The following is a 489,685-nucleotide window of genomic DNA, read 5'->3' on the forward strand; positions in this document are numbered from 1 at the left end:
ATTATGAATTAACATGAATAAAAGTCTTCCCTTTAGATCTGCAAAGCAAAGTTACTGTTAATAAATGGATAATAATAGAAATCAAAAGCTGAGTAAAGGTTTAACAATGACACTATAGGTTAAGCTGAACAAATATGGTACGATGTAATTGTAAAAAACTCATTACACTTTTATTAACATTCTTAAGCAGTCAATAAACTGTTAACATTTTACTAATAAATGCTTAGACATTTTTGATGCTATTACTGACACCTAGTAGTTATTAACATATATTTATGTTAACAAGCATCTTCTAAGGAAGACCCTTATAACAAAAACAAATGTCTTGTTTGTTTTTATTCTAACACTGACCATGCCTCCCACTTTGTAGGGCTCTGTTTGATCATCGCCAGCTTGGGTACGTTTATGACATGCATTCAGCATAATCAACAAATTTACCAGCAGATATATATTGTAGTGTTCCAAAGTCAGCAATGTGTTGCTTAAGAAATATAATTGATGTTTAATTACGTAATTTCCTTCCATGTCTCAGTCTCTTCCAACAGGCTGGTGTGTTACTATAACAGCTTGGCTGAAAATAGAGAAGAGGATGGGAAGTTCACGGTTTCAGATATTGATCCGGACCAGTGTACCCATTTGATCTACGCTTTTTCTGACATTAACAACCAAAGTGAGCTGGTCCCCAGCAATGCAGCGGATACTCAACGTTATCACTCCTTTAATGGACTCAAAACCAAGTCAGTGCTTAGTCAATTAACACTAATGAGATGATGCTGAAAGGTATTTTTGTTAAACAATCATTAGTAAACTTTTATTCTCCCACAGAAATCCACTGCTCAAAACCCTGTTGGCAGTTGGTGGAATCACCTTTGACATAAAAAAGTAAGTTACTTCCAAGAACATTCAACCCACATACACATTTACACAACGAGCGAACCAAGCAACAGGAACACTGAAACCTAATGCATGCATTTTTATTTCACTCCTTTTCACTTATACTTGTGCAATATCTGTTGTATGGAAATACAGAGGTCAGTAACTACACATTGTAGTTATGTGGAAAAAATAACCAGACCATCTCTGAGGCCATGTTTTTGTGCTAGTAAATTAGAGTGTTAAAATGCAGTATGTGCAACATTCTGTTCAAACGTTTACCAGATTCAGTGCAATGGTGTCAACATCTCAAGGCAGAGCAACGTTCATTCAGTCTGCAATCACACTACTGAGAGCACATGGGTTTGATGGGATAAACCTTGATTGGAGGTACCCTGGAGGAGCCGGCAGTGTACCACAAGACAAGCTGGGATTCACACAGCTGTGCAAGGTCAGATCCTGAATTTCTGTTCTGGGAAGGACACTGACAGAAATATGCCATACTGTATCAGCCATGTATTAAGAAATAAGATTTCATACCTAAGACTAAACCATGTTTCTTTGTTGTATAGGAGCTCAAAGATGCCTTTGAGACTGAGGGAACAGAAACTAACCGTGACAGATTATTTGTCGCTGCAAGTGTCTCTGCTGAGAGAGCAACCATTAATGCCAGTTATGAAGTCGAAAAGATTGCAATGTAAAATTAATTTAATGCAATTCTTGACATATATACCTATGATGAGATGTTACCATGTTTTGGTGAACATGTTATCCTCTGCGTCTTATAAGGCACCTGGATTTCATTAACGTGCTGACATTCGACTTTCGCGGGCCCTGGGAAAATGTCATAGGACATCACAGCCCTTTATTCCAGGGATCCAAAGACACTGGAGACAAAATCTTCTCTAACACTGCAAGTATAAGGGTTCGAATTTTAACTGCCTGAATGTCTTTGTTTTTAGAGATGCCCTTCCATTCTGATTGTTTTTTTCTTTTACATATTTTAGGACTCTGCCATGCAGTACTGGCATGACCAAGGAGCACCTACAGAAAAGCTAAACATAGGGTTAGCAGCATATGGGCGAGCATTTACCCTCTCCTCTAATTCCAGCGATGTTGGAGCACCAGCCAGTGGTCCTGGTGAGGACGGGTGCTACACCAGTGAAGACGGATTCTGGGCCTCTTATGAGGTAAAACTGAAAGCTAACACTTTTACTGCTTGTCCTCCTACACATTTCTGTTTCTGTTTCTACATTCGCTCTAACTGTGCCATTTAACCCTTCTTTTCAGACTTGCCTTTATCTTGAAGGAGTAACAGTCCAGGTGATTCCTGATCAGAAAGTTCCGTATGCAACCACAGAGAATCAGTGGGTTGGATTTGACAACAAAGACAGCATTGATACAAAGGCAATCAGATGCTTAATTTAAACTATTGCTGTGTAATTCCTTTGCAAATGACTGCTTGTACACGAATCTGGTTAAATAAATATTTTGTCAACATGAACCATGTTTTCTTCCTGATCCTCTCAGGTGAATTACCTAAAAACAAACAACTTTGGAGGAGCCTTTGTCTGGTCTCTGGACCTGGCTGACTTTACTGGACAGTTCTGTAAAGAGGGCAAAAGCCCCTTAATCAGCCACCTGCATACTCTTCTGGTTCCAGGTAACCAAGATATAAAATGGGTGTCTTATCCTTTTATTGTGTATCTGATCTAACAGTATTACCATTAATGTAATCACCTTTTAATGACGAAAATATATTTGACTCATTCTTTTAGGTTTTCCTGACCTCAATGGAACGACCACCACCCCTACTATAACCACGACAATAACTTCATTTACCACAACTACAACAACTCCCCCTAGCACAACCACAAGAACTCTGTCTACCACAACCACAACAACTCCACCTACTACAATCACAACAACTTCCCCTACTACAACAACGACTACTCCACCTACCACAACCACAACAGCTTTCCCTATCACAACCACAACAACTGCCCCCACCACAACCACAACACGTCCTACTACAACCACAACAACTCTGCCTACTACAACCACAACAACTCCCCCTACTACAACCACAACTACTCCCACTACTACAACTACAACTACTCCCCCTACTACAACCACAACAACTCCCCCTACTACAACCACAACAACTCCCCCTACTACAACCACAACTACTCCCCCACAACAACTCCCCCTACTACAACCACAACAACTCCCCCTACTACAACCACAACAACTCCCCCTACTACAACCACAACTACTCCCACTACTACAACTACAACTACTCCGCCTACCACAACCACAACAGGGGATAGTTGTGTTTGTGGTATGAGGGCGTGGGTAGTTGTGGGTGTGTGAGGTAGTAGGGAGGGGTTTCCCCGTGGTTGTTGGTAGGGGGGGGGGGTGTTTGAGGGTGATAAAATAGGGTTGTGGGAGTAGGGGGGGGAGTAGTTGTGGCTGTAGATAGGGGGAACTGTTGTGGTAATGTAGTGACATGGGGAGTATTTGTTGTTGTAGGGCTCGGAGGGAGTTGTCGTGATTGTGTTCAGGGGGGGTAATTGTGGGTGAGGCGGAGTGTTGTGGTTGTAGTAGGGAAAGGCTGTTGTGGCTGTATAGGGGAACTGTGTGTGTTGATGGTATGTGGAGTAGTGGTTGTTTGTTGTAAGGAAAAAAGGGGGTTGAATTGTGGTTGTCGAGGTATGGTGTTGTGGTATCAGGTGGCGAGGAGTCGTTGTAGGTTGTATAGGTAGGCGGAGTAGTTGTAGTAGGGGAAAGGGGGAGGGTAGTGTTTGTTAGTTGGATAGTGAGGGGGAGTAGTTGTATAGGAGGGCTAAGTTGTGGGGTTGTAGTAGTGTGTGTGTCTAGTGGTTAGGGGGATAGTGTGGTTGTGGCTAGGCGGGCGTAGTATGTAGTAGGGGGAGTTGTTGTTGTGGTTGTAGTACGGTGGTGTTGTGTTGTGGTTGAATGGCGGGAGAGCGATACTTGTGGTTGTGGTACGGCGGCGTAGGGCGTAGTTTGATTTGTAGTAGTAGGGCTAGACCGAATTGTTGTCTTTGCATTGGGACGGGTGATCGTCGATATGTGGTGGGGGATAACTGTTTGGTTGGGGTAGGTGGGTAAGGTGTTGTTTTTGTAGTAGGAGGGATGTTGTTGTGGTTGTACGGGTAGTGTGTTTGTGGTTGTGGTCGGGTGGGGTAGTTGTTGTTTGTAGGGGGCGTTGTGTGGTTGTCGTCGGGTGGTGTAGTGTGGTGGTAGGGGTGTTTGTGGTTGTGGAGGGCGGAGTGTTGTGTTTGTCGTCGGGGGAAGGTCGTTGTCGTTGGATGTAGTGGCCGGGGGAGTCCGTTGTCGTTTGTCGGGGGGCGTGTTGTGGGTTGTCTAGGTGGCGTTGTTGTGGTTGGTACGGTGGTGTTGTGGTTGTGGTACGGGGATAGTTGTGGTTGTGGCGGGGGAGTGTTGCGTCGGAGGATTTGTGTTGTCGTGGGGGCGTTGTTGTGGTTGTGTCGTCGGTGGGGGTTGTTGTTGTGGTCGGGGGCGTCTTGTGGTTGTGGTCGGACGGCGTCGTTGTCGTTGTCGTACGTGGGCGTGTTGTTTTTCCTGGGGGCGTTGTTATCGTGCTTGTGGTCGGGGCGTCGTTGTGGTGGTTGTGGTCGGAGAGCGCGTCGTTGTGGTGTAGTCCGGGGGGTCACTTGTGGCTGTCGCGGGGGCCTGTTGTGGTTGTCGGCGGGGCGTCGTTGTTGTTGTACTATCCGGGGGGTTTGTCGTATTGTGAGTGGGGATGACGTAGTTGGTAGGGCGGAGTAGGTGTGTTGTGATGTACAGGGAAGCGGTTGTGGCTGTAGTAGGGGGAACTGTTGTGGTTGTGGTAGGTGAGTAGTTGTGGTTGTAGTAGGGGAGTTGTTGTGGTTTGTGGTAGGTGGTGTTGTGGTCGGGGGAGTAGTTGTGTTTGTGTGGTGAGGCGTAGTTTGTAGTCAGGGGAGTGTTGTTGTGGTCGTCAGGAAGGGTTGTTGTGGGGGGAGTTGTTGTGGTAGGGGGCGTACGTTGTGCTGTTACGGGGGGAGTTGTCGTGGTTGTGGTAGGGGGACTTGTCTGGTTGTGGTAGGGGGTGTTGTGGTTGCGTAGAGGGGGTAGGTGTTGTGGTTGTAGTAGGGGGAGCTGTTGTGGTTGGGGTAGGTGGAGTAGTTGTTGTACTTGGGGGAGTTGTCGGATTGTGGTGGGGTGGAGTGGTTTGTGGTTGTGGTAGGGAGGCGAGTAGTTGTAGTTGTAGAGGGGGAGTAGTTGTGGTTGTAGTAGGGGGAGTTGTGGTAGGGGGAGTTGTTTGTGGGTGTAGTAGGTGGGTGTGTTGTGGTTGGTCGGTGGTGTTGTGAGTTGTAGTGGGGGTGTTGTGGTTGTAGTGGAGGGGCGTTGTTGTGGTGTGTGTGGGGGAGTTGTTGTGTGGTTGGGTGGGGGGGGCGTATGTGGTGGCGGGTGTTGATGTGTGGGGTGTTGTGGTGTGTGAGGGGTTTGATGTGGTTGTGTCGGGGGCGTTGTTGTGGGTGTGTGGAGTAGTGTTGTGGTTTGGTGGGTCAGGGGGGTAGGTTGTGGTTGTGTGGGGGGTTGTTGTGGTTGTGTGGGGGCGTAGTTTGGTTGTGGTCGGCGGATTTGTGTTGTGTGGGGGTCGATGTGGTTGTGTCGTAGAGAGTTGTGGTTGTGGTGGGGGTTGTTGGGGTTGTGATGGGGGGCGTGGTTGTGGTTGGTTAAGGGGGGTTGGTTTTGGTTGTGTCGGGAGGGCGTTGTGGTGTTGGTTGTGGTAGGGGGCGTGTGTGTGGTTGGTGTGTCAGGGGGGGCGGGGTAGTTGTTTTGTTGTGTAGGGCGACGTTGTGGGTTGTCGTCGGGGGGTTTAGTGTGTGGTTGTGTAGGGGGAGTTGTTGTGGTTGTGTGGAGGGGGTTGGTGTGTTGGGTCGTGGGGTCGTAGTGGTTTGTGTGGGGGAGTTGTTGTGGTTGTCGTGAGGTTGATTGTGGTTGTGTGGGGTTGTAGGTTTTGGTGGGGGGGGCGTTGTTGTGGTTGTGTGGGAAGCTGTTGTGGTTGTGGTAGGTGGGTAGTCGTTGTTGTAGTAGGGGGTTGTTGTGATGTAGTGGTGGCGTGTTTGTGGTTGTGGTGACAGGTTCTGTGGTTGTGCTAGGGGGAGTTGTTGAGTTGGGTGGAATGCCGTTTTGTTTGTGGTTCTCGTAGGGGGGGTGGGTCGTTCCATTGACGGTCACGCCTGATGAGTCAATTATTTTCGTCACTTAGGGTGATTACCTTAATGGATACTGTTAGATCAGATACACAATAAAAGGATAGAACCCCATTTTATATCTTGGTTCCTGGACCAGAAGAGTATGCAGGTGGCTGATTAAGGGGCTTTTGCCTCTTTACAGAACTGTCCAGTAAAGTCAGCCAGGTCCAGAGACCAGACAAAGGCTCCTCCAAATTGTTTGTTTTTAGGTAATTTCACCTGAGAGGATCAGGAAAAAACATGGTTCATGTTGACAAAATATTTATATAACCAGATTCGTGTTCGTGTACAAGCATATTTTGCAAGGAATTACACAGCATAGTTAAATTAAGCATCTGATTGCCTGTATCAATGCTGTCTTTGTTGTCAAATCCAACCCACTGACTCTGTGGTTCACGGAACTTTCTGATCAGAAATCACCTGGACTGTTACTCTCAAGATAAAGGCAAGTTGAAAAGAAGGGTTAAATGGCACAGTTAGAGCGAATGGTAGAAACGAAACAGAAATGTGTAGGAGGGACAAGCAGTAAAAGTGTTAGCTTTCAGTTTTACCTCATAAGAGGCCCAGAATCCGTCTTCACGGTGTAGCCCCGTCCTCACCAGGACCACTGGCTGGTGCTCCAACATCGCTGGAATTAGAGGAGAGGGTAAATGCGCCCATATGGGCTAACCCTATGTTTAGTCTTTCTGTAGGTGCTCCTTGGTCCATGCCAGTACTGCATGGCAGAGTCCTAAAATATGTAAAAGAAAAAAACAATCAGAATGGAAGGGCATCTCTAAAAACAAAGACATTCAGGCAGTTAAAATTCGAACCCTTATACTGCAGTGTTGAGGAAGATTTTGTCTCCAGTGTCTTTGGATCCCTGGAATAAAGGGCTGTGATGTCCTATGACATTTTCCCAGGGCCCGCGAAAGTCGAATGTCAGCACGTTAATGAAATCCAGGTGGCCTTAAAGACGCAGAGGATAAACATGTTCACCAAAAACATGGTAAATCTCATAATAGGTATATATGTCAAGATTGCATTAAATTAATTTACATTGCAATCTTTTCACTTCATAACTGGCATTAATGGTTGCTCTCTCAGCAGAGACACTTGCAGCGACAAATAATCTGTCACGGTTATTTCTGTTCCTCAGTCTCAAAGGCATCTTTGAGCTCCTATACAACAAAGAAACTGGTTTATCTTAGGTATGAAATCTTATTTCTAATACATGGCTGATACGTATGGCATATTTCTGTCAGTGTCCTTCCCAGAACAGAAATTCAGGACTGACCACAGCTGTGTGAATCCCAGCTTGTCTTGTGGTACACTGCCGGCTCCTCCAGGGTACCTTCCAATCAAGGTTTATCCCATCAAACCCATGTGCTCTCAGTAGTGTGATTGCAAAGACGTGGAAAGATAAACGGGTGGTGCTACGCCGGGTGAGGGAGGGGTGTTAAGCCACAAAAAGTGGGGCACTGGATCATGGTGTAAAAAGCGTAAATTGACAAACAGAATGTGAGCACATACAGCATTTTAACACAACTAAAATTACTACAGGTAGGGGGGACTGAGAGGGCGGACAGGCAGGGGGGGGAAGGGAGACAAAAAAAGGAGAGGCAGGAAGGAGCGAGGAGCGGGCGAGTGGCGGGGAGGAAAAAGCAGGAATGAATCCAAAAAAAGGGGGAAGAAAACAGGAAAAGAAGGAAGATAGAGAGAGGAGTTGGGGAAAGGACAAAATGGTCACAAACAATAGGAAGGGCCGGGGGGGGAAAGCGACGCGAAAAAGCGACGAAAAGGGGGGAGTGAAAGGGGAGAAAAATAGGATGACGGCGCGGAAGGGAAGGGAATGAAAAGGAACGGGAGGGAAAGTGGGGGGGGGGGAAGGGGGTAGGGGTAGACGCAACCGTAGTAAAGGCGTAAGTTACTTTTTTCTTTCCTCCCCTTTCTTGACTACCCTCTCCCGGTGGATTGTCATATGTGTATGCTATGCAAAGTACCGTGATGCAAATCCCAACAGAGCATCCGTGGGGTGGATTTTGACAACAGAAGCCAGCATTGATACAAATGCCATCAGATGCTTAATGTTCAACTATTGCTGTGTAATCCTTGCAAATGGCATGCTGTTACACTGAAAGCTGGTTAATTAATATATTTTGTCAACCATGAAACCAGTTTTCTCCATGATTCTCTCTGCAGGTGAACACCTTAAAAAAAAAAATTGGAGGAGCTTGTCTGGTCTCTGATCTGGCTGACTTTAATGGGACAGGCTGGTGAAAGAGGGCAAACAGCCCTTATAATTCAGGCCACCTTGAATACGCGTCGGTCCAGGGACCAAGATAGGAACCAGGGGGGTATATCCTTTTAGGGTTTCTGAGCTTAACAGGATACCATTAACTGTGCACTCTACCCTTTAATGAGAAAAGATAGTTGGGACTTCAGGCGGGTTAGGTTTGTCCGGAACCTCAATGGGAATCGACCAACCACCCCGATTCGAGACCACATCCAATAATTGGCCTTGACCACAACTACAAACAACTCCCCCGTCACAAAACCACCAGAACTCGGTCTACCACACCACAAAGTGGAACTGCCACCTACTAATATCACAACATCCCCTACTACAACAACGACTACTGCCACCTACCCCTACAACCACAACAGCTTTCCTATCACAACCACAACAATGCCCAACCACAAACCACAACACGGCTCTCCTACAACCACAACAACGGGTCCTAGACAACCCACCACAACTGCCCTCGCGTACGACAACCACTAACGACGCCCACGCCACAAAACAACGACGCCCCTCGACGACACCCAAACCACGTCCCTAGCACACACAACCAAACTCTCCCCTGAGACAACCACAACTACGCCACTACTACAACGACTCTAACTACTCTCGCTCGACCACAACCACAACGACTCCCCTCCCACAACCACACAAACACCTCCCCCCTTTACGATCTATCCACTAACAAGCTCCCCTACGGAAAACAAACAACACACGCCCCGACGAAAAACCACACAACTCCCCTACGACAAACCACAATACGCCCACCTACGACAACACAAAACTACTCTCGCCGGACCACAACCCACACTACGCCCCTCCCCCCACACCACAACAACGCCCCCTTCGACAACCAAACACCAAGCTCCCCTACGGTACCACCTACAACAACTGCCCTACATCAATCCACAAGACTCATCCGGACGCACAACCACACCACAACGCCCCCGAGACACCACCAAACTCCCCTACTACAACCACAAAGCTCCACGAGATCAACGACTCCGCCGACCACACCACACTACGCCCCCTCCAAAACACAAACCAACTCCCCCTACCCACCACAACCAACGCCCCTACTACAACCACCTCAACTATCCCCCGACACACCACAAACACCACCTTACTACACCCACAACAAACGTCCCTCCTACAACCACAACAATCCCCCTACTACAACCACAAATACTCCCCCTCTACAAAACGACAACTACTCCGCCTACACATACCACAAACCACTCACCGACCCACATCTGAAACTTCCCCACGTACAACAACTACTTCACCCTACACAACACAACAGCTCCCCCTTACTTACAACCACAGATCTACCCCTTACGGACAACCACAAACCACCCCTTACCACAACCCTACAACTCCCCTACCACAACCACACCACACCTACTACCCAACAACTACTATACAAACTACTCCCCCTAACCACCCAACAACTTCCCTCCCACACACACACTTACTCCCCCAGCACCTACTACAACACCCCTACGACAACAACACAATACCCTCCGACTAAACTACTCGCCACCACAAACCAACTACTCCTCTCACGTACCCCAACACCACCTACTACAACCACAACACAAACTCACCCTACTCTACAACCACACTACTCCCCTTACCACAACCACAACAGTTCCCCCTTACTACAGTCCACAAACTGCGTTCTCCTACTACAACACAACTACTCCGCCTACCACAATCTATCCCCTAACCACAATCACGAACAACTCCCCCGTACAACAACAAACTACGCCCCCTACTACAACCACAACAGTTCCCCCTACTACAGCCCACAAGACTCCCCCCACTACAACCACAACTATCAGCCGACCACAACCTCCAACTACTCCCTCGACCAATCACGACACCTCCCCCAAGTAAAACAACTTTCCGCCCACTACGACAAAACTACAACTACTCCGCCTACAAAACCACAAGACGCCCCCACCACAACCACAACACCACTCCGACAACCACATAATAACTCCATCCTACTACAACCACAAAGCAATCCCCCTACGACCACTGAGCCCCGCCCACAATCCACGAATTGACGCCTCCCGCCCACAACCACTAACACACCTACGAAACCACAACAACCTCCACCGACTACAACCACAACTACGCCCCCGGACGACAATCTGATCACCGACCCCCGATACAACTAAAACTACCCTCCCGCCGACAATACACTTACTCCGGGCCGACCCACAACACCAACGTATCCCTCTACCTAAAACCACAACCACCACACTTACAAACCACCAACACACGCCCCCGACTACAACAAACAACTACTCCACCTACCACAACCCACCACCACCTACTCAACCCCAACAATCCCCCTACTTCCAACATCAACACCTACGCCACCTGACCACTAACCACAAACAGTTCCCCCTACCCTATATCTACGACCACTCCTCCAAGTACAACAACAACGTTGTTTTGTTTTTTTTTTTTTTTTTGTTTTTTGTTTTGTTTTAGTGTTTTGTCTCCCACACTACAACTACAACTACGACGGCCGACCAACAACCACAAGACGCACTTCCCGCCTTCAACACCACAACACCACCGATACAACATAAGATCAACCGCCCCCGATCACTAAAGACCGCGCCACCACAAACCCACAACGGACGCCATCCCCTAAACCAAACGACCCCACGTTACGACAACCATACAACGCTGCCCTGACGACAACACCCCCCCGACAACTACAAACTGACCCCCCCTATACAACGACGCCGCCTACCACAACCACAACACGCCCGCTCCGTAACCCATCTAACCCACCGACACAACTAACCACAACCAACGCCCCCGATACAACAAAAGACTCCACTCTACCACAACCACATACAGTTCCCCGAATACAGCACAACTGCTTACCGACGACAACACAACTACGCCTGCAAGACACAATTCCGCCCCCTTACACAATCACGACAACTCCCCGAGACAACAACAAACGACTCCCCCTACGACAACCACAACAGTCCCCCTATACTAGCCACAACTACTCCCCCCTACCACAACCACACAACACTCCCTACCACTAACCACGATCAACCACTCCTACCACAACCACAAACTACTACCCTACCACAACCACAAACTATCCCCTACTACAACCACGACAACACCCCCTACCACAACCACAACAACACCCCCTACCACAACCACGACAACACCTCCTACCACAACCACAACTACTCCCCCTACCACGACTACAACCACTACTTTCCCTACAACAACCACTACTCCCCCTACAACAACCACAACTACTCCCCCTACCACAACCACGACAACACCTCCTACCACAACCACAACTACTCCCCCTACCACGACTACCCCGACTACAACCACTACTTTCCCTACAACAACCACTACTCCCCCTACAACAACCATAACTACTCCCCCTACCACAACCATGACAACACCTCCTACCACAACTACTCCCACTACCACAACGACAATAACTCTCCCGACTACAACCACGACTACTCCCCCTACTACAACTACAACTACTCCCCCTACCACAACCACTCACCCTACCACAATGGCTCCCCCTACTACAACTACAAGTACTCCCCCTACCACAACCACAACTACTCCCCCTACCACAACCACTCCCACTACTACAACTACTCCCCCTACTACAACCACAACAACTCTCGCTACCACAACAGATGTTTGTGAGGGGAAGAAGAATGGGCGTGTCCCTGACCCTAATAATAAAGGTGAATTTATAGAGTGTGGCACCCAAGATTCAAAAAATTCAAAGAATTCACCAGGGAAATCATGATGTCCTAATGCAACAACTACATGTCCTGCTACCACAACCACAAGTCCCACAACAACTCACCCTATTACAACCACAACTACTCCCCCTACTGCAACCACAACAACTTCTCCTGCCACATCCACAACAACTCCACCTACTACAACCACAACCCACCCCCACCCCCCCCCCCTCCTCCACCCACAACACCTCCCCCTGCCACATCCACAACAACCCCCCCTACCACAACCACAACTACCCCCCTACCACAACTACTCCCCCCACTACAACCACAACTACTCCCCATACTACAACCACAACTACTCCCCCTACTACAACCACAACTACTCCCCCTACTACAACCACAACAAATCCCCTTACCACAACCACAACAACTCCCCCTACTACAACCACAACCACTCCCCTACCACAACCACAACACCCCCTACCACAACAACTCTCACTACCACAAGTGTTGTGAAGAATAGGCGTTTCCCTGACCCTAATAATAAAGGTTAATTTATAGACTGTGGCACCCACAAAAAAAAGAACCACCAGGAAAATCATGATTTGCCCTACTGCAACCACAACTCTCCCTACTACAACCACAATTACTCCCCATACCTCAACAATTACAACTCCCCAATTACAACTTTAACCTCCTCTACCAAAGCCAAGACAGCTCCCATTACCATAGGACAGTGGAAATGGATTTTGTGACAGAAAGAAGGACAGGCGTTACCCCCATCACTCTGACCCAGATGTTTTTTTTAGCTGTGTCAATGGCAGATCCTAAAAACTTGCACATGAATCATTTCACTGTCCATAAGTGGTACCATTTGTTTTTCTCTATTTTTCTACAATAGGGGGCATTGTCATTGTCAAAGCTGTTATATGTACTATTTCTTGTTAGTCACAGTTTATTCACAGTTGAGTTATACGCAAAAAATAATGGCTATGCCTAGCTTTACTAATCTTAACTTAGGTAGATCATTTTGAAAACATAATTTAAACATCAAATATCAGCTCTAGCATTTTCAGATATAATTTCATGAGCTCCCTGTCCACGCTGAAATGTCCCGGTCATGGTAACATCTTACACCATTTAATTTTTATTATATTTTCGTCAATTGCAATGGTGTGAACATGTGATTATTCATCTATAATATATACTTATACAAACAACTTGTACGGTTACATTACAATTGTTGTCCTGTTAGTGTTAGTTGAGTTTGTTCTTGTTTTGTTTTTCTGCCATGCTTTAATCTGCCATGGTTTATTTTATGACATGGTTGTTGTACATGTATACTATTGCTATGCATTGTATCTAACTTCATAATATAGGTTTCTTCTTCTTTTTTTTTCCATTGTAGCGAGTGCACAGTTGTCTTACATAATGATGCAATGCATATTGCACTTATTTATATACTGTATGTGTAAATGTAAATACATACTAATAAATATTACACAATAAATTAATAAGTTAATAAAAAGAAACTAATAAAATACTGTAAGTTTCATGGTTCTTTGTCTATTACGTGTTTGTGAGATAAAAACACAGTACACGATGGAAACGAGGTGCCTCACTGGCACTGGCAAAAGCCATTCAAATGAAGGTATGAATTACAAGACACAGGAGCAAAACATGTTTGTCGGACATTTCTTGACATCAGAGCCACTCTATCAATTACATAGAATTCTTAACTACATTAAGATTCGGTGTGTAAAATCTAGGGGGATTTATTTACAGAATATGTCAGAAATTGATCATAAAATGCATATGATTTATGTTTTATGTTTAGTGTATGATTACATATACTGGTAGATGTCACTAAATCCTACACACTGGTCATCAAAATATACTCCAATTTAATAAGCCACAGATTAATAAAGACTACAGTGGTTATAGCTATTTCTGGCCATTGTCACTAGATGGCAATGTTGTTACAGGATGTGTGTGTGTGTGTGTGTGTGTGTGTGTGTGTAACATAAAACAGCTAAAATACATAATCTGTGGTAAACAGAAGGAAGGAATAAAACTCTTACCATTAAAAAAACTGCAGTGGGAAATCCGAATCACTTTTTTGGCCAGGTATGAGTGTACACGTACAAGGAATTTGACCCCAGTTTGACATTCCTCTGAATATACATACAAAGATATAGACATCAATACAGCTAAAAACAAATGTGCAAACATTAAAACATTAATATAAATCCTGTTGAGGCTAAGACAACAGACATTGTGTTGCGCCATGGACGATCTAATTGAGGCAGTGATTACCATGTTTGATGAATATAAGTCTGAGACAAACTCTTAAGTTGGACACTCATTAAAACAAAATTTGTATTTATAAAATAGTGCACTAATTAACCCAGTGAGATCTGATACACCATCCATATATATATATATATATATATAAATTTGTGGCTGCTATTTGTGGCTGCTATTTGTGTGTTTGTTTTTGTGCCGTGTGTTGTTGTCTTTCGTTTTATTTACATTTTTATCAACAATGACATGATAGAAATAGATAGACATTTGTAGATACAAAAAGCATAGGGTGTTAAGGTACTAAATCTTAGTTTAGTTAGTTCTTACTGTAGACTTCAAATCTGGGCGAGACAGAACTTTAGTTTGTTGTTTGTTTTGAAGCAAATTTTTATCGAAGCTGAGCTGTCTTTATGGAGTTCGTTTTTTCCGGCAGAAACACATGAACAGCCAATCAGCTAACAGATGGGCGGACCCAGCGTGTGGAAACAGCCTATTATATCCCCGGATGTCACCAGTAACAGGCAAACAGCCAATCATTCAGCAGCTGTGTAGTTCGGTTGCAGTAGTTGCCATGTTGGTTTGTTTACAAGGGAGTAGCATGAAGTGGGAAGCTGGGAGGAGAGTAGAGGCAGCCGCTATGTAGCGGAAACTGGCACTGGTAGTATAGTAATCCACGGTAGTACCGTCGTGTAGAATTTCTAGTATAGTAGGAACCGTTATGACGTGGCACCGCGGGGTATCGTGCAACTCTATTCATTTGTTTATGTATAAACAACATGTCTGTTTGCATTAAACTCAATGCAACTAAAAAATGCCTATTACAAAATGATTTCTAAATATATATTAATTTTACTCCTACTTTTTCATTATCATTTATAACTGCAGACCATTTGCCTGAGACTGTATATTAGCCTTTGCGCGCATGATCGTGTGCTTGGTGCTGCTCTGTGTTTATGCTGCTGAAACAGAGCCCTTAAATGCAGCATGTGGAGTGTCTTCTTAAGAGCACGGTTTGTTCAAATGTTTACCAGATTCAGTATAATAGTGTCAGCACAATGAAACAGAGCGAAATTTATCCAGTCTGCTATCACACTACTGAGAGCATATGGTTCTGATGGGATAAACCTTGACTGGAAGTACCCTGGAGGAGCAGGAAGCCAGTCACAAGAGATTCACACTGCTGTGCAAAGTCAGATACTGTATTTCTCTAATGGGACATACACTGTCAGAAATATGCCAGAGAGTATATGGCATGCACGATAAGATTTTCAACTTAACTAAGACTGAGCCATGTTTCTTTGTTGTATAGGAGCTCAAAGACACCTTTGAGGCTGCGGGAACAGAAACTAACCTTGACAGATAAATTGTCACTGCTAGTGTCTTTGCAACCATCGATACCAGTTATAATGTTGCAAAGATTGCAATGTAAAAGTAAGTTCATGTTATTCCTGTTATACCAATGATGAGCTGTCATCAGGTTTTGGTGAACATGTTGTCTTCTGCATTTTATCAGGCACTTTGATTTTATTACTGTGCTGACATTCGACTTTCGTGGCCCACTGGAAAATGTCAGAGGACATCACAGCCCCTTATTTCAAGGATCCGAGAAGACACTGGAGACAAAATCTGCTCTAACACTGCAAGTATAAAGGTTTATATTTTAACTGCCTGAATGTCTTTATATTTTATGCATCAAATGTCATGAAACATTGTGCATGAGAGCAAAACCAGCTGGGTGTGTTTCTTTTCGGGGGGTTTCCTGCTATCTTAGTTAATTATATGGGTGTTGTATATACATGCAGGATGGCTTTGGTGAATGCAGATTTATTACATGGGTGTGTTCTTATTTGTTATTTTAGCCACTGCATGTTTTTGGATTAGTCTTACATGACACAGCTGTTCCATCTAATTATATATGGTCTTTCTTAATCCACAACAATATTACTAGTTAATATAAAATCAATAAATGACAATAAAATATCTTTTCACATTTTGTCTGGGTAGTTTTTTCTATGTTGGTTCATCTTTGTCTGTTAGGTGTTAATACAATAGAGTGCAAGACACAAGAGAAAATCCTATTTGTCAAACATTTCGTGACATCAGAGCCACCTACTGATATATACAAATATATATAAAATTATTATAATTAATTTTATCTAGCTAAAGTGGCACATTTTAGAGAGGCATTAGATCAACAGACAAATATATATTTTTTTCTATTAGTTTCTTTGTTTTTGTTTTTTATGCCTTTACTTGAAAGTGACAGCTGAAGATAGACGGGACAAGGCCGAGGAGAAAGATGGGATCAAATGCAGCAAAGAAATAAGGAAGGAATAATAATTGCCTCACTTCTATTTTCACTTAGTAATCCAGCTCTCAAAATCCTTCTGGCAGTTGGTGGTTGGAACTTTGGTTCACTAAAGTGAGATACGTAATTATGTCAAAATGAGAAATAATGAATTTAATACTGTATGTGGCATGTCTTCTTCAGTGCACTTGTTTTTTTTTTTTGTTTTTTTTTATGTTCTTTATTCAATTTTTTTAATATCACAAATCAGCATTTACACAGTAAGAGGCATCATTTTAAAACATCTGTTATTAGCAGCCAAAAAATATTTTGCAGTCATTCTTTTAAAAGTTACACATATCATCATACTTTCACATTTTCCAGTACCACAGTATTATCAATAATTTAATCATACCATCATCACTTTAAATTCAAAAATCATCACAGCAGTATACCACAAAATCAGAAATGCAAAGGGTCTCCGCGTAGTTATTCAGTGCTCATTCTGTCACAATAAGATCAATACTGTATTAAACAGGATTTACTGTAAAGCTACAATTAACAATCCTCACTGCAAGAAGATGAGATGGCACTTCCTCAGTTTGTGTAGCGCTTTGTTTATAATGGGGTCGGGTGGAGGATTGGGGTTGGGGTTGGGGTGGAGGGTTGGAGGTGGGCAGTGGGTATTGGGGTTTAATTGCATGAAGCACTTTGTGTTACTGATTGATTGAATTGCAGTGCATTGGAAAATTGTACATTCTGGCGTTAAAATGCAGAATCACAACATTTGTTTGAAATTTACTTCACAATAAGTTGAAATTATTCTGACTAACAATAACCGTCTTTTGAATTGCAATTGTTATAATCCATATCGCCTATTCCTTAGAGTTCATGGACAGAGCTGTGAGGCTCAGGGAGCTTTTCAATGTCACAATTTTGAATCAGACTGAAGTAAAATACAATGAGCTCCTCGTAGTTCTTTTTGGAAATCCTTTCATTGATGCCATGGAATCTAAGAAAGAGAAAAAATACTATCTAAGAGTAAGAAAATATTTTTCCTTCATACAGTTAACCTTTAACTGTTTTTATATGATAAAGGCTTTTTACCAAAAGATTTGTTCTCTGGTTATAAACTGATAGTACAGTACAGTACAAGTAGGTCAACATGTGACCAACAGAAGAAAGCTCTCTTTTGTTCAAGACCTTACCTTCAGTTTGACATTACTCTGCACGAGCAGTTTAAAGACTATTTTTTTATTTAGTGTTTTTTTCTTACCTCTGAGCATCACCTGGTTTAAACCAGACAGGGGCGAAGCGATAAATATCGCTGGTCAGGTCTCTGAAGTGTCGACTGTCTGTGTTACCAATACAGATACCTGCGCATTCAAACATTATGTCAGCACACTTATGGGATACTTTGACATGATTAATCAACTTTTTACACAATTTAATATTAGGGGTGCAACGATACACAAAGTTCACGGTTCAGTTCGATACTTTAGTGTCAAGGTTATTTTTTTCAATACAAAAAAGAGAAATGTCCATGACGCGCTTGCCATCAGGGTCATACTTAATACAAAAACCAAAGTAGTTCCGAAGCCAGATCTGAAGGATGGTGGAGGATCTTCTATTTGATAAAAGTTGATAAAATAAATCTAAAATTGCGTATTGTTCGATTCATAGTGCGTACCGAACCGAGACCACTGTATCGAATGGTTCAGTACAGATACATGTATTGTTGCGCCCCTATTTAATATATCTTGATTCTACCTGGAGCAACTGTAACTTTTGGAAAATTGTCCAGCACTGTTTTCTTAATGATCTGGAAGCCAAAGGACTTTTCATCATTAGAGCTGATAGGCAGAGGGTCAAACCCAGAAACAAGTTCCATCTTCACTCGTTGGTCGCCGACTATAGACTGGACAAGGTCCAAGACCTCGAGGAAACAGCACACATGTTACTAAACTCAGGATGCTGATGGTGAGACATTCTCAAAAAAACGAAAAATTCAGATTCTACCTCTTGTAATGACTGTGATGAGTGGATTCGTAGATTAACGTAAGCTTCAGCAAGGGATGGGATTACATTCACCTACATAGTGGGAAAAAAATTTAGGAACTTTTTTAATGAGAGCTGAATTTCTGAAACTAATTTCCTGTGAATTACCTTCTTTTATATAGTAATAACTGTACCTTAACTCCTGCATTAAACATGGTGACTGCTGTGGTTGTCCTTACAAAAGCATTAGTGTCTGGTTTTCTTTCAAGTACCCTGTAAATATAAAAACATATAAAAACACACTAACTGATTAATTCCAGTGGACACAATCAAAGAAAACAAGCCGAATGGGATGTAATTACCTGCCAAGGAGTGAGGAGAACAGCCACAAATTCGACATTATGAACTTCATGGGGAGCTTGAACTGAAGTGAGAGAATTGGTTACTGAGAAGGAGACATCAAACATGCTACTAGTTGTGATGTCTAGTATAAAAAGTAAATTGGTTCCCCTTACCTTATGAGCCAGATGCTCAAAGGTTCCACGTTCAGGCCCATGACCAAATAATCTTGGCATGGGGTTATCCTCTAATCTGAGGAAATTGCATGACATGGTTAAAGTCGGATTTTGGCATGAGTGATAAATATGCAGAATGAGTGTCATTTCAGCGTTAACACAGAGAAATCTCAATTTGAAGAAAGTTTTCCTCTCACCTTTTGACTGCTGCAGCCAAGATCCCAATGCTGGACTCTCTGGGAGGCATTGAAGAGTGACCGGGGACCATAGACACACTAAGCTTTACAGTGGCCGAACCCTTTTCACTTATGCCAATTCTACAAAACGTGCACACACACACATAAAACACAGAATTAAAAAAAAAATCTTTCAAAACTTAATAAAGACAATGATATGCTTGTGAGTTCTGCTGTGATGTCAGGCTTATTATTTATTATTCCCTTTTTTTTGTAGGGATAAGCTACAAACTAAATATTATGTTTACATTCAAGCATGGCAGGTTCTCACAGAGCAGCGGGTCCTTCAAGACCACTGATGACTCCATCTAGTATAGCCAGGCCTTCGTCCAGGACAAACGACAACTGCACACCACGTTGCTTCAGGACACTCACTATGTTCATTGCTCCTTTGTAACCATTGACCTTTAAAAAGAAACATCAAAGGACTCAGACATTCAAATATAATGTTTTAAATCCTATTTGCATGTATAGTTTTCTGAAAAGTTGGAGTACTTCTTCGTCGTGACCAAGGCCGATGTAAAATCCTCTGCGTGGAGCATAGCCTTTTTTCAGCAAGTACTCCAGTGCCTGAAGTATTCCCTGAAAGAAAGAAATCATATCAGTAGCTAAATACATATCCAACTCAACTCTGTTTAATAGCAAGATAACACAAAACACCACTCACCATTACAGGGCTCTTGTCGTCTATGGTCCCTCTACCATAGATGAAGCCATCTAACTCTTCGGCAGAAAATGGTGGGGCCTCCCATCCGTCTGATTCTGAGGCGGGTACTACATCAATGTGGGCAAGCAGCATGTATGGCACCAGGTTAGGCTGTGATCCTTGCACCCAAAACAGGTGGCTGTAGTTGGCCACCAATTCATGACGAACCAAGACTGAAGAGAAAACTGTTGGGAAGGCTGACACGGGAAGAAGAATATGAGCTTAAAGGGAGGGACTCTTTAAGATAATATTTATAATAAGGTTACATAATACTCAGCCTGTAAAAACACTTGTATAATATCTTCTGTAGCTCTAGAGGGACTCTAGAAGAGCTCTACAGTGTGGTCTGAGTCTGAGGATAACATCAGGGTTATCTTTACCTCTGAAAAATGTGGCCATTTACCAGTCAGCTATCATCTGACGATGATTTAGCCTCTGGGGGTAACGGCCCAAGACTTCTTCTGCAGTCTAATTAGCAACTCAATACATAAAAAAGATGAAAATTGGATATCTGTATACACTTTTGCTGATGCATTTTTAAAAGCTAATAAAAAGCAAAATTACTTTCAGATGATAGCCATGGGTTCTGAGATGCCTTCCAGCAAATGTGTTCCAGCTCCTTTACTCTCTGCACGTACTGTGTGACTGCATGCTCAAAAATGTGATTAGAGAGTACTACTCTGACTACAAACAGAAACCAGAGTGCTTCAAAAGCTTGCTCCCTTGCCTACAGACTCTGCATTCATACAGATATCTGTTTATAGAGATTAAAGAGAAGAGAAAGATGGCTTTGATGAAACCCAGTGTCTTTGGAGCTTAACCCATACTAGGGAAGTCACGATATCTCTGCCTCACTTGCTTCAAAGTTGACCGTTCTTTTAAAAAAATCTGTCTCTTGTGAGTGCCAAAAAACATTTTACAAAAACAATATTGAATTGTTGAAATACCCCTGTCATTTTTCTTCAAAGCCAAATGTCATTTCTCTAAGTAAAGATTTCTCAAATGTGAGGATTAGCTGATTTTTTAAAATCTTATATTAGATTAGATTCAACAAGTACTAAGACAATGAAATGTTAGGAAACATAGGGATACACAAATAGCAGTGCAGATATACAGATATATATGAATATGTTAGCAAGTATTAACAGTGTGGACAAAGTGAAATAAAACACACTGAGATAAATACAGCTTGTGCAGCAGGAGCAGCAGTCACTACCGCAGGTAAGTGTAATTATAGGTGTAATTATACAGTGTGAGTTATCAAAGCTAGGATATGCACAGTATGAATAGTATTAACAGTAATTATATAGTCTGGTTGTCTAAAATAACCTTATTTAATGTTAAGTTATAACCCAGTTCACAATACTGACATTCATAATAATGGACTCAAACAAAAGAAATGGTTATATTGTCATTCTGTCTGTTATTGGTCCATTTTAGTGGTTAATTTAGCCACCGAACTGTCCCGCTTGATTCTACTTAACTGCATGTTTAAATCAAAAGCAGCTCAGGGTTCACAAACTCTTGTACCTCCATAGGTTAGATTGAAAAACTCTTTAATTTATTCTTAACCACACAATTGATATATTTTTTAAAGAGTATATTGAATTAATAAACCTGCACCTTTGTGACTTTGGGCTATACAAAGTTAGTTAGGGTCGGTGGAGCATTGTGGTGTGCGAATGTGTGTGAATGGGTGTCTGCGTCTTTACATTGTATCATGTTTTTGTGTTCATATTTATTCCTGTACTATTGATGACCTGTTTTCTATCTCTGTTGGCAATAAGAACCCCCTCGAAAATGAGATGGTACATCTCAAAGGGGTTATCCTTTGAAAATAAAGTACAAGTACAAATATATAGATGTGTGTGTGTGTGTGTGTGTATATATATATATATATATATACATACATACAAGGAAAGAAAAGGAAAACACATGATAAAAACAGTACAAATAAGTGCAGGTGTAAATGAAAGACATCAATAAAATCATAGGGTCATCATTAGGGTTTGTGGTGAGGTAAGTCTGCTGACACCTGTTCAGTTCAGGTTGTAAACTCCCTTACAGATATAAATATATATATAGATATATAAATAATAACATGAATGTGTCTCTGCTGTGTGTTTTAATGTGTTTTAATGTGTTTTTAATCAAATCTCAGCCATGGCGGTGTCGTAGTAACCGACAGTTGGGAGAAGTACGTCACTAACCGTCACCTCTAGCTACGCAGCAGCCGTTAGCGGCCGTTAGCAAATACAAATGACCGTTAAACGTCAGCGAACACTAACTGACGCCATTTAAAACAAAACACACACCAGTGAGACACGTCTTTATCATTTTTCAGCTTTTGACGCTTTGTTACCTTTCCGGAGGAGCTTGTCAAATTCAAGCAGCGCGGTGGTGTTGATATCCGTCTCTGTGAATGACACCGTGGGGATCCGGATAGCCTCTGGGACGAAAGGAGGGAGATGAATGAACACAGAGAGAGGTAACTGACAATGGTTTATTTTAGCTGCTTCTCACACAAACACATTATTTACCTTTAAAGTTTCTCAGGAGCTCCTCTCTCTGATGTTCGTCCACGACAAGCGAGATATTACTCGTCTTCTCCCACTGTGCGAGTTGAAGTCCGACATTTACGTCCAGTGAAAAAGTCCTTATAGATGCCACGGTGAATAACAGCAGCACTGTGATGAACAAGCTACTAATAATAATCTTTAAACACTTTAATATTTTCAACTTTGGCCCCGAGTTTGTCATTGTAAGGTTTTTGTTGTGACAGCGGAACTCGTTGTGTGTGTTTACAGACTGAATTAGTGCAGGCTTGTTGAATGAGAGCCACCTGCTGGTCTGAACACAATCATTCACCTCCTGCAAATAATATTAGCAACCTGCCAGAGAGAGGCAAGTTTCATTGATTCATGTTTAGAAAGCACCAATATAATCAAATCAAATCAATTTAGTTGTATAACTCCCAAATTCACAAAACACATTTTGCAATCTGTACATGGAGTGACACCCTCTGTCCTTAGACCAGTGGTTCTTAACCTTGTTGGAGGTACCGAACCCCACCAGTTTCATATGCTCATTCACCGAACCCTTCTTTAGTAAAAAATAAAATATGATTTTTTTTACTGGTGTACAAAATGAACCGTGCATTAACATCACCTTGTTCAAATAACAAAACCAACACAGTGCATGAACTCACAACAACTTACCTCAGTGTGACTTCTGCTGTTGCCTTTGAGAGACCAGTTCAGATATGCGTGGCTTCACCTTGGCAAGTGCCAGTCTCGTGTCATTTTCACAGCAAAGTCTGTTCCTTTTCTTAGTTTTTATGTCCAGCATCCTCAAAAAACGATTGCTCACAAAGATATGTTGTAACAAATGGTATAAAAAATTCCAGGGCGGAGGCTCCACCGAACCCCTGAGACCGACTGACCGAACCCCTAGGGTTCGATCGAACCAGGTTAAGAACCACTGCCTTAGACCCTCGGTTCGAGTGAGGAAAAACTTGCCCACAAAAAACCTTTAACTGGGAAAAAAGGTGGAAGAAACCTCAGGAAGAGCCACAGAGGAGGGATCCCTCTCCCAGGACGGACAAACAGATGTCATATGTACAAAACAAATCAACACAAACATACTGTACAATTACAATGAATGATAAAATTATTCCAGCAGCAGTGGAACCTGTGATAGAGATACACATGCACAGCAGCAGCAAGTCATAAACTAACTACAAACTGTAATGGAGATATGGTAACAGTAATGTAATAATATATGTAGTGGATGTCGTGCAGGACCACAGCAGCAGCCACGATCCATGAGAACCTGCTGGACGAGAGAGCACAGAAACTCCAGGAAAGAAGTTTAGTTAAGAAGATGCATTAACATGCATTAATGCCAAGTAGTAAAAGTGGATGTTACTATAGTCTCAAGTTTCAGGTTTATTTATGCAGGTTAACACAGGGTCAACAATATAATGAAATGTGTCGGACAAGAGGAACCGGTCAGCTCAGCATTAATGTGTGATACAGAACAGATAGAGATGAGGTAAAGAAGTAAAATACAAAAAAATATACTAACAAAGAATGAGTAATATACTAAAAGAATAGAATACAAAATATACTGAAATAGAGTACGAAATAAGCTGAAATAGAATATGAAAAGTATGTTTGACTCTTCTGTATACTGTTGACAACTATATCCAAGTATTTCCGTGTAAATTGATATGAACATACTATATAAATAGGATATATTACACTATTGGAATACTGATTGCAAGAGTAAAATGACAAGTGTTTTGCAAGTATTGCACAAAGAAATATCCGGGCCGGTACAGTGCAGGGCAGTCATGTAGCTGGATCGTATGTTTTGCACATAGTCCGGTTAAAAAGCCTGATGATAAAAACTGTTCTTCAGTCTATATAAAAAAGATACTGTTATACATCTGCATGTTCCACAAAGAAGTATGAAGCAGGACATCCTTTATTGAAATATGGTTCAAATATTTAAAAAAAGCAAACACCCATACAAGTACAATGACACAGATATTATATAAATTCGGTTAGGAAGTAGAAAAAAACGACAGCAACAGAATCAACTCCAATGTTTCAACTCCAACTCCAATGTTTCAACTCCAGCACTTTGGTAACACATTCATAAGCAAAACATATGCAAACATAAAACTATACTTTGCTCCCGTACACACAAACACAGACAGCAAAAAGTTAATGTTTAAATTAATTTGTGCTCCCTGAGGATATCCCAGGACAAGTTCATTATAGTTTGCATCATCAAAAAAATCAACCTTCGCATTTGTAAGTCGATGTAGAAGATTACAAAGTTACTCCTGTACGGAGAGCGCCGGTGTGTCCTGTGTCTCAGCCTGAAGCAGAAGTCCGTCCTCACCGTCTGAAATCGGGTTTAGACTGTCCAGTAAGGCCACAAATGGAGCGAATGAGCCGTCCTCAACACAAACATTAATAAGGTATAGGAGAACTACCACAATGAGGAAGACCAAAATCTGTATCTTGATAGGTACAATGCGGCGCTCCACCTCTTGTCTCTCCAGGGTTGCGGGACTGACAGGACTCTCTGGGTACCCATACAGGATAGGTCTCCCTGCTGCACCCTTGATGGGTTTTCGACATGTGGCACTGAAATACAAGAAAACACCTATCACGTGTCAGGTATGTGTCAGTTATTCCTGTGCATTCCTTGTCCTTCGGAAAATCTAATTATCACTCAACAACTTAGAAAGTTGTGAAGAGTCTCTAATTAGCGCACTGTAATAGTGTCGGTATGGTACTCACTGGATGCCTGTGGGCGTGGTGTGAGTGTCTGGAAAAATGTCCTTGAAAGTATCTTTCACAGGCTCCAGAGGAGGCTAGAAAATGAAGGAGAAATTAGTGGACCAGAGAAAAACAGAAATATGTCCCGGACAGAAGAGTCCCACAGAGACCCAGCAAGTCAGGTAGAAACGAAGGAAAAGGGTGATCATTAATGAAATGACCAGAGGCCTGACACACAAAATATGAAGATAAAACAACTGTTTCAAGGTTAGTGTGTCAGATTTTTACACATAGTAACCACTGACTTGAAAAAAAAAGTTCCACCAAACAAAGTGTATTCTGCAGCGTAGACAACACACACCCACACTCAAGTGACATCGAATAAACACAGAAAAATAAAAGCCATCTAGAAGATGCATGTGCCTTCATTCCCGTTTTATAAGGAGAGGCCTTGGGAGTGTAGTACAGGGACTGGTTCTTCGTTGTTAACGTGTCCAGCTGTGAAAAGGAAACAAAACATTATGACACACTGGATTTATGTAGCCTGAACTTCCTCCCACCTCAGGTGAACCTCGCCAACACTCCAATAACCACCAAAGTTTGAGCCTCAAGTGCGACAGAACAATGGGAGCACTACTGACCCCGTTGGCCTGCGACCAATGTTCCTGCACATTGCTCCTATTCAGCTCTTGTTCAGTGTCTGCGCTAGTGGAGTGTGACCTCCGCCTCTCCATCTGTTGTTTGGAGCGAGAGTGTACCGAGTGAGCATGTGATTACTCACAACAAAAAGGAAATAAAGATGTGGAATGTGGGTTTAGAAAAATGTGAAAATGACTTTCCTCTTCAACCATTTGAGTGATGCTGAAGGCCTGAGAGGAAAATGATGAGTGACCATTAGACACGACTGATGATCCAGGTGGAACCTGCAAGGAGGTTATGAGGTTAATGGCACAACAAACATGTTTTATCATTTCCTATACACCGGTGAAACAAAATATATCCCATTGTTTATTTGAGGTGGACGCAGAGGAAAGCAAGGAATGCAAAGAATTCAGAATCCACAAGAGACGTGAAATAAGACCAGCCTACCCCTGATCCTAATCCTGAGCGTTGATCTACAGTGGATGCTCTGCTAATTCCTGCTGGAATCTGCGAGCACTGAGTCTGAATCCGCTCTGATGATTTTAACGCATTCCCCGAATTCCACTTGAGACGAGGTTCCCCGTTTCTAGAAGCAGGAGCACGCTACAAAAAGACCCAACCCAATTAAACACAGAAAAATAAAGCACATCACGGTCCCATGAGAAGTCAGTTTGACGGTGAAATATCGTGAAAACAGAACGACTCTGTGGTATTTACCAGCCTTGATGAGAGTAAAAAGCACTGTGGGTAAACAAAACCGCCAGTCTGAAAAGAAAAACACACTAACAATCAAAATACTTAAAAAAGCGAACACTTTCACTCAGAGCTCATTGTTGCAGTTGCAATCTGTAACCACTAAGTGACGCTGTAGGGAAACTTAATTTCAATACAGCTAATGATTGCAAAAATACAACTACAAGTTTCTCACCTGGCTGCTCTCTTGTGTGGCCTGCTCTGACTGTTCAACGGTTTCTTCTTCTGCTCCTTCAGAACCTGCACACAGAAAATAATACAAAGCATGTCGTTATCTGATATCAATCATATAAACACATCTAGACAAATAAATCAACATTTAAAGTCGTACCTTCCTCCTCTTCTTCGCTGTCAGAGTACAATAGATCTTTCTCTGCTCCGTTCACAAGGCCAACATCTCCATCAGGCTGAAGCAGTTTCCTGAGCTTCTTCTCATACAAGGCCCTGGTGGTGGCTAGCAAAGACAAACATTACTTTAGCAAAGAGACCTTAAAAAAATGTCCTAAGACATTCATGAAAACACAAAAATTCACTCATTCGAAAACCAATTTCAACCTCACCGACTATGGGCCCAGCTTTAACTCCGTGTTTGAGGAGTGCAGCCTTGAGGTCATCATCAGTCAAACAACTCGGGTCAGGAATCTCTGCATTGCCGCGATCCTCCTCCTTGTCCTAAAAAAAAATAATAAAAATTTTGCTGAATTTAGACAAAGACTGCAGGTTTGAATGCCAGCAGTTTCCAGGTGTGGGATATAGAGCATAAAAAACAGCTGGAGGCTGCACTTCACAAATCTGTTCAATATTCATCTAGTTTGGGTACTGCATGAATCTTCTGCTTTTTACATTTAGCTATTTGGAACAAACACCAAAGAACATGTTAAGGCAGTGAAAGACAAGTAACAGAAACAGTAAATCAGAGCATCAGTGATGGCTTATCAGATAGCAACAGGCAAACACATACGAGAGGTTTAATGTTCGACTGTAAAGTATGCTACTTACGCTTTTACCCATAATAAATCAAATTAATTATCAATTAATCTCCCAATTATTTTCTGATTTAATCCAATAAAAATGGTTTGGTTTATGAAATGGAAGAAAACAAAATTAAAAGGGGTTTCCCAGGGCTTGTTTTGTCCAAAACCCCCAAAATATTCAATTTATTTGAATTATATTAAACAGAAAGAAAGTGCACATTGTTATACAGAAGAGGCTGGAGACAGCATGTGTTTTGCATGAAAATGAACTGACAATAAACTGAACATCAAATCAGTTGGCAATTTATTTTCTTGACCAATTCATTTCATAGTTTCAGCGCACTCAGTTTTGGGTCGAGCCCTCGTGTCCTCATCACAATGGACATTTTTGTCCATTTTCCCTCTTTATCATTCATCATTTTGGATATGGCAAAAGTCTCTCTCTCACAAAATTTCGAATTCATATTTAAATTTTTCTAAAAGATCAGTAGAACACTGTGAAAAATTACTACCCTCTTAAGTCATTAAGAACAAAAATTCCCCCCCAAAAAAATCTGCTTTTTTTTTTTTTTTACTAATTTTTTCTGCATAAATCTATTTTAAAAACTCCAGCCCTGCTCAACACTACCAAACATTCAATCAATCAAGGATTTTAACCCTTTAAATGTCAGTTTGATTACTTTTTCTTTTTTTTAAGGGAAAATAACTAATTGTTTGTGTTTTTCAAGTAATCAAACTGACATTTAAAGGGTTAAAATCCTTAAAATGATTGTGAAGTTTTGAGCAGGGCTGATGTTGTTTAAGAGATTCATGCAGAAATAATAGTTAATAATAAAGGTTTTTATTAAAGTGGACATTTTTGTCCTAGATGAGGGTAGTAAATTAAGGGTGCAATTTTTTTTTTAAGTTTCTAACTGACTTTTAAAGTACAAACTAAACACAGTCTGCCAAAACAGTCTATCTCCCCCATGACACAGCACAGAAACAAACATCCTCCAAGAACTCAAGTCCCACTGCTCTTCCTGGGGCTGATAAATGAGTGTGACAGGTGCTGCACGCACATAGACACCAAAAGGAAACCTCTCATGTAAATCTATACCAACTATACAGCTGGTGGCTCAGTGGTCAAGGACCTCAAATGCTACTGCAAGCTGAGAGGACTGTTTGGTAGGCAGTGACCCAAATCCCGTCCTCCCCCCTCCTCCCCCTCCACAGCTGCTGAACTTGCGCAGCATCGGTTTAATTCAGTCCATGCCAATTACTGTTGTGCACAACGACCTCTCATATTAAAACATTAAAATGTCGTTGAAGCCTGCATTGTTTGTTTTCTTATTTCACCATGCAGGCAACATATTTCATAAGACATTAAGTGACGCAAATGAAAAAAAAAAAAAAAAACACCAAATGGTTGATCAACTCACTGCCACATCTTGCGCCTGATCCTCCTCATCGCTTGAGAAATCCGCTTCGTTTTTCTGCTCGATGTGTTTTAAGTGCAACCCCACATACACCTCCTTTCTGCTCTGAGCAGGTGGCAGCGCGACATTGTGGGCGACTAAGTCTGACCTGAGTCTGGATTTGGACAGGTGAGCGGGGTCCTCCTCAAACAGCGGCATGTCCACAAGGACGACGCAGAAAATAAAAAAAATATTTAGTGTTTTAGCTTGCTCTCTGTGTTTCGATTAAAAAAAGGCGTCCTTGGAGTCAGATGAGCTGCCCGGAGTGACTCTCTGCCTGTGGTCTGAATCACAGTGACTGATCTGGGAACAGCTGCAGCTGACTACTTGATTGACAGCAAGCCAGCCTTGGCTTGTTAGCTTTACAAACTGTTACAAGCACCAAGTTTGTTTATCTACCTAAGGGTTTTTTATTAAAGGTCCAGTGTGTCCTTTGCAGGAATTGAATATTGAGTATATTTTCATTAGTGTACAATAACAACAATGTGTTTTTGTTGACTTAAAATGAGTCCTTTATATCTACAAGTGAGAGTGGGGTCCCCTTACATGGAGTCCACCATTTTAAACCAGTATTTTTCTACAGTAGCCTAGAACAGACAAACCAAACGCTGATCCCGATATGGCCTTTTGCTTTTCTATGTGAGTTTTGAAGCCAGAGTTTATCTCACATGCTTGGAAGGCGAGGGTGAGGCGTAGGAGGAGAGTATTAATTTAGTTACAATGTGCCACTTCACCACTAGGTGCCACTAAATACTACACACTGGACCTTTAAGTAATGACAAACTTTAGGATAAAAAAACTAAAAAAGCATGTGTGGCTCCAATTAACAATTTTAATTAACTTTTTTGTTTTGTTTTGTTTTGTTTTTTTGAGGATATAACTAATAAGCTGAATGTGTTTATTGTAATGTTACTGCTTTTAGCCACAGTGAGCAACTCTGTGAATATGGAAGTTAGGAGGTGACCATATTAAAGGTGCAGTGTGTAAGATTTGGGGCCTTTATATTCAGAATAAGGAAAACATGGTATACAATATTCATAACTATGTTTTCATGCATGTGTAATCTCCCTTTCTCCCCTAAATACTGACTGTAGACATGGTCCTTAAAGTGTTGTTTCTCCTTTACACTAGGAACGTGAGGGTGGCATGAGGAGACTGCAATGCAGCAATTACACCACTAGATGCAACTAAATTCTACACACTGTGCCTTTTAAAAATAAGTAATTTAATCAAATTCATGAGATCATTTTAAAACAGGTATTTTTCAAAGTGAACATTTTGACTTGTCAGTAGTTAAACACAGGCGTAATTACAGTAACAATTCACCAGTATGCGATGCTCAGGGTGGGAAGCGCTAATGTTTTAGTGCTCTGTTCCTCGTTGCAAGTCATTTTAAATTTAAGAAATCTGACAAATCATTATCATTTCACTATTTCTCAGTTAATCAGCGAAAAATCCGGAGTATTTCATGGTAAAACAATATATTTGATAACACATTAACAGCTAACGTTGGCATTCAGCCACCTCTTAGCTAGCGTTATTGTTTGATAGTGTTCCACGATACAATAGGAAAGGCATAAATCACTGCTGAAGTGCTTGGTGCGCACTATTCCAGTGAGAATAATGTCACATAATGGTGCTGACTTCACCACATTTTATAGGTTGGGGCGAGGAGACAGCTATCAAATGGAAAGGAAGTTAAATGCTAACGTTAGCTGTTGTATAAGTGTGGCTAATGGGTTATCAAGTACGTCATTCTACTTTTGACTACTCTCTCCAGATTTTTCAACATATCAGATGAAAAGGCCACCGCGCAAATATGGTGAATACGTTCTATTCAAACGCCCCATTGACGCTGAAGCAGCTAAATGGAATTCAGCCATCATTATTGTTATTTATATCAGTGTTTTTCCTATTGAGGTGTGTCGTCTATGCAAACGGCCAACTGGGAACCCCAAAAAAAGAAAGATAGTTCACACAGTTGAGTTAATAAGTGCATATTCCTCCGGTATTATCGGCGTATACCTTTGGCCTCCAGGTTTGACCCAAGCTTTGGTTGACGTTGGTGTCGTGCAGTCTTTGTTGAGTGCTGCTGCTGCTGCTGCATTTTTACCGGAGTGATGCATCCACCTAGTGCATGTAGTGGTGAGTAGTTTCTTTTCTAAACCTGTTAACAGATAAAAACACTTGTTCAGGTGCCACCCAAACAGCAACAATAGGCATCTGTTCCAACAAACATGTCGATCATCTGAAAAACACAGAAAATCAGCAATCAGTGGTGAAGACACAGCTTTATAAACCTGCTCCTTGGAACAGGCTTCCGCTTTCAGAGATCTTAAGAATATGAGATGACTGAAATCACCTGGCTTTGGTTAGAATGAAAACCTGGGTCATGGTTACAGGGCTCTTTCTAAAAATGAAAAGAAATCCCATAAGATATTACTTGAATGCCTTTTCGCACGGGTGAAAGCATCAACAGATGAAGTTAAATGGATTCCTGTAATGAATAGACGGCTTGTTTTGTTCGTCCTGTCTGTTCCAAATCGTACAAAGCAGCTAAAACGTATTTAATTTGATGACAACTTCACCACCGTGCTGCTCTGTGCATGCAAATGCGAAATGTCAAGACAGCAGGTGTTTACACCCCGTTGCGGTCATATTTGAGTCTGAATTGAACAGACCCGATCACCTGGTGTGCTGTTTAATGCTGTGAACTCGAACAAGAGAAACACAATGTCATGTGAGGAAAAACGGCATTTGTTTCCAGAGGGATTGAAATTACCCGATTGGGATCCATCAGTTTACAACACAAGTATGAGTTTGTTTGTTTTTTCACTTAATTCTGAAGGTCCACCTTTGTTATATTGATCTACAGTGTTTTTGCTTGTTGGCCAGGAGCTTGTGCCAACAATTTGGAGCAGGTAGACTGCTCGGTATGTTAAAGCCTCCCTGTGGAGTTTTTGACCTAGAGTAGCACTATTGAGCTGTCTTTCTGCAAGTATAGGTCATAAATGGTGGTCATGAACACAATTGACAGTTTCCCGCTATTGCACTTGTCAACAGGTAGTGGTATGTGTCATAATATGCTGCCAACGATGGTAAGAAAAAGAGGAAGGTTGCAAGCTATAATAAATAAGAGCAAGCATATGTCATTCTGCTGTCTTCAGAACAACTGTGCCCCCTTTTGGGTGAAACAAATGCTGTAAAAGTGCCTCGTGGCACTGTGCCTAAAAGCTTCTCTGCGTTGTATTTTGCACATCAAACAATAAAATAAAAAAAACAGAGTTTACGAGTTTCTTTGCTTCACCAAAGAGTGAAGGACAGTGAAAGAGGAGGTCTGTGGCTTCAGGCCATCCTGAGAGAGGATGAAAATGATAAATCAATGTGTACAGCTGTGGCAAACACTTCATCAAAGGTTAGTTAATTATGGGTTCGTTAATTACGTGACTGGGTAGACTGCCTGTAGAGTGAATCAGCAATGAGTCTGTGGAAAAATATGGCCCTACCATGAAACAAATGCTTTTGGATGGAGTTCATATGACATGTCTGTCTACTTGAAAGGCAACTAGGAGCAGAGGGTATTTTAACCTTAATAATTCACATAAATTGAGCTGACCTGCCTTCTAATAATGAACCTTGTAAACAGCACAAAGTAACGTAGGTACTGTGGCTGAACTATATGTCCCTCAGCTCGATAGCAAAAGGTCGCCTGATAAGCACAAAGAGCTATCAAAATAAAGACAGCGGCACCGCTTCGCCACAGCGATGTAATTAGTTTACGCTAATGTCACATTGGACAAACTGCCAAAACAGCAAAATAAAGTGTCTCAACGACAGAAAAAGTGACAGACATCACATCAGAAATACATTACGTGGAGATCTAATAAGGCACGTTTGTCCACTTTGATTGAGGCAGACTGAAAGGGTACTTATCAACCCCTATTTCTATAAATGTATACATTTATCCAATACAATGGCACTGATGGTTGTTTGTCAGCAAGCCTGACTGGTTATGAGATTTGTCCTCCTGATAGGTAAAAAGAAACACAACACTCTTAGTTTTTGCTATTAAATTGGCAAAGAGCACACAATTTGCATTTGTCAGGCACATTTGGGGGACTGCTTTCCCTAAATAGGGGCATGAACATGAGAAAGTCACCTGGGTGGGTTGTTCCCATTTATACAAAATGGATTCAACACATCTGTTAGAGCTCAAGGATGTGCATAATCAGCGAGTAACACTAGACGCAAACATAACCTTTGTTTATTGACAAGATTAGACCCTTTAAAACTAACCAAGCTCGAACATTACTGTTAAAATAAGTGAAATATTGTGATCCCCTTCATTGGTCTTCAGGAAGATGGTTTTTAACATATCAAAGCAAAAAAAAAAGCAAAGACATACAGAAGACCTAAAAGATGTCTGGCATTAAACAATAAGACAATGTCACTTGAAAGGCATACAAGAAGTTTTACGGATAATGTCTGTCTCTTAATCTCCAATCAGAATCCTTAAAGGTCTGAGACTTGACTCAGAGACTTGGCTCATATTTGCTTTGCACAGAGAATTAGTCTGATATGGATACTTCAGAGTTCAAAGTCTGGAGATATTCAACAGATAGCACTGCAGATTAGTACACGATCAGTAGTTGACTCAATGAGAATCATGACGATTACGGAACGACCAATATTTCTTTGTCGCTGGTCACTGGAAATCAGACGAATGAACAAACTAAACCAGATGAATGAAAAGATTACTTCTTTAAATAATAATAATAATTGGAATCCACAAACCAGGCCAGTAAATATGAACATATATGTTATTTTCTATCCATATCACAGCTGTAGCATAATATGCTCTTTGTGTTCCTCGCTTCCCTCGCCTCCATGCGTTGACATCAAGTCCTCACTGCAAAATAATAATTTTCTCTAATTGCTCTTTTTTGGAACTATAATTTAGTTAATTAAGTCTCAGGCCTGCAGAAATTAACTGGAGTGAATAATATTACCCAATTATTTTATTAATAGGAACACATAAAAGCATTGTGTTGTATAAAAATGCAAGCAGCAGGGATGTAGGTCTAATTCTTTGCTAATCTTATTCGGCATATGAATAAACGTCATTAATTATAGGTTTAGAATTTCCACAGATTTATCTATCTACAGCCAGTTATGATGTCAGACAACGTAAACTTTAACAAACACTTTTTGAGAACATCGAGTGATGAGTGGGATAAGCTTTAAAAATAAAAAAAATCCTGAACTGTCACTTTAGGAAGCACAAGTTGGCGTAGAATATCCTGCAGTCTTTAAATGAAACACAGGTCTGAATTCAGGCAGTTGAGACTTCCGCAGTGAGCTTCCCAGTAGTAAGTAATGAGAGCTGTAAGCTGTTCGTGGAAGTTGTGGAACGGCTGACAGCAGCAAGAAAAGAAATGTTTCATTTCTTTGACCATCTGCTAACTCACAACTTTTATGAAAACCGGGCAGTCGTTTCCTGAAACATCTGCAGGAAGATCCAGAAGTTTAATGCGACGAAAGACCCACGTTATCGACGCTGTGCGTTGCATTGATGTTGCATAAGATTCCGGATGCTATAAAAAGCTGAACGAAATACAAGACAAGCTAAACTTAGATTAAAAATGCCAAATGATGAGTATACTTCATGTTTGGAATCTTTGTTTCTCGTCTTAAAAATAAAATGTTCCAAAGGTGACTGTCCACTGTGTATCCAATGGCTTTAAACCCTACATGACATGTTAGAAAGAACTCACATAGGAATAGAAAGCCATAAGACACAGTTGTGGTTTGATTTGGAAGATAATGATACAAAATCTGTCTCGAAAGCAGCTTGAGAAATCATGCAGTTCGACTTGAAAAGCTTGACAACAAAGAGGAGAAAACAGGGACAGGTTTCAGACAGCATTCAGGATTTAAAACTCACATCCACATGAATAATTAACCAGAGAAACTGAAAGCATCCCTCTGAGGCCCGAGGGAGTGAAATAAAACTGTCTTGTGAGTCTTTAGACAAAAGGAATTATATTTTTTTCCCACAAACTCAAATAAATTGACCCACTACCCGATGCTTGACTCGTACAGCATTATCCTGCAAGCCACTCGATTCCTCGGGGGAGTTTAGGGGGGAAAAATCTTTGATTAAAAAGGCAGTTTTAAATCAAAGTCTAAGGGGGAAATGGTGCGGTGTTAATCAAAAGGATTTTGTTTCTGAATTCAAAACAGATTACGTAAAGTCTTTCTATATTCTGTAGCAACCCCCTGCTTGACTTCCTCATGCACAAAGGAGATCATTACCTCAGCATTTTAATTCTAGGAACAGACGGCTTAGTATTTATTTTTTTATTATTACTGACTAAAATACTTCTGCAGATATGAAATTAACATTTCCATGCAGTGGGCCTCATGCCTTTTTAATCAAAGCCATCATGCTGATGAGTCAAGCATCATTAATGCATAGAAATACTACTGGTGTGCTTGACTGATCTCAAGTTCATTCATATCTCTTTGACACAAAATGAAGAATTGTAACTTCATTTTTTTTCCGATTCTTTTCTATGCATTGAACTGAAACACAAGACGACCACAATTTTAAGCCAGCGGACTGTTAGAGGTGCTCTGGAACATTTCCAACCCCTCAGTGAGTTCAGCACTCCAGCTATGCAGGCCAAATCTGCTCACCCAGATGTCTGCTCAGAAAACAGTAGCCTTTATAAAAACATGAAAAAATCTTGTGGACAGAGAGGAAACCAGCTACTATAGAAGACAGAGGAGGCATTTGTTGACATTGTATCAAGTGCAACGCTGAGGTATTTGAGGCACAGAGGGGCCAGGTATTTGTCAGTCAGTGTTTCTTGTGCTTTTGCTGTCTCCAACTCAAACAACAAAAGCCCCATTGAGACAGCCTTCTTTCTTTTTTTTTCTCTCTCTCTCTCTCTCTGAACAAGCACACAAAGCTTCCTGTACTGGGCTGCGACTGTCCAGTACTGAGAGAACCACATCTAGTCGTCTTTTTATGCACCTGTTTCAAGTTGTTCTGGCATTGCAAAGGAGTAAAAGCACTAATCATACCTAATCATACAAAATACACTTATCATACCTGTGGTGCACATAACTTTTTTTTTTTTAACTTCCATCATAAGACATCCTAACCTTATTCCAAAGAGACACAGTGAAGCCCAGTGTTCCCAAACACCAAACTGTTCACACACTGAGATTAATCTCTCATTGGCCTCACATATGCTGGATATTCACATGACCTCTGACAGACATAATTACCTACTGATTGAGGGGAAAGTGTTTACTCAATCAGCCTTTTCCAGGTTTAAAAAAAAAACAAAACCCACTGCCACTGAGCTCCAGGGAGCCTGTTCTCATGCATGTCTCAGCATAAATTAGTAAAGCCCCTGTGTCAGACTATGTCCAGACAAGAAGGTGAATCTCAGCCACAGGGAGGATTAGCTTTAATCCCTAAACAACGTACATGGTCGCTCTCTGCTGGGAGCCAATTCAGGGAATCCTCAGTATAGCCAGATGTTTTTAAATGGTTTTAGATGATGGCCATGTTTTAATATTTGAATACATCCCTCTGTTGACAGATAAGCTTTTTTCTGAGAAAAGAAAACTGTGGACACAAAGCTACAACAATACAGCAAACCACTAAACATCCCACAGTTTGACATTTACACACTGCTTTTGAATATAAAGATGAAGATGAAGGGGGTGGCGTCTGATTTCTCATCCCATGCCACGCTCCCTTTATATTTAGTGTAAATCACACCTTCCACTGGCAGACAAGACAATCAAAACATATTGAAACACTGCATACAGCACATGAAAGCATCAGTGAAGCGGCTTCTCATCCCCGACTGAAACACACAAACAGCTATTTTGACCATCACACTTTACACTTCTGAGAGTAACAGCGACGTGCATTCGGTGCCGGATGCATTCTCATGCCATAAATCTGACTCTTACCTCCTTCTCCCTCTCCCTGCGTCCCTCGCTGGAACGAGTATGGCACCCCCTCAGCCTAATACTGTATGGAGAGACAATGGGTAGTGGGGGGGAGGAGTTACTATGTGAGCAGGAGCGAGAGTGGGGAGACAGGGAGTAAAAGCAGAATGAAAACTGGGAAGAGGGAGAGGGAGCGTGAGAGGGAGAAAGAGGGCTCAGACGGGAGATCACTCGCTCACAATACTCTCAAACCAAGAATCTGACGGAACGTTACATGAATGACAATTCTTGAACTCCCCGCCACCAACCACCGACCACCCTCATCCCCCCCCCACTCCTCAGTTGCCGATGTCAGAGAAAACAGCAACCAGAAATCCCTCTTCACGTGGGAAATGTAAGGAAAAACAAGAGACTGTGAGAGAATGGGGTCCTGGTTTTAAACAAGTCCCTTTCTTTTTGGCTTTCTTTGAATGAGTTCTTAAGATTCCAAGTTGGCAGAGTGCCCATGGGTCCTGGATGGAAAAGGATAAAAGAGGGGGCTGAGGTAGGGGGGCTGTCTATTGTGTTTGTTCCCTTCCTTTCAGTCCTGGCACTCCAGTTGATCTTTGCAGCCAGTTGCTGAATATTCCAGTCACTTATACCTTGGTTGTAAATAGAAACCCCCCCCCACCCTTTTTTTTTATGAATTTCCATCAGGATTGACGCTCATGTTCTCACCCTGGGGATGACTCAAACTTTGTTTTTGCACATACTTCATTTTCCAAGTTGGTGGTTTAAGGTTTTAACGTAGAAACCCAGGACTAGAATACTGACCAAAATGAGCAATGACTCTGATCTGAAGATCCCGATGTCTTTAGAGTGTCTTAGTCTTTGTTCGGGCCTCTTTTCACCCATCATTGTCCCACCCCCCCTCCCCTCCTAACAGTCCATCACTAGTAGAGGGAGAATGCTGTTTTGCCTGGTGAATCTGGGATGAAGACAGCAGGTGCTGTTGCCCCTCTCTGAGCCACATTCACTCACAGCTTTCGCCTCCTCCATCCGTTTCCTCTACAAATACAGCCTCCTCCCCCTGTCTATGTGAGGAGAGAGGAGTAAGGCGGCGGGGAGGGGGGGGGTGGTTAGATAAGGAGAATGAGCTACTGTATAATGAAGCACATAGAGAAAATATACAGTTTGTTGAACGCTTTAATGAGTCGTCGTCCTGATCAGAATGGCTGATGAGCAGAGGCGACCATGTGAAGACTGTGAAACAGCTGCATGTCTTGTCAGTCACCACTGTCCTTCTCACTGCTGCATCAGTGCCGCAAGAGAAGCCCTGTTTTCACTCACAATCTAACCCCCCCTACATCCACCTCCTTCCCCACAAACGCTTCCCTACCCTCTCTCTCTCTCTCTCTTCCTCTTGCTCTCTCTCAAATAAACACAGGCTCGGTTCATTACTATTCACCAGGTTTCACTAAGACACGCATCATTGCTCCCTACAACTGTGTCGGGCAAAGGCGGAGGAGAGAGGAGGAGAGGGGGGAAGGATAGAGAGAGAGGGGGAAAGCAAAAGCAAGAGACATCTTATGATAGAAAAGAATAAATCACCATTGTGTTTTCCGTGTCCAGATGTATGTACAAACATATATTACCAGACAGCTGCATGCATGCATGAGTTGTTCTCTCTTCTCGCTCCTGACAGAAAAAAAGAAATCTTCAGGGGGAACAAAGCTGGTTCAGTCCCTCAATACAGAAATCTGTTTCCCTTTGTGAGGTTTTCAATTCATCACTTGCCTTTCATTAAATCCACTGAGGTCGTGCACTCAAATTATTATCTGTGCTGATATACTGACAAAGCAGATCATCCATGAAAATGGGCACAATGCTTGATTTTTTTTGTTGTTGTTGCTTTTTCTATTCCTGTGTTGCTCAGTCTAAGCCTTCTACAGTCACATCCATTTCAGGAAAACCGTCCTTCACTGAAACTAATCCTTTGTTGTGCTACTTTTAATTTTACTCTTAAGTCAGCTGTTCACGAGAGATTACAATGATTACAAATCACAACGCAGGGGAAACTTTTCTGCAGGGGTAACCTCTAAAAAAAAAAAATCTGAAAAATGTGATTGTTTGGATAAGACTGCTCTGACAGCAGATCATATCCATCGCAAAAGCTTATTCAGCTTGAGAGTTGTGAAAATGAGCCAGAACATTACAAGATCTTCAAAAAATATTACATCTAACGTCAAGAAAGGGTTTTCAGACTTTCAATAATCTTGCAGTCTTTCTTAGTTCGTATTGTTTAGTGTCCATTCTGCGGTGGAGCTTAATGTACTTTTCAACAGCTTTCTCTTTTTCAAGGTTTCAAGCAACAGATGAATCATCTCTGTGAGGATCTGTGGATACAAAGGACTCATATCCCTTTTCTTACCTGCGTAAACATCAATGGGGAAAGTAAATTGGAAAGCGAACAGGCTGTACAAGATGTGATTTCACAAAAGGCAATGGAAGGACGTGATATCTACTATAAACTAGAACTGCAACGATTAGTTGATCTGCAACTTTTGAAGGTGAAATTACAAAAATGCAATCGGCATTGTGTGAAATGTTTTCTATGATAAACTATGTAGTTTTTAGTCATTTAGCTGATGTTTTTATCCAAAGTGACTTATACTGAGCAACTTGGGGTTCAGTATCTTGCCCGAGGACGCTTTGACATGCAGACTGGAGGCGTCTGAGATCGAACCACCGATCATCTGATTAGTGGACGACCCGCTTTACCTCCTGAGCCACAGCTGCCCACTATCTCTAGTTCACTTGAACAAAACTGGCTTTGAGATTTATTTATTTTTTATCTCTTGCATCTGCTCTTGCATCCCCTCTGTAAATCTTGTAGACTTGGACCTGGGTGGTACCTGATGAGTCATTTATTCCAGGAATTGCTGTAACGCTTCCCGTAGAGCTAACCCTACACCTCAAAATCCCACTGAGAGGATTTTATGTCGGCTCGAAAAACAAGTTAGAAACCAAAATCTAAAGATGAGTTCAGTTTGGTTTGAAATGCTGAGCCTTTATGAAATTTAAGATGACGTCAGATGGTCAGACAAGTGTAGATCAACTGATACCAACAGAATATCAACTGGCCACTGATAAACAATTTATGATAGGACCAATAATAAGCTCTAAAGGCTTTAAGCATTGGATTATAATTAGAAAGTATAACAAGGATCAACACATAAAGCACTGCTCTGGTTGACAGAAACCATTATTTACAATATGCTCCAGATGTAATCGGCAGCTGCGATTTTAGGAATCCTGGGTTGAAATTCCTGATTGGGATAGTCTTGGGATAAGTATTCACTTACTTGAACTTTTATTCCCATGATATTAAAGCCTGAACTGTTGGTTGAATAACACACTTAGTCTTATACATTTAGTCCTAATGTTCACAAATCACAATAAGATTCATGAAAACATCTCTCCTGCTAGGTCAGGCCTTTTCCTCCACCCGTCCATGACATTACATTTATTTATAACGTGCAACAGTGAATACGTTTTGTTAGAGAACATAATGCCCTTTTTTCCCCCACTATTGCTATATTCGCTCTCGAAAGACAATACCCACTTGTAGCCACTAAAATGGTCTGTCTTAGAACAATAAACATGTGCCGTTTGAATATTGCCTGCTGTAATCATTCCTCCTGTTCATACCAACAAGTGCAAGAGCAGTCCCCTTTATAATGCGCTTTCAGGGCGATAAAATCCACAGTGCACGTTGCACTTTCTGTGCAAAAAAAACAAAGTTTATCTGAAGTTTATGAGGCCTAGTCAGACAGATGATTATCTTTTACAATATTCGTAGTACAAAGTGCCATCTGTTCAGGGAAACCCAACGAGCAGATTTTGTGCTAAAAAAGGTCATAACTTTACCCACTTCATTTTAGGAAAAGTAAAAAAGTATTGGACAGTGATGTAGTCAGACTGCTGAGGCCTCATATTCACGTCAGCTAAATTTGCACAGAGTAAGGAGAGTGGATTTTTGTCATTCCTGCAGCAGGTGAAGGGGTCTCTTAAGTTGTCAGTATGAACAAGATGAATGATGCACCAAGAAAAAAATTGCTTAAGTGGATATATGGACACCTGACGGTTGTTTTTAGACTAACTTGAATTAGTTAGTTACAGGAAGATTTTCTAGGAAAAATATTAAAAAGTCATTACTGACTTGCACACATTATTTTTTTTGACATAACCACTGTTTATTTCCCTAAATTGAATCAAAACAGAGTCTGTGTACAACACCACAAGTGACGTTCCATAAATGTAGCAATCCTGCATTTTTTTTTTTTTGTGCAAATTTTGCTTGTGAAGATAACCCACGCTGTAATTATGTTTCCAATCAAAAAATAATTGGCAAAACAAATTAGTTGTAGCCTATATAAAAAGAACTATTTGCACACGGGGTGGTGTTGTCCTATACAGCAATTTAGTTTGAGCATTTACATAAAAATGAAATCCCTTTTGATCCCTGTTCTTTCCATCTTTAGATTGGTTTCTTCTTACTTTTAATGGAAAGAGTTTGCCTCAAGAATTCTCTGTGTTTTGTAGAAATGACTTCACATGAAAAGTGACACTTCATTTTCTCAAACTTCTCTTTATAATTACGCCCAGATAACTTTTTGATCTACTCATGTACTTTATGCCAAACGCTTCATGTCTTCTACGAGCGGCTTCTTGAAAGCACACAGCACCGTTTTGCCCTGCAGACATGTCTGTTTGCATACCACATATCCTTGGCTCTATTTTGGGCCTGAGGAGATGTGTAAGGGGGCGCGCTGCAGGGCATTTCCATCCAGGGCTACGAGGGGGAGTGACTGGAGAAATGCAGAGAGGTGACACATAAATTTCTTATTGCTCCGAGAGGAGCCCCTGTCATGTGTACTTCAGCTAATCCCCTCACTTGTGTTAATGCATAACTGAATCATGCATGCTTGTCTGACCTGACAGGTAGCAGTACACCAACATATTGTGACTTCCTCTTTCTCTTAGGCATTGAAATGTTTATTTTGCTCACTCATGTATGATTGAATATACACATACACGGACGTATTAAGGAATACATTGGGCTTAAGAGGCGCTGGCATGTAATCCAAGTCATTTACTCATTCTTTTATCACGTATGGCAGCATGTGGCAGCTTTTCTCTGCAGGTGCTCTGGACCTTTAAGAAACACAGTGTATAGATAAAGCAAATAGCAGAGGTGGGAGAAGAGCAGAGAAAAAAAATAGAGGAACCAGATTATGATTCATGTCACATTGTCCTGGCACCGTCTTGGGCCTCTGATTGAGAGTTGGCTAAATGTCAGCCTATGGAGATGAGACAGAGAGGAGAGCGAGTCAGTGCTGTTTTTGTCCACTTTAAACCCTGTTTAAACCCTCTTACTGATGTCCCGTCTCTTTGTGTGGCTGCCATCGGTAAACCGTGTGTCAGGCTGATAAAGAAATGCTGTGTTCTGAGTGTGTGTTAGAGAAAAAGAGAGAGAGAAGAGAGGGACAATAAATGTGTTTGTTACATGTTTAACAGGAGTGATCATTTTGCCTTCAAATTAATAATTATGAGTTCCCACAATCATTATATTTTAGTTATTCCCTGTGAAGTGGTGATCAAGTATTATATTTGCACAGAGGCAAACCGGATTAATTTTTGCTGTGAGCTGTGGATGAAAGCAACACTTGTACACCATCTAGTGTTGAAACTGTGTAGAAACTACACATGACATAAAGTGTTCCTCTTCCTCAGAATCACCAGTTGTATTAATGTTCTTCTTTTTTGAATAATGTGTATTTTGTACAGTATAATTCAAACCAAATGTATTATCCATCCATCCATTATCTGTAACCGTATAGACTTTAGGCGAGAGACCAGATGTATTATTTACATTTAAAATAGTTTTTGTCTCTAAAAGAAGGATGATTAAAACTGTAAAAAAAAAACCTCCCCACAGTTTGTTTGCTTGAGAGAGAAGAATGCTGTTGTAACATTTTACAACTAACAAATACCACTTCATTGTGAATTTCCAGTGCGGAAAAGCAACCCAAGATTATTATTGAACACAATAGTTCTTTCGACTGGGCTCTTTTTTTTTGGGTCCTCTGCAGCCTGCTCATGGTTAGACTGAACTAGTTTAAACTGTGACTTGTCAGTCCTTAGTATGTTCAGGTGATATTTCATGATCCTGTGCAGTGGTTAGCACTGTCGCCTCACAGCAAGAAGGTTCCTGGTTCAAACCCTGAACTCTTTCTCTGCATGGGTTCTCTTTGGGTTCCTCCCAAAGACGTGCAGTTTGTAGGTTAATTGGTGACTCTAAAGAGTCCCTGTCTCTGTTCTGTGATCTGTGCTTTTGACACTGAAATAGGAACAGTTTCTTATTTATTTACTCATTTTGATGCTCAGCTTCTGATTTCTTTTACTACTGCCTGCTGATTCTTTATATTCTCACTGAATTCTTGCCCAGAGGTATCTCTGTCTCTTTCTGTCCTTCTGGTTGAACCATTGTTCAAAGATTTTTTTTTTTTTGCAAACTCCTTCTTCAAAATAGCATCTATTTGTAATGTGGACTCTCCACAATCTAAAAGCATAAAAGATCATTCAACCATCTGACTGTAGCAGATGAAGCTTTTGTAGTAGGCAATTACAAACTTTTGTTCACGCACTAGACAGCTGTTTTTACCACTAAAAAGTTTCTATGTGCTCATCTTAAATCTGGGCAACTAAAAGCTTTTCAGCAGAAATAGGAGAATTAAACTTTTGAAACTGATAGTATTCGTAGTTGTTCATTTTTCAGTGAGAGATCTTTAATCGTAGTTCATTCAAAAACTTGTGTCTTACTTCAGTAACAAGAAGTTGCTGTTGATTTTTAACACTCTCTCACACACCTCTAAGATTACGTTAGTTGACAATTACCCGGTGAAGCCACCTTGTGTTGCTATATCTCCAGAAGAGGAACTAGTGGTGTTAATGAGTGACGTTTGTATAAACACATATATTTCTCAGGGTTTAGTTTCTGACCAACATCTCCACCTTAAAGGGCAAATGTTGGCAAATCAGTTACACATCTTAGCCTTGTAGGCTGCGTGATTCTGGCATATAACACAGTGTAACCTATTTTTTTTTAATCACAGTTAACATAGATATGCATCATACTTCCAAACCTACAAATGAACTTTAGAAGTAGCTAATTGGGTCACTGCAGCAGCAGCAGCAGCAGAACAACCAAGAAAATAACTCTGAGATTACTGAGAGCATTAAATTACACATTAAAAATACAAGTACAATAAACCAAACACATAAAGATTTGTAATACATAAAACTCGCACTGCCTATTATGGTGCCAGGGTCATAAACTGTGAGTTTAAAGTCGACTAAATTTACGGTTTTAATAATAAGCCTGTTTCCTGACCTTGCCGGAAGCCCATATTTGGCCACAACCAGCAGAACTTAGCTTCCCCCATGTAATCATTGAAGGGTTTAGTTAAGTCCTTTCTTTTATTCATACCACTGATGGTCAAGTAATACAACACATTATTCACCCTTATCCATTATAGAGGACACATTTTCTAAACCCAAACAATTGTACAAGTGCAAGAAACCCAAATATCTAAATTATGCAGTACCCTTGACATTCACATCATCTGCCGGTTTCTTGACCGTGTGACATCCATTCCCAAACGGGGTCAAGCTAAACATTGTAGTGTCATAGTGCACATTGTCTTATCCTCAGTAGCCTTCCTGAACTTTAAGGATGACCCACAAACACGCAAAGGCTAAGAAAGAAAGTCAAGAAATTTCAGAGAAATTCTAGAAAAACAAGATACAAATCAGCAACAACTATTATTAAAAAATGTCAGCTTGATTGATCGCAGAGAGAAGTTGTGCTGTTAGATCAGTCTACCAAACATAATCAAGGATAGTGGCTCTGTGAGGCTGTGCTTAGGCACAGTAGTGCTAAGAAAGTCAGCGTGATACATCATCTGGGAACCATGCATGTACAAATCAAACTATATAGATGCTGAAACGTTTCAAAGTTTTGACCTGCCATGGGCACTGACTAAAGTATTGAAGAGTGATGTGAATTTTGATGTGATGTGAGCGGAACATGAAAGATCACTAAAGCCAGTAGGGTTCATCATCTGGGGACCACGACTGTCTCACAACATGGCCATCCATAGAGCCACGTTGTAGTTAAAAAGAAACAAAACTGGATATAGTCAAAATTCAATGCTATACAAAGTTCTATCAATGAAGAAGACGGAAGAAGGAGTAGTTTTATCTCTTATAAACTGGAGATATTTCATAAAAGATGATTAAATGATGTCGATACCAGAGCTGGACAACACTTTTTTGATGTAATAGAATTCTAAATTAAAGCAAAATTAACTTTTGTATGTATAGTTTTGCAGAACATTATGTAATCTGTGGCACGGCTTCTTTCGTAACAATTGCTGCAGGATTATCCACGTATGAAAGAAAAGACAACCTGTCCATGAGAAGCCTGTGTGTCATTGCTTCCTGAATGATCCATTTTCCATTGATAAGGTTGGAAGTGCCATGACACATACATGCACTCTGTCTGGTAGCATTTCAACACACACTCTTTCTTTTTTTTTTTCATTGCTAATCATTGACACAATTCAAATGGTTATTATTGTTGGAAGAATCTCCACTTCACACATTAACTCAAGAGGACATCCTTTTTCTGTTAAGAAATCCAAAGAGGTGGCGAGTGAAAGCTTTAAAAGAGATCAAGAAGGTCATTATACTACAACAAGCACCTGAAAAACTCCACAGAGCTTGGCAGTAAACTGAGGTACATCTATCTTTATTCTGGTCAAGATGTTTGTGGATGAGCGGATCCTAACTCTGTTCAAAAGGAATGCCCATCATACGCTGACCTACTGGAGTGTTTTCTTTAGCTTTGGACTCTGCATTGCTTTCCTTGGACCTACAATTTTGGACTTGCAATGTCAAACAAACTCAACGCTTAGTCAGATTACCTGGGTATTTTTCTCCCAGCAGTTCTGCTTGTTGATTGGCAGCTCCATTGGTGGTGTTTTCAAGAGGACGTAAGTATTATGCACTCAGAACTGGAGTGTTACCGCCCAGGCTCTGCTGTGTTTGGTTGCATAAATAATCCGAGAGCGTCATTATAACTGCATCTGTCTCTTTTTCTTTTCTTAAAGGTTGTTCAGTGCTCTCGCTGCTTTATTTGTCTCTGCTCTCATCATCTCTGTAATATTTGCCATCATCCCTCTGTGCAATAATGTTCTCGTGCTTGCCATCGCAATGGCTGTATCTGGATTGGCGATGGGCGTTATCGACACCATTGCTAACATCCAACTGGTGACCATCTATCAGAGGGACTCTGCTGTTTTCTTACAGGTAAGACATTATATAAAGTATATTTTAGACAGCATCAGTCTTTCTCTGCAAATATAGCAAGTTTACAAGATTTTTATACAAAGCAGCATGTTGAGTAGTCAAGTTCTGATGGATTATATAAGAAAAAACACAATAAGTCATGTCTCTGGCCCTTTTGCAGGCTCTTCATTTCTTCATTGGATTTGGAGCCCTGGTGAGCCCACTGATTGCGGATCCTTTCCTCTCAGAGACGGGCTGTGGGAATCACACAGGGAATGGCACTGAGATCATGCATCATTTCAGGAACATGCTGAGAAACAGTCCGATTGTAGAGCACAACATAACTCAGAGCAACCTGCCCCATGAGGGAGAGGAAGAGGAGTCCAATGTGCACTACGCCTTCTGGATCATGGCGCTCATCAATGTAAGACACCGAACAGATGTACAGGAGAGGAGTCACTTTTTCATAGATTCCTTAATCTGATGTTTCACATTGTGCACCCTCAGCTGCCCGTTCCTATTGCTGTCCTGTTCCTGATGTATAAAGAGCAGCTGATCCCATGTTGCCCCAGCAGCACTCCTCCTCTTTTGGACAAAGATGAACTAGCAATGGAGAGCCAGCAGGGGGCTGAGGGCGCTGATGTGGAGCAGAAGGAACATGAGGCCGGAGGTAAAGACGTGAAAGAAGTGATTTTACATACAGAAACTCTATTTTAGGATGAATAATGTATACTTTCCTCTGTTTTCCGTCAGTATAGATAAAAAGAAGAATCACAATAAATGCCATTTTGTGTGCTGCTATCTGTCATTTGTGACTTTTCGCTCTTTTACAGGTCATGGGGATATCTTTAGCTGCTGTCAGAATGATAACCTGCGCGGTCTGCCAGTATCCTTCTTTATGATTCATATCCTTGGCGGGATGGTGCTCTTCATGACCGATGGTATTGTGGTGAGTGAGGGGTGCAGATAAATAATATGATGTACATCTCAGGGACTCTGTCCCACATAACATTTTATGAATGCATACAAAAGCTGCTTCTCATAAAACACAGAAAGTAGAGCATATGAAGGAATATGCTTTGTCCTTACAGGGTGCTTATGCCGGCTTTGTGTACACCTACGGCACGTCACCACCGATCTCACTGCCTCATAAGACAGCAGGTTACCTGGCCAGTATCTTTTGGGCAGCAATCACTGCTGGACGTCTGTTATCCATTCCTCTCTCGTACCGTTTCCAGCCTGTGAGACTGCTCATGTTCAACATAGTAAGGCCCTCACATTATAGCAGAGACATATACAATGAAATCTAAAGGTCAAACACTCCACACCACTACAATAATAACACTCTCTCTTCTTTGTTTTTTACAGGCCGGTGCTATTGTTACTGTGCTGATGCTGCTTATTTTCTACACCAGCAGCATCTTTCTGTTTGTCGGGACTTGTTTGTGTGGGCTTTTCCTCAGCAGCATATTCCCCAATATGCTTGCCTACACTGAAGACATCCTGGATTATCAGGGTATGATGAAGTGTTTATAGTACAATAGTAATCACCATAATAATAACACAGCAATGGAGTCAAAAGCAAGCAAAAGAAATAAACCGTGTATTTTTTTTTTGTGCAGGATGTGCAACATCAGTCCTCGTGACAAGTGCAGGGATGGGAGAGATGGTAATGCAGGTTGTGGTTGGCTCAGTAAGTCCGATGAGGATCTTCATTATTATAGAAAACGAGTGTGCAGAAGTATAGAAAAAAGCTTATGATTGCTAAAGGGAGCCCAGTGGAGATTTAGATTCATGTACAGCATTTTAATGTTGCTATCTCATCCCCCAGATTATCCAGACTGAAGGCAGCTACAGCTTCCTGCTGTGCGGAATGATAATCGCCTGCATCGGTTTTATCCTCTTTATTGGTCTCCTGCTGTTCCATCGAATGCACAGAAATTACCTCACAGGTAGTGCATCAACCAGCACCCTTATACACTGCTGCTGATGGTGGTTTGTTTTCAGACATGTCACACTAATCATACCCTCCCACTCCAACTCCTTCTGCATTCCCAACAGGAACGACGAAAAAGTCAGCCATGGTGGAAGAACCGGCTACAGAGCAGAATGGATCCGCCAAAACAGAACCGAAAGAGGGGACCGCGTGCAGCTGAAAGGGGGCAGCGGCTGTGTTTTGTCCTTCACTGACTACTGTAGGATGATAGATTACAACAATCTATCATCACAGACTGCAAATGTTTTACCAAAGCCTAACAACAAAACATTGTGCAGATTTTATTGTGTCGGAAATTGCATTGTACACAAGTAAATAGTGTGCTACTGTTAGAGGTTATAGTTTAAACTCCTAGATTGTTTTTCTGTTTTATAAATCATAGGCAGTGTTCATCAAATTGTAGATTGGTGCCTGTTTTATATTGTATCAGGGTTTGACAATTACAATACAAGGAATATGATTATGAATACATGTGTGAATTGTAATCTTTTGTTTTGATAATGTTTCATGTGTTTTTGCATATCTTGTAAGCATGTGTACATGGAAATATACATACTGTATAATATGTGTATTAAAGCAATTGTACTTTATGTGAACATAATGTAGTTTTGATTGATACAAAGACAATTCTTACCCCGCATTTTAGAATCAGCAGCAAGCAAAAGAATGTATACATTCAACAACACACCTGCAGTAACTAAGATGTTTATTTTCTTTGCTTTCAAATGAACTACTCAAGGCGTGACCCTCAGGTTTTACATGGTTAGTTAACCAGTGAATCTATAACTTGAGCTTTAAGACCAGTTGCAACAGGAACAGGAGCTGTCAAAGACCAGACCACTGGCACAGTGCTCAAAGTAGGTCTTGCCACTGGCACAGTTGTAGAACTGGTTCTTGTCTTTCGGGTTGGGGTACATGCCGTTGGCCTTTCCCGCGCAGAATCCGCTGTCCATGCCACTGGTGCCAGAGTCCCCACCAGAGGAGCTGCCACCAGAGGAGCTGCCACCACCGGAGCTTCCACCACCGGAGCTTCCTCCAGAGCTGCTTCCAGTAGTTGTGCTCATTCCAACGATTGGGGGAAGAGGAGTGGCGGGTGGTGCACATGCTAGAAAAACACCACAAATTGATATCATTGTTATTTTTCTGATGACTCTAGATTTCATATTGTTCATCACTGATATTAAAAGTCTTACATGCTTGCTCCAGATTAAGGCCCTTTTTGAGAACATTAATCAGTGGGTATTTTCCCTGGTTACAGAAAGTGCCCATGTAGTCATCCATGTCAAGGGTCCACACCATGGCGCCTCCAAAGTTACTCTTAGTCAGCCACTCAACCTAAAGACAGCCGGACGGGGAGTAGCACAAAGCATTTTGAGGTCAGAAAAAACATATGTAGCAAATTCATAAAAGGACTTTGGCACATTGTTTTCTGATCACCGCAGCAGGAACCCACATACACAAAAACAGGGATCAAACACAAAAAAATCTATTACAGTTGCTCCTGTCGTATTCTGTTGTAGCACAAAGGGAGAGCTTTCACATTTTATAATACATAATACACAGGACGTCTTGACAGGTTATAGAGATTGGGAAATATTTTTAGCTCAGAGGTAGTTCTGCCCATCAAATGGTAAAACAAGTATTCTGTGCAGTTCTGTTACCTTGAGCTGGAAGCTCTTGACGTTGTCATAGCCCACCCACTGGTTTCCCTTGTAGGCGTATGGCACATCCTGGGCCTGGTTCCAAACCTCAGTTGCTCCATCTTTCAAAAAGCCGCAGATCTGTAATTTTACAAAGCTATGCATTAATGACAGCCTAGGAACTTGTGCACTTCTTCATCTGGAGTCTGCAAGACTATGATAAACCAACCTGCATACAGAATATTAACTAACTCTGAACCACCATCAACATTCAAGCTTATTATTTATTACTTTGCAATAATAAAAGTGTACCTCAAAGTAAGCAAGTTCTCCAGCCTCTTGTGTGTATTTTCCTGGAGTTCCAGCACCAGCAATAGGCGCTCCAACACCATGATCAGCAGGGTTCCTAAGAGTGAATGTGTTGCCATATGTAGGGAAACCAACAATCAGCTTCTCAGCTGGGGCTCCCTGGCTCTTCCAGTAGTTCATGGCATAGTCCTGGATCAAAGACGTTGGAAATATACATGGAACTGGAAAGATATGGCTTTTGTGGATGCTTTAATACAGTTGAAGATAAAGTATGTAATGCAATCTTACAGAGAAACTTAAATTAGAACTTTTCTTGAGGATGTTCAAATACCCACCACATTGAAATAGATGAAGCCACCGTGGTCCTCTGGGCCTTTGAACAGGGGACTGCACTCACCAGTCATGGGGTCCCAAGAGCCATGGAAGTCATATGTCATGACATTGATCATATCCAGGGACCTGGGTGTGAAAAACAAGAAGTAAATAAGTTAAAGGAGTGAGATTCAGAATTGTTCTGTTCAACTGTGACCCATTATGTCACTGTGGATAAGACTTGACACAAGATACACAACAGATATTGCTTCAAATGCTTACTGGCCAAGTTTGGGAATCTGATAAGCAGAATCAATGGTGTCCTTTCCAGCAGACACAGCAGCAGACATCAGAAGACGAGCCTTGTTGCTCTGCTTGGCCTCATTCTCAAAAGCAGCTCTCATCTCCTGTTGAATGTCAACAGATATCAAATATTTAGTATCAAACTGAATTCCTGGATTCATAAACTATGATTTGTAACATGGTCAGATTGTGAGTTGTTTTGATTTTTATGTATCTTTTATTCCACAAAGCACAGTGGAAACCCCAACCCCACAGGGATTTACTGTGGCCCCAGACGTTTGAGGCAAGCCTGGACGGTTATATCTGCTCATCAGGCTAAGAAATGATTTAAACTGTAAAAACTGAGCAACAGCTAGGACAGACAAACCTCCAGGAAAACAGAGTAGTACTGCTTGTCCTGGTAAGAGCCTCCTCTGTTGGCTGGATACTCCCAGTCAATGTCAAGCCCATCAAATTCATACTTCCTCAAGAATGAAATGACTGAATTGATGAAGGTCTGGCGGTTGGCAGAGCTCAACACCATCTGTGAAAACCTAATGTGGGGAAAAGAAATAAATACAATAATAATGTAAAACAGAACATTTCAATTGTTAAGAGTGCCTAGTTTGCAGGTATCTGTAGATTATCTCACCCTGTCGAGCCAAAGTTCCATCCTCCAACAGACAGAAGAGTCTTCAGGTTGCCATTCCTGCCAAGGAATCCAACAAATAACAAATGAAAACACTCCTGCTTCTCCAATTGTGCTTTATTAGTGACATTTAATTGTTCTTTAATGGGGTTATTAGCTTCTGAAACATCTTTCAGTGACTCACTTGTTCTTCAGGGCGTTGAACTGACCGTAAAGCTCCACATCATTCCACTCATAGGTGGCCAGTTGGTTGTTCTTTATGGTGGCGAAGGCGTACAGAAGATGGGTACACAGACATGGGTCAATGTCATTGGGCATATAAATGGTTGGAGGTGGTCTGTACTGTGCCCAGTTTGTGAAGTAGCATGACAGTATGAAGGACGAGCCTTTGATTTAAAAAGAAATCTATTATTTACAGACCAAACACATGATGCAACGCAAAGAAAAGAGGAAAGACATGCACACAATCTTCTATATTCAGTTTTTCTTACCAAGCTGTGCATGCAGCAGCAGGGCCAGAGCTGTACAAATTAAAAGTCACACAGTTATTTTTGAGCAAGAAGTAATGTACAGGGAAAAAGTTCTCAAAACTGCCCCCTGGAAATGAATGAAATATACTATACATTCAAATCCTGGAAATAGCAATTACCAGGAGACCATCTGCTGCACATAGCAGAGCAAATTTTTTTCAAAATACAGCAGCGTGAACTTACCCGTCACAAACAGTACTTTCCCCATGGCTACCGTGTACAAGGAAGGTCATCTGGCAGGTACACTCACTTTTATACGCACCGTGTTTGCTCAGACTTAATAAAAACAAGACATCAGCCAAAAAAAAGGTGTTTATTTGCAAAAGATTGTTTCATAGGAGATTATCAAATGTCACTTAAGGAGTAATATTTGATTGCTTATCATAGTGCTCCACAGGCGCGCTTTCTCCTTGTGTGAAGGTCTCATTTATCCAAACTAAGCATAATCCAAAGCAAATACAATGCAGAAAAAATATGCATGAGGCCAAAGGCACTTTCAAGAGTTTGTCACAAATGTTTATATTTTATTAATGATGCCTGACCAACCAGAATTATAATTTGTGAGCTTATATGAAAAGAACAAAATGTGCATGTTTAAATCCACATAGCAAAACAAGAGGATTGAATTAACTGCATGAACCTATGATATCTTTATTAAATATGCCTTTCATGTCATGCAGTAAATTTACTGTCTCTGTTCAGTATTGACATAAGACATTAGAAGTCAGCACACATAAACAATGGGCCAAATTGCCTTTGATAAACCGTCTAGACTTCAGATATGTGATGTGATAAACATGTTTGACAACTCTAATCATGCAGAAAAGAGGATCGTGATATGTCATGAGGGGGGCATTTGCATTCAAATTAAAAGCATTCGCACAGTAAATGGAAAACTTATCTAATCACATAGCTTCCATTACAATGTTGCCTTCTTTATCTTTAACAGTTCATGTAATATTTAAAGAAAGATTATGCTGGTGTCAGCAGAGAACGGCTTGGCTGAGCCAAAGCCTAGAAGCAGAAGTAAATCCACTGCTTTTGCAAAAACAAACTTTTCATGGCGTTGAAATTAGAATAGATGTATAACAAATGTCAAGGGAATTGAAAGTGGGATGTTAAAGTTAAAAGTGAAAACAATGTCCTTTTTTATCATGTCAGAAAAGTTAATTTAAGAGACAAATCAATGACTAATCATGTCATATATGAATTTATATTATACATCTGTTAAAAACAAAAGCTGTGACCTCATCTAATAGTAGCCTGAATATTCACAAACATAAAATAAGCTTCATAATAAAAAGTACAAGCTGTTCTGTCGTGTTTTTATGCCTCAGTTATATAGATAAAACTTTATTAGGTTAAACAGTAGTTAGTTATAAAGGTATTAGATAGTTAATGAAATAGTCATAAAGGAAGTTTTTAAACACAAATTTGTGTCTCCATGTGTTGTAACCTTTGTCCTGCGTAATTCCTCACCACCAGTGTTTGTCACCAGCCTGGTTCTGTTTCTTCCTCTGTAGCTTGACCTTAAAGGAGACATAACATCATTCCAGAATATGCTGTTAGTGTAAACGATTACAAATCAAGAAATATACTGTAAAGTTCAGGCTAATAATAATAGTATTAAAAATAATAATAATAGTAATAAAAAATGACACTTTAAGATGCGGAACAGAAAGTGTTCATGAACTATGTTATGATCTCTTTGACACAATAAACTCTTGCACAACCAATTCATTGTTAAAATGACTTACCTTGTTAAAATTGCTATATTTACATGATTATGTAACTGTAAGCATTTACAGTCTTTATTGGATGTTCTTATAGATAATATAAAAGCTGGTTCTGAAAAAGTAAACAATAAAGCTCAAGATGACATAAAATAAACAACATGAATTGTAACATGATCAAAAATACTGCCTGAACTACACCTCAGAAAACAACAAACTGTGAATATGATATGCACATGAAGCTCATGGAAAGAAATCTGAACGCATAATCTTTTATGATAATACACGGCATCGGTTACATCATTATCAAGCCATTAAAAATGTACAGTAGCGCAAAATGGCAAAGAATCAAATTAGATGAACGAAGAAAGCCCGAGGAGACACTCAGACAAATGCAATGGACGTGAGGCAATGGGGCAAAAGATAATATTGTTTGTCCCTCAGCAAATAGTATCTCCAAACAAGATTTTTAGAAAGTGTGATTAGGCCGTGCTACATACTGCATAAAAAGGAGAAAATGATCGATTTCAGGAGGCTGCTGTTGTATTAAACATGTTATGTCCTTCTGACAGTCTGATCTTTACTGCCACCTACTGTTAAATTAAATAAACTGGCCTTAGATGAGTTCTCATGGTACAGAAACCTCAGCAGAGGAACTACGTGCATGTGAAATATAAATTGCGAAACCTGATTGACCTAATCTGTTTACACAATCTTAAAACGTCTGACAAATAAGAGGAACCTCTAGTTCCTTCAAGTTGTTCTTCCCAGTCCGACCATGAGGGTATCGCTTGGATTCCTTTATGGTAAAAGCAGCTTTTTAAATATACTTTAACTGTGTATTGGCAGAGTAACTTGGAAAGAATTATTAACTTTTTTTTGTATTTTGCAGCTCCAGTCTTCTGCCTCCTCTGGATTACAAAGCATGCAGTGGACTCAGTTCAGCTCTCGGCTCCAGAGAGGGTAACAGGAGCATATGGAGGATCTGTGACAGTCTCTTGTCAGTACGACCTTCAGTTCAGAGAACACACAAAGTACTGGTGCAAAGGAAAGACATATGAGTTGTGTAATATAGTGGTAAAAACACCCAAGAACCGAGGCAGTAAAAGAAGCTTCATCGCAGACGATAAGGAGACAGGAGTCTTCACTGTAAATATGACTGATCTCAGGAAAGAAGATGATGGTATGTACTGGTGTGTCATCGCCAGAAAAGGAAGGAACATCTACACTGGTGTCAGGCTCCACGTCTCCGACACAGGTACACTTCAGATAGGTTACCACTTCATCATATGTAATACAATGCTACTGCAGCTGCAGATTTATTAATGACCCAGATATATAAAAGCACTTATAACAACTAATTGTCCTTGTATGGCGAGAAATATTAGTCATATCATTTCTAGGTGACAGGGATTGATCAGTCAGTGTGCCATTTGTTGATTCTTAATGCAGAAATGTTCATGTTCACAGTGATAACAACCACCACACCCACACCAACCACTTCACCACCAGTGACACGGCATGAAATATGGTGAGGGTATACTGTAATTTCCGTTTTATTGTTAACGACATATGATCAATTACAGTCAAAGTAAGTCATTCTAATGTCTGTTTTTTGTCTGTTTAACTAGTTGGTGGGTGGCTCTACGTTGGATCCTCTTTATTTTAATGTTGTCTTGTTTGGTAGCAACACACATCGTTGTGTGGAGAATAGACTGTAAGGAAACAAAACAGACAGATGCTAGTGTCAACTTAAACATTTATAACTGAGTTTGGCGAAAGTTTAATTTATAAATAAGGTCATACCGGGGATGCAAAATCAATCTTCCACTGGACTCTAGCAGTGTGTGAATTAAACTGAAAAATAAACCGAGTGAAAAAAAGTGGCTTTCAGACTCTTTTTTTCTCCATATTTAAATGATTAAAACCTCATTAATTTCAGTGCCAAGGCCTAAGATAACTTAAGGTCCAACTTTTGAATATCAAATCAGCTTAAAATTAGCACCTCTGGGGAATGGAGGCTCTTGCCTTTCATTTGATTTATTTGCAGATCTTACATGGACGGTCACAGACGACGTATTGGTTTTGCATTTAACCACTGGTTTCTAGGGAGGTTTATGAGAGCGGTCAGTGTTGTACTCCAAGGATCTACGCAGAATACAAATCCCTTTATGGATAAATAAAGGCAAAAGAATAAAACGTGGATTAAAGAATGAACGATGGTGATATGCTGCATGTTAGGAGGCTTTACAGAGATATATTGATGTACAAGTGCTGACTCGCTTCCATATAAAGTCATATGGGACACCTACAGTTGAATTTGTGCAAACCGGTGACTTCCATTTACAATCGAATTATATTTATATAAATTATATACTAAATTATATTCATATTCCCCAGAAAATGTTTTATATTATATTCTCCAAAAGACGCTGTGGTGATTTGTGATCCTTGTCAAGCAGATTTCATTACCCTGCCGATTGTAGCTGCAAGAAGTTGGACAATTGTGTCTGCCGGTCTTTCCTTGGAGAGAACAGCACATTTTAACAGTTTATTAGCCAAATCTTTACAGTCTAATGCAATAACCCTGTATTAAATCTTATGAAGCATGTGATGTTCAGTTTATGTGTGTCAGAGAGATAGAGGTACTAAAGTATTTAATGTTGTATTGGATTGAATTATAGGTTGTTTTTGATATTCTCCCACCCTCTTGTATTTACATGCAGTTGGACAAAACCCTCAAGGTGTTTTTCACAGCAGAAATGTTGACTTGTCAGAGGAGGAAAAGCTCCACAAACACAGACGATGGTTCTGATTCTTTCAGTAAGTCCCTGTAAGCCATGGCTGCATGACAATGAGTCAGCATGCACAATCTGAGGTTCCTAAAAAAGCAACTAAATGTTACCTAACAGCAAGAAGGTTCCTAGTTTGCTACTCCAGCTTCCTCCCACAGTCCAAAGACATGCACTTAATAGTTGCTGACTCTAAATTTCCCTGCAGGGGTGAATGTGAGCGTGAATGTTTGTTTGTCTCTATGTGCTCTGTGATGAGCTGGCGACTTGTCCAGGGTGTGCCCCGCCTCTCGTCCAAAGTCAGCTGGGATAGGCTCCAGCGTCCACCGTGACCCTGATGAGGATAAGTGGCTGTGCTGTGCATTTCCCTACTGTTACATGCAAAAATATCCTCCATGAAAAGGCAGATAGCAGAGCATCAGTGTCAAAACATACCATAGGATTGACTGTCAGCAGCAAACAACAGAAAAAACAGCTTTATAAAGGGATGTTGCATTGTATTCTACATGTTTTCATATTTTTCTGCAAGCCTCCTAAAACCAGCCCAGCTAAATAAAGGCCTCATTTAACACAAGAATCACTCAATCATTGAATTGCTCTCATCTATTTCTATCTAGGTCTAAATCTATCAGTATTTATATTATGACACTGAATGGCCTTCTGTCTGTGAACGCACTGCAGAAGAGGCAGAGCTCAGATTCAGGTGAGGATGCAAGGTGTGTATGTGTGTATGTGTGTGTGTGTGTGTGTGTGTGTGAGGGATTTAAGGAGGTGATGTCACCACTTCTGCTGCAGGAACCTCTCGGATGAATACACGTCAAGGTAGCCAGCATTACCAGAGAGAAGTCATCCTTCAAAGTAAAAGCACAAATGTTCAACGCATGAAAAAAAATCATGCTAAAATACAAATACAATAAAGCACTTACAAATTTACAACTATAGAGTCAATCCTGACATCTTTATGTATTATTTGGTGACAAATAATTTTGAAAATAAAATTTGAAAATAAAATTTGGTAACAACACAGAACAGGCACACACTATATACAGGTATAAGGTAAAAATAGGTGACAACAATATTAACATACATTAAAAAATATATAATATATAATGCTGTTGTTATCACGTAATACTGTATATGTACTTAATATATCTGTTATTACCATCAGTGCTATTACCATCATCTTGTCACTGCACCTTATCTATGTTATATCCGTGGTTTTTTAAGTGTTCTTGTCCCATTCTGTTGTTTCATTAGTATTAGTAGTATTTATTCTATTGTATTTTTATTGTATCTAGCTATCTAATCTAGAACTATCTATCTATCTATCTATCTATCTATCTATCTTCTAGCTATCTATCTATCTATCTATCTATCTATCTATCTATCTATCTATCTATCTATCTATCTTCTACACGTTTTATTTTGAAGGGCAATACAATAAAAATACAATAAAAATACATAAATGAGGTATAAAAAAAATAAAACACACAATGGGACAAAAAACACAGGATAAATACATAGATAGGTGCAGTGACAAGATGATGGTAATAGCACTGATGGTAATAACAATATATAGTAATAATTACAGTATATATAGTATATATAATAACAACAGCATATATATATATTTTTTTCTTTCTTTTATTTTTATATTGTTGTCACCGATTTTTACCTTATACCTATATATAGTGTGCTTGTTGTCACCGATTTTTACCTTATACCTATATATAGTGTGCCTGATCTATCTATCTATCTATCTATCTATCTATCTATCTATCTATCTATCTATCTATCTATCTATCTATCATACACATTTTATTTTGAAGGGCACAGCCTGTGTCGTCGTGTCTAGCTTCACAGCTGCTGCTGGTTGTTGTAGTCTCTCTCTCTCTCTCTCTCTGGTTGTTGTAGTCTCTCTCTCTCTCTCTGGTTGTTGTAGTCTCTCTCTCTCTCTCTGGTTGTTGTAGTCTCTCTCTCTCTCTCTCTGACTGTAGCAATAGTTGCTGCTCGCTGGTGCCAACGCCCGGCGAAACAGATAGCAAGCGGAGACACGGTACGTAACTCAGACACTTTCCCTGACATGTACGTGTGAGGTTTTAGTTTTAATGTTTCTTATGTTTTCATGTTTTCATTCAAGGCGTTAATAGTTCACAGGCTAGCCGGCCGGCTGCTAAGCTAAGCTAGCATTGTTTAACAGCGTATTTTGGCTGTGACCGACACATTCACTTCACATCACCGCTCGGTTAAGCAGAAAGTGTCTACATGATGTGATTGGCCCCGTTATCCTGTTTACAGACACTGTAGGTGAGCGAGGTGATGAGATGAATGAACCAGGTTAGCTCACAGTCAGACAGGAGGAGTAGTAGTGATGATGGGGTGTGACACTCTTCCTCTCCAACACTCCTTCAATCAACTCTTATCAGGGGATGGAAACTTATGCATAACATGTTAAGCGTGCTAATGAGTTATCACCTCTCTCCAGACAGCAGAAAGAAGCACAAACCATGCAGACCATCAAATGTGTGGTGGTGGGTGATGGAGCAGTGGGTAAAACCTGCCTACTGATTTCATACACCACCAACAAATTCCCCTCTGAATATGTACCAACAGTGAGTATGTTTTGGTTTTGTTTCAGAGTTTTTTTTCGAGATGCATGCATTGTCACTGTTTGAACCCGTAACATCACCATTCATTCATTCTTCTGTCACAGGTTTTCGACAACTATGCAGTCACTGTAATGATTGGCGGTGAGCCGTACACCCTCGGCTTATTTGATACAGCAGGTACGATGTGTTTGACTCTTTTTAAATTAATAAATATTTTTTATTAAAGTTTCAAGTAGGGCTGCCACAAACGATTATTTTGATAGTCGACTAATCACCGATTATTTTTTCCATTAGTCAACTAATCGGATCATATGTAAATTGACTGTCCCGGACTCGGGTGGGTGGGCGCTGTAAAACTCACGGACGGAGCCGTGAGCCACCTTCGCCCCCCGAGTCTTTCCATGCCGACCCATAGAGGTGCCGCCGTGGAGGAAATGTGGGGAGAGGTCCCACGAGGGGATCCTCCCGCACCGCGTGGCCGTCCCTGACCCGCCGAGTTGAATCCCTTCCGCGGAAGTTGCGGAAAAATCGCGGTGATTGGTTAAAATTGCAACACCGCCCTGAATTCACAGGGATTCACTGAAGTTGCGTTGAAGTTGCAAATCGCAACATCGTGAATTCCTGGAGGGTCTGTGTTGTGGTATCATTTACGGTACAGTCAGGCCTGACGCCAATTACCACTACTAAAAGTAAAAAGTAAAAAAACAAAACAAAAAAAAACGATGTGTCGACTACTAAATTAGTTGTCGACGAACAAAATCATCGACATAATCATGACTAATCGACTAATCGCGGCAGCCCTAGTTTCAAGTGCATATCAAACTTTATGACAAATTTACAAACATTTTCATTTATATCCCGTCGAACAGCCACTCATTCACACAGACAAAGAAAAATAAATAAATAAAATGGACAGTGACAAAAGACATCAAACTAATGGAGTAAAATATAATTAAAAAAAGGGCAGGATCATTTCATAACCTGTTATTCAGTCAGTGTTATCCGTTTCATTGGTCAGAAATGACATAAATGATTCCCAAATACAAACTGTTTACCTTTAACACTGTATGTCAATCTCTCCAGTCCAAGACAAGTCATCAACTCCTTCTTCCATATTGCCAGTGATGGTGGTTCTACATTTAGTGCAATATAGTGCAATCACTCTCTTTGCATGGAGAAGTCCAAAGTCAACCATCTTCGATTGCCTCGTTGTTCTGATGGGGTCTTTGGGGTATATTCCAAGTATACAGATTGTTGACGTCAAAGGAATGTTACACTTAACCATCCGTGATAAACATTTAACTACATTTTCCCAAAATACCAAAATCTTAGAGCATTCCCATAGCCAGTGAATCAAAGTTCCCTTTTCAGTCAGACATTTAACACAAACTGGTCCCAATTCCTTTCTCTGCCCATAATTTGAATCCCCCATCCAATCTACCAGGTTGTCTGAGATCTACGGACTCAGGTCAGATAGTGGAGCACAGAGTTCAAACCAGACACGGTGAAGCAGCATTTAGCAGTTATGCTGCTCACAACTGGAACAAACTACCAGCAGGACTGAAATCAGCCCCAACTCTTAGCACTTTTAAATCCAGGTTAAAAACTTTTCTATTTTCACGTGCTTATGGCTGAGCTCTTTTAAAGAACTTTTAAAGAATTTTTAATCATAATCCAGTGATTCGTTTATTGTTTTAAATTGTTTTCAAATTTGCTATTTTAATGATTTTAAATGACATTCTGATGTTTTTAATTAAATTTTCTTCTCTTTTTATTTTTTTATTTCTATTGCTATTGCTTGTCTTAATGTCAAATGTTTTTCCTTGCCTCTGTAAAGCACTATGAATTGCCTTGTGTACGAATTGTGCTATACAAATAAACTTGCCTTGCCTTGCCTTGCCTTGCCCCAGATAGGAGTAAATTGTGACAAAGTTAATGTTTCATCAACAAAGTTATGTGTTGCATACCACACTGATATTGTATTTTTAACAAAAGGGTTTCTTGTCTGTTTTTCTTGTCTTGATATCTGAGGAATATACGTAAATACTGCTTTATGGGCAGATCTGACACTGATTTTTGTTCAATATTTACCCAAGCAGGTGGTGTGGATGAAAAAAAAATAGTACATTGCAGAACTTAATTGAGTAGCCCAATAATACCATTTCAGGTTTGGGACCCGAAGTCCTCCCCTTTCATAGGGTAAATACATTTAAATGCATTCTTAATAAAGTCTGTTATGTGTTAAATAAATTTTTTTTTTGTATCTCTTTTACAGGTCAGGAGGATTACGACCGGTTACGACCACTAAGCTACCCGCAGACAGATGTCTTCTTAGTCTGTTTCTCAGTCGTTTCACCTTCCTCGTTTGAGAACGTTAAAGAAAAGGTGAGTACTAAGCGTTAGCCCACACCCTCCGTATAACACCCCTCACAAAGTGTGCAAGCAGTGTGTCGAGAGTTTACGGATGTGGACCAAAGGAACACGTGAAAAGTTGGCATTTGGTATCCCCCATGGTTTGGCGAGAGCAAAAAGACCATTGTACAGACTGTTACTTTTGTTTAGTGAAAACAAGCGGGATCCTATATTTCAAAAACTTGACGTGATAGAGAAAAACTGAGATCAGTTTTGGATTCCGCACCCAAAAATGAGTTAAAAACAGCTGTCAGACCTAACTCAACAGAAACCGTGTTCCCCAGGGTAATAGAATAGCATAGAAAAGATACTTTATTGATCACTCAAGGTTTGCAATACAACCACACACTCACGCTAAAAGGGCTCTTAGACATGCAGATGTTAAGAGATGGTGGAGTGCTGGGAGTAGGGGGTTCGGTACCTTGCTCAAGAACATCTCGGCAGTGCCCAGGTAGGTGAACTGGCGCCTCTCCAGCTACTAGTCCACCTACAATACTTTGGTCTTTACTGGGCCACCCTCCGGTTCCCAAGCCAAGTCTCCTTCAGGCTGAGCTACAGCCGCCCCCACTCTGCTCTTACTGTCCTTGCTCTTGTTAAGTTATTGGTGGTTTGTAAAATAGTATAATTGTAAACATGGAGTTATAGGGTATATAGGTGCACAGCTACTAAGGGGGAATAGGAGATTTACAATTTACGGTTTAAAAAGACGTTAAAATTTTTTAAAAATGTATTTATGGTGGAACAGATCATGAAAAGTTGTCTAAATAAAAGTCTAAAAATCAGGTGATCTTCAAAAAGCCTCATAAATATACGAGTATTAGATGGTGGCCTTGTGAAAACAAAACATCAATGTTAGATTTATGAATATGATTCAGTTGCGCACACTAATATGCAATTTGACTGCGGATCTCTTATAATAATGAATTCTGCTCATGGTGGTTCACCTGCTCAAACACACAAAGACAAGATGTGTAAAAATACAGCGATGTCCAGAAGTGAAAGTGTTCGTGAGTCAAATTGTTATTCCAAGCAGAGAGGTGCTTTCTCAGTGACAAATCGTGGCTACACTAAAGGTTTCGAAGGGGGCAGTGCATGAAACTTTAAAATTCTTTGCAGAAACTGAATCGGTTGTATCCAAAGGGCAGACCAAAAGTGGTGACCAGACCATCAGAGGATCAATACATCAAGCTTAGTTCCCTGACAGATAGAAAAGCAACTTCAACACAGATACAGCGTTTGATAAATAATCACAAGACTCCAATCAGCAGAAGTGCTGTCAGAAAAAGGGCTGTCTTGTTGTGATCTCGGAGAAGTTTCTAAACCACTTCACCTCAGAAGGGGAAACGAGGACAGACACTTTGAGTGGAACACGAAATACCAGCATTGGAGATTTATGGTAGTAATAGAAAGGTGTTTGTAAGGAGACCGAATCATACCGCACGGTTGGTGGAAATGTTCAAGCCTGGGAGTGTTTGACTTTCTCTGGAGTTGGACACCTGCACTAAAATTACAACACCCTAACCATGGAGACATAACACTCTTGACTTGCTACACCCTTCCGGTTTGCATCTTTGTGGAGAAGGATTCATATTGCCGCAGGACACACACCTCAAAGCTTTGGAAGAACTATTGGAGGACCAAAGAAAAATAAGACTGTCATGGACTTTCCTCCAGTTATCTGACCTCAACCCTGGTGGCATTTGAAGACTGAGAAAGCCAACACAAGAAGATCTTTGGATCGTTGTCGTTTCGTGCTAGGATAACACACTTGGGAAGTCCATGCCAGCTCAAGCGTCAACTCAAACTGTTAAGCTGATATTATCGTACTAAAGTAATGCAGAATAGGGGTATCTTGACTGGTGGTCTCCGATCTTTGGACCTCACTGTATATATACATATATATATCTAAAGGGTTCTTCCTTTCCTGATCGAGTTTAGCACCATGACAACAAAGTTCATACTGAAGTAAAACGTCCTCCTTCCTTGTTGTTCTTCTTCAGAATTATATTCCATCATGTAGCTTAAAAAATCAATCTTTTTAAGTGTTTTGACCTTTTGGTGCTTTTGTATTTGTGTTTTTTTTTTCTGCAGTGGGTTCCTGAAATAACTCACCACTGTCCCAAGACCCCGTTCCTGTTGGTAGGCACTCAGATCGATCTGCGCGACGACCCCTCCACAGTGGAGAAGCTAGCCAAGAACAAACAGAAGCCGATCACCCCCGAGACGGCAGAAAAGCTCGCCCGCGACCTCAAGGCGGTCAAATACGTCGAGTGCTCAGCCCTAACGCAGGTAAGAGCTCCCCATTTAAGCAACACTTGCCAGCTGTTGTGGGTGGAAGTACCTTTGCCTCTTTTGCTAACAGCATTTCGCTTAAAACAACCTCCATCTAACTCTGTGTTGTGTGCCTGTCTTTCTCCCTTCTTTTCCTCTTTCTGTAGCGGGGACTGAAGAACGTATTTGATGAGGCTATCTTAGCCGCTTTAGAGCCCCCCGAAACTCAAAGAAAGAGAAAATGCTGTTTGTTCTGATGTCGTCTTGCATCTTGCTTTGCCTCCCTGCTGCTTACTCATTGTAAAGAGATGTCCGTCACTAAAATAACCACAACGCTCTTTTAAAACTTCGTGCCCATTAACTTTATTCCTTCTGTTTGTGTGTGTGCTTTCTTTTCAACTTGGCCTAATCACAATTGTCCATGCTGCCTGATGATGATAAGAGTGCCAATCTTTAATTCTGTTTTCTGTTGTCAGCAACTCGTGTGCCAGTCTGTGTAACTGTACATGACTGAGTCTGTTTTTGTTTTTTAAATTCTGTTATTATCTCAATGTTGAGCTCTTCAGCGTCCACAAAGCAAAATATGCTACATTCTGTCTTAGACAGTAACACCATTTTTCTACTGCAGAATCAAAAATTTTCCCCCCAGGCTTTTGTCTTTACTCAGACAACTTGATCATGAGAGGAGAGTCTTGTAAAATGTTATTTGAATAAAGGAAAATTTTGATCGCCCTGCTCCATTTCTACTCAGCCTTCTTTTGCACGTAGTTCCCCAGAAGATGTTAATTTGTATTTGGAACACAGCCCTGTTTTGAATATTGATGTTTTATTTCCACAGAAAGGATTAAAGAATGTGTTTGATGAGGCAATACTGGCTGCCCTGGAGCCTCCCGAACCTAAGAAAAGACGTAAATGTGTTCTGCTCTAAGTTTCGTCGCAGCCGTCTTCACACCACGTTTCCAAATCTAGGTTAACAGTACTGAAGCGGCTCGGCTGCACAAAGCACATTCCAGCACGAGTTGAGGTATCTTGAAATGTTTGCCTTCTTGACTGACTTAACCTGAATACATATTCAATGTGTCGAACGTGATTTTTAAAAAAAGATTGAGTAACATATGATGCTCTTCGTGATGATTTGACGCCATTGAGATGGTCTTACGTGATACGACCATTTCGACTACGTAAAAACCTGTAGGTGACGTTTTGAAATAACACATGTTAAAGAGTTTGCAGAAGTTTTTACTTCCAAAAGAATGAACTATGAAGTGGTACTTTTACCAAGACAACTGTTTTATTGACTGTAAGACACAAACAAGCTGATAATGATGGGTTAGAGAGATGCTCAAACTATGTTATATCCTTAAAACATTTTTTTTGTTACTTTTCAAGTAATTCCCTCCAGTTTATCATTTATACAATATGTTCGACTCTGGCGCACAAGACTACAAACATTCTTCCATCACCGGTGGAGTATCTAGCAATATGAATCCTGCTCCTGAGTTATTTTTCGAAAGTTTTTTTTGTTTTCAAGACTCAAAGTATTAATTTAAATCGTTGTATTCTTCCCATCGTTTCATGTTCAATGTCAACACAAATATTCGATGTAATCTGACGATGCTCCACCGTAGTTCTCGTTTGCCAAAAACAAAAACACCTGTTAGAAGCTGACAAAGAAGTGGGAACTGTTCAGTTTCATATTCTTTGTTAACACTTCATTGGAAGTACAACAACCACTGTCAGTTTACGTCATCACACGCAGGGGAGTTAGAGCACAACCGTTTGCCGGTCGTTTTCTTTTTGTGACAGAAGTTGGTGTGTGTCCTGAAAGCTTATGAAAACTTTGAAGCAGGATTTCGGCACTGTAACCCAGGCTAATGAGCCTGAGAGTTTTGTAAACTGAACGTACTCGCCGCTCTAACCGCAGCGTCTTTAAGTGTGACGGTTCTTACGAAATGCTATACGTTGTTTGACCCTGTGAATATTTTTGAGTGACTGAACTAGCTCTATTTGTCTTTTACTATTTCATGCCTCCTGAATGGGCGGGCTTGAATTTGTAAATATAGTGAGAATAACTCATAACTTATTGACTGAATACAATGTGTGCATTACCGATAACGAGATTTAAAGAAGCCGAGATGACAGTGAAATCAGATTAACCAGGAAAATGTTAAGATAGCGAGTTTCTTGGACTCTCTTGATTTTTATTCAAATTGACATCACATTGTACTGTATCTTTCTTGCATCACAATAAACCAGTATTATGAATAAACCTAACTTCAAATCCTACTTGTTGTCTTGACTTGATGGTTATGAATAAATAAAGTTTATTTACTTGTATGAATTTTCCACAGATGACAGGTAGAAAACACAAACACAACAACACTGCAACAAATAACAGTTTATTACAATTCTCCATCGTCACAACTTACATATTACAGAGCAGTGCAAATAATATTACAGGCTGATTAGTGCAACTGTAGTCTTATAATAGAAAGATCAACCTGTTAGCCTTTATCATTGACGTCAGAAATAATATTACAATATGAACTGATGACTTCACATAACGTCACGTGTTATCACCCTACCTTTCAATGAATACCACAGTAAAGCAAACATAAATGGCACTTTGTCCTAACCATTTCCATGACCAGTTGGTGGTCTTGACAAATAATGATTAAATTTACTGTGAGCCTAAGAACTGATTGTGATATGGCTGTTGAGTGTGAATCCCTTTGGTGCTAAAACAAATTACTGAAAAGGTATTTGTGTGTGAGGCTCTTCAGGAAAAGTGGGTACCTACCTGTGAACTGTACTTTCATCTAGCTGCAGTAAGAGGTAATATTAAAATTGAAGCGGGGAAAGATTTGAAATGCTCTCTGTAAGAGCAGCAACAGCATTTTTAACATTTAACTCCACCTGTGTTAGGCCAAATACAACCTTTTAGTTCTGCTCTACCGTACGACTTTAATCTTCTCAAGGTGCGGCATAAAAGCTACGGTTAATAAATAAAACTGTTGACAACCAATACTCAGTTTTATTCCCGAATAAATGTTCCTTTACTGTTTAACATAACTACAGATTATATAAGGCAAATAAGTTTTGGTGCAAGTGTATTATTTCAGGCAGAAGGCACGAAGCAGGCATTAGATGAATCTTAAAGAGTTATGTGTCCGTTGCTGGACAAATCTCAACGCTGCTGTCGGTAACACGAATACCATACCATCCTGCCCAGAACTGTGTGTCTTTTCCTCCGTGGGTAAACCGGATGTACCTCACTCCTGGTCCGTAGTTTCGAAATACATGGGTCACCTGAAAAATACATATAGTAAAGTCTAGAGTTGCCCTTGTAGAGCCCAACCAAAGCTGGATTTAGATATTCAAGGGTTAAAAGGGTCTAGTTTTTAGGTTTTTCTACCTGCTCTGAACTTCATAGTATAAATGAATGTCTGACACATACCTGTTTCCATTTCCGATCGCTCCACTGTTCGAAGTAAACGGTTTCGGGAGCAAATTTTACAATTGTTTTCTTTTTTTGATTCAGCAACTCCACCTCGATCTCATATTCACACCCGCAATCGTGTCGCGGTGCATACCTAAGATAACAGAAGCGCAAAGCATTAGCACGTTGATCAGGTGTCAGCACTTGGGTTGAACTACAGGGCCGAGTTTTTCTCAGCATTGTTCATCGGAGAGGCCAAATTACAGCAGCAGTAAAAACACATTTCCTTATTTCAATATGTATATATTTTTTATCCGCTTATGTTAATCCCTGTTTGGCAAGAAATTAGTCAAATGCGTGTGTTCAGCGCTGCACCAAGAGAATAGTAAGTATGTTTGTTTTCAGTGTCTCAGTGCCAAAAACAAAGACTAGAATTGTAACTGACAGTTTTCTCGTCACCTCCTTCATCTACTGTCGTTGACAAAATATTATCATGGCCAAACAGTCTATGCAATATTATTGCAGTGTTATTTCGCTTAATACGTTCATTAGGATTCATTTTAGCACAGTGTGTTGTTCAAATAACGAGCTTCTGTTCATGTCGAGGCGGTATTAGATGTTACAAAGTCGTATTTATTGAGTCTTCTTACATCGTTCTCTATAGTAGATGTATGAAAGTGATGTAAAAGTTTTAATATAACCTCAGGAGGCCAAATATTTTCTTATGCTGGAGGCTGCACAACATGCTCATTTTAGTTTGAGTGATTTTATTTATGCATACACTGTGTTAACACACAGTGAAATGTTTTAGATGTTATTTTGATCAATACTGACTGTGTGTACAGAGCACACTGATATATGTTGGTAAGCTCTGTATCAATTTAGGATTTACTACTGTGAGAGTATTTCATGTGTGTTCTTCTCACCAATCGGTTATTTTGATGTCCGGCTGGTAGTCGTCCATGAACATGCGGTTGTAACCTTCCATTTCTAAATCAATCAGCTGCGACTTAGTGCACATCCTGCGAAAAGCACAACAGGTTTTAGCTACGGCATCTTAGAAATGTAGCAGATCATATAACAGCTCAATGTTATATCACTGGTGAAATGCTCACATGTAAGAAGTCACAAAGTTCTTCCGGACGGTCTGGTTTGGATGTGGCGCCATCACTTCCTCTACTTTCCACTTATCACCACCATTTTGCAATAGTTGCCAATTCTTCATGTTTTCTATAAACACACACACAAAAAAAAAAAGATGATTTGTTGTTCAGCAGGAAAATGATGACCTTGTGTGGAATCAGTTTGATGGGTCCTTACGTTCTGCTCTCGGATTCTTGAGAAGATTTCTCCTCTTATTGCACAAGAAGTAAAACAACCTCCAGTCTTTGGGTGTTTTGGAAGCGTCACGGAGGCGGTACCCTTCTCTTCTGCACCTTTCTCTCCAGAGAGACTCGCTGTCGGCTTCTTCTTTCCATTGATGGCACACCAACCGACAAATATGAACCACGTCATCAGGAGGAAGATTCAGGAAGATCTCCTCCAGGATGTCCAGAGGAACTGAGAAAGACTGGACAGAGAACAGGCAAGACAGAGATAAGCTGAAAATCAGTAATCAGTTTAGTTTTGAAGCGCTGACTTTGGACCAACGCCCCTGACTGTTTACACAAACACAACCGCTTAACTAACCTGACCTCAGTATTGTAAACAATTTAAAGTCTGTGTAGGCAATTGTGAGCTTTCTTTCAAAACACATTGGAAAATAGACGCTGAAAACATGTGAAAAGACGTTGAACAATATAGTATTTAAATGTTTTCCACCAAATTTTCAGCCCAGGATTTTGTGGGCGGTCCTTAAAGGGTGGCTCGATGACACACTGAGGCCACCCTGAGCATACCCCTGCACCTCTAGCAGAGAGTTAGAGATAAATTCATCCCACTTTCAAAGTCATTTTTCTGAACTCATCTGACATGTTTCAGTCGCTTCAAAATTCCTGCGGCTGAGAATACTGCTCATTTTTACCCGATTTTGACGCCTAATTTCATAAACTTGTCGATATTTTTAATCATTCGACGCCTAATTTCATAAACTTGTCGATATTTTTAATCATTCATATTTGGCTGGGATGTTAATAACACTTTATTCTTTGGTCTGACAAACTTTACTTTACACTAGGGTAGGAAATATTCCAAATCGGAAACTGGAAACTGGGAATTATGGAAATTTATGGGAATTAACTGGAAATTGGGGGTAATTTAAACAAATGGTATCATATCCAAAAATAAATATAAACATTTTGTTTTGTTATAAGACAGATCAACAGATTTATTTGGAAGTAGAACCTTATCAAGTTTTAATTATTTTATTGAACAATATTATGTAGTCCACGTTCTCTAATGTGGGGCTCAGAAGAATAGCAGGTATTCAAGTGTACTTGCATGAAATTATTGGTTGTTTTAGTCAAGATTATGCTAAAAATATATTCTCCCCAAAATATATTTAAGTTCTCTTTTAAGGGCCAATCTTAAAATTAGTAAAATTCTGGTTTAAAGTCCATTAAATCCCATAAATTCCTGTTAATCTTCATGAAAGTTTCCAACTTCTGCAACTTTACTTTACAAAAACAGGTTCAGGTTCAGGTTTACTCAAATGAAAGTGGTGGTCCCCTCAGGAACTGAAAACATGTGCTCATGTGGCTGCATGGTGGTGGGCTTCAATTTGTTTTATTCATCAAGTCAATTAAAGTTTACAAATCAAATAATAAGACTATGATTTTACAGATTTGATAGACTTTGACACAAAAATAGTCTTTTAATTTATAAGTGTCCATATGTTTGACACGTTCAGAGTGCGTGTGCCGTGGCCTCGGTGTCAAAGTGTTCATATAAATCTCATCACGAGTAATCTAATCCAGTCACTTTATCATTTGTACTGGCTGCAGACGCGCTGGTACCGGACGAGATGGGTGTAATGTTACTTAAAGCACTTACGTCTTCATCTGAAGCCGAGAATGAAGTCCGCTTTGAGGCTGATTGAGAGCTCGGAGATGCACCCATGACCACGGCTTTCCTCTTCATGCCGGGGGGGAAAAACCCAGGCCCGGTGACGATACGACTGAAGCACTTACTGCTTAAACAGACTCAACCTGTTTTATCCCTCACAAGAGAAGACGCATATGTGAGAAATGACGCGTATGATGTCGCTGCAACAGCCGCCCAGAGCTAGCAGCTGATCTTTACGCACCGAAAATACGCACACGGCCGCCCTCGGTCGCCATAACCGAAACGCGAAAACAGCGAAAGTGAAGCTGGAGAAAGTCTTTTTTTCTCTGCGTGACTCACTGCAAAGCTCGGACAGTGTCAGTGTTTCCCGAGTATTATCAGCAAGCTGTCAGGAATGAAAAAAACTTCCGGTATACTGAACTCGATATTGCGCATGTGCAAGTCCTGTGACCAGAGCTGAGAAGGAAGACGGATGAGTCAAACTAAAAAAAAAAAAAATAATAATAATTTATGTGGCATCTTTCATGCAAACATGCTCCACGGAGCAAATAAAAACAGAAATAGAAACATATTTCAATTATAAAATGTTACATTTGTTATAAAGATTAGGATTATACTGGGGTTCAGGTGTTTTAATTCATATAGATAGTGTGTGTATCCTGTCTTTTGCATGTTTCCTTATTTGGCATGTAATTTACTGAGGCTGGCAGGTAGGGATCATTATAAATCAGTAGTACAAGGACCGGAGAGACAGGCTCGGGGAGTACCATTTGGATATAAAACATAATGTTCATTACTGAGCAGAAAACTAAAAAAGAATGTTGTGATGTTAGTCAGTGGTGTCCGAGGCAGCCCATTTAAAAAAAATAAATGTTAGAGCTCCTCAAGGAGCCTTTTCTCTGTCACCCCTATTGTGTTAAACACTCCTTGTACAAGAATAATAAATTCAACTTAAACTTTGATACTTTGAATACAGTCTTCCTTATTCAAGGGTTTTTCTTTAAAAAAATCCCATAACAACATTAACATTTAGTAGCATAGGGACTTGGCTTGGGAACCGGTGGGTGGCTGATTCAAGTTTGGCATGGAACAAAGTATGGGAGGTGGACTGGTAGCTGGAGAGGTGCTTTAATTAGGAATGCATTTAAATTTAAAAGAGTCAAACACATCGTACCTGCTGTATCAAATAAGCCAAGGGTGTACGGCTCACTGCCAATCATTACAGTGACTGCATAGTTGTCGAAAACCTGTGACAGAAGAATGAATGGTGATGTTATGGTACGTTCAACAGCACCTTTCCAGGTACCAGCCCACCCATCATAATTTGGTCCACTTAAACTTGCCACCCCCTTGTTCCCAAGCCAAACTACAGTACATATGACGCACATATGACTCATCAGACCATATATATAAGGCACAATGCCTCCAGAAGACGTGAAAAATTGGAACAATCTGGATGAATCATTTTTTTCCGGGGCTGCTGTGAGTAATCCTGCTCCCTTCTTAACTCTGTTAAGAGTTGTGCATGCACAGTTATCTGGAATAACTTTGTTCATCAAGCAAAGACAAAAAAAAGTGGAATTTATGTTGAGATTTAACTAAATAAACACGAAAACACAATATTTATACTGTTTTGTGTGGATGGTTTTCATCTAAAAAAAGTTTGATTGAACCTTTTTAACCATATTATCCATGTTTAGAGGCAAATCGCAAAGACTGTGTCAATCAACTGGAAATTGAGTATCACAAGAAATGACTGAAACTTGACTTTAATATATTTAAACGCCATTGAAAACAGCGTATCACAAATGTAGTTACTGTGTATCCAAGAAGGCTAACTACAAGTAAGGAGTGTGAGTAAATATATCATTTTAAAAGTTCAAATGAATCGTAATAAAGACTCACAGAAGACAGAAGAATGCCTTTCCAACCCAGGATTTATTCTTTAGACTTGCAAGCGTGCAATCACAGCCTTCAACAAAGTGTCTGAGGCTGAGAACGGACTTCTCATCTTCTCGGGCAGTTACTTATACGAGCATGTGGTGGGCCGCTGTGATGTGAGCGACTGTAACCCATCATGTCTTATCAGACAGTCTGCAGCTACATCCGTTAATAGAACGGACAGTTAGGCTTTCAATCAGTCGTTTCCACTGGAGAGTAGGAATTCTTTTTTTTTCTCCGCCACCACCACAGTGTGAAGACTTTTGAGAACAAGTACTATTTTTTTATTCTGCTGTTATTTCTTTGTCATGCACTGTCCACTCCTAGTTCAGCTGGTTTGAATGTGATTTGTAAATATATATTTTAAAAAAAGAATAAGATACCGAGCTCTGGAAAAGCCGAGGCGAGGCTGAACTCAAACAAGGAAGTCGTATTATAGCCGAGTTTTATTCAGTTTGACATCAGAGTGTCAAACTAACAGCATGTTAGTGAATGATTTAGTTCGATAAATAAAAGTTTATAAAGTGCAGAGACGGGGACTGATCGATACAAAAGAGAAAGACAGTACACACAGTGCACTTTGGTCGACATGTCAGTAATACTCAGGAGACGGGTATCATGAGGTTTACAGTAAGTTTAGTGTTGTCACTGGGTTTTCCACTTTCTCTAAACATCATCATGACAATAGATCACTCGTGCTGTGATCGTACCTCATGCCAGGTTTCTTTCAAAGGATGCATGAAAATGAAAGCAAAAGCATGGACGGGCTCCGGTCTTTCATTCAGCAACTCTACACGGATCTCATATCGACTGCCACAGTCGTTTCCTGGTGCATACCTACAACCATTAGCACATTGATAAGTTACCTACAACATACTGTACCTACAGCACACAACACACTGACGCTTAGCATGTAATCTAATTTAGTCATACAGAGAGGTGAACATGGATTTGGTATAATGTTTACCAAGTGCCACTCAAAAATCAGAAGTTATTCTTGTGTTGTTCAACTGCATGTAAGTAAATATATTAAACGTTACTATGCACAGTGCACTAACAAATACAAGCAATGTTTGTATCGTTAAAGGTTTTTCTGGTTACAATTTAAGTTAAACCATCACTAAGACTGACAACAGCTGATTCCCTTCAATCTACAACATAATATTGACTGGCCTGGTTCCACACTTTACCATTTTTATCCTCTCTGAAGATGGCCTGAAGCCACAGATCTCTCTCTTTTTTACTATCTTTCACTCTTTGGGGAATTAAATAAAACCGTAGACTGTTTTTTTTCCTTCTTTTTTTATGTTTGATGTGCAAAATGCAACGCAGCAGCTTTTAGGCACGGTGCCACGAGTCACTAACTCTTGTTTCACCCGAAGGGGGGCGTGGAGAGGAGAGTGACGTATGCCCGCTCTCAAGTATTAACACTATCCCTTTGAAATAAGTTTGGCTGGATTGTTTAATTATGATGCTACAATCCCATATCTCAGCAATTCATTTGGCAGGTTCACTGTGTACTGTAAACTTGAAATGGAGACCATGTCTTCGCCTTCATGTGTATTATTCTTACCAATTCTGATGTCTGGCTGGAAGCGATCCATAAAAATTGGGTTCCTTCTCCAAATAAATCAGCTGTGACGTCATGCACATTCTGCAAAGCGGAAAATGTTTTAGTTGAATGAATTAATGAATGAAATGAACGCCATGTTTTCTGCCATCTCTGCCAGTTAAAACTCACCTATAAAAGGTCACAAAGTTTTTCTGGACGGTATCATCTTGATGTGGCTTTCTCACATTATCTACAATCCATCCATCACATCATCCAGTGTCGCAGCTGGTAATGCAAGGCTTATTCTAACGACTTTATATACTGTTGGGTTTCTTAGCCTATAATTATAATAATCATCGTAATGTATTTGATTTGTATTTTGTATTACTAATCAAAGTAACAAGTAATTAATTAAGAAAGTAAATAGTGCAGTAAAAAAAACTACAGTAACGTAATGTAGTGGAGTAGAAGTATAAAGTGGCAATTAAATGGAAATATTAAAGTACCTCAAACTGTACCTAAGTACAGTGCTTAAATGTACTTTGTACTGTATCGTTATCTCCAGGCTTCAATATAGTATAGTCAATATAGTCTTCAAACAGGACTGTTTTATTTTCCTCATTATCTCATAATTGATTCCTGGAAAACTTTAAAGTGTGAATACAAACAAAATGTCTGATAAAGGTTACGATTGATTAACTTGTAAATAATGTGACTCTAACCAATCGCCTGACTCAATCATCAGAATAGGAAATAGATTAAAAAAATAGATTATTAGATAAAGAAATACAATGTGAACACACAGTTTGATGTCATCACACACATCACACATAGTTACAGTAACCTCAGTAAGTAGTTTAACCGAGTTTATCACAAACTGTTTGTAATGTCTGATGATGTGTGTCTTTAAACAGCATCAGTCGTCCGTAGAGACAGTTTAAGGTTAACGTACAGTTTATAAACCGAACATATTTGCTGCTCCCCTGCAGTATCATTACGTCAGACAGCAACACTGACAGCTCGCTTTTCAAAATGCTTCCCTGCAAAATCCCTTTCTTTGTATTTTCTTCTTGCTGAGTTAGAATCTGTATATAAACAGTAAGAATTAAGTTGAATTAGTTGACTGATACAATGTGTGCATTAATGAAACTGAGACTTTTGAGAGGTCGGTGTGAAGCTGGAATTAATTTGTGATAGAGAATAAGTATTTTATTTGAACTCAAACTTTCAAGTGCAGTATGTTGTTGACTACACAAGCAAAGTTTCTTGTTACCTCTTTAGTATTCCACATTTGAATTGATTTTGGTTACAACACTGTGTTGTTCCCTCAGTTGACCACCCACTGATGCTCTCCTGACTTCACCCCCATCTTCAGTTAATGTGACTGAGTAATTACTTTTCTGTGAAGCGTGCTGCTATGGATAGAACAACAACATGAAGTGTTTTGAGATTTAACCACTTACATGAAGCTGAACGGATGAAAAATAGGCTACAGTATTTCACGTGTATGGATTCAGCCCTGCGTGATTTATAGTCCATAAAACATACTCACACAGCTGAGGTTTAAATTAAATTTCCTTGCTGAGTAATTATAATGTAAATGGACAAAGGAGGGCAGCTACTGCTTGTCAAAATCTTTTGATCTACTGTTACAATACGATCATGTAGACTCATCATTACTGTATCACACACCCTCATTTGATGCAAATGTATGTTTTTATTTCTGTTAATCATCTGCTTTAACCTTATTTTTGAGTTATCCTGGAAACAAATCTTTTTTTGCTTGATGAACAAACTGTCAAACTTAATCTGAAGAATCATTTATTGCGTGGATGTTGTTTTTGGGGAGTTTCAGGAAACATTAAGTCTGCCCTCTTTGCATGATTCACTCATTATAATTCTTGTAACGGCAGGACTGCATTTTTCACAGGGAGTAAAACAATCTTTGGTCTTGTGGTGCTTTCAGTTTAATCCACTCCTTTCTATTTATAGCACACTAACTGGCAAACAAGTGAAGGGAGGGGAAGCATTCGTGAACATCTCACCCTCTAGATTTAGAAAAAGGATGTTCGGGAGAAGACCTGCAGTATGACGGACTGAACGCGGTCTGTCTTGACAGGCAGCTCGCAGTCGTCGACTGAAGATGATTTAAAACGACAGTGATGAACTCCTCTTTCTGATAAACACTTCTCATGTGCACTTTTCCCTTAACGAACTCAATTTGAAGCTGCGCCGTTTCACCTTTGTCACCGATGTTCCTTCTCTTGCTTTGTATTACCTCCACTTCCGTGTAGCTGTGGCATCATATTATCTTTTTTAAGTTCACATATTCCGGTAGTTCTGAGGAGAATCAGCAGCGCCTCGATGACACAAACAGCAAAGCATGTTCAAAATTAATTGCTTGGGTTGAAACCGAAAACATTCACATTTCATCTTACAAGCAATAGAAAAAAAAAAACAGACAATTTTTCCTGTTTATAAAAAAAAATGGTTAAGCGTCATGAGAGAGACCGATTTTTAATTATATGGCAAAAAACACAGAGGTGCATTCATGTCTTCAATCATAGGCACTGCAGTTTGTGTACAATACAGTACATAGGACTCGATCATAAATTACAAGCCATACCAAAAATGGATACCAAGAAGGCTAGAAGACCTGGGAAGTAAAGATGGTAGCCATTGATTTCTGTGTCACATTTGAATTTCAAGCAGGCCACAACCCCCCCCCCCCCCCCCCCCCCCCCCCCCCCGTCCGTGGATACTGAATTCTCATCAATCCAGTCTGTGATGCCTTTACTCCGCTCTGCATATTTAAATGAATATAAAGACAAAAAAAGTTAAATGCACAATTTCTGAGTAACAAGGACTTCAAATCCATGTCGCATCTAAAACGGGATTTATCCATCTTCTGTCAAACGGCTGAGAGATGAGTCTTTTTTTGGTCAGCGGAGGAGCTCCTATGTGTCTGCATCAATCCTGTGAGCTGCGCGGTGGAGAGAGAACAAAAGAAGTCAGAAATAACACTGCTGGCAGGTAATACAAGCGCGGTGGATTTTTTAGGAGACGTTCTCCGCGCCGAGATAAAATATTCTAAGATATGTTGCATCAAACGCATCTACAAAGGCTTAGGGTTCAAGTAAATTCCCCCTGCTGTCGGTAACATCTGAAAAAGGAGCAGGTAAGACAGTTCAAGGGAGCGTATGATCTATCGAATCATTGAACCTGCACTGAAGCAGCTAAATGCTGCGGCAATGGGGGCAAAACGGTGACAAAAACCCTCCATAGACTCATACTGCACGGGACTCACATTGCTTTGGTATCCTGAGTGGTTCTGTGTCCCCTGACAGGACTTGATGCATGACTCCGCGGAACTGATACAGCACCTTCAGGCTCTTCTCCTCCCCCACACAGGGGTCGTAGAAGCCAGGGAGTCCTGACTGGGAAAGAAAACATAAGGTCACGCACCGGCAGCGAGGCTGAATAATCATGCAGCAAGTTGAGGACAAAAGTTTGCAGCACTGATTGATTTTTAACCACTATGTGTGTGTGTGTTACATACTAGGAGAAACACTTGTATAATGTAGGTTATGGTATATGTTCTCGATAACGTCTGTCAGCTTTAGGATTAATGTTCTCACCTTTATGGCCTCAGTGAGGATGAGCTTAGAGTCTTTCACCAGACACTGCAGTGGCACGGTCACGTCGATGACCTTCGCCCTCTCGTGTTTTCTACTGTTGTCGGTCACAAACTTTCCGTACCAGGCGTTGAGGATGATGAGACCTGGTTTGACGGAAACAGCGTCAAGGATTAAAAGGCAAACTAAGAGTCAACAAACATGATCAAGAGGTCCAGCTCTGTCCTGGACTGCCCCCCCTAGACTCCAGAGAAGGATGTTAGCAAAGCTGGCATCCTCTCACCTCCCTGCATGAGTGTGGAGGCCTTAAACAGCTCCGTCAGCTACAGACTGCTGCTCCCACCATGTAAGAAGGAGCTCTACCACAGCTCCTTCATTCCAACAGCTGCCAGACTCTTTAACAGCAGCATGACTCATGACTTTCTTCTATATATTTCTTATTTATGAGTAATTTCTGATCCACCTTGTGTACGCAAGCTCCTGTGACAGACTTAGACTTTATTGTCATCCAACTGCACATTTCCAACGTACATCTGAGCGAAATTTCGTTGCGGATGAGAGAGTAGATGTCAGAGAACCAAACATCATGGACAAAACAGACACGTATATTTGGATGGATTGATTGATTAAAAGTCCAACACAAAGTCCCCGCTTTCACTAAAAAAAAAAACAATTTGAATATTGCATCCCGGCAATTTTAGCTTACATATTTCAGAACAGAAAGAAGCGGCGTCGTTTTTTTGAGACTTGTTTGTTAAAATCATTCCGCGAGCGTAAAAACAAAAAAAAGACACAAGCGCAATTAATTTTAATTGCAAGCTGCATCGACAATACCCGAAACCATTTCGTAGAGCGTGGTGTGTTGAATAGAGAAGAGCAGCTGTGTTTTTGTCATCACACACACACATATACACACACACATATACACACACACACACACACACACACACACACACACACACATATACACACACATACATACACACAGCTACTTTACAAGTGCAAAGTCTAGGGGACCTCTGATGATACTAAAAATCAAAGCAACCTCTACAGTGACAGATGTCATAAGCCAATTATCACTTGACAAACTCCCCCCGGTGAAAATTATACTGTCTGCAGAGAGCTTTTTTGTTAGTGTACTTATCAAAAGCAAACTAAAAAGTGACAATTATCTCTGAAACAGAAGCTGGAGGGTCATTAAAAAGTCTACTGAACTCTATTTCCCCTTTATAAATTGAACCCTGCTTTAAAATCTACCCATATCTCCACGAAAATCACACCAGAACCAGAAAGGCTCAAACTAAAAACTGGTCTTGCCTTTGTCAGGTGCAGATTTATTTGAACCGCTCGAGAGAATCACTAAAATCACGACGACGGCGGGTGAGATGTGCGCTAAAAGTGCGATAATCGTGTTTCATGTGGTGAAAGCAGCCTGCTGGATCTCTTCGACATTCAACCGGGCTTCGACGTATTTCACCTTAAAAAAAAAATGTGTGAAAACCCCCGTTCAGAGTGCAAGAGAATGAAATAGTTTCACGGCCTGCTTAAAAAACATTACTCCCAAGATAAGCTCATCCACTAAAATATTACTGATCTTACCCATTCTAGACTCCTCGGCTTCAATAATCCTGCGCACAGACTCCTGCATGAGCAAGACCTGTGGAGATGGAAAAAAATAAATAAAAAAGGCACACAAACAATGAGTTTTCACATCACATGGATTATACTAATGAGTTTCATTAAGACTTTGCATCTTATCTAATCCCATCTCAGCCTCCCCCTTTTGTCTTGACTGGTGTAATATTTTGATACATGCATCTCTTATCTCAAACAGAGCCAAATGTAAGCTTGTAAAATACTCACAGCGGCCTCCGCCTCCTGTTTCTTCTTGGCTATATTAGAGGCCGAACTCTCCCGCTGCTTCTCCAAGTCTCTGAAGTAGAGTTCAGAGATAAATTGAGAAATAAAATGAGCTCATAAACTCTGGATAATAATAATACTACATGCGGTGCTTCTTCCAATAACGTTTCGTTGCCGTGAAACGGCCCCGGCTTTAAGTGAAAGTTTCTTACTCTTCCTTCTGAGCCCGCACGTAGGGCCGAATAACAAGCTGCTGGATGGCGAGGTAGAAAACCAGTGGTCCAACTGTGGCGTAAAATACAGCGCTGGGCAGGAGTTGGTCGGTCAGGTGAATAGGGAAGAAATACGTCTGGCTCGCTCTGTTTAGTCTGTGGATAGAAGGGTTTGGGTTCGTTACTGATATTTGAATTGTCGCTGCTAAATTGGATGCTCTGTGGGTGAAAATAGAGAATTTGTGTGTGTCCAAAAAAGGGAGAAATATACTGAAAATCCTCAAGTTTCTCATCTTATTGGGTCCAATCATGTGTCTGTCTACATCCTCAAAGATGCAGCCCCCCCCTGCACAGACGCAACTTACAGAAAATTCATCTGACTGGCTGTTTTCATAGAGCCTGTGTGTGTGTGACGAAACCAGACAGCAAAATGTGAGCAAAGAGCTGCACTTACTTGATCTTGAGGGAGACACCTTGGGGAACTCCAACGCTGACGGTGGCCCCCAGCACGCTGTGTCGACTGATCTTCCTCTCAGCGCCGTACTCCACCACAGTCCCAAAGAAACCTGATCTGTATCAAAAAAGATTCGAAAGTCAAGACCTCTCCACATGAAGTCAAAGTTTTCTTCAAGCAGTTCGAGCAAGTCGGCTCTTGCACAAAAACTGTTGACGTACGATGAGTTAGTGTACAAACACATATTGCACTTTGACAACATACTTTACTGAACCCTTTATCTTTGTCTGGTCGTCGTCTTGGAACTTGTACTGGTAGCTCATCATCACAAAAGTGTGAGGAATGCCAAGCTGCAGACACGCAAAAAAAAAAAAAAAAAAAAAGAGGAAATGATCATTTTGGCACAACCCTGACAAGCGACTATTAATTTAATGGTGTCTTGGCTAACGTTAAAAGTTAAATATAACTGCTGGCTGCCTAACCTGCATTGCGAAGGTGAAGTGGCTGCTCTTGGTGTCCCTGACTATGCTGGTGTTCATAGAGGACTGGATCCCCCAGCGCCACTGCAGATAGCCCATAGTGTTCTTGTCTAGGTGACGTGCCAGCACTGTGGTAACCCCAGGACGTACGCCTCTGGATGAAAACTGGAGCCCACACTGAGCAGTTATGAAACTAAAAAAAAAAAAAAGAGCCAAAAATAAATCACTGACTTTCTTCACGTTGGAGTGAAAAAAAATAAATAAATACTGATGTCTTGTGTTATGCATTTCGACGCATACCATCGAGGTGTCAGGTTTCGGAATATTTTCATTCCAAAGAGAGGTCCATGGGTGTCTCCGGCACCGAGCTCTACCTGCGTACACACAGACAACATGTCACACATCTGAAAATGTCAGCGCATGTGCTGCCACACAGGCAGACAGGCGTTTTGTGACAAACAAAAGCCAGAGACAGAAAAGTGTTCCATTTATAGTCTACGTTACAGAATGAGTGTGTGTGTGTGTGGTGCCCAGTGAGAGTGCAGCATACCTCTCCCCACCCCTTAGCCGAGGTGACTCTTCTCAAGGCCAAGTTAATGGTGCCACCTCCGTTTCCATTGTGGGTCGACAAGGAGCCGGATAGAACGGCTGTGTCTTTCGTGGTCAGAGGAGCCTGAAGCAGAAAACGATAAGAATCAGCTCCCAAATCTTTTATTATAATCCTTAAATCCAAAACATATTGTAATAAACTCACTTCTATGGATTGTGATATGTGCATCTTGTTGATTTCCACATGTGGGACTCCGCCTCCGACCACGTCCTCGTAGTCCTCTTCATACCGGTCAAAGAGGTCTGTGGCATCAATTCCCACGCTAATCGTCCCCTGCAAAAAAACAGATTCAGGAATTAATACAGTGTTAATTAATGATCATAAACAAATGCCTAATTATTCTTCACGTTACAGACAGTTCACTGTGAGGTTTGTTATCTTCCCCCGAACATACTTTTGGGTTGGTCCTTTGCTGAAGTCTTCTCTCCTCTCGCTCTTTCTGGAGACGCTCATACTCTTCCCGGATCTCCGCGGGGGTTCTTTTTCTTTCCACCACCTGGAGTTAAGAAGATACGATTTCAGTTTTCACAGCCAACGTTGAATTGGCTTGCCTCACAGGCTGCAGATAAAGAAGAAATTTCGCCAGAATTTCACACTTCCAAAATGTTCGTCCTGCAAAAAGTGTACTGTTGAACTATTTCACGCAGGTTAAAAAAAGGGGAGGACATATAGGACGGGGACAGTCTTGAATGCAGGGCTTCATGTCATGTGACTGCCTAAAGGTTATGTTTATGTACGGTATGGTGGAAGATCAACTGTGTATTCTTCTACAAGTAAAGTCAAAACCATAAACCTGGTGAAGGACAGTTTGCTGTGGTTTAATTTGATGGACTCACGCTCGTCTGCACCTCGCCCAAACAGATTTGTTTTTGACATTTGGCTGTTTGTCTCTTGACTATTTCTACAAATGTATAAAGTAAGTCTGACAATCTCCCACCTGTATTGTACGCCAGAAGGGCTTCATTGTATGTTTAGAGACTGACCGGCAGCGGTCAGTGGTCGACACAATAGCCATTGATTTGAACTGCATGTGGCGGCTTTTTTAGAAAGTCAATAACGGACTTACCTCCCATCCTTCAACGTCAAGTCCTCGCTTGCCATAGATATCATAGATAGCTCGTGCCTGGGGGTCACTAAGTACTAGAAAAAGACAACGTGGACAACCAGCGATAGTATTAACCACCAGAATAGTTTGTTTCTGAATGCTGTAGAGAGATCAAAGCTATTCTTACCTTCATAAGCTTCGTGTACGAAATTAAAAAGCTGTTCTGCTTGGCGCTTTAGTTCAGGGTCCCGATGTTTGTCTGGATGATACAGCATGCATAATCGCCTGTACGCCGCCTTCAGCTCATCTTGCGTTGCCTGAAGCGCAACGTTGAAATGAAGAAAAGAAAAACTGTTTAACGACGTGGCGTTCACATGGGTGAACTCACCTTTTAGCGACTTCATTTACTGACCATCAAAACACTCCCAACCCTGTTAAAATACCTTTCAGAGCTGGTTCTAAAAGTGTGGTACGAGCACCGCTGGTGGTACTCGACTTTCCTGTAGTGCTACTTAGAGGGAATGCATATCAAACCATCAACAACACTTTGAATTAAATCAAACTCGGAGATCCCTAGAATGTTATCTTAAATAACTTTTGCATTTCAGTATCAGCCTCTAACGTAGACACGTTTATTCACACAGTATCCATGCTTAGTTAAAATATGACGTGAGACAGTAAGTGGAGGTGAAATTAATCATTCAAACAGGAAATATCATGAAGAGAGGGTGTTAAGATCATCACAAGAAACCCTTTAATACGAAATGAGCTCTGGTTCATGACTCAAGACTCAACTACAGTCCGGAGTAAACAATCTTCTCGTTAGGAAAAAACCTCCTGTGTGAACTGTCTGTAGGTAAATGAAGTCGGCGTACGCTGAAGAATTTGAATGTCTGTCGAGATAGTAGTAGGAACATTTTCCGAGCTGGTACGTGGCATAAAAAGTTTGAGAAACCCTCCGGTTGACTCCGGTTCGCTTTGCTCTCGATTGTACATACATACTCATAGACATGAGTACAGTTCAAAAGACAAAGGACGTGACAGGTAGACGCAAAAACATAATATAAAAACATGAAACATAAACACAGACATAAAGAATAACTATATTCACATTTAAAAGGTATATATGTTTGAAAAAATATAGATATATATGTATCTATCTATAGACATATGTAAACTGGGTAAAGGACTGATGATAAGTTTGGATCTGAACAGAAACTAGTTGCTGTTGCTTCAATCCAGATTATAATTAGGCAAAAAGGTATCATCATAGTTTAAAAATAGTCTGTTGTTATCCCAAATAGTTTCACTTTAAGAGACAATGACTCATTTTGTGATTCAGTGCAATGAGACAGGTTGAATATTTATTTTCTAATTTAAAAGTTTGTCATGTATTTCTCTATATTTTCTCTGCCCGTGCTCACCAACTTCTAAATATGCATTATTTATGCATTATTATACAGATATTATAGATGTTGGTGCATCATTTGCTGCTGGAGAACAGAATGTCCTTCTGCACACGGGTTCACATTGTTGTTGTGTTGAAATGTCAGCTGTCAACGTGAAGTTTTTCTGCTTTACAGGTCAAACTCTGCAGACAGAAGTGCAATCCGATCAAGTTGACAGGCAGACGCATAAACATGAAACATAAACACAGACATAAAGAATAACTATATTCACATTTAAAAGATATATATGTTTGCATAAATATAGATATGTGTATCTGTCTATAGACATATGTAAACTGGGTAAAGGACTGATGATAAGTTTGGATCTGAACAGAAACTAGTTGCAGTTTCTTCAATCCAGATTATAATTAGACAAAAAGGTATCATCATAGTTTAAAAATATAAGCATGTAATCTAGTCTATTGTTATCCCAAATAGTTTCACTTTAAGAGACAATGACTCATTTTGTGTTTCAGTGCAATGAGACAGGTTAAATATTTATTTTCTGATTTAAAGTTTCTCATGTATTTCTCTATATTTTATCTCCAACTTGTAAATAAGCATTATTTATGCATTATTATACAGATATTGGCGCATTATTTGCTGCTGTAGAGCGGACGGTTTCATATTGTTGTTGTGTGTTAGGCTAAAATGTCAGCTGTCAAAGTTTTCTGCTTTACGAGTCAAACTATGAAGACAGAAGTCGTAGTTGTAGCATTTAGCTGGTTAGTTAGTGCAGTCTAAGTCATAAGATAAAAGATAAAAACATGAAACATAAACATAGATATAAAGAACAACTATATACACATTTGCATAAATACAGATATATATGGACATGTGTAAACTGGGTAAAGGACTGATGATAAGTTTGGATCTGAACAGAAACTAGTTGCTGTTAAATCAGATTATTGTGAGACAAAAAAGTATCATCATAGTTTAAAAATAAGCATTCAGACTCATGTAATCTAGTCTGTTGTTATCCCGAATAGCTCATTTTGTGTTTCAGTGCAATGAGACAGGTTGAATATTTATTTTCTGATTTAAAAGTTTGTCATGTATTTCTCTATATTTTCTCTGCCCGTTCTGCTCACATTCAAAGCCATTTGATTGCTTTAATTGCATTGTCCTATTTTAACCTGTTTTTAATGTTGTATTCTTTGTAACTTGATTTACTTTTATGGTTCTTTTTGTTTGTTTCTGTTATTTGCTGTGTACTCTCATTTATTGTGAGGTGTCCCTGGGTGACAGAAAGGTGCCTATGAAGTAAAATGTATTATTATTACACATTAGATATTATTATTATTATTATTATTATTATTATTATTATTATTATGTATGCATTATCACACAGACTGATGATAAGTTTGGATGACAAGTGACAGTTGCTACAATCCAGATTATAATCATAGTTTAAAAATAGTCATCCCAAATAGTTTCACTTTAAGAGACAAGGACTCGTTTTGTGTTTCAGTGCAATGAGACAGGTTAAATATTTATTTTCTCATTTAAAGTTTATCATGTATTTCTCTATATTTTATCTCTAACTCGTAAATAAGCGTTATTTATGCATTATTATACAGATGTTACAGATGTTGCTGCTGGAGAACAGACGGGTTCATGTTGTTGTTGTGTGTTAGGCTAAAATAGTCGCTGTCAACGTGAAGTTTTCTGCTTTACAAGTCAAACTATGAAGACAGAAGTCGTAGTTGTAGCATAACATAAACATAGATATAAAGAACAACTATAAACATATTTAAAAAGGTATATATATATTTGCATAAATACAGATATGGACATGTGTATCTGTCTATAGACATATGTAAACTGGGTAAAGGACTGATGATAAGTTTGGATCTGAACAGAAACTAGTTGCTGTTAAATCATTATAGTTAAAAAAACATTCAGATTCATGTAATCTAGTCTGTTGTCATCCCAAATAGCTCATTTTGTGATTCAGTGCAATGAGACAGGTTGAATATTTATTTTCTCATTTAAAGTTTCTCTTCTATATTCTATCTCCAACTTGTAAATACGCATTATTTATGCATTATTATACAGATGTTACAGATGTTGGCGCATTATTTGCTGCTCATGTTGTTGTTGTTGTTGTTGTGTAACATGTCAACATGAGGTTTACAGGTCAAACTCTGCAAACCTGAGCTGCAGCTGGTTAGTCAGCTCAGTCTAAGTCATGAAACTGAAAACAAAACTCGGGTTTCTGTCACGTTATCTTTCTCCAGCCTCCTCACGGTGACACAGACTTTCTGTCTCACTCCAGCTCGTGTCGTTAAAGTCGTTTTTAACCTCAACAACCTGTTGCAGAGTCTCACATTCACACACACACCAATGTCGAGGGTCACACAGGCTAGCCGCTTTAGCTCACGTTGCGCGTGATTATCCGGGTGACGTTCGAACACGACGCGGGGAAACTTGGCGGGAAAAGCCGCCACGTGAACCCGCACACACACGCACTCTGCCCGCGGCTGCGTTCATACCTCTCTCCTGACGTTCAGCAGGGAATAATAATCATCATTGTGGATCTCATCATCGTCCAAGGCAGACGCCATGTTTACACCCGGTCATCTTCTTCTTCTTCTTCATCTTCTTCCTCCCTTTCGCGTCATTTGACGTCGCTCGCAGACGTCACGGCGCTCCGTCGCCCCCTCGTGCTCAGGAGGAAGGACAACAACAAAGGTGGGTGACTGCGTTCATACTTTATATTTATATTAGTGTTAATTAACTCATTATTGGAGATGTTGTTATGAATGGTGCAGATTACAGATTTTAAAAAGTTAAGTGCCACTTTTATAATTATTTATCTAAAATTAAAAATGTTTAATGTGATATTATGTTATTATTATTTTTGCAAGTAGTATGTATCGTTTTTTATGTCTCCTTTTTATTAAATTTTCAAGGAATAAGACATAACAAAAACAAATATAACATAACATAACATACATTTGGCTCACATACCAACTCAGGTTCACATTTGCACAGGCAAAACATTCTGTAGTCATCCTATAAGAATAAGATAAGGACGAAAGGTAGAGAGTGCACTGCCGTGCGTGCATAATACGATCACATGTTCATGTTCAGAGAGAGCGTGCGTGGAAACAAGCAAACAACAACAAACAAAAAATAATAATGAATGGTATGTCATTTGCCACGCAGAGCAAGTATCATGCTTTTCTATTAACTAAAAACACTAATTAGTGTTAATTTCTCAGTATAGATGCATCAATGTATGTGCCTAATTCTAAAAGGGGGGATGTTGTCTTGCATCCTTATCCACCTAGGGACAATTAAGACTTCACTAACATTAGGTCTTTCATTAGTTCATTATTACTTTCTTTGCAATAACAACGAGCAAGTTGACTGTATGGGGCGGCGCGAGCAGCAGGGCTGCAGAGGAGCTGTCCTTTCAGCACCACCAACACCATCACAACCAGCACCAGCATCACCTCAATGCATTTCAGCACTGACGGCCACCAAACACTGTTAATATAAGATGAAGGCTGTCCTTAAGTGCTATAGTTGACGTCCAGTGCCAAAAGCAAAGTCTATTAAACACAACGGTGTGTAATTAGATTGCCTGTGGTGTTTTAAGCCTGGCTATAGGGCTGCTATTGTCAAACCTGATGTATGTAACTGCAGCTGTAATGATACAAGTTGAAAAGCTTTGACAGCATTGTGGACAGAATTTGAAGTAACCATGTTGGCAGTGGTCTTCAAAAAAAATCTAACCACCACCACCCCCTCCCCAAGTGCCTGACAGAACTGTTTAGATGTACTCCTCCACCAGCAGCTCCTTAATGGGCACATAAGAGGTTAGGATCCGCATCTTCTACGAAAAAAATCCCCGCAGCCTTCTGTATCATGGTGCAACTATTTGAAATCAGTTAGACGTGTCTACAAGGGATCAAACCAGTCCAGAGGATTTCAAATGTAAACTGACATGTGGACAGCTGATTGATGGACTGTGCAGACTGTTACTGCTGTTTGATGTGTGTGTGTCAATTGTTTGTTTATAATAAGTGTGTGTGTGTGTGTGTGTGTGTGTGCAGGAACTTAAAATTGATGCTAAGTAGATGAATATGAATGAATATGAGTTTATTCGGTGTTAAGCAACTTTAACTTCTCAACAAAAAAAAACATCACATTTAATATTCACAATAAAAGATAAACCATCTAACCTCGCATCCTGTGTGTTAACTTTTTTTTAAATATTTTTTAACACGTAACAAAAAGCGTCATAGCGCCTCTGTGCTGCTTTAAATTCACTGTAACAAAAAAATAATAAAACATAAAAAATAAAAAAAATAAAAACACGGCTGCCGGTGTCAAGGTGAGGAGGAGGAGGGGGGGGGGAGATGTGTTTTTCATCCCGGAGCCTTCTCTTGTCAGTCACCGCCTCGCAGCCAATGGTAAGTTCTCCTCGGCTCGGACCGACTCGCTCCCTTTCAGTCCCTCCTCGTGCTGTCCTCACCGTGCACGCGCGTGGTACCCACGGTCGTGAGGAGGAGGAGGATGTTGCGCGTGAAGGGGAAATGGCTGCCGAAAACAAGCCGGAAGGTAAGATAGAAAATATAATGGGATTAATTTTTACTAGTATGACCGCTGCTTGTGTGTGTGTGTGTGTTTGGTGTGTTTGGTGTGTGTGTGTGTGTTTTTTTTTTTTTTTTTAAATACACAAAATAAAAAAAAAAACAGTTGTTTTAACTACTCCGCGCGGGGGGATGACACGCGAGCTGAGGGACGAGCGGTGGGAGATTTTTTCGGTAGAAAAAGAAAAAACGGCTCCGGTTGTTTTTTTTTTTTTTTCTTTCCACCGAATAAACCTCTCGATAAAACGTGGAGACATCACCTAGCCAGCTAATATTAGCCTGCTTTCATAGCCGAGCTGCTCACTATATCTCTCCCCCCCCCCCCCCCTCCACAGTCGTAGCCCCACATTTTAAAAGCACGCCACGGAGGACAAATAGTGCAGGCGTGCAGTTAAAGTAACGCCGCTTTATTTTCAGCTTCAGCAGACGACGAGAAATTCAAGTTGTTTCAACAACAAGGCTAAGTTAATGACAACATGTCATTGGCATCGACTAACTTCTTCCCTTATTGCCCAGCTTTATAAAGCGGCGTGCATGGTGTGTTAGTTTATATCAGTATTTATTTATTTATTTATTTATTTGCAGCCGCTTCCTTTTTAAAAAAGGCATTGCGATAATAATGTGTTTTTAAAAATGTATTCGTCTATTTATATTTTCTAACCCTCCTCCTCCCCTCGTCTTGGAAAGCGTTCAGTTTTTTGGAAGCGCGTATATTTTCTTCGGCGAGACAGAAGTGATGCATCTGCTTTTTAATACTACTACTACTAATAATAATATGTTTTTTTTTGTTTTTTTTAAAAAAGGGCTGGTATTTGGCGTCTAAACGTTGCTCGACTTGCAATGCCCTATCGCACTTGAAAATGAAATGCCATCACACCAGAGGAAACAGGGAGGATGGAGAGAGAGAGAGAGAGAGAGAGAGAGAGAGTGTGTGTAGCATCTCTCCAGCAGCCTTGCCCATTAAAACTACTTTCACACACAGGGACAAAAAAAAAAAAAAAAAAAAAAAAAAAAAAAAAAATGAAATGATGACTTTTTTCCACCCCTCTCAGCTTATTTCATACGGCTCACTAACTTAAAATGAAACGCGTCAGACTTACTTATTCCCTGTTTAGTGGGATATTTTACTGCTAAACATAACCATAAGAGATCTGTTCTCATTCAAAGAGGCCCATTGATTTTTTTTTTTTTGGTGTGGATTTTTTTGGCTGACTAATTAAACATGAAAATAAGCCTAATGGGACTAGTTTTTCTACCCTTATAGCAGCTTTTTAATGACCCAGACTGGAGGTTGAGTCACGCATTTACATCTCACTGTGTCACATTTTGACCAAGGGTGATGACATAAAGCAACTTATTAACAATATCTGAGCATGTTAATCACATGTGCATGTTTAATTGAAGGGTGCTGCTTATGTTTATGTGCATTTGTGTTGTGGTGGTGTGAGTTATGTCACACTTTTGAGTGTTAAAGTTTAGTTTTTCTTGATGATAGATCATTGATACAGCATGTTCTTGCTCTCTAACCCCTTAGACTTGGTGGTGTTTATTGATTCATATTGACCATTAGGTTGGCGCAAGAGTGAGAGTAGACTTTAAAATTGGCTGCATAATTCGAGAGAGAGAGGGGAGGGAGAAAAAAGAAGATTTCTACATAAATTGTCCAGCTGTTTTTGAGCTGTGTTGTTGCAAGGCTTCGAAACTGAACAGACCTCGGTCAGAGTTTGGTGTCAGTAACCTCAAACACGAATCCCTTTTTTTCTTTTTTTTTGATGTAGAAGGACTTTAATGTTTCAAACGAGTGTAAACAAATTGCCTCTGTCCATGTGAGGGGAAACGATAAAAAAGAATTCAGTTGTTTGGATGTCAGTGTGCCAACCACCAAGCAGAGTCCCACCAGGGGGTGCTATTGAGCTACAGAAACACACTTTACTATATGAGGGATCTGTCTGTGGCTATGACAAAAAAAAAAAAAAATGAAGACATCTGGTTTTATGATAGTAATGACTTCACTGTGGCGTATAGTCCTAATGTATTCATCTACATAGCCCAACTTGACAATTAAAGGCTCCGGTTGTTAGTCGGTTGCCTCTCTCCGACCGACACAGGGAGCTCTCGTCGAAAACCCTGACTTGAAAGTCCCATTGCTGAGCAGGTTAAGTTATTTTCAGTGTTCCTGTGAGGCCGGTCAGTGGAAAAAAAAGAGGAGGAGGAGCAAGGGGAGCAGAGAGAGAGAGAGAGAGAGAGAGAGAGAGTGCTTCATACCTTTGTAAAAATGTGATGTCGTCTCACGCAAGCCTGGCTCTTAAAGCTTTGACGTAGAGCTGTCAGCGTGACTCCACTCCTGCATCCAGTTTTTCTTAGTTAACGTACACCGCTATTACTGTCTTTACACGACATGTAGCCACCGAAAGAGCCAAACAGCGTTTCCTTAACCTTTTGTCCTTGTGGTATGTGGCCAGTGCTGATCTCTCTTAGTTGTTTGGCAGGCCTTATGATGGCCCCCGGTAACAACTGAGGGTTACTTCTTGTGTTAAACCCAGGGGCCATGACCCAGTCTCACTCAGTGGTGTAATGTTTACATCCTGGGGTATTTCTCTCCAGTCTAACTGATTGTCAGAGCCCTCAGGGGGGGTATTTTTTTTTTCTTCTTTTCTTCACACTCATAAAAAAGCACCGTGGGTCTGTTACTTTCAGTACAAGGCCTGGAGGGCACTGCAAAGACAGGCTTGATATGTCTTACACTGAGACTGCTCTGGATTAAATCTATAGCCGATGACGTTATGAATCTACCGGAGCAGATAGTGATACAAAATATTTCTGCACGAGAGCCAAATTTGAGGAGTGAAACAAGCATTTTTTTTGTAAACACAAGCTGCCACAGAAAAAGAAACACTGTGTTAAAGTTCAATTTTGATGCTTTTCAACCTCTAAAGTTGAATCTTGAGTCTTTTTTTTTGCAGACGTAGCACAACAGTGTAGCATATTCACATTAATTTATAATTACCCGAAGGCAAAGGGCTAGTTTACCGACGTAAAACTCACACAGGTGTGTTCAATAAACTACGAATGCGGTCTGGAACATTAGCGACAACAAAGTGCAGTGAATTAGGCCTGTAGCCTCAGCTGTGCAGGAAGTAATATTTCTCTTTTATTTTCAAGCGGGGTGCAGTTTAAAAAAGTTTCATGATGTTATCATTTCACTCAAAGTTCAGGTTGAAGCGGCAGCAAAACATCAAGTAAGCACGCAGTCAGCCATTAACTTACAAAAGTGCTTGTGCAGCATTGGTATAAATATTTCTCCGCTGTTTTGTAAAGAAGGATGAATTTAACCTCCTCGCGATGTCGGACGACTTGCTCTCCCAGTTTTGTGTTGAATCAGGCACTACGTTTTTTTTTTTTCTTCTTGTTCTTCTTCTTCTTGTTCTTCTCTTCAGCCTTTTAATTGAATCAGTGAGGTGTGGATGGATGGGACCCAGGTCCGGTCTGTGGTTGCTGAGACGTATCATTCCTAATGCCTTGCCTGTAATAGACCTTTACTGACTGCTTTGCACGGCCTCCACTGATTGATTGTATTGATTCATCCAGTTTACCACTGATACAATAGGGAGTGTTACTGACCCATATCAAACCAGACCAGAGCCACAGTCACCTGTGTTACTGTCAGTTTCTTGCACGAATATTCATTCGATCGAGAGCTTCGCTGTTTCAAATGACAATGAAAATGTGATTTACTGCCTTTGTTATTTGTTACTATTAACATTATTAGCCTCATATAGCTCTTGTGTGTTTTTAAATGTATTTCAATATACTGTCTAGCTTCTGTTGATATTGCTTGCATGGGGGACTTTTGCTTAGTTATCACAGGCTGCTTCTTTTCCTCGATTTTCTCTACTTTTCTCTTTGCCTCCTGAAGGACTGAAGAAAGTTCGTAATCCGGATCGAATGTACAGATCAGCAGTGTGTTATGCTGGCCATGGTCCACCTAAGAGTATCAGTGATGACACAGAGACGAACAGTAAGAGTCAGTTATTAATACTGCATTGCTGCTCCAAGAGGCCACTAGCTGGCCAATCTATTATTCATTCATTGATTCATTTATTTACTTCTTGATTTCATCCGTCCCCATGACCCCCCCCCCCTCTCTCCCCTCCTCCTCTCTCTCTCTCCTTTCTTTTTTATTCTCCTCCCCAACACAACACCTCCTCCGGCTGCTCTGTTGATTGAAGTGTCTGCTTTACGGGATCACGCTGTCAATAGCTGAAGTGTTGTCGTTAACTAAGAGTGATTGTTTCAGGTTGAGGCCAGGGGATCAGGACCTGAGCAGACCCTCAGAGAGAAAGCTTACATTTTGAGCCATCAATTATGGCCCTGTACTTGTCTTTTCTCTGCTTTCCTTAAACCAGCATTTGATGAGGGGGTGCAAAAGAAAATCAACCCAAGTTAATGATAGGGCTTTAAAATCTTACAAAATTAAACTGTGTATGACAAAAATATGTATGCATTTGCTGGATAGTTTTTCCCTTCAAACGGATTAATCTTTGCTTTTGCCTCTTTCTCTCATTACGTTTGTGCTCTGTGAGAACTGTAGACTGGGGGCAAAGAACAAAGACAGCACAACATCATAGCTGAGGTTTTTATGACTTGTAAAAACCAGCTTCTGTGGGAATTGCTTCAGTGCACTTACAAGTCTGCGTACAAGTGCTATTTTCTGTCACAACCAAAAAAAAAAAAATCAGTCAGAAATATAGGCCAGAGTCTTGATTTTATTTATGGGTGATTTTTCCCTCCATTCCTCTTTTGAAAATGTGTCTGATTTTTAGCCTCTGTCTTTACCCATTGAAAAAAAAAAAAGTCCTCTGTTAAAGCAGATTGTTTCTCAGCAGAAAAGAAGCCCCTTCATTGTTAATAAATACACCAGTCTCTTCACTGCTGGAAGACTCTGTTGATCTAGACTAGAGTCTGGGTAATTAAGTGTGCTCATGTATTGTCATTTCTAAATAGAGAGTCTGAAATCACCCCCCAACACCTTGTTAGACTCACTCGATTTCTGTCACCGTGAGAGCTCTGCTGCACCGACTCTTTTTGGGTTTTTTTTTTTAAAAAGGGAATGTTTTGAGAGATTTAATAACACGGGGACTGCTTGTGCAGATCTATGAAACAGGCATGCAGACTGTAACAGGGAACATTGTTGATAGACTTTTGCGTTACCCCCCCTCATGTGTGACAGCTGTGACTGTCAACACGTTTTGCCAGTCTTGCTATTTCCCCTCATGTTATTGCGTGGTATTACAGTATCCTGTACCCATGTCAGACACCCTGTTTAATGCGTTCAGCCCGGAGGTTTTTTTTTTTTTTTTTTTTTTTCTGCCTCGCCAGGACACTCTGTAGCAAGAATACAGCAGCCTCAAAGAGGCAGGTAAACCATTGATCTGAGTAATCGTCTGAGTAATTGTAGGAGTAGTTATGACACACACACACACACACAGGGGAAAGGAGGTGCTTTGTTTGTGTGCATGTGTAAGCAAAAGGGAGAAAGTGAAAGAGAACAAGAGCAAGAGAGAGGTAGTGAGAGAGAGAGAGGGAGAGAGAGAGAGAGAGAGACCTCACCTCTGCTCTCCTTGAGATGGGATTTTTATGGATGGATGAGCTTGGTGAGGGCTGAGAACACATAAAGAGTCATTTTCAGTTTGTTGCAGGCAGTTAACCGTGTGTGCATGTTTGTTGAACTTCCAGTAATAGGCCTAGGCTTTTTTTTTTTCTCAGCTGTTTGACTTTTTGACAGTCTTTTCCTTATTATGCTATATTACACCATATTATTATAACAACATGGAGCTGTAGTGCGTCCAGGGTATAGCCATTAAGGGAATGTAAACAATGAATTTTCCCACCCGGCGTGTTGCATATTGCGCAGCCGTATCGCACATGCATAAGGAAATTATGTCCAGTTAGATTTAGTGTAATTCAAATCTTTTGCTGACATTCTTAATCTTTTCCACCGGGAGGAGAAAAAACAACAACAACAACACCTCTTGCATCTCAACAGCTGTTGGCAGGTCAAACATTCATCCTAGACGCTAACTCCAGAAGCAAGTCAGTGTTCTCTTTGTTGTACTTTTTATGGTAACATAGCAACACCATAGCGAAGTTCAGTAAGACTCGCTTGTGGGCGGTTAGTAATTTCACTGTATGTAAGAGTGTTATCGAACAGGCTATAGGCCAAATGATAAAGATAATTGGTTTCCCAGTCCCTTACACTAACACATGGCTATTTAAAGTCGACATACTCCTCTCCATGTCCCCGTCAGGAGGCATCCGGCTGTGGGGAGACCAGCCCCTGGACTACGGGCCAATCATTGTTATTACTGCCAGGGAAATTTGACACTGCTTATATTGCCCTGCGTTGTAGTAAAGCTCAGCTCAGGATCTCCCACGAGCTGCACGCTCTAGACTTTGGTCTAATCAAGTGTTCTTGTTCACTAGTGTCCAAGCACCACCACCAGTCTTTCCTCGTAGATACAATGTAAAACCAATGACAAAGATATTAAAGGCCTAAATTAAATTGTATTTTCGAAGCTAATCTGGAAATTAGTGATGAAAAGAGAGACAAAATGTAACACATAAAGAGAAACAGATGTTTTGTTTTATTTATGGTTAGACACATTTATTTGCTTTGAAAGTGTTGAATGAGTCATGACATTTGGCCGCGAAGGATTAGTGACGTTAACAGGAATATAGGGGATTAGATGAATCACAGGAAAGTGTCCTAATCTGAAGGCTACAGAGGCAATATCCCATTACTGTAAATACCATCGCAATACTCTCCTGCTGGTTAAACTCCCTCTTCACCTTTACTCCTCCTTCTTTCACGCCCTCACGACGAGATTGATCGCTTTTAATTGACAGCATGTTATCAGCTGACCGCTGCACCTTGGCTGGGTTTATCTCTGCTTCACGTTTTTTTCTTTTGTCTGGATTTTTTTTTCTTCCCCTCCCAACATCTTGTAATTGTTTCCATCATGTTAACCTGCCACTACACCTATGCCTGCGGTCTGAACTCTGTCACAGGACTGGTTTGACATCTTTCCTCCTATAGAGCTGGTCATTATACTTACTGCATGTCACATCCCACACACTACCAGTTATGGATTGTTTAAATTTAGATGCTTGTTATATTTCTCATGTCATGTTCATGCATCTCACTGACCATATTCTCCCACATCCCTTTTAAAAAGAAAAATGCATGCGGTAGAAACTGTTTTCCTTCAAATCCCCCTTGCTGGTGATGCAAGCGCAATGATTTCAATAATAAGTGATGTTATACTGTTTCTGTTCCTCTCACTGTGACTGCATAAGTGTATGAGTGTTATTTTGTTCAGATAATGCAGGGATTAAGTGATCAAAATGCCTTTTGCTTCTTCCAAAGTAAGCTTTTGGAACAAACACCATTGTTAGTTGCAGGGGATGTAACAAATGAGGGTGCATCACCAGGTGAAACAATACGGCTTATTTTATCTTTAAAAAGGGACTCGTGTTGGCAAATAAACTTAAAATACAGTTGGGAAATATGCAAAACAAGGCAATTATTTCGTGATGTTAAAGTGATGGACTTGTGATGAGCATTAGGGTGGAATTTTGAAGGGTTTGCTATTTAATCTTTACGCCGCTTTCACCGACAAGTATGATTCTAGGGCTGCATTTAATGATTATTTTCATTGTTGATTAATCCGTCAATCATTGTCTCGATCAACGGTTAAGTTGTTTGGTCCATAAAATGTCAGAAATGTTGATCACTGATTACAGTTTAGGCTCCTAGAGAACAAAAGAAACCAGCCAGTGTTCACATTTGAGAAAATCAGAGACTCGAAGCTCTCGATCGTTCACCACCGCCGATGACTTGTTGCTTGGCTTCAGTTCTCGTGCAGCAGATTGAGGGAGTATGTTTTGGTTTCCGTTCGCTCGAAATTTCTCACCCCTGTTGATGAAATATGTCTGAGATAAGCTCATTTGGCTAACCAGGCTAATTCTGGAGTTAAACTCTTAGGGGCATTTTTTTGGTCCAGCCCAGTTGTTGGCTGTGATCCAACCTAATGATAACAGACATTGCCATAGGCCTAATTCAGTTTCACAGCACTTCTTCTTACTGGACAGAGATGAAAGCCAAATGTTTTATCCACAGGATTGTTTGCTCTTCTATGATTCATGTCCCTCATGTGTCAGGTATCTGTACAACAGAACAGATCATGTTCAACCGCTCTTCGCATCCTCGAGCCATATTAGCCACTGAACTGTTGTGGAGAAACGCTCGCATTCAAACTGTTACTTTGGATATGCACCGCCAGCAGCGATTTGTTGAATGATCTATAGCCAAAACATTAGCTTGCAATTTCTCCACAATGTGGGCACAGATTAAAAAGAAAAACTGTCACTCCCAGAGCGCTCCGAGACAGAGACGGAAGAGAGAGGGTTTTGCGTTCAGGGCTCGGATATTGATTAAAGATTTGTTTTTGTCAGCCTTTCCAGTCTCATGACCCTCGCTCTCGTCTCTAGGGTGGGGCTGGAGCAAGCTTGCATGACAGATACCCTTAAATTCGGCCCAAGTGTTTGCTTAGAAGCCAGGATCAGTGATAATCCAAACATCAGCACGCAGAAATATATATATCTCTATACTCATTCGACTAGAGGATGATGTGAATTATGTAGGACCATGCACGGGGCTTGCCTCTCCTCGGCACACAAATGGCCACTCATGACAACATGAAAGCTCCAGACCTGTAGCCTTCTGTGCTGAACAGAGCCCCTCTCCCTGTTTAGCCTTTTGTATGTGAGCTCGCTCATCAAGACCTAGAATGTAATTGGCTCCAGCGTGCCAGCTCAGCTCAGCACATCCTCTCATGTAACAAGCTCTGGTATCAGCCTGTCTTGCACTTTAGTGTTTTACAACCAAATAGTAGTTTTCTCTGTATCCTTTTCTTGGCTAATGCACAAGCAGCCATTAGGCCCGCTGTTTAGTCTCCAAAATAAATATTAAACCTTACAAGGGAGAGCACAGGAAACGCAAGAGAAGTGCAGTTCCTTTCAGGATTTGATGAGCTTCTGGTTAAGAAAAGAAAAAAGCTACATTTACATTTTCAAAGCCAAGTTTTTTGGGGGGGGTAATTTGTTGTTTATGCACTGATCAAACCAGACAATTTGATTATGAAGAGCTTGTCTATATTCCGTAAACCTATTCCAAGTCTGGCATCCGAGCTACTCACCTGTCGGTTGTTTTCAGCCTAAAAGTACAGTACGTGTGGATTTCCGTGCCACAGCGGACAGATTTTTAATTAGTTAGAGCGCTCACAGTTCCTCCTTCACATCTGTGGAAATACCCGGTGGAAGCAACAGTAGACGTAGAGCAGATGAAATATTATTAGCGTAGATAAATAGCAGCTGAAAGAAAGAAAGAAACCGCTTATGAGAGTGTAATGCTTGTAGAAAAGAAACCTCAGCACTCGACAACAGAAATGTTCGGTTCACCTTTGTGTGCTTTGAGATCCTCAGAAGAAACATTCTCGTACAAAAAAAAAACAAAACAAGGCCCTTCTCAAGTTAGACAATGACTCCCAGATTAGTGAAGGCCGACACTGAACATCTAAAAAACATGGTTTATTTAGCAGCACAAAGTACAAACGTGTTAGTCTGTTCTTCAAAGAAATACAGTCATCCATATCTGAGATACATACAACCTTGAACACGCTGGCACACTGTATAATCTGACGTTAATGTGCTGAAGCCCTCTATTGTGCATACACGTCAACAGGCTGGACTACTTACCGCTTCGCCACATTTTGAACTTTTCTCTACATAGTTAAGTGTTGATTTAGCAGTGGAAATTAATATCCACACCAGCCTGTCTTGAATAAATAATGAATATGTCAAAGCAGGAAATACGTCAACTAAATGCCACACTAAGTGCTTTATCCATTTCACGGGTGATGCCACAAACACCGGGACAGGATTTCAGAGCGGCTGGCTTAATTCGGAATGTTGTAAAATAACATAGCACAGGTATATATCGCTAAAAATTCAGATATCTTAATAAATATTTTATGGCTTAGATCAGTAGATATATTAAATATTTGGTTCCAAATCCCTCTCGCTCAGGGACTGTCTGATATGCATAGACATCAACAAACACTTGGCGTGTTCCCTGGTGATGCTCTGCCAGGCCTGTACTGCAGCCATATTCATTTCTTGCTTGTTTTGGGGGCCTTCTTGCCATCAGTCTGGTAGACAGCAAGTGAAACACATGCTCAGTCAGATTGAGGTCAGGTGACTTGACTTGGCTAGTTTCACATTTCACAGTTTTTTGGCCATAAAGAAAATAACTTACTTGCCTTGTCGGTGTATGTTTATAGCATCATTGTCTTGTAAATGAAAGACAAAAGGCTATTCTGCACCGTTCACCCCAAAATGTGACATTTTGAAAGTGTGGCACTTGAAGGGAATAGTTGTTGTTTCATCTGTATTCTGGCTACACTGTGTGTCTATAATATATTCTGTAAATGAGTTTTTAACTACAGGTGTTAGAGAAGGGGGTTTAAACCCTGCGAGGGAAGTTGCAGGGGGTGGAGACAGAGATGTGAGGCAAAGAGACAGGTCAACTTTGCTGTTCTGGGCACGTTAATTTGGGCTACTTATCAACATACTAAGCAGTTGGAGCTGCAGCAGTAGACCTTGCGCACACAGCACAAGGACTCTATTAAGGTGACGCTATTTTAGAACCACGCGTCACTCCTTCTCTGAGTCATAACTCAGTCAAATGTGAACACACAGACATGACACACGCATGTTTCGACTCGAGGAGGATGTTATATTACATGGAATAAACGTTCATGAAGTCGCTTAAAACATGAGACAAATCACGCCCCCAGAACTCGCCGTTTTCTTCGGCGTCGAAGTGATCCAGAGACAGCGGCGTGGACATCCATGGCCACATTGCAAACAGGAACTTCTAATGGCCAATTCGGCGTACTTTCTAATGGTGCTCATTCACTAAAACGTAAACAAATACGGACTAAAAGAGCCCACAGCTAATTAATTGACTTCATGGCAATATTACACTTCCTGTTTGCGTCTCCAAAAAAAGCATTATTGTAACTGTTAATTCCAAAACTGAAGGCTCATGCCTTTAATTGACTCGCTAACATTATTGACTTGCCAACATTACCTGATGTTAGCAAGTCAATTAAAGACATGAGCCTTTGGAATGAACTGTTCTCATGGCTTTAATGGACTTGCTATTAAAACAGGTGAAAAGCTGTCATTCGAACAAATAAGTACAATTATATATATATAAATATATACTGTAGAAAATAAAAGTTCATATGTGTATATCTAAAGAATATTACAGAACACCATCCAGAATGTGACAGATGGAAATTAGTCTCCTGTGTCACATCTGTTTGTCTAAAAATAAGAGCTGAACATACACCAGGCTCTCGCGAGGATGTCTCCATAACATAGTTGTGTCTTCTCACATTCACTATGTTCATTAGCAATCTGATCAATCCCCAATTTCAGGCAGCAGCCCGAGTTCAGCAGCATCCATGTAAGGTTAAGAGATTAAGAGAAACCCAGTTAACATCTTGTTAGTCCTGCAGCGTTTACACAGGTTGCTCTGTTTCTTGGGGGGTTGTTAGCTGACAAATACAAGACTGGCATTTCAAAGTAAAATGCGCGTTGCAGTCGTGTCGCCTTTTTCATGCGCACAGCATACTGAACCCTGTGTGTGTTTTGCATTTAGTTCGGGGATCCGTGGCAGAGAAATGTTGTGGAGCCAACAATGTTTTGCACACAAAAACATGTTGTGCAATGACCGGTGTGATTACAGGGTCGTGAAATTATTAAAAACCAAGTGAGAGATTTTATTGCATCTGTCAATATCGTCCATGCTGCATATTTCCATCTCAAGTATTTCAGACTGAGCGGACACATCGCCCTACGGTAGATTTATATCTCCGACTCTTCTCTGAGAGAAAATCCTCAACATACTTGAGACATATTCCAATTCAGCTCTGTCTCAATGGTGTCATAGGAGGGTGTGCCAGGGGGAAGCATTGAATCCTGAATAATCTGTGCAGTGACAGACTTGCCATATGTATCAGCCGCTATTGCTGTCTGTCGATTGCAAAGAGGAAAATCTTCAGAGCACATTTTGTAGGATGGGAGATAGCCAAGACTTTGTACTGACCCATGCTGTGTCTGAGTGTGATTTCCTATTTGTGAGTGGGCTTCAGCATCGAAGGCCTTCGGCTTTTCTCAGGCCCCTTTTTTTTTTAGTGAAACATAACAAATTTGTGGCACCGTATTAAAGCTAGGCTACAGATTCTCGTTCGTTCTAAGTCCACGCTGTATAATAACACGTCTGCACATAAAAACAGCTTCCTTTGTTCTTCGGGAACGTCTCTGATCGTTCAGTTGCAGCGTGTTTTCCAGTTCTGACAGTGAAACCGCTCTGGTGGTACCTCGGAGCAGATGCTGTATGTGATTCTTAATTGGGCGAAGCGAATGATTACAGATACCTGCGCAGCTCATATAAAACCAGAGTGTACATGCAGAATTATAGGTACAGATGGAAATGGCAAATACTACAGATCTACTCTACTGCGTTCCTTTGGGAGTGATGATGTTCCACCTTACACATTACACTCAAATGCTCCTAGCCAGCTCCATCTCTGTGGACTTACTGTGTTCATTCCCATTGAATTCTCCATATGGAGGTTACCGAGCAGTAGCACTGTTCTTTCTGTGATGTACAGCCAGCTACATACACTCTTGTTATATCCCCGTAATCAAGTGCACTTCTGGCTTATTTGTATTGGCTTTAAAGTGCTATTTTGCTTTGGTTGAACTTTTTCTCCTGTTTTTCCCAGTCATCCACTGATATCAGCTACCCCAGGGATCCATAGTCAGCACTCATATTCAGGCTTTTCTCTGTCTCTCTCCCTCGCACTCGCACTAGTATCTTAACCTACAGTTATATAAATGTGAAACAATGTTGCTTTCTAGGTGTAATATGTTTTTTTCAAGCTAAATTGCATTGCAGATAAATGCAGCATTTTGCATTACCTATAGTGAATTTATTTACGCTCAATCCACAGACATTAAAACTGAATAATAGATTCATGTGCACACGCTGGAACATTACCTGGATTAACGAACTCTATATCCAATATTTGCGGTGTTACAGTTTCTAAATGCATTAGAAGTGCGGCATATACAAAAGATTAGATTCTCACAGTTTGTGTGAATGGGTAAGGGGGGTGGGAGGGGCAGGAATAACCTAACCTTCAGTAGAAAGAAAAGCTCTTATTGTTTGCTTGCTGTGTTTCAGATGATGGTGAAATATTTCCTCAAGGACACAGTCTTACATAAGTCTCTATTCACCCATTGTAATGAGCTGTAAACCCTTTTCCACACAGACTTTTCAGACGCTGATGCACCTGCTTTCACTTTAGTTCTGACTAGTTGCAATGTCTCCAACTTTTAAGAGGGTTCATCTGTCATTCCACCATGATTGACAATCACTGTTTTTTTTGCATTTAAACTCATTAACGATAAGATCCTTGTTCAGAATATCCCCATTTTGTCCGTAAATTACTCAAATTTATTGCCACATAAGCCGAGTCTTATGTTCTGATAAAAAAGACTATAATAGGATTTTTCATGATATTATAAATTCAACATGTTTTTGTCTCCCTAAACAAATATAATTTGTTCACACTTAAGCCATCTGCATATTTGAGCAGAAATAAAGCACGAGACGAACATTTGAATGCATTCATGCATGAGGGCGCCTTTAAATGCTGCTGTTTTATAATGCTTGTGAACCGGTTGTGAAATGTAAATTCTAGATTGAACGACATACATTATGATGTAAGCATTGGGCCCGGTAATTGTAATTATTTCCCTGAATAATATGCCCCATTCTGGCGTGCAGCACACAGATTCCCATACTAAATCCCCATACACTATAAAATCACTCAAGGGTGTTTATTGTGTCTAAATAATGAATAGACACAGCCTGTACAAGTTGACAGTGAAAAATCTCCGGTGAACTCCCCTGATAGAATACATTTCACAGTAAAATAATTTAGCTGAGCACAAAATAAAATGTATGCAATACTGTATTCTTAAATTAATTTCCTAATTCGGTTGGGGATAGTTATTTTACAGTCAGCGTTTTGCTGCAGAGAGACAGATAGACTGATAAAGAGGGAGAGAAGCTTCGGAGGTATGAAAGCCTGTGCTAAATATTGTGTTTTGTCTTTCCTCTTGTTGCAGATGAACATGGACATTTGAAAATATACCTGCCCAAGAAGCTGCTTGAATGTCTACCAAAATGCACCTCGCTGCCAAAGGAGAGACACCGGTGGAACACTAATGAGGTAAGGCCACCGCTGCTTATCACACCGCTTCCCACTCAAGTCCATCTCTTTACAAAGACACCCGTCCAGGAGATATACGTTTTTCTTTAAGGCCTCAGTTTGCTAAGCGACGTGAACTCTCTTCACTCTTTCTCTCAACTGCTCGCACAGTTTACATGTTTAAATATGTCATGTGACATTATTAATGGATTTAGTTTCATATGAGTTCATTCTCTGGTGTTTTTCCCCCTTCAGACTATAAGAATTGGACAATTAAACATGATTGTTTTAACTGTGCAACTTCAGAAACATTTCTGAGCACTAAAGCCCTAAGCATAAAATTGACTGTCTTAATATCGACCCAAAGCTTCCTCTGATACTTTTGAATATTTTTCCCAAACAGAATTCATTCCCACTGCACTTTGCATAGATAGCCTGACCTTTAATCATGATACAGTAGGTTTTTTTTTGTCTCATACAAGAAAAACAATTAAAATATTCCCTTATTCTATCTCCACGTTGAACTGAGACAACTGTAAAATCTCTCCTGGTAGTTTATGTTTACTATGGATTTGTCAATGCTCATTCTGCAAGGAAACTCTGTTTGGCATAAATCGAAGGTTAATGTCAATCGTATGTTACGTCTTCTTCTTCCAAAAAAAAAACCCCCTCACTGCTGCTGTGCATCAAGCTTTGTGAAGCATCTATGTGCACGTAAACAGTGTTTAACATCGGCGCCGTGAAATCTCAAGATGTCTCACATGTCGTATTTGCATCACATTAGAGAAAGATAATGCACCGCTTTACATTTTCTCTCTTAAAAATCAAATTCAGAAAACGCTTTGCTTTTGTAAGAAGACATCCCAGATGTCCTGTGTTATGCTTTTTTCACACCCCTTTCTTCCCCTAAAGGACGGACAATTTCAATTATTTTTCAGCAAATCTTATTGTTGCTGCTTATTGTAATCTTTTTAAGACATTCTGTCCTGTTTGATGTTTGTGGAATTAGAAACAAAGTCAGTAAAATGTAGCTTTATGTAAGAATGCGGAGTCCCCTAGAAAAGTGAACACACACACAGACACAAGCAAGACTCATTTCATCTGGCATTTTGTGTAGTCGTTTTCTAAATGCGAAGAAAACATTTCAATGTGTCTCAAAACAAAAAAACAGTTTTTTGGAAAGAATTTGCTTTACAACTGTCATTTTCAATCCTCTTCATAATCTGTGTATACACATAGATGATTCGCTCTCTTATTTTGAGTGGACGCAAACGCACACACAACAAGTTTATTATGTTCTACTGTATTTCCCTAACAGGGACTTGGTGTGTATGTTGCTCCATTTGCTCCAGAACTCATTTGCCAACCTGCTCTTTTTTTCTCAGGGGACAGGTTGATGAATTTATCACGTTCATTTTCCACTATTGATAGATGGAGAAACAGTTTTGTTTCTTTTCTGGGGGAAAAACTGGTAGTAATTAGGCCTAAACACACACCATGACAAATCTTAAAACTAATATGCGAAAATCAACCATCCATGCTTTTGATTAACACATTGTGACCATATAAATATAGTCATCTGCAGTGATGAAAGTTAATTGACTGAAAAACAACCAGATGATAAGGCACCAGACAGGCTTGTTTCTAAGGAACAGGATATTCAAAAAGCCAATCTGTCATTGACATACAGTTTTTTACCGTTTCATATTATTTTGCACTGACTTTGTGCTGTGAGAATATTTCAGAACGTAGATGAAGGGTTTTATTCATCTTTGGTACAGACGTGGATCTGTACAGTGGTGATTAGTACAGCAAGAAATACAGATAGTTTCTCATATTGTACATCATTTGCAGTCACCATCTGTCATATTTTTTGCTCCCTAGCCCTGCCCCAGTTATGAAAAAAATGTATAACGCTCGTGTGTTTCTAATTGGCTGATGTTGTAACTTGTTTGCCCTGTCTGACCTGCATTGTGCTGCTAGCAGTCTAAATTAATTAACACGGCTTTGAAATTGATCTCAAAATGTAAGTCTAAGCATTTGGTGGGGATAAATGCTGTCGGCTACAGTTGTTAGCATGTCTTGTCATTTATTACCAAATTTAATCACGAGAGACATATTTCAGGAAAAAAAAAAAAGCACCGTGTTGTGTTAGTGGGCTGCAGATTCGTGGATGTTTGGCAGGCTGATGGGATACTGGAAATAATTAGCAGAAAGGGCCATTCCAGCGGTGTTGTGGTGTCCATGCCAATAGTGTTTTCCAGGGTTGAAGAGAGCACGGCGACCTTTTCCTAAAAAAACCAAGGGCGTTTCTATTTTGTGCAGACCATGCAAATCGGAGCGTGTTTGTGCCTCATTGGTGGCAGACAGTCAGGAAGGGAGGGATCAGAGGGGCTCTTGTCGCTGCAATTGTGTGACTCTTAGTGAAAGTGACACCTCATCAATTCTGTGCATATTTCTGGCACTGGCTCGGCGTGCTTAATGCGTGCTAATTTCCCCACTTTTTTTTAAGTTTAAGGACTCTCGGTAGTCTGGTAGCTCTTTTTCATTTCATATTCCATATTTTGCCCCGTACAGTTCTCCGTCTTCATGTTTAAAACATAACGCTGGACGCAGACTCTCCAGCAGGCACGTAGCAGGTCCACAGGTCATGATAACAGAGGTTCGGTTGGTTCATTTTAACTGCAATGATTTGTTGACTTATCTATAATTAATTGACTTGAATTAATCTGTAACTATTATTATAAAAAAAAAAAAATCAATTCATCCCTTGAGTCATTTTTAAAGCAATAGTCTCTCCAATGTGAGAATTGGCTGCTTTTCCTTTCATTACATTATAGTGAACTGGATATCTCTGAGTTCCCGACTGTTGCTCTGACAAAACAAGATATCTGATGATGTCAGCTCGGGCTCTCTGAAATTGTGTTTGGTTTTTCTAACGATTCATGGACCAAACGATTAATCACTGAGTTACTGGCAGAATAATTAATACTAGTTGCTGCCCAAGAAATTATCTCCTATTATTTAATGTAATATATGGAATATATATATAATTTGTTTTAGTTACATTTTAGTAGTAAGAACTGTCCTGTTGTAACCTCAACATTAGGACAGGGACTGTAGCTTTCTTGGAGGGGACACTACATTCGGAAATGATCTTTATTTGGCTTTATTATAAATCACACAACACAGTCAGAGAGTAAACACATTCATCTCTTTTCATTGTAGCCAGGTTATCATGTATCTGTCCTTTTTTTTGTGTGTACATTCACATATCCACAGACCTCCGAGAAGACATTCTTTGCATTCCTGACGTGACTACAAAACTACTAGAAAGTCGCACGTTCTGTATGAAGGAATATTCATAAAGCGTCTATTGTTCCTTTCCCCCGCCGCCCGCTTTTCTTGTGCGGCTGTACATTATTTGCACCTTGTTCAAATGTGGGATGATTGTGTTTCAGTTTCATTCATGAAGAGCTACACACTTCATTTTACTTTTGGTTGGAAATGATTGAGGATACAAGTTGCCGCTTGGAAACTTTAATCTGGAAGGAGAAAAGGCGGGGAGGGGGAGGCGGTGTTGCTGTGCGAGGTGAAGCTAATGCAGAACTATTCATTTTGATCTCATTCTCGTGATTCCCCCGTGTAGTTTCATAAGAAGAAGGTGTGCAAGAATACATTTCAGGCATTTACTGGAAAATTAGATAAACCAATCGAATCAAAATTCAAGGGAGGGGAATGGGAGTTTAGAAGGTTGAATAGTACTCATGTCATTGAATCATGAGCGGCATGCAAGGTATGGATATGCTATCAGCCTTCCAATTATCAATGGGAGAGAAGTACCTGGCAGTGCTTGAGAATTTACAGAGAAAAAAAAAGCAAAAGTATTATTGAGAGAAACACTAAAGGAGGTCAGGATCGTGTGGAAATAATCAGTGACGTTTCTGTGATTTCACATCATCATCCCATTTTACAGTGGGGTGAAGTATGTACAGCAAAGAGAAAAACAAAATACTTCCAAGTCCATACGTAACAGCCATTGATGTCCACATCTCTCTCCAGGTGAGACACACGGGAACAAATCCTCACAGAACTCCTCTCAAGTCCGCAAGCCAAGCGCTATTGTCTGCTGGGCGCTCTGGCACCATGACCTCTATTTTGCTAGACATTTCGGTTGAGATTAGAATCTTTTTTTAAAGGAGGACATCTCACGCAGGAACGGCTTTAGGCTTATATCCCTTTCAAGATCAAACAGAGTCAGCCTGATGTTTGGTTACACTGGCATGAAGGTTGCAGGACTCGAGATGTGCTGGAGAAATGCAATTTTACCAGAGCTGTTTTCAAGTTGGACTTCTTGCACTTTGGTTCACTTTACATTATTATAGGATTCAAAGCAAGTGCAGGTATCATCCGTTAGGATACCACCAGTCAAAGAAAGGAGCTGATTTTTATTTAGGTTAGGCTTTTCTGCTCTTCGGTTTGAGTTTTCCCCCTTAAATATGTACTTCTGTAGTAGCTCTTACAGACACAGCGTTTGAATGACAGCATTTATGACTCGCTACTGGAGTCCTGAGGACAAGAGCGGGTAATATTTTCTCTGCTGCAACATGTTGGATTAGACGCCTCAGTGTTAGCCTCCTTGTAGACATAAACCTTTCTGACTTTTAACAAGTGGCTCAAATATGTGACATTATAAAGCACTGGCAAATAGAGAAAATTTGCCAATTCTTGAGAAGTGAGTATATTCCAAGTGACTCTGTCTTAAAAGCAGGGGCAAAGCAGTACAGCATAAAGCTTTGGTTGAGGGAGGACACAGGGCCTAAGCTGGTGTGACACCCTCAGCCTTTAATGAACGGCACAACGCTCTGAGTACTGCGAGCTTCCACTCAGCTTAGAAGCGACTGCTTCTGAACTGGTGCTGAACCAAAACAGACAAGCTCAGGCCTCCACCGGCCTGCTACACATTTAATGCCCCTGTCGTCAGGAATAATCCTCTCTGCCTCACGCCACCGCCAGCAGCAGCACAGCATGGCGCCTACATGCAATATGCCGCCGCTCAGGACAGAGCAGGGGCACCAGTAGAAACACTTAGTGGACTCACCGGGCAGCGGGCGTAATAGGCAGGGAAGCAGCGATCCAAAAACCACCAACAAATGAAATTAAAGGGGAGATCGGATAAACCTGAGAGACTGTCAGTAACACTAAAAGATAGGTGTTATAATGACAAGCACAATTGGATGCAGTGCGGTGTAATCACTCACTCCTTATCTCTGACTAAAACATCATTTGTGTTAACCCGCTCCATGCCGCTGTGTTATGATTTTACACAACAATACACTCCCTTGAATACAATTATGGGGGAAATTAATATCATTTCATTATTTATTTGTTCTTTGAAAACAGTACTGACTCTCTTTCTTTATATTAATTTAAAATATGAGATAACACAACAATGGCTCTGCAGCTCACATGTGTATCATGAAGATCTCTCCCAATGAAAAGGTAATTTTTGACTATTAATAATATAATAATATATTCATACAACGCCACAACCGTCCAGGTTTATGCTTTTTTCACTCCATCAGCAGGAACTGAATTAAATTTACTGTGTTTTGTGTGTCTACAAGAATTGTGACAGGTTTGTTGCTGCGTTTTTTTTGCATGATCACATTATGCTGTCACCTGCAAATGATTCCAAAACATTGTGTGACATCACGTTTTTCCCCTTTGGTGACATGCTTCCAGTTATTTCTTGTCCTCCTCTCAGCATATTCTCTCCAACCGTGACCTATAACATAATGTTTTGCCCGGGATATTGGTGAGCAGAGGTGATGAGCGCTTCCCTCCGCATCCCATCACAGCCATTGATGATGAAAGTGCAGCTTGTCAATAAGAACTTTAAGCTAAACAGCGAACGCCGCTCTGATTAATCACTGCAAATCGAATGTACGGTGCTGAGATGAATTAGACAGATTGTGATGCATCATGTTATTAATGCAATGACAGTTTAAACAATGGGCCCTGCTCATCGCTGCTCCGTTTCCCTTAGCTTAGCCTAATTTTATATTTCACAAAAATACAATAATCCCTTCTGACATTAGCTGAGGCACTCTTTATTTCAGCCGAGGCGGGGCACCTCCACTACAAAACACTGCGGGAAATCCTGTGCAACCTCCTCCATTTGGTATGTGTGTTATTAAATAGACAGACCTCAAGTTATAGCGAGTGTGCCCGCATTAATTCACAGCTCTGTACTCAATGCCAGCTCAGCCTTTACAAACAAAACAAATTAGAGTTTGTGTGGAGTGTACTGCAGGCCTAAGACGGTGGATTGAAACTCCTGGAGTAAAAAGCTGGAGCATCTGTTTTGGAAAATCCTGACCTCATTAAAAGACTGGCTGGATAAAAGTTTTCTCCTATGGATTAGAATGAGTCGTATTAGAGATATCTGGCCACCCTGGTCAAATTAGTAGTAGTGTCTCCTTTGCCAGCTCCGTTACATTTCTGTCATTATGCCTCCAAACCTGAACTGTCAGCGTTGTTTTTGTGGATGCCAGTGCTCGGAGAATTCACCTAATCGAACACAAGGTTATGCTTGATTAAATGTTTATCTTCATTTGAGCTCCTTGCCATGCGTGGCTTTCTCTGTGGAGAGTAATTAAAATGACTTCCACCAATTGCACATGTTTACAGAAATGTTCATTAGCTTCTCAGGGGCAATCAGTGGAAATTAAAAGGTCGTGTTTGTCCATCTATCTGTGTGTTTGTTTGTTTATCTGTTTTGTTTTTGTCTTTTTAATATTCTGGGTTTAGATGGACGCAATGTTTTTCGGGTTCAGGTCCTGAGAATATGTCAATGAATAGAGCAGGTACAGGGCATCCTGTGGGGATCTTTTTTAACCAAGGTTCAGATTTTATTTATATCAGCTCTTCATTGAACTACTCAGTTGAGGCTTAGATGGCAAAATGCCTGCACAATTTATTCTGGCTGCTCAGCGAGCACAGTTATTCAGCCACAGTGTTGCGGTGACAACTTTTCACTATTTCCTTTCAAAGTGTTTTTAATAGGAACACCCAGGCTAATTTATGTCTATGTGTTGAGATACTTTCATCTTACTGTAGTTTCCACTCAATTACAGTTTACTAAATATATTTCATGGTGCTGTTTTCATCATTTGGCTGCCCGAAAGTAGGAGACAGGAAGATAAGGAATTGGTAGAGTTTCTTCGGATGGCTGACTTCATAGTAACTTCCTGTGAGCTTGATAGCTTTGCTGATTGCTAGTGTTGTAGCGTACTGTGAAGTGTCAATTGCGAGGCTACGGTGTAGTGAGGCAGCTGTAATAGGAACCCACCAGTCAGGTCATTCAGGGGGTCCTGCATGCGATGGGTACCCTTTGCTTTTTTCCTTTGGATGCGCACATCAAGGTAGGGGTCCTCAGTATCCCCTGAAGACGGGGGTATCCACTAAAAATTGCATGACCTCTATTGTCGCAGATACAGGTCACTCCACCTCCTGTGGGAAGCCTCTAAATTGAACCCAGCTTGTGTCTTCGATTTCTTTCTAGCTCTCTCTCTTCCTCTGGTTTCCTTCCTTTACTCTTATCTTCTGTCTCTTCCCCCTTCTCCCTCATGTGTTCAGTGAGCTGCAAAGCTATTCAGGTATAGACGGAAAGATTTCTACCTTTCCTCCGAATTGCTGGGTCAGGATTTTTCTGTGCGGAACCATTCTGTAATGGAGTTTAACTTTATTTACTAGATAAAGGAAAATGAGATCTGCATTTGATGTGTGCGTCTATGCTTCAATAAACTGTTATATTGTTCCATATACAGTAGATGATCATATGAGTGAATACCTCTGTTCTGCCAGCCATGAGTGGAATTGAATGGCAGTCCACATTATCATATTCACTTCTATGATCCACTCTGTAATCTAAGGAGCTTCCTGGAACTTTTAAATGCATTTTGCAAAATATGTTTTCTTTTAACTGAATCTCTGTATACAGGATATAATTTAGTATGTTTTTCCACTGGTGGTGCTGGAGCTACTGAGCACGTTGAACTCTTCACAAGGTGGACAGCTTGTCCAGAATGTTATTAATCTAGGAAAATGTTCTGCCTTCTCTCGAGGATTTACAACAGGAGAGCTGTCTAGACTACGTCTGACGCACTTTGTTCATTCTCGAAATAAGTTCCTTAAATTTCTCAGATAACATGATATTCAGAAAAGGCCTGTGTTTCATAAAACTATATATTTTTTTAAATCTCCAGCAGCAATTAACAGATATGAAATTAACAACAAGCGGCTTCTAACCGTTTAAATAGAGAAGAAATTATAGGAAATTGGCCAAAATGGAAACAAAAAGAAAAACCAAATTGGAGCTCGGAGGAAAATCTGCAGCAGCTCACAGAGGAGGTACATCAGACAAAACGTATAATAACAAGACAAGAGTAGACACACAGAAAAGATGCATAGAAAGAGATTGCAAACAAAATTAATGCCAGCTTCACTCTTGTCGGTTGTACCCCGTGGAATACAAAAAATGTGGTTTAACATTCTGTCAGAAGGGTGTCAGGAGATTGCAGCTTACAAGAAGGCCGCTGCTGCAACTGGTAAGCTATAAAATTACTCTATTCTGAATTATGCATATTAGTTTAGATAATGTATTGTTCATGACCAGTGCTATATTGCTCAGCGACTGTGCTTAATGCTTTGGGACCGCCGCCTGTACAATCAAGTCAGGTTGACGTATTAAAAAAGAAAAAACACAACACTTTGATGATCTGCAGTGTATCTCAGGTAAAGTAGCCTTCGTAGGGAATAAAGTTTTATATCCTACACCAGAAGGCAACAGCATAAATAATGTTAAGTGACACGGACACAATATAGTGTGGATGGATGTGTGTTTGCAATAAAAATATACAGGCGAGTGACTGTTCTTACAGTAAATCCCCTGACTAATCTACTAATCACTTCGCATCTAAATTTCCAAACCTTTCCCTTCTAGAGGTAATCTGCTAATTGTTTAGGCTCCTATATCCACCTCCTATATTCACCCCTTCATGAAACCTAATGAGTGAAATAATAGATGACATTGACTCATCTTCTTTATAGCTTTTGTACTTCTTTATCAGTTAGACATCTCTTCACACTTTGTGCTGCCAGTGCAGCAAAAAAAAAAGAAGCAGCGTTTCTCAAAAAAAGAGCCTCTTACTAAGAATAAGGTAGCGCCTATAATTACAGCGTGTTTGTAAAGGTGGCTGTAAGCATTGATGTTACATTTAGCTGTGCAGAGAAGTCTAAAACTACCCCACATAACACAAACACACACATAGACTCTGATTGTTAATATTATAACGACAAGTAGTGATGGTAATCCAATCAATTCATCAGCTGTATTAGAATAAAATTGCACTTATGATGTGTTGTCTACAGCACAACTGTATTCTAGTTAGTTATTCTGTATTTACTACCTCAGTTCTCGGGGTCCCATAGACCCCAGTGTAAGTAGTAAGTATGATAATAATGATAATATAATTTAAAAATAATTTGTTTTTCCTTTTTGTCTGACCCAATATGTAGAAAAGTATTGACGTGGTGACCCTTTCCTTTGTCACACGCTGACACTAACTATCCTGTTTTAATCTACAAGAAAGAAAACTTGACTTGCGTCTTAAACAAAACTGAAATCGAATGCTCTGCCTTAAAATTGAATATATATTATAGTATATTGATCTTAACTATAGACTTTCCAAGTCAGAATTTTCTATTTTGATCCAAACCTGTCCCAAAAATAAGTTTTGAAGGAAATGCCAACCACATGGCATTTTTGACATAATGAGGGAATACTAATAGAGATTTTTTTTCCACATCAGACATTTTGACATGAACTAGTAGGGTAAACACAGGTGTTACCAATAATACTAATGAAGGTTCAGCTCCATTTATCGCAGCAGAGCCTTTCCAATGAGCCGACATGCACCACAAGCAGCACCCCGACTCTGTTTGACCTGAATGGAACTGAACCTTAATTAGTGTCATTGGAAACACCTGTGCTTACCCTGCTATCTCATGTCAAAATGTCTGATGTCAAAAGGGTCTATTGACATCTGGTCGTATAATGCAGTACAATATCGGCTTCTAGTGACTTCAGCATTATTTAAGCTTTTTCGTGGTTGTGTTTTGCCACCCGCAGCACTTGTTTAAGTTTAGGAAAAGATTGTGGTCTTGGTTTAATACGGAAAAGGTCCACAGTGATTTGAGACGCAACATTTAATTTATTATTTAATCGAAACCACAATCTTTCCTCACCATAACCAAAGCGCCACCTCCCTTAGACTCTCTTTTTTTTAACATTACTCTCTCTCCGCATAACCTCTTACTGATTTCGAAAGTATTTCAAAGCTATGTGTTATCAGGCACAAATAGGTAATTATTAACCTTATATAGATCTTAGGAGAAGGAATGCTTTGGATCATGTAGGCTAATGCATTAATTAAAGATTGATTATTCAAATTCCAGTCAGCAAATTCTAGCCTGAGTGCTCGATGTGGCTGAATTTTAAGGATCAGAGGGTTTCAAATGTCTTGATTAGATTAGAGAGAGACCATTATGCAGAGCAGTGACAGCTTTTTTTTTTTTTGAAGAAAATAAAAGTTTAATTGTTAAAGAATTAGTTCAAATTAAATTAGTTTAATTGTCATCCTTATTTGTAGTAAAGTCATAACAATTTTTGTGTGTTGTAAGATTTGAAGCAGCACCTCTGACAGTCTTTCTTTGTATTGTGCTGTCACGTCCGTTCTCCTCGGTATTTTGTCCATCCCCAGAAGTTCCTGACCAGATTGGATATACATTTTAGGCCCACAACATCCAATCTTCTGATGGAGTACATCCATCTGAGCAAACACCATCTCGGGTTGAACTCTTTTTTCTCTCCAATAAAATTGTGCCTTTGCTGGGCAGAGCTCGGGTTGAGTTCATATTTGGGAGACCTGCCCTTTCGCTTACATTTATGTTGTCCATTTTTAGATGTTCTAAGTTGTTTCGTAACGCTTCATGTAGCGCAGTATTTGTTCGGCTCTACTGCTTGTCCCATTTTGTATTTCACCAAGGTTAAACAACAGCGCTGGCCGGCAGAAGAACACCATGTATCTTTTTATTTTTGTTAAGAGAGTGAAAGCAGGGAGAGAGGCTACTTCGGTTATTCCTCAGAGGAAAGCAGATCTTTTTTTAGAGTATCAAAGAAGCACATCATTTCTACACTACAAAATATAACATGTTCGGATGGAGTTGAGGTCGGAAGATACTTTCTTCTGGCACCGGATGGAGGAGGCTGCACTGACTCAGAGTGGATGTTTCACAGACGTTCACCAGGAAATCCCTTTGACTGTTCTTTGGACTCAGTAGGAGGCCTGGCGTTTGGGTAATCACTGGAAGGCCACATGGGTTCTTCTGATTCATGGCATCCTTCCTGCTTACCCTACTCCCTTTCTTTGGTCCATCTCTCTCTATCTCCGCCTCTCCCTCTTGCTGTCTCTCTTGTTGTGTGTTGGTCTTTGATCTCTAAAGGTCCTTGAGAATGAGGAGCCAGCAACAACAGCAGGCTGGGATTCTCTGTGGGCCTGTTTGGATCCCAGCCCATCATGCCCTTTTCTATCTGATGGACAGCTCCAGGCATGGCAGTGCCTCTATAGCCCTGCTGCATTAGGCCTTCATCTGATTAAACCCTCTCTCATTGTCAAAGGTGGGGAACTAGAACTAGGGCTATCATTGACCTTGTTTGTAAGCAGCAGGGACGGCCTTCAAATCCAGGTATTTTCTTGGATGTATCTTCCCTTTAATGTCCTTAATAAGCATTTTCTTGCTAGCTGTTAAGCTGCAGTTCTTCCCAGTTTGGGGGAAACTTGTGTTTAATGGAGGCACACACACCTTATATTTTTTCTCCTATATTTGTTATTTATAGCTCTAAATTTGCAGACAAGGAACTTGAGCATTTGGCAGGTTGACACGACTGTGGATGCACAGCTGACTGGGCTGTCATTTCCTCTTGTATAAAACCTGGCTTTTCCATCTAGAAGCAAGGGTGACTAACTAACAAGGTGTTCTTATCAAATCAGAAATGCTTATGAGTCCAGGCTTGTAAGTAAGAATATAGAACACACTGCAGGACCCAAAAGTCTGACTATTTTTACAATTCTTACATGATACAGTGAAATACAAGATCAGTAATCGTACCATCCTCACATCCTTGAACCTATTTCTTTCTTTGAAATATTACTCTGGCATAAGTCGCCTTGACCTTTAAGGTGATATATGTTTGTATTTAAGTGAATCACAGTGTCAAAGGTTATTCCCCATTAATTCATTGTTTTGTTTTTTTTCTTATCAAAGCTGCCCATTCAGGCAGCCTGTAGTACCCTGGTCCAGCAGGATTTAGATGTCCTTTTGGTTGGATGTCCTTGAGCCCTTTGTTCGTCTGGGCAGTGTGTGAAGTCCCTTTTCTCCTCAAGATGTTTACACATCAATAAAATGGGCTGAATTTGAAAAATAAAGCTGACAAGGACATAATGATCCATCCCACAGGTCCCAGTTCCAGGACTGAACAAGTTCTTAAAAAACCTTTCTAGCTCGGATAAAGTTGCAGAATAAGGAAGCTCTCAGTAGGCTTGTCTTCTAACGACTTTTTAAAGTGATAGGTCATTTATTCTGTTATTTTTTTAACCATCCTTTCTTCTTTTGAAGCCATCCGTGGAACCGAAGAGACAGAATCCACATTGTGCTCCTCTCCTGTTTTGCTCTAGTCGCCTTAATGTCTAAAAGTTAGCTTCGCTTGCAGCAGTCCCTCAAATCTTTATTTCCAGAATAAGCGTCTATCTAATAAAAGTTGAGGGCAAAACAGTTTTGCCGGATGAATTATACTAAACTTTGAAGAAAGTGGACACCGAAATGATGAGTGACAGCAGATTGAGGTGTTTATTGTATTGCCCAGCTCGCGCCTTTGATTAGATTCTTTACTAGTGCATTTTTCTATCTTCGGTGAGTGATCTGTGTAGCTTATTTGAAAGATACGTCTGGCAGGGGACGTTTATGGAGTTGCTGCAGCGGAATTGATTGTGATGAGGTAGTACAACGTGAAGGAATAGTATAAATTGTAGTGTATGGTTTCTGCTGCTACGTCTGCTACACAGAGAGCAAGCGGAGAAACAGAATTAAAAAGATGACACAAACCTTCCATTAATATAAAAGAGTTTTTAATAAAAAATATTATCTCTGACATGATTTTTACATTAAACATTTCCAGTGCACTACTCCGAGATATGCAGCTTGTTTAATCCCCTATATTTCAGAGCTTGTAAAGCACTGAACCTGAAACTTATTTGAATGAATGTACATTACAGAGAGCCAATGTGTCTGACACAGCACTCTGCTTCGCCCGTACTTAGCTGAAGCTTTTAGTACCTCCTCTGACCAGTGAGTTTGAGCTGTCTTCTTCAACCTTTTTATCTTTACTTTTTGTACTTTAGGATTTACTTTAGCTGTAATTGAATGTTCTGCCTCTATTTTTGGAGACGGGCGTGCAAATCATTTGTAGCTTTATACAGATGATGTATGGGAGATTGTTGTTTGACCCCCCCCCACTCTCCTACCCTCCTCCTTCATGCTGGTTCAGTGTTGATGTTTGGTGAAAGACAGCAGCATTTACTCTCCAGCTTGAGCCTAAAAGGTTGAGGTGTCAACACAGTGTCTTTCGAGAGTCCATAAATACCTGTCCTCCTCCCCTCCCTTTTCTTTCACTCCCCTAGCCTGTCCTTTAGCAGAACCTTGAAGCACCATTGAAATTCTGCACTGCCTTTTGAAATCTCTGTTGATGAGGCAACATGGACCCACAGTGGCTCTGCTGTTCTCCCACTGCAGGATATATTTCAAAGTCATGTTTATATACTATAAGTAGAAAGGAGTGAAAATGCTTTGATGGTATCTAACAATAAAAATGCTTAGAAATCTCCTCTGGACTGCAAGAATGAATGCTTCAGCTGGGCTTTGTTTCTCCCATGACATGGTGCATTTCACATCTTGACTCTTGGGTTATATTCTATGTAACTGGCAAAGCGTGGCACATCATTTACATTTATGTTACCACATTTAGAGTTGCAACATAGTCTATGTCTAGTCATATATTTGACCACTTGCCTGCTGTGCTATACTGTATATTTTAGATAGAAACACATTTTCATCATTTCAATACACATTTTTATTTTATCGCAAAACTGGCTCTATTCAAATTGGAAAAGATCTCTGCTGGTTGACTGAGGAGTTATTGATGTTTATGTTTGTTTTTCTGATGCTTTATACATATCTCCAGACTGGATGAAAAAAAAAAAAAAACCTTCAAATGCAAATCTGATCTTGTTTCATGTCTGTGCTTTGCAGCTCTTGCTGCTATCTTTGAGAGATGGTCGTGCTTTACAATGTAGTCAGCCACACACACATCTTCATTAAACGCGGGCTGATAAACCATTAATCCATTCAAGAACTGTTTTATTTCCATCTATTCTTGTCCGCCCACACTGTACAGCAAATAAGGAGAGAAAACTCCCTCCTGAGTATTTCGGAGTATTTCTGACTGAAAACAATCTCATCATGCGGCTCTGATGTCTGATGATAAAGGGTTTTTTTTTTTTTTTTTTTTGTAGACACGACTCTGTTTTCCTCTATGTCCAGTCACTCCTGTGACCTTTAAGGAGACCATCGATATTGAGTTTCCTAGTATCGCGTATAGTATGTGAATTGATCATAAGAGGAAGAGATATGTTCCAGTAAGACTTTCCACAATGTGTGTGTGTGTGTGTGTGCGTGTGTGTGTGTGTGTTAAGCTGTGCCTCTATTTCCATCCGTGTAGTGTTGGGGTTAGGTCAATATTATATTAGCACTGCCATCGCATTTTCCACAGCCCCATGAATAATGTAAGAGTTAGATATCCCTTCATATAAATACAGCCCATTATGGCTCTGTATCCTTGGTAGACGTAAGACAGTTCATAGTTTCTTCCAACAGATTTGATTAACCTTATTGCTTGATATCGCCAAACGGTGGCCTAAAGTTGTTGCCACAAGAGATAGACCCCTCTCAGTGGAGAAAGGGACCTTATTGTGACCTTGTTGGAGACAATCAATGGTCTTTATCTCCCCCAATGCATAATAAATCCTACCAAAGAGTTGGTCCACACACATCCCTGTAATGTATTGACCTGCACCGCCAACATTTATCAACTGGACTCGGTAGCTAAATAATTTAGGTTTTGAGCTTAGACCGTACTTAGTCAGTGGCGCCCAGACCAAGTTTGGCCTGCCACGTTAGATTGATGTGCTCCACAGAAAGTTAAGAATAGCGTAGAATAGAACTTTATTAACCCCATCACGAAGAGAAACTGGAGTTCGTGCCTTCGCTTCTAAACATAAAAACACACAAACAAGCAGCGTGCACACACAGGTCCCATTTTATCGGAGAGGTCAAACTGCAAGGTCAGTCGCTGTGAATGTGAGTGGATCAACTCTGCTGTACAGACGTTACAACTAATTTAACACCTGTGCAGTTTCTGGCTGGAAAACTTGAACCTGTACCCAGAATCAAACCTTTCATCTTCTGGCCTCTGATTGGCCTTTCTTATCTCAGAAGCTAACTTCCTCCACTTCGACAGACACAATATATCCCATTCTGCTTGAAGATAAGAAAACCCTCTCAGACAGCAGTTTGTCCTATATTAGACTGATTTTCTAAACTGTACATTTATGTTTGTCCTGCTCAGTTCTTTACTGTCATATTGCCAGGGGGCCTGCAGTCGTAGCCTTTTGAATCAACACAAGAGCTTAAACTACTGTTGTCGGCAGTGGAAAATTGCTTTCATTTACAAGAGCAAACTATAGATTTTTGCCAAGACTGTTAGTGGCAGGTATAACAGCCAAAAGCTCGCTTTAGATCTCAAATCAGAGTAAGTGAATAATAAATAAAAAATAATAGAATAAAAAACATTATATTCTCTTTTAGTTCCTGACAGTTTTTAGAAATGCCGGATTTTCTTTAGACGGTATGAGTAATACTTAAATTTAGCCCTGTAGTCGTTCATTTGTCAGACCTCTCAAAGATAAATTTGTGAAATATCATTAGGCGTGCATTCAGGAAGGAAAAAAAAAAAACACATTCCTAAATTATAATAAATCCAAACTTTGAATTCCGAGTCGTAAATTAGAGGACAACGGCAAGTTTAAATACATATTTTCCATTTCTTCCCCCAGACTACACACTTCTGTTTTGCTCAGACTCAACTCCTCTTGGATATTTGCACTCTATATTAATAAGAAATTGATGTTGCCGATGACTTTTAGTAAAGCAACACCAGATTACCATACTCAGCATGAATACTAAACGAGAGGAAGGGACGTGCTCAGGCTCCGGCTGAACCTTGATCCAAAATCTCCCTTTAACCAAATCATATTCCCCAGGATGAAAGAGGGAATTGTTCTGATAGGCTGATCAAAGCGGTGTATCGCTGTACTATAAAGGAACACCTGGAAACCTCATGGAGAATTCTGTTGTAGCAGTGAGGGCAGTGGGCAATACATAATGCATTTGTACATAATGTTTATGTAAACATCTGCTCGGGGGTGTTCTAACTTATTTATTTCACTCTTCCTGCTGATGATTTGCAGATCTTAATGACTAAATCCAGTGTCCTTGGATTTCTCAACCAGTGCTTGTTACAATAAACATGCTGCATTAGGATGGGTGTGGCTGTATAAGCTGCATTACTCATGGTCAAGGTTGCTCAAATGGCTCTATGACAAAAAAAAATAATTCTCCTTTTGAATTGTTTACTGGAGTATTGAAGACAATTTGCATTTATTTATTTAGCACTTACTTACCTCATCTGCTTTTTTCTTCTCTTTTTTTCCCCTCCTTCAGGCTTTCTCAATAAATTTTAAAAAGTAATATAATAAATGACCCTGCCGACATCACCTTTTTTATTTATTTATTTGAAGAGCCACAGTACTACATGTTTATTGTTGCTGTGTGATAATACCAAGGCTCTAACCATTTACTCATTCCGACTAAGTTAGAGGACATAAAATCCTTATTTCCTTGAAAACAGCTTTGTTTTGACATTCAGTACAGCTTTTTTTTTTTTTAGATTTAGATTTTTAATATTCATTGTATTTTCACCCAACATTTAAAGATCACGGATATATCTAAACTGATCTAAATGTCTGAAGATTGTAATGCATTCCGATAATGTTTTGCACGCGGTAATTAATATAAAAACAGAGCGGCCATCCAAGTCCAACACCATAATAAATCTTGAGACAGTTCGTACCATAACGCCTTCACAGAGATGTCTGAAATTACGTGATTTAAATCGAAAGGGTGGGCCAAACAACATCTGCATAAACATAATACTTTCTAAATTACTTCTTCAATGTTTTTCCAAGATTGCATCATCGTGTATAAGCCAACATTCACAAGTGTGCTGATGGAAGCTTAAGATATCAGACTGTGGCAAAAGCTAATGTCTGTATTACATCAAAAAGAAGAAAATAAAACACTGACATTTTAATACAGATTGTCTTGGCGCCGTGCAATAAGGCATCAAAGAAGGGATGTATATTGTCACTGCATAATGAACTACATCGAGCTTGTGGACCCACAAACCTGTTAGCACAACATGCTATCTGCTGCCAGTGTGCTGACATGATGGCTTTTCCAGTGAGTGAGCAAGGCTGCCAATAGTGTCTGGGCTGGAATGGGCTCATGGTGTAGAAAGAAGGGGAGAGTGAGGCTCTATAAATACCCCTGTCACGCTTATATCAAATCAGCCCAGAACACTAAAGGGCTGGCGTGAGTGTTCGGGGTGTTTTTCACACACGTCTTCAGAGGTCCAGGGGGTCTGGAAAGGTCAGTGTTACGCTCAATAGCACATTCATATGAGTGGGTTTGTGCATTGATGTTTATCGTGATGGGTGTCGCAGATAAAAAGTATCATTAGAATTAATTATCCAGGGGGTTATGGGATAAGGCTGTGAAATTGCTGCATCCAAACGCTGTTCCATTTATCATACTCCACATGGCTGTGTGGATGCTAGATGAATGACTGATTTAGACATTAACCAAACAACCATTATTAGCATATATTGCATTCAAAACACCGCCAATGAAATCCTCTCAGTCTGTTCCTCTCTCCTGGAGATAAATGGCATGATGCCGTTTGACGTCTCAGACATCCACAAATTAGAGCTGAATTTAGAGCCTACGCAACATGATTCATTTGTTCTTATTGTCCTTTAATGATAGTTTTTTTTAAGTCACGCTCCTTCCTATCTGCGAGTCTTCCACATTTAAATGACAGCATTTACTTTTTTAGTCCGTGCACCTCGAGAAAGACACGTACAAGCGTTTCCTGGACTGGTGCCATATTAACAAAACATTGTTAATCACTGTTAGAAAAATGCAAGCGTGGTTAAGGCAACACTGTGGTTAAGGTTTGGACAGGCATAAGGAAATCATAGTTTTGGATTAAAATTGATGTGTTGAGGAACCAAAAGAAAAGAAACCAACACTGACTGGTGGTAGGAAAAAGGAAAATGGAAAATGAACAGCGTTCTCCCAAGTTACACTCCGACCTTTTGTTTTCCCATTCATCCACCCTGACCTCATTCCTCCGCAGACTTTGTGGATTTATAATAATGTCACGCTTCTTCCTCCTTGCCCCAGATGGACAAGGATCATAATGTCTGTGGTCACTAAAGGTCTTTGTTACTTATTTTGGAGGATTTGCTGGAATGAGTTTTTTCTGGGAGGACAGTCTCCCTCCTATTGGTAACTACCCTCAAGACTGACCTTAATGAGCGCTGTTAGTTTTAGCATTGTTACATTTGGTTCCCTCAAGGCTCCGGTCTTGGGGAACCCTTGATTTAAAAGGCAAACACGCTGGCATGATGACACTGCCACAGCTGCTTGTGCCGACGATGATGAAGTTTCCAGGGAACGAATGATAATCCTGACACTGCATCCTCCTAAGTCAGTGAGCCATGCAGTATAGATATGGATGTGTCGCTGGCAGATTGGGTGGTAGATTTCCCATCTACACTTCCCGTGGTGGCTGGTGCCTCGGGGGAGCAGCTATGTAAATAATGAATGCCTCTGGGTGTGAAACATGCACAGATAACCTTCAAGACAGGTGCGGATCAGTGCCTTCACATTAGCTGATAGGATTAAGGTTAAAATCTACAGAAGCCTCTCCATAAGAAAACACAAATCGAGCCACAGCGAATAGCAGGCTACATGGGTACATAGTGTTCAGCTGATAAGGACAGGTAGAGGTAATCATGGGGGACTGGTAATAGTTCTGCAATCTGATGATGGGAATGACAGAGCTACATATCCAGCTAAAAACCAAAATAAGGAGCCTGGCCTGATACTTTCAGAAACGTTTCACCGAGCTCCACTTACTTACTTGACTAAATGTAAACATCACGAGTTGCCTTTGATGGTGCTCGATAAATCACAGAACATCTATAAAAAGAGCAAACTGTATATTCAGATGACTTTTTCACGAAACAGTCTTGTCTTGCTGCCAGTTACCTCAGACTCAGTATTCAAATATGGCAAACAAAATCTCTGTGAGATCCTCCTGTTTCCAGGCACTGCGGAGAGGAAAACTCATTGAGCATATGTTGGCATCCATAAGAGAGGAAAATACGTAGGGAACAAAAGTAGTTCTCTCTGTTGTCCCATCTGTCTGCAGAGGACTTTGTGCACCCAACAGGGGCCCGCTAGTTTCTCTTTCACAAGTCGGCTCTTGCTGTGCAACAAAAGACGTCCCACAATTCTCTCATCTCTGTCACAATTTCCTGCTCGCAATCTCTTCAGGTAAAGTGACATCACAGAGTTGGAAGCTTTGGGGAAAAGTGCTAATTGTAGACTGGATGAACACATCTGAGAAAATGAAATCCACCATGAATGACCCTCCAATTACAATAAGGCAGTGTTGTTTGGCTCTGATGAACACTTGGAAGTTGTTAGATAGAAATGATGAATCTGGAAATTAGTGCCCTTGCTTCTTATTATTTGGCTGTGTGAGGGAATTACACCTGGAGTAATAACTCATTAAACTGGAGTAATTAGCATAAACAGCTGAAACACAATGACCCCTATTCATCAAAGATATTGGGACACGCATGTTTTATAATGTGTATCTATCTCTGTCTGTCTCTCTAAACTGTGTGTCTGTCCGTTTATTTCAGCACCGGCAGTCCTATACTTTTAACAACACATTGCATTGCATTGTTGAGTTGGCATTGCCTGAAGGTCAGGGGCTGATGATGTCCATCTGTCTTTGATTCTTATCCCCCCAGCGAAATGTTTACGGTCTGTGTTGGAATGAGGGAATAGAGGGTGAGCGAAAGAGTGACTGCGAGGGAGATGAGGGGTTTGGGCGTCATTGTTAAGCTGAGCTCCAGGCTGGTCCTGAAGGACAGTTAAACCTAAAGTCCAAGCCAAGCTTAGAGAGAAGGGTGGAAGTTAATCCCTCATCCTCAGGCAGGTGTATCACAAAGGCTAAACATATACATAGGAAGACCGACCAAGGGAGAAAGTTAGGATAATTGAAGTCTGCTAAGAAATGAGCATGTGCACCCTTAGGGTGAGTGAGCTTTGCTTTGTGGTATTACTTCTTAATGTTATCAAGGTAAAAGAGATGGGGGTTTCATTGCCCAACCTTTTTAGCATTGTTTATTTCTACCCAGCTTGGGAATTTAAGAGAGTATTGAGGTGGGAGGCTACACAGCACTAGTGGGTGAACTAGTTTACCACCGTGTTTACATTGTTGTAAAGCTGCTTCAGTCAGGTATGAGGAATAGCGGTGCCTCATGCCTCTGGCACTGCGTGTTAGCCTCGTCTGTCGCAGCAAACCTTTCGGTTTAATATTTGTCGATTGAGAAGTTTATCGCCCAGCGTTTATCGGCTTGCATGTCTATTGACAAAAAAAAAAAAAAAAAAAAAAAAAGGCACGGCAACGACGCGAGCCTTCGCTTGACCCAGTCAGAGGGAGGATGGGTGATCATTTTCTGTGCCACTAATCATTCATGACACCGCCCGTTGTCTCTACAAGGTGTCTCTGTCTTTGACTGTCCTGATTCCCCTCAGCAGCAAAACAACCAAAGTCAAATTGAATCCAGAAAGGAGGATTTTAAACGGAAAGATAAGGGGGCAGATATGCCTTAATCATCATTTGCTCTTGATTAGAAAATCAATGGCCTTTGATGCCAGAGTGCATGTCTGCCTTTGGAGTTAAGAGTGTGACAATGACAATGTGGACTGGAAAATTGGCCTTTAAACAGCTACCTTCTCTTTGTTGTTTGGAGCCCCATTCTTTAATGCACTGAAAAGTCTCCTCTATCACATAATGTCTGCCTGTCAAAGAAATTACTTTCTCTCTCGCTCCTGTGTGAAACTTTGTTAAAGAAATCCTTCGAAGCTTAGAAAGCACAGGGAATTTCTTAGTTTGTAGAGCTGACTTTCACAGTATTTCCTTGATTTATATAACAGATGAGAAATAAAGTTGTCACTCAATTCTCTGTGGCAGTTTTGAGATATGCCAAAGAGAGAAAATCTTTGATGCCTTCCCAGGTTTACCTGTCAAAGAGGTTTAAAGGCAGTGTGCCCCAAGTTATAGTACGGCTAGACTGTTGCAGTCAAAAAATCGTTGCACCTATGAACTGTATAACAATTTTTGCTGTGTGTTGATATAAAGAAGAAATATACAGTACCCCAACTTACTATTGCAGTATTTTTCCGAAATGCCTTATGGCATATAGTAGTGAGCTTGCTTACCTATTATAGCTTCCCTGAAAATGAATATTTGTACCTCCAAAACAGCCGGTAAAGAAGTTGAGCAAGCATGCTACAGTATGTATAGAAGAGTGTCTATCTATACCTTCCCCGAGCCTACAGAGAATCATACAGTATGTACATTTCATTTTAGATGATGGAGCTTCATTCTCTCTCCTCTTATTAACGTGCTGCGATGATGATTTTGAAACTCGCCTTGCCCAGGCACCTTTCCCTCACTCTCCGGTCCTCTGTAGTCATCGCCTTTGTGCCATGCTGTTGTACTCGCTGTGTTTTTTACCAGCTCTGCATATCGATCCTGCTTTATCACCACCGGCTCCCTTTGCAATAAGCTTGCAAGAATATGGATGAGGTTCGGTTGGCAAGGGATGCACTGCTGATTAATATGCGCTGCGTGAGGATATGATGAAAATTCACATTTATATGTCTTATACGAACACTGATCTCTGTGTGCAGAACATCCGTAATGGTAAATGAGAGATGGTTCTTTGAAATGATGATAAAGTGTGTGTGTGTATGTGGGGAGGGGGGGCGTTCATGTAAATCCTGAAATACTAGTTGCATTTACTAGCGGCTTGTTCTTGCCCATCACGTACCCTGTGCACTAGTGTACATAATATATTGATTGCAATTCAAATAGAGGACTGACAGCTTCCAATCAGTGTGGAGGTATTAGCTGTTGCTATCTATAAATGGAAATGTCAGAATTTATCCATTGATCTGTTTCCTCCAGAACATGTGCACACATCCTTTTCAGATCACCCGATTGACTCTTTCATGGAATAACAGTCTGGTAAAGAGGAGAAATGAACCGCATGTTCTGGTTTCATGTGTAATGCCAATGCATTTTGTACAGAGCTGTGTCGTATCATAGACTTTAGACTTGAAAGACTTCAGGAAATAGTTATTATAATGCAAAAATAATGAAAATAAAATCAAATTAAATCAGAGCGGTTATTTGCATCGTATTACTCAGTTTTTGAACTTGAGCTCAAAACATAATTGTACAGGATTTTAAGTATATTAGTAAAATTAGTAAAAGCCAAAGCTGATCTTCTCATTTTTCATTTAAGCTGCATTTTTCTCACCCATACACCCATTCGTTTTTTTTTCTTTTTTCTTGCATGCCCCTATTTGACATCAAAGCAACAGCTTACATTTATTGTAATGAATCCTGATATATTTGAGCTCTGTGAACCTGTGTGTGCAACGTGGGCAGAGAGGTGTAGTAAAGAGGTTGTAGTGCTGTTCTATGGCTACCTTGATGTCAAAAATTAAAGTTATTCAGGGGCACAGGGATAAAAGCACTCGCTTACCACCGCGGAGCCCTGGATTAGAGCGCCAGATGCGAACACAATTAGCAGCGTTTGCAGGTGCGACCGTGTCTTTGTTGCTACATTAGTTGCTCCTACTGGTTGCGCTGTGTGAAGTGGGTTGGGATCTTGGAGTGATAGACGGAGTGAACCTCCAAACGTGTAATTCATTGTTGGGGGGGGGGGTGAGTGACTGGCGTGACTCCATGGTTATTGGCAGATACCTGTTTTTGTCCTCCCCAGGCCAACAGTGGCACCACAGTGTAGGGGGAAGTGTCCATTCAATAAATGTTTATCAAAACAAGAGGACCTGCCAGGTTTTGTCCTTGTGCCCACTATTAAATCCTTTGGATCGCTTTCAACTGGGATAAGGGAAGTGCTGAAATGATTATTCGATTCATCAATTAGTCAATTAACTGAAGATTAATCAGCAGTTATTTAATTAATTGATAGTTTTAAGCCTCTATTCGGGCAAAAAAAAAAAAAGTCAAACATCCATCCTGGGTCTTGTTTCTCGAAGGTGAATATTTGCAGCTTTTCTTTCTTTCTCTGATGTGTTAATACATTTCATGTCTTTGAGTTTGGACTGTTGGTTGAATAAGAAAAGGCAATTTGACCTCGACTTTCACTTTTTTTCTTTTTTTTTTAACTAAAATTGTCAGATCAATTGATGATGAAATGAAATGATTAGTTACAGCTCTGGATAAAATGGACAAATCACACAACCTCCTCTAACTGAGATAAATGCATTCACGCTAAATAATAAATCTCCAAACCAAACACTAATTCACCCTCGTCACGACTGCTTTTTTAAAAACGAGAAGCCAGAGAACACGTTCAAAAGCTGATATTTGTGCGAGCTGCATGTGCAGGAAAACGCTTTAGCGGTTTTGCCCTTGACTCGCCTCAGTTTGTTTTGCACTGAATAAAAGCATCATTTTAAGAGAATTACGTAGCCATAACAACCATCTCAGGTACATCATATTGTGTCAGCTGCAGTTGTTGAAAGTGAAGTAGTGGCTTATTCTCCCTGGGGAATAGCCACATCAGTCAAACGGCAGTGATATGTCTTTCATTTCTACCTATAATGGCCCTGTTTCCTGTTGTGCCAGTCCAGATCAGATTAGTGATTGAACACTAAAGAACAGTGGACCACCTTCGTGTAAGCCACTCGAGTACCCACGCTGATATAAAGCCACCTCAACACCTGCTCTCACTCTCAGTGTACCGTGAGCTGTAAAAAAAACATGCTTGTACAGTATATTAAAATGCAGATACACCAGACATGCAATGTATATTATGGAAGACCTGTTCTGAATGTAAATAGTATCCTATATGCAGTCATATGCTGTACCTATATCATGAAAAAACTGGTTTTGCTGAAGCACATACCTGCAGTTTTTTCAGCTCGGTTGCTATTTTACGATTGCTTTTGAATGTTTTTAGTCTTTCTGCGCAATGTGCTGTTAACATTCAAAGACTGTATGGCGTTGCGACAGAAGAAGCATATGTTTTGTGGTTAGTAGAAGTCTAGACTCCTTCCTATTTAGGTTTTTGTTTTTCCTAGATATACCTTGTGGCTCTCTCTTCTAATCCATGCAACACACCATGCTCACAGCGTGGTAGTGTGTTCCACTGTGGCAACCCCGCTGTGTGGAGGTAATGATTGCAGGTGTGTATGGAAACCACTTGTTGGCATGACAAGATGCAAAAAAAAACCAAAACAAACATTTTTTTTTTTATTCTGAATGATGAGTCTGTCACACCCCCCGGAGTTTTATTCATCATTTTCTTTTTTTCGCCTCGCCTGCACGCTCTCATTCCTGTTATTATATTCAGACGTTACTTGTTAACCATATGTAAATATCATACACATCCTTTGAATTATTCAATTATTTGAATAGACGACAGAAACAAACAACTCCAAATACCATTACACACAGTATACATACAAGATGTGACATTGCCCCTACTCCACTGTTAAGACAAGAGTTCCTGCATTAAAGTAATGAAAGCCACCAAATAGGATTCCACAGCTGAAATTAAACAGCAGTTGCATTGTGCACCCTGTGTGTTTCTGAGCCCTCTTTGGCTCTAGTGTTTAATATGAGTACTTCTGTGACCAGAGATAAGGCCGTTATGGCCATGACAAGGCCTTGTCTTGCTCTGCCATGATGCTTCTATTGCTCCTAGTGCCTGTTTGCTCCCAGGGCCAAAAACAATATGCTGTAAATTGCGCTACGGCCTCTTCAGGTTGATATGCTGCCTGCAAACGTGATGTGATTGGGTATCGATTCACACCACCAGCGCTAAAATTGCCTGCCTCATGGCCCCAGACACCAATTGTGACAGCTTCAGTACAGGACAGGAGGAGTGCCATGGCATGGGGTCTCGTGTCTTGGAGAGGATACCTTCTCTCTGCTTTCTGATCTTCACCGTCTCCTCCTCTTTAAAGATTGAAGCCACAGAGCCACCCCCCCCCTACTGTGCTGATGAACAGATCATAGCCACATTTATAGCAGTCCAACGTGCCTCAGAAGCCTATTTTTGCAACAAAATAGAAAAAGAAAATGTGTGGACACCTAATTTTCATTAAACACCAGTGATATTTTGAAAAAAAGGACAGGTTTTTAATCTGTTCCAATTATAATATCTGTGACACCGAACAAAAATTGGTTGGCTCTTCTGCTATTTCAGTAAAAAAGTAGTGGTGACACAGCACCGTCAATCTGCATTCAGTATGATTAAAACATACCCCTGGATCCTGTCGGAAGATGAATAATGCAGGAGAAATTGCTTGTGTGATGAATAAATGGCAAATAATCCCACCACAATTAACTCTCCTACATACAGTATGCAAACCAGTCATGCTCCATCTACTAAGACAAGCTGTCCAGCTGAGGTAAATCCAAAGTAGCCTCGTGTTGATGCACAAGTATCTTTGCAGTCTCAGTTGAATTTAACATGTCCTTGTGCTATGCTATGCCGTTTTAATAGGAGGTATTATATTTGTATAAACAAACCAACCTTGGAGGTATTATATGAGTAAAAAAAAAAAATATGTTGATTTTGTAATACGGAAGATGTTAATGCTAAACAGGCAGTAAACATCCTGTTACTATTTCTCCCTGTGAATGTTGGTTTTGGTAGATATAATCACTCAGCGCACGAGTAATCCAACAATTTTTTCCCTAAAGTTACTCACAGGGGTGATATGAGAAGCTGGCAGTGCACTTGTCATTAGCATTTCTCTGCTACACGCTGCCTATCTTACCATCCTGCTGGATTGGTAACAAACTTGGCACATTATTAACATTCCTGGCATGCATACCCACTCTCCGTAGTTGGCAACTACCAATAGGAGAACATTTTAAGAAAAGTATTTGTGTGGCACACCGCTCAGAGGACGGTGATACATATTCTTCCTCTCTGTTTCCAGACGTTACGCATAGAGTACGTGGCCCTATGATTTCCGCCGTAATAGCCTGCATTTATTATAATGAATCATGATATCACCTACGAACTGTCAAAGCGCGAGCACACTTAAGGCTAAAACCCTGTGAAAAGCTGTAGAGGACACAACAGAGCTTTAACCAGCTGCAAGCTGTTTGGATAGGCTCGCTTATGATAATATCTACATCGAACACAATCATTAACCACCTGGATTGAGGGAATTGCTTCCCTTTCCTAATGAGACTTTTTAGAGCGGCAGAGAGCGTGGAGGGAAAAAAAAACAACAACCAACAACCCATTTTTTAAACACAAATACTCCAGATCACAAAAAAATAGTAGAACCCCAAATTCATAAACAAGAAAGACATCATTTGTTCAAGATATTTACATTTTTGATAACATCCCTTTTATTTTCTCCTATTTTTCAAATTCAAATTGTGCAGTGCAACCACTGGAACTCTCCCATCCTCCCTGCATCCCTCTCTTTTGGCTCAGTGGGTGTTGATGTCCAAAGCTGAGGCAGGTTTCTTTACACGCAGCAGAACAAAGCATGATTTAGGGAAGAGGGAGGGCGGCTGTAGTTGATATATGTGTGTTTTGCTTCATAGGTGAGAAGAATGATGAATGGATGAAATCCACAGCCACCATAATGGTACCCTTGTGTACCATGGCAGAGGGAGAAAGAGGAAGGGTGTACTTGAGAGAATAAAAGTCAGCCTCTTCAATCAGGACTACCTAAAAGAGTTCTTGACAATATATCCTTGTTGTGCTTTCATGATAAGCCTCATGCTCGAGGATTGGGGGGGAGAACTGAGAGGTGGTGGGGGGGGCGTCATCAAATGAGGCATCATGAAGGGATTTTTCTATTGAAGAACTGAAGAAATAAAAATCTGTTTACCTGACCACAAACCCCTTAAATAAAGTAGACCGCCACGGGTGAAAGTCACAGAGGAACGTGGTTTCTATTCCACAACAAGACGATGTTAATAGAGAAGTCTTTGCATCCTCTGTATTATAATATTGGTTGGTGTGTGTGTGTGTGTGTGTGTGTGTGTGTGTGTGTGTGTGGATGTGTACCAGCACATTTCTGTGTATATGTTTTCAATCTGCTTTGTCTGTCCGTGTGTTTGCAGTTGTCCTGTCAGGTCATTTGTTGCTGGAGCTATTAATTCCCTCCAGTCCTCTGCTCCTGTTGTGCACTCATTTGCTGATATACTTGGTCTGTCATTAGTCCATGTGCCTACTCTGCATGTTGTAGAGAAATATTGACATTGTCAAAGCGCCGCTCATCGCTTCTCAACATAAGCTGTGCTTTTACATATCAAGTGTCAAACGTAAAGGGTAAATTCATCAGTGTATTCACACCTCAGTGATGTGGCAATCGTACTCCCCTTGGACACAGATTGGGAGAAGAGGCACTTAGAAAAGGAAAGAACGGAGCGAGCAGCAAGATGCTGGAGCTGACCCAGCCATTTTGATGCATATGTTGCACAGAAATATTGACCAGCTCTTTAGTCTGACTCCCTCAAGACCGGGTAATTGTCTGTCTGTGTTTCTATTGTTTAAACTAACTGCATTTTGGCAGTCTTCCTCCTCAAATCAACGATGGAAACCTCGGCAGAACAATGATGGGAGACAGTGGTATCCATACTGATCAGAGGAGGTAGCTTCACAGAATCGATATCTTTTCATTTAACGTTGTACATTCTGTGGATCTGCATTACACTGCTCTAGAAAGACATTTAGATTTGATCCTTTTGTCAGACGACGAAGAAGCCTTTTTTTTCTACTCTCGTATTGTCTTTAATTTTCAGCTTCTCTTTTGGGATATACGCTTATTATCTCTCGAAAGTTAGATGAGGAAAATGCACACCACTGTCACTTCTATAAGCTTAATATAAAGCTACAGCCCGGAGACAAGTTAGCTTAGCTTAGTATAAACACTGGAAAGTGGGAAACTGCTTGCCTTGCTTTGGCTGCAGGTAACAACATCTGCCTACCAACGCCCATAAAGCTCACTAATTAACATGTTATATATTGTTTGTTTTAATCCGTAGAAAAAAATAAGGAGTGTAAAAATAAAAAAAAAGAGAGTTTGTGGGGTGTAGTGCGGGGTTATGTGCGGGGCACTGACTGAGAATGCCGAGCCGAGGACATTGTGTGAGAACACTGTGCAGAGCAGCCTACAGCTTTAGGTTGCAGTCTGCCTCAAAACAGCTTGCTGTCTGTGTGGAGAGGGAACTCTTATCTGTATATGTTTATTTTTATTGCGCTGTTGATGATGCAATGAGGTGCTAAGGATGCAATTAACATCTCCTATTGACAGCACTATTCCACAAATCAAGAGCACATTGATAATGTCCGGGGCTGTACCCAATAAAGATTACCAAGCAAGCATATACTTATAACAAAACACAAAATGAGTCATCGACGTGTTTATGATCTCAACGGAAATTACATTATAAATATGCAGTATCATATCTGCTGATAGATGCTTTGCAAAACAGTTTGTTGATGTGTAATCAACATTTTGCAGAACAAAAGGAACCGGGAGACGCTGCTTTACAGAGAGACTAAATTTAGATGTCGAGATAATTTCTTTATTCTCAAGCAGGCAAGCGGAGTGTGGAGTAAACAAAAATAGTCCTCACAAAATACTGTTTATATGACAAACTAATAGAAAAAGTGCGACGGCGTTCCGAACAAAGTTAATGTCCCGCGTTAACAGTGGTCCAGGTTATATTAATCAATAGATATTTCTAAGCACAATGGTTACAGCAATGCTTTTTTGCACAACAATCAGTCCCACCACAACAATCTAATTATATCTGAGTGTAACTGGAACATTGTTGGGGACCTAGTAAGTCAGACACAAGAGACCTCGGTGCAAAGTCACAGTTTTATTTACCCAAACTTAAATATCCATGGGAGACAAACCACTTTAACTTGTGTATATAAGAAAAAGGATACACTAATGCAACTCTTTTTAGCCTCGTATAAAAACCGAGGGGAAAATATTTGTGCTCCTTCTGGCTTGACAAACAACACGAAAAGAAAGGGAACATACATTTTTACCTAAGTGAAGGGATGACATTAAAATGTGTTTTAGGTTGTGTACTTTCTGTGTTTTCGTTCTCTTTTGCCGGAGGAATGCCGTGTTATGACAAAAACTGAAAAGAAAAGAAAAAAAGAATGATCACAACTAATGAGAAATAAATGTGTCACAGTTTGACTTGCACATGACTGTGGATTTTGACATCACGTAATCACAAAACCGAGTAAAATAAGATGTTTTAGAAAGCTCAATCGAACATATCCACTTCAGTTACACATGCTGGTATTTTATTTATTTATTTTCATAGAGGATGATCGACTGCTGTTCTTTAAAAAAAAAAAACACCACTACCTCTATTTTCATCACATTTCATTCAAAGCGCCACATAAAATTAGCTGTATTGAAATTAATGTGCACGCATGCTGTTGGCCTGGATGAGATTCATGTTTTCTTTTTTTTTTTTCTTCCCTTTATCCTATATAGGTATTAAAACCTGCTCTGAAAGCAGACATTTTCAATTTGTAGATGCAAAATATTGCAATGCTGATCTTTTGATGACTTGCATCTAATTTGGAATTAGCATATCCCAGTGAAGTGTACTGTAATTTGTCTTTGATGATTGGTTCGCCTGTAATAGATGGGGGGATTGCCTGAGCCTCCCCACTGCCCTGTCTCTCTCTCTCTCTCTCTCTCTCTCTCTCTCTTCTTCCCTCTGCTGGAGAGGCACGCAGAATCTTTGAAATGTGCTTTGACCATCAGAGCAGTGAGAAAGCACTAATATTTTACTGACCTGAAATGAAAGGGATTAGGTCTAAAAAAAAACCTTCTGCAAAAGGGCTATCTCGATTTACAGGTGATGTTTTTGTTTGGTTCTTTTTTTTCCCCACCTTTTTTTTTAAAAAAAAAAAGACTTGGATATAATCAAAAGACGTATTCCAAAGCGTAAAAGGGCTTTGGGCTTTTTGAAGTTTTTCAAATGTTTTGTTGGGAAAGGCAAGACGGTGGAACAGCATGTTTGCATTCAGAGCATCCATGAATCCCTGTCATCGGCCTCCTCTTTTCCATCTCCCCTCCCCTCGCTTTTGCAAAAAAAAAAAAAAAATCTGGCTTTTACCACAGAGCAGATACAAATGGCAGATAATGGATGAGTAGAAGACAGAGTCTAGAGAAATAGGACTGTTTCAATTTCACAGCCAAGAGCTGCATAGATTGCTTTTGTTTTTTTTTTGTTTTTTTTATTGTGGGTATAGGTGGCACAAGAACTTTGCAATTATTTGCACAATTAGTTGTAATTATGGTGTAAGCATTTATCTTGCGCGCCCAAGAAGTTCCAGTGTGCTTTCTGCAGGGGAGAATAGGAATAGGAAGAATTAATATAGATTGTTTTCTCCAGAAAGTGCTGCTTGTTTGGTTGACGGCAATTAGCAGCTAATACCTGTGAGATCTCCCGTCTGCTCAAACCCGTGCTGTTTTCTGTTCCACAATGATCAGACAATTAATGACGGGTGGAGAACACTGGCAGGACTATGGTGTACACTAGGCACTGTCACAGTGGTAGGCTATACCGTACAGCAGTTGTTGTTGTTTTCTGGTTGAGTGTTTCCATGCCTTCGTGACACATAGATTATGATGAGGTTACATTTGCTCTGCATGCTTTATCTTAGGTAGTGGAACTAATCACACACAGATGCAGAAGCTTTTCCGAAGTGTCTCCCCAACCCTTGGGCTTTTTTTTTTTTCTCCATATATTTCATAGCACTACAGAAGAATCTCAAAAAGCATTTATTTGAGAGTTTGTGCATGATCTTCTTGAAGTGCTAGACACTAATAAAACCCAGGATTGTTTTGAAAGGTGCTTCCCTTCTTGTTTCAGTGCTGATATGTTGCCTTGGGGCCTAGTGTGTACCGAGTGTTGTCTTACATCTAATGTTGTTTGGATTTCTTGCTCAGGCTGGATCGCGGGCTTAGCAACATGTTTCTTCTCTGTAAAAACATTTAGATTGGGTCTTCTTGTTTTGTTTTTTTTTGCTGATAAAGGTAACATCTGGTCCTGAGCGTGCTCCTTAGTGGATCCTTTAGATTTAGATTTTAATAGTTGAGAAGCACAGTTTCTTGGACTTCAATTAAAAGTGAGTCATCAGCCTATTATACTGAAGATGAGATGGTGTTTTAGTGGGTCTTTTATTGGGCTCCACTGTAAAATTTGCAGTTCTATGTTATTACATCGTTTGCATGCTGGCATTTAACCGAGAATGGACGATATCTTTCTTTTAAAAAGTCAGGATCTTGATTGTCTTTGTATCCTCTGGTGACCGCATGCCACGCCGCACGTTGAGATGCACTGCCGCTGGTCACTGATCGAAGCACACGAACATCGCTGCGAGAGGAAAACTTGAAGAAATACTTTTAGAGACTAAAGCAACAACATGTTGAAAAATCCCAGAGCGGCACATTTGAATAATATCTGAAAGAATATTTTTATTTGGTGTATTTCTTATCCACTTCACACAAACAATATAAAATAAATAAATAAAAGCGAAGCATTTATGTGAGGCTTAAATAGATGAATACTTTCTGCTTCGACTGCTCAGCCATTTGTGTAGTTTTTCTTTATTTGGCAAAGAGTAATGCCTTTGTTGTCTTCGGTGTGCTGGAGCCTCACAGCCTGTTTTCTAGGCTACTATAGGATTCTTTTTTTTTTTTGAACAAAAAAATCAAAGACACTGTTTGTATTGCTAGTGTGTAAGCTTAGATTTGGCTTTGTGTGTGAGCGCAGGAGTAGGGGCGGTGCGTAAAAGCACGAAACATAAAGCGTGAGTGATGCGTTAGCTTTGCATCGGTGTCTTGCTTCGTCTACCTAATTTTGCTGAGAGGTTTTGAAATGAGCAAACGTTTAATTTATGGTCCGGACGCCGTAATAGGATGATAAAAAAAGATGCCTTCTATTGTTTTAAAGGGGGCTGGAATAAGTGTGTCTGTGATTCACTAAACCCTGAAATAGCCCACCACCACTTAAGGAAACTGAGCTTCTCTGGTTTGTGCACTGCTGTGAATCAGCGCTTACTACAGCATTGTGTCACATTAATGTTTGAGTGCTACATATTGTCAAGTAGATGTAGGACTTAAACAGCACTTACAGTGAAGTGTACTTACATCAACTCCTTGTTTATTTCTTCCAGAGACATCCGCGCAGACGCCATAATGGTTTCCGTGTTTATATTGAACTTGACCTCTGATCCCTGACCTCCTGCATAAGCTTGGTAATCATTTCATTTTTTATTTGGTGCATTATGATTGATTTGACCCTTTTGCCATTATCTATCATAACTGTCAACTGTCCCTCCGCCTCTTTTTTTCCCCCTTCCTTTCTGTTACCTGTTATAATTGTAACATTATAACTGTTGCACTCTCTTATTTATGTGTCCTGTTTTATTTCACACTTGTCTCTTTTCTTTGCTCTGTTAACTTCCACTCTCCTTGAGTCATTAGCATCACAAATAAATTGTCAATTGTGTTTGCTAACATCTTTAATTCTGTTTTATATTCTTCCATTTTTTCTTCATCATCTTTATATGATAAACCATTCAACCGTGTTTTTTCCCCCCTATCTATTACCAAGGATTACAACTCCCTTTCATACATTGTGTACTGCAGTAAGTCTCCCTCCATCTCCTTTTCTTGTGTGTGTGTGTGTGTGTGTGGGTGGTGGTAATGTTTGAAAGTGACAACACAAGGAAACTTAAGACAGAGGGAGGAAATATGGCAAAGCAATGTATTGCAGTATTACATCCCTTGTGCCTATTATGCTATTATTTCCTGAAATATCAACCGTAACACCCACCAGGCAGACAGTACGCACAGAAATGCATCATCCACTTTTTTGGGCCAGATTTACTCCAAAAACCCGGTCCTGGTAGACAGTAGGCATTTAGCAACAGCAATAGGCCAGTGAGCCCATGGAGTGGCAGGGCCAGGGCTAGACGTTAGGAGAGCTGGCAGCAGGAGGGAGAAGGAAGTCACAAGGTTGCAACCCAGAGCAGTAGACTTGCTTGTCTCAGCAGAGTAAACATCACCCCTCGTCTGCACACAGTAATGACTAACAGAGGAGGACGTGCACAGAAACACTATCAGGTCTACTGCCTTGTCCTGCCAGACCCCACGCATGCCATTCCTATCATCTCCCAGCCTTTGCATTCTTAAGAAACAAGCAGAGAGATACCACCCTGTGCAGTGTTGTGGGTACAGGTATTAGTAAAGGCCCCTTGTTTGTTTAAGGTAACATGGTCAAGGTTTAAGGGACAAAAATAAAAAAAATAAAATGAATAAGTAGAGTGTTTTGTTGTTTTGCATTTTGACTTAATTGGGATTAGTTTTCAACGAGACACGGTTCCATATACAGATGTACTGACCATTTGTGCAACGCCGACTTATCAGACTCCAATCAGAAGCAGTGGAAATGCAGCATAACAACAGGAAATTATGAGTGATTGGGAGCATCTTGAGATCTGACCCCCAGTTGTTTGACTGATTTTTTTTTAATTGGTTGTCGTCTCCCACTTGACACCATCAAAGCTTCACGCTGGAGGTGAGGCAGATGAAATGGTTCTATAATACCATGAATACGATAAGACACGCCGCCTTAGAAGCGTTTTGAAAATGTGATTGCAATCTCAAACCCGTCACCAGATTATTGTCCTAATGTTAATGAAGAAATATGAAGATACAGTAGAAAATGCATACTAGATTTGTATTTATTTATTTTTTACTACAGATGTTTCAACCAGAACAGGTCTTGTTGTTGTTGTCTTTTGTTCAAAGTTTACGCCTAAATGTAATAAATGTCTGGCACACAATTACAAAGAGCAGTTAAAACATCAGTAATTAATTTATGGACCTGAGCGTATGGTTTATATATCTTTATTTGTCTTCTCTGGTACACATTCAGCACATCTTTTAGTGGTGCAGCTCAAATATCAGAACCATCTGTTGTCTTTGTATTAACTTCAGCTCCGACTTTTAACTTTATTGTGCCCAAAGGGAAAGTAGAATGCACACAGTCTCAAACACGAGATACATAAAACATAATAAAAATGCATAAAACATATGACATCAATATGTAACATATGCGATCCCCTAACAAAGTTGTTCCTATTTCATTATTAAAACGATAGATGAGCTGGCCAGTCAATGGAACAAACCACCAGCAGCAATAACAAGAAGTCAACCCTTCTTGAAATATAAGTTCACAGCTGTGATCAGATCAAATTCGTACAACCGCAGTTCAGTCGCCGGTAAAGCATGAACCTAAGGCTGAAGCTCCCGCCCTTAGTAGCATCCATCTAAGGTGCTTCCAATTAAGAGCTCACTTTGCAATTCTGCACATAGTGGAATATACAAACACAGACAAATTTCACTTGGGTTGCATTTTATTTATCCAGCAGATTTTACTGCAGAAACATTTGTTATGCCCTGCTTAACAAAAGCATCTTGTACTTTTTTTTCTCGTAGTGAGGGCAGAGTTGCTCGTGGTACGGGGCGTTTGTTTAGTAGAGACATTTAGAGAGCCTCAGAATGTGTCTTGAGGTATTATTGTAATCTGTAGCAAGGGGGCAAAAGTACGTTTTCCAGTTGTTTGCAGCTCAAGGTTGTATCAAAGTAAAATCCTCCATAAGAATGAAGGTATGTGTCAAGCATGCCACTTGTGAGCGCTGGATTCATTAGCCAGCTGTATGAAAGGTAGTGACTGGAAAAGGTTGAGGACATAGTTGTAATACAAAGAGCGACACAGGGCCTGAAATTTGCATGGTGAGTAGAAGCCGATGCTTCCCGAGACTCGGTGAAGACAAGTGTTTGCTATGCCTGGTGATGTGCGAGACAGAGGGAGCAGAAGATTATTGTTAGCATACTGAGAAAAGATCATGAATTGCAATGATTCCCTAAAGCGCAGGGAGAAGATTTACTGAGACTATGCCTTTACCCCCTCTATCTATGTGTGTCACTACAGAGTGCTGTCAGCGCAGATGATTTTAGGTAGAGGGGAATTGATGGTTGTACCCCTGTGCACTGATTCAACATCTGATAATGAGGAAGAAATGCTATTTCAGTTAAAACCACAAGCCATGTTTGAGCAAGAAAAAAGCAGACAGCCAAGCCTGGCGTACCATGCAACAAGCTACAGAGAGAGAGAGAGAAAAAAAAAACAGATGATGGTGAAACATTTCCTTTCGAGCCTGTTTAATATGTGTTAAGGCATAGCTTGTGAGACCTCTCAGCTCCAGTAATTTCGGCACATCAAAGACATGCCTCCTCCCCAAGCTGGTGTAGTCTTAAGAAGGACTCATCATATCCAATCACAAATTCACCCAAGGATCTTGTAGGAATACCTCCAACACTGTAATTTTGTTCATTAAAACCAGACTAATATGGGCTGGTCAACACCACAGCTAAAGCGCTGTACTGTGACGGCGAATTGCAGCTGGTAGTCCTTGTCCCTCGTTGACCTGTTTTGTTAACTCTACTGCAGTATTTCACTGCCTGATTAGATGTCACTCAATTAAAAGCACATTTCTGCAGAGAGAGAGAGAGAGAGAGCGGCCTCCCTAGTTGCCATGGATGCCGTGAGAAAGGTAGCAGAGCTGCGTAATGTGTGTCCCAGAGCACCATAATGAAATATCCACACTGTTATAGCAGAAACACACAGACAACCCAAACTTTCACACCCAATCAATGAGAGCTGTATGGCTGACTTTTTTCCTTTTTTCTTTTTTTTTTTTTTTACATTGAAAAATTAAAAAGGATGTGCCTAGCAAGTCACAGAGGACTCATGCATTTTATAGTCAGCTATGAGAAGCACTAGGATTAATAGACCTCTCCTAATATGCCTCGCATTGGTGGTCCCTGAACACCCTGATCAGGTAAGGCCCAGCGAAGCAAAGATCATTTATAAGTGGTTCATTATTTTACCTTCAGATTCCTCTGTCTGGCATTGATTTAATAAACACTGATGTATCTCCTTGTAGAAGAGAAGTGCCATTTTTCATTTCCCAGATTTGCTATCTTTGTTATCGCAGTTATCTGTCGAGCTCTGGCATTTCAGCGGTAATACGCTCCCAATCTCGGGCTGTATATGGGAAGCGGCGCGGGGGAAAGTAGTGCAATTCTTCTATGGCAGATATTCCTTTTAATGTTTACTGAGAGATTCTTTAAAAGGAAAATATTGTCTTTTATCTGTCTGACTCGGCGCCTGTGCGTCCAGACATGGCTTTGTAAATGAACAGCTTGTTTAATAAAGTTCCACCAAAGTGTTCTGATTATCCATGAAAGGATTCAACAACGTGTGACATCAACAGTGAAGTATAATAATTAATGATCTATCAGTGTGTTCTGATGATTAATGTATTTGTTTTTGCAGTTTGATGGACCCGTAAACTGTGTGAAATAGACAATGAGCTTTGCCATCGCGTATTCCCCGCGGTGAATAGAAGCAACAGCACCGAGGCACACTATAAAAAGCTCCGAGAAGTGATGAAAAGAAAAAGGGGGGGAAAAACAAGCTCTTTATTATTAAGGTTAACTGTCAGTAAAGGCTCCTGCCCTATCATTTTTTTGTAACCGAGAAGAAGCTTGTTGTATTTTTCTGCTTCAAAAGGATTCTCCTGTGAAGTGTTAAAAGCAGTTTGTGGTCAGATTAGGTGTGTATGGCTGGCACATCAAATCAAGATGAAAATGAAATGGAATGATCAATTTGCCCTGCATTAATCCCTCCTCTCCGGCGGTATTCTATCGATTTTCTTGTTCAAGCTTCCTTGATAACAAGAATCATTTAAAGGTCACATTTTGATGTCTGTCAAAAAGAAAACATTCTTAATGCACTATGAGTGGCCTTTGAGGCTTCCAGACGTCAGAAAGCACAGACTGAATCTTGGCACCTCAGACAGATTATACAGAAAACATGGCTAAATGGCCAAAGATGCGGCGGTTAGATGTTTGCAAGGCAAAGATCCGACTCTTATTAAAATCCCTTAGATAGATAATTCTTAGAAGTAACACTCCTCTCTTCAGATTTCCCTTTAAGGTAATAATTATGATGTATACCAAAATGATTTCCACCCAAGCATACATTTTTAATTTATCAGTGGACTGCAGACTTTGCAAAAAACTCACTGGTGATGCATTCGCTTAAAATAGCTTGATGCGTGCTATCCTGATGGACATACAAAAATATTGCTAATGAGAGTGCCAAGGCTGCGTTGAGCTATGCCTTTGCTTCCAAGACACCAATATTCAGCCTCGCTTTTCATCTCACACACCACAGATACACAGATGTTGTTTTTAGTCTTTCACTTCCGAATGTCAGTGTCAGTGCCACAGTGGTAGACGGTGCACATATATGCTACTGTATGAATACAATAACTGTTCAGAGATCAGCAGCCCCCGCTGGTTTTCACAAACATCCAGCGCTGACCTTTACTTGCTCCAGCTCCAGGATATAGAGCCGTGCATCATGGGCCACTGCCTCGGGCGCTTAGGATTCTGGGAGGGAGATGTCTTCAGGGGGAATCTGATCAAACAGAAAGCATGCACAGTTATCAAAGCATCTGCACTTCTGTTTCTACACTTTTGTACTGTATAAAAGCCAATAAACTTAGTCAATTTATCCACACAGTCTTTTATTTATTTTAAAAATGAAAAGAAATACTTCTGCCAGAGACCAAAGGTTACAAAATATTAGATCAGAGAACAAAATATTTGGAAAATATGCTCAGAGTTGATTTCTCTTTAAACCACTGGAAGTTAAAATGCTACTTTATGTCTACTCACAAAAACATATGCTTGGGCGTCAACAAATGTTTGCAATTTTGATCAGGCAATACTGTAAAAGAGCATTAGCCAGAATGAGAACATTAATACAATACATATCAGCAGGTTGTAGAGGATACATTTTCAGCAGGTGGACTTGGTGCTGACTATAGTAATGGCCAATCACATCAGCTTCTCTCATCTCCATTAAAATCAGCAGACAGTTTAATGGGCGAGGAGGAGCGTCCAGGCTCCTGTGAGGAGAAATAGTCCTCCTCTAGAGGTGCAGATTTTCTGTAGCGAAACACAAAATATGAAGACATAACAGAAGTCCAAACACGCTTTCTCGAAGCAGGCAAAGTCGTTTTTCATGTCAATTTATGTGGAAAAACCCTGCTGTGGCAAGCAAGTTGTTATTTTATAGGATAATCATGTGTACAAATGGTTTAATAAAATACTGCTTTTATTGAACTTAGGGATGTCAGCGGTTCGCTGTTAATGGTTAACAACTGACAATATTTTTGACTGGTTACATGTGTCGGCCTATAGGTTAATTTTAATGTGCATTTGGAGGTTAAAAATAAAAAAATGAAGAGCATTAAATAAACCTTGGTGTGGGACTATTTCCTCCAGGAAGGCAACAAAATATGTAAATTGTGTGATGCTACTCGTCCGTTTAGTAGCCGCACTTGTACTGTTCTGTACCACATTAGGAACAAAAACATCCCTAACTGAAAAAAAATCCAAATACACTTCTACTGTTTGAAAATAAAAAACTGGAAGAAAACAAAGGTTATGCAGATACAACAGAATAAGTTGTGTATCTATTTTTTATTTTTTAGATTGTGGTGTTTTGAAAATAATTAAAGCACCAGTGTGTAGGATTTAGTAGCATCTGGTGTAGCTGCTGATTCCAACCTCCTTGCCTCATCCTCCCCCTCCTAGCACGGAAAAGAAACCGTGGTGGCTGCTAAACACAGCCCACTTAACATATTACACATCAACATAATGGTATTTTCTGGTCATTATACACTAATGAAAACATAGTTCTGCGTGCTATGTTCCATTTCTGCTATATTATGTAAATAGGGCCCCCTAAATGTGACACACTGGACTTTATTAGATCAATTTGAGGTTATTTTTTTATTTTAGATTAATCTGCCAGTTATTGTCTTGGTTGATGGATCGGCCCAAGGTAACAGCTTCAAATATCGTCTTAGATATTCAGTTTACAATAACACAACCCTAATCATAACCATACAAAATATAGAAAAGCAGCAACAGAGAACGTTTGACAAACTGTTTAGTTTCATTCAGCTAATCAATTGATCGACTAATTGGACCAGCTCTAAATGAATTGAGTGATACCCTTTAGTTTGACCCGTGTACTGACCTTGCCTTTATCTCATTAAGACTCGTATGTTGATTAGCGTTTAAATCTACCCTAAATAAAAAAAATAATACGTCAAAGAAAAAGAGGCAAAGCACAACACACTTGAAAGGGTTTATATATTTGGAGAGGTTTGTATGTGCATCCCTGCCAAACAAAGCCACAAAAAACTGCTGTCTGCGCTCAAAAACAACAAAAAAAAAAACAGTTTCATGCCAAAACAGCCCTGATGTTATGAGGAAGAAAATATGTCCCTTCTGTGCAAGAAAAAAAAAATTACCTTCACACAGTTTAAGGAAAAAGCAGCAGTATAATGGAGATTTATGAATACTTGATGAGTGCCCCTCGTTTAGCAGTGTGTGTGTGTTTGCTCTGCTACCTGTCTGAACCCATACTGGTTGCTGTAGTGGGGCCCCCAGATAGAGAGGGTGAGGAGAACTGACTGAGTTCAGGAGAAGAGGAGCAGCGAGCCCTTCCACTCACTGTGCCTGGGTCAATATAAAACCTCATTACTGGGGTGTCATAGAAAATTTGTGCACTTTCTGCTCCATCTAGCAGCAATTTTGCTGGATAAGCACTGCTCTCGTTTGGCCCATTTTAAGCATTTTCACTAAAGAAAGGCTTGCAAACAGGAAGCCATCGCTTCGCCACGGGGGCCCTGGCAGCCCAAATCCCCCCAGCGCTGCCTCTGCTCTTATATGTGTTGTGTTTATGTGTATGGATGTGTGCCTGTGTGCATGCAGAGACACTCATGACTCTTTATCCTGCCTATAGTTTGCGCAGGCTACATCTGTGAAGGCTTATAGTCTGTGACAGGCTTGTGCACCACATTTCCATCTTGAGTTTCTTTTTTTTTTTTTTTTCGTGGCTGTGCATAACTGAGGAATGAAGACATGCAACTTATATGTGGAGAGGTTTCCAACATATAGATCCCAGTTTGACATAATTAATCTCCTAGTAAGCTATTATGCTTGTTATTGAGATAAGTGATGTGCAAGCTCGGTTGAACAGCATTATTTCCCACACATTTTCCCACTCCTTTTCCTGCTGAAATATACATTTTACTCACAATGCCTCTCACCTCCTCCTTGATGTAAAAAAAAACACCTCAGAGGAAAAATACAATTTCTTTTTTATCCATCGGGAGGTTGTTGGGGACATCGGCAACCTATTCACATGTTGTTCAAATGTGTTTTTTTTTTTTGCTCCCCCCACCCGCATCATCTGTGCAAAATAGAATTTTATGAAAGCAAACAGAATGACATGTTTATGGATGTCTGCCCTCTGGACAAGCTTCTCAGCCAGTGCCACATTAGCCCCATCACTTCATGGTGGGAACCTTGTAATTTCAGAGAGTGAGGAGAGAGAAAGAATCAAAGGGAAATCATAAAGGATAGCACTGCCGTTTGGCCTACCTGTAAAGTGTTTTTGTTGTTACGTGTGTGTGCAGTAGTAGAGACAGGCTGAACAGAATGTACACAACAAAGATCCTGAATAAAACATGATCAGATAAAAGCCAAACATGCAGAAAATACCGGAAAGGTCAGAAAGAACCCTGGCCATAATTATGGATGGGGAATTTGCCAGGAATGCACTAATTAAACCACAGAAAAATCTCCAGTCTCGACCTCCTCCTTGTCCCTGCAGCTTCACCATAAGCCTGCATATTAATCATTGGGGAGGGGAGCAAAGACTTTGCTGGAAAGTGCTGCTGTGCTAACAGAGTGCACTTTAAAACACACACAAACGCACACCTATATTAGACACATAATCACTGAGAACAAACAAAAAAAAGGAGGGCAGGACGTAGATCCACAGTGGATCAAGGAGTGAAATGTTGGACTTAGCTGAAGGTTGAGCAGTCTCCTGCCTGGAATAAGGACTGGTACCAATCAGCGTCTCTAATTGAAGTGGAGTGGGAGGCCCCTTTTTCTTTTTTTGGGTTTTCTTTTTAACCACCAGTCTCAGAATAAAGGAAAGAAAGGCATCGGAGGTGGGCTGTGTCATTGTGAGTATCTCAGGCAGCACCACACAGGTTAAAGTCAAGGCCGGAACACGCTGCTTCCCACCTGCAGTGTGTGTGTGTGTGTGTATGTGTGTGTGCAGGACTGACTATACAATATATCATGCTGTTCACCTCCAGTGGTGTGTCTGTAGGTGTCTTTCTTGTTAGCGCCGGATGGCTGGTGATGATCTGAGCGATCCTCTCTCCACTTTGAGTTTACATAAGTGTACCACATCCTGCCTGTGGGGAGCGAAAAAGAAAAACAGCAACATTTAAATATCTCAAAATTGCGATGTCTCTCTCGCTATGATCAACACATTATATAAGCTGCATTTAGAACTGTTACCTGTTGTATATAATCAATGGAAAAACAATTGATTCTCTTTGTTTTACTCATTAACTCTTTGGCCGAAGCTGTACGTGCACAGGAACACAGCATGTTTGCTCCTGTCTCTAGCGAATTGCTCCTTACGGTCTGGTATCAGGTCGAATGTTTTACAGTTCCCCAGGATCCAGATGGCTAACTGTACACGACCTCCAGCACTGAATGATAAATGGCAAAAAAAAAAGCACATTTCATCCATCGCCCAGCTTACCTTCCGGCTGCACACTGATATTCCTACTGAAAGCGTGGCGGAAAGCACAGTTGGATGTATGGATGTGGGTTGCACTAGAGAGGATTTGATATAGAATTTTCTGCTTAACAGCTTAGAAGCTACCTGTGCGATTGGCGCTCACGGGTTGGACGTTGCATTCTGATTGCGAGCCGGTGGGAGGCTCCGGCTGCATTTTTTGTCTTTCTGTTTTAAAAGAAATGTCAAAAGCAATGGCCTCCATTCTGGGTTTAAGTCACAAAGCTCCGAGAGAGGAACAGGTGTATTCCCCCAACACATCGGTGGCATAAGCATTGTTCAAGGAACTTACAGTGTTAATTGTGTGTTATACCACACCCTGTGGGGCGCCCTATAAAAGCAAGCCATCCAGTGAATTAGCTTGTACATATTACAACACAGCCTGAATGCAGTGTCTGGGGTTTGGGCTGTGTTTTGTTGTTGTTTTCTGTTGTCTTGGGCTCTCCATTGGCCTGTACTGGGAGTGGAGCCCTGGGGCTCACTGAGCCACATAACCGCCCCTGTCAAAGGAGGCCTGCTGGCTGGCTGGAGCAGCCATAGAGAGTATGTGGCCTTCTCAGTTAATCATAACGCCGACTCACTCTTGCCTGATTGTATTGGCGGCTCCAGGGATCTGCCATAATTGGATCCTTGTAAGTGGGATGGAGGAGCTAAACAACCAGATTGCTGTTTGTTTATACCTTTTCATATATTAGTAACGTGCCGAGACTTCTCAAGCAGTCTGGGACTTGTCTCACTGCTTGCCGCTCTAATTAGTAATTCATTCTTAACATATGCCTCAATTGTGGCCCTATCCAGCTATTTGTGATTAACTCCACTTTAATTAGAGTTGCTCATGCAGACTTTGGCTCTGCATGGACGTGTAGTGGGCACTTGAAAACCACCGTTACCCTGCGTGGGTTCATGTGACAAAGAGGTGCCCTTGATGGATAGGCAACTTCCTGTGCTTATCCTGGAAAATTCAAATGTTTTAGAGATCCCCGGGAAAATAGGCAGAGAAGACAATACTGATATGTATTTCAAAGAAAACAAACAAAGCAACTAATAAATAAGATGAATGGATTAAAGGTGAAATATGTAAATTTCCTCACATTGTTGGCAATGGCAAGCTGTCTAAAGCAATGCGGTGCAGCTGTTACGGAAGGCTGTGGACGCCTGCTGTTTGTGTGAATCAACCAATGCAAAGCATGGCAAATGTGGCAGCTAGCGAAGTGTGATACTACTGAGCTTATGCTTGATTTCAATGCATGAAAATACAAACATGGTGTGAAATCGACGCTTCCAGTCCACTGGCTCTCTCTTGAAAGGAATGATTTATTAACTAAAACATTACAGATACCAGTTTTAACTGGTCTCAGATATCAAAGCACTTAATATGAATCCGTGATACGTTGTATTATTCATTGTGAGTCCTTGACAGACACAGAAAGACACACCGAGCTTCATCTAACAATTTCTCACCTCTCTAATGCTTGTCACCACCCAGTGCTTTGACAACCTAACTTAATCAACAAGCATTATACATTTCCTTTATCGGTTCCTGTGCGGTAATTAACTAACATACTTGTCATACAGCTCACCCACCTTGGGGGAGCATGTGGGTGAAGAGTGTATGTGTACATTTTCATGATAAGGAATTTTCATATGCCTTAAAACAGGAAACCGTCCAGCTGCCATAGTGATATATAAGCCGAAACTTTGCAAAATAAATCAAAAGGTTTCCACATTGGAGCACTCCAGTACCAAAAGCCAGTAATTAAAAGGTGACAGCTTTGCAGATTAACTGCAGAATGGAGTTTGTAGGGAAACTCATGCAGGGAAGGGGGCATTTAGTCACATGGCCCCGAGTTCCCCCACAGATAAAGCTCATTTTCTCTAGCAGTGGGGTAGAAAGAGTGGAGAACACAGCCCATTTGGTTTTGGCCTCACATGGGGCCCACAGGGGTAGCCAGCATTTTATTTAAGGTCACCAGGAATAAATGGGATTCAGGCTGTGTCTGGCAGGTTGCAGTGGACAGGGCCCAGGCTGGGGCCTTCCACCCCTGCTGCCCCCAGGCGCCCTCTCCATCTCTTCTCACAGGAGAGTGCAGGTCTTTTCCTGCCTTCTATTTCACTGTCTGGAGCCCTGGCTAAATACCTCACAACTCTCCTACTTCCAATACCGGCACCGTGTCAAAGGGTAATAGCATGTTAAAATCCCCCTCAGGTTGTTCAAAAGGGCGAGTGCAGAAAAAAACGGATCCCAATAGAAAAGCTCTTAATTCCATTTAGCTCAATAATGAGAAACAAAGGGAGGGAGAGACACGGGAGGCCCTGCATTGTTGGGTCTGCAATGTGAAACGCAGGCACCCCACGGTAGACCACATCAGATGATTCTCTGTGGGGCGACACATCGCTTGAGCCACTCTCTCATAAAGCCCACAATACGCTTTCAGGGGAATGAGTGGCCATCACAGTTTAAGAGCTTTTCTCTCAGGTGGAGGCAACAAAAAGCTACAGAGATGGATCTGGCTGCCAGTCAAGCTTTGTGTCAGTGACTGTCCTTTTGAGGAAATATGAGAGGCTGGACCGCTGTCCCATCACAGCATGATTCGGAATGAGAGGGATTGGAGCTCATGCTGAAGCCAAGCTGCTCTGCAGAGCTGTGAATATGAATATGTGAGTGGGCCATGTGTGGATAGTGGAGAAAGGGGGAGGCAGAGGAAGCCCCTGCTTGCTTTACCTTCAGACTGAGACGTACTGTACAAGTGCTAAACAGGGACTAACTACATCTCTCATATCTGTCAAGTGCTCTGCCTAATCACTTCTCACCATTTCCAACTTGTTATCTCCTAATGTCTTATAAATGTCTTAAACGTGTGAAAAAAAAAAAAAAAAAAGCTTACTGTGCACTGCAGCAGCATACGCACTACTGAGGTAATTGATATACTGTGCTGTCTCTGTGTAGCAGATCCCATGCAAGCTGTTTCAGGATAGCAAAGATGTTCAAACTATGAAACCAAGAGATAAACATTGTTATAAAATCCTCTTATAAATAGGGGTTTTATGTGTTTTTATTACATATTATATTTCAGTGCCTACTTGAACATTGAATACAAACTGCCCTTGATGCAGAGACACAATACCCAAGACACAGAGTGTTGCTACTGACATGGCCTTATTCCTTTCATTGTGCTGTTGATAAAAAAAAAGAAAGAAACCTCTGCACTGAATTCTTCTTCTTCTTCTTTAAAATGGAGCTTTTTGCCTTCATTTAAAAGAAGCACGTAGTTATTAGTGTGGTGCATAGTAAATGATGTAACTGAAATATCACAATGTGTTTTATTTAATGAACATGCAACATTATAACCAAACTCTGAATGTCAGAGCAGAGCATTTGCTGCAGCAGTTAATGTTTTAATGTGTTTGTATACGACCTACGTTTTTTCAGAAACAATATCAAGTTAATTTCTTGCTTCTTTCAGTCGTTCTTTTGGTCTCTCTTAGTGTTATTAAAAATAATGTACCGTCATTTTCGGGCTATTGAGCGCACCTGAATATAAGCCGCACCAGCTTAATTTTAAAAGAAAATGCATTTTGTACATATATAGGCCGCACTTGAATATAAGCCCTGCTGTAACATGAGGTATTTACACAGAAAGACGGTACACAAAGATTTTTTTTGTTTTAATTTAAGACACGCTTTTTTTTTCAAACTGTGCCTGAAGCAGTACGGCACCAACACGCCATCAACACGGGATGCCAAGATTACAGTAGCTCTAGTTCCTTCTTTGACGGACAGATCGATTGGCTTTACCTTAAAACCTGCATCATATGCATTTCACCGTTGTATAGGCCGCAGGGTTCAAAGCGTGTGAAAAAAAGTAGCGGCTTATAGTCCGAAAATTACGGTAATAACAACGAATTTAAAGGACCAGTGTTTAGAATTTAGCGGCAGCGGTAGTTGTTAATCCTCCTTCCTAGAGAGAAGGAGAAACTATGTTAACTGTGAAATGGGTGAAAATGTATAATATATAATAATATAATACACAAATCCAGTGAGTGGCAGTTAAACATGGTCTGTAGATATAAAAAAGACTCATAAGATAACTAACTTAATTTAAATGAATGAAAACATTATTATGGAGATCAATATGGCACATAACAATTTCTGTGAAAATCTTACACACTGGACCTTTAAAAAAATGTTCAGTGCAGTCGATAAGTCGTGTTGTAAGAACTTGCCTATTCGGATTATTGTCCTGTCTAACATTGTTAAGCCTAAACGCTTGTGAATACCCTGGAAAAGAGACTTAAAAATCATTGTCATTGCTTCCGCACCAAGACAATGAAAAGCCTACATGTCCTAATGCTTGAGGACTGCACTGAACTGTAAATGCATTTGTACAGCTTACAGTAATAACGACCTGAAAATGATCCATAGTATTGAAAATGTTTGTCCTTTCTGAAACTCTCCTGTAAAAGGAGCTGCTATATTGTTGCCCATTACTGTACCTGATCTTAGTACGGGAACGTCTTTTGAAATTAGAATAATTGTTTTCTTGTACCATCCCAGACGAGTCTGTGAAAAGCCACTGTGGGAAAGCAGTTACTGACAGTCTAAATGCCCCTTCATGAGTAACACTTAGAGGCTTTGTACATCAAAGGTGACAAGTGAAGTATTGCACAATGCCTTGAAGGTCTCAACACAATCTTTGATACCTTTGATGTACACAACAGTATGAAGGAAGTTTCCCCAACTGTAGGTTGTTGGAAATTGCACTATGGCTGCAACTAATGATTTATTTTTTTGGTTTTCTGTCAATCTGCTGATTATTTCATTCATTATTTAGTCTACACAATGTCAAAAATGTCAATATTCAGTTTACAGTGACAGAAAACAAAGTAAAGGAGCAAAGTTTCTCATCTGAGAAGCTCAAACCGGAGAATGTTTGAACTTTTTTTTTGGACTAATTATGCTTGAAAAACGACTGAAATCATAATGCCGATAATCTACTAAACGTCTCGCCTCTGATGTGCGCACACTGTATTGCGGTATCTCATTCCTTCCATGCCCACACCACAATACATTGTTCCCCCCCCAACATATGCATGGAAATTAGGTAGGAATGTGATTATGCAGATTGAGAGAGGAGCCATGGGTACCAAATGTCAGATGTCAGGTATGCATTTTCAGACCCTTGTGGGATGCAGATGATTATCATGGTAATTATTCAGCATTTGAACAATCCGTTTTCTGTGCGGAACACTGGGAAGCACATCTGCCCAGGGACCTGATGTTGGTGTTTGTCTGCCACCACAAACATGAGTGTGTTAGTCAGGGCTATAGGAGGAGAAACGGGAGGCGAGGTGGGGTAAAAGCGATGAAGATAGTGCAATGTCTGCAATTCAGCTGTGATAAACTTGCTCTACCTTGTGCCCAATTCCCCTCTTCTTTCTCTCAGCTTTCTCCTATCCTTGGTTCCTCTTAGCATTAAAGAGATTGGGCTGAAAGTGGAGCAGATATCAGTCATCTTTATCTCCCAGCTGGGGGAGGGCTGGCTCATGCCCGGGCTTTCCTCTCTTTATGGTTTCCTCCCCTCTTTTTTGTTTTCCCACCACGTTCTGTGCATCTTTTTATGCACTCTGTATATTCTGAGGCCAGCTTTTGTGGTTTAATATGCATGATAAATTTTATTCCTATGTTCATACCCATTATCCATTGGACTGAACACCCCCTTCCCAGACTCTGCTCTGCTGACAGGGAAATGCCACGCTATGGATGGCCAGCAGGAGAGTGGGAAGGCCTCCCCCATCCTTCAAGTCATTAACCCTGTGACTGGAGAGTGACCCCAACACCTACACACACACACACACACACATACACACACACACCCCATGCTCATCATAATCCTTTGTCGTCACTCTTTGATGTTCCTTTCAGTCCTGATGTACTCTGCTCAGCACACAGACATGGCTCACTTCCCTTATGGCTGCCTACTCGCACAACACACTGCACACAACACACTTGTACTCCACACGGACACCCATTAACTGCCAAGGACTTTGGTTATCTCTGTTCATACAGTAATAGATTTTTTTTACTCTTTTTGTAAAATGATTTATCATGCGACACTTGAGCCCATGAAGTTTTGTGCTCAGGAAGCTCATAAAGAACTGTACTTAACAAACATCTGTTTAATTCCTCATCCTGATACTTTTAGCAGGATTCAGACTGCACGCGCGTTCCTCTTCGTATAAACGCCAGTTGTTCTTCCTTGTTCGGCCACTTGACTTGTTCTGATGCTTACGGCGGGAGCTTTGGCCTAAAAACTCAGTGTTCCACATTTGTGGCACAGGGACCTTGACCTACAGGTCTCCAACAGAAGGCAGAGTCAGAACGAGAAGGAGATGAAGAGGACAACAGGAACCGACAGCATAAAAGGGGGCTGAGTGAGTGCACTGAGACAGGCTGAGCACCTATTGGCTCTAGATGCATTTTCTGCCGAGCGCTGGCTGAAAGACAGAGAAACTTAGGCCATGAATTGTTAACTGGGGTTGATCTGGGACAAGTCGAGCATGTAAACAGTCAAACTGGCCTTCTAACAAGCTTGACTCTTAATTTACATTCTTCCTCATTCCCTCTGGCTTCCATTATACATGAAACCCCTTATGAAAAAGTCATAAATGCAAGAAATTATCCAGGGAAAAGGCCCACAGATTACAATAATTACAATCTAGAATCTGCTGTTTTTAGGAATGCTACTGTACCACCAGGGACTCTGAGTTTACCCTGCAGTCACTATTGTAGACTACAGTATAGGCCTATAGCATTATACCATATTGTGCTATCCTATAGTTGCTCACAATAAATTGCTGCACGGCAACACCAATAAGTGGAGAGATAATGTAACTTTAATAGAAACATCTCTGGCCTGTTTTCAGAATATTACTTTATGTATTTTACTTAAAGGGATAGCTCCCTGGATTTTTACACATCAAAGTGTGTTTACAGGTCTTCGGGTGAGCAGCTGCATACGTTAAAATAAAGAAAAAAGAAGAAGAAGAAGAAGAAAGTAACGTTATATAAAGGCTTTTGTGGCTCAAGAAGGAAGCTGCGTCAAATCTGATAAACTCTGATAGAATTTTAGTCAAGGCTGACGACTACAAGTTTGAAAATGAAAGACTTGGGTGGCTGAAGTTAGAAAGAAGTGTAGCCAACTCCTCATCTCTGCTTGAGGCCAGTGGCTCAAGGTTACATTAGCTGCTAATAGCATAACACCCCCGAATCGCCGATCGAACTGTCAGCAGCTTTGACAAGGAAGAATGTGTGGAGGAAAAAAAAAAAATACGACGTCTCTGGTTCTGCTGCATCAATTTTTAAACTTTAAAAAAAACTAAAAACTCGTCCATCACGGGTCTGGTAGTGTTATAGAACTGCTAAATCGTTCGGAGTACTGTTTTAACTCAATATTTAATCTTTTCACCCATTCAGACTAACCCTGATAGCACAAGCATCTGAAAAACACACAAGCACACATTTCATTTACAACACCTCGTGGCCTCTACGGTGTAAGCAGTGTGCTAATTATACGCTGAAGTGCAGAAACATCGAGACAGGGGGAGAAAATAGTTGCTGCCGTGATAACTTTTTCAGAGTTGTAAATTCCTGTCTCGAACCAGCATAAACCAATGTGTAATGTTTTGGCATTTAATAAAGCTTCATATTGGACCAGTTGGTTTTTCGATTTCTCTACATTACTGCACGCCCACGCTGATGCATTTTTAATTTTATTTTCGGTCTGAACATGATGTTAGTACGGGAGACCAGTTAAGTCTTCAGCTGCGTTTGAAACTCCCTGTCCTGGTTAGTGAATAATGCTAATGGTAACACTGATAGTAATAACAATAAAATGAGATTTCAGCAGAGTAAGAGCTTTTCGACATGATTAAGTGTGCAGTCTGTCCTGCCCAGTACTGAATATTTTGTCAGGACCTGGGTGTGGTTATTGATTTTCCACCTCATAATGAACTGGTAGAGACAGACACAATATTTGTTTTGAATATTGGGGACATTTTCCCATCAGAGTTAAGAGTAAGAGACAGCGTGCCTTATGGCGCCTCAACTTTTTGTTTTGGGGTGATTTCTGTGTTGCTGACTGTGCATCGGGAGAGTGAAAGACAGTTTCCAATATATTAACTTTGAAGGGCTTTGCATTGAGTTATTTTTGTGACAGCCACGTTTTATTTCTGCTGCTTCCCCGTGCTTTATCTAATTTCTTTTGTTGTGGCATAAACATGGAATTCTTGTGAAAATTCAATTACTGGGGCCTTTGGAGATTCTGCAAACAAAGACGTATCGGTTGTGTATCTCCCTCTCCCTCACCCTTAAAAAGTGTATAGCCAGTGGAGTTTCTAATTTATTCAAGCAAAACGTCGCTACCTCTGTTAATCATGCAGAGTGGGCTGAAAGGCCCAGATCAGCGCAGACTGGCACAGCCTGAAACACACACAGGCCTTATTTATTGAGGTTTGTGTTTTTGTATTCTGAGGGTTGTGTAATGCATTCAAATGAGGGTGCAACAAGCCAAAGTCATAGCAAGTTGCTGAGGGAGTACGTCAAGCATTGTGGCGATGTTTTTATTCCTGTCTCCTTGCCTCTTCACTGCTCACCCTGCCATCAATAGATCTCATTCAGCCGAGGCTTTTCTTTCAGCCCGCGTTGCGTTGCATTGTGGCAACAACTGTCGGAGGAGAAAGGATGACTTGTCAAGGTCAGAGATGTGCACTAATTAGCGCTGACCAGTGAACTGCTGGGTTGACTCTTGTGCCCTTCACCCCTGAGGCCTTGTAGCGTTATATGTGTGTGTGTGTGTGGGTTGCTTTTTCTCTTCCACTGCAGAGGCCAGCCATCTGAGACTGCTTGTACAACGCATACCACCTCTATCACGCCCCAGACTTGACTCAGATGGGGCAGTCATATGTGACAACCAGACAGGGGGGGAAAAAAGAGATGGAGATGGAGAAGAGGGCGGGTGGAGGTGGCAGTGAGCATTAGCATCCCACTGGGCGTTGTGTGCTTGTTATAGCATGAGATCACGTAGACAGGAGAGGGCAAAAGAGAGAAAAGGTGAAAGAGGGAATGAGAGGACGTTGCCATGATGGTCCTAGGAGGTAGCGAGAATCCAATTGATAGCAACACAAACAAGAGGGTTCACTGAATAATGATGAGTGCAATGGCAAAAGTTCAGCCGTATCTTAAGGGGTAATTTTAGGCCTTTCGCTTGGGAACAGCAATTTCCTCCAGCTCTGTCTCTGAGCGATATTACTGTGGAATCATTACACTAATTCATCATCCTTGACTTCTTCGTGTTTTCTGCTGCACTAGTGGGAAAAAATGGTTGTTCTAATTGCGAGCCATAGAATTCAGATGTAAGCTCTGAGTCCTGTTCATTGCTTCTCCACAAACTCTCCGCTCAGAACATTTGCAGAATTAGTCGCGATCAGTTGTTACCGGATAATATGAGGCCTTTGACATCTGCTAGATTGTCAAATTATCCGAGTGTTGTGTTATACGGTATGTTGAAGAATTCCCCTCTATATCACTGTTTCATTACAGGGTATTGAGTACTTACTGTATATAGCCTGTACAGCGCATTACAATAAGTGCTTTGCACTACATAGTAACAGTTGCCCAGAGATATTGATCCAATTTGGCATGAACATCATGCTTGGCAGGATTTTTTTTTTTTTTTTTGCTGTATCATATTTTGTTTTTGTTTTTTCTTAAATCCCTCCCACATACTGTTGTTATTAAATGTGGCTGATATGTATTCCATCTCTGTAACGCTTTGCTAGAAGCAGTGAAGGAGATATGTTAACAAGTCTGTTCTCTAAGCAGCATCCATATGGATGCCTCTGCCCTGCTTCAGTCACTGTAGTGGTAACTCACAGACCGATGAAACACATGCATGCCGCTTGCCTCCATTAATTTTTGTTTATTATGTATTTATGCTCTAAGCCCGAGATTTGCTGTGATCAAATGCATCTGTTTCGGCATGGATCAGTGGATAACTTTGGCACGCCACCACCTCCATCACATCCTGCTTTCCATCTATACCTCTCCTCTGTTTCTACTTTGCTAACTCTTCCTTTTTTTTTTCCCCCTGCCCTCTCTTTCGTCTCTCTCATCTTTTTCCCTGCTCTATTTCTACGTTTCTTTTTTTTCTTTTTTCTAGCCTCTAGTGCATTTGAGCATACTATATGAATCACCAGTCTCTCTCTGAAAATAAGATCAGTTCACTTAATGGTCAAAGGGCATTTTCAGCTTTATTAGCCAAATCCCGGGACTTAAATAAGCAGGTCTTATAAGGGACACAGTGTCTTCTCTCAAACTGCTTTAAATTACTTATTAAACTCGTGTGAAGAGCTTTTGTTTAGATCCAGAAAAGCCTCTTCTCCCTTGGATCTCAAATTAACTCAATGAGTGTAGTGTGTGTGTGTGTGTGTGTGTGTGTTATACAAACATAATTAAAATGTCCATTATAATTATTAGAATCTCAATTTGTTGCAGTGAAATTTTAACACATCAACCAAAAAAAAAAAAACATTTAACATGTTTGACTTTGAAACAGATTAGATTCAGATGACAAATTGTTTCCTTAAATGGACCGTCATGCGCCGTGCTTTCTGTAATTTGTTTCTAATTTTCGAGCAAATATTAGAACGTTTCCTTGTCTCGAGACAGAATTTCACATTTGTGTCTTTCTAATGTCTCATCTGGCACGGTGGGGGGAAAAAAAGAAGAAAAATTACAAACACTGTCCGGATTCATGGCATTTACTGTATTTCAAAATACAGCAACAGCTGTTAACTACTACATCAGTAGCAAACAAATATGTCCTGTGCGGTTTCTGTCTGCCGACTGCATCTGAGATTCAGTCTAGCATGAAAATCCCATCAGCTTCTTGGCCCTGTGTAAGAGAGACATTTTTTACTCATTATGTCTTAATGCCATCTCTTCAATACTCTCAGTGCATTCTGGTAAAAGGAAGTTATGCCCTCTCAGCACTTCCTCCGTGACATGCTAGCCCACAGTGGACAATCGCAGGTGCTTTTAGTGAGACTCAGTAATGAGTAGACATGAAATCCAGGCTGAATAACCAATGAGTGCTCAAATGACAAGCAGTGCCACAGTGATGGAAACATGTAGCCTCACCATTTTAAACACATCATTATTACGTGGAGCTAGTCACAAGTGCAGAACAGAGGCCTGCTGTATTGGGTACAGTAGGTGTGGTATATGATGGTGCATGAAAGCAGGTTATGCAGAACATAAACAATAATGTATGTATCTCAGATTTACAATGGTACAAAGCCTTTTTTTTTCATTTACTTGCTGGTATTTATCAGCAGCCTTCATTTTATTTCTCATTAAGAACAAGTCGTCCGGGGTGGTTGGTAGCGTAGTGGCTTAAGCGGCCGCCCCGGGTGTGGAGGCTGTAGTCCTCGCTGCAGCTGGCCCTGGTTCGAATCCCGCATCGGACGGCCATTTACTGCCTGTCACTCCCCCTCTCTCTGCTTCCTGTCTATCTTCAGCTGTCCTATGATTAAAGGCCAAAAAAATAATCTTTAAAAAAAAGAACAAATCGTCCAATTTCAGAATATTGTGTATTCTTAACTGTAATTTGCAACGAATCCCACAAACACACCACAAAGATGCATCACCGTAGTTCGGTGGGAGAAAAGATAAAGTTTGCACGTCAACTTAAACCGCCGTCTTTTTAGCCTCAGTCAGCGATTGCTGGATGCTCTGAGCTTCCACATTGCATTTTTAATCTCTTTGTTAGATGAGGATGAAGTGGGGATCACTTCTGCCCTGCTCATTATTTCAAACAGTTGCTTTCAGGGTCTGTTTCTGGGTTCAGATAATACGCTTTCTGTACTCTAATAATCTCATGACATTGTTAGTACGGCATTAACAATTTGTTAAGACACAGAGAAGGTGAATGGTGAAATCTTTTAGCGAAACATTTTTAGCAGACGCCGTGTGAAAAGACAATTCAGATCAGAAATACATGTAAGGCGCATCGTCGTACATCCACTATCCTAAACTCAGCTCTGCATAATAGGCTTCAGAGCCGGCATTTGTTTTATTCTGCCAGCGTATGACAGCATTAATTGACTTAGGATACTGAATGGAATGGCTGAAAAATTGAACCCTGGTACAACACATTTGTTTTGAATAGATGATGACTGCCGGGCCTGCTGTTTAAACAGCATCGCAGGCTTTGGACAGGTGGAGAGAGAAGGCTCTTATCCGTCTTCATCGTAATATCAAGGTCATGGATGAGTAGCTGAGCTAATCTCCTTCTTCTCATATCTCTTACGGAGCGAAAGAGCTGGCAGGCCTGCCGTGTATTAAGCCCTCTCCAGCCAAAGACAGAATACGATGTCTGTTCCACACAGGGAAATATGATAAACTACACTGAAAACGAAATTCAAGAATGCGGAGGTCCCGGTATTCGTAAGTGATGTACTGTACACATCCGCACCCAGACACCAGCTGCTAAATCAAATTGGAGATAATCTATGCATATTCAAATTCTGTGCCAAACTATATAATCTTCGGCATCTGCTTCATTATGCATGGAAGGCACCATTTTGAGCCCGTATTTCCATCCAAACACCATATCCCCTGCAAGTTCACATGACTATTAAATATTGTACCAGCTTTATTCGGGGGGGCATGATCAAAGCACAAAGCTCGTGAGCTTAATAATGACAGACTCATGTTGACAGATGAGATGGGGTAAAGGCTCTGAAGTACTGTATCAGAAAGAGAGTTGGCTCCTCCTCTCCCACAAATAGATTTGCCCCGCACAAGGTTTTATCCCCATTGTTCATTAGACTTCTGAAGGAATAATTAACAAGGCTTTAAAACACAGCTTTTATGGATCACCTGCTGTCCCCCCCTCCCAATATCATTTTTGTGATTGCGCAGCAGAATACAGCGAGAAGCATCGATGCTAACGTCTGGCACCCAAATGCCTTGCAGGATCAGTAAGTCTCCAATTAAAGCAATATCTCTCAGTCTTGTGCCTGGCACCGGAGCACTGAGCTCACCACAGGATTCATCTGTATACAAATACCAAACTTCTTTGTAATAAGAGCGCGGCCCCAAGATAAGAATAAACTGCCTAAATGCACTAATGCAGCGTGCAGATACATTGCGTTTTATGAAGCCGAACTGTATTGTATAATGGTAAGCCAAGACCATGGTAGAATAATGGGAGGCAAGGACATTGTTCATTTAAAAGTACGAAAAAGGGAAACAAGAATATTCCTTCATTTTAGAGTTACAGATTAGGCTAAGAACATTACCTCTTATCACAGACTGTAGCTGCAGAGAGCACTGTCTCCCTTCAGCAGCTCTCTTTACCTGAATCACCGTGCCTTCTCAAAATGCACAAATATATTTGTCATGTCTGGGGCCCGCCAAATCACGAGGTAAATATTATCATCCAACAAGCAAACAAACAGTCTTTCGTGTGGTAGATAAAGGTGAAGCGTGTGGTGAGGTTAATGGGACCTGGCTATTAGCATTGTCACTCAGTCTGCCAGGTCTGACAGTGCAGCTCAGTCTGAGGGCCTCTCCTCCCCTCGTCCACCTGCTTATCACCCAGATAAATTAACTCCGGCAGACAGGAGAGGCAGGTGGAGCGGAGGGGGTGGGGGGGCGCAGATCCTCACCTATCACAAGACAGGAACACCAGGCACAGATCATTGCTCTGTTGACTCTAGTTAATAGCGTGGGGCCACAGTGTGTGTCAGATTTTTGGGGGTCCATGAGATTGACGTGCGGGGCAGGAGAGTAAACACTTGATAATTAAACACAACCGCATGTTTGTCAGAGGTGATGACAGTGCCCACAGACCCTCCCTCTTCTCATTCTCACTCGCTTCTTCCAACTTTTGCATGAGGCAACGATCCAGTTCCTCCAACTCAACAACAAAATACGTCATTCGTCATTCCCTTCCAAAGGACCCGAAAGTGTTTTAGGATTCGATGGCAACTTCGTTGTTAGAAATATGTTTTTTTTAGGTTTTAGCTATTTAAAATACATAGTTGAGTTTGCAGAAAGATGATGGAAAACACAAAATTGACAGCTGATAGGAGACAGGATATAAAAAACAGCGTATAATGCCAAAGTTTGGCGCTTTACTCATCTAACTGCCTGCAGCCTTGACCGTCTTCTTCTGGGTTTTTCTGGCAGTGTATCATTATATTTACATATCTATATAATACCTCATCAGTACTGTGGACTATTTCTGCTAGCACCTGGCCCAGGAAATAATCAGACACATAATCTGCCTTTAATATTGTTTTTACACTTCGTTTTTTTTGTTGAAACAAACCTAGGTAAAATGTGATAATTAATAACTTTAGGTGGATTTTTTTGAACCTTTTGATGGAGCCACGCTGTTTCCAGTCTCTGTGCTGACGTATGCTAACTGTCAGTTGTTCGCCGTACAGACATAAAAGTGGTATCAGTCTTCTCGTCCAACTAGGAAAGCGAATAAGCGGATTTCCCCGAAATTCTGAAGGTTTCTTTCATGTGTTTCAAGAAATGAACAAAGCTTCTGTTTTCTGTCTAAAGAGTTCTCACAGGCAACAGGGCAGGATGAAGATTTCCTTTTTAAAAAACAACCAAGGACTGTTGATTCAAGACTTCAGTGAGATTCAAAAAAGAGACTGTCAATTGAAAAGCATTCAGTTGGCTTTATTGGGCCCGGTTTGCCTTGTGGGTGCTCTCTGTTTAATTGAACACTCATTAGAGACTACACTGTTATACCCCCACAGTTTATAGTGACATTCCCCCAAATGTAACGTAATTACGTTTAGGCAAAATGGCGGGCTGAATGGATCCAGATCAGTTCTATAACTGCATACAGTTTGTGCTCTCACTGGCTGGTCATAAAAGAAATCATTTTGGGAAAAAAAAGTGTGTGACACTGGCTGGCACCCAGAGCATATGACTGGAACAGGAAGATTACAGGCGCGGCTAAAAGGGAACGGTAATTGAATTCCAGAGATCCTGACGCACATTACACCAGACAGAGACAAGAGAAAGCTTTTTTGCTCGATGAGGGAAACTGGAGGGTAGAGAGAGGTGAGTCCTCTCACTACACAACCCCTCCCCCTGTTAGTGCCACTCAGCAAAGCTGGAGCCATTGCTGTGTTAACAGTTTCTGTTCTCACGGGACGGGAGAACCCTAACTGTCGCCCACCTCCAGTTGGCTGTGACCGGTGAAACCACTCCACTGTGTCTACTTTATATTGGTGGTTAGACGACACAGCACTGCCAAGAATTGTCTTTTCTGCTGCTGAACATTTAATAGAACCAAACTATCCATGAAAGACAAGCCAAAAGCCTTTATCAAACTACTTGCAAATCTGAGAGAAGGAAAATCCATCGCAATGTTTTTCGAGGGTAGCAATTTGTCTTGCACAAATACCAGCTGGAAAGACTAGAATGATCAACATATAGAGGCAACATAACAAAGTCTTCTGCCGTGAAGCAAATCATGCAAACATGCCATCGCCGTTCGAGTGATCCTATAAAATGGTGACGGAGGAGACGGTGAAATTGACCGTTTTAAAACAAATGTAAAAATGTGAGTCGCGCTGCCGTATAGAAAATAGACATCTCTATTCAGCCTCTAAAAAACAAAACAATGCCATTGCATCTCAGTCTAAAAAAAAATAACCACTTTTTTGTTTGTTCTTATTGTTTTTCTCCTTTTTTATTGAAATGACTCCCGAAATGTGAGTAAACAGAGGACTTGAATATATATCACATACGGATCTCTTATATTCTCGCCGTTCCAAGAATGTTTGACAGTTGTGAAAGTGGAACATCATCCACTTTGCTGCGAGTGATCCCAAAGACTTTTATTGTCCTAATGATTCAAGTCATACCACAAAACAACCAGTGAGCTCTAATGTTGAAGCAGCAAGAAACAAATTTCAGAGCAGATATACATTAGCCAGCTTATCAGATAGTTATGCATCACATCAGCATTTGTGCTTCTGTTTTGTTTACAGCAACAAACACCATCGAGATTTAGTCAAAATAGAATATCAGTATGCATAAAAAAAAAAGTCCAGTTCCAATATCAAACATACAAGTCGCAGCAATTGTGACAAACTCTCTAAATGTAGTTACAAAAAAACATTTTTTCCATGCACCAAACTTCAGCTAAATCTGAACGGTAAAGGAACAAACCATCCTCCGATTCCGACTTCCTGTATAATAAGCACAGCAAAATGAAAGAAAAGTACGGAGGAGAGATTTACAATAGATATAACAACAATGGTGAGGAGGGGAGATTGAATCTGTCAGCGAAAGCTTTCGCTGGATCCCACTGGTACCCAGGGTCTCATTTTAGCCCTCGACTGATGCTGCTGCAGTCCACTTAATTGGCCGAGGCCAAAGAAATTACGTTCTGGGCATGTCCACAGCTTAACAGGGTGACATATATGTAATGCTCAGGGATGTTTCCAACATCGATTTGCCAAGGGACCCCATGGTAGCACTACTGAAGGACAGGCACATACTTACTTTCTTCAGATTCTATTTGCTGCACTTATCAAATGTATTCCCGTTTGCTGATACACGCAGCCTGTTAAGATCCTGAACCTACATAAGTTTTTGAACTCTTCTCTCTTTATATACTACTATTTGTCTATTCCTAGTGTGTACTGCTCTTCTCTGTACCCTGCTGTTATTATCTCCTATATTAATTATTTTATTGCCACGAGTATTAATCATACTTTTACTTTCTGCCACTATGAAGTGCAAGTAGGTTATGTGAGCTGTATGTGGTGCTGGATAGAGGGAAGATGTGGGAGGGTGCGAGAGGGAGGTGGGGCGGTGGAGGGTGTTGAAGGGGGACAGTGTAAGTTTTAACGTGTGATCCTGAATTTAAAAATAAAAAAAATGAGTAAGAAAACAAACTGCGTCGCCTCCGCCTTTGATAGACAAAAAAAAAAAGTTATCGTTCAGCCGGTAAACGGTGCTATCAAACCGCTGACCTACTAATTTACCAGCTCACGACGGCGCAGCCACCTTCCATCTCGCAGTATAAGTAAAGATGACTATCAGCTTCAGAGGAAAGAGAAAAGTTCCTCTGCCCTCTTTCTAAAGTTTCCCAACAAGTGTGGATATTGAGGTGGGTGAGTGCGGCGGAGGTTGTGGGGTGCTTGAACTCTCTGCGGTGCAGGCAGTAACCGTCTTTACATTCAAGAGAGAAAAGATCAAAGAGCATAAGTTTAAAAGGGAGGAGGGGCGGTCTCAGAGTCTCTCCTCTGTTTGGGAGGCATCCAGGTATCTGCGGTGTGTATTGATGTGGAGCACCGTCGCGAGACACACTTTCCCATCCTTATTTCCTCTTGTCCTGTTGGAGCTAAACGGGCTGCGCTTCAAAAACACTGCTTTATCAAAGACACCACTTAAATTGTCTCCCCCTTTTTTTTTTTTCTGTGCTGCTCCTCTGTTCTTCTGATAAATATTATGTGTCTTTCTGGCTGAAGCGCTGTAGAGGAGGCTTCAGAGAGTCGACTGGTTAGAAGTAATCCCAGAGAGAGGTCGAAAAAGGAAAGATGCTGGTTAGCGTTACTTCAGACATGCGGCGCAGAATCGTGAACCGAAGTCAGATGTTATTTCAGCACGCACTCTGTGCTTTTTCCACAGTGTTTCTTCGCCTGACCCACGGGGTCTAATAAGACACTAGAGGAGGTTCAGTCAAGCTGCTCTACGAATGACTTTGCTCTGCAGTTCCACCTGTGTCCTCCTCTGGCCCGCGAAATAACCATATCAGAAAGCGTTGTCATTCAAACCGGCAAAATGTATGACCTCCAGAGGGGTCTCTTTTTGGAAAAAGGTAACAGCTCCCTCCAGAAAATATTGTAAAAAATCACTAGGCCTATATGACAATTTGCAAATATGGTGTATTTCAATAAACTTGGACACTGTTTATTAGTCCAATTAAACTGCTGCTACACGCTGCCTGCAATATGATGCTTGACATTGATGTTTAACCGCAAATCTTCTTTTACTAGATATCCTCTCTCCATATTTATTGTCTTGTCACTGTAATTATTGCACCTGTCCTGCAGGAAAAATCCAGACTGTATGCCAATGCATGGCCCTGCATGAGCCCCTATTAAAAACCTGCAGTCACAGGGATTAGTGTCTGTATTCTATACAGATTGGAACAGTGTCAAAAGAAAAGAAACCAAACTAGAGCAGGGGTAAATAGGGTCTGGCAGAGATTATAACAGTGGATATAATAAGGCTGGTTTCCACTCTAATTGTGACACCAAGCCAAAGCTTTGCAATTACGGTGCAACGAGCAGCACTCTAAGTCCACACACCAGTGGGGGGATCAGAAATCCTCAACAACTTTAAGCTATAGTATCAGATTATGTCATTATTAATTAGGCACTGTATGAGAACAACCCTGTACTGTGTCCTCTCCTTCCCACATGTAGCCAAGCAGGCAAGTAAACTTAGATCAATAATTACACAAGGACTATCCTAACTCCTCCACAGCTCTGTCACCAAATTTCACACTAATTGGCCACACCAGCTGAGAAACCCAGAAACAGACCTTTATTGAGTTAACGTATGACTGTGCATAGTCTGGAGGGACACCTACATTACCTAGAGTGGCTACCTTTTGAAACCCGAAGGCACCCATGCATCGATGCAGACGCAAGGTTGAGTGCAAACTGTTGCATCCATTTTAAATAAAGGCCTGGCTGTTGTATTCGGCATGCAAGCATAGTAAGCATTGATCTGTTCATGCATACATGCAGCACACAGCTTAGCATAATTACGTGGCATACTCCCAGCTAACCAACCATATAGTTTCTCAGTCAGCCTTGGCTGTTTAGCAGTGGATGTGTAGCGCGCGAAAGTTCTGTCACAGTTGTAATGTCTGTGTTTATTTGTATGTTCTCATTTGCTTCCCTGATGCCGGCTGGTGTTATCCTACCTATTGATTGAAGAGAGTAAGAGGCCCAGGAGTCCTCTGGTTTGATCTGTGTAACATCCTTTTCCTTAATTCTCCTCTGTGAGTTTAATACCGAACACACAGGTCCCTCTTGACAAAAGACTGATCGAGTGAAATGTGGAGCTATCGAAAAACAAAAGAGGTGAGAAACAACAACACCTAGAAACAAAGGACCGGCGAGACGTTAGATGGAAAGGCTTGTGTCTCTCAGCTGATGTTGAGATCCCAGCTCGGTCTGACCCTTGCGTCAAATGACACGATACAGAAGAGTAACAAGGGGCGGCGTTTATAATTGCTGAACGTTGGGGGACGTGTATTCTCTACGCCGCCGTGCTGCGTACATGTTTTACTGGTGCATCACTGTCTAAGCAACTGCTGGATTCTTATCCTAACAGCCTTTCTTTGATTCACTGAGTGGCATAGAGTAGCCTGTTTAGAGATGGTTGGCGGATACCAAGGCCTGGGGTAGACACAGACAGTAAGACAGCCAGCCGTCACATGAAAGTTTGCTTTGTGTTGGTTGACAGGTCAGTTTTTTTGGTGTGTTTTTCAAGCAGGTCTCATCCAGGTAAACGAAGAGATCAAAAGTACTGGGCTTGAGCTAGCATCACTCCGTCTGTGATGTAAGGCCTCCTGTCCTTAGATCTTGGGCATTTTCTTCTGCCTCCTTCCCTGAGCCGTATCTCTGATGGAATTTTAATGATAAGCTCACTAAGACTGAATTGTTATCTTTACTGCACTTCCACTGCACCACAAACATCCTTATACCCATATCACACACACACACACACACACCTCACCATAAATCCATGAGAGCAGAATGACTGTGTGTCCCTGCTGAAAACTTTCCATTTGGACAGCTATCTTTTTTGACAGTTGCATACTCCGAGAACATTGTATTTCTGTTTGCAGGCCGGTTTTTGATTAGTGCCAGCACTGACACCTTTAATAGTTTAGGGGGAGGGAGAGAAAAAAAAATCAGCTCTGGATCTGTTGCTAAGTGTTTTCTGTTTTTTTTTAAAGGTTGGGAGAAGTGCTGTAAAAAGCACCATCTTCTCCCTGAGGGGACACACCCACTCAACAAGGGTGAGAGAGAAAGAGAGAGCGAGAGAGAGAGAGCGAGTGCTTGTGTGATGGTCAGAGAAGCAGACATCTCTGGTGCTGAAATTGAATCTGGTCCCAAGTTTGTAGTGGAAAAGCCAAAGTGACAGAATAGTAGATAATAGGTTTGCTGTAACGTCACGCCTGAGTGTATGTCCACACTTGGGCATTTCTGGAACAGTCCAGCTTCTGACGTCCTTATGACAGGCCTCTTCCCATTTCTTTTTCCTGTTACACGGCTGTGCAGCCACAGCCCATTTTACTTCAACACTTTTAGCATGCTCCATGGATTGCTCTGTTGCCTATTACTTTGAGTGCTGAGCTATCAAAAATGTCTGATTTGTTATTGATAAAGTAATGTTAAAATGGTCATAAAAATGAAACAAAGCCCATTTGTGTGTTTGCCCAGTAGGATACAGTGCCTGCCTCTCTTTTTTTTTTTTTTTTACCTCCCTTGCTGCATTGTTTTATTGTTGTAAAGCCCATGTAATCCTCCGCACTTAAAAAGATAAGTGAACTGTGAAAATAAAGAATTATTTAGGAACTGTATTGTAATTCCATGTTGTTGGCCACAGCGGTTTTTTTTTTAGTTTGCAGCACTGGCCCAGAACAAAGAGAGTAGAGAAGAAAACTTTTTTATGTTTTTATTTTCTCTTTGGTCTCATCAGCACTTCATCCATCACTTCATGGTCTCTGTCTCTCAATCACCGTCTTCACTTCGCTTTCATTTTCGATGACCTTGAAGGTATTCCTCGTGTGTTTGTCCAGACACACACAGAAAGTCGTCTGTTTCTTTTTTTTTCCTCCTCCCTTCCCTTCCTCTGTTTTCATTAGCGGGCTCAGTCAGCCTGCCTAGGGACAGCCCGGTGCTGTGCTCACGTTACAGGCCTATTGACTTCGGAAGAGAGAGAAAATACTGTGGACATGATTCACCATGCATGAACCTCATGATACCGGTTTTATCTGTACTTCCTTTTCAATGGAGGAGGGAGAAGATAAACCGCACAGCATTTTTATCATCCTCACTTCAGGCATGTCAGTAATCAGATACACAGACAAGGCTAATTAATATTTGGAGATACTGCCACGCAGTCACACTCTGGCACTGTTAAAAAATGACACGGAGCTGACACTAAGTGAACATCTTTCAGACCTTACTGAGGATGTCTGGCTATTTAGTGCTGTTATTTTTTTTTTCTTACGTTTACTTACTTTTGTTCTATATACTCTTTTTTTTTGCAATTACCTACGACCTGAAATTTTGATGGAGTCATTATTTCTGAGGGCGATAATCAATACGGCTTTTCAATGTTGAAAGATTTTCCGCAATTCACACGAAAGGTGATAAAATAACGGGAAATATTTTCCGTGTGAATTAATTTCGCGTCATTCATTATGCATGCTATGAGTTCTCATGCTGATGACAAAGTTTGCGAACGGAAACAGAGGTGGGTGCTCAACCTTCGCAACTTTTATGGACTAATCTGGCACCATATTGGGCTTTAACCTTCAGTAACCTTTGTGTATGAATTGTAAGCACTTTCAAATGGGGTTGTCGCATCCAGGAGTTGTGCGTCTGCATATTCTTATAAGCTCTGAAAACAATGATGAAAGTATTGGCAGGAAGTAATAGCCCTCAGAGGTGGATGGATGTTTTATCACACCAGTACCCCAGTAATTAACTAGGACTGCCCTGGAATTCACTGTCTGTTCTTCTGTCTCCCTCCCTCTTCCTTTTATTCCTCTCTTCTAATGTGGAAGGGTGGGGTGGGGGTTGTCTCTGTTCATATCTGCAGCTGTACAATCCAAGCTTTGAACTATGCCACTGTGGCGTTATGGTAATCAAAAATGGAATACATTTTGAAGAACTGTTTAATGCAGCAGCACACTGTGCTCTCTATATATACACACACCGTTTTGACCCTATGTTACTGGAAGGAGTTGGGGAGGGGGATACTTTTTCTTTTTTTTTTTCGGGTCCCGCTTTCGTGGTCCACATTCCAGCGATGATGCACCTGATAGGTTGGCAGCCGTGCAGCAATCAGTTAAATGACGGACAGACAGGCTCAGAGCACAGCTGCACAGTGCAAGTCTAAGCCAATTGTGTGACAATCAGAGGCTGCTATTTTAGGTTTCCCTCCCTCTACAGAGAACAGATTTCAGTGAATCAGTTGGCCCTCAGGCGTCATAATTATGCAAAAGGCTCAGCGGAGAAAAGTTGTTTGTTCCACTATTGTTTTGACTTTCTTTCGTATCGCTTAATCATCTGAGGAAAGTGGTTGTGGTAATATATAGAGAGGTGCAAGCTTGCGTTGACTATAAACATTAGTGCTTGAAAGCAATCTGAAAGTTAGATTAGAAAAACATCTATATGTACTGAATTTGGAGGCATGCAAATGAGTCAGATTTTGCAATTCATATCATTTTTTTTTACTGAACAAAACCTCAATTTTGAAATGCGTGAGTTTTTGAAGCACTCCAAAACTTATGATGTAGAACTTACTGCACTTGTGCGCTGCATGTTTAAACCTACAGTAATATGTCCAATATGCTTCAAGAGCATATTGGATTTTAAAAATGTTTTATGAGGCATAACGTACAGTCGGAGCAATGTCACTCACCTGTAGCTCAAACTCAGGCGTCAGTTTGAAGGGCAGCTTGGTTTTAAGGTTTGCCCACATGAAAGGGACCCATGAGGAGGAAAGGGCACAGGCTGCCACTCTTTTGACCGGCTCTCCCCTGTGGTGAAAAACAGGAGCTGAAACAATTACAGGCCACTGTGAGGTCTTTCAACATAGTGATGTTTGAAAAATGTTACACGCGCATAAACACACAGGCTCACACGAGTGAAGCCAAAGTTATTAAAACTAATTAACTTGAATTAACATTTAAAAAACTTCTCCGCGCCCTTTAGAGATTTAGGTTGACTGCTTTAAGTAACACAAATCCGTCCAGACCTCCAGGACGTGTGTGTTAAGCCTCTGGTCAGTCTATCAATGCAAAGTGAGAAAAGCTGTTTCCCCCCCTGGGCTGCACTCCTGCACATAGCGCTACAAGTCCTCTTTGCACCCATGAAGGTGGAAGACTTATGTGTTAATCCTGAAGCCCCCACGTAAGCCCCTGTAATAAAGCACGCTCTCAATGAGGACCTGTCCCCTCCCTCCAGGCAAGGCAGCTTAGGCCTCTGCAATCACTAGCTGGTGAGCCGCAGGAAAGCTAATGAGCCTCTCGTCTAGACGTCCAGCACCTGCATTCATAGCCATTCTAGTGGGAGCTCTCTGGGGTGTAGCCAGACTGCAGGTGGAGATGATGGAGGTCTGCAAAAGGCCAACAGTGAGCCTCACCTGGGGGATCATCTGGTGACCAGCAGTTTGCCGGTCTGAATACATAGTAGTCAAACACACTGTCGCCACAGCCCCCGGTGGACAGCTTGAACCCACGGCTAACCTGAAGCCGAGCATTCATTCAAAGGAGTGGCTCGTGGACTTCAGTGTAAATTAATTAATGATGTCTAATTCAATGCAAAGGTCCGGTTGTTCAGCTTACACTCTCTTTACAAAGCATGTGTGGACAGTTTCCAGCTCCCTGTGGACTAGTGTTGTGCAAAATGCAGATAGGCTTTTTGTTAATGTTAAAGAGCACAATGCAGATGTTCTATTTAGAGTTTGTACATCTGTTGTGCCTGCGGAGAATTGGGGATGTGCCTACACCTAGAGTGGGTTCATGTCGTACCTTGACTTTTTGTTCTGTTCCATCTGGGTGAGGGAATATTTAGAAGGAGATTCGGTCTTTTGTGCATCTAGTGTATTTATGATACCTGTTAATATTACTAACACAAAGACACTGAGCAAAATAAGGACGATTTATTACCTCCTATGTGAAAATATATTATCTTTTGCTTTTCAGACTTGTTCACGGGCGTTATGGGAGTGGTTTAGAAAATGAGTAAACCACTCTAAATAGTTCAGATGAAGTCTAGATGCAGAGCTTAGTTACATCTAACCAAATTTGACCATAACAGGACCTCATTTATGTTGCCCATAATTGTCAATTGTCCAGGCTCCAATTATATTCTCAATCCAAGAACAAATCCACTCTGATTGAGGGACCAACTAAAAGAGCAGCGAGCTGGTGTCCTAGATGTTTTCAGAATCCTGTTCAGGAGAGTGGAGCACTTGTGTAAGTGTTTGTTATTCAGGTTTAATTATGTCCACGGGGCCTGGGAGTGTAGGCCAATCTACACAGCGCCTCTTTAGCCCGAGCCACAGCGGACTGGCTTGATGTCTTCCTCTTCTTTCCTCTGCACTGAATGAGCAATTAAAGGTCATATCAATTAGAGCATGTTGTGGTCTCCAGACTCATTTTGAAACAGCTTGCTCCTGTAGCGCTGTCAAGAAGGAATAAGTATACAAATGTAAAGCTTGGCCTTCCACATTTAAATGTTATTTTTATGAATATATGTTGAATACATCTGCTTCAGCATTTAGAGTCATCGTGGTAATGAGTTATTTGGCTATATATATATATATATATCAATGAATCCAACAAAAAGAAAAACAGTATTTGCTAGATAATTATCAAAATAAATAAAAGAGTGATCTTCTTTCTAGCAAGCCAATTTGTTGTATGTTTTGTGGATGTGTTGTTGCTCAAACTTACAGTTAGGACTTATATTTTTAGTGCCGGTGAGTACATGTTTAATTCAGGACTCGGTACAGTGAACAGGAAACTGTACGTTGCAGTCTTCCAGTGGTCAGATATATCACAGCCTTGGTACAAGAAACACAAAACAAAAATCTATTTGGTCTAAATATGGAGGTATTATCATCTCTCTCGTATTGGTGTGCAAACAATCATTCACACGCTGCCAAATGAGAGACAAAGAATTGTTTTCATTGATGATCCATGAATCCTAATGAAGAATCATGCACAAAGAGACATATTGCAAAAGGTGATACGTGCCGTTGCCATAGTGACCCCCCTCTCTCTTTGTATACTCTGAGATTATGTGTTTGTTTGCAAGTGGAACTTCTGACGGAGGTTCCTTGGCAGTCTTGCAGCGATGGTGCGTGCGGTGGTGGATGTTATGAGGGTAAGGGGAGGGGGGGGGATTCCTGAAGTATGATTAGATGAATTTTAATTCATTCATTTATTCATGAAATTCAATGGGTCTCCTGTCTTCTAAGAGACAGCACACCAAATGCCCTTGCTAGTTTCATCATCACTCTTTGTATTATTTGTAAAGAAGAAATAAATTGTTTCCATCTCATACAAATAAGAAAAGGAGGAACCAAAGAAAGCAATATTACAGCGGAGCGCAAACACGATCACGGTGAGACAAGTGGTTTTGCATCAGTAGCCTACATTAATGGTGTGACACAGTTTTTAGTTTGTTTTTGTTGATAGCAGGCCGTTTGTGTTGATGACAGGTGGTGTAACCGTCTGCGGGTCCATTTCACACAGAATGTAAAACTTTTTTTTTTTTTTTTTTTTTAAAAACTTTTTTTTTTTTTTTTTTTTTAAATAACGTCGCTTCTGTAATGTCAATGTAGCGGTAGATTGCATGCACCCATAGAGTGTCTCATGTAGGGATAAGCAGTGGTGTACTCGTGAGGCCGTGGTATGAAATCAGAAGGTGCCATAAAATAGAATTTTTCCCCGACATCCACAAGAAAAGTCATTTGGGACAGAAGGCTCATCAGTGGCTTCCCTCGTGATTATTATAATCAGACTAGACCTGAATGAGTGGTATTAGCCGGAGACCACAACCTTCCAGCAGCCATCACCCACAGACCATTGGAAACAGGTTTTCCTGTCTCTATGAGGACACTTAGTGATTCTATCATAGCTGCACATTAAGATCCATAAATTATAGTAAATTAAAGTTTTGGGGAATGTGGGCAAATTAATTTTTATTTCATTATTTTTATTTTGCAGTCATTTTTTTATTTATTTTTTACTCCCTTGCCTGACACAAGTGCTGTAATACCCACCTGATTTATACTCTGTATATGACTAAGAGTGCGGTTGTGGGAAGTGCATGTATATATCAATATGTGTCAGCAGTCTCATACAGTAAATTGCGTGGCTTGATCCGGGCCTGCCTCGCCGTGGTCTTGATGATGTCCTTGGGCAGATAAAAAAAAAACAAGGTCAACGCTGAAGTTACTTTATTATGGCATATTTTACATAAACTGTATGAAGGCGTCTAATTAGTGAACACGGACTAACACCCTCAGAGGAAACCTAGAAACCCATGACCTGTAGTTCTTCTCCAGATCCAATTTTGCCAAAAGTGACATGTTTGCAACAGTCCCTTTTGCAAAGGGAACAGTCACTCCCTCATCTCATCATGCGGCGGCTAAAAAAGACAACAAAAACTAATAGACGTGCTTCAAAGAACAAAGCTTTCCTGCTTAAGTCGAAGTCTTTCCCGCAAAATGTTAATCCCTTCGTAAATATTCAATTTAAGTTAAATCTTCCTTGTATATAATTATACGCATTTTGCCTTATCAAATATATACAGTACATAACTAACTAATGCTCTCCCTCCTTCTTTTTTTTCATGTTAATGGATCCTCCCGGGCGTTCACTGTCGTCAACAGGTAAACATCTTTTTTCTACTCTGATATATCTAGTGTTACGGACAGATGATAAAATACTCCGGCCACCTGGAATGGTCAGATTATTTTCCTGTCAAGCTCCCCTTTGCCTCCCTTGACCAATCATATTTGATGTTTGGCACTGACTGCCTGAGTGCGGGTGGGGGTCCCCTGCTGTCTAAACAAGCCCCCACCCTCCGACTGTGTAGCCCTTTTTCCTGAGCGCTGTAGTGGAGAGAAAAGGGCAAGAGAGCAGCGCTCAGGCGAAACAATAGCACCGTGAGGAGATGTCAAGCCCCGGGAGCTGTGAGGTGGATGATGATATGAGCCCACTGGTGTTGTTGTTTTTCACTCTGCTGAATGCTAACACATGGCCCCCCGTGGCTGGGCGTCGACCCACTGTGTGGTCAGGACCCTGGTGGGGCGGGTGGGATGTAATGAGCCCGGTCTGTACTGCTGGGCTGTTGTCTGTCGGAGCAGGTTTTGTGTGTGTGTGTGTGTGTTTATGCATGCTTGCCTGTATGTTTTAGTATGCCACCATGGATGCTGTGCGCTCCTTCTGTGTTCCCTGTTGGTGGATATCAAAGGCCTGTTGTAGTGTGACTCCACCTGTCTGCAGCTGCCTGCTGCTCGTCTCTGACACTGTCCATTAAATTTAAGGCTTGATTTCACTGCCACAATCTCACTCAAAATTATTCAGACTTGACACGTTGGCAGTAGCCCAACATCTGAACGTTAAAATTTTTAAATAATATCATAATCAATTAAAGTTTCTAACAGAGGAATCCATAAAAAAGCGGTGCAAAAAGTGCAAAAATATCATTTTTTTTTATCACCATCGCTTGCAGCTGTTTTCTTCCAGTTTGCTTTTGTTTCACGTGAACGTCGAAGCAGGACACATTTTGAGAAAAATCTGGGCGCAAAGGCAAAGTGATCGGAAATAAATGACCCATAAGTTTATTTGAGCTATAAAATCATTCAGTCTGAATGTCTTACCCATCTCTATTACATTGCATCCTGGGTGAGTAAATATAAATTAGGGTTTTCATAATCCTATTTGAAAGTTTATTTTTCCACGCTGAGGAGTGATATAATGTCGAGGTGGGTCGTCATCCTGTCCTGTCAGGCTACTTTTTTTTTTTTTTTTTTTTTTTCTCCCCCCCTGTTTCATTCTTTTTTAAGTGAGCCTGGAGGACAGCCTGCTGGCAGGCAGGGATGCAGAGAGGTTTTCTCGAGCAGTACATGAGTGAGGGAGACAGATGGAGCATGCCAGACAGTGGTTTGTGGATTTATCCAGATTTATGATGGGAGGAAGTGAGGCTGTATGTGAACGGGGGGAAGAGAGTTGGGGGGAGGCGATGGGAGGCACGAGGGCCAGCTTCTTTTTCAGTGCAGGATTCTGAAAGGCTGGAAATCTCTGGGCGGTGGTGAGTTGGGAGGGTGGGGGGGTCCCAGCACAGTGGAGTCGTTGTTTGACTTGATTGTGTTTTTATTTTAGCACACTGCTCTGTGTATTCCTGTTTTGTCGTCTGCTGAGGAGAGCGTCCTTGCCTTCACTTTGAACTCCATTACATCCCTCCCAGGACTCGGAGCTGTCTTTCAAGGATTGCTTGATTGGCATCTGCTTAGGCTCCTCCGCCACAAAGGCAACTTGTTTTATATCCCACTAATTTGGCTTCCCTGGTCTCTCCCCGCTAATATTAACAATACAAGATTGTTAACGCTTCCTCCCTTTGTCATGTCATTTAAAGAGCCGAAAATCATGAATAACATCAAAACAATTGCCCGGATGTGATAAACATCACTGTTTATCAAGATAACAGTGCAATAAAAAAGGGAAATGGGCTTAGTCACAAAGAAGAAAACTGCTGTATGAATTGATCAAGAGATAAAAGATGACGATAACTTATCATAGCAGATGTTTGCTTTCATAGAAATATCCCTTTGATAATCTACTTTTTATTCCACGTACCGTTGATGTTTACAAAGCTTCAAGGTTGTTAACTCCTCCTCGGGGGAAAGAGGGAAAACATAACAGCCATTCCAGGATACAGGATGAAAGAAAATAGAGATGTTCCTCCTTTTTCACAACATTGAAAAGGTTGAACACATTCTTTGTAAAGGCACTCTATTATGCTATGTTGTCACGGCATTCACAGGTTAATATAGTACTCTATTTGGAGGAAAGACTGAAATCCAATTTAAAGAATATCAAGGGGGAGAGAAAAAAAAAAGAAAGGAAAAAAACATGTTTCTTGCCCCTAAAAGTTTACCCCATTTCTCAGTGTAGTGGCTGCGGTTTTGAAGCGAAAAAGGCAACTTGGATGACACATAACTGTGGCGTGTAGATACGGGATTTTTATCCATGTTCACAAACAATTTCTGCTCTCATGAGTGGACCAGTGGGTTTCTGACAAATGATACCTTTCATCCTTCATCCATTGGTTGAGAATACATGGGGTTTGTTGGATCGGTAAGAATAAATCAATTTTCAAACAGCTAAAAAACATTGGGCAAGGCTCTCTCTCTCTAAGCCTGCCATTATTCCACTTGCTTGCATTCCCCGTTATCTAGGGTAACCCTTCTCAGTCTGGTATCCCTGCTCATAGCCAATCACAGGGAGGCTTCTGTTTGAGTAAACCAAGGTATAATGGAGCGTCTCCCTGTAGAGGAGTCACGTACCAGTGGTTTTCATTCATTTCATCTGTAAACGTCGGGGGGAGGTTGGGGCGGGGTGGCCGTCTCGGAAAGGCCTTGAACGGAAAAAAAAAGAGGTTGAGAGACGAAGTGAGGAGAAGAAAAACGCCGTGCAGCAAATGGTGAGAAGGGTCACGAAAAAGACATAGGGAGGAAGGTGTAATAAAGGAGCAGATGGAGCCGGTGAACTACAGAGAACAGTGGAAAGAGGAGAGCAAACATTTTAGAAAATAGCTAAGTAAGTAGTAGTTGGGTTCACTTTTTGTTATCTTCAGAAACCTTTTACTACGCAGCGGAGATCTGAGGGTTTGTCGGATTTCTCCTGAGACTCTTCTCCAGAGTAGCCGTTCAGGGAGCTGATCTCAGAACAGTTTCTTGAAGGAACCTTTTTACCTACTCATTTTGTAGGCCAGGACTTGCCAAGTAAAGCCCACGGCAACCGCGCTAAAGTGTACAGTAGCTGGGTGAAGGTCGAAGGCAAGGACATGTTCAAGGAAGTTCATGTGCATGTGACAGCCACTGGAGCTGTCGTGGATCGTATAGAAAAAGAAAAAAGAAAAGAAACGAAGCCTGCGCTCTGCGCTTTCTTAGGACGGAATGACCTCGTGACAGAGTGGATTTTGGGATAGGTTGTGATGCAGACCAGTGGGACCTGGCAGTATGTAGGATGCTTTACTTTGTCAACATCTTGATTAATATACTGACTCCCATTCTACAGTCGCTGTATGGACCAAACCATCAGGGACAGAGTATGCGGCACACCGATGAAAGAGAGAGAGAAAACAAATCACCTCGGTCTTTATTATAACATGAGGTGCCCCAGAGTATAGCGGCTAAATAAATTAACCAGCAGATAAATAAATGACACTCATCAGTGCCTGAGAAGGAGGGGGGGGGGGAAAAAAGAAAAGATGAAGGTGCAAAGTGAAGTTTAGATAGTTCCTCATTTAGTTTGCATCAAAAGATTTGTGCAGCTCTTTATTTTCCCTCACTCCTTTTGATTCTGCTCGTGCAGTGCAATTATGACAATCGCAGTCTGGAGGATTTGCAAACAAGGGACCATCGAGGAACCGTGAATGGATAAAAACAAAGAAGCTTGATGAGAGAAAGGGAATCTTAATTACAAATCTGCACGAGGATAGTTAGATCCTAACAGCCTTAGGTAGGAATATCAAAAAAGGTGATAAAACAAGGCCCGTTTGAAACTTCCACCCCGCCATCCATTCTTGTAACGTGAGCAAAAAGTTTTTATAGGACCTACTTGTATCGTTAGAGTTCTATCTCTGAGAAAACAGCTGGAGCGGCACACCGCTTGATGAGCAGTGCTGCTGGTGAGAGGAGCTTTATTGTCAAAGCCCCCTCTGTCACAGCACCTCCCTGTGGCCTCTGCCTTCACCAGCAGCCTGGCAGTGTGAGCATGGTGGAGACGGTTCCCTGGGTAAGGATTATTCTATCAAAGTCATACTTCAGACAGTACTTTACGCCGTTACTCTTAATTTCCCTTCCTCATATGCGAAGAGGCTCCAACAGAATTTCCCCTTCTTTCTTCCTCTCTCTCTCTCTATTCCACTTCCTTCTCCTTCGTTCTCCCACTCCTCTGCCCTCACAGGCAGATTGGCTTTCTTCATCTTGCCTCCTTTTCCCCCCCCCCAACACCGGCCATTTTCAATTCTCCTCGTTCTCCTTCAAAAGAGGCCCCCCTCTCGTCTTTTTTTTTTCCTACATCCCCTCCTCCCTGTACTACCCCATGCCTGTCTCTCTCTGGGGAGTTTGGAAGGGAGAAGGGGGCAGTCATAAAAGATAAAGATGAAAGCGAAACAGAGAGAAACAAACATGCAAACAAATAAAACCCTTAAGTAAAGTAGCTTTTTCCATCACAGTCGCGGCAGGGGAAGACGCTAACAGGGAAACTTTGCTGACATGGGTGGGAATCAAAGCTAGTTATGGGAGGGGGCATAGTGGTGGTGTGTATTTGAGCGTGTGTGTATGCTTAGTGGACCCATTAGTGGACTAACCACCTAGATGCAGCATGGATGAATCACTACCATGACACCAAAATTTCCATATTGTGCACCAACCATAAGTACAGTTTCAAAAGACTAATATGTGTTGGGTGAACTCTTAGATGAGTGCTTGGATGATGTATTTCCTTACATGTTTTATTGTCTGTCTCTGCCTTCTTCCTAGCCCATTAGTGTATGATGGTGTCTGGTAGTATGTGCATGTTGCTTCAGTCAGAGGGACTCTGTAGGATCTAATGAGGCTAGGCTCCCAGCCATCTCAGCAGCCCAGCCTTACTTACCGGAGAGGGCTGGATGAACACAGGGCCAGGGCAGGGAGGTAATTAGGCAGGGAGTGGTGGTCAATGACGGGCCGCCCCACACCCCAGGCCTCCAGCCTCCAGCTGCTTTGTGCGCTGTGTGGCCCCACACAAAAAGGCTGATGAGGAGGCAGGCTGACCTTCAGGCCTGGCACACGCTTCCAAGGGTGTCCACAAAAAAAAAAAAACCTGCTGAGCCATTGGAGGTTCAGCTTCCCCTCGTACACATCCCGTATACACGCCTTCTGCAGCACTAATGCGCATGCTTCTCCTAAACTTTCAAAATCTCCCAACCTCAAAGCTGTTTGGGGAGAATTTGTGGACTGAGGAGTGAATATAAATCAGGCATCACCATTTGGCCTCAGCCGCTGGTAAAGTTTTCCCAAGCTCGTTCTTTTTCTGTTTTTTTTTTTCCTGCTTGTTTTACACTTTCATCTTTCCAATCTATCCCCTGCTTTCCTCCCCACAGCACGCCACGTTAGCAAATGGCTATGTCAACTTTCCCCGTCCCTAACTGTGTGTAAAGTCCGATACTATGTAGACAAAGAGTAATCACTGCATGGAGAGGCAAAAAGATTTATTGCGCTGCTGTTTGTATTGTTGCTTAAAAGTAAATTCTCATGCACAATCGCAGAATGAATCATTTGATCTTTAGCATCAAATAAGCCGTTGTTGGCTGTGGATGTGACATTGGACAATTTATTCCCTCTTAGGCCATAAAGCTGGCCATGGGCGGACAAGCGTCTCTCTTAGATGGGCCGCATAAAGGCACAAGACCCAATAAAAGGAATGTCACAGGAAGTGCACTGAATGTCATTAATAATAAATCACAATTGTCTGAAACTGACCTGGCAGCAAGGATGGACGTAGTGGAAACCTCGGCGTGGAGGGAGAGCACCTCTATTTATGTCACTCACAGCCTCGGATCTGGCCTTTTATTACTACGAGAAGCAATTAACCTTTCAGAAAACAGTGTCACTCAAGCACAGACAAAAGAGCATTTTGGAGATGTTCAACAAGTCCTGAGACAAATGACTTTGATAAGGTTGGTGTTAATGGGCAACCTGCGAAAATGAGAGTAAAGTTCACTTCCCTTTTACAGTTCTGCAAATAACCTTCCTCCACGATCGACGGCGCTCACGGCGGCGCCTCCCTTCTCCGTTTTTCTTGTAAATTTTGTCGTACAGTTACAACAGTTTGTTTGGAGTGGCAAATATCAGAATGATGTAGATGATAGCTGATCATTTTGCTTTCATGGGATGTGTTCGGTGAAGCGTGAACTTGGCTCGGCACCAACGGTATCTTACCTCAGCAGGTACTCAACTTTCACCTCCGTGCGCGATCCTGGCTGCATGGAACTGAAACAGTAAACACACACACACTTTGAGGGCGGAGAACAACATTTGAAGTACATGTGCACGCGTACAGCTACAAACCAGGACACATAGGGACATACAAATCATACACACACACTTCCTAACAAAACTGTACATCTCTGTCACTAAACAGCTGGGCCCAGATGAAGTTGGGCTATTACACGGCTCATAAATAGATTTTAAAACTAGGCTGGGTGGAGCAGCAGGAGGGACGGCTCAGAGAAACAGTCGGTGTGTTTCCATCCAAGTGAATGTAATTCATGTTCGCCGGCGAGGTCAGTGTGGAGGAATGTTTTTGGTTCTATGTGTCTTAATTGGAAGGCTTCCGGAGCCCGGGGTTAGCACACCTGCTCCTCTATCTGTGGCTGCAGTGGGAGTCTCCATTCCAAAAAATCCAAAATGAGCCTAGAGGGTATGAAAGTGTGTGTATGTGTCAGAGAGAGAGAGGGGGAGAGAAGTGGAGAAATTGAGTAACTAAGCCGAGTGTATTCTAAACATCGAACACAGTACGAGCAATCTGAGTGAGATTGTTTAGACTGAGGATCAAAAGATGAGGGAGAAGTCCCTCAAGCTGTCCGAAGCCCACAGCCAGAACATCTTAGACAACATTTTGATCCCACAAGTGTTCTACTCAGATCAACAAACCGAATGATTAGCTTTTCTGTACATGCCAGAGTTCACTTGATTACAAAGCAGCAACAGATCAATCTAATTCAATTTTCTGAAAATGACATTGTAACGTTTTCCAAAATAAAAGATAAATGTATAATGAGAACCACTTCAGTAATTGGAAAGTAGATCAATCTTTAAAAAAAAAAAAAAAAAAAGCAGGACAAGCAAGTGGCCATTTAAATAGAAGGAAAAACAAGAAATATACATAAAGACTCATCTGCCTGGTTAACTTGTTTAAAACAAATCTACAGTGCACTTTATCTGGATTTGTGGGTTGACATAAAACCTTTTGTCCAAACTGTTTCGAACATTTTAATTGAATAAATGAGTTGAATAAATGAATAATAACCCTTGGTAGTAATTATCCATAATGACGGTGGTTTAGTCGTAATATTACTCGGAAACCTGGGATTAGCTTTTCATGAATTTTATCAGAAACATAGCCTTGTTTATGCTAATATATGTATATATGAACAATTACTTTAAGTTTGACAACCTCCCTTTTTAGTCCACACAAAGTGCACTCATTTATATGTCATCTTTGAAAAACTATTTATATTTAATCCTGTATAGTGTTATAGTAAGTATATACTGAAATAGTTTCATTACACTAATGAACTCTTTTGTTTTTAAAGATTATTTTTTTGGCCTTTTATGATAGTACAGCTGAAGATAGACAGGAAGCAGAGAGAGGGGGAGTGACACACAGTAAATTAGCCGTCCGATGCGGGATTCGAACCGGGGCCAGCTGCAGCGAGGACTATAGCCTCCACACATGGGGCGGCCGCTTAACCCACTATGCTACCAACCGCCCCAGAACTCGAAGTTGATGAGCTTCATGTGTGCGTTCCCCTTTTAAATAGTTTTGACGGCACCTTGAAGTTCAGAAGAACTAAAAAGAGAAGGTTCAGTTCCTGTATGTGTGGGTGATTCTCAGTATGACAGTATGACAGCCACTCTTTTCTGTGAATGTAAAATTGTTTTTTTTTTTGTGACAGCTACGAACCTTTAGCTCTTAAAAAAGGTTTACCTGAGTGCCAATTGTAAAGATTGAAATGAAGTTGCCACTGTACAAAGAAATCTAAAGAAAAAAGCAGATGGTATAAAAGGGTTATAAAAAGCAAGGTTACCCTAACCAATGGATAGAGGAGTGTTTTGAGAAAGCCCTGAATAAAAGATCTTCTAATGAAAAATAAAAAAAAAAGATAAGAAATGTTCTGTGACTTTTTTCTTCCTTTTCACAGAACCCTAAAATGATTGAATCCATTTTTAATAAACAGGGGGCATATTTTATCATCTGATCCTTAACATTTTTACTCAGAGATTCTCCTCTCATAGTACGGGATGAAAACAAAAACCTCTGAGAATACTTAATGCAGAACACATTTATCTCTCATTATGCTACGGTGGGTATCTGTTTTTGAATATCTTGATTGCTGCTCATTTATTGCTGCTGAGTAATTAAGTCTTAATATATAAGCAGATTTGTGCTTTTCAAAGCCACCTGTTCAGCAAGACTTTTAGGAGGACATGACAAACCTCTGCAAATAGGTACAAACATATTTATCAAGTCTTTCTTTACTCCTCTGACCCAAACACATTGAATGCATTTTTTTTTTCCTATGTTGGCTGGCGTTGCTGTAGTGCAGGACCAACATGCTCTGATGCGTTAGCTGTTCCCTGCAGGTTTATGGATGTTTTTGGCCCCCGCAGTCACCACTCCCTTAAAGAGGCTCTACTCTGAGAGATTAAGACTGCCAAACCTTCACCTCTCCCTCTCCTTTTAGAGTAATTACGCAATTCTGCCTCCCTGAGCGAAGAGGGGAAAAAGGCACTCAGATTCATTGAATGCTAATTCAAGCAGGAAATTCAAAAGGGATCTACATATTTTCACATTATGTGTACAAGGACGAGGTGAGGTAAAATAATAGCCAAATATTGTTAAGCAAGGTACTGTTTAGCTCTCACAAAGGCTTCTCCCTCCAAAAAAAACTACTGCAAATAGGGTAGGTCTTTGAGGTCAGGGGGAGACATCATGTCACGAGGTCTGGTTTTATTCCACTCTATTTATAATGGATGAGATAGAGGCAAAAAGTGTTGCACAGCCAGGCTGAGCCACGGCAAATATTTTGGCGTCAGTATGCTTAATATTTCATGAGATAAGATGATGGAGGCTAGGTAGGTGATGGACACCTTGCAGAGTGCCACTGGTATTTGTGTCTGCTTGTTATATATAGCCTGATTTACTCCTTCTTCTATGCCATGGGCTTGTCATAAGACAGTCCTCTATTCCGTTTTTGAGATGCATAGAGGGGCAGAGAAAGCTAGTGGGCTGACTGAGGCAATTAGGTCTATTATTAGTACGACAGTGGAAGGATTGATGCGCACAATAGTCAGTGTGTAAGCAGAAAGCCCGGCTACGTGAAGGAAATTCTAATGGTGAGAATTTCCTAGATTATATGGGCCTTCATTAACATTTTCACACATGGCTGCTTAACAAATGAGAAAAGAGCCCTGGCATACCAGCAGATTTATCACATGCACACAACAGACCAGCTAGCTCCTTCTTCCCCTCTACGGTGCAGAACACACTCTGTACCGCTCTCGCAGCAGCATTTGCCATGGGCACTTTGGGTGTCTTTGGCTTTTAAATAATGGGGCAGCAGGACCCCGATACTGCTCCATGCTACATAATATATAAAGGTACACATTGTATACCTGGCCATCACTTCTGTGGTATGTTCCCTAGATAAAATAAGACCGGTTAATGATGGGGGCCTGTGCTGTCAACGCTGTCTGTCACATTTTCCCAAATGAAGAGAACATGCTCTCCACAACACAGCATTCTGGACTTGTTCCTAAATTCTCTATTCCCTGCTTTAATTTGGCATGAATTGTCCCTGTTAAGAACTGATACACAGGCAGGCCTCATGCCTGCAGGGCAGGCCCACTTGAATTAACTGTGTTGCACACTTTACATTCTCTGCTCCCTGACATCTTGAGAAATGTTCCCAGGGATCTTTTTTTCCCACAGAGAAGTTCATTAGAATGACAAATAGCATCCTGCCATAAAGTGGAAAACATCAACACGGTATAACAGAAACTGCGATCTGAGGGAAGTGACATGCAGGGAGGGAAATGAATTAGACTCCATTTGATTCTATGTGATATCAGTAGCCACGGCTTTACCATCCTGTCGGTTTGAAGATTCTGCTGACTCACTCCTGTTTCTTCGTAGTCGTCTGCTCTCTCCATAGGGTTGCAGTTGGGTAGCTTTTTGTTCCTTCTAGTTGGCAACCCCGCGGGGGGTGTTTCCTTTAGCTTAAAAACATATTTGGTTTAAGTGATCGGCCAGATGACACGGAGAGGTTCTGTTTGAAGAGTTGAGCCCAGCTCTCTCAGTCGTCTAATCTCCCCAATCTTGCACTAGGTGCCATGTCAGCAGCAGCTCAAGTTGGAGGTAGAGGAGAGAGGTCAAAGTCGTTCCCTTTCACTCAGCTTGTTTTGAGGATCGTTGCACCAACGACCTGTTGCCACGAAGAAGCCAGCAGCTCAGAGAGCTCTTCTCCTCTTCATCCTCTTCATGGTTGCCCGGGCTGTCTGCCAGCCCGGCCTTCCGTATCAATAATGAACGTTTTAAAGAACAGCTTAGGCAAGTGCAAGCCTACCTAATGTCCTTAAGACAAAAGGAGATATTGCCATGGACAGGGGGGCTAGAAATCAATTTCCCATTTGCCGCTTTAATTTCAGTGAGATGGGCGGAGAGATTACGGCCGAAGGCACCTGTAAGCCCCCTCGTTGATGAGCTTTACCTGGGCCTGCTGCACTGGCTGGCCTGACCCCCTGGCTAATTAAAGTTCTCAAATTGATCCACAAACAACATGATACAGATCTGTCCTTTACCACCCTCAGCAACACGTATCATTGTGGAAACTGGCCCATAATGGCCTCATAAAACAACAGTTGTGGTTGTTTCCTCACATCTATGCTGCCATCGATAAGATTGCCTTATTTTTGATTATGGTGATGGGCACTTTAGAGGTTAATCGGCTAATACAGCCAATTGTGGTGTCTGCGTCTTATAGTGTTTATCTGTGTTTGGGTCCACAGTAGAATTTTTTTAAAGATTATTTTTTTGGCCCAGAGAGAGGTGGAGTAACACGCAGCAAATGGCCGTCCGATGCTGGATTCGAACCGGGGCCAGCTGCAGCGAGGACTGTAGCCTCCACACACGGGGCGGCCGCTTAATCCACTATGCTACCGACCGCCCCCAGTAGAAATTTTTTTGGACTGACTTAAAACCAGGTGTGACTCAAGGTGAAAGCTCAAGTACTACACGTTATAATACTACTAAATTCCGATTGGTGCAAGGAGATGAGTGACATCTCCGCAACCAGTCCAGACTCCTCAGCCGCGTGCTTTATGTAAGTGCACGGCACTTTACCTATGTCACAGCCATTGAATACATGGTCGCACTCCTAGGTGCTTTTCATGTCACACAGTACTCGCCTGTGTTCGGCCAGACAGCCACGCTCTACCCCGTCTCTCTCTCTCCACAGTGTAAGGCCTCTTTTTTGGCAGCTGTGCTGAGGTGGCAGTACGCTTCATGTCACACTACTAGAGTCTGAAAGTCCTCCACATATCGGTGGGCTTACAATCGTGTAGCCCGTGTCTTCTCCTACATCGTGAATGTAGCACAACGCTGTCCTTATCCCTTATGTTTGTTGTTTTTTTCTTTTGCATGTAGATGTGGGCAAAAGTTAACATGAACTGAACTTGGTCTAGTTTCCTATCCAATGAAATTACATAATAGCCCATCTTAGTAGTCATGTGCTTTGCTTAGAAGAGTTATTTTTAGCAACCTGCATGTTGCCCTTCCCTCACGTACAATGGTTGTCGGCTCCATTGTGGTGAATTTTTAACAAGGGCCTTTTCCTAAGCCCCTCGGAGGAGTTAATTAAAGTGATAGAGGCTAGAGCTGATGAGCCACACCACCCTGACCTTGAGGCTCTGCTTTCCCCACCTCCCCACAATTATACCTGCATAATCAGGACACGCATACGCACGCACACACTCATACACATCATCGAGACAGCCCACAGGACCCCCAACCAGAGTCCCAGCCACATTCCCACTAGTCCCAGGGCCAGTGAATCACCGTGGAGCAGAAGCAGTCTCAACATGCACAGAGACATTCTCGCAAGAGGTGGCTACATTGTTTTTGTAGAGATGATTTTTATTTTCCAGCCTGATAATCACAGCAGTGTTCTGTGTTTCTGTGTAGGATTTTTCTCTGTTGTGTTTGTGTGTGTGTGTCTATACGTCTTGCTTTTCTTTCCTCGCTCTCACCTCCCCCCCTCCTCCCCCCTTTTCTCTGCCTCCCTCTGTGTCTCAGTGTCTCTCTGTCTCGAGTGTGACGGTATGGCCTCTGTGCAAAACAGGAGACGACTTGGTATTTGGTGATGTGGTGCATGCAAATGATCTCTCTGTCAAGGCTGCTTATTCTAATATGACAGCGTAGTGAGTTATCTGGTCCGCTCTATATTGGCAACCAGATCTGCAGCTGCCAGCTAGAGGGTAGGAGAGCTCAAATGTGTGTGTGTGTGTGTGTGTGTGTGTGTGTCATCAAGCTAGACAGTCCGAGACAGAGGATAGATGAAGACATGCAAAGAGAGAGAGAAGCCAGCCAAGACAGGCATCATATAAGCAAGAGACGGGAAGATGGCTATGAACGAGAGAGAGAGAGAGAGAGAGAGAGAGAGAGCTTCCCAGCCCTGTCCCCTCCTCTTCTACAAGCGTCACCCCCCCCCACCCGTCCTACTCCTCCAGTGTTAGTGCTGTTTAGTAGAGCTGTCTCTTTCAAGAACGCCATCGAGACATGAATAAAGAGAAAATGAGGAAAAAAATGTTTTGGCGAGAATGGGATGTCACAGCAGATAAGCATCACGAGCTGCTCCATATTTATTATGTGCAACAATTTGACTAACCAGAGAATTTAGATTAATAACATTGGGCCCCGGGAAGTAATTTCCTTTTTGCGAAAGTGATTTACATGGCGCATCGCTAAGAGAACAGCTCTCGCAGGCCTTTTTGTTGTGTCAGCTAAAAATAATGACATTTAAAGTACCAACCAAGGTTAATAGGCTTCCTCTATGGTTATGAACTTTTTGTGCCTGCCCCTCCCTTTTTTTTTCCCTTCCTACGAATCGACCCACTGCTTTTATAGTTTCAACATCCACGCTCACAGTAAACCACCCACCTCCTCATTTCCATCTCCCTCCCTCGCACACCTTTTTTTTTTTTTTACCCAAACCTTACCCTTTATGCAGCGACGTTCCTGTGAGGGAGTTACTATTACCATACAGTTGCAGCTTTAGCTATGCGATGGAAATTGGGAAAGATTTTTGGACCATTACCTGAGATATTGGTGTAATCACTGTGCCATGGTCCAGTTGAGCAAGTAATTACACATTCTCTGGGAATGAAACCTCCAAAGTAAATGTTTCTATAGGCAGCTGCCAACACAGCTTATCCAAACAACACCTTTTCATGGTAAAACACAACTTTGCCAGAGGAGCGGTGGAGTTATCGGACACAGGAATGTGAGCGCTTTACTGTACCTCAGCATCTTCCTGGCCTTTTCTGTCAGCATACTTCTTTGAGCAGCCTCAAAGAACAGTATGGAGCGTACTGCACAGGTGGAAGTACTGACATTATACTGTGTACTGTAGCTGCAACTCCTACATCACTTTAGGCTGTGTTTGTGGTTGGGATGGGGGTAGTGGGCGGTTAGGTGCTTGGGGGCTGCTAAACCTCTCTATCTACAGCGGTAAAGCTGCTGCCTGGGCTAGACCGGGCCCACCCCCGCCCACTCCCATATTTTGGATAGATCTATTTTTGATGTCGTGTTCCTCCCCATGTCGGGCAGGTGTTTTTAATGAGGTGCGCCCAACATCCCAGGCAGTCTGCGGGAGGGTAGAGTTATTGATAAATCATTAACGTCGGTGGAGAAGGTGTGGAGGAGTTGTAGCTCGCTCTCCTCCGGAGAGCTGTCTTACTGCTGAATATTTCATCGGCGCACAGATGTGCTGCTGTCTGTGTAACCGCTCATGGCTCCTCAGCTCTCTGCCATTACGTAGCAGCGGATAGTATCCCCACACTACATCCACCAGACAAATCAAAAACAGGTCCCGATAAAAAAGAATTCCTGCACCCACCCAGAAGCTATCTCTGCTGCGCTCAGAAGAACCCCTCCCACACTTTGCTAAAGTGTATGTAAAGAAGGGCAGCTGCCTACAACATATGCCCCTCGGTAGGCAGAAACAGCAAACAAATCTGTGTCATAACAGAAAGAGGCGTATTGTAAGTTTTACCCAACCGTGGCGATGCGGCACTTCTAATGCTGCAATTCCATTAGACTTATCTCCAGTGGGGGAGACAGAGAAACGACTGCTGAGTCAGACCAGAAGGGGCCAGGGATTACTTATTCCCCATGTCATCTGTACAGAAGCGTGTAGTTCATGTGCTGTCCTTATTCCCACCCCCCTGCTTCCCTCTCACCAGTGCTTACCCTCCTGTGATGCCATCCTCAGTGCACCCATTTGTCTTGACTGTGTAACACTGCCACCTCCTGTTTGGGAGCCCAGGGGGTGCCAGCAAAGCACGGCCAAAGTGCGGGCAGCCTACAAGAAACGTGGGAGGAAGGATACTAAAAGAGGGAGGAGTAGGATTGATAGAAAAAAAAAGAGAGCGAGAGAGGTAAAGAGGGGAAGAGAGAGTAGGACAGGGGAAATAGGGTGGAATATGGGGGAAAGAGAGAGAGAGAGAGAGAGAGAGAGAGTGAAAGAGATCTCAGAGCTCACCCAGCCCTGATCAAAGAGCCGTCTCCCTAATCCTCCAGCTCCAGCAGTCAGCCTGTCTCTGAGCATTTCCAGTTGCCGACAAAAAGCAAAAGGAAAAACACTCGCAGCTAAACTGCCCTGAAGTGGTGCTATTTTTACTTTTCCAGAAAGGCAAAAAAAGTGGGACCCCATGCTGGGGATATGCACAAGGACTGGGCAAAACTAGAAGAACAAAGTACAGGAGAGCAGGAAGAGAGATGTATTCTTATATCCTGACAGAAGAAACAAAACTGAGTCTATGTACAGCCATATGCTGTGTAAACAGCAGCCTGTGAGACTATGTGTGCAAACAGCATGTGATGCTTTTTCAGTGTAGCCAAAATTTATTCTGTAGCTTCACTGTAATAGACCATATCTGTGAAACTCTGAAAAGTTTCCACTGTAACAAAATCACATGCCACTTTTTTTGCAATCGATAAGTATAACCACACTGCTAACTCTGTTTAAATAGATTTGTGATTTTGCTTCAGGGATCCGCTGGAGAGAACAGTTTACTTATGCCTCAAGGTTCAACATAAGGTCCAGTATTTTTCTCCATGTTCGTGCTTCTACTTGGTAATACCTTCCATGAAGATGGTGTTTAGTTTCATCGCACTGCCAACAATACTCAGTTATATGTACTGATAAAAACATTTTACTATAATAACAATTTCATCTAATTAAGTCTTCGGCTAGCTAGGGGCTTTGCATTTTTACATAGCTGTTAATTGTGACACAGAATTAAATAACCTGACACTAATATAGAATAAAAATTAAACTACCTAACTAAGTAGTGAGGCAAATAAGTTCTTTGTTTGTAATTTAAGTTATTACAAATATTTCACCATGCTACAGCATTTTTTGTCCATGTGTGTGCAATTACTAAAACAAAATGTTGCGTTAAAGTTTCCGTTGAATAATTCTTTTAATATTGCATCATACATATTAGATAATTACTTTAATATTTATATAGTATACAGTTCTTATATTGCACTGGTAGACGTGGTAGACTCACTGACCTGTTTTGAACACGCTGAAATATACTTTGCTGCAGTTATATTAATTCTGTGTGAATCATAAATCCGATGGGAGTCAATTTTATATGACCCCTTTAACCCCAGACATGCTGCTCCACCAGGTATCATGTCTGCCTCTCAAAGACTGTGAATGAGAAGCCTCATGGCTGCTGTAACAACACAGAATACAATTGTTAGGCCCATATGCACGAAGCAGAATTATAATGGCAACGAGTTAATGGAAAAGAGACGAGAGCAGGATGAATGCATTCACAAATGGAGACGGGAAAAAAATAGGGACTGGGTAGGAAGGAAATAATGAATGAATTGAGGAAAGGTGCGAGGAAAAGAGCGAGGAATGGGCTGAACGGGAGGCTGTAAATCAAAAGAGGGAGTCAGGATGGAGGGAGAGAGGTGAGGTCAGTCAGATGGAGAAAGAGAGGGAGGAGAGCTGGCCAGCAGCGGTGGAGGAGGAGGAGGAGGAGGATAAAAATGTGTGGTGAGGTAATGGCAGTGATGAATAGCCCGTGGCTGATCAGTAGAAGCCAGGTTGGTGTTTGAAGATTAGATTTTAATACAGCGCTTTGACTTCACTCTGCTTACAAAATAATCACTGGGGGAAAAAAAAAGCAAATTAGGAATTATTTCATACAACATAAACTGATTATGTCAGTTTGTCCTTGATGAGGAGAGCTTGCACAACATGCCATGTTTACATTGCTCAGGCCTTTATTATAGTGGAAGGTGAGTTGATAATTCACAATAATTTCAAAACAACTCAGACAGTATTTGTGAATATTCCACATAGCAAACGTGGCCCTAAGCTGCCAAATTGCTGGCATGTATGACATCAAAGGCTCGTCTGTCCCAGCATGTTGTCCTGATTTATTGAGTACTGTCTCTTGCAAATAAACAGAGTGCATTCCATGTTCAAAGTGATGGAAACATTTTAATAATTTGCCAGTCATTGCCTGAGATGTACTTTTGATTTTTTGTGTTTCGGGGGGCTTTGTGCGGTTTGTTGTTACTAGTTTTGGTTTCTGTCTAGTGGCCTGGTTGAATGAAAATTATTAAACAACTTGTCAGCATGGCTTAAAGCAGCCAACACAAAGGCTGTTTCATGTGTAGACATGACGCCGGGCTGCAATTATATGAGATATTCATAAATGAATTCCACTTTGTGTCGACTTCAGAACTGTATGGCCATTGCTTGTCATTTTACTCCAGTCGGGCTATATCTGCTGACATACTTGAGATGTAAATGCACTGAAGTATTGATTGAGAGGCTTGATAATTGAATACAGAGTATGTGACAAGGCTCTTAGATACAGTATGTACACCTTTATATATATGTGTGTGTGTGTGTGTGTGTGTGTGTGTGTGTGTGTGTGTGTGTGTGTGTGTGTACAATACTGGCCATAAGCAGAGAAGATTCAGTTTGTCTCGCCAACCATTCTGGTGGCCAGTGGGGGGACTAAAATAGTACTCTGTCTGTTGCCAAGGTTACAACATTGACAACATGACGTGGCCATTCATTCTCAATACTGTATCTCCCTGGCCTTCTGTGAGAAAGTGGCTGCTAATCTTAGCCCTCAATCTACCCGCCTGTCAATGTGAAGAGGGAAGCAGCCGAGGTATGGGATGAAGGGAGTCGGGTCAGCTCCGTCCCCTCGCATTGCGCCCCGTTCCACTCAAACGACCCCCCCCTCCCCATCCCCCTCCATCCGTCGCCACCCCACAGCTTCTCTCCGGGCGGTGCGTGTTCCCTTCGGTTTTTTGCAGATAAAAGCCATTGGTCCCCTAGCTCCTGCCAGTGTGTGATGGGTGAAAATCAGAGCTGTTTCTATGCAGACCCATGTGTCACTTTTTTTCCTCTTTGCAGGTACGTGTTGGCTTGAGGAGGAGAGAAGGGTTGAATGGCAACCCGGATGGTAGTCACAATAAAACTGTAATTGAAAGATATGTTATCGTGACTATTTCGAGCTGAGGAAAGTGGTATCAAAGAGACATTGCTGCTAAAAAAAAAAAAAAAAGAGAAGAAAGGGAACCTCTTTTAATTAAAAAACAGTGCTCAAAGGGGCGACCAAAAGTTGAAACTGGAGGCATGTTTGGCATGAATAAGTTGCCCCTCTCCTTTGTGTGGTGACACTGACAAATAGAGCTCCCCGTGTGAAAAGGAGACTTATCTTTGATGGGTAATGAATTCAAAGTCATGGAGATGAACGTGCTCTTTGAGGTTCAGAGGGCTTTAGCTGAAGTCATATTATCTCACTCCAACAAATGGAAGCGGCGCGGTCACATGGTGCCATCCCCGCGACTTTGATTTGTCAAAAAGAGAGAGAGCGTGATGTCTCTCTAGGCACAGATGTACTGCTGTTGGTTCTGAGTTATTGTTATTGCATTAGCAGTACATTCGTACACGCCGGTCATCCTCGCTCACTTTCACTATGGTCAAGTTGTGTAATAGCCTGTGTGCACCACACATAGCAGTCCCGGATAGACAGAGAATTGATTTTTGCGGTACAAACATTGCTAAAGCAAAGCTACAGTGGGTGTGCTGCTCTGATGCTGTTCCAAGTCAACAGTTGCCCTAGCCGAGGACACCTGCAGGCTACCAGTGGCCAGACACATGGATATTTAACCAGTTCTTTGTGCTGAACCTTTGTGTTTTTATGACAGACACAGTTTTCAAGATGTGCACAAACCCATTTCTGCTCAATTGCTCCCAGCGGCGGCTCCAAATAGATTTAGCAATGATACTGTGAGAGGGGAGATAGGGAGCAGGAGTGAGAGAGGAGAGAGAGAGAGACCTCGAGAACAATGAAAAGGCAGGAAGGGAGAGTGAAAAAGAAGAGGGAAAAAAAATGGTCTGAAAATGAGCCAGAATGGGATTTTTGCAGTTCAGTTAAGAAAGGCTTTGAATGTATTTGAATCACAGACTTGATCTGCCACCAGCCTATTTTTATTAGCTGCTTGACAGTGCAGCATAGTGTTGGGATTACAACCAGCGCCTGTGTTATTCAGGGTTCCTCACAGCTAAATTTGTATTTGAGCATTCCTTGCACGCCTCTGCCTCCTCCTAGCACACACTCTAATGCCATTCCAGTTTCCTTTTTTGTTTTCAAACTACATAATTTCAGTGTCGCGGGTCACATATTAGGAAACAAACACGGTAGCAATTAGAAATGCTTATCTTGTTTCCTCTCTTCGTCTCGTTTTTTTTTTTTTTTAACGAGTGATTCCTCATCCGAATATCTTGAGAGAATGGAGCCGATATTCAAATGAGTTCTTTTATTATGGCCAATATTGAAGCTGGGGCTTTGACGTTGTTCAAATTCTTAATTGAAAAGAAATGTATCGTATCCTCTTGAGTGGTGTAAATCATATCCCTCCTCCGTCCCCCATGTGCTAGTTTATGTTATCTGTGGCTAATTCATGCCACACTTAATTTGGCCTTGATTGTAAATGTCCAGGGTGAGATGAGAGCCGTGTCGCTATTGTGCCTGCTGCCTGACTCGTACATGGTCTCGCAGGAGTAAACGATTTTAAATTTCAAACCGCGGCTCTCAAATGAGCATCTCTCTCATCAGATGAAAACCTCTTTATCATTGTGACAGTTGTACCCATCTGCCTATTTTCTCTCTCAGCAGAATCAGTGTTTACACCCAGAGTAAAACTTAAATATTTTACAGCAAGGCAGAGATGTCTCCCCTCTGCCATTGTTATTGACAGAAGTTGCTTAGAGCTATTTTCTTTTAAGCATCCTTCATTACTGGCAAACATGGTGAACACATGCGCTGGATTTGTCATAATTAAACCAGGGCTTGGCTTGGACTTGGAAAGATGCAATAAAGACAACAGTTTATTTAGGATAAACTCCGCAGCTCCTAGGAGCTTCACACGGGGAACCTCCACACTCTAAATCTAGTTGCACGAACATATGAGGGGATAAAGTGGCTCTATTAAATTTGTTGACTCCAAAGATCCTCTCTGAAGCTGCAGCGTATTGCATTTGTTGGCTCTTCCATCCCTGCTAGCCTTCTCCACGGCTTCTAGGATTGAATCAGACAGTGCCCAGATCCTCACCATTGCATGGGATGAACACTATTGAATTGCTTGGCTTGTAGATCCACAATTCTAACTTCTTTAGACTATATTGAATTTACCATCCTGGGCAATCAATAATACTAAGTTTTGCAGGCAGTATTGAACTCTATCCTCACACATCTACTCTGTGGTTGGTTTCTCTCCAATTGCTTTGGAATCTGCAGGCTGTCACGCACAAAAGAACTGATTCTGAGTTGGCTTTTTTAAAACAAGGTTCATAAACTCATGGGAATTGTGCAGACTGGGCCACATAGTAAAACAAAAGTGCGGGAGTGTACATGTAGTCAGATAAAATGTGAGTAGACTCGTTTTCATGCTGACGCAAGACATATAGGTAGTATCACATTCTTTAAGGTCCGTTGCATTGCGGATATAGATAAACATGAGCAAACGATCTTCTGTGTCTAAGTATGGTAAATTACTAATTTAATTTGGCGATTCACATGGTTTCCAGTGTCTAATGAGACGCTGTCCGGTAGATTATTCTGTCCTCTGAAAGCCTGTCCGTGATAGCAGTAGGGCAACAGGGCAACAGCATAGCATTGGCTGTGGCATTCAGTGCATTGCGATTCACCATTGGCCCCCTGGGTAATGAAAGGCCTAATAAATGAATCCATCAGAGTGTCTGTGTGTTGCTCTCTGTGTGTATCTGGGATGTAGTCAGGCCCAGACGTGCCCAGTCTCCGGGCACACAGAGGAAAGGGATGCCATCGCTGGCAGGCCTGATGAATGGGTGGCACGCCGCACCATGACAAAGACGAATGTGACAGCCCCCGTCCTGCAAAAGGGGGGCGGTGCTCAACTACCGAGGGGAGATCATGTGATGCTGACCACCTCCCCTTCCTAGTTACATCCCCTCCTGGCTGAGCCCAAGGTGGTGGAAGAACCAAAGGGGAAAAGGAGGAGAAAAAGAATATTATATCATCCTATTGACTGACTGCCTCTGTGCTTCTCCCCATCAAACAGTGTATGTGCTGTTTGAGGGGACAAGGCTATACCACGGGCATGAAATCAGAGGCCTGCGGGCAAACTATACAGTATATTTGTCTGATATAAGTAAATGACGGGAAATAACAAACACTTCTTTAAACCGAGCGCAGTATTTAATAAAGGCACTCGACAAAATAACAGGCTTAAACAAACGCAAAGGAATTCATCAATAGATCTTCTTCGACCAGAATTGATGTGGTAATCTGTGCAAGATGGTAAATAGTGGAAGGCCTGAAGCTCTATTTGGTTTTCAACATTATTAGAGGGGTGGGGGGTGGGGGAATTAAAGGCTGCAGATCGATAGCAATATTTGTTTTATATTACTCAGGTGTCCTTTGATTGTCTGCATGAGTAAGCGACTGGAGTCTGATTTTGGTGACTGTCTCTATCAGATAACTACATACTATGGTCTATTAGGCAGATCACTTACACTTAAGATGAAGATACTCTTGTACTTGTCCAAGTGCCTGTCAGTAATCACTGCTTTTACAGGGCAGCTTATTATTATGAGAAGTGAATGTGGAGAGGGGTCTTTATTATGTAAAAAAAAAAAAAAATTGCTCACTTTTCATTTTAATGATTACGCAGTGACACAGGTACAACTGTACATGCGATATTTTGAGATATCATCCGAAACGCGTCAGTGCTAACTGGAATTATGTTGCAGTGCGACTGAAGAAAACCTCCTTGACCTCACATCCAAACTCCTCAGTAGACAGAGTCGTCTTCTCTGTGGCAAGGAGGGGAGGTGGGGGGTCGGTTAACTATCCCCTCTAAGATAGGTCTTCGGTGAGAGGGAGAGAAGCACGGAGGGGTAAGTCAATGGGAAACTGAGATGATTAAGAGGCTTTCACTGCTAACAGAAAAGCGAGGATTGGTTTCTATTGCACCCTCTTCTTTTCATGGCCTGGTCTAGTGGACAGGCTGGTGCTGTAGTCTGAACAGAGCCAAGACTTGCCTATTAATAGACTATTGAGAGCTATTGATCCTTGGCTCGTGTGACACATAAGATACAATGAGCCATAGATCCCAGTAAAGAGCCATGTCTTTCTTTTCACTTTACCACAATTGCATATGATTATAGGAGTCCGAAGATCAGTCAGAGAGGCCTATCTTTGTGTAACGATGACCAAAAGTGCGATGGTACCCTGAGTAAAAAGCCGACTGCAATTTGGAAACTTTTGTCATAAACACAAAGGCTCTCGAACAAAATGGCCACAATGGAGACTTGGCTTTGCCTGGACTGAATACTGCCCCTCCATAATTTGATGGATAGGTTTTGTGTAAACTACCCAAACATGGATATGTTTCAAAAAGTGAAGATGCTTTCTCTCTTTGGATCCAAGGTGAGAATAACTCCAAAAAGCTGCTATACAATTACGGATGAATTAGAGGGATAATGACGAGAGGGAATGGTGGTTATATCAATAACCCCACTAATGGTCAATTCCAGAATGCTGTCTGCTGTGTGCTGGATTTAGTGTAATGGATAAGGTGCCTGTTTAGCAGAGGCTTACTTGTCGCCAAACGAGGGAACAAACCTCAAATAGCCAAATTAAAAACTGAATAATAGATGAGTGATGCCAGGATGAGAGAGGGGAGAGGAGACAGCTGTAATTTCTACTCTTGGAAAAAAAAAAAGAAAAGAAACCTTGGCATGTAATTGTCGAGAATTTATAAGGGCACAGCAGATGAGTGGAGACAAGAGGAGATACACATCCCACTGTGAGAATCACCTTTACCGAAAGACACTTAATACTGATTGTTATTACAGGTGAAAGTCTACAAAACCTTCAAACCATTGTAAATGCTGCTGTTATTAAGGTTGACTTGCCAGTCAGTGTGAAAGAGTGCCTCTCTTCCCAATGCCTTTTATCCTCTTTGCAGAAAAACAGCAGCAGCAGTCTTGAAATGATAAGAAGTTTTAAATTATGTTGGAATGACAGAGGGGGAAGTTTGTTTTGGCAGCGAATTGCGTCAGAATGTTGCTGAATGCTTAACAAGAGCAGCACATCCGTGCGCAGTCAGTCCACGGGGCATTGTTTTCAATCTGCATATGAGAGGGATGTCTGAGGAGTATCTGTCTGCAAGACATATTCAGTACCACCACCATCCACCTCCCAGAAGAAGGACACGTCGGAGTGAATTTTTGACCTCTGTCATGCGTTCAAAGAGACTCCCATAACCTGTGTATTTGAAATATATGAGAGGTACGCAAGAGAGCTCGATCCCTAACAAAACGTACCGGACATTTTTCCTCATGAATATAATAACACACGCATCCGGAACAACTATTTTACTAACAAAAGCGTTATGGGTAATTCACAGGGCAGAACATTTTAAACCCCGGTTATTGTCATCTGGAGGAGTCAGCTTCTGCTGCTAATAACGGGAGTCTGACTCATTCTGTGTTTTTAGCTTGCTGGGTTTCCACTGGGCTTGTTTTTTTTTTTTTTTTTTTTTTTTTTCTGTGCACCTGTGAGGAAAAAAAAAAAAAAGGACTTCCCTGCTTGGCGGCTAGTGATGCAATCTGATATGAGTAGGGGCTATGTGATCACAGAATAGCCTCTCTGGCGAAGAGGTGAAGCTATTACTGCACCACTGAGTGCAGGTCATTTGCCACAGCCACCTGGCCCTCTGACCGCTGCTTAGAAAAGGGCTGTAGTAGCTGGACTGGTCTAACCCCCCCCCCTCTGTTGTCCTGTGTAAGTCCAGCTTAACAAGCGACCTGGTCTCATAGATTTTCACATTAAAATGTTTTTTTTTTTTTTTTAAAGCAAGGTTAGGCGAGTTAGCCAGGTGCCTAATTGTTTTTCAGGCTTTTCAGGCATGGTGACATTGCGCTCATGATTTTTTTTCCTTCAGGGACGTTCTACATGGTGTTTTTGTTTCGAGCGTATACGCCTGCCTGTACAGATCACAGCATTGCATTTCACAGGCCGTACTTTCTAGACCTCACAGAGGGAAAAGAGGTAGTGTGTATGATATGATTCAGAGATGGCAAGATTGCCTTCACTCCCATGTAAAATTTATATCATTGCATTTATACAGCACATAGATCCAAGTTGTTTTTTCTTACACATATCTTACATAGCATGTTCACGTCATGTTAGGCCAAATGCAGCACTATCTCATCAAAGATTCAGCACTGTTTAGAGAGCCTGCGAGGGAAAGGTTTGGTAATGGAGAGACATTGAGGTGGGATCCTGACAGCATGTTGGTGAAGAAGGCCTGCTGGCTTACCAGCTCACACACACAGATGGACGATGTGTCAAGGGAATCTCACACACACTGATCAGAGGCTCCCTTCCCGGGCCAGCAGTGGGAGGAAATGGGACTGAACGAGAGGAGGAAGAGCGAGAGAAGGAGTTAATCACCGCACTAATGCTGCACTTCATCATCGTTTCCTGAGCTCGCCTGCTCACCCTCTCTGCCAGTACTTGACTGTCTACACAGCGCCCCCCTTCTCCTAGTTCGAGCTACAGCACTGTTAACTAGCCCACAATGAGCTTATCAGCCAGTTAGACTAACTGGAACTCAAGTAGCATAACATGTTTATGGAAGAGACTCGCAAGGCACCATATGAAAGTTGCTGATCCTTGAAGGTGATTCAAGTGGCCGCGCCGATAGGGAAAGGATTTGGGCTGACCTTGGCTGTCGTGCATCAGATATGTATGCGGGGCAAAGTGCTTTTTGTGCTTTTTCATGCATGCCTATTTGACACTGGTCCTTTGAGGAGGACTATTTATTTTTTGCAAAGGCCCACATGTGGTGTGCTGACCCTGTGCTATGTTTGCACACAGCTTGCGTGACGTTTCTGTGTGTGTTTTTAGTCTATATTTTTTTTTCATGTACTTGATTCTTAGCGTGCATGCGCATAAGTGCAATGCAGGATGCGTGCCGTGCACAAAGATGGATCCGAGGCCGGTGGTGAAGGTGAGTGGGTTTAGGCACGCTCCTCCCTCGGGCTCTTGTTCCATAGACAGTTACAAACAGGATCTTAGGAAGCACTGTGCTGTGCTGCCGTGCATGGCCGACCGTCAGCCTGGCCTCAAAAATATGAGCCCATGTGCGACGCACATAACTCACAGCCTCGCTGCCACACCCGCCCCACTGCCCTGGCAGTCACTCCCTCAGAACCATAACAGCTACCACAGCCTCTTAAATGCATTTTAGCTTCCTAGATTAAATACTGTAAGGTGCCATTCATGCCCAGGCTAGTCTACAAACCTTGTCTCAGTCTGTGACAAATGCACCTGCTCACACATAGTACACCCTCGTTGACATCTCTGTACAATGCATGCAAAGCTAATGCCAGCTTTATGGCTTTTATGTTGCATTTGAATAGCTGAAATGTTGCCGGTTACCCTCACAATTTGTGAAAAATAGCTATCGGAGAAAATGAACCGACATAGGGTCTTTATGCCAGATTGCTGACACGCTCATAACCTCTATTGCTTCGAGGTATTCTGATGATGTCTCGCACAGACTCCGTTAAAAACGGTTTCCCTCTTGTTTTCCATGCACATCATTTTAGCTCACTGATATTGTTCCCGTTGATAAGTCGGGGCATTGGATATGCGCACAAAAAAAGAGTGACAGTCTGCTTTTCAAATTACACCTCAAGCTACAAAGGAACAGAGCGTCTCTTAAGATGGTACCGCGCAGTCTCAGGTGCGGCGTGGTATGGTGTCATGGTGTGGTGTGTGTTTGTGTTGCGACTGTGAGTGATAGAGTGACAGCCACATGACAGGGCCGCGCTGTGATCACAGCTCTGTTGAGGAGACACCGATGGCAGTGCTTGGCTAGATGCCCATCAGTTTGTCTATCTGTCTGCCTTTCCTGGTCATACCGTGGTAACACATACACACAGACACACTTAAACATACCTGGCTCGCTGCTTAATGGGTGCCTGTCTGTCATACACATATGCCTGCATGCACACAGTCAACAAACTGGCGGAGACGGCACGGTGCAGTGATTTCAGCTGTGGTTCCACATCACCTCCTACTAATGGTGGTAATTAATTGATGAATGAGGTCAAATCGGAGATATCCATGCACGTCTCAATTCGGATACAACCTCGTCTCATCCCCGCGTTCACCTCTCTGCCACCCCCCCAAGTTGTTTTCTTATTGCGCAGTGCACCACATTCCCTCTGTGCTCATCTGCATAAGACCTTGGGATGAATGTTAACGATGTTTAATTAGACAAGACGTGGGATGGATGAGTGGGTGGAGGCAGTGAGGCCAGGGTGGTGCTGCCCCCCGCTGGGGGGAGACAACACATAAAACACACATAGACTCCTGTAAGCATTCACACACACACTCTCTCTCTCTCTCATACACACACACGCACACTTGATGAACAATAAATGACCATTAAAAGGCCAAAAGCTACAGCTGAACATGACCTTACATGCGATTGGTACATTCTGACTTAGTGCTATGCCCCCCCAGCCCATATTTTACCAACACCAAGGGCATAAACCCCTCATTGTTAATGCAATATAAATTAAACATTTATAAATGTGATATATTTGTAGGATATTATGTAGTGATAACTAACTGCCCTTGATAGTAAATCTAATTAACCAAACTTTTATTTCTCACAAGCTTCCTGCCGGGAATCAACAATTTTCTTCGTGGAATTAATTGGCCCAAAATGAGAGTATTCAACATTTCACAAAATTAAATTCATCCTCCTGGCTCAAGCCTTTGACTGTATTCAAAGAGTTTGTAGAGTGCCGTGCTGCTACTTGAATACTGGTTGAACGGCTGGAGAACAAAACTTCTCATCATTAGTTTCTAGGCTGATTAAATTCCAGCTTATTAAAATTTTCTTGTCCACAATTGGTAGACTGAACATCGTGACTGGGATCAATGCTAGGTGATCCATGCCTGAGGCCGACATGCTGCCTTTTCATGCTTATCTAAGACACTGAGACAACTTTCTTGTCCCAGCTTGCTCTGTATAAACATTTCCACTACACTGATCTGTGAAAGAACATCAGGCAGCAGCTTACTGTAGGGTAATCCAGTAAATGATCGGCGTGTCGTTTTCGACAGTGCAGCCATTGCAGAGATAAGGGGATGCAGATGTTTCTCTCTAGCTGTTCCCAGATGAGGTGTCATTATCCAGGCTTGGTCTCAGACCTGCTGTTTACAGCCCATCTCCTCAACTGGGTGACTGACTGTGGGTCCTGGATGCAAAGACACACTTGAATGTGCACCGTGTGTCTATTGCTCGCTGCTCTCTCCTCCAGGCATGGGCTTATCTCGTGGTCACGGACAGACAGAGACACCTGCGAATGCTGTGGATTAGCAGGCTGCCTGGAGTAAGGCATTTAATGCACTGCCCCAAGGATCCTTGGGCTGAAGGCTGGGCTGGAGTTGTGTGAGGCTGACGCAAGCTCAACGGAGGCATCGCAGGGGGCCTAGATTGAGATCAATGTACATCTCAAAGCTGCCATATAAAACATTCAATGAAAGAGTCATTTGAGAGACGCAGGTTAACACGCTTTGATTACAATAGAGGAAGGGGGGGAAGCGTGTTTGTTCACTTGAAAGTCTTGCTGAAACAACAACAAGGCTGCTTGTTCTCCTTTGTGTTGGAGATGCCATGTTGAATCTCCGCTCTTAATTAATTTGGTGAGCGCGAGAGAGAGAGAGAGAGAGAGGGAGAGAGGGAGCGTTTGTCACCCCTGCTCTCGCCTGTTAGTGCTATTTGTCTCTGGGTGACCTTTGATTTCACACTGCATTGGTTTTCTCCCGTTATGGACAAGAGGCGGTTTTTGCTGACAACAGAGGAAACCTTATCTTTTAAATAAGTAATTCCTCAACTGCTCAGTGAGTTCACCAGCAGCAAAATATTGGGATTGCTGAAAAGGCAGGCACAGAAGTACACTGGGGAAAAGATCTCCTCTCTCTCTCTCTCTCTCTCTCTCTCTCTATGCTACAGCACCTTCGCCTGACTCTCATTAAAAATTCCACAACGCTTGTGTTTGAACAAGCCTTTCTACACAACAGTATACTCTATACTACAATACTGCTTTTGTTTATCTACATGATAAACTTGTAAATGTTTGTTCTACCCTGGTATGTAGGTGGATAAGGTCCAGGCTTTTTATATAAAACATTATATGCAGGACTGTTTGACTGTGTCAGTTCTTTTGGGGGTCCTGCGGTTAAGAGGTCTCTATGTGAGTGTATATGGACAGCTCTTGGTTTGGCATCTGTCCTGTGTGTGACTTAGGAGGCACGAGGGGGGGGGGCAGGTTTATTGTTGTATTGTAGAGGGGTTTAGGCAGTGACACAATAGCACCAGCCAGGCCCTGCTTGGCACCAGATGGGGCCCGGCGCTTTAGGTTTTTGGGAAGGAAGCATTGATTGGGGTGATGGCTGGAGTGACTGAGAGGTGGGACGGATGAGGGAATTGCAAGGGGATGGATGTGTTGGCACCTGGCTCTGTGGGTTCTGGCTGGGTGCTGGAGCAGTCTCCAGTAACATTGATGCATGGCCATGAATTATATTATGCCTTGGCAGCTGCTTACTCCCAGATTCATCTTAGCAGTCATTGGGGTTATTTATTTATTTGTTTCCACAATTTGTCAAAAGAGTTCCCATGTAAAATAAAAAAAAAAAAGCAACCTAACAAGATTAAAAAATGAGGCAGATTTAGAGTATTTTACCGAATGGGTATTTGTGCGGGTAAAAGCATTATGACAGCTTGCAAAGGTGTAGCAGCTGAGTTCTGATGGAGTGCTTTGTTTCTTCCCAAACGTCACCGGGTGAAAAAAAGGGTGGCGTGGCAAACTACAAGACGGTTTACTCTGAACATCTCTTGAACGCCTGCCTGGTAAACCTGCCGGGATAACACCTCATTCAATGGCTGCCTGCGAGCTGTTGCAGCTCAGGCTGTGGGAGATAGAAGTGATGCCTTGGGCCTTTTGTTCAACTCTGACATGGCTGTTCGGACACCTTTGTTCTGAGAGGAGAGGCCCATTCACAGCGTGCCCGGGGAACAAATTGAATCTGGTTGACAATTAATAGCCGTGCGGCATGTTTAATTAAGAGCATGTAGCCAGCGAGCGACGTGAGGGAGATAAACAGAGGAGAGCTGCACAGAGCCAGACTGGGCTCACAAAGGAGCAGGCCATTGGAGCGTCTGGCTGATCGATTCCCTACCGTCTGCAGAGAGCAGCCTTCACAAAGAGCAGCCTGCGCCTCCCCTCTCAACGGGCCAAACTTTTAGAGGGGAGAGATGTTAGACTGATAATGCACACAAGGCAGATGGGAGTATGCAGATAGAGGCAGAAAAGTTGTGCAAAAAGTTAGCTCAGTGGAAAAAAAAAAAAAAGAAAAAAAAAAGTACAAGTGAAACCTATACAGCTGCACAGTTGCACTTCAGTGTTTGGTAGCTTCAGTTTGGTGAAAACGCCCTTGAACATGATGATTGCTGATGTTGAGCGGTCATTGACTGTAGCTCATGTGGATGGTTAGTGTTACATAGATGTCTGGTGTTGGGGTCTGCTGTTGGGAGACAAAACATGCATGCCGGCAAAGCTGGTTTGACTTCAGGCGTCTGTGACCTTCACAATCCCACATTCCCGTTATTGTAACATGAACACAAAGCGGCGGAGAGCCAAGAGAGAGAGAGGGAGAGAGAGAGAGCTCTTGACAGCCTGTCTGATAGGCCAAACAATACCGGCCATGGCCAGCCGTTGCTCTGGACAGATAGTTATACACGCACATGCACTCACACCCACTTCAATTATAGAGAACCCTCCTCCAGAACTAACAATCACATCAGTCAGCGAGATGGCATGAGCTGAGAGGAGATAAAATGAGAGCAGTTCATGCGAGGATTTGAGTGATACTGTTTGTGCGCCTGCATGTACAGTCAGTGTTCATATATATGTGTGTGTGTGTGTTCTGCCTGGACATATGTGTGCTGACAGGCGTACAGAGGAATGACAGGAACAGAAAAGGGAGTTGCAGGAATGTAACTTGTTCATGTAAGAATTAAAAGGATGTGTGTGTGTGTGTGTGTCGTACAGACTGTACAGGAAGTAGAAATAGAGGATAAAGGCATGAGTCTGACAGACAAAGGGTGATCCTTTCATGCTGACGAGTAGTTGGGGTAAAAAAAAAAAAAGAGTTTCTGCCGGCTAATTGGCCTGAGCTGCGGATCTGACCATCCCTTTGGTGAATTTCCAGTCTTGTCTTGTCTTCATGTCTTTTCTCTCTCCGTCTCCAGAGCAGAGTGTGACGCTCTCTGCGGATGGACGGACAGTGTGGGCTCAATATTTCATCCTGTTTCTTTTCATGACATATACTGAAAGTCGATTAAAGACATAACATTTTGCACTTTGACACATAATCTGCCTCTTCTTCAATCTATTTCTTTGGCTCTTTTCACTCCTCCTCCTCCACCGCCGCCTCCTCCCCCCTTTCCTCTCCTTCACCTCTTCTCTCGCTGCCTTTAACACGGCGAGCAGGCTTTTTAGTTTGTGTCACAATTTGTTCTCCTGTCAGAACACTCTGCATTTTTTTTTTTTTGTATAACAGCTCTTTCACTATATAGCTGCATATTGAGAACAGGTTGAACCGAGCACTATAAGCGTACCTACATAACCTACATAACTGCATATATATTCTCATCACAGCAAGGTACCTATGCAAATGCACAGGCACGCGCGCACACACACACACATTTGCACCGCATACTCATAGGCGCGCATGCAGTTTTAAAGGAAGGCCTGTAGGTGGTTCTGGGGTGTGTCTCGGATTGAAAGTTAGAAATTGGTTTCATGCAAGGGTGCCCCAGTCATTTGGCCACTCTGAATAGTGGAATTCAGAGGATAATGCGGGCATTAATTGATTCTAGGAGCCTGAAATAAATAGGCTTTCAGGCTCACACGAGACAGACCTCTGCTCATTTGTGCCTTTTCGAGAGAATACAGGGGAGTCTCTCCCCCCGCCGTCTCCCCTCCCCTCTTTGGATAGGTCCTCCAGGAGCCTTAAAATGAAAGCTGACATCAGTTGATTGATGTGAAGTGAATGGTGACCTTCTAGATTCCACTGTCACTTCATTTATGCATGATACCATCGCTCCTTGACTTTTGGGGAAATTTGGGTGATATTTGAGGATATAGTGCTTAGATTCTTACAATGTCTCCACAGAGAGAAATCACACCTCAATTATATTTAGATGACATTTAATGCCCTCTCTGTGGATTTTCCCCGCAATATCTTTCTAACACAAAGCATAAGAAGGCAACAAATGTAGCAGTTATGTCTGCACTCTATATCAAATAGCGGAATTACATTAGGCGTCAAACAGACCTGGCGGCTGTTGGCGCTACAATCTGACACGGCACTTTCAATATCTGCTGTCTTCCAAAACAAGAGCATCTGTCAAACAGAAGACATACAGTAAAGAATTAGAGACAGGAGACGCAGAGAGAACCACCTCCTTCTAGTATGTTTGACTGCTCCTGCAGGTTTTTTCCCCTCTTTTGGTGGACAGAAGTTGGGTTTGAGGGGGGAAAAAAAGTTCAGCAGCAGAGTGGGGTAACAGCCTGGAGTCTCGGCAGTGGGGCTCGGGTAAGGTCAGCATCATGGAGGCTCTGCCACTCTCCGTTCTCCTTGGTTGGGCTGTCAGCAGGGGGGAACAGACATCCTGCTGCATAGATGATGAAGAGGACGTGCAGCGTGGACGCCAGAGGTCAGACAGCCACGGGGTGCCAGGAAGTGAACTTGGCTGCTTCCCCGCCGAGCCCTGCAGCGCACCACGACGTGTCCATGTGCACGTTTTTTTTTTTTTTTTTTTTTTGCCCTGTTTACTAATGTAGTGCTCCATATTTCCACCGAGCCTCCAACACGTCTTAAAGTCTTGCCAGAAGTTAGAGCCCGAGGGAAAGCGAGGGAGGGAGAAATAGAAGACGAGAGAGGTGTAATAGAATCATTACACAAGACACATCCCTCAAGGGTACAGCAGTAGGAGGTCCCATATGGGCTTTACATCAGCAGGCACACACACATCCATAGTAACAACCACAGGGTCACAATGCTGCCTAATTATGGCTGACAAAGATGGATGTATTTCATCTCAGTCAACTTTATGTCCAATTCTCATTCAGTGTGTCCCTAACACACCACATGCCGTAGATCCGTTCCCACATAAACGCTTCTCCAGCGAGTACTCCAGGTTTTTTGCCGCAAATATCTCCGCTTTCCTCCGACTTCACTGCTGTCCCTCCCCGTCCTGTTCTGTTTTGACCCAACTATGCTACTATACAAATGCACAGAAATACAGTGCGTGCACGTATGCCGGGTGGAAGTCGGTCGCTGACCATCGCAGTCCTTCAAGGCCAAATAATCACATCCTCTCAACGAACATATGAGACAGAAACCATGGCACCAAAGCCAAAACAGCCCTTTCTCATGCCAGCTCTCTCTTCCTGGACTCTCTGTCTTTCTGTCTGTCCTGTTTTTTTTCCCTTCAGCATATGGCTGCAGCTCCTCATTGCGAGGCAGAGGAGGTAGGAAGGGAGTGTTCAATCCCCGTGCACACTGAAAAAAACAAAAACAATAATAATGTCAACTTTTATAAGATTTCTGTACATATTTGGTGTAAGATAACAAAATCGTATGAATACTTTTTTTCCCTCACAAACATAATTTACATCACAAATAATGTACAGTTTATTACCAGAATTAATTTCTCACTTCAGTCTGTCACTGTGAAGTCTTTATTAGACCCATCAGTGGGACCCGAGCTGGCTGAGCGGAACAGTAGGAATCTCAGTATTGGTTACATTTTAATTATGTTCCTCTAGTAAATAATGTTTGTTTGTTTTTTGTGCAATTTAGGAATATTAATTAAAACATATTTCTTCTGTCATCCACGGTCCCTCAAAAGACATGACTTCCCTTTTAGCTAGTGGTTTTAGCGCAGTTAATTGATAAGGCCACTGTAGCTAATCCTAATTAAGTAACTTTTCTTCTGCTGCAGTGCTGATGTTTTTGGTATTCAGTTGTTTTTGCAATTATTTCCTAAAAATGACAAACTTTAAGAATCATAGCACAGTCCTACTCGACAAGCCGGGTGTTTGTTTGTTTGTTTGTTTGCTGGATATTAATTATGTCTTTGCAGTACACAGGTAGGTGAGGAACGAAACAAAAAGCCAACATGAGGTGTCTTAGTAAAAATGTTGAGCCACACAAAGCCACTGGAATAACTTTGCTACACCTCAGCATCGATATATAACTATTGAAGCGAATAAACACCATTCTTCCCTAAAATATATTTGTTTTTGCAGTGATTCTGGTGGAGAGTACTATCTAAAATTAGTTCAGCTGAGTTGAGATCTGGTAACTATGAAGGCTGCAACATACGGTTAAAATAGTTTTTCAAACCATGCAGTGATCACTTGTACTTTTGCAGAAACATCTGCATTTCTTATTTATCAGCTCTTTTTTTTTTTATATGTTACCCCTCTGTAGAAACTCAGGTGTTTTGTGTGTGTGTACAAGCTCTGTTGTATGCACACCAATCATTTTTCATTTTGTTGCATTAATAAATTAAAGTCTACGGCCCATTGTAAAAAAAAGACCCCTCCTCCTCCGCCACTGTTCTCTCTTATTGCCAAGTCCCCTGTTTTGTATGAAAGTATATAGTGTAAAGAAGTGATATTGTAAACAAAAAAGGAGAGTGCTGGCGGAGCAGCTGCTGTGGATAACATTGATTGTGGGAGCAGGGAGGCGTGCAGCATCGAGGCGTGAGAGGAGGCTCCCCAAGAGAATGCCTCCTTTTTTCAGAACAGTCTTATGGACCAGCATTCCAAGCAGAAATGTGAAGACAGGCATTGACCAACTACTGGAAAACATCTAAGCTATCCAGGATCAATGCCAAATTGATCCCAGAACTATGTATAATGTAGGGCAGTGGATGGCTTGTCTTGCTCTTCCCACCTCTTGTCTAGCAGGAGAGAAGCCGAACCACAGGAGCTGAGGAGATACAAACTAGACGGAGAAACAGAACAAAATTGCCCGAGGTTGTGTTTTAAACATATGGGAAGACCTTTTTGTGTTGAAGGCGTGTGCTGAGCAAACATGCCGTGTAAAACTATGCATTTACGTGAGCTCACAGAATTTTGTTCAGCCGTGATAATGCACTGTGTTTTTTTGGGGTTTTTTTTTTTTAAATCGATCCGGATCACCTGCCAAAACACAGGATGGTTTGTGGTTGAGGCAGAGACGAACAACTCTGTTGCTCCTGAAGCAACAGAGTGAACACAGTGTGACTTCCACCCCTCCCTTTTTAGCACGAGGATCCCTGGGAAGCCCCATGCAGGTCCTAATGAGCAGTATGCTGGAGAGGGCATCTTTTTAACCCAGCACAGGGAGTCATAGAGCAGCCTCACTCCTCTTCAACAGATGCCAAGTGCAGCTGTCAACAGCTCCATACTCTATTGTTGCTTACTTTCACTTTCTGGGCTCTCTCACTCTCCTATGTCTCTGTTTCTGTCTCAGCCGACGCGCTTTCTCTCTCTTTTCCTCTGTCCTGACCATTCGTCTTGATAGCAGTTCCACCGCATCCTATTATGAGCCGTGCTCAAACAATCTTAAAGGCTAGCTGGAGGTTACAGCTTGCTAAAATAGATTCACTCTACCTCACTACTTTCCTCAGCTTAAAAGAGTAATATGGCCATATGAGATTACATAGATACAGTGTGTGATACATTATTGCTAGTGCATTAAGAATTCATGAAGTATAAACAAAAAAAAAAAAAAAACCCAAAATGATTCAGCAAAGGCGCTTTTGCTTGCAGAATCGAACCGGAGCGCTCTTTTTTAATCACCATACCTTCACGCTTCTCCTGTTTTAAATGCATTTATCATTGTCATGGGAAAAAAAAACTTTCAACTTTGTTCCTCCTCTCTCCTTTTTGATTATCTTTTCCATTTTCAGTAACTCCCACACCCTCCTTCTCCATCCCTTTCTTTAGTGCCAGTCTCTATCTCTTCTGTGTCTAATTACATTTGAATTTTTTCTGGTGTAATCTCGTGATAGCCTGAAGCTTCAGCAAACCTCCCCTCCACAACCCCCACACACCCCCCACTCTCACAAATCCCCGCCAGTCCATTTGTGCCCAGCCCTGGGCAGGTTGGTTTCCTGGGCTGCCCTGGAGGAAATATCAGATGACCTGGCTCCCCACAGCAAAACCCAGGTCATCAGGGAGGGCTCCTCTCACCGTATCCTTTCCTTGGCCCCCCTCTCATCCACTTCCTGCTTTCAAGTGCAGGGCAAGGTCAAAGCTTTGAAGATGCATTCCCCAGACTTGACCACGAGGCAGGCTGGAGGCGCTGTACTCTTCTCTCTCTCTAACCAGACTTTGCTCCATCTATTCTTTCGCATCTTCCTGCTCTCTCATATTCATTTCATTAGCTCGAGCTTTTACTGCAATCAATACTGTTGCTAAAGTTAGTTTTTCTAATACAGCTATTCATTAAGTGCCTTTTCATTAGTGTCACTAGAGCACCAGTATAACTGGAATAATACTGTAATGGACAAACATATGCTGTAATTGTTGAATCCTTTTTTTTTTTTTTTTTTTTTTTTTTTTTGGGTGATGAAGACCGGTTTTAAATGGCTGAGCTCACAAAGAATGACTCATTACTCCATGTTTTTACATAATGTGTTCAGTAAATCGTGGGTTTTAAAAAACCAAGATTAAATCCTCAGACAATGATCTCTAAGTGTTGGTATTTTAATGTAGGGTGGGGGGGGTGTAGCACAGAAGGGAATGTGCTTCAGAGTTTTCCTGTTCTCTCAGCTCTGTATTGTTCCCACTTCTCATTTTCTGTCTGCTCAAATGCACGGTGGACGCAGAAGGGAGAGGAGAGGCATTATGGATGGTGTTTAGAGACAGGTGTCTGATGCGTCCTGAGATAATGCCAAAAGACTCCTATCTCTCCTTCTAATGGAATAGCGACAGTTGTTTCAAGTGATCAGGTCTGTCATCCAAATCCTCATGCGTTGGTCCTCTCAGCGCCTCTCTTTTCTCCCATAAATCAATGTTGCTAGTGAGAGACAGAGAGAGAGAGAGAGAGAAACAGAGGGAACACCAAAACAGTATTGCCTCAGGTCATCCCTGGAATATCCTCCATCAAATACTTGGCATTTTGTGCAGATAATAAGTCTAATGAAATCCTTTTGACCAATCCTAAAATCGTCATTACAGTTGATATGGGACAAATAGTGTTTATTTTTATTTATTTTTTTTGAGAGTTGACTGCTCCCGCGTCCCTCTTCCTTGGTGCAAAGAAGTGAAATGGGATGAATATGTTAGTGTCATCTCCAATTTCAAATAGGTAGACATTTCAAAAGCTGATTCTCTCTGGAGAAAATGTTGTACCTCTAGAGTGAAAATATCATTTGAAAGGCGAGACAGTAAAAGCCAGTCATCTCAAAATGAAAATTTTCTTACGGTGGCTTTCCTTTTCACCTCAGCAGTCATGGGAAAGGAGAGAGAGAGAGAGAGAGTAAAAAAAAGTGAGTGAGAGGCAGATTGGAGATGGTATATGGAGGCTATGAGAAAAACTAGAAGGGGGAGACATACTGATGAGTAAAGGAGTGACACCTCCTGAAGAGCATGTTAATAACGTGCCAGGCCCAGACAGGTAACCGGTAATCAGACTCTCTGATTGTAACGAGGCAGACAGGAACACACACACACACACACACACAAACACTCTCGGCTCTCCATCTCCATCAGCCCTGAAACCGCCAGACTTCTCCGTCATGTTCTGGGGCGGCCCCCTTTGCTAACAGTGTGTCGCAGCTTTTACGGAGACAAAAGAAACAAATGAGATGGCTGGGTTACAACAAACAGCTCCGGGTTGTTCTTTCCTCTGTAAAATGAAAGGCCCCCCCTCGACCCCATTTTTTTTTTTTTTTTTTTCTGCAACTACCGTGTCAATTAGAGGAGGTATTGCTCATACTCACTCTCTGGTTCACTGCCAGCTTGCACTGATTGTTATTTATTTAGATCAGGCTTGGAAGGGAGTTTGCCTCAGTTTTAAGCTGAGACAAAAGACAGCCCTTTGCCTGTACAGTGTACTTCAACAACACCTGGTGATAAAACCCCAGCAAGGTTCGTGTCAGTGGGGAGGCTTAGGCATAAAGGATAGAAGTACAAACAGCCGTGCATGAGCAGGATTCTGACCTAAGAGGTAAAGTGAGGTAGGAGCTATGTGTACAGAGAGCCTCCTCTGAATATTTCCCCAGCGACGGAGAGCAGGCCAGAGGCACTGAGGTCAGCAGATAGAGTCCAGAGCCCATTGGCAGCTGCTGGTTTGACTTTGATGCACCATCAGTGTTCAGCACACCGCCGCTCACCCGCCTACCCCCCACCCTCTCTCTCGCACTAACCCCCGCAAGCGTGTTTGCTCAACCTGAACGCACGCTAGCCTCTCATTATGCCGCCCATGCAAACTTTGTCTCTTTGCAGCTGTTTAATGGCCGCACGTCTGTTTTTGTTTGTTTCCTCACCATAAGATTATTGCACCTTTATGGTTGGTCGGGGGGTTGGAATAATCCCTGGCATCTGTTCAGATAGGGGAGGGGTGCGCAGAGAGCTAGAGGTAGAGGCTGACTTCTGTTTTTTTTATTTTTTTTATTTTTTTTATTTTGTTAAGTACAAGACCATGCGGCCCCCTATTTCATCCTCTGCCACCGAGGCTGGGGCTGGAGCTGTGTTTTAAAGACAAGAGTGATGGAAGGGCCTATGTGCTAACAGGCACAGAGGTCACCGAAGGAGCTTCACACCGTCGGATATCCCTCCCTAAAATGAACACAGTATAGCAGGGATTAATCTAATCACCGCCATGTTGGTCTAATTTACTTACAAATGTATGCAGAAAAGTAACTTTACTGTGACCCTAATAGTGAAGTACTTATTTTTCTCTTTCCCCCGTGAACATTGCACTTGCTTTATTGTTGTTTTTCTAACTTCTGCCTTATAGCCCAAGTTATAAAGAAGAAGGAGTCGCCCTGAGCTCCTCTTGACAGCCTCATCCTCCTATCTTTTTCTTAATTCAAGACTTCATCTTGTCACGACTTCACCGCCTCCGGTCATTATGGCAGGAGAACAGGAAGTTAATCAACGCAGCATTATCTCCCAGCCTGCACCTGGAGGCAAGGGTGCCAGTCATGCTACCCCCCCCCTCTCTCTCTCTGTTGGGACCCCTGCCAGCCTGGGAACCCCTCGCACCGCTGTGCCCTGCAGCGTCCCTATGGGCTTTTGCCAGTGTCTCTGTGCCAGGTCACACTTGAGACCCAGCCTTGATGAGCCAGTGACAGCCTTCTTGTAGCGGGCGCACGTTTTATAGCAGCAGTGTTTGCATGCGAAAGGAAAGAAGAAAAAAACAAACAAACATCTGTCTCGATTTTTGTGATCGCTTTGTGCTGGCACATAAGTCCCATATTTTTCCAATTTCTGTTGTAGAGAAAGCTGGTGTTTTTGGATACGTTATTGCCCCATGTGGACAGGCAAAGCAACAACATAAAGCCCCCGGAGGAGGATTTTTTTCAAGTCTCACAGACCAAACGAGACAATATTTGAACAACATATTCACACTTAAAGGTTTGTTGACACTCCAACATGAGCAGAGATGCACATCCTTAGAAAAGATATTTTTGTGGCAGCAGGTCTGTCCTTATGTCTAGCTCTCTCTAACAGTCTGAGAAGCTGACAAATGTTCTTGCTGAAGAGTGAATTGCTGGCTGTCGCTGGTAATCATTAGGTTGTCTACCAGCATCCAAAGTGCTTTTATTTCTGCCCATTAGTTTGGTGAGAAAATGGCCGGGTATGGTCTAGCGTGTTCCCCCCTTACACTCTGATGCAGTATGCAGGGTGAGCATGGGAAACATGAAAGTGTTTGAAGCATCTCTATTCATAGCAGTGTCAGTTTTTGGCTTCTCTCTCTTTTTTTTTTTTATGTCAGTGTCTATAGCATCTCTTTGTACACAACTAACTAACTAAGGATCTACAGCCTTTTCTGGAGTAGCAGTAACACACGCATGTCAATATTGTAAGACTGGTGTGTAATTATTATTCAAAGGTTAAAGAGTGGATTGATCCATAGAGGAGTGTCAAGGGCAGATCAAAAGGATTTGGGGGAGGATCGGACCAAAAAAAAAAAAAAAATGTTAAAAGCTGCTCGCTCTCAAACACAGAGACGTCAATCTTTCTGAGAGCACCTTGATGTCCTCAGAGGAGAACTCGATCAAAGCCTCCGTAACAAAGATGGTCTCAGAAGATGATCTGACCTCGGTTGCATTCCACTTTCTGTCTTTCACTTTACTTTCACCGGTCTCCATTTACCTGCCCGAGCTCCCCGGCACTGCCCCTGTTTCCGCCTTTCCTGTGTTTGTGCTGCTGGTTAGCCTGTCTGAATATCAATGAAGTAGTCTCACTCGATGTATTACAAACACAAGAGAACAGTGATTAAAGATGACATATCTAAGCCTCACTCCCTTCCTCTCTCCTCTCTCCTTCTTCTCCCTTCACAGGAGATCGCAGCTTACTTGATAACATTTGAAAAGCATGAAGAATGGCTAACGACATCCCCTAAAACAAGGTAAGAAACTCACACTCCTGCCCTCTTTTAACATATAAGTTAAGATTCATAGCCCTAAAAGTATTACATTCAGGGATTTCCAAAAATTTCCATTTTTTTTTTCCTTTTACGCACAGCTCGCAGCCTCCTTCAAGTTCAGTTTTCGGATGTTTTAATATTACAGGCTGCTTATGGCTGTTCGGAAAAGTTTACAGTTTGCAGATGAATGATAGAATATTAATACTGACTAATAATTGCCTTTTAGCCAGCCAATTAACATAACATGCACTGGTGCAGCACTGCTTTGAATGGTATGTTAATGTGCTCCTATCTGTCTGCACATTCAACACTTAAATAATAACACTGCTGAAGCCGGGGGTGTTCGTCTGGGTCAGAGGCTGCACCCACATGTGGAACAAAAAGCCAAGAGCTACTGTAACTGTTTGAAATAGAATAAGGGGTGCCGTCATTACGGTTAATTTATTTAGTTACCGTATGCAGATAGGGACTTATTTGCAAGTAAAGAACCATGCTCTCCTGAAACACCTGAGATTTAATGTCAGTGAACAAATGTTTTGTGGCAGCGTTGACTGTGATGTAATTGTATATTATACCTATGTAGTATTATAATTAATAATGCATGTGGCTTTGTAATAGCATTCCTCTATATTTGACAGTAGCGGACAGCTCTTTGTTTGAGTAGCTCTGGCTAATCTCTTCATGTTGGACAGCTGTGGCATTGACACCCTCTGTCTCTTTTGGACTGTCTCTGATTGGTCGGACTACACTATCATTTCCCCCGCTACAGCGCATACAGTCTGTTAACACAATGCCCCCCTTTTACTAAACTTTACATTTTCATGCATTTGGAATCAGCAAAAATATGTTAAACCTCGCTTTCTCTCTTTTTTTCCGAGCGAGCCGGACTGGCTATGCTGGCATTATTAGCAGTCCTCATCCATGTGTAAATGGACTCTGGGCTCATTGACATAGAACCCATTCCTCACATCCCTCTCTCCCCCACCCCTCCTCTCTTCCAGTGCCTCGGAGGGACATTGATAATAGTTCTGCATAAAGACACTGCCAATTAGAATACGTTCTCTGGTGTAATTATAGAGCATGGGCCAAAAGAGCACTGAGCTCACCTGTTTTTTATCAAGAATGCCCCCTTCCCTCCTCCCCGAGCCTCTACTCTCCGACTCACTAAAAATAAAACTAATGTCAGTCCTATTTCAATCATGAGATGCAGCCTGCATACTTGATATTAGACTAGCTTTTTTTTTTTTAAATATATATATATATCCAGAACGCACAGGTGCTGCTATCTTGCTGTAGTATTGTAAATGACATTAAGGAACAAATATAAAAAAAGGGTTAGGATTAAAAAAAAGAGACCGTGAAGGCTGCCAGAGCGTTACAAATGTCAGAGCGATGGCATCCTCCAGCACAAGACAGCCTAAAAATGACACTTGTGTGCGACGTGAGAGACTTTCTGATCCAGTGGCTTCCTAAGCCAAATGGTCCTCAGGATGCTCATGGCCACAGTCTGTCACCGCTGGCTGTCTGTTACGCAGCGGTCTCAGCTTGCTCAGTGTGCTTCGGGATTTCAACCTCCATGTCATGTCTCAGGCGCAGGTGCTGATATCTCAGCAGACGTGTCACCGGGGGGGAGCATCCCCTAGCGTACACCTGCAGATCACCTGACAACACGAGAACACCTTCTGTGTTTTTGTAGAGGAGCCATCCTTGCAGCACTAGATGTGTGTTCTGTACCTGTGTGTTTCTGGACAAGAGAGGCGGCGGGGGGAAAAGGTTGTGAAGTGTTGGTGTTTTCCCAGATGTCAGTGAAAGGGTAGAGCGTGGTGATGGATGTCGGGGCCCTGGAAAGGGTGGGGGGGGGGGGAGTGAAAGGGTGTGGGATACATGTGTGTGATTGATGGGAGCTGATTGATGGCTGGCCTCTGTATGAAAAGCTTTCTTGCTCAAGGTCACGGGTGACGGGTCAAATTTGAGACACCTGTGGTTAAGTGCTGCCTTATCATTTGTCATCGGCCCATCTTCGGATGCCTGTGGGCGTGCGTGCATCTGATTGTGGGTGGGCTGTCTAGCATGTCTGTGTGTGGGTTGACCCCTGCGGGGAATAGGCTAAGTAGGCTAATTCTCCCTCTGCCAGCATCTGTAGACAGGGTCAGCGGGGCATGATGGGAGGCAGAGATAAGCAGCGGGGTCATACGCGGAGAGGCGCCGCTGCTGCATGGCTGTGCACCACACGCACGTAACAACTCTGACACATGCGGGTCGTAAAACATGGGAGTGGGCCACGGCTAGAGCTCAAGGAGCTGACGCTAGCTGTTTGACCAAGGTGACACGCGATGCAGGACATGCCCTGAATAGAGATGGCATCCTGTCAACATAAAGGAAGATGAGATAAAGCGGAGCGTTTTACATGCATGCACAGATTTATTTCACTAGGCTCATGCACACATCAGCCAGACCCGTATAGTAAGCGTGCAGCCGGTGATCTCTTTTGTTTGGGTCTGTTTCTGTTTGTTTATCATTTCAAAATCTGAGTCGTGCCAGGGGAGAGCGGTGGAATGCTGAGTGATTGATGTGCCTAGCTCTAGTAATACACATTCCCTTTCAGATAGGAAGTGCAACAGTGCTTAAAATCAATACCAGTGTTCTCCCACTGACTGCTTGAACAGCACTACAGCTAATTCAGGCCGCACCTGTCAGAGCTGGGGAAATCTTTCCCTACTCGGGCCTTACACTTTAATTTACACCCACAGCCTCGCTGGCTTCCATTTCCATTAAAGGGAGAGCCTGGCATTATGGCTTTAATGAAGGCCACGGCCGGGCTGTGATTTAAGATGGCCGTTACCCCCGCACCTTCACTCCACAGGAGGGAACACACTTAAAGGGGACAATTAGGATTTTCCCCTCTCCTACACCCTCCCAGATACTCATCCTTTCCTTTAAAGATGTGTCCGCGTTGCTTCAGCTGATTGGTTCTGAAGGCGCCCTGCGGGAGAAGTGTGAAAACAGAGGGGGGAAGGCGCTTCCGAATCTTTGACGATAACATTTGATTTGACCCCATCATGGGCATTACTTTGTGCTCCTGTTGAGAGCAGGCGTTTGTTGTCCGTCATAAATGACACAAATGTCTCCTTGAGGGGCTTTTTCAGAGGTGTTTGTATGCTGACAGATGGAGAAACTATTGACTAGAGGGTGTCACAGATTGGTCAGCCCAAAGAGCTAATGGACACCTGTGTGTCGTATACAGAGATAGCTCGTTATCTTGAGCATCCTCTAAATGGCGCAGGGTTTTCACGAGTCGAGCGGCCGCGTATAGCGTTTTCTTTCTTCACTTGTTTGTTTTATAAGACTGGTTAACAGCAAAACACGAACAGAGAGAGAGCGCTCCTACGCCAGTCATCCTGATCGCTGTGTGATTAGTCGTATAATCTCCCGTCTTGCATAAAATACAAACATACAGTAGGCTTGTTACAGCTGTTGGGAAACTTGAAGTGGTAGACTGCCATTTGTTTCAAAATTTACACATGTGCTTACATGACCACAGAACACACACACACACACACACACATTGTATATTGAAACTATCAAACAATAAGCACCAGTCCTCGGAGGGGCCCCACGATGACACTGAACCTAGCCGCCCCCACGTCCCAGCGCAATAGCCCTTTCTCCTCCCACAGCCACAGCCACAGCAGAAGCACTCCAAAATGAAACCAAGTCCCTTTAGACAGCTTCCAAAGACAATGCTTTTATTAAAACCTACAGCAGCGGCGCCACCCCAGAGGCGCGGGCACACCAACAACAGAGCAGAGCAGAACTGAGAGGCAGCCTGAAATCTACTAATGACTGTTTGTTTGCTATTGTGTATGGTGTTTGCTATTGTGTATGGTGCCTGTGAATTTGTGCAGATCTGTGTGTGTGTGTGTGTGTGTGTGAGAGTGAAATAGATAGAGGGGGATTGTGTTTAGGCATGTGTATAGGCCTACATACGTAAATGTCCTCTTGCGTATGCGCACAGTATGTCTGCAAAACCCGAGAGAGCGTGACTGTGCATTTGAAAAATGCATTGTGGTTGAACATATGCGGGCATTTATGAATGTATTGAGGTGGCATTTGTGTGTGTAATTACCAGTGAAACTGTGTGGATGTGTTTTGAATTAAAAATAGAGTGCTGTGTGTGTTTTTTTTTTTTTATTATCTGGGTGAGTCTGCCACTGTGAATAAGACCTCCCTAGGCCTATGTGTAAACTCTGTTTCTGTCACCTAGTCTGGCACATGGTGTGAGAAAGTGCTGGGGTTTCTATGCTTGTGTACGTGGTATGGGTCGGCGTTGGGGGGCTGATGTGTAGGATGTGCCTGAGAAGGGCGTCTGATAGTGTTTGGTCCTAATGCTTTGTGGCACTCGTTGGCTGGCAGAGTTTCAGAGGAGAGTGGAAAAGGACAGGAACAGCAGGAGTGAGAGAGAGAGAGAGAGACACACACAGGGAGAGTTGGAGAGAGGGAAGGGAAAGCACAAAGAAAGAGGGACACATGCAGAAACAAAGGCATAAAAGATAAAGAGGTATTAGATAAGATCATATTGAAACGAAGACGACACGTGGCTCCTCGTGAAAAAAAGCCAACATGTCAAGTAAATGTGCAGAGACTTCGGTGAGGTGAATCAGTGTGATCGCCTTCATCTTTTCCCTCTACTTGTCCTTCTTCCCTGTTGTTTCATCCCAACTTATCATGAGCAAAAAAGTTTACTTTGCTGCATCGTGACACTTCTCCCCTGGCTGCCCCGTTCTGTCGGGTCCTGGAGGACACTGTTCCACGCTGCTTCCACCCAGTCAACAGCCCTGACAAGGACAGCTATGCTCACCTAGGGCCCTGTGGGCTGGGTGAAATAAAGCCCACCAGGGGAAAGCAGAGAGGACGTGAGTGAGGTGAACCCAGAGAGCATGAGGAAAGAGTGAATGAAAGAGAGAGAAATGAAAAATGGCCATCGAAGAAAGAGCGAATATGATGGAGCGAGAGCAGTTTAGAAAATGGAAACATGTCGATAAGAGAAGGGGAACGGACGAGATGGAGATGCGAGGAATCGTGATGGATAGGGTGAGGAGGAGTGAGGAGTGAGGCGGGGGGGATTTACGCAAACAGACGAAAGAGCAGGAGAAAGATGGAATAGAGGGGGATTGAGCTGACATAGGGCAATGGAGAGAAAAAAGAGAAAAATAGAGTGGGTAAACAGCAGATAGAGATGGAGGGAGGTGAGCAATGGATTCAACTGACATATAGAGAAAAGTCCTGTGGTTTTGGGGCATGGGAGGGAGAATGCAAACGGTCAATAGATTACAGCTAGTGCTGGGCCGAGTGCCTGGGCCTCAGACTCCAAGCCAACTTAATAGTGCCTCTTGTTTGTCTGTCCTCTAAAGTAATGCCCAAGCCGAGCCCAGGGAAGCAGCCTGAGCCGGAGGCTAGTGGAAATGGACAGGGGACTAGATATATGTTAGTTCTCATCCCAGCTTCTGTATATTACCCTGGCCAGCTTGCCCACCGGAGACTATTCAATAGAACATAGAACATCATCTAGCTTTATCGCCTTTATTCCCCCGACACTCACCAGGACTGCTGCTGAAGGCCAGGAAGGGCAGGATCAGTTCTAGGAATTAATCCTTTTTATTATGTGTCCCTTTTTTGTATGGTAATAGACATTGAAGCGCAGGGCATGTTTTTACCTGTGCGGCTGTATAGCTTTTTTAAAGGTAGCACAGAAGCAAGAGATACTTTACACTGTGATGCTAAGGTTATCCCATCTAAGGAGTACTGTGCAGCACAGATAGACGAAGCAGCATGAAAAAAAAAACAAGCAGGCCTAGCCTCGCTCGGTATGCCAATATGGAGGAGGAGGAGGAGGAGGAGGAGGAAGGAGTGCAGCCAGTGGCTGGCCACAGGAGAGAGGGGATAAATAAATAGAGGAGGAAGTTGATGTCAAGCAGGTGTTCAAGGAGAAAGTGTCAGCCAAGCGGGCCGAGATGGGGAGAAGTGCTGCCTCTGCAGCCTGATAATAAAGACTTAATTCAATTAGCGCTTCTGCACCGGTGAGCAGCGTGCAGGCTGGCTGTCATGGAGCGGGCCATAGACACAGCAGAGCACACCCTCAGCCACCTAGACGACCAAGCCATACACCAACCCGGCACTTTGCTATGCTCCCCGTCTCCCCGTCTCTCTCTCTCTCTCTTACACACACACACACAAAGTAGACTTAACGTATTATTCACACCTGAGTCACTGAGCAGGCCAGACACTAAACCCTGCCTACACATCTCTCCTACACACACAATGACACTCAACGCACAGACCCGCTGCCTCATTCCTCACCCTCGTCCCTCCCTAACAAACTAAACTCTCTTCAGCGCCTCTCCCTTCACCTCCTTGATTTTCTATTTTCAACCCCCCTCTGCTCTCCACCCCCTCTTGTACCGTCCTTTTCCACCTCATCACTCTCCTCTGTTGGTGCTGAGTGGCCGTATGTTGGCCAGAACAGTGAGGATTGTGACTGCGAGTCCCTATTTTCAGCCCGTCACGCCCCGGTGCCCAGTTGGGTGCTGTCCTGTAGGCATATGGTGTAGCGGATCCCGGATCCCGGGCCTTTTGAAAGCACTAGGGGGCATTTCGGTCAAAAACAGCCTCTCGTCCCACGCATCTCCCCATGCCGTACCCTGGAATCTGGTCTACCACTTGGTGCTTTTGGGTGTGGTCCGAGAACGTCTGTTCCGGACTGGTCACTTCACGGTCCCATGGGTGATACAGTCGCACTAGGGAGTGGCACGCAGTTAGGCCTCCTACACATAGAGCAAGGTGGAGTATGGGGGACGGAAGAACAGGAAATGGCAGTGGAACAGGAGGAGGAGGAGGAGGAGGAGGAGGAAGAGAAAGGACAGGACACAAGGCTTCAGTGATACCGTTTGCTGTTATGTAAAGAGAAGGAGAAAATAGGTCCTGGATGGCTGCCAGAGAGCTGGGTGAATCACCAGCAAAGAACAGGCACGACATGGGTGCACACAAACATACACACACACACACTGGCACACATTCTGTCCCATTTCTTCGCCCCAGCTGAGCTTCACAGTACAGGAAGTACAGCAGATGATGAGTTGCCACGTGGCACTATTCAATGTGTAAAAACGGCAAATGGCAGGAATGACCTCCCGCACCTCTTCATCATTTAGCGACCGAGGGAGAATAGCAGCGTGACTTGCTATGCGCCTTGTACACCAAGGCCCTGCTCTGAGGATCACACACTAATATATAGTGCGCTCAGGTTTGCAGCCCCCTTATTTATCTGACCCCTGGCCTTTATCCACCTGGTTGACCTGCACAGTTTGTTTCCACCCTTCCCTTCACGTCTTTCCTGCCTATTAGATTTTTTATGTTACCTATCCACTTAGAAAGCTGCTCCCTAAAGAGCACTGGCTCATTGCGCTCGAAACACTCTGGGTATTTCTTACCTGTCTTAGTCCCGGAAGATTGGTAGGCTGTTGATTCTGATGAGACATCTTCATTACTGTAGATTTGTATTAGAGACCCCCGCTCACTTCTTCAGTCTGTACTTTACCCCAGGCAAGACCCTTACTACTTTAACTGCTTCATTAAAGATGGGAGAGGATGGAGTGGTTCGGAATGTAGAGGATAGCCACGTATTAATTTTGCATCAGTGAATTAATCAATTCAAATATAAGTCAATTGATAAATTATTCAAATCTTCTTTTTCTTTTTTTTTTGTCGCATTTGAGAGGAGTGTGCAGAAGGAAAGGTGAGAACCATTTCAGATTGGATAATTAATATTAATGACTTTTTTTTTTGTTTTAAATGAAGTAAGAAAAATAGCTATCAATTCAATATCAAATTATTTAAGTATAATTAAGTGGGTTTGAGAGAGACAATTCCCATGACGGTACAATTCCCTACAATTAAAAGCAAAGGGTTTGATTGTCCTCCTCGTCTCCCTCAACTCATTGTAATATCTACTGCCATTCGAATCCCACCCGGTCTTTATATATCACCGTATGACTGATAGAGCTCTGAGAGAGATAAATAAATAAGCAGATGATGAATCTCCCTGCTCCACATCATAAGCAAAGATAATTAACAAGTAAGTGCAAAACGCGTGCCCTCCACCTGCAATCCAGTTTTTTTTTTTTATTTGTTTATTGTATTTTCAATTTTTCATAATTCCTCAGTGCAATCCTTCATTATATATATATATCCTTGCTAGAGGGTGGCACTCTCTAGCAAGAAGAGTTATGAAGACAGGTCAACTAAGATTTAAAGTAGTCCTGCACCTGACCCAAAGGAAAGCACTGCTGGATATACATTAACATGATAGCGATATGATTATGTCGGAATGGACATGAAGGGTTTCAATTATTTACAGGTGATGTGCCTTCTGAATTGGCAATGAAGTGGCTCGTAAATTACCCCCTCTGTCTAATCAAGCCTCCGGTGGAATAATGGAGCAAGTACTGCCAAGGGGGAGCGCTCTCTCTCTCTCTCTCTCTCCCTCTTTTTCTCTCTTCAGTGTTTTGGGTGGGGAGTGGGGGGTTGGCTACTTTCACAGTGGGATGATGACACTCTCCAAATGACATTGGTTGAAAGGCAAGAAATGTGCCAGTGAGCGCAGGTTTAAAACCTCTCCACTTCATCACTGCTCAGTGCTTTACTGCGCTTTATGTCACCAGACAATGATACAGTGACAGCCAAGCATCAAAATGTGCAGCACCAGCACCTAATGTGCGCCTTGGTTTTGTGCCTGAAAGAGAGAGAGAGTATGAGACAGACATATAGACACATTCAGAGAGAGAGGGAGTGAGCGAGAGAGAGAGAGCCAGACAGGAAAATAGAGGGCTGCTGTAAAGGTTGGCATGGCACGGCTCCAATGCAGCCTTCTCAACAGTAGCAACACTGTTCAGACAAAACACAGCCAGCCACCAGTCGCTGGCTCCTTTCTAGCATCTTCTTCTAAAGGCCTGTGGTGAGAGATTGTGCTTAGTTGACTGATGGCCTCTTTGATTAAAAGAAATCAAATGCCAAAAATATAGCCTGTTTTTAATGCGTCTCCAGTGAGCGTTTGATTTCTTGCATATCCTGCTGACATGCAGACCTGACACGATTGATGCAACCTACCAGCTCTAATCACCAAGCAAGAGTAGCCCACCAGTGGGCACCAGGCCACCTGCCTGCTTCTTCTGTCTTAAATGGAGACCACCGTATTTAGTTTTTTTTTGGTACCGCAACCCCATTGTAGCAGCTACACAGAGGTTCTCAACTGTGTTGGGTAATAGTGTATTAAACCTATTTTAAGGAAACAAAGACAGGGATTCGCCTTCCCCTCCCCACCCACCACCATCACAATCCATAATCACCTTAGGCGGTTTACAGTAGAAAGAGGAGAGGGAGGGAAAGGAGAGGTAGAAATGACAGGAAGATGGAGAGGCAAAGGGAAAGTGAGATAAAAGTGAAATGTAATGGAGAGAGAGTACCACCTACCGTTGTGTGTCTTCTGGCAGGGAGAATCGTTTTTAAGGGGAAAGACAGGGTGGTCTGTTCTCAGCTGGAGCCTTAGCTCTCCTTTTCTCTCTCTCTCTCTCTCTCTCTCTCTCTCTCTGTCTACCCCCCCGAAGAAGTGAATCTGGGGTGACTGCACCCACAATTAGGGCATGAGCGGATTAGTGGCGAGTGGGAAGGTGGTTGGGGGCTGTTTTTTGTTTGTGTGCTTACTATTCCCTGCAATGCATTGTGGCAGTGGATCTGTGATTTTTTTTTTTTTTTTTTTTTTTTTTTTTTTTTTTTTTTTTTTTGAATCCCCATGTTTTCAAAAATAGAAACATCACAAACAACATAACAGGCTAACGTGCAAGAGGAGAAGAGGGCAAAATAAGGAGTCCAGTGTATTCTGTGTTCCTCTCTGTGTGTTTGCAGTTTTGTGCATTGCTACTCTCTAACTTTTCCTGTCACTGCATAACATGTCCTGGGAGGGTGTTTATTCCCTGGTTCCTTCTTAATGCCTTTACAGATCCCCAGCAACCCTTCTAAAAACGTCAGAACATCCCCAGAGTTTGCATCTATTTCACTAGCATTTCATTTTCTTACAGACAAACACTGATACCACAGGGGGGAGACTAAGTATTCGGGTTATTATGAGTTTAAAGCACTTAAAAGCTTTTGGCCATCATGACACCACAAGAAGCAAGGGTCCAGAGGAGCAGGGAGGCATCACGCTCCAATTTTTTAGAGGGAGGCAAGTCCCAGAAGTGTGTGCTGGAGTGGTTATAAGTGTGTTTGTGTAGTAGTCCTGTGTTCTGTATGCACATATATAAACTTGCAAGGATCGCCTCGTCTCCGGGAGCCCTGTGTCATGCCTGTAGCACTTTCTCAGCGTGGCTTTTGGCAGACTGTATTAGCTCACTGCTTCGCAACAGTCAAATTCTGTATCATGGCATCTTAGGCTGACTCTTTAGAGCTCTCTCCCTCAGGTCACACATGGAATTTAAGAGCTTTTCTGAGGCAAAGAGGTGTGACTCGCCCTGAGACTCCCCTCTTGCTCTTTCACTGCATCCGTGTCTCTCTTCTCTCTCTCTCTCTCTCTTACTTATTCCTCCTCACTTTATTTCCCCCTGCTTTGCCGCTCCACTCAAGAGTCATGGGGTGCACACTCAGCGGTAAACCAATTTCATTTAGTATGTTTTCATATTTTTATCCAATCATGGCATGCTCGGAGGTTTCAAAAGCCACACGACGCTTTTATTGGGGGCCTAATTAAGGATCTCTGATTGAATCCGTGTAATTTAATAGAGATCAGTCATGGATGTGAGGCTCTTGCTTTGTGCATAGGGAAGTGACGTTGACGCATCGCGAGCCTTGCTTTCTTCTGCGGCAGGTCAGGGTTAAAGGGATTCGCATTAGGCCTAGTGTGAATGCACGGTGTCCACACTCCGCCTGTTGGGCAAAGAGGGTACGGAAGGTTGAACAAAGGTTTTCGTGCAAATTTAGACTTACATCCTTTGGCTTTTCTCACATGCACAAGTGTTTTTAACTGACAGCCTGAGCTTCACAACACAGGCACTCAGGTGGTTTTACTGCCACCAGCAGATCAGTCTGTACCCAATGCCACCCGCTCTGTAATTGCCTCTTGGCTAGCTCATTGTTCTCATTCATTTGCCTCTCCGCATACAAAAAAAGTGGCTGAAGTGGTTGAATTATTATTTTTGTTTTTCAGAGGTATGTCTACATCATTGAATGATTGGTTCAGGCTGCCTCATTACAATTGTTCACACTTACAGTCAGCCCTCGAGACTGTCTGATAAGTTTTTGCTAAGTCTTATATTGTGATAATTTCAGCTGCTCCGGCTGGAGGATTGAAATGCAATGCTGAGCAGCATTTTTCTAAACCTCCCAATGAATAACTTGAATGAATGCGAGCGAGAGAGAGAGAGAGCACTGCTTGGCATTGTTCTGTCCTTTTCACCAGCCCTCCGGAGCCCTCTAGCCAGCCAGTGTTGTGACGCAGTGTTGAGCAGAGAGAAAGCAGAAACGCTAAGAACAGTCCGGGTTGGCTAGGGTGAAGGATCGCGTGCTGGGAGGTGTCTAGACGGTCAGGGATAACAGGCCAGACAGAGAGAGCGGGAAGGAGACTGGCAGAGAAGTCTGGGCCAGAGGGAGGCCTTGTCGAGAGCATGGCTGGATGGGCACCTTATCTAAAATCTCGTCTAGTCGCTGTAGACTTCAGCTTCTGGACACTAAAGGCATTGACAGTTGACAGGGAGAGCGGCCACTTCCTAGCCCAACGCACCATCACTCACTCCTGTCTCAGTCAGTGACATCCCTCTCTGTTTCTACCCTGACTGTCTGCCACTTGACTCCGTGTTGTGACGCATGTATAATGTAGCCAAACCACTAAACGAGTCAACCATCAAATTTTAATTGTTCTGTGTATCTGCAAGAACCCACATTGTTTCATAAAACCAATGTCTGGCAGTCATCCTAGATATGCGCTCTTTCAGAGAGTTCCTGTCTAGCTCTGCCATGCTAAACTACATGGCTTTCTTCTGTAAAGTCACAAATTCATGGGATCTCTTGACTCTTATGCGAGTTTTTTTTTTTTTCTTCTTTTTCTAGCTGATCTGTGGCAGATGAGGAAAAATGTGATGACTAATGTCTCCTATGTGTAGGACTTTGGCTCATCTCTCTACTGCTCATTATGCCTGAGCCCTACGACAGTTTGGAGGGCGTCTGAGGCATTGCCACGTTGGCCATATGCTTTCCGCGGCTCCTATCTGTCAGAATGTCAGGACGTGGCGGGGGTGCGCTTTTCTGCACCAACAGAGGAGTGGAGCACAGCACTACAGGAGGGCCTCATTACCTACACACCCTGCAAGAGAGACTCAGGGACGGGCAAGCAGGCATACTGAGCGTTGTGTTTAGAACCAGAGGGTGAGCCATTTAAAAGGCACTCAACCCATCCAACCGCCCCTCCCTCCCCATAGCTCCATTATCACAGCAGAAAATGTGACACAGGATTTTTCCAAGTAAATGCTTTAACAAATTAACAAAGTAATTAAGGCAAACAAATTGATTCCTTTAACATTTTAATTGAACTTTTGCCTTTGTGTCTCCATCTGGCCAATCCGCTCTCAACCAACAACCCCACACGTCACCTCTTTATATGGATTGCCATTAGAGAATTTATGTTGTGGCCCCACACCCTCCTACGGAGCATCAAAACAAATCCAGGATTGACATTTAGTCTTCTTTTAGTATTTCAAGACTTGACACAGTGCTTCCTTTTTAGGTAACAAGTCACTGCGCATCTGCGGTGCATCTGTTCAAATGTGTTCATGGCAGAGCGTTACAAAGTCAGTGTTTGCACTTGTCTAAACAGCTGACATGTTTTCCTTTTAGGCTGTGCATAGATCATTTGTTTCTTAGTAAGTATCCACAGAGCACACAGATCCCAGTTGTACATGGTAATTCACAACACAGTGTGGTACGGTTCCTCGCAAATTCTTGGCCCTCCATCACCATCGATCCATTCGATTTAAATTGGGAGCCTGCTTTTAGATGGTCAAGGCAAAAATCTAACTTTTGCCCTTGACAATCTGTAATCTATACTGTCTGAATTAGGGTGCATTAGTGATCTGGTGGCTTCTCGCTCAGGTGGTTGAAATGCTCAGTGGAGGGAGGTCCCATTAGAAAATCAGGGCGGGGGGGGGGGGACCTTAAAAGATTTCCTTGGTGACTTTTCAAGAGAGACTTCATTGTTCAAAAAGTTGCCTCAGCTGAGGGAAAGTCACTTCTAGGTCGACTAATGACTATTAAGGCAACTTTATTTTCAAGCGATTCGCCTACGCTTTTCTGTGAAACTGCTCTAGCCTTTGAATGGGTTTATTTTCAATATGTATTCATGTAGTAAAAAGCTATTTAAGATGAATGAAATGCTTTATCCCACATAGACAAGATAGCTAGATGGTCACAAATACTTCAATGTTAATATATTTTGCATCCAGCAGCAATATTCTGTTATAATAACAACATTATGGGCCGTGAGTATATCGATATATCTAAAATATTCATGATGTTTAACATTTTCATGGTCATAAAGGGTAAAATGGTGTAACTATTAATGTTTTGGACAGTATAGAAATCGGAAGGTTGACAAAATCGAGCTGTTCATCTGTATAATCTCATCCATGCCAGGACTTTGTGCCACAGAGGTGTGATTTATGAGCGTTTCATGATACAGTTGCTACAAACTTTTGTCCGAATGCATATTGGATGCTATAGTTCAGTGTGCACTCCGCTCCTCCAGAGATCAGGAGGGTTCAGGAGGTCCACAGGTTCAGGAGGGGATCAGTCCGGGGATGGAGAGGGTGGGGCTCACTGCAGTGGCACACAATGCAAATCCCATGTCCCCTAATTAAATCGCCCAGTCCCATGTAGCGTGGAAGCTAGCGGCTCGGCAGATGTAGCGCCATGTTAAACTTTATGTTGCTTGAAAATGGCTTCCGCTCCAAGTGCGTTTGAGACAGAGATGGTTTGACTGTAAAATGATGTGTTTTATGACACCGTTATCGGGGCGATATTCCTTAAAGATGCAGCGCTGCACACTGTGGCATTCTCCGTCTGCAAGAGGGAGCAAATTGATATGAACAGATCAACAGAGCTATGCCCTTCTGGACGTCCTTGGCACCATACTTGGCCCTGAAATTGATTTCTCTCCATATCTCCTATGCCAAAAAACTCTCATTCAGAGATTTTATACTCCCACTGCTGACACATTTTGTTCAGGTTTGGAGAGGATGTACTGTTGGAATGTCATTCATTTCCTCCCACCTTTCTTTCCACACTTTTAAAGTAACTTAATAGTAATGCAGCGTATTCGGATCGTGGGATTCGTCAGCGTTGTGTATGTGTATGTACAGATGCATGCATGTGTGAGAGCACTCGGAGTATGAATTGCCACGAGCAGAGAGATTGCTTTTGATTTAATGGCTATTGTGCTTGACTTTGTGTGTGTTGCACTGTAGTGGTGTGTCCTTCCCTCGCCTCTGCTGTAGCGGGTAAACTCTCTCAGCCCAACATTATTTCACACATACACGTACTTACACACACAAGCACACATATCGTGCCTTGGCTATGCTCCATTAGGTGGGCTGTGTCTTAAACAGGAGGCTGACGTCACCGCTTGGCTAGGGAATATAGGACGGGTTGTGTATGTGTGTGTCTCTCTCTGTTTGTGTGTCTCTGTTTTATTCTCAATGTCCTTATTGTCTCTCCCATGGGACCCCCCCCTCACATCCTCACACACCCTCTTCACTGTATTTGTGGCCTGCTGGATTATATTGATCAGCCTGTGAAAGCTTGAATGTCTGAGAGGAGGACACAGAGAGAGAGTGTGTGTGAGAAAGGGAGGGTGGAGAGTGGCATTTGTGTGCCAATATGTGCTTTTCAATTTACGAGTGTGTGTTTTGTTTGTGAGTGTGATTGCTGATCAAATAAAAATAGAACTTATCTGGCTCCGCGATCCTTTGAGGTACGAACTTTGGAGCTTGCATTTATTAGACTTATTGGTGATTCACTGATATTGTTGCTATGGGTACTTAAGATTGTGTTAGCTGTCGCTGTGTGTTGCTCTTTTTTTTTTTTTACAGAAGCCATGAACAAAGACTTACAGCCAGGCTGTATCATGTTCATAACTATCCGGTTGTAAAAAAAGACAGTGCATGTGCAGAATTGAAGAAACTGCAGGCAAAAAGGTCACCTGCATTGTTGTTGTTACAGATGGCAAACTACAGTCGAATTTCTTAATTTACACAATTTTTGCGGCATGTGGCTTTTAAAGATTGAAAAACTGGTAGAAGTGTAAATGTGTGCTGTTGGCATGTCCGTGCACAGGGAGGTGTGAATAGGAGGTTGCCTCCCACAGAGACAGACTGCTACTGTTCAGACCCTCCCTCAGGGCCGCGCCACCGTCAACTAAGCTTCTAGTAACACAACACAACACAATGTTGGTACTATCAACATGGTTGGATCGGTTGTTGTTGCCGTGGGAGGTTGGAATTTCTCCCATAGAGCCTATGGTCTTTCTGCTGAAATCTGGCTAAACTCCTAAACCTTGAGGATATTTTCTTCTTTTCCTGAAAAAAAAAAGGTAGAAAACAAATACAGGAACACCAACATGAAGAGGCTGGAAATTGTGTTGCCCGGGTGTGTTGTGATGACTCGCTGAGATTTCATTTATTTCCACCACAGTGACTTCAAAAGGAAAGGAGAGTGCAAGATTCAAGATTCGGTACACTGGCCACATTCTGCCTCTGTACACATACTGTAGCTTTTTTTTTTTTTCTGGCATTGTTTCAGACCACTCACCTCGTAGAGGGCAAGGTCAACGCTAATCACTGCTTACATAATGAATTTGCATGATCATATGGGCCTTCCATCTTAATGACGGCAGTGGAAAATGCCATCTCATACTCCGCTTCAGAATATGCCATCAATGCACAAATGGCATCATCGGTAGTGATTAAGAAAGCCTTGACACATGGCTAATGTTTTTATCACGCTGTTCAAACCACTGGGTGACCATTTGTGCCTTGTTGATAGGGACGTTGACATCCTGGAAGGCATTGTTCCCATCAAGAAAGCAATGCATTATGAGATACAGGCAATTACTGAAAATTAATATATTATCAGCCTAGAGTTCGCCTGGTCGATGAAGGGATGCTGGAGCCTAAATCATGATGGAAAGTTTATTCACGTCATTATGGACCCAGCTAATCTGCTTTTCATGACAGTGTTTTGATCGTGCCCTGTGTATGACATACAGATAATGACAGTAGTCTTCTGACTTCTGCCGTCATGTTTGTTCTGAGTAACACAAAAACTTTTTCTCAGGCCTTTTCAAAAAAGGAAACGGTCGATTTTCAACCAGCTTTGAATCCTTACAATGTGGGTAGTATATGCAAATGAACAAGTACATGCAAATGAGCGTTCTTCCTGCACGAACAGCTCCCTGCTCATTCGCGTCATCCGGCTGACTTTTGTTGGCTCTAGGGTTGTTGTTCAAACTACAAATTGTACCTACGCATTTTTTACATGCCCGCCTCCACGGACAGTCGGTTGAGAGAAGGACTGTGCTACACTGTGTAAGGTTTAGGATAAGAATACCAGAGCAGGTCACAGCTTCTGATCCGATCTTCCTGCATTGCCTATTTCTCTTATCAAATGTGTTGCGGAGAAATTGCTGAAGTCAAAGGTCAATGGTGAGGTCAGGAAGGAAGAAGGTGTTCAGGAGTGAATGTTTATTGACGCTTGGCCAAGGAGGATTAGAGACACTCTCAAAGTTCATCAGAAGTGCCTGAGTCAGTCTCACATTCTGCCCAACTCCTGCTGGTGGATAGACTTTAAACCCAAAGATAACACCACAAATGCTTAATGCCCAGAATTAGTCAAAGAGAATGTTTTTATTCATGCAGGTGTTATTGTCAGCATATTCTAGTCTGGAGACACAGATGTCTGTTTACGCAGATTGGAGCGTCAGCAGCAAGCTATCTGTTATATCTATGAAGGCAGCAATAGGTCTCTTCGACCCTGGCCACCACAGTGTTGAGATAGACTGGCACCTACTGTTCTCAACCAAAGTCAAACAACTAATACTGCTGAGGACCTCAAGGCCCACACCACGTGACCTCGTGTAACCTAAGGATAGAAAATTCCATAACAAAATGTTATCATAAAACATATTCAATGTACTTTAGGTGTAACACGAGAAAGATTGTGACCAGGTTGCCATTTGTTGCCAACAAACCAAATGCAAGCACCGCTCAAATATCAGTATGTCACCCACCAGCTGGAGAGTTCAGTCGCCCGTTATGGCACAGCCCCCTTTTCTCAGTTTTCTCTGGTCACGTTGCACCAAATTTAAAATAATATGCATCTTTCTCCTGCATAGACAGACCAGTTTTTATAAAATAAGACGTTCTTTCCAGCTGTGGAATATCCCTTTAAAGGTGCACATTATTTTCTGTCTCCTTTCTACTTTAAGCTCCAACAAATGGTGAATGAGGCACAAAACAAAGAGTTCTTTGAAGAACAAAGTGATCCTGCCACATACAACAACTGGCTGGAGACGAATCCCATCGCAAAGATTGCATGCTTTCAAGACAGGGGAGGGAAAAGCATCCCTAACAACAAAATGATATAAATTACCACTGTTATGGTCTATACGGTTCAATTTAATGTGCTTGTAATGATAAATTATTTTGGTTATGAATCTAAAGTGGACCTGAGTGCAGTCGGAGCAGCAGGACTGTTAGAACAATTGCAGCTGTCTCCCAGGGCTGTGGCCATTAGTCAATAAATTAGAAAGTAATTAGTTTCTGCTTCTGTGGCTCTATTTGAAGCGCTTCACACAGGTGTAATGAAAATTTATTGGAGCTGTTGATCCGGAGGAGAAAAGAAAAGTAGAGGATTTGTAGCGTGTGATTGTAATGCAGGATTTCCATCTTCCTCTCCCCTTTTTTGCTTGCAGCGACAGGTAAAGGTACCCATGATGACCGGCATTGTGAGATTTGGCTTTGAGATTTGTCAGCATACCAATTAGCTAGCAGCCATAAATATTTCATGTGCGGATGCTTAGTACGAAGACTTCCTTCTTTTGGAATATTTTGAATTCATGAGTTCAAATGATTTAGCTTCTAACACAAATGACAAGACGGGTTGGCGAGGAGAGCTAAATGAATATGACCAAAATCAAAACCCTAGACGCTCATGCGCCGACATCTGTGCACTCTCTGTTGTCTCATTTACAGTCAGAGATCCCGTGGTTTTAATGACGAGCAAACCTGCGGGTGGAATATTCACATACAGCATCACATAAAGTAAAATAGCATGCATAAAATTTCAGAGAGGTCATGTTTTCTTTGCTGTAATTTATTAGTGTCTGCTGTGCTCGCGCAAGCCCATAAGGATGACCGCCAGTTCCCTGAGCTGTCTGTTTCATTCTGATTCTGTGTGTTTTTTTGGCCACTGGGCATCTTATCACCTTTTGTTCTTCATACAGCACACTCATTTTTTTTATTTTTTTTCAATGTTGACGCACAGTCTGTGTCTTCTCACTCCTACATAAAAAAAAAGAGGGAGAACAGCAGACTTCAGCCATCAGGTTTACCTAATTGAACAGCTTCACATTTCTCTTTCATTCCATTGTGTGCGGATCAAGGCAGTCACACAAAGCTTTTTGTTGCCAGACAACATCAAGGCTATTTGTTTTGTCTGCTGGAATGTAAGGTCAACGGAGAGGAAGAACAGAAATTGGAAAAAGCGCTCGCACAACTGTGATGTCAGCGAACGACATGAACGACAGACAGAGGAAGAGAGAGAGAGAGAGAGAGAGAGAGAGAGAGAGATAGAGAGAGAGAGGGAGGGGAGCACTGCAATGGCACCATATGGGTAAAAAAAAAAGAAAGAAAAATTAGAGGTGAAAGAGAGATGAGGCAGAGAGAGGAGGCAGTCGGGAGATGAAGAAACAAGCACAGGCGTGAAGTTGTGAAGGCAGCAAGAGAAGAGAGAGAGAGACAGAGGAGGAACAGAGAGGACGAAGGGTGGAGCACAGACAGGATGGACGGATGGATGGAGGACAATGAGGCAGATCGGTCCCAGACCAGGCTATGGCCAATTAGAATAAAATTAGCTGGACCTTGGCAAAGGCTAGGGCGCACAGTAGGGCATGAGGAGAAGGGGGGGGAGGAGAGGTGGTGGGGGGGAGGAGCAAAGGGGGGAGAATATCCCGGTGATTAAAACCAAATGATTAGTGGTGTGCGAGGCGGAGGGCTAGAGAGCTGGGGTCACCTGAGCCTGCAGGGAGAGAGAAGGTCTAATAGTAATGAGACCAACCTTCCCACTCTTCGTCGTAACCCTCCTCCTTTCACCCTCCCAGCACCCCTTACTTTCCTATCCTCTTGTTCAGACTCCATTTTTCTTCCCCTAACCATTTTTTTTCTCTCCATCTCCCACTGCTCTTTATTTACACATTCTCCCCTTTTCTGTCTATCACTGTGCTTTTCCCCCGGCCTGCGCCTCCTGCCTTCCTGTAGTAAACCCCATTACTATCTATTACTGTCTCTTGCCTTTGGCCAAAGCATGCACTAATGCTATTGTTGTGGAAGACAGTTTAGCTTTTCCGTGATAAGCAAAGATTTATGAGCAGTTTGTTTATCTTTTTTAATCACGGGTGTGTAGATCTGCAGATGTATGGTAATAGATGGATTTAGCTGCAACAAAACTCAACACAATACTGGCATCTGTTGCAGATTTCCCAATGTGCTGCTGCCTCAGTTTTCCTAATAAAGCCAGTTCTGGTCTTCATTCTTGTCGAAAGCAATAATCTGCTGTGATATCTGACTTGTGACACATGTTATAAAAGAGTATTTTGGCTATATAATAACAGCTATGATGGAAAATACTATCATCATTTTCCACACTGGTGTCTCACAAATTAGAGGGGTGCAGATATGAATGGCAGTCGTAGGAATTCCCAGAAATGTGTCTCGGCTCTGGTGGGTTTTGAGTCGGTCCTTACATGAGTTATGTTGCTGTGACACACAGATTTAGTCTTGTAGGCATCCTCGCTACTGTGTGCATATGTAATCTTTTTGGCGAATGCGGATACATGCTTGTGCATGTGCGGGAATATAAGCATGTGTATCTATCAGGAATGAGGTCTGCTCCTCGGCATGTTTAATGCTGATGACGAGGAGCTGCCCCGCTGATGCATTTACTCTTAAGGCATCAAAACACAGCCGAGGAGTGTGGTTGGCTGTCTGCACTTGTTTATTTTTCTTGCTCTCTGCTACTTCCTACACCCTCTCAAGTACCTAATTCCCTACTACCCTCCTCCACCTTCACCTTATTGCCAGCTCGCCATGATGATGATGGGCCACCTGTTGGAAACCAAACAATATTTTAAAACCCCAACTTAATTTATTCTGCCAGTTCTTTAATAAATCAAAGTACAAGATGTCATCCTTTTACTTATGTTGCATCTTTCTTCACCCTGCCCCGTTATGTAAAATCATTAATTTATTCTTGTTGTCCAATTATTTGATGCAACCTTACCATTCTGCCATCCGGCTTCCTCTGGCTTATTCCAGCATCTTGGCTACATCTTGGGGGACCCTCTTATGTCTTTCTCAGTTTCTTACAGTTGAGAAAAGCTTTGCAAGAAAGGACCCCCACCCACATAGAGGAGCAGCAGAGCAGTTATCCATGTTCTGCTTGTGAGCGTATGGTGAATAGGTGAAGATATCACAGTGTCTTTTTTCCTGGGAGGAAGCCAGGGTAACACCAATACGCTGTGAATCAACAGGCAATCATGCGGAACATGCACAAGGCTCCGATAGCCTGAGAGGAGAGAAATCAAGCTCTGAGATGCTACTCCAAGCCCCAACTTACATTAATTAAAAAACATTTGCGATCTTCTCTAAATTAGATTTGCCTCACTGTGGGCATACTTTTTTTCTGGCAAGTCAGTATTTTTCTTCCAAGACACTTTCTGCAAGAGCAAATACTTGATGTTTCTCTTTATCTTAAGTGTCCTCTGTCCCCCCCCCCCACCCCACCTCTCGAATTCCCTTATTTTTTTTTTGCTCTTTCCCTTCCTCTCCATCGTACTTTCTGCCTCAGACTCAGTTTATTTTGCCACTCTTCTGTAGCAGAGCAAAATTTCCTCTGCAGAGAGGTAGAGTACAGCAGGCCTGTCAGCCCTGGAGGACTGTTGGAGATGAGAAGACATGTCAGAAGTCTGGTGGGTCTTTTCCACACACACACACACACACACACACACCCCACTCGGTTATGTGGTTGATGCCTATAGAGAAAGTGCAAACACAGCCCTAGGTCTAGGCCACAGGTCTGCAGCCAATGGAGACAGGGATGGGCTTGACTGCAGTCAGACAGACAGCCCTGAATAAAGAGATCCATCCACAGGGCGGATTGGTTGGTAAGAGAATGTAATTCTGTGTGTGTTCCATTCTACAATGACAGGAAACACGGGCAGCTGCATGCACAGAGGGAGAGAGAGAGAGAGAAGTGACAAATAGACAGTGCACTATATGTGACCATTGTTTGAGTTGCCAAATTGCTCTGTTGTTGGCCAGCGATTATCTGTGCTACAGAACACCATGATGAGTTTTCAGTTTGGAGAACATCGAAGAGGAGGAAAAAGGGAGCAAATAAAGGCCTTCCCTGTTGGCTCCCTGTGATGACTTAGCCAAGCCAGGAGACTTATAGCACAGTCTGACACATACGGCTTGGGGCCCTGTATCACTTTAAAACAAGAAAAAGGAGAAAGCGAGTAAAACTACAATCGTCTGCTGCAGAGGCCCCAATGTATTGTAGTGTATTACAGTGCCCCAGAATGGCCTCTGGTCGGAGGTGAGCGGTGGCAGTTTTAGTTGGCCGTAGGGACAGTGGACAGGAGGCCTGGTCAACTGGACGACAGCGAGGGTCGCAGGGTCCCCCGGGGAGGAGATATCCCAAAGGGGGTGGGCAGATGGGGTCTGGAATGAGAGTGTTCTCAGACAGGTGGATGGCTGTCACCCTCATTTCGCCACCGCCAGCAAGCAGGTGGCCTCTCCCTCCTCCTCTTCCCCTCAAGGGTCACCTTCACATGGCACTGCTTCCCCCTGGGTCCCATCCCATCATATATACACTGTATGCACACGCCGGCGCTCACACACAGGCACACGCACCAATGGTTCTCATACAGCGCGACTCTCAGTCAACCCCGGCACCTGGGGACTGGGCGCGTAAACAGTCGCTCTCAAGGTTGAACCCAGGTGTTTCATTTCCATTAAGGCCCTCATCACATTCACAGCCTCCTCCCTCTGACTTTGGTCATAACACAGACGGAATAGTCATTAAATTTCAGATTACCTTCTCTTTGCCTTTGTAGATGTTGAAATGCATAGGGTCTATTTTAGATGTCTGTCTATGAAATAATTATCTCCCAGCTCTCTGCCCCCGACATCTTCAAAAGAGGATGTTCCATTGATGATTTTTGCCCTACATCATAGCTTTGCTCTTGCCGCGACTCTAAAACCCAATATAGCGTAATTAAACTAACAAAGTGACATCAATAAAGACAGAAGTGCTCTGTAATTACAGTCTGTGCTAGGACATCATAAGCAGGCAGTGTCATCACCCTAACGAAGGAAATAAATCGATGGCAGACAGACAAAGCCCCGCTTTACGATCCCCTTCTCCTCTGACACACAAAGCCAACCATAAACACGAGTAAGGCGAGAGTTTAATGGCAATCTTAAAGTTGCAGAGGCCACTAGCTTGTCTTTACTGCTCCTGCCCAGCAATACAATGGGTGCCTTGACACTTTCACCACTCCCTTCCTCTCCTTCATTAGTTGTGTTTCTCTCTGTTTCTCCTCTCAGTCTGCCTTTTCCCTGCTCCTTCCCTCCTATATGGTGTCTGGTCTCCTCACCCTCTGGAGACACATGAGTGGCAGGCCTCCCCCCTTAATAACTGTGTATTCCAATTCTGATACGGTTGCACAAAAACAGACACACACACATAAGCGCGCAAAAAAATATATATATATAAATAACGTTGCAGGATTCAAGATTGGCATTCCCACGTTGCCTCTTCCTGCAGCGCGCCATGTGGACAGCGAGGCTAAATGTCAGGGAAAGATATTTAATTCCACGTGTGCGCACACACACATGCATACGGGCGCACTCGAAAACCCAACACAGACAAGACACCCCACACTGATAGTGTGTGGAGTGTGAGGCTAAATGTCAAGGGATGATGTAAATTCGCATGATTGCTTCCAGAAGTAGTTCATCACAATGCCAACACTGGCCAGAGCCGGCGTCTCGTTGTCCTCCAAGAATTTTGCCAAGCAGGACAGTAGGGCTCCGGCCGGAGCAGCAGGCCATAGTTGTGTGTATGTGTGTGGGCGCGGAGGGGTAAGGGAGGGGGCACGGTCCTCTAAATATATAAAATCTAACCGTCTCTCTGAACCCTGTGTTTCATCAGGCCTGACCCAGTTTCCTGAGAAATACATAGTCTAAAATTCGCAGAGGAAAAACATTCAATAATGTACGTAGATATTTCCCTACACTGTCTGTTCTGCGCTGTACATCACGGGTTCCAGCGGAAATGAGTCTGTCACATGAAGACACGAAGGACTGCGGAGACCAGACTCCTAGACTTAGATCAGCAATAGAGATGTGTGCCACATTTTAGATGTGTATAACACATTCAACATGGTTTCAGGGTGACAACGTAGATCTCCCCCCAGGCCTCTTTTCCCCCTACACATCATTTAAACCAGGATAACCCCTGCGGAACAAACAAATGAACAATAGACGAGTTGAAAAGTTTACCACAGTGATGAATGAAACATTTCGTCTGCCTTTGCCAGGCCCTATGTAAGGCACAGAGCCAGACGCAAACTGTTTGCATGCTGTGGCTGTTGCTTTGACCATCCCCCTCCCCTATTCTCACAGGCTACTTGCTGAGGTGACTGATGAGCAGACTCACTGGTGTGTCAAATATGAGGGAAATAGTCAATCAGCTAGGCCGGTGTGGCAGGGGCCTGCGTGCTGCTGCTGCTGCTGCTGCTGCAGGAAGTGTGTAAAAGTCATGCTCTGTGCCAGACTGAGGATAAACATTTTATGGTTTCGGAATAGGAGGGTTACACCTCTTTCGTCTTGCGAAGGCGAGGCTAGATGCTCATTGCGTCTGTGTTTAGTCCATCTCAAGCTGTGTGGGCTTTATTATGTTATACCTACTATCATGCCAGCCAAGCTTGAGTATGTCTCTGTCTGTGTATTTATGTGTGTGTGTGTGTGTGTGTGTGTGTTTTTAAGAAACAAAAGGAGGAAGGGAAGAAAGGAAAGCGAGAATGTTTGTGTGCGGATCATTTATGGAGGAGAGTGTGTTGATGTGATTTACTGTGTGGGAGCTCAATGGGCCACTGAACTTGGAAAATGAAAAGGCAGAGGTGGCCATGATTAGAGGTGTGCCTTGCTGACTACTTTATGAGTGTATTCAAATGTGTGTGTGTGTGTGTACATGCGCATGTAGATGACTGTGGGAGTCTGTAGCTGGACGGAGGTAGATAAACATAGTGGGGCACACACAGTCTATCATCTTCATTGTCAGTGTAAAGCCTATCAGTGTTGTTGTGTATAACCAGGAGAAGGCAGCGTTCACTTATCCTCAGCCACACTGAGTGTGTCTTGCATGTATGTGGGGTCCTGGCCCCTGGCTGATGCATCAGAGATGGAGCGCAGTGATCTCAGACATGTGCCAGGGGCCAAGGTCAAAGGTCATCATATACAAACATACACAGAGAAATTGAGTGCGAGAGCACGTCCAGGGCCTATGGGACCATTTGACTAACACTCTCACCCATAACATCATATATACTACCCACATCCTCTCAGTCTCATCTCTCCTTTGAGTCGATCTCCTCGTACATTTCTTTTTTGTTTGTCTCCATTCTGCTATCGGAAACACATTATTCACACTGAGAATAACCTCAACAACAAAAAATGTCAGAAATAATAAGATTTTCGAATGTAGCTGGTGTCATAGCATGCACGATGAGCCCCCCCAAACAAAACTTTGTCTTTTGTAAAAAAAAATATATATATAACAACAGCAAGACAATAACAGAAAACAAAATGCCAGGGTTCATAAAGGAAAGAAGAACAGCTCAGACTGATATATTTGAAATCTCACGGTGTCTCCAAGTGATTTAAGTTTTTTTTATTTATGTTGTCTTTGCTTTGACTTAGAGACATGAGAGAACTATTTAAGCCAGTCTCTCAGCTTGCATCGCTCAAACAGTTCAAGTTCAAAAACCCAGCCGCTGTGCCTCATGTTAAGCAGCGTTCAGTAGCCTCATCATAATCATGTAGTTCCATGAGGACTGTCTATGTATGCATGGATGGGCATCCCTCCATCCATCACCAAAGTATCTGTAACAGATCTGTTTATAGTAATGTTTTGGGGTCAGTGCACAGCATATTAACTGTCTCCACAGTGTCTACAGAAACAGCATGGTATCCTATTAATTGTCAACAAGTAAACCAGGCTAGCCATCATGTTTTTTCCTTTGTCTATTCTTCTCTTTGCTTTGTTTAACCGGGGTACAGTAGATTCACCAAACCTAAATACTCTTTTTTTATATATTTATGCCGTGCTCCACACACTGACACAGTTGCACACATTCACAGCTTTCAAAGCTTCCCAACACAACCACAGTCTGATCTTTTGGCCAGCTGAGCGGCTTTTAATCTGTTTTTGTCGAAAGCTGGATCACGCTGATTGTCCCACACACTGCTCTGTTGTGGCAGTGCAAAGGGCTCGGTCAGAGCTCAGTTTGATGCTCAATAAATTAACTGATTGCAGAGCGAGCGTCCGCTGCATTTATGAAAATATTTTCAGCGAACATTACTTTTAATTGCCAATAACTAAACAGAAGTATTATCATTTGATTTAGCTGCTGTGGAAAAGAAAATGTCACACAGTACACCGATGCCCAGCCTTTTGTGCTGACACTTTTTTTTATCTTTATCTTGTTTGATAAAGAACTTTGTTTATTTCTTGGCGGCAATGCTCAATATCCGACATCAGCGTATGAATTTGATGGGAAACATGACTTTGTATTTACTCATCTACACTTGTCACTTTGCCTTTTATCTCATATCGAGACCATACACGACGCAGCGGGCTCCCCTCTGTTGACGCTCTGCGCAGTCAACATTCTGGCTCAGGGTTGTGTTTATGGAGGCGAATCACAGTGTGACAGTGTTTGTGTGAAATCCCCACACCACACGCAGGGATCAGAGGAGAAAAAACGAACGCTAGACTGTGAACTTCATCCTGGAATCCAATCCAAGAATTACCGCAGAGATGGCTCGGGCTCCAATATGTTTAGCGCTACCTTAAGACCCTATCAGCTCTGCAGTGCCCGAAATTCGATTTGATCTGCATGGCCACCATCACTTGACCATGGCTGATGTCCGTCCTTCTCCCCCCCCCTCACTCTCTATCTGTGTCTGAGCTGCCGCTGAGCCCTGGGCTCCAATTAATCCCATGATGCCTGGCTGTGGTTGGTATGGTGACCAGACAGGGCACAGAGAGAGCTGTGATTCCCAGGTGAAAGGTGGGATAGACTTTCTGATTCGCTCCAGCACACAGATAGAGTTACAGCTCAATTTCAAACTCTTGCCCTCACTGGTCTATCCTCATGACTAAAATAGGACCAAGGAATAGGAGAAGGGAGAGAAAGAATAGATTCTTCTTTTTCCATCTATCTGTTTCCCTGTCTGTCTCTCTTCCTTTTCCCACTCCTCTTTTTCTCTCTCCCTCTTTCCAACCTGACCCCAGTCCTCTCCATCACTGTGCTGATGTTTTTTTTTGTGACAGAAGGGACTCTGAGATGTGCTTTATAGCTTGGTCAGCTTGTAAAGCAGCACTTCTAACTCTGTAGTTCTGTCTCACTTTAAAAAGTGGAGGTTTTTTTGACCTCATTGGCTCTTTATCCGTCTCTTTTTTCACTTGTTCCTACTGCTTGTGCTTTGTTCTTTTACCTTTTTTGTGGACAAGGCAGGATTTGTGAATTAATCATAAGTGGTTCAATAGCTGGCCTTAGCACTCAGTCACTGGGGGATCAATAGGGGAAGGTCAGTGGCACTGTGGTTGCTCTGAAGGAGAGACAAGGAGGGCCATGTCCAGGTGATCCATAAGCTCGGTCTGGCATGAGGTATGATGGGGAGGGGAGTCTGTCCTTGCCCCATCCTGTCTCTGTCCTGGTCTCTGGAGATACAGACAAGTGCCCTCACCTCAGGTGGACTTCAAGGTTCTCTTGTTATCCCCACATTATCAAGGATGGTGCCCCCTTTTTAAACAATTTGAGTGTAATATCTTTGCAAAACATGTAGTGGGTGTTTTGTACAGTACTGATAAAGAAGAGTACTCGTTTTCACATTCATAAAAGCCTTTGTCAGTAGAGACAAACTCAAGGTTTTACAGTTTTTAGTCCAGCTTCATAATCCAGATTTGAAACTTCCATCCATCTTTTTACTTCTCTTCTCCTGACACATCCTTGCTTCTTAGTCTCACACTTGCTTTTACACTTTTATCTTCAATACTGTCACTTGTAGTTGACATTAATAGTAAATCAGTAAGGAGAAATAAAGATCTGAAATGGGCTCTTCAAAGTACATGACCACATCATTAACTTAGTGGCTGAATTCTCCTGCTTCTTCTCTTTTAAATAGAAAGCAAGCTTGTTGTTACTAATAACGAAAACCTGACCTTTTCTTGCTGCAGTGTCGTTTCGACTTAGATTTAATTGCATTAGTATTTCCTTACTATGGGAGAACGTAAGCTGCTAAAACAGCAACTCTACCCCATGACATAAAATAGGGCGGTATGCAATTCCCTGCTGCCCATGCATTATTGAAAGTACAAAAGCATCCTCTTTACAAATTGTCATAATAAGGCAGTGCTAGAGGACTTTAAGTCTACACATGCACAACGCGCACAGCATGTAGTTGTCAGCAGGAGCCGCTGGGCTATAGAGAGGCTTCTTTTTCTGATGGCACCCTTTATTTACAACGTACTGAGACACACCGCGGATGATTTGTGAAGATTAGCGCAAGAGGATGTGAGGTATGAATCATCGTCTCTGTAGTCGCTATTTCCAAGTGAGCATATGCACACTGACTAAAGGCTGGAAATAGCGTTCAACACAAATATGATGTGGATGCCTTTTGAGCAGGCAGTTGAAAGTCATCAACATTTCAACCCAGTTAAACATATTATATGCTGTCTCTCACACACGCACACACACACACACACACACACAGTGACAGTGTGCATTTCAAGTGAAAAGGAAATGTCTTCACAGCCGAAACCTTACAAGCACTGAAATTCAAATTCTGTGTCACCTAAGCTGTACATCAAAGCTGCACATTAGCCCTTAGTGCTACGTGTGTGTGTGTGTGTGTTGACACAGAGAATGGAGCGGTGTAACCAGTGTACGACATGGCTATTTATAAATAACGTCCCAACCTCATCCACTGGCAGGAGCTGAGAGCTTTAAGTCTGAGCAGTGATGGCAGCCTCCCTGAAATGTGCATGAAACCGGCTTAGCGCTATCAGCGCAGCATCACCGCCAGTCACCATCCTCTCTCTCATTCTGCCGGGCTGCTATGGACCAGATAAGAGCAAACACCACCCTCCTCCCCTACTGCTTCCATCCGCCTTATGTTGTCTCCCAACAATCCACCCACCCTCCCACACCAATTCACCCTTATCCTCTTTACAAGGTCTTATAGGGACAGAGACATTGATGTGTAGCCACAACCGTAATTTATATTCTTTGTAAATTGTCTGTGATTTTTTCATTGAGATAAGTGCAGGGGGAACATCTGTTTTGTGCTGGAGGGCAGTGGGCCGGGGCCTGAGCTCTGTGGCAGTCACCGGCAGTATAGATAGAGAGAAAGAAGGGAGGCACACGATCTGTCTCCCTATTCTGAATTACAACTCCAGGGGCCCAGCCACCCTCACATCATTACTGTTGTGTTTAGTTGAACACATTGGGTAAACAAACATCGTGCTCCATCTGTACAGCCTTGGAGATATGTGATATCATATTTGAAAAACTTTATGATTCAGTCGCCTTGACTGTTTTCTTTCCTTCGTCATCTGCAATACTTAATTAAAAGATGGCTGTGACCATTAACCAGACTAGAACATTAACATGTTACGCAGAGGATGGGACGACGCGATATGATTTAAAAGATGTCGCGTAACTTGTTCCAGCCGACTGACCCACCACAATGCCCCCTTACTCCCTTGATTACCATATATAATTAAGCATTCATGGTTGAGGGCTGAGGCCACTCAGGACTTGAGTAGTAAGAACTGTGGGCATGACAGTGACCAGGCGCTGAGGCCTCATTGGCAGTCAAAGAGGTACGCGACCTGCGGCGTCTCGACATACGAACACTAGCGGGAGAGTTGGAAGGGTTCAGAGCAGCAGCAGACAATGAATCTCAATCCTGAGGCCGTGGCAGATTTACATTTAAAGTAGTTTTAGCGAACGCCCCACTTCCTGATGCATTCTTTGGCAGGGCTGAAGGGAGCAGCTTATCTACGAGTCATCAATCGCACGTGATGCGTCCAGATAGGAGCTCCCAACGCGGCGCGCCAGCACCTTTCTGCTCACACCAGCTCAAAGATGATGTGCCGTCTAACAGAGCGCTGTTGCTTGATGTATAATTACATTTCACGTGGAAACACCTCCGCTCAGTGTCGACAGCTCCAGATGTGTGTGTTTGTGTGTGTGTATGCACTCATGTGTGCTTTAACATGTGACCTATGTTTTACCTGTGATTGACAGAAGCAGTAATGACCAGCATCAGTGTGTTATTGATGTTCTGTCACTCTTCTTGCTATTAATGTTATCCCTAGATGGAGCAACAGGGTTACCAGAAACTTGGTGTGTGCACGTGTGAGTGCTCAGGGGCATATTTGTGCCTCATATTTTTATTTAATAGGGTTGGTGTGTGTGTGTGTGTGTGTGTGTAGATGTGTTTGGATGAGTAGTAGGTGTGAGTGTGGTTGTTGACACAGTAGGGTAAAGGCTGTGATGGCTGAAGGCTCTGATGGGTAATTGAGAACAGCAGGTGTCGCCTCCCTCCTGAGCCACTTCAGGCCCAAACCAGCTCACCCTGCGATCTTCAAAGCCTCTCCAGCCTAGCTCCTCTCTTCTCCTCTCTCCTCTCCTCTCCTCTCCTCTCCTCTCCTCTCCTCTCCTCTCTCCTCTCTCGTCTCCTCTCCTCTCCTCCTCTCTCCTCTACTTTACTCTACTCTACTCTCCTCCTGGCTGTACTGCCAGTTGAGCTTGCTGGGGAGAAAAAACAGCATGTATGGTATTAATCAAACCCAGGGCATCATGGGGAATAGAGTAGAGTGAGGAGGGGGAAGGGAGGCTAGAGCACAGCTATTACTGCTACACCGGTTCACCAGGACCGAAATATTTCATTCTCTGTAACCCTTTTGACAAGAATACATCCAGCCAGCAGCACAAAATTCGTACTATTATAAGCTGGAATACCAATAATTAAATTGCCGTATGCTTGTCTTACACTTGAGCACACTTGATATGGTTGAGTAGTTTTGCGTCTGGTAATAAGGTAATGGCTTATTCCGTGTATTGTAAGTAATATGTTGAGGAGACATACTGTAATTTTTTTTTAATGTGTTTTTCTATGAATAGCTTATAGTTGCCAGAAACGTGCTTGCGCTTACACAATAAGCCTGTTTGTGTTCTGCATGAATACATTTATTCGAGCGAGAAGATTTCCAGAAGTTCCATCACTATGACGTTTTTACATTTTTAGGATTTCAGGATGATTCACCCAGAGCTGTGGATTCTCCTCACTGATCCCTGTTGAAACAGGAGAATCTCTCACACTCACGCAGATTTGTCTCTTTCCGTCTGTCTGTTTTAGCTTATTCCTCCTTTCTCTGCAAGCGCCTATAGGCCCTTTAGAGCTGAGCCTGTGAGGGTGTTTTTGGCTGTCTACGGGCCAGGGCTCCCCCTGCTTTGCCTTTGTTACCCATGCTGAACACGTCACCAACCTCATAAACTCAGCCCCCCTCCTCCTCCCTTCCCTTCCCCTCCCCTGACTTTTTCAAATGAACAAATCTGATTGAGTGAATGCCATTACCTGGGTAAATGAATGATTCCTAAAGGACTGGACAAGGCCTAACACCACCCTGAGGGTAAAGCTTATTATCGCTGCAAACTCCAAGGAAGAGAGAGGCGGCTGTGGAGCTTGTGTGCACTTTGTCAGAGGCCCGTATTTCCATATTAATCTGCCACATTTAGGCATCTGAGACAGAGGGCCTCCTGTCACGCTTCTTTGATAACAGAGCAGTTAGTTTTTTCCCCTCATGTATAAATATGTATAATTCTGATAAGATTAATTGAAGCGCCTAAGTATACAGTGTTAGCATACGAGTGGGAGGGAGAGAGAGACCGAGAAAGAGACAGTGAGAGAAAGAGGAGACACATTATGTTGCCAAAGCATGCATTTTCAGACTGGCCTCTGCCTCAGACCTACTCCAGAGTGGGTGCCGAGGCTCTCTCCTCTGGGTCCAAAGTGCCTTGAATTGAAAATAGCATCTACCTAACAGTCCCTCAAAAATAGCTGAGCGAATAAGTTTTTGCGCAGAGCCGATAAATACGGCGCGGAGCCTCTGACACCGAAGCCTCACCCCAATTTCCAGTGCTCTGGAGGAGATCAGATAGCCCTGTGTCATTTGATTTTCTGCCTTATCTCATCCGCGCCCATCTTTTTGTCTCAAGCAGAGCTACATTTTAAGAAGCACACACACTCCTTGTATCTTTTGAAGGACAAAACCCAGAATGATATTGAAACAAATAATAGGATCACAACATTAGAGAGGGCCATTCCAACGTTTGATTGATACCAAGTGCTGATGTAAGCATGTCCAGTGAGTGTCCTTCAAGTGACATCTGGGATGCAAATCTGTAGACGTATATGTTGAGATTGCAGCAATCTGCAAGATCTTAGTTCATGAGTGCCATTTATGATCACGCCTCAACGATGGCAGACATTACAGATGCCGTAAACCAGAGCACAATTTATACTTCTTGTATATCCCATACAGCTATTGAGCAGTTCCACTTTTCAAACTGACCAATAAAAATGTCTGTTTAATAGTTGTTTTCTTGCAAAGTGTGCTGAGTATTAAACAAGAGAGGGCAGTGAGTGAGGAGAAGACAGCAGGAGAGAGGGAGGTGTGGGAGAGTTGAGGTGAGGGATCCTGAGACAGATGAAACAAGAGGGAGAGAGAAAAAGCAGAAGAGGAGTTGGAGCGAGGGTGGAGACAAAGACGTTCCCCGGTGCACAGCTTGAGTTGACTGACGGCAAGAATAGAGGGCTGTGGTGAGAGGAAGGGAGGAGGAAAGGGAAGAAGGGAGATCAGCAAGGAGTGTGCACGTCAGTGTGTGAGTGGCGTCTCTCATTAGAAGGTGCTGTCAGGGGCCACAGAGGGGGGACTGCAGGGACCCCCACCTCCCCCTTCTCCACCCTCACCACTGGCCCCTGAGATCCGGCCGGGAAAATGATTGATGAGTGATACCAAGATAAACACGCTCCCTGGCCCCCAAAGGCAGCCCTGCAAAATGATGCATGCAGTGTTATAAATAAACCTTGTAAAAAAAAAAAAAAAAAATTACAATAAGCAACAAAACAATGCAAAAAAACAACTATTGGGTTCTTAATTTTTGGATATTGTTGCAGAAGACACAAATCAACCCAGCTTTTCTTCTCTGCTTTGATGCTGGTTTTTCTCGTTATTTTTCTTTTCTAGTTTTATATGTTTATGTGTGTGTGTGTGTGTGTGTTGTGTGTGTGTGCGTGTCTATGGATGTGAGCGGTGAGCACGAGGCTAACAAGGCTCACCAGCTGACTGGATGGTTAAGCCCCCCTCAACAGTTACACTGCCTCCTCAGCAGGTTGGGCAGGCGGCTTTCCCACTCATTCACCGTGAGGCACCAAACACTCAGGCAAACCTGTTCTCATTTGGGAGAGCTCCAAATCATAGCAGCTGTGTGTATGCGTGTGTTGGAGGAGTGCAAAAGTGTGTGGGAAACCGATGCGCCGTGTGACATGTATATGGATTTATACAGATGACACAACGCCACCATAATATGCAGAAACAGACACACAAGACCATGTTCAACCGGCTCACTAATTGTTGAGCAAGTCATAAATGTTTTATGCTACACTTTCTGTTAATGTTTAACACTGAGCGCCAAATGCCTCTATTACAAATCGAAGTGGAGAGGCAGATTATCATCAAATAGTTACATTATATCATTATGAGCCTACAGGCTGTGGTCTGGTGGAGGGAGAATGAATTATGAATGGAGTGTAAGGGAGGATCTTCTCTTGCCCCTCGGGACTTCCAACACCACAACTCATTTAAGTTGGATGAATGAGAGATAAGGAAGGAACCCACCCCCCACCACCATGCTGATTCCCTCACACACACTGGCCTTCGTGTAATTTACTCCGTGCAGAGTGTCACTTCAGCTGCTCACTGCACACACACTTCTCATTGGGAGAAATGTATGCTGAAGGGTGCTTTGTTCATTGTCAAACTATGCATACCAATGCTGAAAAACACCATAAAGAAGTCTTGTCATCTAAGTCACTGGTGCATTTTTTTTTTTTTGCCTGGCGCGGACTCGTGTCGGGCCTCTTTGTACATCTCTTAAAATGAGTCCCCGAGCTGTGCTGTAGCTTTGCCTAAAAATTCTTCTCATCTCATTTCATCTGTCTCTCTTTTGCTCTCCCTCCCTCTCTCTCTCTCTCTCTCTCTCTCTGTCCCGTCTCCATGGATCCAGGCCGCAGAATGGGTCGATGATATTGTACAATAGGAAGAAGGTGAAGTACAGAAAGGATGGCTACTGTTGGAAGAAGAGGAAAGACGGGAAGACCACACGGGAGGATCACATGAAGTTGAAAGTACAGGGAGTTGAGGTGAGTGCGCTTACAAGAGTATGGATTTAAAGGGAGTGAATGAGGGGGGAAAGGTGGGGTGGGGGTGGGTGTGGAGCGATCCGAGAGCCAACCTTCACCCTGACACAGACAAACACAGGTCTACAGTGAGCTCTCCCTTGGCTGTAATGGAGACAGTCACATGCTGCAGTCGGCCTGTGTCTCCAAGGAGCCTTACCAAGAAACAATGTGGCACAACAATAGTTTTCCCTGGGAAGCCAGTGGAGTGGAACCGATTGTTTGTACCTTATTAAGGCTCTGGATGTTGCCTTTGCTCCAGAGAGCCTACATTAATCTTGCTGGCTCAAAGCAGTACTGTGGAGCTAGCGTTCCCTCACCTCACTCCAAGTCACTCCCCATACCAGCCGCCGCCATAAAAGGCCCAGTTCTATCTGTCCTTGGCTCACCCAGGCTCAATCTTGCTCAGGTGGTAGCAATGCAGTGTTGGGGCTTTTGGTTGATTAATATGAGACTCAGACCCATACTACTCCTTCACTTCCTTTGCTTTCAATAGTGCTGAAGTTTGGATTCAGCACTATTGTTTAGCCACAAACACAGGTGCCACAACCACGGGAGTTAGAGAGATGTGAGGGTGGAAAGATTTTTGGTCTCCAATTAATGCGTACGCACATATACACACACTAGTGTTGTCAACAGGGAGAAAGAGGCTGGGTGGGACGAGCTGATGTGTGTGCAGTAAAAGACAGAGATGTAGGTGTGTCCGTGTGTGTGGGAGGTAAAGTGAAGAAAAAGCAAGGTGGGCAGATTAAAGTAGTTTATGAGTAAACACTAAATAAGGTGGAGAATTAAGCAGAATTAAAACAGCGGCATGAGAAGTAACCTACTGGGAAACACTGCAGCCAGTCCTCAATATATCAATACAATCTTTGCAGTGGTATCAAAAGATGAATATCACACTAGTATCGCATTGAAATTTAAAACTATGGTATTGTGACACCCTTAGCGCACGTGCAAATACATGCACACATAACCACACACCTCAGGGAGTGGTGCTGTGAGTCTGTGTCACACAAGGTGACAAAGACAAAGCTCAGGCTTTCTCCCAACAGGGGCTCCGCTCTCTGTTTGTACTCCTCCAGATATTTGTCACTCTAAGAAAATGGCCCTCTTCCTTCGCCTATAGCCAGCTCAGTGTCATCTCTGGTCCTGCAGTGGTCTGATAACCTGTTGGGACTACGCACATCCATCCTTTTGGACTGTTACATATTTTTTTTTCCAGTTTCTGACAGTCCTTGGCTTTAAAGAAGGTTTAGTCAGTCAGCTTGCATTGATACAGTTATATTAACATGAATAGAGATTATGTGTAGTAGTGTGTTTAGTGTGTAGGCCTGATCTTTGCCAATCCCGCCAATCCCCACAGAATACATATACATCTGTACAGGACAGGGATTGAGAACTGAGTCTGCCCTTTGTGGTCTGTATTTTTATTTTTTGTTTGTTTGTTTTTGGGGGGTTATTTGCAAAAAGAGCCAGACTAGCATTTCTTACTCAAATCCTTTTTTCACCGGCAAACACATTGAGTCCATTCGATCCAAGTTGTTGTTGTTACCAGCAGTACAAAAGCACACTAAGTTGCAGGTCCAGCCTTAGTTAACAGGAAAACCCCAAACTGATATAACAGGTAGGGTCATAGCTACTAATTATACCTTGTTTTGGGGTCACTTTGCTATTAATGACAATTAAGCTTTACCATTAATGACTGTCTGAGCTTTGTTGGCCAGCTTTAGCTCTACCCAGGTTCCACCCCCATTGCCCATTTGTGGAATTTTTTATTTATTTTTTTTGCCTCCAGTTATAAAGAAAAATGGCATCACAACTGACCTTCTAGCTCCGTCCTCAAAGTGTCCCTCCAAGAAGAAGGCAGGGACATCGGGGTATGATATAGTAGGAGTATTAGCTGGATCTTCTCATAAACACGGCTTGTACAGTAATTATGAGAGCCAGCTGTTCCCTTAAACCAGTCCTAAAGCATGCATAAACAATATAAATAAACATATGTACAAAGCAGAACGTTTACTAGAAAGCGGCGACAGATGTCAGTTGAAAAATGTCCGCACATCTACCTTCCTTCTCCTGTCTGCTATATCCCACTTCAGGCCACACTTCAACACACACACACACACACTGAAGCACGGCCCCCCCAACAGCATACTGTACTTTATGCCACTGTCCTATTTTCCAGCATCAATGCTGGTCAATGCTCCAGAAAAGAAGGCGCTTTTCTTTCGAGCCACTCTCTCAACTGGCACATCACAGCTACTGTATGTTTGCTACTCGTGTCCGGGCGATAGAGAGCGTTGTTCTGTGGTCTTGTAGCTGTCACATACTGTTATGGTCTAAAAATACCCAGACCTCTGTGACCAACAGTCCCAGCTTTATAAAAATAATATTAAAAAAAAAAGGCATTTCCTGGCAAGCCATAACTGAAAAGATTGGCTCTTGAGGTGAGGAATCGCATCGAATCCGGGCCAGCACTCCGGATTCACTTTATATGCTACGTATTGTGCTGTATATGCTTGTGTGGTCCTGCTGACTTACCACAGCGTATCCAATGTGTGCTAGGGGCATCAAAAGACGTGCATGTCAGAAACAGAAGCAACACATGCTGGGAATAGAAATGTGGCTGCTTTCTTTATTATCTAACCCTTGGGTGTTTGAAGAAGGAGCTTTTCTTTACACCCAGTCGACTCTTGACATGAACATTGACTAAGCACTGGTGACTATTACAGTGTTTTATGTCCATCAGTGGCAATAAGCAGTCAGGGGCTGAGATGCAGTCATCGACATAAACATATAGTGTTCAGTGTACATTTTGCAACAACACTAGACTAAAGTGAGCTCATCATGAGTCACACACACACACATAAAGACTGATGACTGTTCGCTGAGCTGTCTGCATTAACTTGGAACAAAGTGTAACCCTCCATCCTTGTGATTTTACTCTGTGAGCTCCTGTATGTTGTAACTAGTCTAATTTACCAGAGCTAATTGCTGTGTGAGCAGCGGGGCCATTTGAAGGTGTAAAGCTGAGCTTAGGAAAGAGAGAATACAGAGAGAAACTGACTCAGGCCCAGAAAGCCACATGGGACCTTATAGAAATTGGACTATAACTGCTATTTCACATACCGTATATATATAAAAATACAGCGCATGCATTGTCTGTGCTGTGAGTTACACCGCAGAACCTATGTGGTGTGTTTGAGCCTTGAAGTCGTGTCCTTTAAACACCTCACCTCTCAAGATTGACAGAAAGAGGTGATCCATCACTGCTGTAACCAGCCTATCATGGGGATCCATCATGTTTACTGTAAGCACATACAAATGACTTGACCTCTGCCTTGTGTACAGTGAAAAGTATGACAGCGATCTGTTTCTGTTTACTACTCCATTTAGAAGAAGAAAGGAATCTGTTTTAAATCCATAATTTATATCATCGTACCTCCACGAGGCAGAACACAGGGTTGACATAACTTAGAGCATAACCTCTGCTTGTTTTACAGCTGATACTTCACTCATGCTGTGCTGTAGCTGCTCTGATTCCCCAGCCATCCACTGCTTAATAGAGGCTCTGTGGTTATTACATGGGCCAGGTTTAGTGCACAGAGAGGACAAGTGTTGTGGGTGGTTCAGGCTAGTGATGTTCAGTGGCTCCGGCGAGGGAGAGGCTTTGAGTCCGGGAGCGAGGGGCCTTCTGGGGCCTGCGAGAGGCAGCCTAGCGTGGCAGGAGTAGATGTCAGCGTGTGCTGCTGCTGTCCTGTCTGCTCCGCAGTGCTGGCTCAGCAGCCCGTGTAAACCAAGGCTATACTCTCTTTCTCCCTCCCCTCTCTCTCTCTGTGTCTACCTTTTACTCTCTTTATGTGTCTTTCTCGCTTCCACCCTCTTTCCCCGTGTCTTTCATTTCCCAGTCTTTTAATTCTTTCTCTAGATTTTCCATTGCCCTGCTTTTACACCCACCTTTCTCACTCTTTACTGCCCTTTCTCTCCTCCTTCCACTACCCTCCAAGTCCACAGTCCAGACGGACAGAACCTTGAGTTGGGCGGTAATGCTCCCTGTTCCCTAAAATTGGAGCGCGGGGCATGTTGCGGCATTAGCGCTTAACAGGCCGTGAAATAGCAGCCTGCCTTCCTGACGTCTCCCCCATCACTCCAGGTGAGCTGGCCAGACGGCTGGATAAATGAGCAAGCAGCACCCCCAGCAACCAGCATGCATTTGGGGCACCTGAGGAGAGATGTCCATCAGTGATTATCTCACCACACCCTGCTCTTACAATGCTCCAAGTTCCTCGCCAGCTCCTTGCCATGGCAAAAAAATTCCATGGGGATCCTTAAAAACACAGTCCGAGGATGTCCAGTGGCTGTCTATCAGACAGGATCCTCGGTTACATCAGGTTTTGATTGGCTTTATTCTCCCACACAGTGATGTCATCTTAATTCAGGCTGTAGGTCTCATAGTGTGCATAACTCTAGCATCCCCTGGCTTCTCGCTGTGAAATAGCAGATACCTCAAACACATCTGCTTTGACAAACTCCAACTGATTCCATTCTGCTTCTTGTCAAGCTTCTACCCCAATGTTACCCCTACCTGCTTATCTGATTAGCTGTTAATGTCGGCTCAACCCCCCCACCCCAACCCCATATCCCCCCACTCCTCCTCTCCCTCTATCTTTTCTCCCCATTATTCCTAAGCTTTAATAAACTCCCTCAAACACAGATCGATTTTGTCTTAAGTGAAGGTGGCAGTGCCTCTGACTTATTTCATTACCACAGGCTAATTATACCGATTGAAATGAGCTTCTCTTCTTAAGGTGTGCTGCGCTGCTCTGCAGCCCCACGCTCCCCAGACTTTAATGCCAATACAGTTCTCAACCAATTCCCTAACTCCCATTCCCTTCCTCGGTTCCACCCCACCATCCCTTCAACCCGACCCCTCTCACCCTCCGCTACCTAAATAATCAGCTGGTGCATCCTTAGCTCCCGTAACTTGTCATTTCATGTTGGATCCGCCCTAATGTGTGATTTCAACTGTGCAACTGTGCAATGAAGGAAGGTAATGGAGCATGCTGGTGGCTCAATCGCCTCTGTTCATTGATAATAATGAAGACAAATGTCAAAACATTAGTTGCTAATGTTGTAATGGAGTGGATGCTAGTAGATGCGCACTGGATGCTACACTGCATTGGCTTTCAATATCACATGACCTTCAACATTAAACTCATCTTGTTACTGGTAGTCTAGCCCTTCCTTTTGCAGCAAATCAAACATTTTTTGTCCATCCAAGCGAGCAATTTACGCTTAAATTCAAATGACTCTCTCGGGGCCCCGGCTTTATACTTGTAATTGTGTCTAGTAGTTAGAAAGATTGTGGTAGAAAACAACATTTCACAATTTCCCTGCCATCTCGGTGGGTCGCGTTGGTAAGTTACAATCAAACTAGCAGCATATCTGTGAAATAGAGTTGCCTTGGGTGGCTGTATGTCTTTTCGGTAGCAGTGGTAGCACTGATTTACAGATGCAGTGGCTGATATCACCAGATTGTGAGGCCAGATGTGAGAGGGCACTAAACAAACCCCTGTCTCTGAGAGGAGGTGACACTGTGTATGCTTTCCCTCCTGCCCCGGCTACAAGTCAACTGTGAAATTAAGATCAGATTACTGATACAGGCAATGCCCAAAGCAACAAAAAAAAAAAAAAAGTTTGTATTTTCCATTTTTATTCAAACTTATAGGCTGTCTTTTAAACAACAGTCAGCTGCCTGCTCTGTAAAGACAGTAAATCGATTTCTGTTTCCATTGTCTTCTCTCTTCTCTTTGAGCCTGCTTTGTTATTCTCTATTTTTCACCTTGCCTTGGAGCTCACACAGCTAGCTCTTCCTTTTTGAATTACCTGATTGTGGAGGAGTTAAGACCAATCTGTGTGTGATATTTTATAGAGCGGTTACCATGGTTATAACTCCCAACCTTCTGCTCTCACATACAGTAAAGTAATAGTCAATGAGTTTTTGCATAGGCACAGGAAGCGTATGCTTTCGTTACTATGGATAGTGCAAGTTTAAATAACCTTGGGAAGAGAAAATAGATTATAATAATGAGCCATTTATTAGAAAATTCAGCTGTTGCCATGCACTGTAGGAAGGTTATGGAGCCACATATCCATTTTAGTTATTGTGTGATTTTTTTTTCTTTTCTTTATCCATCACAGTAGATTAAAGCAGTGATCCTCACCCCAGCATAATGGCTTAATGGGGGTTGTTATGTTGTTATTAGTGACTGAACCAAAGCCTTTCCCACATGAACGCCTTACCCCCAGCACTGGGAGGGTCCACTTTACCCGTGGTTTTCTTTTAAGACCGCAATAATTAGTTTTCCTCTCTTACTTCTAACAATTGCTGAATCACTCAGCAGCAGTTAAGCCCTCAATCTGCCTTTCACGCTGACCCCGCTATCACAATTTCAATCCAGCAGCTGGATTTGAGGGGGCTAATTTTAGAAAGGTTGCTTTGGGGAGCAAATGTATAAGGGGCCTGTCAAAAAAGCTGTACATTATCGACAGCTTCCATAATTTAATTTACCACATGTTGCCACATGTTGAAGTGTTGTCATGCTGAGGCACCGCCACAGGAGTCCCCCTTCTTTATTGTTACGTCCTATTAGGTATGGAAGAAATGTCCTCAAGAAACTGGCCTGAGAATATTTTAATTTGTTGCGAAAAACTTGAGGACTTCAACTTCCATTTTTAAAGACTGACTTTTTGGAGGCTCCCCACTGTAGCGCCCCACCATCCTCCTGGGTTCTACTGAAAAAGGGACAACTTTCCAGCAGCTATACACACCTTCTTCATTGCTCCTCTGGTAAAAACAATCCAGAAGACTAATGGAGCACAGTAAAATGAGGGAGTGAAGATGACTTGAAGCCATATGACTGTTTTCATTCTTTGGGGACACTTGGCAAAAACATCTTTTGGGACAAAAACAGGGATCCTTCGCATGTCACTCATTATCCTTATTAATACTGTTGGTGCACAAAATCAAGTGGGGTTGCCGGCGTTTGATACATGTAACCCCCGCATGGGAGTAATAGAGCAGAACCAAAACCAGATATGGAAAGCAGGGGCACGAGGTTTGTAGAAAGGATGAAGAAAACAGAGTGCTGCAGGCAGTAAGCAGGCTTCGCATGACTCTGTGGTTTGTTCTTCGTGTGAGAATTCTCCTTTTGTTTTGTCTCGTGAGCGAAACAGATCTCTGGGCAACACAGGGCCTGGGTTTTATGTTAATGAGCAACTTTCACCAAGGCTTCTGCCTTCTACCGTTTCTCAGATCCAGGCCAAAATACTCTTTAGAGAGTCATACTGCTCGGAAAACAGAGCCAAGCGATACAACACGCAGTGTTATGTATTGAAAGGCCCACTCTGGTCTAGACCTCAAACCATTGCTGGATTGAGTTTGATTCACTTGAATTTAAAGGTAGGAGTTCAAAGGAAAGCAAGTAGTTTCAGCATCAGTCTTACTCTCACCTCCCTTATGTCAGGGTGCAAGCTCTTTGCAAAATCTCTGTTTAATGATCTACAAGCAGCTTTTGGCTGCTTCACACATTTCTGCGGCATTTCTGTCTGCAGGCCCAGACCAAAAGGGTCAGCTGAGGCCTGAGTATTGAACAGAATCAAAGAGTGGTTTTCTATTCCCAAAAACCTGTAAAATGCATTATATAGATTGCTTGAAATGCCTTGGATATCTCTTCAGGATATGCCTTTTACTGAATCTGCGAGTTTCCCCTTCTCCCCATCTGTCTTTATCTTGTTCCCTTTCCTCTCTCTCCTCTCCGTTTCTTTCTCTCATTCTTACCTCCATCTGCTTCTTCCCTTTGAAAAAGCTGCTTACTCCAATGGTCTCCCTTAATATGAGGCCATTCCTGTAGTGAAGGCAGACCCCTATGTCAAGAGCAGCAGTTTTCTTTGGATGCTGTAAGGCCTTGGCAGAACCAAGAATATATTTTCCCCTGCTGGCTCTGGAACACTTGGTTCTTTTAATATCCTTCAGATAGGGAGCGCAGCACCGATGTTTAGGATACTACTATACACAGAGGGGCAAGGGCTTTGAGAAGAATCATCCGGTGACATTATCTCCTCTTTACTCAAAAAGGCAGTACAGCTGGCACCACAATTCCACCCGAGCTTTTCTGCCTCATCTGCAAAAATATTTGTCTATTGACGTTTGCAGCGAGATGAATTTGTTATACTCAAGCGTCTCGCTCATCGGCTATCTTTATCTTTTTTTTCTTTTCGCTTGGCTATTTATTCTGCTGGCTACTGCACACGGCCCTATGTATTATTAACCAGCAACACAGAGGTTTAGATGTAATTTGCTGCTGTGTTGCATTCAATAACTGCAAAATCAAAATGTAGCATTACTCCGACGTTCACTCTTCAAAGGAGGTATAATGAGTGGAGCTGCAAAGTTCAAAGAGAATGGTTAAGTGTTTGTATAGAATTATACAGGGTGTGCAACTGTGCTCTCCTCAGAGTGATATTGAAAGGTTGGATATTTTACATGAAAGGGTGCTAAAGAGGAGTTTAACACAGGAAACAGGTTTTAACCCTTCCGCTTTGGGCAACAGAAGAAATACTAATGTAGATAAAAGTCTCCTCGTTAATGGTCTCGTCTTGTAAGTTTTGTTCGTCATAACTTTGTGTCTTCTTGCCCTCTGCTTCTTTTTCTCTCGTATCATCTTGTATTTTCCTGCATTTCACATCACTCTTATTCCATTCTTGGCTGATACATCAGTGTTAACCTCGTTCTTTTCACTGTATTAATCTGAATTGATGTCCTTCTGTATCTTTGTTCCTCTTTTTTCCCCCCTTCAACTTCTGTTGGTTTTCAACACTGCTTCTGTTTGAGTTTTGTTGTTTTGTTTTTTTGTAGCGCCTTGACGTTTTTTTTTTATGTATTTTTCTTTTTTTGTTGATAGTGCTGAAAATGAAAGGCAGCAGCAGACTTTTGTGGATTCACATTTAAAAGTAGAGAGAGAATGAGTCATTTGTTTAAGCCCAAGGGGGTGCTAAGCTTGTTCTGCATTGTGTGTCGACACTAGTCCCCTGTTAATGTCACTGTCACTAAATAATGATGCATGCGTATGTAGACAGATGCACTGACACGCATGCATACCCACACGCAAATTATTGCATCTATGTACGTTTGTGTAGTTTCACTGACTGAATCTCACGGGGAAGAAATCTTGTTATTGTATCCATGTGTGGCACATACACATGTGAGTGAATTTCCACACTGAACATACACATAAGCAGATATAGTAAAACCTCATTTCATAAATGGAGCCTGTTATTGCTAGAAAATTACGTTTAAAGATACAAAAAAAAAAAAATCTCCTGTGTAATAGATGAAAATGGGAGAGATAAAAATGAATCAAAAAGACTGTAGACTGTGGAAAATAAAAGACTGATGAAAAGGAGAGGAGGGAGCAAGAGAGGCTTAGAAGGTGGATGGATGGTGAGGGGAGAAGGGAAGGTGGGGAGAGGAGGGAGAGGCGAGCGTTGAGCGGAGAGGAGAGAGAAAGCCGGAATGAACGATATATAGCCTCTGGCAAACAGAAAACAATTGTTACACTGCCTCCCATAACCCACTTCAACCTTAAACAGCAGATTTTTTTCACTCAATTAATTTCTACACATTGGAGCAGGGGCCTTGGCTGAAGCTGGGCTTTTATGTGCTCCTGCTGCTGCAAGGCCTATACACATCTCTGTCTCTCTCTCCCTCTCCCTCTCTCTCTCTCTGTGTCTCTAGCTTTCCCTTTTTCTTTTTTCTTCAGAAAATGAACATTGTGCATCAGAATGGACTGAAACACTTTGAGAGATGAAGCCTGAATAAACAGGGAAATATTCTGTATTGTAAAAAAAAAAAAATACCACACAAACAATTGTCCTTTGCTTCTGTAGTCAGACAACAAATGCCTTTTAACCAAATCAGTACTTTAGAGCTTCATGCAAATTTATGAAATATGATTCAAAACCGCAATTATGCATTCGGCCGAATGTTTTTCCCGTATACGGCGCATCACTGGTTTTCGTCACGCATTATATGTAAAGCGAGAACATCAAGAAAGTCAGCTTTCAATGTTGATTATGGTAAGTAACAATAATGATAATCACACACAGGAGCAATCCAGGCCATGGTGGCCCTATATGGACAGCAGGTTGACTTGCCCGAGGGCAGAGAGCGAGAGAGGGAGAGCAGGCAGAGACAGATGGACAGATAGATAGGGGAGGGCATGACTGAGCTGTGTCTGTGTGTGGTGAGTGAGGGCCAGTCGGAACAACATGAATCATGGCTCCAGTTGAGAGAGGAGGAGATCAGATCAATAACAGCCCAGAGGAGGGAGAAGAGTGAGAGAGAGAACGAGGATGAAGGGAGGACACAGGAGGTGTTCATCACTGGACCACCCTGACTCCCAGCATGCTCACTTTTCTTTTTTTTTTCTTCTTCATCTTCTCCTTCTCTCACAGGCTGTACAGTTAATGCGTTGAGCGTGAGCTCAGGTTAATGTTCTTGGCGAAAACAGAAACATAGGTAGATGCAGGCAATGTGCTAATGTGTGAGTATGACTTATTGATTATTCAAATGAAGTCATGTTCATGGTCATCTTTTGCACAGATATTTCACTCCAGCAAACACCTTGACCTGCACTTAATCTAATGAAACACTCTTAAAGTGCGTTTGAAAATATTAAAGTCAAATTTCGCAGCGCGCGGTTTCATCAGTTGAAAGGAAAAGCACCAAACGATTCATTTTTTTTACTCTCAAAGCCAACGAAGCTTGTTCAATTGCGCTTGTGCAAATTTAGTTGCTTGTGTGTAAGTGTTAAAAAAGTGTGTGTGTTTTTGTCCAGCGCACAGGGAGTGCGAAGGCTCAGCAGTGGTCATTTCTCATTAAGTGACCAGTGTGCCTAGGGGAAAGGCCTGTTTTTACCGAATATGTGGGTGTGTGTGTGTGTGTGTGTGTGTGTGTGTGTGCCAGGAGCAGCTACGGAGTTAGTGGCCAGTGTTGGAGAAGCTGTCTGGATGTTTAAGCATGCTACACACAGCGGTCTCCACCATTGTACTGTGGAACAGGCAAGCAATTTTTCTCATCCCTCCTTTTTTTTTTATATAATTTGGTCGATAAAGGTGAAGGACGTTTCATCGCTATTTCTCCCTCCCGACTCCCTCCTCCTCCTCCTCCTCGTGCGCTCCGCTCTGTCTCAGAGTGAAATCCCGAGATAAAGCTCAGCGGCGCTCCATGTTTAATGGAGCTTAATCCCACAGATTTGAGATACGGAGCTGTGAGGTAATTCCCTCATGCCCATCTTCACTAACACAGAATGGTCACGTGACCAACTAATTCTACCCTTTTTGCTAGACACAGACAGACAGGTGGACACGCAGACAAAAACAAAAAGAACAGAACTCTGCCAAGGACAAGTGTGTTTGTGTTTTGTTTTTTTAACAATTCATCAGGTGGTTGTTTTTTCTCAGGATCACAGGACGCTCACCATCTCATCTGCTGTAAAAACCAGTTATTTCCTGCCATGCTCTCCCTTCAACTGAGCCTCAGTTAAATGTGGTCATGTTTGCTCTGGCTGGTCAGCCAACCTCTCTCTTGATAGGGGATTTATAAATTAATCTCGCAACTCAGAGGCAAATGTGAGCCAAAGTGACGAGTTTGGGGAGTCATAACCGAAAGCTTAGTGTCCACAGACGGGACTCCAGCCACGGCATCACGTCAGGACGCTTGGAGAGAGTTAAGAGGGGTTGGCTGGCTTGAGACTATTTGGAGAAGCCATGTGCTGGGAAGTATTATACCCACCAACAATCCTCCTTAAGTGATGAGCTGACACTAAGCAATTTACTATTCACCCTGCCAGGGAAAATATTTTCAATCCGAGCGCATAAAGCTCCCATGGCAGGCAATACGCCAAGCCCTCTTCTTCCATCTGACACTTTTTTGTTTCAGAATAGCCACTGTGTGGTTCAATTTACCCCAAGACATGCTTGTCAGGCTCGCCTGACGTGAGTTTCGTTGTCAATGTGTAAAACAGTCCACATGGACGGTTGCGGAACAGCGCTGGTTGTTAGTGGTAGTGAGTGGGGATCGAGAGAAGGGGAATGTGAGTGTTACCATATATATCTGTTTTTTAATATACGCTAAAAAGGATGCGGGAGGCACAGCCAAGGAAACAAGCAGCTCGACTTATTTAATCAGCATTATATATACTCTTCTGTATATACTATTACATACTGTGGACTGGCTGCAACTCCCCACAGAGTTTCTTGTCTGCTCCTATTCCACCTTTTCTCCCTTTTCCTATTGTTTTCTTCCTTCTGTCCTTACTACCCTCTACAATGTTCTCCTATCTTCTCCTGTCTCTTCCCCTCTCTGCTTTGTTGCCTCTCAGGTATAAGACACCTAATTGTCACGGGAGTAGAGGCAAAGCACGGAGTGAAAAACACAGAAACACTGTATAGTTATTGTCCAAAAACAAAAACAGCAGGCTTGAGCACTCTGAAAAAGCCACATACACATAAGCATCAGGATGTCGGTGCAGTGGGGCAGAAGCTGAGCGTTTCGAAGCTGTGTTTGTTTATGTGTGTGTGTGTGTGAGTGTATGTTTCTGGCAGGTGAGGGGGCACATCGTCCTTTATAGCCGCACTCTCTCTGGCACTGTCACTTCAAAGTCTCAATCGCTTGCCATTCTGGGCCCCCAACCAATGCCAACGCAGCCAATCCACCTCTGCCAAGGTCCTCTTCATCCCTCCGCTACTGCTCTTCTCTCGCCTCCTTTGCATAATTACCCAGGTAATTGTGGAGTAATTGACTGCATCACCTGCTCCCAGGAAGCTCTGGCATTGTTTAATAAACAGCTGGAATATGCGCCACATGTTGTTGGAGAGCAAAAAGGAAGAACATATTGGGGCAGAAGGGGGAGCGCTGGAAAAGAGTCGGGTGGCGTAGTCTGAAAAAGGAGGCGGTGAGAGTGTTCACTTGCTAATTTCCCAAACACAGGCACACAGATATAACATTCTCCAGGCAAGTCCTGAACTTGTTATGCAAGGTGAACATATTATTGCCTGTGGAAAGATTAGTGAGGGAGAGGGTAATGAGAGCGGGAGATGGATAGATTTAGAGACACAGGGAAGAGAAGAGGCAACAGAAAGTGAGCGAGAGAAAGTTTGAGGCATGAGAGAATAGATGGATAGATGGAAGGGGGAACGAGAAAGGAGAGAGAGGTGAAGCGAGCCTCTCAGGGCTAATGACATTAAGGAGGTCTGATGAATCGACACCCGCTGAGTGTTATTGACGTCCCCTGAGCCTGCCCAGGCAGAGCCAGCCTCCCAGCCCCGGTATTGGCTAGCCCTGCTCCTCAATTAGACTGCCTGATTAGATTCCCTCGGTTGTGCCCTCTCATGGGGTGAGCTGGGTGGCATGATGGATGTGATGGGCAGGATTATCAGAGGGGGGTGTCACCCATGCCCCGCCTGGGGGGCACCAGACGATGGGTTTGACCAGTCGTCGCAGGGGCGTGTAGGCGGAGGGCAGGGGGCGCGGCGCTAGTCTCTTATTGAGGCTGTCAATCATTGCCGCTTACAAGATAGAGGCTGTGTCTCCGCGCAGAGATGCACAGGAGTAATTACTATTCCATCTCACTTGGCATCTAGATATATGAGGCTGTTCACAACCACTGACCTCACGTGGCAACCCTTCACCATCTTTGAAACTGTTCTGAAAATGCTCGATTTACATATCCTGTCCTTCATTCGCTAATCCTTCGGAGGGGAGTACTCAAAATGTGACCGTGCTCATGTACTGCAGATTCTGTGGTTTTAATTTAGTTCATTTACCAAAGTAAATATGAAAAATGCTCTGAAAAAAAGTCCTCCGAGTTAAGTTTTGCTATCATCTGTGTTCCTACATTAGTCCCTAATGTTGAAGACTTTGGACAGGATATGTCCTTAACCCTATTCTCTCCATTTTCTGGTAGTGACAGTTTCTTACGACCATTCATCAACATCTTGGCTCTTGTGGTGCAAAAAATGGGGCAAGTCAGGTAAGTGTCCCAATTCAGCAGTTTTGAAAGGCAGTAACTAATGATATCTCAGGAACGGGGGCTGCTGCTGTTTCCCTGAGAACTTTCCTTCCTGTTCCATTGTGTGTTTGTGTGGCTGGATAGCTAGCTAATGGCCTGTCTCTGATGAATTAGGGGGTCTGACACCCTGCAAACACACTCTCCCAAGGTCAGAGCTGCCCACAGATTACCATATCCGGGGGCTTTAACAATCTAACACAGCCTCAAGTCAGTCGGATGACAATTGAGTCGAGCACACAAGAAGATAAGGGAGTTGGAGAATTGGGGGGGGGTGGTGGGGGCTCCAAAAGGAAGAAATTGCTTTTAAAGTGGAGAAAACCTGCAGTGATCTCCGCTGCTGATGTCCCCAACAGTGGCTGCGATGCCAAATGTCCATTTGAGCATCCCTCTCAGTTAGGGTGCACTTGCAGTTGTTCACTCGACAATGTTATCCCTTTTCTTTATTGAAAGCTGGTATTCAACCCTCCAGTCTGTGTTAAAGAGTCCTCTTACACCCGGCAAAGTGCTCAGTGAATGTGCTGCGCCGAAGCACTTCCATATTTCTTCACAATAGCGAGTTGTTTTCAAATACAGCGTAGTTAAATGTTCCATTAAGCAGTGTAACATACTGTATAATGCACCTCATTGATTCATAACCGAATATGTGGCGAATGTGTCAGCCTTGCTGTCAGGTAGACAGTGTCACAGAGAAGAAGATATAACATTCAGAGAGAGGAGAAGTCGCAGGCATCAGGAACATTTAGAGTAACAACCATATGTGTGCACAAACATGGGCTCGTATATATATCTAGACCAAAATACAGTCGTGAAAACACTCAAATGCACATGCATGCATGCTCACGGCAGCAAATTGTAACACATAAGGGCATACGCACATCCACCCACACACTTGCCAAATGTGTCTGCAGGGAGCTGGCTAAAATGTCAAGCTATGTGCATGGCTGCCTCCTGTCGACACCTCTCTCCTTATTTCACAGCAGCACCTGGTGGTGACAAAGAGCACAGAGGAGAGAGAGACTCCCCTGGAGAGGAGAGGAGAGGAGAGGAGAGGAGAGGAGAGGAGGAGAAGAAGAAGAGTCCGCCCATTCCCTAGACAACAGACCCTCCCTTTGCCATCATGTTGTATTTGCCTGTCAATCCAACTCAGGGCTGCTTAATTTCACTTTGAATTGACGATGTTCGAGCCCCTGCCAAAGTTTGAGGGATTTCAGACGTAGTACCAAAGCCAAGGAGTATAATGAATGAAAAGCCCCTTCCCAAATTGATTTCAAACTAAATCAAACCCCGGTATTCAATTATCTGCCAGAGCTGCCACTGAGGAACTTTAAAGTTGTATGGGCAGAGAAAGAGAGAAAGAGAACAAGGGGAGAAAGTGAGGAGAGAGGGAAAGAGGACGGTCGGAGCAGAATGCAAATGACTCCATCCCTGCGTGGTGTCAGAACAGGTGGCCCAGTGGTAGCGCTGGGGCTGATGAATGAGCTGTTGAAGTGGAGCCCATTGCTACCTCTAGCTAGTGGCAGCTCCAATTCTGCCTAGTTAAGCATTTGGCCTCCTCTGCCAGGAAGGCTTAATTGAAGAAATCATCACAGGGACCAGGACAGATCTGGTGTTACTAGGACTCGAAATTGTCTGTCTGCCCAACCAGACTGTAACATCATGATGGTGTGATAATATCTATCCACTAATCACAAGAAAAAGTGTTTCATTACGTGATACCAGGCCAGGACCAGAATCCTTTTTTGTTATGCACCCGGTGTGAATTGCTCGAGTGTGTTTGCTATAGTCTGACGCTACTACTTTATGATCTGTGTATGTAGATTACCGGGCTCCCACTGTTGTTTAAAGAATCCATTAAAAACAGCTCACAAAGACATACTGCCGCTTTGACTAATGCAATGCATCATGTTGAAACAGCACGCGTATTGCTGGTTTTCCTAACATGCCTTTATCACTCAGGTAATTACTGCTTTAGTATTATTTAATACAGTATTACACCTGCATGAGGAAGACAAAATGTCCTGTTCTTTTGTGACATTTGTTTTTTTGTTTTTTTTTCCTCCTTTGTAATATTTAATTCAGCCCGTTGGACATTATTCACAGCAGACAAGCAGACCATGAGGCAGGGAACAGAGGGAGCGCACCCTGATTGGTTTATCTTAGCAGAGACCAGTGACTTTCTTATTGTATCAGAGAGTGAGGGTAATTATTGGTAAATTACAAAAACCTGTCCTGTCAGCGATATCAAGCAGAAACCCAATCAAGTCATTGACACCGCAATTGCGTTCCAAAAAAACAAGTAGCCTTTGGCCCCCTGCCGCACCTGTGCACAGTGCATCAAATGTTTGGCCTAACTAATGAACGACTGAATGCAATTATAATGTACTATCTCTGAAATTAGGCCTGCCATGGTGTTAATTACATAATTACTGAAGATGTCAGCTCTATGCGGGAGGGTGGAGTGTCAGCGTAGAGAGAGTGGAGCACGCAGGGAGGGAAGTTGCTTTGCTTTCAGGGATGAACTATAGACGCTTCTTTGATTCATGATGCCGGGCTTTGTGGAAAATATCGCCTTTGCCAAGTTAATTTTGAAAAGGCCAGCATATTTGGGCAGAGACAATCAGCCTGACCTTTCTGAGAACAACCCCCAGTTTTCACTCTTTCACCTCTTTTTATTTTTGTTCTTTCTCTTTCCTTTCCTTTCTTTTTTTTCTCCCCCTTCTCTTTCCCATCTCTCTCCGCTTTCTCTCCTCTCTGTGTTCGCGCACGTCCTTGACAGCAGCGTCTGCTAATAGAGACCGCCATTGTTTATCAACACATCCCACTGATGAGGCGGCCTTCCCGTTTTCTGTTGGAATATTTGTACAAATTTATTGGAGGCTGCCTCTATTAGACGCGGGGCCTTTGCTAGAAAACAAGTATGCTTCTAGTGTAGACAGACAATTGTATTCTCCTGCTTGTGTACTTCACTAATCAAGGCGACGCAGATGACTTTGCCGTTGTTCTGTGCGCAGTTATATCATGCAGATGATTGGAATATCAATTCATTCCACACTTGCAGCCTCATGGCTAATTTGCAATGGCTGTATATCAAATGTGTCATGAGAATGGGGAGCCATATTTCCCTTGCAGAGAATATGGAACAGAATTTGTCATTTGCCTTTCAATGTGTACCTCTCCCTGGTGCCATTTGGTATGGAAACCGAGGCTGTGTGTGTGTATGTGTGTGTGTGTAAAAGAATGAGTGAGGGAGAAACAGTGGAAGTAAGTGTTAATGTATTTATGTTGAGTATGTTTGAGAGTGTTTGTCGCCAGGATCTGGGGCTGCAGACAGACAGGGGTATGATGGGGCCAAGGCGTCCCAAACGAGATGCAGATGAGGAGCCATGCTGAATAATCATGCACCATCGCTGCACTTCCACAGACAGGGAGGGGTCTCCATCACAGCTGTTTGAGCCCAGACGCAACCCGACCGCCACCGCCACCCTACCCATCCCTCCACCCCCCACCTCTCTCTCCCCATCCACCTGTCCCACGTCACTTCTACCGGCAGAACAAACTCTGACGAGACTTTTTTTAGGAACTGAAAATAGTTTACCTCCTCCCTGTTCGCTGTTGTACCTCCACCCTCTGCCTCCTGCCTGGGTAGTCTGCTGTTTTCACAGGAAATTAGCCAGACGTCCCCCGAGGTGGATCTCGTGCATAGCAAGATATCTGCCTGTCAAGGTGTTCTACGGCTCCTGCATTCATTTGCTCAGTGTCTCTCTCACTCTCTTTCGCTCTTCTGCCTCTCTGTCTGACCCCTGCAACTGCTCAAAACTCAAGTGAGCTCAGAGCACTTTGTATTTGTTTTTACACCATGCATGTCTTGGAGTTTATTTGTTCATTAACTCAGTTAGTTGATTGTCTCTCCTAAACTGCTTCTTGGTGTTGTCCTCTGACTGTGCGGAAGATTACAATATTAGGGCGCTGCCTTTAATCGCCGCCTGTATCTTGAGTGTTATGCACTAACCCTTGCCATACAGGGCCTGACATCACTCTCGAGAGGAAGAATTGCTCAGCTTTAAGCTGGTCTAGCCCAATCCCTGTCCGCACCATGGGTATCAGAACTTAACAACTCTTTGACCTGAGGCGCTGTATTTATCACCCCCTTGTTTTATGACCCCGTAAAACAGTCCCTTGATGAATTTGATAGGCTTATGAAAACATTTCTATCCAGACGGGCTGTAACTGTTTCAGAGGGACAGACCTGTACAGTAACTTTCTCCATCACCACTTTCTGCCCACGGGCCAGCCAGTAAACTACTCATAGCACTTCATGCCATTCTTGTTCTGCAAATTTGTGTGCACTCCCAGTTGAAGAACGGCATGATGAACGACTGTGAAGCCGAGTAGTGACTGGGTGACTGATTAGGAGACTGGTCGTTTTGCACAACGGATGTTGAAAAAAATAAAACAGCGCCATTAGAAGTTGATGGTAATGATGCATTTGTGCTGCTTCCACAAAACCACTTCTTTTCTAACTTTCTTGGGCCATCTTGTGTTTATACTGGTGTGCCCATTTTTTTTACGTAAGTGGTTATAGGTGACCTCTCTCTATCGTCACGACATGCTTTTAAGGACAGTTGCGTTCAAGTAGTAGAATGAGTCATTGAAATGGGTCACAGATAGTGGCCCATATTTGCCCCTCTACATGAGAACAGAAGGTGGATGTCAGTCACAGTGGGGGAGCCCAGGGAGGAGCAGCACCTCTCGGGATCTGTCCCCAGTAAAGAATCGCTGAAACAGGGAATTCAGTGGCCCAAGACTTCTGCAACACAAAGGACTGTCCTCCTGCTCTGGCACTCAGGGGACGCAGTCAGCAAAGTGCCTCTCTACAGCCAAGACCAGAGCAGTGGATTCATTGTGTGTCTTTTGTGCTCTTAGAGGCTCTGCCCCGCTTTTGCTTTTTTTTTTATTTTGTTCAACTCATGCAGACGCTTGAGAGGTGCCACTGAAGGATGGCACCCATTTGTGGATGTCTGACACAGCATCTTAGAATTGCCCATTAAAGGCGCATGATTGGCTTTAAATAAAACAAGTCTGTTGTCTAGTTTTGGTGCAGTGGACAAAGACCTCTTAGGTAAAAGACCGTATCAGGCCTGTGACATTCAAGGCGATCTAAAATATAATGATCTGCGGTTAATAGTCTGCCTATTTGCCGTCTTGTAACTTCTCTATGGAAAATACCCTTACAGCACGTATTTTAAGGCATCTGTATTGTGCTGTCTGGTTTAGTGGTGGACAGGTAGATCACACTGCTTCGACAAATAAACCCTCTCTGCAGCACTACACCTCCTCAGTTCAAGGATACAGACTACCGTCACTAATCCACTGAATGAGTGCGTTGACCACTCAGCCTTGCTCTTCAGTGCATTTACTCTGCATTGTCAGGCAATGGATGAAAGAGGAAAGAGACAGCCGTAGAAGAGTAGAGTCGACACCGCCGATACGTATACGGCACATGATCCTATGACAAACACACAGTACTTATGCGACAGGACACATTTGAAGCTCTGGAGCAAGGAGGGGGGAAAGCGAGGGCGGCATTGGAGTCTCCCGTGAGCTTACACCTCCTTATACTGTTGGTTGGCCCATGAAATATTAACCATAGCTGCCTCCCCTCTGAATAAGCCAATAGAGTAGTAAAGGGTGAGGTCTGCCTCACACAGTGTTTAATGCATGCCCCTTAGGGCCTCAGCTTGGTCTGAAAAATAGGGCCCTTTTTCTCTCACTCTTAGCCTTCACTCTTGTCTTCCTTCTTTTTTTTTGTTCTGTCTTTTCTGACTGGCTTTTTATTATTCATTTTTTTCCTCAAACTCTTACTTGTTGTTTTTTTTTTCTTTTCTTTCTTCCCTCATCTGTTAGAAGGAAAGAGAAAAGACGAGAAAGCGAGAGAGTGTGGGAGACAGCGAAAAAAAAGAAGTGAGGGAGAGAGAGAGAATGATGGTGAGTGGTGGGATTCAGTGGGCTTAATGTTATCAGATGGCCGGTGCGTTGGCTCCTCCGCCTCAGCCTGTTGTCTGTCCTCTAGCTGTGTTTTTCAACCATGTGCTGCTGCGGAGGAAATGGTTGTTCTATGGCGATCTCTGTTTTATGAGGCATGCAGGCGCTTTCTCATCTGTTCGTTGTTTTTCGCCCAACACCATCACTATCTTTCCCTCCCACGGCAGAGCAGCAGACCACCCTTTTACAAGGTGACTATAACAAAAAACAGCAGAAAGCATGAATAAATTAAACAGATGCTTATCTCCTTTTTTTTTATATATATAAACGGAGGATTGTGGACAGTTGTTCAGTTGTTGGTCAAAAGGACACAAAAGTGTTGGTGGTGGTGTTTCAATCTTTTTTCCACGGCGTGTTACACCACGTTTGGGAAGTGTGACAGTGACAATATCGTAGCTTAGGTGCTTCCCTGTTTCCATGCAGCCTACGTGAAATTGCATGCCAGTTATTTCTTAATCCACAGCCATCTGGCTGTAGATGATTGAGCGCCTTTCCAGAGTGTCTTGCAGTACGTTCACTTGGCACCACAGAGTACAAAAAAAAAAAAACCCCATTCCAATTTAATTAAACTGAAAGAATATCATTAGGGTTCTTAATGGTGATTAATGTCTAAATAATAATAACATTTATGAAGTATTAGAGTATTAGAGTTCGGGTTGGATGTGAAATTATTCTTTCTGTTCAGGTACGGAACATTGTTATAACAAATAGCAACCCTCATTACTCAAATCATTGGCTTCTGGGTTAGACATTAAGACAGATCGGGAATCCATTTTATCTCCAAGTTTACCCTCCACTGGATTCTTTCTTCTTCGTAAACTATGGAACATTCGGCGATCCGCTCAGCCCTGAAAGCCGCTGACAACAAACTCTTTGTAGTTTTCTTCCTGTTGACTTATTTTCGTACTTTCCCCGCCTGTTTTAAAACAAATGGCAACTGCAGGAAGCAAAAAGAGAGAGAGAGAGAGAGAGAGAGAGAGAGAGGCGAAAAAAAAGAGCTGAAAAGTTGACATTTAGCTTAAATGGAGGTGGAATGGGCCGCAGGGATGCTGCTGTAACGATGCAGGGGAGACTAGGGCTTCTTCTTCTCTCTCTCTCTCACTCCCCGTCCCGCTAAAACAAGATTTATGACCTCACGAATACCATCATATTTTAGCAGCTGATGTACACTGTGGGTGGTTTATCTGGGATTGAGGGCTTTGAGCCCATCACTGTGGGGCTTCTATGACTTACAGTGGCAACATATGCAACAAGAGGTAACAAAAAGGACAACGTTGTTGTCGGTTTGTAGTGCCTCTTTCGAGTTGGCCTCGTGACACGTTTCTCCCACAAATATTAAAATTCGTATGCAGATTTTCCCTCTTTAAAAAGTATAATTTTTTTGCAAACAAAATAACAATCTAAAAAGTCAACTTCTCTGTTAAATTGCTCCTCACACTTCATCCATTATCTTTCTGGGAAGAGCACTGGAGAGCCGTGGAGCATTGAATGAGAGATCATATAGTCATCTACGCCCCCTGCTTTGCATGTCATTGCTATACCCTCTTGCTCTTCCCTCACCGCTTTCCTCTGGCGGTGTAATTGACAGGCCTCAGCAGTTAAGACCTCCAACAGCTCTTTCTTCATTTGGAGACACTTTGTCGGTTTTAATCAGGGCTTTAATTGGCAGGCTGGCAGTGGGTGAATGGCACCAGGGGCTGGGACACAGAGGCGACACTGACTTTGTCGAGATAGCAGTCGCGCTTTTCTCTTTCTGCCTACAGTATTTGTTTTTTTCTTTTCTGTTCTTTTCTTTCTTGTCTTCTTTGTTGTTTTCTTCCCGCCACTCTCTGATTCTTTCTTTTCTGGCACGAGTCCACACATATTAACTCATAAATCAACATGTTTATCCTCATACTCCTTTTTTAGTGCTTATCTTATATCTGTTAACGTGTTACACATAGATTAAAAGAGTGTGCTGATGACATTACTGTTACAACAAACTTAACCACAGGGAATACCATAGGGATAATCCTAACCATTACACATTGCAGCTGTAAGTGTGTGTCTGTGTGTGTGTGTGTGTGTGTGTGTGTGTGTGTGTGTGTGACTGGGGGTCCTGTGGGGCTTCTCTGTATTGTGTTTGAACTGGGCTTGCTTTGTGTGGCTGATTTTTTTTTTTTTTTTTTTTCTCAGTCCTATATGGCAGCTAGTAAGACAGGCCAGTATGTGCCGTGCTCCTGCCAGTGTTGCTGAATCTAGGACACCGGGACTCTTGTCTGTGATTCTCCCTCCTGCTGAGGTGTTACTAATGCCAGGGGACAAGCTAGAGCGGATTGAAAAAGAGTGAAAAATAGGTGGTGGGAGGTAGAAGGAGATAGTGAGAAGTATAGATAGAAGAGAGAGAATATGTCCCAGAATTCTTTGTCAGAATCCTTTGTTGACAGCTGAAGCCCTGCTTTTGAACCTGGCAAAGCAAAGCCTTGAATTGTCTGTCATTTTGATGACATGACAGTTATTGTCAGTACTGCCTTGCGCTAAAGCATGCCTCTCTGCTAGTTTAGCTGTATCTCGCTGTGTATAGACTTTGTGTATTTGTGTTGAAGTACTACACGCACTGACTGGAAAGAAAAAGAAAAAAAAAAAAAAAAGCCTCCCTATAATCAACAAGCATCCTGTGTATTTGCCAGGCCAATTAAGAGTCATTCATTTGCTAATGAAGGCCCTGTCGAGGTCTAAACTGCTCCTAGGGGCATGCAGACATGCAGTCAGCACACACGCAGCCCTCAGCAAAGCTCAGCAACCACCATCATAGTCATCAGTCTGTGCCCGCTGCTGTGCACGCGTCTCGCGTTGCCCACTCAGCACATCTCACCAGCAGCCCCCTAAACACTAAAAAGTATAATTGAATTCATTATTTCCTGTTTTATGACTTGTTCCGCTGTGGTTTTAATTTGTCCTGTAAAAGATGAGGCAGGCAAGGCGGTTCTTCTGCCTTGAATTCCCTCCAGTTCCCCTCTCCCAGGCTCCCCTGTTCTGCTGCCGAGCTCTGGATTTTATGAGGCGGGGGTCTCCTGTGTCGTGGGAGCCGTCTCTACCGCTAATCAACTCCTCAAGGTTGCTACCTCTGTGCCCATGCAGGGGGGGGAGGTAGAGATGTGCTGCCAAATCGCGTGCCTAGCTACCTCTTTAATGGGCTAACTGCTTGACCTTCAGGATGACTCCATCCTAACTCCACTCTGAAGAGAAGGCCCATCGGTGTATTGATTTAGTCATGAGAAAATAATCTGAAAACATTTCTGTCAATATTTTCACCCCGCCTTCAGCTTCCTGGGGAGAGATGATGTTCAGCACAAGTGCAAGGTTATCAACAGCATCTTTGTGTTCATTGGAGACATGCTATATTTTTTTTTGTGTGATAAGAAGCCTTTATTTTAGACTTTCTTAGACACAGACTTGGCAGACTAGTTCTGCAGTCAGTGCCTCAAGGCTCTTCACTTTGGCCCCAAAGACTGAAGATGACTGCTCTGCTGCCAACACCGGCTGCCTTACCTGTTCCCATGACTCCAGAGACTTACTCCATTTTTCCCCCCTCCTCTTTTCTACCTCCCACAACTTATTTTCATACGTCCATACATCAATCCCTTTTCATCATTTGTTACTTTGCAGTATGCTCAAGGTCTCTGCGGAGGGGGTAGGTAGGCGATGGCCCCCGTGGGAAGTCTGACCTCTCTAATTCTGATCACAGCAGATTCAAAGAAACGCTCGCCGGATCGAGCACCCCACGCTACGCTATTATCAAAGAACATAAAAGATCTTTGTGCTGACATTTTCTGCAACCTTGACGATTCAATAACTGTCAGCGAATATGACTTTGGATGACCTTGGGTATCTTATTCACCTTGGGTGAATAGGATCTTACCTCATCTGTCATGAGCGTGGATGTGTATTCCAGCTTTAGTCGGTGTGACTTCTTTGCTTTTAAATCATCATTAACACTTCTTTAGAGCTTTGTTTCTGTCGGCGCAGCTTGCTTCTATCATGGGAGTGGACGGGCGGTGACACCTGCGCTTTGACTACCACGGAGCGAATGCGGTTTGTATTTTACCTTTGGTGAGATATAACAGTTTAATTTCATGGTGTCAACATAGAATGTGAATCAGATCATAAAGCATTATGGCACTTTTACAGAGAGGAACAGTGCTGTAAATCGGCAGAGTGCACTTGTGACTCAGATGGAGTCAAATCTATTGTGCATTTTTAGTACATATGTGTTTAGTGGTTGGGTCGAGCGTCAGTGATGACGATAATGATAATAACAGGCAATGTACCATGTATTCATCTGTTTGTTTTAAGGACTCAATTTAGCAGGAGCGCCCGGTGAGACATTTTGAAATGCATGAGAAACACTGTATGTGCGAAGAACAAGAAAAGATCCTGTATCTTATGCAATTTGGGAATGTAGGACACCTGGTTGGTATAGGGGTAAATGTAGGTCTCTTCTTTGTTCCTGCTGTGTGTGGGTCGATCTCTGATGATGGCATGTGCAGTTGTTTCTATAGCAGGATCCATCGTGGGCGGCTGGGCCTGGCACGGAGGTACAGGGGGGATTTGGCAAGTGCCACGATTCCAATGAGATCCAGAAAAGCCCTTAAATACAGACGGAGATAAGCGATGTGTCAGAATGCAAAGCGACAAATCTCCATAAATAGAAAGACATTTAGGGAAGAAAAGTAAGAAATAAGTAGCCTGTCGCTATACCAACCGCACCGCATTGCTGAGTAAAATACCACAGAGGTGTTTTTAAATCAGAGCTGCACTTGTTGGTGACACTGCTATTATACTTTTTAGTCTGGGGTTAATCCATTGTGTGACGTGTAAGCAATGTCAGCACCCAGCCCTTCGGTCTTTAGTACCTTCGGACAGAGTGTATTAAGAGACAGTAAAATAAAAATAAAAAAATAAGACAAGCTGTATGCAATGTGCATTTGAGTAGCTTGGGGAGGAGGGATGTGTTTTGAACACATGCCTGGCACGTACGACTCAGCCGAGCAAAAGAGCTTTGTATCCTCCTCACCAGGGGAAATAAAGAGAAGGTGAGACAAAAAAACTTTTCCATCGCTCCAGGCTACTGTTACCTGGCAGCCGCCAAGGAATTTAAAATATCATTCTGCAGCTGCATATATTCTAGATCTCTGTGAGAGACACACGCCACATACACACACACACACACACACACACACAGGCCACATACACACAGCATGTCAAACCTTCAGGAATACACTACAGAAGGGGTGGGGTGGGGGGGAATGAGGCTCCTGCCAGGCCTCAGGCAGCGAGAGGTGGTGGCTTTTGTTTTGGCCGTTGTTTCTGTCTATGTCTAAAAAATGATGATGTTAGTTTCTCACTGTCACCGAGTGCTGCTCCTTTGACTCCCAGCCATTTGCATAGGCAGCGCTATTCCACCAGGAAATATGGGGCAGCTTTAAGAAAACTCCACTTTGGAGAGGCAGGCGGAGGAAAGGCGGGTGGAGGAGAGTAAGTGATAGTGATAGACGGTGTGATATAAATAGAAGTGGTGATGGCAGGATAATGCATGGCTCTTTCTGCCGGGCCGAGGTTCAGGCCTGTCAGTGAGACGAGGAAGAAGGGAGGAGGAGAGGGAGAAAGAGCGAGAGAGGAAGGGGGAGAACGGGGGAAAAGAGGTCCGGGTGTCTTTTCCAGGTCACTCTGGGCTCCTAGAGGTGCAGGAAGAACCCTTGATTAATTATGATCATTATTATCATCATCTTGGCCAGGGGCATTAATCACAGCCATGTCAGAGCGAGGACCGGACAGGGGGCAGGTGGAGAGTGGGAGGGGGAGCCAGGTCTCATAGTGGACATGAGATTGTTGGCATGTTAGACACACCTCTATCCCAGAGCCCCTCGCATGTGTCTGCGCTCAACATCCATATGTACGCTGTCAGGGCAGCATCTATCAAGGGTAGGTCTGTTGTCAATCCGGCCAGCTCCCACTGCTCGGAAACAAACGGACTAAACGCACGGTGATCAATGATGGCTCTTTACTTGAACTACATGCCAATAAAGCCAGCCAAGTATGAATTGACTGCAGCTAACTTGACAGCCAGTCGGCTATCCGGCAGAAAAACATTGTTTGTCAGGACATCCGTCGTTAAACGGTAATGAGTGGTTATGACAAGTTGTGTTAGTGTCAGCACGCTGGGATTTGCAATAAAGCAGTTTGTCTCAAGGTTCAAGTACCGTCCTTACAAATCATTTTCAAATACTCACACAAGATTAGATACTTCTCTAAATATACTTACCTCCTTATTGATCCATTTTAAGTAACGGCTAGAAACAGATTTATCCATTGTGGGAATCCTAGAGGCCTAAATTGTGTAGAAACTTTGACTCGGCCTGTGGCAATCTCCTGTTTCAGGTTTCACTTAGATAAGAACTTGGTTGCTTTTTAAATTTGCACTTGCGAGAGTTGAGGGTTTAAAGAAAGATTTTATCTATCTATTTATCTCTAACAGTCTTTGAAAACAGTCTTATGTCAAAATCCACCTTCCATGGTGGTTCTAATGTGTTTTCTGTGTCACTTTGTATGAACGTTTTGAAAGGTAGAGTGAAAAATATTGTATCAAACATGATGTAAAAACCACAATTTACTTACGTGTTTCCTTTTCATCGTCTGTTGCTTTGTACTCTCTACCTCAATTTTCTTCATCCGTCTTTTTCTCGCCTGCTATTTTTCTCCTTCACATCCCATACCCTCTCTGTGTGTTACACCTAATGATGGACAGCTCAACGCAGCCATGACAACCATGAGCTGGGATGTGTTTGTCGCCGGCAAGCCGGCAATGCCGGGCACTCCACTCTGTTGAGACGTCTCTCTGACTTTTATGAATACATGTACACAGCTCAGAGCGGCGGTGGATTTGTCTTTATAAGTCTGGGTTGACACGTCCGCAGCGGCCCCACTTCATTTATTCCACTTGCGTAGATTAAGGCTGGCATTACAAGTAAGGTCACACCATGCATCAATGTTACCTCGACACCACAGCGCTGCTGAGCGTGCTCAGGCGTTGCCATTACTCCACCCCAGCTTCTCCACAGGAAATTTCCATCAACTTCTTGTTTTTGCATCTCTTTCCTCTTTGCCGGATATTCCTGATCCTAAGCCTCTCTCATTCTTCCCTGTTGTGGTGTGTTGCTGTGAGGCTAGGACAGGTGTAAACACTGCTCCAGGAAACGGCTTTGAGCCTCACACTGTGTCAGAACAGGTGCGCTTCTGGACAGGAGGTGTGAGGCAGGTGTTAGATGAAGCCTCGGCTCACGAGTGTAACTGTCAAAATGTCTGTGTTCCCCCTTCTGTGATGACATGTTAATCCCTAACACTTGGTCTCCACTGGGAGCTTCTACACTTGTCAGTCTGATAATAAACAGGAAGTCAAGGAACATCCTTTACTGACACCTGAAAACTAATTAGATTTTTAGCTATACTGCCCTAACGTGCACCCAAACCCTTTCTTTCCGAACCATTTAATTTCTTGTCATATATTATCTCAGTCAAAACCTACGCTCGCATAATGATACGGTGTGTAAAGTAGGTTATCTCAAGCTAAAAACGCATCCATGCTTAGGCTCCTCATGAGAGGAGAGGTTTGACTTTGTAAATGCAGCCTGGTGGTGGTTGGTGGGCTGAGGTCCTCTTAACCTTAAACCGGCCTCTTTTAGCACAGGGACTCGGGGACAGCATCGGGGACGGTCATTTGTCCTTGCAGGTCTGGGTCCTTGTGAGGCAGAGAAGAGCTCTTAGCTGTGTTGGTATTTATATCAACGTGCTCCTTGTCTGTCCAGGACTTTACACGGGCTCCCTCAGCCTCTTAAGTAGGGAATATCTCCTTGAAAAATAAACTTGACGAAGGAGAGTATGACAGTCCTCAGGGCTACTCTTTGCCTGTTTTCACCGCTGTCTTGACTGTGGGTAAAATGTAAAAGTCTGTGGGAAAAAGAAAAAAAAAAGTTGTTTGAAGTGGGATGGCAGTTTGATGTGTATTTTTCTGCTGTTTACTATATCTGGTGCTGATTTGTGGTTAGATTTTCTGGCATACTGTGTGTGTGTCAGCCGCCAGTGTCTCAGTCTTCCGCCTGTTGTCTTGTATGAGTCTCCATCACAAGCCCGAGGTTGTATTTTTTTTTTCGCAGGCTGTTGGGGAGGATTTATTCGTCTTTTACTACATCACTGAAACAGACTCGTAACTCATGAATGAACTCCATTCCACTCCAACACCCTGGCTTGCTGCGCTCCAAGCTCCATCCTTAGCATCTTATAGCCGTCAATCAGGCTAATCTGCTCCCTCTCACGTAGCCCGCAAAAAAAAAGGCTTTGGCTTTTCTCGTTGACATCAAAGAACGGCTAACCGGCCCTTTAACCGTACGCCACGGCACCGGTTTGTCCGAACGACACATGCTCAATCTAACACCGGACCCAGAATTAGGGTCAGAAACAATCTTGCTGTTGTTTCAAGAGCAGGGATTCACAAGCCGGCACAGCAGTGCTGGTACAGAAAAAGGGAAAATATGATTTTCCGCAATTTTTTTGTCTTTTTTTTGTCGGCTGTGTTTTATACACAGTAACTGATATGTTGTTGTCACCGTTCGATAAAATAGATCTTATACACAGCACTTCCATTTTACTGTAGTTTAAAATATTTTTTCATTAATATGGTTGACTTGGTTTTGAATGTTCACGAAGAATGATTGCTTCATATTTTACAGGCTCTATTGATTATGTTGTCACCGAGCATTTTCTTTCGGTAGTCACTCAGGTGATAACATTTCTCTGTCGCCCAGCCTTTTGTGTTGTGATGGCGGGAGTCTATAGGAAGTAAGGGCCATCACTGTCACCGCGGCGTATCTAAAAATGACACATGGATGACTGCATCATGTAAAGGTGACACTTGAAGCGACACAGACATGTTGCATTACCAGTGCAATGTTTGCAGCCGCCGAGGTGACCTCCTCTGCTCTCATCCCAGCTTTTATCCCTGCCTGCCTCACCTTTGCCAAACGCCAGAGCTGTTTGTCATGGATGATTTGGTAATAAAATGAGAAAGGTGTTGAGTCAGCGACAGAAGTCTCCGTTCCACCTGGCCCTCTGTCATCCCTTTCCCCTTTCACACACTCGCACGCGCAAACACACACACACACACTCTCTCATAATCTTATGCACGCATGCACAAGCCTACAGCCTGTGCGTGTTTCTTTATATCTCTCACGCACACACACATGCAAGATTGCATACAAGTAATACACACAGTGTAACACGCTCACAGGCTGTATGCTTTCTTACCCTCTCCTTCTCTCTCCCTTGTTCTTTTTCCAAACCTACCCGATACCAGATGTTTCATCTTCCCTCACGTAAAGTTGGCCCCAAAGACATTTTGCGGTGCTGATTACAGCATACATAAATTTGCTGTTAAACACTTTTTATACACCCAAGTTATGGTGCGTTACATGCTTTTCTATTGCACCGGTATCTCTTGCCAAAATGCAGAAATAGAACATATTGATATCAAAAGTCAGTATAACGCTCTCTGCGTTTATCATGACTCACTTGATTTGGCTGGGTCAAATGACTCAGCAAGCCAAATAATTGGTCTAATGAAGTGCAAAAAGGAGTCTGTCAGAGTCCCTTTTCTATACCAGATACACATTAGATCACCCTGCTATATCTACCATTACTGACTTACCGAGAGGAGAGTATATGGTAATGGAGAACACGGAGCTTGATGGTCTCTCGGGAGCTTCAGCTGACACGAAAAGGTTGCTCAGCTGTGTTCTGCCAACTTGAATACGTATAAGAATGAAGTTTCTTTGCGCATGAATGGATTGAGTGATACAGTTACTATGCATGAACTTTTTATGGAGCACAGACATCATATTCCACATCCTACATGACATGCTTTTGTAGATCTAAATCCATATGTGTGTTGTTTTAGTATGTTTTATTAAAGAAGGGTATCGAGATGTAGGACATGGATGTGGAACGCGGTCTATATTCTCAGACGTGATATTAACGTTAATCTGTCAAAAACCGCTTCTTCTTTTTTTTTTTCGTTTCATAGGGTGGGTTTATGCAAAGTGGTGACCTAACAATGTTTTGGCTTCGGTTGTGCAGCAGAATATTGAGTGCCTTATGATAATACGTGGCACCAATGTAGTGGTTGAGAATCATACATTATGCAAACTTTATGATATAAAGGACTGTAGTAGGACACTCTGCGGACCTAACAACCCTCTGTTCTTCACACATCCCTCACGGACACACACACACACATGCACACATTGGAGTAGTCACACGTGCATTCAAAATCACACTTATTCACATAACTCTTATCACACTTACTCTACCATGCAGCTGTCTCACCTAAGCAGTGCTGATTTTTATCCAAGCGCACAGAGCAAGTAAACAAGAGCTACCAAGCAGCAGCTCCTCAGATGAATATTGTATACACCTAGTCTGGCTAAGTGTTGTTGTTTATGTCAGGGACAGTGTTTATGGTGCTTGGTGGGCCTCTTAGTGCAGTTAAGTTTCTACAGCATCCCACTATGGCCATCAATTTCAGTACAAGATCGTCTAGGTTTGTGTTTTTTCTTCCCCCTCCCTCCCTCCCCCCTTCCTCCTCCCACACTCTTCTTCTCCTCCCTTCTTCCGTGCTCGGCTGGTGTTGCCTGCCTTGTCCCTCGTCTCCGCTTGCCCATCTCACCTTCCTTCCTTCCAGATGGCGCATTTCACAACCTGCTAGGCACGATCAATCAAGCCCAGATGCAGACTGGGCTATTAAGGTCAGTAATGATCGGCCTTTGAGCGTTATGGGCCCGGCTCCTGTTGTAAAGCCATGCATCAAACTCTGTTCCAGCACTCAGCTCGCCTGCCCTTAACAAGCCAGCTTAAAATATCGGCCGGAGGATACAAAATGAAAAGGGTACAACCTTATCTCTCCAAAGACAGGCCGCTGTAGCCCCAAGGTGTAATAAAACTACAGAACTTGGCCGTCGCCTGGAGTCATCTCTTTTATAAGCAATATCTTTCAAAGATCAGCTAAGCGGTGGGCTATGGGTGCTGTGTTGAGAGATGTAATGCATCACACCATATTCCCCCGCACAGGAAAAAACTCAGCTCACTCTTCAGGTCTTTTCATGGGAGCTACGTTCGTCCATCCTTGCCTTATACCCCACATGGGATTTAGATTTAATTGTGCGAGAAACCCAGGGTTTGAGGTGGGATTTGACAGGGTCCTGAACCCCGACCCCTTAGCCTGACCATGTACAAATGCATGTTGAACCAAATCACACACTTAAGAATGGAGACACCTAGAGGTCCTGGAGGACAGCTGCTCCTTCGGTATTGGCTTGGGTCATCGGGCCATCATCTAACGGTTGCTTTAAATCCTCCTTATTGAGTTACCTTCCCATCAACCTTGTATTTACACCTGAAAAAAGCCAAGTTAGGAGAGTTTGAATCCAAGTAATGATTCGATTTGGATCCATTGAGTGCCAAGAGGCAGCAAAAGCAACTGAGACTGCAGCCAGGGGAGATGGAGGGGTCGTGGGAAATGTGTGCTCATACTGTAGGATGATGGATGCTCACACCAGGGTAACACCTGTTATTTATTCGGTCGTCCCCATCTCTGTTCCATATCTTCAATCCAATCCAACAACATTTACTAATATGATTTCTTTGCAAAGAGACTTCATGTACACAGAGGAGATCATAAATCTTATCTGTGTTACGGTATACAGGCTCCAGCTGCTGTCCATAATTTTACTATGACATACATTGTATATTTAGATGTCAGACAGGGTTGTTATTGAATGAGGTCTCTTCAGTGGCCACACATTAGGCACCGACCACTATCGTGTATACCAGTAATGCAATAAATAGCCATTTAGAGCTAATGCTGAGATGGAGCTTAATTAATGCATGAATAGAAGCAGACAGGACATTCAGAAAGAAAGATGTGGCTTTTACCCAGGGGTTCGTCATTAACTGTTTAACATAAAAGCAGACTCAGGCTCCTCCCTGTGCCTAGATGCTGTGACTGTACAGTAGCTGTGGTTTACTTCTTCCATCCATCTGTCTGTACAGGTAATTACAGATTTTGAGTCTGGTTTTAGAAAGGAATTTCATTTCCCTTTCAGCTTTGCATAACCCATTTTCATAGGAACTGGAACAAAAACAAAGACTGGCTCAGACTCTTTGACTGTGCCAATGGAAATCTGCTTTTTGTTCAGAGCAAAGGATGGGCCTTATAAAGAGCCATAATATTCTGGACTAAAGCAGCTGTCACCCCTGTCTGGCACTGTGTGTTATGATTACTCTTTGTATGTGAGAGCACTGCATGTTGTGGAACATGATGTCTTCCTGTGTATCAGTGGATAGAGAGGGGGGGGGGTGTCTATGTGGTCTGTGGTTGGCTGATGATGCCACGCAGTCCCGTCCCTGGTTGGCCAGTGGCCTTGATGTCACCCCAACCACAGCACACGCACCAACAGGCTGGGAGTCCAGGTCAGCCCAGCCAGTCAGTCTGGAACCTTTGCACAGGCCCATAAAACACAGAAGCACAGAGCAGAAAATTGAAAGCATCACGGAGGTGCCATGCCTGTGCTGGGGAGGAAGATAAAAGTCTTTGGCCAGGGTTGGAAGCGTCTTAGTTGGAGATGCATGCTGGGGGCTGTAGGATTTAATAACCTAAGACCAGGGGTTGTGAGGCTGCAAGCACGAAGTGACAGTGCACCATAATAGTTTACAGTTGTATGACAGTAAACTGCAAACCCCTATGATTAATAATATAGCTGTAAGGCATGACATGAAAGCGGTGTCCTCTGTATCTGTTTTACTATTCTATGTATTATAGATAGACTTGGCCAAGTGTGTCTTGTCATTCACTGTCTATGTGACTAGTTGTCATGTTATAGTCTGTCATGAGTCTGTCTCCCAGGATCAAATAATTCTTGCCCAGAGAGACACGGGGTGTTTGTAGCACTGTGTGTGTGTGTGTGTGACATTTGGATGAAGTCATCACAGCTCCTGTTTGATCACCACAGCCCCCTTTTGTGGACGTCACTGTGACTAAAGCTGTCACGGAGGCAGAGGCAACATGATTTATCCTCAGAGCCACTCCTTCCTGCCACCTTTGGCATTCTGTTATAACATCACGAGGCAATAAGCTGATAGATTTTCTCCAATTTGGTCCAAGCCCTGTTCCTCTTCCTTCCTGTCCTCACTGCAAATTATTTTCTCCCTTTTTTTTTTTTTTGCTTTCCACCACTCTCTGCCACATACCTCTGTCTTACCAATGCCTGTTATTCTTCCATTTTTTAACTGCTTGTACTCGTAAAGCCGCTGTGGGTTTTATCATCGGAATAAAAGCTGAATGTTAGCCTTAGTGCACTGGGCCATTCCTTCAACTCACAGCCTGACAAATGAGTTGTGACCTTGAGTAATATTTGCCCATTATTCAGAAGGCACCCGAGCAGATATTAAAAATAGCCCTCATTTCGCAAGTCACGGTGGAAGAGGTGTTGGCGTTTGGCCGTTAGGGAGGTGTGTGTAGATGCATACAGTATGCGTATAACATACATTTTGTTCAGAAATGTTCTGTGTTTTGTCAGTTTCAGAGGAGTCAGTATAGAAGATAAAAAGGAATTAAATTGTATTCTGGCTCAATAAATCTGTTGAATATTAATAATAGCATCATAAAATACTCGATTCAGCTGAAGTCTTTATACAAGGATATATTAGTTTCAGTGACATTTTATTCCGCAAGTTTTAGTCTAGTTTTACTTGATGAAAAACTGCCTAGTTTTAGTAAGAGAATATTTTCTAACATTCAGACAAGACTGAAATAATTAAAGAGATATTTTACTGGTTTACTATTGAACTTCCATAAAGATGGACTAAAGTTTTTCAAGTCTTAAACCCGGGCTGACATCATCAGGGTCCAGACCTACAAAGGACATATACAGTACACATGATCACAGGAGCTGAGTACACCTTATGATGAGTAAACCAATCTTCATGTTTGAAAATCAGTGCGATGCAACTTAAAGTCACGTCTTCATGTCAGTCTAAAGCCTTTAAAGTCACATAACGTGTAAAAGAAACACCAGGCTGTGCCTCATAGACTTTCTATGATGACAGTGCATTTAATAACAGTGACATGCCGAAAGGTTGAATCATTCATTATGTTTATCTAAAGGATCCCTTTCAGCTGACGCCATGACAATCAGCCAATCTTCCTGGGATTCACACCAAACAATCATTATATGATACATTATATAATAAACACTGCAAAGTAGTTATGATCATTATTTTTATAATAATTATGAATCAAATGACTCCAGCACCACTCAGCTTTTTTAGAGTTTTATAGTGTCCAGCCACAACTTTACTGTTGGTGCTCTCATAGCTTTATTTTCAGCCCTCACAGTGCAGAGTCAGCTGTTGGAAGAAGCACTACCCTAAATGAGTGATGCTGCTCTGTAATTGCCGGATGTGTAAATAGGCAACTGTTTGCTAACAAGTTTGTTATATCAACTTCCAAGGTGATAATATGACAATGTCGTGCTCGCAACTTGTTTCGGCTGCCCCCGAGGGGCAATTTGAAAAAAAAAAAAAAAAAGGTTTAAGCAAAGTGATGTCACCTGAGTGTGTGTTTTATCAAAGTGTGGTGGACACATTCAGGTCTTTTATTTAAAAGCTGGTGGTAAATCACTTTCTAAGGTGACTGCAGTTATTATATTTGCTGTGTACTGTCACTATGGGGCCCTGTTATCTGTTCATACAGCTGACGTTCATCTTTCATTTATTATTTTTCATTGAATGAAACATTGTACTGCAATTAGATATAGTTGTTGTTGTTGTTGTTGGTCCATATTTCCATTATGGAGCCACTGTTAACTTTAAATTCAAAACGGCAGAAACGTCTGGCAGTCGGTTTGAACCCGCTTGGACGTACCAACAGTAAGTCTAGATCCAGCCCTGGGGTTTAGTCTTAGAGCCTTCTCACAGTATTACGGGGTCCAGAAGCCCTATCCTTTCCTCCCATCCTCCCACTCTATCCCCTTTTCCTCTCAGCCCACAGAGGGCCGTTTAGCTTCCCAGGGGCCAGAGCATGACCGCATGGCCGCTCTGCTGAAAGGCATGATGGGTAATAAGTGGAAATGGCAGTGATCCGGCTCACAGCTCTCACCGCTCCTGCTCCCCCAACTCACAAATGCCAGTGGATGAAGATAGATCCACCCCTGGTTTGACCCCAGCGAGGGCTCTTGTTGTCACACCCTGTCTGTCCCTCTCTTTATCTCTCACTCCCGCTCTCTCGTTCTGACCCCAAAACACCACACTGCTCCCTCTCTCTCTGACTTTAGCCCCGTGACCTTACTTATCTCCTTCTTATCGCATATCCTCTTTTGTCCCCTTACAGTTCCACACAACGCTGTCAGTCCTCTCAGTCAGTCTCCTCCCTCTCGTTTTCATCCCCATTATATTATTTGGTCACCCTTTCCCTCATTTCCCCGTGGCTTATTACCTCCTATACCTTCCCTGTCCTCTTTGTGCTTTCACTCCCTCCATCTCCTGTTTTCTTTTACTAATGCAAGGCTGCACAGTTTCTTCTCACGCTCCCTTTCCCTCACCCGTGCTTTTTCTTTTTCTCTTTCTGTTACTCGTCTGCTACTTTTATTCTATAACCCTTCTCACCCTTCCCGCTCCCTGACCCTCTCCCCCCTTCCCATCCTCCCCCCCTCTCTCCCTCTCTGAGCTGGGTGTGCAGGCAGCTCCTGAGTGGCAAGGTGACATTGTGTGTCATATCAGCATTCCACGGCAGTCCCCTTTCTCTCCAGAGAGTAATTATTTCTTTCAGAGTGAAAGGTTCAATTTGCTATAAAAGAACAAGAGCCTCAGGTATAGAGGGAGTGAGGGTGGGAGCGTGAGGAGGGGGGGAGGAAGGAAGGAGAATGGAAGTGATAGGGTGGCAAAGAGAGAGAGAGAGAGGGAGAAAAAGTGGGGGAGAAAGGGGACGAAGGGCTGGGAGTGGAAAAGAATGAGAGGGTGGGGCAGCGAGGCAATGAGGGAGGGAAAGAGGGAAAAAAAAGTTGTAAGTGAGGGAGGACAAGCCAAAACGTTCCCTCTGTGTACTGGACACACTGTTCTCAGATGAGAGCTTTCTGTGTGTGTGTGGTGGAGGGAGGTTAGTGAGGTGCCAGAGGTGCCGGGTGACGTCACAGCCCCCCTTGTGTCCTCTCTTTAGTCCAAGATTACGTCACCTGGCTTGGAACTGGCTCACACCACAGCTTGGCAGAGATAGAGAGGCCAGAGAGCACAAGTAGTGTCCAGAAAATGGAAAGTCAGCAGCAGAAAGCACTGACTGTAGATAGTCGGGCCTTGTCGCTGCCCCCTGGACTTGTATATTTTTATTTCTATGTGCTGGTATTTTTTTTTTTTTTTTAGGCTTTTTCTGTTTTTTGAGCGGCACCATTTTTAAAATGTAAATTTGTGCTGAAGTGCCCCTAAAGGATGTATTTTAGGGGGAGGGGGTGTGCGGGTGCGGGCACTGAGGTATTTGTAGGTAAGCTGTCTCATTTCCATTCCATGTATATTCCCTTTCCACTTCTCCACACCCCCCACGCGCTCTCTCTGCCGCTCCCTCTATCTCGCCCTGCCGGTGAATCCTGCTTCCCACAGTCACCTGCTGTAAATTGTTCCAGTCTCTCTGGTGCAGGAGTGTTTTTTCACCCCAGTGTCTTCCTGTTGGAGTGTCTCTCACCACTGGGATTAAGGAGCCTCTCCAGACAGGCTGAGGCGCTTATTTAAAGCAGCAGGCTTGTCACCAGGACTATTTTAAGTGGGAGCTTGAAAGCAATTGCTGCCGCGTTCCAGCACGATGTTGGCTATGAGTTATTATGCACTGCTTCAGTGGCGAGGAGCAGGGGAACCGGAAAAGGCTTACCCTGTTGCTTTCTGACTGGAGCCCATAGATGAATAGAAGAATGAGGGAGTGAAGTATGTGGAAGAAGACTTCAGCACAAATGTTGCCATTTGTTAGTCTTTGTAATGTCGCAGATTTCTGTTATAATTTAATGACTAATCCTTGCAGCGAGTATCTGTCAACCACTTGCCTTGGGGACAATAAGAGGCATTCAAAATTGGCTCACTGATGATGTTATTTAATGAATCCTTTAAAAGAATTGCACTGATTGGTCATAAGTACCATGCCTCCGGCCAGTAACATCTATATCATATCCAAAAAAAAAAATGTCTGTAATATGTTTCATTCTGTTCATGTTGAATATTGTCTCTCCTCTAGCATACACAGGCTTTCCTCTGAGGTGTGTACCCAGCTTTGCTTGCTGAATATTTGGAGTCAGTCCCATCAGCAGAAGCAGCAGAGAATCTTTCTGGGCGAAGGAGCTGCTGGATGCAGCTGGGTCTTGCTCTGTTGACTGAAGCGATTTTAATGTTTTATTGATTTTTTGATTTATTTTTTTCTGCTCCAGCCTCCATATACACACTCTCACTCTATCTTCGTCATGAGGAACAGGCAAATCCCTCCCCCCGTAGGCTTTGGTCCCGGTCCTTGTGTGTTCCCATCCGGCCTTGCCAAAAACAAGGGTGCAGAAAAAAAGTGCTAATGATGATAGTTGGAGGTGTTTGATTTTGACTCACCTCCAGTTTTTCCCTGAATAATGAAAGGTCGTCTCCTTTATTACAACAGGTTTCTAAAAAAGACTTACCCTGAACACTTTTATCCAATTTTGCATGAAATCGAAAAAAACTCGAATTAGCATTAAGGACAAAACAAAAAAAAGAAGAAATGACAGAAAGTGGAGATAAAAGAAATGTTCATACCCTCTCCCAGGGGTGTCTGCTAAAGTGGGAAGGAAGAGGGGAGAGAAGAGGGCAAGGAATGGAGGGCAAGAAGAGGAAAAAGTGTTTACGAGGGAGTTAAAGCAGCATCTGACGCCACTGGATGCAGACTGTTGTTCTCCTCTCGCAGGCATTAGAGCAAACCACACCACTCCATCTATCTCGTACATGCATGCATCAACATCTCCAAGGTTGTATAAATCAAACCACTCATGCTACTGAACCAGCATATCCTGCCCACTACGAACAATTACCACCCCACCCCTTGCTCAGATAACAAAGCATCCTATCTTAATAAGTATCCACCATGGGGAGCTAATGGTCTCGCTGCTCCTTTTAATTTTATTCATACCTAACTATGAGATATTAATAATGAATGCAGAGTAAACAACAGTTTAAGATGCCATCCACGCCATTGTGGACTAATTGGCTCATTAAATGTAACATTAGGTGGGAGAGGGGCCCTTGATTGGGAGCTGTAGGCCCCAGTCAATGTAACACTCAGAGATCATTGATCTTTACCCAGCCTGCACTGCTCTGATTAAAGAGCAATAAAGATGGGGCTGGTTCCCCTCGGCTCCATAACATTGCCCCGATTCCTTTAAAGTGCATCAGACGCTGGCCAAACAACAGATTGATATTTTGTCTGTCCCGATCCTGCTGCCATGCGTGCCTCTGCGAAGCTATAGGACCACACAGACAGCTGTGGCCACGGCCTCTAGGGTAGCAGGGGGTGCTAAATGGTCTGAGGAAGAGATCGATGAGAATGGGACTGGCTGCGTCCATCAGTTCCTAAGCACCCAGCATTTCACCTCACTGCCCAGGTCTTGATGTGACGTATGTGTACAATTGTTTTGTGTGTGTGTGTGTGTGTGTGTTTCAGCCAGGTTCATCCCTCATGTTGCTGCAGGACTCTCTAAAGTGCCTCTGGCCGGTGCTTTGGTTCCCAAAATAAAAGAAGAAACCCAAAATAAATAGGGGAGAGATCCCAGAATTCAGCCGTACACTCGCTCTGCCAGGCATTTGGTTCTGTTGTAGTAGAGTACTGCTGAACTTGGATCTGGCAAATGGCCATTATTCTTCTGTGTGCTAGCTAATGCATTACACACATGCACAGATGTTTCTAAAGCGGGTGCTATAACCACTCCATTGAGCTACCAGTATGTACCGGACAAGGTCACGTATTACAGTAAACAAAGCAGACATCCACTCTCTGTACATGACTCTTAGACCTTTCCAGGGTGACCTGGTGGTAATGGGGATTAAGGGACAGGAGTGCTCCTAGACGCCCAGTGGCATCTGGCCTGAGCAGGCTAGCAGCCCAGTTGACTGCCTCTACTGACCAGCCATAGAGGGCAGTTTTATAGCAGCGCTCTGGCCTGGGCATTGACTCCGGGTCTAATAAACATCCAATATGTTATCCCACCCTCACACAACAAGCAGAGATGATACTCTGTAAAAACACAACAAGCCCTCAGATTGGCCTGCAATAAAAACCTTTTTACACACTATGTGAACCTGTAAAGGCCTCGCATGGCACGAGTAAACACACCCTGGCCAGTTGTTTAGGGACTTCAGGTGCTGCTGGTGCAAAGATTGCTGCGAGAAAAAATAACCTCCCTGAAATGTTAGCGGCAGCGTTCAAAACATATTTAAGTAAGCATTACTGCTGAATGATGTTATTGTCCGGCGTATAATATAGGTCACGTTAAGGGTAGTACATTCTTGTGTGCAGGTTAAAATAAAGAAGACTGCAGTGAAAAGACCACTCTCATGTATGCCCGCTACATAAAGTGTGTTTTTTTTTGCCTACAAGGTCATTGTGCTATTATGTTAAACATAATGATTCATATAGGACTTTCATCTCGCTGGTGGTGGTGAAAAATGAGTTCTGTGAATGCTGAAAAGCAACCATATTTGAATAAGGTAAAGGCCTCGTTGTATGTTTTCTATTATTATCAGGGCTGCTTAAAATGTTGTGATTTACCGATCGTGGCATTTCACATTGGGGAAGGCCGTGACTTTACATGCATCATATTGATGTTTCTTTCAACTTGGCTGCACTGTAGGTATCTTTTTTTTAAAGTGGATTTTCCCTCAGGGATTAAATTGATATTATTTCCATGTTGCCTTGGATGTCATTTTGATAAATATGCTAAAAGCCAAGCACTTGAAAAATAAACATCTTCCCTTCTTTAAATGGCTAATCCCTTTGACTTGCCACTGCCACGTCCATGTTCACACCCAACAGCCATTACAATGAGTTGAGTATGTGGAGCGGCGTAGCAAGAAATCAAACCATGATAACGAGTGCCTTGAGTCTGGTTTAAGGCATGGGCTGATATCTTCCGTGCACAGCCCTCCTCTTTCCCATCTCTCTCCAACGCCCTCATCTGCCTCTCTTCCCCGCTTGGAGCATGCCTGTGCTGCACCCATTCTTTGCCCTCCACTGCCCCACCTTCCTGATCTCATCTGGAGACGGAGCAGGTGCTATGGAGAGATAGAGGGTGGCTGAGAAAAGGCATCTCCACCCAGGCTAATGACGCCTGCTCCTTTTCTCAGCTCGCTATGCTGAAACAGTTTCTCTGCAGCAGCCAGGCTGAAGCCAGATGAGAGCAGGAAACATCACAGAAGTCAGAGGCAGACTGGAGATGGTCTCCTGTAGATGAGGGAGAGATTGTATCGAGTATCTGCACTCACATAGTATGTGTGTATGTATCCGGATGTGGAGGCAATCATCTTGCTGAATACTGGATGTGCACATGTGTATGCGCTCTCTCATATGACACTCATATCTGCCAAGTCATCAACTCTCAGAGATGCAAACGCAGGTTCGAACACGCCTTACCTGCAGGGGTGCTTTTTACAGCATATATATTACAGCACAATTATATCACACTACATACTACACTGTAGTATCACTCACACTGCACTGAGGGTTTTTTTTTTCTTTCTGTTTTTATCTCATCTACCTCATTTTCTCCCCCCACTGTAATGGAAACACAACATACACACATGACCACACCGCACCGCGGAAAGGCGGCATTTTCCATTGACCTCTGTCTCGCCAGAATGTGATATTCAGCCAAGGTCAGCAGTCATCAGCAGGCTGCCTGGGGAGGGAGAGCCAGTTGAAAAGTTCAAACAGCACGCACGTAAACACACACAGATGTACATGCACTTACATACACAAACCACAGCGGAGAGGATAATGTGCCGGGCTCTGAACCAGGGATACTACAGGTCACAGCATGTGACTGTCAAAGAACACATCCTGTGCAGCACACACACACACACACACACACACTAAATAAAAAGACAAAATCTAATATGATTCACAGTTTCGCTGTAGAATTCTGCAGTCCTGTCTTGAGATATAGACACCCGAAACTATGAATTTGAAATATTTAAATTACTGTGCAAGCTGTGTGCATCAGTTTTACACAACTGAATTAAACTTAAACTTTGCATACTTCTCCAATATTGTGAGATGCACACATTCTCACACCGAATGAGAGACAAAAGGGGGATGGCGGGATTAACGGATCAGTTCCCAATTTCCCCCAGCCGCCCAGCAGTAATCAGATCATCTTGCACCTGACGTGAGGCCTGAATTCCATTAGGCTTTATTAACAGTAATTATCCCATGCTGTTCTCTCACTCCCCTATCTTCTATTTTTCCTCCGGATCCTGACATTGCCCTCTCCTTCCTCCATCCGCTTCCCCCCCCCAATTTTTGCCTGTTGTTCTCCACTCGGTCACTCCGAGTTTCATCCCACCGCCTAAATCACCTGGATTGCTCATTCATGACTTGCAGTCTTTCTGTCTCTATCTGTCTCTTTTTGGACATTTCCCACATGTAAACCCAAGTATTCCTGCTGAAGGTCTCATTCACTCCTTCACACACACACACATATATTTATCTTCTACTTTTCGTGAACCTGTGGATGAAAAGGCCATTGCAGTCACTCTTGAATAGCACTGAAGAAATGCATCAAACAATCACCTCCCCCTTTTTTTTTTTTTTAAACTTAAACACTTGTTTCTTTTTTTTTGCAACGGGGCCCAGAGATGAGACAGACAATTGTGTGCTCTTTCAGATAGTGTTTCTCACTCAAGCAGGAAGGAGCATGAGGACTACAGAAAAGGCAAAATCCTCCTGGGAGCAGCTTTTTACTCCCAGTTTGTGTTCATTTGTCCCCCCGCTCCCCTCGGCTGCCTTTGGGAGCGAGTCAGCACTTGTTTTATTGGCCGTTACTGTGTGTCAGGGAGCAAATCGGTTTTTACTCACAGGTGCGAGTGGAGGACAAGTGTGAGTGTTCCATTACTTTTTGTATCAGGTTGGAATTATCTGGATGCGAACGGGTTTGTCCGCTCCCCTCTGTGTCGGTGCAGGGCTGTGTGCGTGAATAGAGTGTGTGTCTATGTTTGTTAAAAATGCGAGAACTGTAGTTTTATATTTACTTGTTTGTGCACGGGAAAATGAGTATGTGTGCATATATGAGGTGTAGCAAAGTAGATGATGGAGCTGATTCCCTCTGTGCTGTTTATTATCACATTTTGTGTAATTATATAATTACTGCTAATCACCCACCTGAGGTGGCATAGCTCTGCGGCAACACACTATTACAGAACAAACACAGCGACCTCAGCACATCTCACACTCATTAACACACTCCTCCCTCCCTCATTCTCTCCGCCGCTCTCTCTCCCCCATATCGCTCTCTCTTTTTTCTACGCTCATTATCTCTTGTCTTTATTTACATGCATGAAAACACACATGCACGCACATGCTTGTGCGCACTCTAATGTAATGAGGATCCCAATCAACCGTAATGAGATGAATAGCGTTTTCGCGCGGCAGATAGGGGGAAATTTATAGAGAGAAAATCTTCCCAGCAGGTACGTTTCTGATGTGAAACGGAAACAAGAAGAAAGCATCTCCAAATCACATCTGATGTTCCATCCCTTTCGAACAGGCAGTTGAGAGAATGGGGTAATAGTGTAGCATTGCCATATACTGCACATTAGTTAACTGAATGTGCCAGTCTCCAAATGAGACAGAATGAGGTGGGGGTGGGGGGAGCTATTCAGAGGCAAAAGACAAATCTCACGTTTCAGACTCCATTTCAAAGAACATGAAATTCAATATACCATACCAATCTAGTGCACACTGTCATTGCTTATGCCAGTAATAGCAATCAGAGATATTGTATTCACTCCCCTCAGCCTCCCGGTGTCAATTTATGTTTATGTTTGCCAGTAAATATATTAAATGTCATTTAAGCCTTTTCAAGAAGTTGATTGTTTTGCTTTAGTTTTGTGCCGTCTGGTTCTCGCTGTTTGTCATCCCGCGGATCTTGACACAGGCTTTTATTAATCTGCAGGCTGTATGGCAACTCTCACTAGCGCTCCCCAACGCTCCACTGTCATCTGGTTGTGTAAATATCCTCACTAAATTAAATTTGTACCCACAGCTATGGGTGCAAATTGAAAAGACACATCTAGACAAATCTAGGTATTGTATTTACACCAGTCAGTTGGAAATTGAGTGACATTTGAGACGTGCATTAGTGTGGACACCCTCTGGACTGTAATAGCCACCTCCTTCCCTCGCCTTGTGTGTTTTTTTTTTTAAGCTGCTGTGAAAAGAATCCAGCAGGAGAGGAATTCTGTGGAAGAAAAGATCATCCTCACACTGACAGACACGCACGCAGAAACAAACCGTGTGCCTCAGTAGCTATGGCGCCCACAGAGAGGCATTATGCTTTCTGACAGTACGACAGGATGGCACAGAGAGACCCCCAAACATCTCGCCCACATAATGAGACAGGGCAGGAGCACTGGGGCCTCTTGAAGGAAGGAGGGTGGCGGTGGTGGGGGTTGGCGGTGGGAGGAGCCATTGGAACATGTCAGTCCTCATGTAGCCCACAGAGGATGTGCTGGACCTCTCTGTCACCGAGTGTATCTGAAGGATGGCAGCTGCAGACAGAGACGTGCACAGCTCAACTGGCTCATATCTCGCAGGCAGAATGAATTTATCACAAGACAGAGACAGACAACACAGCCCAACCATGTTCATCAGATGGAGAAGGAACTTTAATTAAGTCTGTGTGTGCCCATAGTGTGTGTGTGTGTGTGTGTGTTGATAAGAGAGCATCTCTCAGCTCTCCCTGACAGATAACAACCTGCATTAGACTTAAAGAAGACTTGAGACAGAGACTCTGGTTTGCACAGATTTTACTCCCCCCCTCCACCACCACCATCTCCTCACAGATTCCCCTTTACGAACTCTGTAGCACTGCAATTCTACCCGGTCTAAAAATGCAGCCGCAGCACTTTACAGGCCTCACCGAAGCCTATTACTGTATAGCACAACGAGTGCTGGAGGCCTGTTTGTAGGTGCTGTATACACAGATGTATGGCCATCTTCATTCTCATCAAGTATCACTTAGGAATACACCTTGTTTTAGGCTAATGGGTTGTAGCAATTGCTCTCAAACTGTGGCAGCTTTAAAGTAACTTCTTGCTCTAAGGAGGAGACCGACTCCATTACTGTCATCATCAGCCAGAGGAGGAATCATCTAGGATTCTGGCTGCAGTATTCATCGTGAGTCATGAAATCAGCTGGGTAAATGTTAGTCCAAGTCTCTTGACTAAAGACCAGACACTGTTCTCCTCCCCCCCCCCCTTTTTCTATGCCTATCTTTCTCAGCCTGTCTCTGCTGACCTCTGTATCTCACTCCAGTGTCTGTGTGTGCACACAGAGATGAGGAGGGGGGACTACAGCCCAATCTCATTTAGGCAGGGAGAGGGCAGAGTGCCACCAGGAACCTCCACTCAGTTACACCTGAGGGGCCCCTGCTATGGAAGGAGGATATGCAGCTTTGCATGCAAATTGCAGCCCGGGAGCCATCCGCCTGCCACCTTACACAGGGGCACAGAAACACTGGCGCCTGATTAACATGAAGGGTGTTTGAACTCTGCTCTGCAAACATGTGTTAAAGACCGTGATTTTCTTTCGGAGCATTGTATCCATCACATGTGCTCTGGCGCTCTGGGAACATGGAGATGACATTCCCTGACATTTCATGCGATCCATGTGTCATAAAGCTGACATAAAGGTTGACATACAGCTTACTTGACGATGGATTGGCTGTCATAAACATTGATGGCACTACATAACAAATGATGCTAAATTTTCATGGCACTGTCGTGACATTGAACAATGTCGTCTCTGCAATCGAATCCGGAGCTCATTTTCCAAGCGCTGACCTAAATCTTAGTAATGTCGCTTCGACCAACATGTTTTGATTGAGTGACTCCGTGATCGTACGCTATTTGTCATAAGAAGTCATTATACAGCGTAAATATCATAATCAAACTGTTATTTGTGAAGCCGTTATCCGTGCATTGAGGTCTGAAGGAATCAACATCTTTCAGGGTCTTCAGGATCCAATTCCCTTGCACAACTACACACTGTATTTTATTCGGAAAAGTCAAAGACACAGCATTATTTTTGCCCTTCAGTTGCCTTCGAGTAAATGTATTCTGTGGTATGGATTACATGGTACAGCTTCCTTGTCATTTCTTTTAACACGACAAAGGATTTTAGTAAACATCTCTATGTTCGGTTTTGTTCAAAAGCTTCACCTAAAATAGCCTCTAATGGCTGCATGTGAGTGACAAAGATATTATAAGACATCTTAAAATTAGAAACTGAAGTAGTTTTTCTGCCTCCAGTGTAGACCAGAAGCTTAGGGCAAGCCAAGGAGATTGGTAGATTGCTCCCGTCCTCATCCGTATGCATGGCTAGGCCTCCTTCAGAGCTCTTTTGTTTTTAATGATAACTGGTCCCATGCATTGTTTACTAAGATGACAGGTCTATTTTCCTCTGATTTATAGCTCTGTGGCATTCAAGGAGATACTGTACTTATTACTTTAAATGCAGTATGCAAAAACAAGTCAAAGAGACAGGCAGAAGGTGGGAGGAAGGAGGGGTGTGGACATAAATTAAGGGTCATTGTTCCCCTTCTGCTCCAGTCCGAGCAGCTGTTCGTTGAGGTCTAGACAGAGAGCTGAGAGCTGATCACCTTAGGAGGTCACTGCTTCTCTCAGCCCCCTCTCACTTGGCTGCCAGGACTCTAGAGTGGAGGTGTTGGCATTGTCAGATTACCCTGTCAACCATATCTTTATGTTTTTGTTTCGTGGATTTGAGAAAGTGGCCGGGCTTCCTCTTTTTAGGATCTTCATAAACACAGTCAGGGGGGAAACTCCCTCTGGTGGTTGAACACCAGTGTCGCACACTCTCCACAACTGTGGTGATAAAACACCACTCCAACTAACCCTAACCATTCCCTTCCCCAATTGGACTGTGCAGAAAACTGTGAAAACATTGTACGAGATTTATTTTGTTTAGAACAACTCGAGTGCTGCGAAGTTATGGGAAGGTGGCGGCGAGGAGAGAGGTAAAGAGGAAGTAAAGGGATAGAGAAGGAGGTGGGGTGTCATTGTTTTGACGGATTTAGTTACAGTAGCACAGAGATCAATTATTCAGCAGAGGCATGCATGGTCCTAAGATTAATGGTGCATGCAGCAGATAAATCAACCATTGGTCTCGAACCTCTCTGGGAGAGGAGAAACAGTACAAGACAAACATAGAAACGCGTTTGACGTTAGCATTTTATATCCATCCTTTACCATTAGTAACCTTGAGATTTCCAGAGAGAATGGGGACGGAGAGCACATCCAGCCACAAATAACCATCCAGATTTGGGGATATAATGTCAAAAAATGAGCACATTATATCATCTTGAATGCCGATTTGGCTCTGAAGGACAGAAGTATCTCTCTGTCCTCAGACTGTGGAAGGATATGAAAAAGGAGGGCTGTAGTTGCTGTTGAGAGATTGAAACGATGCTATATATTACAACCTCTGGAGACCTGTCGGCACTCCAACTTACAACCCCCCCCACCCATCTTTGTATCTGTCCCTGTCTCTCTCTCTCTCTCTCTCTCCCCCTCTCATTCTCACTTTGACTTTGCTCTGGGTCTTTTTTTTCCCTTTTCTGCTTTACTGTTACATTTCTCATCACACCCCTTTGTGTATTCATACAGTGCATCTATCCATGTTCTTGTCTGTCTGGTTGTACTTGTATTTGTATGTGCGTGTGTGTGTGTGCATCTCTCTGCCTGATTGAATTTGCTACACTCAGGCACCCCCCCTCCTTATTCTTGTCTGTTTTGGCTGCCAGATTGTACCTGTCTGGTACTTCAGGTGCGTTTTAGCCCATGTATCTGTGTGCTCCTATAATTCTCTTCCTCTATTTGTCTGCCTCGTTTATCTGTCTGTCTGCTTTATCTGCCTGTTCCCTAGCTGCTTCCCCAAAACAGCCCTCATGGTCTTCCTTCTTCTGGAAATCACATACCCTGGTCAGGTTCCCATCTTCAAACACCGAGCTTTGCCCAGCCAGAATGTCAAATCATTTCAGTCTCAGTCACATTTTCCTTTCTCCTTGTGTTTGTTTCTATAGGCCTTTCATTCCTACACTGTCTTTCTCTTGCTATGTCTCTATTTTCGACTCCATATGTACACTCTACTCCGTTTAATATATTTTCTCTGTTGGCTCAGTGGTTATCTCTGCAAGTAGCGTTAGTGCATCCGCTGTGTCCAGAAGTGTTTCTGTGAAGCTAACCTTCGCCTTCCCAGATTAGAGCAATCGCAATTAATTAAGGACTTTGGTCATATCAAAGCAGTAACAGGACACAGTGCATGTGTGCGATGGTGGAGGAGGAGGGGATGAGGGAGGGGGAGGATCAGGGGTGAGGTGGGGGGGGGCCAGCGAGACAGCCATGGTGGAAGTGGGAGGATCAAAGCAGAGGACGGTGGCAGAGTGCTGTCCCCTGCTGTGCGGCTCAGATAAAGACAGGTTAGCGCCACAGGTCTCCTCAGTGAGAGGGAGCCAGGCACGAGGCCAGGGGAGATGCATGAACAAGCCAGCTTACAAACATCTCATAATAACTCAGGCAGAAGAAGCCCTCTGAATTAAAGTGTCACTTTTCATTTGTTTTCCTTTCCCTCTTTTTGGCTCACCGGCTGATTTTCTTTTTTTTTTACCCTCTCTCTCTCTCTCTCTTTCCTTCCCTCTGTCTCTCTTACTCCCTCTCTCTCGTCCGCCTACCCCACCCTCATAAGCAGCCACCCCTTCCCTCGCCTCATCACAATCCGAACATAACATGGACTCCTTCAGTTATGTTCCCCACTGTCTTCATCACAGGGCTGCCCGGGGGCTCTCAGGCTCCTCCATCTGCCTGCTGTGTGTCTGCGGCTCTCCCTGTCTTTCTCCGCTTGTATCTCCAAATCTGTCTTTTGTGTTTGGTTTTGTGTCTGTCTGCAGGGCTCTCTGTTCCCCCTCTCACATGTACAGTCAGAAGTATGAACATTAGCAAAGTTTTCTGGCTATATACTCATCTACAAAAAAAAAATAATAAAATACATACATTAATATTCTGCAAAGGACATGTTATCTTGGGTCAACACTTGTTGAAACCATCGCAGCAGCAAATAAAAAATAAATACAGTTAACTCGGCACTCCAGCAACATTTTGTCAATACTGTATGTGCCTCACCGAGTCAGTCTGGTTATCTGCTGTATGTTGCTGACAGCTCCAGGAGACGCTTTTGTTTTCAGTGTGATGCTGTTGACCTTTTATAAGCCCTGATAGGCTCAAACTCAAGAGTATGAGTGTGTGTTAACAGAGAAAACAGCTCCATATCCAGGCTTATTATGATTTTTTTTTGTGGTTTTCTTAATTCAGCTAGTTGATAGGTTGTTAAAGTCGCCGGCTGTCGCACACAGGCTGAATATGCGGTCTTGATGAGCATGCTTTTGTTTCCATCTTTTTCTGATCGATGTCACTGCCGTCATTGTTCTCAATCCTACTAATCCCGCCGCCGAGTCTGGCTGTCCAAATTGGGTGTGCTGAGGAAGGGGGTGAGGAGGGTTGGGGAGCGCGAGTGCACAGAGGCTGATGAAGGTGGTTGCCACGCTCTGAAGTGAAGGCACAATCTTCCCCACAGTGTCGGATGGGGTGGAGGGGACAGCTATCAGTCTTTAATTGGGCACTGTGGGCCATAATAAAGAGATCTCGGAGTATGGAGGAATAGAATGAAGGCGAATGAGGGAGAAGATACAGAGCGATACGGAAGGCCAGAGAGCGAGGTGAACCCAGTGCGCTTTTAATGCATTGCGTATTGGCAGGTGTCGCTCTGCCTAATTTCACGCCTCCGTGAGCGAATGTGCACCCAGACGATAGCCACTTCCAAGTCCCCCTCTCTTACTCCCTCTCTCTATTTCAGTTCTCTCTGCCTTAATGTATTGTCGGTTGCGGTAATGTGTTTGTCCTTCCACATGAGTGTGTGATTTGGCCTGTACAGAACGTGGACTTTGGTTTCCCCTGGAACCTGGAAGTGCATACCTGCGAGCTCCATGACAGGCTAAATGTGCTGCACGGGCACTAAATCGAGGCACGGTGACAGTTAAAGGAAGCACAAGGGTCCCGCCTCTTCCATCTGTCACATTCAGGCCTCATGATGAGGAATGCTTGTTCTTTTTCGCTTCTGTCAGTAATCCCCGCCTTTTGGACTTTAGGCCAGTGGCTAGAGACGACAACAAAAGGGGAGTGGGTCACCGATGGTGTGTGTGTGTGTGTGTGTGTGTTTGTACATCACGCACAGTGGGACTCTCAGAGTTTGACACAGGGGGGCATCCCGTCGGGCATCAGAGACGTAAACCAGCTCTGATTCTTGATGCCCTGCCCTCGGCTTCTTGTTTGACCCGCCGTTGCTCCACAGACCTCCTCCTCACCCCCCCTCCTCCTCCTCCTTCCTTGCTCATCCTTTACCCTCCTCTCCCCCTCATCCCTGTTATTCCCTCCTCACCCCTTCCTCACCCCTTTTTTTTCTCGCCCCTCCTTCCTGTAGTCTGTGTTTGTGTTGGGAAGATTAAGCTGCTCTGACAAAGCTGTGTTTACAAATATGCAGGCAGAGAAACAGGCCAAGCGACGCTGAATAGGAATAGAATACAAATTGCTTTTTTATCTCTCTTAGGGCCAGGGCGAGAGAAAATGTGTTTGCGATTGTTGCTCCTCCGCCTGTGAAGGATAAAGCCTCAGTACTGGGTTTGGGCTCCCTGTTAGCATTCATTCTATCCTCTCCTCTCTCTGTCTCTCTCTCTGTGTCTCTCTGTCCTCCCACTCCCTTTCTTCCCCCCATGCTCTTTCTCCTCTTTGTCTGCTCCACACTCTCTGTCTCTTTCTCCCCGGCGGGAATTTTTTATTTTTTTCTTGCTGTTTCCTTGGTAATCATATCTCCTTTCCTCTCCTCTCTTCTTTCCTCCCCAACTCTCTCATGTCTCCCTGATGTGTGCTCCTCTCTCCTCTATATGTGCACTACACCCTCTCCCCATCACCTTGTTCCCTCAATAATTTTCTCCATTCCTCTCTCCCCCCCCTTCATGTTTCCACACGAGCCGAATGTCTCTCCGTGTTGCACAGTCTTCCTCTCTCTCAGATTCCATCCATCCATCCTTTTTTTCCCCTCTCTCTCTCTCTCTTTCGCTCAGTAGGACTTGTCATGATTTACAGTCTCTCTCAGCTCTTCCTTGCTCACACCGGAGATATTGGAAATTTGGAGTGCCTATAGATCACGGCAGGGGGAGAAGCCGTGAGCCTCCGCTAATCAGCCCTAACAGAACTGTGGAGCATTACAAATCTGGGCTCTCTCTTACAATTAGGCAGCATGTCTGCCTGGCATAACCTATGGCAGGGAGGCTGAGCCTGTGATGTCATCTTCAGCAGGTCTCCATATATATATATATATATATATATATATATCTATATATATATATATATATATATATGTGTGTGTGTGTGTGTGTGTGTGTGTGTGTGTATTTTGGGGGAAACGGTGGGTTGGGTGGTTTGCTCTCATTAATGCAGAGGACGTGCTCCCCTTTTCCCACACAGTGGCACTTTTATCCTTACCTCAGCTAACACAAGGGAAGGTTAATGGGCGGTCATACACAGACTCAGACAATGCCACCTATGTTTATTAAGCTGCAGCCGGCTCACTATGTGATGCTTTTATTCATTATTGTTTTAATTTTAACATGCCTGGAGGAGCTCAGCTTTTGAGGACAATGCCAGGAAAGAATAAAAACTCAAACTCAGATCAATTTTTCTTTTCTTGGGGGGATTTTCTTTCAGTACACACACCCCTCCGTCCTTGTCTCCATCTCGCTGAATTCATGTCCATGTTCCGTGTTGGCCATTCTCCAGCACATGCATTTGAGTCTGACTTAGCGCGATGGAGATGCCTAGTACGGGAAAGTCTTCTCAGACTCAGCTATTTCCCATCCACCAAAAATGACAGCTAAAACCTGACCCCTGACCTCCGGTCTTTAAACTGTGGCACGATAAGCTGATTGCCGTATCCATTACTCCATCTTTTAATGGAATGAAGTGCCTGTCGTGGTTGATGGCCTCGGGCTCGTAATGCAAACAGATGGCCATTACTCTTTTGCAGCAAGACATTTTTTTACATGTCTATTCTATACAGGAAATCTAGAGGTCAGCTCAAAGGTTAGGTGATAAGGAAGTGGTGTCTTAAGATAATGACTGGTTTCCATTTGCCATTTCGCCTTTTACAGATTTTAACATCCATTTGTAACCTGTTATCCCTCACATTAGTATAATTTGCTGATTGCATCATATAGGCTTTTAAATAGAACAATTTTTTTCTTTATCAAGTTGTAGTATATTTCAAAAATAGAGACTTCACTCGAGCTAATTTAATCTGCGGCACATTTCCAAAGCAGAGACACTTTCGTATGTGTCGAGCGAAGCCGGCTGTGGAGAGGAGAAAGATCATAAAAATGAAAGCCTGAGCAAGAGAAAGTCAAAAAAAAAAAGAGAGAGTGTTTGCTACCACTGCTGCTTACCCCTCTGCTCATAGTGTGGGTACTATAGAAAACAGTTTGACTTTTGAGAAGCTGTCAGAAGCGCTGCAAGGTTTACTGAGCTTTCCTTTGTTGACAGGCATCAATGTGTTGACTGCTGTTGTAGGCTGAGGTCAAGGCAAGGCCTCCGCTGGCTCTTTGTGAAGTATAAAAAAAAACAGCCTGATATATTCACCCATTCAACTGTATCACCTCATTTTTTGTGTTAAGCTTTACAACATTCTTCTTAGGAAGAATAGACCTATATGTGGCTCTACGTTCAGAGTGGATGTAGCTATAGTAACTGAAAAGAGGTCAAGGTTTGTTTATTCTATGTGTTTATGTGTAGGTATACTCAATATCCATCTGTCACCGGATCCTGAAATATTATAGGACGCAGGAATATCCGATAAAGTCCGATTTGTTTATGTAGACACAGTTATAAAGCCAATGCATTGACATTTATGGCCTGCATCCAATCCTGCACTTTTCACCAGGGTTGGCTATTTATAGCTCGTGATGTCAAGGAATCGATTAACTAAAGGTAGAGCTATACATGTGACATGTGTGACGCATGAGTCTTTTACTCTGAAATCTTTTATTTATAATCGTAATTATGTTGCTCCGATGGTGACGATGATGAATTTTACATGCAGGTCTGCTTGTGACCTGATCCCGCCGAGAACTTTTTCATGCCGCGTGTCACCGTGTGTCAGTTCACTCACGGTCATGTGCATTCGGCGTATTTGTGTGCATGTCTTGCACACATAGACACACACGGGTGAAACTATTTTTCTATTTCTGTGTGTGTGTGTGCATTATTGTTATTTGCAGGTGTGACTTGGCATACGTGTGTCAGTGTGTGTGTGTTGGTGTACGGTGGCATGCCGTAGGCCCCATGCCACCCTTCCATCCCATTAGCTGAGCCCAGCCCCTGCCTGTGTCTGCTTTAACCTTGGCCAGCGGGCTGGAGGAGAGGGAGAGTAATTCTAACCTTAAAAACCTGCTGATTAAAGCTAGTTTGGTGGAATTCGATTCCACTTAATGCCTTTGGCCGTGAGCCCAGCTGGCTAGCATTAGCATCAACAGACACCGTGTCTTCAGTCAGGGAGACAGACGTGCATGGGCATGTGCATGAGCTTCCTCTGGCACGTGCAAAAGCGTGGCTGTAAACCCCACACATCTTCTCGTCTATCATACCGCCTCTGCGCTCCTGTGTCCTCTGTCTCTCATTTCCTCCTCTGCTCAGTATATAACTCATATACCCAACTTCACCGCCGTAGTTCAGCACCCCCCCTAAAATACCCTTCTTCTCTTTTGTCTTGAATTTGTTCTTGTCTTTTCCTTACCTTCAGGAATGAGGCCACAAAGAATCGGGGCTTTCTGTATGGCAGGCGGTCAGGGGTTTCTCTTTGACTGCCTCAGCCCTGTTATTGTTTTCCTCTTGAACTTGATGTATAGCTGTGTTTACGCGTCCAGCGTGGCTAATTAATTCTCCTCTTCGGGGCCTGTTTATCAACTGTTTGTGTTTATTTTACAATGAGCATGCTATTTTTAGGGCCGGTCATTTCCATAACACATTGCATTTTTTCCAGAGCATCATTTGTTTTGCTTTGTTGAGGAATTTTGTTTTGTTACTCATTTTCTCCTTCAGCTCGGGTGCAAGCCTGCCAATTCATTTTGTAGCCCGCTCAGTTTTGACTGATTTAGAGGCTGCAGCCGGTCCAACGGAGAGGACCGGGGAGATAAATCTAAGCCTCTTTTGATTTATTATGTATAATGTCTCATCAACCGTTGCTTAAGTCTTCAGATGCACTGAAGAATGATACTGTTAAAACTTTACAAGTAGTGGCTTATTTAAAGGGGTGCAGAGGAGGAGCAGAATCTTAATAGAGAAAGCAGTAGTTGGGATAAAAGACACAGTCATTGTGCCTGTAACATACAGGAACTGTGCATTTCTCTCCCAATCCCAAACGCAAGTGAGATACTGTATATTATATGGGCATTCTGGGCATGGTGCCACCCTACCAGACACTACAGATAATTTGATTCCCGCTGAACGATTTGGAGATAGCAGAGCAGAGAGGCTGACTGTAAAGACAGCTAGGTGAAATGCAGAGCATTACGGTATCAGTCGAAAATGAGCTCATCCTCCAAACTGGAAGTGGCACTTTTCAGCCATAAGTCATCTAATCATGTCCGTATAGAGCCAGAAATCGGTGGTTGATCAATAGTCATCATGGATGCTGTCAATGGCGGAGGGTAGCTTGAATCTTGCATGGTCCATGAATCTCTATTGAGTATGGATTTTGCGTTCCCTCCACGGATGGGGCTTGATAGTACCGCCTGATTGGCTGCTGTGCGAGCTCTATTTATGCTGCTGTGCCCCAGGCTGAATCACCTGCCCCAGGCATCCATGTGAACAGACATATGCAAACATACACACACACGGAAGTACACACACACACAAAATGATACAATCCCTCTAATGAAGCAGTGAGCCAGAAGTGACTTTACCAGGTGGATGTCCATGTCAACAACTGTATAATAGTGTGAAGCACCTACTCGATACAGCCGGAGCTAAAAAATGTTTCTATGAGATCCGACTGTAGATTATTCGTATCCAGGGTCCATGATATGTGTGAACAAATGCTGCTGAAGGAAACATTGGAGGGCATATGAGTCATATGTGAGTCAATTGTTAAACTATCCTTGAAGAGTTGGCTGAATAGATGATAGATGGATAGAAAGTGGGAGCTGGACATGAGGTATAAAAATCCACAAGAACCGTGTGTGTGTGTGTGTGTATGTGTGTTCTTCCCAGTTGGACTGACAATCCAACAGACAGATAAATGTGTGGCAGCCTCTGACAGTAAGACGTTTGCATCACTGCAGGAAAACAGCAAATTGCCAACATAAATAAGGTGCCACGCTCTGATTAGGACTGTCTTCACACATCATTATGGTCTAATGAGAGAGTTTCCCCTCTCTCTCTCTCCGTCTCACTATAACCCGGTGCCAGTTTTGCTTCCACAGACTTTGCATTTTTACGAACCCATCTTCGAGCTGTGCCTGACACCTGTCAGACATGATGGATGAATGTAAGGGAGGTGTCGCCAGGGTAACAGGCAGGCCAGGGTCAGCGGCGGCCTCCAGAGGCAGGACAGGTAACCCGGTGGTGGCCCTGCCTTTATATCTGAAGGCTTTATTTAGGCTGAACTGTTTATCACTGGCCTGTCTGGCCTGCTTGCCCCATGCGAACCGTGATCCTGCTCCACTCAGGACTGCTTTAACACCCCAGGGGAGGAGGAAGGGGGGGGGGGTGTATTCAGACCAGGCAATAATACCCTCTCATTGGGCCAAGGCAGATTTTCATCGCCTTGGCCGCTTGCTTGACTGACAACACCAAATGAATTTGCTGCATCAGTGTCTGACTTTGGAGGACACACGCGGCTGTAACTCTTTTTTTTTTTTTTTTTCCCCGGCTGTCTGCAGTGACAGCGCATGAATACATTATGGACACGCTGCTTGTGAATACTTCTATAAACTGCGTATCATTGCTCTATTGTGTCTAATTTGCACCCCCAAACACAACAGTAAACCAATAACGCGTTCACACGCGTGTGTGTTTGAATGTGCGTACGCACACCTACGTACGTATTCGTTTCACTCTTTTTTTTTGTGACAGCGAGCTCTTCAAAATTACCCACCGGGAAACTGCAACGTTTTATGAGAGGATGTGTGTGTGGATATGTGTGTATAATTATGGTTTAATTGCTTGCCCTGTGATGTGCTGTCATCTGTCACAGCCCAAAGACAGCAAATAATGGTTCTGCTGCTGTCACTTTGTCACCCAGACGCTCAGCATGCAGAGAGCAGCAGAAACACCAGTAACTGATATGCGTCTTGAATTACTGATAAGCGCTTGAGTATGATGAGCTTTGTGTATGTGGGCGTGCTTCTGCTCTCAAAAGTATCTTGGCTGGCCTTTTCTATCTTGGTCTATTGTGATTGTCTGTGTGCAAAATAGTGTGTGTGTGTGTGTGTGTGTGAGAGAGAGTGTAGTGTGCCTTTGCTTCTGTGAATATCTCTGTGTTTATGAGTGGGTGTAGTTTGTGCTTAAGAACTCATTGTCTAATTCTGCGTCTGTTTATGTGCGTGTGGTTGAGTGGGAGTTTCGGTGGGAGGGTGAGGGTGAGCGCGAGCTTTTTTTTTTTCTTCGCGTGTGCAAATGTGTTTGATGCCTACTGTATATCGGCACTGACAGGTGCAACAGTTGTGTTGTGCTTTAAGCTGCTTGTTTGTCTGGCACGCCTGCTTTGTGTGGTTGAGAAATGGAGTAAACAGAGGGAGAGGAAAGCAGCCTGGGGGCTAATTTATTCACTCCCCAGTCGCCCTAGTCACAGAGGCCTGTTGCACTGGCCCACCTGTCAATCCCGAGGAGCATGCCACAGCCTCATCCAAACTACGGCCCGTTCTCAGCGGGCCAAGCGCTTTAGGCTACGGCAGTATTAACCATGATATATCAATAAACTCTCTGTATTTAGAATTAACAAGACGGCAAGTTTATTTAGCACACGTGCAGCATTAAAAGGAAACCTGAATGCGGTGAAAACGATATGCAGGGCTGCGCGTGTTGAAATTTAAAGTCAAACATTGAATAGACAGAATGGTAGCACCTCGGTTTGCAAGCACCTTTCTCGCAAAAAAGTATTGCAACACATGACTGTGGTGAAATGCATAAACAGTTTAATGCCTTATTGCATCACAACCGCCTAATCCCTGAGAAAAAAAAAAAACACAAAGTACAGTTTATGACATAAATACTTACAAAACTGCACGGCAGATATGTGTGAGCTGCTATAGCAGTTGTGGCTGACTGTAGTAATGTGATGTTCAATGCACTGTGGGAGTGGGAGGAAGTGTCTGTCTGTTGCCAGCGTGGAGTAATGGATGGCAGAGCTATGGGAGTGGGAGGAGGCATACATCCTATTTCAGACAGCTGTAATGGATGAGAGTACAGCACAAAAATAAGAACAGGAGGAAGTCTGCATGCCTTCACTATCTTAAACTCTCACACGCAGAGTTCAGTAGTATTGAAATCAGCTCACAATAGATGCGATTGGAACAATGGAACACCTTGAGGAACGGTCCAGTCCCATGTGACTTTTGTTGTTTGTGAACTGGTCACAGGACGTGTAAATGTGTTGGACACACACACGCGTGTTTTTTTCGGGCATCCGTGTGATGTGTTTTTCTTTTCTCTCTCTTCGCCGAGCGCCGGGTCTGTGTAGCTGTGCAGCGGTATAATTAATCAGGCGGTTTGATGTTGGCAAATGAGTGTTTATATAGACTGACTTCCTCTGCAGGCCCTGCTCTTTTAAACTAGGTTTTAGTTAATCAAGACGAGCACATAACACACTTAAAGGCATCTATTTATCACATGGGCCTCGAAGCTGTGTAGCCCAACGTCCCTGTGCCCCTTTCACATACTCCGAATCCTGCCCCCTTTCCTTACCGTCTAACCATTCACATCTACAACGCCTGAGGAAACTCGCCTTAACTTATTGAACACACAACTGTTGAATAATTAAGCTGTGTCAGTGCATGTGTGTGTATGTCTGTATGTGCACACACTCTGACTAACAGTATGTATCATTCCAGCTGTGATTTATCCCGATTTCTAAACAACCAGTTATACCAAAGTGGATTGGAGTGAAGCTCAAACCCTCCAGACCTGCTTGTTTTGATTTATTCCTGTAAGCGTCCTGTCTTGAGAGCAATCCACCTCAGCCTCACCTTTCAGAAATACTGTATCGCACAAAAATCATAGTCTATTTTCTAGCTGGCAAGGTTTTGCGAGGGGGGGGAGAAAGTGCTGTAGATTCTTGTTGTTGCTGTAAACAAGCAAAAGCAACCTAGCCATCCCTCTGGGTCACCTGGGAGCCTGGGCCGTGGGTCTCCCGGAGAAGGATTGAGGAGGATAGAGGACGGGAGGAGGATAAGTGCTTCCTGTTCCCGTTCCTCGCTGCACGCCACTTCTCTGCGTTTGCCTCTGCTGCCAGCTGTTGAAAAATGTCTCCTGGCCCCCTCTGCCCGATACCGGGAGGCTTTATCAGCCCTGCCTAGCTCTCTCCACGGTAACGAGCCCCCAGGCACGGTATTATCTGTTTACGATAAGGATATTAATAACACTGTGCTTTAGTTGTGTGTGCCGGGGTGCCTAGTGAGGTGATGGGGGGGGTGGGAGTAAGGAGCACCTGAATCATTCTGTCAAGGGCTCTTTCCAAGCAGGACAGGATAAGAGTGGAAAAGAAGGAAGGAAGGAGTCATATGGTGATGCTGGGACAGTGCCGAGGTTAACCCCCCGTCCAATTTCTCCTTCAACCTTTGTTTCTAAGAACAATAGCTTGACCATCTGCCAGCAGGTCCACGTGGGAGTTACCTTAGAAGGGACGAGGTCAGGGGTTCAAAGGTCACAGCTGCCATGGTCAGCAGAGAGGTCATGCTGTTGTCTGTAATTTACTGTAGTGTAATGTCCTTTTTTTTCCCCTGTCCCTCTTTTCTCTCTTCCTCCACTGTCTCACTTCCTTCCAGTGTTTGTATGGCTGCTACGTACACTCCTCCATCATCCCCACCTTCCACCGTAGGTGCTACTGGCTGCTCCAGGTAAGAACTCCTCTTCTCCTCCTCCACAGTTCACCACACTTTAGTTTGTGAGCTCTCCAGCTCTCAGAGCCAATCCACAAGGACTAGAACGAGTTGCGTGATATCAGTTTCCATTTAACCGAAGCATTTTCCTTTGACAGTCGGCAGGCAGACATCAACCCCCCCCTCGCCACCTCCCTCTCTCTCTCTTCTCCTTTCTCTCCCCAGCCTCCATTTCCCTTATCTTTCCCCAGTCATTCTCTTTTCTGATGGCATTGCCCATACACGCCGGTCCAGCACGAGGACGGTATCTCAGTCTGCTAAAAGCTTTGCCATCTCCCCTGTCTAACGGCTGCGGTGATGGGCAGTAAAAGCATGATGGAAGACGTTCCCTGTACAGTATAGTGTGCTTACAGTGGGTCGTCAAGTCCGCAGGCTGAGAGTGGTTGTAAATAGTAGTCCTTTGATCACCTCCCCAATACATCTCATCATTCTCGTTTAGCATGGCAGGCATTATTGTTGGAAGGTGCCTGATACGTACAACCATTCACACAAACAATTTTAAGGGAACATAAAACACACACATGGAAGAGGGGGGTGTGGAGCTGCTGCTATTTCTGTCTGTCTGTCTGTCTGTCTGTCTGTCTGTCTGTCTGTCTGTCTGTCTATCTATCTATCTATCTATCTATCTATCTCTTTAGGGATTAATACACCGTGGTGACAATGTTGCTACTTCAATTTCCCCAAGTTTTATTTAACCATTTCTGAAGAAAAGAATTATCACAGAACACAAATTAATTTGTAGTCCAACCAAACCCCCTCTGACAATGTCTGATAGCAAAGGAGGAGAGCAGACCGGCTGGGAAAAGACAAAAGGGAAAAAACATGGCCTCAACAATACTTAAATACTAATCAAAATAATTAGAGTCTTCCCACAGCAAACAAAAGCTTTAAAAAAAAAACAAGTGCGTGTCACAGGCAGTAATAACAGCACAAGCAGACAAAAAGCATGTATCTTCCTGTTTCTTCTGTGTTCGGTCGGCAAAGTTGTTTTCACTTAAATATACGTATTTTGCAAATAATTAGAGGTACGGCGTATTATGAGAACCATTGAAAATATAGTATATGGAATATATATTCAGGTTATAGAAAGACACAGTGGTATATGTTCAAACTGCGGAAATTATTAAGCTCTTTGGCGTTTGGCGAGGCTGCACATTATCTTTAATCTGCTTCCATTTGCAAACTGTCAAGGATATCTCGCCTGATTTTCTGGAGTCTTTTTGTATTTTTGTATGGTGGTATTAGGAGCTCCTTTAAAGGAACGGTTCATATTTATTTCAAATCTATCCTAATGCAATCCTGACATTTCCATATGTACCGTATGTACACACTGAGATAGTTACTAGCTGCTGTAATCATTCCTCTTGTGAATAAGAAAATATCCCCTCCTAACACCGTTTTAATAGAAAAATCCACAGTCTGTATATGCAAAAATCCATCCCAACACTTATTCTTCCAAAGTTTTAGTCTTCCATGTATGAAATTACCACTTTGTTTTTTTTCCAGCGTTTCCTTGCTGAGCTACCGTGAAAGGATAGTAACACAAAGAGGGAATTTCATACTGAAGACTGTAAATTTGGAAGATACCCGCTTGATTTGACTAATTCAGACTGCTAAAAATCCTCATACTGGCTTCAAAATGTGTTTTAGCACAGAAGGACTTTGGATTTTGTATAATTTTGTATAACTTATTTTGGTAATGTGCTCATAACTTCTCTTTATACAGCCAGTATGGAGAGTAAGAGCATTTGCAGCAGTGGCCTCCATGTGGGTATTTTTTTTCGGGTCATTCTAAGGTCAGGCCAAAGCTTGAAACATACACAACAACACACGAGGACAAGCTACACACAGTGTGAGTAGCACAGAGAGCTGAGGCCGCACCAGGTCACTCACTTTTTTAAAAAACTCCAGCCTTCATTTCCAGCCTCTCTTTCTGCCAGTTTCAGGATACGAGCGCATAAACACTCATCAAACTTTGAGGAGTTCACTGACTCAACTTTTCTTTCCTGTTACTGCAGAGCAACAGCTAAGAACAACTGGTTAGTGAATCCTTGGCCCTCACGTCTCCTCCTCTCACTCTGCTTAGCAGATCTGCTTACATGACTCACAAGGCTCTGGTGTGCAGCGAACACATCCACTCATTCAAAAAAAAAAAAAGTACCTTCTGCCGCCCAACGAAAAACATTTATTTACAAGTCTTTTCGTTGGCACTGAGCATTGCCGGAGCCCTAGATTTACATCTCTTTTCAGGCAGTTTATTGCAGACCATCTGTGCTGACAGGAAACCACAATCAAGATGACACCAGAGGTAAAAGATTACACCACTCCAGTCCATATCTCTGCAGATGTAGATAGACCTTCAGCACCCCTGTCTCTCCAAGCCATTTTCAGTCAGACAGCTGACAGTCAGCCCTAGTTCCAATAGTCTCTCTCTCAATCTTTCCCTCTCTCTTTCTCGTCCCACCTTTCTCCAGTCTCTGAATCCTCTGTCCCCGACTCCCTGTGTACCATTTGCTGTGTCCATATGAGATTTGCAGGCAGTAGTCTGTCAACAGCAAGAGCAGCAAGGAGACTGGAGCTCCCAGAGCGGCAACAGGGAAAGGTCACCAGTGAGTGAAAAATGTAAATATTCAGCCGTCAAGCGGCCACAGTCACGGAGGAGACAGGGATGAAAATAACTCCTATTACAGAGAACCGACAGGGAGGGAACACAGAGGACAGAGAGGGGAGAGGCGGACTGTGAATGAGAGAGTGAGGCGAGATGGACACAACTTTTAAAAAGTTAGGCTAAAAGAAAAAAGAAAAAAAAAAACATTGAAAGAAGAGCTGCAAAGAAAGATAGATTTAAAGATTTTAAAAAAAAAAAAAAAAAAAAAAAACAGAGCAGAAAAAGGGAGAAAGGGGACAGTGTGTATATGTGTGTATTTTTGGATATGTGTGTGGTGACAGTGCAAGAAAGCCAGACAGCGAGAAAAGACAGACAGTGCGAGGTTGGCGAAAGGTGTTTTAGGGAGGGGTGGTTAGCCCGTGGGTGTGTGCCTCTTTATCCACTCTTTATCCACTCTTTATTGAGTCAAAGCCTGGGTAATGAGACAAGGGACAGGAATGAAGACCTACGAGGGGGGTCCTCTCTCTCGCTCCGTTCATTTTCTTTTGTTCTTTTCACCTCTCACTCTCAATCTGCTCATCCCCCGCCAACGCTACCTCCACCTCTCTATGGCATTAGACCACTTTAAAAAATGTCTGGCCCATCCCCGCAAATGGCTGAGACTGAAGAAAAGTACCTCCGCAGTTATCTGGGGTTGCAAACAATGAATCCAAATTGCTGCTGAGACAGAGAGCTGCCCAGAGCGGACTGTGTGGTTTGTCACTCAAAAAAAAAAAAAGTTTGGATGTGGTTTTAAAAAAACACAGAATAATGGGCCTTTCTGTTATACCATATATATTTTCAGTGCTGCCAAGAAATACCACACCAAACGTCAAAACAATATGTACGCTGTCAGTGACAGCTGGAGTGTGCATAAACAGATGCTTAAAAGCATACATCTACGAGTTCAGCACTGTGCAGTCTAGCCACAAACTGTCACGCACACGCGGACGATCTCGCCCGTCCTGGTGGCACTGATTGATTCCATTGCTCCGTGTCCCCTTCTCTTGTTTAGTGCTAATCGAATGTAATTCCCTGCTTGCACCTCTCCATCAAATCAGACAGTGGAGTTTGCGCTGGCCGGCGGGGGCACAGAGGTGGGGATAATTATGATATTAATACGGAGGGGGGTCTGAGGAGAAACTTCATTTGTCCTGCTGCCTGCCACGAACACAGAGAGGGGTCAATAGCCTCTCTCCCGCTTTTGCTACTTTAAAGAGGAGGAGAGAGGGATGAGATAATGAAATGACTAGTAAGGCAGGAGGGAATGCTGACGACCTTGTTTCTTCACAGCTATCACTTTCTCCCTCTTACCTTCCTCAGCTTAGGCCAGCGTGCTCTAGTCTCTGTCTCACATGAATACATTATTAATATCGCCATTCGCCGCAGTTACATTTTTCTTATTACATTAGTCCTTCAGAGTATAATGACTTTGGAACCACTTGAATTAGTGTTATGTAGGAAAATGAGTTGTCACTGTTGTCCCTGTGATCATTCCGGCACCATTCGACAGTATTTCAGCAATATTAATTTTATAAAAATAATTCAAAGGTTACTTAATTGGACAGGCACAGTGATAACTCTGCCCGTTATCACAGTTATCACAGTGATAGCTCTGCGATTAAAGAGAACCTTGAGCAGTGTAGGCCCCGCGGTGCTGTCCACGCTTCTGAAGCCTACTCTGTTTTAACCTTTTCTAACTGTTCACCACATCAGAGCCTCTTTTTTTTTTGCCTGTTTTGATTCATCAAAAATCACCTAGCGCCTTTGAACTCCCACACTATTCACCTCTCGTAACAAGCACACCAGTCTCCAGAGATCAGTACACTTGGCCATTGCTGTCAGCAGATCCTGTACGGGGCCCAACACATGCTCGACACACCGCCACATCACCAGTCATGGCAGAGGCCCCCCTCTCTCTCTCTCTCTCTCTCTCCGGCTAATTGAATGGGAAAAGTTGAGTACCTCCTTTGCTGCCGTGATCCGTCATAGGTTGGTGTGTAAGCAGGATCCAGAAGCTACAGACCCAGAGCGGACATGCCTGCAGGCTAAAGGCAGACAGATGGATTCTTTATATCTGCCGGAGTCCTCTATTCATTCGGATCAGTTTAGTTGCCTCTGTGTTGAGCACCGGGAGACAGGTGCCGGATTCAGAGTGGCTCAGGTGATGTGTGATGACGGAGCAGAGCTGTCAGGTCCAGATTCACATCAGATACGTCCAGACTATGCAAGGCTACATAATGAATATTTCACTGAGATAAATCATGGATGAGCCTAGGCACCGTTCTGTTGATTTCACTGAGAGGGTAGAGAGGCAGGAAAACCTGGGGAGGTTTTGACTGGCTGTCTACAACCTCAGGGCAAATGGAGGCAGTAGAAATATAATTGCCTTTAGCTATGCAGGCTGTTGTTTGTATCAAATGGAAATGCACCTCTACAGAGTATGAGATCAGATTTATAGCATATGAATTTGACTCCACAACCTGACTGTTCGACTCAAGTCCTCAACACTGGACTGGCAGGAGAGTGTGGCAGTATATGCAATGTGACTGTGTGTGTGTGTATATTGCGGAGTGTACTTTGTGTGTGTGTTGGTGTGTGTGTGTGTGCGTCTCACATGTGTATCAAGCTTTTTCTGTTCCGTTTCTGCGCTGTGGTGAGAGACCATGGTGTTCTCGGCAGCATGCTGCTGCTGGCAGGGCCCCACTCTCTCTGCCATGAGGAGAACAGCTGCTTCACAAGCATGTCGGGGTGTGAGCCATGTCCCCGTGGCTCCCCTCATCTCCTTCACATCTCCTCCTCCTCCTCCTCCTCCTCCTCCTCCTCCTTGTGCGCAGTCACACAGATACAGCGCGTCTCACATTAACCCACTCCATCCTCCTTTACTTATCAACATTCAAATATGCCCCCTCTGCCTGATATTACTTTTATGAGCTCTTCTACTGCGCTCGGTTTCCACTCTGAGAGCAAATACAGAGTTAGTATTAAGTTAGTTTCTGCCCAAAAACAGTGACGATGGGGCGTCTGACCTCTAAACAAATTGAAGGTTGCTCTAGTGCTTAATTAATGGCCCCTGCTGGAACACTCCTTCCCCATATGAAGAAACAGAGAGAAGTTGAGCTAAACCCCAGAGGCGCACAGAGCCTCCTCTCCTCCTGGCAGACTGATCTGTTCCTCAGTGCCTGCGACCTTTTCTCTAGGCCCGTCGCCTAGCCCACCAGCACGGCCAATTATCACAAATCCCCCGCCGCATTTGTCTTGCCATTTTCACTCTGCGGCCAAAGAGGCATGCGTGGCCATAGACTCATACAGCCTCCTAACCAGCCAGAACCCAGACGGAGAAACAGAGGCCCACAACAGGTATGTGGTGCTTAAATAATTCAGTTATCCCGAAAGGTTAAAGCTCTGCCAGTAAGGCGAATTGACATTCATCTTGCTCCGGAGTCGTGCACCCCCACTTTCAGAAGGAGCAGCCATCGACATGTTTATATTTTGTGACTTCCAAGATTGTTATTGACACCAATAGTTTACATGTTATTCTTCTATTCCTTCTGTCTTCTCCACTGGCAAGAAAACAGAGCTGGATGACTAACCAGAGCAGGAAACAAATGCATTATTCCCTCGGTGATGATGTGAGCGCTGAGATTAAAATAGCTCTAACAGTGTAAGCTTGTTGAAGAGTATTGCAACAAACCATGATCCTGATTTGATATTACCCTCTGTGTTGTACTTTGCGAGCTTTCTCCTCAGCAGCCTTTTCGCTGCCTCTCCCACATTAGGCAATAAGAGAATCCCTGTGCATAGTGTCACCAGCGAGGCTTATTTGTGTTTACTAGAAAGCGAAAGGAGATAAATGGCTCCACACAAAGTCTGTTCTGTGCCAATCTCTGTGTCCCCACTCATGTCAGGCCACAGATCTAGCCGTGTCACTATGCAGGCTCAGGCATGATGGCAGAAGTGTGCACGCATCTCCCAGCTTCCCAGAGAACACTGGTCACAGCTAATGACCAGAACTGTCCGATTTGTCCTGCCCTGATTACTCCTCTGAGCCCCAATTAGCCGTGGATGAGGGTTGACATCCCGACACGATCGCTTGGACGTGTCATAGAGGGAAAGATGAGACAGGGAAGGGAAAGGATGGAGGTAAAGGGAGAGGACGGGGAGGAGGAGTGTGCATTAAAGACAGAGGAGAGCAAAGGGGAGTCTGTATGAAAGCCGTAGTAGTACAGGGCCTGAGTCATTTACTCCACATTCAGTCAGATATCGATCTCAATTCCCCTTTAACGAGCTACCACTCATCAACATACAAACCAACAGCTCTGATTGCAATTTCTATAATTGGCAATTTTCATTGTGAAAATCTGTCTATCTGAGGGTGTTTGCTGCATCTGGTTCGAGACGAGCTGATTTCTCTGTGGGTTAGGGATGAAGAGATGAAGGTCTGTTTTTTGGAAAATATATAAGATAAAAAATAAAGTACTGGGCCAATGTGGTAGAATCAATTTACTAGTTGAAGCAAATAGTGTAGTTCTCCAAGCCCCAGAGGTATTTTATTATGGATAAAAACAATACCATTTGTTTCCCTAATTGTCAATAACAATCTCTGTTATAAACATTGTTTTCATCTGTCTTCTCCTATATCCACTTTTTCTTTTCTGTCCTGCCTTTTGTTCTGACCCACAACAACCCCCATCCCTGTCTTTATTTCTCTCTGCCACTGTGTCTCCCCAGGATTGCTGAGCTTTCTCCCCTCTGCAAGTTTTGAGAGAAAATCTCTTTTTTTTTTAAGGCTTGCTCTCATTCTCTCTCAGTAGGGGGCAGTGGAAAAGTAACTACAAGGGCACGTAAAGCCTTCAGAGTCAAACCAGACTTCTTTTAGTCTTTTTTTTTTTTTTTTTTTAAATCTGGATAGATGTCATATTGAACACACATGCGCGCACACACCCTTCAGTAGGGATGGCTCCACTCCGATCTCTGTCTGCCTCCACCCCCCCATCTCAAAACTCGCCCACGCAAACCTGAGAAGACTGAGATTGAGAGGAGGAGGGATGATGGAGGAGGAGGAGGAGGAGGCGAGAGAAAGCAAAATGTGGAAGGTTAGGAGAGAAGGGATGGCGGGAGGGAAGGAAACAAGGCAGGGGTGGAGTCGCTTTGAGAAGAGGTAGAAGATTAGAGGTAGAAGATGATATCATTTGGTAGAGATGAGCGGGTGCAAACGAGCAGCGCAAATCACCTGACGTTAACGAGCTGCCTCGTAAATTACCCGGCAGCCCAATGTATGCGTGAACTGGATCTGGATATGGCTGCATAGTGCAAGGGAGGCATAACGCTCGCCTTAATATTATTTACTTCCCCCTCCCAATTTATATAGGTTGTCTCCTATATTGCCCAATATTGGCCTCATGTGGCAGTATCAGGGGATGTTTCCTTATTAATAGTGGGCGGTTTTAGTCAGCCTGAGCACCCCCCACGTGGCCCATCCAAACCCCGCATACAGTCTGCAACGTTAGACTCCCCTCCTCTCGAAAGCCAACAGGGGAGAGCTCGACTACAAAACAAACAACAACACAACAAAACAAAACAAAAAAGAAAGCTGACTTCCTCAGTGACCCCCTCGGATAACTCAGATTTGACAGGCTGTTCCTCATCTCCCTGTAGTGTTTACAATGTTTACCTCCTAATGTAGAAACTGCAGCAAAGCAGAAATATTTAATTATATTAGAATGTTGATTTTCAATTAAATGTGATTTTTCTTTTTTTTCTCTGAGCTAAAGTTCTTTAAACCATTTAGACAAATCCAGCAGGGATTGCAGCAATTCAGTTGATATGAGTGTGTGGACAAACTTGTATGTTTCAGACTGTTCTCAGAGAGAGGCGGGAGGCAGACAGACAGAGAGAGAGAGTCAGGAGTTGAAGTCTCTCTCTTCTCGTGCTCTTAGGGGGTGAGGGAGTCTGGGGTAGAGGGGGGAAATATACATTTCTATTTTAGCCAGGAGCTCAGCAGAAGGAGAATGACTTTCATTGGCTGGATTCTAAATATTACATGACTTCCTGATGGCAGTTCGCTGTCTGAGGCGCTGTCTGGCCTGGTATTAACCTGTCCGGATAAATCAGCCGCTTACCCAACTCTGTTCCTCTATCCAAAGTACAGTTTCCTCCTTTTTCTTACCTCATTTTCCCTCTGCCTCTCTCTTTTTCCCTGTCACCCTCCAGCTTCACCTGTTTCTCATGCACCATTTCTGCCTCTGGATCTCTATGCTATGATGCAACCCACTTTTGTGTGTGTACAGTGTGTATATGTGGAGTTACTCTGTGGTCCTCTGCCAAGGCCCCTAACGTCATATGCAGCCTGGCAGGTGACAAATAGTTTTTTAATTGCTTGCACCAGGAAAATCATTAGTCTCTTCCCTTTCCTTGGTGGGACCAGGCAGGACGTGTGCGCAATAATAATAGCCTCAGTCCTGTTTCCCGCTTCCCGCCTGCTATTTTTAGAACAGGTATTTTAAGAGCCCCTTTTCTGAGTATGGCTTTCCGTGTGTGTAAATGTACAGTGTATATAAATGTGTGTGTGTGTGCGTGTGGGTGCCAGTGTGTGGGAGTTCACTGTAAGAGTGGGCTAAATGGTCCAGAGGTGCTTTTCCTTGCTTGTGATGGAGGAGAGAGCGTGTTTGTCAACCCTGTTCCTGCCTCGTGAGAGTTTTTCTCATTGCTGTTGCTATTCCCCAGCCCCTGGGAGCATGCTGTTTGTCTGTGTGTGTGTGTGTGTGTGTTTTGTGTGTTAGTGTATGTGTGTGTACCTCTGTGTCTGGCAGGCTCTGGGCCTAGGCCATTGTGCTGTAGTGCATTACTGTAGCAATCCACCGACACAGCGGCCAGCCAGATGAAGCCGTCCAGTTTATGGAGCAACCTGCAAACTCCAGCTGCTTTTGGTTGGGATGTGCTTAGTGGTGAGATATAGTATTGATTTTCTCTCCTCGGTGCCCTTGCCATCCCTGCGTAGATATGCACCAGTGCTCAGCATCCATTCACTGAGAAAGGGGAGTAGAGGGGAAGAGAGCGGAGGATGATGTTTATGTGACGATACTGACCCCATTCGTTCACATGGAAAAGGCGTGGAGCACGAGGCGGCTAGACGTCGGAGGGGAATTGAGTTTGTGAGGCTCAGATTGCAAGATGAACCCTGAATTTGATTTTTGTGTTATACAAGGCATTTGTTATTATATATCTGGGCGTCTGAAAGTGTTTGTGTGTCTCCGTTCTTGTATGGGTCTATTACATGTGTGAGTCTGTGTGGATATATGAGTGTACAAGGGTGTTTGTGCAGCAAGCAATTTGGATCTGTGCTGCTGATGTTTGCCTGCATTTTCTTTTCCTTTTCTTTGTGTTTTTTTTTTTCTCTGCCCTTGGTTTGAATCCCAGCGGGGAGCCATGTTCAGTACTGTTCCAAAGCTGTTCAGATCCCACTCTCCCCCCCAACTCCCTGCTCTCCCTCCCACTATGATTTTCCCTCTAACAACATGGTCAAATCAAATGAATGGTCAGTCATTATTTGAAACATTTTCGTTGAAACCCCCCCTTAGCCGCACCGGCCTGCATCAGTTAATCTAAGTACCTCATTACACGAAATCTTTCATACATAAATGATATAACTTAAAACTCTTAAGTATTGTATAAAAAAATTAGTGTGTGACCTTTCTCTGAATTATAAGAGCGGTGCTTATAAAATGTTGAATTGAACTGAACCTTTTTAGACTGTGTTAGTAATACCTTTAGGTGTGCACTACATCAAACATCACAGTACCAGTAACCACAGTTCTCTTCTCTACACACACACACACACACACACTTTCTCACACTCACACACACACATGCATGCTTTAGGAGTCCAACAGAAGAATATAATCCAATTATATCAACAACATACGTCTCATTCAGACTCTTCAGTCCTCTTTTGTCCCAATGTTTCCTCAACTAAGACTTTTTTTCTCTTGTCCGACTGAATGTATGATTGATGATGATGATGACTGACTGATGTGTAATGACCTGTAGGTGAGTTGATATCAATTCTAGACATCCTAATGTATAGTGTAAGGGTGCCAACTTCGAAAAATGTTTGCATTATCTGGTTTTGTCACCAACTGATTGATCGCCCTTGGAAAGATTGAGAAATAATTTCAGTGGGGTGTCGAGTTTATCGACAAAAAAAATGTCTTTTCTCTTGTTTTTATATCCCGCTATATAGCCTGGCATGGGGCGAATTTATAGTTTGCAGCTTCTATCAATAATGAATCAAAGTGAATCAAAGTGAAAGTGACTAGCACATAAAGAGATTATAAAAATCTCTCTCTCTCGTGTGGCGGGCCCACATCAGAAGTGTCACAAATTTTGGGGGGTGGCTGGCCAAACAGCTGAAAGGCACTATATGTATGTGTGCGTGTATAATCAGGCTGTGTTATCCAAGCTAAGCAGCCCTACGCTGGCAGTGCTGAGACTGGGGAGACCCAGTCTCTTTCCAGATTCATCTCTCCAGCTTTGTTTGACTAAGTAGTGCCATGGTGTTGGTGTTGGAGAGGGCTGGAGTGGCAACAGCAGCGGCAGTGCAGCGTATGCGTGGGTTGCCTGAGCCAGTGGGGCTTGGCACAGAAAGGCAGCATATGTTCATGGCCAGCTTCCTTCCTCCTCTCCCATCTCTCTCTCTCTCTCTCTCTCTCTCATTCACTTTCAATAACCCTCATCTTTTCCTCCCCCACGTTTTCTTTGCACTTCTTTGGGCTTTGCATGTCCATGTAGCACCTGTGGGAGACAGCACAGTGCAGAGATCAAAGGGCATTGAGAATCCAAGCGTCCCCCAAGGACAGCCCACCGTGTCCAACTAATGCCACATCCACGTCTTCTAACAAAGACATGCACACACACACTCCTCTTTGTCATTTTGTCACCTGGCATACGATCAGAGAATATTCGGTGCAGCAGGTAATAAGTTGAGGCTGTGCGGGGGCTTCATTTTTGATGCCTTTCCAAGGGTTGGTCACCAGCACCTTGGCCTGTCTCTGCCCTACATAAACACTGGCCCTGATCCAAGCATGTCAGAATCAACCATTTGTGAATACTACTGACTTACTGGTAGATATGGACAACCATTCTGCTGCCTAGCAAAGGGTTAACTGTGTCCCAGATAGCCCCAACCAGCTGTTTCAGCCTTTCACACCTTCTCTCCTGCTGCCTGCTCTCCTCCCTGCCTCTTGGACCAGTAAATGAACACTCATTTGCAAGTTAGATAAATCCTTTGAATGTATTATTGATGCAAACAAATTAGCCTGTGGGCCCCAGACAATACCTAATGGAGCCTTGGCTTATGGGTGAGGTGGTTTCCAAGCGAGGGCACTGTCGGTGTTCCAGGATTGATGCCTGCTCTTCTGCCCCGTAATTATTTCTCCTACAAATTATTCAGCTGTTCTGATGCAGTTTGGGGTTTAAAGCAGTGCTACTTATTGCTGCCTATGTGATTTCAGGCCTCAATCCAGCCACATTCATTAGTTTATTAAAGGGAAAAAAAAGACATGGGCAATTAGATAACTGGGATAAAGCCACCGAAAATGAGGGGAGGCGTTATTATTCAAGTTTATGCATGCTGCTCATAATTCACTGGGGTTTATGTTGGTGTTGCTTTTTCAAGGATATTGTCTTATCTTGTTGTACACAGACACATGCACACATTTTAACAGCCTTGTATAAGCCTGCTCACGTATTTACGGAGACTCAAACTGACTCCCTTTCACAAATACGCAGAGAAACACTGGCAGAGTGTGTGTGACTAACACATACGACGGTGCGGACACATGTGGACACACACATACACACACACACACGCAGAGAAGAGGTGGTGAAAGCACCAGAAGAAAAAGTGAGAGAGGAGATGAGAGAAAAAGAGGACCAGCGTTACTGTCCTCAATGATTAGGACCCAGTATTGATCAGAGGAGGGAGGGGAAGGCAGGCTGAGAGGGGGAGGGAAAGAACAGGCCCCAGGGCTCGGGCCCCTAATTCTCCTGTGGCCTCTGCTCTGTTCATCTCCTACAAGCTGGCCAGGGCCGTTGGGGGATACATCAAAGAGTCTCATCCCTCTATAACCGTCCCATATGCACACACACAAATGCACATATTAATACATGCGCGCACATTCCTCTGGCCTTTTATTTGATGACACCATTTCCCCTTTTGTTCCACTGTTAGACATCATCAATCAGAGCTGATATATTAACGCCGGGGTGTTAAAGAGAGCCAGGTTCTCCTATTCTCCTGTGCGCAGTCCTATTGGCTGGTAGTTACATCGGTCCGTGTGTTACTTTTCTTCACTTGAAAAACTTCATGTAGAGTGCCTTCCCTTCCCTTCTCCCCTCTGCTGACACACACACACACCTATGCAGCTTATAGTCAATTTTTAAATCCCGGCCAGCAAAAAAGCCTCAATGTACCTGCTGCATTTTTTATAGCATCATTAGGTGTGCCTAGCCTTTCAAACATGTCACACAACCCAAGTGTCAGTAGTCAAGAGCTGCAATTCTCAAGCACGGCAGCAATCGGGAAAAGCGGATCAAACACAGGCGTATACACACTTAAACACACACACACGCACGTGGCATCAATCAGCTGGTCGTGACGGTGTGTCCATGTCCATGGTGTGTGTGTGTGTGTGTGTGTGTGTGTGGAGGAAGTACTCATTACTCTGTGCTCTCTCAGGGCCAGACCTGTGTTAATGCATTTTCTCCTCTTAGTCCCCCCCCACCACCACCACCACCACCCTCTGCTCCCTCCGCCTGCCTTTTCAGCTGACTCTGGGCTTTGGCAATCTTATTTGCCTTTCAATCCAGATCAATCTCCATCTTATCTACAGCCCCTGAATCACAAACATTTCATAGGCTCAACCTTGACACTGACAGACATGGGGTGGTGAGGGTTTGGTGTAAAGTGTCTGTGGTGGCTCGTTGACGCTGGACTTCATTCAGACCAAAGAAAACGTTTGGAACATCACCCTGTCAACCCCCACACACACCCTTCCCTGCACAGCTGTCGCACTGTCTCAGCGAGAGAGGCACACACAGCATTAGTGTGTGTGTGTGTGTGTGTCTGCATGTGCACACACACATATATATAAAGTATGTGTCTGTGTGTATGTGTGTGATGTATTATTCATAAGAAGAAGCATTCATCTCAGTGAGACACCTTCAACAATTTGGAGACGTGGTGTGCTTAACGGCTTAATGTAGTTGCTGCAATTTGGCTCTCCTCTGGCTGATTAACACCGGCACTCCAGTCCTCACTGTGCTTTGCCTCACGAAGGATTAGGTGTTATAAGAAACATGGCTTCCAAGGGAGTTGATGAATATTTCCTCAAGTTTACCTGACATTTTCTAATTTGAACATCTTTCAGAATACCCACTCCTATTCAATTTCCGTCTCGCTATTTAGTCGTTATCTGAAGTCGCTCGGAGGAGATGAAAACACACCATTTTCCGAGGCAAAGCAGGAATGACCTTGGATTGCTGTGGATAAAAAAAAATGCCCCGCTGTGTTTTAAACGCAGGATACAGACTTTTCCCTTTTTCACATTTCCCTTTGTCTCTACTTCTCTGTTGTCCCCACCTACATTTTTTGCAAAACAGCAGGTCAAACTTTTACTGCGTGTGTATATGTGAGTGCTGCCAACAGTCGAGCAGTCAGCAAAGTGCCACCTCAGCACCTGTGCTTTAATGATTAATACCATATTGATGGTCTCAATTAATTTCCTATTACACCACCAGAAGGCTGCGGTCGCTCTGTCTCTGTCATGGCCCTGCGCTTGTTTTGGGAAACCTCTTTGTGGCAGCTGCTGGATAGAGATAGTATGCTTCTCACTACCCCACACACACACACACACACACACAATTTTACAGACAGATGTACCAAACATGCACACACACTAGTATCTTATGGAAATGCACACACACACACCCACACTATTACACGCTGCTTTGCTCCTTGCATTTCACACACTTGCACGCAGATAAACAAATAAAATGCAAAAAATCTTTAAAGGGGACTTGCTCTATTTTAAGTTACAATGTTCAGCAATGATCAAAAAAACTCTTTAGAGCCCCAGAGATTCCGCTACGCCTGTTTGTACGATGCTCTGCAGCAATTTTACAAACCACTACTCTCACCTGATTCTGTGCCTTTGGTATAGAACAGTCCCCTGTGTTTTGCATTTGAACCCGTTGTGATATACAGCACTGCGTTTTAGGACATTTAAAAAAAAAAAAAAAAAAAACATTCTCTGCTTCTTGCATAATCCTGCTCCCCCTGCAGTGCTGCTACATATTTGTAACAGTGTGTAAGATACTGATTTATTCCCATGATGATCTCTCTCTCTCTCTCTCTCTCTGTCTCTGAGCTGTGATTTGATAACACATTCCCATGACCTCAACTGTCTGTGGACCTGCTCCACGGACCAACTCGCAGTCAACACTGCCCCTGTAGAGAGGCTGGGGAAATGCTCGTGTTTGTCGATCAGATTGGCAGACTTCTGATGGCGCCTATTCTCTTTCTCTCTTCATTACCTTTTCATATCCTATTCACGACTTCTTATCTCTGACCACTCTGTACTTCACCCCATAAACCCCCCACTATCTCTCCTTAATATGCACTGTTAATCTCAACCTCATTCTTTCATTCTGTCACACACACACACACACACACACACACTCTTTATTTTTCATTTTTCATGTGGACCCAATACACACCATTGGTTGCTAGGAAACCATTTGAGCATTTTTTTTCCCAGGGGCAGACGTTTGATTACCCATTTGTATGGTGTGTATGTGTGTGACCGTGTGTGTGTGTGTAGAGGCCAGTGTGTGTGCGTCTCCAGAGAGAGGTCTTGCCAAGCTGAGCTCTGGGGCTGCTCCAGTATCCAGCCCAGTAATAATAATGAGCCCCTCACCATGCTTGACAGAGCACACAGGCTCAGCAGTCCTGTGGCCATTGCTGTTGTCATTGTGTGTAAGTCTCTTGATGTGTGTGTGTGTGTAGTGTTAGTACATACAGTATCTATATATGTGCATATATGCGCATTTATGCTCTACTAGTTTGTGCTTGAGTGGGGCTGTTTTCTGCTAAATCCTCAACAGTTGTTGTTGTTGTTGATGCTGACAACCTTTGTTATCTATTGTTGTTCAGCGGGCCATTGCAGAAGCAGATAGAAGCCAGGTTGGACTGTCTTGCTGCTGGACACACATCAGTCCTCCTTGTGACTCCCTGTTTAGAAATGCACCAGCACATCTTTCTCCCCTGGCTGCTCCTGTGAAGTCCTGATTCGCACACAGACAGGGGCAGAGGCACATAAATAGCACGCCTTGTCGACTGGCACGGGGAGAAAGACGACGCGCACAAACAAATCAGACTCAGCACTGATATGAAAGAGAGAGCGGGAGCAGAAGAGAGGGAGTAGAGAGAGAGAGAGAGAGAGAGAGATGGCATTAGCTGTGTTTTCCTCCTCCAAATGAATTGCACTATGCCCTAGGAGGAAGAGATGAAAATGAGAGAGCAAGCGAGTGGAAAAGACTCAGAGAAAGCCAGAGGTTGAGAGGTTATTTTGAGGCGGAAACAAAAGAAAAGAACCATGAAGAAGAGAGTACACGGTTAAATCCTCCCTGTGTCTGGGAGTAACTTCCTTTCCCTCCTTTTATTCCAGTGTGACTCGGTGTCACCTGGATGGCCACTGAATATTAGGATCAGTGCCATGGGCTCAGCCAAGGCCATTATGGCAGTCGGATGGGCTCCTGATGGCCCTTTCTCAGCTTGCCCCTGGGCAGCGTGGCCTCTCACTTGGGACCACCACAACTAATGGAGAGGGCAGTGTGCTCTGTAAGGGCCTTAGGAAGAATAAGTAGGCTGTAAACTGTGAGTTGAGTTGTGGCAGCTAAAGGGGCTTCAATGCCTCACTGCCCGGCTTACCGCCTGACTTACTGCCTGCCTGTTTGGCATCCAGAATGCTCCTCCATATTCAGGCTCTGAATACTGGCCTTTTGCACTTTTTATTGTAATGCATGCAGATGCTTGGCACAGCAACAAACACACTCGCACCTTTTACTGTGGTGCACTGCACAAATAAAATATTTCAAAGCAGGGAGGAGCCACACACAAAAAAAAATAGGGGGAGCACTCTCTTGCATACTCACTCGCAGACATGTAGAGGATGCGAAATGCACTCACACATGCACAATTACACACGCAAAGTGCACAATCGCGTGCGCATATGCACGCACATACGCGCACACACAGTCTTGCATTTCCCCACCCAGAGTGAAGTAGTTCTGCCCCTCTAAGCTGAGTTATTTAAAGCCCCGCTCTCAACTCCATCGGAGTGATTATGTGCTACTGAATTAAACATCACAGGCCTCAGCCCCTGGCTTCCTCTGAAACACGCTCAAACATGCTGGCCTCTTCCTGTTCCTCAAAAGTTCCAAGTTCTGCCTTTCATATCTCCCAGCCAGTACACTAGGTAGTGGAGGTGTGGAGCATGAATCTTCCCCTAAATCAAGACCTCCTGCCGTGCCTACCCCTGTGCCGTTTCTCTCACAGACCTTGGACAGAGGCAATTGAGGCTCATTCACATTAAGAAACCCTCTGTAAACTGGCTCTTACCCCTGGATTGGTACCCACCCCAGGCATCATTTTAGCCTGGCACTCAGGCAATGTTGTAGCTGGTGGAGAGCCGGGTGCAGTAGAGGGTGAACTGTAGCAGTTAAGTTGAGCGTTGACTCCAGACACCCCAATTAGGGTGTCTGTATTCTAAACTGGGAACATTTAAACAAAGAGTTTGTCATCGAGGACCCAGAGAGAGAGAGAGGGTAGGAAAGCAGGTTCAGATGGGGGATTGCTCTGCTACCTAGACAGGAGCTTCAGGCTGTTTGCTGCCTTTTTGGGAGGGCTTGACGTAAGGGTTTTGTTTACCTCTGTGTGTGTGTGTGTGTGCGTGTTCGTATGCGTGTTCGTGCACTGCATGTGTGCGCCTGTGCTTTTGTGTGTCTGCACGAGGCAAGGCACAAGCCAGCCACCCCCACATTCCAAAACACACCCGTTGGCACTGAGCGATAAAGGTTCCAAACAAAAGGAAGAAGTCTTGTGCCTTGTGGAGTTGAACTTACAGCACCACAGAGGCAGTTGACCTTGAAATGAGCAGTGGTGTTTGGGGACAGGCGGGGGAGGTCGGTGTTTAAGAGTGCAACCTCGGTGCCAGAGGCCAGGAGGCTGCCTAATGACTGGCACCCCACGCCATCCATCACTATATGCCACTGCCAGGGCAACTGCCCCCGCACGGCCGATAGAGCAGGGCCTTAGTAACCCCTCGTACCCAATCGGTGGGCCACAACACACGACATGAAACACATGCATATATAATATAAGGGTGTTTCTTATGCGTATGAAAATGCACCAACATATGCAAAAGATGCACACCACAAATTCTAATATTCATTGCAGGCACAGACAGCATGAATATGCAGTCAAAATAGCAGATGCACTCAGACTCACACACACACACACACACGCACAGCCCATTGCGCTCGTTCTGCATGCATACTGATGTGCGAGCGCCAACCAACATACAGAAATCTGCCTCTAGACACTCATTCACACGCTATTTATGATTTAATGTAGGCAGACGCGAAAACATAAAGGCACAGATATATCCACAAAGACAAATACGAGAACACATGCGCCTCCCCTCTATTTATACCTTGTTGCTGAATGTTTGTGACAAAACAATTGACTGCTCCTCCTGCTTTCATGCTATTTCGTATTGAAATGTATATCCCTGTTGCCTGCTAGTTCAACTCTCCCGTGAAGATCTGTCTCATTCCTTTTCCTCCTTTGCTTATTTTCCCCCGTTCCTTCCTCAGAGTAAAAGTGGAAAAGGGTGGGGTGCTTTTTCCATACCTGAGCCCCTGTCCTCCTTTCAGTATGACAAGCTTTGAAGCCCCCATTCTTCAGTGTGGGTTATTTTATCAGAGATGAACAAGGTTTCCTGATGCACTCCCAGGCTCATCCACGTTGCATGGAGCATCCCCTCTCAATTAAGATCCTTTCATGTTAATGGTGTTCTTATCGCTCCTGTGCACGGGTTGTGAAAGCGAGGCCTACTATGGTGGAGTACAACCATGGAGCAGAGCTGCCCGGCTGGCTGACAATATAAGGAGCAGTTTCTCTCATTCCTCTTTCTGTCTCCATCTCTCTGTCTCTCCATGTATCTCTATCTGGAGCTCTGTCTCTTTCCCCCTTGCTCTCTGTCTCTTAATGAGGTATAGTGGGCTGTTGGAGTAGCGGCTACATGGAGGTGTTCCGAGAGAGTGGCACGGTCACAGAGACTTAGCAAGACAGCAGACACATTACTTGACCGCCCATACCAGATTCCGCCAGTGGATGTGCTTTGTACTCACTTATAGTTATATCTCAGCCGCAGCTCAACATGCACTACCTCACATTCAGCACAAAGTGGAAGGTCACTGTATCTGTCTCCGCCGACATCTAACTCACGTCTGTGTCTTCAGCTCCATTAGTGAATCTTTCTCTCCCTCCTTGTCTTTTGGAGTAGAACAGGGTGTATGACTTCAGGATGAGGTAGGCAGTCACTGAAAGATCGTAGGAGCATTGGCTGCCTCTAAGTGCGTGGGTGCCAGAGAAACCTGTTGCCTGGCTACAACAGCACCTTTATCCTCCGGTTGCGATGGCGATGTCCTGCATATCACGTTATGCATGTGTGCGCAAAGTGTTTGGCACACCAACTTTTTTCACGTGTGTCTCGTGCGCTGCGTTTCACACTGAATGTGCGCGCGTCTGTGGCTTTTTTCTTTTCTTTTCTTTTTTGCACGCATGTCTTTGTATGCTGATGGATTTACGTGTTTGTGAAAGAGAGAGTGGTGGAAGGAGGGGCAGGAAGGCGCTCCACCACCCACTCAGCAGGCCTTCCGCCCCCATGGCTGACTCCCCAAGACTCTGCTAGTAATTATCTCAACATCTATCCATCTGTTCTAGGGAGGCGCAGTAAACATTAACACAACACGGCAACATCAAAATGCTGGCTGGAGACACGCTTCATTTTACACATACACGATATGTTCATGCTTTGTGTCTCAACATGTGAATGGTTGGCCCACGTGCGTACATATATATATATATGTTATATTTACAGGGTCAGGCTCACAAACACATAGTATCACACAAACCCAAACACATAAAGATGCAAAACACCCTCCCATACTTCCCCACAGGCGCACAACAGGCTCCTGCAACTGTATCCCAGTCTTCCCTTCCACTGCGGAAGTGAGTCTGGAAAGCTGCCCTGAGACCCGCATGGGGAAACGCGAGAAAAAACAACCAAAAGACTACATTACACAATTAATCAATAAGTTAATGAGATCTCATTTTCTCCGGAAAATAGTATCCAGGCAAAAAGTTCCCCCTCAGCCTTTTTTTCTCCCACTCCTGGAGAACCAACTCCTGATATTACACTGTGGAAAAAGAATGCAGCCAGCAGGAAATTAAATTAAATTACCATCCTGATAGATTTATGTGATGCTTTACATTTTCATTGTGTTGTTTTCCTCTCAGAGTGGAGGTGGGCCTCGAGTTCGGGAGGGAACTGTTAAATACGTTGTAAAGTAAGAAGAGGCGAAACAAGACTGAGGGAAAGTTCCAGGCGTACAGATAGCGGATTCCTAATAGTAAAACACACAGACACAGATTACTTGCGTTTGGATGAGCTGTAAGGCTGCCACATGATCTCTTGCTTAGTGTGTATGCGTGCATGCGTGCACGTTTGTGTGGCTATGCGTGAAAAGGTAGGAAACAGCTGGGAGTGTGAGTGTCGGAAGGAGGAGATTGTGCGTATCCATGTGGATGATTGTGTACAGCTATCCCTTGTGTGTCTCGCGAGTATATATGTGTCTGTTACAGTATTCTAATGAGTTTGTCCTTGCTCGGTCTGTTGTGTGTGTGTGTGTGTATGTGTATGTGCACACTAATGCATGAGCTGTGTGACTATGCATATTCACCGCCGCCTGCACCCATACATCCCCGTACGTTTACGGGACGCGCATAATTGAATGAAGCTGTCTACATTTGATGCTCTCATTCCGAGTAAAGATTGAGGGCGATCTCTTCACTGTTGAAACAGCTGGTGATGCCATCTGGGGGCATCACACACCGGCCTGTGCCATCTCCATCCAAACAGGGCAGCAGTAGTCGCCTTGTGTCCATACCAATGACAGGGGACAAGGAAAGCAGTGAGATAACATACTCCAGCTCCTGGTGGATGTGGTGGAGGGAGGTCCATCCGTCCTCCTGAAACCGCTTTACATACAGACTTGTTGCTATTTCACTACTGGAGCTGTTGCTGCCCAGACATGTTAAAATTGGAGTAGTTGTTGATACGTTTGAGAAGAAATAATTATTTCTTCAGATCTGTTTGCCCCCAACCACACCCCTGTCTGATGAAAGGGGAGAAGGAGAGAGGGAGAGGGGGGGGATAGGTAGTCGTAGATTAATGGTACACACTGAGAGGGAGCACAGACCTAACAGTAGCAGTGCCTTGATTTATTTGCCACTTAGTACTGATGAAGCTTCAAACCGCAGTCACACACACATGTTGTCACAGCATTTTTCTCCATCAAGGTCTTTGTTGCTTTGTCGATTCTCTGCGTCTTGTTTAGCCCGCGAGTGCATGCGCACATGTAAGCGTGTCTTTTTTTTTTTTTTACATGTCTTTATTCACATGACATGCGATGACAGCTTTTCTTTCATATACCGTATACCTGCTTATGTTTAGCCGTCCGGCACGTCGGCTATAATCAGTGCATCTTTCCTTTGTATCCCGTGTCTGTGTTCATACCTTTTCTTGTATCCGTGAGCTACGTTTTGTGTCGTTAGTGGCGGTCGGATGTGTATAATAAATTGGAAGCGCTAAGGACTGAAATGGGAACATTCCTTGTGTGAGTCTTTGCCATGCTCGGTAATCAAAGCTTTTCATGATTACAGAAGCGAATTGATGTTACTCACACTAGCACAACATTCCTTTAAACGCTACCTATTATTCATAAGCTGTCAATTTAGAGAATTTGCAGAGGTAACCCAGTAACAATTTGCAGGCGGCAAATTGTTGAGTTTTGACTTGGTAAATACAGGCAGAGTTAATTGAGGGCATCAACTCACCATGTGGGAGGACTTGACAAAATGCCATAAGTGTGTTACATGAGCACACATTATAATTAGCTCACATATGCACATACAAACACACACATAAATGAGCAAACGCCCGCCAGTACACGCGTCCATGCACACACATTTGGAGATACAGAGATACAGATAGCCACATAATGAGTGAGATTATTTCAGATTTCTGATCCCAGATTTGTTCTGCTCCCTGGCTCTGTTTCTGGATTGTTCTTGGGCTCTGTTTTGTGTGTGTGTACCATGCAGTGTTTCTAGTTCAGCAACATTTTACTTCTCACCAACCAGCTGGCACGTTCCACATAAAAGCCCTCACAGCTGAGCCACAGTAGCTATGTGTCACTACCACTCCTCGCTGTCGTATCCTCAAGAAACCCACGCTACTCTCCTCGTGTCATCCCGTCTTAACCTCTCCCCCCCCTTCTCTCTCTTTCTCTCCGCGTTTCCCGACAGAACCCTGATATTGTGCTCGTCCACTATTTGAATGTTCCAGCCATTGAGGATTGTGGGAAACCATGCGGTCCGATCCTGTGCTCCATCAACACGGACAAGAAGGAGTGGGCCAAATGGACCAAGGAGGAGCTGATCGGCCAGCTCAAGCCCATGTGTGAGTATCTGAATGATCCCATTCGGGACTGTGCATTCGACACTTTCTTATCACCCTTGTAAGTCTGAACTTTTATTCATAGCCTTTAATATAAACAGCTGCTGGCTCCTCTAAAAAGGCCCTAATAGTCTTTACATGCCTACTTGCATGGAAAGACTAAACATAGTGGCTGTTGTTTTTGTCTGAGGGGTTTAATGTCTCGTCCTATTAGCTCATAGCTGGTACACTAAGTGCCCTCAGCACCTCAGCCAGAGAGCATCTTCGGCCAGTATTCAACACTGTTATACGAGTGCGCGATCTTCCTGGAGCCGTCTGCAAGTAATGTGTCAAAGTTCAGCTCTTCCCCTAGACCTCTGGCACCACTCTGGCCAGGCTGAGAGTGCACCTCCTCTCTGGCCCTAAGAAGGAAGTCAAGGCACGGGAGGGCAGCAAGCTGGTTATTGATTCATGTTAGTGCGTGGGAGCAAGAATGTCTGACTCACCAGAAATCCCCCCCTCCACCCCTTCTCTGACTCTCTCCGTCTATCTTCCCCCCCCCCTCCTCCCTCAATGGATTGATCCTTGTTGTTATCAGCTTTACTAATGCTCCGTGAGATGCACTATGTGTTTTTATGAGTCTCCAGGCCTGCTCAAAGATTGAGGCAATGTTTTGGAAAAAGTCAGGGTTTGTCTGATGATGATAATAGCCAGATGGGGACCTTGTGGGGCATTGAAAAATCTTTCAGAAAGCTGTTAAGATACCTTTAACAACCAGACTGTGATCCGGGCGTGTCTGGCAGGGGCCGGCAGGGCTGTGACTGATATTCCGATGGCCAATTATTGGTGATGCGGCCAGGTAAAGAGGAACGTGTCAGCAGCTTTACAAGCACACACACACACACACATGCCGGCTGCATACTGACAAGACCATCATCACAGCCGAGTCTTGGCTATATTATTATCCTCCTCACTGCTCTGCTTGCTATCAGTTTTAGGACATATTTTAACATAAAGCCTTACCTCAGGACAGCCACTGAACAACAGCGGCCTACTGTATTCATTACGTCTGTGGCTTAATGTAAAAACCAAGCACCATTTGCAGTAATGCGTAAAGTCATTAACTTTGGGAGTTGTTGGGACAAAGAGGGTGAGTGTGAGATGCCTTCTAGCTGCCAGGCTACATGAGGGGGCTACATAAAGAGCAAAAAAAAAAAAAATCCCTCTCCTGCTTTCTGTCTTTGCTTTCTGTCTTTCTTCTCCTCTCTATCCTTCCCCTCTTTTCTCCTGGACCAGCCAGCATGTCAACACAGCCTCAGTGATGGAACAACATTGCCATCTAGTGGTCCTGTTAGATAGCAACCCCCCCCCCCATCTCAATGTAGGGAGAAAAGACCTGCGATGAAGTCACGCTGTATTATCCATGCATTATTTAATCTTAAATTATACATTAGCTCTTTTTGCTAATGTATAATGCTCTTTTGCATTTTCCCCAGACTGACCTATATCTTAGAAAACTTGCATCTCTTAGTAGAAATGTTTTTTTTTTTTTATTATTGCACAGGAATGTTATGAAATACAGGCATCATTTTTTGTACAAAGCGGACGTTCCTTGATTCCCCAGAGGTTGTGTAGATAAACTAATTCGACAGATTTCCCTTTTTCTTTTATCGGGGATGTGCAAAACCGTCAAACTTTGCAGTTTGAGAGTTGAGTGGAAAATGCAGTATTGCAGGAGTGCATAGTACAGTATCTTTGACACCGGGTCATATGCAGTATGTGTGGGTGTAAGTTAGGAAATTGTTCTTATACAACGATGATGGTTCCTATTTCATGTGCTGATTTTTGTCAGCGCACAAACCCTTAGTTTAATGTCATATAGTTATTTTTCCAAAACGTTGTCAACTTGCTATATAATTGCCCTTTTCCGTCTTTGCTCTTTCCCTTTTTGTTATTCTCTTCACGATATTTTCAGTGCACAAACCATTTGACACCTCTAATGATACAAAAAAACAACAAAGGGAAAAGCGTGGATTTCATGGATCAGTTGAGCTTATTCTGTCTCCCCACGACACAAAACACACACACCCATCGACGCTCTCAGTCTCAATAACTTTCACATGCACGGATGCTCACACACACACACACACGAGTTCAAATATAAGCCCTGTGAAACATGGCCTTGTCTGACCTCTTCCTCCTTAACGCCCTGCAGTGTTTGATGGGAAAAGAGAAGAAGCAAGGGGGTGAATGGTGAGGGTAAGAGAGTGGCATCACTACTCAGTCACGCTACAGTTCCATAGACAAGCCAGCCAGCTTGATTCACTCTTTTGGTCTAATACTATAAACACGCAAGCACACTTTCCAGCTATGCCCCAAGCCTGCTGACAGATAGCGCATGAGTGGCTTTAAAAAATACTCAAACAGACACAAGGCCTGTCTTCAGGCTAAGACAGACAGGGGCAGAGAAGAACAGACCAAGGCAAGACAGACAGCACTGGCCATCATGTAAACTATTGTACTCCACTGTCCCATATAGTGCCCAATGGTGCAGAGGCAACCAGATGGGGATATGCGTGTGTCCTAGAGATCGACCGCGTTTGTCATTAGGGCTGCGTGATGCTGCTCATGACAGGATGCAGTCATCAGAATGATGATGTGACTGGGTTGCTGTTTGGTGCCTGCGCTGTTGCTGCCACTAGGATTAAACCTAGTGGCACTGCTCCTGTCATGTCTGCTTTGGAACATAACCCTCAGTGAGAGGAGCAGACAGGCAGACACGGCGGTAACTGTACGTCAACAACCCAGAGCCTCCGGGGGTGACGCCCGTCTAGATGAGGAGGGCTGTGGCAACTCTGGCATGAGGGATCAGGGCGGAGGGGAGACAAGATTGTTTGGACAAATAGGGATGGCACTACATGGTGAATGTAAGCTGTTGTTTTTAGGCGCTCACTCTTGCTCTGTCACCCCACTCTGAATCAGATCAGTAAAACGGATGCACTTCTGTCCTGTAGCCTTCCTTCTGGCTTTGTCACAGAAAGGGGATTCATGACAGCACTTTTAGTATGCCTGTGGCCCTATCATCTTTGTGTCAGTAATACTAGCATCATCTAATTTGTACTGTTGCACACATTGTCAGGAGGTGAATGGTGACTCAAGCCACACTTGTCTAATGGGATCTCCAGACAGACACAATTATATTTGTTCAGTAATTATAATGACGTTAGATGAAACTTTTCCTGACACGTTCGGTGTCCAATCCTTTTTTCAGCTCAGTCACTCTGGATTAATGGCGGAATAACTCTGACTTTATAATAGATCAAAATGAATCCTGTTTATGGTTCTATAACCTGCCACGGCGAGTTGTCTGCCGAGCGTGTGATCTCAGCTTGATCACAGCGGCTCTACTGACATCTGCTGGTGACCAGGCTGTAATCTGCCAAAGGATCTTAAAGCTTTCAAGTTAAATCCTTATCACAGCCATCCGATCATGTATCCTAGCTTTTTTTTAGTATTATTTCACTTCACTTTAACCAGCTCTGTCTTTAATCTGCGTTACCCTCATCCTCATTCCAGTTTCCGTTTCCTTTTTATCTCATATGCAAACGGATATGCACTAAGCAAATTCACTCACTGTTTTTTCATACATGCTCTTACTCTCTTTATATATCTCTCCCTTGCACGTTTAACCACGGGAGGTACTGAAGTGTAGGGAACTTGAATTAAAGAAGGCTTGATTTTGTTTGATAGTCTAAATATGCTTCACTTCTGAAATATTACTTTTTTTTTTTCCCCCGGTTGAGAGCCCGAGCTCTGCAGCATTGAGTGGTGTCTCCTACCACCTTACAGCCACTAAAACCACTATCTGTCTCATCAAAAGTGGTGGCTGGATGGCAAGTGGAGCGATGAAAAGTATTAGGAGTTGCTAGTGAGGTGTGACTGAGGCAAGGAGTGGAGCTTTACAGAGAAAGCCTCTTTTTTTTTTTTTCCTTGGTGCAGTGGCAGACCCAGCAGCAGCAGCTAGGTGATGTTCCTCCCTAGGGGCTTTCCTTGTCAGAACAGAGTCATAGGTCGGGGTAAGGGTGGAGGGTGAAAGGACTGGGGTTTGCTGTCACCTTCATCAGCACTCATAGATAGGAGGCCACAAAGTAGCAACAGACACTGACTCTTGGGAGGGAAAGAGGCACAACAGGGAATGAGCAGCTTTACATTACAGCGAAAGGGAGGCTAGAGAAGATCAAAACGTTCAGGAGAAAAGAGTGACTGGAGTGTTATTAGACAGGATAGAGAGCATGGCTCTTCAGCATAATGAGAGCTAAAGGTATTGCCACTCAGATTCTACTAATGAAACTACTATACCATTTTACCTGAGGCCAGTCACTGGGTTGTTTGTTTTGCCTCCGGAAAAAACAGAAATATTCATTTGTCTATTGCACCTTGGTAATGTTGACATTCATAGAGGCGTCCGGTGCAGCAGCATGAGGTATACTGGCTGTCAGACAGACAGGGAGAGCAGAGGGTGGGGCGGGGGGTTGGCGTGGCTGGTGGTCTGTTGGGCTGGCTGACATCTCTGTCTCCTCCTCTCTCCCGGCAGTTCATGGCATCAAGTGGACTTGCAGCAATGGGAACAGCAGCTCTGGCTTCTCAGTGGAGCAGCTAGTGCAACAGATTCTGGACAGCCACCAAACTAAGCCACCTCCCCGGACTCACAACTGCCTCTGCACGGGCACCCTGGGTAAGGGATAGTGGGTGGGATGTGAGTTTGTTCTCAAAAGGAGAGAACTGGAAAATTCAGCAAGAGAAACAACATGGCCATAAAGATGCTGTTTTTCATATGGTAGTACCGAGAAGGTGTTTGAGGTCTATTGTTATTGATTTATAGCGAAATTGAGTTTCGGGGGTTATTGGCTTATTTATTTTTGTTTACTGAGAACTGTGTCAGAGTCATATCTGAAATAGCCCAGCTGTTCTCAAATGTTATGCAAATCAGTCACATATTTTCAGCTGTGTAATTTCTCTATAGGCTGTCACTCAGGAAAATAATGTTGGGCAGTGGTTTATTAATTTCTAAAACAAATTACTGTGAATAACCCATAATTTTTTATTTCTGATGACTTAAGGTAACAAGCCATGCAAAACTTCCCATACACTTCACTCACTGTATACTAAAATGAAAGGCTAGTTTTATCATCCCCAAGAGAAAACCGTCTTTCACAAACTGATGAAAACAAAAACAAATCATCCATCTTTGTCCCCCCTCCTTGAACAGTACTATTGCCCAATTCTTATTACTCTTAATATGGAAAAACATATAGTATGTACCTTTTTTTGTCACCCATCCAAATCCCAAACCTCTTTTTCTCTGTTTGTCCTCTTATAGGTGCAGGGAGCAGTGTGCACCACAAATGCAACAGCGCCAAACACCGCATCATCTCCCCGAAGGTGGATCCCCGCTCAGGGGGCTACAGCAGCGCTCACTCTGAGGTACAAAACAACGATGTGTCAGAGGGGAAGACAGAGCACAGTGCCCATGGTGGAGGCAAGAGCTCTGGTGGAGGAGGCGGAGGGGGCAGCGCCAGGGAGAAACGCAATGGCAAAGTCCACAAGCCTGTCCTGCTGCACCAGAACAGCACAGAGGTGTCATCCACCAACCAGGTTGAGGTCCCTGACACCACGCAGAACTCCCCTGTTTCCATCAGTAGCGGCCTCAACAGCGATCCAGACATGGCTGACAGCCCTGTGGTGACAGGGATGAGCCATGTGGCCTCTGTCATGTCTGGCCTATCCCAGAGTGTCTTTATGTCTGAAGTCACTGGAGACCCTGTCTACAGCATGTCTCCTACCGGGGGTCCCAACAGTCACCTGATGGGTGCAGATGCCACCTCACAGGGCCTGGTGCTGTCTGTGACCTCTGATCGTCACAAATTTGCCTTCCCCAGTGGAGGAGTAGGGGAACCTGGGACTACCGCAGCAGGAGACAGTCTGTCCATGCTGTCTTCAGCTGGGGTATCTGAGGAACTGGTGCTCTCCAGCAGTCTTGATTCTGGATCCATCAAGATCCCAGAGACTAATATGAACTTTGACCCCGACTGCTTCCTGAACAACCCCAAACAAGGCCAGACCTATGGAGGCAGTGCAATGAAGACAGAGGGCAACTCTTCCTCAGCCTCATCTTCCTCTGGTGGCAACGGTAGCACCAACGGCAATCTGCAACGCTCCCCACCCATGTCAGACAATGGCTACACCTTCAGCTCAGCTTTGGTAAAGAATATCAAGACGGAAGACACATCCTTTGAGCAGCAGCTGGCCAAGGAGAGTGGCTACCAGGTGGGGGCAGTAGTAAACTGTGGCAATGCAGTGTCTGTGTCATCTGGTGCTGGTTCAGGCCAGGGTAGCCTTACCCTGACCGCAGCAGGCTCCCTGCTTCCTTCCGGTGGGGGTCTAAGTCCCAGCACCACCCTGGAGCAGATGGATTTCAGTGCCATTGATGCCAAGCAGGACTATACTTCCAACGCTGCCACAGTGAGCTATGGTCAGGCTATGTCCAGTCCTCACATGCAACATCAGAATCGTTCACCCAACTTCTTCCTCCAGGATGCCTCTCAGACAGGCCAGGCTCAGCAGGGGAGGCCCACCATGGGCCAGAAAACACATTTGATGGAGCACAACTCCCATGATTCTGGAGCTTATATGGGGATGCAGGTGGTGAAGACAGACTCCCCTGGCAGTAACGGCCACCTACACCACCACCACCAGGCCCACCAGACCCAGCACAGGGCCAACTGTAATGGAGGCTCACCTACAGAGGGGCCTGGCCAGGCTGGCTCCCTCCAGCTGCTACAGTACCAGGGGACCTTTCCTGGGCTTGGCACTGAGCACGAGGAGGTGGTGGGTCTGGAACAACCAGGCAGTGTGAGTTCAGTTCAGGCTGGAGCCACTGAAAATGGAGCTGAGAATCTACTCAAGCCAGGAGACCACATTCAGGCCTGTGGGGCAGGAAACGGAGAGGGAGGAGGCGCAGAGCACTATCTGCAACAGGCCTCGGATGGTGGCGGAGGAGGGACCGGAGGTGCAGGAGAAGGAGTAGCAATTCATAATGGAAACAACAACAATGATGGCGGCAACCGTTCCCAGCAGCAACAGCAGCTGCAGCCTCTCCTTCAGGGCACAAGCATGGTCCAGGGACTCTACAACGCTGTCGGAACCCACCAAGGCCTAGGTGGAGCGACCAGTAACGGAGGAGCAGGAGCGACAGGCATGGAGATCAGCTTGGATCACTTTGACATCTCTTTTGGTAACCAGTTCTCTGACCTCATTAACGACTTCATCTCAGTGGATGGCAGTGGAACCACCATGTCAGCTGGAGGGGCCCTGTATGCTCACCAGCTAGTCACATCCCACAGCTCTGATAGTCAAAACACAACTGGTGGGGCCCCCCAGCAAGGCCAGGAAGACGGAGGGGCCCGGGGCTCTGGCTACAACCCCTCAGAGCTCTGCCTTCAGCCATGCTGTAGCCCCCAGTCTCTGAGTGGAGGCGCTGGAGCAGGGGGAAACACAGGGGAGGCAGGCTCATTGTCCTACATGAATGTAGCAGAGGTGGTTTCTGCAGCTGTAGCCCAAGGGATGGGGATGCTTCAGGCCACAGGACGGCTCTTCATGGTTACTGACTACTCCCCTGAATGGTCCTACCCTGAGGTGAGTGACACAACCAGTACTTAATTTTTGGGCCATCATTATTTAAAATACTGATGAAAATCATTTTGAACTAAATTTTGGAACCCACCGTGGCCTAGGTTGATCTCTTCTTCCAGCAAAAAAATGTTAATTGCATATTGATTTATAGACACAGAGAAAACTGACCAGGCAGATGGCAAGCTAAAGGTTTCCCTGAAATATATACACACAAGTCTAAAAAGTATTTCTATGCTTCACTGATGCAGAGGCATAATCAATATCAAGATCAATAGACCTGAGAAAAACCTGCTGCATACAGAGATTAATCAATCCTTTGAGCATATTATCAGGTACTTGTAAACAGAACAACTGCAGCTATGGTCAGCATGAATTCATGTAATTTATATTCACACAAAACTAACCTTCAGTCAGTACGAAACAGTTTCAGTTTGATTCATTCACTGGAGTCATCTTCCTGTCCAGCTGTCATAATCCAGAAGAGAGAAATGTGTTGATAAACTCATCTCAGTCGCCTTCAATTATTACTGTGTGGTCACAGCTATAAGCTTTACAAGTCGCCGCTTTGCAGACCTCAGAGTTTTCGCTTCTGACCCTACCCTCTGAGTTGCTTAGAAATGTTAAGGGTAGGTTTATGTTCACTAAGAAAAACTTTGTAAAATGTGTTGTCCGACAGTCGACCACAGAGTGAAAAGCCAGCTTTCACAGAGACAGGGGACAGGGGTGGACATGATGACGGTGAAAATATGGAGATAACAGTGCATATTTTCAGTCTCTCTCGGAAGACACTCATAGTGAAACAAATGAAAAAAGTTATTCAAGCATCTGAAAAGAACTTCTGATGTAGTATGCAGGCCCCTTAAAGGTCCACTGTGTACGATTTAGGCACCTCTATTTACAGAATATGGCTGAAATTGGATATAATATGCATAACTATGTATAATCACCATGTTGAACAAAGTAAACACGGCTATAAATAGGTCCTTTTGCATTTTTTGTGCGTTCCCTTACATTAGGAGGGGGAAATAAGAGACTCACTGCAATCTGAAACTAGACCACTAGATGTCATTAAATCCTACATATCTGTACAGAATTAACTTATAGTTAGATTTACAGTATATATTCTCCTAAAAAGAATTAAATATGAAACAGATATGGCATTAAATAACAATGTGCTTTTTAGTATAGATGTAAATATGACCTTATCTATAATAAAAATGATTCCAGCAATAAAATTAACCATCCTTGAGGGTTAGTGCATTAATAAGTCAGCAATTACTTAAATCTTTTTGTTAGATCATAATTATAGAAAGCAAAGTGAATTGCACCATTATATTATCATATATTTAATTACATAACACATTACATAAAATAGGCTACGTAAATTTATATTCGAATATACATTTTTTGTCATAAGAACTGACGTAATTTTGGAATCTAGGAGTGATTGAGGACATATAAAAGAATAATGATCCAATTTAAAGTGGCAGTTCATAATTATATTCAAAGTAAGGAAAACTGAATGGATATATGAAACCTTTTCTGAAAGAGATTAATATTCAGGTGAAGATAGTGAAAGCATTTGCAGTCATGACTGTGGTGAGAGGCTTTTTCTACTGTTGGGGTGGTGTGATTATGTTTTGGTTTATAATGTATCTATGTACTTTGTGTATTTATATATTTTATTTATTTAAGGCTATGTACTAAGTACATCTACCACCAGCCGAGTTAGTAGAGGAAGTGTATAAGCATATTTGCATTATGGCTGCTTTATTTTAAAACTATTTTACTGAAGAAAGAAGGAGATATACTTTATTAATCCCTCGATGGGGAAATTCTTTTTTCACTCTGTTTTATTTTTTACATGCATTTTAACCCGGACACACAAAGATACGCAGACCTTGTGAACAAAACTTCCCCTTTTCCACCTCTCTCTGATGCACAGACTTGTTAGTATTACAGTTATGTTGTCAGCAGCAATACCCTCCTTCAACCTCTGGAGGGTAGCACAATATTTGAACGTCTGTGCTGGTTTATCTCTTTAGGAAGTGTGTGCAGTGAAATGATGTAGGTTATCCACATGATGGCAGCAGAGGTCAGTGTAAGGGAGTTGTTTTCTTCTCCTTGCTGTCATTCTTATCTTTGCACTCTAGATGGCGGGGTACCATAAATTATACAATCGAGGGTACTTAAACCTGATTTGGCAGGCATGTTATGAGTTTGTTTTATCCATTTCTCAGGGTGGAGTCAAGGTGCTGATCACTGGGCCCTGGCAAGAGGCCAGCTCAAACTACAGCTGCTTGTTTGACCAGATCTCAGTCCCAGCCTCTCTTATCCAACCAGGGGTGCTGCGCTGCTACTGCCCAGGTAATACAAGAGGCTGCTCTCACACACACACACACACACATATCAAAGAAGAGAAGGGATGTTTACAGGAAGGATCCAAAACATTATTCATGAGCCATTCAGAGGAGTCGAAGCATTGGGTTTATTCTATATAACATAATCTCATAATTTCATAAAAATCAAAAGCTGTATCTATCTATCAAACCGCCCCAAATGTATTTACTCAAATAGTATAAATATGTAACAGGTTGTTGTGAACAGGTGTGGCATCATATGAGTCGCTGTAATATTATATAATATTTGACACTGAGAGTAGTTGTGCATGGAAAATCGAGACACCCAGTGCCAAGAAACAAATCTCAACAGGTCATAGTGACTTTGTGTGTACTGAATTCTCTTCATCCTCTCCCTCTCCAGCTCATGACACAGGTCTGGTGACGCTACAGGTGGCTGTCAGTAACCAGATCCTCTCCAACTCGGTGGTGTTTGAGTACAAGGCCCGCGCTCTTCCTTCACTGCCATCATCTCAGCACGACTGGCTCTCGCTGGATGGTAGGTCTCTTTTCAGTTTTTTTTACGTTCGCTTTGGTCCCTTCATCCTGGCTCCCTCTCTCTCTCTCCGTTTTTCATGTCTGTTTCCTTCACTCATTACTTTGTTACGTAACTCTCTAATTCTTCTATCTGGCTCTCCAAAATCTCCTGTGGCCTTATTAATTTTTTGTTAATTTTGATTCATGATCTGCTGGACACATCACGCACGACAAATCCTCTCTCTGGCTTTTGCTTTAAACTAATTTGTCACAACTTACGCATGCATTAGCTTTCCCTGGAGCCTGGAATCTGCAGGGTATTGTTAAATACTTAGAAACCTGCCAAAAGACTGTGACCTTACATTTTTTACATCCACACATAGTTAAAACATGTTATCTATAATCTGTGCAATTAAAACGGCATTTTATGTCAGATGTTTTATGCTGCTGTTAAATGTCTCTGCTGCACTAATATTCATCTTGAATTTTGATTGGAGTTGTTGCATCTCACACATCAGACGGGACTACAGGAGTTAGAATGATAACAAGTGGAATATAAAATCTTAAGTTTCTCGCTGTAAAAACATGCTGATCCTTTGATCCTAAAAGAAAATCCTTGATTTGGCTGCACCTACACAGTATGTGGAGAGATTGTGTAAGTGAGCCTTCAGAACTTATTCTCTTATACTCTGTTGTTGTGTTTTTCTGTGGGCTGGACAGTAATTCAATATTTTCATTTATCACTTTTATTGGAATCGTATAGTTATGATATGATCAATTTGGATCTTGCTGGATTTTCTTGCTGTGAAACGACAATGCAAACCGCTGCACGCCACCGTGCCCCCCCCCGTCACATACGTATTCTTATCGATTTCAGTCGTAACCTGCAGCCCCACTATGAGGAGAAACTGATTTGAGAGTTCACTTTGTTGTGTTAAGATGTGTTGAGGGGCTTTTACTTTGCAGTCTGTTGTTCTAAAAACGTGCAAACAAAATACTACATGTCGTATTTAAAGCTGCCCTGTGATGAGCTGGCGACTTGTCCAAGGGTGTACCCCGCCTCTTGCCCAAAGTCAGCTGGGATAGGCTCCAGCCCCGCCATGACCCTGATGAGGATAAGCGGTTACACATAACGGATGGATGGATATTTAAAGCTTTATGTTAAGGTCATTTCACTGAGAGAAAGCCCCTTGTTCTCCCGTCTTGCCCAATGTTACAAGCAGCCAATGGGAGTGATATTGTGTATACGGCAGTGAAAATGCAATGACAAATCTGGACGTTGGTTTTTATCAGTATTGACTGTTTTGTGTGATCCCCTTACAGTAAAAAAAAAAAGGAAAAGCTTTTTGCAGATCAGCATTCTCGAGGTCTTCTACATATAACAATAGATGCTGCAGGGTTGGCAAATTTCCATTCTGTTTAAATTCTAATTAAGTCTGCGAGCCAGGAGACCAACTGTAGGCATGTTCACCAGAATGTAATGAGTACGTAAGTAACAAACATACAGTTTGTGTGTGTGTGTGTGTGTGTGTGTGTGTGTGTGCGTGCGTGCATGCGCTGCTGTAGAAGCATTGCTGCAGTGCTTGAGCATTGACAGGATAAAGTAGGGCACAGCGAAGCACAGGCTCACAGGACAGCTGCATTGCAGACGGCCCTTGAGGGAGTGGGAGTGAGTAATCGAGAGCTGGCGGCTCCCATACACGGCAGTACCGGTGGATCCCTCCGCCATTCATACCCTACTGCCTCACTGGCCCATTCACAGAACCAGTTAAGGAGGAGCTGACTGTCTCAGGGAAAACACAGCCCACCCTATTACCTTACTTATATTAACCCCTTGCTTGCCACCTTCTTACTGTTTTCGTTTCATGTGGTCTCCTATTTGAGGATGTCCTGATTGCATTGGGGGTTTTGAAACTTGGCAGGATTTCAGCTTAATTTATCTCGAGCCAGCCGCTGATAAATCATCTGTCACACTACAATTATTAGACACAGACAGTAGGGAGGGAGGGGAAAAAAAGACATTCGCAGTGTTGAGAAAACAGCACAAAGTAGTAAGAGTTGAGATTGAGTGATACTTCAACAGAATATGACATCTGCAATAAATGTTTGTGTTCCGTTGCCTGTGTATACAAAAGATGTGGCACCAGGTGTGACATTGTTGGCCACACACCGGAAGGAAATATTGAAGTGTGCCAATGACATTCATAATGGATTGCTACTACAAGACATTAGTGGCAAAGGCAAAAAGTGTGTGTGTGTGTGACCATCAGCTTCAGGACCACCGCACTGTGGACAGCGACTGTGGCGCAGAGCGCACTCTCAGCTCCATGTGGAGGTTCCTCTAAAAAGTAATGCATGCCTTGTTTGTCATTGTTTGCCCCCACCTCCTTTAGTTATCGCATAGAAATTCAATTTCCACTGTGATATCTAGACCATATAACTTCTCTCAGAAGTAGGGCAGGCTGTAATCACTTGGGCATGTGTAGTTATTATCACATCGATAATGTCCACAGTGTTGGAGCACAGCAGGGGAGGCAAGAGGCTCCTGCTCCTCTAAGAGAATAATGATAGCCAGCCATTTAGTTTTTAAAAAAAACACTAACAAGGTTCCTGTTGCCTGCACAGAGTCACGCTTTTTAACCCTTTGCGTCCTGCCACCTGATTAACCAGGCTGCTGATTGTTGTGTCTTTGTTTTGTTGTTGTTTTTTACATATGTATCTGGTGTGAGTCCGCAGCTTTTTCTTTTTGAGTTTGTTCTCCCACGGAAGACTCGCTGTGCTATGATGTGCTAATGGCACAGCTGCCTGCCTGCCTTGATTTGTCATAATGCAGAGTGGGGGAAGGGGCGCTTTTCTCTGCAGCACTGCAGGTACGGAGCCATGGGCAGCACAGGGAGAAAAAAAAAAAGCTGTCGGAGCTGCAGAACAACACTCATCGTCCGGCCCCAATAAGTCCACCCCCGAGCTCAGATCCCCACGACCCCCCGAGCCGGGGAGAGGTTCGCTGGGATCTGGGCAAAAAAAAAAAAAAAAAATGCCAGCCCCGCATAGCGGCATACTGACTGTTAGTGTTCAAGGGGAGCGTGTTGACAGCACTGACTCTGAGCTCTAACTACACCGGCGTGACAAACGGCAGACCGTGCGCACACCACACAATGCAGGAGCGGAGGAGTGGGCGTGTTTGGGTCAACATGGTAAACTACCGCAAACAGAACAAGATTTAGTTACAGACGGCGGGATAGAAGGCGAATCCAAGCGGGGTTGTGCCGACTTTTCTCTCCAGTGTGGAGGGGGGAAGGGAAAGAGAGTCCGTGCGTGCATGCAGGCAGGCGGGCAAGGCAAGGCAAGGCAGGTTGGCACGGCGGGGCGCGCACGGTGCCACACGCGTCGAGCGTAGAGACTGAGCAGTGATTATCACAAGTATAACAGATGATAACATTAAGATCGGGGGCGAGCTGTTAGGAGCCAGCAGGACGAGGAGGAGCGCACACAAAAAAAAAAAAAAAAAAAACGGGAATTAGGGCGTCTGTTTACCGGCGGCACGTGCGCATAACGTCTCCTAGCAGCGGTATTTGTCATTTTACTGCAGGCTGGGAGAGCAGCGACTACTAGAAAACACAAGGAAAAGTGTGTATGTGTGTGAGGTGAAACAAGTGAAGAGGAGGAGGGGGCTATTAGAGGAAGAAGAGTAGTCCTCTCTCTCTCTCCTCTCTCTCTCTCTCTCTCTCCTCACGTCGCTCTCTTCCCTCACTTTGTTCTATTGTTGACGAGTGCTCTGTTGAGATTGAGATTCAGTCTACACACCAAGGATATATATGTTTTTTTTATTGTTTCTCCGTATAACACCATGCAGTAAGCCTGGCTGTTTGGGGAGAGAGTGGGGGTGGGTGTGGGGGGGGGGACAAAACTGCAATTTGAGTGAGATGCAGCTTTGGTTGGACTTCTTTGGGTCAGGATGCCAGTGAATGACACCTGCATTTCCTAAAAGACAAAAGAGGCAGTCAATTTTTTTATTTTTTTTATTTTTGTTTTTTGGCTTTGAGGTGGACTCCAATGGAAAATAAAATAGAAGGTTAGAAGTGTTAAGTTTCAACCTATATCTGGCTGTAGTGCTGTGCTGTGCTGTGTTTGTGTTGTGTGTTTTTTATAATATTCTGTGCGTTTCTCGTGTTTGCCACGAGAAGTTGAAGTTAACACGTTTTTCCTCGAACATCCCGCATGCTTAAGTTGTTTGTGTCTTTTTTTTTTTTTAATGTGAGTCCATACTGTGCGTGAGTTTGTTTTTTGGACTGTTTTGGCCACATGCTTTTTACTTCAAGTGTTTCATGTGACTCTTCCTTCATTGCAGAGCACTGGAGAGTTGATAGTAGCCAACTCCTGACTCACGACTAGTGCTTTGGGCATGTTAAAGACTCGTCAAGACGCCTTCAGGGACGAAAACATGATTTGTTTTTCTGGCATTTTGGAGAGCAAAGGAAGTTAACTCACTGCTCTCTGAGTCTTGGTACTTTTCTTTCTTTTCTTCCACATTTTCATGGACTCTTTCGTGACAGTTTTGGGTCCGTTCAACTCTTATGGTGACTGTGTCTCAGGCTTGACTGCCAGTGCTGTTTCACGTGTTGTTCAAAGTGTAGTTCCCTTTAGCGCATTGGAGGGTTGTCGCATCCCTGAGTGCTGCTCAGGTTATCGGGGCCATGCAGCGTGCTTGTCGGTCAAATCTACTCGTTGCAATTCAGGGATTCAACAGCATGGACTGACTTTACGATGAAAATGGTGCGAGATTTAAAAGAAAATGAAAATGAAAAAGAAAAACTACACGTTGCTGCTGTGCATCCATCGTGCGCGCTGCCGCCGAGCGTGTGATCAGCACCACTGATCTCCGAACAGCGACTTCTCTTAAAACCCGTTTAAGTCTTCAAACTTTTGCTTTTAAAGTGAGAAAAATGGCATACTTTACATGCATTTATCTACCTGTTGCTCGTCTGTGAAGTTTTTGAGTGTGTCCTGCATTCAAGGCGTGGGGCGGCATGCATTGCACTGCTCTTGCATCATGTTTTGAAAAAGTTGTTTTTGCATAAGTTAATGCATATGCATTCAATGTAGCGATGCAAAATGATTTACCGAGCATAGTAAGCATCAGTAGGAACAGTTTGTTTCTTGATTTAAGTGCACATAACAGTTTTATTGTGGTGTTAGCGATACAGTTGCACTTGTCGTACAGTAGTTGTGTGCTTGTTGCAGAAGCAGGACTATAAATATTAATATTAATAACATCACTTTAACAGGAGTTTTTTTCCTCCTTTTCCAATAGCAGCCCTAAATAAAAATAACCCAGGAACACTGTATATATGTGTATATACATATATAGAGTGTGGATATGTGCATATAAGCATATGATTGAATACATCCAGCGGCATGAATGTATATGTGTATATATGACCATTATATCAATTCTCATGTGGGACATGAACATATGCAGGTTTCAGATTTCCCTCCTGGGACATTAAAGATGATCTATTTTTCTCTTTAGTTGTGGAATGCTGTTAGTTATGCAATCAGTTATATATTATGGTAGCAGATGTAATGCACTGCTGTCATTAACGATAACAGAAATGACAGCAGTATTATTAGTTCGTGTAATTTTAGAGGCAGCTGTGCTACTATAGGTGTTGTAGTTTTACTAGTACTGTTAAAAGGGGCAATAGCAAAAGTAGTAGTAACAGCAAGCGGTGACGTGGGACTGCTTACACCTAAAGGTGATGGATCACCCCACACAAGAGCTTTTAAAGAGATAGGTACATGTAAAGAGAAACAGTCGTCTGGATGGAGCGCATTGGCTGTGTTCGTGCCTCAGTTCAAGTTTCGCACATAATTAGGAAGGATCTCACTTAAGATGACCTTGCTGTTGTTGACTTCTACTGTTAATTGGATTTTTTTTTTCTTACAGTTGTGCAATTTTTTAAATTAATTTTTATTTTATTCAGCATTATAGTTCAGAATTTTACAGTCCAATATATAGTGGGTCGACATAAAAACTCCTCATCTGTCTAATGCAATCCAATATACAGCTCCTGCAATAAATTCTACCTTTGTGGAGATGTAGTTTCTGGCAGGAGTGTCAAAGAGGTGTCAAGTAAAGCCTTTGCTATGTTTAAAAGCTAAAGAGTGTTTGTATTGGGTTACATTATGTTATGCATCAGCCTATCCATGGTGTGATTTGAAAAATGCATTAGTTTGTCCACTCCTGTGCTAAAAGGCTTCAGTCTGCTTATAAAGCACAAAGGGATAATGTATGTTTCTGTATTTGTAGCTGTAACTGTGCCGTATATTAATAACTATAATCCAGGGAAAGTGCCTCTTTTATGGTATATTGTAAGTTCAGTTTTTCTTTTGATGGCTAGTCTGCTGATGCGCTCATCATATTCAGGTTCAGTCCATGCTCATGTTGTGTAGCTGTGTCCCTCTGAGTTGTCATTAGACCAAATTAAAATAGAGAGCGTTATATAAATAGTCTTAAAGCATGTATTCTATCATAATCATGATCAAATGGTTCTGATTCTCAGGTCTCTATCTCACTATCCCGTCTGCGCTCACTTGTAAATCACAGTTGTTGCTACGGTACAATATGCCACAGATATGTTTCCATGTCTGTGACAGAAGACTGAAAGATGATTTCAAGTGAAACATGCAGAGAAGAAAAATCTGGCTGAGAATCCTGTGAATGCATTTAGCCTAACTGTGTTGTCTTACTATTAATGGAACGCTTGGGAGACATCCTGTCCCTTGGGCCGTGGTGTTTTATATCAGATTGATTCATCTTTGAAATTATTTCTTCACTCATCTCTCATTTGCACTCGTGCCTGCAGCTGATGTGTCAAGCTGTATATAGTTGTTTATGCAAATAGGAAGCTAATGATATGCACTGGTATTTTATCAATCGAACATCTATAGAAAATCAAACTAGCCTACTCTCCAAGACAAAAAGCCAATACTCTATCACTCTATTAGTGTGATAGCGGATGGCAGTAAATCCCCATGGTGTGCACTCTTGGCATTTTACCTTCAATGTGACACAGTGCATCTATTCAGCATCCAGACTGTACTCATAGTGACCTATATAGCTGGACAAATGCCGGTTAAGAGCTGCTTCACCTTTGTGGCGGAACAGAAAAGTATCATTCAGGCATTGTGACCTTTCTTTGCGGTTATTAAATTGATGTACTGTATATCATTGAGAATACATTATTTGTGTAAACAGTGGTGAGAGCCAATTCCAGCTGAGAGGACATAGTGCCTCGTCCTTAAAAATGCATTATCCACATGTTGCCGTTCGTAATTTGTTCGAGCACTGCAGCTGAAGAATTGCAGTGATGTGAAGTCATCTGGCTGGCTTAACTTGTGTTTTGAAATCAAAATGTTGACATCGGTGCTGACTGACTCATTTCTGCTGTTGTGTACAGGTTGCAAATTGTTGTATGCAAGAGCACTAAAACTATAAGTACATTTGCTGACTGACAAAATGATTCTGGATTGAGCGATGGGGCATGCAAAACATGGTCAATCCCCTGACGGAGAGAACACGGCATGTTTTACAGCACTGAAATGGCAAATTATAACGGCAACTATACTTTGGACATTTTATTTGCTTTTGTTTCTGTGTGTGCACTTTCCTAAAACAGTCCAAAATCTTATAGGTTAGGTGAATTGGAAAAATTCTGATGTTAGCCTTGTGATGAATTGACGACCTGTCCAGGGTGTCCATGCCTCTCGCCGCCCCGCTTCTCTTGCGACCCTGAACAGGATAAGTCATATAGCAGATGGATGGATAGACCACATCCTCAAACAGATTTGATGCCATCGTAACAGATTGTGCAAGAGAAAGATGTCTCTGTCACATGTTATTCATTATTCATTGAATAATTGAAATCTTCAGTCTGCCTCCAAGAATTAAAAGGAAGAAAAATTATTATATAAGAAAAAGAACAAAACCACAACCAGTCATTAGACTATGTCAAAGTAAAGTCGGCCTTTAATCAGCAGACAGCCATGTGTTCCAGCTGCGAGGGCTGCTGCCAGATGGCCTGGCCCCTTCCCCTGCACGGTCACAAATACCAGCCCCTGTCAGTCAGCTCACACAGAGACCCGGAGGGAGGCTGTCCTCCAGTTCTTTCTACTGGGTTACATGTGAGAAGTCGACTGGCTACATAGAGATAATGAGGTCCAGCACTAAACCTGATTGGCATGAACACAACCAGGGGTTCAGAAGTGAGGATTAAAGATGTCCTCCCACACTCTATCAGAAGTTCACTATATTAATAACCCTACTCCCGTCTTCTCATCTCACTTCAACCTCGTCCTGTCTTTACCTGTAATCTCTCCTGCTGTCTCCTTCCTCCCTTCAGCCTGTTCTCACTCCCACTGTGCTCCACTGAGTGTCAATAAACAGCCTTGTCCTTCCTTCCCTTATCCATCTGTATATCAACCTGTCTCATGAGGGGCTGCTGCCATGTCCCAGAGATGAGACCGATCACATGGGACAGCGCTGTGACGTTGGGTTGGTTTAAAACCCAGAGCACATCTTACAGGTCCTCTGCTCTCTGCTTCTCTCAGAGGACACCAGTGTCCTTTGAGACAAGCTAATAAGAAGCAACAGCAGAGCCACTGTGACACACAGCAGTCATCGCACGCTAAGGAACACTACTGACTTCTCATACTAGATGTGTGACTTTCCCAATGGACCCCAGCTTCTTCATCCGTATGATGGGACTAGGTCATGGGCCAGTATCTGGAAGACCCCGTGATGACAACACTAGTAATTTATTGTAATGAGCAATGGTCCCAAGGCAAGCGACAAGATTACTAATTTGGGTCATGAAAGTTCAAGACCTCTCGTCACAGAGTATTGTATGGGTGTTTTCGCACATTCTTTGGCCAAGGCAACTGTCACTGTTGAAAGTGTTGTGTTTTTCCATCCTTTCGTCCGAGAGGTGAGAGGTTTTCCTCTCACTTCCAAGGCAAGACGAGTCGGGTCATCATTTAGCAACATATTCACCGTAATTTCAAAAAGCACGCTCCAATTGTTACATAACGGACTGTACAGAACTTCACGCTTATCTCCGTTAGGTGTTCTCATTAAAATAACCCTCACTAGAAAACACTTAACTCTGTATAACCCACAACAGAGATGAGTCCTGGTAGATAGAAGTGCGAGAGAATTGATGGAGCATGAAAATGTGAAGAGTTCTCTCTCCTTTTGTTTTTGTAATTTGGATGGGCAACTCTAGCAAGGGTCCAAGTCCTGCCTTTCATTCAAGCGTTTAATGAGTGGTGGTCCGCCTCATTTATGCGCCCAACTGCTTTTTTTTTTAAATAGCGTGTCACAGTCTGCCCTAAATGTGCGCGAGTGACCACGTCTGCTGCCACACACCGTCACAAGGGAGTAAACCGGAGAGTGGGAGGGCGTTAACGACGTCACCGTGTTGTTACGGTTCTGTTTGGCTGCTCACCTTCCACGTCTCCTCCTCCTCCACTCCCACTCGTCTCTACCCCCATCCTCCCTCTGCAGTGGACGTGCATCGCATTTGGAGCAGCAGGCAGCAGGTGGAGATGACATCATCTGCACTGCAGCACACTGCAGCACTGGGTCTGAACAAAGACATGTCAGCCTACCGCTAACTATCCCCCCTCTCTCTCTCTCTCTCTCTCTCTCTCTCTCTACATCTCTCTGTCTACATCTCTCCCCTCATATGAGCCAGAGGGAGAGGGAGAGCATAGCCTTGTACCAAGGCAGGTTGTGACCTATCTCAACCCTCTGACTCCCCTTCTGACACGAGCTCTCAGTCTTGAACAGGCTCTTAACTCTTCACCTCGCCCTGTTTCCACGAGTCACAATGTTGGTAGGTGAAGAAGGATCCTGAAGGATTTCTGCTGGATAAGAGAGTGATCTGTTGATCTTGACAACAGGACCATGTAGACAGTCTACAGCGCACGCAGGGATCAAATGCAGAGACCTCAGTGTTGTCCTCCGAGTCCATTATTCACAGTGCAGCATGTTGTCACTGAGAGCTGTAATTTACCAGCCGGTGACATTATGTTTTTCTGTCCAATGATAGCAGTTACTTGACCTCTTTTACAATGGCTTATAGGAGGTTTGACTGTGACATTAGCTCTCCACGGAGCCCAGAGCCGTGACTGCCAAGATACCGTAAAGCGCAAATGTCACCAGGTCGTACTGTGAAGGCTCCCCACTTAGAGTCATTAGGTCCCTACCTACGGCATCAACAGTGAGAAAAGAGAGTAGGCCAAGTACACAAAAGCAAAGGAAAGAAGATTTATGGACTCCATTTTTATTTTATTTTTTTTAGCTGGAGTGCTGAGTCCTTCTCCTCCCCTTCATCAATAAGCCAATAGCACGCAGGCAGACCATACACACAGCCATGTTCCTGTCGCCTAGTTACCGCTCGGCAGCAGGTTGCCACAGAAACGGCCTCATAGTGGCTAAATGGGGAATGCTAATGCAGTCTTCTATGCTCCCTGCTGCAGTGGGCTCTCTGTGCCCATCCCACTCCACTGTCTGTACACAGCATACTTTGTATGTGTGCGTACATGCGTGTGTGTGTGCATGTGCGCACATTTACACTGACGAGTGTTTGTGTGTGTGTGTGTTTGTGGAGGGGGCGTGGTTTGCTGAATGTCTCCGTGAGCCTTGTGTCTTTATAATCTTACATAAACTTATTGCAACTGGTTTAAATGACAGAATGGATGTGTGTGTGTGGATGTTTTAATATTAGTTACTCAAATGCATTTCGTGTAGCGATAAAGACCTGCCCGTCTTTCTGACACCTGACTTCATGTTCCAGTTTTACTGTGTTTATTTTTTTGTTTGACTAATGAAATCCATTTGCAAGTCTTTAGAAGTCACTTGCTCTGTCCTCTCCTTGCTTAGGTATTGAATTATGCAGTGTGTTCTATATGTCTGACAGAGAAAACAGATTTTCTCGTTGCAAGGCTGAAAACCTGAGCGGACCCCTAAAACTAACACGGGATACAAAGCAGTAGCAGCATGTAAACACTCTCATCCTTCTCCATCCATCTTGATGTAGGGAAAGGCTCGGTTTTCAAGGATATGCGCGAGTTGTGATCGATTCTATACCGTCAACTTCTTCGTCTTCTTACCATGCATGCTCATGGAACGGGGGTGGACTAGGACTCCTTGGCTATTATAAGGTGTACTTAATCAGCTGGAGTGGGCCTTCCGCTATACACCCCCCCCCCATCCCTCCACAGAGCATGTCTGAAGCCCCTTTGTGAAAGGGTGGACATATTTAACATGCCCCCGCTCAGTGGCCAATCATTCAACCTGTATTAGTCTGCTGGGCTGTGTTTGAGTGGTGCAGGAGAAATGGCGGCAGCCATTAGCAGATGATTGATGGGCGTTAAAGGGTTATTTTAGTAAAGCCAATTGTTTCGATGAAGTCGGTGATTGATGCTATTGTTTTCACTCACATTATGGGGAGATTAATAATGATTATGAGAGTTTTTTTTGTGTGTTACAGCTGAAAATAGGATATTAACTTCCCATCAGCTTCGCAGTATCTCAGAAACAAGCTCCTGCACATGTTCTTAAATGGTTGATTGTATGCCTCATGATGTTAAGCCCCCAAGTCACTGCGACAGTCTTAATGCTTCCCAAAGCAACATATTTGGTGCAGCTTGTGGTGCATACTGTGTGATCATTTGTCTTGTCAGGACACAGGGTTGTTTGTGCTGGTAATAGCAAAGACAGCCATTTTTTTTTTTGTTTTTTTTTTTGTTTCTGCACACTGGATGCTACTTGCGTGCTGACGTGTTCTTCTGTGTCCCACTGTTTGCCTAGATAACCAGTTCAGAATGTCTATCCTGGAGCGCTTGGAGCAGATGGAGAGGAGGATGGCGGAGATGGCCAGCCACCAGCAGTCGAGCAGTGCAGGGAGTGGCGGAGCTGGGGGAGGAACAGGGGGAGGAGGAGGAGGAGGAGGAGGCGGAGGTGGGGGAGGAGGAGGCGGCGGAGGTGGAGGAGGGGGCAACAACAGCCAGTCACAGGTAAAACGCCACATCACACCACTCATATGTTGTGCATGAAGGCAGCCACTGTACATGTGACAACACATTTTCTTTGTCGTTCCTGATTGTATAATTAAATAGAACTGATTTTATGATGTTGTTGTTGTTGCATATACAACCAATAATCATTTCCTCTTTTTTTTTTTTGTATTTGAGTGTGTATCTGGCCAGATGCAAGCCAGCAGCTCCTTCGAGAGTCGTGTCGTGGTGGTCTGTGAGAAGATGATGAGCAGAGCTTGCTGGGCCAAGTCCAAACATTTAATCCACTCCAAGACCTTCAGAGGCATGACACTCCTGCACCTGGCTGCGGGCCAAGGCTACGCCACCCTCATCCAAACACTCATCAAGTGGCGGTGAGTACAAAATATTCATAATGCATAATGGTACTTTGGTTTGTAATTGGTTTGCACCATACTTAATATTAGCGGGATGCTAATTGTTTTCTGTCTTCCGTCCAGCACCAAGCATGCTGATAGTATTGATTTGGAGTTAGAAGTGGACCCTCTTAATGTGGATCACTTCTCCTGCACACCTCTGGTAAGAGGGATTAGAATATGTTTAGAACATTGTAAGCAATAATTATTTAACAGTTTGATGTTATGAAATCTACTAACTCTCTTTCTCTTTGCCGCTTTTCTTTCTTTGTCCGTTTTCCATCCAGATGTGGGCATGTGCACTCGGTCACCTGGAGGCAGCGGTGGTCCTGTATAAATGGGACAGGCGCGCCCTAGCTATCCCAGATTCTTTGGGACGCTTACCCCTCTCGATTGCCCGATCTCGTGGCCATACCAAATTGGCTGAATGTCTGGAGCAGTTACAAAGAGAAGAACAGCAACCACCAGCCCCTCTACCACCCACAACTCGCATGTCTTTCTCCCCAGCCCCCGACACTCCCACCACAGACAGCTGGATGGTCAGTTGGGCAAACAACAGTGTTGTAGCACCGAGCGGCAAGAAAGGAGGTCCTGCCACCACGACAACCACATCCAGCACCACGAGCCTCAACCCAGGCCAGTACAGTTATCTTTTTGTCTCCTTTTGTACAGTGCAAAAAGGAGTTTTTCTGTTTCTGATTATCACACTTTTTGTTATGCAGCTAACTGTTACATGTTGTGTTTTTGCAGACTTAAGACGGCCCAGATCAGAGCCCTCCAACTACTACAGCAGCGAGGGCCAAAGAGACCTCCCATTAGCTAAAAAACATAAACCCAACCCAGAACTGTTTCAGACTCGGCCTGACAAGGCCATGTCTGTTCCTCTGAGCCTGGAGCAGCAACAACTCCACAAGCTGTCCTCTAGCCCCAAGAGCCTGTCCTCAGAGGGCCTGAGCTCAGACAAGGGCCTATCTACAGGAGGCAGCACAGGGACAACCAGATGGACATCCAGAGAGAGTTTCTCCAGCAGCAGCTTGGGGAGGAAGACGCTGGGGGTTGGTGGAAGCAGCAGCCTGGGGAAGGAGAAACTGGTCAACCGGTTACGTCAGCGGGAACAGCTCGGCATGCTCGTGATGGCAGACAGAGAAATGGCTGATGCAGAGCTATTATCCTATCGGGAAGATCTGGAGAACCAGGACTGTCTCACACAGATGGATGACCTGCAGGTGAGAATTTCAAAAAAAAAAACTTTGTGTACTCAGTCAGCTAAATGTGCAGAACTTGGCACTCGTACAGCTACAGATGAAAGGTTAAAAATAATTTTGCTGTTTGATTTAAACGCCTGCATCACGAAAACGGCATAACAATATGTCATCCTGCAGCAGCTAAAGCAACCTGATGCTTCATCTCCCTTTTTGTTGTTTTCCCTTGGTAAAAAATGAAAATTAGACATGAAGCGCATACTGTATAGTATAGTTCTTATATTACATATATCTTATTTTATAAGAGGGTGGAGACAGTATGGATATTTTAGTGGCACCACTACATATGGATTATACAGTCAGCAGTGAAGAAAGCAAGGCAAGATGAGATTTAAATTGGACATAACCGTACTATGCCAACTCTTTTATGTCTGCCTTCTGCACTGGGTAGGCGGTATACACCAGGCCAACCTGGCATTCTGTCGATGACCATCACTGCATAATAAACTCTCTCTATTGATCCACTTCCATAGCCAAGCGATTCTTCCAACCATCCATCTCAGTCTAACTACTCCACCAACAGATGAAGAGCTGGATTAGGAATTTTAGCCTCCCAACAGTATCATCATTATTATCCTCTTCATCTGCATTAAAGCAGAAATGTTTGTCAGTCAAAACCTGCATGACTAGACCGCATACACTCACCAAAATAAGTAGCGATTTAAACTATACGGTGATAAACATTAACAAAGTGGGACCTCCCCATTTTTTTTTGTTTGTCCCAATGAAATAGGTGAACATGATGACTCTAGCAGAGCACATCATTGAAGCGACGCCAGAGAGAATCAAAAGGGAGAACTTCACGGCGACAGACTCTGTGCCCTTAGACACGTCAGGGGTCAGCAACACTATGAATTGGCTGGCCAACTACCTTGGAGATGTGGAACAGCTGCCAAGCATCATACACCTACGGTAAGAAGCACCATGGGACAGGGAATGGCAGATGTGCGTTTTGCATAGCCACAGGTTCATTTATCCTTTTTTCCATGCACTGTTATATTGTCTAAAAGGGGTCCTACTTTGAGTAAAATGGTTGGATATTAAAAAAGATAATACATGTAGCTCGTACTGTGAACTGCTTGTGTTTGGTTAACACATGTGTACGTATGTTAAAAAAAGGGTGTGTGAATAAAGTGAAAATTTCATCTTCCTTCCTTAGATCTCTGTATAATGAACCCCTGACCCCATCGTCCAACCCCAGCCTCAGTCCTGGGGGGTCTCCGCTGAGAGAGGGGCCCCTGGAGAGGTCCACACTCCCGTCCCCAGCTGACTGGAGTGAGTTCATCAATGCCTCCAACAGCAAGGTGGAGCGAGACCTGGCCCAGCTGACTCTGTCAGATCCAGAGCAGAGGGAGCTGTATGAGGCCGCCCGCCTAGTCCAAACTGCCTTCCGCAAGTACAAGGTACAGGCCCGGCACTCAGGTGCCATATGCTGTGTGTACTGCAGCCCGCAGTGACACGGCTGTACTGTTAGGACTGGTATTTAGATTGTTTCTGGGTTTTGGAGAGATGTTGAAGGGTTCACTTTGATTTGGTTCCAAGCTATGGAGTTTTGATTTTTGCAGTAGAGTTCAGGGTTGTGATATGTTTTTTTTTTAATATCTTTCGTCTGGGAATATACTGTTTCTAATCGTGCTTAATATTATTCAATTTTTCTCTATCTCTATCTCCGTCTCATTCTCTGTTCCTCTGCTCATATACACATTACAACATCAACAAAAATATATATCCGAATATGTCCCTGTGGTTTCAGCATGGGAAGGTGCCTTGAGCAGAGCATGGCCTTGCTTAGAGGAACGACTGCACTGTCCCCTTTATCCCTGCTCCAATTAGACACAATTAAGCTTATGTTCTCCTCCTTTCTCTTTGCCTCTGTTTCTCTCCTATAGTTAGGTGTATGGAGCCTGCTACTGCCTGTTTATAACTAGCTCTCCACACACCAGTCCTTCCCCCACCCCCTGCCCGATCCCATTCCTCAACTCGCTTCCCACCCCCCAGCTACCTTTAATGAGTTTTCATATGACAAACTGTTCGCTGTCGTTTACAGTCATCTGTTATGCCTGTCTACCAGCTGACACTGAGGTGGACCCTCTGTCACTCAACAGTTCATCTCCTCCTCCTCCTCCTCTTCTTCTTCCTCCCCCCACTGCTCAAACGGGGGGCCAGTTCACCTGGGGTGGACTCGTGCCAAGGTGGCTTTCACATGCCAGCCACCGGGAGACCTCAGGGAGACTTGACTGAGCCACCAATATATCCTTTGTGGCAAAACGCAGGTTCTACTGTGACCTCTGACCTATCCCACTCTACTCTCCAACAGGGGCGGCCGCTCAGAGAGCAACAGGAAGTAGCTGCTGCTGTTATTCAACGTTGTTACAAGAAATACAAACAGGTAGGTAAACACAAAGCACTGCAGCGTCCCTGATGTCACATCAAATAAGTGTTTTTGTTTACATTTTTTAGTATAATGAATTAATGAATCTAAGGAGACATATCCATCTAAATACTTTTAAATATATTTAATATATCTTTTTAACATTTTTTAACTTCCAATGGATTTTTGAGAATATTAGAGTATGTTAGTGCATCATTCACAATCTTTTCCTTTTTCTATTTGCAAGCTAACATGGATAGCCTTGAAGGTAAATGTTTTGTTTCCATGTTTTTCACAGCAGCTGAATTCATTGCCAATCTTCAGGTTGTGTTCTTCTACTACAGCCTGAACCTATAGCACCATTGCACATATCCACAAGCACTAAACCTTGACATATATATATATTTTTTTGTTGTTGTTGGCAGTATGCACTTTATAAGAAGATGACGCAGGCCGCCATCCTTATCCAGAGTAAATTCCGCAGCTACCACGAACAGAAGAAGTTCCAGCAGAGCAGGAGGGCTGCCGTGCTCATTCAGCAATACTACCGCAGCTACAAGGAGTTTGGCAGGCTGAAGCCTCACCACCGTGGGACTGCTGCTGCCCTGGTGCAGCACAAACTGAGGTAGACACTACTGTAATGTACCGTCACAAACTGGCTCATGGGAGGTGACAGGAAGGAAGTTAGACTTCAAACAAGAGTAAATGATTAAAACTAAGGTTAACTCAAATGGACAACGGAGAGCGTTGATCAGAAATGAAAACAGAGCATGCTTTAGCAGCGTTGTAGGGGGCAAACTAAAAGAGAGTGATGCAGAGTGGATGTCAGCTGTTGGAAAAGAGCTGACAACACTCCTCTTCAACCAATTTTATAGTCATGTTGGACAGTAAAACTAATCCCAACCCTCTGAAACACAAAAAAAGTCACAGGCATACACGATAAAGAACTCTACTTTAAGATTTCATAAATATCCCTGTTACACAAATGATTACATGAATGGCCTTGCATGCTTACCAGCTATAATTCCCAACCCAGCAACCTTGGATCCAGAGGAGCAGTTTAAGAATGACAGCAGAAGCCGGTGCATTCACGAGTAAATAATCAAGGCATGCAAAAAGCAGGAATGTAGGAAAGTGAGAACTGTGGATAAATGAGTGTGGTCAACAGGTAAATGAGGTTCTGACCTAAAAAATGGAAACACTGGATTATAAGTCGCCCAACATTCATATTAACAGAAATGTATGCCAGTTTCTGCAGCTGCTCTACAAACAGTGTTCTCTCTCTCTCTCTGTGTCTCTGTCTGTCTCTGGTGTTTTATAGAGGTAGTCTGCTCACAAAGAGGCAGGATCAGGCTGCCAGGAAGATCATGAGGTTCCTACGTCGCTGCCGCCACAGGTAGACCCCAGCACTGTGTCACACACACACACACACACACACACACACCCTTTACATATGCTAGATAAATCTTCAGATTTACTGCAAAGGTTGGTTCATGGTCTAAAAAAAAAATAAATAAATGAAACCCCACTGAGCTAAACAGTAAGACACAGTAGCAACTAGCACTTATTTCATTATCTTGTCCATCTCTCAACTATTCTTTTTTACTCACTGTTGTGTGTTTGATTTATTTTTGTTGGGCAAACTGGGTGGTTAGAAATGTCTCCAACACCTAAGCTCCACCCCCCTCCCCTTTCACTGTATTTGGCCCCCCCACCTGTCCTCGCCCTCCTCCTTCACAGTGCCTACTGTGTGCTAATAGCTGTCTGGTATTGTTTTGCTGTTTATGCCAAGCCCCTTGATGGACCATAGACTGTTCAAGCGGGTGAGTGCAGCCTCAGCAACTCAGTTCGTGCCTCTCTCTCTGTCTCTCTCTCTTACTCTCTCTCTATTTATTCTGTATGCCTCTTTCTCCCTCTTATCTCCTCCTCTCTCTTTAATAATACAATTATCTACTCCTGAGGTCTCGGCCTTAGCATTCTCTCTCCCTCCTTCCCTCACTCTCATTTTCTCTTTTGCTCTTTTCTCTTCCCACCCCTCCACCCACCCTACCTCCTTCTCCATCACTGTTGCTTGATGCCTGCTTGCATGAAGGCTGCCGACTGGAGCCACAGGTGGACTGAGAAGCTCAGATTTAGAGCAGAAACGATCTCAAACTAACAAAAAAAATGCTTATGAATGACAATATCACTGCAACACTTAACAGGCACTTCTCTGACTCTCTTTATCTCTGTCTTTCTCTCCTTGGAAATTACTTTTTTTGTTCATGATTGTCTTTTTTTTCTTTTTCTTTTCTTTTTAATTTTGTGTGGTTATGCAAATAGACAGTTTGAGAAAACGGGAAGCTTTATTCGATCATGTGTTATTCTGCTGCATGTCAAGTGGTGACAACTATGGGTCTTGCTCTTTCTACCTTTAGGCATGCTTATGGGCCTGCTGTTTCTCAAGTAGTTGTCTGTCTGTCTGACTGGCTGTGTGTCCTGTTTCTAGCCACTCGACAGACTGAGAGGGGGATTTAACCCCGCTCGGTATACCATTTACTAAAGCTGTTGAATGTACTGTGCCCACTGGTCCATCAAAACACAATAAATAAATAAAAAATAGAGTAGAAAAAGATACAACTGAATGGGGGAAAAGCATCAACAATGTATATATGTAGCATATCTAGCAGTCTGAACATTTGGTTATTGCCACAAATCTTTAACCTCCTTGCTGCTGACATTCATATTTCATGTTCTTACTCTTTCCCGTATCTGCTGTACTATATACTGTCCTAAAATGGGGTACCATGCTTTTAGAGCAGGTGAGATTGTTAATGTAGCCGCCTCTTATGGCAGGCTTGTCTGCTATACTGTGATATAGGTTAGGAAGCTGTGACAGCATATAGGTCACAGCGCAAAAAAAAACAAACAATAAGGTCCCTCTACCCATTGGGACTAAAACACAGCTTTAATGGATTCATACCTCCAGGGAGTACTCCATCTCAGCATGAGAGAATGTAACACACACGCACGCACACAATTGGTGTGTGTCGACACAAGTCTGCCTCTCTTCAGTACATAAATGTTGCAGTAGTTACCTTCTACTAAGAATAAGAGTGAAGCTGAGTCCATTATATGATAGGGGTTGATGTATACAAATCAATTTTTAGAGTGCTGTGGACCCAGCTGGCTGACCGCTTTTTGCTCATACACTCGAGACGCGTGTCTCTTCGATGAACCCACACCAGTTTCTGGTGGTATTATCGTGTGGACTGCCAGACAGAGCGTTTTCGAAAGAATGGAAATGATTCTCAGCCTTGACCAGCGTGTTTGGAAAGACTTTCTAGTTCTTTTTTTAGTCTTAAAGTGACCTTAACCATAAAGATTTAGTGCCAATGATTGATACTTTTCATTACCTAATAAATAGGTTTTAAAATGCAGGAGGACGGTTCTGCATTATTATTTGCGATAATGAAACGAGTCGCGTCACGTCATGAGGTTCCACTGTCCCATCTTGCATTTTGAGCGAAAAAAGTGTTTCAGGTACTTAGTGTCACTTTGAAACGAGTAATATCAATTTAGAATGATTGTAAATATACTAATTATAATATCATTACCGCTTCAAAATGAAATGCATTCAACGGCAAGATTTATGATTGTATTTATTTTGTCAAAAAAAAGTGCATTTTATCCCAAATGTAATAGATTAGTACGGTAAAGATTCTGTAACTGTGCTATAAACATAATAAAGTTCGATTCAATCCTGACCAACGTTTTCCTTCACAGACCAGCTGTACTTCCTGACGATCTGGACTGACTCGATATTGTTCTGATCATTCTTGTTGGTTGAACAGTGTGACACTGTTTGGCCTGTGCGTGTGTGTGTGTCTTGATGAGCTTGCTGCTAGAAACTCTAGTCATGGATGTTTTGTATTCATTGACATCTGTCTCTCTCTGTGTTTCAGGGTGAAAGAATTGAAAAGGGCCAGGGAACATGAGACCCCTCAGAAGAGCCCCCTCGCGATGTGACATCACTCTCCTGACTCCTCTTTTCTTTTTTGTTTGTACCCGAGACATTTTACAAGAGAAACGGAAAAAAAAAACATCAATGCAAGCGCCGCAATTATTACTACTACTGCGGTGTTACTGGTTCAACTACTAATACATGTACAACAGCATTTTTTCACATATCTATTCTTTCCACTGACTTGATTTTGGTCGGAGAGTGGCAACTTCTACGGGATTATAAACTAAAAGGGTCGGGGTGGGTGGGGGGGGGGGGGTGCAGAACATTTGCTTCTTGGCATTTTTTGCACTTTTTCATGGATTGTTTTGTCTTTTTTGGATATGAAGAGGTTTTGGACGGTGAAGGAAGCGAACGCAGGACATGTCTGAGGAGGTCTGTCACACGTGTGGACCTGAAGAGACGTAAATTAAGGCTGCTGCAGAAGATCTCAGAGGCTAGGGAGACCATGCAGAAACACTCTGGGCTCTAATTGTATTTCATAATTTTTTAAGTGACCAATCAATTCATTTGAAGAAGGATTTTTTTTTTTTACCATATATATTGGTAACCCACATGCCCACTGCTATCCACTGCTGTAGATGATATTCAGTTTAGCTCAACAATTCCTCCTGTCCCACTGTGCTCTACCCCACCAGTCTGCCCATACGGGTGGAGCTACAAATGAATGTAGTCGGGGATTAACCATGCAGAAGCAGATGGAGGATGAAATATTTCTGTTTTGCCATTTCTTAAAAAAAAAAAACCCTATGCTTTATCGTATATATTGTCACTTTATTACTTGAATTTGTTCCATACTGTCCAATGTATTTGTTCCATCATGTCCAATGTATTGGTGATCTGTATCTTCAGACTCTATGTTGTTGAATCCTACCAAGAAAAAATGCATGACTTCTTGGCAAGAAAAGTCTTTGCTTGTGTGCTTACGGTCTAGTCTTTCAGCCTATATTCTGATTTTCTTTTCGTTTCCATCTTCTCCCCCATAAGTTGTACCATCTCAGTAATGAAGCTATCCCTGTATTGTCCTGTTTTTGTTTTTGTTTCCACTTTGTTTCATTTCGCTTCGTTCAGTTGATTGCTCCTCTGAAACCTAACAAGAGAAAAAGAACTTGCCTATTTTGTGTTGTAATGGTTATGGTCATGCAGGTTATTAATGTTCTTTTTAAATGAACTTCAGAGCCTGTGAAGGCTTTTGAGGGGAAGATCACATACATTGCCTTGACGTCTTAGAGATTCTTTGAGGGGTCCCTAAGCTTGTCCCAAAATAGGGGTTTGACAAATCCATATTTTTGACAATTGAGCGATTTCTGTATATAAAGAAGGCTGAAAGTACGTAGGAAAAAACATTTACCCAAAGGGGATTGTATTTTAGAAATATATTATTTTATTCATTAAAAATGGGTCAAAAACAGGTACGAGACAAAAACAGAATATTTGTATAGTTTTGTTTGAATGCCTAAGAAGTATGGTTGTATTGTTTGTAAATAGTGTAAATAACTGGGATAAAAATGAGCTATGTGCATGAAAAGTATGAACAGAGTCAAAAGGGAAAAAAACAAACAACAAAAGCAGTAGTGGCTATGCTCTGTAAAATTAAAACTATTTCACTATTAGAGTATTTTATTTTATTTTGATTGTTCTTGAGAAGAACATTTTGCTAAAGCATGATACTATTGCAATATAAAAAAAAGTTTTAAAAAAATACTGTATTTAGAGTTAGGAGAAGTCTGCAAAATTATCTTAAAACAAGTATGGTTATGTTTACATTTTGTTTGTTTGTTTGTTTGTTTTTTTATTTGTTTGTTTTTGGGCTACCAAGAATTTTTTGCCAATGGTGCCAAGGTATGTGAATGCTATATAGCTTAAGAAGAGAATTAAGTTAATTTTTGCAGAACAGATAATCATACAGTGAAATACACACTAGCACTGAAGACCATAAGATCACAACCGACCGAGGATCACTAGAACAATAAGGTACACAGTTTGCAGGGGGAGTCATATTTAAGCAGAAAGTCTCTCATGTCTCCACCATTCCCACAGATAACTGACGCATTTGACCATCACTGAAATACAGCTTGAGTTTTTATTTATGTTGTCATTGCAAATGGAATGTGATATGTTACTGAGGTATCTTGTCTGGTTTTAAAAAAAATTGGCAGCCTTGCCCATGGTCGTCCCTGTAAAGCGATCCATGTAATTACTCTGAAAAAAAAGATTGAATTCACCTCTTTACTGTAAACGTGCAGTATGTTGCAGCGAGCGATTGATTCATTCAATTCTTGGCTCATTTCTGTAGTGAATTGGTGACAGGATTTTTCCTAATAAACTAATAATAAAAACTCCCTGATCAAGGCTGCCGGGGTCTAAATAGACCTTGTGTTCCATGTCAAAAAGAACAAAACGTGTAGCATACTGTACATGAATGGATCGCTTTGTCAAACAGCTGAAAACATTTGCAAAATGAACTGTTCCAACTGTCAAAGGTGCTAAAACAATTCTACACAGAAGGACAGCACTATAGGTTGTCACTTGCCTCGATGGAGGGTCAATGAGCCAAAATGACTGTAGTGACTAATGTGTAAAATAGTGCACTGGTGCCATTTATAATTCTGAGGCATAAAATGTGTCTTGTACATTGGATAACATATACATATATAGCAGTTTTGATTGGGCTGTAGCAACAATCTGAGAGAGAATACACACAAGCTGCTGGTTTAGAGGTGCCTATTGGTTGCTGCCTAATTCCTACAATATATTCCTACCAGAAAATGTATTCAAGAAATGACATTTGATTATTCAGCCAAGTGCCACTGAAAAACTTGATTTTTGTTTATTGAAGTGTTGTCATGTTTGTTAAGTAATTATTAGGCTAATCTAGGTATTTATCCTCATATTTATTTCCTTGACTGACTGGTTGTTTTGTTGTTTTCCACACACCTGATATGTAAAACTTTATTTCCCGAGTGTTTATGTAGAAAGTGCCTATTCATATCCTGATCACACGAATCCAGTGTCAGAATGCATACGATGTACCCGAGCTTGAAACAATGTGAGAGAACATGGTCATCCACAGACAGTGCTGTATCCTCAACATTACAACACACATGATCACCGTCACCTTGCACTCACACCAAAGCCACAATATGATATTCCCTGTTCCACATCAGTACAGCACTCCAGCTTGTCAACATGCTAAGCTTTATTTTTTAGTTCTTTCTGCCTTTGTTTTCTGTTTTCTACTGGGACAGCTTGTTAAAATCACATTTTAGAAATGCCACTACTGGGGTTTGTTGCCTTGCATTCATCCTCTAGTTTGTGGTTAGAATGCATAGCCAATGCAATGTCGTGGCAAAAAGGAGAAGGATTTATTATGCTTGCATGGGTAAAATAGTTAACTGGGTGACAGAACTGCACCTAAAGCATGCTTATTTTCCTAGAATCGGTAGTCAGATAGACTTGTTAAAAGACTTACTGTTCTGTAAAACGATGAACGTTGGTTTGACGTGTCACAGAACTCAGAAAGACAGAGGGCATGTGACCGGAGGGCAGAAGGGAAACCTACAAACGAGCCAATGATCAATGCTCAGTAGCTATTGACGTTTTCACGGCGAAGCATGACAAGAAGATTGTTTTTTTAGACCGAGCTCTAACTTTTTAGACCTTTTCTTTAGTTTTTTGATTCATTTAGATTTGATCAGTGTGCTCCCAACTTCAAATAGGACAAACGGACATGGTTGGAGACCATTGTGACAGTATGTATAGCAAGTATTAACTAAGTGACACACGGTACACACAAACACATGCACAAGACACAGCACAGCACACATGCAGACATGTCAAGGTGTCTCATTTCATTTGTACACTGAGCGCCGAAGGCAGCATTGCTCTTCTACAGGATGAGGGACTGGTTCACCTCCCTTCTGTATTTTACTCAGGGTGCCAAAATGGGGAGGAGGAAACAGAGCAGGACATGTGATTCACAGCAGAAGAAGCTGAAATTGAAATAGGGGAAAACCTTTCAGCAGTGCTTTCTGGTAGAGAATCTGGGACAGGTTCACCGCTGCGACGCTGAAGTCTTTAAAATGAATGAATATGAAATAAAAATCCATTTCCTCTCAGTTAACGTTGAACATTTCAGACACCAGTGGAGCCCCGGAATAAAGTCCTGTTATATATAGCTCATTAAGATAAATGATTTGACTTTCTGTCACAGAAGCCTGTCGAATCATAGTATAATTCTGGCCAGTTCTTTAGGCCTTTAATTTATCTAAGTGACAAAGTGTAGAGGGTATTTAAGATTAAGAGTGTAGTTATATGAAAAGTTCACCTGCAAATCTTGTTTTTACTGCCATTTATGAAAGGGACGACAGGTTAGCTGATAGGCACTCTTCATTAGTATACAGTATTATCAATTTCAAGACGTTCTGTGAATTGACCTGGGAATCTGCCTTTCCTCCTCTTCTTTTTCCCCCAAGCACCCAAACCGGAGAAAGGTAGGCACATCAGGACAACAGAACAGAAACAGTTTTACAACATATTCCACTTGTGGACACAGAGCAATAAAGAACTATTTTGTGGAGACCTATAGACCTAGTGAAGTTTAAAAATGATTGGACACATGTAGTCGACTTACTCTTATGCAAATGCCAGTATTGCAAGACAAGCATTCAGTAGTTTATGGACAGCAATTATATGGCACCCTTTACCGAACTGCACGTTTTCATCAATTCCAAACCGAGAAGAAAAAAAAAGGCCCTGCTTTGATAGAAAGTTACGGGTCCTCGACACTTTGCATGTGAACTAGTGTTAGATCTATTTTCCTCTCCTCTATAGCTGTCTTTCTCTCTGTCTTTCCCTGTTATGTGACCCAATTTTTCTCCGCTCCCAAACCCCCTTAACCCTCAAAAGTTTCATCTCCTCTTGGTTCTCCTAATGTGTTTTTGCTTTTACCTCCTTTTTCTTCCCTTCTCTTGTTTGTAAGTTTTATTTTTGTAATTGTGCATGTACAAGCGTCACTGACTCGATGGATATGTTAAAAAAAAAAGAGATTTCAGCTGCTGAAGCCATGCAAAACGTTTTGAATTGCCCTTAAAATATGGAAGATGTTTTCTGAATGCTTTATATTCTTTCTGCTGTAAAATAATAAAAAAAGGAAAAAATGAAGAAAACTCGAGAACAAAGTTTGCTACGTCTTTTTGTTTCCTCTTTTACTTTGAAGGAAGGGACAGGTGGTTTCTTCTGCTGCCGCCGCCGCTGTGTTTCTCACCGACACCTTTTTATCAAGAAAGCCGAATAGCAGAGACAGCATTTATAATATAGTTTTTATTTCTATTTAACACACAGTGCTGTATAACCTTTGGACATTTGGTCATACATCAGCCAACTAAGGACTTTTAACAAATGTGTGGACATAAATATAATTTCACACAACAGAAAAGTAATCTCAGTAAATCATCTTAAAGTCCCAGAGCAGTACGTCTCAATCATACCTATGGCATTGTTCTGTTTGTGTCCGATTACTGACAGCGCTTATGGATGTGAGTGTGTATGTGTGAGCACATGCACCTGGGCATGCATATGCACACATATAGTATATGCATGTATGATGTTTCTTAGTTTGTCTGCATGTATTTATGTGAGTGCAAGATAGGGATTTTTTGTTTTAGTGCAAGCCCTGTCTCTCGTGTGTGGCGTCAACGCCCCGTTGGCAGTTTTAGACGCAGTACTTCCAGAAACACTCAGAAGTCCCCGCTCTCTTCCTGAACTGCTTCCGGATGCCCAGCACATGGCTTAAAGGATTTAGGAGACTTTGTTTCTCCAGTAGGAGCTGAAAGAGAGGATAACAGTGTATCAGTGATTTTACTTACAGTATGTAGCTTACTTTTCTTGGCTGTTTTAGGGGATAACATTTATAAAGAACTCACCTCTCTTCTCATCCCCCTAGGAAGCAGGCCTGTTGTTCTGACACCTGAGAAAAAAACAAAAGCTGAGTTTCAGATCCTGAAAATTTAAATATCACGTCAGCTTGTTTCCCTGCATGTCAGGCTTTTGATGTAAATGTTAAAGAAGTAAAGAATGAATCTCCCAGTCTTAATCAATTCCTCCATTACCGCCTTCCCCAGTGGTGCTGCTTGGTAGCCAACCATAGAAAAATATGGTTACACTGGTATAAACATGTGTATCATTTGCAATTTGTAGCACAATGCAGATCGAAAAAAAGAAAGTGGGCAATTTTTCCTGGATAAAGTAAGTGAGTACGAGCAATTGAATACACAAAGAGCTCATACAAAAGTGTACTGATGACATGTGAGCATGTCTGTGTGTTTCTTACCATCTTTGTTGATCTCTCCAGATATCAGAGTGGAATATCTGAGACCAGCACCGTCCTGAAGTGGAAATGTTTGCTCAGAGAGAGCCAAATCATCCAGCGCGCCGACTCCTCGGTCCTCCACTGATACTAAAGGATATCCGAACAAGCACACAGAGTTGGTAATACACAAATGAAAACGTGGTAAACACAGCAGCAGAGCAATCCTGCATTAATGGTGCATGATGTGTGAACTTTGGCAGAACAATCCGTGTTCAACGCTGCGGCTCTAAAGCAATTACTTCAAGGCCTCGCCTGCCATTAATCTTCACAAATGAATCGTATGACTATAAATGCTAATCGAGATAGTGAATTAGAGAAATACTGTGAATAACAGCTATAATGGAGATATTACTTTCCAACTCACCAGGTCCTGGATAAGGCATCTCAGCAGATTCTGTGATGGGGTGGGCAAGCAGTGGGCCAGAGGCCACAAGCAGGAAGGCCCAGGACAGGAGATGGTTACACTTCATGCTGTTGTTGGAAGTGGTTCCTCAGGTGGAAAGAAGACTTGTACTTGCTCTGTTGGTCCCAACTGGGTTATATAGTTCCAGCTGTAGCCTATCCCCCCCTCTGCTGCCACACGGCACACACACACACACACACACATGCACACGTTTCCTGGCCACAACAGCCATCAGCAATATCCACAGTCCCATCCCTTCTAACTGTGATAAATCAACAGGCAGTCACAGGTGAATTATAGGCTCAATAAAAAGACAAGTGCCGTGGCCCATGTTTCAAGGGCACAGTCATGTTTTACCAGCTCTTCAGCTTGATTGACTGTTTTACTGACTGCATAAATGGGATCGAGGCAGGTGTTTCAGATGTCACTCTCAACAACACCCCATAGGGGAGCAGGTGGAGGAACTGTGCAGCCAAATGACTAATGTTTTTATGCTACCAGTTCATTAAACTCCTGGGCCATTTGAATCCTCTAAACTCAAAGCCCACAGAAAAGCTCCAATGTCGGAGCTGCATACAAAGCAGTGAGAAGTCCTAATAAAACTGCATAATTACTCGCGCAGAGCTTCAGTGGAAATGCTAAAATGTTCAAGGCCTTGTAGCCTATAAGCCATTTGACATTTGAAGTCAATTTAAGAGTGCAGAGAATTTTTTCATGGGTCACTGAATCAGATTGATTCATGCACATTATTTAGAGGCCTTGTTCTGGTAAGACGTCGTGCTTGTGCTTTCACGTCTTCTTAGTCATGCAATAAAACTCAACTTTATTAGTATGTCCAACATAGAACTGGACAGAGTCAGGGAAGCTTTCCTGACTGGGGGACAGGTGGAGGAAGCTATTTACAAAGTCACATTTTGTACGTCTGTATGTAATTTGTATATTTATTAGAGGTGTGACGTCAATGTTCAGTCTCTTGTATGATAATGAGAGTCGGTGAAGCGACAGTGACATTTAATTTTATGGCCAGAAGGCCAGACACTCCATTAGGTGTTGCTGTATATCATAGAAAGCTATTAAGATTTATATTCTGTATTAGTCAAGGTCCCGCTGCCAATCCGAGCTTATTCCATCCTCCAAAATAAATGTTGTTTCTCTCATACTTGACGTTTATCCTGCTATATATAGGGTCCACTTTACAATTCATGAGGAACTGAGAATTTCTTCAGGGCTCAGGTGTTTTGTACCAAACACGGACACATACTGCACTTCATATTATATAAGTGTGGATCAGTGTGAACAGAGCAGAGTAGAATTAAAAGTAAATAAACATTTTTTTAAAATTATAAAATACTAATAATATGGAGCAATGGTTATGAACACCATACAGTTAAGAAGATTTTTTTATGTATTTGTCAAAAATTCCCATGTGAGAACTTAATAGAAAAATATCTCCTTACAATTCCAGATTTGAAATAGTTAAATCTAAATTTAAACAAGTATTTGCAGGGAAATACATGCAGTTAGCAAACACAGTGCAACATATGCCAGATGCTCCCTTTTAGAGGGTAGAGTACTGCTGTATTATTATATATGTGAGCAGCATTTTATCATTTTATATATCTGACAAAAGGATGCTTATTCTGATTAGATCTCAGCTGGCAGAATGCTTAAAACACCACAATGCAATATTATATAATACGTTCTGTGAGTGTATCACAAAATAAATTTTTCTGTAAAGAAAATATAACTCAATATAAACAACTAAAGCTTTCAGATGAAATGTACTTGAATAAGAACAGAGATATCTTCCTCTGAAATTCACACAGCAGAATGTTTAACAGCAGTGTGATGGTTCCGTGAATGAAATTATCATTTGTCACCCCTATAATATAACCTATAAGCACTCCGCACATGATTCAGATGGTAAAGTATCTTATTTATCAACCTTTAATTTCACATTAACTCCAGCTGTTTGAAAATAAGATTTATAAATCATCTTGTTCCAAAGCAACACATCACACCAAACAAATGTAAGAGTTCACGCATGTCTGACAAATAATCAATATCATTTTAATAGTATTTTTCTTTTTTTTAGTATTTACATGTTCTGCTGTTTTGTACTTGCTTCACAACAGTACTTTTTACTCCACTACATTTATTTAAAAACTTTAGTTACTAGTTACTTTCAGATTCAGACAAACAATACAAAATATAATCAACAACTGAAATATTATAGATGATAAAATCCAGCCATCCATTATCTGAAACCACTTATCCCAGCTGACTTTGGGCAAGAGGCAGGATACACTCTGGACAAGTCGCCAGCTCATCACAGGGCACATAGAGATAAACAACCATTCACACTCACATTCACACCTACGGGCAATTTAGAATCACTAATTAACCTATTGAGTGCATGTCTTTGGACTGTGGGAGAGTACCCAGAGAGAATCCATGCAGGCGCAGGGAGAACAAGCAAACCCCACACAGAGAGGCCCCAGTCGAAGTTGGAACCGGTACTATTAGACATTTCTGTTGAGCCAAATTACTCAAATGACCTATTGCTGTGACTGCCCGTTTGCCCTTGATGAAACGGGTTGACTGGCAGTTTTTTAAAACTTAATGAAGACAAAAAAGAGATACTGCTATTAAGACCTAAATGCGAGAAAGAGACACTTTAACAGACTTGGGCATTTGGCTCATCAGAGCAAATCCAAGGTTACAAGTCTTGGTGTCATTTTGGACTCTGATTTAAGCTTAGAGGAACATTTTTATCAAGGTGACCAAGACAGATTTCATCTACCTGAGAAATGTTCCTAACAAAGCAGGATGGTGAGAAATGAATCCATGCCTTGATGACAAGCAGGTAACTACTGTAATGTAATAATCTTTTTACTGGCCTACCAAAAAAAAAAACATGATATAGAGACTTCAGCTAGTGCACAACTCTGCTGCCAGACTTTTAACAGAGACCAGGAAAGCTAACCTGCACCATCTCCTCATTTATTTTAGAATTCAAAGCTCTTACATTTCATAATGTTTAACTTCTTATCAGCCAACAAGCACCCTCTGATTCTGGTATTTTAACTGTTCTTAAAGCAGCCCACAAAATGAGCTCCGAGTCTGTGGCACATCCTGTCCGGTTATATTGGGTATGCAAGCTCTCTTTCTATTTTTAAAAGTCAGCTGAAGACTTACTGATTCAGGCTTTCAGTTAATGTCTTTATGTCTTAGTGCTGTCATTTATCTCTATCTGCCTTTCTAAGTATTGAGACCTTTATTTTCTATATTTTTTGTTTTTTGATTGAATTTTTTGAATCTATTGTGCTTTGTTTTTAATGACATAAAGTAAAGCACTTTGTATAAAACGAGCTGTACAAATAAAATGTATTATTATTATTAATTCTTTATAAATTATATTCCAGTCTTGGCTTTTTTTAAATGGGTCATTCTGCATAAGAGTATTTTTACTAACCCTTTTGGTACTTTAAAATGTGATGCTAATACTTTTGTATTCTTACTCAAGTAAACATTTTAATGTGTAACTTTAAGTATTTCTACACAACTACTTTTACTAAAGTAATAGATTTGTATTGTCGACTATATTCGACCTCCTGCATGTCTGACTGACACAAGTGCAGCCAGCAGGGGGCAACGTTACGACTAGAAAACCCCGTGTAATATACATCTTATACCACTTTTACACTTTTTATCCCGCAAAATATCTTCCAAACTCTTCAGTGTGACTCTGAGGGTGAAGAAGAAAAATCTGCCTAGACAGTCTTCTTTGTTTCCCCCTCTCATTTCATCAGTCTTCAAAGAATCTCAGATTGACAAGAGTGCAAATTGAATCTGTCACAAAACCCGCAGCCTTCAAAAACTTAAAATAGCCCATAAAATCTCATCATCATTGACATTTACAAGACAGATTTTTTAAAGCAGCATATTATCCTGCCAGATATATTTTTTTTCTTCTTCACATAGGTGCAAGAAGATATACTGCCTATCTGAATAAGTGAGTCTCAGCGCCATGCAGGTGATTTAAGTTGTAATGGATAAAGTCGTTTTCAGCTTTTTCTACAAGTGAAATGTTTTTACTCCGGTATGACATCATGTTTACAGCTGCCAAAAACCGTCACTTTACAGTACACAAGCATCTTTCTCCTCAATTTATTTTTATTTTTCATATTGAAATCTAAACAAATAAATCAACATAACATCACATAAATCACAGCTATAATATTTCTTATTTTGAAACTCTTGAGTGATCGGAACATTTGGCTCGGTTATAAAGTGCTGCCTTCAATTACCGTTAGAAATATTGCCACTTTAAGCGCTCAACGCACAAAATCCAGCGCGTAGGCTTGACTTGTTGATATGTTTGATATGCGGGAGTGTCGCCAACTGAAGGTGAAAGTCTGATATTGTGTTGTTGTTTGGGGAAGGGTCAAAAATAAATATTTTTAAAAAAGTTTTCTAAAACTTTGACCCGAGTTGATCTTTTTTTAACCCCCGATGACCGATTGTTATCTGTATTAATCAGTAAAAGCGGGTTAAATCATATATTTTCACCTCCTCATTTGCTTTTTTTTTTTTTTAACCGATTGACACCATGAGTTGAGATTATTATTATATATTATTTTATTTTATTTTGGCACAGGTAAGTCTGAGTTTCGAAGGTGCACTTGAAGGCAACAGCCGTTGACCGCCCCCACACTGCTGCTGCCGCTGCCCGAACAGGAGCCGCGTGTGATGTGTGTGTGTGTGTGTGTGTGTGTGTGTGTGTGTGTGTGTGTGTCAGAGAGTGTGTTTGGTTTTTTTAAGTTTGTCCGCCCTGGCTTCCCATCACGACGACTCGACTTGTGGAGCTTTGTTTCATTGATGCACGACAACAACAACAACAACCGTCGGTTTGTTTTTGTTTTTTTTTTCAAAAAATAACGTATAACCGTTAGAGACGTTAGAGAGGCACGTTCGTGACATTTCGGATAATTTATAGAGAAACTTTTAAAAAAAGAGAAGAGGACGGAGGAGGAGAGGACGACTACGAAGTTGTCACTTTGCTGTCATGTCTGCTACTTGTTGAATGTGTGTTGTACATACACACCACTGGCGGGCAGGTAGGTTATAAAACTAAGTCTCCCTTTGGACTGTGTGTCTGTTGGTTGTGAACACACACTCACAGGCTTGTAGTTGATGTTTAAAAGTGTTTTAAGTAATTAGTTGACTTTCTTTTTGCATGAGATAATTAAGTGAAATGTTTTATTCAGCCTTTCCTTTGTGGTGTCAGGGACTTTTAATTCAACAACCATGAGGCATTGACACAACAGTGGACAGTGATGGCAGAGCTGGAGATTGACCAGTCCAACCTTCCACGTGTCCAAGAAGGTAAGCACACACACACACACACACTGATCCAAAACTAAAACTCTTAACCGGGTGTGTTTTTGTTGAGGCTCCTTACAGAGGAGGAGGAAGCCAAAGGTCAGGGTCACCTCCTCAACTGCAGACATGGAGCCGAATACGAAGGACGGACTTTCTACCCGTCGCCTTGCTGCATGCTTGAGAGAGACAATGAGACATTTGACAACTTCCCCTCCTCGCCTCTCTCTCTCTCTCTCTCTCTCTCTCTTTCTCTTTTCAGCCATGGCAGCTTTTTATTCTGACCTTGTGTTTTCCCGTGCTTGATTTTCCTGCGGCATCAATGACTACAATCTCAGATAAGATGTAGCTTTTTTTAAATGTTTTGACTGTGCATGCGGGCAGACACATGGTACAGCTGTGCCGGAGATGGATCACATCATAGGCAGGGTCTGGTGTGTTGGATCTAGATAAGAGTAAAGGAATGAGATAGCTGTTTGTGATACGTGATCGCCGAGGGAAGAAAGTGCTATTTGCTCCAGATGAAGACTTTAAATTGAAAGAATTGCTTTCATGTTGAATGTACAGTGCGAAAACTTTTACAATTTAAATTTAATCAGTCACTTGAAACCCAAAACAGAGCAATTACCATGCTTGTTTGGTCTCTGGACTATAGGCTGCAAATGTGAACTGTGAGACATTTAGATACTAAGAAACAGTAAGTTAGAGTGAGAATTATAAAACTCACGTTACATGCGGAGCCACAGAAACTCAAAATTAGTTTTATCTTCTTGCGTGTAAGTAACAAAATATTCCCAGGTAAGGAATTTCTAAGCCGTGCTCTGGGTGTAGACCGTTGACTCAGTCTTTGGCATGTCCACACTAATGAATAGGATAGAAATAGGTCTGCATGTCTTTTATCAAGGGAGATAATTCAGCACTCCACTCTTGTTTCCACACACACAAAGGGCACACTGTGCAAGCTTTGTGTTTTCATGCTTTATCGAGCAGGGGGCCGGTGCACAAACAAAGCCAGTAATAGCTGCGATAAACCGCTCATCAAGACAATGTGAAATCAGATGTCTGTTCATTTTTCTTTTTCCAACTCATCATCTACTTTCACCAGACGGATTTGTGGCACTTCTTCTGTCGTCTCCCTCTGTGGCACTGTTTTATTTAACATCCCGTTGTGGGTGTTTATGCTTTAATTTCCCTTAAGAGCCGTAAATCCCCCCCGTCCCACTTCTTCACTCACTTTCCTCTCCATCTGAGAGTCTCAGCCAAGTCAACTTTCTTTGTTTTCACTGCCCCCCCCTCTTATCAGTTCCTGTTTTGACCCTCCTCTGGCTGCTCCTGATATAGCCTGATGTGCAGAGGGAATGCAGCTCCCAGAGGAATTCCCCCTCCCCGCCTCCGACCCCCCTCTTGTTCCAAATTTCACTCTCACCAACTGACCCAGAGTCCCATTACCCCTCACCTCCCCTTTGTTCTCCATGACCACTTGGTCCAGTACACGAGTTTGCTGGCCCAGTTTGCCTAGTTTTCTAAAACGCAGCGTGGGGAGCTGTGGGACGGACACCCTCGTGGTGAAATTGTGTGCAAAAAAGCAGCGAGCAGAGAAGAGCAGAACAGGCCAGGGAGAAGGAAGGAGAGAGAGAGGGAGAGGGAGACAGCGCGTGGGCGGTCGGTGGGGGATTTTTGGCTGAAAATAGAACCCTTGTCATTTTCTCCTTTCGCCAGTTTCTTTGTTTGGCAGGCACTCCGCTCTCTGCTGCTATCCAAGTAGCTGTGAAGATGAAAGAGAAATATCTCTGTTGGTGCTTGATCGACTGCTCCCTCGCTCCCTGGATGCCTGAGATGATCTGCATGATTTTGTTTTAGATGATTGGTTGTCAGTTCTCTAATGTTTTGGTGGTGGGAGTTTTTCAGCTGTTCTACTAAAAGGCAAGGTGCACACGCTCACCTATGAGATTTAGTTACATCAGCAAAAAAGGGAAAAAATAGATACGCGTGTCTTTTTTTTTCTATTTTTGACCCCGGGTAATGCAGAATATTTAAAAAACAGGAGATAATTCACTTTGCTTTGGTGTCGAGGTCACACAGGTCATGCTTTTTAATGCACCCATCTCCTGCAGTCTCATTGCACACACTGTGAGGGAACATACTACTATACAAGCAGGGTGCTTACTAACTTTATATATATATTTTTTTACCCTCTGGTGTTCACGCGTCGCAGCCAGTTTCTGCTGTCTGCTGGATCTTTAATTTACCGCCCTCTTAGGAAACAGACACAGGCCTAACAGTGTCCTTTCATGCCCTTATTAAGTAGCTTACAGTAAGAGTGTCTGTACAATTTTAAAAAACACACTCAGCCTGGACTCGCACTGAATACGCGCCTGTGCCTCCAAACCTGTTTAGCAGTCATAATAACACAGTCTCCTTGTCCCGCCCCTGGAAGGGTAATGTGACCGTAGTTTAAAGGAGTTTGGAAAAACAAGTTAACCCGCAATGCAGACACACCCGCACACACACACACACACACACACACACTTTGCGCACTCACACAGACAGGACTGTCATTTTCCTCCTTTTCCCTTTTTTTTTTTTTTTTTTCCTGAGTTGGACTTAAGAGTAAACTTGTGTTTTGAGCTGTTGATCTGTCGTGTCGGATTAAAGCCAAGCCCGACTTAATCCCTCCTCATTGACAGACCGGACACATAAGGGCAGGGTGGCGATCCATTTAACGGATAGTCTTTTAAGCACCGCAGCAGGTGTAAGTAGTAATCCATGTCTGTCTTGGTATGGGTTAACTCCCAGAGCAGTCTTATGTGGTCGTTCATGGTGTAAACAGACCCTTCTGGTGGCTTAGCCGCTGTCTGGGTGATTTCTGTGAACTTTAATTTTTGAGCCCCTCTAGACTGAAACGAACCCAGAGACCTAGATATTCTCTGCTAGTGAGTTTAGCCCAGTTTCAGGATTTAGAGAAGAGAGTTCGACTGAATTTGATCACAGAAGACTTTTTCTCACTTCCCTGTTTACGAAACTGGACAAAGAGGCGACATCCTCAGTTCGACTTTGTTATATCAACCCAGGAGCAGTTTTATAAATGTTGAAACGTACCATTGCATTGTTAGAGCACGCTCTAGTAGTTCAGGTAACGTGTACACTATTACGGGGACGAGATAGGGATCAAGGAATGCACCTCACCATACCAAGTTGTGTTTGAGAGCACAAACTTGTCAAGCAGTCTTAAAGCTACATGCTTGATGTTTGGTTTGCTTTCAGTTCAGCCACACAGACGCTCACAGCTGTACTATAGACTGTAAGCTGAATATGTCGCTCTTAAAATGAATCTCGAGGCCTCCCATTCATACCTGTCACCAGTGACGCCATCCGGCGAAACTTCAGCTTGTAAGTAAACTTCCAGGGCCTTTGCTCGTCTTCTGTTCATACATTTCCCTGTTTTTAGACTTGTACTTCTGCTGATAGAAGGATCAAAAAGTACAGTTGAAGCTTTAAGCCTTGAGAATGAACGTCTTTAGCTTTGATATCTCACTTACAGTGACAGCCAGGTTTACATGCACACTTAGATACTGGATCATATTTTCAGCTTAGGAGTTTTCTATTCATTTTAACAGCCTGCTGTCAATTAAAGTTACCATGATCCTGTCTAATGTTCATATTTTAGGTATTTTGAAATAACGTCTGGTGTTACAGCAGTATAAAATGTTTCTAGGTTTTCTATAGCTGGTTTAAGAGCTTAAACAGGTTATTACAAACAACAAATGGCATTTATGTGTGGACACTCAGCTCATAAACTTAATACTTGAGTATCCTAAGCATTAAGAGCAGGGATGTAAATGTAGCCGTCATCTCCACAGGCCTGGGCCAGCCGGATCAGTGAAAGGATTAGTAGTAGGACAGGTGTTTTTAATTGGCCCTGTATCTGGCTGCGGCTGGAGGCTTTTCCTTCTGCAGCGAGCTAAATCTCTTCTTAAACACTGTCTTCTGTCCTCCTCCTGGCATTTTGCAAGCTGCACTGAGAGACAGACAGGCATTTTAAGTTCCCTGATGAAAATTTGTGAGATAGCGACATGTTTTTGTTTTTTTTTTTTTTTGTCTGCAAAGACAGAGGAAGTGGAGAAAACAGCTGGGCCACAGCGCTGCTGTCTGTCTGTGTTTATTTTCTCTTGGGTAACTTTTGAGTTTGTTTGACAGACTTTAAACACACATGGGCTGCAGCACATACGGCCTATCGTGGCTCATTAAAAGCTACTGTAAACACTTGGCATGTTTATAGATGAGAATAACAGTCCACAAATGCTGAAGCCATTAAGTCCAATGTACAGAAGAAGAGTCTGGCAAAACTGTGGGTGTTCACTTCCTTATGACTGGAGTTTTAAAATATATGCAGGTCGAAACGGAGCAGAGAACAGTATTGACTTATTGACTATCCCTTTGTTTGACTTCACGTGTTTGGGAACACTTTCTTTGCATAACTGTGTCGTAAATTTATGTGTCTACATTACAGCCCCTGTCTTTGTCAGTTCCCTGACAAAAAAAAAAAAAAGGACAAGGCTAGAGAGCTTTAATGACATGAAACCGATATGTTTTACGACCAAATCCAGCAGCAGGTGGCCAGACTGTCATGGGATAGGCTGAGTTTGCCGCAGAGTGGCTCGATATGGAGAAGCAGACAGGAGTTGGTGTACAGAGAGCTCTTAGCTAAGGCCTTTGGATTTACGACAGCCTTACAGATTCCTCTCTACATACACATTTGTGCCATCTGCACAGGCTTCCCAGTATAAATGGTTGCAGGTGGTAGTTCCAAAACTTTGCATCTTCATTTGGTAGTCATAGTGAGCATGTTGGTAACATAAAAAAACATGTCTCTACCGCTTAAGATCCTTTCAACAAGAGTTAAAGATAACACCTTTTTATATTGATGAAATCTGTCAGAGTGGGTCACATTGTTGCCTTTGTTAGAATGAGGTAGACCTGTTTCTCTGCTGCTACAAAACGCAGTAACTTTGGGAGCACAATAATTCCACATTTCCGCATTTTTCTCTGGAACACCAGCTCCCTGTTAAGATTTTTATGAGAGCCTTTTATATATTTTATAAGAGGGAATTCATGCCAGAGTGGTAGGTGGTTGCTATTTTTCCCTAAAGTTTTGAGGGACACTCCTCCGCCTATGTCTCTTGTCATAATAAACTGCAATCATGACAGCATGTATATCCTATAGTTTCCTCTAGACAGAGCCCAAAGGCTAGGCACGTCCTGGTGGGAGCCAAACCGGACCGTTCAAGATTGTCATTTATTTTGTTTTAGTTGCATCTGTGATTGAAAATATTGCTTTCACAGTCAGAACCAGATAATGCTGTACATCTGTTAGTGCCTTACTCACATGCCCACATGCATCTGTTTTAGAGATCATGGCAGACTGAGAGACTAACTGCATCCTGACAATTTGGATCAAGTTTACATCGATAACAAAAGTAATTTTGTCCAACACAATGCCTGACTACAACAAACCATGCTTTGTCCTGCTATTGCTGTTAATAATTACTGGCTGTCCCCTTATTTGACTGAGGTGCAAGACCCCGTGAAATTATTGCGATTCTGAAATGTTTCCACAATGGCGATCATTGTCCTGGTCACGACACTGACGTGCTATTTAAAGAGATGGAGAAATTGAGGCACTGTCACAGATAAAACACAAAGCAGACACCAACACAAAAGAACTGAATCTACTCAAGTCGACCTACAAGTCAGTACAGAACAGGGACAACGATCATAACTGTGTTGGAACAGGGTCACAATTTCCTGGGACTCTTCAGTCTCTGCTGACAGCTCCTTTATCATTGCCTCAAGCTGCCTTCAAACTCTGTTTAATGAATTGGTATTAGGTGAAGGTAAATTATAATGTTATGATATATTGATGATCAAATCTTGTAAAATTAATCTTTGCAAGAAATTGAAGTACAGTTGTTTGAAAGAGAAATGTGATCAGTTACTATAATAAAGCTTTTAAACAACCTGGCAACCATTTCTAAAAGTTAGTGTTGAACGCTGCCCCGCCATTCAGTTTTTTTTAACAATCTGTCACAGTTTGTATGACACTAAAGTGATTCTGTGCTCTGCTGTTTCAGTGTGTCAGTGTTTTGCTGTGCTGGAGGATGGAGCATTGGCGCACAACCTGCAGGAACAGGAGAGTAAGTATAATGTCAGGCTACCACGTGACTACAACACAGCTGCAAACTACAAACCAAGTATTCATTTTCAGTGATGTGGCTCGCTCTCCAGTCTGTGAATCAACGAAGCAAATCAACACATTCTGTGTTGTGTGGTTTCATCTTTATCCTGCTAGCAAAGATTATAGGCAACTATTATTACAGATTATAGATTTACAATAGAACGTACTTAAGTAAAATGCTGTGTTCTACTCATGGTTTACCAAGGCAGGCTGGGAATCTCTAAGTACTTCTTCTTGGTTTGCTTTTGTCTGTAACAGTTGTTGCGGTATGTCTTTGTAACTTTAGTTGTAAACAAAACCGTAAACAAAGCGTCATGTAATTTGGTGTCTGTTTTTAAGATTCCATGCCACGAACCATGTTTCAAATTAACAACACAGCAGTCACGAATACTCCAAAATAAGCACATTTAAATGTGAAAGTAAGATAGTAAACATGAATTAGTGTAACCTAGATCACACAATTCATTGCCACATGTTGAATATTGTCTCACTGTCTGCCTTTTGCTCTACCTTTTCTCTTGCCCTCAATAGTTGAGCAATATTATAGCACCAACATCCAGAAGAACCAGCTAGTGCAAAATGACATTCGTGTAGCCAAACAGCTGCAGGATGAGGAAGAGGAGCAGAGAGCCGAGCAGAGCGCTCTCCTCAGACAGGCCTCCAGGCAACTGTGGGTGACCACTGCCCCCCAAAACACACTATGACATAACTCTAACTATTCAGATATGAGCGCATGTCCTCATGTCCTGCATGTTCCCTTACCCTATTGAGTTATATATATACCCTTATTTACATTGTTGTATGATGTGTTTTAGTTGCATCAGTGAGTTACAAGTTTAAGAAGTCTTTTTCTTCCCTGACTGTTCTGTAGAGAGGAGCAAGACTTTGAGTATGCACGTATAATTCAAGAAGAGCTCCAGCGTTGTGCAGAGGAGGCCCAGAGGAGAGAGCAGGACGATGAGGTGAGCACAGACCAACGTAAACCCATTTCATTATGTCTCATTTAAGATCAATATTTCAAAAAGAAGATTTCACTTTTAATTATGTGAATTGATTCAGTCTGTGCTGGTGGTCATTTGGACGACAGCTATACTTTTACATCAGTACAGCTTTGACATGAATTAGTGTTCCACAGCCTTTTCCACAGTGAGGTTAGATTTATGGAGTTTTCATCTTTAAATGCTCAGGCCAGTGTAACCCACTATAAAGAGTGCAAGGGTCAGTTGTGACGTCACACAAATCTGCACCTACTCGTAATTTATCCACTTACCTCCCACCTCCAATATGATAAATGTTTTGGAAATCTGCATCCATTAGTGTCATAAAACCATTATTTCTCAGTCAGCGGGCTGCTACACACAGTCTATTATTTACTGTAGCTCTTTAGATGAATTGGCCCCATACTTGGCACGGAGACAGTAGGCTTAAACACGGCAGACAAAAATGAAGCCTTAATGATGCATGCAGATGTTTTTATTTAATATAAAATGATGTATTCTGTGTTTTACTTCTCTTTGCCACAACAATCCTAACAAGTAGCTACTTTTGTATGGATGAAAGGGGGCAGGTGAAATGGTTAACATGGTCACATTCAAAAAACATTATTCAGTCATTATCAGGCTAACAGAGGGTCTTGAATGTATGCCAACAAGCATTGAGCCAAATGCAGAGAAACTTCTCCAGCTTAACTTGCCTGACTGTTGCAGAGATAACAGAAAAAAACCTATGCCTATCAGAGAGGCAGAATGATCATCTATTATGCTGCTGGTAGTTAGGTAACCAAGCTAATCATTGAGCTCACCCATCATCATGTTAGAGGAGGAAACAGAGAGTCCAATGAAGCTTTGGCAGTCACTGGAAGCACATTTATGACCCTTTGAAAAGGTTTCTGTGTGGTATTTGCGGTGTAACCACAAACTTCACAAATAAAAGGTTGTAGTGTTCGCTAAGGTAGCACCTCAGAGAGGCTAAGTCAGTGGTTAGTTTGTGCCCGGTTTCAAATACATTGCACAAAAATGTCAAGATTTGGACCTGAATCAGTCCCCAACACTACTAAATATCCATTTACATTGGTTTTCAGCTGAACAAGGTGGTTTAAGGTTTTAGTTACACTTTACATTTTAGTTACACCATTCTGGCGAAGGAAACTCGTACTAAGCAGTAAACCTCAGGATATGATGGATGGAAAACAAAACTTTAATTCGAAGCTACAAGTGGCTACAGCAATAGAGAGGCTATTTTTGAAAATATAAGCATGCCCTTTGGATGACTGATATATGGAAACAAGGTTGAAAATCAGTGTTCCTTTACAAGTCACTCATTTTGACATTTTTAAATTAAAACCCATGTCATGTATAAAGCTTAGCTTGAAACCAAACGTTGTCCCGGCCAATAAGTAGACACAAACATGACAGCAAAGTCTGTAAAGTGAAATATTTTTGTGGGGATTTGCTCCTGAAAGAGGAACAAATCTTTCCTGTGGGTATCAAGTTGCTGGCAGCAACCAGAGCAGTGCAAGACCGTGTACTGTACAGACAAGTTCAACTTGGCACAATGCAGTGATAAAACCGAAACTTGGGCAAATCCAAAATAAGACTTAAAGTGATACTTGCCCCAAATTTATCTTTTAACCACAACAGTTACCACAAACTTAAAATAGCACCGGCATAATCTTTCAAGGTTGGCACACTCAGCACAGGGACTCATAGAGTTACAGTATATGGCACTCGGGACATACTTGTATATCATTTAATTATGTGCCTGTTACCAGCAGTTCAGGGAGTATGATATGGTTCACTTTGCCCTCTCTTAGGACTAGCGGAGTCCATAATGAATGGCGGTTGCAGCAAAGTGCTGCTCTGGGCCTCTGGTGTATGCACTGCGCCGTAAGAGTGCTGCATGAGCAGAGTCAGCTGTTAAACAGAGACACAAGCTGTCAGCTACCCATCTGGATGATGGCTCAAGCAGTTTCTCTGGTGGTTGATTCAAGGCATGGACCATCGACTTCTTCATACAAAATGCACTCATGTGGGCACATTATGTCTAAAGTGTAAAACCATAAGATAAAGAGGCAGTTTAAGTAAAAACATTATCTCAGTGCAGCATTTAATCTAGAAAATCACTCAGGTTTCATCTGGTTATCCTTTTCATTGAGCGGTTAACATTGTTACTGGGTTTCTAAACAGGTTTTGTCAAAACACTGGAAATGTAAGAGTTTATTAGTTAAATATCATCATAATGAATCTAAATCTATCATATCTTTTAAGGATATTTGAGAGCGACACAGCTATATGGGTGTCAATCTTTGGACGATGATCAACTACTAGAGGACGGATTGCCAGAAATCTAGTACACAGATTCATGTTTTCCCCAGGATAAATTGTAATAACTTTGGTGATCCCATCACTTTTCATCAAAAGCCAGCATTACAAATGTAATTTGTCCAATACATTAGTGTACGAAAACCTGCAAAAGTATTCCCAACTGCCACAGCTTGTTTTTAGTGCTAATTAGCTAATTAAATAAGATCATGGCAAATATTATACCTGTTCATATTTTAATTGTGAGGATGTGAGTATGCTAATGTCAGCATTTAACCCTAACCCTCAGATTCTGAACAACTGGTTGTAGACTCTTAGTCTTGTCATGAGTTAATTTCTTTACCATCTGATTTTGAATACAAATCTGACATATTAATATCTAGACAATCTAGTGATAGACAGTGTTGTCCGATTCCCCCACTCTTAATTTGTGGCACAGCACTAGATTTCTCCAAAACTTTGTAAATACAAAAACAATTCATCTTGCAGCCCAAACACGACGGGGCAACCAGATGGTTCCCATCAATCACCTCTCCCTTGTTGTTACAATGTTCACACAAACTCCACAGCCCCTCGAAAAACTTTGTCTTTATGTCTGTTCATTTTTTTTTTACAGCACACGTGCATTTCTGAACACGTGTTGCTTTTACAGAAACAGTAATCTGTCTGTCCACCAATAGAAACGCAGAATTGAGCCGTGTAAGAAGAAGAGCATTGTAGGGGGGGAAAAAAGCCAACTCTGCCACGAAACTTCCCAGCTGGTCCGTTGGAGCGGTCTGCGTCACAAGGCCACTCCAGCATAATATTTTCCTTTACCCTGCAGTTTCCTTTTTAGAGGAGGCTGCCTTGGACGGGCGTATAAAAGCTCCTTGTTTTGAGTATGTGAGGTCAGAAAAGCTGTGGGGTTCATTCATCATTATTAAAGGGGTTGGAACCAACATAAGGTGTCTACACTCACAGTTGAATGGCAAAGCCTCATTTACTCACTAGGTCAAAAGTCATGCTAGGTTATGAGGATATATCTATTCCTGTGTGGTTGTATTCATTTCTTTTTATGAGTGTTGATGTTTGGATCAAGCGAAGAACTATTAACACTCCCGTTAGCCTACCTTCCTTAATGATTGGCTGATCAGAGGTGTTGATTAAATATTTGCCTCCCTGTAGATTGTGTCTTTAATTAAGGAACAGAAGGAGCCAGGCTGAGCTGTTTTAAATGCCAGATCCCCGTGGCACTCCATGCCTAACCTGCCATGGCAAGCTGCTAATTGTCTGCTGATGCTGGCAAAGTGTCTGACACACACGCCCTGATTGCAAAGCAAAAGGAGCTGTGTTGGCTTTTAGCTGTGATTTATGTTGGTAATGCAGCCCACAGAGACGTATTTTCATATTTCATAGAATTTGCTCGTAGAATATGCTGATTTGTAGGGAACATTATTAGTTCTGGCTTTAAAAAAAAAAAATGCACAGAGACAACATGGGTGGGTGTTCTCCTTCAGAGAGCAGACAAGTATAGCAGGCATTCCCCAGTGACAAGGTGTTACTTCAAACGAAACAGTCCCGTTGACCCGCTTCTGTTGGAGTTTTTCTGATCCAGACTTCAAACTGAAGGAGATAAAAACTTTGCTTGTGTCTCTCATTCAGCCTCCTACTTTCCATTGAGTCAGCCACAGCCATGCCTGAAATAGTTTGGCCACCAAGAGCTGGCTTTGTGTTAAATAGCCACTATTAAGTTGTCAACTGACCTCACAGTGGTACTAAGTCACCCAATGTGGCTCTGCATTTAGTGAGGATTAGATTCTCTTCCTCTCTGTTAAACTTGGTCAACTTTTACACAGCACCTGAGAATTTGGTCCACATAACATTCATATTGTTACTCCAACACTAATCTTTAAAGGGAGCTTAGTATGTTTTAAGATGAAAATGGTATGAGGTTAAACAGATGAAACAGTATCTACAGTATAAGCAGATATATATATTTTTTTGGTACATTGTGGACAGAAGATAACATGAAAGCAAAACCATCCTCGTGGCACGCTCGGGGACAGTTGTTGCCTTGCTTTCTTTTTTTACACAGTCTATGTTATGCTGCCATCTGCTGGTTGACACAGTATACACGACGTTTTAGTCAATATTCTTGCACTCATGCCAACTCATGATTGCATGGCAGTAAAACCCGACTGTTCAGTGAGTGAAGCGTGCCTTGACACTTTGTAATATTTTTATCCAGATCAGTTTATTAATAGCTTTGCTGTGAATACTCACTGAGTTGGAAGGCTGGAAATGAGCCAACTTTGCCAAAACGAGAGATTATGACTGTAGTGTAGCGTGACTGTTGTTTGGCTTTGATTGAGGAAATCAGGCGCCAGCCTATCTTGGCACTGTGGTGACCAGGGTCGAAGAAACCTAATGTTGTCTTCCTAGACATAATAGATAGCTTTCTTGTTGACGTTTTATTAACATAAAAAGACAACAGTGGTTACTAACATGGGTAAAAACATTCTCTTTAACTAATTCTGGGCGTAAAGTATTTGCGGTGTTATCTGCAGGGATTTAACGTCTGAGTTGTGAGACAGACGCACTTCTGATGAACTTTGAGAGTGTCTCTGTTTCTCCTTGGCCAAGCGTCAATAAATATTACAGCATAAGACATCAGAACACTTTCTTCCCTCCTGACCGGAATTGATTTCAGCAATTTCTCCACAACATGTTCTTGTTCATTTGACAGAACACCTCCATTTCTGTTGTAATCTTCATTTAGTCTAAGTTTTTATTGAGCGACTCATTGTGTTTTATGATACCAACAAGTAATAAGCATGGCTTTGTCTCCACAGGAAATAGCTAAACGACTGCAGGAAGAGGAGCAGCAGAGAATGAGGAGGAGGAGCAGAGAGCACGAGGGCCAGAGTGAAGGTACAGGGCCACTTTGATTTATGTTTTTATGGCTGTATGCTTGTGTGTTGAATTGTGTTAAAATACATTTGTTATGTGTGTTTGCATGGATTTTTTTTTTTGTTTTTAAGTAGGACAAAACACTCACTCACTTAGCTTCTGTCTAAGCATGCTTTGTCTACTGCTGCTGCCTGTTGTTGTTGTTGTTGTTATTATTATTATTATTTATTATTATTTAACCGGGTATTAGGGTTTTTGTCCAATACAATATTTTCAAATTCAGTGAATATCTCCTCATGGTCCACAAGGAGTGCAGCAGCAAATAATCAATCTAGTCGACAAAAATTGATGACCATATTATTTGCTGAATAATTTAATTATAATTTAGTTGTTGACAAATCACATTATTGTTCACTTCGTTCCAGTAAGCGGCGTCAGGCACTGCTCAGTGACAGTGACACCACTTACTCGAGGGAAGTGAACGAAAAGGCGAGATGGCAATGTTGCAACCTCATGATGGAAAACCTCCAGAGTGTGGGAGTATTTCACTCTTACCTCAGGCAAACAGGTTGTGAGCTGAAACATTTGCAACGATAACATCTGTTCACGGCTGGAGAATGTGCACAAGTTTAACGAACACAGGGAGGATTTGATACTTTCTGAATCGCAAACAACTCTTACAACTCCTCCTATACGTATGTGTCCAGTTTCCAACAATTTATGGGTTTGTTTGATCTTGACTTTTGAATAACTCACTGTTTATTGTAAAACTGGACATAAAGAGAGGCAATATGAACGTATTCATTGTTATTGTCTTTGTTAATTGATTAGCACATACCCGAAGAACCTCAAGATAAATTTAAAAGCTGAGCCGCTGAGCAGAAATCAAAATCCAGAAAGAAATCTTTCAATAATAAATATTATTCAACTATTAAAAAAATAGTAATGAGTTGCAGCCCCTGGTTAGCATTCTGCTCCGTGTGCGTGCTGAAAAACAAAAAGGTCGTTGACTCAACAAACAAACAAAACCACACAATACTAACTTGTCATTCCAGCCCTTCCAGCCTGGATTTGTGTGTCAGGTAATGTTATTTGTAAAGTACTTTCCCACGGACAACTTACTCAACTTACTTTCTAGAGTAAGTAGTAGTAGTAAGTAGTAGCAGCCCTAACCGAATTTCCCTTTTAGCGATCAATAAAGTATCTATCATCATTATCATAGAAAGTAAGTTGAGCAGATTCCCTGCATAGGTTTCACACTGTATTATTATCTTTTATGTTTCTCCCAGGTGCATGCATATAATGTCTTTTTAATATTGTCTATTACGCATGACTCTGCATCTCTAAATGGATCTGAATGCCTCAGTTGTGAAGGTTTTAAAAGTGTAACAAATACTCACTTATGTGACATGCTCCTATTTTTCTTTATGCATTGTGTAACCTCGTCATTAACTGCACTTGTCTTATAGTATCAGCTAACAGCCTCACTCGTCCTCCCTGCTTTTTCATTTGCATGTTTGGCATTACAAAAGGCAACTCCAGCGATGATCTACCATCCCCACACCAGCATACACTCAGCAGCCCTCGCCAAGGAGGGGAGCAGTACTCTTCTATCACCACCAGGTGGCAATGTTCTACCTCTCACAATCATTCAGACTTAGCCGAGCCTTGGGCTGACTCCCCCAGGGGGGTACCAGCTCGGAAAAACACAACTTCATGGTCAAATCAAGGACACCAAGATTCCTTTAGGGAAATCAGGAGTGAACTGAGAGAGGCTTTGAGTGAGGATTCGGAGGATTCTGACTCGGTTTTCTCTGACCAGCTCTCTGTCTTGTCCCAGAGACTGAAAGAAAGACTTAACACAGCACCCCCTCGATGCCGGGCATCTTTACATCAGCTGCAAGAGAGAAAATACAGAAGTCTCTGTTCTCGTAGGAGCTTCCCAGATGAGCTCAGAGTTTGGGAGGAGGAGAGAGGAGAGTGGGATGAGGACTATTATGAAAATAGTGACCCAGATAAGAGGAGGCCTTGGAATTTTCATGAGGAAAGGCACCACAGAGATAACCACGAGGGTGTACAGAGGAGCAGAGATCATGATAGAGACTCTAGGTCAGGCGAGGTGAGAGATAGGCGATGTAGTCGCACTGCGTCTGTCAGGCTACCTGAAAAGAGTAAACACAGCAACAGAGACCTAGCAAGAACTTGGAGCTTTAGGGAAAACCCTGACAAACGTGTCCATTTTCGGGACGACACCAGGACCTCTAACAGGCAGCGGCCTGAAAGCAGCAGTGTCTGGGAGATGTTAGGCCAGGTCCTCAGAGAGAGGGGTGTGCCTGTGAGACTTGGAGGCAACGGGGCACCACTTCAAATAATGCCCCGAAGCAGAAACAGCCAGGTGCTTCACGGGAGCGAGGTCTCCTGCAGCGACACCCAACCGCATCAGAGAGTCTTCCAGAGAGCAGCCACCACCAGGCACAGTTTCCATGGAGATATCAGGGAGAGGAGGAGAATGTCATACCGTGATAACAGTGGGAGAGATCAGAGAGAAGACCGAGACAGGCACCGTAATATTGTAGAGCATAAAGGAGAGGTTTATGAGATTAGAAGTAGAGACTCCTGTCTTGCTAACAGAGAAAGGGGAGGCAGTGCAAGTGGGAGTGAGCACAGATTTACTAATGATAACGAGAGGGAGAGGAATGCAAATGATTACAGGGTCAAGAGGACAACGAGCCAACGCAGGCATTGGCACAACACCGTAGAAGAAAGATTAAGCTCAGAGGAGGAGCAGCAGGTGGAGAGGAGAGTAGAGCAGCCCCACCGAAGCGCTCCACGGCGTAGCCAAAGCCTCAGCAGCAGCAGGGCTTCAACCAGACATAGGTCAAGGCACATGGCAGCAGGTAACATATCAGAACTGCAGCCAACTCCAGTCTGCAGAGGGAAAGCTTCCAAAGCTCTGCTCCCTAACCTCTCTGTGTTCATCTGCTCCTCATCTTCCCCCAATCATCACCTAATCTGGACAAATTTGTGATTTAGTGGTGACTTGGGGTCTGTTTTCTGAAGTGGGACAATTTCCTGTTCATATCTATAATTCCAGTAGACCTTAAATTATCAGTGTGTGCTTTCATTCTCGACTTTATGATCGTTCTTTCGTTCTTGATTTAGTGGGGGAATCCCTTTACAGAACAATCTAGCATCATGCCTTTACATGCTGCATCCTCTCGTCTCCTCTCTCGGTGTGATTCAGTCATCAGTCTCTGTGTCTTTCAGCCTCTGCACATGTATAATTCATCTCTGATTTCCATGTTTACAAGCGTTTTTCACTTCTCGTGTCCTCGTCATCACACTTACTTAAGTTGATTTCGATTTGACACCGTAAAAACCTCACCCACAGGAATGTCCCCGCGACCAGAGGCAGGCGAGGAAAGCCTGGACCTGTTGGAGCTGCAGCAGGTTCTGCAGGATGAAGAGTTGGCTCGTAAGCTTCAGGAGGAAGAGGAAAAGCTTTTGAGAAGGGTTAGTAACCCAAGTACTTTATCATGACGCACTATCATTTAGGAGTCATAAATAAGGGTCAGTAGATCAGTTTCTCTTTTGTTTCTTTTTCTTTCACCTGACCTGTTTTGTTTTTACAGAACTCCCAGCCCTCTCCACGTAGTTCTTACCCAGAGGGAGACTTCAGAGTAGCACAAGTGGCGCAGGATGAGGTACGATAATAAATTGTCGTGTCTGCAGTCATGTCTGGTATCTAATGTTTAACATCCACTTAACTATTGTTGTGTTTTTCAAATAGGAAATTGCACATTTTATGCAGAAGCAGGAAATTAAGTCAAAGCGTCGTTCTCGTGAGCTGGAGGGGCCGGCATCGTGGCGCGAGCACAGAGCGATGATTAGTCATCATGACAGACGAGCTGTACGTGACAGACAGGTAAATGATGTTCTAGATATTGAAAAAAAAAAAAACTGTTTGCGCATCTAAAGATGGCACATGTCATTGCCGTGCACGTCTTTTTGAAAGATCCACTGTAGTCTTCACACTGTGTTAGTGTTGCTGTTTTTATCAGCTGCTTATTAAATGAAGTGATAAAAATTAATTGGAATTATTTGTCTGCTGCCTCAGGTCCCCCGAGAGAGGCTCGACTCAGAGGGCCTTCCTTCACCCACTGAGGACTGCTCTCCAGAGAACCAGCCACCAAGCCCTACCTCCACTATACCGTAAGTCTCTTCACGAATACACTGGAACCTGAAGAGTCATACATTTCCTGACTTACAATTGTTGCATTCACAGACAAGCCCAGCAGATCAGAAACATTGCGGAAGAGCTTGATCCGACCTTTCAGGCGAGGAGACAAGGCATGGACAGCCTCAGAGTGGGACAAACAGGTACTATAAATGGGACAAATATCACTCAAAATGACACAGTTAAAACAATGGCAGGGGACACTAACATCCTTTTCCTCTCCAATGTAGCTCCAACCTGTCAATCACTTCCTGTGCCGCAGTCTGGATTACACGACTTCCTCGAGGAGCCTACTTTCATCCCACCCACGAAACGGCAAACAGACAAACCAGGGCGCACTAAACCCAAAGAGAAGAAAGAAAATTGCAAGCAGCAATAATGCATTTTACTGTTGGGAGTGCTTATATATTTTCTAACACTAAATATCCGTTCAGCTACAGAGTTCACTTTATTACAAGAACTAAGTTCTCTCTACCAGCCCCCATACTAGCACTTTGGAGCAGTGGAACAAAGAAAGAATTGAAAATAGTGACCTTTAACTTTTTCTCTGAATAACGACAACACTTTGGACTCTTGCCTGTATCATTTTCAAAGGGAAACTTCAAGGTTTATTGAAGTATTGTTTGGATTTTCAGTGTTAATGAGTGTTTAATTTAAACGGTATACCCTTTATTTTATATTTGTAAGTTTTATTTGTTTTCATTTAGTTAAGCAGTACACCGTGAGGATCCAGAATGTCAATTGACAAAAGCAAGAAGTTGCTGTGATAACCTTTGACCCTAAGTGACTTGGTTTGCAGACAAGCCACTTTAAGACATCCCATTTCGAAGTGTCTGCCAACTGTGCTTGAAATCCGTTTGGCAAGTCACCAGCCATGTTTACAGTAATACAATGACAATCAAATGAACTTATTTAACCCTTCAAAATCACATTTGTTAAAAAAACAATATTCCTGCTATCAAATTATGATCAATTGTTTTGTAATACCCAGATGGAAACATATACTCTGAGGACAGTGTATGTAACAAAGTAAATTAAGCTTAAAGGTCGACTTCTGTTTTCTACCAATATGGAACTGGTTCTGTTCCAGTTGGCCCTGTTCCGAGTATTTCAACAGAAATTAAATTGGTCCAGAGCCTAAAAAGTTTTTTCCCCATCAGGAGCCAAAAAGTTTGCAGTGTTTCCTTACCTGAAGTTTGAACTGAAGCGTGTGTATCATATACTGTAGATCATTAAGCGCAGTACAATGACATCCTTTGATGACGCGTAGATAAAAGGGATTCCACAGGTTGGTTTACCTGAGGCCACCAAGGTTTCAAGGAATCCTGAACGGGGCTGGTTTTGAGCTGACATCAGACACCAAAGACCGTCCTTGAACTGAGACATGGGTTAGGTCTTCCCTCCAAAATATGACCACTTGTTATCACATGACTGAATTTCCACCTTTTTGGGCTCATTTGCTGAGTGAGGACTTAGATCCATATGAAAGCTCCTAAGTGACATTTAAGCTTAGATTATTTGATACATCTCCAACTCATATTTTAGTATATTCGCCAAGTGTGTGACAATTATGTCTGTTAACATTACTCACAGTTCTTGCTCTAACAGAATTGATTTGTACAGACATAACTATTCTTTTGTCTCAGCTTAAGTTTGTTTGTTTTTATATGATCATACTCTCATGATACTCTCACATTTAAAACACTCTTTGTTGTTATTTTTTGTTTCGCTTTTTTTTTTTCTAAATGAAATATGCCACTGCTAAGGTGGACCACTATGAATGCAATTGTTCTGTATGAAAGTGCAACAAATAATTTAAAAAAAACACATTCTTTATTGGCTGTTTACAAAGTTAGAGGTACAGTGTAAAGAAAATAGATATAAAAGTCTGGTAGACATATTCACGTAACAAACAACCAAAAGTGCATAACATTAACCTGCTAACAGTTGATATGTGAAGGAAAGTGCTACACTGTCACTCTATCGCTATTTTGGTAAACCGTCTGCACAGGCCCCACCTGTGAACTTTGTGGTCTTTCAACAGACTTCATTCGAGTTCTGACTCATACATAGTGATACATTACTATAGGTGTGGGCTAACATTATCACCTAAAGCCTACACAAGCACATTTCTCAAATGTTCCATTGCATATTCGCCTGCTACAGTTTAGAAAAAGACATGTTTTTAAAAAAGAAGTTCCACTTGGTCTGATATTGCTGCCCACTCTGCTGTGCTAGAAGATAAGCAAAAAGTAGAATAAGGGTGACTGGGGAGTTTCCACACCAAGCTTGAGCCTCGTGTTGATGTCTTGTATGTATCATATTTGTCCAGAGGAATTCTCACGACTAATTTCAACAATCTATGTGCAACACATGACAAATCACAGCTGGTATTGTTTCCATTCGGGATTCTTATCGTGTTGCTCACTGGGCATGTGTCAGCTTGCTGTAGGAGTGCTAATAAACAAAACCAACTTTAACCTTCTTAAAAGTGGGCCATTGTATAGTAGGTGGTATGCAGACTGTAGACTTCCTGGTACTTCAATTTAATGTGTTGTAGGATACCCTATTGACAAAAAGGGAAACTCCCCTCACTGGACTTTTTCACATCAATTAAGCAATAGTTGGAAAGTACATATAATTCCTTGTCATGTAGGGGAAGAGGCTATATATCATGCTGTCTTCAGCCTGATAAAGTAGCTTTACAGTACAGTCTTGTGTGCCCTGTCTCTTTCACAATCTATCACACAATATAGTCTACAGGAATAGACAAATATAAATAATAAAAACGCACACAAAAGTAACACATTAACCATTTCCTTATAAATTACCACATAAAATCATGATCAAGATAGCATTGTTCTTGCCTGGCTTCTTCAACATCCGTTATACATTTACAAATTCAGCAGTAAACAGTCGGTAACTAGGTCTCGAGCATTGCAACCTGAGTAATACAATCTACATCTATTCTGGGAGGCATACGTGGGCTCAGCATTACTGTGAGTGTAAACCTGTAGTCAGACACAGCCAACCACCCTCCTGCACTGTACATTCACACAGCAAACGCTCTGCAGCTTTACCGCTCCGACATGCAAATATTAAAAGAGACGTCATGTAAGTGAAACTCAATCCTACTCATTCATGAACTACAGTAGTCATTTACACAATCCAGTGACTTCAAAGTAGTTTGGAAGTAGTTAAAAAGTCAGAAGTAAAACAAACATGCTTATTTCGAATGATTTCCGAAAGCTACAATTTAAATGTAAGGTTTCTGTTTTATTATTACTGAATTATTACTCCATATTTGTATTAGGGCTAATGTATTACTACTGTAAGTGAAAAGGGAAAACACACAGCCTCGCTCTGTCTGTTAGAATTTACATAATGAATAGGCTGTCCACTGTTTTTTCCCTTCAAATTTCCCCTCCTTCCCATTTGTCTATTTACTGTATATTCACGAGAATATCCTGGTGTAACTGTAGAGCAAAGTTGCTTTTTGAAAGAAAAGAGGGTGACTAAAAGACAGCTGGATCATTATACTACTTTTTTTCTTTCATTTAGATCCAAGCAAATTGGCACAAAGACATCCCTGAAACTTGTGACTCAGCATCACAAAGAATGACCCCATCTTATTTAGGATAGTTTTTCCCTTTTATAGACTTAAAACCTCAACAGGTTTTTCAGCGTGGCAGTGTTCCAGTTCCCCTTTCCATTGATCCAATGAGCTGATCTGTGGATTCTTTGGAGTCAAGTGACTCTGAGCTGCTGCCCTGCTCTTGCTGGGCCTCGTGGAAACTACACTCAATTGCTATTAATGTTGCGGGGTCATCTAAAGAAGAAAAAAAAAGAGAACATATTAAATGCTTTCAGTGTATTTGTTATTGGCTTAATAAACACTCTGATAATCAGTGGTTCATGTAACATGGTCCAGCTGTAATTACCTGTAGGGGTCCTGATGATCGGTGTTTTGACGATCGGTGTTTTGACGATCGGTGTTTTTCTGTTCAGCTTTTTAGTCTTCTGTCTTTTCTGGTGGATTTTCACAGTCACCACGACGATGGTGACGATGGTGAAGGCTATCAGAAAAACACTGGTGGCCACAGATACGACCAGCGGCCACGTCTGTTCCTGGTCATCTGCAACAAAATAATAAGAAGTTGTTACTACTGGCTCTCAATAAAAAAAAAATAATTCAAGCACAAGTACAGTACAGAGATAGAATTACATCCTACCAGGTTTAGCTGGCTTGATCACTGGTTCAACAGAAACATTAGCACACTTGACGTCATTAAAAGCATCTCCCCGGGATTCAATGACACCTGGACACCTTTGAGAAGAATAAAACAGTTATAATTACAATGATTTTTCTGTTTCTGGGTTTGTCTGTACAACAACAGCAAACATGCCGGATGCCATTTTTAGAGCTGGGTATATCTTACTTGCTCCAGGGTTTACACTTTTGGTGAATTTGGTTGTTGAAGGTTCCCTCTGGACATGACTTGCAAGAACCTGTGCAGACAATCATTCAGTTTACTTGCTACTCAGTGTAACACGTAACTCTAGTGTGTATGAGCCAAAGTCATGAATATTTGTGGTTTACTTACGGTTCTCTGTAGGCTCCTGACCTTTGTCGCACCTCTTGATACAGAATGAACAAACGGCATCACCACACATGAGTCCTTCTTTGCAACCACACTGTGTGTCAGTAGTGGATGTGCATTCTTTCACTAGAACTAAAGCACCTACACATACAAAGAAAGAGGAAGAGAGTTGTAAAATCATGGATTTAGTTTCTTGCAGTATGCTACTGAGAGGTAGTGCAGTTTTGTGACCAGTAGGATCTGTTAACATACCTACACACTGTGTACACTGTTTGCACCTGTAGTCTTTGGGATTAGTTGTAAATCTTTTGGGCTCACAAGGCTTACAGAGATCTTTTGGACTTGGGCCACACTCTCTGACCAGGCGGTTTCCTATAAACACAAACAAAAGACACCAATAGTTGTATTTTAAGCTCTGTCACAGGTCTTCATACATAAGATCTTTTCTCCCTGAAAAGTGCAGCACAGAGACGAGAACAGAAAAGCCTGGTTAGGGTAAGTAAGTGCTCAAAACTGTACTGTTTGGAAATTATAATGACATATACAAGTATATAACACAGCTCCAAATTATTTGGTTTATCACTTAGCTCATCCAACCTTTTCCTCTCTGTTGTGGTATTAGCTGTAAAACCACTGAAACTAAATGGGGTTACAAGCAGCCACCACAGAAGGAAATGCTGAAGAGCTGGCAAATTAGTTTATGTGGAATCTATAAACATAGTGGGAATCTCTCCTTCTCTTCATGAATATATAAATATACAGTGTTTCATTTAGAATAGCACTGTTTTTATCTTGACGCAGGTAAAATCAGCCCGGCACGACAGTAGTAATAGGGATACCACATACAGTGTAATGATCTGTAAGAGTGCTCCTCTTCATCGATTAAATATCATTGTGTGATGAGTTGTGATGGTCATAATCTCCTTTGTTACTTACCAGGATGACAGGCGTCACAGCAGACATTGTTCCCATCTTGTCTCCATTTTAAACAGCCGACCTGTTCAACACTGCACAGACAGCACTGAGCAAGCAGAGAGAGACCCATTGCCCACAGGATCACAGCCATACTGTTGTCAGCTCCACACAGCCTTGTTGTTAAGGATGACACCTCAGGTAATCCAATCCAAGAGATATTCCAGGTGATTTTTTTTTGTTTTTGTTTTTAAAAAGGCTCACAATCTTTAGCTGTAGTCTAAAATACAAGAACCCCCTTAATAAGTCTTCTTAAACTTCACTAACTCAGCAGCAATGTTATGGAAAGATAAGTTATGTCATATGAGGAAATCTGTGTGTGCGCGCTCTAGCCTCAGTGTTCTCACACAGTTTGCCTCTGCCAGCTGAGAATGCTATTCATACTCGAGGGGGGGCGTGTCCTGTGAGTCATTAGTGTGTGAGTCACTGTGATGCACTTTTGAACATTTTTTTTAAAGAACAAACTGAAACAGGTTTATTTATTTATGATAACTGCTGCTTTCGTGCCATCGGCTGTTATCTGAAATTACGACTAACTTGTTTTTTCCTGTTTGTTTTGTTATGCTACCCGCCACCCCCCCCCCCCTGAATTCCTACACTACATTTAAGATGACAAGAATTATAACACGGTCTTGTTATTAGTCCTGACATGCTTGCACCAGTTCCAACCTGTCCAGATTTAGGAACTCTAAATTAAAACAACCTTTTTTAAACTCAGTACTGCTGCATGACTGCCAAAACACAGTTAGTACCAGCCACAAAAGAAAAAACGTGCAGATTGAGGAAGCCTACAGTCACAGTCAGTTTTGTTGTTCACATTTGTAACAATATGTGTATTCATTTGGTTAGGTTTGACCTTCATCATTTGGTAGACAAAACTTGAGCTGGGTTGTGTGGGGGGGGACTTTCCTGCTACTATCATTATCTCTGGGGAAATACTAGAAGCCACAGTGAGAAAAACTGTAAAACCGTCCTTGCAGTATTAAGTTTTTATTTTTTTTCATATCTTTGAGGAAGCTAACACATAATTTGAAATGGAGGAAGTATCAATGTTATTCAATCCATGTAATGAGATCACACTACTGACTGTTGACTGATGTGTCATGTCAGGCGATAGCTGTGGTACTCCTAAAAAGTTAAAAATTTTCCCTTTGCCACAATCACCTGCTATCATTTGTGGATGATGATTAATGCTTTGAAAGCCCTGTCCATGTTCAATAATGGTTGCATCGAAACTGAAACAAAAAGTGCAGAATGAGTATTTTACTGTGGTAAAATGAAAGTGTGGCTTCCTAAAGGTTATTTGTTTGTAAAGTAGAATAACCTTTGATTGTGTGTTTATTTTCTTCTGAAAAGGGAAGTAAACTTCCAATAATTCTCATGATTCTGGAAAATTTGTTGACTAATGATGAGATGTGTCGCATGTCACAGTTTAATCTCACAAATGTCATCCAAGGATGACTCAGCTCGACACACACGACTAAGAACACGAAGCAATATCACAAGATCTGCTTACTGCCACGTTTATGATGCATCATGATTGTATCATATTTAAAATGACATTTGAGTCAAAATTTCACCTTTGACCTTTTAATCCTTAAGCCTACCAGGGGTCCGCCTACTTTAAAGTGCATACGCAGGTCACCTGAGACTGTGATGTCAAACCTCAGCACCTCAATAGCCTACATAGCCTCGGCCAAGAAACACCTCCCACCCAAACTCCCACACTTACCCTTCAACCGCCCCCTAAATTCAGCTATGAGGCAGTGTAAACCCCAATAGCTGAATTAACATACTAACTTGGGAAATACGTTTGAGGTGTTCGGTAAACACTATAATAAGATGTGTTCATTCTGCTGGTAAATGAATGTGAGTGTGCGTGTGCGTCTTTGCATGTAGGCTGACATCAGTAGTGAGACTCAAAATGCGACTACGCCAGTTCTGACTAAAGCTTTGTCAGCCTGGGTTTTCATATGACTTCCTATGTTTTATGAAGTCTGTGTTCTTACGGGGGGGGGGGGTCCTTCTTTTGAGGGTACTTTTTAATCTGCCTCCGCAGGCGAGGGAGTCACTTAGGCTTTGGCGTCACTTCCTTCCTGCCTTCTAAGTTGTTATGACACATCCCCCAGTGAGAGGAGGACGGGGGGGGGTTGCTGCTTCAAGATCAAACAGTGATGTCTTTAAACGTGTGTGGTTAGGTCAAGCAGACAGGTGGTCTGTTCGGGCTTAGTATTTAAACTACTGAGTCTGTTTAGAGTACCGTCAGCCCACTTGGAAAGTACGCCACAGCAGCGCCGCTGCTTGGAAGTTCCACTCAGGGGTGTGAGCTGTCGCGTTAAAACAGTGCGGCTGACACATTTGGTCATATGTGATGTTATACTTGTTACAGTTAGTTTGTCCTTTTTATAAACCTCTATGTGATGAGCAACCAGTGGTCATCATATAGACCTTTTGAGAAGTGACCGCCTACTTTACTGTGCTGACTAAGCATCGCAAATTATCCAAAATACATAATCGATATCAAACTTAAAGTGTTTAAATCAGGTGAGAAAAACCAAATCGCACATAAAATGTCTCCATCTAGTGGACCTGCTGTGAAAAGAAAAGATTTTTTTTTCAGTTAATAAAACATTACAGGCGATTTATCAGCGAAAATGCGGACAAACCTTTTAACATATATATTTTTATTCATATATATAATAAATTTCTATGTACAATTTATTCTTCTTTTTGTAAAGAAAACAAAAAATTAAAGAGAAAGCTTTGATTGCAAACAGTGTTTCATACTAAAGGGAGGGAGAGACAAAATGGAAAAGTGCTCATAAAACTAGTGTGTGTTATTTCCCTCCTGTAACTATATTTTAGGTAGATGCAGAACAGGGGTTTGCCATTGTTTTGCAAGGAGATTGGAATCTGAAGGCCAGGATTCCCCTTGAAGTCACTTGTAAAATCCTAAAAATGAGAAGTGCCGGATGATATTCCCAAATAGATCAACATCATAGACAACTTCTACATTATTAAGAAATATATCCACCACGCGGACGTGAGGCTTTGGCTTTCATCGCGCTGACTTTGAACGAAGCTCACACTCTCGCTACGGGCGAGACCACCATGACGCAAACTGGTTTCGATCTCGTGTCAACCCTCTGTGTTTGTTTCTGGGTGTCCACTGTTTGCAATCCTGTTTTGTAAGTTGACTTTTGCTTACTAAAACTTAAGTGTTATGAACGTCAGGGTCTTAGTCACTGACAGGAATAATGAAACAATTGACAAAGCACAGGCTAGAGCAGTGGAAACTAACCACTGATTCACAAAAGGGGCGATGTCTGATTGTCTGTCAGTCAGCCGCAGTAGACAAAGTATGACACCATCAATGCAACATGATCACATAAATAACATCACAAAAAAAAAAAAATCATCCAGTGTACGGATTCTTCCTTTAGAACATTGGCAAGAGGTAAGCCCTCCCCCCAATAATGGTAATACTTTAAACAAAATGTATTAATAAAATTTCTTTTCTTTAAAGCAGTTGAGACAGTCATGCAATATGCAGCCAAGTTAAACTAACGTCTGGCTACAGGGCCTCCCTTATGAAGTCGAAGAAATCCACGGATCGTGAACTGGTCATGGTTAGTGTTTTAGTAGTTGGCAAGTAAGAGCTTAAATAAGCCGGTGGCTACGCCACGGTATAAAGGAAAATGGGGTCAGAGGTTTGGCGTAAAAGACTTAAATTGTATCAGTACGCACGGATATGAGTCAGGAGATTGATTCCAAGTTCTCGGCCCAGAGAAATGTTCCTAAGTGCGGGCTTGTATTTGTCGGTCTGGGTCTGGGGGATTGAGATCCAGGCCCAGCCAGCTTAAAGGTCTTGCAGAACAGAAAATATCCTAAAGTAGAGTACACACTCTCGAGAATGTCTGCGTGGTAAGCTTTAAAGAATCACCACACCGAATACCATTCACGTTTTCACAAACTGTACACGTCACGTCAATACAAAAGAGGGGTTTTCAGCCACAGAGGACCCGTGCTTGTGTATGTGAGAGGACTCCCTCCTGTTGTGCGCTTGCTGCCTTTATTCCTTTGCTTAAACATCAGAGGGATAGACAGATAGCAGAAGGGGGGGTTGGGTAGGTAGACGGCCAGTCAGTGTCTACATTCTTAGAGACAGTCAGAGGCAAAGAGGGAAAGGGGTGACGAGGATTCGGGGAGAATTGTTTTGTGCTCTATGGGTTTTAAAGGCACTGTCCTGTCACATGATGTCAACAAAGAACTCACAGGGATTGCCCATAGCATGCTGAAAGGACTGGCGACTGGCGGTGAGCTCTGGAGGGACGGCTGCTAACTCTCTCCCAGGAGGAGCTCCAGGGGGCGTGCTGCTGCTGACCGAGGTCTTGGGGGCCAGACGGGCCAGACAATAAGGGGGAGGCAAGCCGGGGGGGCCGTAGGAGGAGGCATGGCTTCGCTCGCTGTGGGCACACGAGCCTGGGCCTGGCTGGGTGAAAGGGGCGTGGCTGTAGGTGAAGGACGGGTGGCTGTTCTGTGAGTGAGAGTGACTCCTGTGTGACTGACTGTGACTGAGATTCGATCGGGCGTGACTGTGACTCGAGACGGTGTGGCTGTGATGGCTCATTTGGCTCGCGGACCTGTCGCCGCGCCTCCCTCCACGGACGCGGGGCTCTGATTCACTGCATGTTGACCTTTGACCCTTCTCCTGCGGAGAGGAGCGTCTACCTTTGCCTGCGCTGGGGTTGGATCCGCTGCTTCGGCTTCCTGTCGAGGAAAGAAAAACAGACGTTTTAAGCTTGGCCCTTTACGGCGCAAGTACGATTATCAACAAATACGCGGTGAGCAGCGCCAAGTCATCAGCTAGAGCTGATTCAGACCACCTGATCTGGCTGCTGATTAATCGATAGGTCACACATTAAACAAAATATATTATAAAGCTTAATGAAGCAGACACTAGACATCGCATGACAAGAACTTGAGTACAATGCATTAATGCTACTGAATACATTACTGCACTTTGTTTAAGGTGTGACGAGATGTTTCTAGTCAACAGTCAAAGGCAAACATGATTATCTCAAAGGTTTCTTCCCCAAAGTTCCACCTGCAGCGACTAAAACCATAGGCTTTCAAGTCATATCCATACAAACACTACAACACTCATATATTATAAATGTAAACATGATACACCTGGATCACAAAGACACTACGACACAGCACTTGGTGGATAACACAAGAGATTTCATAGAGAAGTTATGTTCACATTGTTGATTTAGTTTTTCAAAATGTAGGTCCGTGTCATACTGATAGAGGTGTACCACACTGTTGCAAAATAAAACATTCCACGCCTCCCCCTTCCACAATGAGCCCAACAGTACTGGGTAAAAGTGGTGCATGATTGCCCCCTATCAGTGAGAATGATAGCACAAGCCTCGGAGTGATCATCCCGGCATCATGCACCTCCCAGCACAGTACGAATGCATGCCCAAGAGGTGCAGAGAGGGAGAATGGACTGTCAGGAGAGTCAAACACAGGATATATACACGGACGGAGAAAGGCGCATGGGACGGGCGGAGGGGAGGGGGGCGGGGAAATAAAAACTTTAAAGCCACAGTGTGACAGGTGGAGAGTGTTGAGCGAGAAAGAGAGAGAGAGAGAGAGGAGTAATAGAATAAGATGAACGATGAGATAGAGAGAGCAAAGAGGAAAAGAGAGCAGCAGAGGAGGAGAGGGGGGTTAGCAGGCTTACCGGTTCCCCCAGTGTCCTGGGACTACCTCCTCCTTCAGTCTACCGTTGCCCAGCAGAAACAGAGGGAACAACAAAATTACACATACCTCCCAGCCCAACCCTGCCCGCACTACCTAATGTACCCTACAGCTGTGCATCTTTCCTGTATGGTCTTTACAAATATTAACCCCCATGGCTGTGTTTTTGCTCTGCTATCTAACTAAAAAAAAGACTGCCCCTCAAAAATGCAAAAAAAAAAAGAAAATGCACACATGCACTCAAACAAGCAGGCAGACACAGAATTCCCCACGAACACTTCGTTCGCCAGTGCCAAATGAAACGAATTCAGTTCATATGAAATACATCACGTGGCTAATCTTTACTTTGTCATCTCTGTCCTTCCGAGTTTTCAAAGGTTGCAGACAAACCAACTGAAAGGGTGACAACCGGCTGAAAGCAAGACATGACAATGTCTGGATGAAATCACTCAAAAAAAAAAAAAAACGATGAGAATCAGACTGATAGATGGTAACATGTAAACTTACCATTATCTGTCTGGACTGCCTTGTTTTAAAAAAAATGTACAACAGCAAGCACACTATCACAGCCACCCACTTATGTACTGCACAAACCCCCCCTGGTCCTCCACTCTCCCTCAGTGCAGATATCAAAAACCATGCAGCAGCAGCAGCAGCAGCAGCAGCAGCAGCAGCAGCAGCAGCAGCAGCAGCAGCAGCAACATAAAACACTGTCACGTTCTGATTCAAAATGAAAACAAAAGATCATTCAAGAACTGATGAAGAGGGATGGACTCGGTGTTGATCATTTCAAGCTGGCGATTTGTGATCACACGGCTGATTTCTTGTTTTTTTGTTTTTTTCTCTTTCGTGTACACACCCAGTACTGCAGAGCTGTCCGCTGCATGACTCAAGATGCTCATGATTGACCTTGACAATACAGGACGCGTTTTAGAATATAACACATATTTAATTAATAATCAGAATGCAATCCAATATCAGCCTCCTGCCCAGCGAGCAAGAAAAGCTAACATTAGCGTGAGTCAGACACTTGTTAATACTGACGTCATAGGTCAGAAATACTTAGATTAATGAGAATGTCATGTCGCATGTTGAGTCAATATTATCACATTAATTAATGAGAAGCTGAAGGAAAAGTCAAAGGCTCGCTTTTTTTTTTTATTGCTCACCCTCGCTGTGTTGGCTGCCTGCGCTCCCACTGTGGAAACTGTGGCATGGGTCTGAGTATCCTGGCGGGAAGCTGGGGGGTGCGGAGGGAAAGGGAGGGTAGGGGAATGGCTGGCCGCCCAGGGGCCAGGGGTTGCTGGTGGGAGGGAGCGGTGCCAGGGTGTCCTGCTCAGAACCTCCACCGCTGGATCCCTCGTTTAAATTGAGTGATGCCATGTCTTATTGGAGAGAAAACAGAACCAGAGAGGGAGGGAGGGATTTAGTACAATCCTCCTATTCATAAAAAAAATAAAAGCCATATACATGGAGTTGCATTATTGACACACTGAGAGAGAGGTGGCCGTACTTTGGCAGAGGTCCCCGAAGGTATAGTAGCACTGCTCGGAGAAGGTGATCTTGTTAACGGTGTGTCTAAGGTAGCCGTGTTTCAGGAGACTGCTCGCGTACTTCCTCGCATCCCGCCGGTCCTTGAATCCTTCTACTCTGGAGTAAAGCCAGTCCACCACGTCAGCACCTGACACAGCAACAAACACACAGACATGTAGTCTCCTTCTCTAATGTGTTGAACAGATGCTTAAAAATACCGTCAATATGCATAACAACCACAGTGGCCGCAGTGGTTACATGTGGACAAGCAGCACAATGTTGCAAGAACTTTGAATGAAGTCGGCGAAGCTAATGCCAGAACTATGCACGATACTTTTCAGGTCTTAGACGTTGATTCTGCGGCCAGAAAAAAATAAACTTGCAGAGATGAGTTGCAACGCACATGCAGTTTCTTATATTGAGGAACAATAAACAACCTCAGCCATTACTTGAGGGATTCGAGAGAAGCTGGGTTATTACAGATTTAATCATTTTCAGAATTCTTGTTTCAAATTTCAGATTTCTAATTCAACTTTATACTTTTTAGGAAATGTCAAATAAACACATGAATTACTTTATTTATTTATTTCAAAGAGCTACTAAAGTGACATTTCTGCCAGACAGCACATCTCTGTAGCCTACATACAATACAGATCTCTGTGTTCCTCCAACCTACATGCATGACTTACAGTAACTTCAAAAACTCCGAAACATAATCTACAAGAAACCAAGTTTTGTTTTTAGTTTTGCGCGTGCCCACACAGCTCAGCCTTTCTTACCAATGACAGCATTAGCGATGGTGATCTTCAACCACATCCTGTCTCTGATCTCTAGGCCGGAGTCAGGCAGTTGCATCACCTTGACGATGGTTGCCATGTCTGTTTTACTTGCAGACAGCGGCAAGTCATCAAACTCTGGGGCGGGAGAGGAGTTTGTGAGAAAACACCGACGAGCAGAACGTTTCAATCGTTTGAATGTTGGAAGGTTGTCATAATTACCACAGTATTGATGTTTCATAGTGTGTGATGGAGGTGGTGGTTGGTTGTCTTTACCATAGTGCGGGTAAGGTCCTGTCAGGGCGGTGGTGTGTGAAATCCAGGCTGCAGGGTCGATGGGTCTCACCGGCTCAGCTGTACAAATGCACCAGATAAGGAGAACGTTCAGAAAAGATACAGCTTGATGATTTTCTGGTTTAAAACTGTAAAAAATAAGGATTTGGTTTGCAAAATTGCACTTTTCTGTGTCTGTCTTACCACGGGGGATGGTGAAGTAGCTTCGTGGAGACGGGTCCCAACATTTGGCAACAGTAAGACTAATTGGACTGGAGAAGAAGCAAATAGAAAAGCAGTTTAAATAGATATGAGCATGGGTTGGACTGTCTACTGCATATTACTAACCACATTCTTTGTGTTACATAGGTGATATATCTGCTGTTTCAATCATCAGACAAGCTCACAAAGTCACATCTTCTTTATAAAAACTCACAGAATCAGTTCTGAAAAGTCACCAAACACACTTGTTTTGGAAACAATGGATAAACTGTAGGGACACGCTTCTATTTTACAGTCGTGATTTTTCTCAATAGGCTTTTCCTTTAATTCTCTAAATCCTTTGAATACCCGAACAGCACCCCATCTGATTCATGCCTTGGTCTGAGAGTGTAAGATTACACCCTACATGCAGTAAGTTATGCTCTCAATGTGATAATCTTCTGCAGCAGACAGTGAAATAATCTCGACGCTCTCAGGCAGCTGGTCTCACCCGGTTTTGGAGACAATCTCTCGGAGGATCCTCACGGCGTCGTCGTTGCTCATGTTCTCAAAGTTTACGTCATTCACCTGGTTGGAGAACAACAAAAACTCTAATTATATCAATTTGCATTACAATTATACAACGCTTTTATGACAAAGACATTGTTTTGAAGCTCAACAGAAGGTTTAAACGTGTTTATGCACTTGTGCTGTACACATTCATCTCTGCGCTGCTCTTACGGCTTCAGATGCCAGTAAATCCTAAGCTGCTTTCTATGGGAAACGCACTAATACAACCTATATTGTGAATGTTGGGCCAACAGCATATTGTAATCAGCCGTGCCGTGCTTTATAGTGGGTGTAGCTGTAGCGCTCTGCTGCACGCAGATGAAAAGACAGGCAATAACAGGAAGGAAAAGGAGAGGCAGAATTACAACTTTTACAAAAGGACCTCGTAACAGTGAGGTTTTTAATAGGCCACGAAACCTCAAATGGAAATAGAGTCGTCTCTTTTGTCATGTTCAGCGTCACACTGTACAAACCGCAGCAGCAGCAGCAGCAGAGGTGTTTACATTATACAAAAGGAAAGAAGTATCTGCTGGTGTACCTGGAGGAGCATGTCCCCGGGCTCTATTCTCCCATCAGCAGCCACAGCTCCTCCTTTCATGATAGAGCCGATGTAAATGCCGCCGTCTCCCCGGTCATTACTCTGACCAACAATACTGATACCCAAAAAGTTGTACTTCTCTGCGAGGGGGAAAAAAAGGAAGGAGTATGAGCACAGTATCAGGCCTGAATAAAAAAACATTATAATAACCACAGACACAAATCTCAAACATAGAAATAAATCACAGTTATGGATGTGTCAGGTTTACCCATGTTGAGCGTGACGGTGATGATGTTGAGGCTCATCGTCGAGTCCGTGATACTGCTGAAGGATGAAGACTGTAAAGGCAGGAAAGAGGATAAAGTAAGTCAACGCGCATCAGAAACAGTCAAGGTGTCATCAAGTCGAGCGCTCTCGTCTGCTTCTCATTTCAGCAGGGAGAGGCGTCGCGTCTTGAAGAGGCGCTCACCCGGTCTATTTTGGCCACTTTGTGCCTCCGTCGGCGACGCTTGTGTCGGCGCATCAGCTGCGAAGAAGAACTCTGTTCTGTGGAGCTACTGAGCCTGAAGCAGAGAGAAAATAATGATATGGAAAGACGGACGCAAGTATGGTTCATGTATTTATATTAAATAGGGGACTGTACATAAATGACCTGACATGTTTACAGAGTAAATATATGTGTAGATGTACTGTATATACAAGAGGTAGACAATAACATTTGAAATTACAACAATGCAAATCAGTCTGTACGCTGAGGTTTGCAGTGCTGTTTCTCTTACTGTTGTTGCTGCTAATTGGTATTTAACTTGACGTGACTCACTCAGTGTGTTGATTGTGATTTAAAGCGATTACTGGTGGATCAGCCACAATTAATCAGTTTGTTGACTAACAGGAAATTAAATAGAAACTATTTGGATTAATTTGCCAAGCAAATTGCCAACTATCTACTAATTGCAGCTTCACAAAAGTGAGGGATTTACAGCTTTTTCTCATCTTTGCGAGTTGAGTATCTTTGGGGTTTTTTAGGCTGTTTAACGGGCGAGACAAGTAATATGACACATTTTGTGATCAATCAACAAGAAAGAAGCCTCAACCAGTGCAAAAATATATCATGTGTGAAGTCTCAAAGATTTTTTTTGTGTGTTTCAACTACTTTTAATGGAAAAACAGCAAATCTTTTCTGATCTGAGTTTCTGGATTTCGATGTGAGGCAGTATGTTACCTGCTTGCATCCTCGTCTTCCTCACTGTCAACGAACGAGCTGGACTCCAGCTCGCTGCTCATTACCGAGGCGCTGTCATAACCCATGGCCGAGTCCCTCGCGGTGCGCTCTGATTTTGAGTGACCGTTGATGCGCGGGACTGGAGAGAGAGAGAGAGAGAGAGAGAGAAAGGGAGGAGCGGCAAGTGAGTCAGATGGGAGGTCACGTTGCTCGACGTCGGGGGGTCACATCAGAACGAGAGGGAACATCCAGGACAGGAGAGGAGGGGAGGGGAGGAAAGTCAGTGTTAGTGAGAGTGAAAAGAGATCATGATGGAGGAGTTTTAATCTCTGATACCTCTGTAAAGATTTCAGGATTATTGGATGTATGTACCTTACAATAAGAGTACAGGAGAGTGAATGGAGTGAAAAAGGTAGAAATAATCCAACAAGGTTGAAAAACTCCACCGTAAATTCCCAGTAGTGTGCAACAAACCCAGTCCATCCCCATACGTACACTGCCAGTGAGGGGTTGCTGTCTCAGGGAAACACCGGATTGGCTGGAAAGGTCTCATAGAGCGCAGAGGGTGTGGCAGCCTGCGTATTCGCCAAGAGCAAGCAAAACATTCCAGCAATGTGGTTGTTCCCATCGCTAGCTCCGCCCCGAAGGTGCTTTTATGAAAGCTGAGCTGCAGCACATAAGCACTCAATCAGCAGAGGGACATCCACTGTCAGGATTTACTCACGACATATTTCCTCCCACACTCAAGAAGGTTGCCACACCAGAGAAAACAAACACAAAGTGTTCAGGGTGACCAAGCCGGATTGAAATCTGTGTCTCTGTGCTCTGCTCCGTCCGTCCGTGTGCTATAGCTGTTCTCTAAAAACCCAGCGTGAGCCCCCAGACTGTCTCTGCCCACCCGGCTGGCTGCAGACTGTCTTCACAGCTTATCTACAATAAAGGCAGTAGGGAATAAAAAAAACAACAAAAAAAAACACAGACAGTCTGTGGAGAGTGGGCAGCAAAAAAAAAACACAAGTGAGTAAGTGAGTCACTATTTGAAAAAAAGAGACGTGAAACTGGAAAGCATGACCAACGTCGTGACCTTTAAAGGACAAGCTGATTGCGAGAAACGATGTATTGCGAAATTTCTAGCTAGTTTTATCTCAAAAATATAAAATAAATGATTCACTCGTCAGATAAAGTCAGTGTCAAAAGATAAATTGGTCATTTCCTTACTTGTGGGTTACAGTTACATAACTAAGATCATCACATAAAGGCTTAAAAAAAAGCTCATTAAATTCCCTCATTGTCACTGCAAATGAAAAAAAAACAAACAGCCCTTTCCATTACCACACTGACTGTATTAAACTCACCACAAAATGAAATCACATCAAATCATATGTTAACATAACACAACAAATCCCTCTCACCACAGCCGACAGTGTGCCTTCATCCAACGCACAGATAAACTGAGCTGAGACTCAGGACAAAGTCTTTGCGTCCTCCCTCCCTCCCTCCTTCCGTCAATCCCTCCCTCCCTCCCCATGGCATGCAACTATAGAATAACTGCTCGTCTCTAAACCAATCAGACGACGGTATTCTCCAAAACGGAGATAATATGGGATTTGAGATGACGGTGCTGTCTTCTCTCGCCTCAGGTGGAAACACCAATCAGGGTATTGAAAGCCAGCATCGCATCACATTAAAAATGATTTTAAGAACGGCTTCACCAGCTGTTTTGTGCTTTGTGTTAATACTTTAATACAAGCATAAGTGCTCTTCTTAAATCCCAGCAGCGCTGAACAGCATAATGTTTTTTTTTATTTTCAGGCGGTATTAAATGTTCTCTGCTACAATGTAATAACTGAATGTTAGAGTCTTGTCTTACAACAGGTTAAGATGCAGAGCGCCCGGCGGGCTTTGAAACATCATATCCCATAACTCCCGAAAAAACACCTGTTCACCCTCCTAAAAAAAATGTTCAACCGCAGCATTATTCATCCATTCATCCTCAAATGTCCACAGCGCGGACAGAAAATAAGAAGGGATATGTTTACCGTGGGCTGAACACTTTTAACTGATCGCTGTAAAACAGCGAGCATTCACACCGGGACAAAATCACTCCAAGCGTATGTATAAGGTGACAGGGGAATTCCTGCTGCTGCTGATGCTGCAGGCTGCAAGGTGAAGGAGGCGGAGCGACCGGCTCCTTCTTTATATGTCTTTACATCCACAGGCCTGTGAGTCTGTGACAGCCACCACTGAGCCAGGCACAGCCAAACTGAATTACATTTCATGGGGACTTGTTTGTTAGATTTACGAGCCATAAAACGGTTGGTAAACCAATAGCGCCCCACCCAATTCTCCTGGTGATTTCACTTAATTAGAGATAACAAACTAGAAGGAAACAGAGAGAGATGGTGTGTGTTTGTGAGAGAGAGAGAGAAAAAGGGAGAGGGCTCCTGATCCTCTATCTTCTTTCTTCTGTACGATAGTGTCGTCGCGTTGAGGTCGGTAAACACGGAGGAGATGGATGACAGACGCGGAGTTCATTAGGCTCGAGGTATTTCCGCGTCGTGCACAACACAAACAGATGTGCAGTGAATCTGATGTCGGGAGCGCCAGCAAAAAAATGTCTTGAGCCAAGTCAAAGACACTGTCACAACACCACAGCACAAGAGAGACAAAAATCAATGAGTGTCATTATGCAGTTCTTCTGCAGAAGGGCAAAGCTAAATTGGATTTCAGTGTGCGAGACAGTTACAGCTCTTCCTACAACCCCCAAATCTGATGCTGTATTCCGCATTACTAATTGCATAATGAGCCTGAAGCGCACCGGATGCAAAGAGCCAGACTCACTGTGAGGAGATGACAAGGAGAGCAGAGACGGAAAGAGGAAGAGACAACTGGCTTTGCTGTGCAGATTGCGAGCATCACAAAGCTGCTGGTTTATTACTTCCCGCCATAAAAAAAAACCCAACTACTTCTGCTAAAACGTCCGTGCGGCGGAGAACAGAACGTAGAGGATATCTCAAAATGTCGCAGGTACGATGATGCCGATAACAGAACACGCCTTTTTTTCCTTGTAGCACCAGTATACCCTGTTCTCGGCCCGTGGACAGTGCACACATGTAATGTTGGCTCTGGTATTGAGAAATGCTGAGCGTGTGAAGGAGAGCAGCTTGTTTGAAGGTGTAGGGAAGAAAGCCATGTTGCTCCTTCCAAAGTGATTTCAACAGAAATCTCTTCAGTCAAATGCCAAAAAACAGTAAAGCAGATGTGTTCGCACTTGATAGTGGCTTTTTCAAAATCGGGATCCTAACTTATTTCTGTTCCAGGTAGGGACTGTATTCGCATTTATATCTCAACAATAGCTGCGAGAGACTTTCCTCTGATATTTCCAAAAAAACACTAGTGTCTCCTGACAGGCTATAATCATCGTACAAGACTGGAGTGTGACTACGAAGTGGAAAACAGCCTCTGACCATAAACCTGAGCCGCACACAGGAAACAGAAGAAGGACAATTATTGGGCAAGACAGTGAATTCCAGAAACTTTGACACACAGTGAACTTCACCTCTAATTCACTTCTTTCCGTCTTTCTTCACTCTTCTGAGAATTTGGATATGTGTTTCTCTGGCTCACTAAAGTTCAACACACACCGCATGAACCCTGAGGGCCTTTTTTCCCTCATGCATGTCAGTTATCTGTCCACTTTTTTTTCTTACGGAGGAGGGTGAGTGACTTGCTCAGAGTGAGAAAGTTAAAGATTTGAGTGAGAGGTCGAGAAATGTAATAACTTTCAAATGACGGGAGATAATTGCATTTTTTTTTTTAGGATCCATCTGTTCCCGGCTGATAATACTCACGCTCAGTTTCTCGGGCTCTCCTCCGCGCCCGCTCTCTCTCGCGCTCTCTGCGGTGGCTCAGGAGAGACTCTGTACCCGTCTCGGTGTCCAGGCCATCTCGACTGCTCACCGCGTTGGCACTGCAACACACGCATTGGAAAACTTCAGTCAGATTCATAATGATGTACAAAACACATGCGCTCTCTCCCTCGTCTCTCTCTCGCAAGAGCGTCTCTAGCCAGCCAGCCTGTGACCAACACTCCTGAACATAATCCCCAGCTACAATATACTTCTGTCTGTTACAATATCTATTTGCCTGCCATTCAGCCTTAGGGGAATATGCAACTCATATTATGACTCTGTTTCAAATTCAATCCCTCTGGCCAAAATAGCAGTTTCATTGTTCTGCGGTATGTGATGTGTTTTTCACTAAGTGTCATTAATGACCAGATACCCTGAGAGGGAGCCGTTCTGGACAATACCGGCATTAATGAGACCTATTGAAAGCCCAGATGGTGCCTGGAGCATGATTGGGAGAGAGACAGAGAAGGGGAGAATGACAGATTGCATTAAAAAGCGAGAAGTGGTAGATCAGGTGTGGGCTGAGCAATAAGCCGGCCTGTGTACTTGGGGGTCTGGGAGGAGTCTGGGGGTTCTTGAGGGGCTGTAGGGCAGATTGTTATTCTGTCAGAGGGCTGGAGACGGTGTGGCCTCAGGCACCGGGGTTAAGGGACTTACACAGCCACCGGGCACCTGAAGAAACCCGAAGCTGGTGAGAACTCTACTGAACCCTGTCAGTCTGTCACATACACTTAGGCATGTGCTCAACACGTACCTTACACCTGCATAAATAATCGCACTCGCATGTGCGTTCACAGCGTTGCTCGTGGTACAAATAGTGTCACACTCCTGTGTGCAAACAGAAGTAAAGAAGCATAAAAGTCCTGCGACGGTGTAAAAACAATGCTCTCTCACACCTTCGGCTGCAGCGTGCGGACGGCCGGCGCAAATTAAAAACACAAGCGCAGACAGGATGCTGTGTCCGCTGTGTTCACTCAGCGGGATAAAGTGTTCAATGAGGCATGCTTACACGCTTCTGCTACGGAGTACTAATGTGGTGCACCTGGGCCAGACTTTCACCAGCACAGGTCAGTGCATGTATGCAAATATCCCCCGAAGATGCATAGTCTGGATGCATTTCTGTTGGGTAGTTGACTGGGGAAGCAGCGCGATGATTGATGTGGTGGTGAACGCCTTGCCTGTCAGGCTGTCGATGGCTGCTGACCAGCCGGACGGCAGCTCTGCTGATCCGTGGGGAGATTATCCAAGGCGCTAGGCTGCAGCTGTGAACAAATGCCACCCCCTTTCAACTCGCCCCCCCCTCCCTTACTGCTCTCTGCTGCCAATCGCCACCCCCCCACTCCCTCTTGGGAAATGGAGATGGGTGCTTTTAATGTCCGTTAATCCGGATTACCAGGCAGAGCCACATCAGTTGTGTCCATTCTCAGCCCAAAACACCTATTCTGCGCGCTCATCAAATAGAGCCATTCACGCCGACAAACACACGAAATGCATGAATAAAGCACAAAGAGAAAATGAAGTGGTAATAATATTCTAGCTATTTACAGACAGAGGTAAAGGGTGGGAAGACTGGGATTCATTTCAGAAAAGAGAGGAGGTGCGCTTATAGGGAATTCACCATGCTGCTTCTCGGAGAGAAAGGCCTGCCTGTCTGACTCAAAGAGGCAGGGAGAGAAAGGGTGAGTGAGGGAGGGGGCAGGGGGGAAATTACGTGGAGTAAGGGCGGGGGGGTGGCACTTTGACGTTTTTGCACCACAAGGTGGCGGTAGTCCTAATGAAAGCTGGGCCCTGAACAATAAAATCATCAGGACAGCTGACAGCCAAACAGCGGGGAGCAGCCCATAGAGGGCAAAAGCGAGCTGAGATGTCAAACACTGGATAAAGAGATACACTGAGACATGACAGATTGCATGTTCTCAATATAGAGCCTCAGCCATATTGCTCTAGTTGCTGCAATGGCAACAACCCCTCGCCCTCACTGCCCCCCAGCGCTTTTTAAGCTATATTTAGCTTGGGACTTCTCCTTTAGCAAGTGCAGAGTGATATATTCTCTAATCTGCCAGTTTGAAATCAAAGTCCGGGCTCAGGTAACTGTTGTCAAAGCTGCGGAGAAAAGAAATCTCAGAGCTTTTGAGGATGTGTCTTTGGACCTCGTATGCATGGATGAATGCTCTTAGTGAGCGAATACAATGAGGCTTACTGAGGGGCCAGCATTCGCCTGAAGATGTGTATGCTGTGAAGGCTATTTCAAGAATCAGCAGCACTGCCGGCGTACGCATCATGTTTACATAGATGAGCGGACTAACGCCTTACTCTATGGTTGAGTGGGCGGGAGAGAACATACACTCTAGTGGGAAAAATACTCGCACCCATGCATGTTCCCACACACTCTGGCTTTAACACATATACTTCGTGCCATAATTCACACACAGGCGCACGGAGCACCTACACCGCCCCGCTGACAAATCTCTCCACGTTCTGATTAGCGGCATACGGCACGCTGTGAAATAAAAAAAAAGGTCAGCCGGTGCACGGGATTGTGTGCTTGAATACCTCTGCCTACATGCATATATGTGTGTGTGTAATTGTGCATATATGACAGGCGGTAATCAGGCTACTTACTGGAAGGAGGGGGGCCGCGAGTCTCCGATGCCCCCTGTTCTCTCGAGAGGAGGGGGAAGTTCTGGGTGGCTCTCTGTGCATTGAGATCCTCCATCAGAGTGGGCACTCTCTGCCAGGACCAACTGAGAGACACACAGAGAGAGAGAGAGAGAATGAATATTTGTTAAAAAGCAGATATATTCAGCTCACAAACAATAATACATATTTTGTTGAATGATATAGGCCCCATAGTGAGGAGAGAGAGAAGATCAAAAGCAAAACCTCAACAGACTCTGCGACACTCAAAGATAAACACACACAGTGATGTTGGCACCGGAGACAGCCACATCTTGTGTACAAGTACATGCTATGAAATGAGATGCTGCAAAAGAGGCCTGGAGATGACTGGTGGCTTTTTGCAAAAACAACTTGAGAAACACAGCGAGTGACATAGAAACAAAAACCACATCGCTTTTTTTACTCAGTTGAGTGTCAGTACAAAGGATGATATACAATGACCCATAGATAGTACTCGCCTCCTTTTATCCGAGCCAGGATAATGAAAGTTAAAGCAGGCAGCTGTGGGAAGACTAACAACCGCGTGGACCCGTGATTATTCTAATGCGAGCGGCGAGACTCACGGGTGTCACTACATTGTTAAATGAGCCCTGTGGGCCACTTTCTTTCCTCCATCGCCAAGACTGAAAGTATTTCTGAATTATCCATCACCTCCTGTGTCTGTGCTGGCTTTCTGAGAGAGACACATGAGAAGATTTCTTCCCGGTTATCGGCTCTCCGGTTTTATAATGTAATATAATAATATTACTAAATTACCGCCATACTTTTTGGGATGCGTCAGTCTGATTTTTCTCTCCTGATACCAGTGCTCTCTTTTTTCCCCACATTTAAATTCTCATAGGGGCTATTATGTGTAAGGTAACAGGGCTTGATGTAGTACAGTAGTTGTGGATGACTTGGTGTGACTTAATGAATGTAACATGAATAAACTATATTTAATGTCCTGTCTGCTTGATACTGATCCACTTAATTTGGTCAGTATCAGCCCCAATACTGATGCTATCTACATACATAAATAATCAGAGAGTGCCTCTATAGTCTGAAATGAACAACCATGATAGTGTGATGAACAGCTTAGAAATTGGGCTACGGGCACCTCAAAAAAAATTTTATTTCCATTTTTCTAACTGTAAGTTTTACCACATAATTGAGAGACGGCCTAATTTGTTTCTAAATATTAAAAAACAGAAGTAAAAAAGAGAAATGCACATCAAAAGTTAGTAAATAAGCAGCTACGCTCCAGCTCGGATTGATGAAATAATAGCTCACGCTTGCCATGACTTTCATTTCAGTCAGAAATAACGACTGCCAGAACAAGTGATGTAAAGATTTGTCGCTGTAAATGGAGCTCAAAGAAACGCCGATTGGTTTCCGTCCAATACCAATTAGTAGCATGATGGATATTGCCAATATTTTCATACACGAGAGCCAAAAATTCAAGAGAGTCACTCACTAGCCTACTTCTACTGATCACATTACAGGCTGCTGATATATACGGTAATAAAACCTTAATGAAATGTTATAAACCGGGCACTTCCTGTGCAGAATTGAACCCGAATGTTAAAAGCAAAATAAATCTCTTTATGAAAGTGTCTATTGTGCCGAGTAATTCCGCATAATGCTGCATAAATTTGAACTAGCAGTTGCAGCAGTGTGATACAGTGAGACCGTTTAAACTACCGACCACGCGTTATTAGTATTGACACCGCCTAAGTGATATTGAGCACGACAGTCCCTAACAACTCCACAGCCACCGATCCTGACCTCTGACCTCCTCGTGGAGGTGGGGAAAGAAAATAATGAATTTCCCCGCAGAGATCAATAAAGTAAAGTAATGTTTATATACAGGATTGTTAAAAAAAAAGCCACCAAGTAGATTAACCGTGCAGCCTGTCGATATTTAAAGACAGAGCTATAAGAGGAGATGTAAATCCTCCTCTAACATGACAGATTGATTAGATTTGAAAATACTTTATTGTCTCCAGAGGGAGGCTTGAGCTCACTCTGCTGTTCATCTTCCATAATTACAAATTAGCGCAAAGCTACAGAAGTCGATAGAGTAACCGACCATCAGATCTTTTACTAAATGTCAACGGTATGACATTTCCTGTTTCAGTTTGAATCATACTCAGCCACCTCTGTAACAGTAGCTCGGTTTAATATCTAATGGAAACCCACTCACACCTATACAATACAGCAGAACAGTGAGATCAAGGTGAAGAGTGTTAGAAAAGCTGTGTGGAGGCGTCACACGGCTACATTTACATGATCCACGAGTGCTCCGAATATCTTTGGTTAAAGCCGAGGGCCTGCACGGCCAGGAGAGAAGAGAAAAACATGCGTCCATCCAACTTACCCAGGACACTACTCTCCCGTTGAAGCAGGGCAGCTTGGCGTTGTCATCGGAAATCTCTTCTTTGACAACCCTGAGGGAAACAGGCAGACAGACACAGTCAGGCTAACCAAGCGACCGACCGAGCAGGAGAGAGGGACACAAGTCATCTTAACAACACAACACGGTGCAGCCTGGAGACACTTTTCCCATTCCCTGCCAAATTGACACATACCGAGAGACATTCACGCTTTTGTAAGTCACATTTTTTTTTTCTCAACCAGCTTTGCACCCAAGCAGCAAAGATACTCCCTGTCGGATTCTCTATCAGTGATTTATGGACATCGTGGCTGTCTGTCCAGTAACACCAAGCACAACAATGTGATAAGGGCCGCTCAACCCTGGCAAGGATAGGGCTATAAATCAGTAATGAATGTCTCTAATACTAAATCTGAGCAGGTGTACATGTTTCACAATGATCCACTGTTGAACAGATAGATAGATAGATAGATAGATAGATAGATAGATAGATAGATACCTGTGTGTCTATCTTTAATGTGTGTGTGTCTGTCGGGAAAATCCTCCGTGAGCTGCGAGAACAGGGCGTCAAAGGCACAGGAGTGTGTGTGTGTGTGTGTGTGTGTGTGTGTGTGTGTGTGTGTGTGTGTGTGTGTGTGTGTGTATTAATAGAGCCATCCAGTGTGTGAGGCTCCCACAGTGTGTTCGTCTTTGGCTGTAAATTCCCTACAGAAATACCTCCCAGTTACCCTTTGACCCGCTGGGACACAGTTCAGCAGCAGGCAGTCACCACACCTGCTCGGCTCGTGTCACACAGATCAAGCCTGGAGCTAGCCGAGGGGTAAAGGAAAAGAGCAGACAGGCACCTTGCATAAACACACTTGGGGCTAAAAACACCCTGATATATATTATATTATAGTACAAGACATTGTGAAAATCTCACATTAGCTGCTTTGGCTTTTGAACACGGTACATGAAAAGGGAGAGGCATGACTGTGGAGCAGCAGGAAAAAAGCCTAAGAAGATTTTATGCAGGGGTGTCTCCGACAGTGACTTTACAGTTTTTATTTTTCCACTTCTTGTTTGCCAGAACTTCCCTGCTACTGAAATGATTAGCCAAAGCCAATTTTGTTTTTGTGTGCTGCTGCTGCTGCTTCTGCTTCTGCTGCTGTGGGAGCTGTATTACTGGGAGTGGTGGACGGAGATAACGCAGCCCTGTGGCTGGAACTGACGACCACAGAGTCTGCCGCTGTGGCCTGTTCCACCTCAGGGAGGAAAAGGGTGGGAGGCGAGGGGCTGACTCTGCCGGCTGCTTGTTAGGTAGGAAGTGTTTGCATCCTCTCTCTCTCTCTCTCAAGCTGCATGGCCAGCTGTAAGGTGACTTGTGAGGATGTGGGAGTGGTCCGTACAAATAAAATATGAGCAACGCTTCTTCTTTTTTTTCCGAATGTTTGTCAGGAATAGGCTTCTGCTTCTACAGCATTTTTTTTATATATATGGTTTTTGTAAGAACAAATCTCTTAAACGTATATAACTGAAACCAGAAGGACCAAGAAACAGCACCAATCATAACACATGACGTCTTTAACATGCTGTAAAATACCCATGGCGCGCATTCTTTACAGCTTCCATCTGATATCAGGAGCGGTGTTAGTTCCACCCTGAACACTTAACAAGCACAGACACCCTCATAAATACGCACACATACACTCCGTGCGCCCTGTTTAGAGAAGCATGTGTCTGGTGTGGGCTGCTGTCACAGATCTGACTTCTTAGAGCAGACAGCTTAAATAGGTCTTAACAGATTTCACCGGATAATGACACAAGATTTACCCCGGTGATCGCCGAATATTCCACCGGTGGAAGCTGGGGGGAAGATTAGACGTGTTTGTTTATGCTTTGAGAAACAGAAGAGGGCAGTAGGGTAGTAAAGGCCTTAAAAAAGCAGGAAAGCAGGGACAGGAGAGAGAGCCAGCCAAACACCGGGCCGAGCAGTCCAAGGGCTGCGGTGAGCTGATGCTAATGATACTATAAACAGGGAAGCAAAATATTTGTAGTCAAATAAGATTGGGAATAGATAGACCTGAGTGTGACACACGAGTCTGACTCGGTAAACAACTTTAACCATGTAGAAATCTGTTAATAATACTGTCATATTTAGTGCTACATCATCATGAAAAACAAAGTTCCAGGTTCGTTTCTGTTCATATCTGATGGATAATGTATAAGTCAGTGGTTCTTAACCTGGGTTCGATCGAACCCTAGGGGTTCGGTGAGTCGGTCTTAGGGGTTCGGTGGAGCCTCCACCCTGGAATTTTTTATACCATTTGCTACAACATATCTTTGTGAGCAATCGTTTTCGAGGATGCTGGACATAAAAACTAAGTAAAGGAACAGACTTTGCTGTGAAAATGACATGAGACTGGCACTTGCCAAGGTGAAGCCACGCATATCTGAACTGGTCTCTCAAAGGCAACAGCAGAAGTCACACTGAGGTAAGTTGTTGTGAGTTCATGCACTGTGTTGGTTTTGTTATTTGAACAAGGTGATGTTAATGCACGGTTCATTTTGTGCACCAGTAAAAAAAAATCATATTTTATTTTTTACTAAAGAAGGGTTCGGTGAATGAGCATATGAAACTGGTGGGGTTCAGTACCTCCAACAAGGTTAAGAACCACTGGTATAAGTGCAATCACAGTAAGAGCGTTGTTGTTAAGGCTATGACACATAAATGCAGTATAACCTTCAAACAAACGCTCCCAATCCTCAAAAAAAAAAAAAAAAAAACACGAGCGAGGTGAAGCAGGATTGCATTTTGTGCAAAAAGCTGCAGATTTTTGTCCTACAGGGGCTCCGGCATCACTTCCTCAGCAGAAGAAAGATTCCCCCTACCAGCACCCCTATTTTCTAAAGCACAAACAAGGCTGTTTCTTTCAGACCTTCAGCTTGGCTGCTTCCTCAGCTCCAGAGTGCCTCTGTGACTTGCATTATAGTGAGGTCTCAAACCCACTCACCACCGGTGGCAGTGACAAAACGCCATATCATCACCTTGAAGTCTCTCGAATAAAAAAAAAAAAAAAAAAAAAAGCCAAGTGGGTTGCTTCAAAAAAACAACCCAGCCTCAATTAGTATCCTGTCTTATGAATATTGATGAGGGAAAAAAAACAAAAAAACAAAAACTGAGGTATGAAATGTGCACAAAGAAATATTCTTCCTTTAATTTGCTGTGTGTGAATGGAAAAAAAACGCCACGGGCCGCGGTTACACGTATGCCTTGCGATACCGAGAAGAGAACTGAAATGTGTTCACTGCGGTAAGCTTTGGCGTTTTGGGAGCAAACCGTTTATCAAAATTCGTGTGGCCATTTCTTAAAGAGCTGATTTTTTTTAACCACCGCACAAATCCCTTAAGAAAATGGCTGTTTTTTACTGCACAGCAGGGGGTCTACTACAGAGGACCTTGCACTGACTGCTCATTTACATTTCAAACACTGTCTATAACTGCAAGGGATTTGATGTTTTCCCTCTCTGCTCAGCAGTCTTATTCCTCCCTTGCTAATTCTCCAGCAGCCATACTGTCTGTGTATGCAGTACAGCCAGCATGGCTACCACAAAGCGTTGCTATCCTCTGTGCCTTTGACTGGCTTTGCTTCCATACTGTGCCAATACCATACGGCACTCACAAGGCCTGGATATTCAACCTTAACTCAAAGGGAGGCAAAGCCTGGTGGAGGCGCCTTTATAATCTGTGTATGACAGCTCTATATGAAAACACATTTCACAATGTCCAGTTCATAACATAACCTCACACGCTTTGTTGATGCACATGCAGGGGCCGGTCAGGCCTACTGTAGCAACACAGAGCCACGTCTCCATGTGGAGAAAGCAAACATGCTTTGTTTGTTTCCATAATCTGCTTGTCGATCACCTGAGGCCCAGCGAGCAGCCCAGGCTTGGAGTGCAACAGAGGCAGGAAGCCGGGGCTGGGGACAAAGCGGCGCACCAAGCCTAGCCTGCCACCAGGAAGAGCCAGTTTCCCCCACAAGGTCAGGCTGCAGTGGAAAGGTATGACGTCTGGCTCTATAGACACTGCCTGCCTCTGCATTTCCTCCAATCATGTTTGAGATTACAGTGCTAGATATTAATGTGCGTGCGTCCATGTATGACTGTTCAGACTGGAATGAGAAACAGGCACTGACACAAATATGTCATCCTCAGCAGAGGCCCCGATACAAGTAGATCTCGCTGACCAAGAGAGCCGAAGAGCTTTCGTAGACCCGGTGTAACACCTGAAAAATCAGGATGGGGGTTACAAAGAGAGAAAAAATAAGGAGAGACAGAGGGAGGAACTATCTCTATAATTCATAAAGTCCAGCAGCCCATGGATAGAGGAGGTAGATGTGACTTTCTGAGGTAAAATTCAGGATGTGAAAGAATAAAACGAGTTCCAGTGAAGAGAAACTATTCAAATGAGCCTTTTCTGGATTTTGTTCCATAACTACAGGGATTAAAATATGACTTCAGGTTGAATCATTTAATCATTTAATCGTTTAATTTCTCTCTCTCCTGATGACGGTGCAGTATATTACACATCTAAATACCCGACCAAACAGCCAGTGGACTGGTCGGTCGGAGGTGATGAGATGGCAAATAATTGCTCGTTATTTTAACCTACATGGATTCCTCTGGAAAAACAAACGAGCGTTTATAATCAATCAATTACTGCGATAACAAGACAGAATATATTAAAATATCCATTAAAAAAAAACAAGGTTGTATGAGGGTGTAGTACGGCCTATCTCCTCCTCTGAGGCAATTAAATACAAAAGGTGGTTACATGATTGTATGTACTAGTTACAACCACTGGTTTGTGGTTTGCCATATTCCCATGGGATTCACCTGCAGTCCATTGTGTGTGTGTGTGTGTGTGTGTTTGCCTGCAAGAGAGACAACTTAATTCCTGTCTTTTATAAGTGGATACAATTATATATCATTAAATAAATCATCAATCTTTTATGATCCATAATAAAAACTTGCCATAATAACAACAACTAAAAAACAAAACAATATGAAACATGTGGGCATTAATAATAATAAGGGGTTAATATATTGACAGTAATAAGAGGGGAGCAAATGGGTGGTGTTGGTGGTGTTGGTGTTGGGGGTCTGGCTCTGTGTGTTAATGCATGCAGGTCTGCGTCATTAAGGCTCTGGACAGATCTGGTATCACTTCAAACACTCGTGTGTCTCCTCCACTGCGCACAGGACAGCCTGTAATAATGAGCAGGTGCCAGCGTGCGTGTGGAAAACAAGACATGGCACTATAGTTTGCACACATGCACCCGAGACAGCATCGGCTACCACGGCCTCTTTCTTTATATATATATAAATATAAATATATATATATATGCGCTACAGTGCAAAAGTGAGCCAGACGAACGAGGCTAATAATAATCACAGACGGCGGTGCCGGTCGTGGTGGCCACTTACCCAAAATCCTGGTCCATCGATTTGAAGAAGAATTTGTAGCTATTGACGGGTCGGTTGTTGAGGACATTTTTAAAATCCGCTAAGGTGACTTTCTCTGGAGAGACGGACAGTTTGACCAGATAAGGAGTCTCCTCCTCGTCTATGTGGTATATGATTTTAGTCTCCGCCATGGAAGAAGTGAGAGGGGAGGACAATCATTGACACAGGAAAGGAACAAGGGTTGGCAAGCGCAATAAACAGGCCTGCTCTGTTACCAGCTACCCGTGGAATAACATAACAGCATTCCCTAATACATAAACCAGCATAACGCACGGTGGAAAATAAAGCTCCGTGTGTTGGACGAACACAGCGAAAATCCAGACATAATCGCGTTATGAGCGCCTGTATTCCTGCTCCGGTGTGCGTCGGTACGGTGGCTCTCTCGGCACTAAAACAGGAAGGGACAGTCCACATCCTTGCGATATGGAGTTGGGAATATTGCTATTTTTTTTTTTTTTTTTCCTTTTTTTACAAGCTAATTGGTTAGACAGTGCTGTCATCTAGTGGTGTGTCTGAGCTGTGCGCAAGGCCCTCTCTCTCCTCTTATACAACACACACACATGCGCTCATACTGTACACTGTACAGGGCAAAACATGGAACAAAGAGGAGGTGGACTGGCTTTATGAAGCCTGGATGCTGTTTTTCTTATTAATATTATAATGGGATATTCATGTAATCAGATGGTAGCAAGTCATATCAATGTAAATTCAATCAAATTAGATAAATTCCCCACCAGAAATAAGCTGAAATATGTGATGACCTATTTTTTTTAAAAATAGAAAATAGAGAAAAATCTATTTTTAAATTACACTGAGAGAGATTTAGATTAAAAAGCCAATGACTGCATATGTTAATCCGCTTTCCTCTCCGTTTAATAAGCTCATTAAATATTAGATACAACAATAATTTTGGTAATAATAATTATGATTGTAACTGTAGTGAACCCCAGTGAAGTGCAAATAGATGCTATATGTGCTGCACAGCCTGGTAACAATGTGACATGAACTCCACCTTTATTAAACACAATAAGAGTTGAACTATGATGAGTGATTACTTACCTTAAATGTTCCTTTTCTCCAAATCTTAAAGAGGCTACAGACGCATTATAAGGTCACATCAACGTTTCATATTCACCCAGACACCAAATATGTGGGTCAATGTCTGTGGCTCTCTCCTCTCTCTAAGAACTAGAACAAACAGTGACTGATGAGTCTGTGGGCAAACATTGTGAATTTTTTAATAGAAGAAAATCTTTTGTTAGAAGAGACCAACATGAGAGTGTGTGCAAGTGAGCAAGAGACAAAGAGAAATAAAAAATAAAAATAATAATAATAATAAAAAAAGTGGGGGTTAGGATTACAGTCGTGATTTAGCATTACTGAGATAGTAGACATGCTTTTTTTTTTTTTTTTTGCTTTTGTTTTTACTGCAGTAAACCTCACCACACAGTTGTATGACATATCATTGACCAGCAGATTTTTAGTAATTAAGATTCAGTGTTTTATAAAGCAGGGTAAGTTGTACACACTTGATGCAAACAAGTACTGCACAGCCCATTTAAAAAACAAAAACAAATAAATGGCTTTTTCCTGAGTTTCAGTAGACTGAGCCTTTAGTCCATGATCTGATAATTATTTTTCACTTGATAAGTTATTGATAAAAAAGATCCGGTTTAAAAGAGGCTTACTGTGTAACCCTATCCGTTATTTGGAGAAGATTTTGAGTCTGACAGTATTTATAAAAGACATAAAGTACTGTCAGTGAAAAGTGAAGTCATTTTGTCACCACAGTTGAGTTTTGTGAGAAAAAAATGATCTGTTTAAAATAGCTCCAAATGTGTGGCTCCTGTTTCCAAACGCTGTCCGAAACTGTCTACATACAGTAAATTTACCACTGAAACATGATGAAACACCTTTACAAATTACAGCAGAATTTGTGAAAAAAAAAAAAATATATATATATAAAAAAAGTGATCAAATTCAAAGAATAGAAAAAGAGCCGTGAGAGCTTGCAGCTCTGTAAGCATGCAAAGTACAAATACTTTAATGAACAGCATGCATCTTTTTGTAAAGAAAGATAAAAATGAAACAAACAATCAATACAAAGAGTAGGGATCAAATATATGTATAAACCGTACTGTTACAACAGCTGGTGAAAATGCAAGTTATATAAAAAAATTTAAAAAAGGCTTATGGTGGCTTTTTAGTGAAAAAGCTTAGTGTGCTAGAGTTACAGCAGAGGGAGCATTCCTCCTGTCCTCTCTCCTGGGTTCTCTCTGGTTTTGTTTTTGTTTTTATCCTCCCCTTCTCTCCACGGTCCTTTAACTCTTCCGGTGTTTTGCCCTGGACCTGCCAGCAGCATCTCAGAAATATCGCACTCACTTCCACATCTTCCCTTCAAAGTCTGAATGAGGAGGGTGGGAGAGAGATAACATATCAATGAAATGTCAGGTTTTCTTATCTTTTGGCTGTAAGGACGAAATGGAAATATGCACAAGCGTCTCCTCACCCATATTGCAGTCTTTGGCCATACCTCTCTCTTTCAGTAGGTTGTTTTTGTAGTCTGTGGATTGCAGCAGACATACAGACTGTGAGAAAGTTAAAGTACATTATCGTACAAGTTAGGCAATGTGTAGATGAGGCTACTGCACCTGAATTCAGAGGCTCTTGGCTACAGGCCCTCAGCTCTTGGTGGCAGGCCCTTAGTTCTGTGCTGTCTAATGTCATTTCACCTCCACTCATCATACTTCCCCTGCACAGAAATAAGCATGATTCTGCTTAGAGGTGGATTCAATTTAAATGAAGAATTGTACATAATTTATTGTATAACGTCTTACCGGTCATATCTACGCAGCTCAAAGTCCATCTCTGAAGGAAAGATTTAACACACAATCTTTATGAGTTCTTCTTTTTCTAATCATGAAATGCAAACTTGTCAGACTCAACCCAAGAACGAGGGCAGGGTTAAACGCACACACATGCATACAGTACCTCTCTTTTTGCGGCGTCGAGTCAGCACAACGACGGCGACGACGATGACCGCCAGCAGTATGAAAGTTGCTAGGAAGTAGCCCAGATGCTGCACGAAATAACCCCGGTGTTCAGGGAGGATGACGTTCACCACATGTGGGCTCTCCACCTCTTCAAGCCCTTAAAAAAAAGCAAAACACAGATAAAAACAAACGTGTCCTGGAACAAACTACTGAACTCTCTTCATACCTGTTAAAAGTGTGAGAAATATCCCACGTGGCAAATATCAAGAGAGGACAAATAAAACGACAATAGGATGTATTGTTGAGGATTTACAGGCATATTTTAACTGTGATATATTGGGCTGTTAAACTGGATTAACTAAGGCAATAAACAGCGATGTGATTCCAATGCATTTCTAGGTTTTATTCCCCCTGTGGTTCTTTCTTTTTCATTTGTTTCCAGTAACCAGAAACAGAAGGAGGGAGAGCAGGAGTTAAATGTCAAAATGTTTTGTTGGTAATGACTTCCAGACCTGATGTCATGCAGCTGTTTTTTTTTCTCTCTCTCTCTCTCTCCTCAGAAAAACACAGGCTGACCAGAAAAGAGGAGGAGAAGTGTGAGGAAATGGAGACAAATTCTGTTATGTGGTCTGTCTGCATGTCTGAATTAGTTTTCCATTTAAGTCCTTTTTCACATCTTCTTTCAAATACAGAACTCTAATTTCTGCATGCACGGAAAATAAATCAGTGACACCTTCAGTACAGCTCATCACTGAACTCTGAAAGACAAGTCTAAATACATATCTGACTGCAGGCAGCTTCCAGTCTCTCAGTGACCCACACTGGTTGTGTACAGTCTGTAGATAGCTGACAATAATTATTTTTAAATGACAAACTGGGTGTACTGTAGCACACATGCTTTGCAGAGTAATCCTTCAATGCATGCTTCAACAGAGCTGCTGAAGGGTAAATAAATATGAGTTGTTGTCTGAATTCAAATGCAGCCTGATCACGGGTGGGGAAAAAAAGCATCATGAGAGACCATTAAATCTTTTCCTCTTGAATATTTCTCTTAAATATAACAACTCTACTCTACTGTCTCTCATTAAATCAGCTAAGTTTCACACTAGTAAAACTAGGCACCACTGAGGGACTAATGAGGAAAACATGCAACGTACCATCTCTGATCATCCTTTTCAAAACCAGCCGAGCGTGACAAAAATAATTTATTAAATATATTCCGACTTAATCACCCACCTCTGAAGCGGGATGCTCGGTTGGCAATTATCACCTGTCATTGTCTAATCTACCTAATGTGCATTAAACTGCAAAGACCAAGGTCATTGTCTCTAGAGCTAGTCTGTCACAACCAGAGCTGCGGCCATGTCCCAGCAGTGGCCCATTTCCATTTTCTTGACAGATCTGACAAGTGTGTGTGTGTGTGAGTGTGTGTGTGTGTGTGTGTGTGTGTGTGTGTGTGTGTGTGTGTGTGTGTGTGTGTGTGTGTGTGTTGACGGCTATACCACAAACGCAGCACAGAGGTTACCCCGCGTTTTTGTTCCTGTGGGATATGCGTGATTTGCAAGTCAATGAACCGAAGGGAAAGCATCTTCATTTTCTGGTGAATCGCTGACAGCTCACAAAACGCCTCCGTCACGATTACAAAGAAATGTATTCGATTCGTTCTTGCCCATAAATAATTACAGCATGAAAGTGAAAAGCTCTCATGATGTGTAATTTCAGATGATTGCTGGCGTCTGTGTGAGCACAGACAACTTGGTTTTTTAATCTAACTGACTCTAAGACCAGCGGAGCATGGAGACGAATTCCTGGACTAAAAGGACGCAGGCAGGATGCCACCTATCCACGTGTGCATTTCTTCCAATTTCTTTTTTATGGAGCTAATAAATTGGCTGTTATCTTTCTAAAGGGGGAGGAGAATCTATAGTCTAACACATACCATCATCCCCTCCCCTTACTTTTCTCTTTCATGTCACAGCTGGCCCAGATGTTGAACAGATGTATCCGACTTCCTTGTAACTGCTGGTAAACACTCCTCTACCAGAGTCCGATACACATGAGAAGAGAAAATAGAGCAGACTGGGGAGAGACGAAGGATAAACAGAATTCTGAGATACAGTGTAACCGGTCTAGACAACGTGGTCGGGACTTTTGGAAAATGGGGTCAAATGGAGGAAAAAAAACACATGGTATGACCCTCCACTCCCAAAATTACTGGCTGTTGGAGCCTACTCCTCTGCTCAGTGCTGTTAAAATGTCTCCAGCTGTAAACCAAAAAAGCTGTAAATGAAAAAAAAAGGGGGGGGGTGATGAAAATGAACCCACTTCCGTTGTAGCCAATTTAATGATGTTTACCGTAGACAGCTATTCAAGCCAGAGCCGCGAATAGTTGACTCTAAAATAAAGCATTCCTCTGAATTCACAGTCCAAAACTAACTAGGGTATTTCTTTCTTTCTACCCGCTTCTCTTCTTAGTCAACTAGCTCCTACATTCCTTTTACCTCCTCCCTTCCTCTTCAGCTCAAACACAAAAACAGGTCCGAGAAGAGAATTGGCAGGAAGAAGAGCTGATTTAACTGACCAACTATGCCTATAAATATAACCCCAAAAAAACCCCCAGGCACTGTGTTGTCACTCTGAGCACAATTCAGCTGAGAAACCATATGGGGAAAAACATTTACCATTACTTGCGTCTGGAAAAACAAAGTTCTAGTGATATTTCTCTTGATGTTTTTTGGCTTACTTGGCTCGGGCACGTCATTCTGGAAAATTCTTGGTGATGTAGTCGGGGCGGACGGAAGTGCAGGCACCACAGTGAGCCTGAAGATGCGTCTCTCCTGAAGGCCGCAGTAGTGGTGGTGCAGGTGGCAGGAGTACAGGCCTTTATCATCAGGCCTCAAGTCAGAAATGGTGAGTGAGAAGTCCCCTAAAGTGAAAGCATCCTCCTCCACACTCATCTTGCGCTGGGCAAAGAGTAGTCCGTAATCCCGGCGCTCTCCGGAGGCATAGAGGTCCACCAGGCGTTCTGCCTTATTGGCACGCACCCCAGGGGCCTGGAAGTCCCAGTGAGCAACCTGCTGCTGGTCCTCCTGGAGGCCCTCCCTCCACAAGGATCTCCGGTTCACACAGGGCAATACAACTGAGCTGCCCAACAACACCACAAACACAGTCTTCTCTCCGTCCCAGTAACGCTTCTCTCTCCGAGCTGGAATATAAGTGTGAAATACATTATCACGGTTTCATTCATCATGACTCATGTAACAACGTTAGGCTGTGTGATCAGGAGGCCTCACCTGATTTAGTGACATTGAGCTGGATTTGAATGGACTGGTGAATCTGGCAGTAGTGATGGTGCAGATTACAAGTATAAACTCCTTTGTCAGTTGCGACCACATCTGAAAATAATATGCAAAGAACCGTAAGAATGAATCACAAAAGGAATGAGTCCAATGTTCTCCAATGTGCTGGTGGGGAATATAAGGAGGGCTCACTGTTGATGACAAGGGAGAAGTTGCCGTCAGTGAACGCAGAGTCTGGGAGGAAAACGCGTCCCTTGTTGATGCCATTGTAGACCCTCTGCCGTGCTCCGGGGGACATGTCCAGGACTCGCTCCACAGAATACTCCGGGCTGCTGCGGACCACGTCCCAGTGCACCACCCTCTGACGGTCCTTCAGTCTGTCTCGGGTCCACACCATACGGGGGCTGTGGCAGGGGAGAACAGCCTCAGATCCTGCAGGGATGGTGATGTTCTTGGCCTCCACCACCACGTTGTTGCTGCTCTGACACCATGCTGACACAAAGAAATAAACACAATCAATGCAGGAAAAGAAGCATCAAACATGAAGCGGCTGTACATTCAGCCTTCATTAAAGGTGGAGCACAGAGAAACATAAATGTCTCACCTCCTGGCAGTAAGAGCACAGCAAGAACTGAAACAGACAAAAAAACGAGTGATTAGTGATTAGATTCGTACTTGCTTCTGTATTAGTCTTGATGAATATTCAAAATAAGACTCAGCATAATGCTGAAGCAGCTTGAGAGTTTCGGTTTGACCCGAAATGACCCAGCTGTGAAAGATTTCAGCGCTGGAGCAGATGTGGGTTCAGCAAGAGGACTTTTTAAAATAACAGAGGAAAACTAAAGCAAGGGCACGGTAAGAGGCAAGATTTCCAAACAGAAAAGTTCCACACAGGAACACAAGAGCATAACAAAATATACCAGATGTCAGCAATTATTCTCTGAAGATATATTTCTCTGTTTGTGTTTTCTCACTCTAGAGAAATTTTCCAACGGCGCATTTGCTTTTTTTTTTCTAATGTATTTTTCCCACAGTGCTATTCCGTCGTCTGTTTACTGAAAGGCCAGTCGAGACGCATGCGGCCAACGCATACAGAGCCTCTATTCATCCTGGCTGCTGCTGCTGGCTTGTTGCGAGGCCGTGATCCTGAGGGGATGAAGAACCGGGCTGCTATTCAGCTCACTTCAGTCACACTGCCCGGTGTCAAAACCAAACACCTGTGTGTTTTTTTTACTGTGCTGGTAATGGGTACTGTGAACTGTCGAGGCTAAAGGTGCATGTGGATACCTACAGTACATAAAGAAGTATATGAACAAAGAATGGGTTATTTTCAATGCATGGACATTACAGAACATCAATTCTGTGGCAAAAATAATCAGTGGGTTATATATAATTAAATTTATGAGGTGTAATGTACCCAGTCAGATTTCCTCGGGCAGGTTGTTCCAGAGCACCAAGACCCCAAACTGTAAAAACTCTTTGAATCCTGTGGTTTTATGTCAGGTCTCCAAAAGAGTTAAAAGACTTCAAAGTACTGTATAGCAAGACCCGAGGCCATGAAGAACCTTCAAAGTAATCAATAAGACCAATGACGATGTGGTCACAGCTGCTGGTTCTGGTTAAAAACCTGACAGTTATGTGCAGCCTGTAGTCGATCGATAGTTTCAGTCAAGCAAGAAACAGGGAGAAGTTTGAAATCAGGAACTGCGATTACAGAACTTGTAATAAAACTTTGTACTAAGTTAGATTAAATAGCTCCACCTTAATCATCCGCAACAGAAAAATGCAACTTACACACGAACCTCTCATAATAATATGGTGATATAATATATGATAGTCTAAGATAACACTTTTTTTTTCAGTGCAGGACTTAAATTGGAGTATTTTTATATCATAGGACTGCTACTCTTTCTTGAGTTAAATATCTAAATGCTTCCTCCACTCACCAAAAGCAGCAAATAACAAACAGTTTGATCAGGCGTATTATTTATCACAGTCGACGATGACCTAAAAAACCAACCGCAAGCTGCACAGAATCTGTTTGTTACAGCGTCCAAGACCAACTTCCAACAACCTTCTCCATCCAGATGTTGTGCTCATCATGGCAGCGACTGGGGTTGATTCAATTCACATGTGAGCATGGGCAACACATCACGTGAAGAGTGTGTTCGCTTCACCACAGCCAAACAATACTGTACTGGAGTGCTGCTACCGTGCTTTTTATACAGTCATTTGAACCCAGCAAGGGCACGCAGTGATTTGATAAATATGCACAGCTATATAATAACATATCAAGCTGAGCAAAATGATTTCAACACACACACACACACACACACACACTGGCATCAGAGAGGAGACCTCATGCTGGAAAACTTTGGTGGGTTTTCTATTGAGGGGTATAAACTTTCCTGCAGAAGGTAAAACGAAGTGTCCCGGCCCCTGTAATTTTCTCTCATCTCCTCTCCAGACACACACACACACACACACACACACACACACACACACACAGGCTGGTGACTCACGGAGCTGGTTTAACACTAAAGACTTAACAATGTGCTATTGAGTTACTTGCTGTAATAACAGGCATTTACCAAATGAGCTGCAAAATCACTGTTGTCATTTGTTACCCCCTTGATTCACGTTGAATCACCCTCACCCTAAGGTAAGGCAGAATTTTACGTGCGAGTCAAACGCATAAAGCGTGTGTTTGCTCAGCATCGTTTCTGTGATTCATGCATAAATGTGGGTGTGTGAAGTTTACTCACAGCAGCGTCACAGGTTGAGAATAAATCGAGCTGCAGACTTAGTTTAATACACAAAGATGCACTCAGAGAGGCCTTGAAGAGGCTGTTGACTCTCCTGCGGATAAACTTGGATGCACGTCAAACTGCGGCAGAGTATTTTTAGTCATGTCGATTTGCATATTATGAGGACATCAACATAATTTCAAGTGTTGGCCGTCATAATTATGGACTATAGCATTGTGTATAGTATGTTCTAGTTGTGCTGATGGTGGAGCTCAACTTTTGTGTCCAATAAAAGTTTTATGTCACCTTGAAGCATCATCTCAGTGTGTGGGCCTCTCTTATTGCTGAACACAGACATGTTACCTTTATTATGACCTTGGATCCTTGAATGAGTAGCTACATGTTTATAAGCAAAAAAAACCAGCATGCCTGTTGTCAGTGGCCGTTAATTAAGACAGAACCGAATCATAAACATGGTTGGAGTGGTAATCCCCCTCCTCCACGACTCAAAGCAGCCCACTCGTGGTGAAACACTCATTACTGACACATATAATGACTGGCTGCAGGATTGTGCTGACTCCTCTGCACAGACCGCAGTTAACTAGAAACACATTGGGCCAAAGCCATAAAGAAAAAATCCCACATACACATAGTATCAAGAGGCCGCGGCTACAGTCAAAGCCATGTATCATGTAGTATATTTCACTTTCAGGTCCATGAAGCTTCATGCTCCATTTTATTTTCAGAAGTCTAAATGTTTCAAAATAAAAGCTGTAATCTATAGATACGATTTAAGATGAGATGATAACAGACAGATAAACAACACATAATGTTAGGCAATACAAATAATAACAAAATAAGCCTGTACTATGCGATGACTGCTAGGTCAACAATACATTTAAAAAAAAAAAGTCTATTTAAATAAATAAATACGCACAGAATGAACAAGATTCAGTGTTTTCAACAGTTTAGACGCCACACTAAAACTAGTTTTAAAAGATCATAATGAGGATTGTTGCTATCAATAAATAAATACATAAATAAAATAGGAAATAATAAAAATAAATAAATACAAATGTACCACAGCTAACATCAGTAAAAACATTGATAATGCAGGGTGTTGCTGGGTAGATATTCTTGCTTTCATTGCAAAGATATTTTGAGGAAAACATATTAAAAATGTATTTTAAAAGAAGATATTCACAGTGCAGCAGAGAACTGAGAAACTTTCAGCGTTTTGTTCCCGACGCGTAATTCTAACCTGGATCCAATTATGGCACAAAGAAACTTTCCTCAACTTACTTTTTTTTTTTTTTAAATCCTTTAAAAGCAAAACAACTTACTCTGAAGTACAGTCATATCGAGGTGCATCTTCTTCTTCTTCTTCACAGTGCCGGCAGCTCAGGTTTTAAAAAAAAGGAAAAAAGCCTGACAGAGGTGGAGAGCGCGTCAACTGATAAAACAAAAGAAGCTTCAAGTTCAGCGAGCAGCGGCTCAGCTGGAGTTTGTTGTATTCCTGCAGGCTGGAGTCTGCACACGCTCCGCCTCCGCCAGCACATGAAACCCAACACTGCTGCAGCAGTGTGCGTGAAAACCTAAAGCTTTGGTTTAAAGGTGCATTCCTGCAAATCATTTAGTTCACATTAGTTATGCTTCTAAATGCAGAAAAATGAAACAGGCGTATATATTTAAACCCTTTATTTATTTATGAAGCAATTATTTGTATGCATACATGTGAAGATTTAAATAATTTATATGAAATCTGGGGACATTTTCAACATAAGGATTAAATCATTCCTCATTTCCCTGTTTTGATTTTTAAAAAGGCTGGTTTCTGTTCTGATCAATTAAATAAGGTTCTGTTCTATATTCTAATTGTATATTAAAATATTCACATAGTCAACTGAGACTTCAGTGTTTTTATTTCTGTTTCTGTTTTTTTTTTTTCATTTCGGGTTAAATTGGGATTCCACAGGCGGGGGAATTCTAAGATCTGGTCTAACCCAGCCCGGAAACTGACACAATGAAAAGTCCCGCTTCTTCTGACTAACCAAAAAGATCACCAGACAAGTCTAAACTATAAACAGAAGAATATTAAGAACACTTCATTTGTTCAAAGACATAGTTTTAAATAAAAAAGATGCTTTTCCCTTTAAACTCTGAATGCCATTCTGTAGATTTCCGGCCCGCTTTAACATCTGGCTGTAAAGATTAATAAACTAAAAACGACCTCTGTGGTAATTCCAGAGTGAATTTGTTTGCACAATACTGCCATCAACAGTAAGAACAGAAAAAATGTAATCCAGAAAAACAACAGCACGCTGTGCGTCTGGCTCGACAGGAGAAAGATCTTTATTAGATTATGTACACTTGGTCAAAAAATAATTGTACACACGGCGAGTATGTCCTCGACGCTGCAAAGAAGAGAGAGTGGGGTGATTGGTTGAACTGCAGTGTGCCGGAGCAGAGTGAGAGGGATGTGACACAAACTTTAAAGTCACCCTCAAGTGTTTCTCAGTTCCTTTTGTTTCCGTGCAGTTTCATGAAGATCTTCGGCGTGTTCCATCCCTCTGGAGCCTTCTTCAGCCCAGCTCGTGTCCAAATCTTCTTCAGATCCTCCTCAAATCGTTTCTGCACAGGACAAACACACACAGTGTCAAATATGTGTAACGTAAAGTTGTAATCAGCTAAAAAAAATATCAAAAATGTGTCCATATTTAACGACAGAATCCTTTTTTTAGCTCCAAAAAGAGAAACATCTCACCTGCTTCTTCCTCGCCCTGCCGTCTTTCACTCTCCTCCTCAGGAACTTAGTCCGTTTCAGCAGCTTCTTGTATTTATGCCTGTTCATCTTCCGCCGACGGATCTCCAGAACATTCTTACAGCTGAGAGGCGTCGCCGAACCCTCCCCGTCCTCCACGACGGGGACGGAGATAGGCGGCAGCACCTTCTCTTCCAGCAGCCCTATGTCCTCCTCCTGCAGACCGGGGGACTCGAGCAGGGGAGGAAGGGAGTATCGCAGGGAGAGCCAGCTCTCCAGAGGACTCACTGACAGTTTACGCGGCACCAGAGCCTCGTCCAGTTCGGGCTCGAGTTGGACCCATCGAGGAGGAGATGCGTTGTCTGCGGCCGTCGAGTAGTTACTTAGTTTCTGTTTTAGTGAGGAGCAGTGCAGAGCGGGAAGAACCGGCCCATTTAAAATGTGTCCGCGGGCTTGAAGCGCACCTGGTCATCGAGGAAAAACAGTGTCAATACTTATGCAGGTAATAGTATTTGTTAGAGATAAAAACAAAGATATTTGTTCATACTTACAAGACGCTCTTCGTAGTAGACTGAGACGAGGGACTACTTTTGAAGTGAACATTGTTGGTGATCATCAAATCATCAGGAACGTGCTGACCGGTCACTTGTCCTGTGGGCGTGAGGACAGCGCTGTGTGTTAGTCAAACAGATTCATGAATGAAGAGACAGGTGGCTGCATCACTCGACAGGTACGTCAGGTTACGGGAACTGGAGTCCTTCACTACGCTGCTCAAAAAAATTAAAAGGAACACTTTGAAAACACATCAGATCTCAACGGGAAAAAGAAATCACGCTGGATATCTCTCCTGATATGGACTGGGTCAGGAATAGGGATGTAACGATACACTCAACTCACGACTCGATTCGAGTCACGACTTTTTGTTCACGATACGATTTTTCCAAATCAAAATGAGCTACAGACAAATTATGACCAAATAAAATTCTTTTTTTATTTGTAGGAAGAAAAAATCTGTCTTTACAGAAACTCTCAAACAGTTTGTGTTCTCTTATAAAAAGTGCAACTTACATCGTAAACAACAAAACACATGACAGATATCTGCTTTCTTTAGAAACAATCACAGTAAACTGCTGTTAACTGGTGTGATGTGCAGTTTTCGCTCACGAGGTGGCGGCTGATACGCTGCTTCGTGTTGCATCTCCTGCAATATTTACATTCTGTTTTGGTTTAGTCTGTCCGTTTCTCACGGTTGTATTTGTGTATACAGGGAATCCAAAATGATTTCAAACTGCTCGGTGCGTCCTCTATTTTCTACCGTCGCCATGTCTTCCCTCGTTCTGTGCTCCGTACCTACGTAGTGACGTAAATTCACGTAACTTGACGCCTGACGTTGAACAAATTAATCACCAACCAGTGACTTTTTTTAAGATAACGAAACCTATTTCTAATTTTAAAAAGAAGAAAAAGAAGATATGCTACTTCTCTCGCATTCGCCAAGAATCACGATTCATTTTTTTCTGTCAACCGATGCGAGTCGTCACGCATTTGTACCGATTTTTAATCGTGTCACGAGGCATCGTTACATCCCTAGTTAGGAACGAAAAGGACACATGCCACGTCATTAATGGAAATGAAAACTAATCAACCTACAGACGGCTGAATTCAAAGACATCCCCAAAAAAATCAAAGCACAAAAAATGATGTGGCACATAATAGTACTCAGTAGTTTGTATGCTTGTATACCTGTCTAACCTCTGTAAGGTCCAGGTACCGCACCATGGAAAACTAAATCTAACTGTGCACAAGAAGGAGACGAGCAGCATGGACAATGAGCAGCAGCCTGTCCACCAGAAAGTGGACAGACAGAGGACAGACAGAGGACAGACAGTGGACAGAGAGGACAGACAGAGACAGACAGTGGACAGACAGAGACAGACAGAGGACAGACAGTGGACAGACAGAGGACAGACAGAGACAGACAGTGGACAGACAGTGGACAGAATGAGGACAGACAGTGGACAGACAGAGGACAGACAGTGGACAGACAGAGGACATACAGAGGACAGACAGTGGACAGAATGAGGACAGACAGTGGACAGACAGTGGACAAAATGAGGACAGAATGAGGACAGACAGTGGACAGACAGTGGACAGAATGAGGACAGAATGAGGACAGACAGTGGACAAAATGAGGACAGACAGTGGACAGACAGTGGACAGAATGAGGACAGAATGAGGACAGACAGTGGACAGAATAAGGACAGACAGTGTACAGACAGTGGACAAAATGAGGACAGACAGAGGACAGACAGTGGACAGACAGTGGACAGACAGAGGACAGACAGTGGACAGGCAGAGGACAGACAGTGGACAGGCAGAGGACAGACAGACAGTGGATAGACAGAGGAGCAGCTTGTCCATCACACAGTGGACAGACAGTGGACAGACAGTGAACAGACAGTGGACAGACAGAGGACAGACAGTGGACAGACAGTGGACAGACAGTGGACAGACAGAGGACAGACAGTGGACAGACAGAGGAGCAGCTTGTCCATCACACAGTGGACAGACAGAGGACAGACAGTGGACAGACAGTGGACAGACAGTGGACAGACAGAGGACAGACAGAGGAGCAGCTTGTCCCACAGGCTGGTCTCCCAGCTCGGTATAAATAAAGTATATTTAATAAACTCTGACTCTCTGAACTTCACAGACAAAAATCAACTTTCACACTTTTTAGTTTTTGACTCAGTTTCCGGTGATGGACTGATGCTAATGCTAGTTAGCACTGCAGCTCCGGTTCTATGTTCACACTTCAGCGTGACAGCTCGTCATATTTACGCCACAAACCAGCTGACACAGCGATAACCTGCGTTATTTACATGTTTTATCTCGGTGTTACTTCACCTTTTGTTCCTGAGACCGACCGCTCGTCTTCAATGTGACTCCACAGAGACAGTGCGACACCGATTTTCTTCCGCGTCCTGTTTCCTTGCAGCGCACAAACGTTCCGGCGGAACAGTTTTCAAAATAAGACTCAGAAATACTTTATTATTATTGTGTATGAAATGTTTTTGTTACAGCAACAAGTTAGATAGTCAGTAATAGCAAGAAAAACATTTGAACACTATAGAGGTTGGATAGTAACATCCCAAGGAAAATCTTTAACACTATACTGTACACCTATAAGATATCCAATTTAACACTATATACACATGTATAAATAACAGTTAAATAAAAAGCCAAGTAACATTAAACTATGCAATATGTAAATCTAAAACCTTATAAAAGAATTCAGTGTTTGAGAGGCTGTACAGAGAATACACTGATTGTTTAAAGTGCAGTATGATATAAACTATAGGACAATTAATCGTTACAGTTATAAAAATAAATATGATTTAGAATGAACAGACACTACATAAGAGACATAACACAGACACACAGACAGTGAAGTATCAGACACTCCAAGTCAAGTGCAGTAGCTATCGAACTTGCTTGTGCAATAAATACATAAGTGCAATTTTCTCATGCATGCATACTGCACTTTAAACAATCAGTGTCTGTTCTCTGTACAGTCTCTCAAACACTTAGGTTTTAGGTTTATATATCGTATAGTTTACTGTTACTTGGCTTTTGTCTGACTGTTTTTGGTTCTATTTAACTGTTATTTATACCCTGTGTATATAGTGTTTAATTGGATATCTTATAGGTGTATAGTGGTAAAGTTTTTTCATGGGATGTTATGTTCAAATGTTTTTGTTCTTTCTTGCTATTACTGACTATCTCACTTACTTTTTGGGAGCTGCTGTAACAAACACAATTTCCCTGCGGGGATTAATAAAGTCATTCTGATTCAGATTCAGATTCTGTATGATATACAAATATGTGGAAATGTGAAATTAAGTATATGTATACACAGTATATAAATACAGTCTATAAATTATAATATATCAGTAAAAGCAGTAATAATAATATAAAAGGCAGAGGAGAAGGTGTAGGGATGTATAAGTGTACACTCCTTTTTGAACATATATCATTTAATTTGCTCTGGTTAAGAGAAATTAACAATTGAGTTGCTGCGTCTACAGGTTTGACCTAATTTATTATTTACTCATTACTATTAACAGCCTGTACCTTTCTTTCACATACTCGTGTACATAATAATCCTGCCTAACTTCTATCTTTATTTGTTCAGCTTTGTTGTCCTTTGTCTCAGCTGTTATGTCTGTTCCTGTATGCACATTAAGAGCAATGAAAGTGGAGTCAAATGTCTTGTGTACACACAACAGGCCAGGTGATTCTGATTATTATATGATTATGAAATACAATACCAAAAAACCTAATTGATCATTTCTAAATATTGTGTGGACCTGGATGCTGAGCAACATACAGAGTAGCCTGCAGTATGTTGACGGCTTAAATGACTCCACTGGAGGGCACTAACAATCTGAGTAACAATGAGAGGTACAAATGAAGCATTAATTGTTTCCTTAAAACAGGTGAGCAGTTTAATGTAAGGTTTTCTCAAATAAAGCTCAATGTAAAGCCATTTTGTAACTACTGAGCAGAATTGATTTGTCTGTTATCTTTAATCATAATGCACAAAATGTCATTAGTATTTATCCTGTATCAGCAAACATCTGAAAATGAAAATTGAACCCCGAAGAAATAAATGAGACAGACATGGTGTCACATGACTTGTATAAAAAGAGTGTGAAGTTTTATGCAAAATAGAAAACTATATTTAATTCAGAAGTGAAAACAATGACACAAAAAGAGTTTACACTGATGCTTTACTACAGCTGTAAATAACAAATGTTGAGCATGATCATATCTTACACTCCTTGCCAAATTATAGTCATAGTGGTACCAGTATCACCAGTTTAAATGTAAACAGGCATGATATTTACTCAACTGCATGTCACACATCAACTGGTAGGCTAATAAAAACCCGGCATGGCCCCGGGGGTGTTAAGGCACGTCTCCTCACATAACAGGAATTTACTGTTGTTAAGACTGACCTTTTCTACTTCACTTACAGTATGAATGTTTTTACATATATTCGAGCTCTTATTAGCATAAAGTCCAGAGTATTCAGGACAGAGTAGAACTTACTATTTACTAAATCGCACATTTCTACACTTATTTATGAAGTGCTGCGAACATGTTACAATATGGAAAGCCCGTTTTGAGTTTTACTTCCTTTTGACTCATTTAAATATGTTTCTCTCTTCTGTGTGACACAGTTGTATAACCAGGGAAGCCTCCACTTTTAGATTTGCTCTAGTTTTACATACTTGTGGGCAACCACATCAAATCATTTATTCATGGGGCTTTCATTAAGACGACGGGAAGTGGAACATCTACAGTGTGTAGACATTTTACAGTGGGGATTTTCACTGTGTGGCATGTTAGAAAATAAGACAGAAATAAGTTTTAAATGAGATTTCATTGAGGGATGTGAGTGAATAACAGACTGTAAACTTCTCAGGGCATTTATTTACAATAAAAACAACAACAACAACAACAACAAGAACAATAAAACATCCATTTCATCGTAAATCCTGCTGGATAACTTATTTGCTTTACTGTCTATACTTACACCATCATTTTGTGATGATAAGGCAACTGAAATGATCAGCAGGATGTACTGTGAAATTTCCCTTTTACACAACAGTCTTGAATAGCTTTTAAAATATTTTTTTTTCTTCTACAAAACCCTCTCGAAATCATATTTAAAAGTAAGGGCACGAGTCATAAAACAACAAGAGATTGTTGACATGGCAGTAATTTCAAGGTGTTGGTCAGTTCCATTTTAAATGAAAGGCCTATACATTATACACTATGTACTCCAACTGAATATCTATTTACAAAAATCAGTAGTTGTATTTGGAGTTATTCTCTCTCTTAAAAAGCAAATAAATAGTCACTTTTTTATTATTAATTGCATTGTAGATTTACTTCACTGAAAGAGATCTGATCCTTGAAATAGAGCTTTACGGATGACACCATTACAGTTTACTCCAAAGCAACACATACAGTATAATCATAAGACAGGATGCTGCATGTAGTCACCATAAAGGTACAGTATAACAGATGTATGCAAAAAAAATAAAAAATAAAAAAAGCCACTTCAACGTGAACCAAATCAATAAATAAAAACAGAGAACATGAAGTAGAGACTGGTCTCCTGCACCAACACACAAGACGGACAAAGCAGTTAAATCAGTCAGCGATGGATATATCCATACATTAGCAGACTATACAGACAGTGCCATCTTTTTTTTTTTAAAAGAAACTAGTGTGCTTAAAATAATTCTGAATATATTAGTTTTGCAATTACTCTTATACTGCAATCCCATTATTAGCTGCGGAACGAGTCAAAGAAATGAGGTAAAATGAATCTGAGGGACAAAGAAAGACGTTGAATGTTTTAAGTTTTAAGGCCATTTAATGTTATCTACAATACATTGCTCTCTTCACTGTGACCCGTGGTGTTCAAATCTAATCTTGTCCTGATTTGGGTGGTAAAGAAAAGTGATCACACAGAGCATTTCTATATCACATTAGATGTTTTGTTTAGTTTTTTTTTTAGAAAATACCCATTTTTGATGCTAAATATTTGGTATTATTTATACATCTTGATTTGGTGAAACCATCTAGGCAGTTTTCTTCTTTGTGTTGCAGCAAAAGTCCTCCTCACAATCTCTTCAAAAAGCTCAATTCCACTGTCTTTACCCTGAATAGCCAACAGACCTGGGCTTCAACGAGACAAACTAAACCAAAGTTAGACTTCTGACAATTAAAACAAATTAAATCTGTAGATAAAAATGTGCACTTTTGAAACAAGAGGTCTAACTATAGGCAACAAATGTGTGAACAGGCGAAGAAAAGAGTGGAAGGAAACAACACTGTGCAAAAGTTGGCCCCTCTGTGTGCGTCATCCTCTCCACCGCCCTCCTCCAGATTTCTGGATATGCTGCCCTCTGACCTTCATTGAGCAGCAGACTGGCCAGGCTCCACCTGCTTTTTCTCTTCTTTCTCATCTTCCTTGTCTTCCTCCTTCTCATCATTGGTCATGGCGAACGCCTGCACTTGTCTCATCTCCCAGAGGGATTGTGACTTATGGGAATGCTTTGAGAATGAGAGAAATGACATGTTCACGATCTGTGCATAGTTTAAATCCATAGATTGAAAGATCATGAGAGGTTACAGAGGAAAGTTAAACCTGAAGATGGAGATCCAGGATACAACCAGGTGGGTGGAGCTAACAGTTCTGCACACAGAACAGAAACAGACATCAGCAAGAGCACATAATAAGCGATAAAAAAATATATACACAAAAGAGGCTGATAACTGAGATTTCCAGGATGGGGCTGACTCACCGATGAGGACTGACGATCGTGTGGTCGTTCCAGTTTGATACGGATGTCTGTCCCCTTCCCCCGGTCAGGTTTTCCAGGCCCTGAAGGACAGGTTATCATGACTCATTACAATCATGAATCACAGACAAATGGATAGACAAGGAGGTAGCCTAACTATTGGGGGAATTTTGTGTATATGCTGTACACATGTATGTGTGATGTGCTCTGTATTTATAGTACTTCAGGGATAATGATGATAATAATAATAACAACAACTGCAGCAAAGACACAAATAAAAATGAATAATAAAAAATAATAAGAATAATAATAGAATAAATAAGAAAAAAGAAAAAGAGGTGTGTTTGTGGATTCTGGTTCTGTGGAATTGACATCAGGCATTTGTAGAGGTGGATTTTTAAATAAATGTGGAACAGGTTTTGTTGAAACAGGGTATGCTGTGATTAATTGATGCTGACATTTTTTCTATTATCTATTAACAAATTCTTCCAGAGTGTGATGTTCAGTTTATTTCTTGTTTTCCAGTTTAGGAGGATTGTTTTCTTGGCGACAGCTAGGGCTGTGAACAGTGTAGTTATAGTGTGATTATGTAATTGTACTGATGATATGTCTCCTAAGACGCAGAGTTGAGGGGATAGGGGGATGCAGGCAGCCTAATATATGTGATAGGTGATCTGTGACTTGTATCCATAATTGTCTAAGTGGTGTACAGTGCCAGAGAGCATGCACGTAATTGTCTGTGGTGTGCAGTAAGTGCAATGATCTGATGTAGTGAAACCCATTTTATGTAATCTCTCACCTGTGTAGTGCGTTCTGTGGTTAACCTTGAATTGAATGAGTTGTAAATGGAGAATGGTGGACTTAACCTGTAAGCATTGACTGTTACAAATGTCAAACTTCTGGATTAATTATTGAAAATTGATGATTTTGGAATCCTGTACAATATGCTGGAGATGTGTGATTTAATGGTTTCCTGTTTATTGTAAAGTCTGGGTTCTTCCAAATTGGTGAACGAGTGGACGGTGCCACCGTGGGGCCTTTGATAGGAAATATTTTCCACCAAGCTGTCAGAGCTGAGGCTATGGAGATATTCTGAAAACAGGTGTCATTTTTAATTGTTTGGCTGATGAATGGGAGCTCTGAAAGGTTTACGTTCTTGCATAGCGCCTGTTCAGTTTCTAACCAGTGTGAATCACGATGTGAAGAGGTATTTTAACTGACTTGACAGGTGGCATAATTCAAACTTGGATGCATCTAGTCCTCCTTGAAACTTTGGTTTTTGTAGTGTTGATAGTTTTATATGAGGTGTTTTATTTTTCCAACAGAAATCAGATATTGCTGCATTGAGGGAACTAAGCCAGGGTAAATTTGGAAGTGAAGGGATCATGGTGAATAGGTAATTAATTTCAGGGAGGACTGACATTTTTATTGTCGAGATTCTTTCTGACAGTGAGATTGGTGGATTTGTCCAGAGATTGAGGTCATATTGTACTGATTTGAGTAATGGTGTGTAATTTAGATTGAACAGCTCTGAGCGCTTGGGGGATATATGTGGATTCCTAAATATTTAATATTTCCCATGTGAAGGTGAAACTGTGAGGTGAGGGCTGCCACATCCCTTTGGTCCATGCATAGAGGTAGACTGGATAAGTTGATGGAGCAGTTGGATAGAGACATCAACAGACATTCTTGTAATGATGAGTAGGGTTCCTGGAGGAAGATCAGCACATCGTCTGCATAGAGGATTGTTATATATGTTGATATTGATCTGATACCTTTGATGTTATTGTTTTGTCGTACGCTTGCTGCAAGTGGCTCCAAGAAAATTGCAAAGAGTGGTGGAGAGAGTGGACATCCTTGTCTAGTGCCATTGAATTGTTGTGAAGTAAACACATTAGTTAGCTGTTAAAAGGGTTTTTGTGGGCAAGTTTTTCCTCACTCGAACCGAGGGTCTAAGGACAGAGAGTGTCACTCCCTGTACAGATTGTAAAGCCCTCTGAGGCAAATGTACTTTGTGACTTTGGGCTATACAAATAAAATTGAAATTGAAAAATTGAAATTGAAATTAGTTGTGATAGTGGCTGTTGGTCGGGTGTATAGTGAATTGATCCAGCTAATGAATGACTCTCCGAAACCAAATTTTTCTAATGTTGTGCATCTAATGAGAAGATTATGGTTTCTGTTTTCTTATTGTTTGAGAGCTGCCTTAGGTTAAATAATTTCCGTGTGTTATAAGATGACTGTCTTCCTTTGATAAATCCGCTTTGGTCTGGATGTATTATCAAGGGAATGATTATGATTTTAATGTCTGTGTTAATTAGCGAGAGAGGTCGGTAACTGGATAGGTGAGTAGGATCTTTGTCAGGTAATTAGCTCGGATATTTAATCATGTGAGCAGAACAACAGTTATACTGCTAAAATTAAATTTCCATTACTGTTTCTATCGCTGCTCACTATTGTTTTCTGCTTCGGCTGAAAGCCTGACTAATATCCTGTTCGTTCCATGATAACCCGTCAAGAAGGACTATGAACATGTGAGATAACATCCATTTATTGATGATCCATTAAGCAATAACTAATCACATAAATTCATTGTGTCTTAACTATTTTTTACTGTTGAGCAAAAGGAATTAATGATGCATCCCGCATGGATTCAGGCATTAATCACCACGAGTCACTGCGTGCATTAGTTATGCATCGGTAAGCATCTGTGTTTTCTAGCCTTATTATGACGTGTTTATGGAAGTGATGAGTAAATACATAAATCAATCTCCTGAGGTAAATCTTATTCGTGGCCCTGCTTCTCACCGACACCTCACTTCTCTCACCTGGGGAGTTACCACGACTGGTGGTACTGGTGCTGCTCACGCTGTCCTCCAGCCAGGTGGTGTAGGTGAAGGAGTCTCGCTTGTGTGGAGTCCCAGCAGACGACAGACTCTCCTGGACACACAGTAATACACATATATTAGACAAACCAGTGACGTATAAGCGCTTGTCTTGTTTTCTGAATTTTTTTTTGCACTCACCATGCCGGTGTCGTAATCCTCTGTGGCCTCTGTCTCATTCTCCTCCACCACACTGGCGAAGCTGCTAGCATTGGAGGAGGAGCGGGAGAGGTCTTGACCCTCAGGGATGGATGGGGCCCTGCCACCGAGATAAGAACTACACCCTGGGTTAACCAGTCTCCAGCACAGCCCATCCTGATTTTATCTTATGTATAGGACAAAGCTATTCAACATGCAGCCACAGCTCAGGTATCGGCCCAGAGGTTCACACCGTAACACTGTGGCTGTAATCTGTCTATCATACACACCTGTTCTTGGTGGTTGTGAGCACCTCAGGAGAGCTCTGATTGGATGAGTTGTCAGATTTGGGATCTTGAGAGACGTGGCCGCTGTCAGGGGTCTTCTGGGTATTTGGGGAGTTCTCTCTACTGTGGACATGTGGTGCAAAATGTCAGACAAAGCAAACTGCATAGACAAAATGAATGCACTGAACAAGTAGAAGGTAAATTATGAACCTTTGTTATTGATTAGAAGGCTTTATATACACATGACAGTAAAAATAGTGTATTATTTCTCACCTCTTCTCCTGGACTTCTTGGATGTTTTCAATACCAATAGCGCTGCTCCTCCTGGAGCTGAAAGGACCAGACTTTTTCCTTGTCGGGCTTTTCCCCGGGATTATCAAAGACTGCCAGGAAGAGAGAAAAGACAGTCAGAGTCAAAATACTTTGAATATCTCAAATATCTTTGAGTAATTCATCTCAAGTGCTATCATCATCTGTTTATTTATTACCGAGGGGAGATATTATTGAGGGGGAGATTTATTTTGACATGACTATTTTTGACTGTATTCATTTGGAAAAATGCTTTTCAAAAACACTTCGCCCTGAATTATCAGGCTGAACAGTAACATTGCTCCCTTCGAGTTGTTACAGTGATGATAAAAAAAAAAAGTTAAAATATGCACTTAGAGGCTTAATGTCAAGCCCCAGTGCCAGTCTTTCAACCAGAGCAGAGCACACTAAGGCGGGAGATGAAAGATGGATTTAAAGGCTCCAGGGCCTACCACTAAATATGCTTTCTCAGCGACTGCTTTGTTCATTCAATCTCCCTTTTAAAGCTCTCAAAATAAGAACTTGAAAAAAAGCCTTTTATTCAAACGTGGCTTCAAAGAGCAAGAGGGGGATTCTTTTTTATAGGATTTCACTATAAGGGGGTCGTTAAATCATTAATATTTATCATTTTTAAAACAACTAGAGAATTAAGCATACTGGAATTAAAATACAGAACAGTCATAATACATATATACATACATACATATTGAAGTAAAGTAGATAGGACAGTGAGAATAGAAGAAAATCTTCAATAATAGTCAGTAGGAAGCCAAAGGTGGCTCCTTGGAAGATGACATTTACATTCGTATGTGTCATACTCGTATCACAGAGCTTCTTATCTCTTAATATGTGAAATATTTGTATCGAGAAAAGTGTTTGGCCATGATGCAGTGGAACCATGCAGGCAAAAAAAAGAAGCAAAGGGGAGAAGTGAATAGTTAGAGAGTAGTTAGAATTAGACATGAACCTCTTCTACTGTTCCTATCCCTATGGCACTGCCTCGACGTCCATATTTACTGGGACTTTTGCCTGGGACAAGCAATGACTGAGCCACGCAGGAAGAGGAGATACAGAGGGAGGAGAGAGAGACAGAGAGAGAGATGATGAGGACAAAAAGAAGAGAGGAGGGTAAACATGAGATATATACAAATATATATGAGTTTCCATGCAGTAAGTCATGTCGTTCAAACAAAATACAAAAGCACATGTTAACTGGAGAATACAGAGAGGGACATTTTGGCTCCATGGGTGCAACAGAGGCGGCTGAATGGGAGAGAGAAGTGATGAGCCAGTAATGTGAGCCATACGCCTGTGAGAAAGAGGATGAAGGAGAGATAAAAAAACAGCAGAGGAGGACATACAGCATGTTATACATTAGGTTTCACATCAACACAGGGTTATGGGCAAAAAGCAAGCTTGGGTTTTATTCATTAATCTAGAAGGTTATTTTCGAAGGCGAAATGTGATGCGGGTGTCTCTTTTCAATGTATACATGACTAGGAATTCTTGTGCCTAATACAAATAATAATTTCCATTAAAGATACCATAATTACAGCCCTGCAAAATATTCAGCATATAATTTAAATATCAGACAAGCAGTATATGCATAGTCATTGTTAGTGAAGACCTTGTGACTGCAGATGAAGTGAGTTTTACTTTAACAGAAAGACGAAAAGCTCACTTGCGAGTTAAAAAAAATATTTTCTAACGCTCTTTTTTTGTTTATTAGAACCAATTATATAATCTAAAAAAAATGCAAAACAATAGCTGGCATTTGGAGTTACAAGGTTTTCACTTGTGATGACAGAGATAATTATAATCACAAATATTGTGTGATCACCCCCCCCCCCCTAAAAAAGTCCACAAACTTTATCCACATGAATTAGGATAAAAGTGAGCACTCATAATGTTAAAGATGCACATGGACTTAAATAATTAGAGCACAGCTAAACCCAGTGAATTATAAAAGCAGCTTTAACCCAGGGGAGAAATCCACCTTGTGTCCTGGAAGCATTCAAGTCTACGAGTGTCCAGTCACTCCATCTTGTGCGAGAGAGCCAAGAAGTTTAAGACCCAGGCATAAAAGCTCCACCCGGACCGAGCGTGCAGCCCTTCTCGTGAGAAGTTAGTGCGGCAGGCAAGTGAGGAAGGAGCGGGCATAGTAGAACTGCTGAGGGAGGCACAGCGGGCGAGTCTCGCCTCACTCAGGAGCAGGAGGAGTGGCACTGTACTTACTATCCCTGGGAATTTGGGGTTCTCTGCGGGGTCGTGGTTAAAGCTGCCGCTGAGGCTAGAGGAGACTGAGTGCTGCTTCTTGAGAGAAAAACCCATGGCATCCATAGACTGGCTCCTGCTGCGGATCACCCGCTACAGAGAGAGACGAGGAGGAGGAGATACATTCAGATGGCGCTGACCCCTGTGACCCGTCAGCATGGATTTAACAGGCCGAGAGGAGGCTGAACACTGACCACTACAGGCAGAGAGCACTGGCCTGACTCTAATCCTCACAGACAAGGAAGCGACAGAGAACACTGCTAAGCTTTAGTGCCCGGAGGGAAGTTCAGATGAGTCACTATGTGTAGATACAAGGCAAGAAAAGAGAGGGGAAGTAGAAGGGCCAAGTGGCTGAGTTTAAAGGTTTAAAGGCCAGCGCACCTCTTTGCAGGCATGGAGCAGAGTGAATAGGCCAAGGCGTCTTGATGGTGAAAGAAATCTATCTAGTCCTTTTTTGATATGATATACAAAGAATCACAGAATCATATAAAGAAGTGACCAGTGACTGAACACTGGAGCTTATGGAGAGCACAGCAGCACAAAACATCTAGAAAGCAAGAGGAGGAAAGAGATGGGAAGCCAACAGTGGTGTGTGTTCCAGCAGGACTGAGCGGGAGAGCTTCTCTTCATTGAGAGTGGAAAGGACTGAGGAAGATTGATAAAGCCCACAGCTTGCTTATAGACAAGAACAATCCCGAAAGACCGCCCAAGAGAAGACACCCCCAAAAGAAACATCTGAAAGCGGCAGTAACAATGATCTTTATAGCCTTTAAATCATTTAAGGGTGTCACAATTTTAAATTTTCATTGAAAATTTTTCAATTTTGAGCATCCAAATCAAAAGTTATTCTCCCAGAACTACAGGATTAATCTTTGCAGGTGAGCTGTTGCTGTAAAGTACCTTTCTGCCACCTAGTGGCTCTTCTTTTTTGATTTAGTGTTTCAACAGTTTGTTCCAATTTACCGGTAAAGCAAGTTATTGTTATTACACTTCAAATAAATGATTTGACATTTGACCATATGGACTTGATGTGCTGCAAAATATATCAGTTACATCACAGTTCTTTTTTAAAGAAAAATATAAATATATAAATCAAAAATTGTGGAGAATTGTGACACCCTGACACTGAGGTATAGTTAGACATTTTGGGAATTTGTTCAATGAGCGTGTGTGATCAGATGAGGAGATGAAGATCACTCTCAAATGTGTCCCACTGTATGAAGCATAAAGACTGGAAACAAGAGCTAGCCTAGATGTTTGAATACATATATACAAATATAATACATAAAATCTAAAGTAAAAATATGTGGTTTAAGGGAGACTCAGCTACATATTTAGTGGACACACACACACAGGTCCACAACTCCTATCTTCTCATCTGACCTTTGTCGAGAAGGGAAATAAGCATATTTCCCAAAATGTCAAACTACTCCTTTGAGATGAGACTAGAATTAAAATGACCTGCATAACAGTGTTTCTATCGTAGTGATAACATGAGTAAAATATAGAAATTAAATCATTTATGCAAACATTTCTCTCACTTAAATTGTTTCTTTTCTCTTTTTTTCAGAGAGTTGCAGAGAGTGAAGCTGTGAGTTTGAAGCCCCGGCCTCTGCTGCTGCCGCCTCTCCAGTTACCTTAAAAGACTCAAAGAAGCCCCCTCCTCCTCCACTCCCATTTTCCAGTTTGTCGTCGTCTCCTCCGACACCCATCATCGCCTGGCTGTTCATGTGGAGCTCCTCATAAAGAGTCTCTAACAAGGCCGATCGTGTTCGCTCCTTACAAAACACAAACACACGAGAGGGGAAAAGAAAGCAAATGATCATTTGTGTTTCAGAGATGTGAGATGATAAGAATGTTTTTAAATGATTTTCAACAACTCACCTCTAATTTGGCAAATTTCTCAGCTTTGTAGCAGGCATATTCTCCGTTGATGAGCTTAGTAAAAAGGAATTCATGGAATTCAGGGCCCTGGAAAAAGACAAGGCATCGCGTTGGTAACCAAATGATAGGGAATGTGCACTGACTCGAACATGCAGTAGATATTCTTTAGTTACCTTTTTAAAGACAGCAGGGTTTGGGAGAGCCGGGCCAAAGAAAGGTACATCATCCCGTGCTGTGACGGACACCTAGGAAGTAAGAGTAAGAGGTTTAATCAAGTGTCAGTCACAGGAAGCAAAGTCAGCCCATGAAGAGGGAAATACTTTACCCTGTAGAGAACATTGTCAGAGCAGGGGTTCATCACTTGGACCACGATGTAGGCATGAAGAAAGTTGGAAGCGATCATGTCCGGTACAAAGGGAGTGTTTTCCTCTTGAAACACGATGGCCACAATGTCGTTCCCTATGTGCCTCTTTCTCTGCAACTGCAACACACACAAATACATTTAGACAAATGTATTTAAAGGTAAATTCTTGCAAGTATACTTCTCTCAAGACAGCCATTGGAGGGTGAAAGTGCTGATGACAAGCATAGTGTGATATATATGAGCGTTATTTGTCATCTGAGAGCCAAATTTATGATGTTTCAGGACATTTAATGCTGCCTTGAATTGTATTCGATGGACAATAAAAAAGAGAATCTTTTGTTGCAGTTCTTACTGATTCTCGATAAAGCCAAGCCCAAATAAAAGAATCTTTTTTTTTTACATAAATCACAACAAAAATCAGGCATATTGTCAACCGAACGCAGCTAGTAAAGGAAGGAAAAGATGAGAATTAGCCATGATTTGTGCAGCTTGTAAATTATAGAAATTATAGATAATTACAAAGAAGTGCTCAGTCTAATTTCCTCGGCCCATCTCATAAATAAAAGCATGTGAGTTTATGAAACACCACCAGGGAGTGCTGTTTTCTGGTTTACAGGATTTTATGTCTAACACAGATTACTGCTAGGAAGACTGTACATATAGACACACCGCCTCATCTGTGTTTGTACAAAACATGACAGGGGATTGTGTGCGAGCTTGTGCTAATTAATCAGTGAGAGAGAGAAGGAGGAGGACACGGTCATGTGAGCAATGCGGCTCTGCATCTTAGCTTTAAATCACAGTGAGGGAGGACTGAGGCTCATATACGCAGACACTAAAGCATATATATATATATAAATAAAGTGAATCATGTTTACTACCAGTGTTTTCCCTCTCTCTCTCTTTATGCTGCGGTTGTAAAATGCAATGCAACATGCAAAATATGGCACCACAATACCCAGAGGGAACCTGTCTGACTGCTTAGAGTGAATCATAAAAGGTGTGTTAGTCTGGTATTGCATTACAGTACCTGCTGGGTGTCCCCCTCTGTGTAAGGCAGCTTTGTGGACACATGGAACATGACCTCTTTGTTGCGGTAGTTGCAGTAGACAGATTCAGTGCCAGTCTGCCCGTGAGTCACGTCTAACCCTCCACGGAAACTGCAAGCACACAGAGACCATGTCTAACAAGATATTCTCCACCATCAGTGCAGCGGCATGACCATCAATCCTGTAGCCAGCCTTATGAAATGTAAATTGTGGTCGGCATTATGTTTATGAAATGCATCGTGGAGTATATTTTAGTGCCTTCAAACCACACATTCGATCCTCACCCTTTAAAGTTGTGCAGCTCAATTTTCTCTCCTAGGAACTCCAGGAATTCTACAAAGGCAGGACTTTCTTCGCTGTTGCCAAACAGCTCTTCCTCTGATGTCTGTAACCAGTAAAAAAAGTCATAAACATCAAGGCTTGGAGGACAAAATGATTTCAGTGGCTACAAGTTAAAAAGTGCTGAGTGTGATTTGTAAAATAGGCCGTGTAGCGGTCACTGCTTATGCATGCATTATGACAGTATCTGAGAAGCAAAGGTGATAACAAGAGGTAATATTTGCATACTAGAGAAGATTCTACGTGAGGTGTGTTTTATTGCAACAGCTCATCATCGGGTCGATAACAGGATGCAGTAAAAAAAGTGAAGTGTGAAGTCCTCTTCAAACACGCTGCATTTGCATTTGAGATTATATGGATGGCGTTAATCAACTACAACAGACGGTAGGTACAACAGAAGGATTAAATACGGACGTGTGCGATAACGATCATCTGTGACGGACTGTTGATTATCTATTGTCAGGGAGTGGAGTGGTGGTGTGAACACAAACGCCTTGCTTCCACATGTACAAATGGAAACAATGCCCGAGAAGAAGCTTACTGAGTATTTCTGTTTTTGTTTTTCCATATGCGATATGCCTACTTCACCATCACGCCTTTCATTTAGCACCCCTCCTGAATAGAGAATGTCCAGTAAGGTGAGCAGAGGGCCCTCACTGTCTTCTTCAGGCGGCACTTGGCTCATCTACATTGTATTTAAACTACCGCAGGCTTTAAGGGATCAACAGTGCAGATCTCTACACACTGAGGTCTCTCATTCAAAGGTACAAGTGCCCTCAGCAAAGCATTCAATAGCTCTTCTGCCTCACAGTAAACAAGAGGGCTGTGATTGCCTCAGAAAATGAGAGGGAGTGTTGAAGACAACCACAGAGACTGGACTGCACTGAAAGGCATAATTAAAACTGAGGAGGACTGAGCATAATCAGCTTCCTTGAGGAAATCCGAAATTACATTTTCTTTGTACATGCTCGTTGTTCGTGGAATGAATACAAAGGGTGCACGTCGACAGAGCCGGGCTTTATCGCTTACCTGTCCAAACTTTTGATAAATGACCCCGAACTTGAAATTGTTGCTTATCACATGTTCATCAAAGGTGACAATAAGTCTTGAAGCCTGTAAAAAATACATAGATATAACAAGAAACATTAAAGGACAGGCCTTTAAGATGCTACTCATGTAAGTGGTGGAAGATAAAATCCATAGTGCCAATCCTCAAAATTGTGTTATAAAATGTATCTGAAGTTACAAATACGAAGCATGTATCTTTCAAATTCAGTGTTTTAGTACGAGGGCAGTGTTTCCTACAGTCTCTAGATTATTGTTTTAAGACAGGCTTAAAAAATTTAGATTGTCTGATATGTGGCACTGGAAAAGAGGACAGCAGCTGCAACTGTACAAATCAAACCAGATCTTACTTTTGGATAAAGGACAGGAAAAAAGCGGTCCACGTTGACCTCTTCACAGACAAGCTTGATTTAATAAAAAGACATAAAACAAATGTCAGAATGTGGTTGGACATCGTCACTGCAGATCAGTCTCAGCATAACAAAAACAACTCGTGTTACCTTGGCCATTTGGACCACGTTGGGGAACTCTGTCAGACAGGAGATTGGAATCACATCATGGTGGGTTTTCAGCTTGTTCCTGGTGAAGTCATAAAACACTTAAGGCCATATAATGTGTTGCAATATTTCTCAGAACATTACAGATAGGAAAGAGATGATCCGGTATGGACCATCATCAAACTTCCCCACCCTCGCCTCATTTCACTTCTCTCCCTCCCTCTGTGCCTTTCTCCATCCCCACCCACTGGCTGGCCTAAATAGTCCATCTGTTACTCTGCTGTGGGAATGACAGCACTGTTGACACTCTCTCCAGCTTTATGACTCTTATGATAACATCCGTGCTGGGAGGATGTGTTCATCCAGTTAACACTGGGCAAAAAAAAACTCTACTTTACTACTTCAGATGCTGATGTGCAGAACGCAGATTTTAAAGGTTCAATTTCTTGCATAATAAACATTACCTGAGCATGAGACGGAGATGTTCCTGGTCACCAATCACATCGTACTTTAGAGAGAACACCAGATGTCCAAGGGCACTGTCCACTGAATAGTAATTAAAGTGTTCCTGAGGGCACAGAGCACAGATACAGCCATTAGTGTCTGTCATGAACAGAGTGCACGCCGCACGCACACGCACTCCCATATCTATCCAATCTGAGAACCTTTTCTTCCTCTGTTGCTCCTCCGCTACAGGCAGATCAAATTTGTTCTTATTATGCGTGTGTAAGAACAGGTGGCACAGCCTAATGCATCTTCATTAGCAACAGTGCATGAGGTGCCAAACAGTGAGGCTGGTTGCTGTAAGCGGTTCACTCAACTGGGATTCGCTTATTGCTTATTCATTTCATTACGATAATGAGCAAGAAGTGAAATTGATAGAGCGATATTCTACGAGAGTAATGAGGCTCTTTAAAGGAGGAAGGAAGCTCTTATGAAGGCCTTTATGAGTGTGACTTCGGTAATATCACTTTCAGCAGAACGCATCTTTTAAAATCTGACTTTACTGCTGAATAAACATGATTATTGGATGTCCCTGACATTATATTTATAACAATTAAGAGAGGAAAAACTGGAAAGTAACTCATCAAGATTAAAGCAGGGACAAGATGAAGATGTGCAAGCGAAGCTAAGATGGGAAGGAGATCTAGGAACGCATAAAACAAACTGCTGCGTCCAGTTTCTGGAGAGATAACACATGTAAAATATAGATGCACTATTTTATCACAAAAAAACACATGTGATCATATTTTCATATTTTTGGTTTTGCCCAATTTTAAAGACATTCTGGGAAACAATAATTATAAAATCTGCTAGCAGGAATTTAGTGTAAGAATAACAAATATTTACATGCCCCTGAGACAGTCCAGCACATAGTAGCAGGGTGTAAGATGCTAGCTGGATCAGCGTACATGGAGAGGCACAGCCAAGTGGCTGGGATAGTATACAGGAACATCTGCAACCAGTATGGAATAGAAGCACCTAACAGGTCCTGACTAACCAACCAGACATAGTGGTGGTGGACAAAGAGCAGAAGAGGGTAGTGGTGATAGATGTGGCGATCCCAGCTGATGCCAACATCAGGAAGAAGGAACATGAGAAACGTGAGAAGTATCAAGGGTTGAAAGAGCAGCTGGAACGGATGTGGAAGGTCAAGGGTTGTGTGGTCCCCGTGGTAGTGGGGGCACTTGGGGCAGTAACCCCCAAACTGGGAGAGTGGCTCCAGCAAATCCCGGGAACAACATCTGAAGCCTCAGTCCAGAAGAGTGCAGTCCTAGGAACATCGAAGATACTGCGCAGAACCCTCAAACTCCCAGGCCTCTGGTAGAGGACCCGAGCTTGAGGATGACATGGATACCACCCCGCCGGGGTGAGAAGGAGATTTTTATTATATATATATATTTAATTTCTTCTGTGAAACCTATAAATGAATTATGGTTTCAGAAATAATGACCATGCATCCATGAGTGGAAAGAATTAATAATAAATAAAATATAATATTGTGTTTTCATAGAAGGTCGCCACAAATATTGTTTTCTTCTGTTTTTTCGAGCAATAAAAAGATCAAGTATGAAAAAAAAGGTACATTATATACAGTACATGACTCTCTGTAGGTGTCTAACCTTTCCCAGGAAATGTTTCCGGTAGATTTTAGCCGTTGTGTTACATTCCAGCTTGGTGCGGGTGTTCGGGGACAGAGGCTGCAACTGTTCGGTGTCCACTGTGTCACCTAGCTCATGGTTGGTCCCTTCAATCCAGTAACCCCCAAACTGTGGCAGTAAGATGAGAGGAAAGGGACTTTTTCTGCCCAACACCTGCCCCAAAATGCAAAATAACAAAGGTTGAGAAACAGAACAGAAAGTAATTTCAGGACAAGCATGAAAATGAACTGATTACACAAACATGGTGGAAAAGTGCTGGTGCAGCACATCATAATCCTACCTCATGGACACTTGGGTATGGAATGTAGTCTTCTTCAGTCTGCAGAAAATAAAGCAAAAAAAGCTTTGTTTGCTCATCAAAGAATAAAAATAACCACCGCACTGTCCAACTCTATAATCCCAGGGGACATCGTTTCCGAGTAATTACATAACTGTTATGTAATGGAAAACAAGTTTGGCAAGTACATCAGAATCAATGCATTGCTTGATCAAAAGTCTGACATCAGCATAATACTTAGATTTCTCCATCTGCAGAGCAAAGCATCAGTGGATGTATAATTCTGTATCCAAACCACCTCTGCTGGTACAAAACTGATGGCACGACTTGTGAATAATATGAATATGAATAATATCGTGCCACGCTGTGCTGAAGTAATCAGGCTGGCTGGCAAAGCAAGATATGGCGAAGCCAGACGTGAGACAATGACCACGCCGTGTAAATAATGCTGTCTCTGCACGGAGAGTTGTACCTTGAGTGGGGGAGGAAAGGTGCATCTCTGCTCATCCATCCTGTTGCCCTACAATAGGAGAGGGTGAGATAAGAAAACCAGAGGGAGAAGGGTCATGCTCAGACACGGACACAGCTGCTTTTACATTCAAACACTTATCGTTTGATAAACCAGGGCTGTAGCCAACGATTATTTTCATTATAGATCAACAGGCTGATTATTTTCTAGATAAATCGATTAATGAGAGAAGAATGTCCATCTGAGTTTCTAAAAGTCCAAAAATATTCTGTTTAGTATTATATAAAACACAGAAAAGCATTAAATCTCCACATTTGAGATGCTGAAAACAACACTTTCTGACATGTCTGCATTAAAAATGAATACAACAAATACTTGATTAATCAATTAATCTGAAACTTTACTGGTCACTCCAGACTAATAAGTGTGAACATAACCTATATGGTCAATGTGTTTAATCAATCAATCAATTTGGTGATTATTTTTCTGTCTATTGAGTTATCAACTAATTATTACAGTGTTATATTAAACGTACAAAAAAAATCTATACAAAGCAGTGTAATAATCATGAATAAATACTCCACTGGGAGAAGATTATCAACTTTGTTATATAACAACACAGTTTTCCCAAGACATATGCAGCAGGCAACAAAGCAGAGGCAGAGAGGGACAGATGGAAAGATCCAGAAAAAGATACATTACAGACACTGAGGACAGATACCGAAAGACAATTAAGACGCTAAAGAGCAGGCATGTGGGAGAGCCTGAAAAGTCTGCTAGCACACAGAGAAATGTAATAATGAGACCCCCGGGGATTAAGAAGGTACTAAGTGACACTGAAACACCAGTTGGACCTGTGAGGTGTGTATGTATGTGAGAGAGTGAATGCAGAAAAAGAGATGCAGTGATACTAAATCAGCGCTATGTCGAAGAAGACGATACATAAGATAGATGTGATGAGGTAAAAACACTCCCTGCGTGAGAGGAATATTTCTTATTTAAATATTCAGCTATGAAAAGGTACCCTGCCAAATGTGAAAGCCTTTTATGACTGTAATTAAAATCTGAAAACAATGTGTACTCATCGCTGATGCGACAATTGCTAATAAACATTAGGAGTTTTGATAAGCTCCATCATAAAACTGTTAAAATAAACATCCTTCTTAAGGCTTCAGAAGCCAGGAGACAGTTTCTGTGATGAGATAATAAGCTCACAGCTTTGTCGGCCAGTGTTATAACCAGAATGTTAAAAGAGACGCTGACACACACACACACACACACACATAACGCTGTGACAACTCTCCTCTGTAACCACCAGACTCAATGTCGTTCCCATGTACAGACTGTACAAAAGGTGTTGTGGCCGAGGAGAGGGCCAAAGTGCTGCAGAATTAGGAAGAGGCACACTGATTTTGGTTAGTGGCTTGGTGAGTACAGCTGAGAAAGCCGAGGACAAAATATAAAGATCAATGCATCATCTTACCTGCATCTTTTCAATCATTTGAAAAAAATCTGTGGTCTGGAGAGAGGAGAGTAAGATGAGATGTTTTGAGTTTGTTTGTTGGCTGCTGAGGTTCATTGTTACAGCACAACCCTGATCAGCATGTATCGTGTGAAGCCTCGTCACAGACCATCCAGCTTTGTATTCTGTTGACCTTGCCTTATTGTTTTCTGTGTCTGTTAATGACAGAATGGCCTTATCCTTGCACTATGCCTTCAGGTACACTTTAATTACTAGTCAGTAGCCAGTGTCCTTGGACATCAGGTGTTCTCTCTGAAGCACAACCTAACTGGTGACCATGAAGAGTTCTGTTGTTTTTTCCCTCCTGACCTTATTAAAACCTAAAATGTAGGACAAATATTAAAGTGGTAACCTTTCTCTTGGCCAAACACTAGAAGAGCATTAAGAATTGTTATTGCACCAAATAAGAAATTATTTCATGTATTATATATAGGTTATGCATGCTGTTTTTGTGTCAAAGTGACAGTGTGTTATTCTACATGGTGATGTTAGACCACAGAGAAGTTAAAAACACTGAAAACAGAATTCAGGGAATACAGTCTGTCAAACTACTGTCAACACTGACACCCAAAATAGAAGTAATGTGACATTTTCAGTAGCGGACATCTGTCATCTATTCAAAATCATGTCTATCGGCAATTTACATAAAATTTGAAAATGACATTTCAAGGTGATAAAACAATATTAACTGTGTCTTCTGAGGCCCCAGTGTTCCCAGGACCCCCCAAATATTAAATAATTTCTGCCAAATATTGAACATTGTCATTAAAGGAAACGTATCCCATTACTCTGTTCTGTGCAGCGAGGCACACATTTTCTGTCGCCCTGTTGCAGCACTGTCAAAGTTCAGCCTTTATATTTATTTAAATTCATTTTACCTGATGTGATCTCTTGCCTCTCCCTTGTGGTTTGTCACACTGTTAAACAGTCATGTGTGACCAACTTGGCTTTCCCACGTTAAAAAAACAACAACACCTGCCTAATTCTTCCAGCTTTCAAATGCATCTGTGGACACAAACCTGCATGCATCAACTAAGCATGACGACTCCAACTAACTACCAACTGCTGCAGGAAAATGCTGCAACTACTAAGAGTCCATGGAAACGTCAGCCTGTAAGTAAAGGCTGGAAGGTTCAGCCTGTAAAGCCTGACATAGTCAAACAGTTTGTGTACAGAGCAATCTTGTCTTAGCTTTCAGAGTGATTATGAGTAAAGTCCTCCACCATGTGCAAACAATAGTCAGCCACAAACCCTGAAAGTAAATAACCCCGGCTTCAACAACATTAACCAGAGATTAGAACAAGAGGAGCCGTAGTGTTGAACTACATGTTATCTTTGGACTACATTACTTTAACCATGAAACTGTACGTCATGACATACAGCACTAAAACGCACGGGTATGTTTGACCCAACTTTGTAAAGTTTTCTGTTTGTTAACATTAAAAAAAAGCTGATAATAGGACAAGAAATGTTCTATATCTCTTCAGCTCATCAAAAAACAAGCAGCGTGAACTGTCACGTGTTGCATCTGCAACTTTAATCTCAATTTGGAGATGCAGCTGTCCAAGCCTCTGCTGAAAATACTGCAACATTCCCTCTCTATCTAGATGCATGTCTCTACAGTGAAGCTACTTACTTGGGGTTTCTTCCATCTTGCCTTTGTCACCATTGGAGCATTGAAGTGGTCGTCTTGATTTTTAGCCATTATTTTTAAAAAACTTCCAGTCCTGCAGCTTTAAAAGATGATCCGACTCCACCGACTTCAACAGGTTTGGATTAAACCAACTCACTCTCTGACTGCTGTGCCTTTGTCAAATGGCAGACAGTTGACTGTGTCCCACTGTGACACCCGAGGTAAAGCTACATCCCCGCTGACTGCAACCATGACTGACAAAGTGTTGGATCAGAAAAAAAAAAGCTTGAAGACAAGATCCGCAGGCTCTCCCAGCTTGTGCTCTAAGTACACAAAATTATCAGCAAGTGTACGTCTCAGGTTTCATGCAAAGGAAGCTGATATTGCCTGAAGTGTAGTCATCGCAAAACCCTGTCCTGATCTAGGCTGACACACAGCCAGAGGTGGAGTCCTGTTCATCTATACGTGGGCAGTCCTACTGCACTAAACTCCAAAACAAACAAACAGATCATCAGCTGTAAACAAAATGTAGGGGAAAATATGGAAATGGGTAAAGGAGATATAAGACAAACACAGTGCAGACAAACAGCAGCCTTTTAAGGGAAAAGCAAATAATCTTATTTAGATAGAAAAACATTTTGCAGGCACGTTCACAGCAGAAAGAGCCGTGTGGATCTGCAGGAAGAAGACATAGGCCCGGCATACAGCGCAGGTGTTAGAGCTGAGACCTTTTATTATGAGAGCTAATAGGATCGTCATTATGACAAGAGGCAAATTAAATGTGTGAGACCTCCTCTGTGCTCCAGACTTCTCAGGTGGAACACACAAAAAGCTCATTATGACTTATATAGCACCGAGAAATATCAAAAAGGGATGGAGGAGCTCACATGTTTATGTCTTTTTCTTTGACGCACAGTATCTCTCTCTTTTTTTTTTTGTTCCAGCTTATTTAAGGTTGCTTAAGGAACTCACTGTCATCGCAAATTTACTCTAAGAATTCGGTCTGATTGGTGTAAGTTCTGAGAAAAACAAGTTGGATATTAAGGCAACAAAAACATGTCTGTATTAGAAACCACCACGTCCCAAAATAGGGAAGCAACGCTGTCTATGACCATATATGGGTTCTCGTTGTGTGTGTGTGTGTGTGTGTGTGTGTGTGTGTGTGTGTGTGTCCCGAAGCTGTTGTTTTAACCTATTTGATGAAGCACGGGGTTTGCCAGCGTGCCAGAGTTTCTCTCCCAGAAAATATGCAGCATAGTTAATTTGACAGTACAGTAGTATGATTTGAATCAGGCAGTGACCATAAGACCTGGTGGGGTTAATTGCAGATTGACCTGTTTTTTTTTTTTTTCGCAGGGCTCTGATTAAAGTGATATGCTCCTGTGAGTCTAAGCCCTTATCATACTTACAGTACATCACATTACCATAGCTCAATTTTAGATATGTTTTATTTCGTGCTGGATTTCAAGTGAAATGGGGTCGAATAAAATGTCCTCTCGGAGATGTAATATGAAATACAACACGACACCACGTTAGACTGCAGTTATACATTATTCTGTATCTACCCAAGTTTGTGAAGGAACGTGGGGAGAATATTTATGAGCCAAGTTTGGAATATCTTTATTTGGGCATTTCCTGGCTGCTTCTCAGGGACATGCAAATATGTAGACACACACAGAAGTTTCACAAATCCCATCCTCGTGCCTGAATAATTGTAGCTAGTAAGTCTGAAGCACCTACAGATGCTGCGGGGATCAGGAGTGATGGTTAAACAATCCAATCTCCAAATTCTCCTTTAATCCCTTTTCCCTTCCCCTCTCCCACTGCTCTACTCTGATCAAATCAGATTGCAAGAAGTGTAAGCTCCATCCAAAGTGTGGGGAGACCTTATGAATCCAATCTGATGTGAGTGAGATTGTATCGTACTTTTAATCACCAACCGCAAGCTCGGCTTTATTCAGTTCCTCCAAAATATCCCTTTTTTTTTACCGCCCCCTTTTTCATTAGTCGCTCATTTCTAACAATAAGATGTTCTTAAAGGTGGGCATGAAGAGTCTGACAGTAAGATGGATTTAATAGGCACTGTGACAGACTAAATAGTTTTATGAAATGATTTCCTCCTTAATCATTTCCACTTTCTGCTCTTTTTATTCCGCGTCTAGAACCGCTGCAATTTAGTCTTTAGTCGGATGACTTTCTCTGAAAGGTGGAATAATAGATGGAGGTGGAATCTTTGGAAATTGCTTTAGTGAACCGGAGATAAAAACAAAAAAATGAGTGAGATCTTCTAACAATGAATCTTACAAAGTGTGTGACAGAAAATGTAGTTTGGATGAGCAGGAATTTGAGCTTACGCTCATAAAAAGTCAAAAATAGCTGCTGATTTTTAACTGACGCTGGAGCGAAACCGGATAACAATCGAAACCCCGCACAGAGACTCGATTAATCATTAATGGCTTTCCATATTGGTGGCATATGTTAGATGACGGCGGAGACACAAAAAAAAAAGACAATTGCTGAGACAGGCTGTATTTTCTTTGCTTTGATGAAATAATTCTTGTTAAGCTTGGATCGAGAAACTGTCTGACATCATGCTGACAAGTTCCTGCTAAAAATAGATTTGTATTAATTGAATCAGGCAAACATAATCATCCCAGACTCGGGAGCTCTGCGCACTCTAATTATATAAGTTAAACAAAAGGAGACGAGAATCAAAAATTTTAAAGTAACACTGCAAGCGGAAAAAAGTCAAGAGAGATTAAACGCATCACGCAACACCGAGAAAGTGCATCCAGACAGAAGCAGGTGTAGAGACGAGATGAGCAGAGGCACCTCACGAGCGGAAAGAAAGGTCACACAGAGGTCCATCAGATAAGGTCAGAGGTCAAAATGCAAACCCCCCCCCCTTGCCCCACCTCCCTTGTTCTCCTCCTACCTTGTTGAATGGCGAGGAGGTGTATGTGAGTGTAGGCTGGAACAGCTGGGGCTCTAGTGTTGCAGAAATTCGGGGGTCACTCCCATCTTGTTTCCTGCAATCAGAGAGATGCAAGAGAACGCTCGGTCAGAAAAGGTCACGCAGTTCGAGATCAAGAGAAAGCAAAAAGGTGACGCCTCGGGGAAATGTTGCTGGTCATATTTAGCAACAGAATACATTTCTGTGGAGCGGTTTTCTGAAAGACCTTACAGCCAGAGAGAGAAAGAGAGTGTTATTAAATGTATGATTAAATGTATTTATTCTTTTTGGGGTATTTCCAGACACACAAAATGGGAGACGACACAGAAATACGAGCTGAAATTCAGATTCAAATCTCCATAAATGATTCAAGAACTGTAGCTATCCTTTATTTTCTCACTGGAAATCATCTATTTTGCAGTGCCCTGGTGGTGGGTTAAACCTCCCCTGAATTCACTCAAAATGTTCACTCTCATATCCGTCTAGGAACATACAAGTTATGTCTGACACTTGTAATAATATGATTTCTTCACTGTGGAACGTCGTTCCCAAAAGATATCACATCATATTCCTCTGTGTAGGTTCTTCATTTTCTTTAAGTACCTTAGACACTCTTCACAAACACTTCAGGGATCTAGGGGCACAATGCTCATAGTTTCACGTTTTATTCAAACAGATCGTCTCTCTTCTCAAACCAGGAGAGTAACACATTACTAATGCAAAACTGAGCAGTCACGCATCCTTTGCTCTAAAACTCAATATCTCTACCAGGGCGGCTTTATCCCCACAGGATCCCTGATCGATACTCTTGCTGAATATGTAGCTCTATTGACACTGACAACGTGCCAGTTTGCACAGCGGGCTTTCAATTTGTTTGATTAATTCAATCTATTTCAAACACGGCGAGTGATCGATCAGCATGAAAGTGGATCTGAAATCATCGAGAAGCAGTACATAATGTGAAGTAAAAAAAAAAAAAAGTATATTCCTGTCTGTAATGATCAAAGAAAGCGCGAGCAGCCATAATAAAATATGTATGACGTCTCTATAACTACAAGGTGCTGTGCAAATGGCACCGAGCTGCAGATGTAAATATTATTCAATAACTCGAAGAGACAAAATGGACAACTCCTGAACTCAAAAGACCTCAAAATAATTTCTTTCTTTTCACGTAGACAACACGGCTGTCTGTCCAGACACAGTGATAAGTTATATTTGGGAACATATTGAGCTGGACTGATGCTGAGGATGTAAAAAAGACAAACAGCTGCTGAAGACAAGACAGTGACCAAGATGGAAAATTAGATTTCAGAGGATGCGAATCATTAACATACAACACTATTACACAACGAATGAATCTACAATCAAGGGAGGTCCTGCATCATCCAAATTAAATACTAACACTTGTAAATATGAACCTTTTTCCTCAGCAGCAGGCTCAATAAACATGAAGGAAGCCCAGCAGCAGCTCTGCCCATGGGAGAACAGGATACGACAGGGCATCAGCTGCCCCGAACTCTTAATTAGAACTGATGCACAATAGATGGATGCATGACAGACACAGTCCTGTGAAGGAAAAGCTTGTTAAAGATCTGTCTGTGGCACACACTGTACAAAACACACCATCAAAACACACATCAGACTAAAAGTGACAGAGGAAATGTGCTGTCCAGGTCCATTACAAACTTGCTCTGCATAGAAAGCATGATGTGCAGCATCACATACTGTTCTTCACACACACACATACACCTGCCTGCTCTGTGTATAATGTTACCACGTAAAGCCCTCCTGCAAATCAGTTTGCAAGCTCTAAGCCACAGCTTCATCCCAACACCACAACAAATTACATAACACAACCCCAGCTGGTTAGCGATGCAGCACAGAAATCAGCCGCGTGAAGAAAGTCACAGCATGTCACCTCTGAGACCTCGTGTCCTTTCGTGGAGCGGAGCAGCAAACTTACTCATTGGCAGTGGCAGCTCTATGGCTGTGGCGCTCCCTCCCTGGGAAGTCCGGACAGTGACCAGCACTCTGGCAAAATGACTCACTGTCTCCTCGAGTGGAGCGTTTTACTCCCTCCCTCTCTTTCAATTATCTCCTCTCTCTGTCTCTCTCTCTCCGTTTACTCTTCTCTCTCTCTTTTCAGCTTGAGTCAGCTCACTTGCTGCTTTCCATCGGTCGTTCACCTGCTGGCTTCACTCTCAGCTCTTTACACTGTCTCGCACTCCCAGTGAGCATCTCTCTCTCTCTCTCTCTCAGCCGCTGATCTCTCCTCCCTCAGCCTCTCTCCTCCCACTCAGCCTCTCACACACACACACACACACACACACATATGCGCTCTGTCACTTCCTCCATCTCCACCCTCTTTGTCTGCTTGCTCTCGAGCTCGCACACACACGATGTGGCACTCGCCGCGAAACCCTGAACTCTTAAGCCACCCACCCCTTCCCCCCTGAAACCAACCATCAACACCACCTTTCATCCCCTTCAAAGCAGCCAACCCTCCCCCCAAATCATCCATCCAGGGGTAGGGGGACGACTGAAGTCTGCCGCTCAGAAAGAGAAAGGAAAGCAGGGCTGATTGGGGTAACGGGGGGTTGCTTTCGATCCCCAACGCTGCCTCACAAGCCAACTAGGGCTGTTGCTGTGGCAACCGCATCAGCCACGCGTGATGAAAAAAATAAAATTAAAAATAAAATAAAAACACCCACATGCACATTCATGTTCATTATGACGTGACTCCAACGAGGTGATTATGTCCAACATTAAGCTCCCAGAGGTGAACAGGCATCGCAGCCTCCTTAATGCTTATTGTGCAGGATGAGAAAGCTTTTTAATTACTGTAATGAGTCTCATTCAATCCTGAGTGAACATGCGTTTCCCCCACTAAGCTCCACAGTTCCCAGCAGACCTGTGTCTAACATCACCCAGTAGTGCCTTTTCCAGTTAAATCCCTGCTAAATAACATCCTAGTGTGTCGACTCATCTGTACTCCTTAGACAAGTATGTACCTCAGACTGAATCATATTTGTGTGTGTGAGTGTGTGTGTGTGCTGGATGTGTTGGACATGAAGAGATAACAAGGGATTACAGCGCAGTCATCATACTGTGCACCATTAAGAGCCGTGTATTGTGACAAACAAAACAAATAATCCTCTCAGAAAACTGCATTATATCATCGGACAGAACTTTAACAGTGTCCAGATTAGCAGTAATTTGTCCAAGCATCCTGCTGTAGCAGAACAATAATCTCTCTCTATCTCTCTTTTTTTAAATCCTTGAGCAAAGACTGCAGATGTTAGGAGGTTCAATTTTTTTTTTGAAGAGCTCAGTGTGTGTGTGGGGGGGAGAGAGGGGGTTAGAAAATTAAATTGTTGTCTGTGAGGGCTTTTGTCAATAGTGCTTGTAGATGAAAACACATTATCGGATAAGAGCAGGCAGATTTTTTTGTGCTCCGAGTGGTGTTTTTTAAACACGGATCATCGCGGCCAGGTTGCTATCAAATCAAAGCCACATGCATTTTGGAACGGCAGTCTGGAACATCGCCGAGGATTCAATACTCTTTGCATGCTGATGAAATAATAAACAATAGCAGAAGAAAAAGAAAATCCCGAGCCATGTGGAGCTTAGATAGATGTTTTTTTTAAATTGATAGTATCCTCACTGCCCCAGTGTCCTCTTTAAAAAAATCCCACAGTAAATCCCTTCCCGACCGGCCCCCGCTGCCAGGGATTCCCATCCCATTAGCTTGGTGAAATGGCCTGTGGTCACTCCCTTCTCCAGCCCCCGCTCCTTATCCCTTGGAGAATTGCTGCTGTCCTGAAATCCCCCCCCCCAATCTACCACCTTCTCTCTGCCTCAATCACTTTCAGCTTTGAAGCAGCTACTTCTCAACTCGAGAGGAGTTTAATAATATTCGAAGACACAAGCTGAAATAATGGCTGAAGCGAGCTGGATCTTATAATTCTCAAAGGATTAGGCCGAGCCATATCAAGAGTCAGCAACAGCGTGTTCATCATTCATCACGTTTCATTAATCTGTTTGAATCTATACAAATAAAAACTTCCTTCTGGTGTTATTATACAAAATAAGGCCTGGTGAGAAGGTGACAGTGTGATCTATATGTGGGAGGCTGTGTGTGACCAGCCAGTGACCCTAAAGGGCCGTTTAAGGTTTAGGACTCCAGTCACAGGCACATTATACACCGGCAACATGTCAGAGGTCTCCAGCAGGCAAGATGGCTGCTGTTCTGAAATATGAATGAATGGTTATTTATGCATAACCACTCAGTGTCTCCCACAGGTTGAGATTTAATTAGAGGTGGTCGACCTCAGGGGGGGTGAAGGAGGGGGAAGGGAACTGCAGCACTGAGCCGTGAGTGTTGGCTGAAAAACAGGACTGAATTCATGAGCTACCAACAACTATCCTCCGTTTTTTTTAACTGCGTTCCCACACAAAATTAAGAAAATTACCAAAATGCTTGCCAGATTCCCAGATTTTAAACGTGTTCACAAATCTCACAGACACTTGTTGTTGATGGTGAAAATGTTCTGCTGTAAATCATTTCACCACCTGACGAAGCAGGATAAATATTTTAGGTGAAAATAGTCTATAGGTGTTAGAATCTGCGACTGAAGTCAATCAAAACGTTGGATGCAGCAGGGCTGAAGGTTCTGCGTGCTGTTTTTAGATTTGTTAAAACACGCCTCCGGTCGCCCTCAAACAAATCGTCGTATTTAATCAAGCCCATAGTTTGCAAGGCAAAGCAGGAGCGCCGACACGCTTTCTAACTTTTGCAGAAACTTTACATCCCCGTCATGATTTCTCTGCAGCACGTCTAAACCCCAACTGTGACTGTGATTGTGACTGGTGTGATAATCACGCAGCGTTTTTTTTTCTTCTTTTCTTTTAATATCTTGTTTTGAACTGGGTAATTGGGTTACATTAGAGGGGGCCTTGAAACAAATATGAAAGGTAAGCACGTTTGGGGGTGATGATAACTATGACCTCTTTTTCTTACAGTAGATTCTCTCCTGTTTAAGCAGCAGGATGGATCAGGTGGAACAGCTGATAACCTGAGTCTTACAATCTTATTTTAATAATATAAATAAAATTACAAATATGTTGCGATACTGGAACCGCTGCAGTTTCACAAATACATTGAGAGCTGAGAACCTACAGCCATGGTAGCAGCTCGGGACTGTACTGAGCACAGTGTATATAACAATGTTCAGCTGGTATAATGTTCACCATGCCCAGGTCTTAGTTTCAATATTTCGTTATTGGGACTAAACACAAAGTACAGCTGGCGTTGATGGGAATATCCATCAACGTGGTAAGTAGTTGCTTCAATTGGCAGCGGCGGTATGAGCCGCAGCTGTTTTTTTTATACAGCTATCCTGTCTTTATTTCCTAATTTCAGATCTGTGAAATGATGTTGTGATCTGTCGCTATTCAAACAATAGATTGGATTTAAAGACCTCAGAGTTTTGAGGCAGAGACGTTTTTATTTAAGTAACTCTCTCCGGGAACGGTGCCAAAGCTGTTTGTACTGTTATGCAGGATGGATAAGTACACTGACAACTAAGGTATCTTATCATTCAACAGTATAGTTTTGTATACAGCATGATAATAAGTTTGCATTTGTTAGTACTGCTCTGTACTACTGCTGCTACCTGCATGCATGCTTCGTGTGTGGCTTATCACGGCCAGCCATGTGGTCAGCTGTCGATGATGCAGACTGACATTTCCTTAGAGCCGATACGCTACAGTGCTGTAATATTATTTCACATTTAACTATAGAAAATTCACTTTATAACATTTGTCAGTTGTCTATAAAATGCACGTGTGTGTAAGCTGTCACACACACGAAACCAGGTCAGCACTCCCTGCTGAAAAATAACATCATTAGTTTTGTAGCAATAATCGATCAAAGAACAAATTAACTGTGACATGATGGTGGTACTAGATATAAAGTTATGGGCTGGCTAAGTTTATTTATTCAACCTGACAGGGTCATGAATATCTGCTCCATATTTCCATCCAGAATTTTTTTACTAAAAAACAAAAATGCCGGGGACACACGAGTAAAAGTCAGGGGATCATGAAAGTCATCATCTTTTGTCTGAACTAATCTTCATGGCCATCCAGTAGTTGAGATATCTCAGACTGGACATAGACTCAGGCCAAAAAAAAGGTTAAATTCTCTATTGAAAAAAATCTAAATGTATCAGCATCCACGTACTGAATGGGAGGTTTGACCTCGATTAATGTATAAGCACTGTCGACATCCACCCCCGACACAAGTTATTCAACATGTAAGCTGTTTATAATGTGCGTGGAAATTGAATTCAGAGGTCAGACATCAACACACTCAGCCGTGCTGCCCAGCGATCTTGCTTCCACTGTGTCATTACATATTACGGTGATGACACTGAAGAGCTCAGATATTCTCAAATTCATCATCAAGCAGCAACACCTGCTCCCTTGCCTGCCATCAGTCCTCCAACAGCCAGAGATATGAGCAGCACATGTGCTTTGAATTACCACACAAATAGACCCTGGAATTGCTCCGTTCAGGGCCATCCTTTTTCCGACCCCCCCCCTCGCACTGACCTGAAGCGCTCAAACAAATGGGAGGATGATTGTCTCTGGTGTGAGACCATTTCTCTCAGCAGTGCTTGTATGAGTTACTTTTCTTGTGTGTATATGTGGCTGCACTTTGAGCCTCAAAAGTAATTCTTTCGGATAAAAAAAAAAAGGAAAGATCTGATTTCCACTCAAAAAATGTTTAATTTTGGTGGAAGTCCAGCTACATAAATATACTGCGTGTGATATGTAACCTTGTGAGCCCACTTTATTTAGAGATCTTATCCTGTATGTGAGCAGAAAGTTTGAATAAATAAATACTCCAGAACTTTCCCCAATCTCTTCTGGAAACCTTCTGGGTCTTTTTGTCCTGTGGCTATAAAAATTACCCCTCGCCACAATCAGGAAAAAGCAAATATTGGAGAACATTCACAAAGCAGATAAGTCTGAGAAGGCGCTTGTTCCCCAGGGAACTATACCTCTAAAAGTCCTTTTGTACAAACAGCCAGATATGGAAATCATATCCAGCAGCTTTTATCAATACAGGAAACACAGAGTGCTTTTACTAAAAGGAACAAGGAAGCACATGTTTGATGCTATACTGCAGAATTCATTGGGAAAAATGGGCATACAATCAAACGCCACGTGCTAAGAATCCTGAATAATGAAATATCTGTAGGATCGGATGCATGAGGAGACTCCCTGATGGATTCTCTTAAGCCCACACCTCCCCATGACAGCTGGCCATATTCAGTATGCATTAAAAGGCCAGGTACAGCAGGTGTTTTTGAATAAAGCATGTTCACTCTGCCAATAGTTCTCTATTTCCAGCTTGCTTTTCCTTTCACAATGTCACTGTCCAGATTTCCTTGGAAACACGCCCCCCGGGGGAAATCACACTCATGCAGATGTGCCTTTTGAGCAACAAAGGGTCTCTACAGGAGCCACGGGCGCGTTTCAGTGACATTAAACTTCATACAGTTTGATCCGTGAGGCATGCACCCGCCGTATCGATCAAGACAAGAGCAACCACAGTGGTAAGGTCTCACCAGCATTGTGCAAAAGAATCTCGTCTCATGTGAAGCCATAGAAAGTCCTTCTTCCTCCCACTGGCTTACCGCACCATCCTCAGCATGATGAGAGATGTACACGTCCTTAAATTTATACTAAAATGGATTCACCCATCCAAAAACACGAGCAATGAAACCATGGCTGCCTCTTCAATACCTCAGGCGCTGTCTCCCGAAGACACTGCAGCTGCTTTTAGACTGTCTGAAGGCAAAGAAGTCAACTTTAAAAAAGCTGGCAGAACAACTTTGCCACTGAAAAGCTCCAAGAATCAGATCAAGGAAAAAGGAAATGTCCTGTCAAAGTTGTCTGGCACTCATCTCAACCTTTCCGACAGCCTGCTGTCATCTGAGCTTTATATTTTCTTTAAGACATCTTGTGCTGGTGCTGGATGGTGGATGACATATTAGGATTTGGATTATTGAGACGGGTAGAACCCAGGGCGAGCTTGTCACTTCAGTGCTATATTTGGTCAGACAGCAGCAGACTCGCAGAGAGACAGTCTAGTCTGATCGGGCGTGACAGTTTGCTCTCTCACTATGTCCGCTCTACCAGACACACACAGACGAGCGTGCACAAGCAAACTGACACCCAGCTCGGCTTCGAAGCGCATGTGCGGAGTCGACACACACACAGAGGATGATGCAGAGTGACATCTCATGGGAAATCAGTGAACACAAACAGAGGAGTGTTTACAGTGACACCTCTTAAGTGTTTATGGGCAGAATCAAAGGCACAAAGGATGAAATGGACCTAGAATTTAGACAGCATCATAAAAATAGAATGACGGATCACATCACACAACTTGGAATAAATATCAAGGTCATTCTGTAGCATTAAAATAGCCACTTTTTGAAACACTATTACTCACTCCAAGAGCAAAACAACAGATATTTGATCCCTCCAAAAAAAAAAAAAAAACGTGTCCCTGTCTAAACTGCTACATGAGAAAAAGTCTCTTAAGGTTCAGAAGTTGTCCGTTTATCTGACTCAAGGACCAATTTATTATTATTTTACTTATTAATGTTCACAACTTTTTACCACAAGGGGACAGGGTTCATGCCAACGAAATCCAACACACCATGAAACACTGCTGTACTACTATGCTCGGATTTGAAGATCGCCTTTAGACAAAACAGAAGAAAATGCATTGATTTGAATTTTAAAAAATGTGTGTCTCATATGGTTTTCCCACAAAAACTTAGATTACCTGGTTATAAAAACTTTTAATTAATTAATCATAAAATATCTAGAATCTCTGTATATGCAAGTGTTTTTCATTTGAAGAGTTTGAAGATAAGTTGCTTCCCTAAGAAGTCTATTCTCAGTCCAAACCTACATAAGGAAGGAAGGCTCAGGAGAGCAGCGCCAGGTGAGAGCGATCGGCACACTTGCATCCAGTTGACTGATCACTCTCCCTTCTTAATATAGTAGCGTTCTGGACGTGGAAAGTGAAGGAGAGACTGAAAAACATACACGACCAGACGGCAGCAAAAGGAACCCGAAACCTGCAAACACAAGGTGGCAGTCATATGTGTATGTGTAAAATTCAAATTTAAGGTGAGCACAGAGAAACTTACTTTCACTCTCAACAGATGAAAATCACCTCGTAGTGTCTAACTCTGCACAAATATCATTGTGCACAGTGAGGCTCAAACAAACAAGGGATGTAACAATCAGAAAAACACACTTCTGAGTCAAGCGGGACTTAAAATCTTTGCAGCAATATATATATATTTTTGAAAATAGGCTGATGGGTTTGAGAAAATATTCTTTTTTTCTTTCAGCAATTAAAGCGAAGTCTGATATCAAGAGCTCTAAAATCTAACCTGGATTCTTCCTCTCTAACAAAAGTAGCACACAAAGGAAGCTTCAAAGTGCAGACATATCCTGCATGAAGGTCAGGTGATCTGAGGCACGGATAAAAAAAAAAAAAAAGTGGGATTACACACTAGGCAGGAAGTAATACAAGGGACAACCTGCCACAATAATCCATCATGCTGAAAGGACAGCGAGGCGTCTGGATGTATGTTCGTACGAGTGTAGGAGAGGCAGAAAGAGAGAGAGAGGCTCTTATACATCTCAGTATAGCCATTATCCACACTAGCCCTCCTCTCCCATTTCCTCCCATCAGGGGAGCTTAGCAAGACAGGATTACAACCAATTACAGGCCTCCCCTGGAGGGAAGAGAGACAGGGGCTTGAAGATCATCTGTTTATTGAGTATGACCCACGATGACCGGATGGAAGATGGTCATTTAACATTTAATCAACTACAAGAGCGGAGAGATCAAAACCGAACAAGTCTTGACATCAAATACAGTCAACAGATTAGGCGCCATCGCTCACTGAGAAGGCATACAGTGTTCCGAGAACTTATTATTTCTATATGAATGGGTAAAGTATTAGTGCAGGAGCCGCGGCTGAGCAATGTGCGTCAATATGAGCTTCCCTTGACAACCTATTGGAGAGAAAAAAAGTTGCCAGGAATTCCTGGCATTGCTAAATATAAGCTTGCTGTTGATGAGCTGTAAAACCAAAATATTTCAGTGAAAGTTCAGGTTGTGCAAGCTTTAAAGGTCCAGTGTGTGAGATTTAGGAGTATCTATAAGCAGGAATCTTCTGTTTTCAATAGTGTATAATCACCTGAAAATAAAAATCATTATGTATTCTTGTTGTCTCAGAATGAGTCCTTTAGATCATTTGGTTGCAATCTGCAACTTTGCTGCTTGGTGCCAGTAAATCCTACACACTGGACCTGTCAGTCTTGCACCAGCCTACTTGTTTGACACACTTCCAATCTGTGAACCAGGACCAGGTCGGAACAGTCTATCTGAGGATACGAAAGCAGCTGGACGTGTTACTATCTTTAAACACAAACGTTTTTAAACTGAATATTTTATGGCCATTTTTTCTTTTATTTATTTCACTGTATCTGTGTTTTAAAATGTTCTAATCCCTCCTCAAATTTACTTGCCAGTGTCTTTATTTCTCTTTTGTTGGAATTATTATTACATTTTCATCATTTTTATTTGTGTGTGTTCAATTTCAAATCATTTTTCTGTACTGACTTATTGCTATTAGCTTGTCAGTCATCTGTAAAGCACTTTGGATTGCTCTAATTTGTTTGATTGATTGGTATAGGTAAATCCTCCATATATTGCCGCCCCAGTAAGGATTATACAGCTTTTGGACATGCATCAGACAGGTAAGTTAAATTTTTATGAATTGATTGTGGAGTCATGCGATTATCATCAAAACTCACCAGAATTTTCTCGGCCTTCCGATTCGGAAAGGTGAGCACGGCATTTTGCTGGTTTGTGCTGTTTGCAGTTTTGTCTCCGGACGATTTAGTATCTCAGTATTCTCTAATATCCAGTCATATCCTGTCCAACATACAGTACGTGAAGGAAGACTTTGACTGCGGTCCCAGTTTGTTTTAAGGCTTAAAGTGAAGAATCCTTTGTAAAAGCAGCTGAAATATCTGATGCCACTTTCACTGATGCTTCATCCTGGCACCATGGGTTTTGTTGTTAGAAATTGGTCTGTCCTGCCGGGCATGAACACTGATGATTATGTAATAATTCAAGTTCTATTAACACAGTGGGAAGGATCCTCCAGATTCATGAAGCAGTGTCGAATTCCTCCTTGATTTGAAGAAGAGCGTGACCCTGACAAAGGCACATGGCTGTGAGGACCACATGTGACTCTGCTGAACTCTGCTGAATGTATTTTGTTTTGCAGACATCACACTTAACTGTTCTCTTCTTTCTCCTCCATGTCATGTCACCACATCCACTCACTTCCTTCCTCCTTTTTTCCTCGTCCTCACGCCCACAATTCTTTTATCTCCTGTGCTGTTTTGTATCCTCTTTTTAGATTCCCCCTCTTCACCTCTATTTTGCTCCAGTGCCTCTCCTCGTACTCTTTACCGTGAGCTGCAGTAGCTCTGTTATAGTCTGATGCAGTGGCATCCCGATTGGCAGACTGCAGGTCTCTGCAAATAAGCCCAGCCTATGCTGAGTAATGCAGGCCTAGCCGGTAACAGCGATCCTCCTGTATCTGTATTCCAGAGGGAAGGAGTGATGACACTGCGGCGAGGCACCGTTTAACCTGCTGCAGTCAGACAGAGGGGGTTGAGGGCTAGACATTCGTGTCACCACACCTAAAGCGTTTCAGCTCTATCTGCAGTGGCAAGAGTGGTGCATGCTCAGCTCCCTGCCTGCTTTCACGTGCCACTCACAGCAGTACTCCAACCTTGCCAGCACTGCAGAGATGGCAGCAAGGACTAGGTATCTGTATCCCCAATGCTGCCCATCTGCTCTACCTTTCACCGGCTCATTCATCATCCTTACACTCTAATTGGTGAGGTGATTCAAACATTTAAAACTCAGAAGGACGGCCTGAGTCAGTGACATTGAACACCACAGCAGCGAGCTAGATAGATAGATAGATAGATAGATAGATAGATAGATAGATAGACTTTATTTATCCCAAGCTGGGAAATTACAGTGCAGCAGCAGCATTACACAAAGTGACAAGTGACAACATAAGAATAAAAATATACTATAAAGCAAACTATACATAATAAAATATCAAAAAAGCAATAGTAAATACAATAAAATAAAATATATACAGCGAGGTATATACAGCAAGTTGGCTACAAGCTTTAAGAATCCATTTTTAATAACTAACATATCACTATGATAATTTAACAGATTTAATGACCAAACATAAAAAGCAGAAAAGAAACTCACCATATGCTCCTGGCCTTGGAGAAGGTCTTGTCCACTCTTTAAAAAAAAAAAAGAAGAAGCATAAAACACATTTTATTGACATGCTGGTTGTCTTTGTTTGGTGTTAAGAAAAGTCGACTACATGCTAAAAACAAACACACAAACACAATTTGAAATTATCACATTAGCAAGAACAATTGGAGTACATCAGAACCAGGTGGCATACCAATGAATCCCACACTCACTAATAATTTCCAGGCTTTTTCTTTTTGTATGCATGCATGAAAGTTTTCCCAGACTCGTTTTAATTTTAAGCGTGGAAAACACAGAAGGATAATGAGGCCGTCCTTTCCACTTACACAAAGTCTACTGAAGTGAGAGCGCTTGGTTATGCAGTTGGGCTACGTTATCCTGAAATAACTCCTGCCATCTGTTGAAGTAGCATCTCCAAGGATGAAAGGATGATTACTAGTCTTGTGTCTACTGAGACCAAATGAATCTTGTCCTGGTTTGAATGTATGCACTATGAGGCTCATTACTCACCTCCAGTCAAGAGTAAACTATCATCTGTCCTTAAGTCACTCTAGATAAACACGTTTAAGCTGTAATCACTGGAAACAGATATCCACATTATGAAACACTGGAAATCCCTCAGCCGAGATTGCAGAGCACTGTTTCTGCCAATAGATGGCACTGTGTGTGTGCAGGAGAAATATCATGTGTGATACATGGAGAAACTAGGTTATCCCTCTGCTCATCAACCAGAAAGCCATTTATCCAAAAGGTACCATATACGTCCTTTTAATCGGAAAATATCTTCTATACCACTTCTCTTGTTATGCAGCACTTGACTTCACTGGCAACAACGGAGTGGATATTAAATACTGACGTATGGTTCCTCTGAAGGTCAAAACACTACAGCATTTCACAAAATGTTCTCTGAAATATTGTTCTGTTCTGTGTTATGTCCTTGTGTTTGGATCCTCGGGGCCATTGTACTACTACTACTACTGTAGTGACTGACTCCCAGCTGCAGGCCTGTCTATTGTGATAGGTGGTGTTGGTGACACATTGAAAAAAGGAATGTTCAGTATGTCTCCTGCAGCTGCCCACGCTGTCATACGCTGACCCTTCTGAAACTTTCAAGATGATATACGGCCAAACAACAGAAAGGTAACACAGAGTACAAATAATCCCAAAGCTGCATTTACGTCGTTTTTTTCCTCCCCTTGCTGTTGGCCCTGTCTCCTGTGACTTTATGTCCACCCTCCGTCTCCCAGTAGAGCCACCGGAGTTCAGAGCTCTTACTCATCTTCCTCTGGACATGATTAGTTTGCATGACGCAGCAACACCCGAAGGATCAAACAAGCAATTCTGGAAAGAGAAGTGACTCTTGCTGTATCAGAAGTATGGATTAAAAAAACAAGACTGAGAGTCTCCAGAGTGGGGGCTCTTTGAGGACGTAGGCACAGTAGCACTTATAATAACGATGTTAACATGCTGATGTTTAATAGGTATAATGTTGTTCATCATCTTAGATAATATAAGGCCACGTTATTAGTTTAGAGGGTATTGGACAAATTTCAATCTTGACTTGATGATGTTACAACATGTTGATGAAAAGGTCACCAGAGTTATGACAATCCGTCCTGAGGGGGTCATGAATGAATGTGCAAAATGTCATGACAGTCCATCCAATAGTTGATGACACATTTTCATTCAAAACCACAACGGTCAACGTCATGGTGGTGCAAAGAGTCGTTAGGACACATCATCTGGGAACCATGAATGACTCGAAATTTTGAGATATTTCACAGGATAATTGAAAACTTTGACTTGTTGGTAGTGTTTGAGGAAAAATCTGAGCAATTTTGGGTACCATGGATATCTTCACCTGACAATGTGGTTACTAGAAAAACATAAAAACATTAGTCAGCTGATTGAGGAAGTTCCTGTTTTCATTCATATACAAAAAAAAAAAAAACCCTTTCATTGATTATGAGAACTGAGGTAAAAGTACTGTTTGGGACCAAATGTTTGTACTTCTTCTTTTGTTATGAGAACATCTCAAAAGATAAATGAAAGCTTCAAACTTCCTCCTTCTCAGAAAACTGTGTTAGTGAGAGGAAACGGGCCCTGATGGGTTTGTTTTTTCACTAAACTGTGGAGTCACGAATCAACAGCCTACAGAAGGATGTCGCCTGAGTGCAGAAGATCACTCATCATTTTCGAACTCCCAGCCTCCATGTGACATATAATGCACACTGAGATGGATCATGTGGTGCTGTTCTATCTCACATCTAACCACCAGTGTTGTTTCGCTGAGCCCTGACAGACACGTGTGTGTGCAGATAAATCAGAGCTCCACCTTAAGTGGAATGCATACTGGCCGTTGGGAGAGAGCCAAAATACTTATGGGGGCTGTCAGCTCTGCTGCTCTCGCTGAAGCTGAGCGCCAGGAGAGGGAGAGCTGTTTTTATACGTAATGCATCACTAAGAATAACATTTTCTAAACCTCATCCTGTGCTGCTCACCCATTCTCAGATTTCATGGAATTCCCATAAAATGAAATCAACCAGGGTGTGTCCAGATTATTGGATAAAGGCTCCAAACTGAAACACCAAAAACCAATATAGGACATTTGCAATACAACGATACAAATCAGAATATGATACCAAAGAGCTGACATGCTGGGATAGATAAGGGATATATGTGTCAAAGATCTGTTAGGATATCTCATCTAAAACATGAGACTTCATAGGTATACAAATTGTACTTGTCTGGCCTTAAACTAAAGAAGGGCTGCCTGATGACACTAAATAAAGTTAAATAAATATATACTGTAGAAGCTACAGCGAAGGCCGCTTGTCTTAATTGCACTTTATATCCAACAAATGATCTGAACCTTAGTTTTGTGTGTCTAATAATTTACATATGATCACTCAAAGTCGAAACAATCACTAAACAAAACTGCCGTACACCTAAATAGCATTGGATTATTGCTTTCTCCATCTAAAACAGACTAAACTCATCCCTCAGCAACGCGACAAAGACATTCCACTGCTAAAGCAAAGCATACCTGGACTGAGCAGGTCACAGATAAAGAGGCAGCAGAGCTGAAAACAGCGATACGTGACAAACCCTCAGCCTTATCGGCAAAGACAAAGACTATTCTGTCCCTGTCTCTGAGAGAGAACAACACTTGGGGTGGACAAAAGTAGGCTATAACAAATGTGCCTGTGCTAATGCATTTGTGGGCTATGAGTCATGTTTGCACATTTAAATCTCACAGTGAAAAAGAGTGTGCAGAGCTTTTTTTTTTTTGTTGTTTTTTAGAGATTAGATGAACCAGCACATTTAGGAACGCAACAAATTACAGCTCAGGAGGTGGTAGCCAAACACTGGCAAATTGTTTTTCATGCTTCTTCCACACTCTCAGCTAGGTATCAACCACAAGCTGGTTTCCATGGAAACAAACATCAGCGAGGGATAAAAGGCTCGAGGCGGGTCCTACAAACCCTCTGGCTATCACCGTGTCAGCAGCCGTGACAATTAGTCCATTCAACTTAATCTGACTTTAAGCACAGCTCATAATTTCTTAATTTCTTCGCTGCTGTACTTTTACAAATGTCAGCAACACTGCTCATGGCAAGTAGGTCACCAGACAAGGCTGCGGAGTAAGCCCGGAGGAAATTCATCCGAGTTTGTTGATGTTGTTGTTGTTGTTGTTCAGCGACCAATCCTGCTGCTGTAACTTGTGCTTGCAGTGCTAATTCTATATCTGAAATATAAGAAGCAGTCTAAATTTAGGATACTACAAATGGAGAGAAACACATCTCAAACCAAATTATCCTAAAAGGTCTGAGCGATCCAGCCAGCCGTTCAATACAATCTTTCAGTATTTAGCTTTCCAGATGCTCACTGTTTTAGGTTTCCCTCAGCTGGGAAAAAAAAAAAACGAATCTAAAGACACTGACATTAATATTCATTAGGAAAAAGAGATATATAAACCAAAGTATAAGGTCAGTCCTGGCGTTTTAAATTGGAGCCATTTGTATTAACTGATGTTGTGAAACTAATGCTGAGAACATGATCCCGGTGAACTGGGCTTGCACAGAAATTATTTCTCTTCCCTACAGCTACAATAAATTCTGTCCGAGTCATGGTCAGCTACACCCAGCTCACCCAGCACGCATACAGGGCATGCTGAACACAACGTCCTTCGTCTGCATCCAGTTAATACTCCCAAATCAAACCAAAACACAGGGGCGACAAGGTCACATGTGATCCACCCATTAAAGAATACACCCTTGATTTAAATAGGAAAGGAAAATAACAATTACATCATTACTGTAGCATTAAAACCCCACTTAGGTTTAACGAGAGTAAGAGTTCCCTTGTGAGGCTATACTGACAAGTTAAACATGCTGATGTTTTGCAGGCGTACTGTCTATCATGTTCAGCACCTTAATTTTAGCATGATACAAAAAGTACAGTGTAGGCTGCATAATGACATTACTTCTGCAGGTATTTGGTCAAAGTATTGGACAAAGTGCAGTTTTAACACAGTGATGTTGCTGGATGAGTCACAGCATCACCAAAGTTATTGCAATTTATCCAGAGGGACATAAATCATTCCAATGGCCGTCCTGATATTTGACTAAAAAGCCAAAAACCCTGCAGAGATCATAGATAAACATGCATAAATATGGATATCGTGTATGTGATGTCACCCACGGGTTCTGAAGAGCCGTATGTGAAGCTCAGAATGTGGTGGCTTTGGCTAAGACGGGGATCATCTTTGAAGGCTGGATGAAGCTTTGGTACTCAAACAAGCCAGATGTAATGGCATCTGGAGTGTAGTGAAGTGTCCACGCTGTTAATTATTCAGAACTTTAAGCTTTATTATCATTTGAACAGGTGAGATCTATATAAATTCAGACTCAGTACAGTTATGAACGGGGAAATTAGCTATAGAGACCAAAACTGTTTTTTGTACCAGGCTGTAAACATGTTTATTTCTGCTGTGAAGTTGGACATTTTAACATGGGGACTTATGGAGACTGACTTTTTCATTGATTTTTTCTGTAGCCAGCCTCGAGTGGACGTTTGAGGAACTGCAGTTTTTGGTACTCCTGCATTCGGCTTCACTTCACAGCAACGGAGGTTGCTGCTTGGTAGATAGAGGAGATCACCAGACTCGCTAGGAATTATTATGTAATCACAAATGTGTGTAATGAAATATTTTCAAGTTGTGGACTGACCAACAGGCGGACGATTGTTTTGCAGAAAGAAAAAAAAGTTGGCTGCCTCGATTAATACAATACACGTGCCTATTCAGGTTTTTCTGAATGAAGTATTTCTTACATTAACACCCACGTACAGTAAACACATAGTCTTGTGTCTGACTCTGCAGGACAGGAACTGGACACCGTCAAAAATAGATGAACAGAGAGACACACACCACACAAGGCCTTGAGTAACACGCAGAACAATATCTTTATATATAAACACTGACAAACAAACAATAGTGAACGTGACCGGATCTAAACAGTATACTGTATATCGTGGACTGAATGAGCCTATTGACAGAGAAATGAGTGTAAAGTGGTTGAATGTCCTCATTTAGCTGCAGTACAGTAGGATACAGTGTATGTAAACACACACACACACATACTGGTACCACAGCTATGCTGACTGCTAGTAGGCAGTGCGACATCTATCACATCCAAAACACATGACATGATGTCAGCGTCATGATTAGTGTTAGTTTATTTTGGGATTGTGTGTTACACATTGATTTAATCAGTTTAGTATCGCTTTAGAGAGTCAGTGTTATTCTGACACTGTAATGGCAACAATCCACTGACTATATTCAGATATTAATGATGCCCTCAAACTAGCCGTGCCAACCTCATAGTAAACAGTTTTGTGCCTCCTAACGTGGGAGTATGTTCAGAGTTGTGGGAGTTTCGCTCCTTGTTTCCTGTTTTTTTTTTTTTATCTAGAAACCGTTCTGTTTTTTTAATCTAATCTACTTCACTGCACCATTATAGCTGTAATGAAGTCCATTACTGCGCTAATATACTGTTAAAGCAAACTGTTTAGCTGCTGCACCTGAAAGGCTTTTCATCAGCGAAGCACTGGAGGGTTTTTTTTTTATTGCAGCTACGGGGGAATTGTTGACATAGGCTGGTGACTCACTGTGACCTGCTTCAAATCTGGTGCACATAAAGATATTAACATTTTTGACAAATTGTTTGTAAAGAAAAAGCCTCAGGTGAAGAAGTGGATATGTGAAGAAGGGCAGGTGAAGGACCCATGATCACTGTAGGGGGCTCATATTGTCAGTGTCCTGATAAATTACCGTGCCATCGTTGTCCAGTCTTTGCAATCATAGCTATATAATTTGTTGTGAAGAAGCATAAAGATGCAGTAAAGCTGACTGCAGCAACACCTCTGTTTGAAGCAGGCGAATCTGGAGTGTATGTGACCACAGAGGGGCCATAATAAAAAAAAAAAAATAATTTCTGTTGTTATTCTTATAGATGCAAAAATAAGTAAACAATTAGTCCCCCCATGAGCATTGGATGATTAACTCAAGCACACCTAACACCTTCCCGCCCCGTGGATGATTTTCCGGTGTGAATACGAATGCGAATGTGAATGTCAGAGTAAATATGCAAGGTGGACTGAGTAGGCAATGAAGAGCCCTCTGGTTGCCCTAGATCTCCTGTTTGTTTTGCCACTGCCCTTGGAAAGGTACTTGAATGGTCTCCTGTTCTCAAGTAGGGCTGCCTTGCGGTCTAATCATCTTTTTGTCATGCAAACATTTGCTTTTGTCAAACAAAAAAACCCTCGCTGTGTTGTCTTCCTGTTGTCCATGGTGTAATATTCAATGCAGCAAACCTTAGAGACTAGATAATCAAAAATCAATCAGCGAGAGGAGCCTCTCTCTCTATCTGTGTGAAAAATAAACAAAGGCTTTCCTTTTAATTTTTAAAAATCTTGAAAATGATGCTGCAGCCTTTTGTGCCTTTTTGTTAGAGGCACAAAAACTCTGTTAACTGGTGAGGCATTTTATTCTCGAACATATTCAGACAATGTTATTATGAATCAACGCTCTGTTTGAGACTGGGGAAACACCTTTTTCGACAAAGACTGTTTTTGTCCTGTTCATATGAAGAAATTACATTTTTAAAACAGCTGACCAAAGAATTCCAACTACAAGTCAGTCCTGCTCAGATTTCTAAACAATGTGGGTCTTTCCACTCAGTTGTTTCTGAACAGGATTGACATGCATTCTTCCAATTTTTCTCTGGGACACTGCACCGTCCAACATTAGTGTTCACGTTGCCTGAAGGTCATGCTGCTGATGTTACCAAGAGAGCATTTAGGTCATAGCTCTGTTTATTTCATGTTTATGAGGAGAAAGCCACTGTGAGCTACAGGGCAGACAAACAGAAATACAGTGTGGTGTGTCTCATGCGACATACAACAAGCATGTAAGATGAAACAAAGTCTTAAAGGTAAAAGAGACATGTCAATAAAGGGATATGAAAGCTCGGAGTTGCAACATCATGGTCACGCTTAACCAGTGAAAGTCTGTGATAACATAAAGAAAAGTGAAACAAAAACTCTGAGACGCAAGAACTCAACTTAAGTGCCATTAATATTTGATGTCAAAATTACAGAGCATGCTGCGTTAAAGAAAGAGAACAGAGGTGCAGCGTTCCCTTCACTGAATGCCAATGTGATGCAGGGGGCAGAATGTATTACAGCTCACCTGCTGATGTGAGCAATCGGATTGACCTATCAAAATGTCAAATGTGATGGCGTTCAAGGCCACTGTTAAACAGGAAAGCAGAAAAGCATTTTGTTTTATGTAAAAAAAAAAAAAAGAGTCCAACTGCTCGTGGATAAAAATAAACAATGGAAAGATCAACACACAGCACTCTTTATTTTCTAGGATTTCGTAATAATCTTTCAGCTTTGTGATTCTTGTCCGAGAGCATTTTATAGTGTGGCATACATTGTGGTGTGCCAAGCCATAATGGGCTCATTACTGCCCCCCTAAAGCTGGAGGCTGAAAAACACTCACTGGTGCCTGATTGCTTGGTGAGAACAATAGTTGTAGTGAGAGTCAACGAAAATTCCCATCACGTACTCCAAAATAAACTTGCAACATGCAGCACAAGAGTTAGATTTATGCTTTATCGGAAGAGTTTTCAAACAGTGTTTTTCTGGTTTCATGATGAAATCGAACAAGGGAACGAACTGCCAGCTTAAGCAGAAACATTGACTGAGCTAAGAAGACATCCCTTAAAATTCTCAGGGAAGTCATCTCATCAATGAAGCAATCACACCAGCTTAACAGCTATATTAAAGGTAAATCACAACTTGTTGCCTATGAAGACAGCCAGTCAAGTGTCTTGCATAAGAACTGTCTCTATTTTAAACATCACGGGTGACCAACTTTCCAGTTTGTAACAAAGTTTCCAGTAAACCTCTGAGGAAAGTTTTAGGGAAACAAGGGACAAGCATTGCAAGCACTTCTCGCTCCTTGACTGCCTGTAACGCATATGTGTTATTGTCTGTGGCTCCACCTGGCCAGCGACAATTACAACTGTGGCTACTATTCACCAACAAAATCACCACACAGCCCAGCCTGCTCTCCACTAGTTATTAGCTAATGGAATATTTCTACCTTCACTTGGGGCACCTGTTCACCTTTTGACCGTTAAAAGGCTCTTTGCTGACTGCACGTCTACAGGATCCTGTAAAGCTCCATTTAAAAACACTGGGGACATGAGTGCTGACTGACAGCATGGGAAACACAGCGCATATTTGTTCACACATGTAGAATACGTGCAGGATCACATTCACTGGTACCTTCAGCTCTGTGTCTTAATACTTTCCTGTAACATGAACCATACATACTTTTTCTCTATTGATGTTGTCACATCATCTTGTTTGTGCTTCTACATCTGATACCTCACCATTACTGTAAAGAATGTAACCTTTAATGATACGTCCTGAAACGGCGACAGCAGCTAAGACAGCTAAGACATTTAAAGATAAATGCTGTTCTCATGGTATCATATGATGATGCTCATCATATGATGGTATTCCAATGGCACAAACATGCAGGCACAAACACAGACAGAGGAAAAAATCTGCACAGTCATCAAACAGCCCAGACACAAACAGATAACACTATCACACAAACTCACAGTCACACAAATGGGAACTGCACGTTGTTAAACGGTTTAGTTGTTCTGCAAATTATTAAGATATATATTATATATATATTCTTACCCTCCGTAGGCTCCAAAAGTGAAACTCCTCTTTCTCTGCGGCATGCCGGCTAATGGATAGCAGTGATTCAGTCAAACTCAGTGCTGAATGGAGCCAACACTTGTGTCACTTACGCTGACTGAGCATGTGCGTGTGTGTGTGTGTGTGTGTGTGTGTGAATGTGTGTGTTTGTATGCTTTGCCTGCCGTCTGAGTTCCACTCCCGCAGCCACAGCTAACGTGCCCTGCCTCTTCCTTGCTCACACGCCTCCTTCACAAACAGGAGGAGGGGGGAGAAATGGCAAGAGGATGAGGGAGGGAGGCAGGGAGGGAGGAAGGGGGATGGGGCTGCTGACCATGCCAGTCTCCCAGGGAACCAGGAGTGTGGTGGCAGCCTTTCTCACGTACATCTTCTCCCTCATGCATCAAGTTTGAAAATAACACAACGATCAAGTGTTTGTTTTTTTAAATGGACTGCAATCCCTAAAACCACATAGCAATGACATGAGTCCCCACCGTGTGACAAGTGAATTAGTTACTTAATCATTTTTTTTAAAAACGGCTTAAGGCAAAACGTGAAGGAGTTCATTGTGAAAGTCTTGCAACACTAGTTCTCCCTCTCCCTGTCGCTGAAAGACAGCTGGTTAAACAAGCTGTGGAAGTCAGACAAACAGTTCATCATCTAATCATGGGGCCTTGCCCTGGGTTAGCAGCTCCACTCCTGCATTTTGTATGCGACGTCCTCTAAACAAGTTTCCAATCAGTCCATTCATCTCCCTCCTAATTCTTTCTTTTGTAAGTCCATCACCTCTGCTATGCGCACACAAAAGGAGGGTTAATGTAGCACACGGTTACCCTGCATTACTACTAGCCGCATTGATTCAATTGAGTAAATGTCTGGACTCTCGTCCAGCTGGCTGTTGAGTCTGAGAAGCTGGCAGCAGTGACAACAAGGCATTAATGCTGCCACAGATTATTCAATAAAGATTGCAGTCTAGAGCACCAGCCAGCGATCTGATAGACGATGAAACCTGTTTTCATGTGCCAGCGTTGGGCAGGACAGAGCCAGCTGTGTTAGATAGGAAAACCAAAGCAACAACAGTTTATTGTATCCTAAATCACGAATAAATAAAAAAAAATCTCTCCAATCCAAAGACCTTAATCTCCCCAAGGACCAATGATGTCTTCATCACATTAACTGCAAAGCACTCATAGTAACTGAGCAGACAAGCACTTAATTAATCAGCGTGCCTACCAAACAAGCACAATAACCCTGATAGACAATTACATCATCTCTCCACAATTACATCATCCCTTTCCTCTGAGACTGCAATTTTCAAAAAAAAAAAAAAAAAAAAACATTTCACGATAGCATCACTGTCCTTGGCTGACTTTGTATGTACTGGACCTCCCTTTGTCTTGTGGCCATGTGGTAATTCATCTAACCAGACCAACTTTTGGCTTCACTGAACCTCATGATTTATAATTTGAATGCTAGATGCTTGGCTAAAAACAATGTCAATGTCAATGTCTGTCACCTTTCGGTCCTGAAAAATCTCAAACAATTGGTTGGATTGTCGTGAAGTACAGACATTCATCGTTCCCAGATAATGAACCCTACTGACTTTGGTGATCCCTGATCTTTCCTCTAATGACACAATGAGGTTGACGTTTGAGGTTTTTTGAATGAAATGTCTCCAGCTCGTCTCCGGCCTCTGAGACTGCAAATTTCACGACAGCATCACAGTCCTTGGCTGACTTTGTTGGGAATGGACCTCACTTTGTCTCTTGGCCATGCGTTAACTCATCTGGCCAGACCGACTTCTGGCTTAATTGACTAGACAGTGACTTTTAATCTGAATGACATTCAGCCATGTTAGGCGGTTGGCTCTGGGGATGCCAATTGTCTGTCAGTTAGTTGGTCTCAAAAACTATTGGGTGGATTGCCATTAAGTTTTGTACAGACATTTATGGTTCCCAGAGGATAGACCCTACAGACTTTGGTGATCCCTGACTTTACCTCTCATGACAGAATGAGGTTGATGTTTGAGGTTTTGAGTAAAATGTCTCAAAAACTATTGTTCATTGAACTATGTTCATTGTTCATTATTCACATGTTTCATTGTGGTTTGTTATTGCTTCTAATTAACAAATGTTATCACATTAAACTAATACGCTGACCACAGTATTACCAGGAAAACATCATTAGCTCAAAACATTGCTGCACACCAGCTTGTTCGCTGATTGCCGTCTCCTGTTTTATCCATTTTTTAGGTTATTTGACAGTTACATGTATTGAGTTTGCTATCGTCTGTTGTTCCTGACCAGATGGCACCCTAAAAACACAATAAAACAACATATCTTACAACAGCACAAATATAAATATAGTGCAGTACACATCCAACAATAAGTAATGTCACAATACAGCACATGGTAGAGAGCCACTAAGTCAGTGAACTATTGTGAAACTGCCTCTTTAGTGTTGTTCATGATTGGGACCATGTTTTAAATACCAGAACAGTTTTTATCTTATCCAACAAGAGAGGAAATCTTTAAGCAAACCATCAGCTCACCAACTTTTAATCAGCCGAAACAATCACAAACCACTGACCCGATACCAACAAGCAGCTGGCTATCCATACTTGGCAATACCGCTGCCCATCTTTATTTAAGTGCCACTATATTGATTCAGTACGTCAGTCTTGGTGCTACCTTCAGTCCTGTCTGCTTTCCTGACAATCCAATTAACTAAAGCAGCTGTGGCGTGTGTGCGAGGCATTTGAATGGGTTCAGCCCAGAGAGAGGCCTTTAATCACATCACCTCAGGAACAAGGCCCAGTCATCCAAGCAGCTCTGGCTCCTCTTTTGTCTTAAAGGAAGTAGACGGGCAGGAAGACTTTCAAGATGACAAAGGAAATGGAGTTCTCTGCCTGATATCCATGTGGTCAGACTGACAGAAACTACTGATACTGCAACGCCAACAAAACACCAACCCAGACGAAAACAAAGCACACTACAGATTTTTACAAAATATAAGAGTGAGTTTTCCCAAAGTAAACGTATACTGTTAATCTCCTTTAAGAAGGTGGCAGCAGTAGCAGTAGTGCAGATGTGGAGGCAGAGTTGTTGTGTGGTAAATGATGGGTGAGAGGTATATGGAGCAGAGGCAAAGATCACTCATTCATTCTCAGCTCTGCTTTTTACAAGGCAGGAAATTTGCTCCCGTGGAATAAATGAACAACGTATCTGTCTAAAGGGAGGCAGATGTTGATTGAACAGCCAACTTGTGCAAAGTCATTTGTTAACGAGGTGCATTGTGATTTATCATTTCACTTCTTTTTAAAATAAAAGAAATCAAATTTTCTAAGTGAAGGAGTTTAATGCGGTTGAGACTGCACAAACATCATAAATCATCTCTGCTCTAAGGCTGCATGAGCCCTGCTGGCTCAACAAAATAATTTTATTATATTCTATTAAAAAATAAAAAAACAATAAAACAATTAGGCTGTATGCTCCGCGTTTATACTCATTAATATTTGATTCTCTGGTTTCAAAGGAGGCTGAAGAATAATAATACAGTTTTATTTATTTAGAACTTTTCAAGCGAGGTGGACAAAGTGCTTTCTAGAGAGAGGAGAATTAAAGTGAGCCAAGGAGCCAGTACAGCAGAAGAGTTTAGTACAGCAGTTTCAGAGATGTTTTTGCATTATTGTGTAACTTTGCTACCATAAAATAACTCTAACCTCTTGATGCTGCACTGACTTATATGTCTGTTCTTGCACTATATAACTAATGAAACTGTATCATATTTTCTGAAGTGAACAGCTGCAAACTACAGCTGTTGTGGGTGAATGCTGATTGGGCGAACAGAGCCAGTGTCGTGCCAGAACCGGAGCTGGGCAAGCACGCAATGTAACCGTTCTCAGCAGCCTCTACGGACATAATGACAGAGGCAACGGGACTCGTGAGGGCATTGTTAGAAGCTCTTTGCTATCATTCAAAGGAAATTGCAAAATGCTTGTTGCATGGATTCCGGATGGTGGATCAAAGTAGGGCTCCTGTTTTAGGGAGGGGGTGGTGTGCTAAGTGGGGATCAATAGTTTTGGTAGTTTTAGGAGATTAATTAGCTCTCAGCAGAATCCTTGCTTGCTGCTTGGATTTAGTGAGTGCACCCTCAAGCAACAGAGCCTCTTCCACCAGTTTAACAGTATAAATATTCTCTACAAATGGTTAATTCCTTGACAAAAGCCTCTCTATATGAACTAATTTATTTGATGTTTGTACAGGTTCAATCCACTATATATAAAAAAGAAAAAGAAGCTTATTACAATTATCAATATTCATGAGGAGGCCAGGCAGTCAGTGTTTTTGTATACCCATGCTAGTGAACAGCCTCCTTAAAGAGCTTAATCTTCCAACAATATTTTTACTGTACCGTCATGAACACACTGCCTATGGCCGGTGTATATATTGTAAATATTTTCCAGATACTTGACCGAACAAGGCGTACACATACACTCGGATATTTAGAGAGGGTGAGTTTTGCGGAGGAAAGGGGTGCCATACAAATATTTGAAGGGAGTGAATATTCAAAGAGCAATTGTGCTTTGAAACATGGGGAAATAAGCTGAGCCTTATCTCTGCGAGCATTTCATTTTCATTTACACTTTTCAAATTTCAGGAGCCAACTGAGCGTAAGAGTGCACGACTGAAGCCGCTGCAGTGTAATTATTAAAAAGCTGTAGCTTATTTGTTAGTTTTGGATGACACAAATTACCTGTTAAGCCACACTGAACAGAGAATGGTCCATTACTTCACTTTACTTTATTGTCACTTCAAACGAACTGAAGGGACGTTTAATATTATATTTACTTGGTAACTCAGCCGTCCTTCTCACTTCTTCTTCAGTTCATGCAGGATCTGCATCAGTTTCACATCCTCTGCTAGTTTTGTGGACTCCCCTAGCAGACGGCTCAAAATAACGCAGTTAAAAAGAAGTTACAGTACGGGTTGTTGACTGTCTGACTGGGAGGAATGGAGCGAGCCCACTGAACCATCCTCCTCCCAATGAGGTCACGTGGCCCTGAGGCCCCTGGGAGCCCCTCACGCACACACTGTGGCCTTTCATAGCTTCTCATTAGAGGGCCAGGATATTATGGTGGACACGGCAGAAGAAAAGAAGTGTTGTTGCAACATGCTTGAATCGAATGAACCCTATCCCACTTTGCGGCATTCTATTGAGGTTTGAATGCAATTATCAGTTCCCCATATTATTCCTGTTTGTTTCATTTCATTAGTGAGAGACCGGCTATAATCAGTAGGTGACAAGAAAGTGATTATGTTTTCATTCATCAATCTGCCTTACTTTTGAATTACAAATGGTGTTTTTAACTTAATAACAATAATAGGGACTTCTTTAAAGTATTAGCCCCGAAATCAATTAATCATAGCCGTCTGTCTTCTTCAGACATTTATGATCTGATGCAGGATGAGTAAACCGCTCCAGGAACATGTTGCTCATTGATCTTCGTGGCAGAGAAAGATCCATTGCCGTTATAATGGATCCTCAGAGCTAAGCTATCTCTAGGTTGCGTCAGAGGCTGCTCTGTGATGGATGTTTCTCTGCGACTTTGTCTTCATGCCAGGTGATCAATAGATGACTCGCCACGCCAGAGACAGACTCAACTTTAAATCCCTCGGCGGGGTGGAGAAATGCCAAAAAGCTAGAGGGCAAGTTTTAATCCCCTTTACTTTCAACTCACTTTGGGAATAGTATATTTGATAGCTTTCATTTCCATCAACCACTACTGCAGTATTGATGGATTCTGTTCTAGGAACGTTTGCCCGGGAAAAGGTCAATAAGAAAGTTAGTTAAGGAGGTGGGTATTTTAATGCTGTGTGTGACTTTAAGTGTTGCAAAGAGTGAATGTGTGTGTGTGTGTGTGTGCATTTATTACTGAAAGTGACAGTCATGAGACTGCAGAGTAACAGTGCCCTCACCTGGACGCTGTGATGTAAATCATACTTTAATGCCATGAAACAAACATTTTAATCCAGGATAAATCTTTGCTTGATAACTTGAGCAGATTCTGATCAACTTCTACATTAACAACAAAAAAAAAGTTAGGAAAAGCTGAAATACACGTTAGTTAGTATAACTTTTGCTTCCTGTGACGACTCATGATTAAAAGGGAGTTTTGATAACAAACTATAAATGAGATCAATTAAATTAATTAAACACATTTTTTTCTTTTTGCATATTTGTGCTTAAAATTTTCAAAGCAACATTTCAAAGGTACATTACTATCGCTGCCACATGGTGTGCATTAAATGTCCTCAAACATACCTATTTAAATTATTGAACATACGTCTTTGCTCCTTCCATGCATGATTTCATTGCACTTTTTTAAGTCGGGCACATTTATGGGCTTCTTGGGAGACCATGAGAGGATTGAAAGATTAAGGGTAACCTTTTAAAAAAGACACTTTAAGTAATTGCACTAAGAGAAAATCCTTAAATGTCTTGATAGGTGACGTCTTCTGTCAGGTTTGGCATCAACCAGATATAGACGTATTGGTGTGAAGAGTGTGTGTCGAGGTCAGAGCATGCTGCAATGGGAACAGCAGGTGGCTCCGAAAATAGAGGCAAAGGTCTGTGTGTGTGTCAAACAGAAAACAGTAGACTGTCCTGACAGAAGGGAGGAGTGCTGAGTCATGAGATGTGCTTAGTGTGCTACAATAGAGACAACCCACATACCAAGCTCTTCTGTATCTGCAATACTGTATATTACACGTTATATTCCAGTACAGTGTTTCTGCAGAAAACACATCCTCACACCAGATTGTGTGGGGTCCCCTCGCCTGTATCTACTCTCTATTGTACTCCATTATACAGCTCAGTGGTGCAGAAAAGAAACAATATGAAAAAATCACAGAGGAACCAGCACATAGTGTTTGTCATTTATGTTGATTTCATGCTTAATGGAGAAAAACCTTTTGGTAATCATCCTGAACAAATGGCTTTGGGTAATGACTAAAAGTTCAGTTGCAGTAAGATACAGATGTTCTTATTAAAGGCTGAAATCTAGTAATCCAGTTCTGACATCTATGAATAGTATCCTGCGGTTTATCATGTTTACACTATCAGTCATGTTTCCAATTGCATTTTTTTTTTTTGTCTGTTTGCTCTGTAACAAGGGAGCAGAGCTCAAGACCAAACGGAGCCAGCAAGGAGGACAAATCAATAATCGGATAACATGTCAGCCTTGTTCACACAAACCCTGAATGACAGCAAAACTGCAACACAACCCGCCAACTCTTACAATAGTCAGCTACATGCCCTGTGTTTCAAAATGTTAATTAATTATTTACTAATTCATTTCATCTAAATGCTTCCTCCTCTAAATGTTTTCCTGACTTGTAACTTACACACACCACAAAATAGATAACGCACTGCATCTAATTAAAACCTAATTAGGGAGCTGTGTGTGTGGTTGCACTTTTTCAGTAATGGTTGTTTTTTTCCAGGATCAGTGTTTCACCTCAATCAGGCAAAATGAAGGTGAAGCACAGACTTTTCCTCCGGGGAAGTAAATAAAAGTCAAACTCAGAGAGAGCCACAGGCCAAATATATAATACACCTGACAAGATGCTAATAAGGTTGAGATCAAAGAGTGTGGATGTGAGAGTAAACGAATTCAAATAAAACTCCAACTGAATATGCCTATAGACTCCGGGAGGCATTGAAACTAGTGAATGGGCAACAGTACAAAGGCAACTCGTGATGAAAATCAAGAATAAACATAGAAGCTTCACAGATACGGAGGCAGAGAGTGGGTGACTCATTCAAAGCCCATCAAAGAGACAGTACACTTTCGCTCTAATAAGCTGTTTGCAGTGGTCCAGCTGACATCCTCCTCTGAGCGGAGAATGCACACAAATGCAGTCTGCGGATAAATAATTCAACAGGGAGGAAAATGATGCATCCAATTTCTAAAAAAAGACCTTTAAGTATCAACATGAGGCTTTAAATGTTATTGGTTTTGTTGTGCCTGCGAACCGACTGGGACAGCTCTACAATTAAGATATCACGTAAGAGAATACAACGGTGACTTTGAATAAAAGAAAAGAAGAAGAAAAAGGGGAATTTATGATTAAAAACTCAAAATAATGAGCAGAATCTGGCTGTTAATAAAATATCACCGCCGTCCAATCACATAAACCAATCTCATCTCTCTGTTCCCATCAGTCAGGCTTCACATTGACACAATACGCCTTCATTTAATGCAGCTTCTCATCCCTGACCCACTGGCTATGATAATTACAGAGCAGGCTTGTATTTCAGACACCACAGACAGGGCTGTAATTTACGAAAGGGTTCAATAACATATTAGACATCAAACTAAAGCATGAGAAGGCAAGGGCGCAGGAGAGAGTAAATTGCATCTTCACTGACTCGCACGTCTGACACAGTGTCTTAGGAGCAGCTGATGGCTGTATAGAAACCAGTATGTAAATAATCCATATAAAAAAAAGATGGCAAAGATTGTGTTGAAACTGATTAAGTGATGTTCTAAGCCTTCCCCTGGTTACAACAGACGGAAATAATATTATAAACACTAGAATCGAGATCTTCTCTATATGGAAAACGTCATGAGATAACTTCTGTTATGATTTGGAGAATCTGCACAGTTCTATATGTCTTTATTAAGATATTAAAGTGATTAAAGCTAAAGGTCCAAGTCACAGGAATAAAACAGCTGGCTATACAACAAGCGTATCGATATGCCCCTTTAATATTGGCATGATAACAATATTTTTATTGATATGACAGAGTACTTCTTTGAAATATTTCCGGTTTAGAATAACTTGCAATAAGCCGGTTGAGCTTTACTCGTGTTTTAGGCTCTTGTTGTACTCAACTGGGTGCCTCTACCTGAGCGTTGCTGCAGTCCAGGTATGCTCCAATCAGGATTTTTGGGGCTGATCACTGAGCGATGGAAGCAGAATCGGCCGATACCAATCAATATCATAATATCTATTTAAAGGCTTCTATTGTATCAGGTAACATTGGCAACATAGTCTCTTTTTTTTATACACCCAGCTTCCACCTTAGCAGCCTATGCCTGGCTACTGGGAGCAGTTAGAGCTTAACAAATATACAGTGTACCATATTTATTCAACTTCATTTTCCACATTATTTTAGTGTTTACTCACAAACTACTTTAATCTGCTCACTTTGACTTTTTTAAGACTCCAGTTCACAGTCCCAAAGATTAACTCGATCAACTTTATTACTTCAGATTCAGCTGTTCTAGACTCTGAGCTCTCTTATGATTAAACCATAAACCTTCTGCTCTTTATATTTCCCCGCTGAGATGCTGAGTGTCCTCACAGGTGTTATGCTCTTTAGTTTCAGCAGTGTAGTGGTGCCTGGAAGAAGTGTGTATACACTTATATTTCTTAAATTACTACTTTTAAATGATTTGATGTGCAACTATAATTTCCATTTTTTACCATTTACACCATTTAGTGCATTTTCGCATGTGTTCATACATGTACAATAGACGCTAAATTTGTGATTTGTTGCCAATATGTGCTAAAATATACGGATCAGATTAGCTTTCGGTTGTTACTCTTGCAATGTGATATCACAAAGACTCAAATTAATGCCCATAATGAAAGATTTATCTCATTTTAAAAAGCTGCAAAAACAGTTTGAGCTACCGGTGATTTAACCTCATTCATTACAGACTAATTGCTTATCATGTGAGATCTGACGATTACACAACACTGAGTTCAAACTGCCCCACTCCAGGACATTGGCAGGGGCTAATTAGTTGCTGCCTTGGGCTCTTGCTCCTCATCTTCCCAGACTTGTGTGTGTGTTAGAGTCGACACACAAAGACTTCTGATCCCACCAAGCCAATCCCATCTGCTTTTTTCTTTGTTGGTCGGCCAAAAAGGAATACAGACTTCATGAATTAACAAAGATGTTGTGGTTTTCTAATGCTTTTGCAGAAGAACAAGAGCGATAATAGAGTAACAGAACCCAGGAATATCATATACAATGGGGAAATCTTCCTACACTGAGCACAGATCTGAAACGTTCCTCAGCTGTAAAAGTAAAGGCCCCGTTACATTTAATAATAGAAGAGGCTGCTGTGTGGAGGGACCGGCTGCCAGAGCACACAGACCACTGAGTGCACAGCCTCCCACGGCCGGCACAGTGACATACACAGACGCACTCAGCTGGAAGCATGATGATGTGAAGGAGGGGAGGGGTCGTCTGGATGGAAATGGGATGGAAAGATTAAGAGGTGAGAAAATGAAGGGGGGGGGGGTTAAAGAGGAGGAAAGTGGAGGGAGAGAAAGATTAAAGGAAAAGGATAAAGAAATGGAACTGCAAATGGTGTAAGAGAAATCTGGGATGGGGGCACTGAAGGATAAAGTGCTGCAAAGATATCGGGGTGAAACTCAGTGACGAGGAAGGGACAGATTAACTAAATCATTTCATTTTAGGGACTGTCACATATATATATATTTAAAATATAAGTCTCCATATCAGCTGAAGCCACTCTATAATGCGATATTTAATTTTAAAAAACTGGATTTGTTAAATTTACGTTTGTTTTTCAGTCATTTGAGGATTTCTTGCCAAATACAACAACACATTAAAAGAGGTCAACAGATACAGAAAAAAAAAAGTTAGTCCTGGCAGCTTCTGCTGCTCAGGTGCAAGCTTATTCAATACAGGCAAGCGGGCCATGAAATAGACTGAAACACCCTGCAGATAGACAGATGTA

The 489,685-nt window shown here is 42.6% G+C and overlaps 18 protein-coding genes across 43 annotated transcripts; 7 read left to right on the forward strand and 11 right to left on the reverse strand.

Moving 5' to 3' along the window:
- The first annotated feature begins 315 nt into the window (after nucleotides 1-315).
- On the forward strand, nucleotides 316-2,931 carry LOC104938654 (chitinase-3-like protein 1). The gene is made up of 7 exons (XM_027288540.1): nucleotides 316-765; nucleotides 1,112-1,324; nucleotides 1,446-1,570; nucleotides 1,663-1,786; nucleotides 1,881-2,063; nucleotides 2,164-2,280; nucleotides 2,404-2,931. Exons 1-7 carry the CDS (start codon nucleotides 499-501, stop codon nucleotides 2,587-2,589), a joined length of 1,215 nt encoding a protein of 404 aa, XP_027144341.1. The 5' UTR covers nucleotides 316-498; the 3' UTR covers nucleotides 2,590-2,931.
- A 5,880-nt stretch (nucleotides 2,932-8,811) lies between these two features.
- On the forward strand, nucleotides 8,812-12,144 carry LOC109142851 (mucin-2-like). Its single transcript, XM_027288541.1, has 3 exons — nucleotides 8,812-8,891; nucleotides 9,338-10,319; nucleotides 11,308-12,144. The coding sequence occupies exons 1-3, from the start codon at nucleotides 8,812-8,814 to the stop codon at nucleotides 12,142-12,144; spliced, it is 1,899 nt and encodes a 632-aa protein (XP_027144342.1).
- Nucleotides 12,145-14,250: 2,106 nt separating this feature from the next.
- On the reverse strand, nucleotides 14,251-23,098 carry LOC104938653 (N-fatty-acyl-amino acid synthase/hydrolase PM20D1.2). Of its 2 annotated transcripts, none has more exons than XM_027288967.1 (13): nucleotides 22,778-23,098; nucleotides 22,600-22,686; nucleotides 20,199-20,434; nucleotides 20,027-20,113; nucleotides 19,803-19,936; nucleotides 19,493-19,612; nucleotides 19,296-19,371; nucleotides 19,143-19,204; nucleotides 18,975-19,053; nucleotides 18,802-18,873; nucleotides 18,553-18,718; nucleotides 18,059-18,158; nucleotides 14,251-14,365 (listed from the first exon to the last, which is right to left on the reverse strand). In XM_027288967.1, the coding sequence occupies exons 1-13, from the start codon at nucleotides 22,995-22,997 to the stop codon at nucleotides 14,275-14,277; spliced, it is 1,530 nt and encodes a 509-aa protein (XP_027144768.1). In that variant the 5' UTR covers nucleotides 22,998-23,098; the 3' UTR covers nucleotides 14,251-14,274. The 2 variants fall into 2 exon arrangements, with proteins under 2 accessions (XP_027144768.1, XP_019131438.1); XM_019275893.2 differs by lacking the exon at nucleotides 14,251-14,365 and adding an exon at nucleotides 15,209-17,794 and having other exon boundaries at nucleotides 22,778-23,096.
- Nucleotides 23,099-24,707: 1,609 nt separating this feature from the next.
- Nucleotides 24,708-29,719, reverse strand: lemd1 (LEM domain containing 1). The gene is made up of 11 exons (XM_019275721.2): nucleotides 29,322-29,719; nucleotides 27,487-27,598; nucleotides 27,258-27,380; nucleotides 27,102-27,166; nucleotides 26,891-26,938; nucleotides 26,621-26,776; nucleotides 26,371-26,454; nucleotides 26,173-26,265; nucleotides 25,955-26,029; nucleotides 25,553-25,626; nucleotides 24,708-25,396 (listed from the first exon to the last, which is right to left on the reverse strand). Exons 1-11 carry the CDS (start codon nucleotides 29,514-29,516, stop codon nucleotides 25,084-25,086), a joined length of 1,338 nt encoding a protein of 445 aa, XP_019131266.1. The 5' UTR covers nucleotides 29,517-29,719; the 3' UTR covers nucleotides 24,708-25,083.
- mfsd4ab (major facilitator superfamily domain containing 4Ab) lies at nucleotides 25,373-49,323 on the forward strand. Of its 2 annotated transcripts, none has more exons than XM_027288799.1 (10): nucleotides 25,373-25,422; nucleotides 46,722-46,745; nucleotides 46,906-47,148; nucleotides 47,232-47,394; nucleotides 47,558-47,673; nucleotides 47,816-47,989; nucleotides 48,093-48,240; nucleotides 48,347-48,417; nucleotides 48,556-48,676; nucleotides 48,786-49,323. In XM_027288799.1, exons 3-10 carry the CDS (start codon nucleotides 47,014-47,016, stop codon nucleotides 48,878-48,880), a joined length of 1,023 nt encoding a protein of 340 aa, XP_027144600.1. In that variant the 5' UTR covers nucleotides 25,373-25,422; nucleotides 46,722-46,745; nucleotides 46,906-47,013; the 3' UTR covers nucleotides 48,881-49,323. The 2 variants fall into 2 exon arrangements, with proteins under 2 accessions (XP_027144600.1, XP_010736407.1); XM_010738105.3 differs by lacking the exon at nucleotides 25,373-25,422 and adding an exon at nucleotides 44,187-46,429 and having other exon boundaries at nucleotides 46,547-46,745.
- An 86-nt stretch (nucleotides 49,324-49,409) lies between these two features.
- Nucleotides 49,410-52,706, reverse strand: LOC104924681 (acidic mammalian chitinase). The gene is made up of 11 exons (XM_010738103.3): nucleotides 52,626-52,706; nucleotides 52,404-52,433; nucleotides 52,097-52,298; nucleotides 51,916-51,972; nucleotides 51,652-51,817; nucleotides 51,264-51,388; nucleotides 51,005-51,128; nucleotides 50,673-50,858; nucleotides 50,382-50,501; nucleotides 49,914-50,055; nucleotides 49,410-49,825 (listed from the first exon to the last, which is right to left on the reverse strand). The coding sequence occupies exons 1-11, from the start codon at nucleotides 52,648-52,650 to the stop codon at nucleotides 49,515-49,517; spliced, it is 1,488 nt and encodes a 495-aa protein (XP_010736405.1). The 5' UTR covers nucleotides 52,651-52,706; the 3' UTR covers nucleotides 49,410-49,514.
- A 2,194-nt stretch (nucleotides 52,707-54,900) lies between these two features.
- On the forward strand, nucleotides 54,901-56,058 carry LOC104924680 (CMRF35-like molecule 3). Its single transcript, XM_010738102.3, has 4 exons — nucleotides 54,901-54,981; nucleotides 55,068-55,433; nucleotides 55,646-55,706; nucleotides 55,807-56,058. Exons 1-4 carry the CDS (start codon nucleotides 54,954-54,956, stop codon nucleotides 55,943-55,945), a joined length of 594 nt encoding a protein of 197 aa, XP_010736404.2. The 5' UTR covers nucleotides 54,901-54,953; the 3' UTR covers nucleotides 55,946-56,058.
- Nucleotides 56,059-58,879: 2,821 nt separating this feature from the next.
- LOC104924679 (cell division control protein 42 homolog) lies at nucleotides 58,880-66,545 on the forward strand. 3 transcript variants are annotated; one of them, XM_019256872.2, is made up of 6 exons: nucleotides 58,880-59,023; nucleotides 59,453-59,579; nucleotides 59,681-59,753; nucleotides 61,852-61,961; nucleotides 64,080-64,277; nucleotides 65,098-66,545. In XM_019256872.2, exons 2-6 carry the CDS (start codon nucleotides 59,475-59,477, stop codon nucleotides 65,185-65,187), a joined length of 576 nt encoding a protein of 191 aa, XP_019112417.1. In that variant the 5' UTR covers nucleotides 58,880-59,023; nucleotides 59,453-59,474; the 3' UTR covers nucleotides 65,188-66,545. The 3 variants fall into 3 exon arrangements, with proteins under 3 accessions (XP_019112417.1, XP_019112411.1, XP_019112426.1); XM_019256866.2 differs by lacking the exon at nucleotides 65,098-66,545 and adding an exon at nucleotides 64,427-64,994 and having other exon boundaries at nucleotides 58,881-59,023; XM_019256881.2 differs by lacking the exon at nucleotides 65,098-66,545 and adding an exon at nucleotides 64,427-64,994 and having other exon boundaries at nucleotides 58,897-59,023; nucleotides 59,457-59,579.
- A 100-nt stretch (nucleotides 66,546-66,645) lies between these two features.
- Nucleotides 66,646-71,132, reverse strand: LOC104924677 (F-box only protein 6). Its single transcript, XM_010738100.3, has 6 exons — nucleotides 70,690-71,132; nucleotides 69,019-69,268; nucleotides 68,814-68,928; nucleotides 68,625-68,720; nucleotides 67,717-67,852; nucleotides 66,646-67,568 (listed from the first exon to the last, which is right to left on the reverse strand). The coding sequence occupies exons 1-6, from the start codon at nucleotides 70,774-70,776 to the stop codon at nucleotides 67,422-67,424; spliced, it is 831 nt and encodes a 276-aa protein (XP_010736402.1). The 5' UTR covers nucleotides 70,777-71,132; the 3' UTR covers nucleotides 66,646-67,421.
- Nucleotides 71,133-76,685: 5,553 nt separating this feature from the next.
- Nucleotides 76,686-86,581, reverse strand: dnajc11a (DnaJ (Hsp40) homolog, subfamily C, member 11a). Its single transcript, XM_010738099.3, has 16 exons — nucleotides 86,433-86,581; nucleotides 82,677-82,806; nucleotides 82,511-82,584; nucleotides 81,839-81,940; nucleotides 81,589-81,717; nucleotides 81,385-81,507; nucleotides 81,135-81,208; nucleotides 80,838-81,027; nucleotides 80,620-80,705; nucleotides 80,356-80,472; nucleotides 79,902-80,057; nucleotides 79,693-79,762; nucleotides 79,429-79,486; nucleotides 77,833-77,975; nucleotides 77,502-77,631; nucleotides 76,686-77,177 (listed from the first exon to the last, which is right to left on the reverse strand). The coding sequence occupies exons 1-16, from the start codon at nucleotides 86,502-86,504 to the stop codon at nucleotides 77,152-77,154; spliced, it is 1,680 nt and encodes a 559-aa protein (XP_010736401.1). The 5' UTR covers nucleotides 86,505-86,581; the 3' UTR covers nucleotides 76,686-77,151.
- Nucleotides 86,582-88,350: 1,769 nt separating this feature from the next.
- Nucleotides 88,351-363,315, forward strand: camta1a (calmodulin binding transcription activator 1a). Its single transcript, XM_027288958.1, has 25 exons — nucleotides 88,351-88,509; nucleotides 92,458-92,559; nucleotides 102,870-102,973; nucleotides 211,901-211,968; nucleotides 246,005-246,140; nucleotides 304,861-304,932; nucleotides 327,336-327,489; nucleotides 332,060-332,200; nucleotides 332,846-335,160; nucleotides 337,398-337,524; nucleotides 337,921-338,055; nucleotides 349,909-349,995; nucleotides 350,041-350,114; nucleotides 350,292-350,488; nucleotides 350,594-350,672; nucleotides 350,797-351,145; nucleotides 351,260-351,735; nucleotides 352,505-352,683; nucleotides 352,931-353,174; nucleotides 354,089-354,160; nucleotides 354,390-354,410; nucleotides 354,568-354,767; nucleotides 355,464-355,538; nucleotides 355,935-355,965; nucleotides 358,087-363,315. Exons 1-25 carry the CDS (start codon nucleotides 88,359-88,361, stop codon nucleotides 358,117-358,119), a joined length of 5,622 nt encoding a protein of 1,873 aa, XP_027144759.1. The 5' UTR covers nucleotides 88,351-88,358; the 3' UTR covers nucleotides 358,120-363,315.
- Nucleotides 363,316-363,629: 314 nt separating this feature from the next.
- LOC104924675 (urotensin-2) lies at nucleotides 363,630-365,094 on the reverse strand. The gene is made up of 4 exons (XM_010738098.3): nucleotides 364,880-365,094; nucleotides 364,477-364,602; nucleotides 364,070-364,113; nucleotides 363,630-363,972 (listed from the first exon to the last, which is right to left on the reverse strand). The coding sequence occupies exons 1-4, from the start codon at nucleotides 364,983-364,985 to the stop codon at nucleotides 363,859-363,861; spliced, it is 390 nt and encodes a 129-aa protein (XP_010736400.1). The 5' UTR covers nucleotides 364,986-365,094; the 3' UTR covers nucleotides 363,630-363,858.
- A 4,583-nt stretch (nucleotides 365,095-369,677) lies between these two features.
- Nucleotides 369,678-388,658, forward strand: ccdc187 (coiled-coil domain containing 187). Of its 5 annotated transcripts, none has more exons than XM_027288795.1 (14): nucleotides 369,678-369,828; nucleotides 369,918-370,038; nucleotides 370,209-370,306; nucleotides 376,432-376,494; nucleotides 377,067-377,205; nucleotides 377,407-377,497; nucleotides 382,687-382,765; nucleotides 384,277-385,641; nucleotides 386,136-386,257; nucleotides 386,377-386,448; nucleotides 386,535-386,669; nucleotides 386,862-386,956; nucleotides 387,030-387,124; nucleotides 387,212-388,658. In XM_027288795.1, the coding sequence occupies exons 3-14, from the start codon at nucleotides 370,258-370,260 to the stop codon at nucleotides 387,358-387,360; spliced, it is 2,454 nt and encodes an 817-aa protein (XP_027144596.1). In that variant the 5' UTR covers nucleotides 369,678-369,828; nucleotides 369,918-370,038; nucleotides 370,209-370,257; the 3' UTR covers nucleotides 387,361-388,658. The 5 variants fall into 5 exon arrangements, with proteins under 5 accessions (XP_027144596.1, XP_027144597.1, XP_019111763.1 ...); XM_027288796.1 differs by having other exon boundaries at nucleotides 369,678-369,824; XM_019256218.2 differs by having other exon boundaries at nucleotides 369,678-370,038.
- Nucleotides 388,659-388,798: 140 nt separating this feature from the next.
- tnfrsf9a (tumor necrosis factor receptor superfamily, member 9a) lies at nucleotides 388,799-392,930 on the reverse strand. Its single transcript, XM_010738097.3, has 7 exons — nucleotides 392,519-392,930; nucleotides 391,835-391,954; nucleotides 391,586-391,723; nucleotides 391,421-391,490; nucleotides 391,214-391,308; nucleotides 390,923-391,117; nucleotides 388,799-390,810 (listed from the first exon to the last, which is right to left on the reverse strand). Exons 1-7 carry the CDS (start codon nucleotides 392,646-392,648, stop codon nucleotides 390,662-390,664), a joined length of 897 nt encoding a protein of 298 aa, XP_010736399.2. The 5' UTR covers nucleotides 392,649-392,930; the 3' UTR covers nucleotides 388,799-390,661.
- A 2,980-nt stretch (nucleotides 392,931-395,910) lies between these two features.
- Nucleotides 395,911-418,511, reverse strand: LOC104924672 (segment polarity protein dishevelled homolog DVL-1). Of its 7 annotated transcripts, XR_003463871.1 has the most exons (16): nucleotides 417,866-418,511; nucleotides 412,383-412,452; nucleotides 409,970-410,091; nucleotides 407,288-407,406; nucleotides 403,437-403,575; nucleotides 402,684-402,777; nucleotides 402,483-402,552; nucleotides 402,215-402,354; nucleotides 401,618-401,694; nucleotides 401,110-401,177; nucleotides 400,636-400,986; nucleotides 399,837-400,004; nucleotides 399,493-399,708; nucleotides 399,183-399,232; nucleotides 398,307-398,345; nucleotides 397,285-397,324 (listed from the first exon to the last, which is right to left on the reverse strand). XR_003463871.1 is itself a non-coding variant. In XM_010738095.3 (15 exons), the coding sequence occupies exons 1-15, from the start codon at nucleotides 418,033-418,035 to the stop codon at nucleotides 396,804-396,806; spliced, it is 2,187 nt and encodes a 728-aa protein (XP_010736397.2). In that variant the 5' UTR covers nucleotides 418,036-418,489; the 3' UTR covers nucleotides 395,911-396,803. The 7 variants fall into 7 exon arrangements, 5 of the variants coding, with proteins under 5 accessions (XP_010736397.2, XP_010736396.2, XP_010736395.2 ...); XM_010738095.3 differs by lacking the exons at nucleotides 398,307-398,345; nucleotides 399,183-399,232 and having other exon boundaries at nucleotides 395,911-397,324; nucleotides 400,636-400,770; nucleotides 400,909-400,986; nucleotides 417,866-418,489; XM_010738094.3 differs by lacking the exons at nucleotides 398,307-398,345; nucleotides 399,183-399,232 and having other exon boundaries at nucleotides 395,911-397,324; nucleotides 400,636-400,770; nucleotides 400,855-400,986; nucleotides 417,866-418,488.
- A 625-nt stretch (nucleotides 418,512-419,136) lies between these two features.
- On the reverse strand, nucleotides 419,137-428,476 carry LOC104924671 (matrix remodeling-associated protein 8). Its single transcript, XM_010738090.3, has 10 exons — nucleotides 428,287-428,476; nucleotides 424,801-424,827; nucleotides 424,389-424,688; nucleotides 424,191-424,292; nucleotides 423,641-424,102; nucleotides 420,896-421,054; nucleotides 420,742-420,772; nucleotides 420,556-420,656; nucleotides 420,414-420,467; nucleotides 419,137-420,308 (listed from the first exon to the last, which is right to left on the reverse strand). Exons 1-10 carry the CDS (start codon nucleotides 428,312-428,314, stop codon nucleotides 420,283-420,285), a joined length of 1,290 nt encoding a protein of 429 aa, XP_010736392.2. The 5' UTR covers nucleotides 428,315-428,476; the 3' UTR covers nucleotides 419,137-420,282.
- A 795-nt stretch (nucleotides 428,477-429,271) lies between these two features.
- Nucleotides 429,272-432,717, reverse strand: aurkaip1 (aurora kinase A interacting protein 1). Its single transcript, XM_019278521.2, has 4 exons — nucleotides 432,612-432,717; nucleotides 430,256-430,355; nucleotides 429,708-430,168; nucleotides 429,272-429,574 (listed from the first exon to the last, which is right to left on the reverse strand). Exons 2-4 carry the CDS (start codon nucleotides 430,305-430,307, stop codon nucleotides 429,458-429,460), a joined length of 630 nt encoding a protein of 209 aa, XP_019134066.1. The 5' UTR covers nucleotides 430,308-430,355; nucleotides 432,612-432,717; the 3' UTR covers nucleotides 429,272-429,457.
- Nucleotides 432,718-435,183: 2,466 nt separating this feature from the next.
- On the reverse strand, nucleotides 435,184-479,141 carry LOC104924668 (rap1 GTPase-activating protein 1). 12 transcript variants are annotated; one of them, XM_027288733.1, is made up of 26 exons: nucleotides 478,903-479,141; nucleotides 469,606-469,641; nucleotides 457,176-457,269; nucleotides 452,569-452,604; nucleotides 451,089-451,136; nucleotides 450,620-450,658; nucleotides 450,301-450,492; nucleotides 448,642-448,745; nucleotides 448,181-448,259; nucleotides 448,031-448,084; nucleotides 447,645-447,728; nucleotides 446,561-446,661; nucleotides 446,258-446,387; nucleotides 445,189-445,344; nucleotides 445,037-445,108; nucleotides 444,864-444,950; nucleotides 444,617-444,757; nucleotides 442,941-443,072; nucleotides 441,673-441,750; nucleotides 440,670-440,779; nucleotides 440,400-440,519; nucleotides 440,113-440,230; nucleotides 439,915-440,026; nucleotides 437,090-437,169; nucleotides 436,933-436,980; nucleotides 435,184-436,838 (listed from the first exon to the last, which is right to left on the reverse strand). In XM_027288733.1, exons 1-25 carry the CDS (start codon nucleotides 478,944-478,946, stop codon nucleotides 436,972-436,974), a joined length of 2,256 nt encoding a protein of 751 aa, XP_027144534.1. In that variant the 5' UTR covers nucleotides 478,947-479,141; the 3' UTR covers nucleotides 435,184-436,838; nucleotides 436,933-436,971. The 12 variants fall into 12 exon arrangements, with proteins under 12 accessions (XP_027144534.1, XP_019112521.1, XP_019112527.1 ...); XM_019256976.2 differs by having other exon boundaries at nucleotides 440,113-440,248; XM_019256982.2 differs by lacking the exon at nucleotides 452,569-452,604 and having other exon boundaries at nucleotides 440,113-440,248.
- Between the last annotated feature and the right edge of the window lie 10,544 nt (nucleotides 479,142-489,685).

This window comes from Larimichthys crocea, chromosome XV (genome assembly GCF_000972845.2).
Source record: "Larimichthys crocea isolate SSNF chromosome XV, L_crocea_2.0, whole genome shotgun sequence".
NCBI classification, from domain to species: Eukaryota; Metazoa; Chordata; class Actinopteri; family Sciaenidae; genus Larimichthys; species Larimichthys crocea.

What these genes read in the sequence shown, in the direction of transcription:
- LOC104938654 (XM_027288540.1), top strand. Translation starts at nt 499, where the DNA reads ATGTTTAATTACGTAATTTCCTTCCATGTCTCAGTCTCTTCCAACAGG. An exon ending in GAAGTCGAAAAGATTGCAAT is followed by an intron (nt 1,571 to 1,662) that starts GTAAAATTAATT and finishes GCGTCTTATAAG; the next exon opens with GCACCTGGATTTCATTAACG. An exon ending in AAGACAGCATTGATACAAAG is followed by an intron (nt 2,281 to 2,403) that starts GCAATCAGATGC and finishes TGATCCTCTCAG; the next exon opens with GTGAATTACCTAAAAACAAA.
- LOC109142851 (XM_027288541.1), top strand. Translation starts at nt 8,812, where the DNA reads ATGCCCAACCACAAACCACAACACGGCTCTCCTACAACCACAACAACG. An exon ending in CCCACCACAACTGCCCTCGC is followed by an intron (nt 8,892 to 9,337) that starts GTACGACAACCA and finishes TCAATCCACAAG; the next exon opens with ACTCATCCGGACGCACAACC. An exon ending in AATCACGACACCTCCCCCAA is followed by an intron (nt 10,320 to 11,307) that starts GTAAAACAACTT and finishes AACCACATACAG; the next exon opens with TTCCCCGAATACAGCACAAC.
- LOC104938653 (XM_019275893.2), bottom strand. Translation starts at nt 22,997, where the DNA reads ATGACAAACTCGGGGCCAAAGTTGAAAATATTAAAGTGTTTAAAGATT. An exon ending in GCCTTGGTCACGACGAAGAA is followed by an intron (nt 19,937 to 20,026) that starts GTACTCCAACTT and finishes TTCTTTTTAAAG; the next exon opens with GTCAATGGTTACAAAGGAGC. An exon ending in CTTGAAGGACCCGCTGCTCT is followed by an intron (nt 19,613 to 19,802) that starts GTGAGAACCTGC and finishes CACGTTTTGTAG; the next exon opens with AATTGGCATAAGTGAAAAGG.
- lemd1 (XM_019275721.2), bottom strand. Translation starts at nt 29,516, where the DNA reads ATGCCGCTGTTTGAGGAGGACCCCGCTCACCTGTCCAAATCCAGACTC. An exon ending in TAAAGCTGGGCCCATAGTCG is followed by an intron (nt 27,381 to 27,486) that starts GTGAGGTTGAAA and finishes TGTCTTTGCTAG; the next exon opens with CCACCACCAGGGCCTTGTAT. An exon ending in CAGCGAAGAAGAGGAGGAAG is followed by an intron (nt 27,167 to 27,257) that starts GTACGACTTTAA and finishes TTCTGTGTGCAG; the next exon opens with GTTCTGAAGGAGCAGAAGAA.
- mfsd4ab (XM_010738105.3), top strand. Translation starts at nt 46,200, where the DNA reads ATGTTTGTGGATGAGCGGATCCTAACTCTGTTCAAAAGGAATGCCCAT. An exon ending in GGTGGTGTTTTCAAGAGGAC is followed by an intron (nt 46,430 to 46,546) that starts GTAAGTATTATG and finishes CTTTTCTTAAAG; the next exon opens with GTTGTTCAGTGCTCTCGCTG. An exon ending in GACTGCTCATGTTCAACATA is followed by an intron (nt 47,990 to 48,092) that starts GTAAGGCCCTCA and finishes TGTTTTTTACAG; the next exon opens with GCCGGTGCTATTGTTACTGT.
- LOC104924681 (XM_010738103.3), bottom strand. Translation starts at nt 52,650, where the DNA reads ATGGGGAAAGTACTGTTTGTGACGG. An exon ending in GAAAGTACTGTTTGTGACGG is followed by an intron (nt 52,434 to 52,625) that starts GTAAGTTCACGC and finishes TAATTTGTACAG; the next exon opens with CTCTGGCCCTGCTGCTGCAT. An exon ending in ACTACTCTGTTTTCCTGGAG is followed by an intron (nt 51,389 to 51,651) that starts GTTTGTCTGTCC and finishes GACATTCAACAG; the next exon opens with GAGATGAGAGCTGCTTTTGA.
- LOC104924680 (XM_010738102.3), top strand. Translation starts at nt 54,954, where the DNA reads ATGAGGGTATCGCTTGGATTCCTTTATG. An exon ending in ATCGCTTGGATTCCTTTATG is followed by an intron (nt 54,982 to 55,067) that starts GTAAAAGCAGCT and finishes TGTATTTTGCAG; the next exon opens with CTCCAGTCTTCTGCCTCCTC. An exon ending in GTGACACGGCATGAAATATG is followed by an intron (nt 55,707 to 55,806) that starts GTGAGGGTATAC and finishes CTGTTTAACTAG; the next exon opens with TTGGTGGGTGGCTCTACGTT.
- LOC104924679 (XM_019256872.2), top strand. Translation starts at nt 59,475, where the DNA reads ATGCAGACCATCAAATGTGTGGTGGTGGGTGATGGAGCAGTGGGTAAA. An exon ending in CCTCTGAATATGTACCAACA is followed by an intron (nt 59,580 to 59,680) that starts GTGAGTATGTTT and finishes CTTCTGTCACAG; the next exon opens with GTTTTCGACAACTATGCAGT. An exon ending in TTGAGAACGTTAAAGAAAAG is followed by an intron (nt 61,962 to 64,079) that starts GTGAGTACTAAG and finishes TTTTTTCTGCAG; the next exon opens with TGGGTTCCTGAAATAACTCA.
- LOC104924677 (XM_010738100.3), bottom strand. Translation starts at nt 70,776, where the DNA reads ATGAAGAGGAAAGCCGTGGTCATGGGTGCATCTCCGAGCTCTCAATCA. An exon ending in CAAGAATCCGAGAGCAGAAC is followed by an intron (nt 68,929 to 69,018) that starts GTAAGGACCCAT and finishes GTGTGTTTATAG; the next exon opens with AAAACATGAAGAATTGGCAA. An exon ending in GCGATCGGAAATGGAAACAG is followed by an intron (nt 67,569 to 67,716) that starts GTATGTGTCAGA and finishes TGTATTTTTCAG; the next exon opens with GTGACCCATGTATTTCGAAA.
- dnajc11a (XM_010738099.3), bottom strand. Translation starts at nt 86,504, where the DNA reads ATGGCGTCTGCCTTGGACGATGATGAGATCCACAATGATGATTATTAT. An exon ending in AGCCGAGGAGTCTAGAATGG is followed by an intron (nt 77,976 to 79,428) that starts GTAAGATCAGTA and finishes CCGTCAAACCAG; the next exon opens with GTCTCATCATCCTCAACGCC. An exon ending in ACTCAGGATACCAAAGCAAT is followed by an intron (nt 77,178 to 77,501) that starts GTGAGTCCCGTG and finishes TCCACCGCGCAG; the next exon opens with CTCACAGGATTGATGCAGAC.
- camta1a (XM_027288958.1), top strand. Translation starts at nt 88,359, where the DNA reads ATGGTAAGTTCTCCTCGGCTCGGACCGACTCGCTCCCTTTCAGTCCCT. An exon ending in TGATGACACAGAGACGAACA is followed by an intron (nt 92,560 to 102,869) that starts GTAAGAGTCAGT and finishes CTCTTGTTGCAG; the next exon opens with ATGAACATGGACATTTGAAA. An exon ending in CACAGATGGATGACCTGCAG is followed by an intron (nt 351,736 to 352,504) that starts GTGAGAATTTCA and finishes CCAATGAAATAG; the next exon opens with GTGAACATGATGACTCTAGC.
- LOC104924675 (XM_010738098.3), bottom strand. Translation starts at nt 364,985, where the DNA reads ATGAAGTGTAACCATCTCCTGTCCTGGGCCTTCCTGCTTGTGGCCTCT. An exon ending in TGGAGAGATCAACAAAGATG is followed by an intron (nt 364,114 to 364,476) that starts GTAAGAAACACA and finishes TTTTTTTCTCAG; the next exon opens with GTGTCAGAACAACAGGCCTG. An exon ending in CTAGGGGGATGAGAAGAGAG is followed by an intron (nt 363,973 to 364,069) that starts GTGAGTTCTTTA and finishes CCTCTCTTTCAG; the next exon opens with CTCCTACTGGAGAAACAAAG.
- ccdc187 (XM_027288794.1), top strand. Translation starts at nt 373,627, where the DNA reads ATGAATCTCGAGGCCTCCCATTCATACCTGTCACCAGTGACGCCATCC. An exon ending in GGAGAGAGCAGGACGATGAG is followed by an intron (nt 377,498 to 382,686) that starts GTGAGCACAGAC and finishes TTGTCTCCACAG; the next exon opens with GAAATAGCTAAACGACTGCA. An exon ending in CCTCAGAGTGGGACAAACAG is followed by an intron (nt 387,125 to 387,211) that starts GTACTATAAATG and finishes TCTCCAATGTAG; the next exon opens with CTCCAACCTGTCAATCACTT.
- tnfrsf9a (XM_010738097.3), bottom strand. Translation starts at nt 392,648, where the DNA reads ATGGCTGTGATCCTGTGGGCAATGGGTCTCTCTCTGCTTGCTCAGTGC. An exon ending in AAGTGTAAACCCTGGAGCAA is followed by an intron (nt 391,309 to 391,420) that starts GTAAGATATACC and finishes TTCTTCTCAAAG; the next exon opens with GTGTCCAGGTGTCATTGAAT. An exon ending in GATCATCAGGACCCCTACAG is followed by an intron (nt 390,811 to 390,922) that starts GTAATTACAGCT and finishes TTTCTTCTTTAG; the next exon opens with ATGACCCCGCAACATTAATA.
- LOC104924672 (XM_010738093.3), bottom strand. Translation starts at nt 418,035, where the DNA reads ATGGCGGAGACTAAAATCATATACCACATAGACGAGGAGGAGACTCCT. An exon ending in TCGCGGCCCCCCTCCTTCCA is followed by an intron (nt 407,407 to 409,969) that starts GTAAGTAGCCTG and finishes CGTGTGTTGCAG; the next exon opens with TGCCAACGCGGTGAGCAGTC. An exon ending in AAGTGGCCAAAATAGACCGG is followed by an intron (nt 402,553 to 402,683) that starts GTGAGCGCCTCT and finishes CTGCCTTTACAG; the next exon opens with TCTTCATCCTTCAGCAGTAT.
- LOC104924671 (XM_010738090.3), bottom strand. Translation starts at nt 428,314, where the DNA reads ATGCACCTCGATATGACTGTACTTCAGA. An exon ending in CCAAGAGCCTCTGAATTCAG is followed by an intron (nt 420,468 to 420,555) that starts GTGCAGTAGCCT and finishes TGCAATCCACAG; the next exon opens with ACTACAAAAACAACCTACTG. An exon ending in GGCCAAAGACTGCAATATGG is followed by an intron (nt 420,309 to 420,413) that starts GTGAGGAGACGC and finishes CTCCTCATTCAG; the next exon opens with ACTTTGAAGGGAAGATGTGG.
- aurkaip1 (XM_019278521.2), bottom strand. Translation starts at nt 430,307, where the DNA reads ATGTTCACTTCAAAAGTAGTCCCTCGTCTCAGTCTACTACGAAGAGCG. An exon ending in TCTACTACGAAGAGCGTCTT is followed by an intron (nt 430,169 to 430,255) that starts GTAAGTATGAAC and finishes CTCGATGACCAG; the next exon opens with GTGCGCTTCAAGCCCGCGGA. An exon ending in GCAGGGCGAGGAAGAAGCAG is followed by an intron (nt 429,575 to 429,707) that starts GTGAGATGTTTC and finishes TGTCCTGTGCAG; the next exon opens with AAACGATTTGAGGAGGATCT.
- LOC104924668 (XM_019256976.2), bottom strand. Translation starts at nt 478,946, where the DNA reads ATGCCGCAGAGAAAGAGGAGTTTCACTTTTGGAGCCTACGGAGG. An exon ending in ACGTGGTCCAAATGGCCAAG is followed by an intron (nt 448,085 to 448,180) that starts GTAACACGAGTT and finishes TATTAAATCAAG; the next exon opens with CTTGTCTGTGAAGAGGTCAA. An exon ending in ACCCTGCTGTCTTTAAAAAG is followed by an intron (nt 444,951 to 445,036) that starts GTAACTAAAGAA and finishes GTCTTTTTCCAG; the next exon opens with GGCCCTGAATTCCATGAATT.